A 542,785-nucleotide genomic window follows, 5' to 3' on the forward strand; every position below is an offset into this window, starting at 1 on the left:
ATTTCCAAATTTCAACCATACTCAATTATCGAAACCAATATTACAGTACATCTGATAGATCATGTCAATGATAAATTTGATTCGTATTGAAAGACTATCACTCAACAAACATGCAACGAATCAAATGTATTCAAAGCACGAGAACCAAGAATACTGTAGAATGTAGAGTATCCTTTATTTCCACTTCGAAGGTCTCTAAATAATGTATTTGTGCTTAACCTTTTGCATTATAATTGTTTTCTTAATTTGTTCTCAGCCAACTTTAATGTAATTTTTATTGACCATATGAAGTGTCACGTCTAAAGTGACTTAAAAGTTCTAGGGAAAAATAATTTTGTCACGCTAGAGGTGACCTCATAGCGCAAAGGGTTAAATATTTCTTGAATCCATTTATTTACAACGACACAAAGTTCGTTTGTAGTACGAAAGTGATACAAGCAAACGCTTCAGTATACATGAATCAGCAACTCGCCTTTAAAGATTTTGATAAAGATCAAAAATTACGTGTTAAATCGTGTAAAATTCAAACGAAGCATTGTGATTGTTATCTAGTAGAAATCTAAGGGTAGTTATCGTGAAGAACATACATGAATTCGTTCATGGTTCGTGCAAAGGGAACGTTCATTATCTACGATCTCCTTAGTAACAACTTGGCTCGTTATCGGGACGATGCATCGCGCTAATCGTTTAATTATAACAGCTAAGAGAGACGATCAATTAAATTCAAGATTTCTATTTTAGCTTACTTTAGCTTCCTCCGTGGTCTCCGTCATCTTGACTAATTTTCTTCAATTATCCTTTCCGGTACACCCTCGAACAACCCTCGTCGTTGTGCAGTACACACCGTAATGCGACATTAACTCTGTTACTCAGTCTCTTAGCTAACAATCCTTCCTTGTCTCTCTTATTCTACCCCCCTCTTACGTCATTTAACTTAACATTAAGAGGTAAATATTAAGAGAGAAAGAATAAATTTAGAATGTTGATCGATGACACGATAGAAGAGAAATTTTCTCCAGGAACAATCAAAAGATTCTAAATGAGGGGTAAATTTATGATGAATAGTCTTATCGAGCGAGGAGCCATTATCGTGATAAGGAAAGGAGGACTGGAAACAAATGTACCGTGGCTGTGATTGGTCTGGCAACGAGTCAAAAAGTTACCCTTGTGCATCGACCGATGGCTAATCAGGAACGAGTTAAAGGTACTAATTGATTTGTACAGAGGTAGTTAGTTGTACATGGTTATAACAATAGATCTTATTTGGTCAAGAATTTCTTACTCTTGAATAGATAATTTAGAGTTCGGGATTCTAAGCGTTTCATTGCGAGTCTGCTAGAGCAGGACTTCTCAAACTTTTTCACTTAGCAACCCCCTTTGTCCGAGCAAATATCTTTGCGACCCTAGGTAACGAGGTATATAAACTAGGAATACGAATTGAAACATTTGCTGATAAATTCACAGACATTCTATACTTTTAGTGTTAGCAGACTGGTTTTGAATTAATTTTCAGTCGTTGCAGGTCCAGGAATTTTTTAGTTTTGCTAAAATTTCTGAGACCCTTAAATTTAATTACGCGACACTATACGAGATCGCAAAGTACATTTTGGAAAGACCTGTGCTAGAGGACTTCTGAAAATCGGAGTTTATCCCAAGAAAAATTCATCCCAACCGAACCTGAAATTCTTAAGTCCTCTCACACCCCAAGCGTTCAGTTAACTGCCTCGCGCTCCCCAATCATTCCACCGCATCTCCTGACCCATAAGGCTAAAAATAGTAACAGTGGTAATAAGAATATTTTTATGATACAACCGAAAAAGGAAGTGTACGACAAGCAGAGATTTGCACACGCCGGCAATAAAATGGTATCGATTAGCCGGCCATGAGAACAATGAAGGAGGCTGGCAAGAATTCAAAAGTTTGCTAGCAAGTATCGTTCTACGTTTCCAGGAAGCTGTTAGAGATGGAGAAGGGGTTTTCGACCCTATTCCATCGGTGGCTGCAAGGCGGACCAGCCGCGTGTATTGACTAATGTCGGCCGTATTGACTAATGGCTGGGCTGGTGCGCCGTGCAAGTAGTACCAGTCCGTGTCAGGTCGGACACACTCGAGACTACGACCGTATTTACGGCGCGCCTTCCTCCGAAGACGAAGGGTTAAGGCGCATTTATGTAACAACACGTAAGCGAACGCTCGTTCGTCGTGCGACCTACATTTCCTGGCCAATGTCTGGGGAAAAGGGGGTCATGAACGTGCGCGCGATCACTGACCAGGTCAGCGAGAAATGATTTTTATTTAACGCTACCAGAATCACACGGTATTGCTCGAGCATCTCGTTCTGAGATCTAGAACATTTGTGGCGATAAGTAGTCTGAGAATTCATATGCATTTATGGTACATCAAGATATATAAAAAATTATTACACGAAATGCATTATGGATGGAAAGTTTATTTTTATTTTCTTTTAACGATATTTATTTATTTATTTATTTTTAATTATATACGCTTGATGAGAAGATTCTTTATAAAACGGTTGACAAAATTGTGTGAATATTTATGTGCCACCCAGTCGACGTGTTAAACTTCAATTCATGAGGAAACGTTCGACAGGGATGAATGAGTTTCTATAGAAGAGAAGGTTTTTGTTCTTGGTCAGGGAGTTGACTTTGAATAAGGTTTTTCAGTTGAGTGCACAAGGACTAAGGAAAAGCAGAGAATTTTTGGGGGTTGGGGGAGTAAAACCCTACTGTCATTCATTTTGGTAGTTGGGTGGTGCGATACAATGGGCTACATTAAAAGCTTAATACCAAAAACGTGTAGCTTGAAACGTGATTCTTAATTGGAACACAATTTTTTCAATCAATGGAATACAGACTATTTATTAAAATTGTGTATCTATTTTCTTCTAAATTGAATACAAACGTTCTATTAATTAATAAAATAAAGTATGAGAATATAGTCTAAAATATTTTTAAAGTTAAAAAAATTGAAATAAAGGAGGAATGGGTTAATAAAAATTTACCAAATTGTATATCGAGTGAAATTTGTAGCATCTACGGTCTTGCCGTTTATTATTGGAATATCATCTTACTATTCTATGCTCTAGGACAATAATCGTTAATATTGTACCGTTATCGTCAAAGTCATATCACGACGTATCTAGTACACCCGTCATTGCTCTTGAACAGCCAGAATTGCTTCATAGTCTATCGTGATTCGAGTTTCTCTTCACTTGATTGTAAACTCGTCACGATTTCAGGATGAAAGCACACGGTTACGGTATATGCGTCTTCGCGTAACATGCAAAACGCTATTTTGTAAAGAAAGCGTGGAACATTTATTCCAGTGTAAGCAACACGAACAAGATGACAAGATTGTAATTCATTGCTGCAACGCATGCTTGCATCCCTACAATGATCGTTCTTATGATTTAATTCGTCTTTTTGATTGCTTGCGCGTTTCAGTGATCAAATGAAACATCTTACTCGTAAATTTGTATACTGAAAAATTAAACGGTTACGTTTTTTTCAACCTATGTACATCGATTATTACAATATTCGATATTAGAGGTGTGTTAGTACCTGGAAATATCGGGTCGGATCGGGTAGGGTCGGAATTATTAATCCCGGATCGGGTCGTATCGGGTCGTATCGGGTAAGATCGGATATGGTCGAGTTCTCAAAAGTATCGATGCGCGAGGATTCGAAAATTTCGGGTACCCGATAGCCGAAGTGCTAATTCTCTGGAACGCTACCAATTCACGGTCATGTTCAATAAAATTCGTCCGGAAACAATTCCCAACCTGATCCGAATATCGGATACCCGAAATTTTATTCAATATACATATATTCACGAGTAAAGATCAATTTTTTTTAGATGCTTCATTTGAGTAGCTGAAATGATTGCTTAATGCACTTTTGCTCCTTCACTGCATTTCGTACAGTGCTCACTGTGTGTGTGGTAACCATGACCGAAAACGCGGACGAAAATATTTAATTTCATTTATTTATAATAATTTTTCTAATTTTAATAATTCTCAAAATAGGGACACTATTATTTACCTTGTATTGACCGTGCCTACCTTTACCTGAAAAGTATTTAACTTTTTGTCAAAAGTTTCTTATAAGAATGAAATATTCCCGAGGTTTCGTTCGCTTTTACCACACAAGTCGCGGTTTAACGTCGCGACGATCATCGATTGTACAACCACATCATGACACTGGGCATCCTTGAGTGATCGATCAATCTTCCATTTTAATAACCACTTAAAATATGCAATAACAGCACGTCCGGTGGTGAGGTACGTTACAAAACTAGTACAAAACTAGCGGCTAGGTACAAAAATGTAATTAATCATTAATAATGGAGGCCACCCGGAAATCTGCCATGGACCAGCTTCGTGCTTCCATTTCCTCTTACCTCTGATACAATCCTTTATTATTACTTTTATACAAGGAAAAGAGAAAATAGTAAAAAGAGGAAACAATCTTTCTTTTTTAACCCTTGGACGACGAGAGGCTAATAGAATGATAATTAAGATTCTAATTTTAGTCGAAATACTATTGGATATTTTTCATAGGTCTGGGTCAAGATTGACCCGGCTCCGCCGTTCAAGGGTTAATACAGTTACCAGTTACCCTTTTTTCTTCCCCTCAGTGTGCTTCACACGCTTTTCATCCCCTCCCTCACCTCCTTCGCTCTGTTCCCCTTTCTTCTTTCCCCTTGAGCGATTTTAAAGTATTTAGAATCTCGTTATCGTTGAGGAATTTAATATTGCTCGTTTTGGTGGGTTCACGCTGACGTGGGCGGCACGCTTAGCTTGATAGATCACCGGAAAACTGGTATTTCGATGGGTGTTTCATTGATAAATAGTTTCCCTTTCGAGAGTTGTTAAATGTGTAACACGTTCACTGCCACGTCACCCATATGTGGGTGACACTTGAATTTTCATAAGAATTCATACGCTTATACGATTAAAAATACGTTCACGTGGTACTTCAAATTATGGGTAATAAATATGACAAAATAATAAATAAAATCTGTTAAGAATAAATTGTCAGTAGTTTCAGTGCGGTCAGAGCTGGATTAAGATTTCTGAGGTCCGGTGCTATCGAACCACATTTAAGAGTCACATTTAATCGTAAAGAAAAAGGTGAACGGTAAAAAAATTTCATTCAATGTTTTTTGAGGCTTTTTGAAAATTGAGAATCGGGGCTATAGCCCCCCTTGGACCTCCCCTTAATCCGGCACTGAGTGTGACAGTCAACTTGTTAATACGTTGATTACCGTGGAGTCATCTATGACCCATACGACCAGGGGCGAACTGTGACTGAAATTTTTTAGGAGATTAGTGACACCACGGGTCCTAATTGTAATTAATTAGACTCCAAATCTCTATCGGCCTACCAGGAATTTTCCCGAATTTTCGATAGCCAGTCCACTCTTGCATATAACCACTTTTTGATGATCGGGGTCAGCGTGCACCCGAAACGTATCGTAATAGAAGCTTAGAGCTTTTAACAACGGACCTGGACGAAAGAACCACATCACACGCGATCTAACGTATACACACATACACGTGAAAAAGACGTTCAGGATAAAATCATAGCGGCTTTTTTTTTCTTTAAGCGTCATGATCGATCCCGGCTAAAAATATTTGCCCGTCGCTTTACGAGGAAGACGAACAGAAAATTCCGCGAAATAAAATGAGGAAAAAAAAAATGAAAATTCCGGGAAAGAAGAAGATACCAGAGCTCTGTTGTTTGTTTGTTCTTTTTTTTTTAATCAATTTTATTGGAATTATTAACAATGCGACGGGTGACGGTACCCTGTCTGTCTTTCATAAATGAAATTCTTGAATCGTTTACTTTTAAAGGGTTGATTTTGTCGCAGCTGTTTGTCTTCGGTTGTGTAACACAGACAAAAATGTGGTTAGATTAGAATTGGAGAAAAAATGGATTTCAAATGATCACAAATATTTTTGCTTTCATAATTATTGTGCTATTTTAGATAGGTAGTGATATAATTTTCTGAGGGTTTTGTTATTTCTAAATATGAGTAAAAAATGGGTATTAAAGTGTTTCTTATTTAAATCATTGAATTTAATATGTATCCAGTACCGGTTGTTTTAGTGTTAATAAATACCTGAACAGCCACAGTTTAAATTAAACATTCTGTAAAATCCAACATAGCACATAAAATAATAATAATCCTTAACAAAATCAAGTAACAATGTCCCAAATAAAAAATTATCCATAAATAACCACGTATCCATTCTTCCTCCAGATTCAATATACCTGCATATTACATTCACACGTGGATACATTTCTTATTGATTAAATCAGTGAGTGAGGGATCGTTTCGAGTATAAATTCGTCGAGACATCGAAGCCGGTTCGATTAGAAAAATGTTCGTTGTCGCGGGCTGTTGACGATTCGTTACGTTGATTTCTCGGTGGAATAAACAATTCATCGATGTTTTTCGGAACAGCAAAATAACGATACCGTGACTCGTCGAACTGATAAATAACTCACATGACAATGCTGCTCCACCGTGGTAAACAATTAACGCGGTACACGTGGCAACAATCATTAAACTTTGTCGAACAATCGTCGAACACGAAGTGGTCGGTTCAACGTAGAAATCCGTATAGCTTCTTTGCGTCTCATTTTTTTTTAGCCGGGGTGCTTTATTTTTAATTTTTTTTTGTTTTTTTGTTTTTTTTTTTTGGTTTTTCTTCTTTTACATAGCTAACGATTTTAAACTATAACATAGTCAAAAGTTCTCTTTGATTCAGTTCTATATAATTAAGACATCGTAACATCAGAGAACATCGTCGAACCGTTCCCACGTTATTTCAAACGCGTTCAGCTTTCAAAAGATAATCGTTCCTCGAGTTATTGTTTGATTGATTCCTCATTGATTGTTTGATTCTCGTCTGATTGCGTTTGAGAGAATATCGAGAGAACGTTCGACGCGTCAGCAGAGCACCTCCGGGCACCTTGACACCTTTAACTTATACACCATGGTATATCAAAATGGCACGATTAATTAGCGTCGCGCATCTAATTGGTAATCCCCCCCCCCCACCCGCACACGCGGGATTCGACCACTTACGAATTGTATTTATCAGAAGAGCCTTACAGTTTAGTAAAACACGAAGTCTAGAGTAAAAAATAGAGTAGAAGCTGAGAGTTTCTAGACACCGATTTTGCGTATGGATTTCTCTTTAAAGGGTTTAACGTTCACCATCCAAGAAAGAAATCTCAGGATATGCCCACGCGTTCGCGTGAGCGTCGCTTTCCAGCGTAGCGGGAACAATTTTTCCCATGCTTTTCTTTCTCCCTCTTTCTCTTTCCTTCCTTTCCATCGCCCTTATAAATATGAGTAATAAACTAAGAAGGCATAAAATTTTTATCAAGGTATCGCTTGAAAACTAAAAGCGTTATTCATTATACAACAACAATTGTACATATATTGTAAATATCGCTTTTCAGTGCAGCGATTATGAAACATTATGTACAGTGTACAGCATCGAGCATGGTACGCTTTTTCAGGGAAAATGGCAATGTCCCCTTCCTCATAGGCTCCCACGGGTTACCGGATTCCCAGTTCTCTTCGTAGACTTCTCCTTTCAGGCCTCCCATTCGTCCCCGCCACTGGTCCCGAGGAAAATGGCGTAAAGGAGGAGGTCCCATATACAGGGTGTCTCTTTTAATATTAATATCGTCAAAATTAGGGTTTTGGGAATTTTTGCTTCCCCTATATCGCTATTTTCTCTCGGGAAGCCGCTTTTCCTCGATGTTGTACAACAATTGTACAAATATTCACGCCACAAAAACGTTACCATTAAAATATCACCATTTTCCCTCAGGAAGCCTGTTTTGCTCGATGCTGTACAACAACTGTACAAATATTCACGCCATAGAAACGTGACCATTAAAATAAGCCGACTCCGAGCGAGTTACATAAAAGCTGCAGATCTGTACGCAGTACTCGTAACTGCGCTACGCGAACAGTTCGTTTCTCTATACTCTATAGAATGGCTGGTTATAAACGTACCAAGCGTTTTATTTATAGCTCTGCTTTCTCTCCTCCCACGGGAAACGGTTTTCGCCAACTTTTTTCCCCGCTGTGTTTCTTGTCGACTGAACTTCGTTTGAATAAGAAGTTGGAGCGAATTTTAAATAAAATTTTTTTTCACCGCGAGTTTCATCGAAATTTATGAAATAACAGCGGCATCGATTAAACGTTCACGAAGTTACTTTTATTATGATTTCGTTTCTTTGTTGGACAAGTCACCGCTTTTGTTGGCTCTTTTTTAAGATACAATATCGTTGCTCGATATTGTTGAAAGTTTAAGGAATCGTTCTGAAAAAAAGTTGGGATAAAATCTGGTATCATTGTTTTTTCTTTTTATATATTATCATTTATGACATTTAAAATGCTACTTTTTAACTTTCAAGCATAAGAAAAACACGTTTCTGAATTCAAATTTCTTTCGAATGAAAAGTTTGTTTATTTGAAGAGAAGCGAAAGAGAAAGAGAGAGGAGAAGTGATCGATCGCGTCGGCATAGAGAAGGAAGCGCGTTAAAAAAAGCGTAGAACGATCGCGATCGGATCCTCTTATCCGCGATCGTTCGCATGGGCGATCTACGGGCGCGCAGATCGACACGGCGTCGCATCTCGTAGAGGCATCTCCGTTAATTGACCTAGTGTTCTCTTGTGTTTTTTTGTGTTTCAAGCTCAGGTGTCAGCTTTCCTTCTCGTTCGATTGCTAGAACGAAACCCTCTGTTCGTATCCGAATCGAGCTATTGTACAATGAACCGCTCGTTTCCGTACGCGACTCGCTACGATACTTATTTGAGCGTGATCTTACCACGTAGATATTATATAGGCAACGATTAGTTTCGTGTACGCTCTCGTAAAATTGAGGAGACAGAGAGGAACCACCTAGGAACCATCCCTATGGTTTCAGTGAGATCCTCGAGAGCGTCCAGTATTATTTGACGAAGAGGAAAAAGCAAAAAAAAGGAGAAGAATAAGAACAAGAAATGAAAAATACAGAGCTTTGTCATGATTCCGATTTTTCGATTCACCTTATTTTCATCGCGAGAATCGTTTACTTTCTTCGATCGCCTTCAAGACTGAGCTTCGATTCTCTCTTATTTCGTCCGTTCACATTTCGTACGCGTTTGATAATAATAGACTGCGGTAGACACGTGTAAGATAATAATCGACTATAGTTAAATTGAAATCGTATAGAAAAAGGAATGCTCTTACACTTACGCGTTTAGGTGATTCGAATACGTTTAAAGAAGCGGACGACGTGCCTCGATCAGGTACGTCATTATCTATGTGTATGTCTTTTTTAAGCTTCGTTTTTCCTCTCCCGGCTTTGTCCAAGCTTTGTTGATTACGCGCGACAGGTTGCGAAATAATACGCAGGCTCGAACTCGCCTAGAAGTAGAATCGAGGATGATCTTCGCAAAAATCTTAGTCTTCGAAGTTTCGGTTTATTATCGTGGCGTTCGATTGCTCGTTGATTTAGGAGAATACTTTTATTGTACTCGGCCGATCGGTCTCGCTCGGCTAGGAATTCGTCTCCCGTCGCTCTTTGAAAAAAAAAAAAAAAAAAAAAAAAAATCAGAAAAAGAAACACCTTTATTCATCGCGTAAAACGGCGACTAATCGTAAGATATTCGAAGCGGCTAAGAAAGTCGCTTGTTTCGGAAAAGGATAATCTTCTGAGCCAACTCGTACGGTGGCGCTACGTTTTCTTTCATATATTCGTTTCCCTTCAAAAATTCTCACCGTTCCTCGCCGGTGTTCGTCGTAGCGCCTTTCGGAACGAAGAATCTCAGTCTCGGTCCCGGTCCTCGAAGAAGACTCCGAGAGGAAGGGTGGCGGCGGATGCGAGAACGACCTCGTACCGAGGATACGAAAAGCGATGCTCTAGGAATGAGGCGCGTATAGAAGGGGTCGCGCGCAAAGAAAATCGTCTCCGTCTTCTTCTCGTAGGCGTTTTGGCTTTTTAATCGTCATCGTCGAGGCCGAGCAGCTCCGGCGGAAGTCGTCTGTGCCGGCAGCACAGCGTCAGACATAGGACGCGGGCTGCCAGACGAAATTGAGGGCTCAGGGTTCCCAGGACCACCGCTTTCCAAAAACTGTTCGTTATCCCTAACCACACCACCGCAAAGTGCAGAAACGGTACCTGTACTTTTCAATAATAATTACGTTAATAACCGGTTGAAAGAGCTTTTGGAAATATCGGAATTACCTGAGGTGGTCCGTTAACGACAGCGTATATCCGTAGACCGGCATACGGCGCCCAGGACATCCAGAAAGTCATCACTAGGACAAAGGACATGATGTGACTCGGATTGCTCAAGTTCTCCGATAACGCGGTCGCGTACTCCTTGTCGTGAATCAGTACGCCGGATCGCAGCCGTCTCATCATCGTGAAGATGTAGCTGTAGGTGTAGATGATTGTGATGACCGATGGGCCTAGCACGAGGATCGACAGCGTGATGGTGTACGCGGCCATGTTGCCCCAATCGAGCATGCAGATGAACGCCTCGCGATCGAAGATCGGCTTTTGGAAACCTAGCAATGGTGGGCAGCACATCATCGCCACGCTGATCCACGTAAACACCATCCAACATTGGCATCGGGTTTTCGTTTGCACGGTCTCGTATCGCAATGGTTTTCTGTTGAATAAAAAAGCAATGCAAATTGCATTTTTTAAATTAATTTTCAAATTAATCGTACGAAGAAATAAGAAAACGTGATTGTTAAGTAAATAAATCTAATCGTAATTTTAAATATACCTGATGGCCAAATAGCGATCCACAGAGATCCACATGAAGGTGTAAACAGATACCGCCCAAAGGGTAACCTCCAAGTAGCCAACGAGACGACACACGATGTCCCCATAGACCCATCTTCGTACTAAAGCCGGATACACCGACAGTGGAACCACCAGCAGACCACAAAGAAGGTCCGCCGACGCGAGAGACAGCAAATAGTAGTTTATCACCTCGGAGGGACCTACGCGGTGCAGACAGTAATTTGTATTTACATCGAGGCTACTTAACCGCTGTATTTCATTGAATATTACTCTTCTAGTCCTCTTGCAAAGTTACTGGGACAGGAAATTAAAATGGATTTATGACATCGAAATGAACAGGAACTGGTTACAAATCTATCCTCTTTAATTAACACTAGAACTACCAAACCAGTCAAAATAACTGGCTTCAAGTTTCTTACTTTTAATTAGAAATTTTTATGAGATCTATTTGCGAGTATCTATTTAATTTTTTACATTATTTTCAATTTAATTTCTAGCGTTAAAATATCCTATTTGTTATTTTTCACTTTTTATGATATTTAAAAATATTTGCAAACTTTGTTCATATATCAGTACATAACAAAGCTCAGTTCAATACATTCGTCTTAAATTGAAATAATTGTGAAATTGATACATCGCGTTGATATGGTCGTTAATATACTCACCACGGAAATTGAGATAGGTGGCGATGATGAGGAGATTCGAGAGGATGATGGCGACACCGACCACGAAGATGAGGCCCGCCTGCATGAGAGCCTCCAGCGAGGGCTCCTCCATGCCGCCACCCTTTCGAGCTGCATCCCCCCCACCCGCCCTTAGGTGCAGTTACCCGTCACCCCTCGTGAAACACCTTCTGACAGCCAGCTGCTAGGCCCTGCTGGTAGCTCGCACCCGGTCCACCCCTTCCTTCTTCTTCTCCTCGATTACCTGTCCTGCCGGAGGCTGTCAATCCTCCACTAGCAACGTCAAACTTTCTTCCGGAGATGTTTACGCGAACGTACCTTCGATAACGAGATCGTAACTTCGAGGATCTCGATGATGGATCGATACAGCTATGTTGCTGCAAGCAGAGAAGCAAAGCCGCTGACATCTCGTTTAATTTATAGGTGGTGGAACGAGGGTGCATTACGAGGCGTTCAAGTGGCAAAGAGAATGGGGCGATGCGAATGGTGAAATGACCGATGCGAAGAGAATGAGAGTGCCTCGTGGAACGGATGAATGGCGAGCAGAAGAAGCGCGTCGAAGAGGTGACTATTCGATTCGTGACGAGAACAAAAGGAACACGGCGCCATGGCTTTGTGTTGCTTTCCACGATGAAAAGTAAGTACCTACCCCGAGTATCGTATTACGTTTAACACTGATGGGGTAATAAATACAGGGTTTTTCAAATTATTCGATTGAGAAACAGAACAGAAGATTTTTATATTTTTGGTACAACTTCGCAAATATATTTTTTGTTTACGTTTACTTTCTTTCGGGAGTTCTAATTTTCTTTATCAGAGTACAGAGCACATTTGCATATTTTCTTTTGCTATATTTGCAGAAATTTTGTTATTTCTCTGTAGTAGAAAGCAGAATACACGAAAATCTTATTTTGTAAAATTTCTTATCAGTAAAATATCACTGCGACTGTTATCGAATCTGATAATTTAAATGAAAGATTTTGCTAGAGGAGAAGTTATGATATTGGATATCAAGTTTTTCCAACTTAAAGTCCGCAAAAAGTGTAACGTTGATTGGAAGCGATTATAAATATTCCACTCGTTTGAAACGCGATTCCATCGAGAATCTCGAGTGTGGAACACTCAATAAAAAACAAAAAGAAGAACCACCGATGAGTTTAATCAACGACCAGAAAAACTCTATTCAACCCCCGACGTTTCATCCATATTTTAACGATCCATCCATAATTTCTCGATCAAAGAAGTCACTATTCAATAAGAAAGAAAAGAAACACTATAAATTTAGCAATACAAGTAACTTGAACGGTTAAAAAAGCACCCTTTAATATTACATCAGTATCGACACAAGTGTAATATCAACATCGACCTTCCTATCTTTCTTAACATCATATTTAAATGATGTTCAAGGATGCGGACTAGTCCATCCATACTTCTGTCCATAAACATGGAAACAAGCGTATAAAAATTGTTTACAAACATTTGTTTAAAAACAATTAATGACTCTTATAATTTTCGAATTTTTTTATATCCAAAAATTAAACTGTTATCAAGCAGTATAGGTGGTTATGTTTCGAATTCGCATATTGTAATTAGTACTAATATAAATTTATCTAAATTTGACCAAAAGGGACATAACACAGAGAAAGGACACCTATTTCATTACGTTTGAGAATAAAAATATGAAAGTTTTGAATAAATTAGACAATAGCAGAAATTTATTCATAAATAACAAGGCTATCATAATTTACTTGAAAAATTCATGCTGTGTTCGATTATCATTTCTTCTTAGCTGTGACAGTTTAACCTCTGTACATATTTCATAGGTGTACATAAGCTGAAAGAAATTTGAGGTTGAAGCTAAGAGACGGTCTTTATTTTCTGCACCGTCAATACTATTTCCTTTTTCATGCAGATTCTTTGCATGTAGGCCTTACCCCAGGCCAAGTAAAACTCGCATGGCCAGCACACGCGTCCTCCCTCTAGCTATCGACCGCCATTCATAATTCAGCCGAGTCGATCCTGAATGGAGGGTTACATTATGTAGCATCGCGTAGGCCGTCCACCATCGCCGAATTAAAGTGGAACTTGTGTATTTTATTCGGGACCAGGCGAGACTGGTTGTTTGGTGGCTGGATTTTTCACCGGAAAAAACCTCGACCGCAAAACAAACGGACGGAACTGAGCGGGCGGATGCATTGTTGATCGACGAGAGAGAAACGTGTCAACCTGTTGTTGTTGTTGTTCGTTTTAACGTTCCCTGATTTTTTTCTTTTCAATTTTATGAATATGAGAGGTTCTTAGGTTGAATAAATTTTCTACTAAATGTGAAATAATAATAAATACATAATCGTCGAGAATTGGTTGCACTTTATCAGTTTTAGTAGATTAGTAATTTGGAGTATCATTAAAAATATGTTTCTATGCGTTTGTTAACTGAGTGTCTCTCTTCATGGTCCGTTGTTCAAGGATTGACTAATGTATAACATCCTTAATTTAATATTGTCGAATAATGAAGGAAAAAGATAAAATTATATTATTTATACAAATTAGTAAGTGGAAAGCTTAATTTGAAGTAATTGCAATTATAACATGTCTATTACACAGATCCATTCCCATCGTGGTAGTAAATGTGTTAAATAAATCTCAATTACCAGCCGCGTCGCGACGCTCTCCATGTGTACAAAGCGTAACAAACGCTCTTCGTTTCGATGAAAAGCACGCGTGCTTACGTGTCATATAAAACCGTTCTAACATATTCACGATTCCCAATGTAGAGATAAACATCGTTAAATTCATTACGACGCGATGACAACGCGGCTATCATTAACCCTTAAGTACCATGGTAGAGAAAAAATAATGCGCAAACAAGTGATGTAGTATTTGATTACTAATTCACATACAAACAAGATAATTGCTCTACATTCTATGGTAATAATTTTCTCTTGCTACATTATATATCAAAACCATGGTAACTAAAGATTAACTTCGTCTCATAAATTACAAATACATGTATAAAGCACATTTGATTCGCAAAGATGGTCTCTAAAAGATTTCAAGCAAGTTTCCATAGAACGTGAAACATTTCATGATGGAGTCAATCAAATCGCTATAAACCTAACTTATCGTAATGTTCACAGTTGTCGTAAACAGAGTATAAAGGGAGTATATCTTCAACGGAAGTTGATGTTCAGATAGATCTGTTTAGAGAACGTTTCTTCTATTGGGTTATCGCGCTTTCTATCAGATTAGCTTCCACCAGGGAACGTAGTGTAATCTACAACTAAGCTAGAACTCGTTAATCGTACCTAGTCTCGTGATCTATGGAACGGTAAGTTCGAAGACACCGTCGGAACGCGTGGAATCAAAGGAATAACTTTTGACAGAGTGAAATAAATGTTAGTCTGCATCGACATGCGACATCAAGCGATGGTCAAGTCGGTTACATAAAAAGAATAGGGCTTAATGAAGCCCTGACCTCGTAGCGTTCGGATTTAGAAATTACGTTAAAGTCTGATCTATTCTGCCGTTTCTACTGTTGCCTTGAAGCAGTCTTACCGTTCCCGGTCTTCGATGGCACGTGATTTCATTGTGAAATTATCCTTGCTTCCCTCTGCAGCATTGTATAATAGAGTGGTCTACGCCACATTTTTGGAGGACCGAACCCATTCTATCCCTTGCCTAATTACATCAATTTTGAGGATAACTCTCATAGGAAGGAAAATGTGACATAATAGAAATAAAATTCGTTTTTCTCTATTTTTAAATCATTTAACTCCAGAAATTAATAGAATATGAATACAGTAACTACTACAGCATCTTTTTTATTTGCAAATGATAAAGTACACACATCCAATTAAGGAAAAAGGCTGTTGAAACATTTCAAGAGTCATAAACTTAGGACACGTAAACAGACGTTAGTAGTGTTTCTTCAATCAAGCAAATATAGTTTTGTGTGCAAAAATAGAAATAGCGTTTCCACTTCAGCGTTCATCGGACGGAAAAAGAACGAGATTTTTTTAGGTCTATTACTAAGAGTCTTTAAATTGTATCTCAGCCAAGAAAATGTTTCATAACTAACTGGTCAGAAAACGAATTTTCAAATGAAGACAAAATTTGTCATGATTTTTACAAAGTTAATTATTTTTGAGAGTATTATTTAACGTACTCAACAATATTAGAAATTTCCAGGTAATTAAAATATTTTTTTTTCATTTAAAAAAGTCACCAATTAACGAACTCCTTTAGGCAACTGCTTTTGTGATTTACTGTACTTTTTGCTGTTGCAAAAGTTTTGCACCAGTTGTTAACGATATTTGACAGAGATACTACCTTTTCTTATTTGCTGTTAGAATACAGTGCACGCAATTAAAACAAAGGGTTGAAACAAAGAATTTTGTAGTTCCACAGTTTTAGATTTCCCGGGCTAATGAGAGTCTCAATGTAAATGGCGCGGAAGAAAGGACAAGTAACAGTCATCGAGGAACTTGTTAAGCTAAAAGTTACCATTCTTCCAAAAAGTACCATAAACTTTGACGTAGAAAATTTCGCATTAAATAGATCGTCTAATTAAATAATTATGTAATAATTTATCAAAATAAAATTTTTGAAATTAGGACATTTGCAATGATTGACAAGCAATCAAAGACAGAAAAGAAATTTCATTCAATTTTTAATTGTTTACTCCGAAACGATTTTCAATAAAATTTTTTTAACTCGTTGATTATATTTATAGCTTTTTCATGTCATCATGCTTTTATTCAGCTGGTGTTATCTAACGTAAACTTCAATAAAAAAACCTATACTTAAAATAGTTGCACTGGACATTCGTATTGATTTCACGTAACAAAGTAACGAGTGTACTGTACTCTATGCACTTTTGTTAACCGTATTTCACGAATACCACACAATTTTCCTCGATCATTTGTGCTTGCGTGGGATCTAAGAATGGTTGTAATAAAACGACCGGTCGAATAACGAGAACTTGGGAAAATTACACATGCCATTAGGACTAGTTTTTCATTTAGAAGAATATCGACCAAACGTCGACTGGTATCTTTTACAAAGAAATACTTTTACTACGTGTTCGACATACTTGTAAATTCTATACTATCAAGTCATTCGAAAATTTCGTATTACCTGCATTATAAAACAAGTTCGAGTTCCGAGTTGATATTTGAGTCCCAAAATCACGGGTACCCGTACAAAGTGTGCTGGACAAAATACCGGGGTCTGGCCGTCTCGACCCATTCATTACCCGATTTGACTCGATTCAATCATTAGCCGCCTCGATCCGATCCGATCCGACCTGATCCAATCTAATTCTCGGATACTCGTATACCGCTACCTATGAATTGTTACTAAAATTGAAAATATTAAAATTGGTATAGTTTATCTTACTAATACTTTGAACTAATAAAATTTTGACCTAATAAAATTGAATAATACGACTAAATAGAAGGCAAACAATATTCTATCACAATTTTCTATTTCACACAAACAGATTTTATCTAACAACTTGATCGTTTAACCTTTGATAACATTGAAACGAAATGCCTTCAATTCCTTCGGTGATTTCGACGAAACCGCAAATAATTCTGGTGGAAATTGTCTGAGAATGAATTAATCCGCGTGGGTTACTTTATTGAACCTTTAAATCATGTTACGGCTCGGCTAGCGACCCGCTTTCTGAATTTTGCTCTATATAGCAAAAGTTATTACACGCCCTTCGTCTCGCGCGGCTTTAACACAGTGTGCTTCAATTAATGAGAAAAGTTCCGGACCAAGGGGTCCGCTTATCGATATTCTTTACACTGGCGAACGCATTTCAAGTGCAAATAATCAAGAGTCGAGTTGCCGTTCGACAAAAAAAAAAAACCGGACGAATCGTTCCCCAAGTGCAGAAGAAGTGAAAAATAACGAGGGTAAAAACTGGTAGATGGCGGAGACAAAAGGGAGAACGAAGAAATGCACACCGAATTAAAACTCCGCGCTCGTTATTCGACAATTGGATCGTTCTTTTGTTGCCTGGCGGCAATTTGATCGTTTTCGTTTCAATCCCAGTCACAGTGACAATGAATTAAAAAATAAGCAGAAAAAAGGATAGAGAACTGAGAATACAGGAAGATAAACTGTGCTCTCAATGAAATTTCCATTCAAACTATTCAGCTTCATTTAAAAATGAATGTACAACCTCGTTCAACTTAGGCTTCATTTATTAACACATTAACTACCATATTTATCTCTTGAATTTCCATAGCAATTAGTTACTTGTGTTATTAGAAATTCTGTAATTTTCCTAATTACAGTTATTCGTATTAGATAATTGAAATTATAAATAATACAAATAACGAAATATTGTGGAAATAATAGATTAGGTTTATTAAAAGTAGAATTACTATTTAATCAAATTTTTTAATTTGATTTAATCAGATCTTTTAGTTTTGCTAGAAGGGTATCAAGCCTTTGATATTGAATTTCACGCAATACAAATATTATTATATATATTACATTTTGCCTTAAATATTTATTTTTTATATCTCTAATTATGTCAATACTTTTTAAACAAACCGAGAATCCTACATTGCACCCAGGTGTACATTAATAAAAATCGTTTACGATTTTCCATCAGATTCGAAAGGTAATCACAGTCACGCGAATGTTTCATCCATTAACGAGAACGACAGAATGTCACCTTTATTGCATTTCCTGGTTATTTAACTCTTTCACTGCGAAGGAGATTAAATATTAAAATTGTAATATGTATAAATAGATCCTATGTAAAGGTGTGCTTGTATCTTTTTTTCTTCTTAATTTTATGTAACAGCGATCATTATTTTGGCGTTTTAACCATCTCCAAAGTAAAAATTATAAATAGAACTTATAAAAATGGTTAAAAGCTATTCGAATATTATCGGTCTCATCATTGCAATATCGTAACCTTAGCAATCGCTTCACGATTTTTTATCAAAGCCGTCCACAGTGAAAGGATTCGTTCTCTATAGAATATCTGTTTGCATCCATTCGAGTTTAAATAACATGGTACCATGGTTACCATGATGGTTTCGTTTGTTCGCTGATTCGACGATGATCAGTGAACGAATCCGCGTTGTACACGGCTTAGCTAGCGAACGAACAACAAAAAGAGTCTAACAGAAAAGAAGAAAAATAAGAGAAAGAAAGGAGGCTGGATGTCGAATCCAACGCGAATAGGTGACTTTTTTTCTGCTGGAGCTGTTCAATTATCGTCGAAGCAAGAGAGAAGCAAGCACGAACGAGCGAACCTCCGGTTGCATCGCGATGCTGTAACCAGCGTCGTGTCACACCGCGATATAACCACTGCACACGGTACATGCACACGTATCGGTTGGCCTGCCTTGTTTAGTTAACCGAATATTTGCCCAATGATGCGCATGTCGTGATAAGCTGACGGCAGCATACAGATAGGCCCGAGTCAATGTACATCCGGCGTTGATGTACGTGTATCTATGTATTTTCCGCTCTCTCCTCGCCTCGTGACATCAATTTTCGAACAGTCGTGTGTGTGTGTGCGCTTGTGTCCGTGTTCTAACTCGCTCGTCCGCTGTGTGCGTGTGCATCGGTGTGTGTACGTGTGTGCGCATATGTCAAAGGAAGCCGAACGCGGGCCACACTATGAAAGAGGAATGAAAGGGTTCAGTCGAAGGAAGCGGGGGCTAAGAGAGAGATAGAAAAGAATAAAACAGACGAAGAAAGAGATGGCGAGAAAAGCGGTGAAAAAAAACGAAAATGAAGAGAAAAAAAAATAAAGCAACAGCGAGATAGAACGTCAAAAGAGAGCACGCATTGTCCCTGAACCTCCCTTACGGATATATATCCATTGACGTTTGATTACAGATGAAAGAATGATTCTATTATCCGAGGATTCTTTTTCACAAGGAATATAATGGAAACGAAGACCGAGAAAGCTTGCGGGTGAAGTGGTGTTAAATGCAAACGAGACTTAACCTTCTCCGAGTTCCCGCGGTTCGATGCTGGCAACCTAACCCGTTGCCACGTCGCGAAACGAAAACGGAGCCGACACTCTAGATCGCGTCGCGTCGATGCAAGGCACGCGAGATAGTGTCAGGGTGAACAGTCGGAACGGACAAGCGGTCACATGAATGAAACGAATGCGTATCCGGACCACGCAGCATCCCTACACCGTGACACATCGTTCGAAAGTGACGCACGATCTATACACTGCCATCTTTGCCGTGAAATCAACGAAAAACACTCGGATGGACCACGTACCTCCTCGATTTCATGCTGATCTCGTGCACCAGCTCCGCCAGTGCCTCGGACACCGCCAGTCTCCGGCTGGGTCTGTCTCTGCTCGCGCCACTTTTACCCCCTCGATCTCGATGGACCGAGTGAGAGAAAGAGAGAGAGAGAGAGAAGGCGAAAGACAGACGGATAGCGAAGTAGAGACAAGGAGATAGAAAGCAACGGTCACACACTGTAAACGAAGGACTGAGTTGACAACGTTCACTGAGTTCCCCGCTACGTTCCCGGGGGACGGCCGTACGCTAAACGTTTTAGGGACACGTTGGTTATGCGAACGAAATTATCGGCCAGCTCGAACGAGACGCGACTGTCAGCAGTAGGAGCGCACATTTGCGCTCGGCCGACCCGAGCTGGGCTTTACTACTACCGCCTGAATCCGCTTCTCTCCCTCGGCCCGGGAGCCGAGGCGTCGATACCGCGACGACGCTTGCGCGCCACCCCCGATCCACCCTTTCCCACCCGGGCATTTTCACAGCGCATTGGCTCGAAGCCTGCCGGCGCGACGCGGCGCGACGCTACGGCGCCCTCCACGAATCTCCCTCGCATCCTTTTCTCACCGAAATCCAGTCGATTTCCGGCAAATTCGCCCACTCGCCGTCTAACCCCTGCGCCAATTCTCTTTTCTTTCCTCTTCTTTGCTTACCCTCTGCTTCCTACTCGACACGTGCTTTCCTATATCACGCTTTCAATCGTCAGCCAACGTTGCGTCGCAGCTGCGCCCGCATTCTTGTTCTTACATTCTTGGAAACGATGTTGAGGGTGGTTTCGGCTCCCGATAAACGTTGAATATTTTCGGGGTGACTCGAGATATTTTGGATGGGGCAAGATTGATTACGACAACGACTCGAATGGCATTGGAAATTGATCGATCGTTTGGATGCTTTCTGTATCATTCATTTGGGAATTTGCTATCGGGTCATTAATTTTTGGAGGGATGAGATATGAAATCCCGTTGTGTCTCGTTGTAGAGATTTATACTTTCAATTGGCTGGCTGTTCGTTTAGATCCCAGGTGATTCATTATTTTTCGCGCTTTTTATGCGTCTATAAAGTGTCATCTATCGCGGTCGCAACGTCCGCAGATTAAAATCCCATTATGCTAATTTCACGGGACGCTTCGTTTGCATTCGATTATCTGTCTGAGAATTTTTTCCATGTATTACCAGCAAATAGCGATACTAATTACGTAACATGTATCATCGATCTTGATACCGATTTATTAAGAACAAAATTTTAATTGTGGAATCTTAATTAATATTATTGGAAGATATAAGGGCTCGAAGGACATCTAGAAATCATCCGTCTTTGCTAGCTGCATCTAATTGTTCCGCTGTCGCTGAAAGGCGATATGCATGGAAACGGTGACCTTTCCATTCGAAGCTGGCCCGGAATTATGCAACACTCCATGACCCGTAAATAACTCTCCATTGACCGGTGTAGCATAATGATGATCGTATGGAGAATGCCCCTCTATCCGGAACTCTGAAGGATTTACTGCTGCTGCAACTGCAGAACGCAGTAATCCCATTTGCACCAGCCCAGTGATTCGCGCATACCTCTCCGTAAGTCACATAAATAGTGTCGCTAGAGAAATAAAGTAATATTAATTAGATTTATATAAAAATTGTATTTTCGAGTTCGTGTCAGAACCATAAGAAATTCAACCATAAGAAAATTTTAAGATTCAAAATTTCTAAATCCCACAACTTCTGAAATTAAATTTCATAATTATCGGAATTTCAGAATTACAAAATTTCATAAGGAACCTGGCCCATCCACCAAAAAATTCTAATTACGTCAATGAAGAAATTCGCAAACTTAAAATTGGAATCACTAAATAGTATTATATTAATGTAAAATCTATAGAGAAAAGAAACTTTAATTATTCTAATCTATCTAATAGTAAGTGATCATTTTTTCTAATAAGAAAGAATCTGTAAAAGTGCACCAAAATGTAACCTTCAATTGTCACTTAGCCAATTGTCTAAAAAGTCTTTTGAACACGTATTATGTAAATCGAATTGAAAATTCGAGCTGTTGAATCAACCTTGACGGAGGTTCTCAGTTCATCGTAGGACATACATAACTGATTCGAAACACGCGAGTGAGAGCCGATGATAAAGTGGAACTACTTTGTAAAATGCACTTGGTCGAGATAAGAGAAACGTGAGGTACATATATCCGAGTTGATTACGTTGATTCAATTATTTCTATCGTGTCATGAACCATCGAGGTAAACTGGTATATTTTGATCGATTTTTTTCTTCGCTTATTGACACTTGTTTCGTATGCGGAATCCTATTATGTATCGTTCTTTCCCTCGCAACGAGTCAGCTTGTTCCAGTGAATTCACTGAAATATTGAATTCTACCAATAAAATACGCTCCAGAGACAAATTGGACAAATCTAGTCCATTGTTTCGATAAGGCCTTTAGAATATTTTCTTTTTTAATAATATTCCCTTTAATTTATACAATCACGGGTTTCTATATTTAAACATTAATTATAATCGATTACAATTAATTGAGGAATTGAAATGATAAATGATACGAGTGATATAAAAATAAGAAATAAAATTTTTGTAATTATAGGAAAGAATTGAATGATGCGTCTATTATACTAAATAAAATGATCATTTTTGCAGCTGGGTCAAATTAACCCTGCATACATGATACAAGGATATTTTCTGCATATTTGCTGCATATTTTCCTTAATAGTATTAAACGTGTCAGTCGAAAGTGGACTAGGTGGTTATATAAAAGAAAGTGTTAAGAGGGAATTACTTTTTCGATGAGTCAATATTATTTAGCCGATATAGAGTATCTATGACGTGAAATTGGTGATCGCGTAATTCAGTATAGGCAAGGTCTTGCCGGTGACCTTACCGAAGCCCCATCCCAGAGGCGTTCTATTCAAATCAGATAGAACCTCCTTTCATCCACTCACGTTAGACAGGCTGATTAAGTCTTCCCGCGCGCTATTTTCGTACGCTCTTGATTAAAAAACAGGAAATTCGCGTACACGATCCGTGTGGAGCGTTCGACGATGCTGTTACAAGGATGGAAAGACTTGTCCGAACAAAGATTACAATCAGTACCCCTGGAATTTAATTACTTAATTCGATTCCGAGGTGAAGCGACGCCGAAACTCGTTTGCAAACGAACGAGCTTTTCGTCGCCACGACGTCGAATGATCGATTAACAGAGACCCCAACTGTGTTCTCTATTTGCCCTTGAAACTCGCAGTCTGCCTAACCCTCGGACGGTGGACCATGGAGAAAGTTTCAGTTTTAATTTAATTTTCAATTTCACCTAATTCTTATTTTCTAAATTTTGCACTGTTCCGTTTAGAAATGATGCATTTAACTTTAGTTTAATATCTTTGTATAATTATTTGGTAAGTTTAGATCATGATTAATATAATTATATTAAAATAAACGTAAAGCAATGATTTCGCAAATTGGACTGATCACTGCTTACGTTACTTTATAACTCATAAAATTCAAATTAAATTTGTCAAATTAAAAAGAACAAAATCTTTTAGCCACCTTCACTGAAATTTAAAAGCTGCAAAAATGAATCTACATTCACAAATACCATTACGCCCTGTCTAAAATACTTAAGTTCCATTAAGTATCGTTCCATTTTTGTAACAATCTCTATATACATCTACTCCGGGGAACGGGCTATTGTTTAAGCCTCAGACGGGTTCTATTTATAATTTCATCCCCGACGATCGGGAATGTGGTTAAGGGTTCCTAGGGAATCCCCTGAAAGTCAACATCTGCTGGGATACGTCAAGTTCGCCGGCGCAACAGGGCACTGAATCATTAAATTTGGCACAGTTACGTTTTCATTCTGAACGACGACGTGCAGCACGCCGATACGCTCGGCTCATTCTAAAACCACGGCCATTGTGTTACAAATTGGCACATCTCTGATTAGAAACTTGCCCGCCGGTTCATTGTTGCGTAGACTGTGGCAATGCGCGTGCTACGATAGGGACAACCGTTCAGACGATTTAGAAGAAACTTTTCAGAATGAATCTGATTACTCGAAAGAGGCCATTGCCCATTTTTTTAAAAACAAGTCCTCCCTATGAATGAACCCTTTTCTTCAGAATGGCACACATTTCTGGATACCACCAGTATACAAAATTATTTGAAAGCCATTGGGTCATTCGATTAGAATTAGTGGAATTTTCAATAACATTTATTAGAAAACTTTTATTTTATAATGTCATTATAAAATTTAAATTAAGTATCTCATCAATCTTCTTTGGTTTTAGGTTCGTTTTTATTTAGGTTCTTCCTAGTTCTCCCTAGATTCTCCTAGAGCAGAGTTTCTCAGTCTTCGCGACTCTATATGGTGTCGCAGAAATTTTAGCAAAAACTAAAATATTCCTGGGTCCGCAATGACCGAAAACTATAAATTTATAAATTTTCATTATGATTTATTATCAGCAAATGTTTTAATTCGTATTTTTAGTTTATGTACCTCTATACCCAGGGTCGCGAAAATATTTGCTCGGGTGAAAAGAGTCGCTAAGTGGAAAAGCTTAAGAAGCCCTGTCCTACAGTTTTTGCAAAACTGAAATGATAGATGGCTTCTTCTATCATACTTACTTTTAACCTTCTATATCCCGAATTTTCCGTGTTTGCGCAAATACATAATACAGTGCTTTCGGTGGTACGTGCACTGTTAAATAATAATGAAGTTTCAAAGCACAGTATACATAAGTAACAATGGTACACAGTAAAAAGGATGAGGAAGAAAGTTTCGAATTTACCACGACAATTTGATATGTTACCTAAAAGTTGAACGGGTCTACAGAATGTTCACCAATAATAGCCTATTATGCACCCAACTGTACACATTGTGCAATGGAATATCAGCAGAAAAGATCAACAACAACTTATCAGCATCTTATTCAGTTTCATATTCAAAGGCGTTGCTATAAGACATAGATTTCTACAGATTTGAAACTGAACCAAAAGCGGAAAACAGCGAATAATGGTGCAAGATAGGAAATCATATATAAGGATGCCCTGAGCTATCGAAACGCACCGAATGCTTATTGATCTACTCTCCTACATGGGAGGAGAGAAGAGGGACCATGAGTCGAAAACGACGCTCGTGGTTGTCGTGGATTGTGGATACAATAGTGACCCCGACGAAGGTCTCTGTCAAACGACCTCGACACCCGAAACTGTGTCGAGGACATCAGGAAGAAACAAGAAGACTAATAATCGCACCCCTTGCTAAACCGCTTCACTCCTTTGATACGAAAACGCACTGTTACTTTGATCAAATTCAACCTTCTATTTCGACATTTCTACTGATTCATTCGAAAACAAGAGAAACACTGCGATATACCTTATTAAATTTTCATTACAAACACCCCCATAATCTTCGTCGATCACTTTTTGACCTACTTCTTCCACGTGAACGAGATGCATCTTTCCGTTTCCATTGAACCGCACAATATTTTCGACCGATTGGTTCGAGAATCGTTTGCGGATGAAATTGTTGCTCCATTCTAATCGAGGGAACATAAAATTTTGAAATTATACACCAACGCTAATAAAAAATAAAGCAACAACAATATTCTCAAAATGCCCCAAAAGAATTTAAGAATCACTAAATCAAAAAAATTTTTTTTCAAATATATCTTTCAAAATGACTTCAAACTTACTGTGTATAATAAACAGTCTCTAAAAGTAAACAAATTTCTAAAATCTCTTTTGAAAACAAAAAAAAAAGAAAGAAAGGACGAATGTCAGTATTTCGTGGTATGTTGTATTCGCACGTAGTGGAGCAAGAACAACGTGTCCATTTAATGAAGTAACTTTTCATGGAGACAGAAGCAAGGATACGTATCGTGGTACATGGAGACACGGTATTTTCATGGACGCGACGGACGGAACGATCACTAGGCAACGCGACTTTGGCCATGGTCACATAAATGGCTAATCGGTAACGTGCAGTCGGAGGAAATGGGAATGGTAGCGTTTCAGAGGCTTCCTTGGTTGCAGTTCGCCGGCATCGCGACCTTGTTCGGATATTTCCCGTATATCTTGCCGCTTCTGGTCATTCTATAGTGAATTTGCTGCATCGCAGAGGTCGAGTTGGTCACGTGTGGCCCGTCACCGGTGCACAATCGTTTCGCCTTCGTCTTGATACTTGTGTGTTTGTGCTTTCGTTGTAATATCGAATTTCCTAGCTTCAATCGTGGATGCTGTTTCACGGTGACCGTCGACGAGGCCCTCGACGTGGCGAAACGTAGACCGTGGCGTTTCTTTAACAACCTAAACGGCGACACGGCTAAGATCGCTTTCGCCACGCTTCGTCTGCAACGCCAGATAACCAACGCTGTGGCGAACCATGCGAACCACGGGCCTGCTTTCGGACCTGGAGCTGGCTCTCTCGACCAGAGAAATAACATCTGAAAAATTAAGGTTAGGTTAGAGGCGGCCAAGTGATGCGCTAGAGGGCGCCACAGTTTGTCATGAAGAGCTAGGTTATTTCAGATTCGAACTTCTAAAACTTTGAAACTTAAAAATTTTGGAATTTTACAGCTTTGCAGGCTTTGCAACCTTGCAGGTTTAAAACATTGAAATTCTGAAACTTCGAAGTTTTAAAATTCTGAAGCGTTTCTGAAGCGAACTTTTGAATTTTTAAGCTTTGGAGCTTTTAAATAGAACAAGTGTCGTTATCTAGAGAAGTTGCTTATAACGTTGCATTAAATATTTCATGTACAGCATATCTGATTTAATCGCACACGCTCAATTATACCTCAATTAGCTAAAAGTAGAAAAAAAATTTTATATAACTTCATTTCTCTTTAGATCACTGCTTGCCAGGATTTTATTACCAGTTTGTTTCTCTTTAATGGAACTTCTCCAAGTATCGACCAGAGTATCGTGGATAGTGTTACAAGATCGCTTTCATAGATTATGTGTTTATTATCTTGGATAATTTTGCGTGATAAATTGCAATGTTCATCATATAAAGCAAACAAAATGAAGAAAAACACAAAGTTTCAAAATTGTTCAATTTTCTAAGAGAAACTTAATTTCTCTTTGCTAAGTACTTATTAATACGAAATTCTCAGTGAATATCAATTTCACTCTTTCCTTTCATTATATAGTAATAAAATAAGTAAAAAATTTACGCTGAAGAAATCTAGTCGCGTTTTCTCAGGCTGTCGTTTTTCGGAATGAAAAATCATTTGCCAATTAAGGAGAGGGATTCGGGTCGAGCGAGATGGTCGCGTGGGCGTTAATTGAAGTTGCGAGCTTATTCGAGCGATTACGAAGCGAGCAGCGGGGACCACTCGCCTCAAAAGCTATGGGTAACATTTGTCGTTGACAAGTCACAATTTTTCGTTAGTGAACCTGCTTGTGCGAGGGAAGGTTGCATAGCAATTAGTGAATAAATTGCGGAGCAGCCAAGAGGCTTTCTGCTTCTTTGAGCTACGTTTTCCCATCGACTCAGACGGAACAGCCTAGAAAAAGTTCAGTCAGCTGCAACCAATAAGATCCCCTTTGTGGAGGAAGAAAATAAATTAGAAAAAAAAAAAATCATAAAGGAAAAAGATGAATGGTTCGAAGAGGACTACATCTTTACGATTATTACTTTTCTTACAAATGCAATGATGCATCTGCATTTCGCAGTTGCATCACTTTTTGCAAAAAATATTAGAATAAAATAGTAAGAAAATAAATGTAATTTAAATAATTATAATTAAATCGTGATATATTGTACACAATCATCTTTACCGTGGCATATTTAACGTCTTAGCACTTACCCATTTTATAAATATAAAAATAAAATGATATGAAAGGGGTTAAAGTTAACCATTTCTTGTCCTCGGTATCGTGGAGAGAGGAGTCACAAGGAGAGATGGTAAAAGGTAAAGAAGAAGAGGGTTAAGAGAAAGGTATAGAATAGTAGGAAAGCGAGTGGGGAAGATCGATTCCGTGACCGTCGTGCTTTTTCAAGGCTGTTCAACGTTAAATCTACGATAATTCGTTTAGAGAGACCGGTATAGATTACGGGATGGCAACGAGTCGCGTTCCGATTTTTATGACTCCCGAAATGGCGCGAACATCGTGCGCTCGTCCTCTCGTAGACTTTCGCTACGTTACTTCGTTCCCAGTTTCTCCACTGTTGACCCATTTGGCAGAGACCACCGCCACGGAGAATTCCGCATTAGCCGCGCGTTTTTGCCGTTAAGACTGACCTTATAGATCCACTCGCTGGCGCGCTGCCTGAAACTCAGGGGTCGATCGACTGGCCGAAACATAGAATGGCCGTGAACGATCACTTATTCCGAACGGTGGATGAACCTGATTCATGGGCAAAGAAACATGTGTCTTGTAAGAGATACATATTGGAAACTTACAGGAATTTGTATATCAATTTTTACCTATCGCTTATACAATTTTTTTAACGATCTAATACATTAAAATTAATCCTACGCTATTCGCATTGGAGTAATTATAATTTTTGTCTGGGGTGGATCAGAAATTAAAATATCTGGGACTTCGGGATTATCGAACCCTCGAGGTTTCCTTTGATTAATAAACTTAGTTCGAATATTGAAATTTATTCTAAATAAAATTAAATAATATTTAATCGTAAAGAGAAAAGGAATTTTAAAAAAATTTTAATTAAATATTTTTTGATATAATAAAAGTGAAACTTAGAATGGAGCCACCTGAAAAGTGAGGCCCGGGGCTGCAGCCCCCCTTAGACCAACCTTTAATCAGAAACTGGTGTGAATTATTAAAACTATTAAATGCCTAGCGTTGCTTAACCCTAGGATGACGAAATTTCATTTTGATTTTCCAAGGCAAAAATATTTTGTTATATAAAAGATTTTCATTTTTCTCTTTCAAATTCCAATAATAATAATCGGATCAGCCATTGTAAAGTTCACGGCTGTTATAGCCAAGTAGATACGAACAAAGGAACGGTGTTGCGAAAGGAAACGGAGGAACGTTAATGGTCTTTCTAGCGAGGAGAGCTTGACAAATAGTGGTCGACGGCGATGAAAGAGCGACTGCGTTTCGTTACGTATCCACCATGTAACGAGTTCTTTCGGTCTTTCACAGTGAGAAAATGGTCGACGGTAAAGAAGCGAGACTACGCGAAGGACAGCTCAGTTCGAGAGCTTTTGTGGCAACCAATGCTCTCAAGATATATCGTGTGTCTCGAGCAGTCGGGAACGAGGGTGATTTCAATGAAAATGGCGGGAAGAAAAAATTGGATCGAATACGTAAATCCAAGGGTCAGATACGGATCAGTGTGCACGAATTTGCGAAATAGGATCTTGACATTGAGAAATTGACTATATAGCATTCGTTAAAATAGAAATGTTATACAAATAGAGTCGTATATTTGTCGGCTCATCTTATACCATGATTAAATGGAAATGAAATGGTAAAAAAGCAAAGTTTCTTAGATTAATGTGCGGCTATGTAGCTGAATATGGAGCGTGAATTAATTCAAGGAATGCAGCGGACAGTTCAGTTGGAGAGCTTTTGTGGCTATCAACGCGCAAGATATATCGTGTGTTCTGAACAGTTGGGACGGGGGTGAAAATTTAAGAGAACGTGTACATTCCAGGGTCAGATATAAATTACTCGTGAACAAAGAATTCAAACAAATTTTGCAAAATGAAAATTAATATAAATAGATAAATGACTATGCGAATCTATCGCGTTTACTTGAAAATAATATTTCTTTTTTCAAAATAAAGATATCAGAACCTAATTGCGACTTGAGCCCATCGCTAGTGACTATGTGATCGAATGTCAAGCGTGAAATTAATGAAAAGGACTTTCATAGACAAAGGACCGAGGGGATGGAGCCGACAGTTGGTCCAAGCTTCTACGAGCTCCAATGTGTAAGATTTATCGCGTGTCTCGAACAGTTGTCGACGAGGGTGGATAGAACAGGATCGAATCGAAAGAAGTGAAAAAATGTCCAAGTGTGTCCGAGACTCTAGGGTAAATTAATATGCGCCAGATTGCGAGATAAAGAATCTGGAAAAATGTTCGCGACAGGTCAGATCAGAGTTTTGCAAGCAGCCAGGTGTAAAGTCGTGATTGAATGAAAATAAACGGGAAACCGTAGGAAATATTCGTGTCCATTAACGTACGAATGCGTAATTGAATACCAAGTGCGAAATTAATGGACTCCAGTTGGCGGGGCAAAGAATGGGAACGGTACAGGGAACAAGTCAGAGTTTCGTGACCAACCAAGTGTAAACATGTCGTGATTAACTGGAAACGAACATGGATGTAACGAGAGCAACCAGAGGAAAAATCTGCATTGATTAAATCTGCGCATGTTTAATTGAGCGTTAAGGATTTTAACGCGAGATCTATCATGGTAACTGAAATCTCTGAAGTCCTTTAACCCTCTATAATTCGAATTTTCTACGCTTGCGAAAATACATCACTTGGGTCGGAAAAATAATATAATAATAAAATGTTAGTAAAATTTTCTAGTAAATTTTAAATAGAATAAAAAAAATATACGTTCTTCTTTCTTTATCCAACCGAATAAATCCAGCTCGTAACATTTGAAGAGCCCGTAAGCCACAGAGTTCCAGTTTTAAAACTACCCTCGAAATTCAATTCGCCCAAAGAACATAAAGATCCGAGCATCTACAAGTGACGTTTGTAGAATGGCGAGAGAGAAAAAAAAGGGGGTCACTCGAACAAGAGTCGAACCTGGACACCTTCCATCCCCGAGGGGGGTGGAAAGATTTCGTATCGGATCGTAGAGGAAAGCTGAAAATACGGGGGAGGTCAAGTTGCTACTAGCTTGAGAGATACGTTTCAGATAAGAGAGGCAGGCCGATGTCAAGGCGACCGTGACACGGTGAGACTGTGAGACGCGTCTCGATAAGGACGAAGTGCAGAAAAATACGGTGGTCGGTAAATTGCGAAGGGAAACGTCTCGAGGCTCGTTTGATCGGCTGATATATCGCGGCGCGGCGTCGCGTCGCGCGGAAGGACGCGCACTTCGACGCGAAACTCTCTTTTCGAGCCGCGATCGAACACCTTAAATGGTAACCCCCACGTTTTACCTCGTTCCCTAGCTGAACGCCGATTAATCGGCAATAAATAACCCTGCATATACACGCGGTATCTTATTAAGATACATCAACGTCCGGTGTTTCCATTATCGTTGCCGCTTTTAATGTTCCGCCGCGAGGACGCGGAAGCGGCCGTTCGGCGCTTAAAGAATATACCGTTTGCGTTTTATTAGGCGCACGCCACTTACGGTATCGTGACACACGATTTTGCTCCGCGTTTACGACATTGGATTATTTAGGGTTAAGAGAAATAAACCTTAATATTCAATTTCGGCATTTCAATTAATTTTAGTGGTAGATTTTTTGCTGATGTCATTATGCTTGCGTTAATTCATTAATCCTTTAGGTGTTCCGAGGGTGTATACACCCCCCAATAATTGGTACACTTGTCATAAGTATGCTTTAAACTTTTACAATTTGAGGAAATTTCAAATATAATTTAATTTTCATTATGATTTACAATACACTTTGTATATCAATGTATGCGGTGTTAAAATTAAATTACACGCTTGTCTCGTATGTTGTCTCATATGTTAGCCTAGGCACGTCACCAGACTTCTCCACTAAGTGGAGAAGGGATGTGTATACGAGCAACCCTTCACTTAAAACTTATCCACGTAAGTGACATTATAGCAAAGTTACTTTACCACGTATTCGCTTAAACATTTCGAACCAAGGCTAGTGCTCGATCAAAGCTGTAAAACTGTGTCACGGATATACCTTGGCAACTCGAGCGTTTTCGTTGCTTTTTTCATCTCCATTTCGAAACTTTTTACCCACGGGTGTATGCCTTTAACATTTCCCCAGAAAACAGTGACGCACGAATTGTCTTCCACGGTTTCTTTCGACTTGTTCGCATTTCGTTCTGTCAAACGTTAAATTCTTTGCCATTAAGAACAAAGCCATTCACTGAGATACTAGAATGAACAATGGTACCTGTAATTTTGACTAACACCAGAGAAATTACACACAAAGGACTAAGAAGAAGGTAACAAAAAGATGTACTTTTTAGAAGATGGGAAGCCTATTTTTAGACTTAAAATTTTGTATTTTTAGTAAATGTATGAGACCTACTCTGTATCAGGCATTAATATCCGTTGCACGAAACTAAATGGATAGCCTTAAATTTCTAATGAAGCTTAATATTTGATAACAATTATTCAGTCATCACGAATTCTCTCTATCCACAAATATTCTCGTATAGGGGAAGTCGTGATCACGTTGTCGTCGTGCAAGAAATTTCCTAAATTCTCTGTCGCAGAGATAGTGAAACGGTATGCGGGCAAGAAGCGTATACCTCGATGTGTCTCGAACCTCTCCAAACTTTCCACCTGCTCTCCCGTCTGGATCTCCACCGCGGAATTTCCGGTCCACTGCGAACGCAGTGGATGCCGTGCAGGGCCGTGGTTCTCGTATCGGTGGAATCTCGACGGTAAGGATCCTCCGTGGACGACGATTTCCCGTGCTTGTCACTACTGTTTTCCTAACCAAACAGTTCGCTCGAGATGTGACCGCTGCAAAGGGGCACGCGTCCGACCGGTTGGCGACGATTTTTCATATCCTTCGACCGTGAATTTCCCTCGACGAGGATCGCCGCGAACGTGCTTTCGCACGCGATTAAATCTTGTAGGGAAACTATAGAGGGAAAGTGGAGAGAAAGAGAAAAAAAAATAAACGTTGGGCAAAATGACAGACGAAGAGTGCCGGGGGGGTACAAGAAATTTAGACAAAGGATGGAGCGAACTGCGAGTCTGACGTTCGCCGATCCCTCCAGCGAAAAACGATCGATCGATCTTCGAAACTGCGGTCAGAAAAGGCAGCGAGAATGCTTTGAACGGCGGCGGTGGAACGATATATCGAATAGAGGATCGATCGACGAGAAAAATTGTCGTTCGACCAGACGGAAAATCTAAAGCGCTATCGGACTTTGTTTCTCGCGGGCTCGTGCCATGAAACGCGAAACTTTTTGTACCTACGATCGAACGTTACATTCTTTTTGCTTTTTCATTCAGCCTCAGCTTTTGGTCAATGAGTTTTTTTACTTGATGGTGTTGGCTTTTCTTTTTAAAAGCCACCGCGTGAATGGGTTGAAAATATCGGGTGTATTTTTCAGATTTTAAAGATTATAGATTTTTAAATATTATTGTTATTTGTACGTATAAGAAAAAGGTTTATTTACAAAATTGAGCGCTATAGCAGAATAATAATGATTTATTTAGTTTGAGGATTATTGGAAATTTTAAATTCTTAATTTTACTTTTATAAAAAATAATATTATACTCATGTTTATGTTAGTATTAGAATTGAATTGAAGTTTTCCATATTCCAATGATCTGTGCAATAATCCCAAGGGAATTATATGTACATTTATTTCTCATTTGGGAACGAAGTAGTAACCGAATATTTATGTTACAAGCAGGATTTTTAATCGTCGGTCTGTGAACGCACGTTATACCGCAGAACATGATACGCTACACTAAAATTGACACCGGTAAAAAGAGCAAAAAGAAAAACGATATAGAATATAGATATAGATCGACGTAATCCTATGCTCACAAATTATTAGCCAGGAACATATTACTTTACAGTTTCAACACAATGTAAACTTCATCGACTTTTCGTTAGGGTGGTATCATCTTGCTTGTCAAAGGGGCTCTGATATACTTGTCGACACGAAATAAATTAACCCCGGATGTTTGCTCATGTAATTTACGATCTATGGTTAAAATTTAATTTTACAAATCATTTTATGCATTTTATATTGCTTCTTTAGACATTATTTTTTCACTATATAAAAGTTTTATGTCTAAAAATTGGAATATTTCATTTTCGTAAATGTGGGTTACAATTGACCCAAGCATTGCTGTTCGAGGTTTTATAATAAAATAATAAATAGCAACTTGTTAGTGTCTAATATTTTAAATATTATTCTAACTGTGGCAACTACTATAGTTTGACTTCTGAAAGATTTTACTACTTCACCACATCGTAGTGATAACTATATCTTGATTCTGACTCTTGATTTCCTTAGCTGACAATGGGAATGGGTCAACTTCTAGTCATCTGTAGTCTTTCCTTTCGCTCCTTCCTAAACTCTCCTGCCCTCCCGTGACGTCAGTGGATCGTGTCAGTAGGTCAGAAGCTGGATACGTGGTCTGTGTACGCCACTGTTTGTTCAATCTGCTGAGTGTTCGCAAATTGCATTTCCTTGCTAAAACTTTAGTCAACTGCACGTACATCTGTTCAGCGTGTTGCTTTGTCGTTTAGAACGCTCGGCTGGAAATACAGAGCCAGGAACGTTTAATGAAACACCGGAACAATGCGCAATCTGGTGTGGTAATTATTGGTAACATTTAATCCGACGGCGGTCAAGTGATAACTGGTACGCTGGTCATTTTGTCACGTAGAGAATATATGTTTGCAGAAATTTTCAAAAATTTATAGATGATATAAAAAATTAGAAAAGAATAGTATTGTGAGTTATCGTTATTAGTCCATTTAACATATATTTACGCACAGGTCAAAGGTAACCACTATAATATTTTAGCAGCATTTTTTTCAAATATAATAAGTAAAAAATCACTTTTCAATTTAGACCTTTTATCATTTTAATTTAGATCTTTTAACATTTTAAGAAGGAGTCCCATCCTACCCCCGGAAGGAAGGGACTCCTTTCCACTCTAAGACGCTCTAAACACGAAGGTCGTCAAAATTATTAAACTAAATTAAAAATTATCTAAGAGATTATGTAACATACCTTGTAGAAAAGGTTTGACTTTTTTAAAATTCGTACTTGAGTACCGATGATAGTAATATACACTAATTCGCAAGAACCACCGAAGGAAACAATTATAGAGACTTATATTTAACGACGAACAAAATCTCGGTGAAGAATAGGTAGAGCAATAAAGCAGCTGTTTGAATGATAGACGTCGCAACTCTCAATTCAGTGGAATTTTACCTGGAGCATCGCGGAGACATCGTTTCGCTTTCATTTGACCAACCAAGAGAACGAAGCAAAGTGAATACAAATAAAAGAAACATATGAAAATGAAAAACAATATACATTGGAAGATAATAAAAAATGTAGCAATTTTCAGAAGATATTTCGTTTCCTCTCAATCAGAACAAATTGTAGATATTTAACTGTTCTAATGTTAATTTTCTTTTATCTAAAATATTATAAACGATGTAAATATTAAATAATAACATCGAGTGACCACGTGCCATTGATGTAACGAGCACGAAAAAAATTATACTCGTCTGATTAAACCCTTTACGCGTTGTCCCCTGAACGCAACATTTTCTCCAAGATAAAGGTTAAAGTTACAACCTCGACGATTTACCGCGGTCATTAATTTCTTCCGCAACATTGCTCCCTTGTGCGAGACAAATTTTTCCATAGTCTGTGTCTGTCAGCGTGTATTCTGTCGTTGCGCCTTTGATCATCACGTTTTCCCTTGCATTTTTCTGCGGTAAAGACTCGTCAAGATCCCAAGGAACAAGTTTCCCTGCTGACGACACAGATTTCCATGATAATAAAAGGTTCGTTGCATTTTTGAAAGCAACCGAACGACAGAGTAGCTCAGTAATTTCATTTAATTTAATTTGATGTTTTATGTTTAGAAAAAAATGTGAGATCTAATGAAACATTTTACTAAAAAAAAAGGGTTAAAGTGTTCTAAGGACAGTACAGTTGAAAATTTATTTTAAGAAAGTTTTTGTAACTTTAATTACAATTACTAAATTGTAATACATATTCGTATCGATCGAAGATAACAACTTGAATTCGCAATCACTTTATATACACTTGAAAACACAGTTGAAATATAATAAATGTTGATTGCCCTTCGCGTTCGTTGTATCAACGCTTTAATACATCCTTCGAAGATGTTCATCGTTTCGTGATTGAAATTGTCTGCACTACCGAGCAAAACAAATAAAAACGATGCGAATGCCAAAACTAAATAGGTGCAAACGATGATTAATGAGGGAACATTCGATGACGCGGTAACGAAGCTTATCATTTCATGTTCGAACAGTAGAAAGAGTGGATGCAAATTGACAAGTCGATCTTATGGCCTTGCCACGTGTTTCTTTAATATCAACGTTCGTCGCGAATTTCATTCGTCTTGAAAGTCGATTCCACGGTTAATGACGTTGTTATTCCAGGGAAGTAATGTAAGAGAACTAATGTGGCATATTTTAACGATGCACGGGTTTAGTAACGATGCTCATTTCTTAAATGACACATTCTTTTTAAAAAGCGGTTTCGCTATTCAAATCCGAGTGATTACTATAATGATTATGTTCTTTCTGGGATATGTACCATATGAGAATGATTAAATAGCGCATTTCAAGTACCGCAGAAATTAATATTATTTACAGAATTTAAAATTCAAATGGAATAATTAAGTCTGTTATTTGTTATTCAAATTTTTTCTTATTATTCCTTGAATATTGCATTTCGTTTATTAATGTTTAGTTCATTATTATTTTAAAATGTCATGAAATTACAAATATGTTTCTTGTTTTACGTAAATTTTACTCATTACTTATAAACATCTAAAGGGTTAAATGCAAGTACTCAAAACTAATATGGACCTAAAAATAGTTCAAAACGTTGCTAAACCAAGAATCATGATAATCAGTCAAGTTCAAAGGATTACATAATAATAAATTTTATTAACGAATCATAATTACAGATCTTACAATTATTATTGAAATAAACGCTTTTTTCGAAGGAAGAATGGCTTAAACAGGTAGTCAAAATATCTCCAAGTCTGAGCGTCGAAAATTCTTCTTGGTAATACCACGTCGAAAGCCGGCCTCACGAGGAGGTAACCGGGATCAATGATTACATCTTCCCAGGAAGTTGATTTGCATTGCAAATTCGTGGAAAAGGGTTCGAGGGTAGCGACTGTGGATCTTCTTCGAAATGCCCGCTCGCGACGAATGAAAACATTAAACGTAAGCACGGAATAGGAATGTCGCGAGGTGGAATATCGTTTCTCGACGGTGATTTATGTATCGTTGGACCTGCTGTCCGGGTTTTCTGTCTCGTGCTCGTAATGGGCAATAACGCATCAATGATGCGCACAATTATCTCGCCGTTCCTCGTGCACCGCTTCCGAAGACAAGCCCGCGGATACGAGCAAAAAGGCAGACAGACCTCGCTGCGGTCGCAGCACCACTGACCTTGGTCTCGAACACGTCCTAGTCGATTCGATGCTGCAGAAATTGCACCAACATCTCCTCCGTGTGCACCTTCGAATCCGAAATGCTCGGTTAAATTATCGTCGATGATTCTTCGACTCTCCGTTCGAATAGCTTCGTTCTAAAGTGAATAGGTTTCAGCATATTCCATTTGCTGGTACATGAATTTTTCATGAAAAGCTATTGCAATTTTTCTTTCAACATAAATACATAACTTAAAAGCTTAATCGAAAAGAATAGCTGTAGATCATTTAAAGAAAAATTACAAAGTTGATGAATTTGAACGACCTTCTATCAAGTTCCTTCTATTTTTCTATTTTCCCTGGGTTAGCGTAATCGATCGCGTAAGAAAGCATTTGAAACTTTTTAACGACTTCATCTGACCTCCAGTCTTACCATTGCGGATCAAACTTGTAGCAAGTTAAAACAAGATTGACTTAATAGGTTTACAATTAGGAAACTTCCAGCTACCTTGAAAACTAATACACTTAATACTTGTAGAAACGTGTTATCCGCGAAATACGATTGGAAAAGATTCAGCAGTTTCGTAAATTTCCGTATTCGTTTCCAATATTGTCCGTCGACACTTAACGACGGATATAATTTCTGGTTTAATTAAACCATTTTTTTTATCATTTTGGCAGATGATGAAATCGAATGTCTAGGTCGAGGAAAAATATTTTTCAAACGCTTCGAAGCACGGTCTGTTCGAGTGCAATTTTCAACGAGCAACATTCCGATCGTTATACGCGGTCAATGTTGCACCGACATTGAACCAATGCAATGCTGCAATGCAGGTGGACCAGCCGGTGCAGCTGGAAGATACATACGTAGGCAGTTCGAGGCTCGAGTCCACCGCAAATCTCTCTCTGCTCCCGCAGATGTTATCTTCACCGCAAGATATCTGCGATTCCGTCTGCCCTTTCGAGAGCACCACCTTCGAGTCATCCGGCAAGAAATCATCTCGCTCATATGGAATAGGAGGAGACGACAAACAAAGCATGGGCAGACCGAATGACACAAAGACAACGTAGATACCAGGAGACAAAACGTTGCACAACCCTTTTATTCCTGGCTCGCCGGGCGTTGGAATATTTTACCGATGCTGAAATAATTCATCGTGATAAATGGAACACCTATGCTATACGTCGAAAACTGTTGTCCACACGTTTCGCTTGGGTTTTTGAATTTTCTTTTCTAACGTATCAATTCGATAGGGCGAATAGTGTTCCAGTGTTGGATTATTGGATTCCATGAAAGTTTAATTGATTTTTTCAATTTTATTTAGTTTATTTTGCGATGCTACGTCGCTTTTGTATTTAGATCAAGTGTACATGCAAGAGTGGTCCTAGGAATTTTGTTTTCTAATTGAATAGTTATTTTAAACCTCACGGTAACTCCAACAGTTAAAGTACTTTTTCAAAATTAAAATAATAATTAAGAAGGCGAAATAATAAAAATATCGAATTAATTTATACACCTAATGTACATAGGTATCTAGGTGTATATGGGCTATTACTCCAGCAGAAAATTTCGTAACAGGGTGGAAGCGAAATTGAATTCCGGAGTTCAAGGGTGGAACCGATTCTTCAAGGACGGTAATGAATCACGCCAGTTTCGGGATATCCTGTCTCTAATTGTCCCATTTCAATTTCGTCGGAAGACAGACCAATGTACAGCACCGGGGCTCTAATTTAAGTCTAGTTCGATGGAAAAGTTTGATCGATGAAATAAAACTTTGATCGTAATTCAGGGAATCCCTCGTTCAACGAACAAACGATTCGGTTATCTGTATTCAGGGAACGATTCTTTTTCCCTGTAATCCTATTACATTTTTCTTATAGAACTCCTCAATAACAGGAATCATAATTTGTCAGACTTTCTCAGAGAGGGATGTTAAAAGTTATTTTTAAGATGGACTTCTTTCATTGGTTGCGATGATTTCATGCCCGGTGACTGTTTATAAAAATTCCAATGTCATATTCAAATTCCTCCATAATTTATTATCCACTGTCGATAAACATGTTCGAAAATATCATACAGAGTATTCCAAAATTATGAACACGATTCAGCTATTAACTTATTATACGATTATGTCAAATTTGAAAGATTGATACATGATTAAACGTTTCATACAGACGAATAAGTTCCATAAATAAATGGTGATTTCATGGGATGCGTTCTCTTCTATACAAGAAAAAGCTTTTACATCATTAAGTTGCAAAAAAATAAACATCTAAATCACATTTGTCTTTTTTGCGAACTGCATCAGTCTTTGATGTCAATTTAGAGATGTTTATTATAAAAATAGAATTATTTATGGAGGGTGGGTGAACAAGTATGTTACAACGCTTTTATTTTAATTTTATATAGTTTAGAACATTGATGATACAGATCTATATATTAGGGGTGTACGGGTACCCGAATTTTGGACTCGGGTCGGATAAAACTACGAGATTTGGGTCGGGCCGGATCGGGTAAAATTGGACGAGTTCGGGCGGGTATGCAAGCCATACGAACACTCGGGTAAGCCGACTATTTCGACACATACGGGTACCCGCTCATCCCTAATGTGTACCATTCGGAACAAAGGGGTTAAACAACATCGCATTACAGAAACATCGAAGCTACGCTATTGAAACGTGGATGTAGGTTCCCAGAAACAGGTGAGGGAGTCTAACAGGTAAAAGATCGACGGACAGACAATACTTCACGAGGCTCGACATTAAATCACTGGTAATTACGAGCATCGCCACAGGCATTGTCCCAATGTGCTGGCACACTATCAGCCATCTATTCATTACCGCGGCGTAATTGCGCGTGTAAACGTGACTGCGAGTGCGAGCACGGACCACACGCTTACTTTCAGTTCCTTTATTATCCGGATGCAAAATCGATCGGCTTTATGCGCCAGTTGCACCGAGCTGCATCTGCGGATCGCTTTTCTTCGCCCCATGATTTCCAACCAGCCAGAATGTTTTCTACGGGAATGCATGACTCACGACCTACATTCGTCTCGAAACCATGACACCTCTGGGCCGCTGTTGCACTCTGCAGGCACGTCCGTTGCTCGTAAATAGAGAAACTTCTAGCTGAGTTGCAACTTGCAAGTTCGAGGCCGATTCTAAGCAACGTAGACGAAGCTATTTGAAAATTTAAATTATTTCAGAATTTTTAGGGAATTTTAATCTCTCCATAGGAACGAATTAAAAATGGTACCACGATAATACCGTTCGAGTTTCGATACGTCCCATCTATCCCAGGAACGATCATCGCGTCCCTACATCTGCTGAACCTTCTCGTCGAACGCGTGCAAGGATATGTAGGTGGTTAGCCGAGCGGTTGGCGTTGTATCAGGAGAGCAGACAGGTAGAAGCGGAATGGACGAAGGGGAACGGAGAAAAGGAACAACTCTCCCGAGAGTGGACAAGAGAGGAACGAGATCGTTGAGAGAGAGAGGATGAGGGGCTAAAAGGAGGAAACGAGGAGAGTAGAAAGGGATAAAGAAAGAAAGAAAGAGAATGGTGGGGTTGGTGCGAGCTGTTCAAGCACGTGGAGCCTACTCGGTGTGTCTCGTTCAGTAGTGCTCTCGGTTGCTTTCGAACGATTTCGCACCGGATGTCCATCGAGCCCGCTCGGCGTATTCAGTGGAGGGCCGCGGTTGAAAAATCGTTCCGGTCAAAATCATTGAGAATGTAATCGTTCGTCGCGGCTGGTCACAGATGTCGTCAGAGAAAATCGTTCCAACGATGGCTTTCGTACAGAAAATCTTCTTCACGTGCTCGTTGCTTGTTTTGCCGATCGAGATCGTCTCGATCGAACATTCGTCCGGTTCGGATCGCTACGACTCTTCGAGTCACAGACTAATCTGGCCGATCTGGTTCCACGAGAAATTGTCTCGTATTCGGCACGATCGTGATTCGAGAAGTTCTCAGCAGCATCTCTTTCCGGAAAGATTTACATCGACGATCGCGCCGCAAAGTGTCGGGTCCAGACATCACGTGGAGCAACGGGTCCATCAGCAACGATCCGGAACCACGAAACCGGAGAAACTCAGCACGGTTGCAGTGGCCGAATACGGTGGCACCAGAGCGATCGCTTATGCCGGTTATCATAACAGTCATCGTCATCAGCCGAGGGAAACTATTACGCAGAGCTACCCGCATCTCACTACGACTCCGTCTACCTACACCAGGCATCATCCTGGGTAAGTGATACACTACGTAGCAGTGTTTACATTTCAGAACATTTATTCTTATTTTAAATGTCTTAAGTTTGGTACGTATTTTGTCGGATTGTGAGTTCAGTGCATTTACGTTTCATTCATACGCGCAAAATGCTCAACAAAAATCCATCAGCAATGGTTAAGGCGTATCGTTATATTCATTGTTAGAAACGCCCTCGTCGTTCGTACGTGCAAAGTATTATTTATAAACGATATATTATGTTCAACGTTATATTGGTTTAGTTTAGGAAACTGTGCTAAGTTAATTATAAAAGTTCCTGATGAAAAACTAATTATCTATTTTACTTTTAAAATGAAATTTGAAGTAAAACTAGATTTATAATTTACTGTATGAAGTAAATTACATTTAAAATGAACTTTTAAAATGAAATTTAAAAATAAACAAATATACAAAAATAGTATCCTGATATGGTTAAGGTGGTTAAGAGCATAAATATGATTACAAAAGGATAATAATGGTATCAACCCTCAGATGGTGGACCATGGAGAGAACCATTCTCATTTTTTTAAATTTTACACTTTTCTTTTAAAAACTATTTTTCTGATACATGAAACTCTTCTCATATATGAATATCCTTGAATAAGTTTCGTACATTTGGGTCACGACTGACCCAGGCTCCGCTGTTCAAGGGTTAAAACGGTTTACTGGATAATAATGTCAAAAGAAACAGCAGTATGATACTAAAACCTCAAAATATATTGATACTAAATCTTTAGTCAAATTGTGCTTCCACCAAGTACCAAAGAGTTCAGAAAGCATATTTCGCTAAATTGCGCAATAAAATGTTGAGACATTGTGTTACAAAGAACAAAGGCCACGTATAACTTCACAGTAAATTTCTCAGCAACGTTCAACAATCGAAGGAGATCAATTTCTCGAGCCATCCACCTACTTCCTGCTCGAGATACCAACTTCACCCACCTTTCTGCATAAAATGGAACGCTTCTGCCCAGCCACTATCGTGGGTGTCCCTATCGTGCAGAGAACGCACAAGGAGAATTGAAACTAAATTCGAGCGAAAAACTTTACGATCTGTCAGGTAAAGCGCAACTCACTCGTTTAAACGAGACGACGAGTCGTTAGAGAATTATTCTACGGTACGATGATTAATGGTTTCTGTAATCATTTTTTGATCTGTCAATTTTCTCCAACTCTTGAACCAAAGATTTGCAATTTTATTTTCAAGTTACTTCTTGATAATTTTATTTGTTATATCTACTCGTGACAGCGATAATATTTAATCCTCCATGGATAACTTGGGATTTTTATATCCGCGATTAATTTTTTTTACTGCTCTTGAGTTTCAAAAAATATGAAAAAATTTTGAGATGCTTATCGATAACTTATTAGAGGCTCTATTTTAATATATAATCGTTCTTTGAGTCAAATGTTCAAAAGATTTAAAAAGAAAAATAAATACTCGGGTTTAAATGATTTAGCTTGTCTATAAAAATTTAATGGCTATAATTTTAGTTTTGTTTGATTTCTTTTTTATATTGACAATCTTGGGTTAAAGAACTGACTGATACCATTATGGAAAATATGATAAGAAAAAGTACTCGTTGTTGGGAAATGTGTTCACAATCGTATAATCTGTATTTAAAAAAGTGTTTTACACAGAAAGTAACGAAAAAGATAGTGAAGCTGGTATCTCGTGCATACAATGATAAACTGGAATCATACATTACGATACAGCAAAAGGAAACCGAGATAAATATTTTCCAGCTGCTCAACTTCCAGCCAAGGGTACGAGATTGCTTGAATTTATTGCTACCTTTTTAAAAAATAACTCGCGCTGAAGTTAAAAACACACGGATAATCCTTGTTTTAAAAGAAAAGAGTGATTCATACCTCCAGAGATCCTTCTTATTATTTCTGGCGATCTAAACTTGAATTTTGTACAAAGTTGCAGAAGAATTTAGGAAATATTTTCCCGGTTTTTATAGAAATTTGAATAATCCCTTGTCTTCTACCTAAGCGTATAAATTCCCTGTTTTATCAATCCCAGGATAACTTCCTAAACAAGATTATGTACTTTCATCGGACTCCCGTAGTTTCCTTTATCAAACTTATCTCGTCACCGCCCTTACGTACTTCAGGCACGTACTTCAATTATTTTCAAAACTGGAGTTTACACAGAATTTCAGGATTCAGAAAACACTTGTTCCTTTGAATAATCGTCTATTTCAGTCCTATAAAATAAAACGTTATATTTTTACCAAAATTAAGAATTTTGCAGCTAAAGGGGTGCAGCTCCATTTTTGCTAACTGCCAGCTTTTAAAAATGGAGCTGCATCCCTCTTGCTGTAAGGTCGTCAATTCAACGTTCATATGAAACATTATTTCCCATTTTCAATAGTTAAAAAAATTAACAATACATGTATATTTAAACCATATATACTGTATACAAACATTATTTCATTATTTGTCATTCACCTGCAAGAAATCGCGAGGCGTGTTCCCCAGACGTTGCACACTTGAAATGAACGCGGCCACTACAGATTAAACCTTCCGTCAGTAGGATCGGCGCGGCTTTTGCCGCTTAATTAATCGATCGATTAATTATCTCGCGCGTAACGCGTTCCTCTGTCACGTGCAATTATTGGGATTGTTGGTGCGCGACGGTTGCGGTTCCACTTCGGCTCGCCTTAAAGCTTTCGCCGTGGTTGAGTAATAATCGCAAACCTGTAACTAAAACTCGTTAATTAATTTGATTATTTTGCATTTTGATGTTCTCGAGGAAAATTTCGATTCTAAAGCTTTCACTGCGCTGTCTGTTGAGTAATAATCGTAAACCTGTAATTAAAACTTGATAGATATTAGATTGTTGCTGATTCGAAAAGTAGGAAGTTTGACTTGATTTGATGAGATAAAAGTGTCGCGAAGTAACACTTATGGTATACCAATTTAAAGCTTAAAGTTTATTAAATATTACAATATTGCGTTGATATTCAAAATAAAAAATGGCTGGAGTTTCATTGGAACAAATAACGAAGGGATTAATTTACAATTTGGTATTGACTAGTCTTCAATCATTTACATCTAAAATGACATAGGAATTTTTTACTTCTTTTCACATGAATTTTTTATTCCCTTTTTGAAATGCCCATTGTAGTGAAAAGTAGATATTCACTAGTGTAAAATTCTAAATTGTAAATTGATTGAATCGCTATTTACTTGAATAAAGAATGAAGTAATATTATTGTTATCATTATAAAAAGTAATTGATTCCACAAGAAAAGTTCATCGTCTGTTATTCAATGTTACGCTAGAGGCAATCGTGTCGATAATCATTGGCGATCGAAAATCTGCTAGCGATCGATTGATTTCGTATTTCCTCGTAGCCGTGAGAAACGCGAGAGTGAAAGGTTGATTCGAATGTCGGTAACGCGGTCATTAACGTCGTAAACGTTGCGCCAATGATGGCACTTTATGGTGCTATGGAGCTTGACTTTTCGGTGAATTAACGGGCGGTTAATCGAGCGTAGAGAACGCGCTTCGTGGCCGGTGATTTAGCGGGGCTGGTCCCTAGCGTTGCTTTTCAGGTCAGCGAGAAAGTGATTTAGTGTTGGCTGTGCACCAGAGCTGCCGGTGCAACTTTGTCAGCCTAAGCAGTGAACGAAATTTAGTTTTGTGTGTGTTTCTATTTTTTCCAAATATTTTTTTCCGGTTTTTGTTATATCAACGTGACTTCAAAAATAAAATATTCAATAGAAGAAAGGGGTGGGGTTTAAAATCGTTTTTTCTTTTTTTTAAAATCTTTTATTGGTAATAAGTTTTTCATTCTACATTAGCAACTGAGCAATTTCTGACCGCAAAGGACATTTCCAATTAACACCTTTTTGCTCTTCACCAAACCTGTATTATTCATTTAATTTGAAGGCTATTTGGTTTAATTAATTTGACTTAATTATAATTTCCCTTATTTAACTGCTGAGAAAATTATTTATGACCAGACTTCCCTACTATGGTTCATCTTCAAGAAAGTACTTACATATTCCCACCCATCGGAAGTTCTTTTTCTTCAAAAGGATGCTGACTTCTATATGTACAACATGCTTCGATGAGATCAATCATTTTCTATGTTAACACGCACAGCAATATTAAATTGGAAGAAAATTGATTCCTCAATGATTTCTTCCTCCATTTGCGAATACAAATTATTTCGTAACAACGTTTACATCGTTCTAATGAGCGCCGGTCAAGGCGAAGGGCCGTAGGCGTTCACGCAGCGCGATGCATCGTTCGTACGAGAACGCGGCCACCTTTGTCCGCGAGAAACAAAGGTCTTCTAGCATGGACATTTAAAAAGAGCGCACCAGCGAGATCCCTCGTTACTATTTAGCTTGAACGCGATAATTTACCTCGCATCTACTGTTCCCCATTTCTCCATTCTATTCTTTTGTATTCGTTCCCTCGTTCTCCGATCGAGTTACCCAGATTACGAGGTTGCGAAGAAAAATTCTCATAAATCCCTTGCTCATCCTCTTTTGCTCCTCCGTAGATCGAAATACGTGCCATTAAGTCGTCATCTTGAAATTTCAATTTTGACCTCTAGCACCTCTTGCTTCGAACTAGAATTTAAATTTCCATTCGGGATATAGCTCTCGTCGACGAACGACCGATTCGAAATGATTGGGAAGAGGAACTTTTATTGATGCAATGGTAATGACACTTAAAGTGCGATTCAACGGGCCGGACGAAATACGAAAGCTCGTTTCGAAATGCAGAAGCGGAATTCGAGGTCGAACGGATTGATCTGCCGAGTGTCGTAAAGGAGTCGACAAACCCAACCTAAGTCAATGGTTTAAGCGAGGTTTATTCAATTACCTTGCAATCTATTTGTTGCAGAAAAATATGAAAAACAAAGCTGTAAATTTCAATTAGAAATTTGCTATCTCACTGATACAGAAGCATTGTAGATTATTATTAAAATATTAATGGTACTCAGAATGTCTCCCTTATTTTACTTATGACCATTTTTCAATAAACAATCATCTGATTGATTATTCAGAACCGAAATTTCTTTTTCAATGATACATTACTTTATTTAATAATTAATGTCCTTTGAACGTTGAATGACAGTACATCTTCTGCAAAATGGTACCAATTTATAAAATTATTACATATAGCTGTTGTTATGTGTTTTACTTGACTGATCAATGGACGACGATAAGAAGTAACATGAATAATGAATGTATGAACGGTCCCATGTACTCTAGATAATAATCCTGCAATGTCACATCTCAGAATGGTTCGCGCGTGGTCGTTTACATTGTCTAGTATACGTCTCCCTTTGCGTCGCTATTGGGTGCACCGATTGATCGATTGACGAATGGTTCGAGGAAATAGACGCAGCTGTTACGTCCACGTTGTTGTTGGACAACACGGCACCATTTGTTTCAGCGCTCGAATCGAGACCGTTCTTCTGCATCAATGCAGTTACCATTTTCCAGCGTGACGGAAAAACAGTGACACGTTTCGAAAACCTTCTTTCCCAGCGTTTTGTGACAACGAGCTGTTATTATTGCTGTGAATATGGAGATGTATACATTTATTCAGTGTTTTATTGCAAATTGATGAAGTTAACGCTTTATTTAGCGGAAAGCTATTAATAGGCTTTTTAACACCCACTAGCATGACTAGGACCATATTTTTCCGAGAAGCCTATTTCCTGCTCACCCTAATATGTCGAAGAATTTTGCATGATAAATCTTAAAATTATGAGATATGAATTGGATCTTGTAAAGGAATTTCACTCTTTATCAAAAAAATTGACCAACTTTTACCATTGTCCTTTAATGGCAAAAGATAATTCAAACGAACCCAATACCATTAACGTCCGGCAATTCGCATTTGTCATGCATATCCGTATCTTTTGAAGTTTCATAATCGTTATACCGCTATCAGCGTGGTCACTCTCGCCGCAGATACTTTCTTGACAAAGAGATTAATAGTTGAAATGGTTATTGAACCATGACTATACAAACAAATATGTGAACCGTACCAAATGGTCAGCCTCTGTACCTTGACACACGTATCCAGTCAGCTGTTCAGAATTTCGTATATCCCCTCTAAATCTCATAAATGTCACACGTATTACTAATAATTTATAGCAAGCTCAAAAAACGTTCCTCCGCATCATTTTTATTTTATGCATCACGAGAAAGCTAAAGGTACTAAATTTTTGGTTTTACGAGAAGAAGCAAGATATTGGATCCTTTCATAAATCATTTCGATTTTCCAGAGAATATGAAATCATAAAATTGATTACCATATGCATCTGTATGTTTAGAAAAATATTCAAAAATTTTTGAAATTATACTACGATGTCAAAATATTTTTGCACAATAGTAAAAATGAAAATTAATAGATTTTAATTAATATTGCATAGGATAAATGATTGAACGTTGCTTATAAAAATTGAATTGCAATCAAGATTATAAAGCCTCCAGTACGAAATCGCCCAGTTTAACTGCCAAAACTTTCGTGTCACACGCAGGACTTAAATTGGAACACTTGCACTCCGTCACACTTCGCACATAATTCATGTTCAATTACAGGCCAACGTGACTGCCGAGTTCTCGTGAGAATATTGATCCCAGCAGTGAAAAACAACTCGTTAACATATATAAAATAAAATGACTCCAAAAATGGCAGAAGGGTTTTGATCTCTTTTTCTTCTATTGCTTCTTTTTGTAGATTGAATCTAGAATCGTGCGAAGAGGAGCAAGGGATATTCGATTTTCTTTTTTATTTGACGGGAAACTTCAAGGGGTAACGCCTCGTTTGGCTTTGGGCGAAATGTCAAATACCGCTCCTTCAGCGATCCGGCTTCCAATCTCGAGGAAGTTGCTGCGTGGCATTCTCTCCGACAGCAACAACGTCTTCTTTTAGCACGGACCATTTGAGAACAAATTTAAATCAAGGTCGTAGCATGCACAATATACGTTGTTCTTATCGATTTCGCGCTTCGTATCTCGTCAGAGTTTGAATGAAAGATTTGACGTTAATTGCTGAAAGTAGGTGTTAGATCTTCGTAGTTCAATTTTGACAATATTAAAATATCGAAATATGAGAATTTTTAAATATTAGACCCACTCACGTAACTAAATAGGAAACAAGGTGTCCTCTACCCTTACTCTTCGCCTCAAAATGTGAATTGGCCCCCTCACCATTCTTAAATTCCAGAATCTCAGAACCCTACAATTGGAAAATTTTAGAATTCCACAATTGCAAAATCTTAGAATTTCCAAATTTCCAAATTTTTGAAAATTTATGGCCCATTCCTTCCAAAATCCTAGTGACGTCAATGATTAGATCACTATACTTTAATTTTCAATAATTATATTCGAAAGATTCTTTAGTATATCTCGATCTTCAGAAAATCCTCCGGCGATTCAGTCATTCCTGTTAATGGAACACTGCAAGATCCTTCAATGCCTGGAGGGAAGGTTTCGTGTTGCGACTGGACGCAAAACAAGCAGAAAGAAGGAACAACGAACGTAAAATGACATTCCATGGACGCAAATAGAGCACGTCTTTTGCACGTACGTTCTGTCGGGCCCTCCTTTTACTTTCTTTACGTTTCTGTTAGCGTGTACTGTACAGGGATAAACATAACAGCGTCGGCCATTCAACTCGCTGAACCTACGGATAGGCTCTGACCAAAGATAGGTGTCGTTCGAATAGTTTAAATTAGTTCAAAGATCGTGGTATTAGGATGCTGCATAAGATTGCTTCTGCTCTCTAAACTTTACCTTATCTTACTGAAAGGGTTACATTTAATTTTACATTTATTTCCATTTTTCTTTTTTAAATTTTCAACTGTTCCTTTGTATATCTTTCAATATACCAAATCATTTCAAATTTTTACTGCTTAATCTTCGAACAGCGGGTTCTGAATCAATCGATAGGATATTAGGATATTAACCTAAAGTTAAATGTATAATTTTTAGACTTTTATACAATATTGGAAGAATAACTGTTAAAGGAATAATGTAAGAAAATAGGGATAATGTGAGATGCAAAATCAAATTAAAATTAGGGCTCTCTCTCCGGTCCTCTGTCCGAGGGTTAAATACACCAAACATGTTGAAGTACATCATTTAAAAATTTGGAGTATCTAATCTTAATCGAAGTATCGCGATATACGGTTCCGTGGATCTGGGTCAGAATAGACTCGATGCCCCTTCATTTGTAACGCAACAATGCAACTGGTCAAAATAAGAGTCACCGTTAAAACAACTGGCCTATCAATTTCCGCGAAGCAAGGATGATCGAAAATTGTCAGGCACGGCACGGAATTATCATTTAATGTCTCCGCGTTATTGCGCTGGCTGGTGGAAGTAAAAGAAAACGGAATTGCCATGAATTATTCAAGCAATCGCAGGAACGCGAAGCAATAGCGGTGTATCGCGGGATCGATACCGCATGGTTCGAACACTTGGCAACGATAAGTCCATTTACGCCCGACCATAAAGCCGGATCGACGGAATTTTCAAGAAGATCATCGGGCAGGCGACCTTACGGGGCTACGAATTCTTGCCGCGCCACCGAAGCTTTGCTCAAGGTGCTTTTTTATTCGCAACACCATTTACGGTGGAACACTATCCGGTTCGACCACCTGAGGGCCAACGAACACACAATACTTCCAGCAACTCTTGCGTCTACCTGCTGCTCGCGCCTTCTCCGCCCACTATTCCTGCCCGCGGTTTTGACCTCCTCACCTCTCGCTAGCCCGAGCTACCGCGAAAGAATCATCGCTAATGGATTTAAACGGGGCAACAGGCTAACTTTACTGTTGCCGTCCTTCTTCCCGGCCGGTGCACAAACTGTATTCCTTGCTATCCAACACGTGCTGCTGATTTTCGTTTAGAATCTTCAAAATGGCTATTTTCTTTAATACAATCTTAAGTATCTTTTCTTATTTTAATTAAAAATTTATCCAAAAATTTTCCAATTCACAGAAGCGCGGGATAATGTTTAAAAACTCTTGGATGGCGGACCATGGAGAGAGTCATACACTTTTAATTTAATTTTCTATTTCATATTATCTTCATTTTTTAAATTTTACATTGTTTCTTTAAAAGTTATTCTAATATATAAAAGCTCTTCGTTTAAAAATTATATGTTTAACTTTAGGTTTTAATTTACTAAATTAATTTTTGTCCCTAATATTATTTTTAGATTATTTTATAATATTATTCGATGGAAAGCAGTTAATGTATAGTTTGGTTTATATGAAATATCACTTGATGAAATGACAAATTGAAATTAAGAACGGATGAAATATATCCTGGGATACATTTCCAGCGAACGATAGAGATATCTGGATTCAACATTGTAACAATGATACAAAAGTAGTAGCATTGTACGGTCCAAGGAAATACATCATAGGGCAAGGTTACCATATTCCACGTGTAGAGAACGATATATCACTGCACCAGCTTGAAAGGATAAGATGATAACTCATGCCATAAGAAAACGTGACGTCATTCGACGTGTTCGTGCAGCTTTCATTGTTACAAACACGATATATTAATTACACAATTACCCATAAATGAAAACCGTAATAATAAAGTTAATTATATCAATTTGAAGCTGAAAGTTTGACGAAAATGACTATGAATTTTTCATTAACATTCTTAACGCAAACAAGGTTTATTGTTAATGCAAACAACGAATCACCACGTTAAATAATATTTCTCAAGATAAATACTTTAATGCCAAATATTTTTAAAGCGTCGAAGGATATTGACTCTCAGAAATTGAAGAGCAGTTTAATTAAATTTGACAGCATCGTCGCGCTTAAAGCGTTTTCGACAAGAGTAAAAGAAGCGAAAGGTGCAAAGAGACGAGGTTATCTTCGTGACAATATCAGCTGTAAGGCGGTAAAATCACGTAAAACGATGGAGATGCATCGTGGAAAATAATAAGCAGCGGCGAGGCAGTTATTGGCACTGTGTAGGCGCGTAATTACTTCTCTGGGAACCGGTAACCCGTCATCAAGCAATTTTGTAATTTGGAAGCTTCGCAGGTTCGCGCTATTTGCCCGCGGCTTCTGTTGCAGTATCCCTTATTCACCATCGATGCGAAAAATCAGCTGCAACGATCGTTAAAAAACAGCAGGAGATTCCCTGATCAGAATAATTCTATATGGTAAGGATATTTTAAATCCTTCTTCTTAGAAACAAGATCATTTATATACTTCCGATGATAGATCCTAATTTATTACATATAGAACATCTTAGAAAATAATATAACAAATTCTTATACTATTCCTGTATAAAATGGATCGAAAACTTGAATGGTCGTTATCCTAATGAACTATCATCCAATTGCTGAATATTTAAAACACCCTTCAATGTCGATGATTTTTTAATACATGTTGTTAAGGTCATTAACCTAATTATTTTTTAATTTCTTAATAAACAACGACCGCTATATAACATTTTCAACCTTGATAACATATTGAAAATTCATTGAGATCAAATAGTGGGATTTTTGTCTAAATATTTACCAAAAATATATTCAAACGTCTCCAATGTCTCAATTTATATTTTTCCTTAAAAACCATGTTCAATTTTTATTGCAACCATAATCGTTTAACGTGTCCAATCAAAGTTGCTACATTGCCATCTTCAACGTCAATTACCAGCTGTTATTCTAAGGAGGATCGAAACATGCGATCGGGACATATTTATAAACAATTCCAAGAAAAGCTGACGAATCTCGCAAGATGTGTTTGGAAGAGAGGCGAACGTTGACGTTTCGCAAATTCTCTTTAGTATATACAACGGGAGTCAGCGCGTCGGATTGTTTAGCTGACGGATCGAGGGTGAAGGAAAAGGAAGTGGCTGGCGAAACTACGTCGCTAACGAGCCGCGCGTTCAATATCCTTAAAACTCTTCAGCCTTGATAAAAAGATTTCTTCTTTTCTTTGGGAGCTTGCGAAGAGCGGACCGGCAAGGAGCGAATGACGGAGGCTCGGTGAAAAATACTCAACAGAGGGTTACTGAACCCATTTGTCATCCTCAAAAATAACTCCTTCACTTTTATGATAAACCATCGCTATGCAACGTGGCAGCGCGTAGTTAACGCGAAAAAATATCGTCAGCCAGCCGAGTGACGGGAGTGCAGCAAAGAGGATGAGAGGCTGTTAAGAATATTTCGGCCACATGTGTACATCAGAGGGAAATTATTTTCTGATTACGTTCCTCGAGGCTTTTACGTTCCGCCAATATGTAAACAGTTCCTCTTTTCTTTTAATTTTCTATATTTATTTGCACCTATTGTCTATATAATATTAACAAATAGTTATGTAATAAATTGATATCATGCGGCTTTCATTACTTTTAGAAACAAGCTTACAGTAGTCGCATATGTGTTTGTATAATATGAGTATTTTAAATTATTTGTTATAGATTACGTTGTAAGAGTTAAATTAAGTCTAAAAAGTGTTTTATCTTAAGTCTTCTTTTTATGCCATTGTGGTTTTTGGAGAGTTGCTCGATTTCTTCTTGTACTGAAAAAATATTTAGTCTTGCGAATGTCGTCATTTCTGACGTACTAAAATTCTTCCAAAATCCTGTGGAGGATTACAGCCTGTTCGCTTTGCATTTTTGTGTATGTGTGATTTGGCTGCTATTTATTATAATAGCATTTATGCATTAGAGTCTTGTTATTTGTGCTAAGTTTAGATTTTCATGAGATCAGCCAGTGTAACTGTTTTTTAACTAGTTTTATATGTTTAATTTTTCGTTTAACGTGCTCTTTCCAAGTAAGCTTATCGTCGAGATGTAAACACGTCCGTAGTGTGTCTGAAACGGAATTTTAATTTCCTCGTCGAAATCAACAGCGTCATCTCATATTTGAAATATACCGATGTTACTAATGGAAATAACATTTAATTCGATTTGATTTACTTTGAGATTACATGGAACATGTTACGCTTCGCTGACGTTGCGACATTTTCTTCTATCGAAATTTATAAGCCGGTAGAATATTTTTTCTCTCTCGGGCGTTATAATTTTCTATCGATCGTGTTTATTTTTCACGGAGAAGGAAGAAGTTCACGGAAGTGGGGAGATGTATTTGCTTGATACACTTGGGTGGTTAATCGGGTGTGCAGTGTCATAATTCTGGGCGTTCCGTTCGCGTCATCCCTTCTCGTGTTTGAACACGCGTGCAACTCGAGGCGTGCGCGAGACGAGAAAATAAAGCAATAGACGCGGAACGAAAGCCTCGTGTCCTGCATGCAAATGCGATGTAATTCAACGGCGTCAATTAAAATCGCGCGAGAAATGAATCGGGACGCACGGATGCCGTGAAGCAACTCCGTTCTTCACGGGGTGCTTTCTTAGCTAGCTACGAAGTAATGTTATGACTCTCTCGTTACGACTTTGCGTTTTCAACGATCATTCATGATGTAGTACGTGGCTTCTTCGCTTCGTGATGTCTACCCCTTCATCGAATCACTTTAAAAACAGGTTACTTTTAGTAGTACGCTAAAAAAGCTCCCCTTTCCGTACGCATAACTTTTGAACGGATAAATTCCTAAAATTAAAACCTGTGTTCAAAACTTTATGCACCCTTTAGCATTAGAAAAAATTCTGATTTAACTGTTTACATTTTTTCTCAAAGACCAAGCTCGTCCATCTGAGGGTTAAATCCTGATAATTTCGTTCTCAAATATATTTATTTCAATTTCTATCGAAATTTAAAGGTTTATCGAGGTGTGCAGTTATAAATGAAATTCTGGTAATGAGAACCCTTCTATTCACGAGAGACTTTCCAAGGACGAAATTTCTGTTTGATTAATTGATTTGTCGACGGGACTTCATTAGACAGAGTAAACGAGACGCGTTTCGAGGTGTCGCAAATTTCTCTGCTGTACTTGATCAATCATCGCACTTCGAAACAGTAGCCAATGACCGGCCGGATGGTTGGAAAAGTTTCAAACCCGCGAATTGCACCGGTCGAGTACGAGTACCACTTCACTTTAACCAACCGTTTCTTTGTTCCTTCGTGCGAACGTCTCGAGGACGTCTCGTCGCATTCTGTGTGTTTTGTGGACAAGTTTTTGATCGGTCGCGAGACCGGCCTCTCGTTCCTTTCGATCATCCACGTAATCGCAGCTCAGTCCGATTTAATTTTAGATCCATCATCAAGTGGTGTTCTACAGACTTTGTGATTTCATCTTTTTAACACGTGAACCAATGATGCGGCACATTTTATCTAGTTATTGTACCTGGTTTTTGCTCAGAGTTAAATCAATTTTGCAAATTTTTTCTTCGAATAAAGAAATTATTTTAATATTCTAACTATTCGAATAAATGTTAGAGGCGTGCGAGAATTCGAAAATATCAGATCGGGTCGACTCGGAATTGTTCGGGCCGGGTCGGATCAGCCCGGAATTATTCGGCTCGGGTTGGGTCGACTCGGAATTGTTCGGGCCGGGTCGGATTAGCCCGGAATTATTCGGCTCGGGTTGGGTCGACTCGGAATTGTTTGAGTCGGGTTGAGTCTGGCCGGCTCGGAATTGATCGAGTCGGCTCGGTTCTCCAGAATATAGATATGCAAGACTTCGAAAATTTTAGGTACTTGATACTCGACTTGTTGGTCGACCCAAGGTGAATTAGATAATTTTTTTATTATAATTTTCAATTCGCAAACATGTTGAATTAAGTTCGTCCCGAAACACAGTTCTCCAAATTTCAGGAATCCTGAGATATGTACTGGGAATCGAAATTTTTGATTTTAATTTAATACATTTCAAATGTCCAAATTGTTCAGATATTAATAATCCAAATACGTTACTGAAAGTTAACAAATTCAGATCCTATACCCCGTTGAAGTAGACTCATTAAAGATCTATTTTACGAGTGATCGGTTCGTTGAGAGGTGGAAACCACGAAGAAAGTCTTTTTATCGTTAGCTACCGTCACGAACCGAGACAAGAACCAGCGGAGCAAGGGTTCACGAGATCGGACAATAAAGAGTCGGTGTTTATTACTCCTGGCGACATTGCAACGAGCGTGCAAACCGTGTTGTAACGATCGAAACAACGCTCGACGACGGTTTACCGGTATACGACGATAACGTACAACGTTCAGCTTCTTTGGATGAAGAATTCACGTGTGTGGATGTTGGACGCGAGTATCCTCAAGTTAAACGAAGCTGAATATTTATGGTTCAATTAGAAATCGATCGAGGATGCAAGATTAATTGATACCAATGCGGTGAACATATTGACTTCGGTCCTGATAATGTACACCAAGTGTTATTCACGTTTTTGTGTGCTTCAACCAACGCATTAACCGGTTAATCTCGTTTGCTTTACACTCGAATCTACGTGTCCCGTCTACACTGGTTTTGCGACTATTTTTATGAATTATTATTGCAGCAGATGATCATTTTTATAGTCAAATATTATTTATTTATCCGTGGACTTGCATCCTTTGTATTGTGCAATAAAACGTGTTATCATTAATTAGTTTTAATGAGTTTGAGAAATTGTTAATTGTGAGGTAAGTCTGTACGCTGCAGAGTCGTATCAAGATTTTATGAGAGGCAAAGAAATATTTTGTCTCAAAATGTAGATTGATAAATTTGTGCTATTTTACAATTGAACATATTGAAAATATTAATACTCATAAGTAGCATTATATTCTTCTAATATATTTTTTCTACTCTTATGATAATTTTAAATTTTCCAAAGAAAATAATAACTTTCTCTTATGAAAATTTAAACAATATCTTATTTTGGATGAAAACAAATACAATGGCAAAATAATTTTACTTTTACTTACACATTATTCATCAATTGCAGAAATATAATGCAATTAACTTTGCTCTAAATAATTAATTTTTGGGGTAACACGTTTATCCACTCGTGTCTTTAATTCATTGCAATAATAAACATGTCGTAGTTTCGCATTTGTACGATAACGTCTCTCCCCAAACAGACACGAATTTTTCATCATCCGCGACGCTTTTAATTCCGTTTTCATCGATGACCCAGAGAAACGTGGAATGTCTTTCAACTATCGGCGAGAAAATCTCACCGCCAAGCAACAGATAGTCAGTGAGGCAAGGGTATAACGAATGGTCACGATAACTCGATGCTGCATTCACTTCGACCGCTGCTGGAAGAGGAAAACATGCGAGATCACCGTTAAGGTTTCGGAAGTACCTTTAAGAGAGTCGCAAACACGCGAGCAGTCAATGCGGTAATTCATTGAAAATTTATCACCTTCGAGAAACTTGCGAGCGGTATCACGCGAGCCTACCTTCGCCCGCTCCACATCGCTAATCGACGGTAATTTTATTACCAGCGACATCTTCGTATATTTTCCCCATCTTTTCCCTTTACCGGTTAGTCAATGGAGAAAGTACTTAGAACGTATTAGGCACCGTGTACTCGTTGCTCTGGCTGAATTGAAACCTTTGTAGTATCGCTAGGTGAACGGGTTTTGATTGCGTACGCTATCTCCTGATACCTTTCCTGCATAAATAACACGGAATGATTTATCATCTTGATTGTCTAGCTGCTGAGTAACTCGCGTTTCGTTACGCGCGGTAATTGGTTGCTTTTATCAACTTTCTTTTTAACCCTCGCACGGCGGACCCTGGAGAGAGCCCCCGATTTTAATTTAATTTCGTATTATATCATTTTCATTTTCTAAATTTGACACCATTTCTTTAAAAATGACACATTCAACTTTAGATTCACACTTTATCTACTGGAAGCCTGTTAATAGACTTGTCGACACTATCGGCTGTTGAAGAAAAATCAATTAATACCCTTTTGATTATTACAAAGTTAAGTCAGTTGAAATAATAAAAGTTAGATGTACTTCAATTAAGAAGAAATTGAAAAGAAAGGTTACACCTTTTAATTTTTAATTATTGTTAATTATAAAGTAATAGTGCATGGTTAGTAGATAATGTGTTAATATCTTTGTAAGGTTGGGTCACGATTGACCCAAGTTTCGCTGTTCAACGGTTAGGTTTTATCCATTTTATTTTTGCTGCTTTGTATAAAAAAGGAATTATTTGAATATTGTTTATGTTATGATAAAATTGAAATTGCCATTAATAAATGCCAAAATTGGCACAATTTATTCTAATAGCTTCCAGAGAGAACAGCAGCTAGTTTATTAAGGGTAAATGGAAACAACCTTTATATCGTCCATTTGCTGCCAGTTATTTTCTGAAATCGTTCGCGAAAGTACGTCCAACTTCTTCGATTTCCTCGTTCAATGTCGTGGACCGACCATGTTGGACGTTATCAACATGGAGTGTTCAGTATGGGCACCAAAGCACCCGAACCAGTATTCCCACGCGAATATCCCCCGAACCGTATCTGAACCTCGGTCCCGACGTGTTTCAAGAGATTTTTCTGCGAGTGGAATACGCTCTGAGAACGATTTGATGCGTGTGCTCCGTGACAGCGGAAACATTCATTTTTTGTAAACTGAAATTGCCCTGCGAACGTGGCTCGTGATAAAGGTAAACGAAACCTTGTTCACGTACTTTGTATATTGCTATAATTTATCGAGTGAAAAATTCAAATGAAAAGAATAAAAATTTTATTACTATTTTTCTTTATTAAGGATAAGAAAATATTGTAAATAAAAACACTTTTTAAATAATGGAATATCTCCTAAATAAGAGATTTCTAAATTGCAAAATTACTGAATAATAGAATTTCTAAATAGAAAAATAGAATTTTCTAAATATTATAATATTTTAAACGGTATAGATTATTAACGTAAATAGGTAAGGACCACGGAGAGCCTGCCCCATTTCCCAAAATGTGGATTGGTCCCCTCATTATTCTAAAATTCAGAAATTCTATATGGAATTCCAAAATTCCATATTGCAAAATTTCTAAGGGGCTCAGCCCCCTCCCCCTCCAAATAGAAGACTAATTACATCAATGGTAAAGATGTTAAACGATAGACAAACCTAAATAAAATTTCTGAATAAATGAAACTTATATTTATTTAAAATTTTCTATATTTGACATATGTTTTCATATCAAAAATGTTGATCTCTATGGAAACAGTGTCTACGACAGTAGCAAAGTTTGAAGTTAATTTCGATCCGTGAAATGGGCTCAACAGGATGAGATAATGTCAGACGGTCTACCTGTCTCACAGAATCTACATGATTCGCTAACCTGGATCACCTGCCGTGCTAATCCCTTTGATCCTTCCTGGCACAGATAATCCATAGGCAAATATGTGGCTCGTCCTTAACAGGCAGATTTTGCAAGCAACCTTGACGTCGTTAAAGACCCTCGTTTTATTTTGTACACCTGCCGGATCCAAGGACCGTGGGAATCTCTGAAAAAAATGAACAAACTCTTCTTTTTTTAGTCTGATCATAAAAGAAGTATTTTGTTAAAATTCTCTATTATGCGCCTAAAAATTCGAAAGCTCCTCTTGAACATCAATGAACTGACAAGTGCAGATAATCATCTCAAGTATATCTCATTCTATAAATGAAAATCACTTTCTCCGGGCAGCCACGACTTCTATGAATACATCTTCCTACAACATCATAGCGAAAGATCGCTTCCTCCTCGAAGGATTAATGCACCTGGAACCGAAGTGCGTGCATCATCATTCTTCGTGCAGAAATTACGTCCAGGGAGAAGGAAAGTTGAGGATGAACGATGACATACGCTCGAAGCCAGGCCGAGGGTGGCGTTTTAATTGGGCAACTGTTCGTCGTGGACCAACCATTAGCGTAACTAGGATTTTTGTCTTTTGTCCTTTTTAATATCGCATTTTAAATTTTTCTATCCAGATTATTTAAAAAAAAGTCAAGTACTATGAAAAAAAAAATTTTAATCGCTATAAAATTATCGAAGATAATTTCCATCTTCCTATGCTAATTTTTCTCCCAACATATAATGATTTTCTTCCAAAGCACTATTAATAAAATAATTAAGAGTGGTTAAATTAAGAATTGACAAATATTTGCTTTTTTTACTCATTTTAATACTGCAGGCGCTCGCTAATTCCCTGTTAGTAATGATTGAAAGGTTGTGTCACATCAACAGTAGAACTGTGAAGCACGCATGGCACTGACGCTCGATAATTCTCCGTTCGATAATATTCTACCTATCCCTAGAGACCCAAAGGAGGGGAATTATTAAACACGTACTGTAATTTGTAATAGGGTGTAGATGAAAGTAACTTATTCATGCCAATGGGGTCATCTGTAATCGTTTAAATCGTATCTCTTTGTTCGACGATCATCGCTGGCGTTCCTGGCACCTCTTCGCGCGATCAAAATGGCGCGGCAGTTTGAAAATCCGACGTCTCGCGATGCAAACCACGTGGACAGGACCCGGTGTTGCGACAGTAAACGTCGTGTCGCGTTTCAACGAACATGACAGCGACACAACGAGATGCAATTTTCTCGCGGGCCCGACGATGACGAGGTTGTTTCAAGAGATTGCCTCTCGTCGCCCAATTATGCGAGATCCTTTGCGCGTACAAGCGCGCTGAATCCTTGTCCGCTAACTCGTTTGCGTAATTTCTGCGTGAAATACTTGATCTTTCGCAGGGAAGAGCGATCTCTGTAATGGACATCGTAATCATAAGAAAAGTGTTAGCTCAATAGAAATCATTATCTTGGTCCATGATGATAGGGTTTGCTTAGATCTGAGTTTAGAATGTTAACCCTTTCTCTTATGTTTTTTTCTTTTCGATAGTTGCGTCAGTCAGTGCTAACCATTCATTGCTTGAATGTTAAAACAAATCGTAATTCTAATCTGAAAGTACTAGTCAGGATGATCTTTTTATTAATAATTTGAATTTCTTTTGTTCATAATTTTTCAATAAACAATGCCAGCCGACTACAACATTTTGAAAATTATTTATGTATGACGACTTTAACAACGAATTAAAAAATCATTAGGATCGAAAGATGATACCTTTTTCTAAATATTTACCTTGAAAGGACATGAATTCTATTGGAATCCTCTGAATAATTAATCGAAAATGCGTGAGGTAGAGAATTTATTCAAAGTCGATTACGAAACGAATTTCAAACGACGCGCTGATCGATCAGCTCAGCTGATACGATTACGATCGAATCAATCAAATAACAATACTGTTAATAAAACTTGTCGAAGGAGATCAGCTGCAACGAAAGCTGTCGTATAATCCTTAAAGAACTTGACAGTAAGCGTCCCTTTTTAAGATCGAGCAATGCGAGTTACACGCACCGTATTGAATCCCGAAGCTTAAACGCCCTCTTCGGAATTCGCCTCTTTGTATTTAACCATTTCCATTTCCATATCGATTGAACGATGCAAATGAAGGCGTGTACCGTGTCGGATTGGTCCCGATCGCTATCAAAACAATCGATTCATTAATTTAATTTCATCCTGTCACCGCTTGACAATGGCTAGAAGCGGCATAAATCTTAATAATGGATGTAAAGCCAATAGCGTTTCCATGGCTCGAAATGTGCTTCGAAGAGGATGCGATATCATGATAAATATTGATATTATTTATCGTTCCATTGAAGATATGTCGTTTTGTATCATCGATACACAAATTTATTCTTTTTCTGTTGCAGAAGACGCGTTTGCAATAGATCGGTTCCAAGCTCTACAGTTCATCATCATCAAAACGGACAAATTAGGTAAAGAACCCTGTATAAAATATAGTGTTTATTTGTAAATTTCCTTAAGTTTCTGTATTCGACATAGTAGGCTACGAAATTAAATTTTTGCATTTTCATTTAATCTTTAGGTATCTTAATATTTTTAATATTAAGGCTGACACTTCCGTTTTCTTGTGCTGCCCAGGATGGACCCAGGCGACCCATTTGAGCTTCGGATGTAACAAACGTAAGTAAAAAATTTTTACGTCAATCAGTGCCGAATTAAGGGTAAGTTTAAAGGTGCCACGTTGTAACCCTTTCATTTACTATGTTAAAAACTATTAAAATAAATCTCCTTTTACTGTTACCCTTTTCTTTACAATTAAATATAATTTTATTTTATTTAGAATAAATTTCAATTTTTGAGCAAACTTTAATAACCAACGAGGCCCTTAAAGGTTTGATAGCCCCAGGAACCGGATTATCCTATTCATTTATAAACCGTTTAAACAATCAGGCACCGAGTTAAAAATATGTGAATCTTATCCTCTTTCGATTTTAGTTCAATTATCTATGGTATGTACAGTTTAATAAATTTTCAATTACACATCAAGTCGAATTCTTTAACGCACCATGTAAAATATTTACTGGTTAGTAATACGTGATATGTAATCTGCAGCTTAACTTAATTGCCTTTCAGCTACCTGCCCAGCACCATGCTTAAACGGAGGAATATGCACCTCCCCCGGCAGGTGCACGTGTCCCAAAGGATTTACAGGCAACCAGTGCCAGACAGGTAATATCAAACACGAATGCAAATCAATTCTAAATTATCATTTCAAATGCTAATCAACGGTATACGAACAACATCGTTGCAGGTGCACCCTTTTCATTTCACTTTACATTATATTGAATTTCTGATCACTTCTTATTAAATTTCGTATAACATGTTAATGAAATTTCTGATGCTAAGTTAAAAATTTTAAACATTGAGTCAATTATTCTTTTTTTTCAATTATTCAATTCTATAGAGGTCACCAGTGATTCGTATTATAAATTTAATACGTTAAACTATTCTATAGAGATAACGATACAAACCAGGGAACGATTGAATCGTAAAATCTTCTTGGATCATAGATTAAACCAAAGGCAGGTCTTCGTAGCGAAGATCGTTAGTCGTAATTAAATTGACGCAGATCGATACGGTGTTCGATAGAGTTACGCGAATACCACGAGTCGTTTGAACGTATTGTGGTGTCCAGCAGCTGGTTGCTTTCGATAGATTTACGAGCGATTTCGTTAAGCTATGCGGACGTTCTAATTACTGGGGCGATGTAAGCTGTGTCAGTGGCGGTTCGATCCAATAAAAAAAGCTCCTTTGCTAGAGGGAAGGTTTCGACACTCCCTACAGAGAAATCCTTGAAGCTTTCATGGGCCACATTCCTGCATTTTATCATGACTTTAGTGTGCTACTGACATGCTTCTGAATTAGTATTCTGCTTTATTGGCGTTGTGATTGTGCTGCTAGATGCAAGAACGACCTCAGGACATTCCTGCCTTTTTTGCATCAAGTGCATAACTAGATTTTCTATCTTTCCTACGTAAATGGTAATTTTCATCGATTCATATTGGTTTGTATTTAAGTCAAATTTAAATTAATAAAAACTTGAGAAAGTTATAATTAGAATTAATTTTTATAATTATGACAAAAATATAAAACAGAAATATTAAATTTATAACAGTTCTATTATTATTTATATTTTTATAAGAAATGCTTTTATTAGAGCTCTCAAAATGTTACAACTTAATTTTAATAAATATTCTCAGTTTTCCTTAACACTGCAGAGAGCTTTTATTAAAAATGTAGATTTCACAATTACAGGTTCACATTCTAAAAATATACAGGAAACATACTGCGCGTTCGAATCTTTTAAATGGCATAAATTTCAAAGGAGAGTTAATTTTCTGAGTACACCAGTTTAATACGTCTACGTTTATGATTAATAATATGATTTGAATGGCTTCTTGATTGCAGAAAGCATGTTCATTGCTGTTCAGAATTTTGAAATCACCCATTAATATTAATCTTCTCACTGTTTCGTATTATGGTCGCAATAAAGGAAGCTTGGGTTATTGCAGTGAAAGTACGAGTATTAATAAATTACACATGGCACATCGTGCACCAACTGTCATTATCTGTAATGCTATAATTCTACCTACTTTTGTTTAACTTTTATAACACATCATCAAAATTATCGTCGCATAAAATAATTTCCCGATCCCTGCAATTAAATTATGAATCACCTACTCAAATACATGTAATAAAAAGCTTATCATCTCAGTAAACAAAGCTTACTCCCTTAACATACACATTTGAAAAAACTCTTTATAATTGAAAGAATAAAACATCAATGAAAACGTGTTTTTCAATTGTCTTTATATCCCAATCATTTACTTTAATCACCAAACAAGTTACTTCGAATGGTACCACTTACTCTCCCACTCTTTCCTGCTTATCCTCAATCGAACACCTCAACTCTTGATAACTAATTTAAATTTCCAAGTAATTTATTCATTAAAATCCTTGTGGCCATTCGAATAAATTCAATGGACCAACGGAAATCAGCATTACTTTATGATGTACATATAATATTCGCGAATGGTTCTGTCCGGAACTTGAAGGGTATTTCGCGATGGATCTGTCGCAGCTGGTAAGCTGATGCTATTAATTTTTCATGAATTAGCATAACTTGTCCACCAACGTTACAGACGTCGACGAGTGCGTGACAGAGAAGCCCTGCGATCAGCTCTGCAGAAACCTACCCGGAACCTACGAGTGTCACTGCAGACCCGGTTTTCAATTGCAGAAAGACGGCCAGTCCTGTCGAAAAAATGGTGAGCTACCGTTGTAAAAATCTTCTTAACAAGGGCACTACACGATATTCAGGACATTAATTCGTTATAAACCTTGTATAATTATGGAGATTAATAATAGCAATTTTGAACACGCACTCCTTTTGTCAGTTGATCGATGATGCTAACAATAAGCTGTTTTTCGCATTTCTCAGTACTAAAAATAGCCAAATTTAGAGTATCATTTTTGATGTGATTCAAGCTTTGAATGCCGCTCACGAAACCCCACACAGAGCATCATCGGTGAACAACAACTTTTTGAACGGCTTCCAGTATCCGTGATTCGTGTCACAATCTCTGTTTTTCGATTTTCCAACGAGGAACAACACCCACGCTATGTTTGCCGAATAAACAGATAGCTCGTTTCGTCGCGTCCATTCGCATTGAACTTGAACTTCGATACCATTTGCATGAACTTCGTCCGTGACAGAGAATTTCAACAGCGTTGGTATAAGGTCAAGACCATTTAGAGTCAGTTGGATTTAACCATTAGAGGGTGAGACCAGATATATCAGTGCGGATAATTATAACCCAACAATAAGCTTCTAAGCTTCAATATTCCTGTCTTACTATTCTAAGTTTAATTGTTCTAAGCTTTAGAATTTTTAAGTTTAAGAATTCTTAGCTCTAGTGTTTCTAAATTTAAATATTCTGAGTTTTAGTATTTTAAGCTTCAGTATTCTTAAACTTAAGTAGTCTGGGCTTTAGTATTGTTGCATTTAAGTATTCTGGACTTTACTACTGTTAAATTTAAATATTCCAGGGTTTAGTATTTTTAAGTTTAAGTATTCTGAGTTTATGTACTCCTAGGATTTATTAATCTAAGCTATAATTCTCACAATCTCATCAGATATAGATCTCGCATCACAATCTCGATATAAATCTTTCGAACGCGATGACCATGTAGAAACCGGAAGCGGTTTTTCCCTTCAAGCATTACTCAGTTTCCATTACTTTCACCTCTAATACATATATTTTATTTCAGATACTGAAGACACTGCTTTTGAGGCTCGAGATTTAGAGGTTGATTTCCATGAAGCAACAACGACCAAGCGTCCATCTATTTCCTCCCACGGTTCGTACTATTATAAATTAAATCAATCTTTATCTTACAAGAGGAATGTCGTGTAAATGGCGAAAACTATCTAGCGCACAGGTGGCAATAACAAATTCTGTCTGCAGATACGGAAAACGAGGTGGCCGACGATGACCTCGATCAGGACTACGAGATTATCCTGAAAAGGCTGACCAAGCTCGAAAAGGTATGTTGGACAATGCTCTGCCGTATGTTATTTGACTTGTAAAGGAGAGATACATTTGTTGGTCGCTTGAAATGCGAATACAGCACGCCAAGGGATTTTCTTCTTCTATCTTCAACTTCTAAACTATCACTCAGCTTCAAAATTACATTGCTTCATATAACATTTGTTCATTGTTATTTATAACAAATTGCAAAAAAAAAACACAAAGGAATTAGTAAACAAATTTTATTGTTAAAGTTATTTAGCTTCTTATGAAGAAAACCTAAGTTCCTTTGGGTCGTAATTTTATAAAATTTACTATTTCTTTTTTAGCAATTTGCAAAAGGAAGAAAAAGAGACACAGATACGACAGAAATGAGCGTCAAAGTTGCTTCCGTCGTTGACAGTATAAACGAAATGAAAAGAGCTGTGGAAAATATGGTGGGTATTCGATGTAAATTTAATAAAAGGTATAATAAATATTATTTATCTTAAAAATAATATTCCTTGCAGCACCACATGCAACAGGAAATATACGAGATGCGAAATAAGCTGAGGGAGTACGAATTGGAGACAAGGAAAATGCAACATTTGACGAATCGAGTGATGGAATTGGAAAATCGTTTGAGACTACGTTGTAGAGCAACGATGCCGATAAACGGTGGCGCATTAAACTTTTAATGTCACTACAATAAAAGGAAATATCAAAATCCATAGGGCATTGCCCATAAATGTAATATTTATGTACGAATACTTTTTATAAAGGATATACTACCACTGCCATCTTCATAGCTTTTATGTGTTAGACTTTTAGTAGAATTGTAACTTAAATAACCTTTGTGATCATTTATATTCAGCTTTGTATTAAAAAACAAAAAGAATAAACTTATGCGATTCTTACTTAAGAAAGGTTCTTGTGATATTTTATTACAATCATAACATTTTCTACAAGGTCAACAGGGAGGCGTCAATTAATGCTATCGATTATGAAAGGGTTACTTCTTCTTTGTTGTTTTCTTCTGTTTCCTAGTTAACCTTTTATTCGATCCTGTGGTTGATTTTTGTGATTTTGCTCTACCCTTTTTATGTTTAGCAATTTTTCTTCTGTTCATCCATACTGGATAATTTCCAAACTGGTCCTTCATTGTTCTTTTGTTGTATATTCTACCATTACTGTCTACTTCCATTGTGTCTAAATCATCTTCCTCAGTGCCTTCTTTAGACTTTGTGTTTTCTTTTATTGTCTTTGCATCAATCACTAAACACAGACATCAGTTAAAACTCAATGTATAAAAGTAAAAAAATTACAAATAAAAGTATATTTTGAATAACATTAAAAATTACCTGTAGCAATTTCTGATATTTCTGACATCTCCACATCTTGAGATCCGTTCTCACTAATACCTAATGTTTTTTTTAACCTATCTAATTCTTTTGCTCCATAACGTTCTCTTTTAACTGCTCTACATTTTCTCCTCCATTTACTGCGTAACGATTTTGCCATTTTATTGATTTAAATCTGCAAATATTGAAAATATAAATTAATAATACCATCGACAATATTATATTTTGTCAAATTAAACAATAAACAATATTTGAAGAACTATTTGGACAGAACCACAACATAAACAATAAAATTAAAATTCTATAATAATACATTTATCTAAACATTTAAAATCAAATTAAGCTGCAAATGAAATAAAACTTACTTGAAGATAGTGCTCCGTTGTACGTTTTAAAAACTACTTTACACTTTTATTAAAACTTGAAATAAACACGTGTTGGAAAACAGCATTATATCAACGTAAATCCTAACCTCATATAGTGTCACTGACTACAGATGTAGAAGACTGGACATTCCTCTGGTTTCAAAGGGTCATGAGTTAGGGGGTTTCAGACACCCCAAGATTTTGTCTGGCAGTCATCGGGCTCCTTGATTCCTCAAGATAATATAGGTCGCTGCGCAGAGGTAGCCGCAGGGGTCCATGACACCCCGGATTTCATAATGTGAGTATACAGGGAGAATCAAAGGTGCTTCGGGGTCCCAGACACCCCAGGATCGAATTAGATCGTACCCATCACTACCTCGACCAAGGGAGTTTCACGATTTGTTCGTTTTTAAGTCGTATATTTCGCTATTTGCTTCGGGGTCCCTGACACCCCAGTGGCATGATATCGGTATGCAGCGTCACCCGTACCGCGGGGTCTCAGATACCCCGAATGCTGTAGTGTCGGTAAGCAAAGAGTGTCATCGATGCTTCGGGGTGCCTGACACCCCATATGCCGATATGCGAAGAGTGTCAGCAGTGCTGAGGGGTTCCTGAGACCCCAAGATGATATGTCGATACGCAGTCACTGGTGCTTTGGGGTCCTCGGCACCCCGGATGATATATTATTGGTACACAAAGATACTCATCGGCATTTTGGGGTCCTTAATACCACAATATAATAACAGGTCGGCACGCAGAGATAGTTACTGGTGCTATGGGGTCCTTGGCACCCCGGATCCTAAATTATTGGTATGCAAAGATACTCATCGGCATTTTGGGGTCCTTAATACCCCAATACGATAACAGGTCGGTACGCAGAGATAGCTACTGGTACTTTGGGGTCCTTGGCACCCCAGATCCTATATTATTGGTATGCAAAGATACTCATCGGCATTTTTGGGGTCCTTAATACCCCAATATGATAACAGGTCGGTACGCAATAGGCGTCTATTGGCGCAGCGGGGTTCCTAACACCCCTGGAAAATATCAGGTCCGTATGAAGAGGGCACAACCGGTATAATCTTTTTCCAGAATTTCTTTAATTTACTTCATTTATTTTTTTTTTGCTTATTAAATAAGCTCATCGAAGGGGAATAATATTAAATGATTATATCCCTCTTCCGGGTCTCAGTCGAGGACCCCATTTATTTTACTTTTTCCAGTTATTTATATAATTTTATCCCTCATTATAGGCCAAGGCCATCTCAGTATCCCTTACATCCCAGCATTTCTTACACTCTTGCAACCCTTAAATATTCTTTTTTTTTTTTTTTTTTTTTTTAACGTGGTGGAAATCTTCAGAAAGACACCTTCAGCCCCCCTGGGGAGGGGCCGGAGGTAGTGTGGGATTTTTACCCACTAAAACCACCACGGTGGCCAGCACTACGGCGGTAGGGAGGGTCTTTGCACCCGCCGCCATATAACAAACTCCGCCGACATCGGGGGCCACACCCGATGCGGGCACTCCTCGGGCCGCGCGCAGTTGAGACCGGGGCCCCAGCCCCGGACCCCTACGGGATTCCGTTACATCTCTGCATCCCTTACATCCCTGCATTCTTTTCATCCCTACATTCTTTTCATCCCTACATTCCTTACATCTCTTCATCCCTTAAATCCCTACATTATTATCATCCCTACATTCTTTAAATCCCTACATTCCTTTTATCCCTACACTCTTTTCATCCCTACATTCTTTTCATCCCTACACTCTTTTCATCCCTACATTCCTTACATTTCTTCATCCCTTAAATCCCTACATTATTATCATCCCTACATTCCTTTCATCCCTACACTCTTTTCATCCGTACATTCCTTACATTTCTTCATCCCTTAAATCTCTACATTATTATCATCCCTACATTCTTTTCATCCCTACATTCCTTACATCTCTGCATCCCTTATAACAAATATATTATAAAGACTGGTTCGAGTAAAGGTAAGTAAAGGTAATTTAGTTCCTAAGTTAAATTCTTGAAGAAACAGCGCCCCCTAGCGGCAAAAATGCGAACTAAAATTTCGATGTCGAATCAGCGCCATCTGGTTTCGGAAAAAAGAACTAAACCTTGCACCATTTCTGGCCCCCTGGCGGTAAAAATGTGAACTAAAATATCGATGTCGAATCAGCGCCATCTGGTTTCGGAAAAAAGAACTAAACCTTGCACCATTTCTGGCCCCCTGGCGGTAAAAATGTGAACTAAAATATCGATGTCGAATCAGCGCCATCTGGTTTCGGAAAAAAGAACTAAACCTTGCACCATTTCTGGCCCCCTGGCGGTAAAAATGTGAACTAAAATATCGATGTCGAATCAGCGCCATCTGGTTTCGGAAAAAGGAACTAACCCTTGCATCATTTCTGGCCCCCTGGCGGCAAAAATGTGAACTAAAATTTCGATGTCGAATCAGCGCCATCTGGTTTCAGAAAAAGGAACTAAACCTTGCACCATTTCTGGCCCCCTGGCGGCAAAAATGTGTACTAAAATTTCGATGTCGAATCAGCGCCACCTGGTTTCGGAAAAAGGAACTAAACCTTGCACCATTTCTAGTCCTCTGGCGGCAAAAATGTGAACTAAAATTTCGATGTCGAATCAGCGCCCTCTGGTGGCGAAAATTTCAACTCACTTTCAGGGAGGTACTGGGTGTATGGAATGCAGGAATATAAGTGATACAAGGGATGTAAAGGATACAGGCATATAAGGGATGCAGGGATGTAAGGGATGTTGGGATATAAAGAAGGCAGGAATGTGAGGAATGCAGAGGTGTAAAGAATGTAGAGATGTTAGGAATGCAGGGATGTAGGGGAAGCAGAGATGTAATGGATGCAAAGATGTAAGGGATGAAAAGATGTAAGGAATGTTGGGATGAAAAGAATGTAGTGATGAGAAGAATGTAGGGATGGAAAGAATGCAGAGATGTAAGGGATGCAGAGATGTTGGGAATACTGAGATGTAAGGGTTGCTGGGATGTAAGGAATGCAGTGATATAATGGTGCAGAGATATAAAGGGTGCAGACGGAAGTAATAAAATCAACGCGTTCGTCCTCCTAAGGAGTTTATTCAATAAGCTAAGAAGATAATTACTGCAAATTAAATGAACGCAGAAAATGAAATAAGAATGCCTTTAGCTACCTACGTGAAGCTAGCCGGAAGGAATAATAAAATATGATTATTTGTAATTTTTCTTAGTGTATTTCGTTTGTAAATCGTTTGTGATGGATTGTGAGTCTATTTTTAACGTTTGTGACAAATTACTTCTTTTGTAATTAGCAATTGTATTTCAGTAATGATGTGAGTCGAAACTTTTTAGTATTTTTTTATAATAAACAGATTTTGCGATAATTGCTAATTGTAATTGATTGGAAATCGTTTGTGATACTGTGGTATCATCGGTATACTCGATCGATACTGTGGTACTATCATTGTAACAGTACACATATAACATTTATCTGCCTTGTTTTCGAGCATGCGTACAACGTCTCAGCGTCACTCAGAGACATGTTTCCGCGTTATTAAAAGGAAGGATATTTATTACTATCTTGCAATTACTATTTCGCGATTTGTTTGGCTTTTAGGTCTTATATTTTGCTATTCGTTCTTATATTTCACTTGTCGGTATTACCTACCGTCGGTATAATTGTCACGTACTTTATTGGCGTCAACAATTGCTGATACAATAGCCACACTTTCGGAGTGATGGCAGTGGCTACAGATGCAACAAGACTGAACATGCTTTGAATTTGTGCCTTGGAAACGAGCGCCATTTACTCTATCCTAGTATAAGAATGTGAAACACTTCGCACTGCAACAGCCTATGTATGTTGACGGTAATAGCAGATTGCTTCGATATCAATACCTATCATTGCTCAGTTTTGTTGGATTAGCAGTCGTCGCGGTCCGTGAAGATGTTACATTTCAGGGCCGCTACCCTCAACACGGACAGAGCGAAGAAGAACAGAAAGGGAAGGCTGAGCCCTCCCCTAAAGTGTACATGGTGTCCCAGAATGAGTGCTAGCTGCTTGAAGGGGTGGTAGCTGGGATGATTCTGACCAGCATTTGCCTTTCTGAAAATGTAGTTTGAAGCTTCGTTATTGAATTATTAATGAAAAATACCATCTAATTAATCGCCAAAATGTGGCTATTGATTATGTTCGAACGATGATCATGAACAATCGTGACGACACTACGACGGCACAATTTGGGGCTTCGTTTTTGAGATATAAGCAACTGAAAATTGGAATATCTTTTATCATTTTAGCTTAGCCCAGTGGCTTGTCTCACCTTGTATACAAAATAAGTATCTACCCTTTACTTCATTGACCCTGAAGTGATTTTGAGAATGCGATTCATAAATAGAGTATAATTAGGTAGAAATTAATTTATCCAAATCAGAAATCGAACTTTTTTAATGTTATCTATCTTTAAATTGAGAAAGTAAATAAATCTGTATTTTGGAGAGACCAGGCTCACCCCGTTTCCTACCTAATTACACGAATACTAGCTGATCAGTGAAACTCTTAAAATACGTAAGTTTCATAAACACCTATATCCGTATCCGTGTCGAGTTCCAATTTCACTCCATCTTTCCGGTGCAAAAAAAGCGTGGGCGTCTTTGCATTATCGTTATCGCGGTTTCGGTAGCCAGACCTGTTCGTTAGCGATAAATAGATATAGGCGTGTCTATTAATTCACTATCAATCGTAAACGTGCCTGACCACGTCACGACAAACCTGTTTTCTCAGGAGCTTCGCGATAAACGGAAACGTCGGTCAATTTTACGATTAACACTTTCTAAGTCGCGAAGAAGTCTACTGCCGGTATTTAAACGTTCTGATCCACTTTTCACTCGGCCCGTAACATTTATGCGGGTCTACTTTTCACGTGGTGATGCTTTAAACACCGGCTACTCTTCCATCCTGATTATCCTTTTACACATTCGCTGTCCACGAATAGTAAAGCTTGATTTGTTGCGGCAATTAACCGTGCAAATTGATGTCACGCAACTAAATGTCCATCAGGAAAATTTCTCTACCAGATAGGATCTCAAGTGGATAAGATACTTTCTTAAGTCAGGAATTTTGTTATTGATGATAAGCGGTTTATCTATAAATTATATTTATAATAGGTTGTTTGAAAAGTTCATTAATATTAAGATGACACATAAAGTTATTTGAAAATTTAACTGTTGAACACTATTTTAACTAAATTTCCCTGTTATAAATATAAAGCTTCGAGTTAGGATAGGTTACGTTAGGTTGGGTTTGCCTTTCCTCCATCATAATAAAATCGGGGTTAGGTTAGATTAGGTAAATTAAATAGAGTGGTCCCTGGTGTCGGCAGATAAAGAGGTAGTGGTCCTGGCTCCCCCCTGCGGCGCCGGATAGAGGACCACCGAGGAGTTTTAGTCGGTAAGAACCCGACACTACCCTCGTGTCTTATGCAAGATTTCTCCTCGTTAAAAAAAAAAAAAGTAAATGAAATAGCCAAATTTAAAATACGACTTTACTCAATCCTTAAGTAGTATAAAATTTAGAAAATGAAAATAATATGAAATACGGTATTAAATTAGAATTAGGGTTCTCTCCATGGTCCGCCATTCTATGGTTAACACCTTTTCTCTATAATTAAAAAGAAAATGTATAGAATCACAGTACGTCTTTGTGTCATCAATGATTAAAAGCATATCTCTTTTATCAAGATAAAAAGCGCAAAATAACTGCGAATCACTTGCAATAGTTCGCGGGAACGTCGACGAAGCATCAAAGTCTATTATCACCGGCAGACCTCTTATCAAGGAGTGGCGGTGCAGTATAAACGTATGAAGTAGTGACTCGTTAATGTAGTAATAGCCCAAAGCAACGGTGTAGTGCGTCGTGGTATACGTGGGCAGAGAGAGCATTCTGTTTTTTCGCATTGTCGGGCCAAGTAGTTTGTTAACGGCGGACGTCAGCGATGTCATCTTCAGAGTTTAACGAGGAGTAAGTAATACTTACGATCTCTCTAAACGACTCACCCCGAACAACTTCCGCGCTACAAATTGTCGGATGTTTCGCGAGTCTTGCCCATTAGATTCCTCTTTCGCGACGTTTCCTTCATTAAAGGGATATTGGCTTAGATAAATTAGTCACGTCGCTTAACTTTGATACTATAAATAGAGTATAAAATTAAATTTAAATTATCGTTACTCAAGAGTCCATCGTTAAGGGGATAATTCATAAAGTGGCACATTTGTAACATTGAAATTTCAATACATTGATTTTTATAATGCAAAAGTACTAATTTTTATATTTTAATGAGTGAAACTGTAGAATGGCTTAAAAACATTTGAAATGATGAGTAAGTCATCGAAGTGTTAATTTAAAAGCCCAGACGAGGATTAGAAATTATCAATCATACTCGAGAGTGATCAACAAGAAACTTGATATGTAAAAAAGCAGTTAGAGCTGTAAAAAGCTGATTTAAACTGATGAGTAATGATATTAAAGCGAAAACATGATAGAGTGAAGAATTCCTGTTATTGACACAGATAACGATGTCTCATTTGAAACGTCGTACTGTAATTAGGTCACCCGAAAGGATTAACCATCTATTTATCTATTATCGTTCTATATGCAAATATTACCTTTTTAAAGTATGATTAAATGTTCAAGATTGAGCGTTTAAAAATCAAGGCAGCCCATGATTACAAGGTTCAGTTGCTTCATTTATCACCTTACAAACGAAGGTAGTTATTTATAAAATTGCATGGAACTGATTGGAACTATAAATCAATCAATTAGTGACCAGTAACAAATATTGATTCTAAATAGATCATATCTAGAACAAATATCGAGGAAATATAAAATGATAGTTATTGATGTTGAAGTTAACAAGAAGACACCTTTTGTTTCTGATGATACACTTTTCTCTATTTAATTAATGTTAAAATGAAGATATTATTTGTTAACAAGAAACAGGAATTTACTTTAAATATACCACTTGAAAATGTCTAGAGTTGGACACTGTTTATTTGAAATGCCATAATTGTTAATTTTTACCATTTCTTTATCGAATTTTCACTTTTCTGCTACAGTATTTACCGCGCCTTTTATACTTTCTATGAATTATACTCGTTCGTTCTCTGAACTCTATTTCTCCCACCTACCTGTTCTTACTTTCAATCTTCTCTAAAACACTTCAGAGAACATTAATTTTTGTTCCACGAAAAATCGCATGCACTGGGTCGTCGAACCAAGAACAACGATAGGCTCAATGCACTTGAGTGCAACGGCCTTTGTCGTAACCGTGAATGCGCTCTCTCTTCGTACCTTTGAGACGATTCTCGCGTAATCGCGAATCGAACTTGCCTATCGGTAATCGAAATTCCGTTTGAACGCGAGGACCTGGTTTCGTTTCAGCCAGTATACATACTGCTTTCATTTCAATTGACTCTAGACATAAGCGCGATATAGCACAAGGACATTATATTACACTGACCTCGTCTCCGTGTGACCCGAGCCGAGTGGCTCATAGAACACCGCTCTAAAGTATTCATGCTTCGAATGGAAAGAAAACTTGTGCAATTTACAGTATGATTATATAGAGTTATGCAAATTGAGTGTTATATTCAAAATAAAATAAAAACGAATTTTCTTCTACATATATTTTTGCAGTAGGCGTCCGATAATTCCCTGCATTTCGAGCTCTGGAAAACGGAGAATTATCGATCATCGTTGGCATGCATGCCTTCTTCACGTATTTGTTTACGTGATACAGCAATACATTTATTGGCTATCTGGATGAAAAGGTCGAGTGTACGTGTGTTTATGAATAATGAGTGTGAATATGAGGCGTTCCTAATGAGGAAATTATATGGTGGGGAGTTAGCGAGCACCCATTGTAGAGTAGGCTTTCCCAGAGAAAATGTCAATATCTCTGGTTCCCCGGGGTTCTAGCCCCCCTCGGCAGTCTCGAGAAAAATGACGATGTAAGGGAGGAGACCCCTTATATAGTATAAGTCTGTAGCTCCCCACCATTTATTATTCATATTTCTCAATTATATACTAAATACTTATATTAGTTTCAATTCTGAATCACTTTTAAATTAAGATTTTCATTGAATCGAAAATTATTATTAATTAACCGTAGAAAGACCAAGGAGGTTCAAAAAATTATTTATTTTCACTTATACCTTTATTAATATTGAAGAATTAATTCTTTTTAGAAAAGACATTATTAAAAAATAAAAGCATTAGAAATGAATTACTACGTACCAGACTCCATTTTTCTAGAGTTAACGAATCCAATCCTCCTTCTTTCACGAAAAAAATTAAACTCGCATGATAGCAATTGTAACTACGTTCCATGATCATTTTTGACACGAGGAGAATGCAGCTTTCACGCGAACCCTTTCATTAGCTCATCCGCTCGAAGAACAATGCCACAGCCAATTAAACTCGTTTAAGCTCTAGACGCGTATTATGTAAGAGCAGACGAAGGGTGGCTATTGTCATTGTACTCCATGAATAGTGCGCCAGCCATTTTTGCAGCGTGTATCATTGTCTGGAACAAATGTGATCTCAAACGTTAAAAGAATGTGAAGAATGTCCCTTTAAACTTGCTTAAAATGAAAGAAAACAAGTGCCACATTGTAAAGTTTCAATGGATCCTGTGTTTTTTATTTTCAGAATAAAGCAGAAGGTTCCATCTGAAGAAGTATCAAACGATGAAGATTCAGATGATAGTTTGGAATATTTTTGGGAAGAAGTGGAAAATCTTAGCTTGGAGTAAGTTTTATTGATGATTATTGATAATGTATTTATTAACACACTGACTGCCACGTAAATGCGATTAACAAATACTATTGAAAATTTCATTAGATAACATTTTGATTTTTAACAAATCTTATTTACTATCTTCAAAATATTTCGTTATGTATTAAAATTCACTATTATCAAATTTTATTTATTTGAAAAATATATTAACACTACAGTAGCTCAACCAGAGGTATCAGCAGGTGTCAGCTACTTCTTATTAAGAAATTAGAAAGAAATTATAATATATACAAGAATATTTACGAAAATTTAAAAAGTAATAAAAATAATTTGTTAATTTCTCATTGGACAATAATGATTGCACCACTGCCACAAATTCTTCTCATAAAAACGTCAATTTAGTCATGAAAGAGCTAACGTATCATCGATACCACATTGACATGGTACGTGTCGATGGAATAAAGATCAAATTAGCTCCTAAATACGTTCTCTGCCTACGAAATTAGCAACCTGTCGATCACCTAACATTCTTCGAGCAGCGCAGGTGACGTGTAACCGCTACGCGATTCGCATACCCGTATAAGTTGTAAAACTTTCACTGATAACGAGAGCAACATTCCAGCGGAACGGTGTCTTCTGAATATTTAGAGGTTCCAGGCTGTCGTGTCGGGAACAGTTTCGTATTCGGCCGGTTTCGCGAGCGGATCATCCTGCGAGCTTTGCGAAACGCTGCGTTCTCGTTTTTCTCGTCAGCTTTAACTAGTGACATGCACAATTTTAACGACTCCTTTTGACACGTGCTCTGTCACACGCTGTGAATAATTAAGTGCAACGCAGCCACCATATTCCGCCCTAAAATGCACTTTTCGCGCTTGTGTCTGTCAGACGAACAAAGAAGTTGAATTATAACAGGATATTGTCCCGTTGAGCTTCTGTAAGTCTTTTCCTTTTTTTGTTTAACTTGCTGTGCATTACTGTGGAATGCTAATGAGACGTAGAGTCAAAAGATTCATTCTTTGTTGAATTAGGTATTCTTGCTTTAAAATGGTATGAATGAGATGGATTAGCACGTTTTGTAAAGATTATTTTAGGAGGAATTAAGAAGACTTATGTGACAAAATTGTGTGTTTAATTTTGGAAATTTCTGGTTTAGGGGAAGAGTGAAAGCTACTTACTTAAATTTTTCTAAAGTTTACATTTCTTTTCTGAAGTTTCTAAAATTAAAATTTATATAGATGTTAAATGCCTGCGATGAAGTAGGAGGATATTGTACACTGACAAGTGACAGCACGTCACGACTCTATTAGAGCAAAGTGCAATGTTCCACATACACGTTAACCTGGTTTTAGTGTCATCGATGTCATCGATGTTACAACTAGGCTTATCATCAGAGGCGGACTGGGACTTAAATTTTTACCGGAAGTTTAGTGACACGAAGGGCCCTCTTGTAATATATGGGCCTTAATTGTAATTAATTGGGCTCCAAAAATATTGGCCTACTGGCCGACCAGAAATTTTCCCGAATTCCCGATGTCCAACCCGCCTCTGATCGTCATGCTCCCTAAATATCCGCTATTATAAATGGCATAACTGTCTCACGTATTCGTAATTCCTATTTTCTCGATGTCATCCCCATTATTCGGAGGCTATTAATTGGACGAAACGAGCGATTCGTTTGAACCTTGTTGAACTAGTTGGCCGCTCGATTACCCCGATGAAACGAAAACGGTGGAACGAAGCAGCCTACACTCTGTGCTCGATCGATTGTCACGCTACTTTCGCGGATATTTCCCAGGAATGAAATTCGTTCGCATCGTTGGATACGTTGGGTCTTTGAACCAAGAATGACTGTTCCCGTGAACGATGAAACTCGCTTCATTCTTTGTGAATCACTGTGTTACGCGAGCAGAACCTCCGTTGAGAACAGTGGAATCAGCTTATTATCATCACTTTAGAGCTTGCAATATTTTATAACAATAAACAGAGGATAAAAAATGTTTATTATCAAATTCAATTTATTACAAACTACAATAATTTATTTTAGAAAGATAAAGGTTACGCTTCAGAGGAAGATCTATTTATGTATTTTCTAAGAATTTTTGTCATAAGCTCATGTAACAAATGAAAGATATGCTTCGATTTAAAGTAAGTTTCAAAGAGAAGGTTTATTTATATAATAGGAATTTGCTGAGAATTCTTATCATTTCTGCTCAAGTGGAATTATCACAATTCATAATAATAGTCGAAGTTTGATTACAATAGATAGATTATAAATTTCAAAATTCTTCATAGATTCCCAAAATTATAAAATTACTAAGAAACCAGCCTCTACTCAAGAGAAGATTTAAGTTACGTCAACGAGCAGCAAAGCATAAAAACAGAGGTACCATTTTGATAAATTTCCATTAGAAAGCTACCAATTTAATCGTATGACGTTCAATAAGAATGTACACTCAAAGTATACATTAGCAGTATCAATAATACAGATAGAAACGAGGAAGCACAGAGACGAACAGCGGATTATTAGTCGTTGAAAGCACGGAAGTGTTTTCATGGATCCAATTTAGACGTGGGAATAGGGTTACACTAATAGAAACACGAAATTGTCTGGTGTTTCCATGGAAAATTGCAGTGAACTCCGGGTAGATACGTACGTAAGAAGAATTTACAGTTCGAAACCAGTTCCTGGTTCTCATTCGAGATGCCAGAGGAAAGTAAAAGCGTGCAAGGGCTCGTGATCGATTTCCCGAAGACGAACGTGTTTCCCTGACATTTCTTCGCGAAAGTGAAACCCATCTGCGACAGGTTCTATAAAAAGGATCGCGATTTCACGCTTGTAAAAACATGTTTTCGAGATACTGTATAAGGGATAAGGATCATTTTCTCGAGTGGAAAATTGACATTAGTAATGGTGATATTAAAACGTTGCTTTGCCCTGTTTTTCGCAGACGATGAAAACGGTGGATCTGTTTTTCTCGCGTTCAAGTTACTTGCTCGTTGTGTAATGGATATCGGATGTTGTTGATCTCCTGTTTTATTTCAGATTTTACTTCTTCGAATCGAGTTCTTATCCTTGAAAACATTTTGCTGCGTGGCAATAATAGTAAGAGGCTTTTTAAAATTTATACATTTGAAAATACTAAACGAAGGCTGTGTTAATTACTGCTATGATAAAAAGAAACTGATGGAATTACAAATATGTATTAAAAACAAATCCGTATCTTTTTGATTTGTGCCATTATTGTTTATTTGATTGATAGACATTAAAATATATAGAGAATTGAATATTATTTAATAAAAAAAATTGTTTAAATTCGATGAAAACTTTCCATACCTTTTTGGTTTTAAAATGCATTCAATAGAGAAATGACTGGAACAACAAATATATTAACATAAATTAGAAACTATGTTAAAATTAAGTAGTTTATGACCTGGAGAAGATATTGTTAATCGTCACACGATTGTAGAGTAATTTTGACCTGGCTACAGAAATAAAATATACAAAATATAGAAAGTTCATTAACAGAGCTCAGGCAAAAGAGATAAGATTTACATATGAAAGTGTATTTTAAATTTTCTACACAATTTAGCTTTCAAACCTTCGTATATTAATATTTTAATTACAAATTATTAATTTCTTTATTTCTTTAAAAAGATCATTCTCGAATCAGATTGTTGATATTTGAATATTATGAAAAATCTAGAGCTTCTATCTTTTGATGTCTGTATTAAATACAATCGTGAAATGAAACCATAACAGTGCATCCGTCGTAATGCGATTTGCAAACGTTACTTGTCAGAAATGAAACTGTTTCTAACTTGTCGGTTAAGTACTTACTTATCTTTATTTCTTTGAAACCATAGCGGAACTTTGAAATAATTGAATTTGTATAATAAAAATCAAATTCGAATCGTTTATGATTATTTCTTATTCCATTCTCTTCTTTCTATTTTTCATTAATAATATTTTTTTGTAAATTATTGTTTTGTGTATCTTTTAAAAATACAAAGAAGGAAAGTAACATTTTAACGTCGTCATCAATCTTCTGAAGAATATAATCGCAGATCATATCAATTTTCCTCTTTCTAATTCAACTACTGGTGAAGTGTATATACCAACTAAGAGTTAAATTATCAGTATTAATATTCATAACTAAATATTAATAATTATCAATTGAAAATCTTTCCTTACAATTAATCTATAAATATTTCAATTGATACATCTCATCGTCAGATGCAACGTACCACGCGTTATTCATTCGTTGATCGTCGCCCACGTGCTTCTCGATTGTAGCCTCGACTTCCGGTCTTCGTTGAATGCAGCTCGTGGCGCCGATATTGACACCGATTTTGCTATCGACGGTTAACCAGGTCATTGTCTTTACCAGCCTGGAATATCAATACGTCTGCTCGTTGCGCGCGATTTATCTTGTCGCGATGAAATGAAATTCTACGTCGATGCTGTATCGCAAATTGCGACCAGGACCAGGTGGAAATGAAACTGAACGCTCTCACCTGTGTCACGTAAGGTCGATCGGTTCCTTGCCGTTTCACTCTACGGGTCAGGTTTCCAGGGTCACGTGAAAGCGCGGCTACACTAACTCGTCTATATAATCATTAAAACAGTTCGATAAAACAATCGATGAAATCTTATTTCCATTTTAAAATTTCACTTTTTACGTCCACAGTATCTTATATACAGAAGGCCGCTAATTAGAATTTAAAATTGAACTCGGGATGAGAATTTACAAACGTTTAGAAAAGCTACATCTTTTATCAGATAGCAGAGAGTAAGAAGAAAGCAAAGAAAGAAACGGTGCACTGTTTCTCAGCACGCATCGTGGTATTTTGCCGCGTGGTTGCGGACGAATTCAAAACGCTCGTTAATTCAGCTCCCCGTCGCGATTTCCGTCCGTTCGATCATATCGCCGGTAACACGCCCACGCGCTACGTGCACCACTGTTCCCTTATAATTAAAGCTTATCGGGAATCGTGGGGTGATAATTAATAGGATTCCTCTAGAACCCGTTTATTACATCTTTTTTTTCGACCGATCGGTGTCACTTTTCCACGGTGTTCTCTGTTAACCATGAAATTAGTTCAGTAAAAGGAGAATTTATGGAATTATATTGAAGGGAGTTGAAAAAGTTTTCTTTCATTTTATATTTTACTACATTTTCCAGGCTTTGTTTTATCATCGTTATTTTAATGAAATCACGCACAAACTCGCTAATTGCAATTTACCCAGCCGTAGAATCGCTCGCAATTATTAAGCTACCGTGCGTGGAACGGTCGTAGGGTTGGAAAGCGGAAGTTCTCAAGCGGAATACGCTTCAACGAACCTTGAAGAGGCACTCAAAATATTTTGCTGAAGTTGATTGAAAATCGAAAATTATTGGCAATACTTCTATTTATAATGGACAACGAAATACTTATGAAAATAATTTCATATACAATGAATGTAGAAAATATTTGTACACCAATTTGTTTTATATAAGACTGTTTTATGTAAATGACAGCCTTGCAATTTGATCATTTTGTAAATATTAATTTGATATAATTCATTCATAGTTGAAGTCTTTACTAATTATCCATATTTTCTAAAGTAAACTACAGATGTCACGTTCATAAATCAACGACGTTGTATCAAAGAGAACTTAATTAAAGAAACTTTGTTTCATCATTTTCAAGAACTTTCAACGATACATATAGTTACTGTTAATCATTTCTGCCAGATGGAGATACTTTCTCTGGCACTTGAAAGATTTCTCATGGAAAATAAAAAAGCTTCTTTCACTTTCTTTTTCTGTATTCCTTCTTTGTGCAAACCACGAACAGAATGAATATCGAGCTCAGCCCTGTTAAACGTTCCTCGAATATAATAAGAAAATGGATAAAAATTTTCTAAGATCTATTTGCAAAGGAAGAATATCAGTTAAGAAAATGTTGCAATTAGTAAACTATCCTCAGTATTATCACAAAAGCTTTGTAACCTGATATAAAACTCCTTTCAGCCCAGGACCGAATTAAGGTTTTCGAAGCCTAAAGTTATCAAATTTCCAAAGTCCTCTTTGGTTGATAAACTTGGTCCAAAAATTGACATTTATTTGAAATAAAATTAAATAACATTTAATCGCAAAGAAAAAGAGTAACAGTAACAATAATTTCCAACCTTGGGTTGGAGCTCCCTTTACACCTCCCCTTGGTGTGACGCTCCATTCCACCAAGAAATTAAAAGATAAGAAAATACTTAATATTTCCATTTTACGAATTTGTAAAATTTGCATTCAAATAAATTAATGTAAAGTTTCCCTATGTATGCACGCACCAGGTTAAGATCAATTCTGGCACAGTTGTTTCCGCTTGTCCGCTCATTAAGTTCACAAGATCTCGTTGGGAATGGGGCCTTAACGAGTGGATTCTCATTCAGGAAATAAAATCTCAGTGACTTCGAATGCAGATTATATATTACAGCAACGATTAGACGTAGACTACGAGATTTCTTAATTTCAAAAAAGGTATTCGATACAGTAAAATTCTTGATTGATATATCTAACCGAGATTGTACATACATCTACCGTACCGTAGATTGTACATTTAACCGAGATAATTTATCTATCGTTTACGGTTAAAAACTTTCTAATTTTAATACCATTCTTTGCTGGATGTTACAAACCTTGATGAAAAACATCATAGTAAGAAAAGCATGTTCGATTTTCCCATGCGTATCGAATGTATTCTGAATGCAACAAACAAATGTAACAGACAAGCATCAAATATATTGGATGCATTACGAAGTTGATGGTAAATATCTTCTTAATTAGATTGAAAAATTAGTTATAAATAAAACAGAATTTCATCTGTAATTTTATGATTGATTATTTCGAGAAAGAAGCAGTCTGAAAAACTTAATAATTAATAAGAAACACATGCTAATAGAAATATACATATAATTGTATATTGTTATATTTGTAAATGTTAACTAAGAAAAGATTGCAGATATTCTATTACATTTTTTTTAAATTTCTAGTATGAATAATTAAGAAATAATAGGTCTTAGGTCTACCTATGTAAGTTTTGTAACTGTTATTATCAGTTAGTTAATTAATGAATTAATTAATTAATTATCCAGGCCTATGCACAGGAATTTACATGTTATTAATAACACTGTCATTTTTCTGGAAATAAATAAATAAATAAGCATGTATTTATAATTATCTGGAACAGTGCAGCATAGGGTAAAAACATAAATTATGGCTAGTGGTCCAAATTGTGTCGCATAAATGTCTCAGTAAACGTCGAAAAAGAAACCCACATACGTAAATCGAAGAACTCGCGTTCCAAGGCGGTCGTATAAGTCCATTGAGATAGCGAGTCAGGTTCCTCAGGGTTCGATTCGCTCTTGAAAGCCGGTCACGTAGCAGTGCATTCTCCTCTTTTGTTCCGGCAACTTTTCTCGTACACATCAGCTCTTTTCTCTCACGATCTTATCCAATGTTGACCCACCCCCTCCTTGCCCCTGGCAACCTTTCTCGTAACCCTTTTCGCCGACCTATGCCGCACGTGCCGCACCTGAAGTGCCTCCAGGCGGATCTTACATAACCTGATGCCTTGCGTAATACCGTCATTACACTTTTATAGTAATTCGTTGTATTTTTCAGTCGAACAACCGCAGGTCATCTTATTTCAAATTACAGTTTATGACCAGGACCGGTATAAGATTTCTGAGGCCCGGGGGTTATCAAACCTTCGAGGGCTCTATTGGTTGACAAATAAAATTAAATATCATTTAATCATAAAGAATAAGAGCAACAGTAAAAACAAAAGAGAAGCCTTATAATGGGGCCCGCTGGGAAGTGGGTCCTGGGACTATGGCCCCCTCAGACCTTTTCTTAATCCGGCGCTATTTATGACATAAGTCGTGTAAGGAATAAAGAAACGACAGATTTAACTTCAACAGGGTGAAATCTGACCCTACCATAATACTTAAGGATCAAGCGCACCTAACTGCTTACATAGTTTAATCCAACCAATAAAACAAAGTCTATAATAAAAAAACCGAATACACACCTACAATTTGCTCTCTCCATTTCCATTTTACTTACATATTTACAGTCTGTTTGTCGCTCCTCTTTTTTGGTACGTATATCCAGAACAGCAGGGGATCGTGAATGATGGTTATTGGAAGTCGTGTCTTCGGCAAAAGATTACAACGTCTTTGCCAATTTCACAGCGAGAGCTGCGAGTCAGTCATTGGTCCGGGTACAAAGTTGTAACTCTTGCCGTGCTTTTTTTTTTTTTTTTAACGATATCCCGTTATTTTTTGCAACGACGACAAGGTGTCTGGAGAACGAAGTTGCGAGGTCAATCGGGGAAAGTCACAGCTGCAAGCCGGTCGGGGATCCCAGAAAAATCCGCCAAGCTTTGCGAGCACCGCTGACCTACATTTCGGTTTGCTGATAACTTTCAAAGTGGTATTAGATGTAACCTGCCGGTTTGCCTCGAGAGTGAAGCGAACATTCCATCCGGCCGCGACGGTGTCGGATTTTAACGAGCTGCATCGTTGAATTCGAATTACAACAAAGATGCTTACCACGAATGTCACCCTCGTTGATACGTATCTAGAGTTTATAAAAATTTTAATTATGATCATATATTATGTTTGCTTGAACTATGCATAAACAGACGTCTGATAATAACTGTAAGAGAAAACGTCGATTAATCTTGATGCAAGTTCTAATCTTTGCGTGGATCGCGCGACCTTTTCGAAGACATCCCGAAGATGTAACGCTGTCTCGAGGAAGACCTTTTCTCGTTCACGTTTTCTCAGCGATCTAACAAGCATCCATTTACAGAAATATTGCGTCATCTGGCATTAAGACAGGCGTTAATGTCGTAACGACGTTACAGATAGAATTAGAATCCGTGCTATGGTAATCCGAGCTGTTTTATCGCGACCGTGTTGCCGAAGGTATTTGCAGCGTTAGAGGACAATAACTCGTACCGTAGACGGTACATCTGTCGCAATCGAGGTTCGAAAAGCAATGAAACACAATCGTGTCCCTATGTAGGTACATATCTACGTACTTATGTACCTTTTAAATACTTTGGCGCCTAGAGCGAATTGGGTGTCACGGTATTGTGGTCACTCCCGATGAAATCGGACGCTTTAATTCGATCGTACGAAGAATTGGTTCTTTTGATAGATTCGTATCTTTCTGGTGGTAAATAAAAAGGAAATCGACGGTTAACGCGTTGAATGTTGTAAAAACTATTAAGTGTAAGAAAAAATTTTTAATTAAAATATTTTACCTTAACACTTTGATGGTTGCACATTTGTGGAATTTATCACTTTTACAGTTTTAAGTATTTTTTCCGATATTAATTGCATTAAATTTCAAATTTGTTATTTAACTAATTATTATAAATGAGCGCCGGATTAAGGGGGTCTAAAGGGAGCTAGGGCATCAGCATTCGAAATGTAATGACTAATCGCGTACATCGTCAATAACAAAACCTGAAACAGACAAATGAACGTACCCATTGTAGGCTTCGTCCTTTGAATAGTTAATCTTCATTTTACGCTTTCAAGAAAATACTGTGATTCACAGACAATGATTTATTGTGGAGGGGAATAAGTATTACGAAGCCTAGGGGGATTTTCCCCGTGGAAGACTGCATTTATTGCGGCAGATGGTCATTCTAACTGTTATAAGGTAACATACGGACGATTATTCTAATCCCAAAGGCCAAATAGAAATCTAGTCATTACTGAAATCCATTGTTCGTTCTCAGAACCTAGCAAGGTCTTAGAATAATTTCTTTTCATATTGTAAATCCATTGGACCGTAATTAACACAGCCTACACGCGAATCGAACCTCGGTCACTTCCAATTAACCTTCGGTTCCATAGAGTCTCATTTAATTAGTGTTTACGGACTGGAATTAACCGTAACTGTGACAGACAGTTAATCGATCGTGTGGGACTCGAGGCTGGCGAACGATCAGGTTGGAAAAGGATATCAAACGTGTGACTATTTTTAAATATTCATATCAACTCTTGAATCTATACCAAATGTAGTTTAATTAAAAGATTTGTTGTTCAACATTTTTATTTTCAAATTTCCTAATGTTGTTGTTATGGATTAACTCTAAATGCATGGTACCACGAAACTCCCCCTTAACGAGATACTAATTAGCATTCGCGAAAATACGTGCAAGCGTGTTTATACACCATAACAAGCTACGATAACGGGTACAATTGCAACTGCAAAACACAGTTGGAGTTTCCAAGCTGACACGGGTATAGCCAGTGTCACGCGAGTACATACCGCGAAAGTAGCATCGTTACGAGAGTTATACTGATATCTCAGCAAAAAGTTTCTCGTTACTGCAGCGTAATATTGAGCGACTAAAAATAGGGAATCGATGGTAACGTGCACGACTATGTTTCGACTGCTTGAAATTAGAATTTCGAGCCATCACTTTTGGCAAAAATGAAATAGATGAAAGCAAAATGATTCTTTGGATAAACATGTTTATAGACGTAATTAGAATTTTTCTCTGGCGTGAACCAGATCTTTTGAAAATGTTGAAATTCTGGAATTAAACAGTTTTGAAGTTTTGGAATTACAAAATCTAAAAGTTTCAAAATTTAGGAAATCTGAAATTTTGGGAATCTGAAACTAAAAGATTTCTGAAATTTAAAAATTTGGGAAATCTGAAATTTTTTGATTTTGGATTTCTGGAATTTTGAAAGTTTGCACCTTGGGAGTTCTGAAATTTTAGAATAATTAGAAGACCGATCCACATTTTCAGGATAGCCAGGACCACCCTGATCCCTATCTAATTACTGAATGCACTAGGCTTTAAAACACTGATTCGGTTCAAACTTAATATAGTTATAAAGAATCTGAAAAGTAATAATTTTGCGGTAACGCGTATAAAGAAACACGGAAAGAAGACAGAAAAAAAGAAATAAATCGCGACTATATTACAAACGCGATTAATACCCGGTGAGCATAAAACAGAATTGCGGTTGTTCATGGTCTAACAAGATTTCCATTACGTTCACATCACTGATCAAGAGGATGCCGTACGATTTATAGATCGAAATTGATGGATCCCAAGATCGAATAAATTCAAAGTCCGTGTGCCGTTATCTCTAACCTGTCTCCACGATCAACCAAGTGAATCCAATTTACTCATCGAAGGAACGGTTCGAGCATCAACGATCCATGAGATCGATGGATCTTCTCTCGACTTCCGCCACAGCGCGCCGAGAAAGGTCTGCGACGACCAATTTCACGGTGAAACATTCTCGAGGTGATCGACGAAATTCGATCAGTGCGACGTAATAGAATTTGCCGGGTGGTTCTGAACTTTCAGCGAACTTGCGAACTGTTGCTTCTGCTAACCAAAGAGGACACGTCCTCGGTGTTAGTTTCCCTCTTGTTTGCGGTTTGTCGCGTGAATGACCCGGCGATGAATATACAGCTCGGATAAATATTGATACACGGTTGAATCGTTTTCAAATTAGTTCGTTTAATTCTAGAAATAATATTACAATAAAATTTTGTTTATTTGAACATTTTAAAGAGGCCTGTTATTCTACAAACTCTAAGCTTTGAACTAATATAATATTTATATTATTAAATTGCGTTAAATTTTATACAATAATTTTATATCTAAAATCAGAACCAGTATAAGGGAAGATCTAAGGGGATAAGAGGCCCGGGGTCCATTTTTCAGGGGTTCTTTCATTTACTTAGTCAAGAAATATTGAATAACATTGTTTTACTGTTGCTTTTTTTCTTCACGATTAAATGCTATGTAATTTTATTTTTAAAAAATTTCAATTTTCGAACCAACTTTATCAATCAAGGGGGCTCTCCAAGGTTTGATAGCCCCAGGCCCCAGAAACCTTAAGCCGATCCTGCCTGAAATTAGTCATTATTTGCAACAACTATCAATCAACCATTTTACTATTAAAACATTAATAAAGATAATGACAAAATAACACTCGTTTGTTCTTACATATTGAAAACATATTCCTAATCACCATTTTACATCAAGAGGGGTATTATAACAAGCAGAGCACGTGGCTGAAGAATGTCGGAGGTCTTCGAACAAAGTATGTATAACAAGGAAGCTGATCTAAATCTGTTGAAAGAATCAGTCACGCCCTATGTCATTGGCCTCCAGAACACGTTCACCCTTAAATTACTCAGCCAGCTACTTCTGTTTACAAACGAACCTCCATAAAACCGTGTTTCTCAAACTCTTTTTTACTACTCCGATCACGTAGAAAAGTTTGTCTATCCAAGAACTTCTTCTCATTTAACATTTAAAAGAACACTTTGAAACTACCCCTCTAACGAACACGTGTCCATTATAAAAACCACGATCGTTTAAAAATATTTGTAAATTGAATCTAACATAAGTTATAATAAAACTATAAAAGTTAAAATAAACAGTAATAAAAAGTTGATCTATGGACAAGTTACTCTAGAAACATACCCGCAGAAGAAGGGAATCCATCATCTCAGCCCCTGGTGCAGGCTAAAAATCAAAGTCTCTCTCTATATGGGTGGTCAGGTTCTCTTTTACCCGAAGAAGAACGGCTCTAGAGAAGCACTGAGAGGACAAGCAAGCGTGAACAGGCGGCATAAAAAGGCGGAGGGCGAGGCGGCGAAAATGGCCCTAAAGGTAACGAAGTCCCCGCGACAGCGACGGCGGAAGCGAGGATTTTAAGTGCGGCCCGAAAGACATATTTCTGGACGGGGTCTATATTTGGCCGACGGTGGTCCACACCTATGCGCAGGAGAGGCGCTGAACGATTTACGCGTCTGGAACTCCCAGCATTCCGCCGCGACTTTCTTTGTGTCCGCGACCCGTGAATTCCCGATAGACGCGCACGCCACGCGCCGTCCTGGAATCCTGTTTATGTCGCGCATCGAAACACCGCGATCGGCTTTTGATCTTTTGCTAGAATATAGCGTCGCCGGGCATGAATTTATGCCCGCCATTTAAATTGCCCGCGCGATCGGATATCTCGTAATTCAACGCGAAGCGCGGACCTTTGAACGGTCGAATTCGACTTGGCCCCCTCGAGAACGAACGTGACGGATCAATTCTGACCAATTTCGCGTTTCTAAAGATGCTCTTGGTTTATGATGTCATAATAATTGACCCTTGGGATTTAGTTTCGCTTCGAAAACAGAATTTGAAAGTATCAGTCTAAAATTTTGGTATACCTATTATTGAAAATTCTGCACTTCAATGCAAATTCTAGGGTCTATTATTTTATTGCATCCTAATCCTTGCATACCTCTTCAAGGTTCTACTATTATACAAATGCATAGATTTACTTTAGTTACTGGTAATACATTTTTACGACACCTGAGGTCATTTATGATCCTTAGTAATATTACAATCTCACAACTTCAAAATTCTGTATTGTTCATTTTAAATTAGTTTGAATATAACGCAAAGAGCACAATACGTTAACGTTGCAATAAAAATAAAAATTTAATGGTAAGAATATTTTTCCTACTGGTAAAACTTATTATGTGTCAGACTTGCTCAGGCTTAAGATTCAAATAAAGACGAAGATTCTTGTCGTATTTCAAACGGGTGACCACGAGCAATTTGAGACATTCCATTCTTACAGTTTTAGTTTAGCCAGGTATGCTGAAATTTACGGTAGGTACACCAAGCGATCTAAAACGGTTATTAAGAAGCTTCTGCTTAACAATTTCATTTCCGTTGATCCGACGCGTATTACCGAGTCGTTAAAATAGTTGAAATTAAACTACGGATCATTTCACCGCGACTGATGAATTCGGTGCACATATTTCTACAACTGTACTCCATGCTATTTTTGATAAATATCAGGATTAAAATCAAATAAGAAACGATAAATTAATTGAATAACTTGAAAAAAAATGAAATGAAAATAAAATGAAGAAAGAAAAAAGTTGCAGATACTCTGATACTGATTTCTGGTACTAATGGACTTTATAAATTTTGCCATGATTGAACCACCTCGAATTATTTCTCAACACAAAGAAACACGATTAACATCGATCTAACGATTTCAATCCGTAACCTTCGTTCGATTTCAAACGCAACAATATTTCACGAAATCATTTCACCCCCTGCGGTTCATTTCCAGGTTACTTGGCAGTAGAGGTGGAGAAATATCGATAGCGTATCGAGTATTATCGATGGTTTCTCCTATCGCAAACTCGATGATAAACGCCATATAATTTTCCCCTTATCTCATAACATGTTTGAAATTGCTTTGCAGTTATTAATTGCCAACCTTCACCTATAGCTCAGTACTATGATGAAACTAGTATTGATTCAATGGTTCACAATACAAAGACAACGTATTGAAATAATTCTCAATATCAATAAGAAAATATTGATATTCCATTGAAACCTAATATTTTCAGTAAAGCTGATGATCCTAATCCACTCTCCTTCTCCTCCCTCTATGCCCTCAAATTTTAATTACACTAATAATACTAATCATAAGAAAACGAAAGCAAATATTAAGAATTATTTATCAATTTTAATATCTTTTCAATTCGAGAAATTATTAAAATTGATTTCTGATTACTATCAGTCCATTTTGTCCCATTACGAGCCAAGATGGAACCGAACAACCAATCCACGTCGGTTTCGCTGAAAACCATAACCGCTTCCGAAGCGAAATGTATCCAAGAGCGAAACTGATCGCGGTTATAATTCACGCGAACGTCAGCCCTGATTTTTTACCCCTTCCACGGATTCTGCATAGTTCAGATTCATACGTAGGCCACAGCTCGGATTGATTCTTCTTCTTGTTCCTTCATTTGCTCGCGTTTCCAGCGAAAGCCGAGTTATGTGGCCGTTGGCCAGATTTTCGTGCACTCGTGCCCGCGAGACGTTATAAATGCGGTATTCGTTTACCGTCTCCGTTCTCATCACCTAATAGCAATAAGCTCGCGTGCATCATAAGCACCCGGCTTCGTATCTCGTTCATCGTTCGCGTCAAATCGCTCGTTAACGTTCACCGTTCGACGAGATCGAACTGCAAGACACCACCGGGGTTCTGAATGCTGTTAATTAATCGCCGATCTGTAGCCTCCTTACAGATCGCTTCGATAATTACCCCTTTCACTATTGCAGGTAACTATGGTTACCCATCGCGAAACGATCATCGTACGCAATGGATTATGGATGATTATATTAACGTTTGATGAAACATTTTTTTCACCTAATATTCGTAAGGTTAAACAAAACGATGAGATCACAATGGATAGTGAACGAGGGACAACTGGCAGGAAAATCAATCGGTTACCAGCTGATTTAATTGGCCGTTCGTTAATGGGGACGACGGTTCATTAGGAAGGTAATTAAGCGGTACTGGGCGGTGGCTGACCCCCGAGAATTCGACTTCACCTATGAACGATTAATCTTGGCTACTAGGCTCTCTTCTACTTCCTTTTATCCGACGTTCCACTGATGTTACGCTAGCTTTGATTAAACGGGAATTAATCGTTTCTGGATGAACCGCTGAGATATTCTATTTATATTAGCTATTTTCGCGTTTAATCGAGAAGATAATTTTCTATAACAGTATGCGGATGAAATTGGGGATGCTGAGATTGTTGAAATATATTTAAGTAAATGGACGAGTACATATTGGTGATAAATTAGAAATGAATCAAACGTCGAAAGGAGGTTTATTCTTCTTTATGCATTTCACACCCGGATTTAGCAGACCCCATTTAGCCCAACTCAGTTATGCGACACACCCAACTTTTTCTAAATAAGAACTCTGCTACGTTCCTTAGAAATGTGCTTGCATGTCTGTTGTTCTGAAACTAATAAACACGAACGTTTGATTTATGTTACTTAAAAGAATGAACATTTTTCCTATTACATTAGTAACTTTCTGTTTTTAGTCTTCTATGAATACTGTAAATTTTAATCGTTTCTGAAATGAAACTATAGGTATACAAATTAATTAATTAATTAATTAAAGCAGTTTCAAACATAAAAAGATTCTAAATGCTGCTCCAAAGTTACAGATAGTTAAAAGTCTTGAAAAATGAAAAAGAACACCGTAGTCTGCTTCACACAATGTTCCACTGAATTATTAATAAGTATCGTATTTCTGTAATTAATTTTCAAGCATAATCATACCGCGAACTTAAGTGCAGTTTTGCAAGTTGCATTCCAACAAATCGCTTATTATGTATAGCCACAGACCTTGGAGTTATCTGCAAGTTTATTGTGCAGATAACATGGCCGGCTGCCAGCTCGCGAATATTTTGCAAGCTTGCTAATTGCTCCCATAACGATCGCGCAGATGCACGCTGCATAGTTTCCATCGCGCGAGTCCTGTTCCGATAGGAAAAATCAAAATTTATATCGCGCTCTAATCACGTCGCATCTTCGGGCATCTTTATTTTTGAACGCCCTTAAACCTTGATTAAACTTGATATACAATGCTTGCCGGGAATATTAATTACGGGTTCATTAATCAGAACGGAAGCGGGCAAATAACGATTACGGAGAATAATGAGATGTAGGTCCGTACCAAGAGAATATAAATTAAGGATACAGAGTTAAAAGTTAAAAATTGTTCGATAACAAAAGAAAAAAATAGTTTTACATCTGAAAAATTGCTGATACGCAGAAATTCCTTAATTTATTAGATATATAATTTCTATTATAAAAGATAACAATTGTATTATTATCTTCTTTTTAATTAAAGATTCATTTTAAAAATTTCATAATTAAACTGTCTATACTGGAAAGGGTCAGATAGAATAAAATTCCAATTTAGAAATATTTATATATAAAATAAAATATTTCGTAACAAACTTAGCAGTCAGTATGAATATCTAATAAAATCATGAGTTACATTTTTATATTCTATAAGTAGTTTCATTAGAATAATTTAAAATCATGTGAACCGTTGGAACTTTCTCAACAAGTTGAACACTTTTCCCACCCCTATTTAATTGTGTCCTTTACTTTCTTCAGGTAACCCCAGTCACGCATTATTCGTGCGTCTACTTCAATTATTAGTCGGTGAATGGACTAAAGTGCTCATAGGTACAACATTTATTATTACTTCACGAGAAAAAAGAAATAGAATAAAAACTTTTCTCACCCCTGTTTCAAACATCAAATGGTAAAGAATTTCGTGATCCGCATTTGAATCGCATCACATTCCGTTTTACGACCGCCACCTGTGTGTACGCCTGCACACAAAGGGTGCGCTCGCGGTCGCGCGGGCGCCCATATGAAACCTGCGCGCCACGAGGTAAAGCCGCCAGTGCTATTCGTCGCCGCAGTGCGATACGGTCGATAGAAGAAAACGTGGGCGACAGTCTCCGGTGGTTGCAGCTGCTATACAAAACTGCCGCGACGCTTATTCCCACCACGACGTCATTATTCTACCCTATTCGAACATTTCCCGGAATCGACGCGCCTTCTTTCCTCTTTCCGAGGACGAGCCAACATAGGGTGGCCGATCGATCACGATTTATTCCGCTCGAGGATGTTGCGCGGGCGGCATCATGCTGCAAAAACTGTCAGATAAAATTCCTGTGAACGTGATCGGTGTACCAAGGGGTAGTTTTATACCATCTAAAGGGGTTGTTTTCGTCGTGGAATGATCAGTGTTTTGGTTCGTTGTGATTTCGAGGATTTATTTCAGAGATTCCAGCTGTTTCTGTTTACTATTCATTCGGATATCGTAATATAAAATTCAGGAAATTAAAAATTCTTAAATTATCATCGAAATCAAGAGTATTTAATTAAAACAATTTGCGACAAAAGATAAGGAGTTAATCATCCCTTAGCGAATGTTCAAGGGCAAGACCATAAAAAAATTTGCTTTTAAATGCGAACCAATGACGATCGCGATCTGCGAATCGGAAGAACGGTCACGATGCTCGATCGTTCCAGAAGCAATTTGCGGCCACGTCGCGATCACGAGGATACCGGAAGGAGAGGGAAGTGAGAAATACCGGCGTGGAAGTGCAACGATTCCGTGCGGCGTGTTGGCCCTGGCACGGCCAAACTCTAACTGATCGTGCAAAGAGAAACGATCGAGGCACGGCCGCGTGGCGAGCCGTGACATTGGACTACGTGGAATCTGTTTACTCGCGAACGCGGTTCGACAAGCCGATTCGTGCCACCAGGGATCCCCGTCCTTGACGTAACATCGACCTATCGATCACTATCGACATCTGGATTAAGCAACCGACCAGCGAGCTCGTAATTAATCGCTTTCTGCGACGTTAGATTAACGCTACATCGTTAGTGTAACCCTTCTCCATCGCGAATCCTTGATCTTGATAAATAATTACAAACCGGAGAATAATCGTGACTCGATCGTTACGGTGGTTGGTGAATAGTTTGACTCGTTTTATATGGTGATATTTTTCTGGGGAATATTTTATCCTAGTTATGGAATAATCGTAGCGGTCTCGAGTCTCGAAGGATCGACGGCGACAGGAGGTGGGCGGACTGGCGCCAGAGAAGAGAAGGGTTGCCGATCGATTTCAGCTTCGAAAGAGGATGCTCCGTTTCGCGACGTAGCAATACGTGTTTTTACATCGTAGTCACGTGCCAAGAAGCGTAGTTGTGCCGCGGTGGGAGATCGGTTCGAGTTAGAGGAGGTGGAGGAGTGTAACGACGAGGGGATTTTTCCCGGCGCGGCGACCGAACGTCGTTGTGGAAAATCGATCCGCCACCCTGGTTGGCCACCCCGTTGCAACCACCCAGCAGCGCGGTGCAATGACCTCGAAACCGGGAAGGTCCTACAGCGTGAGGTAAGAGGAATCGTGAAGGGAGAGAAAAAAAGGGGAATAAAGATGAGGCGGGGGAGACAGACGGAGAAAATAACCGCCTCCCTTTTGCCATACGTTCCAACGTCTACGACTTTTGCTCGACGTTTTTCTCTATTTCACTTCCGGCCACGTCTTTCCGCGGCTGCATTTTAAACCGGCCCCCTGACTGTCCTCGTCTAAAGTTGAACGGCGGGCTTAAACTTCTACGATCGGGCTCCGCTGCGCGTACGGAATTTACGATGGGTCGTTTATGGGGAAACGATCGTTTCGTTTCGACCCCTTGGCTTTCGTTTCAAACGGCTGCCTTAGCGAACATTATCGTCGCTCGTCTTCCCGTCGTTTAAGCTAAGGGACGAGCTGCCTGCGTTGAAACGACGTCGATGATACGCGGCGTTACCCTCGAAATGTCTAACTTTGTTTCCGCATTGAAGTAGCGAATTTGTGAATGACAGTTTTGATAGAATCTTTTCGGGTATCGTTAAAAAGTTATCATGGGTGTTGAATCTCTGAATTTTATACATTTTTTTGGTGGTTTTATGAACCTGTTTCCGAACTTCCTTCCCAATACTTATTTTTCCCAATTAATCCTTTAAACATTTGATTCGATGAACAATTCGATAACTCGATAACTATCCCAGAGTTTTTTCAGATTTTTCAGATAAATAACCTAGGTTGTCTACAGAAATTGTAAAACATATATTTCTCCACGATGGATTAAATAGAAATCGATTCATCCATAAATATAGACACTGCATTTATGTTTATGAATCTCCAAATTTTGTTGTAGAAAATAAAAATTAGAGCACAGATTGCTATTCAAATGATATTAAATCAACAAGCAATGAAATATTTGTAAAATTTCTAAAAAGATTATTTTCTACATTCTTACTTAAAGTGTTTCGATTCCATGGATCGAGTTCTTCCATTTGTACCGTGGAGTTATTTCACAATTTCTGTTTCTTTTTCCCAACGTATCCGGTACTTTCACCAGCCACCATTGACGAATAGTAACAGGTAGCAGTCTCCGTTCCCTTCTTTTTTTTTTTCGGATTCCCACTTAATTCTTTGGGATATTTCCGGGATCCAATGACTCGGTAAAACCCAGCCTAAGAAGGAAAAAAAGATTGTTTCTTATTAGTAGAGCGTTACACGACGAAATCGAGAGATTTACAACATCGAGCTGAAACGGGGAACTTCGTTACAAGCCGCTATCTTCTTGGCTCACTGGTCTCGTATTCGTTCCTTTGTATCCAGCACGAGTTCTTACGTGGAATCACCTACTTTCCGAGACCTTCACTGTAAGCCTTACATCGACTACACACTGACTGTAAACAACTTGTTTCCGTTCTCTATTTCACCCTCGTTCAGGTAGCACTTTGGTACAATACCGAAAGATGAAAAATTTGAAGAATTTTTGAATTTATAAAATTGTTTATTGAATAGTGTGCGTGGTCATCGATGTTTGGTATCATACAGTGCAAATTAAGGGGAGGTCTAAAGGGGGTTACAGCCCCGGATCCTACTTCTCAGAGACTCTCTTATTCTAAGCCTTTATTTTTTTACTATTACTCTTTTCCTTTGCGACTAAATGCCATTTTATTTTATTTAGAATAAATTTCAATTTTTGAACCAAAATTAACCAATAGGGCCCTCGAAGGTTCAATAATACGGTCCCAGAAATCTTAATTCTGGTATTACAAATTCGAAATATTTAACAAATTTTAAATAACTATTAAAAGTATAGGCGGTAAAAGAAAATATTCACTTAATACGTAACTCTAGGCATTAATGGGTTAATCTTGCTCTAAAGTATACGCGAAGACTTTATATTAATTCTAAAGTTTCCTGTCAAAGTGAGAAATTATTACTATATGTAAAACTCTGGTAATGCTTTGCTATTTCAGGTGAAATTCAATTATGAATGATCAATAATCACGATACGAATTTTTCATTCAGAAGATATATTATTTTCCCACGTGGCAAGCTGTTACGTGTACGTACATAGGCTGATGGAAACGGTATTTTCGAAACGTTCCACGGTGTATTCTAAGAAAACGTTTCTGCGCTCTTGACGCGCGAACAATAAGCTTATTGATGGGCTTGTTCTTGCTTTTACTGCAATTGCTTTTATTGCAATCTCGTATTCAGAGAAAGGCACGGCATGGGAATGGTACCTCGGTCATCACTCGTTCACAATTCCCTCGTTATTATTTATTCAGAACTGTGGCATCGATCGACTTAAATGGTTCATTTGCAATTTTTCACTTTTTCAATTTATTTCTTTTCAGTAAATAATAACTTTTGTATATTTCTTCAATTTTATTTCTAAATACTGCTTCAGGTCATTGACCTGAATTTTGTATTTTTAATTACTAATAACTTTTTTTTAATACACAACATTGAAATGAAAGAAGTTGATCTATGCTTGGGATCTATTAAGGACACTATGACTAGGAAATTAATTACGAAAGGGTTAAGCGACGTTTCTGGGAACACGTTATGTATAAAGCTTCGTACCTTTTTCGCATTTCTCACCGTCACTATATTCTTCCATTTATTCTTTTGATAAATGGTTGGCCATGTACACTGATAATTCACTCAGTATTTAAATTGGAGATTACATCTTGGAATGACACATTTATCTGCCGCAGTTTATGAGTATCAATCATTTTTCTTACGATTTGATAAACTTTTAACGAGATTACATATGTTTGGAATTTTAAAAGCACTCCTGTAAACTTCTATTAGATTCTGAGTTGGGCTGTCACGACTTTTATTGCTCCAATTCATATTTTTCTCTGTTCGTTTGTGGTTAGATAAGACTGAGAAACATTATCAGCTAAGCGATTGCAGACATGCACGAACCACACCCCTTTTGATTAAATATTATCGAACCTTCCGTCGCTATAATCCTTTCAAATACAAGGATACGGTCATAGATATTGTTATCTACTCCTCTTCTAGGGCCAGAGGAAAAAAATGTCTATTAATAAAGATATCGTGGCAGTTGGTCATTTCATCGATCAAGCCTATTTTCGTGGAGGGTGTGCAGCTCCGTTTAAGCAGAAAAAAAATATCCGGGTCAACAGCATGTCGAAGACCCGTGCTCCATTTATATTGGGATTCTGGTCAGTTTCGGAAGAGAGTTTATCGATCCGATACGGTGCACGTGCCAAAAGTGGAGACAGCCAAATGGTATGTCTGGAAATCGGAGCTTGTTTGAGACATTGGCAGCCGTGATAAAAAGGACCAGTTGTAGTAAAAAAAATCACATATTTTATATTTTCGACGAGGGTGAATTCTGACTGGGGCAAGGGAGCAATTATTACTAGAGAGGGATACAAAGCTGAAAAAGATAGGAAATTTTATCTATTTTCAGATTTTTAAGGGTGGTGTATTCTATCTGTGTTATCTTGTGCAGTAGTGTAACTAGGAATGGGGCAAAAGGATCAATTGCCCCTTTTGAAAAATTGAGAACCTTTTTTATTTAATACTTTCAAAAATTAAAAAAAATTAGATTTAATATTATTATTGTGCTAATAAGGTTTGTTTAACCTCCTTATCAATTGTGGTTGCGCCATTGATGTTGAGCATTTTATTCGAACCGGAAGTTAAAAAAAAAATTCAAGAAAACTTATCTAGTTCATAATTATGTTTTGTTTAGGTTTAGAAACATTGTCGATTCGTATTCTCGTCGATATAATAGCCGTGGCGAATAGATTCTTATCAAAGCGGCATTATTGTAATGGTTGTTTCACGATAATTAAGAGTACACTTTAGATAGCTTAGCGGATATATCGTCGATCAAATCGTAAATCAAGCGCGGTTGTTACAAAGCCATCGCCTCGGTTTCGTGCCATGATGCGACTTGCGTAAGAATAATCATTCTTCAACGATGACAAGGTTAATTATCGTTAGAACAAACTACTATTAACGTACCGCTTCTAATATCCTTCAGAAACATCTATTGAAAGAAGTTGTTGAAACATCATAAAGATACCTTGTCTTTACCTTTTTAACCCTGATATTATATTCATAAAAACACTAATTGTATGACAATTGTGATTGTCTATCTTCTGACAAATATATTAAATAAAAAAGTCTTTCGCAGATTTAGAAATGTAATGAAATGATGGGATTTCAAGGGTTAATTGAAATAATTTTATGAAAAGAAAATTATATTTTTAAACACTAATTTGTAGGCGTGGCCCCTCAAAAATGTGAACTGGATCTCTTATTGTTTAAAAATTTTAAGATTCTAAAATTTTACAATTTTAGAATTTCGAAATGATATTTCAGATTTCCGAAATTCCGGAATTTTTGAATTACAAAGTTTCAAAATTTCTATGGGACTTGACCCACTCCCCAAAAAAGTTCTTCTTAAACAAAATTATTAAATTTTGCTTAATATTATTCGTCATATTCGTTCTAAGAATTCAAAAAACGCAAGTGTAAGTACATTTTGCTTCGTTATCTCTGACAAATATTACTCAAGCGATAAGAACAGGTATAAGAAATTCAGTATAATCAATCGAATAGGCCGCATTTTTATTTTCCACGCTTGTTTTTGTACCTATTATAACGAATACAAGGCCACCACATGTTATTACCATTCACCTATTATACGTTATGAAAAAGTCATAAAAATGTTCCATCGTTTTGTGGGAAGCTTTATGAATTATGATGACGTTGATTCTGGAATCTACGTTCCGTTCGAGCTCTAATCTTATCTGCCATTCGACCAGTTACTGTGGCGATGGCTGTCAGTTTCCATTTTGCTGATAAAATGTACGATTCGGCTGTCACAGTGTTCTTTAATTTTTTACGATCTACTAACGTTTTTTAGAGGGGCTCAGTCAATTAGTGCTATACAGTGTGTATTGAAAAATTTAATTTTAACGACTTTACAAAATACCGATTTTAATTATTTCATAAAGTATTGGCTGTGATACTAATTCTGTTAGTTTAAATTAAGAGATTGTATCTGATCTAAAAACTAAATAATTAGAAAAGGAATTTTTTCAATTTGAAATCATGCAGTTCAACGTTCTAAATGGAAGGACAATAACAGTAGTTAATTGTAAGTGATTTAGCATTTTGTCATCTTTAGAAATTTGCATAAATGAATATGTCACGTTTTCTATGCAGTACAAATGATTTCTACGAAATCTCATTTATTTTATTACGAATGAAATATTGAAATGAAGTTCACCTCTTCGAAATGAAACGATGGAAATTTATAAGAAAATGTCTCTTGAGATTATTAACCTTTAGTTGGTATAATGACATTGCAATGAAACAAAATGAATGGAATGAAAATGGATTTTTTACATCTTTTATTATATTTTTTATTGTGCAAAATGAATCAGCAACTTTTTAGTTGTAGGTCATTAGAGTCCCAATGATACTAATTAAGGGTTAAACGAACAATTTCTAGCATAATGATTACACGTACGGAAATGAAAATCTTGAATCTTGAAATTGACTAAAAATAGGCTTAGTACTTGGATAAGTGTTTTATCGAAAAATAAATCATCATTTTGTACGTACTTGAAATATCATCAAACATACGATACGTAGTAGCTGTCACAGTATGACGGATGATGCATTAGGATGAATACTCTAATGATCACTGGTCAAATTAAAAACTTGAAACTTTCTTCCATTACTTGACTAGTTACATACTTTTTGTTTAACACCGTTTTCTATATTTCTCTTATCCATTTCACTTTAATCCAAGTAGAATTTCTATATTTCATTTTACAGTATAATGATAATTAATGTCATTAACACTCGTTTCTGGTTTTATACTGATACTTACTAGACACTGCATTATCAGTAAAATACTATTTTTTTAAAATAGTAATTAGAAAAATGTAATGCTAAAGACACTGAATTAATTTGTACATCTAATAGATAAATATTTTTTAGTTTGAAATTGTGCTTTTTTTTTCAAAATTGAAGGGTTAAATAAAATAAAAGCAGCCTTCTATTACAAAAATTCTGCATTATGTTTTGACCAATGAAGTTTATTTGAAAAAGAGCTTATATTCTTTTTACGACCAGCACTGGTTTCTAATCTATAAATCAAAATATTAATTCCAAGTCTCATAAATTCGTAGAACGTATCTTCGCTTAATGGTTCATTCGGACGTGTTATCTGACAATAGAGATAGTTATGCAATCGACTAATTATCGGTCATTACGCGATGCCGATGGCGCATTCTCAGTTACGTCACTAACCTGTTTGCACGGTGACTTGTGGCGTCAAATAACAGAGAAATTTTGACCAGGAAAGACGCAGTTTCGAGGCCATACAAGAAACGATAATTTATGAACAGGAAAAAGTGGAATCTTGGAAGATAATCAAACCAAATGGTGACGTGACATGATGAAAATTTCATGGCAACGAAATCGTGACCGTGAAGGAGACTAGTGTTATACGAGGTGATTCTAATAGCTGGGCCCTACTACAGCTTTGTTTTGCCACTTTTCCATTTTGTAAGACATTTCTAAATATTTGAAATTCGATGTGTTTTTTTATCTTTAAAGTAAAATTAAAATACTTTATTTGTTTCATAGAGATCTAGATATCAATTTACCCTAATAACTAAAAATGTTAGAACAAAAAATTAATAATTCATATAGTATTTCAAACTTCTGTATGAAACATTGTATTCTAATATTTTCTTATCCAAAATGTTCAGTTGCATTTTGCAGATGCAGCGATGCACTTTTAAAAAGAATCATATGACCCGATTACAGAGTTTATTAAAGATCGTGAAATGTTTCTCTATAATTTTTGTTTAATTTTACTCGAAACAATACTACAGGGTATTAGAATCACCCTGTATATTTTATATTCACGATCTTATGAAAGTTTCCGCTCTTTCAGCAAGATGGTAAAAAATGCATAAAGTAATATGCATTATTATATAAACGAATGCATCAGAGGCAAAGATTTACGTAGTGAATATATATGTATAATAGTTTGACTTTTAAATTTAGTTCTTGTATGATTATTTAATTTATTATTGCACAGTTTGTTAGTATAATTTAATAATATTCAAATTGAAAATTGGTCTAGCTAATAGTGTTAGCAATCAAGTCATTGCACTTAATTAGTATGCATTATGAATTCTACCAATTTTATTTAAAGCATAATCAAATGCACTCCTGCTGATCCTGATTTACTAGTTTAAAAGCAATTTAGCACGGTTTCGAATATTCATGAATATTTTCATTAAGGTATTGACTATTCTTAGAACGATCGCTTAAATATTAATACGAGTAATCAAGGCGTAAGAATGCCATAAATTAATCACTCCGGCGGCTATGTAATTAAAAAGAAAATTCTCGTTGAATGGCTAGCTTCGGGCATTGATGCACATTGCACTTTTTGTACGTAGTAAATTCATCCGATCGTTGAAACTCTTTGAATTCCTTGCTGTTAATACGTAAGGCCAACATCGTTTTATGGTTTCTTCGTACTTTAGCTAATAATATAATTTTTTCTAGTTTCTTCCTTGAAAATATGTTTCCTCAACTCATTAATACCCTTTAGAATTACCCTTCCATGTGTTTTTAGCAAGTAATGCAGAATCATTCTAAGAAACTGAAATAAAATTTCCAATGGGAAATTTTTTATTTTCAATTTAAAAAATTGAAATAAAATTATTTATTCTTTTTCTGGGTCTTCATTTAGAAAAAAAATTGTTAACATAGATGAATTTTTAGATTATTAGTTCTCAGACTTCCATAATGGCGATATGGAGAAAGCAGGAAATAATATTAATATTAAAAGCAATTTAGAAACAAAATAATATGATTTTTAATTGTTAAATATCATAAAATTTGATAAATTTTCTCTTCTCTACATTGTCATTTTCCCTAAGGATGTCCGAAGGGGAAAGGCGGGAACCGGGGATACCGTCATTTTTTCTGAGGAAACCTGATTTGATCACGAGTATACAACATATTAATTATACCTATTATGAAAAATGGTATTCTTATGGCGTGCGGTTCGAAGCTGTCAAATATAAATCATTTTAAATACGAAAGAGAACATGAAATTACAGAGGTTGTAGATATTATGAAATGTACAGCCGTCAAGGTGTTAATGCATACATGCAATTTATTCGTGACATTTGCATCGTTCCAGTACTAATAGAATTCCTACATAAGAAAAAGCAAACAGGCCAAGAGTTTCGCTCGATCGGATTACTTCCATCCTCATTTTACCGGGACCCGTAAATCAATCTTCCTTTTAATTTATGCTGTTTGATTCTGATCTAAAATGCCACGTAACACGACTATGCTTGCATAACGACGTCTGCCACCGTTGTGTGACTTTTACTCCGATGTCTCGTCGATCTTCCTTACGTCAATGTTATCCCACCTTTTACTATTGGCGACGACCTCGTGGATCGAATTGCGGTGGGCTCGTAACGATTCGCGCACCGGAAATCCAGTCAGAGATCTTGATAACACTATCCTCGAGCTTCGCTTATGCACTGTAATTGTACTGACTTCTGACGAGTAACGAAGTCTCGTTATAACAGTTGTAATTTTGTTTGAACAGATGAACGAATTTTCAAATATCCTAGTAAGTGGTAGGAGTTTCTTTCCTTCACCGAAAATTTGAACCTTCATCACTCTAAAATTCTAAGATTCCAAAATTCCACAATTCTAAAATTCCAGAGTTCCAAAATTACAATATTTCAGACCTCCAAACTTCTAGAATTCCAAAATTTCAGATCTTAAAAGTGTAAAAATTTCAAAATTTCAGTCTTCCAATATTCTAGAATTCCAGATCCTAAAAGTATTAAAATTACAAAATTTTCAAGAATTCTGAAATTTCAAAATTTCAGGAACAATCTAGCCTACCTCAGAAGAAGGTTCAAATTACGTAATTGATATAATCGACACTGCATTCATTAAATGAAATCTTACACGAGTCTTTAGATTAGACACTGATGAGTCATATTGATAAAATTTGAAAATGACTTTCTTTGTTTCTTAATTTTTACGGGAATAGATCTATGGTACTTGATAACAGCAACAAACGGTTAGTTCACGTTTCCGTTCGTGCTCCGACTAGCAATGAGTGACATTATGATGCAGACTGCAGTTCTGTATACATAGTAAATTCACTCGGCCTTGAACTACCGGTGATATACCGTGTCGCGTTCTTCAGAATGCTATTATGCAACGTTTGCATTATCAACACTTGGCTGTTTTCAAGCTGCGCTTATCATAATCGTACGTGCCACGATTTGTCGTGTGAATGACTATCAGTCAATGAGTTTATTTTATCTAATTCATTTTGTCTATAATATCAGATAAAAAAGTAATATTTAAAAAATTCAAGATGACCCATTAGATTTATTGAACAAAAACTGTTTTGGCAATTTTTAATATTAGAATTTGTGGTCGATTGTACTATTTATTAATATTTCAATACTGTTAATGATAGATCCTGTTGGATCAAGGTCTTTGATATTTCACTCTGATAAAACACGCTTAGGTAGCTTTTACTAAGCCAATGTTCAAACAAGATTTTCTTTATTCGTCGCTCGCATTGTTCGTTATTCGTTATCGTTCTTTATTCATGTTACATGCCATTTGCATTAATTCCTGTTAGCGAGATACTCATTATTCATGTCATTCATGTTACATATTCATCATTTACACGAAAATGGTCACCAATTATTTAGAACTCTCAAATTCTCAAATTCCAGAGAAGAAACGTTTTTCGTTTGAGTATCGCCGTAAGGTAAGGGTTAATTATTCTTTCATTTACTATCCAAGTTTCTTCTTGTTTGAAAACAAAGACAGAATATGTAAAATTCCATGAAAATTCGCTTCAGGTCAAGCTACATTTCCATACCTTCAGGTGTGTCCACATAATATGCTACAAAAGGGTGTGCTCACCAAACACCTGAATCGCAACAGAGCAACTATTGACCTCGTATAGTAATGAGAAATTTCAAAGGAAACATGCTAAATGCGGTCAAAATATCTTCTTCGAAGCCCTTCCTTTCTAGTATCTCGTAAGGTTTCCGTTGTCCTCTTCGTAACTGGTCATTCTGCGCTTCAGTGTCTTTTCCACCGGTCGTTACACGACTGCGTTTTATAGTGAACGATGACCACGTGCTGTTAGTGAATTGAATTCGTCGATAAATTATGCAGATAAGAAAAACTGCACGCAGGGAAACATTTGTTGAATTGTTACATTCCGTGAGAATGTTTTCGTTTTACGTGACTTGAATGATAAAAAGTATATGCAAGGCGAAGTAATAACTGTGAACGTTTTAATTACCTCTGGTATTTTTAGAGGTAACAAGCATTTTATATTCATAAAGTTTCCAGGATAAACTAATAATGACTTCTTTGTGGGTGAATGGTTTCCAGAATTTTTAACCCTTAAACAGCGGTGCTTGGGCCAATCGTGATCCGAACTCACAAAACATATGCAAGGATATTAACTTAAAGTTAAATGGATAATTTTTAAACGAAAGAATTTCATATATTGGAAGGATAATTTAAGAAAAACAGTGTAAAATTTAAAGAATGGAAATAATGTGAATACAAAAATAAATTAAAGTTGTAGCTCTCTCCATGGTCCGCCGTTCAAGGGTTAAACGTCTCCTTAATTTTTTTTTAACTAATTAACAATATATGACATACCCCATAAAATAAGATTACTACTTTTTTAATTAATAACACTTTGACGTACTCGTAGGTTGGATGATTCAAAAGGTGTACCCTTTTTATTTGCCAATAATTTGGGAATTTCCTAAATTACAGATTCTATTATGGCAATATGTAAAGTGTACACTTCTAAGAAAGGAGCACCGTAAATCCTTCGAACGAAACTTTAAGAATTTACGAAGTATCCCAATACTTTAAACAAAAAATAGAATCTTAGAAAACAATATCATCTCCATTTGTTTAAATCACAATTCCTACGGTATATATCATATTGCTCTGAAAGAGTAGCCTAATGTCGCTCCCCGGGTCAAAGGAAGTATTCGTCCATAGTGAACAGGTGTTAGCGAGTCGCACGTGTTCTCCTCGAGTACGCTTCGGGTACTGGAGAGAGAGGAGTACCGTGATGTTCCAGAGCAGTGATTCCGGTCAGCTAGAATAGCGGTACTCGCTCGGCCGTACATCTTCGTTCTCCAATTATTACGCTGCTTTCCGCGGCGCGCACAGTACTTACACGTTGTCGCGAAAGCGGAAGAAAACGCGCGCAACACGCGTCTCGATAAAATCGTTTCAGGTTTTATTTTTCCCGTCGTCTCCTTTCTCCGCTCTGCCATTTAATGGAACTCATTGCCGCAGGTTTCTTTCCTCCTTGAGATATGGAACTGAGAAAAAGGAGGCGTATCAGAATTCTTCTCTTTTCTTTCTTTATTTTTCATTTCGATCGACAATTTTCAAAAATATAGATTTTTAACCGCTTCTGTATCAAAACTATCTATTGATTTAAATGTCACATACAGAACCCATAAAAGAAACGAAAGGAGAAACGGAGCTTCCAGACAAATCCGCGAATGGAAAAAAGGGGAGTAAGAAGAAAAATAGAAGAAAAACGGTGAAGCTTCTGGAAGCGCGGCGACGCGACGCTGCCGTCGCGTCGGTGCATTGAGTGCGTTTATGAATGCAATTCCCGAGAAGCGTGCAGCGGCGCTGCAGCTGCGCCGGATAGTTGGTTAAGGCATGTGCGCCGAGTAACGGCTAATTGGCCACCTTTCCTCTCCGAGAGTGGAGGCCCGTCTCTCTTTCTCGTGGCCCGACTCGTGCCAGTTTTGTTCGTTCTGCCGTGCGGTTTGTATCGAGCCGAGTTAGAGCAGCGAGGAGCATCCAGAGCTCTGTCACGAGCGAGCAAACCATGGAGCCTTGTACGCGCACCGCTTCGAAACGAGGACGCTTCCTTTGACCGCGACACTATCGTTTTTTTTTTTTTTCTCGTCGTTGCACTGTTCGCCTCGATTTTCTACCGTTTTCCATTGTTGCAAAATCCTGTCGACGCGTTCACGGCGAACCCCGAGGTTTATTTCATTCAGCCGCGAGTGTCTTTCAAAGATTTGTGATCGTTCGCTTGAGGATTTCGAGGATTGAAGTTTGAGGTTTGTAGCGAGTTTCAGATTTTCTTAGACGTTTTCAGATTTTGAGATTAATTGTTTGATGGAAGAAAGTGTTCAACACGTTCATTGAAGACCCACGGATTCACTAATCATTAGCGTGAGTGGGATTAACCGTAGAATTTTAGAATTTTCAAACGATAAGGAGGTATCAGTCTATAGTTTTTGTGGGAGAGGGGGCAGGTCCACCCTGGTTCCTTTTTCATTACTCAATATAATTAATATTATTTTTCATTCAGCCAACAAATAATGAATTTTGTTTTATTTTCTTGGATTGAAAAATGAAGTACAAAAGTGTAATGGAAGTTAAATTCCTTGGAGTGAAATGTAATTAGTGTGATTACTTCTTTACATGCCAACCCTTTATGCACTTGCGTAGGGCCGTCGCAGGTTGTTCACCGCACAAGAGCGGCATTTTTACTTTATTGTTGACTTTCAGAAGGAAGAAAGGTTTCAAAGTTTTATACAAAGGAGTCTTGTACATCGATAACCCTGCACTTGCATAACTTTGACATAACAAGTAGAATTTCTGTTGACCGTTCAAAAAATTCTTCGTCTTGTTTACAGTACTCTATCATAATAAATGAATTATCGAGTAATGAAAGAAATCTTGTATCTTAGTCTTAAAGAAACGCTGACTGATCGCAAATTGTTTTTCCACGACAAAATACGCGTGTCCAATTGCAACAATTCCGTTTTACGTAACTCGACCAGTAAATTCACTTCCTGTTGGTGTTTCAATATTTTATTGCATCTGCTAAGATTTGGAATATTTTACTGTATTTATTAGAAAACATCCCAACCAAGAAAAGCTTTCCAAGTTCAATTTTTCTAAGAAAATATTGAAAAAGGAAAGCAATTCTAATTCGATCAAGAGATGTACTTTAGAGCACTGTGGATTTTGTAGTATATACATATAAGGAGGCGATAAGCTCTGCTTTTTTCCGCTCATAAGCTCATCGGAGCCGAATATACAAATTCTCTCCTTTCCAATCGATGATTCGCAATTTCACCGATTCGCGATCGTAAAATCGTCCTCAAACATTTCCACGATCCTCCGCATCCGATACTTTCGCTTTACGAGCGGATTTTGCATAAACGTCATCCGTTGCTTCGGCCAGAGATAATCAGGCTTCATTAACCGCGGGGCAAGAACCCGGCCGCGTGTTAACGATCAGGTTAACGAGGAACTAGCGAGGAGGCAGCTTAAAAAAGTAACGAGGTCTGTGTACGCGAGCAACTTAATCGAGTGTATAATTTCGGGGTAAGAAACGGTTTCGCGCGCAAACAACCGTTTTGTCGAGAGAAAATTCCGAGCGAGCTGCGGCCGCATTGTGGCGCGATTCAAATAGCATGAAAACGCGAGTCGTCCTTCGGTCACGAAAGGTACGCGTTGGTGCTTCGTTGGATAATAAATTGTTTAGTTGGTAGAAATCCCTCTCGGGTAATTGGATCCAACCACGAAGGAAATAGAAAGAATTAGCTTCAGTTGCGTGGTTGGTATATTTTCAGGTGACATTAAAAGTCACGCATTTTGCTGCCGTGACATTGTAACAGTTTCAAATATTTTTATGCAATTTTATGCTAGAACAATTGGTGCTGAATGTATATAAATTGCATTTTCCCCATCTACTTAATTCCCCAGGAGTGGATTAAGATTTCTGGAGGCTAAACTTTACAGGGCCCTCTTTGTTGATTTTGGTACAGAAATTGAAAGTTATTCTAAATCAAATTAAACGACATTTAATCATAAAGAAAAAGGGATAAATGGAAGGTTCAGAAAGGAGCCTCTTGAAAAGTAAGGCCCGAGATTGTAGCCCTCCTTACACCTTCTCTTAATCCAGGGTTGTATTTCCCGACTGACTTTTTACAGAAATAGCAGTTGTCTTGTTTCTAAATCGTGTTAATGATCAATTATAAATTTAGACCAATTGTACTCATCGCATTGTGCATACATAATACACAGAGCTAGGTTGTTCACTCATCTCAATGAATACTGAGCTCATAGTCCAAGAAATGTTATTACCACATACGTCTTAATTAGACGTGTCCACCTAACTATCATTGCAGACATGCAGCTACAGAAACGTGTTTCCCGTTACAGTGGAAGGCTGTTGCAAGAGTTGCTCGTAGCTATAAGAATATTCGAAGAGATAAGAATTCCAGGAACTTCCGTAAAAGGGGAATTTAATTGAACTTTATTGCTCAACGCTGGTTCGTTGAACGAACTGTCTGTAAATATCGAAGAGATTGAAGTTTTGACCAGCGAAAACTTGACTCGTTGCAGTATTTGTTTGAGAAACAAATAATTTTCAGATTTAAGCATTCAATTTGCTATTGATAGTAATTTTATTCAAATTTTATCTTGCAATTTTATCTTTTGGCATAAATGATTCGTGATTCCACGGCAGTGCCGGATTAAGGGAAAGTTTAAGAAACTTTAATCCACTCCTGTCCTACAGTATTGAGAAATAAAAGTAGAATTTTCAATGTTTAGCTTCATCTTAATTTCAACCCATAATTTTTATGACAAATTTACCAACCGTGAAAGTGTTAACTACAATTGAAGAAAAAATTTAAATAAGCGACATCCATCATTTGTGTAATGCGAATTTTGTTTCAGGTCTCCGCGAGTCGGAGGGCCTCTTTCGCAATCGTTAGCAATGATTCCGCCAACGATGCACGGCCATGAATTTAATCAACCCCTGTCGAGGGTGGTTATGGTCCGTAAAACGGATCAAAGGACATTCAGCAAGGGTAGAAGGGGAGGAGAGCCTCTCCTGGAAACGGTTACCAGGGAAACAGTCGAGCTTTTCAATGGTGGCCGAGCCGAGAGGAAATATACGTCTGAGACCAGAGACATCGTTACGCCAAAATCAAACAGGTATTCATTTTCTCTTAATTACGTTACTGAAAGGGAAAAGCAAGAGAAACCAGATTTCCTGGAATGTAAATGATGCGGTATGTTCGACGCGTGTATTATCCGCGAAAAGTATGGGACCATTTAATGATAAAGATGTAAATTAAATTTTTTAAATGTCTAATTAAAAATAATAATTTGATGCTCTTATTTTCTAATGCTTTTATTTGATATCCTATAAGAGTTAATACCTTGTTCCATTTGTGTAGTAATAAAAATAGTATTAACCCTGGAAAAAATATTTCGATTTAAAACATATCCAAATTTTAGCAATAATTTTGAAATTTTCTAATGCAAAAATAAGCAAATTAGAAGGATCAATTATTTATAAAGGAAGACGTATGTAATAAGATACCATCACATTGAAATTATTTTGTTTCATTTATGTTATAAAATATAATTTGAGTAAGATGGTCCCATACTTATTTTTATAAAAAATTATCAAGTTCCAGTCAGAAAATGCACGAGATGTAATCGAATTTGTTTTTACGGTTATTAAAAGTTTCATAAATGTTGAATTTGGTGTAGTTCAGAGTTTACTTGTAATTAGTACTTCAGAGTTTATCTAGTATATAGTTATTATACATACAGACTCCTTACACGTACAAATATACATAGATGTGTACATAAATGTTAGTGCAAGATATCCCGAGAGAAAATTTTCAAACATGTATACTGTTGGTCCCATAAGGATGAGGGGGTTATACTCGTTTATTTAGGTTTCATGTTGATTTTAAACCATGATTCGGAAGGAACACGAATAAATATTTTCATAGTATTTTTTCCCACATTTGGTGCGGGAATTTTATTGTACAGTATCGAGCATGGTAGGCTTCTCCCTCCCCGTGGGTGGCCGAAAGGGAAATGACAATGTAGGGGAAAGGGCCCCATATATGTATACATGTCCGCCCCATACGTATACATATATTGACCAATCACAAATTGACAATCCATACATTGCATAATCAAAATATAAAATATACGTATCTTTTTTTTAATACATTGCCAAGTTAATTTTAGCAATGTATACATTGCCATATTATACACTTTACCAGTAACATATATAGACAATAGAGCCTTAAGCGTTGAAAACAAGTTTTTTAGTCGAGAGTGAATGACGACCGAGTCCAATCTGTCTAAGTCTGACCTGTTACTTTAATACTCGATTTACACTGTCCTTGTTTACTACGTAACTGAATAATTTTACAAGCCATATGTTTTACTGTTTGTCTAATCTACATTCACGGTTAATCTTTAGCTGTCCTGGTTTTTTAAATAAAATGTTCCTTCAGTTGTCGCACAATTTTAGGCCCCAGGGTAGGTCCTACCTGTCCCTAAAAAAGTAGATTTTCACCATCCTAAACCACAAGGTTATAAAATTTCAAATTTCCTGCATTTCAGAATTCCATAATTCCAAAATATCTAAATTTCAAAGTTTCAATATTCCAAGTTACAAAAATTCCAAAGTTCCAAAATTCGAAAATTTAAGAATTTCAAAGTTTTCGATTTTCTAAATTCCAGAATTTTAGAAGTTCTAAAGTTTAAAAACTCCAAAATTCGAAAATTTCAAAGGAACCTGGCTCACCCAAAATTATGCCAATGCAGGGGTCATAGATTCTTTTTAGGCTCTGTGTAAGTGCTAATCGATTCGCGGTTCCTTTGCTCGTTAATTTCTCTCGGGACATCTCGAGCACGATTTAAATCTAAGTAAAAATCGCCTTGTGTACATCGTAAATCGTTACCCCCTTGTAGTATGCCCTCGCTCAGCGTTAATGGAACGAAAAAGAAGGTGGTCGGCTTTGTCGACCAACTGTCGCCAGAAAGGTATTCACCTATGGTGCAGACTTGTTAGCCAAGCCAAGTGACGATTCTAACGAAGCCTAACGACGACAGAACTCTTCGCGATTCGAGGAAGAATAAACCATGATTTTCAGGGTTTCGTTAGGATCGGTGAATGGTCGTTAGTTTTGGTAGTAATGATGTAGGAGGCGAGCACGAAGCCGAGAGAAAGTTCACTTATCGATGAGAATGTTAAAAAAAAAAATAACGCATGGCGATTGTTCTTACTTACATTGTGAGAAACGAAGAATGGAGCATTGAGTACTTAGGTGGGGCTGTTATGAGAGAAGACTGAAATTGTATGGATTGATAGAATGAATCTTAGGTGAATGTGGAAGTTTTATACCAGTTGAAATAACTAAATTAGCGATACTTGTATAATTGAGATGAAATGAAAGATAGACGCTGAAGAATAGATTTCATCAAGAAATCGAAGAGTTGCCTGAACAATGGGAAGAATCGTATTTAGCATTGAGTTCAGAATAGAAAGGTAATTCTAGTATACAATCTAATAATCATACAGAACTTCCACGTTCGTCTAATAATTACTTCTGTTTCTCTTTGCATGTTCAAAATTTCACCAAACTTCCTTTCGAAACTTTTCTATACAAATGGTGATCATTATACACTCGCGATCGAATCAAACTTATCTAGGGAAAATGGTGATGCCTCGGATTTTCATATATGCATAGGTCCGTGATTCCCACCATTTGCGTATAAATATTCACACGGAAAAATTTGAACTACTTTTCAGTTATATAATAAAATAAAATACAAGAAAATAGGTGGTCAAACTCATATCAGCAAAATATTCAAATTTTGATACACATCAAAAGTGGAAAGTATTTCCATACCTGAGTATGACTTGTGTCTATCTTCAACCCTTTTCAGTCCAAATTGTTTTTAATTCCTAAATTTGCTAATTTTCTAAATATCTAGATATATAATACAATATAGAAAACTGTTATTACATTCATAAACCAAATTTTATGAATTCCTAATTTGCTGATACATTCAAAAGGAATGTTGTTATATGATAACCTTGGTTTAAAAAGGATTAAAGAGAGTAGAAACATGTTACCAAAGGTTGGCTAACTATATTCCTGTCGTCCTCTATAATAAGTATAAATAAAACTTACAGGTTATGTTGTCGTCTAACTCGATGAACTCTGTTGACCAATGGTCCCCATAAAAATTGAGACGGTTCAACGTTTCAAATTTACGTTCGCGAGGAACAATGCGTTCATCCCGTCCCCGTTTGTTCACCATTGAATCTCGCGTTTTCGCGAGGGTTAATAAATTACTACCGTAGCAAAGGCAAAGGCGCGAGAGAGGAACGGAGCGACCTTTCTTCTGGTCGACCGTGGCCGTGGTCGAGGCGACACGTAGGAAGAAGGAAGTAAAAGCGTGTACACATGGGGACGGTGGAAACGTGTGCGCGACGACTCGCTTCGGAGCGGACGAACGCGTAATTCCACGGAGCGTCGCATGCTTCTCGAGCTCTTGTATACATACATATACCGCTTTCTCTCGGCTTCTTCGTCGTTACTTCACCGCCTGAATGCTGATACTGTAAATATGCTGAGCTGTTGCGTGACAAACGAACCGGCAGCCACGTTGAAACTGTTGAGCTTCGCTTTGGCCACGTTGTTTTGGCCCGACCTCGGGTCAGGGCGGGAAAAATCGAAGGAGATCGGGCGACAACCCGAAAGTATAGTGTCTAAGGAGTCCTGCTCGATCTCGTCCGATCTCGTCCGATATCTCTCGATCTCGTCCGATCTCCCCCGATCTTACTCGATTTCGCAAATTTTACCCAATCACATCCGATCTCACCCGATCTCGCTCGACCCGAACCGACCCGATCCGAACTTCGAATACCCGTGACGTTTAATACTTTGAATAGTGTTCAAAGTATAATTATTAAATATTGATTAAATACAAACTTGTAAAAAAGTACATTCTTGGTTGTATCAAATGAGATATTCAGTTACACTTTAACGAGAATACGCACTTCTGTAGCATATGATAGTCATTAAGAAAGCAAAAACGCTTTTAATAAACATGTGCCTTAAAATTCGTTTCAGTTAAGAGATGAATGGTTCTCTTTGTTGCATTTTATAACAGATCCTCTGTGTAACCTCCAGATGAAATTTCGTAGCATCTACCATGAAACAGGAAAAACTACTTATTTGCATTAAAAAGAAGCAGCTGAATATAAATAACAAATCTTAATTTTTTTTCTTTTCTTAACATATTCGTTCTTACATAAATTCATTTAACGTAGCGTAAATCTACGAAGTTTCATCAAAGTCAGAGCGAACATTTCAGTATCCTTATAAGAAAAGCAATATTCATGAAGACAGAGAAGTCGATCGCGATAAATTCACGGGAATCTCAGCGGATAGATCGCGTACGAGTTCCCACAGGGACGAGTCGTATAAATCCGTCACGCCGGTGAATCGCGTTTGCAACGAAGCCGGCCCGTGTCAGATACAATTACCCGCCTCGATCCTCGTTTTTGCCTTATGCGCGGTCGTTTATCTCGCGCGAGACGAAGCCAGCTACGCCCGAGGAAGATTGCTGTTCATTAGGTAAACCTTTGCGTCTCGATCCTGAATTTTGCGCGTTGCAAATCTTTCTGGACCGCAAAATTGTAAATTTACATTAAAAAAAAAAAAAAAAATAAGAGACGTTATGGCCTCCTTGGGCAATTTGAACTTTTTGTTCGAAAGAGCGCTTCGTCTTGGTTCTTAAAAGTTTGTTACAATTGCAAATTCGGTATATTCGGTATTCAGCTTGAGGTGGAAAACACGTTAGAAATAGATTAGAGGCACTCGTGCGATCTCACGGAGCACTCTTCGATCGCATCTTCGAATCATTCTGCATGCATCGTTGACTAACGATCGTTCTGATCCCGAGAAGCGATTATGATTGGTCGGTGGTGCACGCTTTCCTCGACCTTTCAGCTTTTGATCGTTCACTCGAATCGCAAAAGACTAAGCCGGTTCGCGCCGACTTTAATGCTGCTCACGCCATTTAATTTGCTTTGATTCAGCATCCCGATGAGCGAGAAACGAGGCTGAAGAGAAACGTACGCTAATTTAACACGTTCCCCGACGACCAACCGTTGTTTTACTTTGATTTCCTAAAGAGTCGTCGAAGTCGGGCATTCCAACACTCTTTCGGACGCGTTTGGAAGACGTTAGGGAACACTCGAAGGCTATGAATCTGTTCAGTCCCTTATACATCGTGTTGCTGAATAAAAGCATTGTTTTAATAATCTTTCTGCTGTGCTTCTCGCACCTAATTGGCAGTGAATTATAATTTTTATTTTATTAGTAGAGATTGATTAGAATAACAGAATTAAAATGATATATTAATTATAGTAATGGTGAACATTTCAGTACCTTGGGTACTTGAGTATTTGAGTACTCGAATGCTTGGATACTTTGACGCGTACTTTAATTTATAAGATTAATCAAGACCTTGAGAAACATCTGGTGAAATCGCGATGAATACTACGAATTCGACCAACATCTGTTGAATCTTTAAACCGTTTAGTGCTAGTATTCTAAAGAAACATAAAAAAAATCCTTGCATATGTTTCATGGAGTTTAAACATATTTACATTCGAAAGATGGTAGCGAATTAAGGAGAGAAACTTTTTAGAACTTCAATTCTGCGATACTTGGAAGACTTCTCAGCGCTATAAGTACACGCGGTTGTATCTCACAAAAATAGAAGAAGCAATTCTTATAGTTTCCATGCTTGGAAATTCGGTTTTTCAAATAAATCTTATTTAAAGCTTAATTCCAGCATTCAATCACCCTGTACTTTACCATCAATTTATAATTCAATTATACTGCTTTTTTACTCATTTTCACAGTTCGATTCGAGTTAAATTAACCCTTTCATTTCCAAATTTCTGGTATATTATATATACAGTGGCGCAACCATAATTGTTGGATAGGGGATAAACAAATTATTTATACTCGGCAAAGTTATCGAAAATATTTAGGTATTTCTTGAAAGGGAAAAAGGATTTTAATTGTTCACCTGACTTTGTCTCTTCTCCTAGTTGCGCTACTGTATCTACATATGCAAGATTACAGAAGACACTAATAATTTATTTTGTAATTTAAAATATGTATCTAACCATATAGGTACAGTAGGAACGAAAGGGTTAAAACTCGCAGCAGCTTTGAATGCAACAAAACTACCATAGTCTCCTTGTTTCCAAGAAAACAGTTCTCATAGAAGTAGCTTGTTTGAACACGCACCATATGCTTACCAAGTCTCACTGTCTCGTAACTGAATGGTACCTTCTGTGTTTTTGCATCCAGCATGTAACTGATCTAATGACTTACAGGTCGAGGACGGATTCGGTGAGATCGAAATCCCCTTTGACGGCGTCTCCAGCCTCTCCAGGGCCATTGTCGAATTCCTTGCACGGCAGTTTTCATGGTAGCTTAGGAAGCGATGGCATGTCTTGCAGTAGTGCCAGGTCCTCTTCAGCGTCTCCGGATTCTGCAAGATACTCGTCGACACCGGTAAATACATGTTTATTAATAATTAGAGGTATGCGACAACTCGAAAATTTCGGATACCAAATACTCGATCGGACCTATTTTTTGGGTCGGGTCGGGTCGGATTTTTGCACATTTATACTTTCGAAAATTTCAATCTTTATCCGGATAATTGCAATTTGATCCGATCCAATCTGAAGAATTCCAACTCGAACCGACCCGAACAATTCCAACTCGACCCGACCCGAACACTTTCAGCTCGACTCGATCCGACCGACCCGACCCAATCCGAACAATTCCAATTCAACTTAATCCGATATTTCGGGCTCTCGCACACCTCTATTAATTATAACTGGTTATCGCTAACGTTATAGAAACAGAGTGGTGATTTAATTTTTTTTAATTAATGGCAATGAATACACTTATACCTCGAAAAACTACATATTCGTATGTAATTTATCTACGTTGAACCATCCCTAAATCATCGGTTTGTTAGTGCAAAGGGATCGTATATTCACCGTCATCATCATCAAACGTTTTCATCCTCATTATTCATCGTCATAGAGGAGACTAACGTCTCGAAACCGAAGAGAAAAGGAGCAGACAGACGAGTTTCGTAACCGGTTACCGTTTAAAGGATTTAAACGGCAAAGTAAATCATCGTCGCGCGTACAGATTCGCACGTGACACCTCGGAGACGTTTACCTGGCAGCCGATGTGCTTCATCAAGATACTTTGGCATCCATCGATGACTCAGGATCGTTCCCTTTTCAAGAGACACGACCGAACGTTCGTGTACCGCCTCGGGAAATCGTTACTCTCGCAACGATGACTAATCGGCTTCGAGAGTCAGCTTCGCGTGCTGCCGATTTTTCTCAGCCCGCTTTACGCTTCGTCCAGTGGCGCAGCTCTGCCGCCTTCTCGTCTGTCGTTTATTCTTTCTGTCTTGTGAACGATGAACTCGAGTTTACGACAGTGGACACACGCTGAAGAGAAAAGATTATAAATAGACCCGTGAATTAGTGGCAACGAGCGCTTCTTAGCACTTTGCCGTTTAACGGGGGATGAAGTCTGATATGGGTCAGAATTTTTTACTAATAATTATTGCAGATAAAAATTAGATAAGGTTTTTGAATCCTTTGAATTTTTATATCAGTTGGGATTATGATACTTGACGAGGACCTTAATTATCTTTTACTATATTTATGGCAGCTAGTATAAAATTTATTTCTTAATTTCCAAAAATTTCATTTTACACAATTGATTGCAATTTCGAATGATAAATGATTCTAAGCATATTGATTGAAAATGAAAATAAAATTTTACTTTCGACACTAAAAGTTACTGATTCTTTTTTTAATCTTTCCATAGTATTTAAAATCTACCAAATTTCATAAAAATCGGTATAATGGACGATGGAATAATCTCGTCAAAGTGAAATAAAATCTCTATTCTCTCGATCCTTTCTTGCATCAAGTGCATCAAGTATCGAACGAATCGTCGCTTGACATTTGCAAGGAAATTAAAAATACTCGTGGATCGGTCGATGCCACTTCGTCGACAGAAATATCTGAAGTTGGTAGCGTCTTGATCGCAACTGTCAATCAGATTGATGAAATCGTTCGAACGAGTTCAGACTGGAGAAACCGTAAATTACCCGTATCCGAGGCGTTAATTGACTTCGTGGGAGTCGAAAATCGAAGGAGAGAAACGCGTGACCGGAACGGCCAGCGACGAAGAAGAAAAAGAAGAAGGTGGTGATTTCACGATAGCTCGTTTCCCCTTGGCTGCCGTGCTCGAAATGATCGCGTTACGATAGGATGATGGGAAATCGTTTCTGCCAGTCAGTCTACTACCCATTGAGTATTTCGCATCTAGGTTATTAAGGACGTCACCGGCTTTATTGCCGGCTTGGCTCGCGCGATCGCGTGATTCCGCTTTGACCGTGACGCGAGCGCGTGCACAACATTCATGCACGTGCTTTCATACTCCTACGTGCGAGTGAAACGATCCTGGCAAAGCGTGACTTCTTGTTGGCTTTCCCTGATTTCCGCTTCAGGAAATTATACCTACGGTTAAGCCTTTTGATTAAGCTTGAATCAAATACGCTTTAAGCGCTCTCAGACGAAAGCTTCTTATTCACCCTCAAAGGCTATCATAGGTGAAATTTCACCCCAAGCGCATTTCATTTTATATTATTAACCCTTCAACAGCGAAGTTTGGATCAATGTAGACGAAACTTTAAACAAAACATATACAAGGATATTAACTTAAAGTTAAATGTAGGCGTTTCATATATTGGAAGAATAATTTTTAAAATAGCAGTGTAAAATTTAGAAAATGAAAATGATATAAAATACAAAATTAAATTAAAATTGGGGTTCTTTCCATGACTCGCCGTCTGAGGGTTAAAACACAAAAATTTTTCTTGGGAGTATATTTAACCCTTTGTCTTATCACATTTGTTTTTATATTTTTTCATCATAAACTAATTAATCATTTTACATAAATATATTGATTTTAAAGCAATACAATTATTGTAGTATTTCTTGGTCTGACACCTCGGAATTAAATTGTAAGGCAAACGGTTAATGATAGCCTTCAAGGGTTAAGAGAGTATCATGCTGTTTTCAATGTGATTTTTGGGAATTAAATTAAAGAGATCTGAGTGACGATTGATCTAGCCTCTGCCATTCGAGGGCAGTGAAACGAATTTAATTTACATGTAAATTTCATCTATCACATGACATTCTCTCTGTGTGTTATAGATCACAAAGACTGACACACGTAAACCGTCTGTGCGCAGATTGGGACCTCCTAGAGAATTTATCAGCGTTTGCCTCGAAACGCACAACTGCTACCGCGCGAGGCATGGAGTTCCACCTCTCCGTCTCAGTAAACAGGTAATTACTATTTTATAATAATAATCCCCTACTATAAGATATACCGAAAATAAAAATTTCCTTCGCCTTAATACATTTTGTTCACTGCTTTTAGTTATGTAAAACGAGTCAAGATTGGGCGAATATATTGGCTGCTAGAGGCAGGTTAGAGCACAGAGCGAATAGTGACTATGGTGAAAACCTTTACTGTATGTGGAGTTCCAATCCGAAGACTGTTGTGAGTGGCGACGAGCCGGTAAATGAATGGTGAGTAATTAACGTAAAGTAAAGGGTGCAGTAATTTGCATATTTGCTTGTTGAAAATAGTAAAATAAGAAAATGAAGGACTTTTTAACTAGAATCCTCAAGATATCAACATAATGGATATAAAGTACCACTTAAGGATTAATACATATGTATTTATACTGATGTATTTTTGGTATAATGTAGGTATGCCGAAGAAGCCCAGCATCAATACGGCAAGGAGCCGACTACTCTAAAAACCGGCCATTTCACCCAGGTGGTGTGGAGAGACAGCACAGAATTGGGTGTCGGAATGGCGAGGAATCGAAACGGCGAAGTTTACGTAGTTTGTAATTATAATCCAGCTGGAAACTTTCTGGGCAGTTTCACGGAAAACGTGCTTCCGCCTGGATGTTCGAGTCCTACTAAAAAGATCACCTTTTTGGATCCAAAACAACAGTACCCATTGGATGAACAAGCGTGGCAACAGGAAGCTTTGTTGGTTCATAATGAGTACAGAAGGAGACATCGTGTTCCTGATCTAACGTTGAGTGCCGATTTAACGGCTGCTGCTAAGGTAAATTTACCATTTATCGTTTTATGGTAAATAATATAATATATGTGCGATGTATGCAGTGGTGTAACTACTTAGGCAGAGGACAGGAGGACCTGGTCCTCTAAAATAGTGACCGGTCCCCTTACTATTTTCAGATTCTAAGATTCTACGATTTAAAAATTCTGAAATTTCAAGATTCTAAAATTCCAAAAATCCAAAATTTCTAAACTTCTCTCGCAAAATGTTCCGAAATGCAAAATATTAAACAGTGGGTACTATTAATAAAGCTAAGGAACTTGATTCACACTAGAAAAAATCCTAGTTACATCAATGGATATACGAGTTTCCCTATCACCTATTTTATTGGGGATAATTTTATGCGGCGTGAACGTGGTAGTCAATATGTCAAAGACCTTTAGGTTCAACGATGATTTTCCGAAGAGAGACATTTTTTAAATCCTTAACCAGCTGATAAACACCGTCTGTAATTTACATAATTACAATTTATCGCCGATCCCACGCGAACGTAGACTTAGCTAGTATTCTAGTGCAAGAGTAATGCTAGGTTACAAATTTTTAACTGTCAACAGGCGTGGGCGAACACGTTGCTGAATACGAACAAGCTGATCCCACAGTCATCGTCTCCGTACGGGGAGAACATCTACTCGATGCAGTGTTCCGATCCGAAACTGATTGTACCAGCGCGAGAGGTTGTCTCAAAGTGGTATTCCGAAAAGAAGGATCACAAGTTTGGAACGGAGCCAAAGGTCTTGAACACGTGTAAGTAGAACAGGGTTGTAAAACAAAATCTGTTGATTAACCCTTCGTTGTACAAGTCTTTTTGCTAAACAATAAGAAACGATAAAAATACCAGGAAGGAAAGTCTTCCAACTTGAGATTTTTTATTTAAATGAAACTTTGTAGAATTGTAGAAGATAATTAAACCTTTCAATTTGAAATTTCAATACTCATATTAGTTGGAACTTTTGTCAATTTTGATAATTAATATAAATATAATTGAAAGTCTGACTAGCTTTTTTTTATATAAAAATGAGTTAGGGATGAAAAAAGGGTTGTGGTACGTATTTATATCCTTGAGATATGGTATGCAAATGAATCAACATTATTTTCTGACAGAATAATTTAAAAAACTACGTGATATACATTAATACTGTTCTGTAAGTGAAATTTCCAATTTTTCAGAAATTAGTTTCGGTAGATACAGTAGATTGTCGTTATATTACCTTCGACGGTGCTGTAGGAGCGGAAAATTTGTCAAACTTCCATGCTCTCGTTTCAAGAGGGAGGGGAGATAGAAATCTAATATTTTTTTAAACTATGATGGTAGAAGGGTGATACTAGATGCTTTAAAATCTATGTGAAGATGAAATCGCTCACATGGCAATATAACAAGAGTCTACTTTGTGTGTACCAGAACGTTAGCTTCAAACGGTTAAATTCTTTGGACAAGTGAAATAGATGATAATGATTTTTGTCTTCCTTTCTTTTAGGTCATTTCACCCAAATCGTTTGGAAAAATACTACCGAGATGGGTATAGCGATGGCTAAAAAGGATGGAACCTGTGTGATAGTCGCGTGTTATCACCCAAGGGGTAACATCGTCGGTCAGTTCACCGAGAACGTGTTAAAACCGGTGAAAACAGCCTGTTAGTTTACTAACATCTACCCACACCTGTCGATAATGTATTTAAACGCTGTATTTATATATCGTGCATAGACGACGATACGCATAATATATATGTATATAACACAAGATGTGCATACACGTAGAATAAAAACATTCCACGTATTACACCGTAATAGAAAAGACCTCGTTTCTCTAATTAGTCATTGATAACGTGACACAAGATCGTGTTGAAAATTCATCAATAATAATGACGTGTGTATGCACATTCAATTTCTTGAAAAGCGGCTTCCCTTTTTTTTTTAATTATTAGTTTAATTTTGTAGAAAGAACACATTTCTTACCATACCATCAGGGGCTAACGAAGGCACAATTTTAATTAAAAGCAAAATGAATACGACAGCAATTTTTTTTATAATTATTGCCTCTATTTTCAAACTTTTGTAATTATTAAAATTTCTATGGTACGGAACCTGTTGAACGATAGTTTTTAAAAATTATTTTAGAACGAAAGATTAAGCTTTTTTATTTTAGTTTTATATACTCGATTGGCGTAAAATAATTATTCTTATATTGTTATGAAAAATTTGTCATATGTGAATATTTAAAATAGTGAGCGATTTCTTTTGGAATGCCGACTATCAAAGAATAGTGACGCGATAGTATAAGATTAGATAGTATTAATTAAGAAAAATGAAAAAAAAAAGTTAAATAAAATTGGTCAGTGACTGATCGTTCCTTTACCCTGTACCTCAAAATATCGCGTATTAAGACACACTTGTAATTTTTCTGATGACAATACAAGTACGCGTAGCATTTAGAATAGAACGAGAATATTCTTATAATTTATAAACACATGTAACATTTTGTTTTTACGTCGGACGAATGAAATAAATTATGAAAGATATATTTCAATCTACTTCTTGTCTAATAATTAATTAAACACCCTGCAATTATAAGTTACGGAGAAAATTCAGTCAGTGCACATTTGTGATAATTAAAAGAACAGAAAAACGTATTTATTAAAAAAATTTGTTACTAATTTATATTAAATCAAAAATGAAAATGAAAAATAAATAAATCTGAATACACGTCCATAGAATTAATAGTAATGTTGCTGCTTTATAATAATTTATTTTTATAATAAATTTACATGCACGTGTCGCGTGACAACGTGTCACGTGTATAATAGATAATAGGTACATTCTCTCTCTGTTTTTCTGCTCTTATTATTTTACATTACGTACAGCCGTTTGTAGTTCCTTTCGTGGTCAAGATTATCTTTTAATTTATATTTTAAACTCTTGTTAACACTTTGACGTCCACATATTTCGTGGACACAATGGGTTTTGTAATTTTACATTTTCTTTTATATTAAAAGAGGAAGTGTTTAAGAGTGTCTATAATGTGCAGCATCGAGGAAAGAAAATCCTGCGGAAAAACGGTGATATAGGGAAAGGAGGAATTTTCAAAATCCTAATTTTGACGATATTAATATTAGAAGTGATTTAGAATCAAAATATAATTATCAATTATTAAATATTATTAACTTTAGTATAGAAATAATAACATAAATATCAGTTCAAATTTTCCCGTTTAAACGTTCATACACAAGTGGTGGGAGACCATAGACATATACTGTATGGGACCCCGGGGTGAAAGTGGGGAGCCCGAAATATCGCCATTTACCCTGGAGACGCCCACCATGCTCGATGCTGTACATTATAAAATTGTCAATTTCAACCCTTTCAGTGCATAGTTCTATGCGCGTTACGTGGACAGGAATTGAGGGATTAAAAAATTTAAAAAATACATATATTTATAATAAATACTAATAATATAAATCATAAGAAAGTTGGTAATATGAATAAAACAGTTTTCTCATTTGTTTATATTAATGAACACTGAAAGGGTTAAAATTACAAAGAGTATATACATACATCAAATTTTAATAGTACATAACAGTAAATATAAACGAAGTGAAGAATGGTATGTATTACAGTCAAGAAAATGTGATACCAGTTGTCAAAGTGTTAAATCGAGCTCGACAACATTGTCATTTAATAATTCCCTGTAATAAAGAAATTTTCAAGTGCAAAGGGTTAATGCAATTTTCCAGTATACATATACATGTGAATAAGTTTGCAAACTGGATTGAGTCGAAAATTAGGTATATTTTAAAAATATAAATTTTCAATTAAAGTCCAAAATATGAAACAGAATTTTTAATAAATATTTAACAAAATTATTCAGCACATCACTGGAATGTCAATAATTCTAAATAATATTTTATCGGTTTTTGTATCATTAAAATTGAATTTGCAGCATGATATTGGTTGATTTGTCAAATAATTATATGTTTTACAAAGTTTAAGGACGCAGAGTTTTTTTTGTAAAAGACTGATATGTGGAAAGCATCGGATTCAGTTTGAAAATATATCTGCAAAGTATTAAATTATTTGTAGTTTGATATAATGAATTTTTACATCGATTCTTGTGAAAAAGTATGCACACTTATTGGAAAGATTCTGTTACATATTTTTGCAGTGATGTCAGTCAACGAACGAGCAGACAAAACTGTAGATACCTCATCAAGATTAGAGAATAGAATCTTAATGAGATAGCCACTGAAAATCAAGATAGATCTCAAATTTTCAGATCGTTTTTTGCTTATTTTTATGGTACGCAAACTTACTCCTCAACAAAGAACATTTCTGTATTTAAAACGAGAAAATGTATCATCTCGACGTCGCAAGCTCGGCAGTTTGCGACACAATTGAATTCTTGATTAAAGGTACGTATTCATCAAAGGAACAAAGAAAAAGATTTTTGTTGTTATTGTTAATATTTTCAAAAGCTTCTGCATTTTTCAATAAAATTTTTGAGTACTAAGTTTATCAAGTAGTTTATCAAGGAATTCAAGAAAACATAATTTACCACACTTCTTTCTCGAAGATTTGGTTTTATTTAAAATTTATGCTTTTTTCCTTTTCTTTTACTTAACAAAAAAATAAGCTATTATGAGAAGTTTATCTTTCCCATTTTCACAACTAAGTTTGTTGATAATTTAAGTAGAGATTTAGGGGCAGCACCGAATTAAGGGGAGTTCTAAGGGGAGCTACAGCCTTCTAAGGAAACCCCTTCTAAACCTTCCATTTACTATGTCAGAAATATTGAATTGAATTTCTTTACTTTTTTTTCTTTACGATTGAATGTTATTTAATTTTATTTAAGATTAATTCCAATTTTTGAATCAAGGATGGCCCCGGGCCTCAGAAACCTTGATCTAATTCTGGCGAAGAATTGTAAATCGCATGTTTTCAACAACAATGAAAATGTTTCTCAACGTTCCTTTGATGGACACGTGTCGTTACAATCAATATACGAATCGATAGAAGGAACTTGCAAGAGGATTATCATTTTGAGATTCACACGATTCGACAAACCAACATCCTCTTTTTTTTTCTATGAAGACACAATGATACTTTTTGTTCTGACATTATATTCATCTGAGGTTTCTTAATATTACCGTATATTAATCTCTTTTATTAACATAGTGATATATCGCGTTTTTCTTTATCTTACTTTTACGTTTACCCTATCATTCGTTTCACTCGATCTTTCTTCGTTTCTTTCGTATGTTTTTTCTCCGCATTTTTATATCATAGAAAATTTCATTGTACATCGTGGACATCGATTCCGCGATTTTTCATATGGTCACTAAACGATATACAAATGTAAACAGACAATTTGCTCCTTTTCTTAATTTAGGGTCTTGATTAGAATTCACATACACTCGAAAACAGTTTTACTTTCACAGTGGTAAACGACAACGCGCAGGTAATAACACGCTACTCGCTTTTTTAAATTTCAGGTCACATTGGTTTCCGATCGATCCCTATGGCGATTATACTATATACACCGTTTAAACAATGTTTTCATTATATCTTCTTTATAATCTCAATTTTAGTTGTTTACTCTTACTTTAAATACAGTTTCCGCGTTGCTTTTATTGTTCTCTTTTTTTTTTCTTCGTTTCATTTTCAATCGTTGAATCGGTGGACAGGTCGTACAACTTTTGTTAACTATCGAAAAGTGCTTGATTCGTATTGAATCTGCTGAGTTTCATGAGTTTTGTATGTCGATGTTTTTTACAATCTTCTCTTATTTGTACATTGCGTTTCATAATTCTATTTTGCTATCGTGGAGTCTGTCAGTGGTATCATTTAATTCTCTATATAAAATAATATTATAAAGAATTAAAAGAAAACTGATACAGTCTCCTAACACACGGCAACCATTGTGGTTGCTCTATATTTATAGCATCCATAATCCCAAACTCCATTCATAAGCTTATTATTTTCCTATTCATTTAATTTTCATGTTTTGATCATATTTTCCTGTCGTTCCACTAAAATATCCAAAAATTTTGTCACATTTCTTGTATTGTTTCGAAAGTTACACATACGTTCCAACTTGGATCAAACGGTAAAAAATACCATGGGTCACGTGTCAAATATGTACAAGGTCTCTGTGAATCACCTGCGTTGAAGATGATTGGCATTCGTAGTTGGGACGGGTCTCATTTACAGTCTGTTTAAAATAACTTCGTATCGAATCTGCCTGGAATCTTTACATAAACAAAAATATGACACCTTTAAATTAAAATTCATTATAACTAAGTTCATTAGTGCTTTACATTCACATTTAACAATAAGCGATGAACTAAATTATACTAAATATTTTTGATTATTTTACAGCTATGATTATTTTAAACAGACAGTACGTTAATTAAGGTAAGAAAGACAGAGAGTTAATGAGAGGAGAGAAAGTTAAAGAGGCAGAAAACGGGCCAGAGGAATACGTATGTCGAAGAAAGTGTAAAATACACGTGGTCAGATCAACGAATCGTAGCTACGGAAAATTCATTTGCATCTGGACCAGGGACGCTCAAACAAGTTGCCCGCACAGGCATCGTTATTGTGTCTTTACTACTGCGATTTATCGATCAACGATCGATAGTGGGAAGGTATGTAACACCGAAGCTGCCTCCCAACTTCTAAAAGATTCGCGTTCAAAAAGAAAACGTATTTCGAGCGCCTTATTAAGGGATTTCTTCCATTTTCTTGTCATCTACTTACAATGTAAGTCTTACATGATCCCACCATTAGCATTAGAAGGGCACCATTAGCCCTTCTTATGTCACTTGGGTGATTCTCTCGCTACGCGACACAAAGAAAGTGACTACCTTTCTCTGAAATCCATTTTATTTCTCAATCTCAGCCCGTTATAGTGCAGGCGCGCAAGTAAGGGTGCAGATGGGCGCCCGTGCCCGGCTTACTACTTGCTGAGCGTTCCCGATCTGGGCTAATTAAGTAGAATAATATATATGAAACTTGAAGAAGACCGATTGATTCGCTTTTTTCTATTTTATAAACCAGAATTCTTATTCAGAAGTGGATCCAAAAATATGTACAAATATATTTTTGAAATTTTTATCCAATAGTAGAATAAATAATGAATGGAAAATCATAAAAATATTGATTAAATAATTTAGTTATAATTCATAATTCTGAATTAACTGACAAAGAAAAATGAAATTCAAGATAAACTTTTATATTTCACTACAGTTTTGTTTCAATTTCAAATCAAATCAGATCAGTACGTCCAAAATAAACTGAATTTAATTTCCAATCAAATTTCACGTGAAATCTATTATCATAACAATCGAGAAAATAATAATTGAAAATTTTGAAAAGATTGTGCAAACGAACATACACGCTTGAATATATATGCAAATTCAATCGATCAATGTTTAATTGTAAATTCACCTATCATTTCGTAAGAATTATACCAATTTTTTGGGATCTATAACCAGGAAGTCAAGCCAATTTGATCGCTGATAATTGAAATCGGCGTAGTGGAAGCAGCATTCAAAGCAGGTACTTAATAAGACGACGTTTGGTCGGTAAAACGTGTAAATTGGTCGACAAACGATTGCAATTGGCTCGAAATGCCGAGTCAAGAAATATAGAGATACATTTAAATCGTTCCTAACCACGTCTATACAGTGGCGTAATTAGATGAGGCTCAGTGTGGGCTTTGACCCCCTCATAAATATTTTTCTTTTGCAATACAATATACAATAAAGTGAAAACCTAAACATACGATAATATTCTTTTACTTGAAATTACAAATAAAAAGAATTAAGTAGTATTAGATAATCGACATTTTTAATAGAAAAAAAATAGGGAAACCTGGCCCATCCTCAGAAAGAAATCTAATTACACCACTGTGTCTATGCTTGACTAACTGATTGAACGGATTGTCGAAAATGCTCTGTTTCTTTTTTTCTCTGCTAAGAATAAATGATTTTTTAGACATATTCGAAAGTTCTGATAAAAGATTGCCCTTTGAACTAATAGAAGAGAAGAAAAAGTATTCACGAATGTGAATATCAACCGATTCTTGATTAAACGATCACCTCTCACACTTTACAAACGGCGAATCGAGTATTCAGATTTTAATATGATCGCAATATTTTGAACGATCCTGATTAATTCTGAAATCTCGATTCAATAATCCTAACGCACAATTAAAATCCTTTTCTACACATGTACGATAGGTCACACACCTCTGATCGGTGTATCTCTCGCGTGATATGATTAAAATGGTCGCGTATTTATAATTATAATCATATTTATATGACATATCTGTCGTCGTAAATTGGTTCTAGTATAAAATTAGTTCGCGTTCACTCGTGGAACGTGTTGCCTACGTAGGAATCGGGGCTTGCACTAGGGAGACGTTTTTCTTTTCTTACTTATTCTTTTTACCCTACTCTTCAGAAAATATGAAATTTGACGAGGGCAAGAGCTTATTTCGTTTAAAATTTAATTAATATCATGTCGAATCTGGTAAACAGTATCTGCTTCAATTTTTATTCATCCTCGTTAGGAATAAGAACAGCATTTTTAATAATGCAAGACATAAATAAGAGGATTTTCATTTTTATAGATTTTCAAATTAAATATACCATATATTATTTACTGAAAATTTAGTAGTAATTTTCCAGGTAATTCACTATTTTGATGATTTTCAGAAAAATTGCAGTTTCTATAAATATAATTTTTATTATGCACTAACAAGATAATTTCATATCAATAGTTTTTAATTGTGATATAAATTTTATAGAATCCTAAGCTCTTGTCCATCGTCATAGGTTTCCTTTCTTTTATCCTAATAATTTAATCATCTCGAGGTGATTAACCTCGTCGAACAACCTCTGGCACACCATCACGCGTTTCACGATTTAACCCAATTACCTGCGGTGAGCTAGATCGCTGAAAATTTCAATCGAATTTACAAAGATCGAGACGCCAGAGGCGACTAGAGAGCAAAACGTTTTAAGAACGTAGCCCGCTATTCACACCGCGAGAGATTAACCAGTTATTTTGAAATAAAGTTCGCAATATCACGTAACTTTTTTGAAACCAAGTTGTTCGTAAACGCGTGTTAGCATTACCTACAAAGAGAGAATTTATTCCTAAAACAGTATTGTAACTTCGATGAAACAATTGTACATCCACAGAGTTGGGCATCGCTTAAACGAAACCTCTTATTTAATAATCGTTTAATTGTGATTTTTAATTGTGATCAATTAATGTGGTACCTAATTTGTCAAATTGGAAGTTTAGAAAAATTAATTGACAGACGAAAAGATTCTTCGTGATTTCATGAAATCAATATGTCAAAAGTTACTAATGTATATGAAAAAAACCTTCTAGATAATACAATAAACAGAGATAACGTAAAAGCCACATTTACTTGAATAAATATTTATCAATATAATTTTGAAACGAATCTCAACCCTTTGACGCACATATGCGTCAGGTGAAAGCTAATGGTGCCGTCTATGGACGCATATCTACGTCCATAGATTGTTTCTTGCATATCCTAATCGTAATCAAATAAAAGTTATCAACTCATATTACTAATTACACACCGTATGTTATCGGATTATAATGATATGAAAATGAAAAAAGAAATGAAATAAATTAAAAAGAAAAGTAATAAGTGTTATTAATTTGATTCTTATTTTGTACGTACACAACGTTCAAGTCCAGAGTACTCAGTAGTCAAAGGGTTAAAAATGATCCCAAAGTAGCCCAGCTCTGTTAAAACGTACAAACAAAAGATCAGCATTTTGGCGTATCGTACTCATGAACGTTACGACGCCGCTTAGGTCCCCGATGGTTCGCGCAAAGCATACAGACGTCGCCAAGCTAAACCGAAACAGTGAAAGGAATGAAGTAGAAAAAATGATTTGAACTGTTTACCGTGTTCATGTCCAGTCACACAAAGTATCCCAATCGATGTGTCACTGAAACACCTTGCTCTCCGGCCGTCTCTCTATCCTCATGATCGTAACCATACAGTCCAGTCCCACCAATTCGCCGACAGTCAGGATCTGGCGATGATCTGACGATCGCAAGCAACATCCCACCTAGTAATCATGACCTGTCATGTGGGAACGCTACAGCCATTTGTTTCGCACCACGCCGGAGAGCCTGCGTCCCCACATAAGGTTATATCATACGATTGTCCCTTGTATGTGCTGAGGATCCTGTGTGCTGCCTTGGATCTGGGGCGACTGCAACGGGCCTTGAAGGCTAGGCGGGTCGTAGAGTCCACCTAACGACCCACCCAAACCTGGACCAATGTTGGACCCCAGGGCTGCTCTCAGTTCTGGCATCGAGGGCAGGCCAACGTCCAGGATGCCCGTGTTGCTGGCGCCACCAGTCTGGGAGCCTTCCTCAGGCGGAGTAACTTCCAGACCGATGGATCCGTTCAGTGCTATTTTGATAGGATTGTGATTCGAAGGATGAGAGAGTGCACCTAGACCTATATCTTCTAGACTGCTCTTTCTTCTACTCATAGTCAATCCTTGCCTCAAGGAGTTGCTGCGTCTCAGCAGGATGTCGTCGACCACTCTCAAGGAGTTCGAGCGACCTCGCAATGTACCAGCCACCGTGGGACTGTCTGGTAAGGAGAGAGAGTTCGACTTGGTAGTGCCCAACGGAGGTGCTCTGGGCAGACCTATCCCTGACCCTCGACGACTCCCTGCCCCACCAGCAGGCAGCCCAGCCGAAGCCACCGCTGCACTCATCTGTGACACCAACTGAGCCGAACAGAAACTGATGTTGCTCTTCCGTCTGGAATTGTGTCTCTCGAACGTCTTCTGGGCTGAGAACGGACTCGGTCGGACCAGGTACACGATGTCACCTTCCTCGAGCTTCAGATCGCAACTGGGGTTGATGATCACGTAGGAGAGGCTGTTGCGCTTCTCCGACACTACGTCGTAATCGGCTACCGGTAGGTTCAGAGACTCCATCCGTGATCGGACCAGACTCGCTATTTCCGCCCTCTCGATCTTCTGAGCGTGGTTGTCGCGCGCTTCGTCCCCGAGGCTCACCGAGTACTGTTTCAAAAACAAGATGGATCAATTTTAATTTAGACCAGTACAAGGATGTCGCTCTTGGAACGCACAAGTAACGCTGTTGATGCCATTTTAGACAGACCAGTGATCGATAAATTATTGTTACGTTTAAAATTATAAAACATCCAAGAGGAACGATAGTTTTCTTATCAGGTATAGTCTGTCTAACATCAACACAGCACCATCCTGTGTGAAATCACTGGAGCGTGGAGCGTCCCGATCGCCAAGAGAATAATTCTGGCGTCGAGTACGAGCGTTTAAGAGTCCTGAGGTTAGCGAGCATCAGGTCATTGTGTGGTACATTGAACATGCGAGTTGCAATGTGGTAGTTAGGTGTGGGCGAGCTTAAATAGAGACAATAGATGGAGGAAAGAACGTGAAACGATAGAGACGACCCACGAGACACACAGAGAATATAGTGAACCGTATACAGAGGAGATCGAGCAAAAAAACGGCGACCAGACAACGTCGACTCTGTACTCACGGCTGAGGCACCCTTGTCACGGGTGGCACAATTCGCAAGGCATGAGGCTGCCGCCGAATGACGCACCTTGTACGTCACGCCGACGCCGGCGTCGCTCTCCGCGTCTGAGTCGCCCTGTCAAAACGACAAGCAATTCTATCCTTACTAAAGACAGCCTGCCGTTATTAGCAATTTTGCACGCCATCGTTATACTTGGTGGATTATCTTTTTCCTTTTTCCTAACATGATCGATGCCTATCGGTTTAGTCGTTTGATATCACATTTCTTAAGATTATTTCATTGTTTCTTGATTTTCATATGTCTTAAGAAATATTCTGTACATATATATTATTAATACAAGTATGTAAGTATTAGTTACCTTGAATAAAATTTCGGTTTTTTTTTTCAATTGTTATAAACATTGCAAATTGCGCTTTAATAACTACATCGTCTATGAGCTATACTGTCTACAGACTATAATCTAATAGTAACATCATCATTGTATTTAATATTTACAGTGATTTATACACATTTGTTCATGTGATGCGACGCTAAAATTAACATAACATTATATGCAATATATGAATATATGAACAATTATATAAATCACTGTATATCACTCATCTATGACCTCTAACAGCAGCAAATTGCAATCTTCCAGTTAACGTTATCGACAGTAATCACTTGGAAACCAATGATGATTAACGAAACAATGCCTGTGTAATTTCTTATATTTAATAGAACATCAAGATTAATCATCGATTGGTAGAAATCATTTGCAACGCGTTCTTATCGGAAGAAGCGTTTTTTATTGACACTAACACGTGGTTTGTTCCAAAAATAATAATGTTTAAATTAAGTTTCTCAAAAATTCAAGGTGTAAAAAAAAGCTGGTTACAGATTCGTAACCAATTTATAAATTTTAAATGTTGAATTAAATGTTCAATTTCTAAAATAAGATCGTAGTAGTGCCCTACCCTCCAAGATTAAAAATTGTTAAAAAAAATTATCATTTATACAAAATTCAATGTTACTTTACCAAGTGAATCGCTTCTTGAGGGATCTATTTTGAAGGCAATCAGAATGTAAGATAGAAAAATAATTATAAACATTACTTCTGAAAAAGACCACGTATAATGTTAAACAGGATGCAGGTTGAAAAACATATTCGGGATCGAAGGACGTGCTACGAGCATCGTTTCAACAAGATGCAAGAGCCCTACACTTTTCTTTCTCATCGTAAGGATCAGAATTTGATAAGTTGCACACCGGGGATAAATACAGAGCAAAAGATAGAGCGGGAGTACAACCATGCGCTACTCACAGCCGCCATTCAAAGTTGTTTCCTGCCCTTATGAAATAGTACACGAACCATTCGCTTGGTTCAACTTTTCGATAAAAAAAAAAAAAGGATGAAAATATAAAATGATGGTACTTACGTGAGAAGTGTCCGATACGGTGGTGTCCTGCGTTCTATAAATACCGATCGGAATCTCACACGTCGTGGAACAGAGTTTCTGATACAATCTCCCATAGGTTCTTATCCACATATCCTCTTTTGTTATTCTCATCTATAAATACAGAATTGAAATTATAATTATCGAATTGTATGTACAATGTCATTTGATAAATGAGACACGTAGTTTCTATGGTAATTGTGATATCGTTATCTAATTAGAAAATTACGTGAAATTGGAAAATGTGATTAATTGCAGGTGTAATTAGTGCTTGTTGGAGTATCATTAACTATATGAAATTGTTGAACAATTAGATATGATTGTGTAATGAGAGGATCGATTTGATCGATGAGAAATATATAGGACAGGGGCGATAGGCAAGTAGTAAGCCGGGCACGGGTGCTTCTCTGTAAGTACCTGTATTTGCACGCGTGTACTGTTCGTTCGCGAGAAGATGACTAAAACTTGTAGGAATCTATATCCCACTACCCGATATCCCTACTTTGCATCACAAGTATTTTCGCAATTGATCGAATTGCTTGATGAAGAAAACAAATGAATCGGTCAAGTGTGACTAGAAGAGAGCATAGCCTCCAGAACCTATGGGTAACGATTCCCCGTTGCCCCTCTGCCATTTCAGATGCCAACTTCTCGTGAACGAATAGTACTGTTGTGATTAAAATATATAAAATACTGGTATTTTTACCGATGTTAAGAAACCAGATCCTGGCGCTTGGTCCACACCCAGCAACAATCTCACGAATGTTATCATGTAATCCTTAACGAATGCTTGATAAAGAAGAGTGTCCAACATGGAGGCGCTGAAGACACTACCAGCCGCGAATGGTAGTCGAAACATGTACGATATGTGGGAACCTCTTTCCTTCTCTCTCTATTAAAATGTTCACAAATATAATCTCGATTAATCCTCCCTCATTTTACATTGCTTTTTTTAAATTTAATTCGAACGCTATTCTTATTTATTATTACTTTTAATCCGAGTACGATATTTTGCTCTAACAAGCTGTTGTAATATTATTATTATAAAACTAAATTTGCATATCTGTGAGTTTACATGACTATGGTATAAACAGTAACATAACACCAAAGAAAAGAAAAAGGAAATAAGGCTTCTATGTAAGTTTGAGAAAAGTGTTGAAAAGCAGTACGGTGTTATATATTTGGAAAAAAGTGCTGTGGAAGGAAAGCTTCAAAGATGATTAGCTTTCTTACAAGAAAGTACGCTTCGAGTTGCCTCCCATACTGCAATAAAATTTTCTTTATACGTACAAGATAATAAGGTAAAGGTCAAGTATGCGCGCTTATAATCTCGATAAGCAGTATTGCAATAGTATATGACAGTATTTTATAAGCAACTAATTTTTAAAGTATTACATTGAATAGAGAATTTAATTAATAAACTTCTTTAAATAAAATGAAAGAATTCTGAGCAATGGAATTGCCAATCGATAAATAATTAGTCGAAGCGAAATTAAAATTTGAAAGCACATAAAAGCGCATATTTTAGAATGAAAATAGTATTAACAAGTACCTTTTCCATCTTGCTCAGGTGAAGAGCATACTTATCGTGCGCTCTAAATTGCATAAAGCGCATGTTGCTCGATTGCGACAGCTCCGTTATACTTTTTATGCTCGGAAAGAATCTATAAACATATGAGAGGTATTTTTGACACTTCGTAACTTAATTTTATAATGACAGGCAGGAGCGGATTGGCCTTTGGAAGTTTGGGAAAATTCTCGGTGGGCCGATACGGATTTGGGGCCTAATTAATTAAAATCAGAGCTGATAGAGTTTTGGAGTCTAATTAATTAAAATTAAGATCGGTAAGGATTTGGGGACTAATTAATTAAAATTAGAGCATGTAGTCTATAGGAGGGCCGTCATGTCACTAATCGCCTGAGAAAAATTTAAGTCCTAGTCCGCTATTGGTGGCGAGTGGTGGGACCTTCTTTCAATGTAAAGCTAACAATAATTTTAATTCTAATTTGAATAAATAATTTCGTGAGGTACCTTGCAAGTATTCTCTCAGTAATCTCCTTTTAATTAAAAAAAAAGTATCCAAAATAACAAGATCACAAGAATTTAAGTTATTTACATAAAATTTGCGATAAAATCCTTCTTGTTTCATTTTTATTGTTGCTTGACTAGTAATCTGTAAACGCTTACTTGAACATCGTTTGCACAGCGACGATTGTGTTACAGTCAGCCAAAGTGTCTTCTTCCGCGGAATTGCTGAGTTCTTTGTTCACGACGACGACATTTTCCGCGAGAGTGATGCCAGCACGAAGTAGATCATCCAAACAGTCGATGGTTCCTCGCATCCAGTATACCAGCGGAAAGTAGGACACCGCATCAAGGAACGCAATTTCCGGGGTCCGTTCCAGCAAAAGAATGATCGGATTCAGCGAAGTTTTTGATCTAGCAATCATTATTCAACGTTAAAATACCTTTATCCCTTGATATGAACGTCTCATTAGCGTAACTAAGATTTTTTCTCAAGTGGGCTAAGTATCTTGGAAATTTTGAAATTTTTCAACTTTGGAAGTTAAAAATTTTGAAGATCTGGAATTCTGGGATATTTTGAAATTTTTGGGGAAAAGACCAATTCATATTTTGGGGAAGGGGACAGACCCACTCAGGCCCCTACCTAATTACCCTAATGGAACATTTTCATGACATTTGAAATTTATCTTCAGCAATAATTGATCAAATTTAAAATTTAAAAAAATTGTTAGAAATGTACCTAAAGTGTGCTCTTAATGGAATTATAAAATTGTAGATCCCATTGCTAGCATAATCAGCTGCCAGAATGATGGTTTTGTTTTGCCAATTGTAATCCTTTGCGTTTCTGTAGCTACAGTGTTGGCAGACCTAGTAATCCAAGAATATTCGTAATTGCAATTGGAATTTTGTAATTGCAAATTTAAATTATAATAATAATGAGGTACCTGTGCCAGCTGAAGGCAACAGAGGGGTTTCTTTTCCTTTAGTAGATAACAAAATGTTGGTGACACGCCTATGTATGGTGAAACAGGTGGAAATCCTTTAACGATCCTGTAAAAATTTTAATTAACAAATTGTAGTTTATATTATTTATAATAATCTGTATCAGAACGTATTACTTAACAATGTTCTCTAGCAATATAAATCCCACTTCTTAAAAAATTATTATTTTTTCTGTTACAAATTCACCAAAAAACCAATCTTTTTATTCATTATTTATTATTGTAGGATAAAATAAAAAATTAAAGGAGCAGTGCACGCTAGAATAGTATAAAAAATTTACAAATGTGTGATATAATGAAAGAGTGAAAAATGTGATATACATGACATATGAATCCTTCAAACACTAAAAAGTATTAAAAGTATTGTAAATTATAATCTAGTTATCAAAATATATTCTGGAAAGATTTTGTTGCAAAATATCGAGTTTTGAATTCAATAAACCAGTTAGTGGATTGTTCCAGTAAAATTAAAGAGCGAACTTCGATATTCAGTGCACTTGATTAAATTCAGTTTCAATCAGTTCACCAATTTGCGAAGTTACGAATTCATGCGATCTCTTTATCAATTTCATCCCCTTCCTTTTCTCCACACCTTGTTCAATTGAAAGTTTGGCTAACATATGCATGCTACAGGAAGCGTTTCATTGATCAGTTGAGGATACACGTTACTCCATATCTCTTTCATATTTTCAGATAAATTTTAACTACCCAACTAATAAAGAGAACAATTGGAATCTAAAGATCAAGTCACTTTGGTTTTTTCAATCCAATTTTTTCATCTTATGAAATTTATAAATTTTGACAAACTGCAATGGCTGCACAAATTATTAGAGCACCAACTTAAAGAATGTATTTTTTTCATTTGTCCTAATAAAGTAAGCACCCACTATAATAGTATTATTTTCACCGGAATTAATTTGTACACCTAATAAATAAAAATAATATTAATATTATTAACACTATACGTATCCAAAGTAATTAATAAAAGTAATTCGCAATGAATCACTCTAATCACGTATCAACCCTTTATCTTTAAAATAATATCTTAATTTATAAAAATTTTCAAATGATTCAAGTTTCAGATTCCAAATGTTCAATGAAGGCGGGCGAGACGATAGGAATAATAAAATATGAAAGCGTAGAAACGTAAACTCACCCTTTGAAACTGCTGGGCAAAGGTCGTGCGTCAAGACGGCAGTGCATAAAGATGATGCAGGAAAGAAGACATCGAAAACATCCACGAGGACATATAGGGTGTCAGGCAGGACAGCATCGAGCAGCGGATTCAATACCATCGACGCCGATTAGTGGCACAGGCATCGAGAGACATTCAGACAGGACAGATCGACCATCAACGTAAACTTGCGTTTAATTGTATTTTTGGGTGGTGAATGACGGACGAGACCTGGCATCGATCTTCTCTGCCCGAAATTTTCTACCGTTTTCGCCCTGTCTGTTTCTTGTCACCGTGATATTCGAACTGTTCCAACCACTCGACGTTACTTGCATTCAAATTCGCTTTCGAATCAAAATCTCGCGTATTTTACAGAGCAACGAACAAAGTTTCTTAGATTTTTCTTCATTTTGTCAATGTTAAGTAACTTTACTGGGGGAAACGATAAATCTCTTTCCCAAAAGTTTATGAAATTATTAAAGAAGAAAATAAAGAGAAAGAAGAAAAGGGAACAGTGGGACGCAATTACGTCGAGTAGACAATCACAGGGGAAGTAACATCTAACAAAAGAGAGAAGAGTGCAGAAACAGAACGAGCATGGTGCACATCGTTCCTCCAGCATAGCCGTGGAACTTTGTTGCTGTTGATACTGGCTGATAAGATCGTACGGAGCTAGGTTAATTAAATTTGAATCTTATTTAAAGGAAACTTTCGAAAAAGAGTACGTTCAGCTGTACGACCTTATAGCGATTTTCTGATACGATTACAAGAAAATACTGGCAAAACTTCGAGTACAGAAATCTACGTGCAATACGTGTATCTAACATCTACCTTCGAAACTATCCGGAAATCTAAGGAATCAATTCTGGGAATTGAAGCCAACATTTAATCGCCAGTATCTTCTTCCTAAAAACTAATATCGAAATATATAATGTACAGCATCGAGCAAAGTAGGCTTTTCTAGAAAAATATGGTATTACAAGGGAAGCAGGAATTTTCAAAATTTTAATTTCGACGACGAATGCCGTGGATGTCAACGGCATTGGAAATTACTCGTATTCCAATAATTAAAAGAAAACGATAGGAAAATATTATTTTGCTGTTATTCAGAAACCCAGAATCTCGATGAAGTTCAAATACCGGAGAGAGGGAAGGGCCATCGCTAGTTTCTCTGGTGAAGTGTATTATGCTCGATACTGTACAATATTCAGAATGAAAATTAAGAGTGTCAAAAGGAGATACATTCATCGGATATATAGATAGATATGTATGCGAATAAAATGATTTACATCAAATACGTCCGATGCACAAGAGACCGTGCCATGCAAGTGCACGAGACAGTGCAAGATCGTTTCATTGTCGAAAGACTTGAAGGGCTCCTCAAATAATCACTAAATACGATTCAACGAGACGAGACAGTAAATGCGTACAAATTCACGTGCTCGAAGCAGGCTCGCATCACAATACACAAACCTCGACCGAAACGTTTGAAGAAGTGGAAACAACTGAGCTCCGAACCTGCGTTGAGCGCGTGAATTTGTAAACATATCCTAACTCGTCTCGTTGGACGGATTAATTATACAATCAATACAATATTATCAATATACGTTCAATATTTATTGACGATACATGGACTTTCTAATTGGCATTCAACGACGTTTATCAATAATAAAAATAGTTTGGTTTTTATCAAACTAGCTTATTAATATTTTAAATAATGTTAATATATTCATTTATTCCCTCACACATTTATAATATTGATAATACTGAAATATTGAGAATATATATTGATTTTTAAAGGCTCCCTTAACGATCGTGCTTCAGTATCAAAAAAGACCGATTTAAAAAAGAGGGGATGAGGTTTTTCATCTAAATATAAGGGTAGGCAGAAAAGTCATTTCTTCCTGGTCAAATATACGGAGCTTTGATCCTTAATTCCTCTTTCACTCTCATTTATTCGATAGCAACATTCACTGCCACTTGGGGAAGCATAGTTTGTCAAAAACTTCAGTGTAAAAGGTTTTTTTTTTAATAAACATTTTGAAATTATATATTAATACTATTATTTTTTGGTGTTTCAAGAATTTTTCTTGACTTTTCTAGGAAGACTTTAAAATTGCAAGCACTATTCAAATTAATTATCTATTATCATATTTGTGATCATTTTTACGGAAAATAATTACAAATAAAATAATCGAAAAGGAGTAGAACATTTATACCTACCCCCGTATCTAATAAATATATCTATGAATATTTATAGTAATCTAAATTCGATCATCCGTTTCTTCACGAGGATATTACATGTACTAAAAGACGTTGTACCTTCAATCCTTGCGATCTTAAACGTAATACCATGACAGAGATGATAAAAATGAATAAATTATACTCACGCTATTTTTTCACTGGGCGATCTCCATGGAACATCGTCGTCCATTTCATCCTCAGACTCGTCAGCTTCGTGATCCAAGGACTCTTGACCAGGAAGATTCAAGGCTGAGCTCGTCAACATGTCTGGCACAGGTAGGATACTTGGTCTTCTACTTCCTGTAAAAATTCAATTTCGAAACTTTGCGTGAAATGTTTATAGAGAAATATTTTTCGATCACTCTGTATAGAGTATTTTAATTTACCCCTTCTTTGAGTAAGAATTTCAGGGCTGAGCAAATTTGGATTTGGATCCATGGATCTAGGAACGTCCAAATGATTTCCCGTGATCGGTGTCTGTGGCGTAGATCCTCCATCTTTCAAACACTGCCTCGACTCGTCGAATCCTCCAGGATCTAAATACGTGGCTATAAAAGTAGATATTTGCTATGAAAAATTTTATGTATGATTTATTGAAACGAAAGAATATCAAATTAATAATAGGAAAATTAGGAAACGTCTTTCCATTGAATCTTGAAGACATTAATTTGCATACAAAATAGTAGAGTATTAACACGTTCAATGTCACAGTGAAAATGTAAAAAATTATTTAGATTACAATAATTCTCTTTTGTTATTTACTTTCTACATCCTACGTTACGAAATTAATATAATATTACTTATACATAGAAGTTTCTTGTGGTCTGGGTCATATATGATCGCTACGACATTCAACGTATTAAAATTGATGAAACAGTAATGAGTTTGTTAATGGGTTCTATAATAAGTTTGTAAGTTTCATAAGCAAATTTGTTCAATGTTTTGATGTGGTGATATGGTGCTGCAGGATTAACTAACATATTCTAATTTTATGAATATAATTATGGAAAGTTCTAAATTCTAATAATAATGAGTGCAAAGTAAAAGTAATTTTACTTGTATTCGTGTCAGATCATTGTAAGTGGAGATCTCTCCCGCTTAGAATTTCGGAAGCTGTATGGTGTATGTACTATCTTACCCCGTCTATTAATACAAGTGGTACTTAAAAAAAAAATAAATAAATAAAATTTTTGTACATATATTTCAATAAGATTTTAATTCTCCTTTTTTTTGGAAGGTGGGAACTTTCATAGCTCGATTGCTTTGACAAAAGCAAACATTAAAAGCACGAATATTTTGTACCAATAATAAACAATTATAGTAATGAAAAAAGAAACTGAATTTTTATGTTAGATTAAGAAGCCACATTGAAGCATATTCTTTAATCTTTTCCCTGTTATTTATGTAAGTAATAAGATAATTAATATTAAAAAGACTAGATCAAATATCAATTATTATTTTTTAAAAAGTTGGGTGCATAAAGCAATTGCTGTACATTTGTGCATTATAATCTACTGCATGCGAAATAGCAAATCAAACATAAAAATATTAATACACTTATCAACAATTAGTATCAGTTACAGTTAGTCATAAAACCGAAGTTTATTAGTAAATTTTAGAACATATTAATTATAGGCAATAAATTGGAGTCCCGTTCTCAAAATGTTAATTAAACTCAATAAAATTTGTATTAAAAAGTAATTTAATGAAAAGTCTCTGCATTAATTCAAAAACAGAAATTTTTTTAGTAAATGGATTCTCTAATGAACCTTAAAGAAAATAAGTATAATAACATATAGAATGAGGAAAAAAGATAGGAGCAAGCGCATGCGACACTCACGGTGGACATCGGATGCGAGTATGTTGTGGTGTTCGAGTGGTGTGGGCGTGCTAGGGAGGACCTGCAAAATAACCTGTGGGGCCCTGTGTGCCGGTGTACCATGTACGCTCTGTCCACGGGGCCCCGTGCAGGTCGTCTCCTGCCTGCAGCAAGCTGTTTCGTTCAGAGCATTGTTACAACTGTTGAAATAACGATGGTGCTATTTGGCACCGGATTTGTGTGCAGTACCGTTTCCATCACCACCGGCGATCGTGCAGCTGGTCGAAATTGTGGTGGTCGTCGTTGTCGTCCCAGCCCCTGATCCAGAGTTCATAGTGGTGGTGGTGTTGTTGGTGGTGGTGTTGCTCGCGGAACTACTATTCGCGTTCCCTACACCATCAGTTTTCGTCTCGACGACCACCTGGGTCCCTTCTACGGCTACATTTTGATTGTTCGCCACTACGAACGCCGAGTTTTCCTCCTTCGTGATGCTCATGTAGTAACAGATGTCCGTTTTCTTCATTATGTGGCGCGGACCTTAGAGAGGGACCACGCGGATTAAATACATAGTTTAATTCATGAATTCTCAGAGATCAAAAATATATTTACGAGTCAATATTTATTTATAACACAGTCATTATAACAAAGACTGTAAGTATTTTTTTAAAGTAAATATCTAATGAAAAGAAGAACTCATGATCACGAGAAGCTGTAAGTATTTTAAAGTTTAAAAAATGAAATTTTCAATAAAATTTATATTGTCCCTATATTGTCATCCAATGGTCAATTTTCCATATGGCACCTTAAAAAATTAATATGAAAGTGACATCGTAGAATTACCAGGATTTAGAAGAATGCTATCTTCGTAAAATTCCGGAAGTTCCGCAGGTTTCACAGCGACCAGCGCAACCCCGTATTTACGATGACTGTGAAATGATGCGTAAGTGAAGGATTTGCCCTCGTATTCGCCAAAAAATCGAGAATCACCGAGTATGATGTGATAAATCTCGTTGCCTGAGCATTTACCATAAAGCCTATGCCATTCTTCTTGAGACTGTTGGCCCTCTCTGAGAAAAGTGCAAGCAGATAAAGCGCAACATTATTTCTGTTCCAAAATTTTCAAACTTTCTGCTGACTTACTGTCCCCTGGAAGTGTGCAACAAAAGAGTAACTAATGTCGAGGCACCAGGACACGTGCAATTGTTCGCCAACAGGGCGTATTTGAACTCATCTTCGCAAACCACGTGTTCCGCGAACTTTACGTGAAGTTTGTTCTCCGGACGGAAAATTTGAACGTACTGAGGAACATTTGGTGCAAAATCCTTCACTGCCCACGACCTGAAAGCAATTATAACTATATTGTTACCTTGTTAACTCTTTAAGTGCTGCAAACGTGCTTTCACACCTAAAATTTGGAATACCTTAAAAATTGTTGATGCAATTAATAAAATAAATTATCCAAGTTCGATTCATACGCGTACGTAATAGTTTCGTGTCATAAAATTGTAAATAAATTGCTATGAAACTTAATCCATTTATCTAAATTAATTACACACTGTACAATCAATTTTCCCAATGCCAAATTACTTAGGGGTGTGCGGGTACCAGAAATTTCGGACTCGGGTTGGGTTTGGTCAGGTAAAATAAAACAGGTTTGGGCGGGTACCCGAGACATACGAACACTCGGGTAACCCGACACAATCAGGCCTGTTCGAAAAAAGTTGGACGAGTTCGAACGAGTTGATAATCGAGACAATCAAATAGAAAAAAAATTAATCTATCAATACACCTAATGAAAATAATTTCGTCAAAATAATCCATTCCATTTATCAAACAATTTAACACCGAAAAGGTTCATAAATTCAGGGTATTATTTTCGATAACATTTATAATCCTGTGAGTAATCTTTAAAAGCTGACCTGAGTATCGTGTGTTCATCAGCAGCTGTTTTATCAGCATAATTCCTCGCAGCAAGGATGAAGCAGGCTTCAGCCTCGTTCATTCTCGCCCTGGTTAGATCGCTGTCTTTCAAACATGATCCTTGAATATAAATTACCCTTTGCGCCCAAATGGGTACCTGTAGAATCATTCTCATGGTGGTATCCAACTCCATGGGCGATAACAGCACCACGTAGTAGTCCTAGATACAATAATAAAATACGCGAACATCCCTATGATGTTCAGACATCGACGAAATTTTAAAGGGATTTTAAAGTGATGGATGACGAGATACCGATAAAGGATATTAAGGTGATAATTGAACAATCGAATTTCTCACCTGCAGTAATGGATGGGCATAAAATTCGTTTAGAAAATCCATGATGGTGTCGGCTTGTAGCGTTGTGCTACAGACCACCACGTGTTTCTCACTCTGTGCTCTATGGGACGAATACGAGCCACCTAACTTTTGTCTTTCCATCCATGTGAAAGCTAGTTGTTCGAACTATTGAAATATAATAAATCATACGACTGTTTAGGTATTTGGTTTTATTAATAGACTGTAGACGTTTATGCAAAAAATTGAAATTAATAATTAACAGTAATAGAGGGTTTCGTATTATCTTTATTTTTAACATGTATGTATTTCGCATCATTTGAATATATTTTGCATATTCTAACACATTATACTTGCATAAACATCACGGTAAAAAAGTTTAATTTAATATTTTTTAACATAATAAATAGAAAATTTTATAACCCTTTCCTCCGCACGAAAAACGGGGTCTGGGTCTATAACCCCCCTTGAATCTCCCCTTAATGCGGCATTGTATAGACTATGATGTTGATCAAGAATTTTTTGTAACCTATTGGTACATGTAAATAATTACACTTCATGCAATTAATCGATATAGTTATATTTTCTATTTTGATTTTAATGAATAATTCTTCAGAGTCAGATTCCGGATCCTCATAGAATATGTTCTAAGGATTTACTGTTTATCGGAATATCTCCTGTATCACGTGCCATTGATAGATTTGACAGATCAATGGAACGATAATTACAGTTACCACAATCCCTGTCGACAGACGTCTTCCCTTTGACACTATCTCCTGTCATTAGGCAATGATCGTGGTCAACAATCACAATAGCGTATTTGGGTTAAATTCTGCTACTGAGAGACTTAATGTGTTTGTTACCAGGGCATGCTAATTAGATATGTATTTAGATACATGTACAATCAAAGAACAGAGTTTCATACGCAGTATACTAATTAAGTTTTGTTCATTGTTTATAATATTTATCAAATTTTTGGAAGTGTCTTTAAGTTCGTGGTGATTATTATGACAAACACCTTGTACAATAAAGTATTTTTTTAAATATAAATTTGCTTTAGACAATAAGAAATACGAATGTCCTTACTCCCTTAGGGTGGGCTTGGCCCCCCAAAAAATGTAGATTAGCCCCCTCAGCATCCTAAGATTTTTAAATTCTACAATTTTTAGATTTCAAAATTCCAGAATTCTAGAATTTCCAAATTAAACTTTGGATCTACAAAATGTCAGAATTTCAGAGTTAGAAAATTTCCAAATTTCTATGGGACCTGATCCACCCCAGAAAAAAATCCTAGTTATGCCAATGTTTATTCCTTTCTAATTTAATAAGAAATTTTGTCTGGTCACCTACCTGAGTTGGTAGAACAATAAGAGCAACGCAGATCATGATAACCATGTAGAGTTGCGAGGGCCAAATGTCAGGTACAAAGTCCCCATAGCCAACCGTAGAAAACGTGACCACAACGTAGTATGTGCTTTGGAACAGATTCAGATGCCTGTGCCCTGCTCTCTGGAAGTGCTGGATCCCGCATACGCTGGAACATAAGTTAAAAAAAAAATGCATTTTTATATTTACATCGAATTTATATTTGCCTAGCTTGTTGCACTCTGTTTCCTGAAACGTTTACCACTTATCTTACACAATTCTATTATCTTATTTTTATAAAACGAAAATAATGATATGTCAAATGAATCTTTTGAGTAATAAAAATTCACCTAAACGAAAGGTACGAAATTCTATTCTTGTTATTAACAAGAATTTTCAGAGCTGCTAGCTTGTAAATTTGGCGGAGCGTTTTTATTCGATGCCCGCGTATCGGCAACAAGTCGAACGAATTGACGAAAAAAGAACCGAATAGCGTGAGATGGAGAGCGATATTGCTTTTTTAATTGGATACTTTTTGTTTCACGATCGACTGCTTCGACACGTATTAAAAAAGCATACATCTCTCGTGTTTTTTTTTTTCAAAATCGTATTTACCTTCGCTATCATTGTTGGGATTTCAGTGATAGCTATATTATAAGTTAGATAGCGCTAATTTATATTATACGACGATGCTGCAGTGACGCATACATACAGTACGACATGCTATAATTATAATTATAATTATTCAGAACACGATTATTTCATTTTCAAATTTAAACTTTTCACTAAGTAGCTTATAAAATTTATTAAAATATTAATACTACCCGCATATTGGTAGAATTTATTAAGTTTTCTATTTTTCAATTATTACCTAAATTATATTAAATGTGTTTAATTTGAATTTAATTTTTTAATTTTTACGAGCTAATTAAAATACTTTGATGGCCGTATATTTTATTAAATATGTTTGGGAGCTTTTATAACATAAATTACAAAAGTTTTAGTTTTCAAATAACAATTTTTATCTATAATTGTTATAGATATTCTTGTTCATTAGCTATTATAAAATAAAGAATTAAAAACTGCTGGTATGAAAAATTAATTCTATTTGCATCAAGGTACGCGACATTACGAGATGAAATTGAAAATGTTATTTCAACGAGATCAACGATTTATTTAGAAAGGAAGCTTTCAAGGGATTAAGCGAGCGCGTATTTCTTTTCTTCCTAATTAGTCGTAAAACGATTCCTTTGATTTATACCCGGCGACATTTTGCTAGAAAATCTGTGAAATTTTATGAGAAATACGCACTTCAGCTTACGATTTAATTTCAGATTCTGATTAATATCTTCATCCAGTTTACCATGATAAAATGAATGATAAAATAATTCACTTACTTAATTTTTATTTAAGCGTCAACGAATGTGAGTTGATATTATTAATTATAAAATTAATTTTTTCAATTGCTGTTATTTTAACTAAAGAGATGTGTGCAATATATATTTAATGTTTTCAATATCTTTCATTTTTTAAATAAAATTAAAAGGCGTAAATGAACCTTGATACCAAAGTTAATTAATCATTAGGCAGTAAATAGAGCTAAAATTACTCTTTGAATTCTTAAATAAATTAGTATTTTACATCATGTTAATATACATATAATAATCAGAAAATATTTGATTTAATTAAATTGACATTAAATTATGTTGCTTATTCTACTTTTATATTCTCATAAATACGAATAAAGTACATAGTTCCGCTATAAAGCGTTATCAATATTGATTGTACAAGAACGTTGCTTGTACTGTGTTTCACGTCTAGAATACGTAGATTACAACAACTCCCGTTTGCTGTAAACCCTGCAAGTAATCGTTGTAAATAAGCGTGTCTGTTAACTATACATCTTGAAGCCTGACAAGCCATTCGTAAACTGGACGTTTAGTGACTTTCTCGGTGACAATGCAATAGATAACGTTTAGTCTACGACTGTAACTGGTCCAGGAGATAATAAATATCGTTCATTATGTGTTACATGTTGCATTTTCAATTTTGCATCATTTTATCATTTTTTAAAGGGAGGGGAAGAATTTTGAATTTTGTGAAAAGATATAAGTTCGATGACTACTTTATGCTGTACAGAACCAAGCATAGTAGACTTCCTGAGGAAAAATGGTGCCCCTCTCCCTCGTAGGGTTCCTGGGGTTCCGGGGGCTCTGACCCTAACTGTAAGCTTCCTCTTCCTCTGTCGCCGCCTTTCCCCTTAGGGATTCACGAATAAAATGACAATAGGGGGGAGGAGATCCCATATAATATAGATCCCTGGCCTAGTAAAATTAATAATTAAAAATTATATTATTCTTTCTAAATTACTTTTAATACTAATATTGTTAAGATTTTACAAATTCCTACTTCCCCTATAACGCCAACTTCGCACGATTGGGTCAGCAGCTCATTTTTTATTCAAAGTGCAATAAAATGGCGATAAAAACTTTTATAGTATTATTATAGTAATACATGTAAAGTATTATTTTAATCTGTCCATTTTGCATATTTAACCGATTGTGAATAATTTTTAACAGTTTATATAATTTTTATATGATTTGATATGCTACAATTGCATAAACTTCTGCTGTCTAATTATAACTAAATATTAGTTGAATGGATCAGTTAACTGTTATAATTAATACTACTTATTTCCTCGTTGACATTTGCAATTTTTACGCTTAACCCTTTACACCATTATTTTGTACCTTATTTTTACTCTATCAAATATTAGTACTTCTTTTCTCAACCAATATCCTAATTTCTGATTTCAGCTTTCATGGCAAGAAAGGCTAGTTTGAACGAATTAATAGGAGGGTAACATCGACAGCGAGTAAGTGCACTTTCTACCCCGTTTGGTTGGCCCGTTTGAGAAACGACTTCCGAATAATTTGAAGATCGACCAGGAGATAGGCGACATCCGGTCACCCTTGTCGCCACTCTGTTCACGGCGACAAGGGCAAGCTTACAAGTACGCCGTTCTAGAATTACACGGTAAATAATGAATCACGTGCGATCGATGGTGATACCAATCCATCTGCACGAACTGCCACGATTACTTATTAACATCTGTCCCACATTGCATCTGGGTCAATCAGCCGAGTTTCACGCTTTTGTCGAGTGATCGTGATCTCTGTCCCAGACACGGAACAATATCGTCGTTCGAATAAGAACAATTCGCGTGGGCGTTGAATTGTGATGAGAAAAGTGCGGGTAACGACCAATGTTTCTTTGTTAACGAAACTTTCCCTCCGTCTTTATCGAAAGGCCACGGGAACTTTTTAAAACGAGTTGTTAGCCGAGTTGGAGAGATACGTGGTTCACGTGAACCTATGAAAATGTCACGTTCGAGCGGCATTTCCGCGCGGAAAATTGGATTAATATAGCGACCGTCCTACACCCTTTTGGTGACTGTACCAACGTTCGCTCCAGAATTCAAAGCTTCAACCCTCGGACGACCTGGCGGGGTCAATCGTGACCCATACATACGAAATTTATACAAAAGTGCATTCAGTATAAATTATACACTTGAATTTTCAGAAGAAAAATTTTCATATGTTGAGAAAATAATACAAAATTTAGAAAATGAAAATGAAGATGAATTTAACCCTTGATTACAAATTTTTCACTTTTAGAATGTTTCGTTATTATATCAGACCAAAAAAGCATCAACTTTTAAAATTTCATTTCAATTAAAACTCTTATGAAAACTTGGGGTTCAAAACTACTCCGCAGGTAACTGGAGTGCAAAACTACCCTCAAAGTTCGCCAGTGTAGTTGAGGGTTAAAATTTCATTTAAAGTCCAAATATTTTTCAAAGGAAAAAGGTATGGTTACAGCGGCGTTTAAAATTTTCCTTGTTTCTTCACATTTTTAATTACAACCCTCCAATGGTAACCCTTGCGTGTTTCACCCCCATGACACAATCAACATGTTAATAAGCTACGCCATGGTACGGATATATCTTGGTTTCGATGAATAATTTTGTAATTTCAGGGAACACCATGTTCGATCGAATGCAACATGTAACCTGTCGAACGAATAATAGATCGCGTAATGAGGTTCGGTAGAAATTGCCTTTCGTTTGCAGAAGAGTAATTACGTGCGCGTAATATTTTGCGTCTTGATCAAGGTAAACGAAGTTTCTTTTGTGCGTTGTGTGAACAAATATTTGTTTCGAGTGCAAATAAATGGAAATTGGTTCCGTGTTGCATAAAATATTAATTATGATTAAACGAGTAATATTCCCTAAACGAAAACAAAAATTTTGAATACCATCATTTATTATTTTTCTTTGATTAATCTTGAAGAGTGGAGCCTGGATCAATGGTGATCCAATCTTACAAAACCTGTACAAAGATATAGGATGTATAATTTTTAAGAAAACAGTGTCAAATTCAGAAAATAAAAATAATATGAAATAGAAAATTAAATTAAAATTGGGGCTCTCTCCATGGTCCGCCGTCCGATAGTTAAGTTGTAAATATACCCACTGTATCAAAAATTATTCATATACTAGAAACACCAGCTTGACACGCTTTTATTTCATACACATATTGATTGTTTGCGATTTTTCATTTAACTGTATCATTATTACAAACTTCGTTCTATGAATAGAAAAAAAAAACGATCGAGTAATAAAGAGGTTGGACGTGAACTACTTACAGTTGCAGTTGAAATTGTATTTTTAGCGTTTATGTTCGGTCGATCGCGTTTGCAGCACAGTTATTCTCTTTCCAAGAAAATCTTGCTTTATTAAATAAGAAGAGAATTCCGAAAACAGGATTTCTGTTTAAGGGAATTCGTAACAGGAGATGGGTATTCCGATCAGATAACTTTTCTTGTTACTTGAATAATCTAACGCGACTTGTATGCTAATTCTGCAACCACCTCTCGGTTGTAAACTTGAATAACGGTCGGAGAACAAAGCTGGTAAGATCGTACATAAAAGTTTACTTGTAGGTGAACAGAATTTTAATTTGTTTGGTGGAAAATAGAAATTATTTGTATTGAAAATATTAGATGTTAAATAGTGTTATATTTTAATATTAAGTAGTAGATAGTAAATAGTATTTTCTTGAAAATTGTAGATTAGGATTAAAAATAGTTTCAGTGTAAAAAAATGTATTTAAAGAAATGAAAATTTTGTTAAACGCTAAGACATCATTAAGATCTTCCAATCTAAATAAGTAAATGAGCAAGTCGGCTAAATAGATTAATAAATTCTCGTGTTTGAATTAATCTTTCCTTCGAGACGAAAATCTATTAATTAAATAGGAGAAGAGAAAGAAAAGCATAACTGTTTAAATTCAAGGAAATATATGTGCAGTTTCTAGATGTAATTATTTTAATTAAGCTTTCTTGACACTTCTGTCTTTTGCTAGAAAATGTTTTAATTCAGCACGTTGTAAATTTCTATGACTTCACGTAATGAAATATAATTTCGGAATTGAAACGAGAATTTTAGAAAGTTAATTAGTGAAATGACTCACCTAGTAAAGACAAGGCACAGTAACGTAGCACTGAGGATCATCAATTGTTGACTTAAAGCTGATTGAGATTTCTGCATAGCTCTGTGTAGGTCATTCTGAAACAAATGTTAATAACAATTTAAATTATAACAAAACTAAAAATTTAAAAATAAGAAAGTGAAATTAATTACTTACGAACATATTCTCCAAGGAATGCTTTGCCAACCAGCAATTTAGGAACACCGGAATGAACAGATTTCGCATTGGTGGATAAAGTAACTGGAAACATAATATATCATCGATTAACAAAAGTATATTATTTTTATTACCGAAGGATAAAACAGATGATTTCTCATTATAACTCTCTGACGTATATTTTTCTTCGAAGATGATCTGTATATTTATGTCTCGTAGAATAAATGGTATATAAATTTAGGGGACTCCCTAGGACGTTGGCGAAGTGACACAAAACTAATGACACTAAGCCAATTAAATTTCGAAGCGTAACCCTCTGATAGTGTTAAATCCCATTTTCGTTCGGATTAAGGGTAATGTAGGGTAGACAAGGATCGATACACTGTTAGATCTTGTGTAATTTTTCGTAAATGTGGAACACACCATTTTCTTTTAAAGCACATCGAACCTGAAATTACTTACACTTAATTTAACCACAAGTGAAATAAATTTTCATCGATTCAGTAGCTATAAATTTAATGTTCAATTATTAATCACGAATTTCATCGAATATTGTATTTTACAATTATTATAATTGTATAAAAATATCTCGTAGTTTCTAAAAAAAGAAATTTTAAAGAAAAGAAACTGAAGAATAAGTACACGTTTGCTAAAGCATTGACTGTTACTACTTGCTCGCGCGGCAGGCAAACCATTGACTTATATCACTTACACTGAATCTTCAGTCTATATCAGCGCTCGTTTAACTCGTCGATTGCAATGATGGAAATATAATATTTAGCAAGGTGTAATTCGACAAAAATTATTAAACATTTTTTATATTTATTTTATAATTATTTGATTACTTTAATAATACTGATCATTGTTATCGTGTGCTAAAAAATGGTTAATCAATCTGACAATGTGTTTATGACACCGATGTAGTTTGTTATTTCCAAAGTATTAAAGACTTTTCGCAGTTAATTAGAATATATTGTGTATCGTAGTATTCAGTATGACATAGTCTGGAAAATTGGAATTCTATGCTTATATATCAATGGTCAACCAAATCGATGCAAAGCAACAAGTTCTTAATGCTTTCACCATGGTGCTTGTTAACAGAATGGGTTATACATTGTAGTTAATGGTTGGACAAAATAGAGTCCCATTGGAAGTATCTGATGTTGCGTGCCGGAGAAACGTAAAACTTGAAGATTTCTATCGTTAGCCGGTGAAATGGAATTCAGAAGGAATCAGAGGGTTGATACAATTCGTTTTATTGCCGGCAGCGAGCTACAAACGATCAGCAAATCTTTTCCTCCGTGTCCTTTATCAAACATCCCCTTAATGAACCGTTTTATGACTTCCGGCTCGACTCTTCGAACATGTAATAAACAAGTTATTTCCATTTTCTTCTCAGTTTATAACATAACATTATTACAATCGTATATGTGGCTTATATAAATAATATTAAGGGAGTGTTTCAATTAGAAAATATGAATAATAGATTATTATACAAAATTTATGTAGAGGAAAATAACAATTTCACAAACTACAAATTTTTTTTCATGACATGTAGATAGAAATTTTTAATAAACCATTATAATTCTGGATCGAAAAATAATATCAGGTTGAACACTAGAACTACCAAACTGCTCAAAATATCAGGTTTCAAGTTTCTTATTTTAAATTATAAAATTTATTAAAGTGTTTTCGTTGGCATACACGTTATTTTTCTATTTCATTTTCAATTTAAAATTCAGTAGTTCTACTGTTAATATTCATTTCATTATTAATATTTTTTGGTGGTATATACTTAAACATTAAACTTTTATAAGTTAATAGAAAATTCAATGATGACTCACCGTGATCGTGAATGGTATGGTGTTGACCAGCTCGAGGATGAAGTGGAAAGAGAGAAGCTGCTGCCAGACGTTTCCCTGCGAACATGACGAAGACAGCTCAACAAACCCAGCGACAATTTTAAGAAAGTGCAAAATGCAGGGAGAAAACGTTCCACATACAACAGTAAACAGTCGTTCTGCACTTTCCAAACAACGTACACGTGTACCTTAATGTTAATATCAAAATGTTTCAAAACCTAAATCAACAGGTGCTTCGTTAATTACCGAAAATTAATTTAATACTCCCTCTCGGTGGATTTACAAACCGGTAAGCTGGCTCGTATAAGTAAATATTAATTAAACCATTATATAAACACTATGATAACGTGGTTTCATCCGCTGAAATTATTTTGGACATTTTGTGCTTCTAAATACTCGGTTCTCCAAATAATTGGACATTTTTTCGCGTTTCTATGTATTTTAACAATGGCACAAGGATATAATAATAATAACAATTACTTCATTAATTGGAATTATCATGATTTTTCCAAAATGAATCTTTAATTTATAAAAAAACAAAAGCACAGAATTAATTTTCACACCTAATAAAAATCGAATATAAAGTAAACTATACTTTGTTTTTTTTATTATTGAGAGAAACAATAAAATGTCTGTAGCAATATAAAATTTACTACTACTTCTATTGTTGTAAAACTTTGAGTTGAAATAATTTAATATAAAGTATCTTATAAGATTTTATTCCTTGCTGTAACATGTTTCTTTAAATTCCACGATGAAACGAAAGTAAATCTTTAAATGTTTCTACTACTTTGCTAACAGAATCATTAACCCAATATGGTGAAACATTACTCGAAATTAATAACTGAAAAGCAAAATTTTATGTTAACACAGACTGTAATTTTTAATCAAAAAGAATTAAAAATTTTCAGTAGATTATGTTACATCTACTAATAAAGAACATTCGATACTTTGTTGTAAATAATGAGAAAAAAGGAACGATGTTATTAGCCTTCAAATACTTCTTAAATATTTTTCTTTATCGAAAGAATCGTTCTCAAAATCTGTGACACGCTTCAACGTCGACTAATATCCCTTGGCATACATTTTCTATTTCTGTTCGTTTCTGTTGAGCTGTCAACTGTTTAAATTTTCGTCACCTGCTACGGAAAAGTTTAAAATCGACGAACTTTCAGAGCGAAAGATCGCGAGAAAACTGAAGAGACAAACGGAAAAGGGTGAACTTCAAACCTCCTACGTTCTCTTTTAACTCATTTTATTAAAACAGAAATTACAAGAAACTGCAAAATTAATGAAACTGCTTTTATTCCTTCTGTATTTTATGAATATTTCATAAATAATGTATATATATTCAATAGAAAAATAAACTGCAGTCAAAGTTATTTGAAATATTGCAAAATTTTAGTATAAATCGCGTTAAGGAAAACGAAAGCTGGAAATAAAACTTCCTACGATAACAATTTCCATTTGCCTTTTCCCATGTTACGAGATCGTATACCCTTTGACAAAGATAAAACGAAAGAATTAAGTCTGAAGAGATTACCAAATCGTTTATCTTTCTCGAAAGCTCGTCAAAGTACGAGGCTAGCTTAAAAATATACGAAAACCGCTACCGCACGGTAACTGGATAAACCTTTTCGAGGATTCTGCTATTATTAATATCCCGGGAGATTTACGAATAGCACACGAATGCAATTTGTGTAGGGAAAAAGGAAGAGCCTTTTTAAAAAGCTGCCTTCTCGACCCACGAATTTCTTTTCATTAAACGCTGTCACGGTAAGGGAACGCTTTTTCAAAAAATGTACTGACAAGGAACTCGTGAATTTTAGAAGAAATATGCCGTTGGCTTTCTTAGAATTGTTTACTCACAGCTACCTGATCTTTGACAGGACGAAAATGAATTGAAAACAATGCTAAAATTTCTGAATACGTGTCCTGGCGATTTAACTGTTCCGCTGCTATTAATTGTTCTTAATAAAAGTAAGAAAATTAAGATGAATGCAAAAATGAGCTAATTAGCGTTAATTAATGATACTTATTATTTTTCAAATTTTACTGGAGAAAAAAGAAGCTTATTTTATTGACGTAACTTTGGCCTTCTATTGAGGTAAAATCTAAATCTTTCATCGCTCTTCTTGTTATTTATACTTCACAGTAAGCACCAAAACATTTCTACTTTCTTTCGCATTAAAATTCATCCCCAATCTACTAACAATCAAATTAAAATCAGCCTTCTTCATAAAAACAAAAGAGCAACTCATTTCTCAAGTTTAGCCTCCTACGAAATCTTAAATCACTGGAGTCAAGCGGATCTTCCGAAGCGTTCCATTTATTTTTCCACTCAATCACCGTATCCACCGTACCGGCAACTTTCCCCTTCGTGAGAGAAATCTCCTCAAATCCTACCAAACGACAAATCTTCCATCAGTGAACCTGGTAAATCGAGAATGACGAATGACGACCAAATATCAGACGCAAAGGAATCACGAGTACACGTTGCTTCTAATGACTGTAATTCATTCAACGGTAATTAGTCGTCGGTCAAGATTGGATTTTGCTCCAGCTAGTAGACCGAATACACACAATTACCAGCAACAAAAACGTTTTGTTCACCTGCAAATTACCACTTCTTCCTTGTACAATATTATAAGCCAGCAACAGGAAATTTTACATCAGATATAATTCACGTACATCAGATAATTTAAGAAGCGACATCAGATATTTATAAAGCAAAAGGAAAAACCTCCGTGTCTGCTGAACGCTTTCAGGGAAATAAACCCTGACGATAATGAGAACGATAACAATAACTATGGTAACAGTGACGGCGATAACAGCAACATCCGCGATACCATTGACGACACTGCTAAACTATGAAACGAAGAGGATATCAACGATAAGATAAATGGGGAGAAAAATTACGAGGAAAATAAGGAAGGCCATCAAAAAGTGACTATTTCCTTAATCTCGTAAAATACTTTTATACATCGACAGATACGATGAATTTTATATGTCACAGGTTCACAGGGATTGGTCGACAGTGGATTAACGATAGCTTCGAAATTTCGCTGTTCCAGCATGGATATCGGTAGCTTGCGATTATCGTGCTCGTGTTTTATCAACGCAACGTTATCGAGTTTGTCGGTTGTTACAATGTGAGCAATCCTGTTGCTGGAATGTTCGATTACCGAATGGCGTGCCACTATGGTTACATGTCGTTCAAGATCGTATCATGGCAACCGGTTCGTTCAATTCTGACACCGCTTGGAATAATAATATTGCAACGTGTTGCAAGAGCAGACACGTTCCTGATGCGACTTTCATTTGGCTCGTACAACTTTAAAAGCTTGATGGCTTCACCTTCTACCCCAGTTAAATGAAAATTCATAATTTAGCGCGTTTAAGATATTGAAAATTGTATAGATAGTAAGACTCGCTGCTAGAAATGAAATTGGAATTTAGGGGAACCATACAAGACAAACTTTTACGTACCCCTTCGTCATAAGACTTCCATAGATTTTCCGGTTTACTTTTCAAGCAAAATGAGGGAAACTTTCGAACGAAACCCGACGTGTTTTATGACTACCCACCGATCGATCGAAAGTTGACGAAATTTTTCTTTCTTTCTTTCTTTTTTTATTATAGGCACTGTCGAAATTGCATCGGTTTTATATTTTGTCGGAACCTTTGCGAAGTTTTTATACTCGATTGCTGTAACTGGCTTCTTAGTCGACGCATTGTACCCGGAAGAACCGTTTTCATCGAAAAATTTATTTCCTTATACGAGTTGTGCTCGGTGAAATCGCGAGTAATCACGAGAAAAAACTGCAGAACGACCAAGAAGCTAAGCGAAAAGCACACGAAGTAAATGTAACACAAATATACACACAGAAGAAAGAGTGTATATATAGATTTAAAAAATTCTGGAAGTAGTTGAATACAAATTTTTATAATAATATTAAAGGTAGTACAAATTTTAGCTGACATGCTGACATCAAAATATTGGAATCAACATTTCGAGCCAAATCAAGCACTTTTTGATATCAATTGACGTCAACGTTAAGGATTTTGTTCCAAATAAAGTTAATTAATCAATTTCAAAAAGGGTTTATTTATCTTAGAAATGTTAACATTTATAAGCTTAGAAATGCTGCAACCTCAACGGGTTAAAATAAAAAAAGAATAAATTAAATTTGATAAATAATTGGATGAATCTCCATTATTATGAAGATAGGCAAAAATTGCGAAATTTAGAGGTGTATATTTTTTAAAGAAATTCGAAATCAGCAAAATGATGACATAAACTTTCTCTAATTGTACTTATATTAATCATAATTCATTTGGAACAAAATCAGATACAAGACAATTTTCAGGTCTCAAAGGGAAGTATTACTGTTTCCAAAAAAGTGCAGTAAAGAGAACATTAAAAAAGGGAATGTCTAAAGTATGTTAAGTAGCTTATTCAAATGAAATACCATGTGTGAGACTAGCAACGAGATTTTCAAAAGCATTTCACGCGGACTAGAATACCTAAAGAGCATAAGGTGGCTTTTCGCACATTTTACAAAAATTCAGTCAGAAAGCTCTTTGCCTTCAGGCATGCTCTTTAAAAACTCCCTCTGCACTAAAAAAAATTATAATCCTCTGAGTCAAAGCAAAAAGTTGCTCTCTGTAGTCTGAAGATTGGTTACAGCGAAAGAAAATAGCCTTTGTAAGTTTTCGACTATGATACATGCACAAAAAACCTGGTAAAAATAGCCAACGAGAATTCTTAACTTTCTTTGATTTTATTTTATTTATCAACGAATAATAGGTTTGACGATTAGACGAGCAGAGAAATAATCATGCAGAATTACATCGAAAAATGAAAATACGAAAAGTTATAGGAAACAGTTCGATTCTTTATTGCTGCATAAAAAAGAGAAGATTAAAATTTCGTTCATTAATATTTCAGGGATTACATTACATATTCACTTGAAAAATTCAAAAATTTATGCTTAACGTTGTCTTAAATATTCGAGTAAAAAATTTGACATAATTACTCATGATTTTATTATTTATAGTTCAATATAACAGAATAAAAAAAATTTAAAAGCCTCCATTACTTTGCGTAATGGTGACTTTTTCCTCAATATATGTGAACAGCTTTACTCTTGCGATATTGATCCACCAACCATGAGAATCTAATTAAGTTAAAAGATGTTCTCATACGTTATCTGGTTCGAAAATCGCTCTAATCTATCTGTAATTAAATATTTAACACGCTTATTGCTTCAATGAAAATAATGTACAGTATGGCACCCTATAACAGCAATTATTCAGAATGCAATCGCTTCCGTCTTTAATTCGAGCTTGTCATTTTTTATTTGAATTATTCATTACACTTAACATTTTTTTAAATTAATAAGCAGGAATTTCCTATTCCTATTGAAAATTTTCATTTCTGATACTTATATCATTTCTCATCTCTATTTCTTAAGAAAACGTTTTAAATAACTATTTTAATAAATATCAAATAAGTTTATACCATTACATATTATTTATTCGGAAAAAACTTTTTAAAGTTTAAATTGTTCAAATTGTTTAAAGCTCAATTTTGTCTGCCGTCAAAGTAAAATGACCTCTTAATTACTAAACAAATTTGAACACCATTAAAAATGATAAATTATCTAAATAAATTAAATTGGTAATCTAGATCATCAATAGTCAACGCGTCATTCTTATCTATGCAGCAATAGAAGTAACGAAACAATTCTAGATACTTAAATAGCCATATACTATATACATTATGGAGAGTTCTGCATAAAATCAAATTTCCTGGACTAAAGGATGCGTACCTTGTAACCTAAATAGGCGAGTAGCAGAGCTTCCGTCAGCGATACTATTGCAAGGATCACCTGGACCACCCATAATTCCAAGGGTCTCCTCACCCATAAAATCGCATCCCAGTTGATGGTCGGGTGCTCCTGAAATTCTTCCTCGGTCAGGTTCTGGGATGCCAGGAACTCGGTTTTGTTCCCGGGCGTGCAGCCGTAACTAAAAAGGGAAAAGGAACCTTTTTAATGCGACTGATGAAGTTCCGGAAACCGGAGACAAAGCAAATTTTTTAAAAGCCCACGATCGGCTTTCAGAGGGGAAATTTTTAAAAGGGTCGAGGATAAAGTTTTGAAAATCAGATAGCTGGCTAATGGAAGTTGTGATTACGATCAATTAAAGCGATGTAGAATCACAGAAATTAGGGACACCACTAATTGCCTGATTTGATCTGCAATGCCTGAAATGATTGCAATCATTTGACTGTCAAAATATACATTTTTCCTTTTACAATAATATTGTTTCATTTGAGAAAATGAAGGAAAAGGGAAATAAAGGAAATATAGAAAAATATTACGCACGGAGAGGCAGTAATTTAGAGAATATAAAAGATAGGAGATAACATAGAAGGCAAAGTGCAGTCCTCCAGGAATTCTTAAGAAGTATCAAGGCTGTTAAAGACTGGCGGCAAGGAGACGCGATACTGTTTCAGCTTCAAACTCTTATCTCGGTTTTATTTTCAGCCGCGATGCTCGTTCTACAAAATATCGTAATCTTGCATGAATGGTTAAATCCCGAGTCAAGATGAGTTTTTCAACCCCAAGCAAAAACATTTTTATTCTTCTAGGCGCCAATAATAACGAAAAGGTTAAAGCAATTTTAACTCGATGAAGAAATTTAAGAACAAATTATTTTTAACGATTAACAAACAAAATTGCAGAATTATTTTTTGATTTCTCTGATAAGTGTAATACCGCTTACCATGCTGCGTAAGTTGGATCGGTATCGGTGATGACTCTGAATATGTATAAGAAGCATGTTAGCAGCTTGAAAAATAGATTGGCCAATCGTATCCTCAGACCTGAAACATAAATAATAATTTTGTTAAAAAAAAAATCACTTTTATACAAATTTCAATCAATATTAGGTATATAACAATAAATTATCTTACGACTTATGTAGTTGATTTGGTAATGAATTTTAAGCAAAACGAATTGTTTTACTATAGTGTAACGACAAACGCTATAGATTTGATAATCAAAATATTTATTAATAATCATTAATAATCAATATTTATTAAATTAAAATTGGGGTTCTCTCCATGGTCTGCCGTCCGAGGATTAAAAAAACCACGAGGTGTGCATCGATGGAACGAAGCTTCAAGGAAATCGGCAGAAACAAATTTGTCACAGGCAAATACGCCCACTGAAGGGTTATCAATAATCTACGATCTGGTATAGATAGGCTGCATTTTAACTGTTACAAAGCATTGATCTTTTCTACCGATCGACATACAGATATAAAAGTTCGATACGCTACGATCGAGGCTGGTATCGGCACGATATCCGTTATCGGCTGCTGCCAACAACTTCAAAAGCTTATGTTTTGCTAGTAGAGATCGCATGGTTGTTCGTGTCACGTTAACACGTCGTTCCCGAAATTACATTTCTGGTATGCGTGTCTTCGAAAGGAATTTCCGGCGCCGTGAACTCTTTTGCGATCAAAAGCCCGACGACGTTTTCCAGGGAAAACGATCTCTCGTGACGGTCATTCAACGTTTATTGTGTCGTGCTGAAAATTTCCGTGTTGGAATTTGCGGAAGAAAAGGACTAATTTAAGAAATCGATGGCATTACCGGTCACGCCGGTATACAATGGAATTTTTAATAAGAAACATGATACAATAAATTTTATTTTGAAGGGTCAAATGCATTTACTAAGTTTGTATTTTATAAGAAGAAAAGGCGAACATTGATTTATACATACAAAGGAACAAAATGAAAGAATTATTAAAACATTGACTGACACTGTAGAAAAGGCCATAATACTGTAAATATTAAGAATATGATTGATTAGTTTTGAAATATATACTTTTAAATTGCTACCTTGCATTCTTAGTATGAAATTATTTAAAGTTTACATTCTTTTTTACTTTACTAATTATTTTATTATACAAAATTTGACATGATATTCTAAAGGAATTAATTTCAAAAAAGTACTTACTTGAACGTTGATTCTTGATGAAATACAGCTGAAGTCGTTCCTTGAACGTGTTTTCATTCACGTAATACTCAACACGAACTCTGCAATCAGAAAAACACTACAGTTATTACGTGATGCTTCACCCATCAACAAATTACAATCATCAAAAACAAATTCGATGTTGTGTAATTAGCAAAATTAAAAAATTTTCAATTTCACCATGTTTGACATTAAAAGCTCCAAATTATCAACATAATCTCTATTTCATTTTGGAGTAATTAATATTATTATCATATCATATCGTATTGACAAAAACTCAAATAATAATTTTTAAATATTACAGACTGATCTATAACTATCAAATAAGTAAGTTGAAATGATAAAAATTAGTTATACTTTAATTAAAGAAAAACTGAAAGAAGGAGTTACACCTCCTAATATTTAATCACTGTTAAGTTATAAAGTGATAATGCTTATCTATTTTTATTCGAGGGTGGTAGATAATATGTTAAGAAAATTAAAAATGAAATTTTTCATAATAAAGCACGTCTGTAATACTACTACCTACAAGGTTTTCATAACACAGATTTGAATAAATCGACTCTATAATAGAAGTCTATTTCTGAGCAGAAGCAAATCGGATTAATCGCTATTTTTATCGACAGAAAAGACATCGACTTGGTCAAAAATAGCCTCGTATAACGTCATCGGGTCAAAGCTGACAGACAGTCTGTCGTACGTGATCCTTTTCAGTTGTTGAACTAGTTCTTTGACCCAGATAACGTCACGAGACAATTCCAGCTATGCTAGACATGCCCATTGAATGAAATGGATTCACAATGATCGTACATCTGGAAATGTTCTTACAAGGATCTTCGAATTGGAAAAGGTTGTCTAGAGAAGTTTCCACGGCTGTACCTTGCAGTGCAATTGGATGAAAGGTGGCATGGCGTGAGGAAACTTTGTATCGCAGTTGGTGTACCGTCGTGCCTGTTTCCGCAATGTCTCGACGTAGACACGAAAATGATTATTGATCAGAGTGTACGTGTTTGAGGATTTGCGGTCTTTTGACACGATTTAATTGAGCTTTCAGTTTGCTCGATCAGAGACATTATCCTATGAACTCCATTTATGCTGATAAAATTATTTGCTTCATTAGCGATTATATTTAACTAAACTTAATAATGCTATAATTAACCCTGTTTCAACAATTGTTCCTTTAACAACTTTTTACCAGTGATATCAGGAATTACTATTTAGATGACGAGTAAGGACGATTCGCATGAAGGATATAAATAATTTTTCTAGTCACCTTTCAGGATTGTAATATTTTGTAGAGATAAGAGAGGTATCGTTTAGTTGGCTGACAAATATAATAAATTTTTGGAAGGGAAACGTGAAACAATGGTTTGATATAATTTATCATTTAATATTGCTCTAGTTTTTGTAAAAAGGAATTCAGCAAGCAAGTCAAGAGTTACGTTACGGAAACCTGAAGAGTAAATAATTCACCGTCGCGTACGAGTATTCAATACGTAGTGCAAGCAAACGCTCCTCATTATTCATACTTCAGGTGAACGAAAAGAAACGACCGATACAAGGAACGAGCGATTTATTCGTAGTTTCACGCCGTCACCGTTGAAACGTTATCTCCATCGCTCCTTATTCGTCGAGGGGGCCTGAAAAATCACGACGGTACGAGAGGCTCGATAAATCAAGCCCATACGAGGTGAAAAATCCCGCAAAAACAGGCTATCCATCGATTGCACGTCCAAAGGAACGAATATATGAATCGATCACGGATCCGTTGACACGCATTAAACCGACTTCTCTGGCGATATTACTCATGACTGACTAATCGAGTTTCGTTTGCATGCTCGATGCACAATGCAAACTAACGAAAAGTTTCAAATGAAAACGTGTTCACATCGCTGCATAGTGCGTACTTTCGTTTCACAAAAATCTCTTGTCCTTATTTACGTGTATTTTGTTTCAAGATATTATATCTTTAGTTACTTGTTCGTTATCAGTCATTGTAAATTGCCATTATCGCGTTGAATGCGGTGAGAGTTATGATTTACTGACATCGTTAATTAGATATACTCGAATAATTAAGAAAAAAAAAGCAGTAGAGGAATATTATTTTGAATAGCATTACTATTACGGTGGAACCTCTGAGTAATGTATGATTATTCGGTTAAAGAAATTTTTGCATAGCAGAACACTTGCTTTTTATAATTGTTATCTAATTCATATTTTTCAAAAAATATGAGATTGAAGAAGGAGAATTGAAATTGAAATATTACCTTAAATCATACATTTTGTATATTTGGTTCTTTTTATAAAGTACCATTTCTATATCCTACACGATGTAGTATCCTATAAATACATAAATATCAGCAGTTTAGTAATGAGATTCGTAAGTTCGGAATATTTTAACTTTAGGTCGAAATCAGAGTCGATGATTGAATCAAGGATTTGAATTCACCGGTACGTACAGATTGGTCCTATCGGATGCGCCCCGAATCAGTTCGGAACTCTCCAATTAAACCAGAAATGTCAACGCTCTAAATTCTGTAGCCGCATTTTAATTAAATATCAACGGACAGATGCCGGTTTAGGACTACTCGGTACTTAATTATCGTGAAATAGTGAAATAAGCCTGACGTAGTTGACACCTATACAGTGTGCTATTTCTGGCGGTATGAAGGTTATTTTCATTTGCATTCATAATTTATTTAAAAGGGACGTTCGATAAGAGTTACACACCAACTTTCATGTAACTTTGTGCGACTGTTTATTAGATTACCTAAGAATTTTGCTGTATTTGGATATCAGTAATTTATTCCAGCTGAGAGGTAAGATACTTAAAGTACACTGGCGTAATTAGGATTTTATTTTAGAGTGAGGCAGACTCCTTAGAAATTTAGAAATTTAGCATTTGGAATTTTGCAATTGGAGTTTTGTGATTTGGAACTTTCAAATTCTGAGATTCTTGAATTTTGGAATTCTGACATTTTTTAATTTTTAAAATTTGGAATGCTTGAAAATTAAAATTTAAAAATGATGGAAAGACCAGTTTACAGGTTCACTCTGGCTCCTACCTAGTTGTGCCAACGTTAAAATTTCTGAAAATCTTACCAAATTAGTATCTAGAAGAATCATACAATGCTCTAAATATTGAAGTAGCAAAATTGTGCATGAAATAAAGTAATAGTCATTTATATCTATCTTGATCAACATCAAAATAATATCTAGTCAGATAATACGTAGATGTTCCTGTCATCCAGTTTCCCTTCACCCGGCCTTATGGCTGGCCACATAATGGATTTTCTACTTCAGGAAGGAAATACTCGTTCGACCACAGAATTGCAGCTCGTTACTTGAACTCGAAATGCCACTCGGAGCAATCTATATAAATTGAGGGGAACACTCTCCTTCCTCATCTACTTCTCTTCGTCTTCCTGTTTTCCACCTCCGTTTCAACCTTTGTCGCCACTTGTTTGTCTTTGTCATCCTCACATAGAAACATCCTTCGACCCTTGAAATTTCAAGATGAGCGTTCGAATTTTAATAGAAAGGTTACCAATTCGACTCTTCGTGTTCTCATTACTGATGTTCAAGGTACAGTAATTTATTTAAAGCATATCAAAGAGACACGAACGGTAAGACGTACTAAAATTATAATTAATGAGAATAATAATTTAAGCTTTCAATTTCTAATAATATTTGAACGCTTGTAAATCTTCAAATTTAAAACTTGAATTAAATTTATTTTTCATTGAAAGCGATAGAATTTATCATTATGCTCATCGCATCGTTTCCAATCGAAAACTGGAATTTTCGTGCATCGAATCAAGATCGCGTTCTGCATCAAAAGCTGTCACAAGCAGACACTTTACCTATCCTGTTGCTGTAACGAACTTTGATATTAAAGCAAAGAAATTACTGAAATCTATCTGGAATCTAGCGTACACTGTTCTATCTCAATCATTACGAATTACTTTTAACACATTGAATGCCATGTCACCCAGATATGAAAGACTGAATTGTCAAAGGAAGCCATTATCTATATTATTAGGAATTTGGTTACTTATCTAATTAGAAATATTTTTATTAGGTATTTGAAATAACAAAATATTCGGAAAATAATAAATAACATTTTGAAAAAATAAAAATATTATCTAATAAAATTTTCAATAGCGTTTGCCTGCCAGTCAACGTGTTAATATTAATATTATCAAAATTATTCAGAATTTCTACTTCTACTTTAACGTTACTTTTCGCAAAAAAGCTTACTATGCTCGATACTGTACATATGATCGTACGTGGTGGTCCATTTTTATAAGATGTACATATGCACTTTCTGTACCTAAGTGTACTTCTCTTCGAGGATGTATATATGTACATATACACCCTTAGGAGCGAAAGGGTTAAAGATTCTGAACTCGACAGCGAGATCCTCGGTACTGGAAGGGTGGCTTGCTGTTCCGCAGTGCTTTCAGGTATGTCAGCCCCACGGAAGGAAAAGATGGTGGAAGTTCCGTGCAAGGTGGATCGGCGTGGCGGTAATAACGCGGCTTTCCCTCGTGCACGTAAGATTCGCCGTGTATTAACGAGCCGTAAAGCCGTCGCACTAACGGTTGCTAATGCCCTCGAGGTAAAGGAACGGCGGTGACTGCTCGTCACGCGAACTGCTGCATAAGCTACCCCGTCAGATGGATGGGATATCACGGCTCGAAAACTACCGCTCGACGTTCGTCTTGGCTCGAAAGGTCGGTCAGCGGCTGCTTCCTGTTTTACTGCAACGTACCATGGATTATGTTCGCCACAGAGGACACTGGAATCCGGATGGTACCGATACTCGCTGCCCTCGAACGTAAAGCATCGCGCTACGTTGAATTGCGAACGGATAGTTGGCTGGAGGATACGTTTCTGGGCCAATGGGAATTAAGCTCGTCGTTCGGGGAACAGTTGAAACGTTTGCTCTGAACTAGTACGGGAATTATGAGCACTCAAGTATCGGCGTTGTTTCGCTGTTCCACCGTTGCTTGGATTAATGTTGAATGCGTTGCTCTTTGATGAGTTCAGTTCGGTGAATCCCTTTTGTGGGCTTGCGAATGTCGCTTGTTTAGAGCGATTAGGTCTTGTCGCGTTCAGGTTCGTTTGGTTCAGTATGGTTTTAGAGCTTGGATTTTTGATGATTCGATAAAAATTAAGACGGTTAAGAAGACTTTTAAAAATACGAATAAAAGATTTTTATTGGCATTTTCAGACAACTTTAAGCTTCAAATTGATTTATAGTAAAAATGACTACTTTGAAGGTGTTTGATTTTGTAGGAGCTAGAAAAAATATTATCAACTAATAGAAAGATTTAGGTATTTCAAAATTATATTTTCTAACTCCTAAAGATAGAAAGATATTCAAGGTGGTTATTTTTATTAGTCCATCCCGTATAGTAGTATACATAATTTTATCAAAATATGTTTGGAAATCAATACCTACGTCATAGGTAGCTTGTAGGGATATTTACGAGCCACCTGACGATCGTAAACGCTTTCATACCGGCGGGAAATTCGAGCGATCATCGTTTTGCGGCCACGTTGTCGAAGCTACATGAATTATACAAACTGCAACCACAAGCCACCATTTCGACTCCGGTAGCTTGTTGTTTAGCCGATGATCGCCCTTACCTGCAGTAACATCGATCGACCGAGAATGACTCAGTATGCGACAACTCCGTTCATAGTGTACCGTTTCGATTGAGTAACGATGTTAGTCCCTGTTATCGCTTGCACGCTTATGGCGATGCTTGAGAGTTTCTCCTATAATGAAGAATTCGACCATTCTTCAAGGATCCATGCTTCAGTAATTTTTGGCTCCCGTTTAAACGTCATACGTCTATTTCAATACTACGTTCGTAATTATGAATGGTAGTTGTATTAGAATAGTAAAGTGAAATGTTGAATAGTTCGATACAAAAATTATAAGAGCAAAATTAACTTCTTATTAATTAGAGATTTATTTTAAAAAAAATCATAGTAACTCTATTAAAATAATCGTTATTATTATAATATTCTCGCACCAATTTTTAAGTCCACAGAAACACGGGGAAATATTGAAATTTAAAATAATGATTTATATCAATTTACCTCTTAATCTCAGAGAAATATTTTATTCATTTATCTTGTGGATGTAACTGGTTTCTAACTCATGCTGTTTCAATCTTGGTATTTTCTCTAATATTACAGTAAATAAAGCAACAAGTGGATTGCCATATGAATTTTAATACATACCAACTAAAAGGAGACTTTATACCTCTGCTTTGGTCGGATTTAAATATTCCATAAATTGATTTCATATGTTCTCGTAAATGTATAAAATTTAAACCTTCAAATTAATTGAAGTAAAATTCACCTTGTATAAAATTCATGTATGTCGTTCCAGAGAATTATTAATAAAACGTCAATTTACTTGTCAATTAGTCGACGTTTTATATTTTAGAACTTACCAAATATTTGAAACGCGATTCTGGCTATTTGACTGACATTCCCTCGCCGATATATCGATTACTCTCTATCTTATCATTTTCTTCACCTCGTTATTTAAAAAAAAATGAGAAGGCTAAAAATGGAGAATCGAACATTTTAAGTAAGGCATGTGAATAATTTATTCATTAGGCAGTTCTTGGTACCAAGGACATTATTAGATGACCTAATATTCTTCCTATGATTAATACTTTAACTCACGGTTTCCCTTAACGGTTTTCCACTTAATTACCCCAGTGATGACACTACAACGTTACAATCCGAATAACAGTTTTGTTACATTCGAAACAGACGATGTATATTTCAACGGGATGATTGGTGTGAAAACAAGCCAGTAGGGAAAGGATAGATTTTGAAAACACACCCCTGGTGAAACGGTTTTTCGTCGCACGATACTGAATAAATAGAGATAAACGAACACAACTGTTAATCGGCAGAAATCAAAGCTCGCTGAATATACACGACGCAAGATCCAGTTACGCAATTAAACGCTGGATACACAAAGGGACGTCGCATCCGGTGCAAAATATCGCGTTCCGATATCCACGTGTTTCCGATGATTAAATTAAACCATGGACCGAATTTGCCCCACTCGCGTCGTTCACGGATAAACGATTGTTCGATTCCGTGGCGGAAACAATTCGCAGCCGACCGTCAAATTACATCCGTCAAATTTTTATTCACACAAAGGATTTGTAAACGAGTAAATTGTTGCAAGTGACGTATGGTTCCAAAAGAAGGTGGAAATCAAGGAACAACGAACTGTGAACAATGGAGAGTTTTTTAAAAGAAATGTTGTCAGAGGAATATTAATAAAATTATTGAAATGTTAAAGAAAAAGAATATTTACCGAAAATCGAGGACCACCATCAGCGACTCGCAAACATTAGTATAATGAGGTAGAAGCCAAGATGGCTTGGCCCCCCCGTAAATTTGGATAGGCTTCTTCTCAAAAATGTGGACCTTCACCATTCTAAAATTTTAGGATTCGAAAATTCTAGAATTTCCAAATTTCAGATTTCCTACATTTCAGAATTTCAAAACGATTATTTTCTTTTAATGCTGTGCAATTATGGACGGTTGATTATGCACTTTGTGTCTTTTTGTGCTATGAATAGAAGTTCATGAGGAATCGATGCAAATACATAAAACCTCGCAACCTTGCACCGCATTGACCGGTTTATAACTTCTTGGTTATTCTATTTTTCCAACTCTTATTCTATTTTTTGTACACCTTGTATCTATTTTTATCACTGTGTCTTAGAAAGTGGATATACTCCAACGCACTTATTATGGAAATCGATCGAAACTCAGTTAAATTATTAACACTTATTCAATCAATGTTGGGTCACTTTATCTATGTCTTAAGATTTAAGTGGTCAGAAAAAAGTAATCATAGACTGACAATGAGTTCTGGAAACAATACTATACAGGTTTATCGCACAATAGTATGTATCCATGATTTTTGAATCACTACAAATAATTTATCAGTAGTTAAAACATTGATTAATTAACTTTAATCACCTATAAATTATAGTAATTAAAAATTTTAAAATAAAGTGGTGCGCTTTAATATTTTTAAGTGGAATCATGCATTTTTGAATGCATTATTTTTTAATAGAATTCGTTATTTTTTAATAACAAAATATTAAATAACTTATGTTACAAAAAGTCTCCAGTTTAGAAGACATTTTAATTTCAATACTGCAAAATAATATTAGTAATATAATCATGTTATTTCCTTTATACAACAGATAAACAAACAAGCTTTGGACTATTTAATATTGAATACAAAGCATTTATCTGATCCAACTAAACAGTGGTTAACAAATGAAGAGAAGAGACTCGAAGAAGAAAGTTTCGTTGTAACTGTTAATTGAAATGGGCAGAGTTAAATAACGCAATAAGATAAAGAGATAAAAGCTCGACGGACCGATTTCATTCGAGAGATCATCTCTCTAGAAACTTGGGATTCAGTATTCAAATGTCAAGGGTTTTCGATGTTGTTGCACGCGTAACAAAAGTTTCCTATCCTTTTTTCTCAATTCCACCCTCGGAAGAAATTATTCGATGACTTCGATATTTCAGAACGGGACTGAACCGAATACTTTTCACGAAATGTAAAATAACGTATTCTACATTTTATTGCAAGTATAATGGGAGTTCACAGTGAGGTCGACAAATCAATATTTAAGAACTCATAAAATTTAAATTCTTCACAAAATCGATTAACCCTTCAACGATGATAGCCAGGTTAATCGTGACCCAGACTTATCAAAGGTATCATATAAAAAAATAACTAATGAATAACTAAAAAAAAATGAAAATTGCTTTTATCAGTTTGTATACATGGATGCATAAGCGAGAAAACAATAAGTATTTCATGAAGGCAAATCTGCACTGTAAAATGTCAATCTTATTAAGATAACCAAGATCTATAATGTCTTTTTTCCCTTCGATTATTCTATCAGCGGGGTAGTACTAAACACCGTTGCCATTAGTTGAACAGCTGTACTTTAACATCAACTACAAACTAGCAAATATAAATGTGGCATACTAAATGGTCTGACAAGATTTCATGACATAAAAGTACCGTAAAATAACACTCGTTCCATATCAAATGGAAGCTTAGAGTTTGCTGAAAATAACCACATAAATGCTCCATTAATAATCTGAATAGGAAATGAATGGTTGATAATTATAATAAACAATAATCAGTTTCAAAAACTGCTAAGTCTAACACAATTTCATGACATAAAATTATTGCAAAATACCACTTATGTTACATGAATTTAAAGTTCGAAATTTATTGAAAATGTCTACATACACGCACATTAGTGTTTCTAGTACAAAATGGCTGGCTGTCAAAGTATCGCCTTACTGATTATTATATAGTAATCGATAGGATTAAACTCTGACATCAGCCATTTTGTATTAAAAAAATTAATGACAGGTGCATGTATGTAGTAATTTTCATCAAACATTAAGCTTCAAACTGAAACATCAGAGGTGCTATTTTATTGTACTTTTATGTCATCAAATTACACCAGACTCTGGGTGTTTCAAAATGCACCATTTTATATGCAAAACCTATTAGACACAATTTCATTAACCATATATTTCATTTTGAAATAAATTTGCTTGAGTAGAAAATAAATACCACCATTTTTTCATTAAATATTCCAGTAATCAAATTAGCTTATTTAATTATAATTTATTTCAAATTTAAAGCAAATACTGTCGAATAATTTTAATTTTAAATATTTCGCTGACGAAAGGATTAATATTCCCGGAACGAATGCTTCGAAGCTAAAAGAGATTCCTCTTTCAATAATTCCTCCGTTTTTGTATTTTTCCCCTTTTTTAAGCGTTGTTTCTTCCACCGCGTCGCATCGCGAACTTACAACCGGGTCGCGTCGCATTCCCGTGCAGACCCAATTACGGAAATAGTAGCGTGTTATCTCCATCGTGCCATCTACGCGACGATTACACAAAGAAAAGGAAGCAAAAAAAAAAAAAATATATGAAACATCGTCGGTTGATATCATGCGTGATCGCAGGTTGCGTGCACTAGCGTGTTCGAGCCTCGTTTCACTATGGGGTGCATAAATAAATTAAAGGGAGGGGGTGACTCAGGCTGGATGTCATAAGTGTTACACAATGATGCTAATGCTTTGTTGTAATTATCGTAATACGTTTCTGAGCCATGGAAAGAAGCTTTGCAAAATCTCTATTATATTCTTTGGTTAGGCTTTACAATGCGCGTCTGACTTTTGCTACTTTTTGAGAATTAAAGAATTTTTCATTTCCACGGATACCAAATTATTTCAGGTTGATTTTTATTTTTGGATACACAAAATTATTCATTTCTTTAATACGACATAACTTTCGAACGAATGGATTCCTAGAATCGAAATTTGTGTTTTTGAACTTTTCTCATCGAATACTATTAGTATTTATTAAAAAGGAAAATTTAGCCTAATCCTACTGTAATTCGAAATGATCTGGAAATTAAAAGAGTAGTAATTTTTTTACAATTTGCACGAAAGGTGCATAATAAAGTAAGGAACTAAAATTGATTGATATATTGGTTGCAACTTACAAACTAACTTAAAGTTCGTATGGTCCTCGCAAGTGCATAACAAGGGAAACAACCTGCACTTTGTCACCCATTTAGGGGACCTATCGCCAGCTGATGCAATAAACTGGCCTCTGGCTCGAAACAGATTTCCCACACTCCTGCCCTTCGATATTAAACTCATCAAACATATTTACCGACCTCCATAGCAATTTCACCTAAAAATTGTTACAGTGAAATATCACGATTTCAAGATGGTTTAGACTGGCAATATTAAAAATTACTGTAATACTCATCAGTTAATTTAAACTGAAAGAAATAAAATATGAAATTAAATGCTGTGAGATTGGTCCAGATTTATACAGATCCTCTTACGGTTTAATTTTACATTTCATATCAAATAACATGATGGAATAACAGAACCAGGTTAATGAAGAAAGGTATTTTAACAAATTACTGAAATGTTTTTGCAATCATAAATGAAGGCGAATAGAGTGCTAATGAATGCTTACTTGTACAAATATCAATGACGACATTTTCATAAAACAATGTGTAATCAAAATTTTTCATGTTATTAAATTTCCATCGATGCTAACAGAAAGCTTTGAACAGTGGATTATCGAGATGAAAGCTCAAGAGAAAATAACAGAATGGAGGAAAATGAAGTGAAACTGGAATAATAACAGTTCTTTCACATATTCTATCTTAAATGGAGCTTTCGTGTAAGCAGAAACAACGTGTTTCGAAGTAATGCAATTGATTTGGTAATACTTTGTCCAGTGAATACGAAGTATCCAGGTGAAACGTGACAATTATATCGATGTACGGACAGTTTTATGAAAATCAAATTGAAGACTGCTGACTCGTAAGAACAATACGACCCAGTAAACCAAAACACGAAACTATCACGATATATCTTATTTGGAAAATAACGCAACCCGCTTCCATGCGATTAATTTTAAAATAATTGTCTATGGGTTACGTGAACCCACCGGAGAGATTCCAGGGATGTATCGATGGCCACGTAACACGGCATGAAACCTATTAACTTCGTTAAAAAATTGAAATAACCAGAGATCAAGGTTCTGTATTAAAAAAGTGTATTAACCCATTAAAGATTACGTAGCGACTAATGTTATATTTTATTTTATGTAAAATTATTGGCTGAACTTTACTTTGGCTTAAAATTATTGGCTAAACGTAATAAAGAACAACATTAAAGTTTTATGAAATCATCGGACGATAACACGTCTACGTTTATTATCGCCCAGACCGATATGTAGACCGGATGTGGATCGTAGAATTTCGATTTACGAGACTGTGTTTGCTCGTAAAGCGGATAGCATCGTTTAAACATCGTGGTTTTAAACAGACGCAGACGCTATCAGATGTTTTAATACCTTTTTAATAAGGTGTGTCCATGAATGATGTCACATTCATGGGAATTAATACTGAAGTTTTAGGAAATAATCTTTTTGAAACGTGGGTAAGTTTTCGTACTACAAATTGTACTAGAGTAGATGATAAAACTATGGGATTTGAAGTACTCCGATTTGCTACATAATCTAAAATGAAGATCACGTTTCAAGGATAGAGAATACAAAGGATACAAGTAATATTTTTCGTTTCTTCTTATTTTTTTAATATTTAAAAATTTAGTTTGACAATTTGAACAATTAACTTTCAAAGGATTTCACATATTAGAAGAATAATATTTAAAGGAACAGTACAAAATTTAGAAAATGTAAATAATATAAACTGCAGAATGAAATTAAAATTGGGGCTCTCTCCACGAAAGCTAAGGATACGAATAATTGATTTTCAAATTGATAATCTACATGTGAACCAATAATTTATTAAAAAGCAATCTTTTTGCTAATCAAGAGTGTATCAAACATAACGAGACAAGTCTGAAAGATAGCAGGCTAAAATGTTAATTTGAGATCGCATCTGTTTAGTGCACTTTCGTTCTGGACATACAAATTTCAGAGAAGCGACTGAGGTTCATTCTAAAATTAGACGGCCGCCTTATCTTTTGTAATGACTCTCATCACCTGGAGAGCTCTTAGCCGAACAATATATGAAAACCAGGAATTTCTTTATGCCACCACGCGTGTGTGTATCAGTGTTGCACTTGTAAACCGAGATTTTCTGGCGAAAATACTCGTTACCATTAGGCAACCAGTTAGCACGAGTAACAACCCACTTTTTTGGAGACCGTTGAAAAAAGATCTTCTCCAGAAATGAATCTAGAACGAAACGTATCGAATATAACACTTTAATCTTAACAAAAGCCTGCTTTCACAGGCGTTAATGAACACCTTTTCCGTGAATTTTCATTAATTTATATTTTCTATTAAACGGAGGTAAGTTGTTTTAATTTAAATACAAAACGCTTTTTTACCATCATTTGTTACAATTTGTGATTTTCGCTGGCTGGTCGGAAACAATATCTGATAGCTGTCAGTTAGTATGATGATTACAATGGAATTCCATTTATTCGAATACGTTATAGGCGAAAGATTTGTGAATTTTTTCAAATAGATGACTTAAAAATGTGATGAATAAAAAATTTCCGTTCTGATAGTTGAAGCACACGCACAACTAATACAATTCTAGTAATAGATTAAATATATTCATATTCCATAGTTAAAACAGGGGTTTGGAGGTTTTAAAACCACGTCCATTAAAATATCAGTGTTCCAAATAGTTTCCAACCTTGCAACAACACGAAACCCAATCTCGAAATAATCAATCCTAGTACTAAAAAAACTTCTTAGCTCTAAACAATGAAACAGGAAGAAGAAGAAAAAGGGAAGCCATGAATCGTGTGGCAGTGATTTCCGGGGGGCAGATTTAGTAATCCACACTGGACCATCGAAGGAAAAGAATGAGTTCACAAGCCGATGCACCACACGCTCCTGAGAATTGCTTTTCCAACAGATTAACCGCGTTTCAGTTACGTAGCACGGGTCCAGTAAAGTCGACGTGACGGATCGACTTCCTCAAAGTGGCTGTTCCCGTTCCCATGGCGAGTATTCCTCTGGCAAAGGGATGAAGAAGAAGAGAAAAAGAAGAGGGGTAGAGAAACTCGACAGTGGTGGCTTCGGTAATTTAGTGAAGAAATTTAGACGTCACACGTCACTAGCACACCCCACATCAGACGGGAAAGTTTCTCTTTCGCAGCTCATGGGCACGTCGAAAGGACGTTTGATCGTTCGAGTGCCTGTCGAGACCCTATTTCCCTTGTATCGACGTCGGTCCATTGAACGGATAACTTCCCTGAAAGACAGCGAGAACGAGAAATCTTCCTTCCGCTGATTATTCATGCTATTTTCCTATAACTTTTCGCGCTTCCACGCGTTCGACATTCCGATAAATCTTTTAGAGATTTAATATTGCATTTTTCGTTCATTAGGTATCTGTATATTAACCTTTCAACACGTTCAACGCTATATTGATCATTGTTGACCAATGGTACGAATTTAATTAGGTTAAATAATTAAGAAATAAAAGCACTAGGACAGCGGTTCCTAATTAGTGATACACAACCTACTAATAGTACACGTATGTGTGCAATATCGATAATCGTTCAAAAATTAGAATCTTTTAATCAATATAAATTGTTTAATTTAAAAAATTTTCATGTAGCAAATTTTCGAAATGTAATTTAAATATTTTTGACTCCCCACAGCTTTACTCTCCATTAATAAAAATAAATTTGATACGTTATTGAATTTCATTTCAACTTATTGTTTGGTATTACTATGAATACGAAAAGTAGAATCCGATACGGTGGCGTATTTCGTTTAAATATCCTGTAAGAAGAGCCACGTGAAAACCAGCCCTTATTTACAAAAGCCCGCTTTTATGTTTCCTATTTCCCTATCGATATCCTTAATGCATTCGTATGTACTTATACATACACGTATCCCACGATAGGATCGTTTATAATCCCGTGCAACTTCCACAACGTGCTTCTTTTCGTTCTTCTTGCGCTTTTATGCGTTCATGGATTTCATCTTTGTGCAATGACGACGAAGCGACATAAAGGGTTCTCGTATTTGCACTCGATAAAACGCGAAAGTTGGTCCAACGGTGAAAAATATTTTCTTTTCAAAGTTAAACCTTTTCCACGCAAGTAATTCAATTGAAACGGAGAAACTAGAAATTCACACTAAATATAATTTTTTTATCTTTGATTTGTAATTCTCAATATTCTATTTTAAATGTATTCTCGAGTAATAAGTTTTAGTTAACACCAACCATAATTGCTAGATAGTTCTAATTTTTTAATAATTCTTAACCCCCTAGTTGCCCTACTGATTTGTTTAGAGAAGAAGAAATTTATTGAAAATAGTATGTCGAATATTTTTATTTCATCTTCTCGTTATTTTAATAATTCTATTTCCTGTCCTATCACTCGGTACAAAAATTATCTTTTCAAAGTTTGTTCAAATTTTACGAAAGAAAAGTTCGTTCATACGAAGCGAACAATTCGAGTTAACGTCGCGTCCTGGCTTTTTTCTGTCGGGTAAGAAAATAAACTTACAAGTTAAAATACCGGAAACAAAATCAACAAGACCCTTCCGGAGATTTAACTGTTCCACCGTACTGTTGCTCCTGACGTTTATGCGTTCCCTGTCATCGTATAAACTTTAGTGAAAATTTGTTTCTTTCGTTTTCGTGTAACACAGCTACACTTGTCTTTTATGGAGAATAAATTCTTAAGTCGACGATTAATGATTCGTGTTATTTTCACAGGAGATCAAAATAAACAAAATATTGATTATTAACCCTTGAAATACGAAGTCTCGATTAATCGTGATCCAAGCTTACAAAACATATACAAGGATATTAACTAAAAGCCAAGGAATTTCACATTTTGGAAGAATAATTTTTAAAGGAACGGTGTGAAATTTAGAAAATTAAAATAATATGAAATACAACGTTAAATTAAAATTGTGCCTTTCTCCATGGCCCGCCGTAATCAATGGTAGAAATTGGCCAATTTACGACTTTAGGACCAGAATATACTACAGAATATATGTTTAAAATATGTCATTATTTTCAAAGTGGCAGGCATTCAAAGGAAATTTTCTTAAAAATATCTAAACTATAATTATAATTTCTGGAAGAGGTGAAAGGGTTGAAGTTCAAATGCAATTTTGATCAACTTTCTAATACAAACACCTCCCTGTGGCAGGATTTGATCTAGTATCAATGTTCCGAAGGAAACAGGAAGTGAACTCAAACTCGTTAAGAGGAAAGTCTGAGCAGAAAATTGACCGGGAGTGTCAATTGTCTGCTTGGCTGTCGCAGTAGTTTGAACACTGTTCGATCAAACAGCCGCAAGTCTGTGTATGATCGTCCAAAACTTATTTCCCACGGGTGCAGTGATTCGATTCGACTGGAAAAGTACTAGCAAGCTACACGCTTCCGCCCGCCTTCCCTCGATGCTGCCCTTTTCTTTTTTCTTCTACGTTCTTTCACCCTCTTGGCGTTTTCTCGTATCTCGAAGCATCGATCTGGAAAAGTCCGTGTAAGTCTCGCGAGAGATCCATCCTCCGGAAGGATGCGAAAGGATGAACGCATGACAGAGTTTTAGACCATTGTCTGTCGATCGGTTCCTGGATCACATTGCTCGTGTACGAAGAAATCTTGTCGATGTTGAAATATTTTTCGTCAGTTTGTTACTTTTTAACGTAACTTGAGTGTAACATCTGTGGAATTTTATTTCTTTACGTGTGATACAACAGTTAGATCAAAGATAGTTGTTTATAAACAAGTGGAGAATTTTGTTTATTTATTTAGGCACGGGAATAGAAAATGAAAAGGAAGTATTATTATTAGCAAAGGTGTAACTAGGTTGAAATCTGTCGTTAATTGATCTTTTTGCAATTCTAAGGTTTCATGATTCAAAAATTAGAAAATTTTAAGATTCTCCCATAAATTCTTACGAAATACGAAATATTAAACAGTGGACATTGTTAATAAACCCAAGGTACCTGGCCCACCCTAAAAAGATTCTAATTACACCAATGATTACTAATTAATATATTGTTAGCTATGATTGCATAAAATATTATATTATTAGTTAATTTCAAAGTGAAACTTGAATAGCTCAGTAATATTTTAATCATTTAGGGGAACTAGAAGAATTTTATTTATAAATAAAATATTTCCTGTTTCCCAGCGAGTATTTGATAAACATTCATAAAATGAAACTAATGTTACGTAAATTGTTGCAAGATCCATATGCTACTTTCAGGAATATAGCAAATATACCCAGTCCACTGAACCGAAACAGACTATAGCTCGCTATAAAGCAAATGATCTACCTTTCCATTTACACCCTCTTTTACGACCGCAATAACGACGAAGCGCTTTTCGCTTCTTGTCTCTATTCGATCTTACCTCAAGCTCTACCCTCATTAATAGCATTGCTTATCCGTTATTTTGTACACGAATTGTAAGACGAAAAGTTAAAATATCCTATAAAATAAAAAACTTATTTATATTTAAAAAAATACACATCCGAGGGTTGATACAAAAGCAAGACATTTGACGTTAGTCTCTTTGCTACTGTTTTATATTATATTTTCTTTTTATAATTTGGAACTATTCATTTAATATTTTCATTAATCTAATCATTTCTTCACCAAGCTTGCGATATACTATATGATCGCAAAAGCAATATACAACCTTTACCTATACGCATACTCGTGCACCTCGTTTCACCTGAGTATCTAAAATAATTTAAAGTCGAATGAAAGCGTATCTTGAACATGTTAGAGCCAACAAGATTATTAATATTCGCAGGCAAAGCGTTCGTTAAGTCAGAATTTCTGCTGGCTTTACGACACGCTCGTTGGAAACGTTATTTTCGAAAGATTCTTTTAACACACTATACCCTGGTGAAACTTTGAGATAACATATCAAATTTCTGTCGTAAATTCAAAACGCCTTTCCTCACCTTCTATCCAATTTGTATTACATTAAATACAAAAATATAAATAAATATAAATATAAATATAAAGGTATTTATACATTTTAAACAATTTTTCAAACTATATCCATTTATACACCTTACCAAATTGTTCGAAAAAAAATTCTGAAAATCAGTTTTTATAAATATTATCATCGCATCTGAATTCAAGCGGAGGGATAACAAAAATGAATCTTGACAACAGGAGAATGTAGGAGAAATCAGGATACACGATAAAGCAGTCCTTGATTTAACCAGGATTCCCTTCTGTGCAGTTCGCCAGCTACCAACATAGGAGTTTATCTCAACAAGATTTTTAAGCTTCAGATATTTTCATAGCGCGCGATATTGCCGGCTCGACGGTCGGACAACGCGAAGCTTTTCTCCGATTTACGCCGCCTTAAAGCAAGCGACCTCGCGAGCAAATGTAGTTTCCCTCGGAAACCTGTTAAAACACCTTCAGGCAAAAGTGATTTCAGGGGGAAAAGGAACGCAATGAAATTCGATGTTACCGCCTCGTCGTTCACTACGCCATCGCTGATTTACTTTTCAACCCTTCCGCCTTGTTCCCTCCTTTGAAAGCTTCAGTCATCGATGGTAGGCTGTCTTGAAATTGCGAAGCATTTTTCGAATGCAATTTTAAGGAAATTTTGATAAAATTCTTAAAAATTTGTTAGCTTCTTTTCGGTAGGAAGTAAATGAAACAGTAGCGAAAACCATATTTGTTTAAAATTAAAAATTTTTTTGTCATATCATATTAATATCGTGCCAGTATTAAATTTATTTTAAATACATTTATTTATGTCATATAAATTGTTATCTTAATATATTAAAATACTGATAGCTATTGTTCCATATTGATACAGATTATATAGGGTAATCTATATTTATTGAAATAGATTATATCGATAGCTATTGTTCCATATCGTTTGATACACTTCTTCACTACAAGTAACAAGTTTGAAACTCGTTTATTTATTGAATTGAACGGCTCCTAGTTTGACACAACGAGTTTTGCATTTGATAACTCGAGAACGACTCCGCATAAATTACCCTCATTCTTAAATAACCGATTCGTTATGATTCTCTTAAATGAAGTCTTTTACATTCGAGGGATAACGCTTGAAATTTCCCGTTTAAGAAGCCCGATTCAAAAGTGATGATATCGACTTCTCGAGTAAAATGGTTAAGTCGATTCACGTCAATTTCAAAGCGTTTTCATCGAATCGACCCGGACGTTTAAATGCAAAATTAAACTCTGGCTTAGCAGATCCTCTCATTTCGTCGAACAATAAAATCGTCGCGTTCCTTTCCTCTATAAAGTTTAATCGAATTTATATCACCCCGAAAGGTCTTCCGTCTGTGAAAATCTCTGTGCAAAATACATTTTATATTGATAGTTCCAATAGCTAAGGATACAATTCACAGAAATATTAAATTTTATAGTATTTAGTAATTAAAAATTGTGTTATTTCTTTATCTGAATAATTAAAAGAAAACAATTATTTTAAATAATATTGCTAGTGTATAGCAGAAAATAAATTTTTATTAAAAAGGTTTTTGACATCAATCAGTATATGCAGACGTCGACACACAAAGGGTGTGCCGAATTCTTTTTGTTTGTATAAAAAGGACATACAAATGAATGTGTTTATTTCCAAGCTTTCGATTGCGACGACAAAAAATCGCGAACAATTATATGTCCCTCGCTACTGTTCCCCCGGCTTTTGAACTTTTAATTAACAATCTGCAACGAGAGACCGTTTCCCGGATGCATTATACTTGATAAAATGGTTGAATTATTTTGCTCTTAAAACGTATAAAGGTTGACGTGTCAACTCGGTAATACGTGTATCGTACGAAGCATTGGAAAATTACTTATCAGTTGATTTCCAGGGTGCTAATTTCAATCAAGGTGTCAATAAAAGAGAATGGAAATTCGCATTTAAAGAAGCTTTGACCCATTCCTGTTTTCAAAAGTTCCTTTATTAAATTCTAATTAGACATCTTTTAAATGAATATGCATCGGCGTAACTTCGATTTTTTTTTCGGGGTGGAGCAAGTCCCTTGGAAATTTTCAAATTATGGGAATCTGGAATTTTCAAATTTTTCTAAAGGATCTTGAAATTTGGGGATTGTAAGAAATCTGAAATTTTTGAATTGTAGATCTCAATACTTTGGAATTTTTAAGTTCTGAGATGTAGGAAATCCGAAATTTTGAAATTTTGGAATTTCCGACTTTGAAATATAAAATGAAGGTTCACATTATTTGGAAGGGGCCAGAGCAAATTTTTAAAGATGTCAGCCCCATCCAGGCCCCTATCTACTCATGCCAATGTAAATATGTCTTCCATAAAATTAGATTTTTGTTTGATTTCTTTAGTTATTCGATTATATTGCATTTAAGATAAATATCGCCGATTGTAGAAGTTAATTTCCAGCAATGGGAAATTGTTTGGCAATTTTAAGTTCCACCCCCTAATTAATGAGTTCTATTACATCCACGTAACAAAAGTATTTCTGGGACACGGTACGAGCTCGCAAGGGACAGAGGTAACACTTGAGTGGATCTCTGAAAAGGAAATGGCTTGACAAACAAGAAATGCAATGGCTTTGTTCGCCTAACGAAGTCCATGAATCAAGCTGCAATCCCAGTTACGAGAGTCGCACACTTATACACGTGCTTAAATAATACATGCCAGCCAATTCGCGCACAGGGGACAACTGTGGAATTTACCTGTTATAATGAAATAGATGGAATAATTTGATCTCGACGAATTTCCATCAACAAACACCATCAACCCTGTTATAGCACGTAAAAAATTTTCTCTAACTTTTTATGATAAGCAATAATTTTTCATAGTAGGATATATTTTTTTTATGGTGACGTTGTAGGCATGAAAAAGTTTGAAAATGACTGAAATGTTTAGATTACAAAATTAATGTAACATCAATGCCACTTGGAATTTTTTTAAATTTCTTTCATTTATTGGATTACTATATATTAAATTTGTAATGTCATTAGAAAATATGGTATCATCAAAATCCAGGAGCGGATTAAGATTTTTGGGTGCGGGGCTTTCAAATCTTCAGAGATTCCCTTGGCTGATAAAGTTTGAAATTTATTTTAGATTTAATCGTGAAGAAAAATAATTCCTCCCCTGGAAGGTGGGATCCGGACCTATAATCCATTTAGACTCCTTTTTGATCTGGCATTACCAAAACGGCAAACTACATAATTTCATCACCCATCATTAAAAGTATAAACAAAAAAAGTCAAAAAGTGATCCAAAATATTTTTAAAACTACAGAAAGGCACAATACCAATTTATCTTTCGACAAATTGGAAGTTTCATTTATAGTAATCCTTAATCAGAATTGTTGGCCCTTCGTTTTAACCTCCACAATTAATCTGATCGATAACCGTCGGTTCGCAGGTGCGAACAAAAAGTCGAGCTTCCGTTTTCTTCGGGTTTCTTCGCGATTAAATCGAAGAGGGTGGACGAGTAAAGAGAGCTTCCAGAAAATAGGGCTTTTCGTAGCTCGAAGCAAGAGCAACAATGGAACGCGATTATCTTCGATCGATCATAATTTCGAGTGCTCGTTATCGGTGATAACAAGTAGCGAGGGGATAAATCGTTTTGGATAAAATTAACGGGACCAATGACATTTCAAGGAAAGCTGTTTATAGATGAAAATTGCATCGTACAAGTGTTCACTGCGTAAAACGCATTCGTGTGATTCTGGGAAAAGTCGATTGAGTGTGTTTCGCGGCAACAAGGTTGTTTCATTGGTTTCCAAAGGCGACTCGAGGATCTCGAACAATGTTTTTCGAGGTTTACGAACATATTTACTGTGGACTGATCAAAGCTTTCGAACACGTTTCGATCACCTTCTCTGTTTTTTCATGTATTTTTCCTTCTTTGATAACGAAGGAAAGTATAATTTATAGGTATTACCGTCTGCATTTATTTTTTTTTGTTTCTTTTAGCGATACTAACCCGTTAGCTCTTCAGGTTTTTCATGTTGATAGAGTATTGCTTTATTCTTTTATATAAAGAATTAACTGATGCTAGAACCTAAGTTTCACGCAAAAAATATATGTTGAAAGTAAATATTTAATGCATTTTATATGTAGCTATTAGGTGTATAGTATCGAGCATGATTGGATTCTCCAGAAATATTGGTGATGCCCCTTCCCGTCTTCCGACCACCCCTGTAGATTTTCCTGTCGTATGGAAATACGTATATAAATCGTCTATAAATAATATTGCATTTCACATTTCAGAAAATGGGGGCCACCAAAAATAGAGAAACGTTGATGGTGCATCAACTTTTAGTGAAATGGCGGGCTGTTACACCAACTATTCCTGAGAACAAGGCATTTCGATCAGTGCCAGTCCTTCAACGTCACTTCGAGTACCTTCTGCCACGAACAGATCCTATCGAATCAAATTCGGCCATGGCTAGCCCTGTCCACATCAATTTGATTACTTCACACGATCACGTGGCCCCTCTTGCACACTGGCCCGATTTTACGAGCTATAAAAGTGACGAGGATTTTGATTTCCAAAAAGATTTCCATACAGTGAGCCAGCAATCTCCTTGGTAATTCAGGAGTTCAAATAGTGAACGATTTGAATATAAAATGAAAATAATATAAAATACTTAGTGAAATTAGAATTGTGATTCTCTCCATGGTCCGTCGTCCGAGAATTAATAGAGTACATTCATATTTGGTGTAAAAATGATATCTGGGCCTTTTTTAATTAAAGATTTATTTTTTAAAAATCATAGTAGGTAATTCCAGTTATTGAAATAATTGTTATTATTATTATCATATTCTTGCACCACTTTGTAATTAAGAAGGCCTACTATTACTAAAGGCACCAAATTAAATTGTACATCTAATATTTCAGTGAGCTAATCATTGCTTAAAACAATAAAACAAATTTCCACTCCATTTGATTACAAAACGCTTGAAACTTTATACAAATGTCGCAGCAGTTATCTCAGAAAATTATGTACCAACCAGTCTTTCTTTTAAACGATTCAAAGAAAAGATACTGTTCAATGTAGTTCACAGCATAAAGGTGCATTGTTGCGTTCTATTCACGAACGCGTTATAATTATATCACCGGTATTATATTAAAAGAAAATACTATTGTAACTCAGCAATGGAGTACAATGAGAAAACACACAATGCGCTGCTTCCAATTTATTCAAAATGCACTTTCTTAAATTTACATAATCTATTCGATTCAACCTCTTTATTTTAATCATGATTATTACACGAAGATTAAAGGGATTTCAGTGGAAAATTCTTGTGATTTGATTCGGGAAATCTCGTAGCAAAAAAAGAACGGCTTGAGACGTTTCGTGGGAAAGAAGAATAAGTCGTTGGAAAATCTATTGAAACAGTTACCGAACAACGCAATCTCTCCGGAGATGATCAAATCCAGAATAAAAAGTTTCCGATCGATGATCTTGACATCGTAAGAGAGAAATTTATAAAGTTTCTTTTGAACGGTTCGTTACACACCAGACAAATGTCAATAACGAGTACTTTTTCTTGGTATAATTAAGTCTTTCCTTCACTTCCGTTCTCTGGAAGAAGCGACTAAAAAGTCTTTTCGAGTTATTCTGTGCGTGTTTGAAAGTTCTTGAAAAGGTCAGAACAACTGATAATAATCTGAATCGAAAGACAAGTATTCATTGATTCGAAAGAAACGTCGGCCTTGCAAAAATTATCAAAGATTCTTCGTGTTTTGATTAAATGACCCGTGTATGAGAACAGAGATTTTAATTAATCAAGATTTTAATTAATTAACGCAGGTTAAGTGTAACTTAATGTGCAAGTTTATCGACATTGCATCTTGGCTAATTAAACTGCAATTTAAATATCGCGGATGAAAAATGCTATTGACGTTCCACTTGAAAGAAGACTAATCTACTTGCACTGATTATCACTGGGATAATAATTCTTTGTCTTTTGCATCCGGCACAAAAGTTCTCAACAGACCTCGATTATAGTGGTTTCTTTACAAAGGCCTCATTAAAATTATAATTAATTTAAAAATAGAAAGCTTCTCAATATTTTGCTATTTATCTTCAAAACTGTAAATACCAATTTATAAATTTGTCGCTTATAGTGCCCAAATTTCAAATTCGTATTCTATAATACTAGTATTCGAGATCTTAGAATTTTTGAGTTTTAAAATCTCAAAATCCTAAAATTAAAAAAATTGTAGAACTTTGAATCCTACAATTTTTGAATTTTAAAATTCCAGGAGCTTAGAATCGTGAAATCTCAAAATCCTAGGATTTTAGAATAGTGAGAGAATTATCCATATTTTTGAAGGAGTCGGGCTCACCCTGGGCGCTGTCCAATTACGTCAATGTCTAGGCGTGGCCCTATTCATGTAATACAAGTGAACAAATAAATAAATAAATTACAAAATTCTTGACATCGGGCTTCTTGCAACCAGCTTACATTACCGATTGTTCACTGGTTCGAAGTGTCTCTGATTTCATCGTTCCAAATTCTCGTCAATGGCCAAATTCCAACTTTGTAACTGCATTACACTTTGCCCGTAGTTCGTAACAGGTTCGAACATCAACCTGCACTTGAACCAGCTCGAACCCATGAAAATTTCATTATCGAGAAGACTTGGTGTCTTACCGATCGTCAAAGAACTGTGCCATACAGCCGTGTTCTTAAAACATGATTCGATCAACGCTAGATACATCCGGCCACTTAATAATTCGTCACGAGACGAGAAACTATTGCTTCGTTAAGGCACCGTACGAAATTACCTTGATCACCTTATGTTCCCAGATAGGGTAATCGAATAATTGAGCACGGAAAGTTTGATTGGAGCTTTAATAATAATTGACCTCTTGCTTGCTGTTACCGGCAATTACGATATTATTCATTACTTTCATTATGCGAAACACCCTGAGTATTCAATTATTCGAAATTAATTTTAAATTGTAATTATAAAATCAGTATTTATCAAGCTACGGTACAATCGCGATGAAATCAGGCTTTCCTGCGGAAAATGGCGATACAGGGAAAACGGGAATTCTTAGAATCCTAATTTTGATGATATCAATATTAAACATTTGGGGGCAGAGCGTTGATAAGCTTGCAAACCCTTAAATATCTCAATGTATGAATAAATGGACTTATACCACTTTCAAAAACAACTATAATGTATGACATTTTTATCGAATCATTAAATTGATTTTGCTTACACGTCAACCGTAGCATATATTGATCCGAAGCTCTTTAGAAAGCAAACACGTGTCATATTTATTCATCACCATTAGATATGAAAGAAAATATTTGTACATAGTAGTTCAACAATGACCGAGTTAATTTTCTTTATCATTTGGCACTGATTATATTGTCGTTTCTCACGGTTGTTACCGGTGATTGTAGCTTATAAAATCTACAGGATAAGCTTGAAGAATTGAATAAGATGGAAACTGGGATAATAGGGTTCGGGCAAGTAATATGTGAACGTAACAAGGCAATTTTTACCGAGAAAATTGAGATACTATACGAGAATAATTACCTTAGAACAGGTTACTACGTTTCCAAACAGGATCCTCATTATTTTCTTTTGTTTATCTTTATTAGAAAGCTGTCCGCGTATAATTTGTGGTTTGCACTCAGCTTTAATCTCTTCCTAATCGCGCTTAAAAGCCATAAGTTAATGAAAAGCAATTTTGATTACTTCTCGATCGGTTGAATCGTGCAAAAACCACCTAACGTTTATAACACCCTATTGGGAAATGCTTGAACACTGAATAATTTATAAAACTATCATTAAATTGATACCGGGTATTTTTCACAAACATTAACCATAAATTTGAAATGTCACAGAGTTAGTTTATGGGCACGTGTAAATGTCACAGTCGTGGCACTGCAAAAATCTCGTAAAACGTTTCTACATAGTAATCGATTAATGAATTTGGGTCATCGGGCACATACACGAGCGATTTCTGACGAATTGAACAAAAATCTGCTGGTAAAAATAGAAGAATTTTTAAAGGAGTTACATATAAATTTGTAACAATCGAAAGGTTATTAATTGGTTTTCCTTCAAAAATGGCGCGAAAGTTTAAAAATGATTACGATTATTTCTATAATTGGTTTTATTATGACTCTTCGAATTAATTTATACACCGAACAATTCATGTTAATAGGATAAGCAAGAATGTATCTTTCAGATGATAATAAGAAAGTCGCATACTTTTGACTAATAATGTATAATACCGACAAATAGTGTACGGTTCGTGTACACAACTCTTAGCTATTCGGGTCCGCAAATTCAGAATTAGGATTGCGTATCAAATATTTACTGATTGCTTGCATAGGGGTTGTCAGTAGTAGCGTGAGAATTGCTGGTCCAAGCTTTGCGTCTGATCTTCGGGAAACGGGGACAAGGCTGCCAGGAGTCTTAATTAATAAATTTGCGGGATTATTGTGAATTATGGCTGAAGAAGGGACTAACAGCTGAATAAACAACCATCATTCTATAGTGTTTAATTTTGTGAAAAGTATTCCGTTTGTTGCTGTTTTCGGAAGAAAGTGCTGCCTGTCGTACGCTTTTACGACTAACAGGAATAAAAGCGTATCGTAAAAGTTTTTAATTCCTGTCGTAAAATCACTGAAGATATGGTCTTTGATAGCAGGTTAACCAGTTTTAAACCGTGACTTTATGGCAATTTGTTGCTTAATTCCTAGAGTGGGTGTAATTGATCAGGAAGGGGTGAAATTTAAACAGAAAAATTTGCTTCTCCATTTAAGATCTCACAATTTTAATGAAAATAAATTAGTAAATATAATATGAGGACAATGACTTTCATAAATGTAACGTAATTGAATAATGAAACGAACAAAAAATGAAGAAAATTTATATATTTATATTTAATACTTGAGCTACAACCTTAAACAACTGCATATTTACATTACTAATTTATTTTACACACATGGCCAGTTTCATTCTGGCAGTAGACTGAATAATTCTCCTTAAATTGTGCCATACTCCCATGGCCATTTTCACTGTAGCAGTCAGGATGATAAATAATTAAATCTTACAATTAGCAGTGGACTAGCTACTTGTACATTCAGGACTGGATTAAGATTTCTGAGCTGCGAGGCTACCAACCCTTAGGGGGTTGATTCAAAAATTGAAATTTATTCTGAATAAAAATAAATAACATTTAATCGTAAAGAAAAAGGGCAATGGTAAAGAACAATTTATTCAATATTTTTTGAAATAATAAATGGAAGGGTTAGAAGGGGGCCTTGAGCTGTAGCCCCCTTCCCTTAATCCAGCATTGTGTACATCACCTGCTACGATGGTTAATTTCATGAAATCCCCAATTCGTCATAAATTTCAAGAAAGAGAAATGAAGATATTGGAGAATTTGAGTGTTTGATTTGATGTGAGCTTGTTACAGAACAGCGAGGATAGATCAACCAATTTGGTACTTTGATTCGACAGCACGCGACGTTTATTAATTCATCTTAACCCCATAACATTTCTGCCACAATCCCGCCAACAACCCAGATATTCAGTACAATCAAATCGAAAGCTGTTCGATATCTCAGCTCGCTTTACCGACTTTCTATAAATTGAGTTTAACAAATCCGCCAATACAAACGAATCCCTAGAATTTTTCGATTCAGACTATTTCTCGGAAGTTGTTCACGGAACTCGAAGGGTTTACCCAGCAAAGTTGTACCAGCTATGGAAATTGAACACGTAAACTGGGAATGAAAGAGAACTGTCAGTAAAAAGCGGATCATTGATAATTGAATTGGTCGTCGATCTAGTGATCGTATATTGAAATCTGTAATGGAAGCACGCAGAGATGGTTGCCATTTGGACGACACAGGATTTACAGTACATACATGGGGTAAAATTTGGTACCTTCACGATAGTTTCACAAACAAAATTTGTCTCGAAACACAGTTCTCTAAATATCGAAAATCTTGAATCGACCGAAATAATTTCCGACCTTATCAGGTACCCGAAATAAACATTTGGTATTTTTATATTTAATAAATATTATCCATTTCCCACGCTAAATGAAGATACGACGTTATCTTCTCGTTCGAAAGGATAGTCGGAAAAAAATTTTTCCATTCCTCAGCTAGAAAGTAAAGCAACGTTCGAGGGTGGCATGGTGATTAATTGTTTCGCGGTGCAAGGATTGTTTTAAATTCAACTTGCATCGAACGCGATGGAACAGGGAAAAGTAATCAACCGGTTCTAGATGAATGCATTCTAGCAGATCCTTTTAATTATTCTAATTCTATACGAAGTCGTTGTAAAAGTTTACCAATTAAATATAAACAGTTTATATTTTTTAATAAGTCCTTCTAGATGGGAAATAGATTTTCCAGTTAACTTCGTTTAAGACTTGATATAATCAGCTTATCGATACTGATTGATAGCTAATTGAAAATAGATAAATTTATGAATTGAGAAATTTAAAAACTCGAACCGTACAGATTATTAATCGTAACGATCACCATAATTTGTAGGACATGTAATACTTTTGATAAATTCATTGATTATTTTTTTCTATTTCAATGGCAGGTGAATAGAAGCACACAAGTTTAAAAAAGGTTATAATCTTGAGTTATAAAAAAAAAATGTAGAATTAAAATATAAACAAAATAATAATGTTTGTTTTAACTGATATCAAAAAATTCTTTAATAGAGGTATAATTCATCCTATTTAACAGTATCGTATTGAAATCTTATGTACAGTAGGTTTGAAGTATCCATAAAGGAACAGAGCTAATTTGCAAGCGACATTTACATACGCGACATTTCATTTGAGGCGGTATTCTTCAACGATTGCTTCGCAAATGTTACCTTAACGTATGCAAGTCGGAACATAATTTTCCGCGTATCGCATTATTAACTAGCCAACGAGCAAGAACAATGTCCTTTTCTTCCAATGGAAAGAAACCTGGACACTTCAGGTGTTCTTCCGTCTACAAAGAACCAGATTGTTTTATAATTGAATTACCACTGCTTCCTGGCAAAAAGTAATCCTATTTAAATATTGCACCGGATACAGGAGTGTAACCGATAAAAACTGAACGATGCCAGAATATGTAGAAACGAATTTACATTCTTGATCCCCCCCCAAAAAATTAAAGAGATACGTTTGGATCAGGTGTGCCTCGACGATAAGAAATTATGATACGACAGGAGAAAAAACTGATGAACTTGCTAGTAAAAGTATACACCTCTCCATAAAAATAAATTGGAAATGGCTTTTTCTCCCACCGACTTCTCCATTTCAGGTGATTGCTTCATTTAGACATTTCTATACGAAATTCAACTGTCATGTTTTCTTCTAAACCTCGATTTAAAACATTGAGAAGTATTTAACAGAAAAAAGTATGGGAGCCTAGAGGAGACTTCAAGGTGTAAGCCAAATTCAAAAGGGAAAGTTAGTTTCGTTACGGGTGGAAAAAATATTTATTTATTTTTATGCTAAAATTGTATACTCTTTACTTTTAACCACGAAGTCTATCAAGAATCCTTAATCAGTGTTAAATATAACAGTTTCAAATTAAGTGTAAAAAAAAAAACTATGAATTCATCGATCGGAAAATCCTAATTTCTCGGTAGAAACAGCTTCTCGCCGATTTTGACTTAATAATTGATCGATACCGGGGACAAGTATCGGAGAATAATAGCGAGCGTAAATCATGAATCACGTTTAAAAGCAAGGCCAGCTTAAAACCATCTAATCCCATAATGGAAAATTCGGTCTCGTATAATTTATTTCTCTACCTTGGTATTCTGTCGTAGCTGTCCCAGCTGGTAAGACAGTTATAACTGCTGTATCTGCTCGAAGTCGTCATAGCTAGTGTCTTGTTCTATGACACATCCTGAAAATCTTCCCCAATGGCTGATCAACAACACTCTCTTTCACTAGTGTCACAACGTTGCAAGGTTCATTTCTTCGTTGAAACTAAAATAATATTGATATACTTTCTCTATCGATCGTTCGAAAATACAGCGAACACGATTGTTTCACGGCGAGGTACGAATTACACTCGTTCACGGAACTTAGAGTCAACACTGAACGGTTAATGATCAAAGGATATCCACTACGAGCACGGAACTTTCGAATGAATTCGTAAAAAAAGTAACGTGGGCACCGATTACGCTCTCAAATCTCCACGAATGGTAGGATTAATTTAAAAAGTCACTATTTAGTTGGACCACGACGTTAAATCGTTTATTAATTGGACCACGTTTCAACTTTCACCCTTCGGCACGTTAAACGGTTAAACGTCGATTATTAACCCTACACTTAATTACCAGCCACCTGGACACGGTACGTAGATACATGTGTGCCCGTGTATGTGTGTGTGTCTGTACACGTATTAAAAATACTCTACGTTTTTGGACCCGCCAACCAGCGTGCTCGATAATATCGTTAAATAGAATGGAAAACGATGGCGATTTTATTTCATCGTTGATCCACCGTCTCCGGTAGTTTTCCTCGTTTTCTTCCAAGACCTTCCCGTACCCCTTTTCCTCGCAACCCTCACACTTGTTCGACCTTGTTAAGTTAGTTACATCCCTTCGTCAACAACTATTCTTTTCTTCTTTCTCCCTCTCTCTCTCTCTCCCTTCTAATCGAATTTTTCGTATTTCGTTAGTATGCCTGAGGAGATGATCGTAACGAGGTTAAAGGGAACCACGAAGACTGCCGGAAGAAAGACGTCGTACAAGGGCACCAGAAAAATAAGAAAACAAGCAATCTGTCGCATGCTCCCGTTGCAAGGCCACGGATTACTGGGAGAGAACCGATTCATCGAGGGATTTAACACTCCTCTCGCTTCACATTCGATTCTTACTACTTGATATGTTGATTTTTACGAATCTTCTTATACGATTACTCGTTCACCAGCTTGACATTCGAGGACGGGTCGTTCGGTTCTCTTGGTCCCGCCGCAAGCTCGTCGATCGTAATCGAAAACTTTGGTTCCTTAGAATTTCACTCTGCTCGTCGCACTGTCCGCGTTCGATTTTTTGATCAATTAAAAACTACGAATTTAACGGAGAAGGGAAACGTATTCTCTTCGTTGAATAGGAACCGTTCGAACGCCGAGTATAAGGTTCAGCGACTAATGTTGGCCAACACGTTTGCGGTCAGTCGCTCGATCACGGCCCTTCCGGTTCACGATGTTTCCCTCTTCGGATCGAGACAACGAGATTTTCTCTTTAGGTAGCGCATCTTTTGGAACGTCTTGCGTGTCGCGAGTCAGCGGGCAGTTTCAAGCGGAATCGCGGTGCTCTCGAGGTTTCATTAGCCCGCCGTAGAGGCATCGAGAGGTTGCCGCGCTGGCAGCTCCTCTCAGCAAGCTCCGCAAACACAAGGCGCTTCGCGTGGCCTGGCCTAGCGCCGACTAGCGGGTTCACCCTCAAGCTTCCGGCGAGCGAGCCGAGCTGATAAGCTACGCGCATACTCGTACAATCTCCCACCTTCGTCTCCCTCCTTCGTCGACTGGTCCTATACACTACCTCCTCGAGGAAGGAGGCAAGCTTCTCGTGCGTGGATCAGCTACCGACTACCCCCGTCCACGCGCCTAATAAACAAGGTACGAACGAAAGAAAAGCGGATGAAAAATAATAAATCGCCGGACTGGCGACTGGCACGCGTTCCTCTTGTGTCATATCATACTCTGCCGAATGTCTTTCATCATCTACGATCGCGGTTTTGATCATTTGGGGGTGTGGATGGACGGTTCTTTTTCTAAGTCATCGGACACCTTACCATTTGAACCCTAAGTAGATTTATTTTACTTCCTTAACCCTTTCGTTTCGACAGACTTATTTGCGGACTTGCGGAGTTACGGACGTACTTAACCCCTTCTGTTATGATTTTTTTTAAACTTGAGTCAGTCGGAGATAATTATTCGTTGCTTGAATTTTAAAACAAATTAAGAAAATTGAAATATCGTGCATATATGGTATTCAACGATCCTTGACTGAGCAAATTATAATTTAATCCTACTGAAAGCACTAGCCATATTTAACACGTTTGAAGTGTAAGTTGCTTCAGGAATATGATTCGGTATTATAGGGCAAAGGTTAAATTACAACCGCGAGAAGAACGTAATTTTTAATGCCTTATCGCGATGTGCCTTGCTTAATGTGAATTATTAATTTTTGAGTTTCGAGTTTCAAGTCGAATTGGGGTCCCGAAATTACAAGTACTCGAATAAATTTAGGTGATGGATGAGCTTTCGGGGTCCTGCCTGACCTGACTCGAGGCTCGCGTACCCGAATTTTATATAGTTTAAACGTTCGATGTGACTATGGTAACTTATCGTGATTATAGAAACTCATCACAGTTTAGTAATTCAAATATTTGTTCTCTAAGAGAATTTCAAACAATTGCACATCGCAGCAAGTCTTTGCTTAACTATTCACTGTTATACTTATGCATGCATATATACATGTATTATACCTCTCAGGGATACTAAACGAACGAGAAGAGATGATCTTTGAAATATGGAAATGAGGAAAGCGCTACGTGTATTCCTGTTAAGGTATTCTGCATCGAACTAGGGTATTGTGAAAGACGCTCGTGGTTAAAGGATGGAAAGAAAAATGGTTCTACGGACAGCTTCGAGCATGGACTTTGTTTCTGAATTATCGTATTATACGTGTCATTTATTTTACGTTCTCTTATTTTTATGTTTCATTTTGAAGAATATCTGGAAAAGTGTGAAAGTAGTAGAATAACCTTTCTTTTCATTCTTTCCTCGTAATTTAGTCCATTTTTCCGGGATTTTGGTATAGAAATACATTGTTCATTAAATATTTTATTCAAAATTACGTCAACCCTTAACCTGTGGGGTGGTTTCAGAGGAACGATACAATTCTTAAACAAATAACAATCAAATGTTTGTTTTATTTTTTTTTTATAGGATATTTTTTGAATAAGTTGGATAAATAAAATAATTCGGGTATGTCAGACTTCAGCTCACCAGTTAAGTGTTAAAACTTTGGATAACATTAATGTTATATTTTACAAATAATATAAGATACCGAACTAAAATCTTGAATTTGACAAATCACTAACCGTATGCTCAATAATTAGTGTTTCAATAGTCTTATTACAATTGAACTACCGACTGCCATTTTCACTAGAGCAGTGAAAGTCTTACCATAATGGAACCCGTAAACCCAAAGATTTTCAGAACAATTTTCCTAGCCTTTCTATTTCGGTAAACCGATCTCTGTATAATGTTACCTTTTTGATACCTTTCTACTCCATCAAGATTGCCTGGATTCTCTGTTTCTTTTTCTTTCCTCGAGTTTAGATTAAAGTGAATACGATAAAAATATACGAAATGTTCTGGCATGCTTTCCACGCTGACATTTGTTTTTTTTTTTACTGATCTACTAATCGTAAAATAAACTTCAGGTTAAACGGACAGTTAGTTTAACTAACATTTCCTTCTTCCTGTACTGCTTCTTTTTTTACACGAAAGAAGAGGAAATTACATCTCAAGAATAATTGGACGTTTAAGTTCTATTCTAAGAGATGTTATTGTTGTCAGTTGTTACCTCGTTGAATATACATTTAAAAAATACTTTTTATGAATTTTTTAATTGAAATTACAAATGCCAAACTTAACGTAGCTCATTCCATCTAAAGGTTACGTTTTTAAACAAATGAAATTCAGTTTCCCAATTAAACCATAAAAATCTTTTTACAACTGCACAGTACAGCGTATGAATAATAAAATATGCAAAATACGGTATTTCTCTGCAATGTTAGCCACAATGCTTTTCTCGCAACAGTTTCTCCTTTTATCACGCAATATCTGCGTTCCTACACGAACTACCCCCGGAGAGTTCGAAGCTCTGCTTACACTTGTTTCAAAGAACGCAATTTCATCATTGTTTCCAGCATTTTTCCACGTAAATCAGATTATAGTAACAAGAAGAAATGTCAAAACATACCGGGACAGGAACGAATCACGGAGAAGAAAGATCGTAAGTTCCACTGCCACTTTAACGCGAACAATTTACGTCTTCTGTTATTCCCGGTAACAAATGAAGATCCTCCTGTTTCACGATGCTCACAGTAACAGCCCCGACTGCTTCTAGCTTGTAAATCGCTTTATCCAAGGGAATAGTCAATCCGTTTCAAGATAATTTCGTTCGAGAGGATGACCTTTACCGCGAACCTCGTTCTCCTGCTCGAAGAATACAATAACGCTAGACGAATGCGCATGGAAGGCGGAATAAAATCCAACGTGAAGAACGAACCGACGCGAACTGAAACGAATGACTCTATTTCTCATTCGTTGCTTTATATTAATTTCATTGAAGCGTCCTGATTTAATTTTCACTATCTATCCTAGCGATTGAATCGAATAGTACGTAAAATACTATCACTAAATATGTGCCTTATTCAATTAATTAATTGTTAATTTTTTAAACGCGTTTCCCATAATATAATGACATTTACCTTAAAAAGATGAGGATCGGGGCTCGTGAAACCCACCAGTTAAGAAATATTGAAGATATGGATTAAAGAAAATCGAGTATGTCACATACCACCTCACATTTCTCGGTAGAAAATTTCACCTAATCGTCCAGTTACTGATGTTAAGGACGGTAACATTTAAAAGGATTATCTCAAAGAACATGTGTTTCTAACAAGTCGTCGTGGTCCGTTTGTTGGCATCGAGCCAGGACGGAAATTTCAATGGAACGAAGTTCTCTGAGTGACTTCGAAAGGGCAAGAAGGTCGACGGTAAGATCTGAGTTGCAACGAAGTAAAGGTAGCCTGTAAATCGAGAATCCAGTCCGAAATTACGCGCAGCGACGTGCAAAGCGGAACGTCGCGTCGATGCGATTAGGGGGTAATATAGTTGAAAGTCTACTTCCGCTGCATTAGCTTTTGAAGCGACGGCGGCTGCAGTATCTAAAAGAGAACGAGAGGAGGAGACTTTCGTTAGCGTAGAAGAGAGCATTAGAGGAAGGTGTTCTCATCTGTTCTCTTCCTTTACCATTTTTCTCTTTTATTTCCTTTTTCATTGCGTCGCTTCTTCCCTTCCTGCCTTATTTCTTTTTCTACCCCCGTTCCTTTCCCTTTCGACGACAAAAACTACCCTGCCAATCCTTGGAGAGGCAGCGCTCTAGCGGTTCAACTTGTCTCGCGTTAAAAAGTAGCCTTTAGTTCGGTGAACAACCACTGTTTTACTCGATAAAGGCAGCACCGTACGTTTCGCAACTCCGAAATGTAAGCAGCTGCCCCCTATACGGCAAAATCCACACGCACTTGTGTGCTTCGCTCTGATCAAACGCTATTTTTACTGTACGTTGAGTTTAAAATTATACTACTTACGCGAGGTGATAAATGGAGAATTTAATTTGAAAAATATAATGATCGTATACTAAGTGTAATTGTAATTGTAATGTGCCTAGCTACACATGGCTTTTTCTACTGTAGCAATAAACACAATCAAAAATACATTCCATTTGTGAATTTATTGTGACGTATATGTTATACTTAAAACACTTTTCCTTTTTCCATATAAATGTTTATAAATTAAACTTACAAAAAATATTTTTCTTCATCGTTTAAGAGCTAAGGATACAAAAGTATATTACTTTGAATGATAACCCTGTTTAATAAAAATCATCCCATTGCAGTTTTGCACTGAATTGTTACACGTATCGTCTGAAAGTGCTAATTAAAAATAAATAACTCTGTTTTATATTTAAAAAACTGGCAAAATTTATATACTTTAAAATAAACCCAAAATTATAACTTTTAAATGGTACAAGTAACTAACAATCATATTTTCAATAAACGATATAATGGTTATATGAAATTTTCAGGATTTTTTTTTAAATTTAAGCTTAATTTGTTAAGAACGATAAATACTGTATTATATTATTACAATTTACGTTATCGTAAATCTTTTCGGTATTGAGAGAACCCAATCTCCATTTTCCATTCATTTCATCGCATTCTTATCAAAATCTCAGTAAGAATTTATCAAACTATCTTTCACCGTTAATTAGACAGTTAAATAATCCAATCCTATCCGCATCATTAATTTGAAGAGGCTATTAATAATATTCCCTTCTCACTCCCCGAAGTACTTTTCTATAAATAACGGATAACACGTAAATTCCAGCCTAATTGGAATCGATAAATAACAAAGAGCTTTTTCATCAGATATAAATCTTCGAGACAATTTTATCTACCGATCTTATCTTCGATGCCTACTTCATTACTGCCGTATCTAGGGTGAGGTAGCGAACTGTCGCGAGGGTGTGACAAGTGGTTCAGGATCTCCGAATCTTCGGCTTCGTGGGAACGGATACCCTTCGTTTATAGGCTACATGTATGTACACGAGACAGTTATTTCGAATTGCCGAGGGCGTCATACGTGAACGAGAAACGTCATCGTGATACGAACGAAGGATCATTCTCGTTTCCTGTCGTCCGACCACTAGAAAACTCATTATTTTTCACTGTCAGGACACCCATCTGTCCTGCTCGATCGATTTGCACAAACGGCTGAAGCGGATAATTGATCGTTGCCTTTGACGATTTATTGACATTTTTATATGGTTTAGGGGTAAAAAACGAAAATATATTTTAGTGATAAGATAATGGAAGATAATGAGAGTATTATCACCTTTTGTCCTACATGTTAGGACTGGACATTTATTAGCACCAAAATAAAGTTTAATATTTAATCAATTTTTCAAATTTTTCAAATGGTAGTTCCATCAAATGGAATATTAATAGAAATCCTTGCAAAGATTTTCCAAGTTCGTAGGTATTAAGTCTTTATAATGACAAAGATTGATGGGAGCCATTGATCGAAGCATCCTCGTCGAAGGATATCAATTTGACGTGCAATATGGATCCGCTTTGCTAAAGGGGTGTGTGAATGATCGGTTTACACGAGGGCCTTCTTACTTTTACGATCCTCATTAGAGCGCATTTCTACTATTACGTCGACTATCCAGAAACGTTTTCTAAACATAGAATATGACGTGAGTGTACAAATGTTTGATAACTTCATTGAACTAATATACTTCTACAAATAGTCTTTATTCTGAGGCAAACGAGTATTTAAATTTCGCATTCAACTTAGCATTCAATCTATCAATATCAAGTATTTTATTTCATAGAATTTAGATCATAATTTTTCAATATTTCTATAGAAACGAGATGAACGTAAACATTTTACCCAGAACACTCAGAAACGTCTCATTTTAACAAACAGTTTCAGTGGAAAGATTAAGAGCTCTCTAAAGCTACGGATCACAAAAAAGCGGGTAATCTGAAATTAAAATATTATTCGTTGGTTTGTTTGATCTTCGAAATTCACAGGCCAGATATCCATTTCACGGGAGCAACATGAAAGGGCTGTCATCTGCGAACAAGATCCAATATCTTCTTTTACCGTCGTCCAACCTTTTCGATGCTAAATCATGACAAGCCACGATGCCCCGCCCTTTCTTTACCTATAAGATGCTCTTTAATTAGAACACTTCTTTCACTCGTCGAAGTCACGGAAATACGATTAATCCAGCGAGAATACCGACAACTTTCACGAAGTTCGAGCACATTTAACTCTATACGAGCAAAGTCAGATGTCATCGCTCAACAACCCATGGGATTAGAAGTTGCAAAACAAACTGTTACAATATTCCTTATTTCTCGAATAAAATAATATATTTTCAATATTTTCTAATTAGTAGATCCAACGAGCCCTCCTCCATAATTTTTTTACAATTAATTTTAATATGTCAAAAAGAATTTCATTCTTGTTAAAATATTAAATTGGCAATTAAATTCAAAATTTGTTAGGACATTTTTCTTCAAAATGTGCAAAATTCCATTACAAAATAACAAGAAAATTATGCAGAAAAATTTTAATTTGTAATAGCACTTATTTAAATTGCAATTTATAGAATTTTAATAAATAATTCCGTAGAAAATAATAAGTTATCAGTCTAATATTTTCTCCCATCTTCAACCATTTCCAAATTAGAACATTGGAAGGTGATTTCACCCCCTTAAACTCGAGTTACACCCGCTCTTTCCTATAAGAATCGGTTCATTTAAAGTTTTGACGAATTTTTTTGCCTAAACTTGATACTCCAACATTCTATTATGAAATTGAACGAACTCGAAGATACGCGTGGGTGTTCCACCTACTTTATTTCCTTTTTCTAGTACAACATTTTTCGAACGAGTTCCACGTACGCTAGATCGATCCTTAAACGAAATCCTCATTTTCGAGGTAAAGAGCAACGTATACCCACTCTCGACAATTAACGAAACTTTCACCCATTCTAGGAAGCCGTTTCGCGATACGGGAAAGCTCCAACGAAATCAAGTTTGCTTTTTCAAATTGTTTCATCCAGACCTTTGACCCTTTTACAGCGAACGGCGTAACTGTGCATTCCCATATCGCCTTAAACTTCTCAGCCAACGTGAACGTCGGGACAGAGATATAAAATCTAGACGGTAAGTGTCCTGGATTCGTCCATAAAAATGCAAGCTTCAAGATTGCATCCCCCCTTCCCCGATGCCCTCCAGTATGTTCCATAGGAGCTCGCTATCGAGCACAAGAGAGTAACATTCATAATTTATGAAGGAAGGACGATGAATCCATTAGGCGACTGTAGGTATTTGATGAGTAAAGAGGAACAACAATTTGCCTTGAGAACATGCTTGATAAATGGCTTTAAGATACTCTTGGGTAAATAATGAAAACGTTTATTGTACGCTGAGCGCGGCTCGATCTTATAGCAATTTCCTCATGGTAAAGTTCATTAAGATGTTTATGATAGTTTTTTGAAGATGATGTAAAACTTTGCACAGGATGTCCTGTGCAATGGAGAAAAGTTATAGCTTTAAAACTGTAAAAGATAAAAAATATGTTATAAAAAAAGAAATCGTGACCGAAAGGGTTAAAACGTGTTCACTTCTGGTGCCGAGCTACGTATCACATGATTAATTTTTTCTCATGACATCTTTTCTCTCTTTTTTTGTTTTGGAGCTATACCTTGTCCTAATTGTGTCGAACACCCTCAATACTGAAGTCACAAATACGTGACATTAGTTGAAGTATGTTTCTTTCGCTTGAAGAAATAAGGGGAAAGTGACCAATTTCGGTTGAAGAAATCACGACGAATATTTCACAGAATAATATCTCTCTTAAAATGCCTTTACTTTTCCCCGTGTCTCCGTCTCTTTGACTGAAAGGCTATTAAAAAGCGCCGTTTCATTTTGCGCCTCGTTGTTTTGTGAGAAAACATCCTTTCGGATCTCGAGCAACACTTTACTTCAACCTTTCCATCCTCCAAAAGAAAAGCATTATTATATACTTCTCCTTGAACAAAAAAATGTCGAACACTCTGTTACTAACAGTTCATCGTACGTGCAAAAATAATCATCGTATACTTATGCACATTACGTGCGATTTTCCCTTTTATACAAAATGTAGATGTGTCAACAACAAATGAATGAGTGGCAGGAAAAGCATTGTATGGTGGATTTTCACAAATTTTTGTTTCAGTGGAAAAATTTCAGTGGGAATGGTGTTGGTGTTGAACTTCTAACACCCTGTTAACAAGTTGTGGAAAAACGTCGAATGTTGCCTGTTTGGTTGGCGCGATTCTCATAGGGATGTAACGAAATGGAAAAACGTTGTAGTCCGGTCACTCTTTTACAATACGCGAAATAAGTCTTTTGTTCTACTGAAAAGTTGATGATCCCAGCATACGTTTTTCTCGCCACCCATTCAAATGTAAATTTTTTCTTATGCCATTTTGGTTGAACTTTACTTTAGGACAGATAAAATTATTGACTTTTTTTTATATATTCTAATAGTATTCGAAGACAGGAATTCAATAACACAGTTTCAACTTCAAGAATCCCTCCGTTCAAAAGTTATATGTATATGAAACTGAAGGTTTTTAATGTACCTTCGAGATTAATTTAACGCCATATTGACTTCTATCTATAATCAGATTGGTCCGCCGAAACAAGCATTAAAATGCTGTAAAAAGAAAAGTACAAAACACATTTATAGATAAAAACATTTGAGTCATTCCGTGAAAATAAATGCCACCTACTACGCATGTACATCTTTTTACAAGCATCGACTTTGCTCATTGGATAAATTATGGACAGACGCCGCTATGACGTCAAAGTAACCTTAAAAGTACGCTAAAAACGTTCAGTTTTATATGTACATAACTTCTGAACAGACGGATTCTTAAAGTTAAAACTGATACTTTTGAATTTTTCTCGTCGAATACTATAAAAAGAATCTTGTACCTCAAGAAAAATGCAGTCGTTATTTTTCAAGTTGATTATTATTAACATAAAACAATGAGCCTTAGAAATTTTACTAAAATACCTTATATTTCTTTTTATAGTAACCCTAACATAATTAGAAATACTTTGGTAAACAGTGATTATTAGCCAACCCGTATCTAAGATTAAAAATCTTGAGAAGGGGGCTAAAGCATTTAGACTCTTTCACTTTTATACAGGCCAAACGGTAAAAGTTATCGAAAAAATTCATTGTGGGTCAAAATCTCAATGAATGGCCGAAAACTTTTCTTTTTTGCCACTTCAAAATAAGTTGATGAAAAGTTTTAGTTTAGTTCCAAGGGTTGGCTTTAGAGCGAATCTCGCTCTAATTTTATACTCACATATAAGTTATTAGAAATTTCTTAACGGCGGGAAGGAATTGTATCGCTTGATTTAAAATGAACGAATAAAGAAGATAGCATGCATTGCGGAAAGTGATTACCTGGGTATCTGAAAGGCAATCTCGTCGAGGGAATCACTGGGTTGCAAAGGGGCCCGTTCGAAGAGCCTGCTCGGACCCCGATGGACCCTGTTGCAGCAGTGCATGGATCCGGCGGTTGGCTGCGATTGGTCGGTACAATTGGTCCCACGTTGGCCACTTTGGTTCGATCTTCCTTTCTGACGTTTTTTCCGTACCTCCTCCGCCTGACGGCGCAGGTTGTGCAACCGGAAGAAGTACATTGACATCTCTGTTCCGGGGATGAGTACATTCGATCAAGGTGCTGATCAATGGAATATCGAATCGCGGGAACACATCGAATCATTTCGAACGCGCGAACGAGTCTTCCATAAACAATTTTCAAATTTAACCTATTAGATCAATAATTAAATTCGCGACTTATTGTGGATTTTCCCTTAAAATCATTCGAATTCTAACAAAGAATTTAAAAAATTTCTATAAAATAAATACAGCGACAAGTTATTAACAGAAATGATATAAATAATTTTATTAAAAAAAAAAGAAGAATGGAAAAATCGCAAAAACACGTTTCTATGTAATATCGAAACAGCAGTGGAGCTTTAGAGAATTCGGAATTATTTGTCTCTGTGTAAAATTGATTATTAAATACACATCGAGTCAAACAATAACATTGTATTTACCATTCTTGATATGATGCTTCGGCAAATATATCAACGTTAATTAATCGAATCCCCGCGCAGAGCGTAGAATACACGATGAAGGGGAAAGAGACAGAACAATTCGTTTCGATAAATCGTTAATTGTGGGGCCGTTTCGTGATTACTTCAATAGCGTCGCGCTTCCACATCTCGAATGCAAGAATTCCTGATTACGCGTCCCGATAATCGAGAATGGTTAGCAACGAATCATCAGAGGCTCCGGTAATCGTTGTTCCGATAAGCAACATTCCACCGCATCAAAATATCGAGGTACACGTAGAAACGGTTCCCCTCGAATCCACGTCCCATGTTCGCTCGAAATACGAGAGTCAATTGAATATGCTTCGAAGATTCGTTCGCATCGATCACCCACGTAAACATGTTCCAATCATGCAACCATGCGATGCATCAGGCTGCGGTTCCGATGAAAACGTTTTCTGACGAATTATTATTCTGACCAGTAGGTCCACAATGTCTATTTGTTTATTCAACTTCGTTTTAGGGCATCATTTTCTCCATAAATATAACGAAATATAACCAATATAAAATTTAGCCATTTATTATATTTATTTGAGTGTTCTGATGAATCCGTCAGAATTTAGTTCGTCAAAAAAGAAAACAAAGCCAGAGTGGCTTTGGTGTAGAGCGCACCAGGCTTTATCTTGTAACTATTGAACGCATAAGGAGAATAAAAAATGCGACAAACAACAGAATGGCTAAAGCAAATGATGTTACTGTGTGATTCACCCTACATCGTGAAATATGTATTGATATGCTAATTAAGCGCACGCGTATGTAGAAACAACGCGTACAGACGTTCGTTAATGTAACGAATCAGGGGAGCCGACGTTTCTGTCCCGGCTCGAAGATACACAGCAAACACTACGTGACATTCGCCCCAGCGGAAACATGCAAGGACATGCAAGCGTAGAACGGTAACCACGGCTCACCAAAATCCGAAGTTCGGAATTCGAAGTTTGACAGTGGCAACCGAGAGTCGGCGTTTCCTGTTGCCACGACGTCCAAATCAGAATCGAACCGGGACGACTAACTTGTTCGTCCGCCAGGACCGATTCCCTTGGAACCTCTTATGCCCAGGCAAACTCTAACATTAACAGTTTAACACGATCTTGTATAACGGAGAACATTTTGCGCGATAATTATCCGGGATGGGTGTTCTGCAAAATTATTTTATATCAAATTGAACAAAGTCTATATATAACACGTTGACTGTTACGGTAGAAAGGAAATAGTAAAGTATATTGAAACTCTAATTATTAAGAATAGGAATAATTAATTTTTTAATTTTAGATATTTCAAGCTTATCAGGGACTTAGGATCAGAAACATGTACAATGGGGGATAAAAGTAAGTGGACCAAATGACTTGAGGTCTTTTGCGAAGCTATAAAAATTGATGCTTCTTTGTTTCATTTACAAACTTCTGATCCTGTATAATTGATTCTACTAATTTATGTCATTTATGTCCACGATTAATTTTTTTACCGTACTTAACTTTCAAAAATTTTTAAAAATTCTGGGATACTTATTAAGGACTCTATTTTCATATATATTCGATTCTTAAGTCAAATGTTTAAAGGATTAATTGAGAAAAATAAATAAACGACCCAACTTGCCCACGAAGAGTTAAGTGTTTATTCAAAGTAACAATGTAATTATATTTAGAAAAAATTGTTAAGAAATTCTAAACTAGCAATTCTAATAATAAATAATACTTTTCAAGTTATTGTAATAGTATAATCACTTACTGTATACTTGTTTAAATATATTTGAGACACCTTGTATATTGAACAATTGTCTTTCAATGACGTAGATAATTCCAATGGCACGCAATACTAACAGCAAAAGCGAAGTTAATTTGACGATGAAATTTCAGGCGAATAAGGTATCCCTTACCTCGCCACCCTAACGCTTTCTTCTTCGTTTCCCTTCCCATCTTTCCCGTCTTATAGTACACGCTGTGCAACCGCTATAAATTGAGGGCTCTCGATACTATCCTGTCTTTCTGTCTACGGTGTCGATGATAAAAGTCGAGTATATCGGGGTGGAACCCCAAAATACGTCCTAAAAATACTGCATCTGCGCATCCCCCGTATAGATTCGTTCGTTATGGATCGTACAGAAGCGAACATTTATCGAAGAACGAAGAATATATGGAGGTATAAACCTTAACCTATTATTTTGGATAAATTGACATTTCCACCGAAATCACCTCTTATAGTAGTAAAACTTTCATTCTGTAGTGAGCTTAGAATATTAATAATGATACAGTAGATTCTCAATAATTCTCTGCATTTTGGAATCGAGAGGCGGGCATTTCTAGGAAAAAGGAAAATTAAAAATGCGAGTTAGTACAAGGTTTCCCTAGCGGGGAATTATATGGCGGGCAATTAGCAAACGTCTACTCTAGGAATAATTATTATATGAACGATTTACAGATGATTCGATGTTGGTATAAAGGATGTACAATGAATATACGATTACGTTTTCTACTCTATCAATTTTTGAATTAATATATAATTTTAATGTACATTTGCGATTAAATCAGGCTTCCAGGAAAAATGGTCATGATCGAGTTCCCGCCATCCCCGTAGGCAATTCCGAGAAAAATGACGATGTAGGGGAGAAGACCTCATAAATATATATATTATAGTTCTGTGACCCCCCACCACTTGTGTATAAACGTTTATGCGGAAAAATTTGAATAAATATTTATTTAGTTATTTATGTTTTTTTTTTTCATAGATGCAATGTATAAAAAAATTTGGTTATTATTACTCTTATTATTGCCCCTCGTAAGAATTGAAAAATATAATTTTTTAGTTAAAATTAAGAAAATTATGCATCGAAGGGATAATAAAGTGTTACCTAAATAAAGTACACATTTGCTTGTAAAAGAATGGAATACGATGAAATTGAAATTAAATGTTCATTTTTAATTTATCTCCAACAGAAGGGACCTAACATCAATTCTAAGTTAAATTCAATAATAACACGTTAAAAGTTTTGTAAGTGAAAAAGAAACTGAGTTACTGCATCCATTTACAAATTGATGTAAGAAACGTTCTGACTCCGTTGAATTATGAATTCATGTTGCATATTTTGTCGTCGACGACAAGAGGACCAAACACTGCATGACCTCGTTTCTTTGTCTCCGAGATGTAAGCACATACCACACGTTGCAGCACTTAATCTTTTGTTTCTTTTTCATTGCGCATTCGATTTTCTTCTTTTTCCATTTGCCACGTAATTATTAACACCTCAAGTGTCCCATTAGATTCAAGATTTACGAGGAATTTTTAAAAATAGAAATTAAATTCTAAATTATATTTATCACACTTTGGGATCTGCTTTACGTGAAAGCCTCTATTTTTATCCAACACGACGAGGGTGTCCAGTTTGTCAGGCAATTTTTCTATGAGGAAATTTTAACGAAATTCGTTTTCTTCTGGGTAAACTCGAAGGAAGGCGTTTCCAGGACACGTCAGGATCCGTTAACTCGTAGCAAACAAAAGAAGCTACATCGGGTTTGACCAACGAAAACCTTTTTAATTCCAGGTGTAAATATTTAACTGGCATCTAGCCAGATAAACGACAAAAATAAATTCTATCTGCCAATATTTATAAGCTTTTGAAGGTAAATACAATTCCCTTGGCAGAATGATGTTTCACTCCAGTCGTTTGACATATAAACGTGGCCAGTTTCCTTTCGAATGTTGTTTATCACACAAATGTCAGCATTAAAATTAACGATTGAATTTTCGCGACTCGCGAAATATTCGCAAGCTCAGTTATCTGTTATTGTTTCCAAGAAGCTTGCGATTTGTCGGAGCAGTTAATACCCGTAAAAATTGCAGTAAAATGTGTTCTTGTCTGTGTGATGAAAATTTAAGGATAACTTAAAGGAAGCGTAAAATTGTTTCAGATATTTCTTCACATCTATTCTTTCGAGATCCCTATACGATCCCGAAATTTTCAGGTTTTTGCACTAGTAAAATGGTAAACTATTTTTAAAATATTTTTTTCCTTAAACCTTCGATTTTTTAAATCTATTTAATTTTTTAAAGAAGCTGTACGAATATGACCTCAGTCTTTTCTAACACCCCATACAAGTGATTGAATTCGATCGACGATTCTCCCCCATTGTGAACCGCGACAGGAAGGCACCGAACGGTAAAGCTCTCGTAAGAGTAAGCAGAGATGGCTGACAGCAATCAGCGCAACCTCCATTATACAACCCTTAATTAAATTACCTTAGTGACAAACTCGTTGCCGAGGTCATCCTGAACTACACGTTCCAGGAGGATTCCATTATATATTGTCGACATCATCATGGATTCAAAGCGATGCTGTGACGAAAGTTACTCGTATTCAATACTTCAACCATACGAATAGCCACTCGAAGAGGATGGAGAAAGGAAACTTCACGATACTTCGAGTACCTCGAGTATTCGTATAAATTCACATTCGAGTGTCTAATATTGAAATCATAAGTATAGGCGAGGGGGGAAATGTCCATAGGGATATGGTTGCATCGAATAAGGTTCAATTCCTTTCTTTTTTTTCAATTTGATGCATGGATCATGATATCGAATGTTCGAACAATATAAACAGGGGTAAATTGTAATTTTGTAAGCTATAACATCGAGTGCTCTCGTATCATAAATTTCGCAAAATTTCAACAAATTTTTAAACATACGCAATCAGATAAATGTAAAAGGGAAACAGCCTAATAAATTCAAGAAAAGAAAAAAATGATGGCAGTTCATAAAAAGACGGAAATATGATCCAGAGTGGATGATAAAATATTCCTCAAAAGTGTTTTATCGTCGCTGTAGGGGATGGATGTTGTCATAGAAGATTGAAGACTAACACGACACGCATGGAATTCGTTTTTCGTGGTAAGGTTTACTGTTACAGTACGATCCACGTGAATCGAATACAATCGGATAATAAACAGTCATAAACTACGGAAGGTCAATTCAGCAAAAGCTACTATAAGCGGTTTATTCAGCATCTTCTAACAGCTACCGTTTCGTGGTTACTTTGTCTTTGCGAAGAACGCTCGACAATTAACTCCCACTGAGAAGTCATGGCAAAGACTCAAAAGCTATTATTCGACTTAACATTTCTCGGGTTTATTGCTGAAATGGGCCAACAAACGGCAGATAACTCTCTCTGTTCCGTTCTCTCTTCTTGTGAACCGACTTCCTGCACAACTACGAAACTTCCTTTATCCGTAACTCGGTTTCAAGATCTGCCTTTTGACAGCCTTCGCCGTGGTAATTATGAGACGATGAATAGCTTGTATCACAATAGAACTGTGTACGACTGAAACGTATAAAGTTAAGAAACAGTGAATGTTAAAGACGTCAATAGTGAACCTATGAAATCATTTAAGGAAGTTCGATACTGCGTTGAATAAAGTTACAGAAACTTGACATATTTTTTTTTTAAATTTAATAATTTCGATGCAACACGTGTGTTGGAAAAATTTCAGATAGAGAAGAAAAGACCAAATCTTTGCCTTTTACACATGAAATTTTGTGGGAAAAGGTAGTGAAGAACAATAATAAAAAATAGTGATATATTTTTAACATTTTATCTGTGAATTACGAATGAATTTAAATTTTCCGAACGATAACATTTATTTTCTACTGGTTTGTATTATAAGAAACTTCTTACGAATAAGCATAAGCTCCTCTCACTGCTCCTGGCTCCTTAATAGTTTTGGATTGAAGAGAAATATCTTAGAATATTGCCAGGAAGTACAAATAAGAAGCACGAGGTAAAATTACTTCCTGCAGGAATTTGAGAGGAAAAAGCCTTAAAAGTAGTCGAACATCCTTCAAAGTCAAAGCATTATGGCTAAGAAAATCTTGACCTATTTCGTGAAAGAAAATTCTTCACATTGTTTGCTAAACAAAATTTTTGTATAACCTTCCTACAAATAATTTCGTATGTACATATTTCGTATGAAGAAAAATGTAATGTTTGTTGTCTGAAAATTACAAGAGTAAACAGTTTCTTTTTGATAAAAATACCGGGAAGGAAGTAAAATGAAAGTAAATTGTTAATCTTCCAAAAGTTTCTCACTAATAAGTTCAATTTCTAACTTTCATCAGAAACTTGTATCACGTTCGTCGAAGTTTGTCGAATGAATTTAATTTTGCTACGGGTGATTCGATCCAGCTAGAAAGGATACGTGACAATATTGAAAATAAGGGCACGAAAATAAATACACGACAGGGTGTAAAGAATATACTATTAAAATTTTAACAATACTGATATTCGGCGCAGGCAATTAATTCTAAATATAACGCTACAATTGCCAAAAGAAAAAGAGATACATTTTTCCTGAGTCAATCTTCTCCCACAATAAAGATCATATAAAACGCCACAAAAGTGTCTGTATAAATAAAAACCAAGAGGATGTCCTCTGGAGAGTAAGAAGGAGCAAGGGTCAATATCTTATTCCTCCCTTAATCATGTATTTAAATAGCTATCGTTACTGGTACCATGAAAAAGGTATTAAAACAACCATTGACAGGTTTCATTTCCCAAGATATCATTATAATAATTGGCTCATCCAATGACATTTACATTCCTGTCAGAGGCAATCTTCTCTACGCGCCATCTAAATTAGGGTTGCTGTTTCGAGCCATTTAATCCTCTCCCCATTCCTCTCTGACTAACAGACACCGAGAATTCGACCTATTTAATGACCTTCTTGCCGTTCCTGGATGCTACTCAACCGTTCCACCTATGGCTCGCGAACTTTACCCTTTCGTTCCACGCATGCATCGGTTCCCAGATATTCCCTTGGAACTGCATCAACGTATTCGGTTCTGTATCCCAGTTCGTTGCACACTGCGGGATCAGCTTATGTTCGCACAATATTGCGCCGGGAATCGTTAATGCAATAGCCGGTGTATTGGTTGTAATAGCATTGACTCCGATAGCGACACACCAAGGCTGGAGAAAATTAAGCTGGTTATCGCTGTTAAACCGTTCCATGGTCTCCGAACACCAAGAAACGTCTATTTTGTCGAATATCCTTCGATGGATTAATGAACATTTTTAGTCATACTCTTTACTTTGATCTATTCTGTTACAAGTATATTCTTATATAAATTTGTTTATTATAAAATTTGGTAACCTTAGAGATAACCCTACACAATCACGTACCCTGAAATGGGCCCAGATTTTCTACCTTTAGGTACGCTTAAAAGGAGTAGTTAGAATCCAGGTGTCTTAGAAAATAGCCCTTCAAAATACCTTCGGTACAAAATCAATACAAAGTGTACAATCCGACAAGAATGAAATCTTATAATACAAAATATATGAACAATATTACTACTACTCTACAAACCCCTTAGCATATAGTTACCCTCTGATGGTCGACTTCAAGATAATTCATCAAACTTCTCATCTCGATTGAAAATTTGAAATTCCAATTGAAATTGAATACATCTGATCGGCCCGACGAAAGGTGAAAGGTGTTGACGAAATGACACCACAGGGATTCCAACTCCCATTCAGAAACAGCAACCCTTATAAGCATATGTACCTATAAATATTTCCACGCTAGCTTCTTCTCATCATGGTTATTTTTACTTCAAAAAGTATTGACCAAAATTCAATGTTCCTTTTCAGAACTTTTTACCATTATGAAAGTTAGCAAAGCTAAGAACGAAATAGTACTATTTGGTCGTTGTGAAATCAGCTTATGCACGCGAAGTGCATTGCCTCCGAGTGCATAATAATAATACACCGCCCACTCAGTGTTGTCTCGCTCTCGAGTATTGACTCCTATTTCAGAGGACGCTCCAATGATTGTTTAATGTAAAACGTTGACCTAATTAAGTATCTCTAGGATCAACACTGTTTATTAGTAAACGAATTCTTTAACAGAGATATCTTTAGTTCCGATTGTAATTTAACTTTAGTTAATACACTTCTCTACGTTTTGTAAGTTCGGGTCACGATTGACCCAGGCTCGGCTGTTCAAGGGTTAATATCGAGTGACACTAATTCCATAGCTACGAACTGCACAATCATCAAACCCTACTATGGTAGAAACTAAAAGCCTATCTTTAGAGCTCAACAATATTCAATAATAGGGCGACTGTTCTCTGCTTTTATTGTACGAAATTGGAACGAAGAATGCATACAATTGGCCTTGACGTGAATTGAATGACATCACGGATGCATTCAACTGGTTTAACGCGTTTAAATCTCTGGAGAACGATGGCAGAAACAAAGTACGAAGTGGTAATGTAGAAACGATCATAATCGCATAAAGATTGAGATCAATTCGAAGAAACAATCTGGAATTTCATGCTTTATACGATAAGTTTAACAGATTCCATGTAACGTGAAATAATAAATTTATAACAAATAGAAAATTATCATGTTTTCATTTCGTTTCAAAATTAAACTGAAGAGTATTTTTTACTATAAAAAAAAATGCACACACTAAGGGTGTAAAACAATCTTTTCAACCAAAAGGAACTAAAAAGTTACTACAGCTTCAAAACTTGTGACAGTTTAATTGCGCGAGAATAAAAAGTTGATTACTAAAAGAAAGAACATAGGATTGTCTTTGTCACGATTAGGATTACTTTGATGCAACTAAAGTTGGAATTTCTATAGCGCTTAATTGCTGAAATAACTGAAAGTCCCTTTTAAGAATAATTAAGATCTGCCGTGTAGAAAATTACTGTTTCTCTTGCAATTACAACCTTTCAACGGGCTGAAGTTTTATCGTGTAAAAAATCAGAAACGTTGTTTAACGGAGCTTCAAAAGGTATCGGAGAATGTCGCCAGTTCTATTAAAAAGTTGTCCATGCAAAAGTTGAAAAATGTCGCTAAATTTTCAATGAACTTTTCTTAACTAAGTTTACTCTGATTTCTAACTAAGAATTCAGCAACGAAAATTTATGATTTTTTATCAGGTTTTTAATGCTGAAAAGTTAAGATAATTTTTTTAAATTCAGAAAATGGCCAATTTTTAATTTCAAATTGCAACAATGTCTATCTCTAGTAGTAATCAAGATTCAAATAAATTTATACTATTTAAAAACAGAAAATAATTTGTAGTTGTATTAGCGGAGAGAAATAAAAGTGGACCAGAAGTTATTATTGGACAGCCGTGTAGATATAGCGTTGTCGGTTATTGCTCCCACTTAACAACAATTTTATGGTTTCTCAAATATACTTGACATCAATTTAGCACGAATTTATTTGTTGATTTTCCGAATGATTATTTCACTGAAGGATCATTATCTAAAGAATATATAATCCACTGATAGACACAAAGCTATTCTCAACCTTGTTATAAATGTCTACTACCGAAAGTAAAATTGAAGAATTCCTAAAGAATAACTGCTGTCATATATTTTATTTTTTTTAATATAATAATTATACAAAAATAATGAAACTAACATGTACGATTACTAAACCATATTACACAAAGTACCACCCACCTGCTTTTTGCGTTGGTATACTTTAATAATAAAGTATATTTTAATAACAAGAAACTTAGCAAAAAAATTGCATTATAATTCTAGTCCTTTTTCTTTAACCTCCTTAAAACATCTAGAAACAAAACCACTCAAATCTGAACGAAATAAATCTACATTCAGAAACAGGAATAAAATTCTCGTCGATTTTTCAAAGAAGTATTCGAAGTCTCGATACTACCTAGAATGTCAAGTGGGAGCTAATAAAATTTCCAAACTTTCGAATCTCCAAATTGAGACTTGTTTTCAAACTACTTTTTAAGCTCGACAAAATTTCTAACGCTTTTGTAAATCACACGAGACACGGTCGAGTGCAAACAGAAAAGAGAGAAGTAACGTCGTTGACTTTACAGCAACAAGAAGCTACCCTCTACAGCGTCCCATTTTCCACGAGAATAACACGAATAAGGAGTTTCGTTGAGCCTTTGCGAATCACGCTGGTCCGTCAGGGAATCGTGTCGAGATTTACGAGTCACAGGGATTCCCTGCAGCGATTTAGAGGTTCGGATAAGTCGAAACGCAGGTAAAGTTTGTCGGGGAAAAGTTGTGCAGATATTTTCTCGTGTCGCAATGCAGAGGCCTATTCGTTCACTCGGCTTCCCGGAGGTTCGATTCAACGCTACACGCGACAGCTATGTATGTTCTCGCGTGTACAAGAATTTGCATGACGATTACAATTTACGTTTCGCAGCGCACCGACTGCTGCCAGCTGGAATGATTTTCCTGGGTCAAAGAACTTTTACCAAGTTCGTTCAAATATTAACCGAGAATTTTCCTGTGCCAGTGAGAACATTTATATACAAGTTGATGCAGTTGAGGACAATAGTTAGAAGTTAGATGGTCTACCTGGTAATTGGACATCAATGATCTTCTTGTGTATTGAAAAACCGTGGTAAATTTGTATCAAACAATAAACTTCAATTCATTTCAAATTATTTCTAAAACGTTCAATTTTCCATACATGAAACGATAAACACAACGTGCAGACATATAAGCATGCGAAGTGAAAAGAAAGGGTTACATAGCTTAAATCACGTAAAAAATCACGTAAAGTCATTGAACAACAAAAAGAAAACAGTTCTCCTAGCGAGATGATTATTACACAATCGAGTTTCTACGCGAAAGGGTTAACAGAAAGTTCAATTGCAAAGCGCATGCATCGCCTTGAATCGTGTCCCACATGCACCAATGCGACTGTCCGAATGTTAATTTCATGAATACACCAACTTACACTCAAGACATTTCGTGCAACAAGTATATAACACACTTTTCTTTCTGAACGTGGCTGTGCACAATACCTGACGATCGTATCGCACTTAACACTTTTTAACGCTTTTTCTTTTCACACGTTCGGGAGAGTCAGCTCGGTGCGTCGTGTGGCAGCTCCAATATTCACCAAACTGTTCGATATTTTCCACAAACGGTAAGCTCGAAAATATTATATTCGTAGATCGGGACTGATGTTTATAAAATATACTTTTTTTTTTCTCTTTTTTTTTTATAACGTTTACAAAATATTGGAAATCTCTGATTCTCTCTCACTGGTCTCTTCTTTCGTCTCTTTGTATCTATATTAATTGACTGTTTGTTCCTCTACAGAATGGCCCCATAGATAACTCTGTTGTATATAAATCAAGGTATGCTCTTGATAAAAACTATGAATCTCTTGTTTCCCCGCTTCGAATGAAGCGTTTCTGCTTCTCGTTGGTCCGCGTATTGTACCTTCGGTGGGTCGATTGTGGATAGGGTGGAACGATATACGTCGAAAAATCTTCTTAGCTTAGACGATTCGGGTTAATTTTAAGTTTTCGTCGATTCATCTGCTGTAAACACATTGCATTTTCTTCAAATCGAACCCGACAAGTTAAATCGAATCAACCTTAAAAATATTGCGGAACTTTTATTGCCAGATGGAACGAAGTACTTTCTTCTTTTCATTTTTGTTTTTCTTTATAGATGTTAACACGATTGTTGATAACACTTTGACTATAAAATTCATCAATTTTTTATTTTCGCAAGCTTTTCATAATTGATTATTCAATTTGCAATTTTAATTTATTAATTTTACTTTGATTAATTATTTTTTCTTTTATTTCTATTAAAAAGTCACAAATATGTGATATTTGCTGTCAAAGTGTTATAGTGTTAAGTAAATGTTATTATTTTAGTAATTGCAATCAAGGTTAATTGGTAGCATACTATTCGTTAATAATTAACAATTAGATGTGTTAAAGTCGATTGAACACAGACATTTTAAATGTATAGATCCCATAAGAAAGTAGTCTATAGGGGAATACAAGCGTAGGTCAAAGTAAGTGTACATACCGCGATCGCAAAGGGATGTCGGTAAACATCCCTTTGTTGAACGAATGACGTGTACACTTTCAGGATATACGGCTTCGAGTGGAAACAAGCACGAAGAGAATGCGGATTCTCTTTTTTTCTGAAGTTTGTTTTTTCTAAATCACTTTTAATAATGATATCGTCAAAATTAAGATTTTGAGAATTCCCTTTTCTCCCTATATTGTCATTTCCCATATGGAAGTCCGAATTGATCTCACAATCAGTGTACGCATTATGATTTTGTAGAATTATTATTTCGACCCCCCCTATAATTGTAAAAAGCTTGAACCGAATCATAGTATTCCAAAGACGGGGCTCTTCTTTTATTAATAAAAACCGAACGGTCGTCATTGAAACCAATCAAAATTTCTATTTTAAAATCCCAGATGGTGGGCCACGGATCAAAGAATCCAATAGGCTCAGTTGTGTAACGACTGGAATGGTTTACTAAAAAAAGGCGTAACGTCATCGCGTTCCCTCTGATAACTCTTTTCCTTTTTCTTCGATGTGTACCAAAGCAGTAAAATTCTAGATAAAATAGGAGCCGTACGATATTTGAATTTCGCATAGCAAATTTATATTTCGCTTTGCATCACTGGAAATACCTGATTTCTCTCTGAAATAGTTTTCAGCTATTTTCAATCAGATTGAAATTCCTTATTCGGTAAAATACTTTTTTTATTCAATTTATTCACTAATTAATTGAAAACACGATTGGATAAAGGTGTCGTGTAACATTTTTTCTAAATATATTCGTGAATACTAGTAAACATTTTCCAAAATTTTTAGATTTTCTTCCATGGAATTTTACTACGTTTGAATAATTCATTAATCTGCAGACACGCAAAGAAAGACTTCATAAATATTCCACGCTAATTAGTAGATATTAGTATTATTTATTGATGCATTGAAAATGTCAGTAGTACGGTGAAACATGCAAACCCTTCATATTTTAAGGGATAATTGTTGAATGATAGATTTCTTAGGGTAGAGAGCACCCCATTTATCGAATCACATGAAATATATAATGGACATTATGAGTAAGTACTTATTGTTGGAAGCATAATTACAAAATTTTGCTAACAATTGTAAAATACGAAATAAATTGTACCAATTCATAGTTATTTAAATTTTTTTTTAAGACTTAAAATACTAAAATTTTTTAAATTATTATTTAGAATTATCATGAAGTTTGCTTATTTAAATTTTACACAATTTACGTAATATCCTTAAAAAACATAGAAGTTGAATATGAAAACTGAAACACAAATATTTTATCATTATCAAATGCAAGAATTAACAATAAAATATACAACCCAATTAAAAGGAAAAAGAAAACGAATTTATACCGAAATTTCATTTTAACTTTCGGTCACATAAAGTCATCTCTAAGAAAGCATGTTTTTTTTGTTTTTTAAAAGATTTGACCGAAGCAAATCAGAGGCTGAAATTATTTTTATCAAGTTCCTTTCATATTCCCATGACAGAAAATTGCCAGATATAATTCAAGCTGCCCTTTCTACCTCCTTACAAAAATTCGTATAAGTTTCCTTGACATTTTCTATAGGTTTATTCTTAAGAAAATACTATTTTGAAAACTTTTTACTTCTTATTGTACCATTTAACTATTATTCGTAATATTTTCCTCTATCTCTTATATTATCTTATTCGTAACAATCAAATGACTGTGTACATGGATTCAGACATCTCGAAAGGAATCGGGTCAAACAGCACTGTAATTACGACATTCGATCTGTTTCGCACTTTCAATACAGACTGATCGTTTCCTGTAATCACTGCTCGTCGTGGTGTACCACAAACGACGTCTGTCTACTAATTTCCCGTCGGACACATCCCGGATAGAGAATATTTGACACTCTCATCAATCGTACTTGCTGCCAATATCAAAGACATTCACCAAAGACGTGCTCGAGGAAAATGAAAAAGTGTTAAATTAAATTAATTAACACGAGCTGCCGAACACTATAATCTGATTTATAACGAGGCTACTATGTGTAATTTCCTCAGTTGTCATTTTAATTTGATAAAGCTTTTAATTAAGACATTTCTTCAAAGAGAGAGATTGAATTTAACGAAGGAAACTATTGATTTCTTTTCAATAACAGATAGATTGGTTATATTGAAATAACTTTTCTTAAAGTTTCATTATAATTGAACAAAGTGTACCATTTTAAATCTACGTAAATAAAGATTTAATTATTAAATATTATTACCATAAATATTGATTAAATTAAATCTTTGTTTTTATTTTTTAAATTAAAATTAGAGCTCTCTCCATGACCAGTCATCCGAGGGTTAATAATTCTACCGTTTTCCTATTTTATTATATTGTAAATATCGTTTTCATAAATGAATGATTTAATATAAACTTCGAAACTCGAGTCTGAAAGTTTGGACCAGAATTTAGAACATTCGTAGTTGACTTCGACAAGTGGTTTGAAAATCTTAAGCACGTTCCATCGAGAGCTTACTTTAACGTGGTTCCAAACTCGATTTCGTATGATAGCTAAAGTAACTGGCCGATGTTAATTAACGAATCGATATGAAGCATTCATGCGAGGCGAGTAAAAGGACCCTCTACGTCCATAGCGGAAAATCTAATTACACAAGGAATTCAATTTTTTCGAAAACTTCCACTGAAAACGATCTAAACGAACAAGAACGAAGTTGAAGCGGTTGAACATTTTTTTTACTCCTCTTGAGAGAATTAATGGAGATTTAAAAGTGTTAGCCAAGTAACTGTTGGAAAGAGAAATGAAAATTTAAAATTCATAACTTTATTTTAACGAGAGGAAACTTTGTTTCTTTTGATTTTTGAATTTATAAACTCATGTACCTTTATTAAGTGTAGATCTTATATAGATAAATAAGATTTATTAAAAATAAAATCGTACCTAATGAAGTTTCTTAAATTTCCTGTTCGTTACCTTACTATATTAGTATAATAGCAAAGCTATCCAAATTAATGTTATTTTATTATTTTCTTTTAATTATTCAACTACCTACATCTAGTTTACAGTGTCGATCACCATGACATTCAATGTATTAAAATTCGAGTATTCTTCAAGGTCTCCATAGCTTTGTTCTAATAATGCTCCGCAACAACAAATAAGTGATAATAATAGAGAAGAAACTAAATTTCCGCGACTTCACGAGATGGAAAATTAAATGTAAACATCATTCCTGCGATATCAGTACAAATAAACATTCAGAACACACATCAAGAAATGGTTAACATTGTTTCGCTAATAATTTCACCGTTTCGTTTACCTTCTCCTCTCTGTAAATATTCATAAAGAAATCTTTAAAAAATAAACTATACTCAAATAACATTTCTAGAACATTGCAAAAATTATTACCGCCTTTTCTCTTGTTTGCTAAAACGGAACATCATAAATATTAACGATCCGATATTTATTTATGAAGATACAAAAGCTAACACTGTGCAAGCCAAGGTTGTCAATGTATCGAGACAATAATAAAAAAAAAATGAAAGAATCCAATCTCCATCGACAGCAGATGAAATTTACACAACGTATCCAATTAGTTCGATTCATTATTTGTTACGGGTTAATCACTGTAAATCCGCAGCAGTGGATATTAACGTTATAATTAAACTCGACAACGATTATGTAGCTCTTAACAACGTTTTCTATGTCATTGCATTGTTCGATGAAAAGTTGTGCACGTGTCATAAGCATAAAGCCATTTAATGCACAAAGCTACTGAATATTCAGAGAATTATTAGCAATTTCTAGTGTGCGTTAATCTTTTATGAGGTTTATCTACCAAAATTATAACAAGCTAAATTATTCGTGAATTCATGAACAGTTCATACAACTTTCTGTTTTTTATGGATCTATTTGTATATTTTTAGACAAATCTCTTTATTTACCTTAAAATTGTTTTATATTACTTCTACTGAGCTCAAGGAATTTTAGAAAAATTTCAAATCTTTAAAAATGCAATTTACAAATGTTTATTATACTTTGCTTATGATTTTAATGCAAGAGCACTAAATGGTGCAAGAGCATTAATTATTATCATCAAAGGACTAAACTTTAATATAAAGATACTTGTATAATTATATTTAAGAGAATCTAAGTTTTGTGCAATTTTCTACGATACCATCTTAATTATATTATTTTACATTGTAATTCGTTACAACTTTCCAATTTAAAGTACACCTTTTATTTTTAATAATTTCTGAAATACCTTTGCCTATGAAATACTTTTACTTAAAAAATTACCACGGGTTGTTTAATTGCAATTAGTTTAATCACTACTTGATTTCATAAATTTTTTATTTTCCTCTTTTAATCTTATAAACAGGTATTTTGAATTTTCCCAATTAAATTTATGAAACGAAGTAATTATTCCTGTATATTAAACTGCCGCTTAAATTTTCGATGTAGTAGCGGCTTGTATTTAAAACAAGCTCGCCTTTTTACGTGAAAATCCGTCAATTAATGCGATCCTCAGCTCGTAATCCATGGGTTACACTGACATTAAGGACTCTCGACCTTGCTAAGACGATAAGCAACGGTTTCCGTTGTTTCTTCTCGTCACCGAGAGAAAATTGAATTTCCTCAAAAAAAAATGCAATATTTAATCCTATCAGAGAAAGGATGGAAAAAATATAGATTTTAAGAAGAATCGATCGCAAACTGGAAAAGTCACAAGCTCGAGATAAATATCCGAGTCGTGTCAAGTGTAAAAATTAAAATACTAACAAAGAAATATTTCATCTTCTAACGCGATAAACGGTGTTTGGATCTACTTGCGTTTCGAAGAAGAGTTTATTTAATATACCCCATCCTAACATCATTACGCAGGCAACCAAAGTGAAAGAGGATTAAACACGGTTAACCAGCAATGAGTCAACGAAAGTATATCATTTTTTATTCAGAAAAAGGAAACGCTTTCGAAATTTATACTGTTGTTAATTTAACGTTGAGTTATATTTTGTAGAAAAAAGTGGTAATGTTGAGGAGAATCTTAGAAGAATGAAATTTGAAGTATCAAAAGAAATTTGAAATGTATTTTAATGTACAACTTTCTTTGCCAATTCAATTATGTTACGTGTGCAAATTATAATAGAAAAATATTTTTTATTATCTAAGACATCGTTTCTTTTCAAAATTAAAAAACGTTACGCAACAAAAGAATAAGAGTCTCCTGAAATATATTGCTTACAAAAATCAATCTTGAAGTATCAGATGCTTGTACCACAAACATTCAAAGGATAATTTCAAAATACTTTGAAATTCAAAGTAACTTTCCATACGCGTTGATATAAAGCACCGTCGATTCTGGGAAGCTTACAAGAACGCACGGTTGAACGGATAGTAATTTATTCAATGGAGATTCAAAGCACAATTTCTAAGTGACTTTTAACGACTGCGAATTCTCAAACGTTGACAAGGAAGAGGAAGGAGCCTTATGCTAAGTTAAGTTAGCTATGCTTGTAAATTATAATAATTGTGCTTGTACGGCTGGCCGGACGCGTAACGGAGGAAGTTGAAATTGACGAAGTCAACGAAACGGAAGATCTTCTTTCTAGGAGAGTTCACAAATTCAAGGGCGAAGAAATGCGAACTTGCAATATCGAGCATCGACCATTCGCTTCGTTGTACCTCCACGAGGCGCAATAATGTTCTTCAACATTACATTCAGTCCTCTAACATTCAATAAATATACATTTTTGTGCATTGAATATTTTTCCATTATGCTCGATTTCTAAAGAATTTAATTTTGAACAAGAAAAATGTAAATTTTTAGCTTTCAAGATATTTTGTAAATTAACCTTTATACTAGCCGGCCACCTGCTTTTCTGAAACAGTTCTATGGACTTTTAAAAAAATAATGTACTTTTGTTCGAACGCTTGACAATAAATCAGTTAAGTGAATTTTGCTATCCTATTCTGATATTGAATTTCAAAGCGTTTTTTGTGAAACATGCTGCCTGCGTCGATTTTTATCATTTCCAATCGGTTGCACACATGGAAAGATTCGAAAAATCGCCAGGATTTTATTCCATACTGCCATTCATGGAAATCCTCTATAGGGGTAGATATAAACGAAAAGAAACGAAGCGTTAATCAGACTCTGAAAACATGTATCCCTTATCAATTTCCCTGTGAAGAGGGAAGGTATGAAGGTTTACGAGTACGAAGGTATAGGGTAGCAAAAGAATCAGTGAAACGAGATTCGAGACTTGAATTTCTCTCTCCAATTTCACCAATTTATTCACTGAAATCGTCGAATAATACTTCCCCTTTTTGCAGGAAAATAATCGTTGTTTAAACAAAATAAAAATGCTTGTTAATGATGAATCGTTATAATCTTTCGAAGGAGTTTGAACGCCGCCGTGGAAGCATCAATTAGCGAAAGTGTATCGTCTCGTCGAAGAATTTTCTTCGACCTCGTTTCAATCTAATCGTTCCCTCCTCGAATTACTGTCTAGTCAGTAATTTATATACCGTACATTTACAAAATTAAATGTTGTTAAATGAAATTAAATCATGAATTCAATTAGAAAATAAACCATGATGCTTGCTTGAAAATTCATTATTGATCAGTTATAATTAATAATTTATAGACAATTGATTTAATATAATAATTTTGTATTTTAGAAAATTATATTTTTCAGTACTAGAAAAATATGAATAATTTAATTTTATTTCCCAAATTCAATACAACATTCAAAGGATGGCATATAAAAGAAAAGATAATTAGTATCTATAAATTATCAATTAAAAAATAAAGCCACTGAAATAGTTCAGTAATGAAAATGAACGAAAGTAAGTAAAACCTTTTTTTCTGTAATTCATCGATTTGAATGAATGATAACAGAGCATAAACGACACATAGAGCTTCAATCTCCTGTTAAATGCTTCTGTTTATCTCATTGCGCAATCTAATTAAAGGTTCTTTAGACAGTTTGAGTTGTTAATTAGATACTACATCGATCATCCATCTAATTAGTAGTCCATATATGCGTTGAGTAAGAAAACGTAACATTTGAGTGGCCTACTTCGGATTCGATTCGGTTTCCGGTTTATACACTCGCGTCGAATGCAAATTCATTTGTAACGTCCTTTCGCGATATTCTTACGAATTAACAATGAAAAATTCACGAAAACTCTCAGCTTTCTTCCTTAACTTGCAATTAGAATATTGTACAGTACCGATCCAGAAAGGCTTCCCTAGGGAAAATGGCAATATAGGGAACAAAATTAATACAACTTGTAAGTTTCAAATTTTAGAATTCTAAAATTAGAACAGGAAATTAAAAAAAATATCACGTTTTTCCCCTAGAAAAACGGTGCCTTTTTCCCTAGAACATCATTTTCGGACCCCTCTTTTCACCAGACCCTATTTTACTTAGGAGTATATGTGGTCCTCACGATAAATATATCAACTATTGTACCTTCCTTTGCGTGCAAAAGAAATTATCATGGACAATATTCTCTAAAACAATGACTAAATTTCATCCGTGTATCATCATTATTGCTGAAACATTAAACATCAAGTATGTGTTGGCGCGTGCCAAGCTGGTTGCCCGATTGTGCAAACGAAAAACGAATCTTCTCGTTGATATTTCGGTCACGAATCGCTTAACAGCGCGTAATTATTTCAGTGGCCTACTTAATGCCTCATTAGGATTGCCCTTCCTCTTTCTACGCGAACGAAATTAATTTCTTACTTGCTATCAGGCGACGTGGGTGATTCGAAAGCGTACAGTCTTACGAATTTATTATATTCATCGAATCAACCGTATCTCAAGCGTACACCAAGAGATACCTTTAATGAGCAAACTTTGATTTCCACTGATGAAGAATTTAACTAACTAAATATTGTATTACGACACATTGATTAACACGATGGCGACTGTCCATGACGCACAATTTCAGCGTCTTTTATTGTGTAACACGCGAATGCTTCGCTGTCTAACGCAGGTTACTAAATACGGAAAATTGAAGGGGAATAGTGAATCTACGCAAGCTTCGTAAAAAAAGTGATTCAGAAAAGAATCGCGCTTTTTATTTCGTATTTAAAGCAGCTTTCAACATTATTCGTTGAAATTGATATTTCAATTTAAAAGTTTGTTTCGACGACTTCATTGTACTTTACCGGGGTTTTAATATTTACTTTGGTGATACGAAAGTTGATGAATTTTCATCTTCAAATTTAATCTAACAAAATGGACACTGTATTTAAGTCACGTTCTATAAAATAACAGCAAAGTAACATTACATCGACCATCAGAAAAATCGATAAAATAATCAAAACTATTTTCAATATCATAATTGAAACATTTTATACATCGTGCAAAATTTTCCCTCTGTATTATGGAATAAAAGTTGCCAGGAACAAAACCATAGTACTCGCTTTTTTGCAATATTCCATTCCTTCATTACATGCTCCTCAAAGTTGGATTTATTACGAATATTCCATGTACGAGAAAAAATATCAATTAATTCCAACTCGCCTTTAATTAAAGAATTATATGGCATCGCATTGAAGTTGAGATTACAATGAGATTTAAAGAACTCCGCTTTTCTCCTGGTTATCGTTCAATCAATTCTTCATTATCTCGTCTATCAATTTCTTCAATAAATTAACTAATTATGACGCAGATGGCGGTGTGATCTTTGATCTTTAAGCGTCCTGATAAAACCATAGAAAAAGGGCTGAATAAAATGCATTTTGTCAAAGCGTATAATTGTGTCCGCATTAACAAACTTGACCGATTTTTAATTATGCTAATTATTTTTCGAAACCGGCTTACAGAACATACTCTGTAAGTTGTTATTTGTCCCTCAACGGTATGTTTCAATTTGTCAGCTGTAAGGCTGTCCGTTTAATCGACTCTGGAGCTATGCGAGACTCGTTTTTAACCGGAAAGAAGAAACCAAAAGGTCGCGTGTTCTCAATTTTCATCGGTCCCATGGTTCCGGGGAATTTGACACTGATAAATCACGTGATTGATTGGTCTTTCAGAGAAAATTGAATCTCCGCGAACGGAGTGTAACCGGTTTGCTCCGAAAAAAATTGTTCCTGGAATATTTACCTTTATGATGAAATATTGAGTGGGTGTAAAAGATATCGTGCATCATTAATTTTCGTAAATTATTTCACACTGATTGGTGTTGCTTTCGATACTTTAATTAATAAGAGTTCTGATAAATTTTGTAGCAAACGCTAGATTTACACAATCCATTCGAAATGATGGGACGTAGATTTCTTATTTTACATTACAAAAATTATTAACGTGTTTTAACATTTCTTATTTAATTATTTTTGTGTTGTAAATAAGTGCAGAATTCTTAGAATTAAAAAATTTTTAGAGTCTGGAATTTTTGAATCTAGAGAGTCTAAAAATTTGGAAATTTGGAATTCTGATATTTTAGGATTTTAGAATTGTAAAATCTCAGAATCTTTGAATCTTGAAATTTTAATATGTTGAAAATTTGAAATTTTGGAATTCTGCAAAGTCATTTACTAAAAAATATATTTTTGACGCATCAGGTCAAAGTTTAATACGCTCAAGAAAGTTGAAACTGCTGTGAAACGAATTTGTTGCACAGATCAGAAATTAAAAGTTTGATAATACAAACGAAACACGAACGAGCTCCGCTACGAGTACTTAAACCTAAGTCCTTCTTGTTATTTAAAGTGGAATATTTATAACCATGCTGCGTTTCAATCATATTTTCAATTCAACTCCAGTCAGTTTCAAATTTCGCGTTTCAATATCGCATTTCAATGATTGAAATTTTAATTCGTAATTATCAACCTCAAATATTTAATTTAATTATTACGTGAAGTAACCTAAATAGCTAATGTAATATTCGATCTTTTAATGTCCAACGAATGGACGAATGACGTTGCCTGATCGAAATTAAATTCGTTAACGTTAATGGTGTTTAAATAATTTTAGACTGTAATCAATTTCATCGATACGTCATCATTTTCTATCATAGAAAAGGAACAAAATTACAGACATAAAATTCAAATTATTTTCATCATTTTTTGACAATTTTTCCTAATACAATGAAGAGCACAATTCAAATTGTTTTTAAACAGAAATAATTGTAAAATTATGTACCTATAGATTAACTTTCAATTTTTGAAAAAAAGTGTATTATTGAATCATTTGTTTTTCTCTTCACTGTGTCTTTAAAGTGACTCGATGTTTGACAGATTTATCGAAAGAAACGCGACAATTTCCTAAAAGATTCCTTTTTACTTTCATTTAATTCTGTCTCACACCGTTGAAGAGCTATCACAGAAAGGAATTGCCGATTTCAATACGCTTTGTCGCCGCAAAAACCGTCCATTTTTAGTGACAAAGTACTTTACGCTCTAGAGAACTGGAACAAGAAGTTCGTGGGAGTGCCTGAGAGGTGATACAAGAATTTTGCAAGCGAGATTCGTATTACGATTCTACCACCTTCGTTACTTTATAAAGACCTTTTGTTTATTTTTTACATTCCTCAGTGAATGTTCGAATGTAAATATATGCATCAGTCTCGCAAACAAAAATCCCTTTGTAATCCCACAGCTATTTTTATAAACATTTCATTCATCTTTCGCGTCTATTTCTATTTTTAAACAACTTGGATTGAAATCACGTCTTTCATACGTTATTGCTATTTTGGATCAAATATGAATTACGGGTCAAAAATAGTTTGTGAACAATCTTTAACTTTTTACAAAATTTTGGATATATCAGTTTTAAGAAGGTATCTTAACTTGGACGTAAAATAATTTTCCGATCGTTTACCATAACTTTGATACTTCGTTCCACCTGTTGAATCATTGTCAGCCATACAAATACGAGTAAAAACAAGAAGGCACGTACATTCGCGATCAAAGCAGTCCTCCCTGAGGAAAATGATGATATAGGGAAAGCTGGAATTCTCTAAACTTAAATTTTGGCAATGTTAATATTAAAAATAATTTACAAACGAAATAGTATAATTTTTAATTATTAAATATAAAATTTAGTGTATAACTGATAAATATGAATAATGAATAAATATTAATTTAAATTTTCCCTCGTAAATCACTCAAGCCCCATTCGTACCATGAATTTTGAACCATCCTGTATACGGGGCCCCTTTCGCTGCATTGTCACTCTCCTCAGGGGTGCCTATGAGGAAGGGCGAAAACGCGAAACATTACCATTTTTCCTGGGGAAGTCTGTTTTGATCGCTACTGTGCAGTAGGAAACGGTAAATCAAAGGTAACTTGTTTTTCGAGAAAGTTTCAAAGTACTTGTAAATTTGAAGTACAAAACTCAAAAATATACAGTAACAATTTTTCATATACAATTGGTGATATGAAACAAAGTAAAAAACAGAATTCGCAAATAACTGCGATAAATTGGGAAAAAATCAAAATTTCCGGGGAAGAAATCACTTCGATAAATTGAATTCTATACAATAATCTCTGGGTTTATAGTTCATCGCTTCGAAAACGTATCTATGAGTTATTAAATTGACCAAAACGAATTGAAGTAACGAATCCTGAAATATTTCAACGTTCGAGCGTGAAACACGAGCAAAAGCCTCTGATCCTCCCGATTTTCCTCGGAAAACATTCCACACGATTAACCCTGTACAACTCAAATCTTTTGCTTGCCAAGAAACGAACAATAAGTTCACACGAATGATTATGACACAATATTTGTTTCAATACTCTGTTACAGTAGGTACATATAATTCACATAATTAATGGCAAAATAGAGAAAGGGTTTCCAATTAACAACAAAAGATAAATATCTCTGAAAACTACATCAGTGGTTATGGATGAAGGGTTGAAAGGGTTAAAATATTTTAATTTATGATAATAGAAACATCCTGATTGAAATTAAATCATACTTTTGTAGAAATAACTGCTCAATGACCTCTGACAAATTAACTCATTATCGAATTAACGTTAATTATCAAATAATTCAAGACTTACGTTACCTTCACCTCAATTGTAAACTATATGTAAACCTGATGCGTTAGTACGTGCTTCGTTTTGCGAGTGCATGCGAATCGCGAACCAGTGAATTGCTTATGGGACCGTGGTCGATTTCCCCGAGCAATCCGAAGGAAATGATATTGGTAATTCAGTTTACAAGGCTGATTGCTTCGAAAAATCTATTTCTTCGTCTATCTTCTTTTGTAGCGATTACAGAGTGAGCAATGATAGAATGATTTTTATCTACAAGAGCTCCATTTTCAAGAAATTTAATTTTGAAGATTCGTATTTGAATTCAATCATAAGATAAACATAATAATAACAATTATGACTACTTTCAAAGTTAAATGGCCACGCAACGGAAACTTGTTTATTGTTTCATGGATCTAATTTATTGTAGTATTTATGCGCCTTCCGGGTGAAGAATGTCGAAACGAGATTCATTTGCGCATGCGAACGTCGTCGAATGGAATGTTTACCGAGGAACGAACCGAGTTTCCGTGAAAATTTGTCACGCCATTTTCATTATTTCCGGCTGGTAAGCGCGAAAACAACGTTATGAAGAATACTTCTGAGGACATTTTTTATAAACTACTTGCGTATTTATATACTGTGATTCAAAAGCTCGGTAAGAATGTTAACACGTTGACTGCCACATGTATCATCAATGACTGACATCAGAAATTAAAAAAAAAAAGAAATATTTAACAAAATATTTAATGACATTAATATTATCCATAATATCTATCCATAATAGATGCCCTCAAATTAAAAGGTTAAAAATTGCATTCTTATAATTAGAGGCGAACTGAGACTTAAACGGTTTAACGGGAGATTAATGACACGACGGGCGTATTAAAATTTGAAAATTAATAATTTTTAGCGTGCGCCATTCTAAACACGACTATTCTGTGCCATTTTTATTGTTACAGCCAACGCGTTAACAAATTCATGTTAATTAATTTTAAATAGTAATATTATCGAAGCAATAAATCAAAATAGAAAATAAACTTCAGAAGATTCATTGTGAATTTCAAAAAAAACGTCTTGTTTAACAAAATTAAACAATATGACTTAATTACCTAATGAAATCTTCTGTGAACGAGTTCCGTCTTGGACAGATGCATTCATAATCAACGTCAGCACCAACCAATGACGTTCCTTCATTACCAGACAGATCGAATTGTCGTCTTCGAACAAAACTGGCGTTGTGTTCGGTTTATTGGCACGAAATCGATCGCTATATACGTGCCAGGCTAGTTGATTTCAATCAATCGTCCTCTAAGACCCTGCCGTAGGGCTGCTACTTTCAATTAAAGCTTTGCTACCATAAGCATCTTTAAGGGGTGACGAAGTCACCCTCCCTGTTTTAATTGATTATAATTAACGACTATCATACGACTTAAACGTAGACAAATAGAAAACTATACACACGGTTGAACATGTATACATATACATATATACATGTATAATAAATACACATATATGCGCGCGTCTTCAAGTAATTCACTGATACGTAGATGTATTATTTGTCAATATTAATTAGCATGAATTTCATTTCTCAGGAGACCATCCGAGGGTTCGATACCATCTCGACACGTCTCAACGTGATGAATTAAAGGACGATAATTACGATGAATGAATTACGATCATATTAATTATGCTCTCTGTTTCAACTCTGACAATCTATCGCTGCATTATTTCGATTTTCCGAGGTTCACTCCTTCTGGTACGATTGAAACGTCATTCTGAGAAGAGTTCTTCAGGGTAGTCTCGAGAAAAATACGTTTAATATACAGGACGCTGTACATATAAGAAGGTATATAGCGCGGGATAGGTGGCGCTAACTTCGCGGTTACAGAAAACTCGAAACACTGATTACGAGTTTCGCTCTTTTATCTCGGCTGAGACTGTCAAAACTTTCTTGTTCCTTGCGAATCAACGGCACATGATATGAATAGAAATCTTTGGTATCCGTGTCACGTTCAGAGACAGCGTTCGGGTCCGAAATTTCATACGATCCTTTTTCCAAGGTCCTAAGTCAATAACGCTAACGAGCGTCCGCGTTACCCGAGTAACTTCGGCAAACAAATCTGTCGCGGTTACTTTTTACTTTCTCGTGATACCTTGTAGCCAATGCCAACCGATTCTAAGGAATCCACCCCTGAGCATCGAGTACACCTGACCAGCCGAGTTGAGAGCCATCAGTCTGTTCCTCTTTCGATATGATTCTTCTTCGTTAACCGATACGGCTGTCACAGAACACCGAGGAGACTCTCCAGAAGCTCCTCGAGATTCACCGAGATCGACGATTGGCACCGATTTAAAGAATAGCATCGATACCCGCGCGACGTGATCGACGCTTTATCAGACGAGACGGTTCCGTTGGGGGATCGTAGGTGGATAAGGACGATGGAGAGGAGAGAGGAAGTACACGAGGTTTCGGTGATAAGGTGGTGTCAGGAGCACGATGGCTCGCATCTCAACCGCGCGGCGGCTCGGAGTCGACTGGCAATACTGGTATCCCGAGGGCTTCGACGCCTCCTGTTGGTCGCACGGTGGTCCTCTCGCACCACCAGGCGCAGACGCCCCAAAACAATCACCGTCCACGATCTGTTATTCTTACTTTACATCGAACACGTTTCTCTCCTTTCTTATTTTCATCGTCTATTCGCGTACCTTATAATCCGTGTTTACGCGAAACGTCTGGTTACTATTACCCACCATTCGTATTTCTGCCCCGTTGCTTTCAAACCGACCTTATGACGATTCTTTGACCAACAGCTTTTATTATTTATTAATTGAGCTACGAAGTCTTCCAGCTAATGATGATTGCTTGAATAATTATAATGAAATTAAAACAAAGTTGATTTTTGTTTAATCCCTGAAGCCTAGGTTAATCGTTAGTCAACTTACCAAATATATTCAGGGATATTAATTTAAATTTAAATGTACAATTTTTAACTAATTAATTGCGTTCGACGTGTATACTCGTTATTGCTTGATTTTAATTACTAGCAAAGGATTTTTAAAACTTAATTTCGCAGTTAACTGGTTAAAGGAACAACGCAGAATTTAGAGAATGAAAATAATATGAAATATGAAATGAAATTAAAATTCTGGCTCTCTCCATGGTCCACCATTCGAAAGTTAAAGATGCAATGAACAGTATATCAGTTGTAAATTAAATAACAATTCAACCATGAAAAGGTTGGAAAAGAATTCGTTTCAATAGCACATTGCTTTAATGTTATCGTATCTCATTATCCTGAAGGATGCTTCGGTGTAGTCTCGAGAATACAACAATAAAGGCACCTCGTTTTCTTTCAAATTTTCTTCTTCCTTATAAATTTATCACCCCTCCACTCGTCCCCTTTTCTCAGTATCAGATGTTGATATACACTCGTGCCACGTGAGACACAGTGTCCTCATTATTCGACACTGGTGTCAATCAGTTCGCATCTTTTACCTCGAATCCACCAGATACACATACATATCTCATTTGACCTTTGCAAAATCATTCTCAACTCACTAGCTCCCAGTTCAAATTTATTTCGCTACTGTTCGCCTTCACGTGTTCGTGTAACTTTTATTATTGCATTATCTATGCATGAGTTTTTGTCGATTTCCATGATTCCATGGTTAGACTTTTTTAAATTTGCTCGCGAGAAGTCACGAATGTCGTCGTTATTCACTCACGGCATATATTAAAGTTGATACCGCATCGGATATCCGATCACTCATGATTTTACGAAGATGTTATTTGATACGATCGTTACATGTCAAGAGCTTCCAATTAACAGAATTTAGACCACTATTGACGAATGTTTCAACGATGACATAAAGGTACTTCTTTTTGCAGAAATTTTATAAGAATCGAGCTTAAAAACTTACTTTATAATACGTTGACAAAGAATTGTTGAAATAGTATACGAATCATACATGAATAAAGCTAATTAAATTTCTTTTAATTTGCGAGAAAGAATTTTAGATGTCAATATTATAAAAAGGTGAAGTAAATTTAATTTTTATTAACATTTTGTATCGTGACGCAAATTACGGTGTGTTGTTTGTTTCATTACAATAATGAACGTACTTTTTATAATGGGTATAACTCACATGGATGCACAGTAAAAAAGATTATAAAAAATGCAATGAATTTAAAAGAGAAAATATTACCAGAAAGTTACACGTATGCGTGGCATTAAAAATGCCATCTAGTTAGCTGTATTCATGTATACCAAATTGTATTTTCCTTTATTTACATGATTTCAAGTTTCTTAAATCTTTTAAAATAAAATTTTTTTACTCTTTGAAATATAGAATGCTACTTATATTTTCAAAACTGTGTTTGCAAAATTTCATTTAAATTTCATTCAAATTTCATTCCCTAGAAAGAATCGCATGAGTGATAGGAAGCAGGTTGTAAGCGTTCCGGTTCATGCTTCTGACAAGCGATTCCATAACAAAGCAAATACTCCAAAATCCATAGCAAGTTCACTGCCTGTGCATTTTCGTCACGCTTATGCATTCTCTTTATTTTCAGCATGATATAAAATAAAGGTCAAGAAATTTCATCAGCTGAAGTTATTAGCTGAAAAAGTTATAATCTTCATAAATATAAACTTTTTCCAAGAGTATGTTCCTAAAAGGTAGTCCATTGTTCTTTTTATTTTTACCTTAAACCCTTTCTTATATTCTTTTTTTAGATTTATTTTAAGCAGAAAAAAGTTTATGTTATTTTTTATCTTCGTTCTTTAGGCTATCCTCCTGTCTATTGATGTAATTTGAATTTTATTGTTGGACGACTATCATCTGTCATGGTTTTCAAAGACCAGCCTTAATGATAAAATAATATAAGAAAGATAATACCTAAAAAGCAACCTAACTCAGTTGTAATCAGACGTGGAGAAGAAATTCTGGTCCAGACACGTTACTGATAAAAAACACGCATAATTACATTTACATCTTAAATGTTATAGCGAGTGGTGAGATCTCTTTCCCATACGTCAGTATTTTCCCTAAGGAAGCTTATGTGAATCTGGGTTACGATTGACCAGCGTTCAAGAGTGAAAACCAATATTGACCAACTGTTACCTAGAATCGCATCGCTTCTGCTTGCATTATAGAATTTCTTCGATTTTTATCATTCTAATCGTACAATTTTACTAAATTTTACTACACATTTCTTGTGAAAGTTTTTCCTGCTACAATCCAGCTTTTTCTGACGATCTTTAATTATTATTCCCTTTGCTACTGACATAGAAACCCTCCACATTCCATGTAGAAAATCTACATAGTATTACATGAGTGAAATTAGAATTGTAAATGTAGACTAGGTTCGCTCGACTCTTATCGTTTCTTCTTTTCACTGGTACTCTTTTTCTTTTTCGAATAAGGAGGAAGTGTAACGTATATTTATGGAGCATGGTATTACTATTCGAAGCTGCCACTTCCTTTATACTCCTCGTTTGCAGGTTTGCAGTCACAGATTCTCGGATTCGCACCGGAAATGCGCGCAATAACTTTTGCTATTAGCGCAGCAGATCCAAGCCACGGAAAGCAATAAATTCTGACATTTATGCGTAACCTCTGTCTTCTATTCAAGCTTTATCATGCAAAAGTAATATTTACAACCCTCATTAATCATTACATAATAAATCTTGAAAATTCATAGTGAAATGGTAGATTTTGAAAATCTATACCTATAATGTTCGGAAAATATCACATGATTTTACAATTTACAAATTTAAAAAAAGCTGTTATGATTGAAAAAACTATCAGAATCTTCTTTATATTCGTTCAAATTTAAAGGAACAAATTTTACAACGAAACAAAGCCTCGTACAATATAAGATTCGAAGAGCAAGAAAAATGATCCCATAAACGTTCTTTCCGAACTATTTCCCCCAATTAACTGTTGTACGCGTGGAAACATCCATTCAGATAGTAGTACAATTTGTCAAAACTGTGTGTTATAAACGGGATCGTAGTAGTCATAAAACAGAACAATTTGCCTGTTGAGGGCATATATTTTCGAAGATAAAATGTGTCCTAGTCCAAGGCTGGTCTACGACCCAGTTTCCCATTTCCTTTCTTTCGGGATCATCCGCGATACACGTAGATATGTACGTGTCGGTCTTTGTCAACCTTCAGAACTTTCATCTCGTTGAACGTTTTTACCTACATACTTATATTGTCCGATAAAGTCCACTGTACCGTTCGGATAACTCGATTTGGGAATTCGGTCTTTGAATATATCAACTGAATAAGGAAAAACCGCGTGCAAGAAGAATCTCCTGATAAAACGTCCTTTGTCAATTTTTTAAACTTCTTCTCATTGTGATTGACGATTTATTTTGAATTCCTATGTAACATTTCTTTTTTCATATTTACCTCTGTCACAGGTAAGCTTTGTAATATTCTGTGTTTTGACAATGAAAATTGGATATACCTACTTTATCTTTTCCAAGTATACATTTGCAATGTAGGGTATCGAACACAGTGGGCTTCCCCAGGGAAATTGGCGTTAAGACTGATTCAAACACATCGAGTAATTTAGTCGAGTGACGAGCAACTATTTACTACTCAATGGTTTAGTGTATAAAAAAGTGTCCGGACTAATACAGCCTAGCTTTGGAAATCGAGAAGGATGAACAGATGAACTCAACTAAAGAAATTGGTTCGGATAGGTTCAGGGAGGCATCATTATTCTCACTGGGAAATCCTACTGTGCTCGGCACTGTACATAAAGTATCTACGTTAATACCTGACAGATTCCTCGCTTTTTAAATTAAATATTGTATTTACAAATTTTATAATTAAATATCTTTTAGTTGAAAATTTGAGTACTTAATTTTCCCAGATACACCACTGCACATTGACCCGACCGCATTCCTTCAAAACCGCATGGTTTTAGTTTCGTATGTGGAATCACGAAGCAACAAGCATAACATACAATAGGTTGCCTACATTTACCGCAACCCACGAATTTCCAATGTGTGGAATGATTATTAAAGTTGTGCATACAAAGGTACATGGTAACAACGTTTTCTGCTTTATAAGTGGAATTATTTCGCAAACGAAGTAAAAAGTTTTACTACCGTGCGGATGTGTTGTTAAGCAAGTGGGCATTGTTTAGTGAGATTATAATTTATAAATAAACTTGATTTTGCGTTTATGCTTTTGCGAATAGAAAGCATGAATTCTATAGGCAAGGAATAATTTTCGAATAAAGTGGGGACAGATGCTGAAAGCAATATTGAATTTCGAAGTTTCTATTCGCTGAATGCGAAAAAGGTATTTCGAGAAAAAAGATTTCTTTTTGAAATAATATTGCATTTCGATATTCTCCATTATTACATATCTCGTCGAAACTTTGAAATTGCCTTGAAAAGTTTTCCTCGGCTCTTCGACTCCTAAATCTAGTTGATCCTTTAACCGCGGTGACTTATAAAAGTAATCAATTTTTATTAAATCCACGGAGACGGCTACTTAAAATTATATTGCCAACATTTTAAATATCAAACACTTTGATTTATGACTCACATACTGATAAAGTAATGAATGTCTTTAACATAAGATAAATATTAATAATACTACTTTGAAATTTTACATTTTGTAATAGTTTATAATTGTTCTTCAAATCTTCAAATTTTTTAATTATATATCTTGTAAGCTCACTTAAAATGGACACGGACGTAGTACTATATTATGACTCATAAAAGTACGCTTTTATGCTTCTACAGAGACTTCCAGTCTAGCTTTTTATCTTCATTAACAAAATGCAATTAAAACTCCCGAATGCCATTTTAGAATCTAACATTTTGTACTAATTTACAACTATCCTTTCAGCCTTTATGTTATTATGTATCACTTATAAATCTTGTGGAATCATCAAAAGCTGAAAGTAAAATCATCACGAAAGAGTTTACAATACAGTTGAACGAAAGTAAAATTTAGAAAATGAAAATAATATGAAATAAAAAATTAAATTAAAATTGTATAAATTATTTTTGTACTAAAATTGTACATTTTGACTCTTCCAAAACGCTAATTATTATCAATATGACCGATTAATTTTTAAATTTTAACTTTTAGTTCTCCACCTTAGTATTTAAAGTGTGCCTACTCTTTTCTTTCATTATTTACTGAAGCACGCTTTTGAAACACTAAAAATCTGCCCACAGATTTGATCGAGAAATTGACAAGCAAAGTTCACAAAATTTACTCAACGAATTAAGTCTTAAGGGAAGCACGACGAAGTTCGCGCTCGTTCTGGGTAATGAAACTAAACTTTCACATATGATGTTATCGATTTTGAAACTGAAGATTATCAGGGGATTCCATAAGGCTAACTGTAATCATCAGACATGCTCATTCCGTTATAGGTTTGCCATCGAAAATTTAAATTGAAGATCAACCATCCGTACGATGGAATTATGAGATAACTTCTAATACGTGGAAAAAGTTATAATACATTCGTTAAATCGAAATGTATTTTGTTGTAGAAGTTATTAAATAGTCTGCCTTGATCATTCCAAATGTAACTCATAACTTTAATTAATATCAAATACCAATACAATACAGCAGCTCGCTCGAAAGGCCACAATCAATGCTGAAACATGTTTTGATCTTTGCTATTAATTGATTACACCGGCGAGAAACTCCATTTAAGTTTCTTAATTAAACTATGATATTAAAATGATGCAATGAAATTTATTAATCAGAATTATTACATCTTGCTTTGAAATAATTGGTTACTTTACCCCATTACTAAATTGTACAATTTTATAGATCAAATTTTGTATATTTACAATAAATTTTATAAATTGTCTATTTTAAATGAACAGATGCTTTTTAAATGAGAATGAATTATTTTTTCTTCTATGAAAAAGAAATTTTCTTCTGTTTATTTATTCTATTTCACCGCAATGTAATTGAAAGCAGTGCCCTTTAAAGACACAGTTACATTTGCAGTATAATATTTCAGTAAAATAATGTAATACACAGAATTTCCAACAGTTATAAAGGAAGCCACATACCAGCTAATAAACGAGAGCACCAGCCTTTATCATATGAGATGTTATGAAAGATGCAACAAAAGCATTCCAAGAAGAGTGGAACACAATATGGAAATATTAGAGTACGAAATGATAATTTCTGCAAGAAGAAACAGACAATCCTATCACGACCTAAAATAGGATACACAAGAATAACAAATAGATATTTCACCAATATATGAAATTTGTCTCGACTCATTTACTGTATCAATTGAACATATCGTTAGGAAATATGGAAAATTACCTAACGCCCACAAATAAAATAAATAATATATAAAAATATACAGAAATTAATGAAAAAGTAATAAGAATATACAGATTGTGGAAAAATGTCTATTAGCTAATTTTAAGTAAAGAAACTATAGTTTTAATTCTGATAGGATCAAATCTGACTCTACAATGGTTAATTTGTAAATATAAATATACTATTATTCACGCAAAGCAGTCATAAGGCTAAATCAGATACAGAGTTTAAATAATTCAGAAAACGAGGGAAGAAAATCATTTTCTTGGTAAAGATCTGTGTACACCTTTCGTACGTCTTTGAGAACCTGAAGGTGTACGCAAAGGGTAACAAAGAACAGTGATCTTGGTTCTCATTTCCTATGTTATATCCGGCGGGTATAGCGTGGCAACTTAGAAAAGATCCAAGAATAGTTGTCCGGTATCTTCTTCCAGCAGACATTTTAAAAGATTATTTTCGTTTCTATTCCTTACCAGAATCGTAGGCTAGATAAATTGTTCTCTAAAGAAAAACTATAATATTCTATTATAATTGTATTGAAAATACAACTGTAACTTGGTACAACAATTGCCAATATCATATTTTTGCAAAAATGAGTTAAACCCGATATTGAGTTTATAAAAAATTGTAGATTTTATATAAAAAATGACAATTTCAAATTTTATCTAAAAATGGTTATAATAACATTTGTGTATACCAATGTAAAAATATTTCATAAAATAAATTTATGTCTGTTTGTAAAAAACACAAATACCATAAGCTTTTGTATTAAAAAAGAAATCTAAAAACAATTATGTCCCCATCGTATGTTACAGGTACTACAATTCTAAGAAAAATTCTGTATTTAATTCTCATTTATTTTTATAACGTAATAATTCAATTTGATTTGAGAACTTTAGTGAAAATCTGAAAATCAAAACAAATGATCGAAATAGATGAGAAAGAATGAAGAATTAGAGGAAAGATATCGTTGAAACGAGCAAGGATGAATTACTCTATCCTTCCATTGTTTATAGGGTGTGTTCTAAATTGCCACTTTCACCTGTTTAACGCTGCTCTATTCTGTTTGGAAACGATCGTTTCACTGCGAGGATAACCATTTATTTTAGCACACTTGCACCTGCGTCATTAATTCGCCTCTTCGTGTATTCAACAGCCGACGCAATAACTACGTTTCTGTTAGTAGGTAAATTATCACAACAGTCTGTAACTTGACTTCAAGTAAATTGTTTTTCGCCTGTTAAAGTTAGTATACCAAAACAAATAATTATTCTTTTCAAGTAATATATGTATTACTTTTATAAGAAAAGTAAGAATATTGCTGGTGAGCCACCAGAAATAGTATCAAATTTAAAAAATAAGAATGAAAATTATATTTAAGCTCTAAATAATTACATTGAGTGTGCAAAAATTTCGCTTTGCCATCCGTGGGTCAATTACATTTACTTTGCTGGAATTACAAATAAGTAAACGTTAGAGAATGATAACGATTCTCAAAGCAATTCGTACACACCCTTTAGCTTTCAACATAATGAAATCGGTGGATAATCAATGTCCCTATACTCCATCTTTATTACTTGGGATCTTAGCAAAGTGAACGTTCAAGATTTTCATAATCCCTCTCCAAGATAAGTAGAGTTAGCTAGAGCTGTTAGCTCCAGAGCCCCTCTTTCGCTGAAATGGAAGGATAAGAAACTTGGAGCTAGATAAGGGATGAAGATCTATCATCACGAGACCCACGAGGGGTGTCAAGTATCGTTAACAACCTTTGCGTGGTATATCAGATCCAAAAATGGCCTTATTGATTTTATTATTCATTATTTATTTCTTCTTTATTTTTATAAATTGGAAAAAGAAACGAGCTCTAAAGCTGAAAATTTAAGAAATACAAATAAACCCAAAATCAAACGCATCGTCAGAATCGATTTTTCTTATATTTGAGAAATATTTATTTTTGATAAATTGATCAAAATATGCGAAACATTTCATTTATTAACAGTCAGCAAAGCGACTCAATAAATTTGAGAATTAATTTAAATTAAAAGTTTCTGCTTTGTCTTTTATTGTTAGAATTTTTTAAGCTCACCGTCAGTTTGCGCCAAATAGCCGGAAGTTCCTACTCGATGTGCCCGAAAATCATCGGTAAAGCAGAATCTCAAATACGAGACGAAGAAAGCTCACAATCAGTTTCAAAAGAACTTATAAGGAATCTACCTTACCAACCGAGATAAAAACGAAATCGATTCATGAAAAGAGAATACAGAAAATGGAATGAAGCGTTTTCCTACCAACGCAGCGGTTGATAAATGGTTTCCGCTCTCGAAAGGAACGGAAGGAAACTATATTGCATTCTCTACCTCGCTAAAAGAAAATGAAACAGCAACGAAAACTATAAAAAACAATATTTATTGTTTTGAGAGAAATCATAGCCAGAGGAAGCAACAGAATCAATGCAATCTTTCGGTTTTCTGCTGCTGAAAAATGGAACCCACTAATTAGGCTGTTCCGTCGTTACGATCAATACCTTTCGTTTTTTCTTTCTTTCTGACCACCAGACCTATTTTTTAGGTCAAATTACTTATAAGGGAGTCAATTGTGTTTAACATTACTTGCTGCTCATAAATCAAATGGAACTACTATCTTTGTTCCATACTACACTATTACTGTATAATTAATTAGTAATTAAAGATTAAAAAATAGCAATTAAAAGAGATATGCGAGAAGTTCTAGTTCTCGCACACTTCTAGTGATTAAAGAAAGATTCGCGCTTTCAATTAAATTTTATTATTCTAATCGAATCATAGATGAATTACTAATTATCAAAAGTATATTGGCTTCCGGTCAACAATCACTGATTCAATCAAGATTAGACGACAAAATGTAAATATTCATCGCAAGAGAATCACCTCTAATGAAATATTGTAAAGGTATGATAACCTTAGGTAAATGGAGGATAGAAAATTTACATGATCAATGGAGTGTTAACATTTAATCTGACGAATGTTTGAATTCTGAAATTTCTGACTGTGAATTTAATGGCATTAGTACATCACAGGTGTGCTTTAGGATAAGTCAATATTAACTTTAGCTATGAAAGCTGATAGTCTTCCTTACACACTTCATTGTTTACTGTGATAAAATTTTTATTTAAAATAAGCATATAGCGACATATCAAGGAGAAACAGATTAATTTGTTATCGGAATGTAATTCAGCGAATAGAATTCAATAATTTTCCGATAACACGTTCGACAAATGGAGATTCGTTGTAGCACTAGTAATTGCAATTTAATCATTTACACATCGAAATTCAAAACTGTACATGCATAAAATATTCTCCAAACATATATGATACATTTATTGCATTTCACATGTGATAAACAAAAGTATGACTCAAAAATAGATTTCTATTTCTTTGGTAATATTTTCTTCCTGAAGATCACATGTCGTACAAACCGTAAAAATAGGGAGTGCAATCTTTCTGACTGAAGTAGATAAAAAACGCAACGATAAAAACTTATGAACTGAAAGGAATAACGGATGGTGTAACTTCCACGTAACTGAACAAATCATGCTTTCTAGGAAACTCGCCTGCTTTTTTCAAAGCTAGCAAATAAAGAAACTTGTATACTAAATGTACCGAAAAGGGGGTTGAAAAGCTGTTTTCAAAAACTCTACTTTGAAATACTGTTAGGCTCAACAAACTTCTAGTTTCAAATTCAATAAATTAATATAAACAGAATAATTCATAAAAGAAAAAGTTGAATAAAATTAATTCTGATAAAATAATAAATTAAAGAAATGATGTTTTTGTTATGTATTCAGTTGCCAAACTGATATGAATGATTTATTGTGACAGTCTTTATTAGATATTAACCTTGAACCTCGTAAGCATGACCATTCACATTTTGCTACAACCACGGTTCATCGATCTCTGCCTGAAGGGCAATTACTGCACCCCTGTATTACACTTGTCTATCAAGATTACATTTTCAACACTTCATGTCATTTATTCAGTACTATATTATGACATAGTTCCAAGGTATAAACTAAAGTTTAATCACTTACCCCATAACAAAGTTATAGCTGTAGTTTGAATTGCCACTTACCTGAAACAAACAAATTTACAAAACTTAATTAATAACTAAAATTTGAATAATATGTTAAATGAATCGTTAGTGAATTAGAATTCTAAAGGCATAAATACAGAATTTTATTATATTCTTAATTTGAATTATGAAAATTACATTTTTTGTTTCTTAATTATATTTATGACTAATTTTTATGCAGAGCATGGACGCTTGTTGCCGTTTCCTGTCCGCATTCAAAATAAACTGATAACTAGAGGCAACGAGAGCTAAATTAACAAAAAGCTTCATGAAATAAGAGTATCGTAAGAGACAATTGTAACTAGGTTAAAAGAGAAAAAAAAATGAAAGAAATATCGACTTCAAGCACAATACTGGCTGCACGCAGTAGACCACAAAGACACTAGGTCATCTTTACAATGAAACTACTGGATCAATGTTTCACAGTATCACACACACATACAAGTTTTTAAAACATTTTATCCTACTTAAATTGCAAATTAGGTTTGCAAGAATATTCTCTTATTCTCCAGATACAGAACCAATAGAGTGCATAACAAATTGACTAAGACATTCCTTATTGTACACCTTAATTAATATATTACAGTAGAACCTTTTATCCGATCATCCCATTATCCTAATAGATTGTTCTTAATAATTCATTTTCTTGTTTCAAAATATTGACTTCCTTTTCTTACGGAGTAAAACTATTATAATTATAACCATTTAGCATTAATGTAACTAATTAGCCCCCTCCATATTTGGCTTGGACTTCCCTAAAAATTTTAAAAATTTTAAATAGCGTTGCCAAGAATAAAAAGATACAGAAAATTACATTTAATATTATCATGATACTAATAAAATAATAACTATAATTATGGCACTGATTTAGTATGAAGCTACTGGTCTACATGCCTAAAAAAAAGTGTAATAATTAACACGCTAGACAATGACAGATAACTCATAATTATTGGTGTTGGAAACCAAAAATATGCAATATGAATATTCTTCAGAATTTTGCAAGTACCAGTCGAAAGAGCAGTACCAACGTTCGTAATAATGAGTGCAGTCATTAATCTTAATAACGTCGTACCTAGATATGCTGAATAAGCCAAAAAAAGAAGATTACAGATTTTAGTGGAGGATTCAAAATCGAGGATTAACGTGAAAGAACCCGCTGAGTGGAATGCGGTCCCCATTCGTTCCGTCTTAATATCATGGATCAGCCTTTGAGCTGTACATGACCTAGCACTTAAAGGGGTAGAACGGATCGTGAAAGAATAATAGGGATAACTTTGAATAACTTTACATGATTGCATGACTTTCTTATAATTAAAATGAGTTCAGTTATTACGTACTTCATTTGGTAGAATTTGATATGGATACAGTTATATACGTAAGAATAATGCACTTCAAATGTAATTGAATTAAATAATTAAACGAAATTAATGTGTTAATTGTAAAAAATTGTAAAAAGGATTGCAAAAAAAGTGTAAAATTATCAATGCAGCTAGTTTTACTGGCATAACTAGATAGGGGTCAGGGTGGACTTGGCCCCCGAGAAAAGTCAATTAGCGCCCTTACCATTTTATAATTCAGAGATTCTAAAATTTCACGATTTAAAAATTTAAGACTTCCAGAATTTCACAATTTCATCATTTCAGATTCCCAGAATTTCACAATTTCATCATTTCAGATTCCCAAAATTTCAAATTTCTTAATTTTAAAATTTCTAAGAAACCTGACCCTCCCCTGAAAAATTCCAATTACGTCAATAGGTAATGTTAGTAGTATAGTAAACTTAGCACGTATATACTAGGTTCAAGAGTAGACTATAATACTGCTACCTTTTAAAAGATTTAAAACCGTGAGAAGCAATAGGTGAGTTATTGCAACTATAGATACATGGGATGCGATATACAGGTCGATAAATAAGCAGGATATATACATAATAAACAACACTTGTTCTAGATACACCATAAAATATGGTTATATACTCTCACACAGAGATGGTGTACAATATACACTGCTGCATAAAGGTTAGAGATCACCATGCTCATTTTTCACAGCAAAAACAGAAGGAAAATAGAAAAATAAGTTAATATGTATTCGTAGATGAGATAATATGTACTCATAGTTTAGGAGAAACAGGAATTCACAAAATCCAAATTGTGACGGTATTAATATTAAAAGTAATTTAGAAACAAAATAATATGATCTTTAATTATTAAATATTATCAAATTTAGTATATAACTGAGAAATATGAATTCATAGGCAGAACATAAACCAGAAAATGGAACTATAAACTGTTACGAGCGAATAAATCTGTAGCTATCTCGTAATAGGTTGGACCCATTTTACATAATTGATTCAGCACTTAAAATCAATGACAGAAGTTTTCAAATTCTGAATCAATATCTGAAGTGGATCTCACATATCATGAAACATCCTGTACAGCAACAATTCTCGGTTTCACACCAGATGTGGACGCTGCACAACTACAATTAAAGGCGACAGGAACATATTGGCGGAATTCGGTGGCAAACTGGGACACCTAAGTCTTTATATTCGTCCCGACAGCAAATTGAACCCTCCTGTTGAATTCGGACGCTATAGCGCCTAAGCCAAGTGAAATAGGCTAACGTCAAAGTAAACATGACCTTTACACGCGAATACTTTTTGGTTTTAGAGAAGTAGGCTATCGCAAACATTCCGGTTTCAGTAACATTAATCTTCCTGATTTCAGTCAATTCTGATTACACGTGTGACGTGGGACCATGCATCATACAACGATATAGATAAATAACAAATATTACATTTCATTTTGACGTGTGGATCTTTTGAAAGATGTTAAACTTACAATTTGGTTTAAAAATTCAATTAAAAATTTATCCATTCTTCCCATATTCAGTGCTGCATTAAGAGGAAGTTGAAAGGAGCATACAGCTCCGAGCTCCATTTTATAGAGAGCCCATTATAAGCTTTGCATTTATAATGTTAAAAAATATTGAATAAAATTTCTTACTGTTGCTCATTTTCTTTAGAGTAAATTTTAATTTCTGAATCAACCCTCAAAGATTGATAGCCCAGTGCCCAAAAATTCTAATGCTGTCCTGCTCATAGTGTTTAAATTTTCAATCACAGTTCATTTTTAGTATAATTCCTGGATTTTCTCTCTCATTTTCTGGTGGAAACATCAAAAATATCATTTTCGTCCTTTGGTAGTGAATACTTTCCTAATTACACGATATTTTTGCACCCATACTATGAATGCTACCTCTTCCTCATCCTTTTTAATTGCTGCCCACACCATAACTTCACCTCCTCCCTTTTGACGTCGAGATGAAATCCTCCTTTCATTTCTTATGTCACGTGAATAATAATGAAGGTCACAAGGGCCATTCAGATTAATAAAAAAAGGATCTTCTTTCATAAATGACCTTCTTTTACTCATAGTCACTCTATTGTCAGCAAAAATTGCTTTGAATCCACAATTATTTATACCACTGATAAATTAACGATAAACTAAAAAATTTAATCTTAGCTTGGATATAATCATGCACCAAATAGTTTTATAATTATTGATTCATCATCATTATCTTTCATTTATTTACATTGCATTTTAGAATTTATTCGGATAAATGCATCCTGGTATCGATTTTGCTTAATTAAGCATAAGCCGTATTAATAAATCAGGGTGAACGTACCCGAGACATTGGTACGGAAAATCGAGGTAATTTCTCTTGAATTTCCACCATGAAGCAATTTTAAAACTGGATTCGTTAATGCGAATTCATGAATAACTTATGGAAATTTCATTGTATCTACTTGGAAATAGGAACTTTTAAGGTATAAAGCGAATTGCACGAGGTAACGATATTCGCCTAAAATTACACTGTGTAGGCGTTTTTTATTTTCATACATTAAACTGAAAATTTTCCAACTCCATTCTATTGTCCCTCGCCAGTGAAAACACGTGATGAAGTATATTTTTAGTAATAACGCTGTTTATAATTACAAGTTTCCAGCGAGTTGCTCGCACAGTGTAATTACCTATAAATCATCTATTTTTGGCTCGGTGCCGCATCAACGATGTTCTTCAGGGAGGTTGGACAAAGAAAATGGGGTCTCTTGTGCGACAATGAAAACTGCCGTTGGATATCAATAGGAATTTCAAGAAAAAATCAGCACATCTTTCTTCCGGAGAGCGTTATCGATGTTATATCAAAAGAAACAAAGTGGGCAACCAGGCCATTCGTGAAAAAGCATTGCTAACGTTGCATCGTGAAAACTATGACAAAGAACACTCTTGATTCAACCGCTTTGCGTGAAATGTGGTGCTTCGGTGCAAATGTACTAAAAGCTTCGTGTTCTATACCGAGTGTTCCACTAAGAGTGGTTGCGATCAAAAAGAGAATGATTCCTCTTGAGGGAAAAGGAATTTTTTCATATGCAGTTTCGTTTTCAGGGAAATTGTGTTTGCAAATTTTATAAGATTCGTATAAAAAAAATTTGTTTACAATGAAAATGATAATTTTAATAAATGATGAATTCTATAAATTAAGAAATAAATCATTGAAATAAACGCACCTTGTGTTTGTACATGAAACGAGCGGAAAGGCAAAAAGGGCTATCCTTTCATTTGTAACCGACAATTCGTAAAGTTTTCTCTGGACAGAAAATTTATATACGACTAACAAGAGCACGTGCTAAATCCAACGATATATTTCATCCATGCCCAATTACACCTGAAAGAGGGTAGCATCAACCCTTAATATGTGGTGGTCAAATTTATGTTTCAGAAGAATAAGCGAAAAATAAGCTGAATAAGAATCGAACAGCACTAAAAAAAATAGGCCAAATGGTATATAACAAAGCTTAAAATAAAGATTAATTTGGAAATTTCTGGAACTTGCATAAAAAAGTAAAATGAGAATCATCAGTTGTCAGAATCTGTACATGTATGATCAGATAAAAAAATTTAACGTACCTTTTATTACGGTATGTTGCAACTATAATACATACGTACCTACTAAAAAGAAATCTTTTTTTCTGTTTAGAAACCATGCTTTTTATAACTGCTTTTTCACAATTATTTTTTAGATTTTTTTTTAACTAAAATGTAATCAATTTTAATGAAACTATATATCAGAAGATTCTTTGTTGTTTTGAAAGGTAAGTTACATTAAATTATCAATTTTTCAATTTTTGTAGGATAACACCGTATTCCAAAATAGCTTCCAATTATAGTTACCGAAAGTTTTACGAGTAAATAGCTTATTTCATCTATAACAACCTAATATATCAAGTAGCTTCAAGCTAACACCATAAGTATCTCACTGCTACATACATGTATTCCATAAGGTACTTCCTGAAATGAAAATTTATGTATGTTTGTTCTTATAGCATAAAGCTAAAAGATACGCTTCGAAGGAAAACAAATGAAGTTTATGTGTAGCTATCGAGTAAAACATCTTAAGTAAAAAATCATGTCAAAAACTTCAACGCCATGCCTTTAAATTGTTTTGTTCTATTACAGATGAAAAGGCAGAGAAAATGCATGCAGAAAGAACTGAATACCTCTGGGAAAAAGTTATCTATTTCCATATATGAAATACCATACAACTTTGCAATTTCAAATATATTTTTAAAAGTAACCTCGACGAATAAGGTTTTATACGTTGATTTCATTCTTTAAACTTGTCTTTGTCGAGAAAATGAACGTATTTTATCTATGGCTTTACTTTAAGCGAGGAAAGTTTCATCAAAACTGAGAGAAGAGAGTTGATGGATGTTCGTTGTGGGAGCATGTAAATCCACCATAATGAGAATTTTTATCGTATACTTCTATGAGATCAATTTTCCTTAAAAATTCTAGTGGTTTGTTAATTTCCCATTAAATCAAGTTTTTCCGGCCAACCCTAGAGAATACGTTCTATGAAGTATAAAAAGTAAAAAATTGTATATAAGAGCAGTTCACTTAAAACTTGGTTAAATAATTGTAAAAAAATATGAAAATTTATAGCTTGCAGTTACTATGAAGTATAGAAACAGATGAGTGATATTTACATCTAGTATGTTCATACTAGTCGTGTTTACTTTTTAAAGTTGTTAAAAGTTGTTAAATAAAACTTCCACCTGTGTTATTGGCTAATTGCTGAGCTTCATTCAGAAATTATGTACCGTAGTTGTTGTAATCTTTTAAAAGAGCTACAAATAACCTATATTTATTTTTTATTTATTTTAACGTTTGGTAGGAAAAATCTGGAATATCCTGTATAATCAGAGATGGACTGAGACTTAAATTTTCCCGAAAGATCAGCGACATAACGAGCACTAATTTGAATTAATTTAGCCTCAAATCTCTACTGGTCACATCATTAAGTAGACTAATTTTTATAGCTTCTGAAAAAGTCTCAGGTCATTTGGTCTAATTTTGAAAGGATATTCTGTTTAAAAGTATTTCATGTCCAGGTAGGAAACAGGAGGAAGGAGAAGCGGGAAAGAGTGGCAAAGAGGAAAACGGTGATCCTGCGAAATCCTGATATTATAATTTTTATAATATTCGTAGAAAGTTTATAGCGACATTTTTCCAATAATATTTTGACACACTTAATAATAGAAACGTAACTTCTTAATTAGAGGGAGTTCCTCTAATGCCGGACATTAGCATTTTGTTAAACAATTAAAAATAAGTCAACAAATTCCATCTGCAGAAAGAGTAGGGACGATATTCTGGCTTCAATACGTCTCAGTATTGTATAAAATTAGAAGGAAGAATATTTTAAGAAAAGTTTAAATGTGCGCTGCTGTTCCCCCTACTGTTCCTCAATATTGCACAGCCCTAGCCATTATCGGTTTTCGATGCGTTTTCAATTGTACGTTCCGATCACTCTTAAAGAGTTCACAAGTAATTAAAGGCCGTATCATTCTGTGATTAAACAACATGGTATTAGAAACAAGTAGCTATTTTCATCGAGGGTAGGGAAAGGTTCAAAAATATACAAAATAGGATATTGATTTCAGAAGAAGAAGAAATTGAAACTGGGCAGCATAGTCCGAAAAGTAGAATAGGTCAGCAGTGTCGTGACAATAAATTCAGCGAATAACACCCATAAATTAAATCTACCGTTTGAATACATCGCTAGAAAATTATTTTATTATTCCTGCGCGAAAAGTCAATAAATAACTTATTATAGGAATAAATAAAAAAGAACAAGTTCTTGTGGTAAACCTATAATAACGCGAATATATATTTTATGGTCAATTATTTCAATCAATACTGTTATTATTAAATTTCCTTCTGCATAAAGGGTTTAAACGGTATTTTATTACATAATAAAATTGAGTAGAAGGTCGTAACGTTAAAATTTTATTATCCTGCCCGCACTTAATTTTTAATGTATTTTTCTGTTTCCTCTGATATGATAAAACATATATCACGTAGAATAATACACACCGAAGCAGCATCGTGTAAGGTATAATAATGTTGAGAGTTTTTATGTAGGACATGCAGGGTGGTCATAAATTTTCACCATCTAAAATTACTAAACCGATGGTTCTCAACTAGTAGTACATGTATCCCTAATGATATGCAAGAGGTTTGTGCAATATACAGTACAACAATTTTAATATTTTATTATTCAATAACCGTATAGTATCGAGAATGGTACTCTTACCCAGAGAAAATTACGATGTTAGGCCCTAGAATTCCCCGAACACTCACCTGTCCTAATAAATGTCCACGAAAAGGATGAAAATATAGGGAAAAGGATCCCATATCTATAGATATGGGAAAAAATGTACCTTTCGTATATTTTTTCTTGTCATCTTCCGTTTAGCAATTATTTGTAATGACAGAAATCTTTCGCGTTCTTCTCCCGAAGAATTTATTCAAATTTCGACGATAAATACTCATTGACACATAGAAAAGCTATTCGTCTTCTCTGATTGCTTTTTCTCATCACGTTACACTACCAACATCTTGATGCTATGTCGTTCACCGTAACGGTGCTGATATACCTATATGTATTCTATAAAATCGAAATTTTACGTACACTTGCTGCGACACGATTTATATGGGTTTGTTGAAACTGGGTTAAATACAGACGACACGTTCCATGGGCAAATAACTGCATACATATAAGAACAATCTCTTTGATTTATGAACATTGATACCATATCGGTTTATTATTAAATGATTTGGAATGATTTATTAGATTAATGGTTCGACCCTACGATTCTCCTAGCTTATAATTTCACTTCATGACAATGAAACATGTTATATTTCTTTAAATCTTGAAATAATTTATTTGTAAAAAATATGAAATACTAAATGCTTTTATCAAATATTTAAGTTAAAATATATTGATTTTTGGAAAATCCATGGAAAAACAAAATTGAATCGACAAAACTACAGAAATAATACTAAAATTCAATTTATTAAATCCTTAAGATGACTAGGAAAACACAATCCTCCTGAAGACGTAATGCGATTAGGAAGCTAGGGATTGAACTTGAGGAAGATAAATTATTCGTCCTACGTGAAAAGAACTTTTCATGATATAAATTGATTCGTAAAAACAATCCTGAATCTCGTAGATTTTAAATAAACCCTCAGATTATTAGATTCTTCCAGAAGTTTATATTATTGTAACAATCTTGAAGGTATATTTTTTCTTTTTTAAATAATAAGCGATAAAACGTAGGAAGGTTATTTAACAACATTTTAAAAAACGATTTAGAATATTGCTACCAGGGGTATGCTTCACGCCTCTGCACTTCCCTGTTCTCTTAAACAAATTAAATAATTCTCCTTTCCTTTCGCAAAATGAACGCCGAAAGAATATTCTTAAGAACCATCCGCTAATGGAGACTCCATAACTCGATAACCTTTCGTTCAAACTAAAGTTGAAAGCAGTGTCATCCGGGACACAACATCCTCTAAAAGCTTTTGCAAACTACAAAAACACGATGCTTCAGAAGGGGGAGCAACGACCTACCTTTCGTCGAGCTTGAACGAGGACCTCGACAGGTCGCTCCAGGCGCTCATGCTTCGGCTGCGTCTCCTGCAGGAGGTTTGTGGCGCGAGTAGCCTGGAGCTGCTTCGTCTCCTAGTCGATGCCAGATTCTCCGGCTGGAAGTAGACCCTCGGCGAGTGGATCTTCTGTTGAGCGTTCGGTGGCGTGGACGACGGTGTGACGGCCACCGAGGTGTGAAGTTCCGGCAGTGCCTCGTAGTCCCATGCTCTGGCTCCCATCTCGAGCAGGGGCACCGACGAGGCAGCGTTTTGCCCTCGCAGAGGATCCCGAGGCTTACGCTGGTGAAACAGGGCGAGCAGCTGACGAACGGGCGACTCGTTCGCCCTTTGCTCCTTTTTCCTCGACAGAAACTTCACTTTGTTGCGTGGAATAATTTAAATAATTGTCCGCGAACGAATCGATCTACGATGTCCCTCCGATGACATCATTATCACCTCGATTGATCGCCTCATGATCCTTACGTAGTGGGAACGCGAAGCGTCCGAACATTGTACTTCAACAACTTGCTGGTCATTCTGGAACGGTGAAACCAATCGAACCACGTGCGATCTTTTTCCATTGTGATTGAATATCAGGTTTCTGTTTTCTTTTTTTTTAGGATAAATTCGATAATTCGGATTTCACGCACTCGTGATTATTTAGTAACAATCCTTCTATGGAGAGTGGAGATACCGTGATCGATTCTGCACCACTTTATACTTGTTCCAGAGTATTAGCGTAATCTCCAATCGATAAGACTGGTGCATTAAATTTGATGGTTATCCCTTTTGATGGTCGAGTGTTATGTCCTTAGAACCGAGTCTCACTTCGCTCCACAGAGTGTCGTCATTAGTGAGAATCGTTATTTCCGATGAAAAATCAAATGAATCGTATTCGAATCTTCAAAACTCTCGAACTGAAGTAATTATTATTTTGGAAATGTTTCAATAGTAAAGTTTCTACGTATCCACAATATTAACAGTTAGTTAATTAAAAGGTAAAATAATTGCAACGAAGCGTGCGAAATGAATAATTATTTGTCTCGAAGTGCTATTCGATGAGGCGTGAAAATCTCTTTAAACAGACTTCCGTTTAAAACTAGTTAACCCTCAGTCGGCGGACTATAAAGAGAGCGACAATTTTAATATAATTTTGCATACTATTCTTTCAAAAATTATGGTTCCAATATATGAAACTCTTTTGTTTAAAAATTATCCCCTTAACTTTAAGTAAATATCCTTGTGTATATTTTGTGAGTTTGGGTCACGATTGACCCAAGCTCCGCTGCTCAAAGGTTAATAAAATCGTGTTTTTCAAAATCTTCTTGCAAGTGACTTCGGTTAACAAGTGCAACGTTCGAATAATAACGAAAACAACAATTCTAGCGGTTTTTCTTCTTTTATTACAATATCAAAGTAAGGAAAATTGTTCAAAAACGATGCTCGACACCTCGAGTGTATCAGAATTATCAACAAACAAATCTAGCGTAACTATCATGTGCAGTTCTTCAACAACGATCACAAAATTACCATCTACTCCCTGAATTCTATTATCTATGTATTTAACAATAATCTTTGAAAACTTAACTTTTATGAAAAGTCTGTTGAATATCTGTCGATCGATGTCAAATAACGTTGGTCCTTCTGATAATAGCCATATCGATAAACATTATACCTCAATGACACTCGATACCAAAACGCTTCGCATCCTTCCATTGTTTCCTCTTTTCTCTCCGCGTTAATTTCAAGCAAACAAAATGATCATTATCCCATTTGCAGCAAAACGCCGTGATTCCGTGTTGTCGAAGGACTATCGTGCACGTATCGACGAGTCGGCAGGAAGCATTCGTAAACACGTCGTAAATAAACAAACAAATGGATCGCTTTGACGTTTTCAGGGGCGATTTAATGGATCGCTGCGGTTTTAACGAGCGGCTTCCCAGACGGCGACAATTTGTAGTTTCTCGTTACGACAGAATTTCGATTACCCTACATACAGTCACGTGATGACGAGTGTCGAAGGTCAGGGTTGCGATGTTATTTGTTGATCTGGTTAAAACGTCTTAATATTGCGACAAGTTGCGAAGCATTTTCGATGCATTCAATTTTCAACGAATCCCTCATTTTCATTATCATCATAAATATTCTTTTCCTTCTTATTCAGAACTTATCGTGTACCGTGCGTGTTCTCGGGATGTTCTCCAAATATTAATTTATTTCTATCGCAATAGCCCCCTCGTACACGTTGATAAACATCACACAGAATCATAACAAGTGTACACTTTAACCAACACACGAGACAAGCTAATCTAGCTATTAACTCGATGAACATCCAATGACGATACGTCGTTATTCTCTATCTCGTCCTCATCCGATTCGGTATTCATCGTTCCGATGCAGAAACTCTCATTGTCCGGGTTAATCGATGCAACGTAACGAACGCAAGAATTCAGGCATTCAATCTTTCGTTTCAATTGAACGAGCGAACAAAATGACACGATGTACGGTTAAAGTATTCGTGATCGTACACGACCACCTTTCACGTTCTTATCCTCAGATAGAAATCAGCTGATCTGCTGTTCGAGGCAATTTCACGGTTCGTTGAGCGTCTGACAAATTTTCGTGAATGCGTTCCGTGTCTCCCGAAACTTTGACGATTTTCCAAGTTACCAACGGTTGAACGTTTAACCGGTGAAACGTATCGACGTTGTTACCGCATCGGCCTTGACATAACCGAGTGTTATGACAACCCCATAGCATTAGTGAATCGTAAACCGAGCACGTCACAATGGTGTTTGCCCAACGAAATTGGCCATCCTCTCGACTGCGGGAAAAGTCGGCTGTCCTTGAATCGAGACCGCGTTGCAAGAGGAAACTGGTGAAAAATTCAGGCGGGATTTTCTTCCAGTGGAAATGGCGGATGGTAATAAGGCCGAACGATCGGCTCGTAGATAACGTGTCACTGAAAGTTCTGTCAGATTGTTCTCTTGTCCACTGGTTTTCCACTCAGCGAACAGCCAGCTCGCAGCTCACCACCCCGTACTGCGGTACATCGTAGCAGTTTCCTCTCGTGCTTTACCACCCCTTGCTCTCCGAATCGCCAACATTCCACCCCTCTCTTTCGCTCCCTCCTTATCCACGCTACACCGTTCCTCTCTCTTCCTTCCTCCCTCTCGTCCTGTCAACCGGCCATCCCTGGCTCTCTCTTCAACCCCCGATTCCTCTCTGTCCAACGTACAACGGATACGTGACGATACGGCGCACACATGCACGTGGCGCCGTCGTTGTCAAGGCGACTGCGCCACCGGATGCTTCGCACCGCTTTTCCCGTACCTCGTCATCCACATCGGATCCCACATATCGGTCTCAAGATCATGCGATCGTGATAAATGATCCCGATATTCGCTAAGATAAACGAGGATCGAACAGTGTTTTTCGATCGTTTTACCCTCCTCGTGACACTTGAATCCTGCCCGAGGGATCGAGGATCTTCTCGCGGGACACAAAGTTTTTACGAGCACCTGGATGGGGAACGTTTTTTGGGATTTGCATAATGTTTTTTTATAGTACCTTTTTGGGGTAAGAACTTAACGTTGGAATTAACTGTATTTTGTTTCAGGAATATATAGAGGATGATTACTTAGAAATCCAGGGTAACGAAAGGGAGGGATTGAGAATGAGAATGAATCTTTATCAAGCAACTGGGTTTTTGTTATTTTAATTAAACGAGTGTTCATTGATTGGATGATCGGATTAAGTTTGATATATCGGTGAAGAGAAATGATAAGAAACCGAGGGTCTCCGTTATAGTAATTCGGTATTTCAGAAGAGTGAAACGCAATGAATGGATGGAATACAGCATCGATTCACGCTGGGCCAAACCTAAACTTGCGTAGCGAACTTGCGCTCTCCAGGCGAGTAAAGCGCGGAAAGCTCGAACTTTCATTACGCCACGTGGTCCACCTCTTACGATACGCGACTATCGTTAGACTACCGAGTTATGTACTACAGCGTATAATTTAGGTTTCCTTTATAATTAGTTAAAAGGAAGTGCAGGAAACAAAGGGTCCTAAACTCAACTTTGTTCTTTGGGTGCGAAAATAAAAGACTCGCCCTAGATGCCTTTCTTGATTCTCTCAATTGAAAGTAAGTAACGTGAGAATACCTACACTTAAAAAATTACAGATTCTACTGAAAATGACAAATATCGTAAAAACACACCGACAAATTTATCACCTAGAAATTAAATTTACACAACACTTATTCTAAGTCTTAACTGAGTGAAATATCAGATATTGAATATTTATTTAATGTTCCCTACATGTCACTAATTGTCCGATTAAATTATGCCAAAAGATTGTGGTCATTAAATTGAATTTAGCAAAGTCAAGCAGCGCACTCTGGAGTGAAGCAGATGCATTGTAACAAAATATTGACTAGAAACACCGACGAAAGACGATCTCTCGTCGGTGTTAGAAGGGTGAGAGGTTGAAAGCTGAAATGCTTACAAATTCCAGGAAACCGGTCGATAAAGCAGGAAGATGAAGAAGAGTTCTCAGCATATACATGTTATCTATTTCAACGTGTACCTTGTTGACCCACAAACAACTCCTTCGAGAAATAACATATGCCAAAATAGGTGCAATTAAACCCTTTGACAGAGAATAATAAAGCATTTCTGTTGAAAGAGAATAAATAAGGGGTATCAAATTTACTTTTCCCGCACATCAAGGGTCAAGTACTTTCTACTTTACCTACATAAGAGTACCTTCTTGAGAGCTACCGACAACAACGATGTAAGAAGAAGCATAAAGCTCGATTTACACGGGTACAAGTGAACCAAAGCACTGAACCATCCACCATGTATGTATATTAGTCAAACCATCTACCCGCCGGGGGTTAATTTTACCCTCGGTGGGATCTAGAATATACTACTTAATCCAGTTAATTAAAGTTTAATGTAAAATGCAATTTACTTTATAAACATTTAAAAATTATGTTGAAAATATTAAAAAATTATCATTTTATTATACAAAAATTTCTAACAGAATTCTTTAAAAAATTTGTTCTATAATTTGCTTCTCCCTTGGTCTTTCTACGATTAAGTAATAATGTAATTCAATAATTAAAAACAGCTTGAAGAGTACTAATATAAATGATTGGAACACTATAAAAAAATAACCAATTGATAATAAACAGTGAATTTTACTTTAAAAATTAGTAATTAAAAAAGGTCCGAATTCAATCACAATTAGCCAAATATACGTATAACTTGATTTCTGCTAAATGCCACTTTTTAATTACGTTTTCTAATTTTGAACATATTTTATGACGTCCTCATTATATTTGCATTACTCTTTGATCCAGTTTCTAGTTTCCCTTGTGCTACATACACGCATAACTTTGCTAGTTCACACCTAAGGCCGCGAACTAATAGCGTGAAGCTCACTTAACTTATCCAACAAGAAAATGAAGATAAAAACACAGTGACGGTAAAAGAAGCTTACAAATATATATCATCCGTGAACATGAGCCGTGTAATGGCAACTTTCACGGTACAATCACGTAAATTGTTTGACGACCTACATTTCTAAAGATCTTTAGTATCCCCATATTCTATCTTATAAAATTAACCTTCTTTGAAACTACAAAATTCTCTCCGAGACTACATATTACTCGAAACTTAAATATTGAGGTGTAATAAATTATTATTCCAAATATAAACAGAAGGATCTGTATATAAAACAGGGTTAGCGAGATTAATTAGCTAATTAATTAACCAGAAGCGGCTTGTGCATAGGCGTTGCGCAACTGCAGCATCCTCAATTATTCTCGTTATATTATACCAAGGTGTATGATTTCATCAGTAATAAACAATATTTTTCATATTCAATTTTTTTTTAATTTTTACCATAGTTTTGATATCTTTTCCAAACATGTAAACATTGTGTTTTCAATGTGTATGTATGCATAAAAAATTGTAACACCCCCATGACTTCAAGCCACGAGCCACTTCTGTAAATAACCCTCGCAATCCCAAGAGAAGAGCGGATAATATTTGTCCCTCATGTTATATTTTATGCATCTAATTTTGTATTGGACTTACAACATTAAACACTAGACATTTATTTAATGTTACGAAGATTGCAAACTCAATGTAACATTTTTCCAATATTTGTTCCAGCTATGCTGACAACTTCGTCATCATTTATCATTTCCGTTTGGGGATATTCAAGCAAATATAAAGGACTCATCTCCATTGCCTGCTAGCTGGAGCGGATATATGAAAGAAATTGCAACTATGAAGATGTGACGGTTCGCAGGTAAGAGAGGTTTCGTTTCCGACTATTCCCTTTAATCTTGAATTTCCGTGGAAAAGAATGGGGCCTCGAGAAGAAGGGAAATTAAAAAGTCGCCGATGAATAACTAGTTCAGTAACCATATGTGAGATTTGAAAAACACATTGTAGATTGGCGAAAAGGGGAGGAAATTCTGTGGAGAGTTTTAAAGGGAAAGTTTCACGTGATGACTGATTAAACTTTTGAAATGGAGTTTCATATTCTTCTACGGCGCGTCTCTCTTGGAGATCACTATTTTAGAATCAATAATTTTACATTAATAAAATAAGAATATTGCAAAAAAACACGAAAAAATAATATCGACTACTGCACCGATTTTCTCCTTTAAAATTGCCAAATTTTGTGGTATACTACGTAGAATTGAAAGTTATATTATGAAATAATAATTATTTCCTAACTTTTTATAAATGTATAATAATTAGAGTAGTTTGTAAGTATAATCTCATTTCAAAATTACACATTTAACTTTAAGTTAATATATTCGTATATTTTTTGTAAGTCTAAATTTTAATTTATCCAGATTCCGCTGTTCAGGGGTTAAGCATCACGGTATAATATAAATCATTTGCATTTTATGTTTTATAACACAAGGCAAGGTATATGTTAAATTTCCAAACAAAAGTTGAATTCTCAGATTCTACAAGAGAAGAAAAGAATAGAATCTTCAAACTCCCCAGTTAGAAATCAAATTTCCTGACAATACATGAAAATTCCGTTGTAAAAAGATTGTCCTAAAGTTTACCGGTATATGGAACGTCACTTCAAAGCGGCGCGGCGGTAAGTCTTTTGTAAAACTTTCACGGAAACTTGTTCAGATAGAGGAGAAAAACAGAAATACGAGAAAGGTCCGCCGGTAGGTTTTTGAAGGTACACAAAACGGTTGACAAAAGAGAAGGGCAGGGAAAACTAGTAAAAATAGAAACACAGGTCGATATTAATTGTGTCAAGTGCAGCCCTCAGCTTCTGCGCGAAATAAGACAATCCTTTTCTGAATTCGGCTGGTGTCGATTCGATGAAGCAGAAGGCGAATATGAGCACGTATCCGTGACACGAAACTTGGGAGAAAAAGCGACAATGACCGTCTTATGAGAAAAGAGAATTCCGTTGTCATCCCGAGTCTTGCATACATTTGCATTAATGAATTCTGAATCGTGCTAACTGCTCCTTGATAGTTAACACGCAATTATGGGTATGCGCTATCACGAAGTTAGTGAATTCACTATCTTGAATATTCTACGGTATAAAATGAATGAACAATTTTTTTTTAAAGATAACCACCACGCCAGACACAACGAACTGGTGACTCATGAACGTTCTCATTCCACTGAACCATAGGGAATTGTGGATTGACTAATTAATGTGGATTGATTAATTAATTAATTGTTGATTGTCAGATTGACTACCAGAGGAATATTGAGAAACTTTTGATTGCTAATTATTACCAGAAACAATTTGTCTCCATCAAAATTATTATTCTCCTGACAGATGTATATTTTTAATCCTTTTATAACTAGAAAGACGTCTATATCCCACTTGATCTATTTATTTTTTCGCATAACAGGACAACAGAGACTTAATTTTTGTGTATTTTCTAATATTGCATCCAACGAACACTTTCGTAATATTATTTATAATTCATTGAAATAGTGCCTATCCATTTTAATCTACCTGGCTGCCTTTTTTGTTACAAAATGTAACACGGGTAAGTGACCAAAGTCGTAAATTCATTTCTAAGCAAATGGTTACCTTTGTACATTTTTTTTCTATTATGGAACACCACTACGTGTGACGTACTTGCTTTATGATGCCGTCTTTGAAAATTTTTGAGAAGCTCATTTATTTTACATTTCTATAAGGCTATAAGGCATAAATCGGTTGGGTAAGAAAAACCCTAGGAGCAAAGGTCACAAAAAGTAGAGGAGTGGATTAACATGACGTGCGGAGTACCTTTCTGTAACCCTCTCTATTCGACAAATTTTATTAAAACAATTTATCATATTCATTATTAGAATTAATAAGCGTCAGCACCTTTGACATTTCATTTTTTATCTGTTTTATCAAATGTTATTTTTGCAGCATACATAGAATGAAACGCTTAAATACAATTCTGTTAATTGTCTCTTGTTAACTGTAAAAAGGAATTTGAAATGACAAAAATCAAAAACTCGACGGAATGTGGGCCGTCAAAGTGCAAAACATAAAGAAAGAAATGAAATGAACGTTAGAGGGGTATAAAAATTGTATTGACAATGTTTCATTTCGAGAACGCTAGAGAATTTTAAACAAAAAGAAAAAACGAGGCAACAATAAATATGTATCTAATGAAAGAAAGAATGACGAGAAGAAGGTGTAATAAAACTCAACGGCGTAAAAGAGTTCTTTCCATATATGTATGATTTCAGAAAGGGTTGAATCCAGCTCACATATCAAAATTCCGCCAATACCTTTTTTTTCATTTCGTACGCGGTTCTGACCGACTTTCGTCCGAAAGATATCGAGATACTGGAGCGTGAAAAACTAGACACCTCGTTAAAAGAAGCAATTCAACATGATTTTGATTCAGACGCCTTTAACTATTAAAAATGTTACTCCTTTATTTTTCCAGCATCAATAGCATTTGCGTCTAATTAGATCAATTCTATGGCGTGTACCGACCTGTTTATAAAGTTGAGATATTAGCATCTGAAGAAAAAAATTCCTATTTAAGTGATTTCTGAAACAGAAGTTTCTATTGTCTAACATTTCTTTTCTAATACAAAAAGAGATAAGTAAGCTATTATGCTATTTGTGATTTTTACAAAAAAGCTAAGTTTATTAAATAAGTTTATTTTAGAAACAAATTTACATTAACATGTACAAGTGCCATTATAGCCATTTCTAGATAGAATCTGAATTTGGGTTTAGCTCATGTCTGCGAAAATATGATATTGACACTTCTTGCACCAAGCTACAGAATTAAATTGATTGTTGCAAAGTGATAATGAACCTAACACCTAGCCAGGATATTGTGTTTAATTAATAAGCTCTAGTTTAGTGCGGGAAATACAGCCACTAAATGGTCCAATATGACGGGAAGTTTACTTTAGCATAATTGAAACGTCTATCGGTAACCTAATTAAAGGTGTTAACGAGTGGCACTTATCAAACAGATAAACTGCAGGAGATTGTCGGATCGAAAAGAGAATATAGTCACGTAATATTGAAATAATTGACCCTAATGATTTTTTTAATAATCTGTTAATAACAGTAACAAGAAAGAAAATTGTGTTTCTTATGTGGTGTTTTTTTTTTATTAATAATATAACTATGAATATTTTCATAGTTTGTTATTGGAAGCTCCTTTAACAAAATAATAGAAAATGTGAAAATAAGAATGTCATTGGATCAATTGTTGTGTAATGATCACCATGGGAGACGAGGGTTCGATTCCTGGTGTGAGTAATCCCCTATTTTCCACGAATGCCTACAGTAGTATACAATTTTCATTTCAATTTACAAGATACAACCGAGTTATTCAATAAAATAGATCGTTATTTTCAAGAAAGCAAGCGGAGATAATTATCAAATAAAAAATTCAACACCACAGTTGGCCTGATTTCAGAACTATTTCTAGTTCCCCTTCGAGGCTACCTCATCCATTGAAATTCCAAGACGATTGTACAATGGATATCATGTCATGCAATTCGTGGTCTTATAAAAATTCACGAGCTTAAAAAAAGAAAATTGAAAAAATACACGGTTTAACACTCGGAAGGCGAACATTTTGGATTACGGTCAATATGAACCATAATTAGAACGTTACTATTTGAAAGTTCAATTGAATATAAAGTATAAAATATACTTTCGCCTATAAATAGTATATTTTCTTACATGTCCGAGCACGCGATATCGCGTGCTCCATTGTCAATTCCTGAATAGCAAAAATATAGCGTGACCTAAGTAGAAAGTTCAGAGTGTCCCAAGAAAATAACAAAATGCCCTTACAATCGTTGCATGAGAGTTAATGTAAATGTAAAAATATTAAAAAAATCTGAATATTAAATTTCTAATATTTTGTGAATATATGTATAATATCAAGTTTAAATTTGCAAGTAAATTTACGTCCACCTGAACCGGCAATTTTTCTTTTTAACCGATTTCGAAAAAGGAAGAATTTACTCAATTCAATCAGTATATTTTTTTTTTCGAACCCCTCTCTTGGTAATCTCTTCTTCATTTGCGAAGGAAATTCGCGGCTTAATTTGTTTCCTTCAAACCTCTTTCCCTTTCGTAAATTGAATTAGAGTTTCCACCAGTTTTATACTTGTGTACAAGTCCGACTATACAGAGCCGCACCTACACGACTATTGTGCATAAAAGATAACCACAACAATACTTTTATTTGCCACGCAAAGTTGCAAACCCATTTAGCTTGAATTAGTTGATGAGTTTCAGAAACTTTTGTAAACGTCAATTTTTTATAAACTTACTCGACGAACTAACATCGTTACTCGACAGGAAAATTATTTCTAAGAATTTTCTAACAATTGAAATCTGTTTAATAAAACACGAACACAGGCTTGATGAATGGAAACAATTATTTAAAGTTTCACAAACAATACTTCTAAAAATGGAATATTTAAATCTATTTTGGTAAAAAATAGTACGATTAAGACACCTCTTTATGTAGTGTGTTGAATTAATGAGGTAATTTTACGGGTAGAGCACAAAAAGTTAAATGCGTAAAACATTATGTTTCAGGCAATTAATTATTACTGAAACCCTAGATATTATGGGATCAAAGAAACAAACTGGCACTTGCATTTTTACTAGGAGATTAGTGACATGACGGGGTCCGTTGAAGAATATGGGCCCTAATTTTAATTAATTGTTTCAAATCACTACCTGAATGAATTTTAATTAATGAAGTTCAAATCCCTACCAATCCAATGGAAATTTTTCTAAATTCTCGATCATAAAGTACTATTATAAAAACTTAGCTAATTTTCATTACATTTTTTTAGGTAATTCTGTTCCAACAACAGCAAAATTCTTATATGTGTCTAAATAAAATCACTTTTGTTTAAACAGAAAAAGTAACTACTAAAATATGAATGGTTCTATTAGCACAATGGCACTTAAGGCTACTTCCTGTTTCAAACATTTTTAAAAGATTGGAGGTCGTTAAACATTTACTCACCTTTCGCCGTCGTCGGTAAAAGCGTAATCCCCCAAGATGAGATCGCGGAGCCGATATCTAGGCGGTAGAATTAACGGTAGACAAGGATCCGGTTCGTTCATTGTGTAAAATCCGCTTCCGGAGGTTGACAGTTTCTTGGCAACTGCTTTCGTGTACCCCCTGACACTTTCGTGGGTACCACGAAGAAAATTATCCGCAACTGCCACTGCTACGCTTCATAAATCATATTTCCATGATCATCGTGTTACCACCTGAAAAAAATGAAAAAGACCTTTGACATTCAAATTTACAAAAACCACAAGAAAACCATATTTTTAACTGCCACCTCGCAGAAAAATGTCTAAATTTTAATCATGACAGGGGTGATAGCGACACACATAAAGATTATAAAATGCTCGGTTCAGTGTTTCTTCGTTGACGGTAAAATTGTCAGCTTTAACACGAGTCACCAAAAATATTCTGAAAAAGTCTCATGCTATGACTTTCAACCCTGAAGATTTTTAACATTTCAAGATGATATCAAAATGGAAGGAACATTACAGTGGTAAGTAGTACCAACTACATATACATACATCCTATCGACAGTGTTCAATTAGATTACGTCAGGAAGAATGAACGTGTATCATGTTACGCGTTATCCGTCTTGACTTATAGCAGCAGCTGCACGAAAATAAAACCTGCTAATTATTCGATTAGACGCAGACACTCGATCCGTGGCATAACCATTCGCGTGAGTAGTAAAGCTCAAGCATTAACGGGACGGTTGCTCGTCTGCCTTCGAAACGAGGCTGTTTAGCTTCGATTAATGAACTGAGGTAATCAATTAATGGGCGCGTATTTTTGTACAAATAGTAGCTACTTCACTGTCTCATACAGTGGGTGATCAAATTATTATAATCAATTGAAAAAATTAGATATTTTTTATGCTGTGGGTGGTATTACTTTATTTTTTGCTCTTAACATGTAAATAGACACTTTGATGATATTTTTATGTCTGCAACGCAGTTTTAATAAGGTACATTCGTTTACAATAGTGCCAATTGAATTGATGATTTACTAATTTGTTTCTGTTCATTTATATTCCCCTTCATCATTACTATTTGTACTCTTTCTTAAATTAAAGCTACAATTTAACTATAATCGTGATAATATCATAAGACGGATTTCATTAACCCTATTTCCCTACCCTTTATAGAAGGTTCCTACTTTTTTATACATGCTGGGTTAAACTCCCTAGGGTAAGGAAATTGGGTTAATTTAATAATTAGTGACTAATTCATGAGTAATTATCAACTTATTCGAGGCAAACCTAAATTTGAAGTAAGGAAATGTATTTTCAGCGATGAGCTTGGATATTTGTATGGGATATTAATTCGCCATCGATTAATTAAACGTATCAAGCAATCGATGAATGTGACCCACTACAAGAATGTAATGATGAAGCTGAACAAGCTTTAAAACGCTGTGGTTGACGGAATCAACGTCAGCTTCTATCAAAATAAATCTATTAACTAGAAATCAGTTTAACAATTAAATACCATAAAATACGATATTAGTTTCCTTAAATGTAAGTAAGTTTTCATTAAACGAACAACGTCTTTTTATTTAAATTTCTTAATTAGAACCCTAATTAAAATTGTACTTTATATTATATAATTTAAATGAAAAACATATCAATGAAATACATTGAAACATAAATTACAATGCACCATGATCAGATTTGTAACAATAAGCCAGAATGTCGAATAAAATTGACGAAAACAAAGCTATGAGAGGATGTTCGAATAACAGATGCCATTGGTACGTTTCAATCAAGATACCACTAAATTAGATTTATTTGCTGGATCACAAAGCAATTGTCACGTTAAAAGCTTTTACTAGGATGGATATTTGTAAATTGAAAATCCATGGGGCAGAATTAAGACTAACGTCTTAGTATGGGGACGAGATCTCGAAATGATTTTAAGATACCGTTAAGAAAATAAGAAAAGCTATGTGTTTGCATTTTCACGTGAGAATAGATGAGTCATAATCAAGGTTTTCAGAATTCTTGCTTCCCCTATATCGTCATTTTCCCTATGGAAGCCTAATTTGATCACGAGTGTACATAATTAGCGGTGAAAGCTTCTCAGCCTGTAATTTCGGGTACCCGCGCACCCCTACTAACTGCCATGATTCGATATACATTTTTCATTTGCAAATTTCATTATATGCATTCTTCGTAATTTGTGTTGACGTAAAAGAAATGAATTTTATGCTTCAATCACTTCGCATCAATACATATGATATGTATCGACAATGAGTTTAATTTAAGTTTGGTTGAATATGTATAATTTAGTCAGAATATAGAGCACACCTCTGAACTCTAAGCTCGCGGGTTGCTTTCGTATTCTCATCGGATATACGTCGGTTTCATGAACATACATTGTGCATCTTCTACCGACAAGAATAGCTAGAATGCATGTCTCTCAGAGCAAATGAAAAACGAAAGGGGTAGTTCGATCGGGACTGGTACTGATTGGACATGAGACGTCAATAATAGAGACATACTATTGCCTTGCAATTACGCGTTGTTCCACCCCTATGTATTAGTGTACTTTGCATTGAAAGCCCACTTGCCTACGAGTACAATGACGTTACATACGCGTGCATCTAATTAACCTACTGGTTAATCCTAAGAATGCTTACGAACACAATGTATTTCATTTGTATTGGTGCTAATTAACCCCTCCACGTATGAAATTAAAAGTACCACTGCGCTATTGGGAATATTTTCTACCCGATAACATGCATTACGTAAAAACGTATAAATGAAACAGGAATTATAACGCCATACTAATAATATTATCATCACTAGTGTATTTATTGCAAGTACCATTCCACTATCTAAGGATTAACCCTTAACGGACTGAAAGTATTTCAAGTTTACTTACCTCCAGGTCCAAGCTATTTTTATAAAAATAATAAAATGATTTTTACCGCCATATACGCGATATTGGACGCAGGAAGTAAAAGTGTCATGCCGCTTATACGGCGGCATTGGTCCGTTAAGGGTTAATATTTTTGTTATTATTATTCTTATTATATAATATTGCTTTTAGCATTGCTTATTACTACTGTTATTACTGATAATGCTAGGATTGTGCAAGAACCCAAACATATCGGGTCGAGTCGGATCGGGTTCACAAAAGTATAGATGGGTGAGAACCGTAAAATTTCGAATACCCGATACTTTGATCGTCCCGAGCCGACCAAAATAGTTCTTGACCCGATCCGATTATCGGGTACCCGAGATTTTCGAGTTCTCGCGTATAAAACTTTTGAGAATTCGACTCGATCCGAGTATTGAGAAATTCTACATTTTTAAATTGCCTCACACCTCTAAATAATACCCAGAGAAACCCTCCAAAATATGGAATCTTACAAAAATTAATTTATAACCTCAAATAAAATTACTTTTTGCAGTTCCTTCATTTTATTAAATTTGAATACTTCTCAAAATTAAAAAAAAAAGACTCAAAAGCATACTTTGATATATGTATATCATTTTATCCTCATGCAAGGCTTTTAAATTCCCCTTTGTCAGTAACAGATATCCAGATGCAAATGATGAAATGATCTTTCAATATTCACTTACGTAATCCATTTCTTCCGTGCGTGGTTCCATCGATAGCTTTTCCATTCTTCTCTGTCGGATGGTTGCACCGGCGTCGATAATCATTTCCCGCAAAAAATCACACCGACTTTAAAATCTTCACTCGGATTCTCTTTGAACTGTGACCGAACATTCGACACTTTCCTTTTATCAATTGACAAGGTACATGCTGTTTGCAACGGTTATCATGCCGTGCACGAAACTGTTAAACAATTCAACAAAAAACCCCATCATTCGAATCGATTCGTCATGGGATATGCATTTAACAAGAATCATTGTTCACAGAAGTGTCGATTTAAGTTACATTTAAACGTCTTTCCAATTACGACAACAATATCTGACTTTTAAATTCGTCGCAGATGCACGACATAGACCTTGTCTCTCATTGTCAGAAGAATATAAATACAACGAACCATCCCCAAACGGTTTCTTAACCTTCAAACGTACAAATCACTTCTCATAGCACAAATTCATTACTAATACGCATACTTTATCACGTTACTCGTAGAAAATCACACTTTATTTTGTGTTTAAACACCACAAATTGCGACGAAGTAGATAAACACTGTCAGCGTCCAACTTTTGGAGTTAACGACTATCAATACCACGCGACTCAAGATCATATTTAAATCAGTTACATGCACGTACATAATTCATTGTAGATAGCTTGAGACAGCTGTTAGTATTAATATTTACATACGTTGAATATAATGAACAGTTCGATTCGACTTTCGTGTTTGTTTCGAAACGAACTTGACTCGCGTTGTATCGTCAAGATCGGGTATCGTGCGACCGTAGTTCCGAACGCGCAGCACGCGCCTCACGAACTTAACCGAATGGCAGCCGAACCATTCGAAGCGCGCGGGCTCGACGCTCACTCAACGGCGTCTCGCGTTCCAATGATGACGCACCGACGTCGCGACGACTTCCACGCTCCTGACGACGCCCACCGTCGACCTACCCGACCAACTCATCCGAATAACTGTCGAGAGAAAAGGGGCGACGATCTGTACCCAAAAAATGCGCCTCACGAATGTTGATGTATGCCGCTTTCTAGCAAAATTTCAACAAACGATGTATAATCAATGAGGTTGCAGGTGGATATTAGTTTTATATGCTGTAAATTTTATATAATAAATTGTATATATTGTTAATGTTTGTTTTCTGGTTACGTGTATCATTTGTACATCATCTGTTGCTTCATATTTATTGCAACAAATACAAAAAAATCTGATTTAATGAAAATGGGCATATTGCTATTAAAATATGAAAAAGTAATATGTTGTTAGGAAATTATTCGCCAGTTGGTAAAATTAAAATTATTGTCTTTTTAAATTTGAAGTTGAAGTTTGGTTTCGGAGTTATTATACTAACGCTCTCTGGTGAGAAGAATTCTTACCACGTCTTACTCTTTTCTTTATTATTATCGGCAACAGGATATTCAATTTAAAAGCATATATTTTAAGAATTTGTTATTAAATTTTAATTGAAGGGAAGTTAAATTACCTTCAAATCTAAACTAAATTGAATTGTACCATATTTATAATTCAATTATTACCTTTAAACATATGATTACTTATTCAGCGAACTGGAAGTCGAATCTAAATAAAAGTCGACGTCGACTGGAATAAAAGGTCAATGTTATTTAAAGATCGAATATAATAGAACATAAGAAAGAGTTGAAAAATGATTCTGTTACTTGGAAATTAATCAGATCAGTTCACTAGACACTAATATTATCTTCAGAAGAAAAATTAATTCTAGGTATTGCGAGAAAAGTGATCAATACTTACTGACACCTCAAATATTGGCAATTTGTACCCTTCTTAAAATTTTTAAGTTCAGTTCCATAGATGGTTATTTAGGACCGTTATGTCGTTTAAGTATTATTTTTTCTAACTGCCAGTATTCAATTTAATACTAAGTTAGCATCAGAACCAGATATAGATTTCTAAAGCCCTAGGGCTATTAAACCTTCAAAGATCCCCTTGTTTGATAAACTTGGTTCCAAAATTGAAATTTATTCTAAATAAAATTAAATAACATTTAGTGGTAAATAAGAAGGCAATAGTAAAAAAAATTGCATTTAGCATTTTTTGACATAGTAAATGAAATTATAACGAGGCGCCCTGTAAAGTACGGATCGGGACTGTACCCCCTTTAGACCTTCCCTTAATCTAGCGCTGCTTAGCATTACTATGATAACTAATTTAGCTGAGTAAATCTACGATCGTTAGTATTTTGATTCCATGAAGTTGGAACCTATTATATCGGGTTCCATTAATTTGTGTCAGTCTATAACATCTCGTGTATTGGGGAGCTATATGTCACTACTGAATCACCCAAATCCTAAATTATAAAGAGACGGTACTATCTGGCATATAGTCTCTAATCAACTACAAAGTGGCACACATAAAACCGATCCCAATCGCAAAACACAGTTTAATAGCTTTAGTTGGTAACAATGTACTATACATTCGAATTACATTTGCTATGGTAAATAAACAGTAGTTTTAACTATAAAAAGTTCTAACGTCCATCATTCACGTCAACATTTTTATGTTGTTACAATAATAAAAAGTAGAAAAGATGAAAGTTGAAAGGATTGGTTTTAGCTGCGTCATTCCATATAACGACTTCCTCAATTATTCATTCTATTTTGTTTCATAAATTTCACAATCTTCCATTTTATTTTCAAATGCCGTGGCATGTAAGTAACCACGTTCGAACAATTTGTTCGTGAGTACTGTCGGTAACGTGACACGACGTTACATGAACCATTGACTATTGCTGCTGTACCATATCTAAGTAAGTAAGTAAGTATTGTAATCTTATTCTAAGCTCTGTCAGTAATGCAGAGAATGACATTATACTGTATACATATAATGTTTTTCGCAAAATTTCTGGTCTTCTCTTGCCAATCACCAAAAATCTTTCTCGCAAACATTGTTTTTGTGTAAAATAAATTTGTAAAATTTCATTAAATCGGATTTGATAGGTTTTTGGAAATATAGCCATATCTCTTATAATAATTTCATAAGTAATATTATATTATAATAAATGCATCGCTAATTTCAAATAAGGTAATTACAAGAAAGGAAGAGGTATGCCAATATTATTTAGTCCACTAGATATCGTATACCTACTGATCTCCAAAAAAAAGAATATTGGTTTTCTGTCGTTAATACATCCATGGTTTATTTAAATTTTCTAATTTAATTTTTACTGCATTATTTGTAATGTAATTAAATGTAATTATAAGTATGTAACATTCTTAGACTATTACATCAGGTTACCGTTTAAAGCCCGGAAACTAGGTGTACCATCTTCCTCTATAATCTTAGTTGTTGACGAACTATTTTTTTCTTATTTACAAAACAAGAACGAGGTGATTATTATCTTCTTATACATATAAATTACCTAAATTATTAAATGATCTGTTTATTTATGTTTTTCTGAATAAGAGTTATTTCATCATAATATTTAATTCACTTTTATAATATTACTACTGCAGTAGAAGATTCTGGATAGTTCTCGAGCCACGGGAGGCATGGAAGGCCATGCAGTACGTTGATTGGTATATTTGCAAAGAACCGAGCTATGATTGGTCGGATAAGATTACGTGCCCTGATGGCAGAGAAGAGGGATTTCTACTGCGCGCGTGGTGTGCGCATTACGAGTCTCTCTGAAGGTTGCATCACTACACGTGAAGTTGGGCTGTTCGCGTTTCTCCGAAAGTTTTTCATTAATTCCAATCGATAAAACGTGTAAAAATCAAAATGTTGGCTGCTGCTAGATTGTTAACCCGTAGCTATACCGGTATAACCTGCGATGTCACTCGAAGACAGCAATTCAGTACTATTCTTAAAAATGTAAGTTACGATGGCGATCCACGGCACGCTGTTCATCATTCTTTTTGCCGAACATTTTCATGTCTTATTCGGATTGTACGATATTGATACTAATCCGTCGCATACTCGATGCTAAATTTATCACATACGTGTCTGGTTTTTAGTTTTGAATATTTAACAGAATTAGAAGTACTTTTACAGGAACATTTAAAGCGTGCCGACTTTGTAGCCGGCACGTGATTTCGTCGCAATTTATCTCCTGTACCTTTTAAAATAGTTTCGACAGAAAATAATGGATATATCTATCTTTATAGCTGCAATGTTACATATATTATTTATAACACGTATTCTTAAACTATTTTTGTCGTATAGTTATCTAAAATTCAGTATTATGTTACCATTGATTAGTTTAACGTTTTAAAATGTATATAATCATTAATTTTTAGGCTGCAGCACCAGCATTTATTGCACCCCAAAGGCCTACAGATGTACACCAATATCGATTCAAGTAAATTCAACAAAACATTTTATGCAGTTCATTAAATACTTCTCTATTGTAATAACAATGTAACATTTGATTTCTCACATTATCAATGAAATTATATCTTTATATAGATCGGAAGGTGTAAAGGGTGCAGTTGTTGGTATTGATCTTGGAACAACATTTTCATGTGTAGCTGTTATGGAAGGAAAACAAGCCAAAGTTATAGAAAATGCAGAAGGATCTAGAACAACCCCATCTTATGTGGCATTTACTAAAGGTATAAAATTCTATTTCCAAAGAACAACTTGCCCATCGCTTTTAAATGTTCACCAACTTGATAATTTTAACAAGAACAGAATAAAGAGAGATATTTACTCACTTTTCAGATGGAGAACGTTTAGTTGGTATGCCTGCTAAGCGTCAAGCAGTTACGAATCCCTCGAACACATTTTACGCAACGAAACGATTAATCGGACGAAAATTTGAAGACCCTGAAGTTAAAAAGGATATGTATGTATTACATATATTTTATTACTAACGCGTTCGCTTATCACGATTTTCATATAATCGCAGGAAAACAGTTTCGTATAAAATTGTACGAGCTTCTAATGGGGATGCGTGGGTACAAGGTGGGGATGGTAAAATGTATTCTCCTAGTCAAATTGGTGCATTCATACTGATGAAAATGAAGGAAACAGCTGAGGCATATTTAAGTACATCGGTAAAGAATGCTGTAATCACCGTACCCGCTTATTTTAATGATTCCCAAAGACAAGCTACCAAGGATGCTGGTCAAATTGCTGGACTTAATGTACTTAGGGTAATCAATGAACCAACAGCAGCTGCTCTTGCATATGGCATGGATAAAACGGAAGACAAAATGTAAGAATTATCGCGTTTTTAACTGTATCATAAACGTAGTTATATCTTTAAAAGAAAAATGATGCTATTATTTTTCGTCGCATAGAATTGTTTTTTCAAAAGATGCTGAAGTTATTTACTGATTAATTTTAAGATATTTGTCATTATTTCCTTATATATGAGAAATATTATATATTGGATAATGTGTGTTTCAGTATTGCAGTATATGATTTAGGTGGTGGTACTTTCGATATTTCAATTTTGGAAATACAGAAAGGAGTGTTTGAAGTTAAATCCACAAACGGAGATACCTTCTTGGGAGGAGAAGACTTTGACAATGCGGTAGTTAATTATCTTGCGAAGGAATTTAAAAAAGATGTGCGTATAATAAATTCAAATAATTTGGGCTATTTTTGCTATAATAAATATCTTTGTATATAATGTAATCTTCTTACAGCAAGGTCTTGATGTTGCGAAAGATGCAATGGCTATGCAACGATTAAAAGAAGCAGCTGAAAAGGCAAAAATTGAATTGTCCAGTTCTTTGCAAACTGATATAAATTTGCCTTATCTTACCATGGACTCTAGTGGACCAAAGCACTTGAACCTTAAGCTTTCAAGAAGTAAATTTGAAAGCCTCGTTGGTGATTTAATTAAACGTACCGTTCAGCCATGCCAAAAGGCACTTTCTGATGCCGAAGTAACCAAGTCTGATATCGGTGAAGTGTTGTTGGTCGGTGGTATGACGAGAGTACCTAAGGTTCAACAAACGGTACAAGAAATCTTTGGTCGGCAACCATCGAAAGCTGTAAATCCTGATGAGGCTGTGGCTGTCGGTGCTGCAGTTCAAGGTGGTGTACTTGCTGGAGATGTGACGGATGTGCTTCTTTTGGACGTCACTCCTCTGTCACTTGGTAAATAATTATTTCCTCACATTTGCTTCAAGTTACTCATATACTATGATGATCTGATGGCTAATCTTCTCTCTGATAGAATTTGATGAGCATAGTCTTACTGAGTTACTATATCATTATAATAAACTGTTAGTTTCATAATCACGTTTACGCTGATGCTGCAATACCATTGTTTATATTTTTTAGGCATTGAAACGTTGGGTGGTGTGTTCACGAAATTAATTTCTCGAAACACAACTATTCCTACCAAGAAAAGTCAAGTATTCTCTACAGCGGCTGACGGTCAGACCCAAGTCGAAATTAAAGTTCACCAAGGTGAACGAGAAATGGCTACCGACAATAAGCTTTTAGGACAATTTACTCTAGTTGGAATTCCGCCTGCACCCAGAGGAGTGCCACAGATAGAAGTCACATTTGATATTGATGCCAATGGTATCGTTCACGTATCAGCTAGAGACAAAGGAACTGGCAAGGAACAACAGAGTATGTATCAAACACATGATTTGATTGTATTAATTTAAATAAATTTAAATGCATTAATCTTAATTGCACTAATTTTATTTTATTTACAGTTGTTATTCAATCAAGCGGTGGTCTTAGCAAAGACGAAATTGAAAATATGGTAAAGAACGCCGAACAATATGCTATGCAAGATAAAATTAAGAAAGATAGAGTTGAAGCTGTAAATCAAGCTGAAGGAATTATTCACGATACGGAATCTAAATTAGAAGAATTCAAAGCACAATTGCCACAAGATGAAGTAAGGCCAACGTAATATGTTAATGTTGCATTTACATGCATTATTAGGTTAGGTTGGGTTAGGTAGGTTATTTACATATTCGTAATTTCCTTGAATGTTTTTAGTGTGACAAATTGAGAGAATTGGTTGCAAAGATGCGTGAAACATTGGGCAAGAAAGATGATCTGGAACCAGAAGAAATTAAGAGACAAACGAACGAACTACAACAAGCCAGCCTTAAATTGTTCGAAATGGCATATAAGAAGGTGAGTAATAAATTTGATTGTTCAATTGAAGGTGGTATGAAATGTATTTTTCTATAGATGGCCGCGGAACGGGAGGGACAAAACCAAAGTCAAAGCCAGAACCAAGAAGATGGACCTACAAAGAAAGAGGAGAAAAATTAATTATATTTAGACAATATATGTTTAAACAAAAACAAAATTAATTGCACACAGCTGTAGGAGTACGAGTCAGTATCATCCTGCACGCTAAAGTAAAACGCATCGTCATGTAACGTATACAACAAAATTGTAACGATGCATTTGTAGAATCTTTATTTTTGAACATGCGTTATTGGAAGTAGTAAATATTAATTTAAATTTCAATTTGAAAAGAATATAACTAGTGCTTTATAATTGCGTAAAGACTATTTAAAAAAGGCGTAAAAAGCAATTAAAGTAAAAACTTTTATTTCAATCCGTACTAATGAACAATTTAAAAATATTGAACATGTAAATGTGAATCTTCGTAAAGAAGTATTTTACATGGTATACCATTTAATTAGACTTTTGTAAAAGCAGTTCAAATTGTAAATTCTGTATATAACTGACTTACATTATGGCATTTTCTGCTAAGAGCTTTTGTGTCGTTATATGCAAAAAATGTTAAGGACATGACAATTTTAAACATTTGGCTTAATGGAAAAACAATGGAAATCGGTAGCTCAATAACTTAACGATACACTGTCATTATGAAATTTGTAACTACAGGAATTTTGTGTTATTTCATTTGGTATGAGTGTGGAAGCGTGGAAGTACGAGAGAGTGTAAATGAATGTTCGATGTAAAACAAATTATTCCTCAAAAAGTATGCGACATGTAGATTATTTTAGGATATATTGTATTATGATATAACCATGTTATTAAAATTTTTTATTCGAATCCATAAGCTCTAGAGTATAATTTCAATGTTTTTATTGTGTTATCTAATAAATTCATTCAAATATATATGTAAATACACGTAAGATGTATATAAATAATCCATTTTTTCAGTCTAGAAATGTTTACTGAAACAATTTATGTTTGTCATTTCTATTTGAATGAAATGATATTGACGTCTATATTCTTAACTTTTTAAGGACATGTGTTCTTAAAAGTATCCCTACCAAAATTGAGCAATAAATTTTGTTGTCAATGTTTGACCATCACATATTCAATATAAGTTGTTTATAATATTAGCCCAGAAGGCAACTTGGAACATTGTGCAAACTTCTATAGTTTAAATGTATATTTATATAACAAGAGATAAACAATGCATACATGTATGTACAAATTAATTTTGAAAATAAAGCATAATTTAGAAAATAATTTTGAAGTATGAATTTCTTTTACTTGACGGAGACATCTATGGTATGATTTGAAAAACTTGACATGAAACGAACCTGATAGAGGCTTTAACAGGTTTGAAAAGATAAAGTTAGACTAGGACTTAAGTTGTTAAAACATTTCTGTAAACATTGCTGTATAATATTTTGTGAAAATAAAGAATGACAGAAAGTTCTGACGAGGGATTGAATGGTGGAGATGGTCCCGAAGAGTCATCATGGGTTTTATATAAGGATCGTAAAGAATGGAGTGACGTGATTCCTGTACCTCAGGATGACGGTCCCCATCCTATTGTTGCAATTGCTTATTCTGAAAAATGTAAGTATTTTATGCTATTCATATATTTTATATTGTGAACAAATAATTATAGGTTTAATGGCCTGATCTAATCAACCTGAACTACTCTTGATGCATAACCTTAAGCATCTAACCTTGTATGCAGTAGAACTTAATAAAAGTGTCTTTATAAAAATTGAAATAATAAAATAAAGTACTAAACTAATACACCTTTATTCTTCTTCAACATTACTTTAATAAAACATGTTAGCAATAATGAAAAATTTCTATTTATGATCACTATTATTTTAAGTTAGAGACTCCTATGATTACTTCAGAGCCATTTTAAAGTCTGGTGAAAAGTCTGAGCGAGCATTAGCTTTAACAGAAGATTGCATCTGGCTTAATCCAGCAAATTATACTGCATGGCAATATAGAAGAGAAATACTTAAAGTTCTTGGGAAAGACTTGCACGAAGAATTAAAGTATGGTAATAAAATGATAGAATGCAATTCTAAGAATTATCAAGTTTGGCATCATAGAAAAGTAATCGTTGAATGGCTGCAAGATGCCAGCAAAGAATTAGAATTTACTGAAAATATTTTAAAAAAAGATGCCAAGAATTATCATGCTTGGCAGCATCGTCAATGGTGTATAAAGACATTTAAGTTAGTATATTGTGTTAATGTTTTCTTAAGATTAAGTTAGTTGTATCTAATCTAATGAATGTTTCATTTATGTATAGTTTGTTTGACAAAGAATTGGAGTATGTAGAACAATTACTAGAAGAAGATATTCGTAATAATTCTGCATGGAATCAACGGTATTTTGTAATAAGTAATACAACAAAATTTGAACAAAGTATAATTGAAAAAGAAATTGATTTTGCCTTGAATAAAATAGACATAGTAAAAGGAAATGAAAGTGCTTGGAACTATCTTCAAGGGTACTGTTGGTGATTAATTTTTACATGATTAGTAGTAATAAATAATTTGATTTTGCTAATATGTAAATTACATGATACATTTTAGTATTTTAACACACGACAGCGGTGGTTTGGGCTATAATGAAAAAGTAAGACGGAAATGCGAGGAACTTTATTCAGCCGGCTGTCGTACCAATCATTTACTAGCATGTATCATAGACATATGTCAAGAGAGACCAATGAAAGAAGAGTCGGCAGATTCGATATTTCATATTAATAATGCTATGAAGGTATTTTATCCGTTTATATACATATGTTTTCATATACTGTTAGTGTTACTTATATTTTCATTAAACTGCAGCTATGTAAAGAATTGTCTGAGAAACACGATAAAATACGAAGAAGGTATTGGGATTTTGTTGGGCAACAATTATTGGAAAAATTGAAACTAGAATCACGATAAGTTCTATAAAAATGTTTAGATTACTTTACATTTTTATAGTATACCCTTGATGATCAATACGTTGTAATCTTTTTACTCGAAAAGAACTGTGTATCATATATTTATATGTTGAAATAACAATGAATGTATCAATATAAGTATATTGTTCATAAAATTTGATAATGCATTTTAATCAATATTACACATTAATTAAAGAAATTACCTTGAAATAACTGTTAGTAACTGAAGAAGTTTTATAAATGGAAGAAAAAGTTATTCATAAAGAATTCATGATACTGTACGCAATATTTTTAAGTACAATAAGAAATAGAATAAGTTGTATAAATGTGGACGAGGAAAAATAAAATCTTAATAACTTTTACAAAGCTATATCTTTTCTCCTATTTCTGGCACACCTGTTCCTCGAATGAAGACAAAGTAACGAACATTGATTATCTATTTATTTATAAAATAGTTACATACTTTCAATTATAGTACAATAACTAGTGATAATAATTATATCAATGTTTAGGCTTTTTCGTAACTAAGGTATTGCGAACGCAGCGTTTCAAACGATGATTTTTACCATTAAAAATATTCCCATGCATCTTTGAAGCTTCAACTGAAACGTACTCGTTGATACCCAAGACTTGTATACCGATGGCTACCCCTTTGAGGCAGTGTCAAAATTTCTACCGAGACAAGTGAATTTCGTTGCAAATAAGCTATGGCAGTGACTGCATTTCTTTAAATCAAAGAATTCAGTTTCTTTCTTTTCCCTTTCAGAAGTGATAAGCTCTTAACAGAAAGTTCTAAATTCTTCAACGAAAGAAATAGAAATTGTACATTTATACCTTTACAAGATGAAGTAACACGAAGCTTATTTAGAGCAGTCTTTCTGTGCAACATAAAGAAAGTGAATTATAAGTACAAAAAATAGTAACAATTATAATTGTTTATATCTAGATCCGAACAAGTAATATGAGACATTTAAAATCAAAACTCGCCAAGTCCTTTTTTTAGAAAAATTAATGAAACAAAATGATCGATTGATTAATCAATTATCGAAATTATTAACGGAAAATGTTCTATGAATTTTGGTAAACGAATGGATCCGGTGGGTATTGATTCCAAACGCCTCGTGTAATATTAGAAGATTTTTAATAGAATAATCGACATTACACATGACACAAATCTTCCAACGATATGTGTAAACAACAAAGTAACATTAAATGCTTAAGTGTCGATATATATATTATATATTAGACGACACATGATTCTCCGAAAAAGATTACACATTTAATATCAGAGTTCACGAGAAGAACATGAATGTATGTTAATAAAAAAAAAAAAAAAAAAATGAAAGAATTAAATAACGATCGATGTTTCGTTTCGATGAAAATGTTTGTTACTAATCTAACAAAATCCCGTATGCAACGTAACCGATGTCCCAGATGCACGATACTTGTAGACAAGGACACGTTTTTCAGAAGATTTCATTTTTCTATTCCTAACATTTAACAATCAACATTCAAACGAATAGTCCGATTACATGCTGGTACCAATCGGAAACGGAATCCTCTTTCACGGGTAAAAGAAAATAATGAAAAATAAGAATTCATTTTCTTTAACTTGGAAATTTTGATAAATTGCTCGTTCATAGGACGCTATTTCCGGTTGGTACATTAAAGCTACGAGATACACGTAGTTTTACCACGGATATATTACATATACATTTGCTTTACACCGAAAATATACCATCATATGAATATTTCTTTCACCATTTTAATCCTTCTATTTTTTTCTCCGTTAAATTCCTTCACCTTTAACATGACGTATATTTATTTATTTCATTTTGTCTAACTTACTGTGATATAAGCGCACGATGCTTGAAAACTCGCGTGTCTCATGATGAATTTTCGAAGAATAATTTTATTGATAATGAAAAAGAAAAATACGATGGTTTAAAATTATTTCAACTATATAAAGTTGAATAACATTCACGGAACGCGTTTTTTCTTAAATGTTCAATTTGTAATTATTAGGTTGTTCTGCATCAAACGATTCATTTTAAAACGAAAGGTTTTACATAATTTGATGACAGTATGACAAAATAGCTTTTATGTTATACAATAAGTTTGAAGCTTAAAGTTTGATGAAAACGTTTACATAAAGCTTTCATTAATATTTTTTATACAAAATGGCTAGTTTGTCGTTGAAATAAATAACGAACCAATGATCAATGGATTGTTTGTTACAATAAAAAATCAGCCAGTTTGTATTAAAAGTGTTGATGGAGCTTTGAGTAGTCATTTTCATATAAAAAATTTCAAGCTTTATATTGATATGCCATAAGTACTATTTTGTAGTACTTTTTACACTTCGAAATTGTTCATTTAATATGCAACAACCTAATGGGATGAAATTAAAATTTCATTACGTTTATCCAAGTGATCATTGCATTTTTGTGTGAAATATTAAGTATAATCCTTTGATGAGAATGAGTCTGTTTTTTTTTTTAGTTTCGATTTTATACTAAAATCTAAAGACAGCAAAATTAATAATGTTCGTACGGTACAATGTTCATTGGTTTGAGCAAACAGAGATATCAACGTTCGATTTCGTTTCACACTCGAATTTGTACGTTTAAATCTAGGAACAGTGAAACTTAAATAATTCAGTACAGGTAACTCCCACATAAAACTCAGAAAAATTTCGAACAATATTCTTTTTCAACATTTTCATTATTTCCTTGCAGCAGTCATAATAAAACCAATTAATTATCAAAAAATTTTATTCTTTGTATTCTAAATCATTTAGTGAAAACATCATTGGCGTAACTAAGTAGGTAGGAGATTTTTCCTATTACTATTTTTCTTTGCCCCCAATTAATTCATTAATCTCAATTATTTCTTAAATTTCTATTTTTATATCACAGAAATTATACAAAAGAAAAATTAGCAGCTTTTGTTTCAAAGCTGCTGTTCCTATTAAGTCATGGAAGTCTGGAAGTTAGAATTATGTTTCCAAGTGACCAAAAAAAGGAATGCATGAGGATAATTAAAAGAATCCAAGAATTTTTGTTTAAGAATTAAAATATTGCACTTTTGTCAGTTTTTGTAATACAGTTCTCTTAGTTCCAAAATCATAATTAGTCCTTCGGTCCAAAACCACTGTGTTCTGTGGGGGTTACTTGTACTACTTCCTTCACGAAGCATAATTCGTTACACTGATCGTTCGAATGTGTTGCTAAAGTTCCTGCGCGCTCCACTTTCACAAGTTTTCATAATTCATATTCCAGAGAGAAAAATCAACCCCCCAAAAATGTCGAAATTTTACTCGTGCGCCGTGTAACACAGTCAGCCTACATTGTTGTGTTCTCAATTAATATTCTTCTTATGAATACGTAATCTATACGATTGGACCATCTGTTAGCCAGTACAAGCACAGCCTGACCATAATCTTCTAATTCTGCTTAAATATCGATGCTGACCGTGAATGGCTCATAGACCCTTTGAAACAATCCTCGCCAGGGTTGGTTTGTTTTTCCAGGGTATCGAGCCTCGTCACACGGATCAATTCCTTTTCGATCGTTTTTGTCCAACAATTACGATACTACGCCTAGTTACATACCACTGAAAATATATACTCCATAAAGATGCGATTAGCTATCGAGAAGAAGATAGATTTCGTACAGAAAAGATACAGATGGTGGACAGAATAATAGAAATAGCAACAAATTTGTTGTATTTCCTGCGAGATTTTCATTTAAATTTATAATATTTCCAAATGTTCTCTAATTTTGCTAGCCACATATTCAATGGAATCTTCGACATTTGTAATTTTACCTTTCTTTTTAAGCATAATCCAAAATTATTGATATTGTTAATAGTATTAGAATAGATAAAAATAAGGTGAAGAATAAAGGCGTGGAAAATTAAAACCAGAAATATGTGACAGCAGTCACCAGTGTTAACACGTTAAATTTCATACGGGTTGAAAAGGGATGAAATTTTATGTAATCCAATTATCAAAAGAAGAAATGATGAAAATCAATTTTGAATGATATTGGTATTATACTAAGTATGTAAAGTTTCAAATTGCGAGCTTAATAATTAATTAAAATTTAATACAATTAAATAACCGAAAAAAGTAACATTAATATTACATTTATTTTGTAAAGTAGCAAGTGGAAAGTGTTACTTGAAAAACTCTATTAATAAAGAAAAAAATATTTAATAATTTCATGCAATAATAAATATACTAATAACCCTCGCTGGTATTCAACGCGTTAACAAAATAAATTTATATTTATAACAAACATATCCATTATTTTGTCCAATATCTGCATATAATTGAATTCTATCCAAATACAGTGTGCCTACTTTCATTCTTTTTATCCTTCCAAGTGGAGCCAATCGAGATTCACTTCATTACCTTTGTACTTGTTCGTTAGTAACATTTCTTCTTTATTACAGAATGAAGAATTTGAGAAATTTGTTAGGCGATATGTTGCATTGTTTTTGATCGTTGAAGAAGGGTGCAGGATTTTAGGACTCCACTTTCGCGTAAAGTATCTTGAAGCGATGCAAATTTAGTTTTTTCTTTCAATAGCAGAATGAAACTAGTGTTGTGCAAGTGATAGGTATACGAACGATTCAAATGAGAGAATCATTTCGAACCGGTTCTTATTGTCTCCATCGATGAACTAAAGAGAAACGCTTTTTCTTTTCTCTCCCTTCGAGGAATTCTTTCCTCGATTGCGCCCTTAGAAAATACGAAATCTGGTCCTTAGGAATAACGCCAGAAAAATACTCTCTGTTCGCTAATTTGTTTCGAAAAAGTAAGATTTTTATATCGTTTTGATAAATGATTTATGTGTCCGCGTTCCTTGGGTGTCTAACTCAGACCTGTCCAAGAATTTGTCCTCCTGACAATTTATGGCAATCTTTTATAACAAAAGATAAATCAATATCGAAAAATAGGAGTTCGAAAAAATTCTTGGTAGAGATTTAGGGCTAATTAATTAAAATTAGACCCCGTATTTTAAGAGAGTTCTTGTGTCACTAATCTCGTTAAAATTCAAGTCATACTCCAGCCCTGTCATTAACCCAAATAAAAAAGCGCCTCGTTTAACGAGAAATATTAAAATGACGAAAAGGAAATAAAAAGTAAGAGGATGGCCTCCTCTATTTGCTTCTCTAAGGCTTATTTTCAGAGCATTTCGTAGACAGGTCTGATCTAATCTCTCGTACAATGCGAATTTGAAATAACACTTTGAAGTGTATGCTCGTCGGTGAGATCGCCAATTTAATTTGAAATCCAGCTGAAGTTTCATTCGATTCATAGTTAACGATCTTTGGATAGTTTTGAACTCTCACCTTTTCTCCAAGGCGTTCTAGAAGACACGTTAAATACGTATATGTAATAACAGTTTTGACTAACGATCGACAATGATGTAATTAATTAGATCGATCGGTTACGTTTTTTTTTTTCTAATCATAGATACAAGGTCTTACAGATGCAAGCCTCTAGACACGCTATAAGATAAGACAATTCTCTGTTAGTGATAATGTGTGTGTACGTGTATTTTAGTGTTCTCTGTGTGTGCATTACGTGTTTAGAACGTGAGTTGATTAAGTATAAGATAGAATTAATTATTAAAAAAAAGAGATGTACAATTTTGTTAAAGAAAAAGAAATGCAAGTATTCCTTTTTTTTTACGAATCTGTATAGTTTCTTTTTAATCTTTGAAATACTTCCACTTTCGGAATTGTAATATGTAACACATAATGTTTTATTCAACACCATTTAATTTTGCCTGTCTTCTACGGTTTTGAGGCTATAGTTTATCCCAGTTGTATGAAACACCTTCTATACGAATACAGTAAATTTTAATTAATTGGGACACATTGGCACCGAATTAATTTACCTCGCGAATATGTCCTTATTTTGGTAACTGGACTATGTATTAATATTATGAACTGGGTCATAAATTTAATAATAATAAATATTTCCTATGATTTTGATCGTGATTAAATAAATAGCGTTTACTGTAATTAGTTCTATCTTATTCTTGATTAACGATGTGGACAAGAAAATACCTTACGCGTTTTTCTTTTCTGACAATCTAGATCTAACATTCGGTTGAGGTTGAAAATATCTAGACAATATAGTTACTCCGTTCTCTTGCCTTTCTTTATACTTACATCAGTAACTTCAAAGACATGCGGTAGTGATCGAGTTTGATACGAGGCAACCATCGACGTTTGCCTCACCTTTACACGTAAATTCTTATGTTCTAAAGTGTAGGCGCTGCTAAAAATCGGAGAAATCTCTGTTCCTGTATTTCTGTACTGCCTATATCTATGTCCGTGTCCCGTCGTTTCCTCAACTACTCAGCTTTCGTTTCGACTTTTCATTGTCTTCGTTTCTGGCCATCTCGATGCATCGACAAATGTTCCACATTGTCATTGATACTCTTAAAGTAATTGTATCACAAAAGTTACATTCCAAATTTAGGATACAAGTACTATAATACTGATGTAAAATAAATAAGTCACCTTAACAATATAAAATAATAAGTCAATCATTGGATACAAGCTATTGACAGAAGGCTTCATTTCTGAAACTATATTATTCTTTTTGAATAATTCATATTATATCTTCATTATAAATTAACAATAGCATTCTCGTGTTATTATTAAAAATGTATAGTATCGAGCAAAGTATTCCTCTAGGAAAAATAGCGTTACAAGGATACAATAACTGAAAAGTTAAAACTTCAAAAACAATGTAATGGAAACTTTTACCAACGAAATTTTATTACTTTTTTTAGCGGAAAAATTAACGGATGGAGAAGAAAATTTTCAGACCTGAACATTTTCAAGATTTTATTTCAATTATCTAAAAAATTACTTCTTTATAAAATAAAAAAAAGCACAATGAAATTGTTATTATTTCAAATAAATTTCTATTTCTTGTGTATTCAATCAACAGACTGAAATGTTATTTCAAACAATTATTTCTTATTTGAGTAATTTCAACTGAAATTAGCTCAGGTCTGTTCTCCTTTCGTTCGAACATTTCCAACCCCATCCGGCTGAATTTCAAAGGATTCGAACTATGCTTTCGATGCATCGTTAGCCTCGTTTCGTTCGTTCGAGCACACACCGACCATTTTTATTTATACTTTATCAGAAATGGGCAGTGATGAAAAACGGTTAAATATATATTTCGCACGGGGTATCGTCGTTACCCGACGCGGACGCTTTGGTCCAGTCATTGCAAAAATGTTACTAATCACAATAAAAATTCGGTATCTTGGATTCCTTCAAATGGAAAATCAACAAACCCTTCCACGCAATTTGTTTCTATCTGAGACTCTTTTTTTCTCCACCCACAACGTTACAGACTATTTGCATTAATTCTCTCTCTTTAGCAGCACGCAGTCTTTACGAGCTAAATTCTTATACCACGATTAATAATAATAATAATAGTAATAATAATAATAATAATAATTCACTTACCTGTCACAAAAATAAATACTTTTACTGTATCGCTTAATCTACTCTCTTATCAACTAGAAACGACCCCCGCTTAACATGGCCAGCTGCTCCAGCGGGTTTTTACGATATCTCTTTTTATATATACTTTCTACATTTCGAGTTAAGTTTATTTTCTCTTTCGTCTTTATTTTCTTTTTGTTGCCTAACGTTCAACGTTGCGATCTAAGCATGCTGAAAATTTAACACTTTGACTGCCACTGTGTCAATATCTGGGTCAGTACCGGGCTGAAGTTACTTCGAATTATGAATAAATAACGAATAAACTAATAATTTATTATCGGATAGCGGATGTTTAAACATTTATAATATACCAAAGTGAACAGAAATGATATAAGAAAAGAAAAAATGAATTATTCAGAATTTGTAATATTTGCACCCTTAAAGAAGGGTTAACAAGAATAATTTAGGAAATTTTAGTTTTTACTGTGATTCGACAAATGTTACGTGACAGCCAACGTGTTAATCCGAGATCCATTTCTTAATATCTCGTTGTGCAGCTGAAAGTTTAACGATGATCCGCGATCGTCTGGTACAGAATGGACAAAGTTTATATTCATTTGATGCTTTACGATCGCGGACAGAATTTGAAATTCGAAGCCCAACCACATGCTTTTACGGCAAACAATGGTGGTATCAAAATAAAATTAAAAAAACTACAATATTAAGAAATGAAAAATAATAACATTGGGAGCAGATCAGAGAATCTGCTTCATTTATATTTTATGTAATTTTAATTATTAGGTCATTTCATAAGTCGCTTTTACAAACAATTTTAATAACAAATATAATATAAATATCGACAAAAAATATTAGATCAATCCGATAGAAATTGCAAAAAAAAGTTATTTAGTTAAAAAATTAATTTCATCACAAAGAATGAATCTCCGAAGAAAATTTTTCTATATACATTTGTTATGTTTCTGTTTCTGCACAGAAAATTGATAAATAATTAAATTTATAAAAAATAATAATACATATGAAATCACCTAATGAATATAAATTTTAAACTTGACGTTCTGCGTAATAAATAATAGGCTGGTAAAAAAATATCCTTTTAGTTAAAAACTAAACTACCTTACTATTCATCTTACAATACCGTGCAAATGAGTTTGTCAAAGTGAAAAATAAACGTTTCACTTTGTTTCCTTTCGATCAAAGAAAAGAAAGATAAAAAACAACTAAAGAGTAACTGTATAAAGCTAAGCTCAATTATTGTTTCTCATATAAATACTCTGTTTTGAATATCTGTGCTTCTCTATACAACTATTCTCTGGAACGAACAATGCCGCGTACAATTTACTTTTAAACGGCATATTTCTTTCAACAATTTCCTTTTTCCTCTTCTCTTTCGAGAATCGCACGAGTGCTACAGGAATAACGATCCGTCTTATCATTAAACATCAACTTCCACGCAATTATAGTAAATTTCTTCGTTAATCCTCGTCAACCATTACGAATAACATTTTTCTTTATATATATAATTAGCTGCATGTTTGTTCATCGTTTGTAGCGCGCGTCCCGTAAAAACGAACTACAAGTTCGTAACAATAATTATCCACTCGTAACTACTAACAACCATGTTAATATCGTTCTTCTGCGTTACTTTATTTTTTTTTTTTGGTAATTTTTTGGTTTTTAATAAATTCTCGTTCAACTAACCCTTTCTCGTCTAGCGGTACGCATACGTAGAACTAGAACTACGGATTCTCGAAAGAACAATCTCTATTCTTTTCTCTGGGTCGACTTTTAGACACAGTTTCCGGGTGTCTTGTGACGCGACCTTTTTACTCCTCGATCATTCTTTTCTTTCCTACCGAGTTGTAAGAGACAAATGTGTGTGCTGTTTCCTCTGAAGAACGAGTCGACCAAATCCCCCTTTTGAAATTCACGATGACTCTCGTTGTCGCTCGAGATCTTCGTGATACACCTTGAGGAGAAATGCATCTGGTCCAGAAGGTAAGGTACAACGTTGAGCGATTTATTCCGAAAAAGAAAACGTCGAGTAATCTCTTCAGGTCCATGGAGTGTATCGTGGTCGCGCCGAGTGTCAGAAGGCCGTGTCTAATGCTGCCATACTCGTGGAGATATCCGGATCCGCTTGGCAAGCTTCTAAAAATTCTGACAACGTCACCACGCCGTCCTTGTTACCGTCCATCTTCTGCAACAGTCGCAAAACGTTTATCGTTACATTGGATTCTCTCGGGAATATCCTATTTCGTGTTGTAGCAATTGGATTTATTTCCTGCAAGATTTACTTTTTTTGTTTTGCTGCATGTATCCAGTCGTATTGATTAAATTTTCAACTTTAAATTAACGTAGCGTAAGTGCCATTTTATATCACGTTTATGTCATGAAATCAAGTCATAATTTTTACATATAAAAATCGTTCATTTGATGTGTAATGATCTAATAGATACATAATGATTCTTTCCATTAACGAATTGTAATTAGGGGGTATCCATTTGCGTGAACCCGTCTGTTCGACTCTCCCTTTAGAGAGCTAATGCGAACAAGGATCGATTATATCTCCGATCATACTACGTGTAAATACACGAAAATTGAGTTCTGTTCAACACAATCGGAAATCTGTTGTTGAGTTGAGAGAATTGCAAAATCATCGTCGATCTCTGTTGGTTCTGAATTAAGCTTCTAGCGCTTCTATAAAGGGAACGAGAATTCATCAGCATGGTCTGCTGTTTCCGGATTAATTGAACTCGTGCTTAACAACAAGCTACGGTCCATCATCGCGATTCAACAATATCATTTACACTAGAGATGGTTATTGAGATTAAATCTGAAATTTCTATTGATTGTTATGGATTCGTTTTAACTGTAATAAATTTTGATATATTAATAACAAATTTTGCAACAAAATATATATTTATAGTTCCTACAGTTCGAGCAATTACATTTATTTATTGTTTCTTTCTTGAATCAATTTTAATCATTTATGTTGGATTTATTTATTTTATTTTTGGTTTTAAAATTATTAATTTATCGAACGTTCAGAAGTGCAAATCAGTGATAGAAAAAGAAGTAAAGGCAATTTTGATGATGAAATGGCAAACGCAAATTCGCGTTGAAAGTTCTTCAACACCTCTGTACAGTTCCTCTATCCATCTCTATCTCTGCTGGCAGAATTTTCCAACCGTGGGATCGTGAAATGAATCAGCGGAGGGGATCAATCGATGGTAATTAATCAGGGAGAAAGCAGATGTAACTGATGTGAACTATACCACACACATACAGTTCGTTATCCTGGTATAGACTTTTAATTAAAAACGAGCATCGAGGGTTCGGTGAAGAGACCACCGTTGAAATCAGCTCTATTGTTACTGAAAACCACCTGCCGAACTTTCGAGAGCACTTTATGCCCAGTTAAACGTACGGTTCATGTGGAAATTTAAAAAAATAAGATAAAATTAAGTAGTTGCTTTCTATGATGCCTAAACAAGTTTAGGTATAATTTGTTTATTTTAAATTAAAAATATTTCTGTCAAATTACATGCAAAATTAAAATCTGTATCATGTAGACTGTACTATAAGATGAAAATATATACTTTCAGCAGTCAATTCAACACGCATAAATTTAACGGTTCATGTAAATGTTTGTTCTATCTGACTATATTACAACTTGTCCCCGAGTTACAATTGTTTTTGTGTCGTACCAGTTGTTCAGCTGTTTCTATTGAAATTACTCTAAATGTCCACTTTCGGTTTAAATACAACCCTTTAGACGTCTTATCATTGACCTTCTGACCTATTCAAAATTGCTAGGGGTTGTTCGAATTCGGGTACGCGTGCACTTGCCTAACTTCCGACATAATGGATTTTATCATGGGAATAATTCTAACTTCTAATACGTTTCAGAATTATTTTTTTTACGAAGAATCGATTCATAAAAGAATGATCTAAAAAAAATGATGACAATGAAATTTTTGAAATGCCTCCACTTCTGGTGCCGATGCATGTATCGTGTGATGCTTTATTCAATATCATTTAATTTTGTTTAATGAACTTTGTTCTATTTTTTATTATTTTACAGATTATATCCGGACAAGTTGATTGGGTCATATTGTACAGTTAAACCTTTTTCAATTATACAGCGATTAACTGTAAAATTTCTATTCTGTTTATCGAATTATTAAATCGCAGAGCATAAAATACTCGTCTCTGGTGGTTCTTTTATGCCCACGATCCACTTAGGGCAGTGCAAAACTAAACTTCTAACTAATTGCGATTCAAGAGTCATTCCATTGAGGACACGTACACAAATGCCATGTTTTGCAATGGGGGTTGGCGTTAGAATTGGAATTACTGAGTTTCCTTCCTCCCTATTCTCCTTGTATTCCTCCCTTTGCCTGTTAGTTCTCTTAGCTCTTTATGCACACACGTGCATACATACATGTACACACACGGGCAAGGAAACTGGCGACTGTAAACAAGCAGTTTATCCTTGGCTTTCGAAGCTGTTTCACCAAGCAGTCTTCGTTACGATTTTCCTTTTTGCGAAACTTTAGTATACACATCGTTTGCAAAGGCCAAGTACAAGAGAGACCCTCAAACAAAGATTCAGAATTAAACTGAATCGATTTGCTACAAGGTGTATAGTTCTAGTAATTTTATATTTGCTTTTATACCTAAATGATTTGGGAATGTTTATAAAGTGCGTTAGAAAATTAGAAAATCATTAATGCATGACGCACCCAGTGTGTCATCGAATGTTTACAATACAGTGTAAGATGCACCTAGTGTGTCCTCAAAAAAATTGTATAATATCAGTCAATGCTCAACAAAACTAACAATAAATAATTGAAAATATTAGAGGGGAAAATTTAACAATAAATTAATTAATTAAATTTCATCTTGTACAAAAAACAGAATAAGTGTGAAATATTAACAATATTTGCAATTATTTAAACGGTGTAGAAATGAAAAATGTATAGATATTGTAATACATTTGATGTTGGTTATTCTGGTGTTAACAATTACATTGTATTTCAGATCTTCAAGCTTCTATATTATTTTCTTCCGCTGTTTAAGGCATATTTCTGGTTCGATTCTTGTTAAGACAGAGGATAACAAGAAACTCGTTTCCAGAAGCTATGAGATGTTCGTATAAATTGTCTCCCTGAAGCGAATCGCGGCGTCTTTTATTCGACATAGAAAGAAGGCACATAATAGGGAAAGGTGGTGTGGGCAGATCATTGTAGATACTGTCATTCGCGGCTAACAATGTGACAGTCGCTAAGAAGAAAGGCTTTCTCTTGCATCATTGAAGTCGACTGGGCCCTTTACGAGCAACCTCTCGTTTTCCTTCGTCAAAGTGAACGAGCAGGATTGTCAATGCCTGTGGAAACGTTTCGTTCATTGTTGTACCGTGGCGAAAGATCATCAAGAAGATCTTTTGTACCTCTGGCTGCTGTCGTTCAGTGACGTTTCGATTAGATAAATTAAAAGGCAAGTAAATACAGTATCGTGAGGAAAATGGCATTACAGAAAAAACAGAACTTCTCAAAACCTTAGTTTTGATATATAGAGCTGATTGAAACAATTTTATTCGATAGCTTCGAAATTATCAATTTTCAAATTATTTATGTTTTTTGTTTATCAAAACTTGACATACGATATCAAAATATATATATTTTTGGCAGATTCTTGAAATAATTTGGATCTTAATTTAGGAGGACTTGATTTTGGGTTTTCGTTACTTCCTGAAACCATTGTTTGCGAATCTCGTGGCTTTAGTAATTTCGATTGTCTATTATGAAGTATAGATTTTATGCGGATTTCATCTTAAAATATTTCTACGTTTTGTGCAGCTGGTACTTTGCCAGCTGGTGTTCGAGATGAATATGCTTTCGTTGTTCAGAACATGCAATGGGACGGTAATATCGGATGGAGCAAATTATAAGAACACGAAAAACTGACAAAATGTCTGTTGCAGCCTATCACATTTTCCACTACCTACTATCTATAATATTCTCAAGAACATTCTTATATCGTAATATTTTCATATTTACCTAATGAACTGAAAGTAATGTTAAAAAATGAAATTAAATGTAATACTGTGCTTTCTATTAAATTTTATATGGAATTTGTATCATGAAAGAAAGAAATAATATTTCATAATCAACTTTTAATATAAAATTCGTAATTTTGATTGTTACAGTTCAAGAACCAAAAGCTTTCCTGGAAGCATTATGAAATTCAGTGGAATCCATTTTGTAAATTTGAACAAAAAGGAGAAATTACATTTTATGAAACTTTACAAAACAGAATTTTTAATTTAGTTTATTATAACGTGTATCAGAAATTTCTTTGCAGAGAATTAATTTATAAGTAATTGATCTTTAGGATCTCATCCTAATTGTAAATTGTTTTATTTGGAGGCTCTTGACGACTGTCCAGAGTGTCCATGCCTTAAAACGGCACTGTTAAGCAAAGTTAAATTGCATTAATAAAAATATCCTCCATTCGAATCGAGGCATTTCTGCCAGCGATTAATGAGATTTTCTATCCCATTAAAATAAAAGTCTGGGGTTCTAGATCTAAGAAATTCTTCGAATGCATTCATTATAGCCTCTCGAGTCAGAGCTTTTTTATTCTTTAGAAATTTGTCTAAAATCGGGAAGAAATGGTAGTCTGTGGGAGAGAGATCCGGCGAATAAGGGGGATGAGGCAGAACTTCGTATTTTAATTGATTCAATTTTTCCATTGTTAAACGTGCCACGTGTGGACGTGCATTGTCATGTAATAAAATAGGACCTTTCTTATCCATTAATGTCCATTTTTTTTCTGTTAATTTTTTATTCACCATATCCAATTGATCACAGTAAGTTTCTGACGTGATGGACACACCTCGTTGTAAAAAATTATAATGAATGATACCAGCCATGGACCACCAGACTGTCATCATAACTTTTCCTGGATGTAAATTTGCTTTCGAAAATTCTTTATTGTCACGTAATATCCATTTTTCGTCGCATGTTATTATTCTATTCAAAAAAGGCTCTTTAGCATGTCGACGAAGCAATAAATTGCAAATTTCGAATCTTCGATTTTTTTGACTTTCATTTAAATTATGAGGCACCCTCTTTTCGAGTCTTTTAATTTTTCCCACATTTTTTATGTATCTGAACACTGTCATTCCATCCACTCTTTTGTGAACTTTTGAGCACTTTTAAATCTTCATTTTGAAGACTGGTATCGTCGAAAGTAAACAGCAAACTAACGCAGATTTGTTGACAAATCTACCCCCCAAAGTTAAATTAAGATTAATTTATACTATCCTCTAAGAGTGTTAGTAATGCTTGAACTTGATTTCCGCATCTATTTTTTGAAAATTTCTATAGCATTACTTTATGACATACACATTTGAAAGACTTCCTGGTAATAATAGGTATTAGCTAATCGTACGTGTTTATAAACCTTCAGCCAAGTTCAAATAAATGTTGGTTAGTTATTGCCTAATTCGTAATGTATACCAAATAGATTTACTATGTACAATGATTTATATTTAACATCTAGTGATGAGCGCTTTCTATGCCAAGTTCTCAAACAATTCAATTGAATTTCAAAGTTTAACATTTATTTCATGATTATTCGAAATGAAAGATTATTGAAAATTTGAAAAAATTTAATATAATAATTTTTCAAGTCTCGAAAATGAATCCTAATTTTTTCCCCGTTCTTTTTCTTGGTCATGCATTTCTGTAGAAATATAAAAAAATTCATACCTGGAACATTCGATCTACTTTCTCACGTACGCCCTGGTGATCCAGATTTGGATCAGCGAATTTCCCCATCAGCTCGTATACGGCTGTCACGATGTCCGTCATTTCTTCTCTCGTGATACAGCCGTCGCCGTTGATATCGTAAAGGGAAAACGTCCAGCGTAGTTTCTCGTCGATAGAACCACGCGACAGTATACTGAGGCCAATCACAAAGTCCTGGAAAATCAAAAAATTCATTTTCTTAAATAGAATAAATTGTATTGATTTTAGTATCGCACTGATTATTATCAGTCTCCAGTTTGTTAAGAAAAAATTAGCTCTTTTAACATGATTTAAAAAATTAATTTTAGAAGTTTGAAATTTTGAAAGTTTCGAATTTTACGGGGTTCCAAGAGCCGCCACTGTATGTAATTTATTTAATAAATATGAAAATTTATGTGAAAATTTAGTAAAAGCAATTAATACAAATAACTCATTTCCATATTGAATGCTGTAATATTAATGTAAGAGTGATCAGAAGAAAATAAATACCGAAAAAAGGAAAACGATGGAATAGGATAGACTGAAATATGCAAAATGGAATGAATCTAATAAAATAGAATTTCTATAGGAAGAACTCTATGTTATATGAAAATATTGGATCAGTTTCGATTCGTACACGTTGAAGAAACGATCGGACCTTGCGAACTATTTCCAATACAGCAATTATTATGGAAATTCTGGTAGAACTTTGAATAGTCCTAAAAGGAAGAGACCTGTTCGCAACTTTCGTTCCATTGTACCATTCATTCGTATTTCAATTTACGCCGGAAGGAAACGATTGCAGTAACACTATTGCATGCAATAGTACCATTTGAGAGAGTCCAACGTATGAAAATCGAGTACAGGTGCTAGATAACTGTATTTTGAGGCAGATGAAGCGCTTTATTCGCCTTCAGCGAAATTTCCAATTTCAAATTTCAAGTTTAGGAGTTTTTGAGTGTAATAAACCACTGCTGTCATTCAAATTTATCTATTGCAAAACACAACAGAATGTCAATTTTGTTCGACAGATTTATTTATTTTTTTGAAATAATATATTTATTGATATCTGCAATTATACTGCAAAAAAACTATGTCGATGAAGTTATTAAGTTTTCTAAGGAAAAATATGATATTTTTAAATTAACTTCACGTACTAGGTACACAAATTAATTCTGTGCTTTTTCCTTTTTTTAATTGAAGATTTATTTTGAAAAAGTCATAGTAATTATAATTATTCAAGGGATCGTTATTGTTATCATATTCTCGCACCACTTTTCAAATATACATAAGCACGAGAAAATATGCAAATTTGAAATAGTAATTAAGAAGGTGTGATACTAAAGGCACCACATTAATTTATACACATAATAGAAAATGTATCGTCCTTTATATTGAACATTTCTTTTTGAAAAAATTTACAATTATATTAAATTTTCTGCATACACTGTATTGTATATTTTTGCTCACAAAATAACATAATGTATATTTAAAATTCTATCAGGTACCTTCAAAAATGAATTAAGTAGAATATTTTATCATTCAATGAATATAACATTCTCCTAAAATAGGAAAGTGTAAACAAGAGTGCTCTTATTATATCTAAATTACAATTACAATATTTTACGAATCACCTTGCAAATTGGTATTTATCTTTCTTATAAATGTATAAAAAGAATTTTATGATCCTTTATTGCAGCATGTTAAAATCTTTTAATAGAGAAAATTTTTTCCTGTTTTTAATGAAGTACATACCAATAGAGGATGTGAAGTGGAACTCTTTTAAAAACGTTTTAAAGAGACTAGCTTGCCATCGTTAGTGGGATCCAGAACGAGTTCTTCTCGGTTTTAAAGAATACCAGATCAGGGTATGCGTTGTTAATAACATTTTTTTCTTTTTTTGGATTAAAAAGCTACGTCCGTTAGCACGGTAAATTGCATTTTGTGACGTTAAAGGCTAAAGGGGCATCAACGAGCTTGAAAGATAAAACGACCAAGGTAGAGAAAAGGAAAAGTACATTCTTTTTTTGTTAAAACTGAAAAGCGAAGTACTCGACAGAGAAAGACAGGGAAACTAGTCGAAAATTTTATAATGTCGAGAAATTCGTGCTCGGGTATAAGAGATGAAATTTAACTTTTGCGCGAATAATATCAAAAATTGGAATTTGCAGGCTGAATATTAAAATAAATATAGGATTTAAAAATATTGTAAACGCTTGTTAGGAACTTTTAAAAAATTTCTTTAATAATTAATTGCTTAATTAGAATGTAAATGATAAGGCACTATACAAACTATGAATTACAAAATTGAATTAAAATCGGGGCTCTCTTCACGATCTGTCATCCGAGGGTTAAATACTGATTGCTTGAAATTTAATTTTAATCATTTTAATTAATTACTAATTATGCAATTTTTATCGCGTTTTGAATTTTTGTATCTTTTGAACTTCCTGATTTAAATCGCCTCAATTTTTATCGTGTAATTTAAATGGTGATCTCTTACGAAGCTGCTATCTAAAGCACTTATCTCATTCTTATCACTGAAATATTATATCCCTTATCTAAATTACCCGTATCACTTGAAATTGTATCACCATGAAATTATTAGCGCTGTGCAGAAGTTTTCATTATCCGTATATAAATCGCGACGTGATTTTAACATAATGTGTTTTGTTTTATTATATCCATTGCTATATTAATGCGTTGAAGAAAATTTCTTAATAAATTATGGAAACCTTTGTATATCCTTGATTATAAATGAAAGAAAGAAAAATTTGTTAGAATTTCAAAGAAAAGAATTACAATATTTTTTTAAATGAATATTTGATGAAATTACGAATCAGCATATCGGTGTTATATACAGTACACGATATGTAATTTGGTTGACGTAAATGAAGATTTATTAGAAGCACGTAAAAGCATCGTATACAATGAGCAAGGTGTGGCAGAAAGTGTAAAATCAAGCGCAACAAGCAAAATGAAAGGACCACGAAACTTCAGGCTACGAAAGTGAGATTAAGTATCGTCGTTCCTGATTTATTTCAGGCTTTGTTAACTTACTGAAATGTACACAGTTTTCCACGTCCTCCGCTATTCATCTACCTTGTTATATTTCCTTTGCATAATCACGACGGAATGGTACTTACTCTGTCACTATTTAGCTACGTCGTAAATGTATTTATTCTCAACGATTCGTAACCAAAGTAAATTGAAGCTAACATAAATGAGTAAACTTATTATATTTATTTATTAATACTTAAATTTTAGAAAAAACGGGTTGTTAATATTTTTACGTATTCGTGGTTTCATTAATTATTTCTTAACTTTGCAACAATATTAGTACCAAAGAAAAATAAACTTCCAGAGTACAGAGTAACAAGGAGTAATGAGATTGCAAAACAAGAAAAAAAATTAAAGGGCTTCTTTGATAATTTTTTCAGCATTGCTGTAACTCCATTTTCCTTATTCATTTTTCAATAGTGTATTTCAACCGTACAGAAGCTTTAATTGAAGTTCTGATTATTAATAAAAAATGTGATATACTGAGCTTTTATGAGTCGCCAACAATATCCCGGAATGAACGAACACGTAAAAAGGAAACTTTATTCGTTTACGAATAAATTGCTTGTTCTGTACTCTATACTCATACTTTATTCATTGTTGCTCGCACGGTATCCTCAAGATAACAATAATGGTTTCGACATCTTCGATCGAACGTACGGTGTAATTGAAAATTGCAAAAAGAATTAATAATAACAGGGGCAGCGCCTATACTGCAAGGCTGATAGCACTTCCGAGTTCACGTTCACGGTACAAATTGGATTAGTGCACGCTTCAATTATGGCAAATCGAATTATCGCATCGTTTTTCATTCGAACACAACCGATAGAGAGGCATGCTTTATGGTTCAAGGAGCTAAAACTATTCAAAGATCAAATATGGGATATTTCATTGACGAAAATGGGAAAATTGGGTGTCGTTGTTTCCAAATTATGATTGGAAATCCTTGTGCTGTGTTGATATTTAGTTATCATTCATATTTCTTTGTTATATCATTCTTTCCTAAATTACTTTTAATATTAATATCGTGTTTTGAGAATTCTTATTTCTCCTATATCACTTTTTTCCCTAGGAATGTCTGATTTAAAAAAAAAAAAACCAGTAATTTTAAAAATCAAAAAGCCAGATGTATGAGAATTTTAATCAGGAACATAATTCAATTTTGTCTTTAACCTTTTAACAGCATATCTACTAACATGCCATCGTGGGATGAAACATTCATGAAGCATCGAAACATTTCATTCGTACCCTCATATTAATCATGCAAATGATTGTCGCATCGGTACAATTAACTGGTTTCACGCGATTCAATAGGCAAGTGTGCCTCAAACAAATATTCGACGGAGATTAAAGCTAATTGCCAGGTAGGACGGCAATAATGAGCAGCATAGATCCAACTAAGTTTTCCAATCAGAGGGAGGGGAGGGTGCCAATCAGTCGCGTTAATTCGCGGTTAATTTTGCCCGATCGATACCGGTATTCTGGCTCGTCCGTGTTATTTACTATTTCCAATAGCAAGCAGATAAGAAAAAGTAGAGAAGTCGTCAGGGGATAATTACGAACTAACTCAATTATCTCTCTCGTGGCTTCAGGCTGAAAATGTACTTTGTGTAATTAGCCCTCGAGTTGCCCGAAGCTCGCACATTACCATGGCTCTCTGCACAACGAACGTTTCTCCTCGTCTTTTCTTTTTTCCCTCTTCTTTTGTGAGCTACAAAGTTCCTCTGCCTTCGCCTTTGACGTCCAATCTCGTATTAATTAAGTCCCTTGTATCGAATTCTCTCTAACCGACCATATGTTTGTAATAAAACAATATTTACATCAAGTTCTCTCATAAGATGATGCGGGGTGATTAAAAAGTTTTCTCATATACTAAATCTAATGATATTTGATGACATAAAAGTTTTATAAAATAATATCTATAATACGCCATTTCAAAGCTTAAAGTTTCATGAAAATAACTACTTATATACGCGCATCTTTTATTTGTGTTTTGAATACGAAATGGCTAGTGATATATGATGAACGTTAAAGCAATGACTTTTAGTGGACTAGTTTTGTTGCATTTCATGACATAAAAGTATCGCAAAATGGCATTTATGATACATCGATTTAAAGTTAAAGGTTTGATAAAAGTTATTGCATATACGCACCATTCGTTCGTGTTCTCAAGACAAAATGGTCGATGATAAATTATAGGGAATAATGAATACCAATGCGATGGTTTCTAATGTAATACAATTTTATGAGATAAAAGTACCATAAAAAGGCAGTTATGGGTCATCAATTTGAAGCTTAATGTTTAATAAAGATGACTACGTACACGCGCCGTTCACTAACACTCTGAATGCAAAATAGTTGGTAATTAACGGTGGACAACGAGGCCACAGTTTTTAATATAATACAATTTCATGACATAAAATTATCGTAAAATATCATTTATTACTCCTCAATTTAAAGCTTAAAGTTTGATAAAAATTCATAGAGTAAATTCATAGAGAAAGTAAGCGAATGATTTCTTATTTGACTTTTAATTTGACTAATCTGAACAAAGCTTCATGTTCGCAAACGTCGAAAGATTACCGTTTCTCTTTCATGGTACGATAGTTTTTGTCAAGTGATTTTCGTGACACAGCTTTTCCATCTTCAACTTCTCGCACGAACTTGTCCTCTTTGAACAACAAGACGGAGTCCATCGACTTTGTGTTTAATCGCATTATCGTAGTAAGTTGAAAAGCTGCAATTCTACTGCAATTCACGTACACATGTACGCTTTCAGTGTTGATTTTCGAAACCGTACTTCATTGATACAATCATTTTCTATTGTCTATTCTCACTTTAAAGCTATTATTGAATTATTTTATCTTCTCTACGGTTTTATAATAATTAATTTAGATGTTAGTTCTTGTCTTAAGGAAGGAATTATTTTGTATTAGAAAAATTTAAAGGTAACTACCTATATAATTGTTTGTCAATACAGTAATTATTATTGATTGATCAATAGCAATAATTTTTGTAAAGAGAGAATTATTATTTGCTGATAAATTTTAAGGTAATTTAATTTTTAATATTAGTTTAAGCAAATAGTACTTAATAAATAGTCATGTTTTATTTAATCTTCATTTAATGCTAGTAATTGCAGTAATACCATTTCTAAAAAATAATTTATAATATTTAATTGTCACATTTATTTTGTTTTTCTGTTTCACATATTAATATTCTCTTTGACACTTGTTGAAGGAACAAATTTACCAGAAGAAAACAATTTTTTATTTGAACGGAGCTGTGGATAGAAACGTGGAAGCAAATAAGCCTGTAGCGTAAGTAAGCATTATAACGACGAACTAGGAATTCCTCGTTTACAAATACACGAATGCATTTACATCGGACCTAATCGCAAACAGCGATGCTTGCCGGAATAAATAGCGATTGTTGATTTAGGCTTTCGCGATTATACTGGAAGCTATGCAACGTCGAGCACAATTCCGATTGAGCGTAGAGGATCGAAAGCACTCAAAGCAGGAAATATAGACACCAAACGTTAAGCTCTTTACGGAGAAGAACATCAAATGAACACATAAAAAAAAATAAAATAAAATAAAAACAAGTATTTTGAAGAGTTATTTTACTACGACTACCTTGACAATTTTTGTTTATCATTAAAATAAGGAAAAATAAAATAACGTATCCTTTGATATTTCATAACTTACTGATGGCGAAAGTTATTACAGGTTATTTAAATTATTTATAAAATAAATTTTTCAATTCACAGCAGGGGACCAAATGAACAGATGACACAAAATAGTATGATAATCTCGAAATGATCACTAATTTCAATTTTGAACATAGATTAATTCTGAATGGAATTAAAAATATGCTTAAAATCATACCTTTCGTATTACAAAAAATACTGGTATGTTTCTAATGTAACTAATTCATAATAACTTTCAAGAAATAAGCTTTCAAGAGATACCTATGTACGCGCAATATTTGAATAGAAAGAAGTAAAATTTGTTATCCTTGTGTTTTGATTTCTTTGTATTTTCATTTATTAAAAAATTGACATGACGCCTTTGTTTTAAAACAAACTTATATTGTATTTAAGAGCATCACATAGCAGTACCTAATTACTTTCTTACTCTTGATCAAATATATCCAGTTACGAGTAAAATAACAGGAAAGGTAAAAAACATTTCAGCTCACGTTCCGAATAGTTTCAAACTTGTTGTATATAAAACCCGAACAGAAAATCCTCTAAAATCGTGTACAGTATTGATTTCTGTTGACTGTTTCAAGGCTATATCAAAAACAAAGTTTGATTTTGTTGGAGCACCGATAGGAAATTCGGGTAGGAGAGTTTCGTTAAATTTGAACAGCCGTTGCTGAGTAACTAATGAAAACGAAAAACTGTTGTTCGTTGGGGAAGCCTTTTATCTAAATCGATGCGAACGGGAAAATCGTTATTGTCACCGATGAACAATTTCTAGGAACTAACCACACTCTCTGGAAGTGTCTCCTACAGCTTCCGGTTTACGATTCTATTTTCCGGCATTCGCCGAAGAGTTAACGATTTGTTGAAATTACTGAACGAAACTAAAACCTCCCTTCTCTACGGGATGTTCCAAAATCAATCAATTTATTTCGTTCATTTTTAAGGGGAATTTGGTAAAAAATTAAGTAAACCACTATGCTAATTATGTCATGATAATTATCTACGAGTTAAAAATTATTGAAAGTTTTCTTATAAGCGAGGTGTTCCATAATAATGAATAGTACAACTCGGAAGTATTAATTATGAAATAAATTTGTATAACTCATTTTGAAGAAAGCTTACCTCAAAACTGAGAATACCACTATGATCCTGGTCCAAGGTGTTGAAAACGTAATGGGCGTACTGACTAGTATTGGCTGGAAAAATAACAAAAGATACTGCGTTAATTAATAAAATTCATTTCCTTAATACTACATATATACCCTTAAAATATTGAACTCCTTTAACTTAACACCCTCTATATGTATCTTAATTATATTAATTACAAGTTATAATTATATGGATTATAAGTATCCATCAAAGTGTTGAAATAAAATAAACAAAAGAAACGGGAATTTATTTGGTAAACAAATATTTTTATCTCGTCAAAATCAATTTGCGTCTCTCTCTCTGTAGAAACAAAGGGAGAAAGACACTTGTCCGGAATAACTTGGCGTATTTGGTAGGAAATGGAGGGATGGCCTTAATAAGCACTCCAATTTCCCAGATGGCAAACATTCAATGGCCTTCCTGAGAAACCTCTTTTGAGACCGTCGAATACCATAAACTGAAATTCCACTGTTGTATTGCTCTCTACGTGTGTGTATGTGTGTTAACTTCTGCTTGCCCAACGGAAATGCTTTCGATTTAAAGGCTGAGATTTATACTTGAAATTATTTCATGGAAATGTTGCTTTATTCCCCTTTCCGGCAAGTGTTCCGCAATGAGCTCGAGGAAACAGTTGTTATCTTCTCAAGCGAGGTCAATCAATATTATAAATAAGTTGTAGTTAAGACGAAAGGCACGTACATCTAAAGAATACAATTTCAATTTCTTTTTCTCCATTTTTTTTTTTGAACGAACCAAAGAAATATATATTTCAACTGAAAAATAAGTGTGCATCAAACGTCGGTAGTTCAAGTGTTAAAAGATAATTCTGTCTTCCCTGATTAAAATGTTTTAACATTTTTTTTAGTATAAAATATAAAAGGTAGTTTTAGAACCGTTTGGTGATAAAACAAATACCTCTTTAGGCCTCTTATGTATAAAATACACATTTGCATAAACATTCGCGCTTAAGTTGCAGCACGCATTAAAATTTAACGAGAATTATCAAGTAGTTAAACCAAGAATTTAGTAATCTCCTAGACTAAGACGTTTAATTACGGAACTATGAGAATAACGTTTTAGCGAGGATTGAGAAATGTCTATCCTCGTTGTCTCAGCTCGAGCAGAAATCTCCGAGGTATTGCTTCAATTGAAAGGATTCGTCTAGAAATTAGTACCCGTTCCTTCCGAATTATCACAGCGGGACTTCCGTAACAGCACAGAGGGGGCAAAGTAGATTAACTCGTCAAAGTTGTCAGGCTTGTATGGATCGAGCTTCCGCCGAAAGGCGACGCTTCCGTTGTTACTTGATTGTAGGGCAAAAGTCAGAAATTAGTTTTCGAAACGTAACCTCGTTCTCTGATCAAGTTAATCAAAGGATAATACTCTTAACTTGGGCCCTCCCCGAAAATGTGACCTTCGTCATACTAAAAATTTAAAGGATCAAAAATTACAGAGTTTGGAAACTAATTATAAAAATTAAATATCTTTAAAATTTGAAGCTAATTACTTGAAGATATAACTAAATATAATGAAAATTTAGAATAAAACAGGGCTTAATAATTCTTACATTTCTGCTGCTTAATAATAACGTCATAAAATAGAGGCTAAGAATAATTAAATATTATGAGAAGTTATATTTTGTTTATGGACATAATTATGGAAATCATCTTCACAGATATGGAAATTTGAAACTTAATGACTCTTATCGTTATTAACAGTGTTTTTACTGTCTTGATCTTGCTTTTAATAAAGTAAATGTTTCTCTGAATTCTTTTAGACGAAAATGTATTTACCCTGTAACGATCTTTTCATTTGCACGGATTCGTTCAACCTGGATACTACGAAATTGTTAGAAAAGCTCGTTCTTTACTCCTTTATTTATGAGGGCCTTACAGTTTAGATTTGTAGATTTACGGTACCATTTATTTCCGTTGATTGTTTATAAGATTTATACCTATGTCGCGGCATGAATTTCATAGACTACCTGTATTTTTATAAAAAAATATTTATTCTTATTTTACAATATGATATTTTATATATTTTTAATTATTTTAAAAACAGAGAATATTTCAAAGACACCAAATTTTTTGCTAATTTTTTAGATTGAAAGTTCTTGAAGATAAATTCATATTTTCCTTCAATATAAACTGATCCGCTTATATTCCTTTCCCAAAAGCAACCTCAGTTTGTTATTAAGCGTTCGAAACGTAAACGATCAAAATTGGATGTACACAAGAATTTCGAGCACATCAAACGTACGATGCTGAGCGAGAGAGACTGAACCAACAAACGATATTAAACTGGAAGCAATTATTGAAAGTGGATTTCGCAAGATATTCTAGTTATTAACCCGTACAACTCGGCACTTCTATTTTACCAATCTACTTCTATTTTGTTATTAAAAAACAAAAAGAAATAACAAGAAACAACTTATATTGGATTAATATGTCAGCGCCCAAAATGAAAACATGATTTACTATCATAAGCTATCAGCGTAATTTCAGTGGAATTCAAAATTTTCTTATGTACATTTTATTTATTTCTATTAATTAATTATTTTATTTTATATGTTTTAATAAAATTCAATTTTGAAAAATGGAATGAAATGAAAATATGTTCAAGGAACATTGTACGCGTACGTGGAGTATAAACATTGTTTGGTTTCATTTTCCCAGAAGATTGTTGAAACATTTCTCTATGGTACAAGAATTCGAGTGCAACCAAGTGTACAGGAGATATCTTCGCGGTGAAAGAGTGTTTTGAGATTGAATTTTTCGAGTCCAAAAGTATACATACTATATCTCAACTTCTTTTGAAAATTTTCGTTTACTTTGTGAAGTTTGAAAGGAGTCGGGTCTAAAGCATTGGAGAATTTCAAACTTGAAAGCTTTTATTTATGCAAGGTGTTTCAAAATTAAAACAAACGAAGAGTTCAAGAGGAAACGATCATAGTTGCAAAAAGTAAAATATCCGGTATTTGAAGAACAAAGTTTGCGAACTCTCTCCATTGTACACGATCCGAGATTCAATATTCTTCTCTTTTATAATGGGTTTCTGAATCCATTCACAATTTTATGAAATAAAATTAAGCTATTTTACACAATTTTTTTCTGACAAGTAAATACAGGAGCAGATCAAGATTTCTAGGGTACGGGGCTCTCTGGGTTATTAAACCCGGCTTAAAAATTCGAATTTATTCCAAATAAAATTAAATAATATTTAATTGCAAAGAAAAATAATAATCTACATATTAATAATATCGAAGGAGGAACTTCGAAAGGTACATAGTTTAATCTAATAATTTACTTAAAATGACTTACTCATGTAATAGTAATTAGGTCCAAAGTTTACAAAATTATATTGCATTCCGAACTTTAGAATTTTTGACATAATAAATGAAAGGCTTAGAAGCTCCCTTTAGTAGTTTTTCTTAGCAATATAATCTAACAGGGTACTTGGTTTTATAAAATAAAATGATTTCAAGAAAGCAAGGTTCGTCAATACATTTCTAAGGTACTCACGACCCATTCGACGTGAAAGAATGACATCACCGAGACGTTAAATATTTTCTCAAAACAGCTAAAGTTTAGAGAACAAACTCAGTATTTTTCGTTCTTCAAGGACTAGGATCCGCTCAATGTACTCTTCTCCTGAAGAATGAAAATGTACGTCTATTGAATACTAACAATGATTTTCTTTCACTTATATCCTTTTCTGATCTCGTATTTTCTTACAACTTTGAGTAAGTTTCCTGTTTACCATGGAAAAGATTCGAGGAACCATATTATAACTCTTCGCAAACACTATTACGTTTCACTGCATAGAAATAGAGTTGTAAATTATGTTCTACCATTCAGGACTCCATATTCCATCTCATCGTAAAAAAATGTAGAAATGTCAAGAGTTTCATGTTACCCACATCAAGGTTTTTTTATTTATCCTAACTTTTCACTTTTTATATAATAAATAACGTTTGCAAAGTGTGTTAAAGATGATTAAAAGTTAAAAAGAATATGGGATTTATTACAGAAATTTGTTTTCTTTAAATGCTAATAAAAATTTTCTAAAAAAGTTACTGTACTTTAAAGGGTTCCTAACTGCAACTATCAAACTAAACATATGGGTACCCTATTCAATATTTTCTAACACATTGTTATTTTACGTCAAACAATGTAACAGCGTTCTTCGCAAAGAATGGATGTTCTCGCATTGTCGTAATTCACTTCTGCGACCTTCGATTATAACGATTCAAATTTCGGAAGGTTCGTTCCCTATAGATACGCTCCCCTAGTCGGTTTCAAAGATATAAATTTCATTTCGTTCTATGGGGGTTGAACTGAATTGTATGTAGAAGTTTCGTTTACTTTCTCCAGCCGCTCCAGGGGTTTTAGATAAGTAGAAACATGTTTCTCTTTGATAAGAAAGGTAGTTATTTGCCGTTGATGCTTTTGACGCTATGAATATACGACCATTTATGAATATCACGATATTTCCACGAAAATTAATTGACGGACAAATTTCTGCTTTTTAAAATAATTAAAAGGTTTATTTTAAATATTCCACCTATTGGAATAACTTCTCATTAATATTGAAATGTTGAAAAGGCAAATGTAAATCACTATTTGACAGAGATAACACGATGTCTCCTTGGTAGAAAATATTAAATACATTTCTGATTTTGAAAATATATTTTTAGAAATGGTATATTACTTTGCCACGTTTCTGCAAATTTAATATTCATACTCTGTTGAAGATTGAGCAGATTCAAATATATTCATTCATCAAGAAATACTTGGCATACATTTTACCTTTATAACGATTTTGATTAAAAATACAATTATTCCTACTCTTTAATGAGAATCATTTAACTGTACCATTATTGTTTAATTTGATCAGATAAATAACAATCGGTTTTCTGTGTAAAACAATTCTACTTGCTTTCATGAATTTTCTTTTCGAAAATTTACAAATCTATCTCGATAAATTCAATAATAAAGCCGAGGCATTATTTTTATTCAAAAGGGTTCTATTGATAAGCAAATTGCTACAGAGGCGTTATAATGATTATGACAGGGCTTATATGTAAATAACTGGTTAAATCACAAAGAGAACAATCCCATTTAATGAAATGAAATTTAATGACGATATTTATGCTAATACATGGTACTTTGGATGTTGCAATAATTCATGAAACAAGTTGAAACATGGATAAATTTGTAAAAATCTCAGTAACAGGATGTTCTATGAAATTCAATTAAAATAAAATAGATATGATATCTATCTATAATTTGATTTTTAAATTTTTGTGATATTTATATAGTGTAAGTGCTGTTTTTTAGTATTTTTATGTCATGAAATTATGCCCAATGCAACATGTCAATAATTATATTGTTTAAAAAAAATAAAATCTTTTATTTGGGTCTTTTATCTGTACATGGATCGAGATAACACTCTGAACATGTTATAGCCATTTTGATCTCTGTTTGATTGTGGTACCGTGAATGTAAATGAAACTAATAGCTTAGAGTCAATAAATTGTAGGAAATGTTAGGGGTTAAGCTGTTACCCGTGAAACAGTACAGCTGCTATACACGCAACTGTAAAACGGGTACGTATGGAATAGTAAATTTTATTCGTTAAACGATAACTGTCGGAATCAGCGGAAATTGTGGACGATACGGTCGATGCTTGTCACATGCCTAATTAGAATTTGCTTTAGGGTGAAGGTATGTTAGACAGAAATTTACAAAATTATTTTATAGATTGCTTTCCCTATTGATACATTCCTTAGCAATAAATTATAAATTATTAGCAAAATTATGTGTTTTACGTTTAATATGAAACAATAGTGTATTACTTCAATAATTAGAATTACCATGACTTCTTAATAATACATCTTCGATTAAAAAAGAAATTAATTTGAACATCTATTGCATTAATTAATTTATTATATAAAATAATTCAATCTTCTTCAATTTTATATATAATATTGATGTGGCTAAATTTGTAATATAATTGAAGTAGAAATTTTAGAATAATAAAATAAAATATTTTTATTGCTACACAGTGTCAAGGAGTTAAATCTTAATAAGAAGAAATATTTCTGGGATTTTTTCCTATTTTTCCAATTCTCTTTTTAAAGATTTTGGGATAACAGATCGTAAATTCTCGCCCCTTTTCTTATGCAGAATAGTAAACAGATCACGATATCGGTACGATTTGTGGCAGCCGTAAAACCTATCGTAACTGTCAGACAATCGAAAGACGTCTTGTATACAAATTAGTTCAATTTTTTAGCTCGTTGGTTGAAGATGTAAAAAGATTAGATACTAAATACAATTTACAAAATAATAACTTTGCAACATATCTGAATTGCAATTCTTCAATATAATTCCATTAAAAATTTACTATTACAACCTAGCAGTGTAAAGTGTTAGAATTTTAGAATATTAGAAAATTAGAATCTCAAAATTATGGGATTTCGAAATTTTGAAATTTTTGAAGTTTATAAGTCTTAGAACTTTAAAATTTTGGAATATTCAAATTTAAGATTCTCGATATTATGGAGCCTTGGAACTTTAGAATTTTTAAACTTTAGAATTTTGAAATGTTATAACCTTAAGACCTTAGGATCTTAAAATGAAGTGGAAGCAGGCCACTTTAGCTCCTACCCAGTTACGCCAATGTCTTTTAATCTCTCATAGTTGCGCTACTGCGTTGTAGATGAACGAAAGACGAATGGTAATATTTAGAATATTCAAAGTCTAAGTTTTCATAGAATAGTCAAGTGCAGTTAAAATTCCCGAATTAATTCCATTGCGGGAGGTAAAAAGTTGGAGATAATGCGCGAAGTTTAGCGTTTCAGCAAGTGCACAACAATTGACTTTGAAGCGACTATTTTGCAAGTCACACGAGAACTTCGAAAAAGTACATAAACAGATACAAAACCGTACAGTGGCGGATATCTATGTATATCGTTTATACGAATGGATGAATACTGAAAGAGAGAAGGACTTTGATGCGAGAATTTGTTCTGTGGTAACTACATATCTGTATTCATCGAAATACCATGGGGCTATTTGCTCTATTCGATCGTACTCCCTCTTCCCTTTGTATTTTTCTTCCATTGCTACCTCTATATCACTTCTATTGTTTATGCTTTTCGGGTAAACTCAGGGTTACTGTGAAACTGAGGGAATTTAAATTGTGAACAAACAGAAAGAAATAGCATTCCTGTGGTTTTCAGACTAGAAACTTCGAACTAAACCACAGATCTTTTACTAAACACCGGTTACCATTGAAGACTGTTATTAACCCCTTGCCGTACTATTCTTTCAGAAATTGCATATGTCAGAACTAACACATTTGGAATATTCAAAAGATTTCAGAATTCTTGAATTCCAAAATTCCAGAATTAAAAAATTACAAAATTCTGACATTCTAAAATTTTAAAACATACAAATTCCAGAATTCCAAAATTTCAGATCCTAAAAATTACAAAATTACAAATCTTCAAAATTTGTAAATTTCTATGGGACTTGGACCACCTTACAAGAAGGGCTAATTTATGCCAACGAGTAAGTGGTGTTTGAAACGAAAATAATGTAAGGAGTATCTGGGTGATTGAATCTTAATAAATAGTTATTTTGACAAAATAAAGACGAATTGATTAATCATTGATTAATCGATGTTACAATATTGTATCGCCAACGTCATGATGCATATATAAAATTTCATAAACGAGAACACGGAAAAGTGTAAAAGGTATTTTGGTATACAAACTGTTGCTTAACAGGCTTATAACAGGCAATTATTCGCAGAATTGCAGCATTTGAAATTTAAATTCGTATCTACCCTCGTTTCTCTAGCAAACACAGTGAAAATACGCAATGAAAATAGTTACAAAAGTGCTTAACTCGCGATCTTGCACATCTATATTATTTATTGCAGCAGAACAATACATTTTACTGAAAAAGATGAATTCACACTGATTTCTAGTTCATGGTATGCTATGATAGAAATATATTCTACCAAACTGATAACAGATAGTTAAGTTTCGATATAAAAAAAAAAGATTTAAAAATATAGCATTGTTTAATTATTAACTTTTAATTGGTCAATGTATTAATTAATATTATCAGTGACATTTATCAGTGAAAGTAAATATCCTACAATGTTGTGAACAATAAATAATCCTATTTGTAGTACTTTTTAAACATATGATTTTGTAAAACGTGTGGATGTAAGTGTTAAAAAAAAAAATTCTCGAAAGCTTGAGAGAGTTTAAAGAGACAGATTGAATAGGGTGAGTTTAATTAAACGGATCAAGATGCTGTTCGCTTTCCCACGGGTTTCAGGCGCGTTCATCGTTAATTTAAAACGGTAGTAACACTTTTCAGATATTATAGCATAACGTGCTTACCTCCTTGCGGAAAGAACTGTGAGTAGATGCACTTGAAAGTTTCCTCCCTGACGACTCCCGTGGGACATTCTGCCTTGAAGCCACGATATATTCTCTTCAGCTCTGCCTCGGTGAATCTTGTTGCCCGACAAAGACTCGCCAAAGAGTCAGGTCTGTATCGTGGCGTCTGTTCCTCTTCGTATTCAGAGTCTGAAAATTCAACGCGAAAACATCTTTTCGTTAGTCATGAATAAGAAATTATTAAGAACATCTTGAACATTAACTACGGTAGACTTTCGTTATATTGCTGTAGACGCGTTTGTAGAAGCAGAAAATTTGTCAAGCTTCCAAGTTCTCATTTGATAGAAGAAGGGGAGATTTTTATCATTTCTCTTTATCTCGTAATTCATCATTCATAAAATTCCTTTATATTCTTAGTATTTTGACATTTATGTTGCTTGCATGCGAATGATGCTTAAATTTCCGTAAAAATATAAGGAACTCTTTTATCTACTTAGAAATACTAGGAATTATACATAAGAAAAATAATAGATAAGATTAGAAAAAACGGCAATGATGGTCGGTCCGTGAGGCATCGAAAAAAGGTCGATCGAAGGTAACTCGAGCACAATAAAGCTAAGGATACGTGAAGGAGTGGCTAACGTGCACGTATCCTGGAGAAAGCATGCTGGAATCATGCAACATAGATGGCTTGGGTAAAGCACGTGAGGAACTTCGAAGACCCCGTTGCAACAGAGCTCAGGAGACTCACACGTTTCAAGAAAATGTGTTTCAGCCTTTTCATGGGATGCAATTCAAGCGTATGGTGAAGTGCACGATAAATTGACACGAACATATTTGCGTTCTCGAATATAGTTCCCTCGATTTCTGAGTTCGATGTTGTCTACCGTGTTTTCAACGCAATTTAGATATGCATTGGCGCAATATTCCACTTGCGATATAGTTTCCTACTACTATTTCGAACTCATTCATGTCTAAATAATTTCATAGGAAACTGAACTCGATCATAGTTCTAATGGAATTTCTACAACTTTCGGTTATTATATTTTAAACGTAATGATACAAACTACCGTTTAACTGTTTTCAGTTAATTCCTGTACTACTTGTATTTATCATCAGCTTGTTGGATATTAATTTGATAAAACGTGCCAAACATTAGAATATTTCATCTTCAAAGTAACAAGTTTTAAAAGAGACTGAAATGTTCAGTTTAATTTTTTATATAATATACCAATGGAAGTATATTGAATACAAGATAATTAGAACGTATATTGATGAGCGTATCAAGATTCTTGATTAAGTTAACCATAATCCTATCGAAACATTAGAAACTTTCCCTAAGTGAACCTACCTAATATCTGGAAACTTTGGCTAACATTAACCACAAAAATCCAAACTTTGAAAATCCCTAGGATCTAAACCTCAAAGATATTCTGTACTTCAAGTATTCGCATCTTCATACTACATATAAATTCATACAATATATATGTATATTTATTTTTCATTACACCGAGATCTATATCAACACAATATTAGTTTAATATTTTTAGACAGTCACGCAATAATCACTATCTCACTCGATAAAATATACTGTAATAACAATTTGCACAACTTTGTTCTTTAACTCTTTGGTTACCACATGTAATTGATTATAAAAATATAGAAATTAAAAAATCCTAATTCAGACTCAACATTCTGGAATCCTCATACGTCCTTAATTAAAATATTAAGTGTACAAATTAATTTGGTGCCTTTTTTTAAATCAAAGATTTATTTTTAAAAAGTTATAGTAACTCATCATATTTTCGCCAATTTTTAAATTCACAGAAGCACCGGAAAATACTCAAATTTAAAAAAACAACTATGTAAATTTAATGCTTAAAGTATCGAGTTGTTATAGAAAATAAGCACAGTACCTAGAGCGAATTTGACGCCGGTCCAAGCCTGTCGGATGTAATTGATCAGCCTCCTGTAGAGTGGTCTGGGCGGCCTTTTGATGGTGGTACCTTCTTCCTCGTCACCCTGGCTGTCGTTGTCCAAAGCTTCCGGTGGTGGTCCCACGCCCGTTAGTGTGCCAACTTGATTCCTTTCACCAAGGATATTCACAACTTCCCGTAGTTCAGGCGCTACGCCTTGCAATGCTGAAGAGTAATTCGCGGGGGCGACGCCTGAACCGATGAGATTCGCGCCGCCCCCGCGATCCCTGCCACGTCCACGGCTACCTCGACCCCAGGTGGTACCGCTACCTTCGAGATTTTTTTATGCCGAATTAAGTCCAGATTATATTGGTAGAGTATATTAACGCTAATAGTGGTAAACTTACTGCACCATCGTACTACCCTTCTCTATTCTATTAAAAGGAATAACTTTAGTGTTTTACTAACCATTTATTTAGTCATTTCTTATTAGCTCTAATATACTCTACCACTTACTCTATTAATTTAACATAAGCTTGATTTACATTAGTATAATTACTTGCATCAGCTATTGGTTAGTCTGCTTTTCTAAATATACCTAAATTAATATTGCAAGTTATGGTAGAAATAATTAATTCATTTACTATACTAAGGTAACTCTAGCTTTGGGCTTTATGTTTAAATGCTACGAGAGTTCAACGAATTGAAGGTTCTGCATGGATCTGATGCATGGTGTATGGAAATGGTGAAGGTTCAGTTTTCGTGATTTACTCAAAAGCTTGATGATTCGAATATTTTAATTAATGTTAATATTTAGTATTGATATTGCTCTAATGATGACTGAATCGTGTGTATCTAAGGAAATAATTTAAAGCTTAGAAAGAAGAATCGAATGAAAATTGTTGCTATCTCAGCAGTACATCCTCTGAGGGTTAATGATTAAACAAAGGATAAACCCTTCTTCTACCTTTACACCTGACAAAATACAAGTCGTTCATTTTGATTGTTAAACAAATAGTATAATTTGTGTTCCTGTTACAAAGTTAAGGATTAGCATATTATTAACCTGGTTACCAAGTAGTATTCTTAACCTTCGTCAGTTGGCTTATTTTCCTCAATTTATCACGTCTAACTCGTGTTGGAGTAGCAGCATTTACGCTTGCCGGTTTACACGCAACAACGGCCGGCAAAGATAGTTTGAGGGAAGGAAGTCTGGAAAGCATATTATAGTTCCGAGATACTGATGTAACTTCCATCAAAACCTCTGTTCCAGATACACACGTACACAGTTAGGTAGGTCAGGACAACCCGAAAGATTAGACCGCATCGAGTTAAAACCGAGCATCCTTGGGCCAAGATGTTGGTGTTTTTGGGTAAATCACGAATGAAAATCTCGTTCGATTGGTGTCGCACAAAAATAAATGAATTTTTAACGAGAACATGGGAAACCTGTTAAGCGTCGTCGGCTTAGTTTCAATTTCAGAATATCGTGAATTTAACCGGTCAATTATTCATCGCCAGGAAAAAGGGTTCAATTAAACGGAATTTCGTTATCGAATCATGCCAGCGATCCATGGTTTCATATCAATCAGAGTGGTATTATGAAATATTGAACTTTATATATATATTTTTTTCATTTTATTGTATTGTTTTAAGTATTAATCCTTGAATAGCGATAGGCCTGGGTTAATCGTATCCCAAACTTACAAAACGTATACAAGGACATGAACATAAAAATTAAATGTTTAATTTTTAAAGGAACAGTGTCAAATTTAGAAAATGAAAATAATATAAAATACAAAATTAAATTAAAATCCTCGCTCTCTCCATGGTCCGCCGTCCGAAGGTTAATCGGAATGCATTGCAGTGGATAGATAAAAAGAAAATTCGTTCAATTTTAAATATAATGGTTAATGCACTTGGTTGTTAGTGATATGCGAGAAAACTCAACCCGAATCGAACAATTCCTACCCCCTTGATCCCTATCAAGGACTGTAACATTGATTTTTTTAAAAAGAACCGTCTAAACTTTGCTCGAAAAAAAATCAAAGGGAGACTAAATACTATTTTACTAAAAATAAGCCTTTAAAGATCCTTAGGTACTTCTCTAGAAAAAGCTGTAACATCTTTTATTTGAAATGAACAAATTACTTCCAGTAGTGAAGCTTTGTTATTTCCCTTACGAGATTTATTGCGATTTATATATATTTGAACGATACATTGCAAAATTCTAATTAATCTATAATGGTGTTCGTATTCCCTTGCGCTATTCACGGAAACATGTAATAAACATAATAAACGCTTCTGCCTATACTCGCGACTGGTTTGTAATAAACTTTGAATAATTAGGGACGGTAGTTAGGGGAACGAATTATGCGGCTAAATGATAGTAACGGGTCAGACTAATTCCTACATTAAATAAAGGTGTAATTATGTTCCAGAAATTAAACGATCCAACAATGGCTGACTTCGAAACGAGATGATAACAGATCAGCGTTGGGTATTAAGCAATTAATATTTTAATTAACTGAAGTATTCAAGTGAAAGGAAAATTTTGTCTAGGAAATTTAATTAATAAAACTATCCATCCTAACTATCCATTTTAAATCTAAGCGTAATTAAATTTCTATCTGCTTGGTGTATCCATTAAAATTTGTTTACATTTTTATTAATAACAAGAATTATATTCAAAAGAACTTGTCTGAATATTGCATTGGACCGCTCAATCGAATCAAGCCTTGTTTCATTTTGACCCAAGTAATGTTATTCAATGTACAGTTTCCGTCTTTGATCCAGTATATATCCTAATTGCAATCAGCTGTGTGCACTATTAATGTTAGATATGGGCGAGCAGAATGATCGCAGCAACCTAGATAGGCACTGACACGGAATAAGATGCTTAGGCTTTAGCTATCTGACCCGACAGCCCCATGAATCACTGAATATGGTGATTATTATTATAATAAAGCGTCGAAACTCGAGCTTTCGCGCCCGAATTCCGATATTCAATAAATGTGGGCATGAGAAAAAGGAAAGTATTTGAATAAATAAAATACAATGTTCGGGGGTAAACCCCGAGGTAAAAAAGACCTTGCGGCCAAAAAAACTCGAAAAAAAAGTATATTCAAAATAAGATATGTACGAGTGTGAGGTGTGGATGCGCGTACTCTTTTCGAGAATGTCGGTCGTCTCATGTCTGAACCGATCTGAACTGATCCGGCGGAGAGCCTGAGCTTCTGTGTGCACTTTCACAACACTTGATATAATGCATAGGGAGATAATTCGCTTTCGCGTCAACTACGATTTATACAGAGAAATTTTAGTGATAGTGTCTTCCAGAGAACAGTGAGAGGCCCAGGCGAGTCCCGGACCGGGACCAACAAAAGCCATTACGTGATATAATTTACTGTAATTACACTTTGCACTTTGCCATTGCAATGAATCTCCTTACCATCTTGTCAAAGTTGGATATAACCAGGAATCTATTCATTTCTAAATTGAAAGCATATATTATTTCAAAACTAAATTAAACTGTTTAATGAATAATAATTTAAGTAAAAAGTGAGTTATATATTTCATAAATAATAATTTAAGCAATAAGTGAGTTATGATACAGGATTTTGCAGCAAAACTGACCATAATATGTCAAATTTACTGAAAGATTGAATAAGGTTCTAAGCCTCTACCAGGGGGGACATGTCCGATATGTTCACCGTGACATGGTAGATAAGATTCAGAACAGTTAACTAGGCATGGCTTGCCGTTCCTTATCTACTACCTGCTTCACTTAACACGATTACGCTTTAATAATGATGTTGAGCATCACGCTTAAAGCCTAGTCTACACTTACATTACCTTTCCTCGAAATATTAAAAGAAAAATATAGAAAAATTATTTATCCAAACAAAGAAAAATCACAATCGGTTCTTTGATAAAAATGTATTTTTTTATTCTAAAATATTTTGGCAGTTCGATATACTAGAGACGAATCCAATGTTCTCGTTGTAATTATAAAATTATAACTAAACATCAGGGATCTATGCGACTACCTTTAATTAAAGTACGTAAAAGGTATATTCTTACATGATTTTTAAAAAGTATTATTCGTCACGATTATCCTTTTTCGCATGAGAAATGTTATTGCTGATTCGAATAATATTGAAAATGAGCTTGAATGAATTGCTGTATGAGAATGAAATTTTATGTTTATAAACATGGAGTAATATTTTTATTAGAATAATAATCTACGTCTAGGTAGGATAGTCAATTTATTTCTTATAATTTACTATTCACTGAAAAAAAATGGATTGAGCAAATGCCACTAAATGAAAAATATTTTAATTGAATAGAATAATATTTGTCATACTTTTCTGTTATCAATTTATCAGAATTTCTGTATTTTTAAAATGGTTATTCTTTGATATAAATGACAACCAGCCATTTTGTATTAAAACTGTTGCTGAAACATGTACACTGTCATTTTTATTGAACCTTAAGATTTTATTCGATATACGATAAGCATTATTTTAAAATATTTGATCATCAAATTTACTATATTTTCAAATCAAACATTTAACATATAATTATTTATTAAATCTTATCATTCGGATAACTTTTTAAATGTTAAATGAGTTTTGTAGATTATTATTCGAATAAAAATTCATGAGAACAACATTTAATTTCTTTTCTGGGAATGAAGAAGATACCTTGACGTTTTTTATAGGAGGGGAGCCCCACCACAGGGCCACAACCCCCAGCGCTCCCCGCAACAGAGGAGCTGATGGTGGCAAGGCAGGGAGCCCCTCGACCTCCTGCCCCGCGTCGTTCCAAATCACGTCGTCTGCACCCACCTCCACCCCCGCCGCCACCGCCACCCCCGGCGGACAACACCACGACGGGTCCAGGGGTACGTTTACGTGCCCCTTCTCGTGCGGAGCCCCTTCTTTCTGAGGAGGGCCCCGCGAACTCCTCACGCCGTAGTCGCAGGCTTCTTCGAGCCCTGGAATCAATTTTATTTCTTCTTCGTCTTATTGTTAATACAATCAAATTTCAAGAGAAGGATTCAATATTTGAAAAAAGAAGTTTATTTTGAAATTATCCACACTAAAAATTTCAAATTTTCATAAGTGATTAAATGAATGAACATTCAATTACCTAACAAATTATGAACGCGTTTTCAATTATTTTTTTTTTAATGTGCTTTATTGCAGTCTATTTTCATTGTGATCGTTAATATGTTAATAACGTAAATTATCCGTTATGTTCTCCTTTGGTACACCTTACCAGAATTTATGACGAACTGATGAGAATTTATGGGAATTGTGATTTAAAATGGGATTTTCACACGTATCTGTTTTACGCCTGAAGAATTCGCTAAGCAAATGGAGTTTCTACTGGTCTGATTAAAAACAGTCTTTTCTACTGAACTTTTGTTTCCACTGAATACATTTCATTCCAATTAATTTATCGTTGTATGGTATGATCTTAATATAAAGAATAATAAATAATATCTATACCATTCTACTCAACAGTATAATATTTACTTCTGGAAAAGCTAAAACTATTTACAATAATTAAAAAATTTAAAAAATGTGTCCATTCAATAAAAAGTGATTGAAAATTGAATATGGAGTAAATGTAGAAAAAATAAATTATTATAACAGAAAAACAGAAAAGAATAATTTTTTTAACAGGTTGTGCAACTTTTAATTTTCATTATCTGTGAGAAAAAACGTGTCCCCCAAAAATAGGATGCACTGGAAAATGAAATTTTTTTAATTTGGTCAGATGCTTACCTTTTTTCACGTACAACCACGTTGTTTCCCTCTTCAAAGATAAAATATTTAAATTAATCTTCAGGATATTATTTTCGCCGGCCAGGTATCCAAAAATTAAGTATTAGTGGATTAAACGCACTTGTATTAATTTGAATGGAAATATTCGATGCTTCCTTTGTGCACTGTACACTGTTTCCCTCGAATTTGTTACGATTTGAGACGATGCGGTGGGATTCTCAAAGTTATCATAATGAGTATGTGTAATGATTTTAGTTAACGTGTCTTCGAATTGATTTTCAGTGTTGAAGGTATCTGAAACAAACAAACAATGAATTTGGTTGAGAATCGCTCGTATAAATAATTCTAAATACAATTTAAAAAATGGGAATTATAAAAATATTGATATCAGCTATATAATATAAAATAGGTCATCGAAATGGTTGTTTTCGTAAAATCTAAATTATATCACAGCTATTTACGATGCAATTTTCCAAAAGTTATTCTTTCCCTCTACTGAAATTTCAATTTTCCGGTAGGCGTGATACGAGCTCGTAACATCACAAATTTTATTGCTACTCCCCACAGAACTATATGATCTAAGATCAGCTTTCACGTTATGATTATTACTAATTAAATTAATATTAAATAACAAATATAAATCAGCATCGCAAGTATTAAGGATGTACTATTTCATAAATTAATTAATTAATACTAGCATCAAAATTAGAATTTTTTAAAAATTTCACATAAATTACTCAATTATGAAAATTACTTTCCATATGTTAATCATTATAAATTTTTTCTCAAATTTAATCAACTACATTTTCTTATTTCCGAAATGAAGAGTATAACAGAAAGTGAACATACTTTCTTAAAAAGTGATACATCGTTTTAAAGAAAAAATGAACAATTCATAATAGAAACTAGAAGTACAGGGACATATAGATTTCACAGATTAGTTTGCCCGAACAAAATAGAGCTTTCAGTAGGATGATCGTAAATTTACCACACTTTGCGGCTGCAAGTAGGAAGACGCGTGGTAACACAGGTGTCCACTTGTGGGGTGTAAATGTACCTTGCGGTGTGCTGTGTTTCTGAGCTCGAGAAATGGAATTTTAGGTTCATCCAAAATAAACTCTGCATTCATATTGTATTACCAAATTACTCTAAACTCTGGTACAAACTTTAAATTGAAAAAAAAGGCTTTATACTTATTATCTTAATAAATACCAAATTATCTTAAACCCTAACATAAACTTCATTTTAACTAAAAAACTTTAAATTTATAATATTAAATTACTTTAATATTACAAAATAAAGAATTCATAGTATTAAATAATATTTGGAAAAAAGATTTCTTCAAAAGAATAATTTATTTTAAAAGAAAAATTTGAAAAATATTAAGTGTATAAATTAATTAGGTGTCTGTAGCATTTCGAATTGGAATTATGATGACTTTTCAAAAACAAATCTCGAAGTAAAATAAAAAGAAGAGGCAGAAAATTTGTATACCTAATATTTGTTCGGGATGACTCCCATAAATTCTGCTAAAGATAACACTGATAGCTCATTATAATATTCATTTATGTTTGAAATTAGGTTGAAAGGAAAACCGTGTAGCAATTAATTGGATGTAGCAAGTGTTAACAAGATTTTGGCTGACAGCATACTGAATACGTGTTCTTTGTTCGCACTGATGGAACAAGGTTTACGTTCAAACGATAAAGTCCGGGTCAGAGCGCTCGTAAAAGTACTACTAGGTCGAAGATCTTCGAGATCACTTGAAATAGAAGACCTTATGCACCGTGCACTTTGTACGTATATCCACTTACTCCCGATTCCGGCAGAGGAGGCCAGAGGAAGTTGAACAAGAGACGGATACTCTAACTTTCGCCTGACTAACATAGAAATCATGCAAGTACATCAAATATGAAGAACTATTACCAGCAAATAGCTGATCAATTATAATTTTTGCTTTCAGAATTGATTTCTGATCCATTGATCCAAAAGTAGGTCCAAAAGGGATACTTTTCCCCAAAATATGAAATCTTTAAAAAATTAATTTATATTATAGAAGGAAGTTGCTTTTGATAATATTAAAAAATGTATGAAATTTTAGGAACGTGCAGAAAATATCCTTCTAATTAAAACAACTTCTTCAAGATGGAGGTCTTAATAAAGTTAACTGCAATGAAACATGATTTACGCCCAGCAATCTCGACAAGTATCATAGTAAATATAAGATGAAGCTGAAAAACTCTGATTTTAACACATGGCCCTCGACCATCGCGTCGCAACGTGTGTTAAATAGAAATTGCAAGGGAGTCGTTGGCTGTGGCATCACTTATTCAGAACACAATTGGTATCGCTTCGTGTATCGTGTGGGTTGTGTAAATCTGGCTTTAAAGTTCCACGATTTATGAACGGGGACTCGACCCTGGACGAGGTGCCGGGGACCGAACTTGTCTCTGTCGAAGGTCGACCAACGAGGACATGCCATCACCCTCAACAAATCTTCCAGGCTTTGGTGGCGGCGGCCTGGTAGCGGTCTCTGCAGAAACGTCAAGACCGTTCGAATCTACGTAACAGCCTATAATTTTCAACGACACGATGAAGAAGACAGAGATATCGCACGCGTGGACCTTAGACATTTGCTAGTATAATTTACATAACAGATACTTTACATGCACGTAACTTATATCGTGCACGGTTTCGTCGTACCGAAGCCTGACCGATTTACCGCGCATAAATTAGTACGCCTCTAACGACGAAATGGAATCGCCTCGAATACATGTATGTATATTGCGGTTGCCCGATATGTCTGCTGTTCCATCGTTCCTACCAATTGGCTTTGCTTGCGAAGAATCCTCAGGGAACGAACTATGTTTGTACTTGGACGATTTCAAATGTACACCTGGGGGCAATGGAAGCTTCTTTTGATTAACTCTTGAATTCCTAAGAGAAGGGAGGGTGGGGTTCGTCGAACTCAAAGTTTAATGACGAATTAAACCGATTTCTTTTCTGAAAAAAATCATTACCGATTCCGACTTGAAACTTGAACATATTAAAAAAGGATATTTAAAAAGATAGGATATCATTGCAAATAGTCTCTTACTATTTTTAATTAAAACTTACGTTGATTCAGTGCGAAATAATGACAAAATTGGAACTGAAATTGAAAGAGTAAAAAGAAGGATTCGCGGAGCCCTTCTCCCCAAATTTATATGATAGTTTGAGGCTTAGAAGTTCTAGGGTTAAGAGCTGCTCATTGTAAATAAAATTTTATGAACAAGTGTCGACGCTTCGCTCATTTCCCTTTTTTTTCTTTAATGTAGAGCTTCACGATCATCTCGTGACACAGCTCGTTCCTCTTTACACTCCACTTCCATTTCTTAATTCATCGTCCCTGGTCTTCTTTATCGTCTTTACCCCTTTTTTTTCTTACGTTTCCTACCTCCATCTCTCAGTTTGATCGTTTTCCCGATCGTCGACAACACCATCGGAAGAGCCACATTGAAAGACATTCGGGAATCCAGCAAGAAGATTGGGAGAAGAAGAAAAGTGGCCCATCGCGATGATCGTGCGGTGAAATTCAGAGTGGAAGGTAGTAATATAAAGAGATAGCCGTTCGAGAGAATGAGAATGGGTTTTCGGTAGGAAGGAATAAACCTTACACGCTGTCACGATCGATCACATATTTCGTTTTCCTAGGTTTGGACATCGTTGAAAATGCATCGGCAAAATAGAGTGTGTATGGAATGTCGATTTCTTTCCCCGGGGAAACTATAAAAATCGATACTCATCACTTGGCAGAGCGTTTCAGAATGAAATATATGGATGCTTTCGATGAATTTTATTAATGGAATCTGTCCTTTTAATATTTTATTAGATAGAAATTATTTATTCATCATTTAATAATATGTTACGAAATAACACTTATGTCATATTAATTTAGAGCTGATATTTTACATAAAAAATGAATGATACTCTGTACATAGTGCATGGCACGTTATTAACATAATATTAATTTTATTTAAAATGTTCTTTACTTTCTTTCTCTCAGCTATTCAACTACATTAAATTGATGGTTTCCTGCTTTATTCATCCTGTTAATTATATTTTCGGTATTTCATAAATGATCGTTATGATTCTATGAAGGAAGATAGGAACTCGATGACGATCGCTAAAAATGACAGTTATCCGTTTTTTTAATAAAGGGACTGCAGTAATTACGTGCCGAACCTTCACTATTAACGAGCGTCGAGATAGCTAGGAATCAGATCGGATAATGAAATTTAGTCACGTAGTCTGGCAGGAATCCATGAAAAACAGCCGATTTTATGGCTAACCTCCGTCAGATGTCTATTACATCCTTCTACCTGCTTAATTACTCGAATAATTTTTTAAATTAGACAGATCAACTCTCACACTTCAGAATATCAATTCGCTCCAAAATAAAAATGTAACAAGAGATTTTATTAATAAAAAAAATCCATTATGTTTTGAATAATTCATTAAGTTTTGAATGAATATTAGTTTGGTTCTTGTAATATAATAAAAATTTGAGTGCCACATGAGAGTTAATACAATAAAATACTTTAAACGATCAGATCTACGCAATGCAATTTCTAATTAAGGTTTGTAATGTAGAAAAAATGGAAATGAAGTGCTGCAGAATTAATGTTTTGTATAAATTATGACGTTTTATTTCCTGTCTGGCAGAAACAAAATGTAAATGGGAGATACTTATGTACGTACATGTTACGTCGCATACAAGTTGTGCTTTTTAATATTACAACTGGAAATGTTTGTCTTATTTCGTGTAAAATGTACGTTCCTTAAAATGCGGGTATTTATACAAATATGTAGTTTTATGAAATATTTCCACTTTCCAGGTAAATTGAGGTATCCCAAGGTTACAGTGGTTCTCAATCCTTTTATAAATTTGTACCACGGAAATTAAAATTCAAGGATTCCAATAGCATTAAGGAATTCAAAGTAAAATCAATTTAATCGATTAAAGTACAGTACGTAACAGCAAGTAATCTTTGACATTACTGGGCTTAGCACACGGTACAGAGGCTTCCCTTCAAGGAATCAAGGATGCACAAAGCTGTACAAAGCTGTTTAAAGCTTAGCTAAGCTTTCACGTTGTCCCATTGTCCGTTAATGGTCCCTCCATCCGAACGTCTGTTGCTTTATGGGAAACTTGCTTCCGCTAACTCACCAACGAACATATGTATAAAACGATGAATCTCTCGAAACGCTAATTATGTACTTTAAGACTTCATAATTCAGGAGTTTTTATGAAGGTATCATTTTTACGTTTGCAACGTATTTTCTGAAGCTCAAAAACACTTTAATCCTTTCGATCCTAGCAGGACACATATGTTGCAGTAGATGTTTCTGACCTTCTTTGGGACAATATGTCACAACTGTACGTTATTTTATATTTTGTTAATGTGCAAGATAATCTTCAATTAGGTAATCAAAAAAATCTAATAAGATTTCATAACAGAAATAAGATTTCTAAATATAAATTGACTGCTTACCAGTTACAGCAAACAATGATTGATTTCGAAACATCAAAAGTTTGATATGATTTGATGACATAAAGGTTTCATTAAATAGTATCTATGGAATATTGAATTGAAATTGGAAATTCATGAAAATATCTACACTAAGCTTCCATTAATATTTTTAATACAAGATGGTTGGTTATCAGTTGTATCAAACCATAAATCAAAGTAATGCTTCTTAATGACACTTCAGTGTTTGCAATATTTTGTTTCACTATGTGGCAATTTAAGTTGATGTATTTTTAATGATGCTGTTAAGTTTGTAGAAAGAAAAATAGCAGATTGTATTGTAAAGCTAATCATTCTACGTGATCAAATGGTATCGAACACAGCAAGGCCAATACTCTATTGTAGATAGTAATTGGAGTTTGTATCGGTATTGGAAAGCCAATATTGCAGTGCCACTGTTGTATAGGAAACGAAATTGCTATGTGAACCTCTTTCGTAACCACATTAACCCTTTTAAATAGTGAGAAATGCTCGATGGATTGTTATTTTTTAAGTGAAGATTTATTTTACTCTGCAGGTTCATTGCATTACTAATACTACTCATATTATTTTTGTATTGTTATCGTACTGCTGTCTATTATATTTTTATTATACTAGTATTATATTGCAATTATATTACTGCTGTATTGTTACATATTTATAATAGACTTTAATATGCAAAATGATGGACATAATTAAACAGAGCAAATCATGGCATGAATGTACACACAGAAAAAATGAAAATTATACTACAGCAAACAAACTGCAGTACCGTTATTTTACACTCAAAATATTCTGAATAAAATACATTTTTTTGGAGAAAAAGGTTGGTAGGCAGTTTCCAGATTTAGTTTATCATTGAAATATTTAAAATACAATTTTTTCCTTGGAAAGCCAAAAGGATAGAGGCAGGCTATTGGAGGACCATTAAAGCTATCAAAACTTCCCCCTGCTTATTTAAGAAAATGAAAGAAAAACAGAAAAGACCTGCCCGAGTACAGACACTTCATTAACTTCGGATTTGTTTCGTTTTTTTTAAATCGGTTCTTATCATTCATTTGCATTGAAACGTTCCTGAATTATTTAAATTCTGTCTCTTATTTTTAAAGTGCTTGCAAGAAATATAATGTACTCATACTTTTTTCATAATAAATGAAATTTTAAACAGATGCTTTTTACTCTATCATTTTCCTTGAGTCTACGCGACACCAAATTTTAATAAAGATTACATTTCCATAAGTACTAAAATTTTAAATATTTAGTATATTTAAATTTTGCGTTTATCTTTCTAATACGTCATACTTTTTAGAAACAGATTGCACCAAAATTTAAAAACATTAACATACCCTTAATATATTGGAGGCGTGTAACCACTTGCGTCCCCTATAAACAGCGATAAGAGATATTGTAAAAGTATTTTAAAAATTACACAAAAACTATGGAAACTTTTATATGTCCCTAGAGTTCCAAAATGAAAGCAAAAGTAGGAAGAACAGCAGGGTTGAACGAGATACCTGTAAGGTCGCACAATTTTCATACCTTTTCAAATTCTAATGCATTTATTCATGAATTTACAGCGAGGCAAACACGTCTGGGACACGAGCAGGCTACACCTACCGTACAAAGACCCTTAGATATAATCTGAATCGCGTAACACGTAAGAGTGCTTCATGGTATTCAATTAAACGATCAAGTGACGCCTAATCTTCATTAGAAGGTAGCTGTAGGCGTGACATGGTTTGGTGCACTATTTGATATCCTATTCCCAACACGGTATAACTTGATATTGGCCGGTTCACCGCCATTACGCGGTTCGGCTATTAGGTCCTTCCTCCTCGATTATTCTCTAGGCCGTTACAATTTCGATTCCTCGTCTCTATCGATCTTCTCTCGAGCAGGAAATACGGTCACCCGATTACCTGCTCGTCACGGCTCACGCTTTTCGGACATCCACCACATACTGTACTGACCCTTATCTAGACGACGCGACGTCGCGTCGGGTCGCTTTTGACCCTTGTCTTTTCATTGATTAACAACCAGCTACTATATAGAGGACATCCGCGCCAAAGCGTTAAAGTCCTGTTATTTCATAACTGCTGATAATATGTTTTTATAAAATCATAAAATAGGAAGAATATTTTTGTAGAAACGAATTTTTAAAAGTATGTTTGTTTTAAGAGACATGGAAGTCAAATGTCTTTTTTAAAATTGAACTGTATATATTAGGGTGAATGTATTGAATAGGGACACTCCCCCCATCACTTGGACCTTGATTCATAAGCTGCCCATTTGCCAACTCCCCCCCCCTGTTTTATATTATGACAAATTTAGTTAAAATATAAGCACAAGTAAGATGATGAAATTGAAGATTCAATAAACAAAATTTCTTCCATTTTTCTTGTCATTTCCAAGCCGTTGATAAATGTCTTTTGTAATATATAGTCTGTAGAATTTTGAAAAAGGTGATAATCTGTTCGGAAAACGTTCCACCGGTGAATTTACGGTCAAACTTTCCAGAATAAATGTGCGGTTGTGGTTTGTGCGGTGTGAGATCTGACGTTACCTTATAGTAAGTAGAAGGATTCCTTTAATTTGCAAAGATTGATCTTTCTTTCACTTTAGTCAAAGGTTGAAATCAATATTATGATCATTTTGAATTTATCCTTGATAATGTTAAAAAGAACTAAATATTAATCCTTTGATTACTTTGAAAGCCCATATATTCAATTCAATTATTCCTTTTATTTCCAAATTTAGTTTCAGAATTACATTTAAATTGTGTGTTTAGTACAGAGTAATGGATATTACGATTCCCAGTAAATCTCACCCATATGGTTAATATATGTTAAATGAACTTTGTAAATATACTAATTAAAGCAAATCTGTTTTACACTTGTAAATTTGTAGAGTATAAAATACAGGCACTTAAATGTGTCACTTAATACGTGAATAATATAACCATAAGGAATATGTAAACGTAACGAAGTGTATGCACTTTACTTTGAACCTTACAAGTACGAATTAAACGCGTGAATAGCTTTAATGCGAAACTCCGGTGGATGAGTGTAAAAGTGCCTCTAAATGTGCTTTCAAGTTAATTGCAGTAAAATCATATATTTTTTTTTTTGCTACGATTTAGTAGAAAGAAGAATTAAAGTGCAAATATGATTCAGTATCCATTACCAGTTTTCAGGTTATCAATAACGGAAACCAAGAATTCACCAAAAAATTATACACATAAAAAGAAATATAGGAAAAATCAGTGAAATATTACTGAAGTGTCAGTGGAAATAGATGCAGTCACAGTAGTACAAGTCTGGCTGGCAAACATTATATATTGACGGACAAAATACACGGTTTTTCATACACTTGCAATGAAATCAAACTTTCATTGGGAAAATGGGAATATAGGGGAAGCAAGGATTCTCAAAATCTTAATTTTGGCAATATTAATATTAAAAGTGATTTAGAAACCAAATGTTTTAATAAATAAAGATACAGGGTTAAAACTTAATGTACAACGTTTTATTTTTTAATCAGCTATTAAATGGTGCATTGCCAGCTGAAATCGACTCAAAGGCACTTTTGAATTAATTTTTCCCCTTTTCAATTAATTTTAACTGAAATTAAATTACCAATCTCTACACCAATTGTCTGATAAAAGGAATATTGAAAAAATATATGCAAAATATTTAGCAGATCCAAATGTAGGTAAAAAAAGAAAATTATTTTCCACGCGAAAAGTTCTTTTATCGTCGATTGTGTTAACGAAAATATGAGAAATAAATGGGTTAAATTTATAATTTCCCTATATCAAACGCAATAGAACAGGAATTTATTCGTTTACTTTTATTTATTATTTGAAATGACTTTTATCGAGTGCTAACGCACGAAAGTCGATATTTAAAAGAAATGTGATTTACAAGCACTATTGCTTTGATCCTCTCGAATAATGGAATTGCCTATTCTATTGCTTTTATATGTTTTAACGAGATCGTAACCTTTTCTCTTTGCTACACGGTGCGTAAGTACTGGGTAACAGGTAGAATAATATTAGCAGGCCGTGCCAAAATCACTAACAGCACGATAGGGTCGGATTATATCCACAGTTAAACTCGTGGACCAAAGTGGAAACAATGCCAACAAAGTGATAAAAGATAGTTAGTGAAACGATAATAGTGATCAGTGGAGTATCACTGTGATAATCGTCTAATCGATTGAGTGTTTGTGATCAACTTTGATTGGAATGAAGCAATTAGCTCCATTCCATTAAGTAATTTCGACGATACAAATCCAACTACTCTTTTAATTATCAAACAGAACATTTTCCTTTTCTTTATTGAACAAATATTGAAAAATATGAAATTTGTTATTTTCAGAAAATACGTGGATATATGGCAAGCATAAAAATGGTGTTTATATAATAACTGCAAAGTAAATATGACACCATGGTAACATTAACGTGTGAAAAAAAAATGGATTAAATGTCACCCATGAGGGTTTTTGCATAATTATCATAATTACAGTATCAAAATGAACACTCTTTTCTTTCAGTAGTATTTTTAATTAGTGAGAAGAATACGAATAACACACAATTTGTATTTAAAAGTTGATAAGGAAATTACTCGTTAAAAGTATTTTTAATTAAAAGAAAATTATTAACAGAAATGAATGGTCGTGTAAAAAAAAAATTAGTTCAAAGTCAGTGACATGATTTGTAAGATTCAATTTGTTCGAAATGCTGAACGAAGCTTTTCTCTTTTTTTTTTTTTGTTTCACTGAACTCGGAACAATTTGATGAGAATCACACATAACGTTGCACACACTGTGCAAATTCCTCGTGATTCGTTTCTTTTGTAAATATATTCATTTATATTCTGGCTTTAACGAGTTCACGGTTGTACGAGCATTAAAATCATCGATCAAATGTGAATGTGATTTCCTATTTGCCTGAATAAACTGTCAAACTTTTAAAATGAACTTCAGCTACGCAACTCGGATTGGATGTCAATTTTGTTTAGTTGAGCAATGAAATGTTATCTATTTAATATAATACTAATAATGCTATTAATATTAATGAAGGCAGTAATGGATATGCTAATAATAATTATATTGAAATAAGAAATTTTTCACATAATTATAGAAATATAACATTACTATTACTATTACCATTACTACTATTAATATATCACATTACATTGCTATTATTATTACAATGTTACTACGTAACGTAATAATAAAATATTTAAAAAATTCCTGAAGTTTCTTTTCACCACCACAATATTGAAAAACAGAACTGAATAATGTAAATTAATTAGAAAACATAATAATAATCGGAAATAATAAGTATGTAAAGAAAAACCTATTAACTATTGAACTAAAAAATTAATCAACGATAAAAAATGTAAAAATTGTCAATATCTACATAGAATTTTATAGGGAATTATCTGTAGATTTTTGAAAATATTAATAAATAATAATGAATCTATTAGAAGAAGTTAAATGCTTGGTTCCGTAACTGTTTCAATGAAGCAAAATCAATATCATAACTGCGTCTTGAAATTAAACCAGAAGGAAGCAGCAAGCGTTATAAGCGTGCCCTATTTCGACAATTTTCTTCTTCTTGATATTAGCCTTGTAACCGTGTCGTATCGAAATTGAAGCTAGGAAACAAAGGGATAAAAGTTGTATGCCATCCTTCGCTGATATGTATATACTACATATCAGAGTGATAAAGGAAGTACGGATCACAAGAATGCTCCTACAAAACTTTTAGCATTCTCGAGGAAAATCAGAGTTCCTAACGAGAGTCGCTCAGTCCACTGTCATTTCCAACGAATCTAGGTCAAACCGATTGGCACTTTTCCAGATAGCAAGCTGGACTTGTGGACCCACCTTGTTGAAGCGCTGACGATCGTGATTTCCCTTTCGCCAAAGACGTGATCGTAATATTTCAGATTGTCGTTTCCCTGTTTTATTAGCCTATATAGAGAGTGTCATTTAACTGATGGCACAAGTCTATGATTCCTCATGCAAAGCTAAGCTGAAGATACAGAATGAAAGCTTTTTATATAAAGCCTTACTTTCAAAGGATACCCTTACAATTCTTCCCGCATATTTGCTAAATTATAGTCCTGATTCTTTTGTTATTATTACTAATTATTCGAATATGAAACTCTGTAGGTTTGTAATTGCTATGAAATGACTTCATTTTATATTTTCCACGTACTGCTGGATTTTATTTCGAGTAATAATGCAGTTGTAATTATTCCTTTACAATGAAAAACAGGTTTTACTTTGATTTCGTGTATAATTTATGAAAATTTATTAAATTAGAAGTTGGTAATATAATTTTTACGTCATTATTTTTTATCTCATTCAATATAATCTAATCAAATATTTTAATACATTGAAAGATGTTTTTTTTTCTGATTTCAAACATTTCTAATTGGGTTTGAATCTACCCAAGCCTTCGTCCATTGCATTGATAAAATGCAGTTCCGTTTTCGGATTAATTGTACAATCGTAAAACCTTCTCTGTCTCGTTGTCCAATACACTGTTCATTTCGATTTCGACTAGCTTTGTGAAGCGATGCTTGCAAAACGGGTCACGGCGTTCTCACATGAGATTCCTTCCCTCGCCACAGGGAGGAGAACGAAGAAAGTGAAAAAAAAAAAAAAAGGTCGATGCACCATTATGTACTCCTCTTTACATGAGATCTTTTGTACATAGGCGTTAGCTACGAGATTGAATTGATTTTTAGGAATCGAAAAAGTGGCGCACCTCGCCAATGCAACAGCGGAATAAAATGGAAGCGGATAACCCATGAGAATCCCAAAGAAAAAAAACAACAGGTATTTCGTTGGAGTACTGGCTAGGAGAGGCCAGTGTCTTTTCCTTTTTTTCTCCTCTGTCGAGAAATTCTCCAGAGTTTCGATTGTCGAAACTGCGGAAGATATTTTCAAGTTTGCGGGTCACGACTTCGAAGAATTTGAATTTTAAATTTTATCTTTCTTGTGAATATCCATTCCTTGGCAATTGTTACTGTTCACTGGATTTTATTTTTAACAACGTTCTTTGAATTAAGGAATTTCTGAATTTTTAATATTTATTGTGTAACCTGTTAATCTCTTATTATACAGAGATAATTAATTAGTGGTAATTAAATGAAATATTTGATTGGCAATTAAATTCATGACCTTGTCGTGTATGCAGCTTCAAAATGGCACGAATTCTATTACAAAGGGATGGAAATTAATTTGTATACCTAATAGAAAAGAAGTACAAAAATGTTAGTTTTCTGCAAAATATGAAAAAGTTAATAAATTTATTAAAATTACACTTGATGTATTTCTAAGAAATACAATGAGAAATATAAAAATTGGAGAAAAGAGAAACGTCCACCCCATTAACCGATCTGTGTAGCTTTTGTGAAACTATTTTCACGCAAAATTCAATCACATACTCCAATAACGGACCCCGATGAATTTATGAATTTTCATTAAAATGCAACTCACTCATTTGAAAGTTGATTCTTCGTTGCAACGATAAATATTCATACGTCGTGTTTCAGGTTCCCTTCCAAAAAAAAGGATCTCAAAAACCTGGAATAGGAAACTGTGAAGAACACGATTTCTTCCATCCGATTTATCGTAACGATGGCTGTTCGAGGAAGGTTAAAGGCCCAATCAAACACGACCGTGCTGAATGTATATCGCGTTTATAGTATCAGTAAAAAAAAGAAGAAAAAATGAAAACGAGTAGGTGAATTTATCACTTTATAGGGTAACCACCGGGGAAATGACGATAGTAAGTGAAATAGCGAATTGTTCCACTTTGCAAATAAATCGATAAGGATTATTAAGGTGGTTTAAACTTCTCGTAGATGATTGTTAAATGTTTTAAAATTTCAATATAAAGCATCAGAAGCTAAGTATACCTCAAAGTGTATTAAAATATGGTATCGGCTACTGGTAATGGTGTTCATCATCTTTTCTCATAAAATGGGATAGACGATAAAAATCCTTTTAATGAGTTTTTAATTGTCTTTCTTTAAAAGTCAATATGCCGGCACTTTATTAAAAAAAATTATCTATTACGTGAACAATGGTTAAGAAATAGGTTGAACAAAATATAAGCATCAGTCAAGTTTTTGGAATTTATGATACTCTAATTATATTTAAAAAAAATTACTCGAGTTCTCTTTAATATCGAAATGAAAAATGAAGAATCTTACTGGATGGTATATGTATACTGGGTGGTGAACGATAATGAACACCCTTATGCTGTTCATTAACTCATAGAAGTACGAGTCAGGTGAAAATTAAAAAAAATGTTAAGTGGGATAAGTTTGCAAACGGGGCAAGGACATATACCGGTTATTTTTGTTATAATATGAGCGAAATTTCCGTAGCTAATATGCAGTAATCTATTAAAAGTTACTATGAGTGTATATATAGGCTCTTCGTTTTATCATTCACAATATTTATAGCGTGTTAATTTTACTTAATTTATTTATGCTTCGTACTTGATAATATGCCGTGATCTTTTCTAATAAAATTTTTTTTTAAATTTATACAGGTTCTTAAATTTTAAGAAATTCTTAAAAATTTAGAAACAAAGAAGCGAACATGTTAAAATCATGATGTCGCATATGAGAACTTCTTGTGAATCGGCCTTAATCGTTTGAGGGTCGTTTTACTCTTTGCTAGAACATTGCACCTACACCGGTGACAAATGAATTCACATCCGTGAAACGCCACGGTTCCATCAACAAAGACGCTTATCTCGCCTAGAAACTTAAATTGCCTATCTGTCACGGATTATTTACCGTAACTGGCTCGTTTTGTTCGCACTCTAGAAGGATTTTCATCCTTCATTCCTGTGACCAACACGCCCCGCCAGCTATTCGATCAAAGCTCACCCATTTTTCTGTCACACGACAGGGCACACAGACCTACAGCCTTTTCCATCACGGATCAAATTGTCGAGGTTTCTTTTCATACCGAACATTGCGAGCCATTTTATTAGTCGTTCGAAGAAGACAGTAGCTGACATTTTCAAATTGATAATCTAGATGAAGCTTTTTGTTTTTATCAATATAGACGTGTTAAATCCTATACGTTTGTCGTTAAACAATGAAAGTGCACTCGTGATCAAATTAGACCTTCTAGGAAAAATGGCAATATAGGAGAAGCAGGAATTCTGAAAACCTTAATTTATATTCATATGAACAGGTTTTTAACTTTAAATACAATTCTATAATTTGAATAATTACGACATATTTGTTTTTTATTAATTATAACTAATGTATTAGGTTTTGATTATATTCTATAACTAAACGAAAGTAATTCAAACAATTGGGCCAAACGAGCTTTCATTCTTTGTTATGTCAAGGGTATTGAAAGCAATTGGAAATATTCCTCTTTCGTATTTGGTTAAATTTGCATTCATACATATTTCTTACGTCAGAGAATGCTCGTTTGCCTAGAATCCTAGGCCCTAGAAGATGCATTTCGAATTCATCGTATGTTTACATGCATTCGATGCGAAGGGTTTATTCAAACACTCGTGCGAATGTTTATTTCTCCTCGTAGGATCGTTTGAAAAGCATCTGAACCGAGGAAGACGTACTTTTATATTAGCCTTATCGGAAATCCGTGCCACCCCTTTCCTATCAGTTTCTACGTGACATGGCTGCGATTCTACGTCAATTTACAGCCTTATCTCGAGCGACAGAATTTCTCGTTTCAAACAGCAAGAAACTATAATGATTATGACGTATATTCTGAAGTAACAAACTAGTTCTGAAACTGCGTTATGTTGGAAAGATTGGAAGAAGAACGAAATTTCAAACAAAAGTTTCTTAGTATGCTTCACTTCTGATCGTACTCAAGATGTTCTTTTCGTTATTAATTAATAATTTGAACAGAGAATTGAAATTTGAAAACACAAGGAAAGAAAAGCAGTTTAAATCTTAAATTTCGTTGAAGCCTTTATTTATCTAGAAATAAAATAAGTATTCCTGAAATTGTTTTAAACAATTTAAGCTCAATTTTATGTACGAGTGTGTTTCTAATGTATTTTGTATTATTTTTCATTAATCATTTGCTTAGTATTTTATTATACATAGATATCCCTTTCTGTCGTATGCTGCAATTTAGATTTGTATAGTATCATAGAATTTAAAATTTCTTTTTCCAAATATTTCTTAGATGTATATTATAAGAAAATTATGTTTCTTTAATGAAGCTTTGATGTGCTAGCTCAGACGTATGTAAGTGGTATTGAATCACAATTAGTCACACATGCGCGCTTTAATATTGACTCGTACTACTTGCGACTTCTAATGACAGTTGTATGAGATTCAGTGGAAATTATTTATATATTCCAATGGAATATTTAACTAAGTCATATTAAATATTATATTGTATGAAATTATGTATTTGAAAGACATACTTTAAACTAAATATACAATTTTGTTAAAACATAATATTAGAATTACTGAACAATTTAATTTTCATATAAACACGTGGTGTCCTTTTAAAAAAAAAAATTACAATTTCAAATTCTATCTAGAGATTACTATAATGCCATTTGTATATACCAATGTCAAAATCTTTTAAAATAAACATATACGTTTTGTACAAAAAGCACAAATAGCATGAACTTCAATTCTTTTTTTGTATTGGAAAAAAAACTGAAACAGCAGAAATTTCGAGGTCAGATATTATTTGAATATGAATTTGTTAACATATCTTTAAATGCTAATACCTCGGCTTTATAAATATTGACACTGCTCTCGTACTATTTTTGCCACAGATGTGTTCTCGTACTATTTTATAAAACTGAATAGATTTTCTGAAAGATATAATCTTTGACGTGTCCGCGTAAACTATACGTAAGTACTGCCGCTGCGGACGAAGTGAGAGCAATTTCAGTCGACGTACTAGGAAAATGAAATAAATTTCTTTACATCTAATCCAATTCGTTTCTGTCGCTCTTCTACCATTTCGATAGGTTTCACGGATACGTGACACCTATAAAACCTTCGTTTTATGGTTCAATCGTCTGATCAACTTGATGTTCTCACAGCGAACGCGATATTTTTAAAACTTTACCTTCGACGTGTCTAATTTATTGAACGTTAAAACGATTTGTTATGTGGATTCAAAGTAAACAACACGGTTTTAGTAAAACCTTAATTCTCTCAGTTTATGGAGCAGAGAGAACTGTGAAATTGGAAATCTGTTTCGCAATTCTGAATAGTTTAAATCGAATGACATTGTTTTGGTTCGAAAATGAACGCTTCTAATCATTCTTCTATGATTTTTTCATCAGTGTTAAAATGTAATTTTCATACTTTCTTTGCAATTATTTAACCCTTAATTGGTGAGGTGGGCATACCCTAATTATTCTATCCTAATTTTCCAGTATATGAAAGTGTTTCCTTAACAAAGTTTCAGAAAATTAAAAAGCCCTATCGTTCGAAAATTAGTAGCTTGTAATTAAATAGAAATTGCTTTGATCTTGTATAGGAAACAGTAATAAAATCGTAGTTAATCGAAGTTCGTCTACGAGACTGTCGGACCGATTTAAAAACGATGGCACCTCAGTTTGTCAATCGAGTACTGATTGCGAAACTGCGTTGCAACAAGCTCACGGATTGCACCTATTCACACGTTGATCGAGTATTACTTCGGAAACCGTCCCGAAATCCGAAGAAACGTGTTTCAATACGATTAACAGGCCAAACCAGTGTTCCTGAATTTCAGCAGTTTCGACAACCTGATCTGATCGGCCTATTGGGAAATCGAGTCGTGCTATGAAAAGAACAGATTTCAACATGAAAAATGGATAAACCTGTCGGTTAAAGCGTTACAGGTACCATTCAAACATTTTCTACGTAAACTCTGGTTCGTAGAAAATACTTTTCTTTTCTTCCTGTAGTTTAAATTACTTTATTTTCTATTTAGTAGATTTCGAGACTTAAAAAGTTTGATTTAATTTCGTGACATAAAAGTATCACAAAATAGTGCTTATGGCACATTATGAGAATTTCTGTTTCTTCTATAATAAATCAGCCTTTGCTAATGAATTTAATTATGATTTATGATATCATAAATAATTATGATTTAATTATTTTTCTTTTCTTTCTTCATTTTTGTTTTGTCTTGGGTAAGACAAGATCGTACCAGGCTGTAGTTTAAAACCGTCTTTGAAATTCATTGAAGGGTGGTAACCAATTTTAGCAAGCTACGAAAGAATAGGAAATCTATTCTCCTGTCTGTTCGACGTCCAGCAGATATTGGTCTCGGTTTACCCGGCGACCACTTGAAATCGCTAAACGCACTTGGACGGAATGGAATTGCAAGTGACGGCAAACAATTTCCAGCGGATCGGCGACGGGAAAGAGCCGGATCGCTTTCACGTGCATGGCAAATATATGGACAGTTGCATTGTCTGTGACGATGGTGGTCGCAGCATTACTTCGATCGATAGAACAAGTAGAGAGGAGTATAATTGAGTACCGAGCAAGTACTGGCCGGTATCAATCAGCACGGAAACGCTCCATTTGTGCGTCACCTATGAGACAGGATATATCGACGTAACTCGAGTAAATTGATGTGGTACATTGGTTTAGGATCTACAGATTGCCACCTACATTCCAGCAATACGTCGTCAACGTGCAGCAAGGATCATCAACGTTGCTATTCAGATATTTCAATGGGCCTGTCGCGGTCAAACCGACCTTCTGCTTTCGACTCGTCGCAGACTACCTCGCTCATACGATTCGGTGCACTTTTCAATGAAATATGAGACAAGTAGAGATATATTCGGTGGGTGCAAAAGTTCCGTCAGTTTCATTGTTACCTGCTGATAGAGGTGGCAATATATCCCCGCCCTCACCCACACCTCCACCCCAATTTAATATTCCTTCCCAACATCTGTTACGTAATTTAAACTGCTTTAAATTTTGCTTAAAATATAGGTAAACTGATGAGGTCATTTGTGATAAAAGCTTAAGGTAAAATAAATAAAAGAAAAACAATTAGAAAAAAAAAGATGGAAATTACCGAGGAGGCCGAATTACCATCAAGAGATCATAATTTCACCCTTTTTTTTACTAATAGATTTTAGGATATTGCTCCTCCTGTATCTCTCCCAAAATATAATATCTAATGCATTGTTTTAATTAGAGAATAAAATTTTAATGCTTCTTCACACCTATGTATCTAGAAATTATTGTGCAGTCGACGTTGTTAAACAATGTTATCTACTGTTCCATTCTTCAAGGAGTAAGATAACTCCTTGTTCGAAGCAGATAACAAAGTGTCTGTTTATTGGTACTTGTCCCAAGCTGTTTAGGAAAATGGCAATAGAAGCATCTGTTGCGAGATAACTGCACAGTTTTCGAGTTCAAATCCTGTGGGAGTTGCAAGATACAAGATTTACTCTTCACGTTTGCCAGCAATTGAGACTTTGATCACTTGCCAGCTTACAATATGTGCAAAACGAATTGTACCTACTTATTTGCAATATAAATAAATATCGTTTATTATTATTTATTAACCACCTAGTATACAGAATATCATAGCTATCCAAGTACCTTCTTCATTTTTCATGGCATGAAAAATGTTCATGGTACAATTTGAATAACTGCAGTGTAAAAGTAGCTACAAAAATAAATTTTTTTGTCAGATTAATATCTTTTTAGAGAAACAGAATTTCATTCACCCTCGTGTTATAAATGCATTATAACATAAATTATGAAAAGATTTCTTAAGAGTAAGGAAGTACTTTCGTACTTAATATGATTTAAATTTCCGTGAAAGTTTAGTTAGATAAAAGCATAAGGTGGAAGCAATATCGAGTCCCCTTTATTTCGCTTTTCATATTGCACGGACTTCGATTAAAGTAAACTACGTTTACGCTTTTATTGCTTGTCCTGTGTCTTCCAGGATATTTCTAACGTCGGACGCAGATTTCCTTTTGTATGTTGTCCGCTTTCAAAAGAATTTATATTTGCAGATATTTAAGTGTATAGTAAGAACTTAATTAAATTGCTAACGCAGAAACTGTTAGCATTGTATGGCACGATATTCGCTAGTTGAGAATTAGAATAAAAATGATACGTTTCCTCCTTTGTATGGTGATGCTTTTTTAGAATAGTGTAAATAATAATTCTTTATTGATATTTAAATAGTAGAAAATTGAAATATTAATCAGAAGATAATAATAATTCTAGATGGATATTTGAGATTGGGATATAGAAATATTAATTATTAAACGCTGTAAATTATAATTCTACGCTGATACGTAAATAATAGAGAATTTAAACATCAATCATTGCATGGAATAATTAATTATTCCAAATGCATATTTAAATATCATTTAACTTTCAGAAAAATATGAAAAATTATACGAAAGAGAAGGAACTTTTACAAACTGCAGAATACAATTCTGCCGAGAATATGTTACAAATTATGATGATATATGATGCGTCTTCCACGAGAGAATAAAATTAATATAGGTTTAACGAGCTTAAACTTCACAAAGAATGGGGTTAAACACAAAGTGAAAGAGGTTGTTAGAGTACCGATAAAGAAAGGTTTCATAATTAAAAGTTTATCCTTTGAGGCTGTAACGTCCATATAAAAATTATAACCTAAATCTTATCCTTACAGATTCTTAATTAAGAAGTTCAAAGCATCTTCTTTTTTGTTTTATTACTGCAGACCTACTAAATTCTTAATACTCTATCGAGCTTTATACAAGGTGTATCGTAATATAGACATAACTTCATTAGTGGATTCAAGATATTAAGTGTAGGTATACATTTTTAATTACTATTTTAAATTTAAATGTTCTCCGGCGCTTTGGAGGTACTATAATTTTTTAAGAATGAATATTTAATTTAAAAAAAAGAAGACAAGGCACTGAATTAATTTTCACCCCTAGAAAGAAGAATTACAAAACTTTGTAGTGTTTCCATTATTTCCATCCCCTATAATTATTACTCGTATTTTTTCTTCAATTAAGTTTCTGTGAATGGTACTTTTTTTGATTATTTGATTATTTTATTTCGATTATTTGTACTTTTTACTACGCAATTTTTATAATTATTTGTTCGTCCGAAGTGATGACCACATGTTATGATACGCCCTGTTGTTATGAAGTATGCGAACTTCCGAGTTACGTGCCAAAGTGCTTCACACATAACGCCGACATGACAGGAATGTTTACACGGGGTGGCTAACCACGATGCTGTGATGGGTTTAATGCTTGAAGCCTGTCGCTTACAAAACTACTAGCTTTTTAGCTTACAGTCGGCGGAAATCAAATTTTCACGAAAGAATATTCCGAAATGGAGGCGGGAAAGCTTCCTCCCTGGAATTTAAAATTGACAGCCCATTTCAGTAATATTGAAAGTACAGAACCTGTCAGAATGACGAATTTCAAATTACCCTTCTACAAATTATTAAGGTGCTTTCGTCGAAATTTATATTGATTTTTGTCAATATAAAAAATCATTGTGTTTGATAATTTATTTTCCATCTTTTATTTATTTATTTTTATTCTAAATCAAAGCTTGTAACGCTATAACAAAACTTCGTATCGAATACATATTGATTGCATATTTCCGATAAATTCCCTTTTTTCATGCAGTATCGCCTCTTTTCCAACTGCTCCATAAAATTACAACTCATCCTGTATTGCCTTTTAAAGAGCAGAGAATACCGTGTAATTTCAGTGCGAGTTTGTTGTTCCACTATTTCCGCTTGCGTTCTCACGCGAATATATTACACGGGTGAATAAACGGAAAGCACTCGTCCGTGAGCCACGCAATTTTGAATCCCCGAGTGATATCGTGCGATGAATATAGCATCGAATCGCGTCGATTGACCGTGTGCTTTTTTTTTAAGTCACTCAACGTTGTTTCGCCAAGTCATCGATTCGTGGTATCTTCCTAATAACAGATGTCCAAAAAATACAAGCGTATAGAGTACTATCTATCAACAGTTCACGTTCTAGTGAAAAAAATATTTCATTTTTGTTATGATGTCAATTGGAACAATTTATGATTTTCTTATGATCCTAATAGGAACTCAAAATTATTATACAAAGTGATTGTATTTCAAGATTTCCTTAAAGCACAATTCAGACCACAGTGTATTAAATAAAAATAAAAAACTTTATTCCACATTTCTAAATAAGTTTTTTATGAGAAATCATCTTCGTGTTGTTTTCCACCTAATATCCCTGTCATTTTGTATTCGAATATAATTTCATCAATATAGATGACGAAAGAACAGTAGAATTTTAGCGGTGAGAAATTTCAATCAATTCTGCGAGTAATGAAAAGCATCCATCGCGATGAATTAGCACAGACCGGAAAGTGCTTTCGTCACGATTGTAACGTCAAACCTCTTAATCCCGAGCTTCGCCACCGTGAACTGAATTGGATCGTGCCGTATTCCGTTTGCACTCGGCTTATTCGAAAACGAAGTCGTTTCAGTAATTAGAGCGTTATGTTCTCAGGAATTCTCGCACACGTTCACCAATATGCCCGCGAGATTCGCGATGATCAATAACAATTCATGTGTATCGCCTTCGTATAATACAAAACATTGTGTCCCAGTGTCTTAAACAAGCTTTTGGAAATTTCATCATGACTTGGGTTTATATTTAGGACATATCTTCTGTTCGATTAATCAACGGTATCAAGAATAAAACGATCACTACTTGATCATTACAGTAGCAAATAATTTATTTTCTGTAAGTCAAATCTGAGACTTTTATATCAATGGAATGTGCAACCTTGAAAAATATTGGAAAAGAAATATAAAAATAAATGATAATGAAGTTATTATAAGATTATATTTTAAGAAAGATTAAATTTCGTGTTATAAATCCGCAAAACTTTTTTCCAGTACCTAATACTTGCATGTCACAATTGTTCCATATCAGTGATAATCCCATTATTCTTTCAACGTAATAAACAAAAGATTTTAATGGAAAAACGTGTCTAAAAAAAAGGAATGACAGTTACATGCAGCGGCGCATTCTGCTCCCCATCACTGTTTTCATATCTTTACCCCTTTTTTTGTTGGTCTGTTTTGGTCGAGATAGACCCAGGAAAAATAACTGGAGTTCACCTGTCACATTCAAAGAACTCATTTCGACCGGTTGTGTACTCGTTATAACGGCGTGTCCGTTTGTAAGGCGACCAAATCAAAGGGATTTCTGTTTTCATACAAAACAACGAAATAAAATCCATACCGTCGCGGCTGGAAAACTCTTTTCTCCGTTTGCGGCGCACGCGGTTTACTCGCGATTTGTTCCCAATATGTAGCGTGCTGTGATGGAAATGATCTCGATAAATCTTGCGAAATGAAACCAAAACTTCAACGGGTTTCAGATTCGTTCCGGGATTTTCAGCTTGGAAAGCGAGCTTCCTTCGGAAAATACAGAGGAAACTTCACGCTGCGAACACTTTTACGAAATATCTTTGCCTTTGAAAGGAAATGTCAAATATTCGGATAGCACTACAGTTTCCAAATAAAAAATAATAAATAAATTCTGATTTTTGAAGGATATTGAGTTTTATATATCTTACGTGTATAAATGAGTATAAATAAACTTTGATGATTTTTTTTCAATTGTAAAATATTTGAAAATTTAAATGCAGTGTAAAATAAAATGCACCCTACCGAGGGAAACTAGAATTTATCGCTTCGTCTTCTAAATATTCATTTCTTCCTGGTCTGATTAGTAAACAGACAACCGTCGTAAAAAGCGAAACTTTCCAAAGAAAAATAGAAGTCACTTTTTTAATGATTCCTGAAACGACACGGCTGGAGTAATTCTGCATCGTCGACAAAACTGTATCCATGGTCGACTGACTTAACAGTTAACGGCGCCAATATTTAGTGATCAATCAAGATTAAAGTCAACAGCAATCGGGTTTCCAATTACCTTAAATTGAAAGCAATTAGATTACTTAATCAGTGTTGCGAGTAATCAGACTTTCATTTACCATTAATCCCTTTAATTCGTTTGTAAAAAGCAGCTAATACCAGCTAACTGAAGAAGAAAGCAACGCCTTTAAAATCTAGCTCCAGAACATTAGAAAGACGGAAACACGAGTAATAATTAATTAATTTCTGACATAAACGAAATAATATCTTTGCTATATTTTACAAAAATTTGGTGGACCTATCACTGGTCCAGATATTGGCACGTATCAGCAACGATTATGTATTTATCGTTTAAGTACGTAGGCATGTAATTTATGTGTTTTTTAAACGGTGGTAGTAAATCATAACGCAGGTCAGTATATGCGAAAAAAAGGATAATCGGTAAAATATCCACCGAGACACGTTGGCGTCAAGGGATTAATATTCGACGCATAGCCAGGGTAAAATATGTGAACGCATTCGCTTTTCGTAGCCAGTGTGTACGTTCACCATCAAAGAAAATATGCTATTTGCAATCTTTGAAAACAATATGAAACAAAATGAAAAATTTGTTAGTTAGAACAACTGAATAATAAAATATTTTATTATAAATATCTATTTTTATTGTGTCTTTCAGGTATTTTATTAAAATTGATCTAATTTGAAATTTAAGAATATATTTGAAGAAATAATTTTCAGGTATTGCTAATAAAAATTGAAAAGCTTTATCTCCGGCGTTTCTCCTAAGTTGACCATAATTCACAGCAACAAGCTGAGGCCACCAAAATTGAAATTGGAAACGAACGTTTTGCCCGCCGGAATTTCAAGCAAGCAGCAAGAAACACCGCCCCTCTAATAACGTTAAATCAAGATAATCCGAGACTTTAAAAGGATTCATAAATATTTCTTTTATAATAGAACGAAGAATTCCTTGCTGCTCTTTGTCTTTATTTCTTTCTACGAAGGATAGAGGTAAATATAAAAGAAAAACAGCAGTTGAAAGAGGAGAAGAGGCACGTTGGAAAAGTTCAGATCGGATGGAAAAACCGAATAAGGTCCGTTTGTTGAAGAAATGGAAGACCGAAAATAGAATCTGGGAAGGTCAACAAACCTTCAAGTGGAAAGGGGGAAACAAGCGAGGAACAGCAAGAGCTCTTGTGTTATTGGCTTTAATTCGCGGAGAAAGAGTGGTGAAGACAGGATATGAACGCAATATTGATCAGATGCCCTCGGTAACTTCAATTTTTCGATTCCCGGTAAAATTGAACTGATTTTTCTCATTTTATGACGTTAAAACGGCGGGATTTTTAAGCAAACAAATGCTGTTTATCAACTTTCTGCTACGATTATAAAAATTAAAATTTCGAAACAAAATATATAAAAGTTTTTGAGAAAATTTGAGGTACTTGAGACTCGGATCAGGTAGAGAATTATTTCGGTCGGTTTGGGATCCTCGAAATTTGGAGAATTGTGTTCGGGATAATTGAACATGATAGCCAACGGGAAGTATTCGCCGAAAGCTGTATCTAATTTACTCTGAGTTGATCAAAGCAATTCCTGACTCGATCCGAGTATCAGATACCCGAAATACTCGAATTCTTGCCTATTTACGCTTTCGAAAACCAATTCGACCCGACCCGACCCAACCCGAGCCGAAGTAAATTGACCTGACCCGATTCGAATGATACAGACCCCACTCGATATTTTTGGATCCTCACACACCTTTATTGCTATGATATTTTTGAAATAAAAAGCAATAAATGTTGATTTTTAATTAGTAATAAATTTTCAAAAAATTAATACTGAAGGAGCAAATTAATATACTGCAGATGTGAATTCATAATTATGCTTATTTGAGAAATGAAATTATTTAAAAAAAAATACAGAAGTTAATTATGTTGCAAAGGTATTCGTGAGTTAGAATAGTTAGTAAAGACAAAGGCTACGTCTGATTCGTCCACCTTTGCTTTTGTCGCTCCCAGTTTTACCGTAACAGCTTATTACCTGGCAGTATATGCATGAACTACGTGGGTACATACTGTGCGTATAGGGCGATACAGCGTCTGTTGCAGATCTAGTTTTGCCAGGAGCAACGTGCAACACGTCCCTTGTTTACGTCCAGGATATGTCTACACATGGACACCTTTGTTAGCATTCTGCTTTACATTGCCTCTTAATTTTAGCAGACAGCAGAGTCTGACTCGTTAACGTTAGAGCAACTATGATAAAAAGGAAGAATCATTTATGTATATTACCAGATCTTTAGATAAAAATGTAAATAGTCCCTATTTTATGAAGGGTGATTGGGTGTTTCTGATGATACATCATTTTCGAATTAATTTGATGGAAAATGGAGAGAATATTTCAAAGAGTAATATTCATGGGTCTACGATAGGGTTGAAATTGTTTGAAGGATCGTTTAAGCGCGAAAGAGCTAGTACTATTAAAGCCTCGTCACGGAAGTGACGCTTTATCTATACAGGATATCGATTAACTTTAATGCAAGTGTCTTCGCGAAGAAGAATCCCAGAAAAATACGATTGACTGTTAATGAAGTTAATTTAAACGAGCAGAACAAGTTCGATACAGAAGAGCGCGTTTAAACTGATGAAGAATAATCAATATAATCAGAATATTATTATTTCAACGATAAAAGTGGAAAAGAATTTATGAAAAAGTTGATATATCTCATGAATAATTCAATTTAAAATCACATAATTAAAATACTATGAAAGTTAGTCTATACTATGATAGATAGTCTAAAATAATTTGATAATATAAAAGTATTTGAATAAATTTGAAGTTTAAACCTTGATCAAATGTTTCATTAATATCTTTAATACAAAATGGCTGGTTGATAATTGTAGCAAACACTATAGCTCAGTGCCTTATTAAAGAGAGACCTATGCGGGGTTATAGCCTTAGGCACTTTCCATTCAAAGCCGTTCATTTACTATGTCAAAAATACTGAATGAAATTTTTTTTTACTCATTTCAATTTTTTAACTAAGTTCGTTTAAAAATTATACATTTAACTTTAGGTTAATATCTTTGTATACATCTTGTAAGTTTCGGTCACGATTAACTCAGGTTCTGCTATTCAAGAATTATTACATATAGTTTAATAAACAATGAACAACGAAGAAAAAGATTCTTTATCGGAACATTTATTGTGACAGTGGTGCTGGTATCGGATAAACCGTAAGGTTCGTCTAGAAATTTTCAAAAAATATCCACCGTGTTATTTCAGTATTCGTGAATAGATTGTATTGTTGTTGCAATGTTTTTTTTTGACGATTGATGGTTCAATCTAGCGCGTCGGTGCAACAAAGAAACGCATATACAAGAAAAAAGTTGAGAGATAAATAGTAGTTTAGCCGGCAATATCCGATTGTGGGCCGAAACTGGATTTCACCAGGACAGTTCAGTGAAAAAATAACGAATACCTCGGCCGGCTGGTTCGCTAGGGAAATTTATTTAAACGAAACCATTCAATAACGACATCCCCGAGCCAAACCATCGACTCTCCTCTCCTTCTTTTTCTCTCCCTCTTTCTCGCTAACCTACCGCGACACTCGACCCATTAATTTTTCAACTAGTCAGCAATCCAGCTTCGCTTCCTCTTCCTTCTTTACCATTTTTCTTTAGCTTCTTGTCCCTTTAAAGAGCGTTCATCCACCGGTTCGTGTCTTCAAATACCACTTAACCGGTCAACCGACTGTTGGGCATGAATAAAATCATCATCGGTAAAGCGATAGGTCGATCGATCCGTTATCAAGTGTCTTTTCTCTCTTTACCTCCATTCAGAAAGTTCAGGAACCTTTCTACCCTGATACTTTGCATTCTGCATGTATTTAGGTCTTTCTCATAATCTCGGCTAAAAGCTGCTTTGTTTTATATAGGAACAGTGCTACTTTTATAATAATAGAACCAGTCGTTGCTCTCCTTAACACAGCGTCAACTACAGGATTATTTATTGAAATTTAACAAATTACAATTTGTAATCAAGGAAAATTTCACTTTGATCCATAATTTTTCGCGAGAAAGCCGAAATTTAATAGCCAATCTCTTTTTTTTTCAAGTTACCGAGTTGTCAGAGTCATCTGTACATCAAATAGAAAATCGAAAATTTCATTCTCAGGCGTTTCAGATGGATTCCACGAGTGCCACGTGAAAAGGGAAAATTATAAGGGCGCAGTGATGCATGAAACATGTAGCGTCGAAACCTCTCCAACATGGAGAAGTCCCGTATTTCAGATTATGATAAGGAGTGAGGTAGGTTCATAAATAAATTTAATAATAATTGAGCCAAAAACGTTTGATTTTATTGGCTCTCAAAAAACGAAGGGGAAAAGCCATACGGCATAAAAACCCCTGATTCTTAAAATATATTAAGAGAAAAAGCGAATCGAAGCAAGGTGCGAGCGATCGCACGTAACGTTATCTTATATCGTATTTAAATTAGAATAATCACATATGAAGCGTGTATTTATACTGTGTAATGAGGGTGGTTATGTGTAATAACCAACCCTATCGTGTCGTTTTGTATTGAACAATAGTATCGAATCAGAGTGATTACAGGAAGTAACCACTCTACCGGGTCGTCGTCACGACCACGGATGTCTTGTATGTAATTGTAATATGCGTATTCAGGGTGGTTACGTGATGTAACCAACCCTACGGGTCGTCGGTGTGACTGCAATAGTCACATCCGAACGACATCCGAGTAACCAGGGTGGTTACGTGATGTAACCAACCCTACGGGTCGTCGGTGTGACTGCAATAGTCACATCCGAACGACATCCGATTAATCGAAAGAGATTCGGCTCTTGCACTCGCGAACTAACCATATTACGATCGCGACCCGAACTCCCGAAATCTTCAAGCCGACTGACTTAAAAAAAAACAAGCAAGAATACCCGGAAATTGCCTGAAAATTCTAGTATAAGAGGGGTGGCATTTGAAAATGTCCTTCCTTTCTTTCTTCCGATTGATGACGCACGAGGGGCAACGAAACCGTTAGGTCGTTTATTACTTGCACATGGGACCGAACCGAGCGAAAACCGATAGACAAAGGCCCTGCCTTGACTCGTCCTTCGAATCAAAGGGCTATTCCCGGCGACGAACGCGCTGGGCCTCTTAAGATCGTAAACCTCCCTCGATCGACAAAGGTTCTCAACCGCGTTCGAACATGCTCCCCCCGTTGCGAGTATACCGAGCAAAATTATTCTAGCTTCAAATTAACGCGAATACATAATAAACTAACATGCACTATTTTTAAATATACATAGGTTGCGTCACTATCACTAGCTTGATTAGTTCGCGTTTTATTAAACGTCTTCAAGCAATGGACACAACACGGAAATGTTTCTTTTGAAAACGCCGTTAGCGCCTTTGATGGTAGCCACCCGCACCTCTCCATCACCACCAGGATGAATCTCCAGAACCCTGCCCAGCCGCCACTGCATACATGGTAGATTCTTATCCATGAGAAGCACAATGGTGTCCACCTTAATTTCGCCACGGGCCTCCAGCCACTTTTGGCGCTTCTGCAGTTCGTTGAGGTACTCTGTGTACCACCGTTTCCAGAAGTCCTGGCGAGCCTTTATAATTAATCTCCATGATGACAGTCGATTCTCTGGAACCGAAAGCAAATTATCCTCCGGCAGTATCGTGAGAGGTCGACCCACCAAAACATGCGCAGGTGTCAGCGCAAGCGGATCATTCGGATCCGAAGAAATAGGGCACAGCGGTCTTGAATTCAAAATAGCTTCGATCTCAATAGCAAAAGTGTTAATCTCTTCAAAGGTAAAGAGACGTTCACCTACAACCCGCTTGAAGTGGTGTTTGAAAGACTTGACCGCCGCTTCCCATATTCCCCCGAAGTGCGGTGACAAGGGCGGATTAAAATGCCACGTGATATTTTTACTTACCGCGAACTCATTTACTTGACCCTTAAATTGGTCCGACCCGAACAAGGCATATAATTCGCGTAATTGATTATTGGCACCTACGAAATTCGTGCCATTATCTGAATAAACGTGCGTAGGTATCGCGCGACGGCCTATAAAGCGTCTAAAGGCTCCGAGAAACCCTTCTGTCGTTAGATCGCTGACGATCTCGATATGTACTGCTTTAACCGACATACATACGAAGACGCAGCCGTACGCCTTCACTCGATTTCGGTTTCGATGTTTCTTCTCCTTAACGAATAGCGGCCCGAAAAAATCTACACCCGTATGAGTAAACGCCGCGGCTTCTTCAACGCGCGATTTTGGCAAATTACCCATTACCCGTTGCACAGGTGTCGCCCTAAAACGGATGCACCGAACGCATCGTCGCACTATTTTCCGTACCTGATTTTTCCCGTCGAGTAGCCAAAAACGGTGTCGAATCGTATATAACGTACTTTGGATGCCCGCGTGGTACGTGCGTTCATGAGTATCGCGAATGATCAAATCAGTCACATGGTGATATGACGGTAAGAGAATTGGGTGTTTTTGCGAATATGAGATCTCAGCGTTCTGTAATCGCCCACCAACGCGGAGTAAACCATCTCTATCAATAAAAGGGTTCAAAGATGCTAATCGATTACCCTTAGCTCCTCCCGACGACGATATATGCTGGATCTCGCTAGAAAACTGTTCCCTCTGAATCGCTCGTATAATCGAGCGTTCCGCCGCAATTTTCTCCTCCGCGCATAACTCTCCTCTATGACTGTTTGATCGAAGCATTCGTAAACAATAAGCTACTACACGGACGAGTTTCGGATACGAGGAAAAATTGATAAAAAAGTCGCATTTATTAATTGTGAGTGCTAGACACGTCATCTTTTTTAACCCGGGAAGATCTGTAACGGTAAGAACTGAATTTATCGGCCAAGAATCCTCGCGACCGCGCAACCAATTAGGACCTTCGAACCACGAGTTATTTTGACAAAACGCTGCGGGATATTGACCGCGGGACAATGCGTCAGCTGGGTTGTCCTTTGTCCTGACATGCCGCCATTCGGCCTCTACGGTCTTTTGAATCTCTGCGACGCGATTAGATTCGAAAAGTCTCAACACCGACGGGGACTTCCTCAGCCATTGTAGAACTATCGTGGAATCGGTCCAAAATGTAACACGATTAATTGGAATATCGATAGCCGAACGTGTTTCGCGATATAGCCGAGCCAGCGTCAACGCACCGCATAATTCGAGACGCGGCATGGTCATTTCCTTGAGCGGCGCGACCCGAGATTTCGCACAAGAAAGACGCACGAGGGTATGACCATCTTGATCGCAAGAACGTAGGTATATGCATGCTCCGTACCCTACCTTACTCGCGTCGCAAAACCCGTGAATTTGAATATTACTAGCATTTTTTAGGATAAGCCTTCGGTCTACGGTTAAGTTGTTCACGAAATGAAGTTGACTTGAGAATGCGGTCCAACTGGAGCACAAAGCTTGTGGAACCGATTCGTCCCATTCAAGCTTCGCTTTCCAGCATTCCTGCATAAAAACTTTCGCGGCTAAAATTACTGGTCCTAATAATCCGAGTGGATCAAAAATTTTCGCTATTTCCGACAAAATGACGCGTTTGGTAAATTTCGCGGGAAGTTCGAATGATTTTACCGAGTATACGAGTTTGTCTTCGCGCGCGTTCCATCCGAGGCCTAACGTTTTTTTCACGGTACTATCATCAGTTACGCAATCTGTCCCGAGGATTTTTTCATTAATGTTGTCGAGAGCGTGGTTATGGTTAGATGCCCACTGACGTATATTAAACCCGCCCCGTTTTAAAAGTTCAATTATCTCATCGCGGATTCTCAAAATTTCTTCTAGTGAATTCGCGCCCGTTAAAAGATCGTCTACATATAAATCCCGTTTCAAAATTTCAGACGCGTACGGAAAGTCTGTACGCTCGTCATCCGCGAGCTGCTGGATCGTGCGAATCGCGAGGTACGGAGCCGACGAAACACCGAATGTAACCGTGTTCATCTCATAGGTTTTAACGCGATCCTCGTGATACCAAAATATCCGTTGGTACTTCCTATCCTGAGGGTGAACAAGGATTTGCCGGTACATCTTCTCGATGTCGGCAGTAAGCACGTACGCGTGTGTCCGGAATCTAACTAAATGCTCAAAGAGCTTATCTTGAATAGTGGGACCGATCATAAGCCTGTCATTTAAAGAAATATTCGTCTCCGATTTAGCTGACGCGTCGAAAACTACGCGAACCTTGGTAGTTGCACTGGTGGTTTTTATCACGGCGTGATGAGGCATGTAATAGCCTGCCACAGTCTCGTCGTCAGCCCGAGACATATGACCAAGAGTAATATACTCCTGCATCACCTTCGTGTATTCTGCCTTAAGTACTGCGTTCGCGTTTAATTTTCTTTGTAGCGCGTTAAACCGACGGAAAGCGGATCGTCGCGAGTCGCCAAAATCTCTATCGCCGGTGCGAAAAGGCAAACGCACAATATACCGTCCCGACGCGTCGCGCGTTGTATTTTCGCGGTAATGCGTCTCGCATAACGCTTCTTCTGATAATCCCGTAGTTTCGGTGTCTATGTTTTCTATTAACCAAAATTTGGCGATTTGTTCCTTTAATTCTAATAAAGCACACGAGACTGCTTGTTTTTCCGCGTTATCTCCCGCGCCGCCAACTATTACCCATCCGAGTCGGGTTTTTTGTAGAAACAAATCGCTATCGTCGCGAGATAATTTAATTTGCCCTATTGATAGTAACGATAACGTGGCACCGGATCCTATTAAAATATCAACCGGCCGTGGTATATGGAATTCGGGGTCCGCGAGACGTAAATTAGCGGGGATTTTAATTAGTTCACGCGGGAACACTTCCTCCGGAACGGAATCTGCAATTCGCGGAACAGCTAAACAGGTCAAATCTTTTTTAAAATCACTATGAATCGAACTAAAAGTTATATTAATCGAACTGCTCGCTATCGTATTCATTCCGTTAATCGCACCGATCGGAATGGAGCAGGATTGCATCGGGAGCCCTAATTGCCGCGCGAGTTTGTCCGTAATAAAATGTGCCGTCGCACAAGTGTCTAATAACGCGCGAGCTCTTATAAATATTCCCTCGGCGCTTCGAACGCGAACTACTGCACTCATCATTAATTGCGAGCGGGGAACGCAACCAATGAGGGTTAATACGGAGCCTAATCGTCATGAAGACTTTGTCTGATTGGTCGTCTCGATTCCCGGTTTCGCTTGAGACGTTGATGGTCCGGCGGATGACTGTTGATTCGCGAAGCTGTGCAATAATGTGTTATGAAAACGCCCGCAAAATCTACAACGCGACCCCTTGCACTCTCCGGCGTGCGGACGAAGGCAATTTCGACATAATTGTTTCCGTTTCACTGTATCCCACCGTTGGGACGTGGTCATTTTTTGAAACGTCGGGCATTTATAAATGTTATGATTTTGCTTGCAGCAAAAACAAGAAATCGAAGTCGCGGTGACGAATGAGCGCGCACTCGCCTCGGTCTTGCGAGTTTTCGCCGCGCGTGGTTCCCGGTCGGATCGACGTTTGTTTCCGGATTGATTCGCGCTTTTTTCACAACTGTCGACCTCTTCGAGATGGTGCAATCGGTTCGCAGTCGCGCTCACGAATTTATAGAACTTCTCCAGGCTGGGAAAAACGTCCTCGTCCAGCAACTCTTCCCATTTCTGACGAAGGTCGCTGGGAAGCGCCTTCTCCAGCACACAGATAACCATGGTGTGATCGGGCTCTATATCTAATGTTTTTAACATGCTTAGATGCTGGCGAACATCGTCGATTAACTTCGTAAGCCCGGACGGAGTGGCCGTAGTTAAACGTTTCATATCAAGAATGGCATTCAGATGTCTTGAAATGAGTATCCGTCGCTTTTCATACGAATCAGCGAGTAGCTGCCACGCGCTCTTATAATTCTCCACGCTCGCGCTGAAAATTATGACCTTTTTTAATGCTTCGCCTCTCAAAGAATTCTTTAAATATATAAATCTTTCCAAATCTGTGATATCCGTACGCGCGTCGATCATAGTCAGGAACGTATTTTTGTACGATAACCACTCGTCAAAATTCCCGTCGAATGTCGGTAATTCCGCGACCGGTAATTTCATGGTACGACGCGTTTCTATCAAGGTATTATTTAAACCTGTATTCCCTAGCGTTTCGTTCGTTCGCGCCCCCGACGTACCGGCGTCTTCCATCCCTTCGATCGCACCCGCGCATTCATAATATTGGTCTTGAATTTCTAGAATGTCGTCTAACCGATCGTTTGTTGGATCAATAATCGCGAGCTCATCATTTAATTCTTCGTACGCGGTTAGCATATCGGTCACTCGCGCCAATCGTGATTTTAGTACTAATTTATTAAATCTACCAGACGCGACGTTGTTCACGAGCTGCGTCACTTGCGTCTTGAGGGTGGTTCGTCTTCGATTAATTACTCGAATTCTATCCATGGTTAAGGTTGTCTAAATCTGACGTTCGCAATAAACTACACGAAAAACCGACTGAATTTAATTGAACACGGTGTCAAGCACCTCAAAACGACCCGTATGATACACTTATGATTATGTTATAAAGTACTTAACTTATGGTGATGGACAACTGTCAGCAGTAAGCAGCAGCCGGGCAAGATGTTCTCCAGGAGATGATGGTGGTGGCTACCTTTGAACTCCTCGATATCGTTCACAACCGCACTAGATGCGCAGAATATAGCACTGTTGTGTCTTTATACTATTGCACATGTACGAATTGATCACTTGTAAAATAAGTCCGATAAAAGTCGACAAATACCAATCCAGCTCTGTAACGTGTTTCCACGTCAAAAGTCAAGACAAGAATTGGCCTGTTGGCCGTTCGCAGCCCTTTATATTTCAAAAGGGTTTACCCCCACAAAGGGGGTAGCATCTTGCCTTCGAAGACTTTCGCACGGCAACGAGAATGACCTGACGGCCTGCACACGATCCGTTTTGAACGTTGCATTTACGTTGAATTTTCTAATTTCTGATTATACTTTCACTGATTTATCGCTCACACCTCACAGGAGGCACCAAAAAATGTAGCGTCGAAACCTCTCCAACATGGAGAAGTCCCGTATTTCAGATTATGATAAGGAGTGAGGTAGGTTCATAAATAAATTTAATAATAATTGAGCCAAAAACGTTTGATTTTATTGGCTCTCAAAAAACGAAGGGGAAAAGCCATACGGCATAAAAACCCCTGATTCTTAAAATATATTAAGAGAAAAAGCGAATCGAAGCAAGGTGCGAGCGATCGCACGTAACGTTATCTTATATCGTATTTAAATTAGAATAATCACATATGAAGCGTGTATTTATACTGTGTAATGAGGGTGGTTATGTGTAATAACCAACCCTATCGTGTCGTTTTGTATTGAACAATAGTATCGAATCAGAGTGATTACAGGAAGTAACCACTCTACCGGGTCGTCGTCACGACCACGGATGTCTTGTATGTAATTGTAATATGCGTATTCAGGGTGGTTACGTGATGTAACCAACCCTACGGGTCGTCGGTGTGACTGCAATAGTCACATCCGAACGACATCCGAGTAACCAGGGTGGTTACGTGATGTAACCAACCCTACGGGTCGTCGGTGTGACTGCAATAGTCACATCCGAACGACATCCGATTAATCGAAAGAGATTCGGCTCTTGCACTCGCGAACTAACCATATTACGATCGCGACCCGAACTCCCGAAATCTTCAAGCCGACTGACTTAAAAAAAAACAAGCAAGAATACCCGGAAATTGCCTGAAAATTCTAGTATAAGAGGGGTGGCATTTGAAAATGTCCTTCCTTTCTTTCTTCCGATTGATGACGCACGAGGGGCAACGAAACCGTTAGGTCGTTTATTACTTGCACATGGGACCGAACCGAGCGAAAACCGATAGACAAAGGCCCTGCCTTGACTCGTCCTTCGAATCAAAGGGCTATTCCCGGCGACGAACGCGCTGGGCCTCTTAAGATCGTAAACCTCCCTCGATCGACAAAGGTTCTCAACCGCGTTCGAACAAAACATGTCAGACCTTACCAAGCAGGTCTTCAGAGATGCATAGAATTCTTTAATGAAACCGTGGAAACGTTTCTCTGCATATAAGAGTGCTCGTGACAAAGACTGGTTACGTGTCTGTCGCAGAAACTCTCGTATTCTATCATTGCGATCCTCTTTTGCGAAGCTTTTGTTAAACGATCGAATCAACGCGAAAGAGAAAAAGGCTCACGACTGTTGTTTCTGGCAACGAATTACTCACTAGACGGCACGTTTGATAATTTTTTTATTTACAAGAAGTCACTCTTCGTTGGCGAGCAGCATAAAATGTAACGTTCTCGCTCAGAGCACAATTTGAATGTACAATTGCAAAATTTAGGTTATCGAATTACTGGTATTTTCTGCTGGCGAAAATTTTACTCTTCAAACTTGGCAGAATAAAATGATACGAAGGAAAATTTATTCTCACTAGTGTCCATTTCATTTATTTATTATTTTTTTTTTTCGTATAAACGGGGATAACAATAATTACCAAAATTAGAAATATTTTAAAACACTAATAAAAATGTGCTTATTGAGAATAATTATATATTGAGAAATTGAAAAATTGAAGAATCGAAGAACCGCAAAATTAAAATATTAAATAATCGAAGAATTGAAAAATGAAAGAAACGAAAAGTGGGAAGATGAAGAAGTAAAAAGTGAAAAAATTGAAGAACTGAAAAGTGGAAAATGAAAATTAACGATTTCAAGGAAAAAAGAATTGCGAGTCGCGTCGCACACCTGAGAAGCGATACTTCGAATCAAAACATTTCCTGATCGTACGAAATGGGATAGATCGATCATTCTAGATCGATGGTTTCACGTAGCACATGATACCCACGTTTCCATTGTTGTCCATCGAAGCCGAAAGCCAGCTTGATTGATGATATTGCGCAACCTGGATCAACTACACGGTCTGCTGTTTTGCAAGACAATGATCAGCTATCTTCTCTTTTTCGTCTTTATCGCGACGAACAAGGAATAAAGTCGTAAAGATGACCATTTTCAATCCTCCTTGGCCACTTTTGTATTATACAATTGTATGAATAAAATATGGATTGCAAATCGCTGTACACTATACAGTACATCTCCATCCCTTATCTGTTACCATTGCGCAAACAGTTTCCATTGAAACCATTGTTGCTGATTACTGACCCAACAAGCAGGTGTATTTGAGCGATAATTCAACGAAGGTGGACGTTTCAATAAACAGAAATTATTGATACATCCTTGATTAAATATTGAAATCAGCTGCATGAAATTTAAAGGAATTGAAAAACTAAACAATATTCTAAATAGTATTAATATTATACTGATTCTATAAGGTTGCAAATGAAAAAGTTTAATTACCAAATGAAATAATAAAAAATTAATATTTAAGGGGAATATTCAAAGTCGTTTTTCTAAAGCACTAGGTAAGCAATGCATGAAAAACATGAACTTTCAATTATTCTGATTGCAAGCTCAGTTTCAGGATACTCATAGTATAATTAATTATGAATTAACCATAGGTTAATTAAAGTATTTTAAATCGTTGTATATAACGTAACCAAAAAATGAACAAACGTAGTGGAAAAGTTTCAACGGTCCGTTTCCGAAGAAAATTTGACACGATGACTGGCAGCAGGTTTAATCTAGCTGAATTTACAGCAGTCTTTTAGAAGCTCAATCTTTTTGGATACATCTGCGAGGCTTTAGAAAGCAGCCCCTAACGCATCCGTTTCCTTCGACCCCAACGCTTTGCACCCACTTCGCTGCACCCTAAGTACGTGTATCTCCGGTCTTCCACAACACAGACTCGTTATCACATTGACATTCCTCCCAACATTCCGCCCCGAATCCTCTATTTTCCCACCCTCGAGAGGATTTATTTCCGTTAGAAGAAACGACCAGAGAAAATGAAGCTCGGTACAGGAAGTGAAACCGTATAGCCGTCTTCCGTTGGTTTACGGTAAGATTATTCGAGCGTATTAAAATGAATATTCTTCTGCCTTAAGATTGGATAGAAACTGAAACTTGTTTACGAGTGAAATTGCTCCGACAAAAATTTATTGAAATAATTTAAGCACCCCATTTCATATTTATAAAAAATTTGTTAGAAATATTTCATTACCTCATGACATGTTTAATAAAACAATATATCTTAATTTGGAAAGGAAATATTTAAAGAAACTTTAAAAATGTATTACGTTAATTGAAGTACCCCTAGTGTTTTTATTTTCCCGAGAATTTTTTTGAAATGTTTGGTTTAGTCGTGACATGTTTAATAAAACTTTACGGACCTTCTTTTGAAGATAACATCATGTCGCTTCTACCAGCATACACTTTGAAAAGCACATGTCAAAAGTTCTCAGATATACCAATATCAAGAGGAGCTCACGTTGCTACTTGACATGATACGTTCTTCTCGTCAAACGATCATATCTCTTTGTATTTCTCGGAATATATTGATATCAAGTGATTCGTGGATTGCTTCCTGTGTAGGTCGAATTAAAGCAAATGTTTCCTTTATCCCTTAACGCTGCTCAATGTTCGCCAATGTTCAAAATAATATTTAGTTAACTAATATCAATATGTATGTAACAGTCGTCGTTTCACTTCCAATGTTTGTCTCTTTAACGAGTAATCAAATGAAAATATTTATAGAATATACAATGATATTGCAAAACGGATGATAGATTATAACATTATAACATTTCATGCAGTGGCGATTTGGAAGCAAAATATGTAGAAGAAAATAAAATTTCTTATAAATATCAACCTAAAGTAATGAAAAAAGAAGAAAATCATTTTTATCATTATAATTCATTGGAAAAGAGAAAAGAAATTTCATGGGATATCAAGTTAATACCAATCCATTAAAATTCATTCCAATTTAATTAGCCATCAACTTAAGCATTAAGATAGCAATTTCCTTCTGCAAATTCGCTTTTGACCTCTTGAATCGGTTTTAGTTCTTCTTCCTTTTTCTTTTCCACTTTTTTAGTCCCTTCACGTTTGAAGAATGCGAAGCATCCCGATCGATTGTCGCTCTTGGCACTCTTCGGAAAAGAGTACATGCCTGAACGACTTTTGTGAAGCATTTATGAAAGTAAAAGAATGGTGGTATGTAATAAAGATGTTCAGCCAAAATTCTAATGAACATTGAAATTACGATGAAACTTTTTTCTTTCAAACCACTCTTTAATTAACTTAATACAAAAATTAAAATGTGCATGTGAAAGTTCTAGATAGTACAAAAGGAAAATTGCTTAGTGCTCAAATAAGATACCTAAAGACCAAAACATATAAACTATATTTCAGTAATAATCTTTTATTCTTAAAGCACAAAAAACATTAGTAATTGAATTAAAGCGACGAATAAGATTACATGAATTTTTAATTTTAGAAAAGAAATACAAAATATTAAAATTTCTTATACTTCATAATTACCAATATTTTTTATAATGAAATATAAAATAAAATAAAAAAAGACGTTATTTTTTAATTTGATTAGATTTCTGTTGTATTTATTTTAAAATGCATTAGAATTTTCATGAACATATTTGACAAAAATTTCACTAAATTCATTTAGGTGAGTTGGAATTCACCTAGTCTGAACGTATTTGCCAAATATCTGTCACTTCCAGCAATAACTAGAAACTTAAGGCCCATACAAGAAGACAATTGCAATGATGCTCAAGCCCATATGAATAGTTCTGGATAACATATTTTCACTCCTACAAGAAAACTCCTCTGTGATTTTCTGGCATTCGTGCTCCTTGGAAGGAAAACGACCATCGCGTGTGTCACACTATAAAACTTTTTTATACACCTAGTATAACCACAGTAACAGAGTGCTGTGATAAAAGTCGCAAGAATCAGATTCCTTTTTCTCAATATTTTAATATCACAAGAAATTTTCTCCCATTTTTACAGCTGCTCCTTTAAGATCAACGATCTAAATATGCAGTTCTTTCAACTTTCAAAAATTCAATTTTCCTTCTCCGAATAACTTTGAATAAAATTTTTAGCAATGTCCTTTCCAGAGACTGGTCCCAAACTATATCTGAGAATATGTTCAGTGAAATTTTAACAATGTTCCACTTGAAACATATAGAAAAAACAATCTTGAAAATTCTTGCTATCCCTATATTTCCATTTTCCGAGGGAAATCTGATTTGACCGCGAATGTACCCTGTTATAAATCTTGGTTCCTTTACTTGAGTTTTGTTCCATTCTTCTTCTTTTCTTCTAAAACGTTTTGTATTCTATAAAGAATTGTTATTTGCACAAGCTTAAAGTGGATGCGTGTTCAGTACGCTTGGGAAGAATCTTGATTAACGTGAAAGTAAGCTAACAAATAGAATTACTTAAACGAAATACGAGCGTCTGACAAAGTCCGAGTAGCGCTTCTACAGTTCGCTAATTAACCTCAAATTAGAAGCAAAAGCACATTTGCCAAAGAGAATTAAAGAGCATGTGTTACGCCTTGATGGTTTTCTTTTTTGGTTAATTCAACGTTTTCCTAGTGTGCCTCTCTGAAAGATGGAAAAATGAAATGAAAGGTGGAAAATAATGTCCATTAACAAACGTTTTACCAACCCTTTGAGATTAATTACTACAATTTTTTTCTAACAGTTCTAAAATAAATAATACATGAATTTTTCATTATTTGTAATTCTATGAAGAGAAATAATAATTATTACTATTACTATAAGTTATTTCCCAACTTCAAGTATGGATTATTTACCAAAGAATTAATTTTCAAATATAAATTTTTCATAGAGGAGATATAATATTAGAGCTACTTAAATTTTATTATTCAAGCTGTCGATCACAAATGACCCGTATAAAAGTCAAGGCGTGAAGGATATTAAGAAAGAAGTTTTCTGCCTAACGTGTCAATTTATTATAGCAGATCACCGACATAATTTTATCGCTATTCAGAATTTTCCTTTTTTCTCCATTTTTCAATAAATTTAACAACCCCCCTGACAGTCAACGCCTCAAAGAAAACGTCGATTTAATTTTTTAACCCTCGAACGGTGGAGCCGGGTCTTTATTGACCCAGCGTCTGATTTATAGTTGGATATTAATTTTAGATTTTTTTTACACCCTCCTTTGGTAAATTTTATACCATTTCTTAAAATATTATTAATCTGACGAGGAAAATTTTAGGGTCTAAAAGTGAGAGCATTTTTTGGGTCACAAATGACCCGACTCGATCATTTCGAAGAATTTTGATTTATGAAATATGAAATAAAAATTACTAAAACTAATCTGTTAAAAGTAGGGAATATCGTTTAAATATCATTCATATATTAAATTCTCTTTAATTTTTCTGCTGGTGTAAGTGAAGGAAATCATGCAAAAAACTAACGTTCGCCTTCTGCAGTTCCTTGCACCTGGCTTTTAAGTGAAACAGAAACGAGAAATCGATACCCATCACGATGTACTTTCATCCCACAAAAATCGAAAGAAAATCTATTTGGGGACGAAAATAAGGTCAGCTGTATGAACCTTTTTCTCCGTACTTTCACACACGTTTCTAGCACCATCACTCGTGGACACTTTCTTTTTATGAACAAAAGCACTTAAACCTAAGAGAGCATCATTATCGTTATCCAATAGTTCACCAGCGTAATATCTATGCAAAAGAACTTTTCTTTTTATAAAGCTTTAGATACTACTTTCAGTTTCTTATTCGTGAATATAAACCTCAGCAATAATTATTTGCACGAATGATATTCTTTGCTGAAATTGTTACAAGATAAATAGAGTAGAAGGTAATTATAATTATTTTCAGTCATATCAATTAGAGAACAACAAAATCAGATACTATAAAGTTATTAATACCTTGACGTATAAAATATATACGATTATTTTGCAGTAAAAAATATCAATTGGATTCTCTTAATTAAAACAAAACAATATGGCATCCAATTTTTGAATATAAACACGTTTCATTGTTCCGGGAAAGTGAATTTATACTGGATATCGATTCGAAACCACTTCTCTTTTTGCACGATTCAGCTTACTAACAATCTACAGTTCGTTTCATCTGGATAATTATCGCGTTAATAAAGCACTCGCTCTCTTGTTACATGCATCCATAAATCCTCATCAACGATAACAACGAGAAAAAATTCAAAAGAATATTAAAAGTACCACGATAATTTTGCAAGATCAAAATTAAATTTGGATTCTTCCGTGAAAGAACACGGCTTGGTTTGAAATAATTCATCAGGCGAAAAATTCACAAGATTTGTGATCTTTTTATTCCTTCAGTTAAAAGCATAATTATAATGCGATATTTGATGTTTTATTAAAAAAGTAATAAAGAACAGAATAAAGCTATTACCGACATTATATGTTTGTTAATTAAAAAAAAAGAAAAAGTATCGGAAGGAAAGTTTATTCTGTAAATTCTAGACGAACGTAACAATGAAACTAACATTCCAGAATTCCAATACCATCCAGCAAAATATGTCCTGGATGAAGATATGACTCGCCATCAAATCAGGCTTCCCCAGGAAAGATTGTGATACTGCGGTTTCACATCCTTTCTCATAGGCGTCCCCGGGGAAAATGACAATGTAGGGAAAGGGGATACATATATATAGGAGTCTATCCCTATCACTTGCACATAAACGTTCACGCAGGAAAATTTGAATTAATATTTACTTTGTTATTCGTACTTTTCTGTTATATACTAAAATTCACAATATTTAATAATTAAAAATTATATTATTTTGATTTCTAAATTGCTTTTAATATTAACATTGTCAAAATTAAGACTTTGAGAATTCCTGTTTTCTCTATATCGCCATTTCCTCTTGAGAAGTCTGATTTTATCACGTGTGTACTTAAACTTTGACCTACACAATTTTCTCGAAACTTAAGTATTGAAGTATGATAATTATTCAGATTAAAAACAGAAAAATCATAATCTAATATTATAAATATTTTTGAAGTTATAACAATTCACCTGTAATAAAATTATTTCTATTGTCTATGAGGAACGTCGGGTTGGAAAGATTGAATATATCATTTATTCACTTTGTAGTAAAAAATCTAACGAAAAGTGTAGATATTCCATATAAAATATACGTTTTTCACGGATTTCTATTCGAACGTAGCTGAATCACTGGCGGCGATACATTTTTGGTTCACATTTTTCTCTTACAAATGGCCCACTTTAAAGTCGTTAACAGTTTCACGTACAATTCCTAGAATACTCGAAAATCGATCATCGATATATACTCGACAAAACCAATGGAATTCGTGCTTAAAGTATAATCCGTATTCTGCACTGATATCAGTACATACGTGAACGATTATTTATCTTTGTCCTGAATCTGTAAAGTAGGACAATCAAACGATTGCGTACGGGAATCTTAAACATGCGCCAACTTTTAAAGAATATTAAACTAAAATGAACAATACCAATTTGAAACGGATACCGTTCCTAAAGCCTAAATTTACGTGCTTTTATAATTTGTACAAACTGAAACAATTTTGCCTTATATATAAACTATTCAAATAAGGGTTAAATGGATTAATATCTCGAAGAGTTGCACAAGGAATCTGAAATTTATATATCGTAAATCATTTTTCAAAGAGCCTGTATAGAAGCACGGACTAAAGTGGCTGATGCTGCACGCAAATTAATCTGCCCCCCAGCTGATGGATCTGGCGCAACAAATGACTGTGTCAATTAAAGAAAATTTATCGAAGACGCTGTGAACGGTGTCGGGTCGACACCCATGCAAGCTTGGATTCCCCTTAAGCCCGATAAATTGGCTGAGTGGTTTGAAAGTCCTACGAGACCAGTGTTCGCTACACGTTCTCGTAAATAATTCTCAGCATCCATGGCACGTCGTGCAAGTTTGCTTTTGCGGTTGCGCGAACAAGATTGCACGGATGTGTAGAGAGAATAGAGCTTTAAAGGAACGACGCCTGAGAAAAATTGGCTGAAACCAAGTTATTCGATACTGATGTCCTGATCATTCACACAATGTTCCATATTTTTGTTCAAAAGTCACAGAACATTTATCTCTCATCATGGTTTTTAACCAAACATTGTCTGATGATCCAGTTATCACTGGGGTTCCAGTGATCCACCTTCTAAATCTTCTATTTATCATGTCGAAGAATATTGAATATTAACCTTTTTCTTTACGATTGAATGTCATTTAATTTTATAAAGAATAAATTTTAATTTGTGATTCAAGTTTATCGATCCAGGGAACCTTTGTTAGATTGATAGCCTCGGATCCCGGAAACCTTAATCTTTCCAACAGGCCCTAGGCCTATTTTGCGTATTGGAAAACGTAGCCCTGTTTGTATTTCAAATAGTGAAAATCATGTTTTTCTTTTCTTTTTACCACGGAGATTTTATAAATTGAAATGGGAAATAACATAGATTTATTTGATATCCTTATAATTTGAGGTTACTGCACTTTCAAGCTTTATTATGGCTTTTATGAAATCCCTCCTATCCCCTGAAACGTTATTGTGACGTGAAATACTAATTTATCAGGTTAAATCCTGTTTACGTCATCCTATCGATTGTAATCATGTACAACGTAAATGTAGACCCTCCTTATACTGCGTTGTTAAATTCGATAAAATTTAATCAAAATTTGTAATGGCGAATATTTACACGAGAGAGATTAAAGCTGTATTATACATAAAGTTTATCAATTTTAGGTGCATACGCTATTTCATGCATATTTTTAAACTTCATTGTACATGTTCTAACAGATTATTTTTATTCAAAAAAAAATTGGTCTAAGTAAATCATAATATCATAATAGTATTGCAAAATAGTACTTACGCCATATCAAAATATATCACTTCCCCTTAGGGAAAATATCAGTCTGTAGACTTTAAAGTTCGAAATTTCGAACATCAGCGTATATAATCAATAAAACACGGTTAATCAACGTTATCATTAAAAGACTCTTAGTCAAACTGCTCTTAGTAAACTCAATCAAAGTCAGTCAAAACCAACTCCTCCAAGTTCGACAACGGTTCAACTGGTACATCGATCTTTGTCACCGGCATTCGAAACTTCAACATTACAGTTACCCAACAATTTAACGTTAAAAATGAAACCCAGCTGGATCTCGTTAATATGAAATTCAACGTATCGATCAAAGTATCGTTCGTAGCTTGTTTACGAAGACGTATTCGTGGAGCTGGCTGATTCGTTCGAAATCACGGCGTTACGATACAGTAACAAATCGTTTTGCATTTGCGTACCCGCATTTATTCACGCTCTCACGTGGCAGCGACATATCACTCGAGGGATAGAGGAAGCACGCTCGGTTGCTGATTTCCATAGTTCGGGATTTCTACTGATGTTAAACCGAAACATACTTCTCAAGCTTATGAGAAGTTCTGCGCCCAATCCCGTTTGCTCGTTTATCTATCCACTCCTACGAGGCAACAGCGATTCCTTATCGCGGTTACACCGGCCAGAAGGATTTAGGAAATTTGTATCTAGCTCGTTTACAATGCGCAACTTCTTTACAGGGATAAACTTCCGTCTGTCGGGCTAACTATTCGGATGGATATATGAAGAACTTAGCACATTAACTGCCACGAGAAATTTTCTTTTCCATATCTTTTAAGAGTCTATCCTGCTATGTAAGTTTAAAAACGGTTCGTAAGTTTAAAGTTCTTATTTTTGAGTAGTTATCAGGCAGAGTAGCGAAATTTTTTAAGGGGATACTAGGCAGTATTTTAGTTTGACTTTCATTCACTTTCATCACTATCAAGGAAAGTATATTTTGTACGTAAGAATTTCCTTTTTGTCCCTAATAGAATAATTGTGCAAGAAAAATAATTAACACGTACAGTATCGAGTAAAATAGGCTTCCCTAAGAAAAATGGATAAGGTTCCGAATATCCCCAATGGCCAATCGACACGATATTTGGAGGGATGGGGGAGAGGAGATGGAAGACCCCAAATATAAGGAGTTATCTTCATCAGTCTATTAGTTTTCGAGATATCAATTAAAAAGTTTCCTCTATATTACTTAATAATTATTCGATAATAAGAATTTATAATTTACCATCTTTTTTGAAGCTTACATTGTAGGGTACCCTATTAATGCAGAAATAAAAAACAAAGATTGCTAAGATTCTAAGAAACTTTTATAATTAATAATGATTTTGGAAAATCACAGGTTCATTGTTTCTATTAAATATATTTTAAAGATTCTAATTATATCTTTTACAAGGTCTTTATGAAATTCTAATGAGTGTTTTGGTGCTTTAACACGAGCAGAAATATTTAATGTGTGTGATAGATTTGGTGAAAATGTGCAAATTGGTACTTAGGAAAGCTATAAAAGGCCACCTGTTACGAAATGGCTGTACTTTACTTCCAACCATTTTCCGTTTTAGGTATTACAATGCCAAATTCAATACTTAACAGTCTGTTCACACAATCGTAATTGTATAGAAGGAAAACAAAGCTTTTTCATCAGAAGCTTAAAAACCTGTTTAAAAAAATTGAATTTAACAGTTTTTCTAGTTAATTAATTTACTAAATTTAATTTTTTCTTCTAGTATAGTCAGTAATAGAGTATAGATGTTTTTAAATATTTATTGAATTGTGTTACTAAAATACGAGAAAGAGTAAAAGAGTAGGTTTATGTATGTATATATGCACATTGGCAAGTATTGATGATTATTTGGTTGTACGTCTGTACCTTCCGTAGGAACCTAATGATTTCAAATTTCATGCTTCATCGATATCCTGTTGCATGCATTGTGCAAGTATGTCCAAATTCCAAACAATGCAAAGATGAACGACCTAGATATCTATCGATTTCAAGATTCCATAATGCCATTATCGCCTAATTAGCTCCTTGACATTTCAATAGTCTGCCGTTTTTATTCCCATTTCTAAGCATTTTCCGTATTTCGAGAAAACGAGTTGATTAATTTAAAATTATAAGAAATATATTATAACAAAGTATATTTCATTAACAATTATCTATAAAAGAAAAACTGGATTTTATTGCAGTCATCGGGACCATTTTCGAAATTATGTTTACATTTCACGATACAACCCTTTCCAATTAATTCCGTGGTACTAGGTAATAGAATAATTAACTACTACGTTCCGAGTAAGTGGTTCGTTCAAAGTAAACGCACGTCCACGAGGTAAAAACCGAGAAAATCTAGTTAGAAGAAAATAACTGCGAAAAGAGCATTCAAGAGGGTAGAAATAAAATCCTTCCTCGCTAACTAATACTTCCGTTTTTCTCTACTTCAGCCTATTTTCTATTCCATTGCTACTATCCTATGCATTCTCTGCATCTATTACTGTTTTTTTCTTCTAATTCTTGCCTGGCCAAACCTGCTCACTTCTGACCCCTACCTTGACCCTTCTGATCTTAGTGGGATAAATTGTGTAACATGCAGGATAATCTTCATTTATAAATCTAAACTTACATAGGAAAATTCAAGTGAAAAGGGTTATGAGATAAAAAAAAGCAGTCATCATCGACTTTATTGTAGAAAAGTTTCAGACACCATATGCGGTATAATTGTATTTTTGAAACGCTGTAATTAATTTTCCATAAGTAATAAATTGTAGTAATTAAAATTTCCAAAATTTAGTTTTTTATTAAGGCTTGCTATTAATTATTTTAAATGATACTATATTTATTAAACCCTTAGTATTAGAAAGTATTAATACTTCAATCTGAATATCGCAAAAAGTTGCCTTTGTGCAAAATAAACAGCCCCATATTGAAGGAAATTTCTATTAAATTTTAGATTAATTCCTTAATTACGTTGCCTGACTAATTAATCACCGCCTGGTTCAAACTCGACAAGGGTCTTAAACTACAGGATTCGTAGGATTACATGAATATTAACCTAAAATTGGTTAATTTATTTCAAGTAATATGTGAGGAGAGGCAATAAAACAATGGAACGGTAATAAACATGAAACATGACAAATTGGAAACGAACTGTTTCATCTTTTAGCAAGCAAAAATGATTTATTATTAGTGAAAGTAAAAAAAAAATTGATGAAATTCAAAATTCAAAAATCCGTTTCGCTGAAATTCAGTGTGAAACGAGGAGTAATAACTATAAAAATTCTGACATTTGTCAAGTTTCATACCTAATGATTCAATATATAAAAAATTCCAAATTGTATTACTTTAAGTTTGAAACCATTAATTATTAAGCAGTATATTCAAACTGAAAACGAAATTTATAAAATGTAATAAAAACCATTAAAATCGACCTGTATTGTCAGTAAAAAATAATTAATATTTTTCAATAAAAAAGAATTACTTTTCAAATCAAAATATTGTTGAAACCAGGAGTTTTTACTGCTTTATAGTCCATTTAAAACTCACAAATCTCTAAAATTTTCTTCCTTCCATCTTTAATTCAATTGCTTAAAATAAACAAGAATAAACAGTGAAAACAAACCATTTCGTACAAATTAATTGAGCGAATTTCGCGCTTTAGTGTAATTGAAGGTTTATTATATTTCAAAATAAACATCAGGGTTTAAAATAACAAACGCCGCAATTATTTTTGCACCAATTTAATAGAAATGGAAAACCGAAATATTAAATCTCGTTAATTCTTAAGAGCACTGTGTGTTCTTTGCGTCAAAGGCTATAAAATGTTAAAACAAAGGAGGTAATTTTTATAAAAGTTTGCAATCCCATGGTACAGAGACGTGAAAAGTAGAAATGGAAAGAAGATGTATAAAGAACCTTCTCTAAAGTTTGGAGTGTACAGGAATCTTCTTTTTAAAAAGCAGTAAGATAATCCGCTGCTTTTATGCCATGCAAAAGCATCCGAAACCAGCCAGTCACTTTCCTCAACGAAGATAAAGAATTGTTTATAACTTTAATATGTTTATTACAATTTTTCTTCTTCATTTCGTAACTATATGTTATCTACTCTTCAAGTTCTGAATTTTCTTTTCTGTTTTTAAACCTTTGAATGTTGAAAAATGCTTCCAGACTCCTCGTTCATAATAATTTATCAATATTGATAAATTGTTAATAAATTTTTAAAATTAAAGTATTTTGGTTTAACAAGGTTTTGTAAAAATAATTGAGATTAATTATTTTAAGTTTGACAAGTTTAAAGTTACAGACTAGGATTAGACATTCTACTATATTAAATTAAACATTAAAAATTTGTTATTACACGTAAATTATTAAAATGACGAGATGTACAAATTGATATGTGTAATCACCCTCACCTTATAGATGACCATCGTTATAATTGCACCATCTGTGTTCATTTTTGATCCTGACTATATATCACCAACAGATATCGTACCGTGATATCTCCGATTAACGATACATATATCGTCGCGCAGGGTTCGTGAATTTTCATGCAAATTGCTATACGCCATGATGTGTAGGTAACTGGGAACCTCCGAGGCGAATCAATGGACATTAATTGAAATAGAAGCAAAGCAGGCGAACCAAGATCAACGACGACTACTGCTGCATTATGCAACACGATAAAGACTTTGAGAATATTCAGAAGGGGTCGCGATAGACATTACACACCCTAGCGTTTAGCTCAAAGGCGAGCCAGGAAGTCGGCGACGCCGGTCTTCGAGAATTCAGATTCCGTCCTGTCTCCAAGGCGACCCATCTAGATCAAGCTTGGCCAACTTGATGCCCTTTGGGCATTTATCTCTACCGAGCAACTAAACCACCTAACAAGAATATTTCATGATTAAATTGATGTTGAATATTTTTACATTAATTTTACTAATACCAGGAACGGGGGTGTTTAATCCTTACCGTGTTATAATTTAAACAATCGTTAACTTATAATAAATTTTTTCCATCTTAATGAGTTTCATATATTGAAAGAATAATTTTTAAAGGAACAGTGTCAAGTTTATAAAATGAAAATAATATGAGGCACAAAGTTAAATTAAAATTGTGGTTCTCTTCATGGTCCGCCGTCCGAGGATTAATAGAGAATAGCAGACAAAGTAAACAATTTTATTTTGCTTCATTTTTTTACTGTCATACACCATTGGCCCAAGAGCTTCATGTGTCTACGGGCAACAAAGAGCCAAATTACCCATGCCTGATATAAATGACATTTGTAGTCGGCTCGTTTCAAGAAAACAAGCTCGTAAATACGTCCTGGGAACTGACTTCTATGGCAATAAGCAATCGACGATCCCGACATCCCTCTGGAAATAACGGCCACGATAATGATATTCTGTTTTCTCTCAAGGGTACCTTCGCAACATAATTTTCCACTGGTAATTCAGTGGATTTTGACTTAACAAGTATGAAGACTTTAGACCTACTAATATTAGGTCATGCCACAAGTAATATTGTTATATCAGTCAATCGATGTTAACCCATTAATTCCCAGAGGTTGAAATTATATCATTTTCAACTCTCAAGTTATCAAGATGATGATACCTTCTATTATAAGCATAAGTTAATGGAAATTGGTATTCACTTAACTCGTTAACCTTTTAATTGGAGAGGTATAATAATTTACCAAAAGTGCATTCTGTCAAATATACTATGACAAGTTAACTCGTCATCTCTAATTAAAGGGTTAATATCCACAGTTGTGTCCACCCATAATTAGGGCACCATTCGCAGTTATAATTCTGTTTTTATAATTAATAATTTTACATTCCATTAACTATTATAATTAACTACGAATTATCGAAGTATAGTGTTTTAATTGGAGCGATATTAATGGAAGCAGTAATTGTCGGTAAATATGCAAATATGTAATATAGCATTTACGTTGGCACATTGGCTAGTAGTAACTGAAAGGTCCAAAGTTAATCTAGTTGGTACTTTGAGACTTTTAGAAACTCTTCAGGAAATTAAACTGTAACTACACTGTGTGTTTACCATGCAAATGATTCTAAATTAACGAAACGAACTCATGAAAGATTCAGAATTTTCTGTTTCACGCTTACAAAACTGTCCTCTTTAACGTTTAATCGATGGATCATGTGAATATTTGACAATTAAATAATACGTGTCGTATCAAATATTAATTGCACGCATATGAGAATAAATGCTGGACATTTTCAAAAACTTTATTCATGTTGTGGTGCCTTCGTTTATGGTTCAATTTAATTAATTAAAAGTCTTGAAAATATTATGGATTCAAATACTTGCAACATTAATACTTTTATATTTAGTTTTTATTTAAAAGTTGAAATTGGGAATCTTTCAAACTGGCTTGATATATTTTAAATTGAAGCATAATATTCCACAGTTCTTCCAATTCTCCACTTTAATTTCCAGCAAATAAGTCAAAATCAGGTTGAACGAATAAAAAGTTTTTAAGAAGCTACATAAGTTCTCGAAACGCAGGAGAACAGTCATTACTAAGGAAAAATTCTTCCCTCCACTTTTAAAAGAAAGTATCTCTTACAGGGGTACGGGTAATTCCAACAAATATGTAGACTGCGGCGAGAGATTTAACTAACTTTGAACAGTTTCCAGTTTTAGGGTGAAGCTGCTTCTTACAGCTGGCATAAATACTTAAGTTAACGATTTCAGTTTAACGCTTACGAAAGAATGTGACCAAATTTCATTTTGAAATGATTTTAATCCTAGGACTGTGGGGCTGGGTTAATTGTGACTAAGGCCTACAATACGTGCACTGAGATTGAACTAAAATTAACTGTTTAAAATTTTTAACTAAAAAATTGTATATAAATTGTATAAAAATTTAGAACAGTGATTAATTTACGATACTTTTATATCATCGAATCATATCGAATTATCGAAAAATATCTTCGATATTAGAATGAAGCGTGCATCCTTTCTTATCCGAGTACTTCATTTCATAAACTAATAATGCTATTAAAATGAATATAAGGAGCCCTTTGTAATCTTTTCAAGATTCAAGGATCTTGTTTCATTCCTTCATAGCCGCATGATTCTTGTTCTGTACACGAAAGCTGTCGCAGGATAACCTACATTCCACGGAAAAAGACTTAGGTAACCCACACGGAAATTTCATTAACAGAAAAGATGCAGCTGCACGAACATCCTCTATCTCGGGGCATTCAGATCGAGAGAAACTCCCTATTGCGAAAAAGAGAATTCGTAAACTACGATCTAAACCGGCACATTTCCTGGACAACAATTCCGTCTTGTTTTTTAAATTAGAACCGTTGTTCGCCGATTCTTGCCTCCCCTTTGTTCGTGTGCATTCAAACTGGTTATGTATAAACGAAAGAAAACGACCGATGCATGCCGTTGCTTTATAAATCGGAACAATACTCGTCTTCGAGGAGCTAATATGAAGAAAAAAAAAAGAAGAAAAATAGTAATATCTCGGTTGCATGGAACTGTTCACACGAAATGCTTCGATATCGTAGGAAATTACGATTTATCACGACAGACGGCTAACGGATAATGATTTTACGTTGAAAGCGGGATGCACGCGTGAGTCGCGTTTCAATTTTTCGGCGGAAAATATACGAGCCCGGGTATTTAACTTTCGCAATCGCTAAATGAACACACAGAATTTAATCGAAACTACGGGGCATGGCTGGTTAATGAAAAGCACTTTCGGACACAGAAATCGATTTGATCTGCAAACGATGTAGGCAGGAGCCGGTTTCATTAACGTAAGATTAATGAGCTGAGCGGCTTACAAAAGGTAATTAGATTGGATTTGGCGATGAAAAAAAAAGAGGATATGAGCACCGGGATGAAAGAGTGTTTTCGCACGTTTTTTAATAAATCGAGGGTTAGCGTATCATTTTATCGTTGCTTTAGCCATAAAAGATAGAAAAGAAGAAATGAAAATAATGTGTTATTAACATGGTTCCATTTTTCCTTAATCCTTGTCAAATTTTTATAAAAGACTTCTATTACACAAAATTGCCACTATGAATCAATGATAAAAGTGTTGCAATGACAAAAATTCCACTTAGGTCAACAAGTTTTACAACATACTTTTGTTGTTAAAAAACTACTGTTCGAATACTTTCACATCACCCACACTGTTATTCTTCTTACTTCTTGGTATTATTTTAAGACAGCGATTCTCAATTTTTTCATTAATGCATATCACCGAAACCAAAATATAAGAATTCCAATACCATTAAAGAAAGTCCTATACATAAGAATTTTAAAAAAATTATACACTTAATTACACTATGGTCATACATTACCATTTTCTCTGGGGAAGTCTACCATGCTCGAAACTGTACATTTATTAAAGAATATTAAAATTATTATCTATATATTGCAGTAATCATGCGCGTACCATTAGTACATACACCACTAGTTTGAGAATTACTATCGGAAGTGTGATAGTGGAAAATTTTAGTACGAGATCTTCAAACATTACCAACAGTATCAATCATCATGTCAGGACACGATGCAGAGCAACTTTCTCAATTTAAAAAGCAATAACGCTGTCATGAAACGTAATGGAAGCGGACGAAACTTTTTCAATAATATAATATAAGTTCCAGGACAATTTCCTTTTAACATTCCCAAGGATTTCGACGCAAAGACCACCCCTTTTCAAAACCGTTCTCGCGCGTTTCAGTGCTGACATCCCGTTAATAGAACTTATCGAATGCTATCCAACAGCTGGTACGAAAGCTCAATTTCTTCGAGTTACTTCCGCCATGTTGAAAGAATAGATCCTTAAGAAATTTTCACCGCGATGAACACTTACTTTGTGCGCCAATGTCTACACGACCAAGTTAGATGAATCAAGTTTCGTTGATGGATCCGGAGAGCAAGAAAAGAGTAGAAAACGTTCTCAGGAAAGTTGCGAACTTTCACCCAGAAATCCAATATCAGGGGACGAACGTTTACAGGATTGGAAAGTAATGTTTGTGCATCGTTCTGTCGGTTAACTTTCAAAGAAAGAATCATCGTGTTTACCGGTTTTCGTAATCGGTGACTTAAGTGGACGTTCGTTTCTTTTCCTGTGGTAGATTGATGTATCACTGACATCGAAAGTTTGGTACGATTTGATGACATCCTGTCAATTTAAAGCTTAGAACTGAACGGAAATGATTACTTAAACCACATATTAATCCCAGGATGGCTGATCACAGAGACGATGATAATTTAATTTTGTAGTGTACATTATTTTTTGACTGAACTTTATTTTAAGGCATACAAAATTACACCCTTTTGCAAATTTTTCAAGCTTCAAATTAATATAACATTAGTTCTATTATTTTAAAAATTGTGTCAGACGTTGAATGGTTAAAAATCGACGATTTAATATGAAACGACCTTCGATATTATACAAAGTGTACGTGTGTTGCGTTACGAAGATAATTCCTACATAGATCAATCAAATATAAACCATAATTGTTTTGCAACAACCAAACATGCAAATGCACGTTATTGCAACAGTTTGGGAAAATTAATGAGCGTGTTTAGAATCGCTTTGCGCAATTCGTTTTCCTGTGCGATCGTCCTGCTAATAGCTAACAAGATAAGTGGCTAATCAATTCATGGCGTTATTGCGCAACGTTATATTATTATTTCATTAGCGAACGGAAAAATTAAACTAACAATAAACGAAATTCTGCAAAAATGATAATGCTTAGTGTTGAAATGAGAGACTACTGTAATCGTAAGTGTTCGTATGGAATAAGCCATATTTTGATGAACATAAAGCTGAAAATTTCACTCATTTGGGTCAATTGAAAATCAATATGACAGATAAAAATTATTGGAAATAATCATCAAAATAATTTTGCTATATGCAATAATATTCAAAGATTTATTTTACATGATACTTATTTGAATTACAGTGATATGAATTATTAATCGAAATAATAATTTTTTTATGAGGTTCAATAATAAAAATAATTATAATTTTTAAAACATGAAATAGTCACTTTGAATATTACTTTCTTACTAAATTTGCATTTAAAATATCACTATCTTTAGTGGTCCTAATATAAAAAATTTGTCACGGTTTAAATAGAAAATCGTTTAAACGTATATTTTGTATACCTTCTGTCGGCGCAAATTAATTAATTAATAATTTGTTAATTACGCTTCTCGACCGGTGATGCATCCGTAATCGTGACATCTATTTTAATAACGTGTTTAACGAGCTCGAAAATTTATGTATTAAATCTCAAGCCTGCAAACCATCTACCTTTTTCGAAAAAAAAGGATTAAGAGAATCAATTAACTGACCCAATGTATAATTTACAGATTCAATTTAATTTAAAATCCACTTCATTTCCATTTTTTAAATTTCATATATACGTTTTTTAGATATCGTTTGTTAAATATGTAGAAATGGTGTGTAATCGGACATAATTGAGTTTCACGTCTCGAATTACATTCGTGTCCCATATTGATCCCACCCACCCCTATATACAACTAATTGAAAAAAAAATGAAGAAAATAAGAAAATTCTGAGTATCACTAAACCTATACTAGTAATCTAAAATTTTGAGCAAAGAAACTGATTTTAAATAATAAAAATCTTTACTAGATAACTTAAAAGAAAAGAAAAATCAAAATTCATGTTCGTACGATTTTACATTATTTTTATCATAGTTAAATTTACTTATTATTAAAATATTCTATATTTTGGTGCTATACATCTTATTTTTTCATTAAAAAAATGTAACAGTTTTTATAATTAATGTTAACTATACATATTCTGTCCTTGTTTTTCCATTCTCTCATATGGATTTTTTACTTTAGCTTTAAGGCATTATTAAAGAGCATAAAATGTTGCAGCTAATTATTCGTGCTATTTGAATACGTCAACACAGCGTTATGTTATTCTATGCTAATTAATAAGAGACAAGCAGGTGATTGCCAAAGGCGAGATGAAACACAATGCTAATACTCCATTGCACGTGACATACTCTTTTCGGCATCGATAGCTTCAATTTTATTCAAATTTATATTCTTATAAATATGCGAATCAGGCTGATTTAAAAATCACTAAAATATGTTGTCAATGATGTTCATGCAAACTTTATTTTATTAGTAACTAAATTAAAGAAAAATGTTTAATACTAAATTAAATAGACATTAATAAAAAGAATATTTGTACCTTTTTATAATAAAACCGTTTCGATTTTTGATACAGTCATAATTAGAGTTACTGATCAAAAATGATTTTATACATACGAAAAATTAAGTTAAAAGAGAAAAATAAAATTATTACGAAGCTTTTTCCCAAAAAGCTGTTTGTTTAGTAATAATCGATACACAATGTGAAGAAATGTTCATCCAATAACAATTTCATTTTATTAGCTTAAAAATATCATCCGTTTTACTGCACACTCAGCTATGCTTTCAGCAGTCATTTGTTAATTAAAAAAAGCATACTCGTACCAGACGAGTTTTCAAACTCTCAAAAGAAAAAATTTTATTTCACACTTTCAGCTAATTCTTTTTATGAAGGTTCATCTATATTCCATGTATACTATCTCTATAACATATATTGTCTAAAATATTAGATTAACTTTAATACTCTTTCCTACAGAATTATTTATTACAATTTGACAAATAACAACTCTTAATCCACAATGGCTTATAGTAAAAAGTGGTCACACTTGAACAAAACATTTCTAACTTTCATCAGTGATGATAATAACAAAAAAAAAAACTAAATTTTTGCTCACCTTTAAAACTAATATAAAGTAAAATTTTTAATATAAAAAAATTTACACTTGATTTTTTTGTAATTTTATTAATGATACAGTTAAAATGTACGCTTCATTTATTATTCTATGTATCATATTTGCAACGAAGTGTTAATTAAATATAACATCTACCCTTTTGTTAGATTGTTTCTTTCCATGGAATTGATCAATTGTCAGGTTTAAAATGTCACATCACGGACGAAAATGCATTAAACGTCAAATTAAATCGCTTCAGCTGTATCGACAACAGAGAGAGAGAGAGAGACAGAGAGAGAGTAATAAATACGCCTGGAGAGAAGCCGTGGGGTTAATCTAAGGACGCAACTTTCGACAGAGCTGGTGGAACGCTTGCTAAACATGAGATTACCAACAAACTTTATGCAGACGCGTCTCCAGTAATAAAATTAAGATGAACCTGTAACGCAACGCCGAAGAGTTTAATTACAACCCCTTAAGCACACATCAAGACACCTATTTCTCCATCAAAAAGACAGGCTGCAACATTTCTGTTGCAGATATTGATTTTGCTATGAACATACCAATATGGTTCTCAATATTCCTTATTAATTAAAAAAAAAAAAAAAAAAAAAAAAAAGAAAAGTACACAAAACCTTGATATACACCATCAGGCAAAAGTATAGAACAACCGTATTATAGAATTATAGTATGTGCTCGATAATTTCTCGCATTTGGATCTCTGAAGGCGGACACTTCCATCAAACGGGAAATTATCGAGCTTCAATGATATGCGTGCCTTCTTCACAATTCATTTGTTAATTTAACGAGAAATTACATGGCAGCAAGTAAGCGAGCACGTGCTGCATTAGCTGTACAAATGAATTGAATGCTGTTTTCTTTTTTCATTAAATATTTATTTTTAAAAATAATTGTTTTTGTTACTGGTGTTCTTGTTAACAATTTCTATAAATACGGTTTGTTCGAATATTAATACCCCACTTACTGGAGTGACAATAGATATATTCGAGCTCTAATTAGTAAAGATTAGGATAGTTAATTTTCAAATTTAAGCTTCCAATTTATCACCTCACTAATAGAATTACCCACCATCTTGCCCAGGTATCATTGTCAGATTTAGGACATTTGTGGAACTAATTGATAATGATAAGTGTAATTTAGATATAATTCAGAATTAAATTTAATTGCTCACTAGATACCCACGTTCCTTTTATCGCAGCAATATTCTCAAATTTATATTTATGAGAACTTGAATTAACAGAGCCGTATATTCGCGATCAAATTAAGCACTCCTAAGGAAAATGGCGAAATTTTGACGATATTATTGATAAAAGTGATTTAGCAAAAAAGGAGTACAGTTTTTAATTAATCAATATTATAAAATTTAGTATACACTTAAATGAAGAGTACACGTAACAGAAAGAGGAGATGATTAATTCGTGTAGATAATGTTTGTAAACTTTTGACCGATAGTGTACTTTAAATGACACTGGTGACGAAATAAAAAGCAGCAGTAATTGAGATTCACCGCGCGCAAAGCTTTCCCCATGATATTTTCTTTCAGTCCGGCGTCCACGTTTCTTCGCAGTTTCCCTTGCACCGGTATCGGAAACCGTTTTTCCACCTAATGGCGTTCGTCCTTATCTCCACATACGATCCTATAGAAAAAACTTGCGACTATCTTGAACACGATCAACCACAATGACGAAGTGCAATTTCGACGGTCACCGTGTACGTTACGCCAGAACGATATTTTATCATTCAAAGTAAATTTCGAAATTGAAACACACTGCAACGGAAAGTATCTCGGTATCGCATAGAAAATGATACCTTTGGTAGAATTGTTCACTTTGAACTTTTATCGAATACAACAATAACAATGAGCACAATCGAAACAAATACACCATTCACCGACAGAAAAGCAATTTTGATAGATGAATCATAAAAGCGGTTTGTTTTTCATTTTTCACTACGATACGAAAATACATACAAAAAGAGAAACGTTTAAATAAATTTTTCCACCTCTATTAATTAAATTATTATTTCTTTTGATCATTATATATTCATTGTTGTGTCGTCACTTTGAAACAATTACTTTTATTCATTTTCACGGACCAAGTTTATATATAAACGAAACATCAAATTACACTGAAAATTCCCCAAGAGTTCACAGATTGACTGACGGAAACAAGAAACTCGTTTAGAAGTTCATCACTACCGTAATTTTCCGTGTTCTCGGTAAAAATCAAGATAACTTTCAAGTACAACTTATGTAGTTTCAAAGATTTTTATAAACATTTATTTCGCATATTCATTAGAATAAGATTAATCCTAAACAATTCTCCTTCCAGTCTGTTAAAACCGTGCTTCTATCAGAATGAGAAAAGAACATATTATTTAAAATAAAAATTTGGATTTTGGAAAATTTGAAAGTGGGTTAAGACGTTGGCTGTCATTCTAATTGTCATTCTATATCTTTAGTTTAATACTAAAAATGATGAAGGATTTTTTTCTTGTAGATTCAATTGGTTTTTATTTTTCAATTATTTACCGGTGATGGTTAATGTGCTGAACAATAAAGAAAAGGATACAACTTAAAAAAATAAAAGCACGTTGTAATACTTGTATCACTCGAAGCAAACTTAGACATTACATTGAAACAAAAAATCACATTTGAAAACGTACGCAGAAATATTCGCAACCCTACAAGTAAAGTTAGTCCTCACATAACAAAAAGTACGTAGAGGTATACATGCAAATATTTGCAGTTCTCCAAGGAAAGTTAGGTATTATATTAAAAAAAAAGAACAATGGGCACAAATATTTGCAGCAGTCAAAGGAAAGTTAGACATCACCTTTAAAACAAAAAAAAGAACAATAAGCACGAATATTTAGAACGATCGAAGTAAAGCTATGCGGTACATAAATATAAAAAACGAAAAAAAAAAAAAATATGTGCACATAATGTGACATTGTGCTCTAGATGGAACATAATTCCGCTATATTGAAGCTTTGATGCGCGTCTCTAAACAGTGAAGAGTATTCGATACGCGCGGGTAATTCAACGTTTAATGAAATTCAAAGCGGCCGCTTTCATTGTCACTTATGATTTCACCCATTTCCTATAAAGCTGTCGAGCGAGGTTTGCTTTAATGAAACGCGACACAGCTTGTCACACACCCTTCTCCGTTTGAAAAGTACCAAAGCCATATTCGAACAACGTAAAAATCCTCTTGACGAAGTAACTTCGTTTCGCTATTCTCATCAAGCCTATTAGAACGGCGCTGCAATTATAAAAACAACTCTCACGAACATTTGTAACTTCCGCGAGTACAAAGAGCACCTTTTCATTAACCAAATGCTCCAAATGGAGCCGGGCGACACGATATCGAGATTGCAATCGTATCGGCGACGATTCAAAGAAAAATGTCAAAATAGAATTTCGCGTTGAAAATTTTAAGAAAATTCCAAATTTTAGGATACGACGCCCGGTGAAACGATGGGATTGATAAATTTTTGCACGAAGAAAGAAACTTGATGCGATGTACGATGGATGGAAATAAAGAAACATTTAAACAAGATACTCACCAAGGGGGGTACCGCGGGTAGTGGCGTCACGTTGCAAATGGAAACACGGGATGAACAACAGGAAATTACCTGGAGCGTGTGGCCTGCCACTGGAAGAACTCGAATGTCACGATCGAGTGAATAAAAGAAAAACGAAAGAGGAAACGGAAAGTTCGGATTCTCAGCGGCGAGAAACGTGCGCGTGATTGCGTGTCGGGGCGCGGACTGAACGACTGGGAGAGCACGGTACGTCTCCGGTTGTCCCACCCCACGTTCTCCTCAAACTATCCCCACTTTATACCCCGGCATGAAGCTCCAAAGCTTCCCCCACGATCCCACACCCTCGACACTTCCAGTACCGTTCGTCGTCAGCGCCAACGCCCTTGCGCACTGGGGACGTCTACGAAGCGTGGCCTAGCCGCCTAGCCGGTCCTTCGTCACTCGACACCTTCAATTCTATCCTACACCTTCCTATCTCGCTTCCTCCCTTTAATTATTATCACCTCGACAAAAAGAAACCGTGAAATTCTGATAATTCACTGTGAAACTATTTGTAATTAACGCTGGAAGCTGCTCAGCCTTTATTTGGCCAAAAAGAATCTAAAAGAACTCAAGTTACCTTCTTTAACTTAATAAATAGGTTTTTATTTTTAAAATCATTTATTTTTAAGATGAATTATACTTCTTATTAACCCTTTCTACCCTCAAGTACCACATCAAAATGTTATTGCTGAACGTTTATTACTCTGACGATGAATTGTTAAAATGTTGAAGTGTTTTATTAATTTATTACAATTTGAATGCTTCCGTTTCGGTATCTGATCAAACGCTTAAATTACCTGGAAATTCTTGTTGGAACAATGCGTCTTAGGGGATAAGGTGTGATTCTGGTTCTCTCAGGGCAGAATTGGCCGCAGTTAAAGTGCTATCAGTGATTCAAACTTACTGAAGTGTTGAAGATCGACAAGGAAAATAATGGTCCTCTATATAGACGGGATAGGCTGTGATCCTTCTAGGGTTGAACGACTACACGAAAAGCAGAAAAGCTTATAAGATATCTTATCGTGATCGCAGACTCTGATGGGATCAGAAAATCACCTTAATACCTAACATCCAAGGAACCATCATATATAAGTGGCCATTAATGCAGTAATTTCAGTGATTCAATTAGGATCAATTAGAATCAACTAACTAAGTTTTCTCAATAAATCATCCAATTACAACTTCAAAGTGTGAATAAATTTTTAGTTTTTAACTACTCTATTAGTTGTATGATTTTGACACTCACATTATTTCACACGATTTCACATGATTTTTGAAATCCAATTATATTAGTTTATTTGAAGAAGTATTTATTCTTTTCTTTGACATCAAAGCTAATCTACAGAAAAGACATTAGTTGCTGGATGATCTAATATTTCATTACCGGGGATGTGTAACAAAAGTAAAACAAGATTATCCCAAACAAAGACACGTTCGAGTACAATACTGATAAAAGTACACCATAAGAAAAACAATGAACAATAGGTCGTCTAGCTCTTTGAAGCAGGTGAAAGATAAAAGCTGATGACTGGCTAGACGTATTGATTTGTTTCTTTCAGAGGTAACAACGTTGGTATTTATCTTTAGCAAGAGAATGTTGCCTTTTCGAGAAACTTTTATCTTCATCTTCCACTTTGTCTGACGTATACGGCGAATGGAGTGTTGATGATTAGAGATCACCTGGCGCATATACTGGGTGTCCAATATAACCATTTTGAAGTCAGTCATGTTTAGGAAGCATTTGTTGAAAAAACCAAAGAATTCTGATAGAACTAAAAGTAGCATGAAATCATTAGATTCTTACATATCACCCTGTTGCATTTTGAAATACCCAAAAGTCCGACACTGTTTGATAACATCAGTAAATTTCTAAAGACGATCTAAATTTAAGATTCAAAAGTAAAATGTCAATTTATATGATATTTTTACTCGAAGAAACTATCTTCATTTTCCTATTGAATTTAAAATTAACCTCTCAGCAAACTAATCATAAATCATGTACTTTATTAAAAATTAACAAATCTTGATTCTGTATGTCAAGCAACAAGAAGAAGAATTATTCTGATAATAACATTTTAACATTTCATTCGACCGATCAAATTTTTGTTAACATGAAAAATCTTCTCAATATTCAAACAGACATTTTACTTTAAGCCTCGATTAAATGTTTCAGAATGACATTTAAGATTGTCAGGTGCTGAGAAATCTTTGTTATGGTAACCTACCGAGACAGAAACACGACGATATTACCACAAACGTAGATTCTGAATACGACTATAAAGGAAAGCTTTATAAGGGTATTCAAGTTTTATGTTAAAAGTACAGAAGTGTGTGCATTTGCCTCCTATTATACTCTCGTAGAATCATAACGTGGGTATACGCAGCTATATGCACCTTTAAAGTGCAGAAATGTTTGCACAGAGCAGAGAGCGGCTCGTTTATACGAACCAGATAAATCTACTTGAAAAAATAGGATATACCTGATCATTATTGACTTAAGATTTCTATTCTGCTTATTGTTTCATTAGATTTTTATTTCTAATGATTTTATTTCTAATTATTTTATCAAAAATAGCAATTTCCCAACAAGATGATTTATCAATTGCAAAAAGATAGAAGAAAGAGAGAGAGTTATTTTTTTAATACATTGAACATGACAACGTTTGAATAATGGTCTAGTTAAACTACTTGAATTTCGTATAAAATAGACCTGCAACACGCCAGTGAAAAATTCGATAAATATTCCTTCCCTTCGATATTTGACCCAGGTGCGGTAAAGGATTTGCTGTTGAAATGTCTCTACTTGACTTTCGATGAAACTTTCATCAGTATCGAACCCTTTCTCGATTCGAAACGAAATTTTTCTTAATCGAACGCTTTTGTATTGTTAAAGACATTTCACTCAAACGAAATTTATGATTAAATTTTGCCGGGTTAAAGTGGTACTAAATTTTTGTTTAAAAAATTGTACGAGTTTAATTGAAAATGTAAAATAATACAATACAATTTCAATTTAATTTATTTTATATTCCTGATCAATAAATTGTGAATAAATTTTAAAATAGTTTGTCAATTACAAATTGGTCAGATTGAAAATTGTATCTAATGTTAATATTTATTTATTGAAATTTAACTACTTAATTAAGTAAGTGTAATCCAAATAAAAATTACTACAATCATGAGCAGTACATAAATAAGTATTCACAAGTACTTTTTCATCTAAATATATCAGAATTAAATATAATAAACATAATTCTAAAGATGAAAAGAAAGAAGTTTGCTAGAGTTTGTAGCATTTTATTCCTTTTTATAGAATCTAATTACAAATTTCATTTTAACCGGATGCCTTCTACACTATAGAAGTATTCAACTGTAAAAGAATTCCCTTTTGAAGAGTTCGATACTCTTCGACAACCAGTTAAATGTTCTGATGAAAGTTTTATCAGAAGTCAGGTAGGTACATCCCAACAGCAAATCCTTTTAATCGAATCTAGGTCGAATATCGAAGAATTTTCGGTAAAAAGCTACCGATCAGAAGAATGTTCATCGAGTTCTTCATGAACGTTTATCATGCATACTTCAAAGTTAATTCTGACTATCACGTCTACGTACAGTTATATTAGTACGTATTTATAATTTTGCTGGTTCCTCTATCTAGTTACACTAATACTTAATAATTAGATTATTAATACATATAGTTTGCTACCAACATCCATTTTTGCTATGGCTATCAGTGTGTTAAATAATTTAATACATAGAAGTCAAAGTAAGAGGGCAGCCAATTTAAGTGTTAACTTAGTATTTGAAGTGAACCGATTATTCAGACATTCACATGAAGAGTTTAGCGAGTAATTTGTAGAAAACTGGCAAAGTTTCCGATGAGAAATTTGAAGGATAAACAAGAAATGTAATTTAAAACGGAATGAAGTAATTTATCAAGTTGAGCGGAACATAAACTCAAGGGAGTAAAGTAAGCCATTTATGTTTTATATCGTTATGGCCTGGGTACGAACTTAATTAATGAACATTTTTAATTAGCCCTTCAAGCAATGAGCAGAAAACATTGTGTGAGGTTTGAATCTCCTGCGTTAATCAATTGCTGTCAGCTGAAAAATATTAATTAAAAGTTTAGTTTTCAATATAGAATCAAGTATTGAAGGTATGTACGAGATGTACAGGATCTGTTTGCAATTTTAATAAACGGGAATTCATAAATTTTTCAATTAAATATGAATTACATTTTCAGTTCTAAAGATGAGGTAAGCTGTACTAATTTTGCCACTCCACTAATCGTTAATATTTTTAACTTTAGTAAGACTTCATCGGAATTATATATTGAATATTATTTATGTTTTAATGTGATATGCTTATAGATTCCCAGTGAGAATTTCAACAAAAAATTTCAGCATTATATACTTTTTGACATTTGTTAAATATTTCATATTTTGTAAAAATAAATTATTGGTACATATAGTATCAATTATCATAAGTATGGTAATGATTGATTTTTGTTGACATTCTTAGTCTGTTTTATAAATTATTTTATGCTTAAAATAATTATTTACTGGTCTTTGTAAACACGATGGATGCTTATTTACAGTGTTATGGCATTTTATTTTTTTATGGCAATCATGCTTTTGTGCGATTCTCTCAGGAAAAATTTCGCTGATTTAAAATAAGGAAACAGAAGGGGATGAAATCCCTACAGTAACATGTAGTGTACTTTGCAGAATCCACTCTCAACACATTTGTTCTTTTTTACGTATTCGTTGAAATAGAAAAAAAAAAATGGAATCGTAACCTTTATTCCACAGAAGAAGAAAAGTTACACGTCGTTTCAAGAAAATTGAAAAAAGAAAACTGCAACCTCTATAAAGTTTAAGTTATCAAAAAAGTTACATGTACAAAAATTGATAAGACCTTTTTAACATTTGATTATCTTTTAATAATGATATCTCACTAAATGAATAAAAATAGAGTATAAATACTTGATTACTACCTCTTGCTAAAGAGCATTATATCTGATACTCTTAGAGGTTGCTTTATCCTCAAATTAAATGTAAAGAAATTTTTAAATGAAAATTCCGACTAAAAATTGCTTTCGGTTACGTGATCGTCTTAAAGATTAAATGTGATGGAAAGAGTGCTTTAAAGCAGATATTCTCAAATATTCTCTCTCTGCTGAGACAGAAATCATTTCACATATTCCATTTTTAGGTTGAACTGTCTTTGAGCGGTGTATAAGTTCTTTAATAACGAGTGCTTTTCCATTTTTTATTTGAACAACCATTTAATTACCATGTATTGTACCATGAAATCTATAATTTAATAGGCAATAGAAGCAAGTGGAGCTTAAACTCGATACATTCTAGAGTGGATAATGTTTAATTCATCGTGCATAATGTTTCCTTACTACCCATATAATCTTACATTATGTACAAAGTACCTATCCTAATTAAAAATCAAATAAACAAATAAAATTCTATAAGGTAATCTCTATTATAGGTAGTTGAATAAGACAAAAAATTCTCTTATAAAATTATTAATTTCTTAATTAATAATTAAGGACATTAATTTTTGTATTTTTTTAAGTACTATAAAAAAAGTAATATTGAAAATATATTAATTAAGAAGTAGATATAATTTCAAAAAGTATTATCAAAGAATCCAGTTTTATGTTGAAATGTCACATGTTATACAATTTTCATTTGTCTTATGATTATAAAGGCTTTTTCTTTAAGTTTTTTTTCTTTAATTTGTAATTTGGTTCGCTCATTAGATCTTCCTTACCTGCAGGTCATACAAGGCAAAAAAAGAGAATCCTGTTTTTCCATCGACAAAGAAAGACGTTGAGAAATACCGAGAAGATGAGCTAACTAGTTACGGAGCTTTAATGAAACGAGGAGAAAACTGAGTGAATGGCATTCAAAAGTCTTGGAATTAAATTTCGACCTCTTATTGAAGTTATTGAAGGAAATACATGGCTTCACAAGTTCCTAACGTTTCGGTATAATACGTAATACAGTCATACAAAAGATTATTTATTATAGGAACGATTCTTGAGTGTTGCGCTGTTCAATAACAATTTCTTCATTTTTATATTTTATTGAAACAGCAGTTATGAGAATAAATCTGACACGTTCATAAATAGGTTGAAATTATTTGAAACCTTGTTAATTTTGCAATAGATTGATTAAAAATGTTGGTTAACTCTTCCTTTGTAATTCTAAATTTATTATTTCGTTGTTTGTTACCATTTGCGTAACTTTTTTTACATTTGCAATCTGTTTTTGAGGTAGGTCAAGTCTATAAAAAATTTCGAAAGGCGGAATCTCTTTCTATTTTCTAAAATTCTTTGTGGTTCTAACGTGGTTTGCTATAAAACTCTCAGCCGGTGTACCACCGATTAACACGCTCGGTGAAGTATGCTTCAGACCGCGCACCTTTGACGCAAAAGACGTTGAAAGCTGGTTTCCGGCTGACGAGTTTCAAGCTCTTTTATTTTTTATTTCTTACCATTCACCGAAATAAGTACACACCTGACTGATAAAATGAATCCTTGGAGATACTTGCCATATCCTTATTACGCTCGACCGAATCTAACATTGGTTCAATCTTGAACCTAGTCCAATTCTTGTAGTCCACTACGTTTTGTATGCTACACGAATCTTTCCCGAGATACCGACACCGAGCTGTTCACGAAAAATAGGGGGACAGTTTTCCAAAGAGGGTTGTTATGACCCTCCGCATTAAAGCACGAAGTTCTACAAGTGGTACGTGCATCGAATAGAAACTGAAAAACTGAAAGGCTGGCATATACTTTCCTTTTGAATTCTTCCAAAAATTATAAGAGTTGGCTCATTCGTTAACTTGATATATTCAAAAGTTACATACAAGGTAACGTTTATAACTAGATTTGCAAATATTTCTATACAATGTTTTCTTTTTTCAATTAACCAGATGTGTCATTTTATTTTTTATATATTTCCCATATCTTGTATGTGTTAAATTTTCAACATTTTTGGCATTTTTCATTTCATGGAGTTGATAAGTTTGATTTCTAACAGGCTCGATTGAAAGAAAATATCAATCACTATCAAAATTTAAACGTTTTCACTGTAACGCCAACATTTTTCGTAATTTTTCTCAAAAATTGCTCTCTATTTTATTTTTATTACGTTCAGCATGTACGAGCTTATATCAGGAAATCGGAAGATGATCGATGCAACCACTTTGGTTCGCAATTGCTGCAAGCTTGCAAATTTCCTTATGGTTTTAGTACATGCGTATACTTCTCGCACTGCTTGCCAAAGATTATACTTTGACCCTGTTCCAGTATGTACTACATTACGTAATGTATGATTAAACGACTGTCTTTCTGGCAATTCCGAAGGTTCTAAAGGTGAGCAATATCGTGTCAGATTGAATATGAAGAGGAACAGCAACAGAAACACTTAATATACGCCGGGTTCGTTAGTCTAAGAGAATCTTTGATTACGTCTCATTATACCAGCTATCTCTTGCAGAGGTAACAGAATAAATAATGTAAACAATTCCGATGAACAAAATATTTGAACGAAAATTTCATTTCTTGAAAATATTAAAATTATTGATACTTTATTTTTTATCTCTTAAATTTCAAACATAAATTCACAATGATGGATCATTGTGACAGCACTGTGTTTTTATGACAGCTGTAAAATCTGTAAACTTTATATCGAGAACCTTATTCCAAATAAAACATTTAAAAGATCCTCTTTTTTTTATTTATAATATAAGTAGTCGAACTTGTACAAATTATTTACACATTTGTTCCTATTGATACAAGAGACATTTCTTTTCGGTGCATCAAACAACATGAAAAAAGTTGCTTGAGTGGACGTTTTCTCGTTATACTTTTCTGTTAAATATTTTGACACTCCATCAACGACGAGGCAAAAATCTATAAACAGTGTTATTAAGCAACTAATGGATGACCTACTTTCTAGTGACGTGAAAGCATAGAGGTAATTGAAAACGGTTAAAAAACCTTTTATCGGTTCTATAAACGGTGAAAGAAACGAAAACTGCACCGATAGAAATATCTTTACTAGGTAAAACACGTTTTCTGGCTGCATGTAGCTTTTTACCAAACATGTGCTGTTTTTAGGTAGCTGTTTAATATTTCACGAAATACCAACGTTTAAAATGAAAATTATATAAAAATAGGTTTCTGACGAAATTACAAACAATAATTGCTAACATGTAAGGTACGATAAGTTTTTAATAAACCTCGAACGGCGGACCATGAAGAGAGTCCCAATTTTAACTTAATTTTGTGTTCATTTTACATAGTCCCTTTAAAAATTATTCTTGAAATATATGAAACTAATTTGTTTAAAAATGATACAATTAACTTTGAGTTAATATCTTTGTATACGTTTTGTAAGTTTCCGTCGCGATCGATCCAAACTCCGCTGCTTAATGGTTAATATTGAATTAGAAAGAATTGAAGAGTTCAGACGTCGTGTAAACAAGAAGTTTTAATGAACTTTTCTGAATATAACTCGAATTTCTTCGGAATGCTTTGATGCTTTACATTATAATAGGTTCCTGGAGAAATTCAAAGCAAGGTGCGATCAATGAAGATTCTAGATGGCACAAACGGTTCCAGGAAATCGTGCTACCCGGCACTCAGAACGTGTCAGATATCTGTTTTGGACAGATACCAGAATCCGTCTCTTAAGCTACCGTTTGTACTAATTGGCTTCTTGTTTTCTCGATTCCCTGCCCTTCCTTTGAACGTTTAAGATCGTACACGTAACCACAAAACCATTTCAACTTTAGCGACAGAATCATTGTCAAACGTTCTCTGGTTTCATGAGAAATTCTGCCAAAAATGGACTGCCACGTTAAATACTGTGGTAGACAACAGTGCCTGATATCTAAAATTTAATGTAATTGAACAAATGATAATGAAAAATGACTAATTTTCTAATTATAATTTATACTTTTCTTATGCATTGCACAAAGAATAAATAAAAATCAATAATAGCAGTTGTTGAGAAAGTTGTTGTAACATTTAAGCAATTTCTATGAAGCATGCAAGTGTCGTCAAAATTGAAATTACTCCTTCACCCATCAAGTATGCAACCCTCCAAACAGCATGTATGTCTAAATTGAATTCTCAATTGTGCCTGCAGAATGTTTAATACTCCTACAAGGTTAATTATGCATTGCACACGTTTCACGTAATTAAATCTACAGAGATGTTACAAAAATGCAAAAAAAAATTTTAACGTACGACTGCTAAATAAATCATACAAGCACTAGCGTAACTTGAACCTTTTTCTGGGGTGGATTAGGTTTTCTAAAAATTTTGAAATGTTGGAAAACTGGGATTTAGAAAGTTTGAAATTCTGAAACACTGAAACTTTGGAATTTTAGATCTTTAGAATTGTGGAGTTCTGATATTTTAACATCTTTAAGATTTTTTATTTGAGAATCCTAAAGTTTTTGAATTTTAAAATTTTAGGATGGTGAAGGTCCATATTTTTAGAGAAGAGTTCGTTTCATAAAACTTTCAAAACATCCAAATTAGGCGATCTTTTTCAGTATATAATCATAATTATCTGTACTTAATGTGGTTAATTAATTAATTGATTTACGATTTTTTTCGAAATAATCTGTGAACGTCAAGGTCTAGGAACATCCTGCACTTTTCAAGGCACATGTACACGTTTGCGCATATATATTGAACACCTGTCCTCGTTTTTTTCAGTGACAGCCAGGAAGATTAATACCTCGCCGGTGCTATTAATATCGTTAAGTTGAGAAGAAAAGGCTCGCAAGACGGCTTTAACTCCGTAATTTATCGAGTGGACTGTCGCGATCCCTCTTTCTTTCTCTGGTTTTCATATTATCAAACGAGGCAGAGGGTAAGGAGGAAGGAAGTCATTCGAACTTCCAGAGAATTGTCTGTGCTTCGAGCACTTGTGCAAGAGTAGAAACGGAACAGAAGGAGAAAAGCTTTTCTTTCGTGTAACTACCTGTGTGCACTTCTACGATGCATATATACTTGAATATATACTTTTCTTTCTGAAGTTATTGAAAATGATAGGATCTTTTCTTAAACCTAAGAAAATTTAGAAATCTTGAAATCTTGATATCTTTAGAAATCTAAATATCTTCTCTTTTTAACCCTTTAGCTGCTGAAAAGTTCAATGTACCACACACTGTAGGTAGAAAATTTGTGATAATGATATACACGTCAAGTTATGTTAAAGATATCAATAAAGGTGTACGTATTTGGTTGAAAATAGAGTTTTGTTGTTTGAGGGAAAATTTCATTCTTTATATTTTAATTCTGAATTAAGGTTAATTAATAAAGTATTGGCCACAGTTTCCTATAACATTCTTCCATTCACCATCAGAAAGAACTTCGAAAGCGATAGAACTCTGTCGACCCCAAAAGTTCGTTCAACACGTACATAAATTTGTTCGGGTACCCGTAATTTCGTGACCTGCATATCAACTCGGGACCCAAACTCGACTCGAAACCAGAAGCTCAATTATATCCGATTATGTATGATAACATACGAAAACATTTACAAACTTAAAAATTTTCCCTCGTCACAGTGTTGGCTCCCAAATTGACTTTCGAGTTTCGAGTCGATTTTGGGTCCGGAGTTGATATTCGTTTCCTGAAATTACGAATATCCGAATAAATTTATTTGTCCTGAACGAATTTTTGAATTTTGTAGTCAATTAATAATTGTTAAGCTTTACATAAGTGCTATTTTGTAATACATTTTGCAGGCTTTCTATTTTTCGAAATCTGCCACTGATGTACAAAATTGAATACTTTAAGCGTCTTTCAATGTTTAAAATAAAATGGAGCAATTAGTATCTAATGGATGAAGGAATGGAATCATCTTTAATCAGAGAAAAATAAAAGAAATCATCACTCTATAAGTAATACTCATTTAAAAGTGATTGAAAAGAGTAGTGAAAACCGAAGATTAGTTCCTTATAAACTGACGATACTGAACTACAATACATCCAACAGTGAAACATTTCAGCTTCGTTACGAACCCTGGTCGAGAAGTTGCTCATTACTTCGAAATGGATTGTTACTGATCACGAGAAAAGGATTCTATACAACAATCCTAATCGTAAACGACGGAGAATGGTGCGAGATGAAAAATCTATACTGTGTATAAGACCAAAGCTGTACCCAATAAAAACAGTTTACTCTATCCTTTAAAGGATACGAAATACGTAAAACTATATTTAGCACTTTGTTAAATATAATTTCAATAGCTTTGTAAATTTTGCAATGTTTAATTTTAATTTTTTTTTAAATTTTCAATTATCAGAAATATCAAATTGATTTGGAATTTTTTTTTTATATAGCTAAAAGAACATAAGAACCTAATCCAATTTTACCCGAAGTATTCTAATTTTGTTCACCAAGACATTTCCAAGACTTCCATCAGGTGGCGAACGAAGAAAAATGTTAATGCGAATCTTTTGGTTGATGTGAATTTTGCATACACGTTGCGAGGAAGTTTCCTGCACAGGATATGCATCTACGCGGTGCAGGAACGTTGCATGCACTATTAAATTGGAGAAACCAGTTTACAAACCTCTCGTTTACGTTCTTTCGAAATCCGACGTTCTCATGAATTTTCGATATGTTAGTCGTTGTCGAAGGGCAGGAAGATGCTTCAAGTTTCTTCTCAAAATAAAAAAAAGAATCTATTATTATACTTTATATCAGCATTTCTCAAACTTTTCATATTGTGACCCAGGAATTTTTGCAATACCTTTCTTTCACAACAATCTTATTCTGTCATCGCGATAATAATAAACAAAAATTCTGCTGTATAATAAAATATAGTTTATAAGTTACAATAATAACAATTCGATAAGAAAAATTTTTCAACTTTATTTTATTTTTTTTCTCTTTATTGCTACTTTCCATTTCGTTTTACTATGCCCATGAATTTTTTGGTCGGAAAATTATATTACAACCATAAACATTTCAAAAAAGGCCCCTTTTGCTACAATATCCATTTCCTCTAGAATGCCTATGGGAAAGGATGGGACCTAGGGACATCACCATCTTTCCTGAGAAAACCTGATTTGATCGAAAATGTACTATAAAAGTTCTATTTAAATTTTCAAGTAAGGCAAGTATTTCTTCTTTATGTATGTGACGTATGGTGTCTCCTTTTTTTTCCATTTTTTTCATAGACTTATAAAAACGCCCATGTCAACTCAGTTATCGTACTTTTATTGGATACGACTTAAATGTACCTTCAGTTTTATTGCATTTTTTATTTCATGCAATACATTTGATATTTTATGGAGATTTCACATCTACTGCATTTTATGATAGAAAATTACGCAAGTAAACTCAGTCCTATAAATTGTATATAACACATCGTGAAAGTTAGAAAATTTAATTTCTTCAATTTTTTAATTACATTTACTTGAATTTCCATTGTAATATATAAAACGTTAATTACCATATTACAATAGTAATTATTAAAAATAAGATTGAGTTTTTAATATATTATCTTACGTTATTAGTGTATCTAACTATAGGCAATGCTATTTTCAATTTGTCAGAGTGATTGAAAAAAAAAATAACCCTGTTTATATGCAACATAATAAATGGTTATCGATAACGGTTCACAACAAACCACGTGTAGTACATTGACAAATTGCTGAAATGCGTTTAACTTTGTCACTCTAAACTACAAGGTAAGTACTTATACTCCGTTAAAAATAGGATGTCGAACTGAATTTATCGGTACATTTGTTTTCATAGTATACCATTTATCTTCTTTGAAGACTTTTAAAAGACTTTTACGGTCTTTAGAAATTTGCAAACTGCCACGTGGGAGTAGGTATACTAACTTTTCCAGGACACTGTGGCGTAACTTTATACACTAGCAGTCAAAAATTTCAGATCATTTCCAATACCATAATTAATCATAAGGGGTTGCTAACTTCATCTTTTCTTTTTTTTTTAACATCTTAAACGTTATGAAATATATGATAAAAGTTTCATCATTCAAGATTTTTATTTTTAGTAAATTTAGCGCAATATTTTTTTATCATTTATTTTCAATTTGAAGCAAAGTATACATTCAACGCGATTTGTTCTAGTGTTAATTCATTTACCCTTGAAAGGCGGAGTTTGAACCTAAAATTAGGTGTATAATTTTTTAACCAAAGAGTTTCATATAGTTGAAGATTAATTCTTGAAGAAACTGTAAAATTTAGAAAATATGAATAATATGTGATGCAAACTTAAATTAAAATTGTGGATCTCTTGATGGGCCGCCGTTGAAGGGTGAAATATCATTTAGTAAATATCGGTTATTTTTTTATGCTGATATAAGCTTTGATTCTAACATTTTTATAGCATTGCTGCAATAAATACATATATTATCTCCAAAGTGACTCTGACAGAAGGTAAGTTATGAGACACGAAGGATTACCTCCGAAAATGTGATGAGTTGATGAAATACTAAGAGCCGGAGCAATCACATGTGACATTCGTCGTCTTATTTTCGCCTCGTATAACAAGAGATAAACGATCCTCGTAACAAAACGTCCAATGTTCTTAGTAAAGATTTCGACTGTCATGAAGATTTATAGTTCACTGCCGTTTTTTCCTCGACGTACGGACTAATCCATTTTCAATGAGTTCTTTACATGAATTTTACCTTCCTCTAAGTAGCAGAAGGAAGAAACTGACGTAAAAGTAATTGCACTTCTTTCCTTCCACTTTAAATTAATCTAATATGGTAAAAGTACAAATGTAATTAGAAATCAATCAAAATGATTGATGTTGAAAATATGAAAATGTTGATCTTACAATAGCATCGTGTAAAAATTTAACGTCACTTAATATTTTAAATTATGACACTTTGTTATAATGATAATTATAATTGTAGCTAATGGTTCCTAATTATCGTTCATTGTTGTAGTAAAAAAAGTATAAATTATAAAAATAAATTATTTCAATAGATATAATTATAATTTAATTAATAAATGGTTGAAGAATTGAAAATTCTAAAGAAACAAATTTTTCTAAAAGGAATTGTCGGTTTAGCAGAATTAGAGCAAAATACATCGTAGAAACGAACGTTTACACGTAGAAACGTGATGTTTCATAGACAAAGCTAGGTACGTGTCGATCAGCAGGTGTCGATATCAACATAAATAATGAAGGATGTTACAGCATATCCGTGTGTAATAGTTCTGATTTTGACGTTCGACATATTCTCTGCACTTGCCCTCAAAATCAGAACGAAAAATATTACGTCGAACACATTTAAATAAAATAATTGCGCGCATTAAAATGCAAGGTAATCGCGTTGTTAATGTAGAGTGCGCAGCAAAACAGCTAGAAAAATGGAATTACGGGGAACGTCGATATGTCAGAACTCTCATAAAGTGATTAATTTATACATGATAGCTCGTCTAGGAATATTTTATATAGTACGCATCAAGGAACTCAAGATAATCGAAATGTCATTTTCTTGATTGCTTCAGATAATAAATGTCTATCAGTGTTTTCGATCTTTAATTCCCACCACTAAAAGCGCTGTGGTATAAGACTAGTCTCAACTGATATGGTAGAGATTCTACAGGTAAGATTCTAAAGATTTCTGATAGGTGTATTTTAAATATTTAAATTGAAATGTTTAAATGTTTAAATAATTAAATGTTTAAGTGTTTAAAATGTTAAAATAAAATAAGAGACTGTATAATTAAGATAACTGTATTTCAAGTATTAAGATTCAAGAGAAATTAATAATATCTGAAAGAATAATCTTTTTAGGAAATGAAAACGAAATACCGTCTGAAAGTTGAATGATTTGCATAAAATGGTTGTAAATTTGTTCATTCGTTGAATGACATTTAAATTAATATTCTGTTCTGTTCGTTTATTTAGACGCATCTATACACAAAATAATGATACAATCTACGTCTGACTTTCTATAGTGTCATACTACTGAAATATCGACTTTACTACTGAATACAACCTGCAGCATTTCCAGCGAGTAACAAATCTAAACTAATGAAGCTTCTTCTTAAAATAAAGAAATTGTTTATTATACGTACAATATTACCTCAATAATTTGTTGTTTGATTTATAAATGCTCTTTATTAAATAATGAAATTTTTTTATCGTTTACCTGCACACTGCAATTATGAGAAAAAAAGTGACGATTATTTACGAGCTCTGTTGATTTTTGATAGCCTACGTCATTAAGGGTATTTATGGGTCTATATAAGTCACTGAGCAGTCAATATTAAGGGTACCATAAAGTCGAAGGTAAAGGGAGAACAGCAATTATTGTGGTAAACAGTATCATCAATTATTTCTAACCCACTACTTTGCAATATTTTTGCTCCTCTCTTATTATTACACTCTATTAATATATAAATAAATAAAAATTTCCTGAACAAATGGTTTCATTGATTTAGTTTGACTGCATTCACTAGTAAAGTGAATATTTCAGTAGTATAGCACTGTAGAAAGTCAGACGTGGCCTACAGAACATAATTGTATCGTAATCTTATATGTATGTACGTGCGTTTAAATAAGTAAACAACAGAATAATAGCTTCACCGGTATTGATCAACAAATAAACAAATTTTTAAGCAATTTACATAAATGATTATTTTTTTCGCTACTAAAGAACACCTTATATCAGTATTTTTTGCAGCCTATGAGTAAAATTCTGTGTATGTACTGTTTCGATTGATCGTAGCCTCATCTCTTATCCTCCCTTCATTACACTTGTTCTATACGATAGATCGTGGCCCACTGAGTTCCGCGATGGGTGCCCGTGGCAACAGGTTGCCTAGCAACAGTAAACCTCTTACATCCCTCGTTGGCCACGGCACAGTTGCTCAGGCCACCGTTGCTGCGTTATCATCCTCCTCGTTCTTTTCTTTACACATGCTTCTGGTTATCGCTGTTCTTTGGAAAGCCATTTACTGTGACAGATTCTCCAACACATATGTGACACGCGTTATAGGCAGCGAATTCACAGTCAGAATGACACATATTCCTTGGTAAACACAGTACCAATATACCTTTGCCTAAAATTGCCTAGAAACTTTTTTTAATTTCGTTGAGGCAAATTTAAGCTCCCCAATTAGCTTACAAATGGTAGATTGCGTGTTTTATTCAAAAAGTTTGAGGGTTGGTTTCCTCCGGACCTACCAATGGCGTCGGCCCTTAACCCCTCCTGGAACTAATTAGCATAAAACTTGCTAAGACTACCGTATTTTGTTTCATCCTAACTAATCAGTAAAGCGTGAACAGGCAGATTTTTTTTTTTCAAAGTAGAGCCAGCGAATTGCCAAGCCAGATTGTTAATGGATAGTTCTGCTGTGACGTAATGAATTGCCTTTTGAAGAGTATTCACCGAGTCAGACCGGATTTGTAGCAATCCGGAAATTGGTTTCTACGGTACAGTAACGCTCTGACGCATTCTTCGTTGATTGTCAATAAATTTTTTATTTGAAAATCGCTTACTTTGATCAAACACTCGCCAGTTCGTCTTGATTTAACTCTGACCGACTCTCCTAGAAACTTTATTATTCTATCAACTACCTTTTCTCTACGACCACTTACTTATTTTGTTAATGTAAATTAAATTTTATTATGGGCACAGTAGAGATAAGATTAGGATTGTAAATGGAAGCCAATTTCAAGGGACGAAATGTACTGCAGTAATAAAGAAAAATAGTACTTCGTTCAACACAGCAATAATTTAGGTTACTTTGGAGTTCAGGGGTGCGTATCCCTAAAAAAAAAAAAAGAAAATAAAGGACAGTTTAACTTAGGAAGTAAAATATCTCAGGACCACCATACGAAGACATTGGGAAAAAGTAGATAATAAGGGTAATCTTTCTCCCTGATAACGAGCCCCCAGAGGATTTTCGAGGGTGATAGCAAGCCGGTGGGATATTTCCAATTGTTCATCATTGTGTCCCACGTGTAGAGATGCGGGAGATATTTTATTTTAACATTTTTCTTTTAGAGTATCAACTGAATCGTCTTTCTTCTAATAAGTTTCTGATAAAACTGTTTTTTATATAAACACATATTATTTTGTATTTACTCATTCTTGTTATTGCATACAAATTATTAGGTGTATGTCGATGTTAAGGCGGTCCGCAATCTCAGTTCTTCGAAGGCTTCTACGATTTTCAGTATCTTCGGCAAACACAATTTCCTTAATACGATTCCGCAAATAAAAGTTCATTGGTGATCTTACGGGCTCAGATATCGCTGAGATTCAGTCAGATATGTACATACCTACATACAAACGTACTTGCTTGAGAAAACGTAGTTTTCTCGAAAACTGATTCTCTAGAAAAAGAATTTTATTCCAGATTTTCAATTCTCTTTTCGTTTAAAATCATTCCATGTTTAATTCAACTATTTATCCTGAAACACTTGTAACTTGCAATTTCATTTCTTAACCATCATTTAAGAAGAAGTATTACTTTTTTACTACAAAAATAACTAATAATTAAGAACCAATAGCTATGATCATAATTATAAAAATTATGTAGCATTTTTAATTCTGCGATAATTTATAAATTGAATTATTATATCTATTGAAATTTATTTGTGGATTTAGCAAAATGGATATAGCAGAATATAACAAAATGTTAAAACCATGAATATAGATTCATAGAAATTATGGACACGATGAGGTTTCGAATGACATTGGACTGCATTTCCTAAAAGCAGTCAAAATCCAATTTGGCTGAAATTTTGCAAATAGTTTCAGTTTACATAAAAACAATATTTGCAAGAAGGATTTTTGGTGACTCGAAAGCTAAGATACAAAATTCTGCGAAAAACATTTCACATTTTAGTGTTAGTCAAAAGTTTTATATTCTGATGTAACTGAAATTTTAAAAATAGGTTCCTTATAAATAAAATCAATATTTGCGAGAAAGATTTTTGGCCACTTGGAAGTTGACTTAAAATTTTACGTAAAACATTTTACTACGGTAATGTTACTCTCTGCGTTACTGATATAGGGTAAAATAATTACAATACAGAGCCGCTGTGAGGATAATAAATATATACATTGAAAATATCCCCAATGTTAAATATCATATGTTGGTTAGGTTTAAAGCAACTGACTGGGTCTTAACTTCCAAGTCGCCAAAAATTCTTGATGCAAATACTGTTTTTATGTAAAATAAAGCTAATTCTAAAATTTTAGCAAAATTCGATTTGATAAATTTTTGGAAATTTAGTCAGACATTGTTTTTCTCGATCGAGGATGACAATCTCCCATAAGGTAATTGGTCTATCTTATTGTTTGAGTGAATCTCTTATTGGTAAATTATCAGCTACTGATACTTTATCAACTGTATGTATAACACTTGCAAGTGGAAATTTGAGTATGCTATAGAATAGACCTATCTCTCAATGCTTTTTTATCCGACTTCGAAAAGGAAGAGGATACTCAATTCGATGTGTATATTTTGTTTTTTTTTGTGTGTTTTATATCTAGGGAGTTCTAGAATAATTTAGAACCTCGTCGTAGTAAAACGGCGATTAAAATAAGGTTTCAAGCTATGTCGGTATTTTAGAAGATGAGACACGAAATCGTGAAAGATGATAGGATCTATTTTATATATGGTCGGTGGTACTACACCTTTCGCTGTTTTTAACCAGATGGCGGTCAAGTGGGCTACCACTTACCCCAATGAAGATAAATGACGTTGTTTATTAATAGTGTTTACTAAATGTTTTTTGTATCTCAATACCAATTCTAATGTTAATCTAGTATTTTACATTTTACCATCAATTTTCTCAAGAGAAGTGTCATTAATTAATAGATATCAAGTAATTTTACTTAATATCTCATCTGACTTTGGAAATCACACCATCTTCTCAGGAAAATAAAATAAAAAAAGGTGGAAGGTGAATAATTTTATCTCATAACTTTTTAGTCTATTGTCGGAGTTTTCCAACTGATCTTTTCATTTAGAAAAGGCATCAAGTGTAACATGATAATAAGTAATCAAGAACCAAATTTCGGAGCACAATTGCTCGTATTTAAAATTATAATCACCAAGGAAATCGAAAGAAATCCGTAGCAATAAATGTGGAAATTTCTTTCATCAGATAAACTGCGAATGAATTGAGTGATAGGATTTTCATATTCCATAACGGAATTCAGAACGAGGGAATTAACCCAGAAAACGTCCACTCTCGAGTAATGGAATTTTTTAATCAATGCAATAGATTTTAATAAGCGAAATTGAATTAATGATAAATAAAATTAGGCTTTGATTAGTAACCAACACCTGATGCTTTCAAAGAGGTACAGGTAAGTTTAGATGGTTGACGAGGATGGAGGGTTTATGCGATACACGATATCGTATTTTACCATAATTTCACACCCGGGATGTTGTATTTCGGTTGAAGAATGATCTCGATATGCCGCTGAAGCTGAATTATTGAACGTCGAATTCGTAACAGCATTGCATTGACACAATGCTGAAAAGATGGATGTGCCGAGCATATGCTGATTTTGGAATATAGCTACAAGAATTTTAAGCATTTCACTTATACTTCGTTTAAACTTCGTTATCCATTCAATAGAAGAAAAATGACGAGTGAACTTATAAATAATTTTTTTTTTTTAATTTCGAGTGATATTGATATTATATTCTTGTGGAATATAATCTTGTGGAAAGTTTGAATTAAAAAATAATGGCAATTATGGTGTGCCATATTACACTCGGTTTTATATATTATAGTTCCTATCCTTCGTATTACATTTTGCTTAAAAAAGAGCACTCGATCGATCAATTAAATTAAAAGAAAAAAAACACTCGGTATATATCCTTCCAGTTGGATGGTATCGTACAAGAACGAGATACCCAGTAAGCAATTCAATTTGCAAAAAGATTCATTTATCAGCTACGGTCAGACTGTTGAAGGAGAAAAGAGGGACAACCGCAAGAAGAATGAATTAAGGGTCTACGGATCGTTTTTAGTTTGCTTCCAGCCACGTTGCTTCGTCTCCATTGATTTCAGGAGTTGGCGTGACGTTGCTCTACTTGTGGAACAGATAAACTCCAAGTGATTTTCTTTTATCAACAGCCGAAGAATCATCGTCAGCGGAATAGCTGAACCTTTATCATCGCTCGGAGGTTTGATACATCGTGTATCTTGTCGCGTTAGCATGACTCAGGAAACGAACGTGAGAGAAAAACGGAGGTAGATTTATTTTAGGTATGTATCTTACGCTCAGGGTGTTGGAAAAAGCGACCAGAATGGGTTTGCGGTTTTAGAGTTTTAAAAAACTGACGTGCTAAAAAATTCCATTACACGAAATTCCTATTGTGGTCGTTGGAGAAAATGACCACAATGCATTCGGGCATTGTAAAATGCTACAACACATTGTGGTTATTCAATTGTGTGGTTTTAAATATTTTTTCAAAAACGTAGCGGTACATACCAAGATCAAACTATGTATTAAAATATAGGCTGAACTTTACTTTGAACTTTTCTATCTATATCTGTATCATCTGGTTCAAACTTTCCTTTTTTAAGAAAGCTATGGGTTATATAATTAATTTCAAAAATTTGTGTATTTTAAAAAATTTCTTTCAAATAATAAAATTATAATAGAATATTAACGATAAGACTTTAGTAATAATAACTGTCCAAATTGAAACCACTTTCCTTTTGACTTGGATCAGTTACAGCGATTAATCGAAAACTGACCCAAACCAACCCACCCTCTCTCTAATATTTCCAGTAATTATTAGAATGAAAGTCATTCGGTTTCAATATCTGTTCGAATTGATTGAGCAACGATCGAATGAGTTTCTCATCAGAGGTGTTCCAACATCAAAGAGCCCTCGAGAATGAAAAATGATTGATCGTCAAACCGTGAACGAGAAAGGAACGCGTTTTCACGTGAACGTTCTCGCGACGCGACGAAGAAACGTCGTGGCTCGTCATATCGGACGGGAGCTGTTTTCAATCGAACACCTTTGTCTACGTTTCGAATCGGTTTTCAACGGATTCGAAGCGGAAACGAATAATAATAAAAGGATCAGCCATTGGGAAACGTCGTTGTTCCCGTTACGTCACACCTGTCTCTGTGTGGTCAAATGTGTGAACGTGTTCAATCGATCGACAAGTCGGGTGTATATATGTACCGATGAAAAGGTCGAGGATGAAAGTGTACCCGAAGAAAGCGGAGAGTATAGGGACCAATTGAGTCTGTTATTCCAGGAAGTCCTCCAGCTAGCCACTTCAATTATCGTCACTCGGTACATTCCAGTTTCTAGCTGCTTCTTTATATGTATGTATTCTCGCAACTTTATATCGTTTGTTTTTATCGCCTTCATCATGCAAATTCCACTTGCTACGTTTTACACTCGGGACTTTTAATTTCCATTTACGCTACAAACTTTCCAAATGTGTCCGAACTAACATTTTCGTTTTTTAAATATACAAAATTCGAAATTTCCAAAGAACATAATTTTTTTTTGCAAATTTGAGATTTTTGTGTTTTTTAATTTTTCAAATTTTAAAAATTGGTAAAAAGGCAAAGAAGTTTTAAATTGCTAGAGCAGAATATTCGGCTCTTCGCGTAGAACGGTGTTATAATCGTGTTCGAATTAAAATTGGAGGTAATCTCATAGAATTTCAATTTGTTATGCAATTAAGTAGAAGTGAAATCTACAAAGTGCTTGAGACTTTGATTTTCATTAAATCAGAAACAACTATAAACTGCTTTAAATGTAATCCACTTGATAAATTCTGTTTTCGTTAACATATTTATTATTTTCTACTTAAAGAAAAGATTTTCCAGGGGAACACCTTTATTATTCAGACTAATCGAGTAACATTAATTGCAGCATGCTTCCTTGTTACGAGAGGGAAAACATTTCGCATTCAGGAAGATGCATTCCCTCGCGCGAAAAGCTATTTGCATTCATATTTTGTACCGGTATGCAAATACGCTCACTTTCTGTCTATATGTATTCCTGTTTCCAATAACGGAAATCTTGTAATTATACTTTCGACGAAGATATGTATTTTTATCGATAAAATATAATTTGTTCGGCCGCGAAAGGAATATTACATTTAATTCTCTGGAGTTACGTTTAAGTTCTTTTCAATATTCAGATAAAAGATAATTGTTAGAATAAACAAGCAATTGTTACAGATAAAATGGAGCAGTTTACTTAGAATGATTTATCACTAAAATTTAATTAAAGTCAACCAGAATTAAATTACATTTTCTTACTTTAAATTTAATTTTTGGTTTATTGCTTTTTTATTAATTCCTCAATTTTTCTATTATAACATTTTTTTTACTACAATTTTACATTAATATCGTCAAAATAAAGATTTTGGGAATTCCTAATTTGATCGCGAACGTACTTGTAGTTCATAAATTGTAGATATATTTTACTGCATCGTAAATAGTGAAATATTGAAACATTCTCCATTTACCTAAATTTTTTGCATTGTTCTTTTTTTTTGTACCGATTTATAGACCAAACAAATCTTTCAGCACATTATTTACACAAATTGTTTTTGCATAGGGCAAGGTAATAGATTTATCTGCTCACTTAATTCCTATTACTTCGAGTAATATGAAAACTGCTCTCTTCAAAAGTCGTTTAGTATCGAGGAAAGTGTTATGCGATGGGAACAGCTCGCATATGGGGACATAAAAGAAACTCCAAGGTCGTGTTCATATTTTTTTTTTTTTAACGAGCTACCATATTTTTACGCCAACTGCATGTTTTAAATGCCTGAAAGTTAACAAATAGTAAACAATATCGTATCGTTGTATTATTATTTTAATTTTAGTGAAAAAGAAAAGTTTCCTTTCATTTCAGAAAATGCGATATGGTTTTAAAACCGTTGTACTCAGGATCGGATTAAGATTTCCGGCCCGGGGTTATCAAACTTTTAACGGCTCCCTCGGTTAATAAGCCTGCTTCGAAAATTGAAATTTATTCTAAATAAAATTAAATAACATTTAATCGTAAAGAAAAAGCCAACAGTAATAAAATTTCATTCGATATTTTTTGACACAATAAACGAAAGGTTTGTACGGGGGTTCTGTGCAAAATGGGTACCGGATCTGTAGCCCTCCCTTGACTCCCCCTTAATCCGGCACTGATTGTTCCCGTAGTCCATTTTTAGCATTAATGGTGCCATTGGAGGTCAACCAGAATTCACGTAAAAGAGTACTTTCATATGCGAGTGCCGAATGAATGCAGCTTCGAAGAAGGTTTTGTGTGTCTCCCATCTATTTCGCGCCTCGCTTTTTGTTCCTCCTTTCTATCATATTTTATCATTCTACTCTGAACTGTGACAATGGAATTGACCAACTGTACACTCACGATCAAATCAGATTTTCCTAGGGAAAGTAGCGATATAAAGAAAGCAGGAATTCTCAAAATCTTGATTTTGACGATATTAATATTACAAATAATTTAAAAACAAAATAATGTAATTTCTAATAATTATATATTATGAAATTTATAATCCTGAAAGCCGGGAACCCGAGAAAGCCTCCGGTGGAGGTCGGAAAACCGAGATATCACAACTTTTCCTGTGAAAGCCTGATTTGATCGCAAGTGTACTTGTATTCGTCTTACTACGTTACTTTCATATATAAAAGAATTTGGCAAATATTACGAAAGACATAATAAAAATTTTTTTCCCTTTTTTTTAATTCTGCACGGGGATCGTTATACTGTGCGCCACTTTCAACGATGCTCGATCATTTTAGCCATTGGTTTTTCGATAGATTTAGAAAATACGGGGTGCCTAATCGCAGCAGTCCTTTTGGAAACTCACTGAGCCGGATTATATGCAACTGGCCGCCAACGATCGTTTCAAGGTGAACTGCGTGGAATAAATCTCGAAAATCATGACCGAGACAAATTTATCGATTATCATAATATTTTTTGTTTCCAAACAAATTGTACTTTCTGATCATTAAAAATAAGTCAGCTATTTAAAGTGTTCAAGTTAGATGTTACGGGCTGTAAAATCAATATTTATAGTCGATAAAAAAGGCTGTCACTTTCAACTCGATCTTACAGCGTTTTTCACACCGTCAAAGTATCATAAATCGTCGAATGCAATATTTGTTTCTTTCTTCTGAGAATACGAAAGAGAGACATTCCCTCGACATCAACCGGGTGCTGCTAGGAATAACCATCATGATCGCGGCATATTATTATCTTTGCCATTAAAACATCCCCTTTAGTTAGCATTTCACCTTGCAGCTGGGACAAAGTGTCGTCGGTGTGTGCTGGAGGGTGTAGCCGAGGCAGAGAACCGATCTTACACGCCACTGCTCGACAAAGTGAATCGTCGTCGTGTACGTATTAATATCTAGGGCCCACAGCCGGCACTCTCACCGTGTTCCTTTACCATGGGGTTGCTTCTGACGCTCAACAATCTTCGATGCTTATACATATGTACAAGGTGTCCAGTAATATGTCGGACCCACTTCAGAAACTCATTCTGTCCTTGAAGACGACGAAGAAAGTTTATACGAACATGTATCCTATTTTAACTGGTTTACAAAATTTAAGCTAACAGAATCGCTTATCTTTTAAAATTTGATTAAGGTTATTGCAAATCCTAATCTTCCTTATAAGCGATCATGATCCATGACACGCAACAGAGCATTCAAGGAACAAAATAATTAGACAATTTATTCGAATTTGTTTCGATTGCATTTAAGAGGACCTCATTGATTATGTTCCTTTGTAATTTAGATTTACAGAATTATTGAACAAGATTGACATATATTTCGAAAAGATTATTTTATGCGGCTTTCAATGTAAATTAAATTACACTCTAGTTTATACGCGAGAAACAGTCATCGCTCAAAATATGCAAACCCTTCAATAAATATTTCATAGATATTGATTTCTAATTCATCTTCGAATGTTTGTGTTTGTTGAAGCTTCTATATTTCCTTCGTTGTTGAAAATATTTGGAATTTTAATTTGCTTTTTCGAAACAAAAAAATTTAATGGAGTGTTTGGTAATAATAGTACAGTGTTTAATAGCATTATACTGTTCATTGGTTAATCATGGAAAAAGAAGAAAGTATTTTGCGCTAAACATATTTGGCAAAAAGAAAACGAAATATTAGGTATACAAAATATTTCTGTACCTTTAGTATTACACCTTCTTAATTACCATTTTAAATTTGTATATTTTTCCGCGCTTCTGTGGATTTGGAAAGTGGCGTGAGAATTCGAAAACGATAACGATTATTTCAATAATTGGAATTACCATGATTGTTTAAAAATAAACCTTCTAAATATAAAATGTCACTAATTAATCAATTGAATTTAGGTTATTGTTATTTCGTAATATGATTTATGTAACGTGTCAATGGTTTCAGTTATCGGGTGATTATTTCTGATAAAATAATTAAAAGTTAGATTGAAAATTTCCAACATTCCGTGTCATAATTCATGACGCATTGAGTTGTATACGTTTCGAAGCATTGTTCGAATAATAGTGGCGTTCGCGTGAAATCTTTTTACACTGGATTCAAACATATGCTACAACTTTCTAACGAGTACGTAATAACTTTCCCTCACGGACATGTATCGACGTAATTTATTTTTATCGTCGCAATAAAGTAAAGATACCGCTGGTCACGACAATGGAACTGATCAAAATGACACCGTTGCTTTACTGGCGATTAACAATACGTCGTGGCGATTTGAAAATTATTTCCCAGTTCTTGTTTCTAGGAGATTTATGAAAAGAATATTAGCACCTTTCAATAATGCTGGCTTATCTCAGTGAGAAACCCTTATTACGGATCGGTATATCGATTATAAGGGAATCCCCTTTTATTACAAGAAGTTCAAGGGGGTAATGAAGGGATTAGTAAAAGCCCACTCAACATTTTGGGAGAATAACAGCAACTGAAGAGCCCAAGGGAAAAATGATCATGGTCCATATATTCGTATCATCGAATCAATAAAAGACAGAGAAAATTGATAGGAAATAATAGTAATGGTTTTCGTAATTTTGCTTGTGAAGTTCGAAATCCGTCAGATTGACGAGTTCCGTCAATCTAGTGCTAAAATGACGTTAGATGAAAAATCGGACTATAAAATCAAATGTTACTTCCATCAAATTTATAAACGCTCTCAGAAACCCATTACAAAGATAAAGATTATTAATTTGTTGATCATGTATAGAGAGGGCATTTTACTTTATGTAATTATAATAGCTTTTCCCTTAACAATAGAATGAAACTTTAGAAAGGATTTTTGACGTTGAAAACATTATTGATCTCTATGATTACTTCTCATTATATTCCAACCAAATAATTAGAGAAAGTTTTTAATTATTCATTAAAATAATTGATATTTAATCCTTTAAATATGAGCCTCGTATAATTTAACAGACTCTGAAACATACAATTCAAAAAAAATTCTTAAACTATTAAAAGACTCGAGATTGGGTACCCGAAATTTTCGAGTTCTCGCACACCTTTACTAATAATTGTACAAGAATGTCTGCAGACAGTTGACACAATAACATTGACTTCCATTTCTATCTTAAGTCATTTACACGAAACACGACACGCAATTTAACATTCTACTGGTTGTTCGAAACTTCTATAGGACGTTAGAAGTTTCAATAGCTCGAAATTTCTATACGCGAATGAGGAACGATTCGTGAACCTTGCCAGCTCTGTGTTGTATCTCGGATTCGAAACTAGATTAGAGCATTGTTCCGAGTTTCATTCATCGGACTAGGCTAGAATGGTTTTAGGGCACACCAGATGGTCGGTTTACCATCCAACTGGAAAACAAGTTCACAAAGTGTTACATAAACGAGGGGGTGATGATTTAGATGATTTCTATTGGATTTTATAAGAATCTCCCGATAAATTTGAATAATATGTAAACTGCATCAATGTATGAATTATATGCAAATCGAATCGTGTATGCGAATTGAACGCAATTAGGCATGGAAATTGCAAATAAATTCTGTTAGGAATTGTTCGCGCAAAATTTGCATGCAAACGAATTGCAAATTATACGTAAATACGACACTATTTCCATGATTCATCTTATTTTAAGATTTGCATAAAATTACATGAAAACGGTACATAAGTTCGTTTAGAATTGCACCTGATTTTAATAAAAATTATGAATTCATCGCATGCTCCATGTAGTTGCCACATGGACCATGAGATAATTAATTATGAACTGCGTAAAATAGTAATAGAAATCGTGCATAAACTCGTTGCAAATTGCACGTAATTGAGATGAAAATTGTATGCGAATTCATCACGAATCCTGTATAATTATGATGTGAATTATGAACCGCGAAGCGCGTGCAATCGTAATGGGAATGGCGCACAAACTCAACGTGAATTGCACGTGCCATAAAATGGGTTGAGTAGAAGAAAAATTTTAGATAAAATTAAACATTAATTTTCATCCAAACGAGGACAAATTTGTGACTGGTAAGCAGAAACAACTGTAAATAGATTTCGACTGTGTTTTCTAATTTACATAAAGAACTGTTTCTATTCACTCCATGTTACAGTAATTGTTAGGGGTTCTCGAATACCCGAGCCTCGGATTAATTTGAAACAATGAAAAACATAATTATGAAACGCACATAATCCTAACGGTAATCGAATTGCTCATCACGAATTCTGATGAAAATTGTATGAAAATTAATCACGAATCCTGTACAATTGCAACGTGGACCAGGAGTAATCAGTGGACCCAGTGTGAACGAAGCTTTACAGGCAGTGGCCTCATAAAGGGTGCCGACGCGCGTTGCGCACGCATATCCGATTTTCGCGGGGTTCCCCGCTTCAGCTGTGTTCCGCTCCGCGCGTCGCGTTCTGTCGCATCGGCCCCTCAGTAGGCCACTGTCATTCCGTCGAGCTGCATCTTGCCCGCGGAGTACACTTTCTCCCGCCCACGCGAGATCAAACGCGCGAAACCACACGCGGCAAACGGCCCAATCGAATTTTCTCGCGCGGTTTCCATCCCCGCCTCTGTTTTACTGTCCACCCTATTCAACGTAGTCGCACACGTGTGGATCTGACAACGGTACACCCTTGAATCATTTCCACCCTTCTAAACCGGAGGGATGTGTACATTATCAGCACCTAATTGGATACTCATCATACATCATTCTTTTTTCTCTATATAAAATAATATTAATTGATTTTCAGACCATGCACGTCATAATCAAAATTAGGATCACAAATAATTTTCAATGTTTCATTCTCATTTTAGAAATTTTATACCATTTTTTTGAATATATGAAAGATCGTTCGGAAATTAGAGAAATCAATATAAAATTGTTCGGAAATTTCAGTGCTTAATTAAATCTGGGTCATTGTTCATCCAGATCCTCTTTCTTTACTCTTTGATCATGTGCTATAAGCTTTCAATGGCGTTGATTTTCGAAATTCACGTCGCAGCCGGAACATTTGTGCACGTATTTCATGTTTCTTTCTCTTTGTCATCGTGGATGTATCGAAAGGTCGAACACTGTTCTGTTTTAATCACGGTTGCTTCAACCGATCTCGCGTGCCTTTTCAAGGGTTGTTGTGTCGAGGTGATCCTCCATTGTCTTTTACGTAGACCCTGTTTCTTCTCTTCCACGTGCTCAAATTTCATCGTGACGGTAACTCTAACCACCACCCCCGATCGCTGACGACGACTTTACTCCCTCGTGTACCCTACTATAACTTCTGTATCCGGACAAAACATCCGTCATGACGACGACAGTTTTCTTCTAGTTAACACTTTTTTAATGAGGACGAATTTAACAATTCAGAAACTCGAGAGACTTTCTTCCGAACTTCAAACGAGTCCGTGGAATCTTCAGAGAAACAGTTGTAATTATCTTTTTTCTCCGGGGTGACACTTCGTATTCCCGCGGTGGCAATTTAAAGGGAAACTTAACCAGACACGATGGTGGCATATTTCTCTTTTATTCTTTATTTTCTTTCTTAATTAGACAGCGGTGTTTGTTCCGCGTCGAAACCGCTTAACAATGCGGAAGCTTTTAATCTGTTTATATTTATCTTCGAGCGTATCAAGTTCACCACCTTTTGTTCCCGCGATCAGAAAAGTTTTCGGTAGAGCAAAGTTGAACAATAGGAACGAAAAGTAAAAAGGTTGGCTAAACGTACTTTTCCATTAATATCGCGCCCACGTTCCTTTTTCTTTCTCGGGTTACCAAAGCGTCCCGGATTTTAACGCGCCGGAAGAATTGCAATTTTCGAACGCGACGCTTTCGCGGTAAATTCACCAGGAGATACGATTTTCCTCGTGGAAAATTCGTGCGAGTAGATCTATTCGGCATCTTTCTCACCCTTCTTCGGCTTTCTTGCTATTCACCGGCTGGGTAAAAGCATTTGAACATTCCTCTTCGTATTTCGTTCCCTCTTTTCTTTCCGCCTCTTCATGGTTCACTAGGAAATGGACCGTTGTTTAATGGAGCCTTTCGATTTCAACTTTGGTTATTTTTCACGGACCTGCTCCGATTTTTCTTTATCTTCGTGCTTCCCGATATTAATCGAGAGAAATAATTCATCTGATCAGAGAGTAAAGTTAAGGACGTAACAAACTGGGAGTAGAAGAAACACTTTCGCTGTTGCTGACTCAACTGTTGCGTAATTAATTTCGTTAAACATTTGTTTATTGTCACCTTATCCTTTCCTGATACGTTAATATGTATTAAGACACGCTAAAAGATTAATTATAGATACCTGATATTGTTACTTATCGATATTATTAAAATAATTGATACGACTAAGATCTTAAAAAAAATACAAAATCGCAGATTAATAGACATTCGAATGATTTTTACGTTCACGTTGCAATTGTGAGGAAAATTAAAGGGAGAAGGAAAGTTTGAAGGCCTGTCAAGGGTGGAAGACGATTCAAGGGTGTCCATTGTTAACGATGCGAACAGCTTCCTCGCAAAAAATTGCAGATTTTTTTCCCTGTGGAACAAAAGCGTGCATCCTTTCGATTATTCGAATTTTTCCAATTTAATCAGCCTTACAAAACGCACGGCTTGGACTTAATTCCCTTTTTCAGAGCAGCGATGGCGTTCAATTATCTCCATTCTTCGATACTAATTTCTTTCTAATTCGTTCATTAAACAGATGTAGCTGCAGATAACCAGCGATTAAGTGTAACAAATTAATCGTAACGAATGCAAATCTTTGCAGATCCATGGATAAATAGTTCGTCGACTGCTTCTTCCACTAATTAACACATGATAATTAGCTCGTCATACGGAACTTTGTAACATCTCTATCAACAGATTCGAATAAAAAAATCCTGGCATTGGACGTGGTAGCAGCAACCTCGGTCGATTAATTTGATTAGATATAAATACCGCAGGATGTGAACCGGCTGATCTACATGATTTTCTGCGCTGCTTGTCAAAGGTGTCGGCTGCCTCCTTTTTTTCATCTACAGCTTACCTCTTCTCGTCTCTTCTCTACCTCTGGTAAACACGTAAAATTCACTCCTCTTCCCGAGTCCGTTCGTACGACAGATGCGCACAACGTTTTGGAATAATTCGTGCGAGAACGAGCGAGAGATATCCGTGATCGATCGAAGTTGGAAAGTTTCGTGATGCAGTGATCCGAGGAAGATCCCGACACCGTTCACTCTCAGCCGAATCAGAGAGAAATGGACAAGGACAGGGGTACGCAAGGTAAGAGATACCTGCTTATGTCATCGATTACCCAAATTTTCTTATATGTATTTAGATATTTTATTATTCAGATACCTTCGAATTTGTGCTCCTTTTTATAATTATATTTATTAATGAAAGAAATTTTGCCAAATTTTATATAGAGTGCTTTGCCAGTTTATTAATAAAGATGTGCGAGAATCCGAAAATTTCGGACACCTGATACTTGGGTCGGGTTCATATTGTTCAGTTCGGTTCGGTTCGAATCAAATCGGATCAAATCGAATTGGTTCGGATCGAATCGGCTAGGATCGGATTGGATTAGATTGGGTTCTCCATAGTATTCAACCTGACCCGACCCGAACAATGGAGACTCGACTCGACCTGATATTTTCGAATTCTTGTACACCTTTAATTACTAGCATTCTATGTGTACTTTTTATAATTTCAAATTTTGTCAAATAAATACAATAGTTTTGAACATTTCACAATGTGTCAACACCGTAATTTATTTAAATTACTTTTCAATTTCTGGTAGCTATAATAAAATTTTCTCTAAATTTTTTTATAGTAGTATCATAGAAAAAGCGTATTAATACGATAACAGGATAAATTTAAAACTTCAAGCAATGTATAATTTTTAACGTAATAAGCGTAATTTAGGAAAAATTATGTTCTGCTGAAAGGTTACGAATTTCCGGAAGCTCAATGTTTAATTTCTCTTTGCGTAATAACGTAGCAGCTCGTCCTAGTTAAATTCTACGTTTCATGTTCCTCGATAAAAATTCTTGTACCGAGGGCAAGCTTTCTTCCATTTCTTTCCCAGACACCATGGAAACCTCTGCCAGTTACTTGGTGGCTCTAATTCAGTTAAACGACAGCTCCAGGTTAACCACTGACCCCGAACCCTTGCAGCAAGATCCCTTTAAATAAGTGCCACCTTACTTTAATAAGACGATTTACATTCTCTTTTCTAACATCGGATTTTTCGATTATTATCACGCGTTAAATGATTGACTTTGAAACATGATTTCATCACACAAAAGTAATATAAAAATATACTTATATTATATTTAGTTTAGTTAGTATTATCCATTTCTAATATCTAATTTTTAATCGCATGATAAAACTACTGATAAAGCGTTTATGTAATTACTTTTATTAAATCTTAAGCTTTAAATTAATATACCGTAAGTATTATTTGGACATACTTTTATGTCATCAAATGGTCTGAGAATTTCTATGGCTTAGAATTGAACTTATTTATTGTAATTGACAACCAGCCATTTTATGTTAAGAATATTAATGAACATAGTAATTTTCATTAAAATTTCAGCTTTAAATTAATATAATATAATATAAGTATTATTTTACAGTACTTTTATGTCATGAAATGTAACTTACATTCTCTTCTCATAATTTTACAACAGTTAACCTACTTTGTAATTATGTTTCATTTTTTTCAATTCAAATACTGCCATGGCAATGTGTAAAAAATGCTGTACAGTAAATATTCGGCGTTCAATATTATCCTCTGTAATATTTGAATAAATGCAATATCATTCGCGAAAGTAAATACAGAACGCAGAACAACGTCAGCTCACAAATTCATTTTTAAAAGGAATTTCGATTTATCCAACGCAGTGTATACTAAACTAATTGTATGTTTCTACCTTACGTATTTTTAAACGTATATTTTCACAGACAAATACCTTTATTTCTATTTTATTCGACAAAATACAATCCTTCTGCTCCAGTTGAGAATCGATAAAAATGTTCTTCAACATATTTATGTAGCCGGAAATTTTTGCATTTGTTTAGTTTTCGTGTTTGAATTATTGCAAACAACGTAGCTTATACAGATAAGTAGCTTACAAAACTGAGGTACTTGAAACAAGTACGTGTATTTGTGAAAAATTATTGGGACATCCCGGATGTTTGTATTCGAAACTTAAACAAGAACGCAGACTGTAAATTGCATCAAAAACAAATACTGAGGAACTTAAGAGAAACTTAACAAGAAGATGTGTTAGACCGCAAGGAAATCAATGGGAGAAACTGAGTGGTAACTAAATAGTCTTAAATTTGTTAAGTTATTTGCTCTCGACCTTCCTTTTGTGTTAATGACTCGTGGATTAGAGCAATAACAAGCTTACTTCATCAACCAAAGATTTAATAGCCTAAGCTCGATTCATTAGTCGAACAGTTTAACTTACTGCATCCAGACGTTGCAGCTCATACAACGTCGGAAATCAGTTTCCCAATTGAATTACAGCTGCTAGTAACTCAGCTGCTCAAATCGTTAACTCCTCAATAGGAACGTAATCGCATTTCATTGCGTTAAGATGTTTCAATTTCACCAACAAGAATCTATATTTTCATTTTTCTGATTCTATTGATTTATTTTAAACAATTTTGGTAAACTGAAACTCAAACGTTTCTTTCATACGTTTGGATGGAAAATAGTTTTGTTTATTTATTTTTAGTGGTTTGAAAAAGTGTCGAAACAATGGTCCTCTGTTTCTCGATTTGTACTCAAAACTTTTTATAAACTCAAGTTCAAACATTTCTTTCATACAATGGAAATGGAAAATTTAAATAAATCGACGAAATACTCGCGATAAAATTACACAGATAAGCTAAGTACCCCCGTAAGAGAACCTCGAATCACGAAAACCATTAACCTGTTGGAAAAATCCTGAAGCAGTTGTCGACCAGCATTTCATGCCATTTATTTCCGGCCAATGCTTGAACGGGGAATTGTACAATCGAGAATGATGATCGTTTTGAAAATTCACAGTACTTTCATTTTAGTTCGAACCGAAGTTGGGCCGCTTTTATCCAACTCGAGTTTCATCTCGACCCCTGTTCTCCGGAAGTTCTAACTACTCTACACAAAGGTAGAAGTACCAAAACTTCAGGGACCATGAAGTTTTTGTTTGGAAAGTAATTTACTGTAATTTTAGTTGAAAACGAGCAACATGATCGCGTATCGTGTTCTAAGAATTGGAATGTTTATTTTTAAAAATAAAAGTCAAAAAACTTTGTTAACTATAATTTTACTTATACGTAGATTATTAAGTAGATTAAATTTTATTGTGTAGATTACATTTTATTAAATACATTATTAAAAAACTTTTTTATTAAATCATTTTAAAAACAGGTCATTTTTAGAATTTTATTTTACAATAAAAAACTAAAGGTCATAGAGTAAAATACTCTTGGTACTACATTCAGATCTCACTAAAGGTAAAAAATTTTGTTGCTTATTTTATCTTACCCTGCTTGTGTTAGGTGACATCAACTATTCTGAAGGAAGTCTGAAATTTTCAAATAATGTCAGACTTCCATTAGAAGACTCGACGTCATCTACAAAAAACAGCTGATGTCTATTTATAGTACAAAAAATATTTTATTTTTTGACGTTTAATTTTTTCAGATAAAATCCTAAAACTATTCTATTTTTTAAATAAGTTAATAAGGCACTTAGAATCAATGGAATATAAGTGCCAATTCACTTTAAATACCTAATGGTTTTTTTGTACGTAGATAGTATTAAGTTAGATATTTTTTTCACACAGAAACCAATATCCAATTTGATAAGAAGATTACAGAACTTCAATTTGGAAGTGAAATCATTTTAAATTTACACAGAATGAAAATTTATGAAGCATTAAATGACAGTCCTAGAAATTTTGGCTAAACTGCAGAGCTTCTGGGTTAGAACCTTCTCGTCTATTTCAATTATTTTCTTTGACGTTTTACACTACCGTTACTGTGGTTTTCTTTGCCGCAGCGAAGTCAAGCTTTTTTATCAAGCATTTTTATCCAACCATTGCTCTTGCCAAAACGATAAATTTGTCCAGCAGCTAAAAGGGTTGGCTTCTGTTCTTTTTCCGCTCAAAGTACTTTAATGATCAGTTTTTCCCTCGGTTCTATTACAGGCTTCCTTCTTCGTCAGTGGGTGCTTATTGCCTTTCATCTTTTACTTTTTTTCGCAGAAATGTACAGTGTCGGTCACCATGGGCTTCCCAAGGGGAACTGGGGATACAAGGGAGGTGGCCCCCAATATATAGAGGGACTTACTTCTAATATTTCTTAGTTCTACACTAAATTTTATATTTAATAGCTAAGAATTATATTACTTTTTTCAAAATTACTCTGAATATTAATATCTTCAAAAGTAAGATTTTAAAAATTTCTGCTTTCCCTATATCGTTATTTTCCTTAGGGAAGTCTACTTTACTCGATACTGTACAATGAAATGCTTGATCCTCGATATTGATTTATATTTATAGAGGAAATTCTGCATGCTACAGTTGCTTGATAAACAGAATGCTTATTATTGGGTTTTGATCGAGTCATATAATTAGAACGAGTCGTACGTCCGCTTGATTGAAAACGAGAAAATGACAACAGAGGAAATTAGATATTTTATAATTGACTGCAACTGCAATCGCAATTTGCAGCTATATTTTTCTGTGTATATGGAACTTTATCATATTATTGCTTGAAAATGATAGTGACACATCCCAAAAGATTCCAAATTTAATTTTATTGGATACTACGTCTACATTATACTTTTGTTATTATGTAAAACACCATATTTATAAATCCATAAGTTTTTTTATATTTATATTACCCCTAAAATTTATATTTTCTAAGTTGTGCCATTATTGTGAATAGAATTCGATATTATTTAAAAATTAATTTCGAATAAAATAAAAACAAATGCTACTGTAATATATAAACTAAATTATTAAATTCCTACTAAATTGGTAAGTTTGAATAATACATAGTTATACGAGTGTCAAAGTTATTTACTAAATCCACCATAAATAAATAAAGAAATAAATGTCAAATTGGATACCTAAAACCACTGTCAATGCGCAATAAATAAAGTTCCTGAAGGGTAGTGAAAAAAGAATAAGGAAAAGCCTACAACTATCCATTTTCATGTGACAGTCTTCTAAGAAGCAGTGGGGTAATTTTCACCCCAATACGTGTGTTCCGGGATAGAGGGCTTGACATTTTTGTGTAAAGATCGATGAAGCGTCAGGACATTGGCTACTCGAACCTGTCTAGAAATTTGAAACCAAGTTTTTGCGAGGAGATATCTGGAGGAAAGTGGATGTAGCGGATGTGGAGATTCGAAGATAGGGATTCTTTGAGGAAAAGATCGAGGAGCTAGTCATTTTAACGGTACGTGAAATTGCGTTTTAGTAGAGTTCCACGGTTTGTCGAGACGAGACAGGGCGAACGTGGTGGATCGACCCGAATAACGTTGGGAGAACCGGGGGGCAGAAGAGATTGCGAGAAGAGGAGCACTAGACAATAAAAATAGAGCGTCGCAACATAGAATCGGGGCTAGTGGATTGCGATACGGAAAGTAAGGTCGACAACTGTGACATTGAATCGGAGTGATAAGTCATGATATCAAGCAAAACTTTGATATACGATAAAACAATCGAAACCTCCCGTTTTATTTTTGAAATCTCGTTTAGTTTTCTACTACAAAAATACTTTATTGTGAAATTGCTGAGAAAGTTAATTGAATTGATAATTTAATTATCTATGTATAAATGAATTATAACAAATATATATAACAAAACTAAAAATGTGATTGTGCATTACAAATATTAATCATAATTATACCAATTTTCAAGTGAATAAAACAAATATATTTCATATGTGAAATTATCTCATGTTCGATTGTACCACCCATCATGGTCTACCCTGTATGACGCGAGGGAAAACCATACAATTTTTACACTGAACAGTGAACTATCAGGCCAATTGGAGCATGTAGAGGCACTACATCCTTCCGGCCGGCGAATCGGACCAGCCGGAACGTGTGTAGCCGCCTTAAAGTTCAACCAAGTTGAACGAATGCTCTGAAAAGTTGTCCTATAATTCAACATTGAATCGCCACCCTTTTGTGTACACAATGAAAAAGTAACATCGCCAATAAACACGAAAAATAAATATTATTACAACTTTCTTTTAATAAGATTCATCTATTAATAGTAAAAATGGGGTGCTTGTTAAATAAAAACTTGTATTGCCCAAGTGTTTTAATCAAATATTCCAAGCGATAAAACAGCCCTTTATCACGTTGGTATTCCGTAATTAATTTTCATCAACTTTTTCCCTACCTCCCAAGGATCGTTCCACGGTGTCAATTTACTAAAATTAATTATTCATTCGAACAGTTCAAAGGTCTATACATATACATTTTCACGGTCTGCCGATAAATTTTAGCCGCTTTCAATTGGTACGATTATTCAGTTCGCATGGTTTCGTTCAGGAATATCATTTTCTATCGAATACATAATTACAGAAGAATGTTTCAGACAATGGGTGACAAAAAATTGTTCTGTATTCAATGATTGAACTTCCCAATTTTTTAGCCAAATTCATCACCCAAGGAGATCCTCGAAGGTTTGATAGTCCCGGGCTCCGGGACGTAGAAGATAAAAATAAAAAAATGAAACATGGATGATTCTTTTCTTGAACAAAAATGAAGTTAATGTTTATGCACTGGTACATGAATGGAATAATGAATTTTTAGCAAACTAAGGATATGTTTTGCAGGTATTTTTTTTATACCGTAAATTAAATTATCGTTGATTATCCGGGGCACGTCCTTCAATGGAAAGATCGCAAGCGAGTGGAAGCTGCAAAATTAAATTCCGCTTTGGAAGTCACCGCGGTCGCTGTAGTGTATTAAATCGATAATCATTGAATTCGAACTCCAAGCATTTCAGTGAATGGAAATAGAAGAACTGGTATTATGCCTTTTACTCGCAAAACATTTAACTTCTTGTTTTAAATTATAGAAATTACTAACGCTTTGATGGCCTGTTTCACGTACTTGGACTACTTAACCCCTGAACAGCAGAGCTTGGATCAATCTCGACCCTAAATTACAAACCGTATACCTAATAGGATATTAACCTAAAGTTAAATGTACAATTTTTAAACAAAATAGTTTCATATATTGGAAGAATAATTTTTAAGGGAACAGTATAAAATTTAGAAAATGAAAATAATATGAAATACAAACTGTTTTATACTATATTTCAAATTGTAAATAATTGTACTAATTTGCAAAAGGAAGTTACTATTCTATCTTCAGAAATGATCAAATATCTATTAAGTATATGGCATACATAGAGCCAGAAATAGCTTTCTTGATTCAGACCGCTCTTACGCTTGCAAGATTAATTAATTTTAATTGCTTGATATAATTTGATTGAATCTTCTTGTCTTGCAATTACAGATCTTGGCCTACATTAACTATACGTAAATAAATACAGAACAGTGGTGACAAATTGACATATTTATTTAAAGGTTTTTTTCAATTATCAATGTAATTGTTAATACTATAATACCAACAGGACAAGATTAAGATTTCTGGAGCCCCGGAGCTATTAAACCTTCGAGGGCCCTCTTAATTGACAAACTAACCGTGTCACTGTTCAATCGAGACGTAATTATTTTCCTCTTTATGAAGAAGCTCAAACTACTTTTCTTCCAATCAAAGTGACATAATAAATGTCAAGAATCGTTCGGTATATATATATATATACACATATTGTTAGGGTTTTTATATCTTTCTCTGGAGCGACAGGTTAATGGATTACGCTTTAAATTGATGAAGATTAAGTGTCATTTTTTTTATGATACTTTTGTGTCATCAAATCGTCTTATCAAAATTAGATATTAATTATGGATCTACATAACAGTCTACAATAAGTAACAGATGATTCTCTAAGACACTTGGAATTAATTTATTTCAATGATACCCACGTGGACTGCGCCGCGACTTTTCTTTTTCATTCCCTCTTTTCTTTTTTTCAAGAACTTCGCATTTCAATCGCAAAGATCCGAGTGCTTCGTTCCGCACGAATGAAAAATATGACAGACATGCGCCCGATGGGAAAGAGAAGGACGCGAAACATCGGCATCGTATGCAAGCATAAAAATCGATTTTAATAAGTCGACCATAAAAGAGGTACGACCGTAAAAGTAGGTAGTCGTATTTTCAGGAAAGATTGAAAGGCAGCTGCGAAACTTAAGACCGATAATCTTCCCAACAAATGCGGTGAACGCGAATAGGAGTAATTTCCTGTTTCATAGAAATTATTTTCTTTACGACGTTTCATCTTTTGTTACACACGAATGGTGTAGCATTTCAGACGTCTGTATGTTCTTCTATGAACATATTACTTCATTAATTAGAAGATAAAAGCCTTTGTAATTTTACTGTAATACTTTTTAATGATTACTAGAGGTATGCGAGAACCCGAAAATTTCAGGTTTTCATTTTGTACAATTAGAGTTCATTTACAGTTTTATTTTATTTTGTGATTTTTGTTTTTTATAAACGCAAGAGTTAACCGATTTTTTACCCTCTTAAAATTCAATATAAAAGTAATAACAAATGCAGAATTTTTCAGGTCAGTTAGGATGGGACTAGACTCCTGCAAGTTCATGAATTTGATTTAATATGTTCTCTCTCATGTCATACTACGAATTTCATATTATTAATTAATTAAAATCAATAGTTATATTAATTTACACAAATTAGTAAGCGGAGAGCTTAAGTGCTTCTTTGACTCAATTTCATCACTGATGGTCCACGAAATTGATAATCTCTGCTTTCATTAATCATGCCGTAGCATTGAATAATTTTTCGTAAAACGCGCTTAATCACTTCAGATTCCCACAGGTTCCGGATACAGAAGCTTTCACGTTCAGATATCCGCCAAAATTTTTCATCATGGAAGCATATATAAAAGTATTTGATGAGTTTGCAAGTACCAAACTAATTTGTACTATTCATTCACGAATTTACTGGCAAAATTATTAAACAAACTACATCAGTAAGAAAAATATATTATTTTTTCATCTATAAAATTTCCAGAAAACTGTTTATTCTCATTTATGTTTCCAAGATTCCTCTACTAATATTAATAGAATAAGCGGTCTTAATTTAATATAAATACCATTTGGGAATGAAGGGTTAAGTGTAAAATTCTACCTTTCTGAGATTAATAACCTTATGAGCAAAAAAATTATTAAGATGGAAGCACCCTATGTACAACCTAAGCTTCTTAGAAGGTGGCTTCATTCTACGATTATTGGATTACCTGACCCGCGTACTATAGCTAGCACTACTCAAATTCATACACGGCTGATTATATGTTGAGTTATTCTCCTCGTTGTCACTTTCTATTCGCTCCCTCCTTCGCAAAAAGGGATTACGCGCAATGGAACGACAATCATTTCACAGATTTTATATCTTTCGTTGCACCAAAATTCCATTTCCGTGACAGTGATAAAAAATTACAAGATAATTATTTTAAATATAGTCCCAAAATACCTTTCAGTCGTCATTCAGGTTGTTACAAAAAAAATGTAAATAAAAACAAAATTAATTTTGAATAAGTAAAATTAAAAAGATTAAAGGTAATAAAATGGTAGAAATTATTATTTTCTTAAATAATTAAATTTTGTAATAATAAATTTTGTATTAATTTATTTATTTTTATTATTTTTAATTTTGTATATTAAACCAAATGGCGAATGGCAATCATCTCCAAATGCAAAGAGTTAACTTCGACAATAGCAAACCTGTCCTTGTCATGATTCTTAACATATGCATTGATAGATTAAGTATTTATTCAACACGAGATAGGTAGAAAGAGATCAAACTTATCTAAACAATTTTATCAAAGCACTATATTTATTCGTTAGAGCAGCCATCGTCTTTCTGTAGTTGCATATACTCGATGCCACGTGTACAACATAATAGAGACCATCATGGAAGTGATAGATACTGATGTAGACAGTAACGAACCCGAGGGATCCGATAAAGGCTATCTGGTGTGATCCGTGGGGCACGGTACAGGCCATTTTGGCCACCTAACACTCAGTTATGTAGGATATATTGCATTTCTAATCTTAACTTCAATCTTATAGTAATGAGTTTCTGAATTATCTAAGATAAACGATGTTTAAGAGAAAAACAATTTAAAAAGTATTAGAAGACGTGAAAGAATAGAAATATTATTAATTATTATTAACCCTTTGGTGATATTTTATTGGCAAAAGTTATTTACACAGACGGTAATTAGTTTAAAGGAACTGTTCGAATTTCGTAATAATTTATTTATAATTTCCTAACACCAGAACTTCTTACCTTAAAATGAAAATTAATCATATATTCCTTGCATTGTTATATGGTTGTTATGTTTCCTGTTGAACATATGCTTTTTGAGAGCAATGAAATATTCAGAGGCTTGTATTTGTGGAATGGGAAATTTGATCGAGCATGCACCTCTAACTTGATTAATCCCATTGACTCGATATCTGTCCAACCGCCAATGGTACTAATAGTTCGTCAATTATTCTATTATTTATGGAGTACTTGCGATGGACACTGAGTGTTCCTCGTTCGAACGATTGAACAAAGCATGGGGATTTGTTACGATAATGCTAGTTATTTGCAATATGTATTTTAAACGAGAAATTATTTCATTAAATACAATTTTAGTGTTTTATTTTTCTGTGTAATTAATATAATATTTTTATGCATTTCAATCAATTGATTTCCATTTTAATTCCTCATATTTTATTAAATTTTCTTGGGGAAAAATCGCGAAAAACAAATTTGTTAAGATTTACTTACTAACAAGTTAATAAAATCAAATTTAACAAAAAATTAGAACGTTTGAGTTATTATTTATAAATTGTTGCACATAGTACATTTTCTTTCTTAATAATACTACACAGTTATTTTATTAAAAATCGAAGTTCAACAAGGACTTGATTGTTTTTTGCATTAAATTAAATTCCATTTTCCCGACATTCCATGTCGTTGAACACGACGATTGCGATTCGCAATAAAATCTGAATTTGAGGAAACGATGGTTTTGATTTTTCATCGAACTCGACCCGATGTTAATATAATTTTCCGTAATTTTCAATGTTTATTCACTCTGATAAAAAGTATGGAACGTTTGAAAAATTTCACTTGTCCCGGTGAAAGGGCTCTTCTTTCGTATCGATCTGTTTTAAACGCTTTTTTCGTTTTTACAAAAGTGTTTCTTTCTTTTAGAGCGCTTTGTGTCGAACGTATTATTTGTTCGTCAAACGTTACTCTCGAGTTCGTTAAATAACAATAAATTGGCGACGTAGCTTCCGATGTATACTAGGTGAAATTAAATAAACAGAGTTTGCAGTCGCTAACGAAGATATTATTAACCTACTTTTTCATTTGTTCGATTAATGAAGAAAAGAACATAAAAAAAAAGAAATATATACACATCGAATTAAGTATCCTCCTCCTTTTCGAAGTCGCAAAAAAAATCTAACATCGTCATAAAGTTCACTCTTATTAGAAATTACTGTCAATATAGATCTTTTTCCAAAGTGAATGTGCAATTAAAGTATAAGGGTAGGAATTCGTTCGAGAGTAAAACTCTCGTGAGGAACTGTCGACAGTATTTCTTAGAAATGTATTTTGGGAGTGATCATTAGTCATCTGTGAATATTTACTTAAAAGATACACTTATCGGCGATGTAATCAAAATTGTTAACGAGTCACAAAGTTCTGTTTTATATCTAGTTAATTAAATTTCATTTTCTATGAAATAGTATTAATCCATTAATATAAATTATCATAGCAATGTAATGTGTGGTCAAAAGCAATATCCCATCATAATTTGATGGACATAAAGTAGTTTGTTGTGTTGCAGCCTACACGCCCTATAATAACTATGTATATCCTGCTCTCTGTCGTTGACCACAGAATCACATAGCTTCACGCTATTAAGTTTGGCAAATTATATAATGAGAGTGGTAATGTACTATCTGTCGCAACCGACAAGTTAACGAAGCAATTATTCAACAGAAGAGTAGAAGCTCAGCTTGAAACGACATATAATTAGTGATATTACAGTGAACCGTTCAATAATCGGTTCTCCTGGAAACAAATTGGGTCATTCGTGAAGGGGATTGTTTATTCCAATTATTGGAAATTAACTAATATTTACAGTCCTTATTTGGGGCCAAATTAGGTTTGCATATGATTCAAGTATCATCGCTTCAGGATCTCTATAGACATTGGCGTAACCAGGTACGGCTGTGCAAGGGCCTGACCCCCATAAAAATCTGGACTGACCCCACCCTAAAAATCTGAATCTTCATCATTCTAATATTTGCAGATTCCAAAGTTCCAGAAAGTTTAAAATTTTAGATCCTAAAATTCCAGATTTTCGTTATAAATATTTTATTCATAATTTTATTCTATAGAATGATGAAAAAATAAATAATATTTTGGGTGTTAGGTATATAAGTTAACCCGATGTCCTTTTTTAATTAAAAGTAATTTATGAATTCCAAAGGGTCTCAAGCAAGAAATTTAAAGGATTTACTAAAACGATTACTGTACCGGATAAAAGAGGCGAGTGATTTTAGCGATAACGAGACTTCCGATACTATTCAGCTGCGGTCGCTGCTATGAATTTCAAATGAGCTTCGCTACAGCACGTGTAACTGTTACCTACGAATCTGGGTTACAGCTCCTCTTCTTACACTATTCTGTCCTCCAGTTCTTCGCATACCTTTGTACCAAAATTATCTACATTGTTCATAGTACAGTATTTTTAGGACTGTATGCATCTACGTTGCACTCTGACATGGTATAACATTTCACGAAACAAAGCTGGATTATTGTATATATATAAACACGGATATTTTTTTAACAAAGGACCTAGATTTATACAAGTACAGACGTTTGCATTCAACTTTCTATTCCCTTTGTAGCTCTTTGAAAACAACTTCACCTGAAGATGACTTTTCAATATATCGATTTTCGCGCAAAAGAAATTGTTTTCTTTATCACGATACTCCAATTTTATAAAGTTCCGTCGACTTTCAAAGCGTATACGTTTACTGCCACAGCAGAAACAGTTATCTCTAAAACGACACACGATGATAAGAATCATTAAGAATATTAGAGATTCATTTTTTAAATACAGTATTTCAGGTTACTATTTTGAATTACTACAAGCGCTGGATAATTCCCTACGTTTCGGTCTCTGGATTCAAACGCTTCTAAAAGACAGAGTACTATCGAGAAAGTCGAGTATACGCGTGTGAACCCTGAGCGGTTCTAACAGGGAATTAGCAAGTGCTTAGTGTACCTAGATACCGATAGGATTTCAGTGTTGTATTTAGTCATTGTAGAAAAGAATTCACAAGAATCAAAGTCATCCTCAAACATGACCTTTGTGGCTACGAACAGGTTGAGCATGGTTGACCTTTACATATCGTTTGGAAAAGGAAATCTTCTGAGGTACAATTAAGAACTGATTCAATATTGAGATTTGGTTAAAGACGCTTTGAGAAAATATTAATTGCTTCAAGATTCAATAGAAGATACTCTGAAAAGTGTATGATTTGAACTTTGACTAAATGTCTCTTCAGAGTCTGTTAATTGCTCCGAGATCTTTACTAAAGGAATATTCAAGTAATCGCTGCTTTAAAGTAAGGTAAAGAAGCGTTTAAAAATTTTATATTCTGGTCCCGGCGTTTAGCTCACTGTTATTCACGCAAATCTTTGTACTTTCTCCATAAATTTTTCTTTTAAAATTGATAAATTTAAGTAAAGAAATCTTAATAAAAGAAAATAAATATTGCGTAGGTGGCTGTATATCAATATTCATTAGGATTTCAAAATAATGATTGAAATCATTCAATATTTATTACAAACCTAAAATTAAATATTCATGAGTTCACTTGTTCGTTTTCAAAATAATTTTCAGATCTTCCAATTGCAAATTGTATGATTGAATTTGATGTTCTACACATCCACAATTGCTCGTTCTACTTGACTAATCGAATATCGATCCGTTCTACCTATCCGGGTAGACCATGCATTGTCTTACCCAGTGTGTCCGCCCATCCGTCGATCTGTTCTACTTGATTGATCACTCGGGATGCCTTCCTTATTATAGGTTTAACTACGTACCATCGTGACCAAATTTTGTAATTTCAAAGTTACATAGGATGTTGTATATTTACTTATTCTACACTTTACACGTTACATGCTATAGTAAAAATGGATGTATGTGGTAAAGTATAATATAATTGTCATTATTCAAATTTCCATTCTTTCATTTTCTAATTTATAGGTTCCACTTTTAACCTTACGAAATTAATATAGTATTAATGATACTCCAAATTTTCTCCAAATTTTTTTTCATTGTCATAACTAGGTAGAGAATGGGTAGACCAGGCCTCCACAAAAATGTGGACTGGTCTCACAATCTAAGATTCTAAGATCCTGAGGTATGAAAAGTCGAAAATTTTTAAATTTCAAAATTCTAAGGTACCAAGGTTCAAAAATTCTGAAATTTACAAACTTGCCATTGTTAATGAAATGAAGAGAAAGGTGAACATAATTCAAAAATAAATTACGTCGTTATTCGTGTCTAAGTAGTTATTCAGTCCCATAATGCTTCATGTGAATCAATAAGTTCAGGTTAGCCGGGATCTCTCGTTAGAAAAGCAATTTAATTACATTCAAATTTAATACAAGGATCGTACGTGTAACGGTCCGTGTATTGTTTAGCATTCTGCAACAAAAGGTAACTCCTTGCAAGTTCAACAGAACCTGTTTGTTACACGAGCGAGTACACAGATAATGGAATATTAGTCGCACACTCAATGTTCCATTATTTCTCCATAATAGGTTCTCTGTGCTACCTAACGTAAACCGTCGGTTAACGTGAACCAAATTCCCAATCAAAGCTAGTTCAATACCTCTTCAGCATTCGTGGTTACAAGCAACTTACTTTTACGTAACGAAATAACAGGAGGACAGTCTAATTACGGTTAATATTGCTTTCAACGATGGAAGCTTCGAAAAGTGCGTATAGCGCCCTATGAAATATTAGTTCCACTTTCGTGTGCTAGAATCCACTAGCAAACTTCCGAACGGGGTATAAATTTATCCGGAACAGAAGCGAGCCAAATTTTCCGAAAAGAGACAAAACGAATTCCAGGAAACTCTGTCGTCAACGATCGCACTAATTTGTTAAAATTTAATATTCGATGCAATCATCGGTACATATGGTGTTTCAGATATTAATACATTTCTGTTTTTGTGGTCCCCAGTTTCTGAGTTATGTGAGTGGTTTTTTTTTATTGTGCAAATGTTCCCGGGATCGTTAAATCTGTACATTTTCATTTTCCTCGAGACTGCCCCCACGGAGGGACAAGAGCCCGAAAAGGGGGAGATCTCCGGGAAGCACCGAGAATCTGGGTACCTGAAAACCCGCAGGAGCCGCCCGGGAGGGCTGGAAAGGAAACCCCGAAACCCAAGAATCCAGGGAAGACAAGGGAGGGGGTCGCTATTTTCCTTGGGGAAAATTGCCTTCGATTAGCACATAAGTTAATATTTTTTATAGATGATATAATTTTGTAAATGTCATTTTCTACAATCTTTTCATTTTGTAATATCTATTACTTTTCTTTTATACGACTATCATGAATTACTATTATGTTTTATATTCTTTTTTAAACGGAAGAAAATAAACCAGCAAGGAAATATATCGGCTCCTATACACATAGCGTAAAATATCGTTTTCCATAATGTTTTTAAAAAAGAAGAGGTTGTCAAGTCCTTATCGTAAACCGATAAGACCTTGTACCTCTGTTATCTTTGGTCAGAAAATTGTTCCTTCGTCAGGAAAAATCAATAATTTTCTTCAAGTTTCCTTCGTTGGTTACCTAGCTGGCGCCAGTATTCCTTCCATAGTTCCTCTGGTTCGAAACTGTCGTCAGTAGTTTAGGTCGGTAAATTATCAGCTGTTGGATGCCTGACTATCTCCATACCGTTTCTACTTACTCTCTTATTTAATACGTTAATTACCACAGTGAAAAAACATATGCGCGGTAAGATCTACAGAAACTCTAATTACTAGGAAACACTTATGTGTGCTGATGAGGTATATTAAAAATTGATTAATTACTGAACATCACACTATGTATTGAATTGAATAATTTTGTAAAGGTATTTAAATAAACGTGCAAGTGAAAATACTCTTTTTAATTTTTAATACGATAATCTTAAAGTATTGTAAACAAAAAGAAAACGTATTAAAAGGGAAATTCAAAGGTGCTAATGGTCGGTCAGAAAATTTAATAAAAGCCACATCGACGATCAACGATGGATCTCATTTACGGGCTAAAGTTTTCAAGTATTCGCCTCGAGTTCTCGATTAAACCTTGGCGAACATCAAGGCTGCAATAATCAGATTCTTGAGAGCGTTCCTGTCACTACTCGAGAAATATCTAGCCATGTACGTACACAAAGGAGGAACAAGTCAGTCTACACCCTCTGGAACCTTCAATAATTCTATCTCAAGGAAGGTTTTCGTTTGTGTTTTTTTTACGCTCTAATAAATATTGGATAAAAATAGTGATCTTGATAGTGTAAACGAAATCACAAATTCTTAAAGAAAGCTAATTCGGTTATAAAAAGTTTAAACTGTTCAAAATATAATATAAAATTAATTAAGAATTTTAGGGGTATATGTATAAATTTGTATCTCTCGATTACAAATCTTAATTTATAATCCGTTTTTCCAAAACAGTAGAGGTGTGCGACAGGTTTCTGCGTATCTATAATTTCGAAAACCCTTTTTTTTTAAATGTGCAAAAATCTTTATAGACACCCACTACCCCGAAGGGGAAAGGCGGCAGGCAGTCTAAGATTCTTACTCACTAGAACTCCTCAGCGACCACCCTTTCGGGGAGGCTCTGAGACCTTTGTATTACACTAGGGCCTCCTCAGTCATGTGCCGAAACGCCTGTCATAAAATGGGTCAAAAGAACCCAATACTTAGAATTTATAGTCGACACCTAGGACCGCGCCAAGTGCCAACTTCACCCCTGGGACCGCGTGCAATAGTGTTCTAAGATACTTTCAGGAACTCGACCAGACCCGAACCGATCCGACCCGAACTGTGCAGGTTTGACCCGAGTATCGGCTACCCGAAATCTTCATATAGAACGTCAAATTTCTATCCTACTCCAAATTTTACGAATTTTCCAAAGATCGACATTCCCTTATGTAGATGTGGAACAAATTTTACCGTGTACCTACATATCACGTTGAACGTAAACCGTTCCTCGATGCACGTGTCTACGGTAGTTACATCTCACTAATTGCCTATACACACATAATATCAAACTATGCTAACTTGCAGCAGGTATTATCGTTCATGGGTGTGTCTCACGTATTTGCCAAGAGGTGAGAAGGACATCCATATTGGTTTGTTTGCGAATCTCGGGTCAAATGTACCGGCAGCCATTTCCAGAATGCATCACGTTGCAGTGTTACAAATAGCGAACATTTTACGTGAACGGAAACATTTCTCGAGCTAGTAAATATTAGGAACGCAACCTCGAAGATTTACAGAACTCTACGACGCGTGACCTCCTTTTAATGCATAAGTACTTTAGTTTGTAAGTTTTATTTTATGACTGATAACCAACAATGTGATTGCGATGTGGATGATCGATTCTCCTTCTAACAGTCAGTAGAACATTATGAATTCGATGATACAAATACACAATGTATTATGAATTATAAGAAGTTTCACGAAACAGTAGTTTTATTTTGAATAAATTTTACCTTTCACAATATTTTTATATTTCCATTATTTATAATTTATAAAGTAAGAGTATTTTGAAATTTCTTATAATATGAGTGATAAATTCTCATGGAGGTTCAAGTAACTTCCATATATAATCGACGACGTAGCCAACATGTTACGATTTACTAAAAATACAACACTTCAACGCTAAGCAAGGTATTTACATAGAAATTTCAGTGTGTATTAATATAGATTGACACATTTGTCCCTGTTGGGTTGTAGCTGATAAGAGATAAAAGCAGAAGAAGAAAGGCAGCAGGGTCAATGGGTAAATGGAGCGTAAAACGAGCTTGTTAAAGAAAATGGTGATAAGAGGATCCACTGTAACGACTGCTAAGAACAAAGAAGCAGTGCACAGGGAGAGATTAAAGATGAAATATCGAATGTTCGGTTCGCTTTTTGCAGCTACTAAAGCTACTTAGTTTCAACAGCATTGGATTATGGTTCAACGGTCTTCTTCAAGGAATAACAAATTTGATAATAATTTTGATCATAAAAATTTTGATGACAAAAACAATTATGTTTTTTAGACTGAAAGCTTTTGCAATTATTATAATTAGTCCAGGATTATAACAGCAAGATCAGATTAAGATTTCTTGGGCCCAGAACTATTAATACTTCGGGGACTCTGGCTGATAAGCCTGGTCCTAAAATTGAAATTTATTCTAAATAAAATTGAAGTTAAAAAAAATTCCATTCAATATTTTTTAACACGGTAAATTTTTAACGTAGCGAAATCGAGCGAATTTGCGGCTCCACTCTATCCCGCCTAGCTTTCCCGACCCGACTTCCAGGAATCCGCACATCCCTAGTAAATCCTTTTGCTACTGCAAGTTGGACCGCCTGACCGCTTTTGCAAAACCGGCTGCCGTGCCACAAGACTACAATTCACGGATAAGCGAGGAAGATTTCGTGGCGGACGACTTTAGTCGCTCGTGGTATGTAAGAAAGATTTTGTGGCTAGCGACTTTAGTCGCTGGTGGTATGTAAGGAAGATTTCGCAACGAGCGACTATAGTCACCTGTGGTAGGAAAAGGGTTAATACTGGATTTATAAAAATACTTCAAGTAATTGTGTTACTGACGATTGTCAGAATCTCAAGATTTCTAAAAATAGCTTCCATAGCAGTGCAAAATTGTAACTTATTTTGAACAAATAACTAGCTGGAAACAATTGCTATAATTCCATACGTGTATTCATTTTTACACGCGAAGATATTACTTAACGGGTACCTACATGTGTACAGCAAAAGTGCAGATTTACGCACTGTAGTTATGTTCTGTGCATTGTTCCATTAAAATCGACCTTTTTCAGTAGGTTTTAAGCGCACCTTGCCAGGAAGCGTTAAACAGAGCCTAAAGCGTTTTTCCAGCGAACGCGAGGCGAAATAAGGTCGAGCTTTGAACGACGACGTTTAGAATTTAATCAACGAGACTTGTTCCAATCCTATTAAAAAAGTTAATTACTACGATTAATTGGGTTGATACCGGTTTACACTCTCAGAGCGTCCTACTTAATTTTCAGTAAACTTTGCCTCGTTTATGTCTGTTTCGTTTTCATAACTAATTAATTAGCTTTTCTCCAATAAAATTGGTGTGAATTTAAGGAAATTAGTTTTGTATATTTTCATCTTATTTTAGTACAACCCTTTTTTAATTTAAATTTATACAAATGTAGTTAATATTATAAGGCGAAAAACTTGCAACTCTCAGTCTAATTTTTCAATCATGGTTTAATAATTTAATAAAACGTTCTTTAATTCAAAAAGACCTAATTTATTTTTAAAAATTACATTTATAACTTTGCAAAATTATTAATTTTGAGATTCTTTATGATAAATCATTTTTTACAATTTCTTACTAAATTGGTTACTTCACAATCGCAAAATTAACATGAAAAAGAATGAAAAAATATGCGATGTTGAAAGTTCAAATCAAGCGAAGGTAAGAGAAAATAGGTAATTGTCTCTGCTTGCCCAACAATTTTTCATCTTCTGCCAGTTTCGATAATAAAAGCATGAAACATGGGATGGGTTCGAAGGCCACACGGGAAATACAGCAAGATCCAAAGTCCGACAGTAAATAACAAAAGCAACGCAAGATTATTCGAGCATAATAAATGCAGTGCCATGTTCTTTGCCGTAGTTACTACTTTTGGCAAGTGGCCGAATCGAAAGAGAAATATACGTTCATGCACAATATGCACCAATTGGATGACCCAAGAGATATATTTTCATCTTAATTAATTAATTTAAGGAAGTAAGCATTTTTGTCCTGTTAACTAGGTCGTTTGTTAAGCATAACAGAATTATTTATATTAAAGATACACGCGAACTGCTTGGATGACCCGAAAGAATTAATTTATTTAGGATGGAAAGCATTTTTGTTCTTCTAACTGAGTCATTTATCAACCAGAATGGAATTGTTTATTTTAAAGACGGGCTCATTCATTTTATATGTGAAAAAAACTAATAATAGATATGTTCTTTCCAATGTAAGTATAATTAAATTAAAAGCTCTATATATTTCCTCCTTAAAAGGAGTTTCAAATACTTCATTTTTTATCCCTAGGATTAAGTTTTTTCTTTCATTTCAAAATATCAATTATGTATAATAAAATCTGAATAAAGAAAAATAAAATTTACAAATTGTGATCAATATGTGAATTTAACTGAGTTAATTGATTAACTTGGAAGTTCTTTTATATCCGGATATCTCGAGTACCCGATCCGAATTAGTAGCCCTAGTATCAAGTAATTAACTCATGTTTGTTGCTTAATAAATTACCTAAATAGTATCCTTTTTTTCAAGCTGTTATTTTCTAATTAAAAGAACTGTGAATAGTACTAACAATAAGAAACAATAAAAAACAATAAGTTACTTGAAATATTCATACATTTATGTAAAATATGAAATGTAAAACAGAAAGAAAAGAAATTTAAAAAACATTGCTTTATTTTTCAGTATAATGCTGAACCACATCATTCTTTCACTTTTAAAGCACTAACCATCTAGATGCTGTTTTCATATTTCATAGTTCTAGATTTTCAGGGTTTTCAGAGTGCATCTTTATATTCTTTGTATAAATGACATGAAAGGAAGGATCAGTCGAATATCAAAAGATTCATGACAAATAATGCGATGAATTAAGAGTGTTTCCTGTCCTCTTTGGGAACTGCCGTTCTTTCGAAATCTTGAACATAAATCTCTTCTGGTCGAGTGAACGAGCAGAAGGGACTTATAGGCTGAAAGATGTGATCGCGATCCTACTTCGACAGTATCCACTATTCTTTTTATGAATATTGACAATAAAGAATCCTCTACCCCGTTTGATAAATAAGTTAAATTCAACTGATGTTTCTTCCTTTCTTCACTGGTCATTTTTATTATCCATTGAATTTATTTTTCTTGTATTTTCAATACGGAAAATGCTGTATTCAGTATTCAATATCTATTTCTTCATTTCCAAATTTTAAAATCTACTTTGTAATTTTTTGTTTAATTAAAAAAGAAAATGAAAAAATAAATTGGCTATCTTTTGCTACTTTTTCAAACATACATGTATCCTCATTCGTTTCTCCACAATAAAGCTCACACATAGCTTACTATAAAACGAAACGGATACCTTAATGTAATTTCAATGGTCATTCAGGATCGAACGATTCTATAAAACCCACCATTCAAAATTCCGTTCCTTTAAACATAAGCTTGAGACCGACGAACGAGAAATTTTACCGCATTGCAACGTCGACCGGCAATATACCTCACAGAAAGGTTAAGAGTACAATGCACTCCATTGTGTTTGACCCAAATTCAGTAGTTCGAACGAAAGCACAAATACTGTGCTGAAAAACAATTGGTCCACGATAATGTATACTTAAAAATATTTAGCCTTTAGTTACTTGTTCATATTTTAATGTATTTAACACACTGAACTAAAGGTTAACATTACAGGCCCTTTTTTGTAAAAATCTTTCTTCTTTTTCATTAAAATATTTTTGTATGCCATTTTTAACCTCTTCGTAATTGAAATACTTTTTACTATCTAAGAAATGTTTTAGGGATCTAAATACATGATCAGTCAATCAGGGTCGGTCAAACCGACCATGCGGCAATATAACGATAGTCTACTGTTGTATTTTAGTATAAACATTTGCGCTTAAAAATTTTTTTTTAACTCTAATATGTGATCACATTTCAACCACCTCGAGTAGCATAACGCAAAACCCGAAAGGCAAATCGTAAAAGTATCTAGCTACGAAGCGTTTTCGCAGTCGACATCAAATTATCGTGTCCGTAGATAGAAAGAAAGCAAAAAAAAAAAAGAGAAAAAAAGGAATAAAGAACGAAACGACAGCGTCAGTGAACGAAACGAAACCACGTCCTCGTTGTGGTCGGTCTTTATCCTGCTTGCGGCTTCAAGTCCCTCAACCTCGGGGGTGTAATTTAATTCGAGGGTCGGATGAGCAGAGATAGATATAGGTACACGAAAATGAGTATACCGGGTGAACTGAGAAAGATATTGGAAGATTGAGACGTAGTTGGGTTCGAAAAATGAGCGAAGAAAAAGGGGTGAATTCTGGGGTGTGAAATGAAAAGATTTAATTTAGAAAGTTGTCAATAATATGAGGTATCGAGTGAACTGTTACCAAAACAACTACTTAAACGATTGTTTCAAACTTCCAAGCTTTCGAGGTTTAGGTTTCCACGTTGAACCGAGCCACTTCAAGTTTTACCGAACATAATAAGTTCCGCTCGAAAAGTTTTGACAAATTTGCCTTTCTTCGCTGTATCAAGCGATGTTTTATTCATGTTGAATTCTCAATCAGAGCAACGTTCTACAAAAATCGTGCGCTTTCGGGGTAAGTTTTTTCATGCAACCAAACAAAAAGCTGACAACAAAGACCTTCATCATCTCAAATAAAGTCAAGAAGCAAGAGTACTTGTTAAGAAAATAAAATTTCTTGTTGCATGTAGAAATTATGAAATACAATATAAACGTAGAAGTATTGTGCCATTTTAAGTACAATTTATGGTTTGGTTGTGGTTTCTTTTTTCACTTGGTCATTTCAAAAAATTAGAAAGAGAATTCAATTTTCTGAAATGAGCAAGATCTCTTTGAAATTTTGAAATTTTTATGATCTGGAAATTTGGAATTTACAAAATCTGAATTTTAGAAGTTTACAATCTCAAAATTTTTGGATTTTGAATTCTGAAACAAAGAAAATCAGCAATTTAAAAAGTTTTGAAATTTTTTAGTTTTGAAACTGCAACTTTGGAATCCTAAAATTTTAAAATAAGAATTAATAATTTTAATAATTACAATTTTTGCATCATGTTTCACATGGAATTCACAATTTTTTTTCTTTAAAAGAATCATTTTCTTTCATTTCTTTGGGCACTTACATCGTTTACCCAACGCGTTCCTCCTTCGCATGTTCCTCGCCAATCGACTCTCCGACGTGAATAAGTGTTAGTGTCACACACCGCGACAGAATCAACGCAACTCATTGTACATGCTAATATTCACTTCATAATATCAGAATCAAATGAATACTTGAGTGGGTTTCAACTCTTTTTGTTTCCGTCCTTCATCTATTAAATTGCTAACGAGGCAATTACAGATAATTGCTCGTTCCTCCGTTTGCCATCAGCAAAATAGACTTACTACACCGTATAATAAATTCATAATTAGTACTCCGTACATATCACATTAATTATCTTTATGAAGATAAAAAGGTATATATACTAATTGATCAAATTAAAATTACATTTTAATTAAGCTTTTGTTTTCGTTCTTTTCGCTCTCTAAGGACTTTGTATGTTTTTGATTCCCGAAGAAAAAAGGTGATGTCTCAGATGCTCAGCTTTCCCTCTAGGCATTCCTACGGAAAATGCCAATGTAAAGAACAGGCCGCAATCTATCTTTCTCGAAAACGAAGCCTTCCAGGCAATTTCGTTATTCTTGATTTTCGTCTTATTTTGAGCCATAGAATCAGACTAACCCCATTTGTACCACGAATTTCGGACCACTCTGTAAAGGTTTGTGGCCTCCCACCATTTTTAATATTAATATCATCAAAATTAAGATTTTAAGTATTCCTGCTTTCCCTGTACGCCATTATTCTTAGTTAGGGAGAGCTTACTTTGTTTGCGAGTGTACTCGTATAATAATTGTAAAATATTTTTCATCCGAGATAAATATTTTTAAATAATATGATTAGCATAACATTTATCCTTTAATACCGACCACAAACGTAACATTTTCGTTTGAATGATATAATTCTCTATTAGGCCGGCGCACGTTTCGAATAAAATGAGGAAAAATGAAGGCATTCATATTCGTTAGAAAGAAATGACGGAGCATCTAGCCTTTGGAAAATTAAGTCTCCAGAAAGAGCGTTTTATTCCCTCTCCAGATAACTTGGAAAAGAGCAACTGTATCAAACTTTCCAGCAAGTGCAGTTAAAAGATAGGGAAAGCAATCACTGTGAAATCTTCTTTTGTACGGTATTTTATGGCCAACAGGAGTTGTTTCAAAACTTTTGTTTCGAGCACAGAACCACAAAGTTTGTATATTATTGTTGCGTAAATATTTCAACTTTCCAGATCGTTTCAAAGCTACATATTTATGTTTCATTTTTCATTTATTTTTCATTGATCTGCGCATTTGCTTACAGTTTAATTTCAATCAAATATTATATCAATTTTGCTTTACTGTTTTTAGATCAGCAATCAGTAAATATGGAAAATTAAACTCGAGTATTGATTCACAATAATCAATTCATATTTAGCTGAATTATGCATGAACATGTGGTTTAATTTTCTATATATGTATCTCTCCACAGTATTTATTATAAATTCAAAAGGAATTATAGTATTATTAGATACTTAACGTTATAATAGAATCTGAATCACTGAATTCAATGCGTTATAGTTAAACATTAAATATTTCATTATTCGAATGAATTTATGAAACAAATCATCATCGTAAAATAAAAATAAATCTTCGTTTAAAAGCAATTTAGAGTTGGCGAATCCTGTAACGAATCTCTTGGCTCGGTTTCTAGATATATCTCAATGTATGTACTATCGTGGAGAAATTTCAGATCGTGGAAGCAGACAACAAGGACTCTCGACATGTTGAAGTCGAACCTTGAGATGTCTAAAACAACAGCAATGGCTCGCAAAAGGTAGATAAGGAGGATCATCGTGTTGTCAGGCCTGATATCAATCAGCAATGAGACAGGAAAAAAATCAATACAGGAGACGATGACACAGATGCTTTCATTAACCATTTCGATATCAAATCAATTTTTTTTACAAATTTAGAGACAATTCATTAATCATTATCTTAATCGGTTCAACCTTTGTATTTATGATACAACAAAATTATGAGAGCCGTATTTGTTGTAAATAAAAATATAAGCTTTGGAATTTCCGAAATTTGGAAAACTATGTTTCGACACAAATTTTAAGCTAACCAAAATAATTCGTTACCCGATCCGGGTAATCTACAGATTTCGAGAACCTAACCCGACCTGATCCTGAACAATGCAGACCGGACTTGAGTTTCGGGTACTTGAAATTTCCAAGTCCTAGTAAATACACACCTCTAATAAATACCTGGGACAACAAGATAGGTACCAGTCAAAAAACTTTTACGCGCCAGAATTTGAATATCACGAAAACGGAGTCATAAATTCAAATATTAGGAACTTTTTTTTTTTTAAATTGCAAGCACTGCAAGCTTTGAACTCGTAAAACTTTATCGAGTCATAAAAGAAAATTCAGTAGCAGATCAACAGAGGTGGTTTGTTCTTTGCTACGTATGTCAACACCATAAGCTTGGTGCGTATAGTACAATCTGCAATTTTCCACGAGCGAAGAACGCAAAAGCTCGTATTCTTCCGTCAGTGGTTTCAGTTTGAACGACCCTTTGCATATCTTCCATCTTCTCCTCTATCGATCCGTCAGCGCACGAAACGCGGTACTTAAGCATGCAGGCTAGTAAATTTCAGTATCGCCGGAATACGGCGAACAGCGAGCAAGTAGCTCGTGAACGGGATAAACACCGCCAGTCAGTCAGTCTTGCACTGTTTCAAGTGCAATAATCAGAGATCCAAGCGAACAACGTTTCTCGCGAGAACACGGAAGAATGGAAAGCTGATTGGATGTTTGAAATGAGCTTCAAAGGAATCGCGTGATTTCTTCACTTCTGGATACAATCTCGTTCAACTTTTAATACCGCGAAACAAGTTTCCAGAAAAAGTATTAACGTTTCGTAATTGTACTCATTTTCCCCGTTCACTGAAATGATAAAATGTTGCCGTGTATGTGTTATAGTTAGACACATCTAAACTTTACTTATGGATATGGATTATTAATCTATAATTTATTATCTTACATTCTCGTTACGATACTAAGACTATTGAAAATTTATCTGTCTTTTCTTCTATTAATGTGGCTAAAATTACTAATTCTATTTTACCCTGTAACTATCCTTAAACCTTGTTTAAACCTACCCTTGTTCCTGCTACACCTTTTGATAACCCCTGTAGCAGTCAACGTATTAAAATTTACTCCTAATATTTTTTTTTAATATTAGAATATCGACAGTTATATAATTGCCATACTCGGTAGCAATGACCGTTAGATTGTGAATACGATATCGACGAACTATAGACATTGAACGTAGATAAAAAGTTGATATCCACAGTGACAAGCCATAGAGTGGGTGAACTGATATCGACACCTTATATCCAAGCGATGGGGATAAATACTAGCTACGCGATTGTAGGGGTGAATACCACCGACTTTAAGATTGTAGGAACAGATGCTAACTTCTTCGATACTTTGTTACCGGATATTAATGACTTCATGATGATGATACGGGGTATCTTGAAAGCTTTCGAGAGAAGCAATAAATAACGATCCTTAGGTGGGATAAAGGGATATTGAATTGTACTCGAAAGTTTATGAATCAAATTCTGAATCTGTCTTACGATCAGAGGGACAAATGTATCAACTTTATAAAACAATCAAAGTTTTAAGGAATCAGATATTAATAATTATATATAATTTTTAAATTTTGCTAAAACGTATGAGAAACTGAAAATATTAGATCAGGTCAAGTTCTCGAAATCATAGATGTGGGAAAACTCGAAAATACCGGTTCGGGTCGAGTAGGAATTGTGGTACGAAAAGGTCATTGACATTCGCCCCTTTATCGATGCTTAAAAGTTTGAAAAAGGACTACTTCCTTCAGAAGAAATCTCCACCTTTTTGAGTGGACATTTCCACCCTTACGAAATGGCAAGTGGAAGAATACTACTTTTCTCTTTTTTTACAAAACTGAACTTTAAGCATCACAAAAAGCTCGCCTTTAATAGAACCTTTTCTGTATTTGATTATACATTAACAGTGACCTGTGCAGTAGTCAATATGTTAAATCAGTATCATCTTATCTTTTTACACTCTAAAAATGTCTCACTTTTAAACATTTTCGAGAAAGCAAATTGCTTCTTTGCCAACTGTATTACCCGCAGTTTAAATAAATTCACTCGCACGATTTTCAAGGTAAGCTTTCAAGCTTCTCGAGTTTTCAGTCCAAATTCGCAGTGCGCTCATTTTCCTTGGCTCTGAAATAATGGATGTGCAACGAAATGAATAAAATTCTTGGCGTTTGTTCTGCGCGTTATTTCATTCACCGCTTCGACCAAGTGCATCTTTTCCTTCTATACTTTCCGCATCCGTTAAGCACTGTATCGCAGTATTTTCCGACAGTTGATGTACTAAAAAGAGTTTTGCGTATCCGGACACCAAACGACAAAGCGATACAGCGCCAAGAATTGTCTCGAGTTTTGCTTATTTCTCGACAAATTCCATAAATATTATTATTCTGTAATTGTTAGTACACGAGAAATCCTTGAAAATAATGAGGAGATAATTTTACTAACGAGGGAAGATTTCCAAGATTTCTATTTCATAAAGTCATTAATTTCATTTGTGTTCTAGTTGCGACACGATTCTTTAAAGTTTTCGGTTCGACAGTTTTCGTTCTAAATATTTCTAAGAATAGGTAGTAATAAATGTTCCTTCGATAATGAATCGAAGAAAAATTAATAAGGTTTCTATCTTCATAGAACGGTAATTATTGTGCCGGTTTAAATTGCAAATTGTAATGAGGTTCTCTCTTCATCGGGCTGTGATCGATTTCAAATTATCTCGTCCCGTCGATGCTTCACGGAACAATTACTAAGTAAGAGAAAGAAACGCTCGAATGATACTGAAATTTTATTGAATACGTTATCGAGCTTCGTTTCTACATTTTTATAATGAAGATTAGTTACAGAAAGATGCACAATTTAACTCTCGAACCGCTGAGCAGAATCAATTGTGATCCATAGAAAACGACTCTAACGATATTTCAAATAAAATTAGATGTATCAATATTGTAGCAATATTCAAGATGTAGCAATAACGTAAAGTTAAAATTTTTTATACGTTTTTCTAAACGTTTTTTTCAAATGCGAAAAATCAAACAGAAAAGACGGGAGAGACGGGAACCCGGGACATCGCCACTTTTTCCAGGGAAGCCTGATTTGATCAAAAGTGTACTTGATAGATATATCAACAACGTAAAATATTATTTAGCTGTGTTTTCTGTACATACGTGAGCCAAGTGCTACGAGTGTAAAATACATTTGGATAATGTACAAAATTTAACAAAGGTTAACATAGATTTACAAGTATAATTCCAGAAAATGTACAAAGAATCCCAACCTTACCCTACATAACCGTTAAATAGATCTCAAGAAGATTGAAAAGAAAATATGGAAATTGAATCGCGATTCGATTCACGAATATCGTATCGGAATGATCTACCAGTTTCCTATGCAGAAGGTTGCACCCTCCATCTGGTGATATTTATTACCACACCAATCTAAAGGATATAGCTGATCAACGCTACCATCAAATCGAACGAGATTGGAAGGAGCCGATTCTTATTTTAACGTTCGGTTCAGGTGTAAAATTTCACCACCGTGTCGCGTAAGATTTCAATGTTCCACTCTTATCCTTATATTGGTAATACCAAAAGAATTAGGTCAAATAGCACTTCAGAAATCACTTTCAATACAATCTGTCCCATACGACTACTGAAAATAAATCTTCTGAAGCACGTAAAAGATGTTCTTGATCGTTAAATAAGTAAGAATGAAAGTACATGGAACTGTACATTTTGGTGATTGAATGTTTTAGTGCAATTTCTTGGATTAACTTTGAAGGTTTAATAGGAATTTCAAGGTTTCCGTGACGCCGAAGGTATTATAATAATCCCTTCGTCAAACCCTTGATTATCCTAAAATACACAGGAATTTGCATTTCAATCATTGATCGATCATAAGACAGCTTTTGCAAAGAATAAAGACCATAGTTTACTTTCCATAAACTCTTCTTTGTACTGAAAAATCCTTTCCCATCTCTATGAAGTATCTTTTGAAAAATTTTAAATTAAATTATTTATGATCTCCAAAATCTCATAAGCAATTAAAATTAACCATTTAATGCGGTACTTACACGTGACAAACTTGATGGCATAAGCGGTAATTAATTGACATTAAATACATTCTTTAAGTAAATCATTTTTAATATTGAGATTTTGATATTGCCATTTTTCCTACGGAAGTTTACTGTGCTCGATACTGAACTTGCGTGTGTACATTAAACCAGTAGAGGTTAAATGGACCCCTGAGGAATTGTTTCATGTTCACGATCATGCTTTGAACGTATAATTGTTTACATGTTTGTCATGACGGCTCGGGTTGAATTTTAGTCATCGACAAACAAAGCGGTCGTCGCATTTCAGAGACTGTTTGTATTCGTTCCAACAAATGTGGACTAAAATAATATTGTATACTTATTATTTCCGCTGATTGCATCTCCCAAGTGTATCTAAATTTGCATGATATTTATAGTGAGATATTGGAAAGCGGCCTACCATTTAATCTGTCTCTACCACACTTCATTCATAATTTATCGAGTTACTAAGTAATTACAATATATATATAAAATACAAAATTCATACTGCATTGTGGTATTACGATTAACTTCTAAATCAAAGAGAAAATCTGTTCAGGGATTTTTCCATTTACTTTTTGCGACTGTCAGCAAAAGCTTTTTATTTCAATCGAGAAGCAATGATTTGACCGATTTTAATCCGAATTTAGAATTTTCAAACGTTGCTGTGAATGTTTCTCTACAGCTTAAAGTCTCTCATGTTTGAGATGTTCAATATTACAGCCTGATTTCTCGGATTTTCCTCTGGGTTTTTTATTTACTATCGTTTTAGTAGTCCAGATTTCATGCATTACATTTTTACATTTCGGTATGTTTAAGATTTTGCTGTATTCCAACTGGAATTCTGGAAATAACCCACGGTTCCTAGTGCAGACCATTTTATTATCATTTTCAATTTCTTACTATTATGTATAGAACCTATGAAAATTGATCAGTATATTAATATAACAAACGTTAATAGATCTTTAAACATTAAAGTGGTTTTCAATTCTTTTGTTACATTATCAATTTAAATTTAGAATCCATATACAATACTATCTACAATTCTCCATAATAAATAAAAAGGAAAAGCTACATTTCTACAACCTACTTTTTTTATTAAAAAAATAAATAAATAGAAACTCTACCAAAATTTGACCATCTGTTTTCCTGTCGTTCAGTAAATTTTGTTTTATTAAACTAATATAGCGTTGGACATATTCATAAATAAATGAATGACGAGCGCGCTTCTAATGAATATAATGATACGTCTCAAGCAGCCCTGATGAATTTTTGTTAGACCGTACGACAAGTCAAAGGGTTAAAGCGTACACATCGCCCAGCGTAATTATTATTCCTGATACGAGTCGTTCTGAAAGCGTTTCCCTTTCGATTCCCAGCCGGAACGGCATAGAAGCTTTCACGGATTGGCTTTTGCCAACTCGCTCAGCGGCACGCTTGCGCGGCTTTCAAGGCGAGCTTTTGAGCTTTCGAGTCGCACCGCGAGCCGAGACACGTGGAGTCGTCTATTCCTTCGCCGAGCAACTTTCGCGTTTTCCGTATCCGCGCCAAACACCGCCGAATCGAATGAAACATCACCCGAGTGATTCGTTTCAAATTCAACGATCATGTGATCGTGTACATAATTGAAACGTGCTTAAGGTATCTCGATTAATTAGCGATCGTTGTGAGTGTCTAATTGGTGAAAGGATTACTGAAAAAGGTGAAAGGACACTAGGAATTGTGCAACATAATTGTGCTCTCTTTCCGTTTGCTTATCTCTTTTCACGCATCGTCGAATGCTTTGCCTGATTTAATCCTCTGCATTCTTGTGCATTCGTCTAACGGTGATTCAACAGCTACTTCGGTTATCAAAACTAAAACGACCGTCGTGTAAATATTACCGAGGGAGAATGAAATAGAAATAGCTCTTAGAAAATAAATTTTGTGGGAACCGGATTTTCTTAGGGTTTATTCGATTGCAATCGCCAAAGGATAAATGTAGGTCGGAAATATTGGCTCCTTCCCTTTAGCAGATGCGTGTGCACCGAAGTTCAAGCATATGTGTCGAAGCAATTTGAAACTTATTATAATGTGTCGCAAACTTATTTCAGATTTCTTATTTTCAATTATAAAATTTATTAAAGTATTTTTTATTTAAATATACGTTAACTTTTATGGTCATTCCTTGTTTATTTACTTTATTTTCAATTTAAACGTCAGTATATATCAAACGAACTTATTTTACTTGTACACTAGAATATTTGTATTCTTTATAAAAAATTAAATTTCAAATGAAAATATTTTGCTTTCAAATATATTTTCCTATTACGGATGATTTTTCTTTTTGAAAAGCGAATACAAATCGGTTAATCCTTTATTTGACAACTAGAAAAAAAAAATGTTACCTCAAAATTCATTTTCGTCCACGTTCAAATGTCACAGTTTACCAACGAGAATTTATACTTTATAGCCGTGAATTTCGAGGGTGGTCGGTAAATCAGTCCGCGAAAACAACGAGCTCGTTTCACGCGCGAATTTCCATGGAAATCGTGATCTGTCGATTGAAAATTTAGTATTTCGAGATTGCGTTCACTCGTGCCCACATAACCGTCGGCGTACCGTTATTCGAGGTACATGCTATTCGAGGTATATGCCGTATTTCGTTTCCGCCAAATCGTGATTGCCTTCTTGCTTGTCGCTGGAAATTTCATTTAGCCCGCCACTAGATCTCTCGGTAAGGCACGAACGAAATTAAATGGCCAGCAGTCGCGTTAATTTGATGATCGTAAACGAGCGAGGCAAATGAAACCTTCCGATAAGTAATTTTCGTCTTGATTCCGATCACATTCTTTCGAGGAAATTCAAATACAGCTTTCGATACCGTGCTTTGAAGTCACGTAGCTCGAAGAATTTCATTGAAGTTCCCTTCTTTCTTACTAATTAAATTAACGTGGAAACTCGTGGACTCTGATTTAACATAAAATGATAAAAATTGTAAGAATTGTTATATCAATGTTTTTTGGCCGATCTTCAATTAAAAATACATCTCCAATTATTAAAAAAGATTCCAAAAAATGTCGTGTCATAAAAACGCAGCTTATTACATTTCGTTGATTTCCAATGAATAATTTTCACATGTTTGAAAATGACAATCAATATTATATTGGAGCCGATAGTTTGCTCTACGTACGAGCAGGTACGTTTACTGGAAAAACACTTTTCTTCCTTTCTCATTGGGTGAAACGATATTTCTGGTCCGCTTTCCTGGAACACGAATCACCGATAGAGAAATGTTTGAATCGCTCCCCGGCTTATTAGATCCCGTTTGTCAAGAGAGATCTCGGTTCCTAATGCAATGAGAGATCCACTGATATTGGTTTAATTTAATTAACTTTGTCCGACTATGGTACACGAGCGTGTCTCTTTTATTTTTCATCCTCAGCGTACCAACTCGATTTACAAACGACTATTTGAAATTAAATTTATTTCCGCCCATGGCTATCTAATTACGAGGGAAAGTGTTTTTTTTTTATTCGTGAGTGTTCATTAGAAATGTATGAGTACTTTCGACAACCCGATCTGATCTACACAATTTTTGTCCAACCCGAACAATTCCTATCCGACTTGATGGAAAAATTAGTCAACAATCAATTAGTAATTGACTGCAATAAGATTAGCATAAAGAGCTATGTAAAAGATTCTCAAAATGTGCTTTAATCCTCAAATGGCGGACTATGGAAAAAATCCCAATATTTATTTAATATTATTATTTTCAGTTTCTAAATCTTACGCTCTTTCTTGAAAAATTATTCTCCCAATATATAAAACCCTTCCATTTGAAAAGCATACATTTAGCTCAACGTTAATACCCTTGTATATGGTTTGCAAATTTAGGTCGCGATTGACTCAGGTTCCGCTGTTTAAGGGTTAAGACAAAAAATACTGACCCTAATTATTTCGTCAAACATTTAAAACTATCGTGTAATAAGAATTTTTTGGCGCACCGCAGTTTCCTGCGTAATAATCACTCGGACGTGTTTAAAATGACACGTCTCGGTATTATAATTCATTATTCTTTCCAAACAGAGGAAGAGTGCCACTTATCTTCTCGAGACGGAAAAATAGAAGAACTTCTCTCCGTTATTTCCACGAGGAGACGCCGATTAACAATGTCGCAGCTGCGTGGAATGCAATTAAAATCGTCGTAATAGCTTCGCTAAAGTGGATTTACATAATTCACGCTGAAATTTACCACAGTTAATTTAATAATCCCATCGTATAAAGCATTCCCATCGAACCCCCATGATCACGATGTATCGATGGTACATTGAATATTCCTGTTTATTAGCGTGTACGGCCTCGACGTCCGACCGATTCCCGAGCGAGAGTTCCTGCACTCCTCTGAAGCATGTTGAGCAGCTAGATCGTGAAATTCTGTCCTTAATTTTGGATTGTTCGGAAATCCTCCACGTCATCAGAGAACGAGGAATTTCTAATCAAGTCGCAATTAGTCCTCCTTATCATTAAACGTTGATTGGAATCGCTAAAAAATTCAAAAAAAAAAAAAAATTCAAGAAGGAAACCCAGAAATCCAGAGCTGATTTGCAAAAGCAATCCTCTTCGAAATCAATTCGCTCGATTGCAACGGCCTTTCAAAGGCACCCTGGTTCCAATCAAAACGAAGGAAAACGTCGAAAAGATTCGGTAGACGACCTAGAATCGTTTATTTCTGGTGCAATTTCGCGAGGGCTGAGAATCGTCGAGGAAAGGTGAGAAAGCACAGCCCTCGTTCGATGCACCGCTGCCCTTCGACGATGGGGATACGTCACGATCGAGGAAGTGCACTCGACGCGGCCACTCGGTTCCGGAGTCACGTATACCACGCCAACTATTAATTCACCGAGGCCTCTTGAGCTGGAGGGCGAGAGGAAGGCGAGACGAGGGCTAGGGGCAAAGAACGGGGACAGGAAGTGACGAAATCACGGGGACAAAAACGTGAACAGGAGATATAATAAATAACGGAATGAAAGTAAAAGAAAAGTGAGAAATAATATAGGGGTTGCTATAATTGCTTTAATGACAGCAAAACCTAAGTGCTGGATTTAACTCCTTATTGTACTTATAGAGGATCTCCCATCTAATTTGAACCTCTACAAATTCGATTTTATCGAAAACTAAGCCTAGCAAATATTATTATTTTATGAAGAATAACCCGCTATTCGGTTATATCGCGCCTTACATAAAATTATATTAAAATTGAAGAAAACGTGAGAAAAATAATCTGCTTGATTCTTTGATAGAATTCACAAAAGAGAATACGAATTATCTGGGAAAGAAGATCTGGGATAAGAGGAAAATAGGGAAAAAGAAGGAATCGAGCTGTGGAAACGATGACGAAAGGTGCAAAACGACAGGCAAGAACTGAAACTAGGGTAAACGGTGGAGGGTCGAAAAAACGAAACGATCGAGGATAAAGGGAAAAGTAGAAAGAGAAGTGGCCGTGATATAGCAACTTTTAGTGCTGGTGAAAAACAAAGACGAAAGAACAGGATCACTCGGATTGTTGGCAATTTATCGGTGGTTTGTATAGCTGGAGGAATTAGGGTGACCACTCGATCGCATCGGCGTGCAATTTGCAAGAACCGCGTGAACCCACGTTTGCTTCCCGATACTCGATTGGACACTTGCGCACTCAGAACCGCAATGATTTCCATTATATGTGATATCGCAGACACTGCGCGTGCTATCCATGGTTTCACACATGCGGAATTAGGGATGGGATAAAACTCAATACAATCACGTATCGATATATGTTTCTGATCATTTAAGAATAACTAATTTTGTATTTAGAAATGCACAATAATTATAATTAAATTGTCATTTAATTTTCAAAGGGGAAATTAAAAGGGATCATTTTTAATCACTTAAGTCATTAAAAAATGAGTCATTAAATACTGAGTTGAATAAAAAATACCAATGTCTTTGAGAAAACAAAAAGAGTTTGTTTTGCAGGGTATTTCTTCATTGAAACTTTTGAGATTATGCTATGAACATTTTTTATATCATGAGAAACGAAGGAAATATTTCAGTTTCTACTGAAGCACCCAGTATATGGGGGAGTACACGACGCGTACACGACACAGCTGTTGAGAATGCCGCGACACGATTTTCCTCGGTCACGTTGTTTGATGGACTTTCATCGAGATTCGCGGTCTACCAAGTGAGACTGAACTTTGCCCTTTGCCACTTTTGCCAAACCATAGCACCACCTCCAACGATACAAGCTTCTCGCTCCTCTCCCTTCTCGAGGGCGGTCGTGATAAAGTACTACGACATTGGTGCTTTGCGAAGATTTTTACTGCGGCTGCACCGTGGCCCGGTTCTCGGAGAAATGTTACGGAAACGCGAGACGATCGTTGGGAATTTTGTGCTTCGAAAGTTTTACCAGAGTAATGGGAACGTTTCGTTCGTCCCGCGCGTGCGAAAGTGATAAACGAGAACGGTCACGAGGATCCCGCGAATTTGCATATCAGTCACGTTACCGCGTCGTTCGACTTCCCTTCGATAACTTCGTTTACCTCTGTCCAACCATAGACACACCACTGATTCCTCTTTTTTTCGTTGACAGATATTGAAATCTTGATAACAGTACTCGAATATTTTTGATGGGAACTGAATTTGTTATAGGAAAATAAAGTAAAAAATAGATTTTTTCGAATACTAATAAAATAATAAATACTAATTAGATCTGTTTAGGACCCGTACGTGTATTTTTCATCAAAATTGCTTAAATTTTAAGATAGCAAAAATGATTGATTCGAATAGTATCTATTTTGATTAAAAATTGATATTCCTTAAATTTTCAGTAAGTAGTTTCATAGTTTCTTGTTTCACGAAGATTTTCTGTCAGAAAATATTACATCACTTACGAACGAAGAGCTTATATTGACACATTTTTTATAAATTTTATATTTGCTGGCAAGAAGGTTCAATGGGGAAGCTTGTATTAAAGTTCATAGTAAATTAGCAATTTTCTTGGCCACCTTTCAACTGGTTTCGTTGTAAATAAATTTAAAGTTTTATAAATACTTGAAGTCTCTTATAAAGAAATCTGCGAGAGACACTTTGTACTAGGGTGTAAATACAATTTACCAGCTCATAAAAAAATAATTTAATTTCTTTCTAGCATCATTTATGAGATTAATTATGCACACGATAATCAAAACGATGTGATTGTCGTTCAAATTTTCGTCCGCGAGTGATAAGGATTTAGAAACAGTGATTACGACTGATGCATGATTAAGAAGTGATTAAAAGTGTACGGAACACCATGAGTAAGCAGGAGCCAAGAGGGCCCCCACCTCCGCCACTTCCACCACCATACCCGCATCAAAAGCTCTTCAAGAAGTGCAAGAGTGCAACTTTCCAGTTGGATGGTGCGACGTATACTATAGGTAATTAACACCATTTTTTTTTTTTGAAAAATTAAGATTTTAACATTCATTATTAATTGCTAAATTTCATAACAGCAGAAGCCTAATTTCCTCTTTCAATTTCAACACAGAATAATAAGTACTCTGTTATCTCTAGTGGAATCGCCTTTCATTTTAATTTCATTATTGCAACATAAGTATTATAAGATTTGAATTAACAAGAATTTAAATCAGTTTCAACTAATTGCATTTCAATTATCCTCTACTTCGGTAGAAAAATATATAGCAAACATAATTCTCTGTTGAAGTTTGTGAAAGCATCGTCACAAGTTGGCAAGTATATTTACCGAAATAAAATGATGATAATAGCCCAACAAATATATACCGTCGGAACGCTAATGGATTGTTATTGGTCGATTGCGTGGGGTGTCCTGGTACGATGGAAACCAACACGATCGGATTGCCGATGTCGTAAAGGGATTCTTAAGGACCACTTGTTTCATCGATACCGTTACACGCAAATATCACTTTCCTATACCGGTGTTTCGTTTCCTTTCTACGATTGAAACTTCTGACGTTTCTCACCAGAATAATGCCTCCTTTTTATGAACGAACGATTTCGTTTAAAGAGACTCGACAGACAAGTCACTTAGATACCAAGTAAAGTAAAAATATGTTTTTCTAATTTATTATAAAGTTCTAAAATCCTAAATTTGTAAAATTCTATTTCGGGGTTTGCATCAGTATTAACCTACTCGTGTTCACTAATTAAAAAAAGCACATAAATAGGACTTTTCATTAGCCCTATCCGGAACCTTCTTTCTAAAGCTGACATTTATCTACGAACGAAAACGTCTTCGCTTACCCTTTGACCTTCCTTATTGCCAAATCCGTAATTTTGCGACTTTCGACATAAACCGGCTAGCATTTTATTCACGAAGAACAACACGTTCTAAAAATAAAAAGGAAATGGACCTTTTGACTGCACAGTTCCCTTAAAATGTTCTCTAAAGAATTTTAAAAGCCTTACGTTGCGAAGCTCTTTGTTCTTCTACTTCCTAATCTTTGATTAAAACCTGAAAAATCAAAAGTCTGCTTTCTTGACAGTGATTAACTATGCCGCATAGCGAATAGAACGCTACATTTACCGTGAAACGTGCACGAAAATGTTGCAAGTCACCTTTGCCAATTTAATGAACTTCACGACTTTGTATTATACATTTTCATCCAACGAACTGGCTGCGAAATGTATGCTAATTTCAAGAGAACATTAAATAGATTGTTACTGGCATTTGCACTGAGCTACTTCCGGGGTTTGGATTTGTTTCGTTCAGAGAAAAGAAAGTGAAATATTTTATTCAACTTAAATTAATTTTAAAAGCATAAATTTTGAATGTGTGCGGGTACCCGAAAATTTTAGACGGGGTGAGGTCGAGTACTGATTTGGTTCGGTTCTGATAGGATCCCGAACGTTTATCTAGTATATAAATTTGTTCGAGTACCCGTAATTTCAGGACTCCAATATTAATTCGAGGTCTGAACTCGATTTGAAGCCAAAAAAAATTTCCGACCTGATCCCGAATCAAATTTTTGGAAACCCGCACACCCCTATTAAATATCATTTTACAATTGCATATTTAGGTTTTTTTAATAAAAAAATACCTAAAATTCTTGATTCAATGATTTAAAAAAAATACTTAGTAGTAAACGCGTTAAATTCTATTTAGACCAACATAGACTTGTGCAACAATGCTTTTCTCAGTTACTATTATACACATCAGCGGAGGAGGATATGGACAACAGGTTTACCTAGTTTTAATGAAAGCCGCGTTTCAGGCATCGAATATCTATAAGACCTCTTTCAAACATCTCGTTCCGATTTAATGCACGTGCATCAGTACGCCACTGCATAGTACATCAGATTTGCTGCGTTCATTGATCCATGAACAAAGCTCGAGAAGTTGTCCAACTTGTCTTTGTTGAATAATCGAATTTTCAGTCAGTCAAGCAGGGAGAAATAACTCCGAACAAAGTAGAGTTTGTTGGGTTTACAAGAAAGTTTTGTCTATTTAATAATGCATACAAAATAAACTTACACAGCTTCAGAGACCCTGAAACTCTTTTAATTTTCATTTAAGTCATATGAAATAACAAATTTTGATTTTAAATTACGACCTACTCTTATTAAATTTTCACCATTAGACACTATCGAGTATCAACTTTGTCCCTTCCTATATTGCCATTTGTATGAACCCCGCTTTTACCTACGCGACGATATAAAAAGTGTCGACTGTATTATATGAAACGTTTAATCTATTTATTCTAGTATTAAATTTTCTAGTATTAAATCTAGTTCGTTTAATTTTCCACAATTACTTCGTGCAATTTTTAGGACCGAATAATTAAACATTACCTTTGCGAAAGGATTAACGCGATTTCTCTAATGTCTAACGCAGTCGTTAAATCGATGCCAAAGTAAACGAGTCTCAACCCTTTGTTCGTTTAAGGAGGATACAAGAAAAGTGGAACAGTTGCAATTACGCGAGGCAATAAGCGTGAGACAAAAGATGGAACAGAAACGGTCCTTTGCAGAAAAAGCACTCACTTGGACAAGTTTTTGAAGGAAAACGTTGCTACGATAACGGGAACTTCTACGAAAACGAGGGGAAGCAACCATTAAAATGGCAACCCATGAGGTTTCGGTGGCTGGAAAAATAATTATGGACGAGTGAAAAACAAAGTTGTTACCTTCTCTTTGAAACACGTTAAAAACGTGCTTATATATTCTGCTGCTAATGAGTTCGCGTTCACTCGAAAACAAACTACACAGCCAAATTACGTCTATTATAAAGTACGTTTTCTTAATGGTAAATATAAAACAAAATATACTTTTCTTTTCGTACAAGGATATAAATTATAATACAATACAAATTGATATCCTTATATTAAAGGGTTAAATATTATTGCAAATCGTGACCGAATATCACCTTATCACTTCACTGAAAATTTTTCTTAATTAATTGCTAAAAAATTAAATAGACGCTCATAGCTCACGTAGTCGATTAAATTCCAACCCCAGTGGTTAAGAGGCTCAGTGATACGTAACAAAATCTAATTAACTGGAGTATTATATTATATTCAACATATATATATATCAATAACCGTTATATGTAGTAGATGCGATATTAGAATTCTATAAAAATTCATTTAATAAAATAAAATTTAATTTCAAACTTTCAAAGTTCACCCAACTGAAATATTCGGTTAAGCAATTAAAATATTCCTATCACGTTGAATTCCACCTTCAAGAGATTAAGGAGCTGAGTGAAAAAAGCTTTTTTCTTGTATATTGTTAATATAGGACGGTGTTATTTAGAACGTGAAATTTGTTGCACAACGTCAAAGGAAATACAGTATTACTCGTGTGTAGTTCGACCCTTAAAGAAACTGGGTAAGAGCATTTAGGTAAGGGAGCTCTGGGCTGTGAAAGAAATCTACAAAATTCACTGTTCCAAGACGACTTGGGTTAACCGTACAACCACCGTAGAAATTGAATTTACCCCGAAAGCTTTACTTCTTTCATCCTTCAGATTCGTTTATTATTTTAACGGAATTCCACGCAGTAATGTATTCCTTTGCGAAAGAATCAGTTTCCAAGACGAAACAGTGAATCATCATCGTAATAAGAAACAATTTAAAAGTAATTTCCTTCTTTCATTTAAACTTCTTCAGTTTTCACAATATGTACAAAATGTCAGGATTTTCACAAAAAATAGAATTGCCTCTGAAATTTACAGATATTCTCTATTATGAAGAGTTCTTATGGCTTCTTCGATATCATGTAACTTTTGTAAATAACTTATTTTAAACCTTTGGAAATATCAACGATAATTAAGTAATCAAAGTTAGTGATCCATCCTGAATATTTCAATCAATCTGTGTGTAGCTCCTTACTCTTCAATCGTGATTGACACAGATTGATGGCATGCTAGTGTTTGATTGATGCGGTGCTTTAGTATATCCTTACTATCGTAGCTTTTTATTTGATTACAAATCAGCGTTGTAAGATTTAACTTGTCATTTAACTTGCTATTCTACAATAAATCTTACGTTCCAGATTACACTGTGAATTTAATTATTTATTTTTAAAATTCTGAAAATCTAAAACTCTAAAACTCAAAAATTCTGAAACTCAGAAACTTAGAAATTTCAAAATTCTAAAACGTTAGAATAATTAATTCCTGTTTGTTTATACCTATTCTTATTCATTGATAAATGATTACATTTTAAATTCTTTGCAATTAAATCTATTTATCATAAATTACTGACCGTACACTTTCCAAAGAACAAAAGTAAGAAAAATCACTATCAGGAATCGGATCATGGAAGTTTCTCAAACTGCATCGGAAATTCATATTTCATATCCCATACAGAACGAATTTAGGACGATCTTCCTTAATCACTCGTTGCACCTGTGAGCTCCATGGAATAAATTTTCTGCACACATGCACGGTGCACATTAAGCTGAATAATTTCTTTCTATTTGTCGTTTATTCATCCTATCGATTCGTTCGATTCACAAATGCCTCGAGAAAAATCGTACAAATTTATCAGATGCAATCTTCGTTGCTCGTATTTCACGGTAATTCGCTAACAAGCTGACAGGATACGACGAAACCGTAAAATCGAAGGTACTTCTGAATATTAATTCATTATGCATACAAGGATGGATGCTCGTTAAGTCTCCTCGATGAAACCAGAGAGATATCGTCAATTAATTACACAAACCGGAACGGTTATTATGGCGATAAACAAGGAGCTGGCGAAACGATATCTTTTTCTATATTTTACTTTCAGCTACCGAAAGAATTATGGAAATTATCAGTGTTCACAGCTAGCACGTTTCTACGTTCCTCGAACGAGCATCTCGTGAATTAAACAATTCACCGCTGGAAATAATGTTCTGAATGAAACGAATGAAAGTAAAAGGTGAAAACTTTTACTCTGTTCGTGGGAAAACGTGCTTGTGAATTTTGTAGAAAGAAATACTGAATGTTTCTCTATATTACAAATGCGGAAATAAAACTAAACGGAATAAATGTTGAAACCTAAATATTTCTTTCTTTCTCTTATTTATTACAGTATATAGAATTGCATAATTGAGCTACCATGAATCATAGTTACATGGAAATTTTGAAATTATTGAATTTGGACAAAAATGTTGTTAGTAATTTTAATTATAATATTTTTTTTGATAGAATCATCTGATTATAAATAAATTGAATAAAATTTAAATTGTAATTTTCCTTATCAAGGCATTCTATTATTAAAAATATAAAAATGTTTTATTGGCAACATATTACCCAGTTAAGATTTATGAAGTTTTAATTACAATTTTTTTTAATCCCTTATTGACAGAAACTGAAATGTTAATTACATTTCTTTTTTTGTTTAAGACGCGCTATTGACAGTAGTACGCGTCGAGCTCTCGAGATTAAGCTGGTTTTCATCTTGTTCACGAGTTAGAATGCACGATGCATGAAACGAGACTACTTTCAGCAGATCGTGGTAATTAACACTCACGTTACCTGGCTCACATTTTCTGATGTACGAACATTCGAAGCAGCATTGCGGTTTCGTTTTCAAATAATCATGCAAGAACGAAATTCGCTAAGGCTTCAGGATTTTAGCTTCCCCATATCTCTGTAATTAGATCTATACCGCAGGGTACTTTCAAGGGGCTTATTGTCCTAATAAATGAAATTTTCCAATGGAATGTGGACGAAATTGCCAAGATCGATAAATTACTCACAATTTGACAAAACTTAATTAAATGTCTTCGCTTTTGAATCGAACAAAAATTGAACAATAAATCAAATTAAAGAATTTTACCACTAAAGAAATATTGCAAATTATATTATCATTAAAAGGATTTTTATTATAAATTTAATTAGAGAGAAATTTAAATAACCAAAATAATAAATAATTATTGCAGTTTTAATGTGAAATATCAAATTGAAAAATTAAGCAATCATGTCTTTTGTAAATGATAATGTACTGTACTATGTACATTCATTTTCACTAGAGCTTTAAACGTGTTAATGGGTTAATGATTCTCTTTGACAAATGGTAATTGGCAAGAACGAGTCGGACATAGAAGTGGTAAGAACCGATACTACGCGCAGTAGTCATTCACAGGATTGGTCAGACAGAAACTAGTATTCGTCCAACTTGGTGTCAATCCGACATATTTTCGGGAATTAGCCCGATAACTGCAATCATTCTTAATTGCATTTACCTATGACTTCCTTCTCGTGTATTCTATTCTTTTATGGTTCAATGGGTTTTGTTCATTTTCTCCATTGATACTTGGAAAAGTAAATAGTATTTCGTGCATTCAGTTATGTAATAAAGGTTATATTTAGATTTGCATTCTTCCAGCAATAGTTAAACCACATTTGTGGAAAGCTCGTAGAATATTGAACCGTATTAGCCGCACTTCTTAAATGGAAGTTTATATATACAGTGTTCCTAAATATGTCCAACATACACAAAGCATTATTCTAGAATACAACTCTTGTTATCTATTCCTTTCTGCACGCAAATCCAGCCTAGTCACGTCACCTTCAGAATGGGTTTAAATATTGATTTCCAATTCCTCTTGCTAGTAGCGCGCTATTCTTAACGTTTATAAATATATCCTGCTACACTTTCCCGCTGCACCACTGCACAAATTTTTAGCAACGAACGTGAAAATATCCATTCTAAAAATGTTATCAAGTAACTACGAGATTTAAGCATTTCAGTAAATTGTATTTCAATACTATTTGCAAAATTAATAGGACCTTTGTTATTAATATCGAACTGGCAATTAAATTCGCAAGCTTTACATTTTCTTTTAGAAAGTAGCACTCGAATCAATAATTTGTCGCAATAATTTTGATAATTTTTGGTTGAACTTTAGTTTGGGATACACAGAATTATTGACTCCTTTTTATATATCTTGTTAATGTTTGATGAAAAGTATTTAAAAAATTCATGTTTTAATTTTAGGAATCTATCCGTTCAAAAATTATGTGTATGTAATTAAAAGTTCAACCTAATTTTTGAAATTATCTAGAGTAAAATTTGTTTAATAATTTTTTACAATATTCATGCCAATTTCCCGTGCTTGTTCCGTGGTAAAATTCAAGCAATTTCAAAGTAAAATATGCAAAAAGTCGTGAATATACTTGCCAATTTGATAATATCGTAATGAAAAGAACAACTTTTAATTTATCGTTCTAAATTCGTGAATAAGTCATACTTCCCACACAAGCACAATACATCGCGCCACTTTCGTGGACCAATTCTGACTACAAATCAATTCGCAAATGCGGGCGAAGTTATTCCAAACTCGCGAATTAGTTCACGAACTCCCTTCTAATCGAAAACAGAGCAGAGACAAGATATGGTACGAGTTACTAACAGTCAACAAATAGAGATAATTTTGTTACAGTTAGCCATTGTTGCTGAATAATAGATTATTAAACTAATCTTAGTTCGGAAGTGTAACTTGCTAGTAAGTTTTGCGGAATGTTCATTTGTAACCCGTCTTTGCATAATTTTCACTTTGAGGGTAATATTGTTTGTTTGTTCTCTCATTAGTTAATAAATATTTCCAATCTGAACATGCAGATTCATTAGTTAAACATAATTAGAATTTTGTTCTCAACCAAAATAATAAATATATTAATATCCGTGTGACGTGTCGACTTTTTTATAGCCCTTTTCAGATGTAAAGTTTATTAACTTTGAATTAAAAAAAAAAATTATTTCTACGAAACAACAGAATGAAATGAATTTTACTCTTACCTAGCCTTTATTTTTCCGGGTAAAAATGCATTACAAATGAATGCACACTGGAAACCATACAAGCTAATTAATTTTGAAAGAATTAATTACTTCCCCTTGTTGGATTCCATTTCACGCTGAATTTAATATTACCGTTCATCAAACTCCGCGTTGAGTGATCCAGAGTAATTTTATTTCGCAGTTTTGTTCCTTAAAATAATTTAGAGTTAATTTCTATCCAGACGTAAACTGACGCTGCAAAAATATGGAAATTGCAACGGCTGATATTTATTAAACTACGTGGCCACCCACATTATTTCAGTTAATTAAATTCTATAATGTTTTTGAAGAAGCATCTTTATATAATAATTATTTCTCGCATAAAAAACTGCATCTCTGTTTAATCTCTATTTATAATAATCCGAATGCACTGTTATTAATAAGAATTAAATTTCAATAAGCTCACCTCACAAAATTCTGTACGTCTGCGTTGCGTGATTATTCTACAATTTAACGTGAAAGAGAACAAAAGGAAAATAACATTCGTACAAATATGAAATACAAATTTTAATGGGCTTCAATCATAATGACTGATACAATTCGAATTTCTCATAAATTCTTATAATAGCGAATAAAAATGGTGATATTGTGAAAATTAAGATTTCGAGAATTCCTGCTTCCCCTATATCGCTAATATAACTTTCAGTTTGCATAATTCATGTGTTTTACATATATTTTTTTAAAACATGAAGAGTATACTGCATGAAAACCTATGTCGGGGGATACGTAACTTTAAAATTGAGTTTATGCATTTTTGTGCATAGGTGCTTTAGAAAAGTGCAATTCTACATTTTTAGCCGCATTAATGGATGCAGTATTCCATTGTTCACAAAGAAAGGTAGGTATATTAAAGTGCATTTTTGCCATAAAATGATTGTAGTTTGAAATTTTCTATATTATGTCAGTATATCGACAGCTTTGTGAAGTTCTCTTGATATTCAATCGAAATGTTACTTTACTCTTGGCATACATTTGCTGCGAAATATCGTCAAAGTGGTTTGGCCGGGAATCAAGAGGAAATAGAGGTCTACTGACAAGACGAATGGTACTACGTACGACAACTGACGTCATTTCATCTGCACGCCCATGATGGATTTTACATAAACGAATTTCAATTAATCCCACACGTTTTCTCGTTCACCTGCTGCGCTCGATCAATGGACAACCGATCAACACCGAACGAATATTCATTTACCATCCATATTTCATTTCATATTTTTCCATCTTTTTTGTTAAATAACTGTTTTACAAAAACATTTTTCTTGCAAAGAGATTTAGTAATCGTGTGCTATAGTTGACTCTAATAAGTTTTAAAATGAAACTATTTTCAAATTGTTAACTGTGGCATTTTTCTGAGATACGTGAAACATTTACTTCTATACTCGATATCTTAAATAATTAAATGGCAAATTTTGTAATTTATCTAATAGATAGATTAATAATGTCTATCGCGTTGAATTTTTACGGAAGGTCTCGTCTATAAAATAATGATTATTTTTTTCATTTGAGAAATTCTCACGTAATCAACGGCGTATTATATAAAAATGTCTGAGCTCTTCAGATTAATTATTCACGGTGAAACGATTGCAGGTTTCAGCGTGTTGCTTACACGCGAGAATAAGAAAAGTCGCTTCGTTTATTGCGGATTATTGTGCGTATCGTTAAATGCAAATGCACGACGAAGCACAGATTTATAGGCATGAACGCGACTCACCTAGAATAACAATTTCGACAATGATGTGTGCACATCCGGTATTATTCCATGCTGATGATATAAGTTTTTATTACAGATACAGGAACTTCTACAAAAATAGCGCAATCCAAACTTGAAATCTTCAAGATGGTTTCATTAAAAAAAAAAAAAAAAATAATAATTTTGCAAGCAACATTATATTCAGACAAAGTAATGCGAAAAGAGAAATTGATTTAATTTACAAAATAAATTTTACATGACATTATTAAACGTAATGTTTGAATGTTAATGAAAATCACTAGTTTTTTCATCAACAATGGAAAAATTCTCTCTAATTCTGGTTGGAAATATTCAACAAATCAACGTCCTATTTCAGCGTCGTTTAACACGACAGCGTATCTCAACAACATCTAAGTATTCGTAGGAACTTAACTAGCTCCTTAATTGACTTACGAGCGACTGCTGGCTCGGGAGCAGAAACAATTTCGAGGACCGTAACTTGCTCGTTACGACAATTTGGCAATCGCAAGAAACTCGAGATAGTCGTGTTGAGTTCAGCGTACCTCGAAAAGATATACCATGCGGAAACACGTGTCCGTGGGAACGCTTTAATAACATTAAAGTTCGACGAGTTAACTTGCCTCAAACAAAGACATCGGCTCAAGTGGTTCAATTATTTTCCAAACTCGCTAAATATCATCAATGAACCTACTTCACAATAGATAGGCGATTAATTGTTACTTAATTTTGGGAAAAATGTCTCCAAGCATTTAAATGTTAAATATTTCTTATATATAATAAAATTATCGTAGAACTGTCTATAATGTTAAAAAATTTGATATTTCTTCTTCATACTTTCAGCAACACAATCTGAATTATACAGGTACATATATATTAAGCTTTATTTTGCAATAATTTGCAATATTTGTATTTCGGAGTACTGTTAATTAAAATATGACTATACACTCAAACTAATTTACTGTTTCATTTTTCGACGATCAAAATCCAATAAAATGATATTAATCTCGAGCAGTTTAAAACCGCCAACCTGTTGTACACATTGGGGGGGAAATATCGGAAATTGATGTTTTAACTTATATTTGAATTAACCACGTTTACACATAAAACTCGTTATCACCTGTGATCACAACTGAGATTTCACGTACAATTTTATTGAATTCTCTCTGTGATTTCAAAGAAACATTAAAGACGAAAAATATCTATTCTTTGACATGATAAATAAATAAAAACTAATTTTAATAATAGAAAACTTACACGTTGAAAATCTAGGATATTTCATGAGCATGCAAACTGTGTAACTTAGGAAGGCGCTATAAAGGATTAAAATTTTACTTTAGTATTATAGATCCATTATGGAAATCTGATGCTAGGTATACTCGAGCCGTGCATCTTAGAAAGTCTTGTCGTCTACTTATTGTTAGTAGCGATTTCATGGGAGCTTTGTCCGCTAAACTTCGATGAAAGCCTAGCCACCGCAAATTAACGCTGTTACGTACGGGTAACATCTATTGATCGAAACTGCAGAGTCGCATCTAATTATCAGAGTATTCGAAACAAGCTATATTCACCGAACCTCTTAGACTAATTAGTATAATGTACGCGGTGAACTTAAAGCCGTATTGGGAGTATTTTGTAGAGTGGATTCAATTTATTCCGTGTGATCAATTTGACACGTGTGCTGGTGATTATGAAAATAGCCGAAATGGTAAGCCATATTACAGCAGAACCTCCCTTATATGTACTAAAAGAGAGCCATGAGTGTTCGAAGATAAAGAATTTTCAAATAACAGAACATTTACTGATATTAACCATCTCGAATTAATTATTTCAAAATTATTTCTACCTTCATTGATATATTACATATATTATCTTTTCCAATTTACCAATTACAACATGAAAAGTAAGTGTTGAAATGTACATTATAAAAAGTTTCCAACTATAATTCTCCTACTAATGAGCGTTTTCATTTTAAAAGAGTCTAAAGTTTCAAGAGCAATTAATTCCACAAAATATGCGGCTATCAGACTGTTAATATATAACATCTTATTTATTTTATATTTACAAAAATTCATCTTTTTTCAACAAACATCTACAAGATTCAAATCTATAAGATTTCAGCTTACATCAGCATGCTTTCATTGTCAGTCAGAAAGCAACACGCCAAAAAGTGTGTCAGTAAAGACAAACACCATTTCGTTCCATTCTAATGTTTTCTCTGGAGTGAGTGAAACGTACAAAAGGTACAAAGAAACAAAAAATTCGTTGATGCGACAAAGAGGCAAGGGAAACGTTGCTTGAAAGAAAGAAACGGGAGGAAATTTTCGTGTACACTTCGAAGGACACGTGTCAACGGAGAAAGAGCGACAATAATACTTGCCTTTAGACTTATGTTGTCAAAGTTCAGACATCACAGACAAGGGTGTACGCTTTTGCCATCCGAAACCAACCTACCCCTAACCTCACCGCAATTCAATCGATATCAAACTATGTAGATACCCTTTCTATTGTCAAACAATGCTTGCATATTGGCAAAGTTAAACAATTAATAATTAGAAGCATTGAAAATTGATTATTGATATTAAAATAGCCTTCTTCGAGGCTGTGTTTGATCTTTGCAGTTGCTATTTTAAAACTGACAAACACGTGTAAAAAAAATTTGGTTTTGAAATACCAATTTGCACGAGTTACATTCCAACCATTGAATCAGAAGTGAAAATGAGAGAAAATATTGCCAAATATTTCTTCAGCTAAAAGAGGGACGGACCGAGAGTTTGGTAAAATTCCTGGAGAGCCAGTAGGGATTTAGAGCCTAATTTACCCTTTGCACTATTTCCTCTAGCGTGAAAAACTACTTTTCCCTAGAATTCTTAAATCATCTCAGTTAATAAAAATTAGAGTTAGCCGAGAATAAATTAAGAATACAAGTATAGCGTAAAGGATTAGCTATAACTAGTGTCCGCATTCCAGAAGAGAACCAGTCATGTCCCTAATTTCTCGGTAAAAATTTAAATCCTAGTTCGCCCTTCGACTAAATCAGAATAAATAAAAGGGAAATAAAATATTTGCGTTTATAAATGAAATAAGTTTTTTTAAAGGTATACAGTTCGTGGATAAGGTGCAGTATGTTTGACAGTATCTACGGAAAATTTTACGAAAATACGATTAATCCTTTGCCTCGTACTATTTTCTAACGAGCCGTATTTACGACCAGCTTATTACGGCCAGGTGAAATAGCGAAGCGATGTCAAAGGTCACAGTTACAACAGCCAGATTTACGAGCCATCACGTAGTGAAACTTAACGAGTTCGTTATGGTGCCTACTCGTGTCCAGTAGATTGATTTACATTGAACACCGGCTAATTGGAATCACGAAATTAGTTCCTGGTTTGAGAACCAATTCGGAACAGGATTATTCACACGAGCTCCAATGCTCGGAACGTGAGATTTCTAATAACAATTTATGCATGCTTTTTATTGCCAGAAATACAAATAATTTAGTATTTCAAAATATCATTTCAACTTTACATGCAAATCACATTTAACAGATTGAGGTAGAAATTTTGGATAGGATGGGCCAGATCCCTAAGCTTTATCAACAGTGTTTAATATTTTGCATATCGCATAAATCTTGGAAGCTTAGAATATTATAATATTAAAATTGGAATATTTGAAAATATGAAAATTTTATAATGTTTCAGAATATTTGAATTTTGGAATTTTAAAATGATGAAACTTGAATTTTGGAATTCTAAAATCATAGAAGAGTTTCTTTCTTCTCTTTTCGAAGAAAGAAATAATTTATAACAATACTGAAGAGTTATACCAGTTTGAAAATTCCTAAGTGAGAAGAAATACTTCTTGAAAGAGATGAATGAAACCAAGTGTATGTATGTCCATTATTTCATTCTCGGTTTAAATATAAATTGAAAAAATATCATTTCTCATTTCAAATGAAAAAAACCATTAGAGAAGTTCAACTGGACAACGCAAAGATGACCAAAAATGTCTAGAATAAAGATTAATTTTCCTTTTCAATTTTGGAACATTATTATGCCAGATAAATTTTAACTCCTGTCTTATCTACATTAATTATTTTTTTACTGTATAAAAAAGAAAGTATGTGCAGAACAAATAGAAACTATATTGCTCATTCATAAGAAAATTACTCGAAGTCATTCAGAGTCATTACGATGAACAATTTGCAACGCTAATAAAAACTGTTAATCCGAGGAAATATCATCTTTTAATTCTGCCAAGCTTTCATATCCTCTCGACTAATGGCGCAAGATTAATCGGAAATGTTGGAGTCTGCGGTAATTTCCGGTACAGGTCGGTAAAGCAGAGAATACAAGAAATCGATCATACCTTCCTTTCCAATCGCGGTTCCAGTTTGAACCCCGTAGAAATATACGCAACGATATTACAGGAAACTGCACTGAAATTGTTGATAATTGTTCACGAATGTTCCTTCTGCATACCAATTAAACTGTTCGATCGATCGCAAAAGTGAACGACCAAATTGCAATTCAATTTCGATTTCTATTTGCATATTTTATTTTCATTTTTCACCAAACGAGAATTGGGCGGCAGAATCGTTTTTTTAAATGCACCCTTTAATTAATTCTTATAGTTGTCGCGAATAACTTGCGCAGTTGATACGACATTAAACTCTTACAAGGAAAACAAATTGCTAAAAGCCTAATAAAGTAAAATAATCTAACTATAGAAATGATTTTGAGTGATAGCTCGTTTTTAATTGTTTCGAATTAACTGATCATACTTATCTATCAACAAATTTCTAGCGCGAGTAGTTAAATTCTAGGAAACGATGACAAATATAATTTCTCGCGTGACTTCTAAAGTTCTTCGTTTCATTTCAATTCACAGATGAACGTTTCTTATGAGGCTTCGTACACGCAACGTTACTTTGCGTGTACCTCTGGATACTTATCTATTGATTAATGAACCTGTGTAAACGATAACGTTGGAAAGAAAGACGGAAGTGTTTGAACATACCACACGATGGACTTCAACTACAATAACCTAATTCTTATTAGAGGGGGCCTCCTTATTACTGTAACTCCTTTTTTTACAATTGATTAGTATTATAAGGGGGCCTTGGAAATTTTAGAAATCTGAATCCGATCCTATTATTGGCATAAGTTTTCAACCAACCCAAAATTAGTATAACTTTTCAAAAAATACCCTAAATTTTATTTTCTAAAATACAAATAATAAATGAACAAAATACTGCACTGACATATATAGAAACATATAATACTATATTCTAGTTGGAATAAAAACTTTTATTACTATATCAAGATTGAACGACGCTGCAGACGAACGATTCATTTCAAACACAGCCCGAAAGTGCAGCATAAATTCAACGACACGTATGCAACGATTTCTGTCGCGCAGCCAAAACAGTTTCGTATTATGTTCAACTTAACATCCCTACAATGTTACGAACGTATTTCGTACTGGTAGAAGGAAAACGGCAAGCTTGTTTTCTATGATTTGTGTTACTGAAGTAATCATAGCACGCTATACGGATGAAACGCAATTTAACGTTTCACATCCACGGATGTCGTAAAGGTTCGCTCGTAGTTATGATCGCTTTTGTCCGGAACAGGTTACCGTTTATAACGTTATAATCTTGACGATAGAAACGGGCTTGCCGACGCCGCGCGGATGTCGTAACTTTCTCGTCAAATCGATGCACCGCGATGCATGGCTGTGATATGCACCTCTGTTGCAATCGCTCTCGCGCGTCATCGTGTCCGTCTAGGTAACGTATGCAATCAAACTTCTATCGAGTATAACGTCTACCTGATACGAGAGCCCCGCACTCGTCAATAACACTGATGAACAATTTTTGTACGTTACCGAGACGAATAGCTACGATAAAAGCGATTTTGAAGAAAAAAGAAGGGCTGCTGCAATGCCTTGGCAGCAGTTCCAGAGCTACCCCACTTTCCAAAGGGCGCCATTAATAAGCATTCATTTACTATGACAAGAAATATCGAATGAAATCCTTTTTCACTATTGTCCTTCTTCCTTACGATTAAATGTTAGGTATTTCATTTTTTGAGCAAGGGAGCCCTTGAAGATTTCATAATCCCGGGCCTAAAAAATCTTAATCTGCTCTTGTTTGGCAGTCATTCTATGTAAAATTCATGATTTTTTAAAGTCGCTATGAAGGATTTAATTGCAAATAATATATGATGTAGTACACGTGAAATTAGAGGAAGTTTAAGTCATCATTTTGATGATTCCAAGTTTGTGTAAGAAATGCACGGTTTTGAATTTTGCAATTATTAATTTTTATCTGAGAAATTATTGTCGAATCTAGTTCATTTTAAAATTCTACAAGGTAAGCATTTTATTAAAATATTATTTTTGAAATTAACAACACACCAATATCTTGCAAAAATATAATTTCATTTTTCCACGTGTTATACATTTCCGGCCGAATAATTAATTTGAACTTCGATTTCCAGCTTACGAATCTTAACGGGTGGTATGTGTTAACAGCGCGGTATCCGGTATCATTTAACTACAAGAGAAATTAATCGAAATTAAGCTCGTTTTACCGAAAAGGCTAATGCGCGTGTAGCGTGTAATAATTGCATCGCATCAACTAATTTACATAAATCCATTTAGTTACAGGATTCAATGGAATCAATAAAACGAACGGGATCCTATTTAACGACCGTAGCTGTATTTCAAATACCTGGAAATGTTTATGGAACGCTGAAATATCGAAGGGAAACAAATTGGTATCATTAATTGAAGCAGTTGGTAAAAATTCATCAGAATAAAGGAGAAACACTGAAAGTAGAGGTGTGCAAAAACCCAAACATATCGGGTTAGATACGAATTGTTCGGGTCGAATTTTTGAAAGTATAAATATACGAAAACTCGAAAATTTCTGATATTCGATACAGAGATCAGGTCAGGGATTGTTTTGCTCGACTTAGGAGTAAATTAGATATAGTGTTTTGTGAAGACTAACAATTCGTTCTGAAACACAGTTCTTCGAATTTCGAAAATCTCGAACGAACCAAAATAATTCTCAACCTAATTATTCATCGCAAAAGTGAAGCACTTTTGTTTAATTGCGCTATTCAAGAATACATTATACGGAAGGCCTGTTTCATATTCGATACGTAAATAAATACACTCCTTGTCCTCTGGTAGTGGATATATTTCCGCGATAGCATAAATATCCTTCCAACAGATTGTTTTGAAAATGGCCGAGCCTGAAGGCAGTTCACATGAACGTGGGCACCCGTGTTTAACATGCAAGATATGAGCTGACATAAACGCGTATACATATATGCTTATTCTACTTTGAAATAGTGCACTCGCAACTCCTCAGATTTGCATGTTGACTCACGTAAAATCTCGACCGCTTAGCAGAGATTAGCGAGCTATCTTGGACCTCCGTTTCAAAATACAAACAAAAAGTACTTACTCGCGCATAAAAATAAATGTAATTGTTTCTTATCACCTGCAACAACTAAATGTACCGTTCGCGCATGACTGTTTTATTTTAGGTATTTTAACCCTTTAATTGTGATACGATATTTGCATAACGGATACTATCAAGGGCGGACTGGAACTTGAATTTTTACGGGGAGATTAGTAACATGATGGGGTCTCTTGTAGGATACCTATGGACTTTAATTTTAATTAATTAAGCCCCAAATCCCTACCAAACTCACGAATACCAAAATGCCTCTGGGTATATTAAGTTGTATATATTTCGAATGGTAAATTACGAAACATACCAAGTTCAAAATTAATTGAGCTTTTTGATTTTCGTACACAGTTTACACCTTCTTTGAAGCCTTTGTTCACTTATGAATCGCTCAATGGTGTTCATAATTGGAACGATCTCGTTTGTTTACTTACAACAGAACATAAACACGAGGATCTCTAAATTAAAGCTTGCTTTTTAATGAATTTTAAAAGAAATATTTTCTGTTAACTAAAGCATTTGAAGTGTAGTTTATATTAAAATTAAAGTTACGAAGAATTAACATCTAGTCTACTAAAATAAACTGAAAATTACAACGATAATATTCCCTTATGCAATTTCCTTGATTAAATGCAGCTTGCAATTAATTGTTCATAAACAGTAGACGTTAAATTAATGTTACACAAGCTACGTACGATTAAATAGAAACAACAAAGAGAAGATTAATAGACGTTGCTCGAAACTGGGCCAGAATTCAGCATATTATTCAAAATTTCTTCGGTCTTCAGCAACGCGCTTCTTTTAATGGACAAAAAGAATTCGTGAAAATATTTATAACCTCTATGAATAAATCTCTAAAGGAGGCGGTACGTTTTAGCATATTTTGCAAGGAATAAAACGATATTGCATAAGATATGAATATTAATGGACCCGTTCTGCGTTTACTCGAAAAAATCGACTTGTAAAATTAATTACATGGAAAATATTCCTCATAATTCTACACGTTCTAAAATTATTAAAAACATACGTTGATTTTAATTTGTATAATTATGTATCAAGTAGAGCTGATGAAAAACGTTATGAGTGTTTCGCACGCAATAAACGCGAATAACTTTTTCATTTACATTTCTATGAACTTTCTCACTTTGAAATACCATCACGGACTTTATATTAAATTCCTGAGATGTCATTCGCATTTGAAGCTTTTTTTTCCTATGGCTATTATTCGATATTACCCACTGTTGGCCACTCGTATCCTTTCTAAGACGTATTAAATTTGCTTTCCCAAGGCTCAGTAAGTTGTAAACAAGCGTTATTACGTTTTACACCTGGTATAGTAAAGACAAAACCCTCACGGACAAACAGAAATTCAGTAGAAGATCTAATAGAGGGACAAGGGTGTTCGAATAATAGTATGTGATATGAATATGTATATGTATGACTGTTTCTACTACAATAGTTAACGGTTAACAAATATTTGAGGACATTTTGTCGACAAAAAATATAAAAAACAAAAGAGTAAAACTTATAGACAGTTTGGTAATGGAGGTTTTGGAACGAGACGGCTAAGCCGGATCGTTACTTTTCTCTGCAACTGTTTAATCAGTATACGGGTATTAATTGATGGATACATAGTGGTCGCAATGCCTTCCATTAAGTGCATTTCCTGATAAACGAGGTAACGATGCATTATCCAAGCATCCCATATCTTTTACTGTTAGCGTAAAAAAATATAGGTTGTCTTTATGTGAATAAGATCATAGATTATGATCGTTAAAAACCTTTATATGGAATGATAGACACGATTACAAGAAAAGTTAAAATACGGTGAAGTTAAGAAAATTTTACTCCACGAGGAAAATCTCAGGAATTATACTTAGTTTTTGTCGACACACTCGGAAATTTCTTTTTTACATTAAATATTTGGACGGAATAATTTATGCAGAAAATGATATATGAAACTCAACAGTGAAAACTGTTCCTCCATAATTGGTTTTTTTCTAATTTCACTTCATACAGAATAAAGATAATTGGAAAAAAAATGAGGAACATGTCACATTACGAGGTTATTCATACTACATTTTTATGTAATGAGAAACACCATAAATGTAATTAGTAAATTACAAGAGGAAGATAAAAGTACCGTAGCATGTACGTCCATTGAAAACATTAATAAAGAAATACATGTATGTACATTAGCTGACTCTGAACACGCTAGTATTACGAATCCTTAAATAAATAAATGATTCATTAAACGCAAACTTGTTTTTCACAATAATTTTTGAAAAAACATTTCAACAAAATCAATATCTTCTGAAAACCTTGTAGCTATAGTTCCGTGCAAAATATTAACTAGAAATTACGAATGAAGACGAAGTGAAGTAAACAGAATATTTTAATATTAATTACAGCTTTCAGCAGGTGTGAAAAGTAATATTCTGAGTATTTCACGACTTAGCAAAGTTTTCAGTTCGTATTTCAGGTTTATTTAGCGATTTGTTCATCAGAAAGAAATTGTCATGTAAACATTTTTCCTCCAAACAATCCAATGAAAAGGAGGGTTCCACGTAGAGATATTTATCACTACTGCGTGAAATAAATAGATTCGCTCGGTTTTGCTTCTAAATTTAATTCAAAATGCGTACAAGAGCCCCGATTTCATTTATATGCTCAGGGCCCTAAAAGCTCTAAACGCGGCCCTGGATTTATTATTATATTCATTCCTAACAAGTGAGGTGGATTTTGAGAAACAACGAAATTTTTAAACAAAAGACAATTCTTTTATAGTATATATTTAACTTATAAAGTTTATTTACTGTTTATGTATTAGCATTGGTTAGATAAGTAGAATAATTGAAGTATGTCAGATTCCACCTCACCAGTTAAAGGTTGATCACGACCTTGGACAACATCGTCTAACTTCGTTGTAGGTAATCAACAAATAAGATTCGATAATATCTACGAAATTAATTATGACCCTCAAGGGATCGGCGATCTTCCGCATGCACGAGCTTTGCAAATATTAGGCTCTGAGCACGAATTGATTATTAATAATTATGGTACTTACCTAACCACTTCATATCGAAGCCGGCGTTCTTTATGGACTCCATATTTCTAATTACGTTTCCACAGTCACTTGACATCATTAAATATTATATGTTACGCACGGGAGAAATATATTTTTAGTGTTTATTTATTTAAAGATTCACAAGTATATACTATAAAATTGCAAACTTGACACGAACGCGAAACGTGACTTACCCGTCCGACATTTTGTCACGAAGTGAGGTTACAGACAAGCTTCCCTTGCATCGGGGCCCCTCGGCTCTCCTCGGCCGCGGTCTTTTCAAATTCGGCTTTCTTCGGAATTCAAACGACGCGAAATCCGCAAGTGACAGTTCTTCTTATTTTACATGTATATTTAATCACTTTCTATATTTTTTAATTTCAATTTTAAATAATACATAGTTTTATAATTTAAACATGTTAACCATAATACCAGAATGGAAATTATAAACGCGGTCGTTCAAAATATTATCTTTCCATTTTTCAACTTAAGCTTCTCACTTAATATCACTTAATAATACAATGGCATGGCAATGAAAAGTTTATTATTTTGATAAGAAATCTGATTAACAGAAAAAATAGTCTCTACTCTAATGCAAAATTCAGGATAGCATTTTATTTATAAAAGAAACGAGACGTTAACGTCTTTTCGATCGAGAAATAACTTCTTGCGTTTTAAGGCTTTCACGGGGCTTCGGAAAACTCATTTTTCAAGGTGTACGTGGTATTTTTAAGATTGCGAATTTTCAAGCTAGCTAACTTTTTATTCATCGCCTATAAATTTGTTATCGACACCGAGATAAATGATTCAAGGTTGTTTACGAAACCCTATCCTTTAAAATTCTTTTTATTTGTTTAGCTGAAAATTGCTATAAGAATCTAAGGAGAAGAAAACTTTCCAATTTTTTTTTATAGTGATAACATAGAATAAAATCACTCGTCTTGAATAGTGGAGGTATTAACCTAAAGTTAAATGTATAATTTTTAAATGAAAGGCCTTCATATAGAGGAAGAAGAATTTTTAAAGGATTAGTGTAAAATTTAAGAAGTATAAATAATATGGATTCTCTCCATGGTCCGCCATCCAAGATTTAATTAATATTTAAAAACAACATGATTTAAGTAGCCATCCAAAAAGTAAAAACGAAAAATAAAATTGTTCAGTATTCATACACACGATCAAACAAGAGGATAAAGATTAAGAACCTTAGTATCTCTTTACTTAATTCTCAGTTCACGTTGCAATAATATATCAATGTCACTGCGCACTTCTTCACCGTATGTCTCTCGAGGAAAACTCTTTTCCTTTCTGAAATCAAAGTGTTTCAAAGTGTGTACAACATATTGTGGGACACCCTGTATCTAGAAGAAGGTTTGGGAGAAAAGCCGAGCGATATCCACGATAACATCGGTGGTGCTATGTGATGAAGCAAGGATCTGTGGCGTGTTAGGAGTTTGCGTTGAAGGGGGTTAGAACACTTTGGTGGATGTGGTGAGATTCTACATCAACTCTCCCTTGAAGCCGAGGTTTCCGCACGCATAACGTTGTCATGTAGAACGTACATATGTATTCGCGTACAACATTTGAATTTGAAACGCTTCTTGCTCGGGATTCTTACATGAAAGAGATTTGTTCGAAGAGGGTGAGAAATGACTAAATGCTAATTGTAACGCGTGAACGCAATTTAATTTGTTGAATTTTGTTTGGGAAAAGATATTTTGTTTGACAACACAACTTAAGAGTGTTGTTGTAAGTTATGAAATGTGGTAATGTCTTTCTGGGACCGCTAGGCTACCGGCGAAACCGGCAGAGTTGGCATTGCGCTTGAGGCAGGGATAATCCCTTAGCCCAAACATTCGGATTAATAGCCAGAGGCGGCAGCCGTGTCGAAACGCGACGATACATTCATTCGTACTTGAGCGTTCCTCGAGACAGTATCGAAAATAAAGAGATTCACTAAACTAAATTATTTAATCCACCGACGCTATCCCAGACCGTAATACTAATTTTTAGTGTTTAGAAAAACTATTTATTATTTGAAGACTATGGACTTTTAACGTTTATCATCTTTATAGATTTAGTAGGTACTTGAAAATTCGGATAGCCAAGCCTCGGATCGGGTTTAGTAATGACCGAGTCCGGTCGGGCGAGACTCCGAAAGGTCTTTCAACACATAAAATTCGGGCACCCGTAATTTTAAAATCCGGACTCTACTCGGGACCCGAAACTCAATTCATGGGATGATTTTTCAGATTTATCTAAAATTTATAAGTTTAAAAGTTTTTCTCACGTATCATGTATAATCGAATGTAAAACAAACTTCTGAAGTCCCGTCCGAATCTGAAAAAATTCCCGATTTGAACCCTACTCAAATTTTCGGGTGCTCACACACCCCTAAAATTTAGTATATTATAGATACTGATTTATTTTTTCTTTATTATCTGAGAAAATCAGAAAATGGAATTGCAGTGGCAAAAGATTATTGGCAGAGTGAAGTTGAACTTATGAAATAAATTATTCTAGCAATTATAACTTTTCCACCGTATTCCGCATGGAACTCGCTACCTTCTCCACTAAAAAAATCATGTCTCTTTTTCCTGGCACTTACAACGTTCACCACTTTAACTTCTCAGATGACATTTGACTTGAATTGAAATGTGAAATGTATTAACTTATTTACAGCATATCGAAGTGTGAAATTCTCCAAAATATCATATTGTCACAGTTTAGCATGTAATAGCTCGTGGCGATAAAATAATTAGTTGGAGTGCATCCAGTTAGCCAGGCCTGGTGTGCGGTGTCTAATATTTAAACTCCCATAATTTTGATAGTTTTGAGGTTTGAAGCAGACGCGAAAATATAAGAGAAATAAGGAAGAAGAGGATTTTTGAACAAATTTCCTTGTTCGAATCGTGAGCTGGAACGCTTGCAATCCGCTTCCTGTCCACTTGCTTACCGCTCAAGAAAAGCTCCCAATCCGTTCGATGGTCCGTTTCACAGTTCGCCTGATTACACGCTGCCCAGTCCGCTCCAATTGCCCCATAAGCTCTCGATTCGCTCCCTCAATGTCGCTGCTCCGCTTCAGATCGCTCCCCATACGCTTTCCTGTCCGCCTTCTATCTGTTTTTTATCCGTTCGCATTTTAGCAATTTCCAGCTGAAAATGTTTCCCTGCATTACGTCAGTATTCTAGCTAATTTCAGCGTCTATAATCACCTGTAATAACGAAAGGATTGAATTTTATTATTCACCGGTAATTAAGTCCTTTGTATACCTCATCAAAGGTTACCGATCCGCATTGGTATTTAATTAGATTTTCTCTTCCTTAAATCTTTTCAGTTTCATTCGATTAACTCTATTCTGCTAATTCCGTTCTGTATCTTAAGCGAATGCAAACGGGTCACTGAATAACGTGTAGGTATCTGAATATATCCTGAGGGAGTGGACCTAGTGTGAATCGAAATTGAATATTCCATCTTGATAACAATTCCTTCGAGGAATCCCTTCCTTGTTTGATAAAAATGACAAAATATTAATAAATAGGAATACATATTTTATTCAAACTTAGGTATTTGAAATTTTTATGTAGAGGGCTTGTCAAAATGTTACGAGTACACTTAATGATATCATCGCCAGCAAAATAAAAGGAAATTTTTTTCGAATCAAATGGAAAATGGTTTTAACACTGATAACACTATCAGGAATAATAGAAGTGGTACGTCGAGGCTGATAAAAGATTCCTGTGAGTATCAGCATTTTAAACTGATAATGTCCTTAATTCACTTCCTATGTCGTAGATACAGAATAATATGGTAATCTGCTTTGGTAGACATAGGGTTGAATGGATTCTAGTAAATACGATAACAAATACTTTTAACACTGGCCATCGATGTGTTAATAGCCTCTGACATCATTGCTCCTGGGCAGTGCCCAATATTTTGCCCACGGTCCAGAGAGTACGAGCTGCCCGGGCATTTTACGCGATTTGATTCTCACGACAAAATCCCATCATCGAAATTTAATTTTCACTCCGGAAGTTTGTTCGGTTTAACGCTATTGCGCCAGACTGCCAAGGCAATTAAACGATTACTGTTTCCAATTAAACCCAACGTGACCAACGGAAACGGGAAAAATCGTCGAAAAAAGTTTATGAAACCTGAACAAGTCCTCCGTATTGTAGAAGAAGAAAAAAAATAATGAACAAATATTTTCCTCGATACGATCGATGGTACCTCGTCAAGGTAGAGTCAATCCATGAAAGGAAACAAAGTAATTCATGGTATAAAAAGGGCATCAAATGCGAGGGCGTTTTCGAAGGTGAATGGACGCCACAGGCGTCTCAGAGCAAAGAGGAAATATGACAGCACAAATAGCATTTCGAAGGGCGAAAAAGAAAGGTAGGATGATGAGAGAAAAAGGAGAACAATGCGAGCAGAGAGACAAAGAAGTATTATACGTTCGCGCAATGCAAACAAATAGTTGAATCTCTGAAACGGAATAAATTTTTGTCAATTATTCATGCGATTTTCTTCTCGTTACTTCACAATTGAATTTCTTTCATTTTCGTTCGTTCATGCGACTAATCACTTCTCTTCTCTTATTAAATATTGATCAAAATCCGACTATAAGCGTTTCTATTTTGTTACTGTAAATATTTAAGTCTTTCAGACGATAAATATTTAATATTTCAGACGATACTATTAAAAGTAATTAAAAAAAAATAATATAATTTTTAATTATTATATATTATAAAATTTCGTATATAACTGAAAAGTACGAATAACAAAGTAAATATCAATTCAAATTTTTTCACGTAAACGTTTATATGCAAGTGGGCCATTCACGAGCAGGAATAAAGACACCGGACATCGCCACTTTCCCTAAGGATGCCTGATTTGATCGTGAGTATACGAAGAGACATAGAAAATATAGATAAGACAGTTTTATTTCCTTTAAAAGTTAGAAGATTTTTAAAATGTTATTAATAACAAAGATAAATGAATGGTTTTTGAGAAGCTTGTTCTTTTACGGTTCCGCGTAAAGTGCAATTGCTCTTCTTACCAAACGTATAATACTGCTTTCCTCACTCCACGACCATCTCTCAGAGGTAGAATGCTTTTATTTTTCAAAGCCATGCAACCTGTTAAGTTGCCTGTTATCCTTTATAAGCAATCAGTTCCACGATGCCCCGCATGCTGGCCGTTTACAGCCGCAGTCTTTCTCAAGTAGATCCAACTATAAATCTATTGGTCAAACAATCTTCCACGCGTTCACTGCCGCAGTTGAAATAGCGCGAATTCGTAATACGGCATGCAAGAACATTGATTTTTAACAGTGGAATAGTTAGGCATTGAAAAAATCCGTAAAATTTCCGCTAAATTTCCCTTATGGAATCCACTAACGAGGATTCGGTAACTTCTTATCAATCTTTCCGCGTGATTTCTCCTCGCTAATCCGACAAACGTTCGCATTAGCGTTCGCAAATTCACTTATGTGGTCTGCTTGATCTTAATTACAATTCCCAAAACAATCTGTCCCGGCTTCGTGAAAACAACCCCCGGAGCGCGTTCAGCCGTGAGGCGTACGATCCCGGGTAGAGGAACAAAGAAATCGTCCCCTGTGTTCACCTGAGGGCGAATGTACTACTCGCGAGGGTAAGAGAGGACGGTAAGGTCAGAGTACGAGGAGAGATATGGATGGATGGTAGCGAGAAGAGAACCGATGACACAGAACGAACGAGAGAAAGCAAGAATGAGAGCAGAGAGGCGAGAGAAAGATGGAGATTGGAGAATGGCGAAAGGGAGAGAGAAAGAATGATGGTCTGGCGATAAGATAGAAGGAAAGAGAAGGAGAGCTAGCGAGTAGAGCGTCGGCTTTCCTGCGGCGAGGAGAGCGAGAGGAGGGAGCTTGGCGAGAGGTGGAGGTTTCGAATGGTTCAGTTGTAGCGGTACCGTGCTTCTGGTCGCACGTGTGTCTCCGTATTCGCGTTGTTTCGCGTGTTGTCATTCGCGCGTGTACACAATTGCCCGTCTTTCTTACTCCCTCGTCGAATTCGCCTCGGTCCCCCCCTCTACCGCCCACCTCCTCGAATACACCAACCACTCGCACGAGACCGCCGCGTGACGTCTGACCGAGCACGCGGTTCTTCTACTTCCACGTCGCGCCTCTTCCTCCGAAAGTTTCCTTCGGTCCGATCGCTCTGTAAAATTTCATCGACGGGTCAAAGTTTGCCTCGAACCGGTCGCTGTTCGAACCTCTTATAACATCGATCTGAAACGACGTCGTTCCGGAATTGCAAGTGGCTTCACGAGTATCGATCGTACGATAATTAGCTTGCGGAGAAAATTGTGAATAAATTAGCCGACGTTCAGTCGACGCCTAGAGAATCGTCAGTGGGCTTTTGCTGAATAAAGTGAATAATCCTGGATTGATTGTGAACAAAGAGTGATAAGAAGGATAGTCTGGGTTAGAGTATAAATAAACATCGAGCTATTTTATTAAACGACAGTTGTGCAAACGAGAGTCGAGTGATCGACGAGTGATCGATCAAGAATATCAATGATCAAGGAACTCGTGGAGATTGATTGTCAGATGAAAAACGTGCGCGCCGTACGCGTGCCGGCTTGGCGATTGTGCCGGCGCGGCGCGCCGGTGCACGAGCGGGGAAACTGAATTTAAGCTTATGGTAATTACGAATCGATTGTAGGATTCGGATCGTCTCCGTTACGATTTCCCGTGTTCGTGTTCGTGTTCGGGTTCGTGCATGCACCTAACGACCGGTGTAAAAGGTCTTCGAAGAGGAGAAAAGGTAATTGAACTATCCTGCAAACTTGCCGCCGGAATTTTCAGCTAAATTATCCCGAACAGAAACTCTCGCCACTTTTCATTCGCGATAAAGCCGAAGTAGTTCTGGTACTAGACACGAATGAAATTTCTTGTGTGAGGTTTTCGGTGGTCGGCCGTAGTGATCCATAAAGGATCGATTGGTCGAGACTTCAAAGGCGACCGTGCAAAAGAGCGTCGCAAAGAAAAAGGGGATGAAAACCGCATACACGACCGCACTGTTTTCGTTGAACTGAACCGATTCTCGCGAGGAACACGTGTTAATACATCGAACGATCGTTTGGAAGTGATCAATCAGCGTGAAAAGTCTCCACGAAGAAGAGTACATCCATCAAAAATAAATCAAGTAATAGAACGATGTCTTTCGTTTTTTCTTTTTCAACCGGCGAACTTTAACGTGTCGTATTAACGTAACGGGCTTAAAAGATGAATTATATTGACCGACGGGATAATCCTTTGGACAGAGCAATTATAATCCATCGTTTGAAACGTCCGCCACACAACCGACACACGGAGTACTTCTTTAGGTTCATTAGATTGTAGCGTAAAGCGTACATCCCTTTAATCGTGCCACTTTGCCACGGAGTACAAGAAGTGGATTTAGCTAGCGTAACGCGTAACGTATTCCCCGTAGATGTATGGCACGTATTTGCTAGAAATTTCGGTCGCGTACGTGATGAGAAAGATTCTGAATTCGACCGACGAGCTTACCGAACGACCATCTCGTTCAGACGTAATCGACGCCGAGGTCACTGTTCGCGGCATTAATTTTTGCGCTGCTGGAAACCTTAACGGTGCAGAAACGAGGAACCTCAGCGAAGGTGTGAAAGGAAAGAAAGAAACTTGCTCTGTTTACCTGGTTCTTGTGAAACACTTGAAGATTTCTTCGGTAGTTGGTTGCTCGAATCCGCTTTGGAGTTTACAGTTCCGTAAATCAGGGATCAACGACTCTGGAAAGCAATAGAAACTTCGTCGACTTGAAAGAATATAAAAATGTAGCTACACTTATGGTGCAGACGTTGAAGAATCGTTGATTAAATAGTCAGGTGATAATAATAGATGATGGACCTGTTTTACATTGGTTGAATACCGAATTAATCAAATTACAAATTGACGTCGAGGAAAGAACGGGGTAGGATGATTGCTCGCCAAGTGATCGGACTACTTAGACCCGTGTAGTTTAAAGAATCCCGTGTTAAACGAACCTGACGAAGATCGACGCTCGTGGCGAAAGTTTCTGCGGCAGAGGAACAAGGATGCTGGTAATCCGAGACCCTTCGCTGGAAATCAGCACCGACGAAAGCAATTCCAGAAGATAAACAAGTTCACTGGGAAGCACCGGATGTACTGATTGTCATTGAAGTTCGTCAAACCTCGGAACAGTTTAATGGATGTGATATCCGTTTAACAGGCGAAACTGTTCAGCGGAAAACACTGGCCGGACAGAAATACTGGTACGAGTGTAACTTTCTTCCGAAGAACGAAAGAACCTAAAATAATAAACAACGATATTCGAACGGTTATTATTACCGAAAGATTTTCAAGACACGCAAAATTAATCTAAACTAAAAGCTTTTTAAGAGGAAGAGTTCTTCTGGAACGGTTGAGAGGAGAGCTGAAATACAGGCGCAAATCTGTCGTCAAACAACTGTTGTATTTCGCATCAAGAGGACGAATACTCTCTGTGAAGTTTCAAGCTGATCAACGCGATCGTGTTGTGGCTAAAATCCGTGGGATCTTGCATCGCCCACGGCCAACTAATCCTTCGGCAGCCGATCTTGCGGCGGTAAACATAATTTAAATTAAAGGACAAAGGTAGAAGACGGGAGTGAATCGTAACCGAGCATTTGGAATCCCGTCGAATAATAAACGGAACGTCGCGTCATTGACGATGGACAAATAGAAATCAGCGTGAAATGTGTATTTCAATCGGCGCGGTCTGTTTGGTGGGTTGGAACTAATTCGAGAAACATTTCCAAAGCGTATTAATCCGTTAAGGAAAGGGAAGAAGTTAAGGGGAAAGGTAAACAAACAGAGGAGGTGGAGGTGGTGACGGCGGGAAGACAGAGGGGGGGGGGTTATTCGAACGAGGGAGAATCGTACGAATCGCGAAGGAAACAGTTTGTATTTGTGGTGCAAGCGGACCGTAGGTGGGTGTGATCCAACGGCAATAATGAGTGTGAAATGCATGCTGTCACGAGGTCGCGATAAAAAGTTGTCGGCGACAGTGTCTCGATGGTGGTCGCGTGGCTAAGTGGACTTAGTGTGGGAATGGTGCGGAAGTAGATCTCCTTTCTTCCGGCATACGCTGGAAAAGTGACGTACAAGTGGCTTTAGAAGAGAACGATGATGTCTAGACAAAGCAAAGACCCCGTGCAGAAGTGCCACTCGGACCCAGGTGCTGCGAGTACCGACGGTACTCCTTGCAGCCCTGGTAAGCGAATTTCTCGCAGAATCGTGCCAGGCATTCAGACATCCTCCAATACGCGCAAGTGTGTCCTCACCTTGGACGGGTACAGCTACGTGATCGGTGAGTACGGAACCATGATAAGGCTCGAACTTCTAACGTTCAATGCTGGCAAAAAGGAACAGAGAGGGTTGCTTATCTTCCGTTCTCGATGGCGTATCACGTGCAATGTATTATCCTCGTTATATTGTACAACCCTGTGGAGTTAACCCTCCTTGCTTTCTCTTCCTTCTTTTTTTATTGGTTGTATGATAACAAGAAAGCTTTTGTGTTCAGCAGTTTGATCAGGACGATGGTAGTCTGATTTTATACCTGGGGGTGAAACCTTAATTTTGACGCTATTAATGTTACAAATGATTTAGAAACAAAGTAATATAGTTTCTAACCATTAAATATTATAGTATATGTATAATTAAGAAATATGTTCGGGGCCATCAGCTTGGATAGTACAACCGGGCAGGGAGTAATTCCACAAACACAATAAAGTCAAGAAAAAGAAGTTATTTTTCTTGATACAAGTTAGAAGATATTCATCCCTTAAGATTTCTCCCGATAATTTTTTTCAATCCTTAAATGAATTAATTATTTTTGCTCATTGAATTACCCCTTGCCCAGTTGTACTACACAATCTGAAACACCTTGTATATGGGAGCCTCTCCTCTATATTGTCATTTTCCCTGACCATTTCCGGGGAGGAATAGGAGCCCTGGAAAGGGAAAACCTACAATGCTTAGTACTGTACACTGGAAACTGAATATTATTCGTTAAATGTTTTATTTTACCCTCATGTGTGTTATTGTTGTTATGTTTTTTCCTATTAAGAGTAATATTTTAATTGCCACCATGAAATTCTGTATACTAATAATTGTTTGCTCCACCCTGCTATACTTAAATAACAATATGTCTCGTATGGGTGAACGTTACGGGTCAACGAAACGATTATACCTCTTTATTACCGCGTTTCGTGTTATCGAACTCGTTCGTTCGTCGTCGCTGAAGGATGCTTGTAATAATCAGGATCTCACTGTTCAAAGTGCACGCGAGAACGACTCGTTATGGCGCACTTGACTCACACGAGTAATTATTCTTTCCTGGTAGCAACACGCTTGTAACTTTGACCGTGTCGTAAATTCTACTCGTGTAATTGTAATTGTATGTACGTAACCATGGTATTACCCGGCCGTGTCTCGTCTTTTATCCTAATTAAGCAGAACCTCGGCAGAGATGTCGCAGGGAAAAAAGCTGCACCAGCTTAATTAATCGGGAGACACGCGAACGACTACCGTACAGAAGCCTGCAAACACTTCTGAATACAGTCGAGCGCGTTCACATATGGATTTCCATTGAATCGTATAAGGAACACAGTCTGTTCGTTATCGTCGCACCGAGGGATTGTTGGATGAGTCTTGTCGTCATTATAGAGACTTGTTTCAGTTATAGAGGCTAGAGAGTAGGAATATGGAATATGCATTTTGTTCTTTGTGAAAATGTACATTTCTTCCAATACATATTAAAACTTTAACTGTTAATTTTTAGAGGTGTACCGATATACCTCTATTCAATTTCCTGTTTTACATTAATAATATTTTGCTATTCCTTTTTTCAAATATCAAATCATATAGTATCAAATATCATAGACTTATCAAGCAGATGACAAACAGTAATAAATTCTCTTTTGCGAAAGATCTCCTCCTCGAAGGTAAATTTTTCAAAGACTCGCTGCTTCTCCGTCGAGCTGTTAATCTGTTTAGAGTACATTTACATTGAACTTTGTTCGAAGCAAATCTATTTACGACCCACCGTCGTGGCTACGGTAATTGCAATGCTTGACGACGACCAACTTGCACGTGAAAAAATCGACGAGAAAACAGAAAGAAGGGTTGAAAGGAGGGGAATAAAAGAAAAGGGAGTTTTTTTATCGCGTGCAACGTACTATACGAGAGATTACCAGGGAATACTTTATTTTTCAACGCAAGAACATGCACGCTGTTCATGGAATTACCAGAGCAACTGATTTTATCAGTTTCCTCGGTGGTTCGTTGAAAAGCGACCTTTTACACGGGGATTATGGAAATATCTGCAATGTTAACCCGTACTGTTTCATCCCAGTAAGGAATTAACTCGTGTACAACGCATCAATTCCAAAAGAATCCCAGGTGCATTCAATTCTCCATTTGCCGTCGAACGTAATGTAATTCGTATTCCAACCTGGTAAGGCTACATCTATGCGACATTTTTGCTTTATCATTGTTACGTGGCTCGTTGCTAACCCCTGCAACGTTCATTTGTCCTCTCGTTTATCAACGACTTCGTACTTTTTCAAATCCGAATCAGTCGATAATGCGTGACAGTTTTGCCGCTATCAATCACGCATCTATCCCTGTCTATCCATTGTTTTCGTTTTCTTTCCGCAGCATGGTTTTCCAAGGATTCGTTCGAACTTGATGATTGACGTTTCTATTACTACAGGAAGAACAATCGGGATAAGGTGAATTAAAAAGGAACACTCGGACGTTGATGATATTTACTACACGTTGTTCATTACCACCGTCTAAGAAATTTATGAGATTTTTTAATAAAAATATCTAGAATTTTTTAGATAAGGTACGTGCTAAGGAAGTTTCTTTAAGAATTCATCGCGTTTTTTTTTCTTGCAATAAATAATCAGAATTTATATTTTCTCAGCCCGGTAATTCATGAAAAGCAATAGCATCATTTGTTTAAATTTACGTCCTCGCCTACGTTACGTCTTGTGCCAGGATTAATCCGAAGCTAACACAGTTAACTTCAACTTGAATTGTTATCCTTTAGCTAAAGTGCAAGACAGGGATTAAAGTTGCGTAATAGTTTAAGAAAATAGACATTATTTTCTGTTAAACCGTGTAAATTCTCTACGTACAGAAGTTTTGGAATAATATATATTCCCAAATCTCCACGTGGGAACGTGGGGCATCATCATTTTCCCTGGAGATGCTTGATTTGACCGCGAGTGTACTGTAAATGAATTATTATTTTAAACTCAAATATAATTTAAAAATCATTTTTAGAAACAGATAAATACGACCACGCATTTTTTTACTAAATTAACACCCTTATTAACATTTCCATTAAATTGTGTAATTTTCCCTGGAATTATATTATAATTGTACGTTACAATTATAATTTTGAATACTTTCTACGATCCTCTTTTGTTAACTGCCCATTGAGTTGCGTTAATAAGCGGAAACAGTAGCAGTTCTTGTCTGTTCCACGCTTTGATCAAATAATACGTTTATACAAAAGCGAATTTCACTGTCGTCACGAAGTTAATCATCCGTGAACCTGTATTAATAAACACATTGAACGGAGCAGAATATAAAATGACCAAAGTTCAGTTAATTTCTTCTACGTCTTCTTAGGTCGGAATTATCGTGTTTCACGAACTTTGTTAAGGTATTGCTAAGGTATTGTAGCCATTTCGGTAGGTTCGAACAATAGACGAGTTTCATCATTAGTCGAATTGTATCGATATTTCACGAACTACCCGTGATTTCCAAGGTTACCGTTTCCAAGCTAGAGTTGCATCTCAGGGAGCTTTCTATAAACCACAAGATGTCTGTCGAACGTTTTCACAAATATCTCGGTATCTATTCCTTTGCGTCGATATCCTGCAAAGATATTACACACGAGAAATACGGTTAGAATATTCTTACGGATGGAACGCGTTGGAAACACCTTTGCGATACGGATTTGTGATTCCATTGAATTTAAACTTCCCTCGTGGCAAATAGTGGGTGGTCAGATCGTTACGATCACTTTGAAGTTATCATTTATTCGAAGTTGGAACAAGAACAATAAATGGAACTTCCATGAATTATTTCAAATGTACACTGTTGCCCCAAAGTTTGGAACATTATAATTTCAGAAGTCAAAGTGTCTTAAATAAATAAACGTTTTATTCAAAGTATTATTCCTCTATAGTAATGAAACTGTAGAGGAAGGGGTTGAAATCTGATTTTTATAATAATTTAAACTGTCTTAAATTTTTGAGGAAAGTATATATGAATTAATAAAGTTATCTGTGATGGAAGATGAAAGTAAAAGAAGAACGACTTTATTGAAAGGGTGAAGGTAACATGGTTCCCTAATTCTTTAAAATTTTCAAAATTTAGAAATTTCAACATTTCTAAGGGATCTAGCACATCCCAAACGATGACTCAATTTACGCCAATGATCAAATCCTCTTCACCTTCATGGTACACGGATAATACCATAATTTTTTTGTCCATCTGTCGGTCATTTTATAACGTCTACAAAATTTACCACCTCGAACCAATGACGTCGTATCTTTTCATCCCCCTTCTGCTCTCTTCGCGATATGTATGATGTATAAGAAAACTGACGGTTTACCAAATACTTATAGCGGACCCTTTTTTTCTGCTCCTATAAAAACAGAGATGCTCTAAGTGATCTCAGAGATCCATAATTTCATGAAAATTCCTCACCGTGCACCGAGTTAACGGATCGTTCCTTTTTTGCTGAAAAATCCAAAGCTTAAAGATCCTTTCAAGCGTTTTTATCTTGAAGCAAATGCATTTTGTTCTACACATCGATAATAATTTTATCTTAATTTGGTTATTTTGTATAAATATTTATAGTTGAATTTTTTCAACGAAAAAGGAAGGATAGTCATTACCAAGCCTCTATTTTTCCATTTTTTGAAATTATTGAAAAAGGGTACGGTACATTGAAGATAATATGTTTCTGTTTAAACTAACACAAACAGCTTTTATTTTCTATGTACCAGTGACTTTGATTTGGTGGGTGCAAGCTAACAACATTCTACTGAACATGGAGTTGGATAATGTTGTAACTATCATTTTATAATTTTAATGAGCGAGGAAAATATGAAAATAAAATTAAAATTTTCTATAAAAATTCGTTTGTCTTTGCGAAATATCAATGGGCGAAAAAGAAATATTAGAATCAGCCAAGTTCTTTTCGACTTCCTTCGATACGTATCCCTTTAAGTTTGATACAGAACTCAAGAGATAGTTTCAACTATCGTAGCATTATCTTCAATCTAAACCTGATTATCATCAACATATGTATCCCCGAGTTTTCACATTGGCGTTTCAAGGGCAGCTATCAATTTACAGAGTAACGAGGGTCGAATTAAATTGAAGACTACTGCTGTTCGTGGACCGTCGTCTTGACCCCGGACGTTATCGTCCAACTCAATTTAGGGAGTTGATGCAGTCAAGTGAAACTATTCCAGCACAAATGTTAAGACGATTAGTTCCTCCGATGTGCATTAAGGTATGAATACCGAGAAACAAACAGTAACAGTCTAGCTGTTGCTGCTTGATTCTCCTGAAATCCCAGTGGGTTTCTTGATGTCTCTTACTCTCACCAGAAATGGCTAAACTTGGTTTTAGGGCACCATTTCCATTTTTTAAACTTGTTTTGCATTATCTGATAGTACATTAAAAATATCCTGTATAAAGGATCCTTTTACCTCCTGTACATTAAAAATATCCTCTATAAAGGATCATTTTATCATGGACACCCTGTATGTTATGAGAAACACGATCGGTATACAAGTTATTAGAGTTTCGTTGTACGATTCTAGTGAAAATGAAAATAGTTGATATCGCGACGGGCACGGGAACATCGAAGAAGAAAATTGCAATTTGCCACTGTTTGGTCCGCGAGTTTCTGAAACGATGCACGTGTAAATTACAGTTACACTTTCTCTTCGTGAGAGTGGGCAAAATAAAAGCAGCTGGTGGTAAAACACATTGCAAACAGAATATATCTACGCTGAAAAATGATATCATTTGATATTACTCAGCATTAAGACAAAAAAACACATTGACACAATTTCTAAACTCACATGTATAAATAATATTTTTCAATTTAAAAAAAAATGGATCATCCAAGTTTAATTGAAACATTGTTGGATACTTTTAAGTATGACAAATCGCGAAATAAGGTGTTTGAAAGTGGAAAATGTTTACGATGTCGTTAACAATCTTCTTTCGTTTCGGGAAATTAATTTTGTTGAGAAAGCTTGGTCAATAAATTTCACGGTTAAAGACACGATATCGAGAACCTATAATCTGCGAAACGAAAGTAATCAATTTGCACGGTTCGTGCGAACGATTCGCTGAAACGAAATTTTTTATCGTTACACTTTTACATCATCTGCTTTTGATGAAGGTAATTACAATTACCTGGCTGTTAGGGAGGCGTTAATGAAACCTGAGCCAGAACTTAAATCGGTTATTCGATCTCGCCGTTTAACTCGAACGATCAATTCAGAATTACATTTTGATTTTTTTCTAAATAAAGTTTAATAATTCTAAATTTCATTGGTATTAAATTGCAATAAGAACTGTATTTTGTTGTTCCATGATTTTACATTTCATTTTAGTAATCACAAATACTTTAATAAATAATATAAGCACATCACTAAATAATAGATATATTAAGTATATTAATTAATTCGATGCCCCGCAGTACTTTTGCTCGTTAGTTCGTTAAATTATTCTATTATACCGTAATTGTACTGATTACTTCATCCTGTAATTTTCTACCATTTACGTTATTCTGTTTCAAGTCCTACACATGCTAATTTCGTGATTAAAATCTTCTATAATCAGCATAATGTTTCCGTAATGTCGTCTACTTTTTTTCAGAATTTCAAGGAAAAATCATCCAATCTGGAAATCCAAGAGTACATAAAGAGTACACTTTGCTTGTTTCTAAACTTTATTTAGAAAAAAATCAAAATGTCATTCTGAATTCGATTTAGTAAATCCGACAATCTAAACCTATTTTCAGGCAACTTTCGTTAAGTGACCGGTACTTCCCCATTCTCCCCTGCTATCATCTTTTAACTTTTCTTAGGAATACTCTAACGAATACAGCTCACTACTTCCCCAAAAAATAGACAAAAACTGAAAGAAAAGGAACAAATTGGAAGTCAGAAAACTCCATTCTTAGGTATAGGTTATCCCATTCTAAACTTTTCTCGTTACCATTGTGTCCTGTATTCACTTGTACCGTTCGCGTAGTTAAGGAACACGCCCTATATAAAGTAACGTTCTATTTCTCTTCTGACTCGAGGTGTGGATTGAGGTGTCGGCCGAAGAAGCCGGTAAAAAAGTCACGACGAGGGAGAAAAACGGAAACCAAGAGGAAGGAATTCTATAGAATAGAGGAAGTTGGTGAAAAGGGCAGTCGTGTAATCTTCTTGGGTAGAACGTTGCTTCTGCAAGTGTACGTGTTCTTTAGGACACTCACGGTTGCCACTCACCGCAGCTTCAATGTAAAAAGGCTGGCTTTACAATGTATATAGAATGTCGTTTGCGCCCTCGCGGAAGCTTACTAAATTCCTTCTTTCTTCGACGTATTTAGTTGAACGCGCCTCAACGTCAAGCCCAGGCCAGCGCAGCGAGCCGATGCGATGTAAGAAAAATCGTTGAGAGAGAAGCGTTCGAACCGATTGAATTTCTGATCCCGACAGAAACAACATTTGGAATTTTGTTATACGCTTTTCCGCGTGTTAGCATATCGAGTAAATTTCGGCACCGATTTGTTCAGCGTCCCCTAGAGATGGATCGAAATTGCTTTTCACGCGAACGCTTCCAAACTATACAAGGTTCTCGGGTTTGTTCACACAAACTTAACGTTTATTTAGGCTAAACTGCGGTTCTGATAGTATTCGATAAACAGAAGGAAATACAATTACTCAGAACATTGTGTACCCTTACGTTGGTAGTAAAAATTGGAGGGAACAAACAGAAACGTGGATATTTCAGTGTAATAATGGAATATTATATTTGCTTATATTGTTTAGATAATAATTATTAAAACAATTTTGAAATAATATTAACTTACACCAAAGAGAATTTTTGGATATATCGTGTAATAGCCAAAGGGTTAATGGTCTATTCTCGAAGGTCTGTATAAGAATCACTTGTGAATCGTCTTTAGGCTGACGATTTGTTTCGTCTAAACTCTAGAGTCTAGACCGAAAACGGCTTACGCGCGGTCCTCTTCGATGGTATTTGATCACTTGACCCCGATTCGAATCGTACTGGATTCGTTGGCTGGCTCAGCAAAAGGAACGTTTACGTACGGCAGGTGTTCTCGGTTCGATGGCTCTTCGCTGTTGCAAGAATAACACGAGCATCAATTTAGTGATGACCATTGTGTGACGAGATAGTACCGATGTATTCGTCCATTTTGGTGCTTCGACAGTTAATTGGATAATATCGAATGATGGGAGACTCGCTGTCAGGAATCTCGCACCATTTCGCCACTCGCCATGTCGAACAATGCGAACAATGTCGGTTTGTCACTGACCTTCGAACCATTTCGAAGCTCGTGCGCGATTCTGTTAATGCCCGTCGTTATGCAATTTGGTATTTCGGTATTGGCTACACACAGTCTGTTTAAAACAAACGCGAACACCAAAACTTCCTTATGAAACCTGACTACCTGAAACTTTTTCCAAGAAGTGGAAAGGAGGACCTTTGCGAAGCATTACAATTGAATTTATTATATCCTTTCGGTTTTCGTTGTTTATAGCACAACGTCACGTTTTTTTTTTTTTTCAAAGGTCATTTTTGAGGATGAAATTTTTGTTTGGATAAAAATTTCTGGAGGTGCGCGAGAGGCCGAAGATATCGGATTGGGTCGGATCGTAACTGTTCGCGCCTAGTCGGGTCGAGTTCTATTCGAGTATCGGGTACCCGAAATTCTTGACCTCTCGCACATTTTTTTGAGAAGCCGACCCGAGAATAGGGTCAGTAAACGAACAGTAAAATCTGAAAACTCGTAAAGTTTGCACTCGTGCCAACGAAGGAGATGAACGTAACGATTTAAGGTTTTCAACTTTAAAATAACGTTTAACGATTTTCACTGTACACAAAAATGAAATAATATGCGTTCAATCGTAGAGCGAAAATTTTACTTTTAATGACACTTTACTCTCGTCGAGCGATCCAATCTCGTTGCATTTTTCCTATAACGCGATTACCATGATAAATTTAGTCCGCAGACCGGCCTGAATTTTCACAAATACTTCGACAACAAATTTTCGATCGATCGTGATGCTTTCACATGCGGTTACATCCACTTCCTTTATAAGCATATATTGTCGAAGACGAACGGCGCGGTTTCCCGAGCGTGAAAGGAAAATACGCGCAGTTCGGCGACGTTGGTCTCCTGGCGCCACTCAGGAATACATAGGAACATTTCACGTTGCGAAATGTTCTATGCTGTGGGTCTCTATGCATTTCAACCGTGAATGAAACTTTAGTCTGAACATTTGAATGCCCTTAGGGTAGTTATTTTATCGCGTTGGGCGATCACTTGCCCTGGGCGATTATATCTTAATCTTCGAACGGCAACCGATTGACCTAGGTTCGGCTATTCAAAAGTTAAAGGAACGTGTTACCTTGTCAGCTTCAAAAAATTGAAATTTTTTTTTGCTTCTATACGTGTAGAATAGTGTAGTGAAAGGGTTTTTTGAAATTAAGCATAGATGGTGAAGTCAGTAGATCTCCGAAATTCTTGAAATTCACTTGAAATTGTTGTACATTATTCTTCATAAAAATGAAAAGAAGGTTCAGATGTTGACTTAACGTTTTCTGTAAAGATCTATTTATGTTTATAAAACATTTATAGGCGAAAAAAAATATTAGTTTTTTCGATTTCCATACCTACTCCTAACCCTTTCGCTACTAGCGCTTACGCGTGAAGAATTTAAGCATCGAATTAATTTCATTAATCACAAAATATCATCGCTTTTCAGTATTCAATAGTAATCCTTTAAATGATTTTGGAATAATTATGTCGTTTGAAACTTTCGAACATTAACCACTGTTTTCTTTTCTGATGACATCGAGGAAAGTTGCTATGCCAACGTGAAAAGCTTGAAAAATTGGTTCAAGCTGGTTTAACTGGCGACGAGAGACCGGAGGTCCGATTGACCAGTAAAACGAACATCTCGACGAGCAACGACTAAACTTGGAAACGAATTCTACGTGCGCCGCATTGTTCGTGTCGCATTGGGATTTGTTCCTTTACGATTCTCTCAAAGCGGTTACCTCTGTTTCATCTTTTTTCGAGTGTGCTCGAAAGCGTATCCTGAAGTAGATCCGTGAACCGTGGATCGTTTTAGCATCGAGCAAAATTCTCGTCGTCTGGTGTGCTTGAAACGCTTCAAACAGAATATTTATTTGGGATACCTTCGTTTTTGAAAAAAAAAAAAAACCAAAAAAAAGTCGATAAAATTGAGATTTCGAGTAAAAGCGAGTTCGGCACTATACTTTTGATTCTCTCAGTAGTTGCATAGCAAGTATCATCAAATTTTTCAAATTTTTCATTCCGGTGCGTCAAACTGGCTCAAGGGCACTTTTCACCATCTTATTCTGCTGTACCCTTTCGAGAATTCCGAGATGACCAAAATAATTCCCGACCCGATCCGAGCATCGAGTAGCCGAAATTTTCGAATTCCCGAATATCTATACTTTCGAGAACCCCAGTCGACCACATCCGACTCGAACAATCTAAGCCTGACCGGGTACCCGAAATTCCGGAATTCTCGCAGGATTCTAATATTTACATTCCGTACAGTAAATAATATTATAAGGTTCGTAAAATCATATTTCGTAGAATGTTTCAATTTCAAGGTATTTTATAATTGATTACGTGTATTAACCATCATACTGACCGAGATACTTTTAGTGATCGTTTTCATGTAACGATCTAATCGACCTAGTTTCATCTAATTTGAAAGAGAACTGGTTCTCCAGGCAATCCATAAGATTCGACTTTTCATAGCTCTACGTGGTTATTGAATTGATTCGAACGGTCACTGTGAAACGCTTCGTATAGAGTCCTTGTGTAAAGGACAATTATCTTCTGGGTTATTTCACACTTGGAAACGATGATCCTTTGTTAATCAGAAAATTAGTTTCCACCGAGATGCTTCTATTTAATCGAATATGAAAGCCTGAAAGAATACACTTAGTATGTTGAAATTGAATGGAAGCATGAAAATTCCTTTTATCGGTCCTTCAGTGAAGCACTTTCAGTTATTCCTTTCTTGCGCTCATCTCATAGAGATGTACTCGGAAAAAATGCATTTCCAAACGTAAGACAGAGCCTTGAATAACCTTTATGAAACCCCTTATTCACCTTTCTGTTTAAATCATATTGAATTTTGTAAAAGTTGAAAAGTTGTGTTTTCCTTACCTTGTTAAATTTCGTTATCCTTACATAAGTGGAGGGAGACTGCAAGTTGTTTAAATATCATAAGAGGGGGTCGCGACTCCAAAAATGTTGGGAAACACTGGTCTAAAGAGTAGCTATTTATTAGAAGTCGCGTGAATCAGGAATATAATATTCGTGCAGATTCTTTAGAGAAAAGGAAAAAAAATAAACAAATTAATTAAAGGGGACCCTAAAAAAGTCGCACGAAGAACGACTAATTATATTATAAAATTTGTCGCGTTTCACTTGCATTAAGAATGAATCAGATGATCCAACAATGGTCATATCCTACAATTCATCAGTTCTGAACGATTTGAATAAAAGCCAACCGTGGAAAATTATGCTGCCAGGATCGTCGGTGATAAATCATTGATTTATCGCAATAATCCGTTCCAAACATCTTCCATTCAGACCATGTCAATGCATCAAAAGAGAATGCATAATTCATGCTCCAAGAGCAGTCTAGTGATCGTATGATTCAAGGAAAATCAACACGCCTCGGCTTTATCGCTTGTTTTCTCACTTCTTTCTTTTTCATTTATTCTTGTTTACGATAGCCTTTCATTCATTTTTAGGTGAAGATCTTCTATCAAAGAAATTCCTAAATCACTTCCGGCAGTTTTGTGATTAGATTCTATTTCCAAATGACACCGATGACTAATTGATTGGAAACTAATTGGTTTGTACGCATGACGCAACGATGGTTTCATCTTTTATCAAAGGACGCCTGTCATTCCTACAAATTCCCTTTGAGAACTTCCACGGCAGACGTTAATTAAAAAGAATTGAATTTGCTAAAGGTAGTATTTAAACCCTCAAAGTCAAAAGATACTGTGACTTTGCTCGAATTCAATACTGCAAACAAAATAGCACAATAAGAAAACACAGAATATCTTGGAATAATTATTGGTCTATATATAGTAGTCAAAAGTTTCAAATGTATTTGGTGAAGATTCGATTGTACTTGAAAAAATTCTTATATTTCTCAAAGTACTTATAAATCGTTTGAACTTATCTCCTATAGATTCGAGGCTGTTTTTTAATTTTCACAATTTCAAAGTTACAAAATTTCGAACTTTCTAAATTCCAGAATTTCAGAACTCCAAAATTCGAGATCCTAAAAACTTCAATTTTCAAAATTCTATAATTTCAAAATCTCTAAGGAACCTAACATCCTAAAAAAAGATCCAAATAAATCCAATATGCTTTTTATAGGTAATGATTACATTAGAAAGGCTTAGACATGTTTAGACTGTTTGATGATCAAAGTGGAAAAAAATGTATTTAAAAAAAAAGTATCTCAGAAGAACTTTAATGACACCACGTGATAGAGTAAGTTTCTTTTCTACAAGGGGCATCAAGAAAGGCTATAAATCATGTTTTGTATTCAGTAGAGAAGCGAAATAATTTAGCAAAACCCGCAACGCGGACTAACGACCAGCAAGTATAATGTTTTAGGTAATTACATTGTGCTAGATATTATTAATTATCTTCATATTAATAAGAATTACTATAACAGGAAAAACTTAAATGTGTATATAAGAGGATACACAGCATCGTTTTCTCAGTTGCTTATTAATTTAATAAATTAAAACATTTCTTTTTTCAAATTCCAAGATGGATTTTTTTGTGAGATTACTTAAGAGTATTTCAACATTAAACGAAACTATCCACTTTAATGATAATTATCTGAGCGGTAATTCCTTAGAATAAATCCATTCGCTCACCGCATCAACATCTTTAAAAAATAAATTTCACGCTGATTACGAGATAATTATAAATTAATGACGTTATATGAAGAAATATTATCAAAAGTCAACGAATTTCTCGTTGATACTCTTTACGTAAGACTTTCACGAGCACGTATTTCAAGAAATTTACAAGACCACTGTATGTAGCTTGTAATTACGATACAATATTACGTAACTTGAATACATTTCTGATCAAATCAGGTTTCCATAAGGTAAATGGCGAGAGAGGGAAACCAAGAATTTTCAAAATTTTATTTTTGACAATATTAACATAAAAAGTAATTTAGAAACAAAATAATATAATTTCGAATTATTGAATATTACAAAATTTAGTATATAACTAAAAAGTACGAATAACAAAGTAAATATTCTCAACGTAAAAGTAAGAAGTCATTCTCTTCGGGGATGCCTAAGGGGAAGGGTGGAAACTCGGGACATTATCATTTCTTCTGAGGAAGATAAATTTGTCTGCGAGTGTACTATACGTCATTTCAGATGACATCAGCGTAACGACGAACGTGTTAAATAGATCAATGAATACGATTGTTGGAATGCTCGCGTTCATACAATTTTCCGGCTAATTTCAGTTTAAACGTCGACCATTCGTTACGTAGCTGGTGCTTTGTTATTGTTTTCACGCTCGAATTCACGATTCAAGTGGCGATGTTTTCCGACCAGAAACATGGGACGCGGAGAAATTTTACGTGATATTAATTACGCGCCAACGTAATTAAGTTATTGATTAATCTCACCGTGCACCTTCTCAAAGAGTAAATCAAGTTGCGGATGAATTTCGCGTGAAAACACGAGGGGTTGTTAATCACGTGTCCGCAGCAAGATTTTCGAGCAACTCTTCCTGCAAACATTTTAAGTTCCAATTTTTTTTATATCAAGAAGAAGCAGACTTTTTTTTGAATGCTACAAAGCAAACTCCTTTGCACTTACCAATTCATTAAAATAATACATAAATGAAATAATGTCGTTAAGGTTAATTATGTTAGAAAGAAGAGATTTTATAGGAGAAATAATAAATCACACCATATGCATCGTTTAACTCTGTTTATTTATATCTTTTCAAATAATTTTCCCTTCTATTCTACACGCGTATTAATAAATAATAATCGATAAACACGATCGTGTCAAATTTTGTTTAAAAATGAATCGTTAGGAAATTGATGTAATTAAGTACCGTAAGAACTCGACGATTTTTGATACACATATTAATCAGTGTTTTTGTACGACAAATTATGCATTTGCATAACGCGTTAAACATCACGTCGTAACAATAATATTAGCCTCTTTCCTCGATACCTAGATTATAAGGGCACTTACAAACGTAACCCGAATAAATATCTGTTACGACCGGAAGTACGAACCAAGTGCCAACACCAGAATCATCAGAGCAGAACAGCTGACTATGCTGGAGCCCGAGTGCAACACTATCGACCCTTTTGGAGGAATAGTGACCTTTGATGATGCAAAATTGGTGCTGAAACACAACAGTAGAAAGGAACGTTTTTTAGACTTCCAACATATCAAAATGAATTCCATTTTAAATCTACCCATGATTTTTGTTTTACTATCATAAGTTAGTCGCAATAAATTCCAGAGAATACAGTAGTAAAATTCTTAGAATCCTACGCTAGTACAATTTTCTAAAAGTTCTCAGATTGAACATAACTTAAATTCGAAACATTCGGACAGATTTATCAAATAATTCATCCAATTTAATTCACTCAACACTAATATTAATTGGGATCCATTTCATTTACTTACTTTGACTGCACACTGGAACCCACGTTAGTCAGGGTTACCTTAGCACTGGCGTATGGTAGTATACTTGTCAGATTAACTGTAACGCTTTTTTCTGAAGAAAAGTTTATCAGAAGCGTCACTGCTTCTTTTGGGATATTCCGTACTACAGCCAACACGTCGTCGTTCAAAATTGCTATGGACAGATTGCCATTTTGGAGTACATTGCTCTTTCGCATAGTTGTTAATGCTTTGTAAAGCTTGTAATGAGACGTGGCATCCGCTTTCTGTTTCTTCAGATTCAGAGTTTTGTAGTTGTAGTGAACGGGTAACCACGTCTTGCTAGCATTACTGAAACCTGCGAGCAAATTTTAATTGGAGACGATACATTGAATCTCAAATTTTCAAGATCGATCAAATTATATATGAAAGGGGTGATATTTAAATATATAAGTATGAAATTAAAATATCGTAGTATCAAATTAGTAGAATTGCACGAGAACCCACAAATTTCGGGTACCCGAGTATCGGGTGGAACTCAACCCGATCCTACACGATCCAACTCAACCAATTTTTACACAACCCCACCTGATATTTTCAGATCCTCACACACTTCTAGAAATCAGACACTATTAAAATTATATTTTTTCTTTTTACCTGCATTCGTAGTGTCGTCCCATTGGAATGGTGTACGACAGCCATCACGAAAATCGTATACACGGAGTTCGGTGTCGTCCAGCATGCCGATTTCCTCTCCGTAATAAGTAACCGCTACACCAGGCAATAACATCTCTAACATTACCATCTGATCCTCTCTGCCAGGGTAACGCGTGCCTAGACGTACTCGATCATGATTTCCCATCTGTTAAAACGTAAATCTTTTTAGCGAATGTAAAATAATTTTATTACAATTGAAGCTTTCGACTTATGAACAATAACCGCGTTAGCTATGAACTATTGCAATGGTCATTGATGAATACACCGCGAATTTAATACAGTCGATTAATTGAAAGAAAAAAAATTCGTTTAAATATTAATATATGTATATTATTTTTACTTATTTCATTTACTCAACGAATGCTGACAACTCTTAGTTCGCAGTGAACGGAGCGGACTGAGCATCGGGTGTTTGGAAAAATTAGGACCCGTATACGACAGAAGAGCCCGTCAATAATATTCCGGTAAAAATTCAAGTCTCAGTGCGATCGTGACAGTGAATGTGTTAAATAATTTACATACCACCCAATTAGCCACTTGCCCTTTCGGCATCATTTGCATCCATTTATTTATAATATTTCGAAAGTCAGACGGTTTTGAGTTAGCGTCTGCTTCCACTATAAATTTGAAGTTGAACGGGACGTGCGCGCCACTGTTGTAATACTCGATTGTATGTTCCCAACTGGTATACGCTTCCGTTAATATCACCTGTCGGGTGAAACAGATATTTCAATATTGAATCATTCGGAAAATAACAAGTTTCCTGATAAAATTTCACTGGAATCGAAGAAGTAGAACATTTTCTTTTGTTCACCTTCTCTGCTTCATTTCTTTGGCTAGCGTATTCGTCCACATAATCTCGCCAACTCTGCACTAATTTGTACGTTTCAGGCTGGTCTTTCGTTAAAGTATGATTGTAAGATGCGTGAAGTGTTGTATTATATGTGCTATTAAATAAAGGTTCGTCTTGTGTTATATTATTTTCGATCAAGTGTGGTACAGCATCGATTCGGAATCCGTCTACTCCTTGATCCAACCAATACCTTAAAACATTCTGAAAAACAAAGGAATGATGTTAACTATCAATATCAATACATATGTAGTTCAATGGAACATCAGGAGTCTTTGATGTATACATATTATTCTAGTGTAGAAGGATTTCTATCGGCAATCCTGTATAGAGGTAAGGATTATAGAAAAATTAACAAAGGACATTCAACACTTAACAAAGTATCAAAATTGCCTTTGGATCACTGAATAATTCAAACATTTAGTATTTCAGAATAAGTTTTTACTCCTGCGTATCTAATTATATGCGAGTGTAATTAAAAATTTTAAATTTACATACAAATATACATGTACCTTCATTTCTTGTTGTACATCAGGATTGTTGTAGTTTAAGTCTGGTTGTTGATAATAGAACTGATGATAATAAAACTGCTTTCTCTGATCATTCCAAGTCCAAGCCGACCCATTGAACACGCTGACCCAGTTATTAGGTGGAAGGCGTTCTTCAGTTCCATTTACGATAATCCCATCATTCCATATGTAATAATCTGCATATTTTCCAGTGCGATTTATGCTCAACTGGAACCACTTATGTTTGTCTGAAGTGTGGTTGGGAACGAGGTCCAAAACAAGCTAAAAATTAAGAAACCAATATTTGAAATAGAAAATTTTTGAAGTCGTAAAAGAATTTTCTAATGAACGTTGCAAATGACTGTTGAACAGTGTTATCATGGTACCTGATTGGAAATATGAATTGCTCGAAAACTTACAACAAAGGGTATCGAATACCCATCGCTGTTTCTTATCATATTTTGTCTACTTATTTCAATTTTACGGGACATTTCACGCCGATACATATGATACTACGTACCTTTAGATTCTTCTTTCTCGCTTCCGTCGCGAGCTCCTTAAGATCAGCGGAAGTTCCAAAAACTGGATCGACTTCTAGGAAATCTTCTATGTCGTATCCAAAATCAACCATGGGACTTTTGTAAATCGGTGACAGCCAGATCGCGTCTACTCCGATATCGTTGAAGTGACTAAGTTTGTTCGTTATGCCTGTCGAAAATGAAAATAATTAAAAACAAATACGGATCAGTATCCGTATGTGAAATCAATAATCTTATTATTGGGGGTATATCAAAATTTTTGTCAAAATAAAAGCCGTATACAGTAGACTCTTTATGAGTTTACGCACTCAATACTGTAGAGGAGTAAATTATTGGGAAACGAGAAGCTAACAAATGCGCTAGCGAAACAACTCGAAAGTAAGAGGTGAATATTGCGAACAGTTAGCGAGTGGTTAATTATCGAAAGTTTACTACAGCTACAATTGAAAAAGTCCAATATTCAATATTATTTTCTAAATGAATCAGTTTTCAAATGTAATGCTAACAAGAAAATTACTTTTAGAAAGATTTTTTTTTTATTTATTATTCGAATTGAAACTTGAACAAACGGTGGAGATTATGAAGGCTGTGTTCACTGCTCTTCGAAATCCATAAGTTTTTTGAGATTGTATCCTAGTTACTGATAGTTGCCATGTGTAGTTTGATTCGCTGACAAGTGTCAAGTTCTGATAAAATTAAATGCGTTTATGTATATAAGCATATGAACGAAGAAAAATCGAATACTTAAACGTATATTTCACATTTTAAGTTATCCTTTCTTCTATACAGTATTTCCTGTTTTATTATACGACTAACTGATTTAGCTATTATAGACCGTTATGAAATAGTATTATCATAAGTATTATCGATACATTTTTGCAATTATTATTATTTTTGTTTCAGGTAAGTGGCAAGTGCAGATAACTATATCTCCTCGTATATATCCTCGTAAGTAGATAGTGAACATTTCTTTAATTCGTTAATGATAAGTATTTATATCTTGTTCACAAAAGAAACTTTTTATATTGAAGAAATGTTACTGTTTTTGTAAGACTATACATACATTCTTCTAATTACTATTAAACGTGTATCGTACGTTACATCACCTGCATTAAAAAGAGGAAGTAGACTGTCAGAAGTGCAATTACTACTGAATCACTCTTATCTTTTGTTATTGCACATTATGTCATTCTTGAGAAACGGAATTGTATAAAACACAAGATGAAATTCCGGAATGTTGTTTTAAAAAATATTGTACTATCATCTTGAATGTCGGGTGTTCGCGGAAAATCAGGGGCGCGCCTATAATTTTTCGAACCCTAGACATAGAATGAAAATTGGAGCCCTTCTTACATACACACTTTTAATTTAAATTTAAAAGTCGAAGTCAGCGGATTTATTTATTTTATCCAGTAATTACAAACATCTCTGTGCAGGCCCCCCTTTTCATCGGACCCCAGTCACATGCTTATTATGCCTAGCAAAATAGAATAGAATAGCAAGCAAAAGAAAGAATAGCAAGTGAAAAGTTTAAATTAGAAATTGAAACCATTGTATTTTTAACAATATAAAATTAATTGAGTAATAATCGAAATTTGAAAATGATATATTTTGCAAAATCGATGCAAAATATTTGGAAATTGTGTCAACGGTAACAATGAGAATGACGCGATCGATGGACCAACTGTTTCACTCTTTTACGATATTTCGAACGCTACTGGAGAACGGACAGAATGGCCTCAAACACAGGTCTCAGATTTCGTGACGCAAGAATTATCGATGCTCATCGCGTTACGAAACCGAGACACCTTCTCTCCCATGAACAATTTAATCACGATCGTAAATTTTATTTCACAGCTTGAATAGCGATCATAACCAAACATGAAAAAGAACGAACGTACAACCATATTTCATATCAGATTCGCTCTGAATGTTTTGAAAATTCTAATAAAGTTATTTAAAGTAGTGCATACTTCTGCTATGCCTCATGATCTATCTGCATTTCACTTTGATTGTAATAGGAAGGACTATCTTAAAAATTATATCCTTTCAATCTATGGAAATTAATACATTAATGATCATAGCTAAAATGAAAACGTAATTCCACTGTAGACATTCTCTTGTTTCTTAATGATCCATGGTTTTCAATAACGAAAGGATTAATCACCGAAGTGCAATTTAACAATAACGATATTAATTCCTTTCTTTTTTACAAAATTCTGAACTCGTTTAGTAAAACTTATTAAAGACAATAAAAATTTTCTATACAATAACGTAATCATGTTATTAAATATTGAATTGATATGAATTACGTATATTTTACTTAAAACGTCGTTCGAGAGTAAAGAATTCGATCTTACCTTTCAAATCACCTACACCATCGTCGTTAGAATCCTGGAAGCTTCGTGGATAAATTTGGTAGAAAACGGTATGGTTCCACCAGCCCTTATCCTTGATCTCAGCGGACGCGAAGGCGACCGTTAGCAACAAGACAATGCCAACGAGATTGTTAGTGGTCTTCATGGTTTGAATTGTGCGGCACGCGATCGCGGTGCTCCCTTATATGTGAGCTTCGACGGTAAAAAAGAACGCTGACTCGTTGCGACGCGATAAGGAGTTGAGAGCGATAACGGAATATCGTAGAATTGAACGAGGATGCGACTCGTCGACGACCACGTTCATCGAATGATCCTTGTATGATCGTTGAAATCCTCAAAGAAACGGGCGATACTTGGCATAACTAATTAAAAGCCGGGATGTACTTGGCTCCGCCAAAAATCGGGGCCGGCATATCTTTATCATCTTGAAATTCTACAATTTCAAGATTCGAAAATTCGAAAATTTTTAAATGAACCTGGCCTACTCCAGAAGAAGCCTCTAGTTACGTCAAATAATGTGCACTAATTTCTATTGAAATTATGTGAATTAATATTAAACTGATTCATAAATAATTTCCACTACATTGTTGCACGAATTAAGGTAAACATACGTGATTTTAGTGTAAACATTTTTTATTGCTCATAAGCAGCTTTAAATAGAAATACAATATGTCATATTTATGTCGAAAAAATCATACATATGTCATATTAAAAAAAAAGATTTCTTGTATACTGCTGAACTGACAAAATACATAGTCATTAATAGAACTAGTTTCATCGAAACTGTATAAAAAACCTAATGCACCTTTCTCGAAACTATATCTTTTGAAATGGTGCCAATGATCTCCGAAAAATTAGTCTGATTAACAAAATTGAAATAATTTTTTTTTTTTTAAATTCTTGGACTGTTGGTGGTAGTCTTATCGGTAACATTATTTAACGTAAATTAATAGAGGAACAGAGTATTTGAAATTTCTAAACGTTATTGATCATTGTTGATTTACTCTCAAGATAATAAGTTTCTGATTAATGATAATGTTATCATTGATAGCAGTTAACGTGAAGGAAGAAACAATAATCATCGAAAGTTTTCATTTGTTTTCATGTGCAATGCTATCAGTTTGACCGTGATTGTGTAAAACAATGGATTCTGAGACACTATACTATAGTATTGATAGTTCATACCTTATATAAAATTTTAACATGTAATTAATTAAACAATCAACGAAATTGAATGTTTCTTTTTAATACATCGGGGTGCAAACAATTTATTAATAACAAAATTCTATACTTCTTTACGATGTTTTTACGAAGTCCCATTTATTTGTTACGTACCTTAAATACCATTTTGGTCAGATACTTCGCAGAAGATTATTACCTAACTTCTGCTTGAGGCGTGTCTTATATTCAGGGGCCATTCATGGAACTTTCGCGGCATTAATAAACTGCATGATATCCATTACGGTTATACGCTCGTTATGCCTTTCGTATGGCTGTAAATTTAATAACTATGGAAATAAATAATTCTGTGATAAGTGTAATTTGCCCGATTCTCTGTAAATTGCACACGAATCGAGATATAAACATTTTATGATAAGTAATTTGGGCTTCTGCTCCTTTTTCGCGAAACAGAATTATTTCCAATCAAAATACACTTTATTATGAAGCCGTAAATATTTGATGTGTATGATTATAATTACAGTGTTATGACTAAATTATGAGCCCAATAAGTAACACGTGTTTTTTAATACATTAACGCTCAAAAGGAACCCAAAACGTTTGGTAGAATTTTTTTTATTTCTATTTAGTGAATATGCACTAAAGTTACCTAAGTAAACAGTTCACCGTGCACCTTCTCAGAGAGTAAGTTAAACTGCGGACGAATTTCGCGTGAAAACACGATGGGTTGTTAATCACGTGTCCGCAGCAAGAGTTTCGAACAACTCTTCCTGCGAACATTTTAAGTTCCAATTTTTTTTTTTTTATATCAAGAAGAAGCAGGCTTTAAACGTCTATAAAAAATCTGTAAACTCGTTAATATCATTACTTATTTAGTGCCGAAATTTTGAATGCTACAAAGCAAACTAGTTTGTACTTACCGATTCATTAAAATAATACATGAACGAAATAATGTCATTAGGGTTAATTATGTTAGAAAGAAGAGATTTTATAGGAGAAATACTAAATCACACCATACGCATCATTCAACACCGTTTATTTGTATCGTTTTAAATAATTTTCCCTCTTATTCTACACAATAAATAATAATCGATAAACACGATCGTGTCTTGTTTAAGAATTAATCGTTAGGAAATTGACGTGATTAAGTACCGTAGGAACACGACGATTTTTGATGCGCACATTAATCAGTGTTTTCCATCGCGTCGTAACAATAATATTAGCCTCTTTACTCGATACCTAGATAAGGGCATTTACAAACGTAACCCGAATGAGTTTCTGTTACGACCGGAAGTACGAACCAAGTGCCAACACCAAAATCATCGGAACAGATTAGTTGGCTTTTCTGGAGCCCGAATGCAGCACCATTGACACTTTTGGAGGAAGAGTGACCTTTGATGATGCAAACTTGGTGCTGAAACACAACAGTAGAAAGGAACGTTTTTTAGACTTTCAATATATCAAAATTAATTCCATTTTGAACCCACCCGACGTGATTTTTGTTTTGCTATCATAAGTTAATTGCAACAAATTCCAGAGAAACATTGGTAAAATTCTTAGAATCCTACGCTAGTACAATTTTCTAAAAGTTCTCAAATTGAACATAACTTAAATTCGAAGCATTCGGACAGATTTATCAAATAATTAATCTAATTTAATTAACTCAACACGAATATTAATTAGGATCCATATAATTTGCTTACTTTGACTGCACTTTGGAACCCACGTTACTCAGGATTACAGTAGCACTGGTATATGGCAGCATACTCCTCAGATCAACTGAAACGCTTTTTTTTGAAGAGAAGTTTATCAAAAGCGTCACTGCTTCTTTTTTGATACTCCGTACTACAGCCAATACGTCGTTGTTCAAAACTGCCGTGGTCAGCTTGCCATGTTGGAGTACATTGCTCTTTCGCAGAGTAATCAATGCTTTGTAAAGCTTGTAATGAGACACGGCATCCGTTTTCTGCTTCTTCAAATTCAGAGTTTTGTAGTTTTTGTTAACGGGTAGCCACGTCTTGCTGGCATTACTGAAACCTGCAGGTAGATTTTAATTGCAGACGATACATTGAATCTCAAATTTTCAAGATTGATCAAATTATATATGAAAGGGATAATATAATTCCACGATATCCTTTTCGTTCAAAATTAGAATATCGTAGTATGAAATTAGTAGAGTTGCGCGAGAACCCGCAAATTTTGGGTACCCGAGTATCAGGTAGAACTCAACCCGATCCAACACGATTTACCTAATTCAACCAATTTTTACACAACCCGGCCTGATACTTTCAGCTCCTCGCATACTTCTGGAAATCAGATACTAGCTAAATCTTCGTACCTGCATTCATAGAGTCGTCCCATTGGAATGGTGTACGAGAGCTATCACGAGAATCGAATATTTCGAGTCCGGTGTAGTCCACCATGCCGATTTCTTCTCCGTTATAAGTAACCGCTACACCAGGCAAGATCATCTCCAACATTATCATCTGATCCCCTCTGCCAGGATAACGTGTGCTTAGACGTTTTTGATCATGATTTCCCATCTGCAGAAACGTGAATATTTTATCGAATGTAAAATAATTTTATTAAAATTGAAATGTTCGACTTATGAACAACAACCGCGTTAGCTATGATCTATTAACGTAGATGCGTGCCATATGTGACGATAATGTTAATGCATTGAACTGTTGCAATGGTCATTGATGATTACACAGCGAATTTAATACAGTCGAATGATTGAAAGAAAAAAAATTCGTTTAAATATATATTTTTACTTATTTCGTTTACTCAACGAATGTTGACGACTCTCAGTTCGCAGGGATATGACCGGACTAATCATCGGGTGTTAGCCCGTCAATAGTATTCCGGTAATAATTCAAGTCTCACAATTAGTGCGCCCGTGATAGTGAATGTGTTAAATAATTTACATACCACCCAATTAGCCACTTGCCTTTTCGGCATCATTTGCATCCATTTATTTATAATATTTCGAAAGTCAGACGCCGTTGAGTTAGCGTTTGTTTGTGTTATGAAAAAGAAGTTGAACGGAATATCCGAGCCATATCTGTAATACTTCATGGTATTTTCCCAACTGGAATACGCTTCCGTTAATATCACCTGTCGGGTGAAACAGATATTTCAATATTGAATCATTCGGAAAATAACAAGTTTCCTGATAAAATTTCACTGGAATCGAAGAAGTAGAAAATTTTCTTTTTGTCACCTTCTCTGTTTCATTTCTTTGCCTAGAGTATTCGTCCACATAATCTCGCCAACTCTGCAGTAATTTGTACGTTTCAGGCTGGTCTTTCGTTAAAATATGATTGTAAGAGTAGTAAAGTGTTGGGTCGTATGTTTCATTAATTAAAGGTTCGTTTTGCGTTATGTTGCTCTCGAACATGAAATATACAGAATCAATTCGGAAACCGTCTACTCCTTGATCCAACCAATACTTCAAAACCTCCTGAAAAGCAAAGGAATGATGTTAACTATCAATCTTTGATGTATACATATTATTCTAGAGATAAACATTTAATTTCATCATTTTTTATGGAATATAATCGCATGTCTTTCTATGTATATATAGGTACATGTACATACATACATATATGTGTTTGAAATATATTTTAAATACAGCAGACTTTCGATAACATTCCGCGCCAGGGACTGTGAAAATAGCTAGCAGGACAGCAAGAGGTAATTTAAAATTTACATACAAATGTACATATACCTTCATTTCTTGTTGTACATGAGGATTGCTGTAGTTTAAGTCTGGTTGTTGTTTAAAGTTCTGATGAAAATAAAACTGCTTTCTCTGATCATTCCAAGTCCAAGCCACCCCACCAGTAATGCTCTTCCAGTTATCAGGTGGTTGGCGTTCTCCAGTTTCATTTACGATACCGTCATGCCATACGTAATAATCTGCATATTTTCCAGTGCGATTTATGCTCAACTGGAACCACTTATGTTCGTCTGAAGTGTGGTTGGGAACGAGGTCCAAAACAAGCTAAAAATTAAGAAACCAATATTTCAAATAGAAAATTTTTGAAGTCGTAAAAGAATTTTCTAATGAACGTTGCAAATGACTGTTGAACAGTGTTATCATGGTACCTGATTAGAAATATGAATTGCTCGAAAACTTACAACAAAGGGTATCGAATACCCATCGCTGTTTCTTATCATATTTTGTCTACTTATTTCAATTTTACGGGACATTTCACGCCGATACATATGATACTACGTACCTTTAGATTCTTCTTTCTCGCTTTCATCGCGAGCTCCTTAAGATCAGCGGAAGTTCCAAAAATTGGATCGACTGCTTTGAAATCCGATATGTCGTATCCAAAGTCAACATTGGGACTTTTGTAAATCGGTGACAGCCAAACCGCGTTTATTCCGATATCTTCGAGGTAGTCAAGTTTGCTCGTTATGCCTGTCGAAAATGAAAATAATCCGTATGTCACATCAGTATCCGTATGTGAGATCAATAATCTCATTATTGGATATGTCAAAATTTTTGACAAAATAAAAGCTGTGTACAGTAGACTCCATATGAGTTTACGCGCTCACGACTGTAGAGGGGAAAATTATTGGGAAACGCGAACTTAACAAATTCGCCTCTTCCCCTCTCGCCGAAGCAGCTAACGAAACAATTCGAATGCAATAGGTGAACACAAGCATATCGAAATATTTCACAATATTGGTGATAGTACGTCTGGCAGATAATAATAGGCCTCTACTATAGCTACAATTGGAAAAGTCCGATATTCAATATTATTTTCTAAAGGAATCAGTTTTCAAATACAATGCTAACAAGGAAATTACTTTTAGAAAGATTTTTTTTTTTTAATTTATAATCCGAATTGAAACTTGAACAAAGGATGGAGATTATGAAAGCTGTGTTCACAGTTCTTCGGAACCCATCAGTTTTTTGAGATTGCATCCTAGTTACTGATAGTTGCCATGTGTAGTTTAATTCGTTGACAAGTGCCAAGTGCTGATAAAATTAAATGCGTTTGGGAATGTAATCCAGAGAAGCATATGAACGAGGATTCTAGTAAAGTTATTTAAAGTAGTGCATACTTCTGCTATGCCTTGTGACCTATCTAAATTTCACTTTGATTGTAATAGGAAGGACTATCTTAAAAATTATATCCTTTCAACCTACGGAAATTAATACATTAATGATCATAGCTAAAATAAAAAGGTAATTCCATTGTAGACATTCTCTTGTTTCTTAATGATTCATGGTTTTCAATAACGAAAGGATTAATCACCGAAGTGCAATTTAACAATAACGATATTAATTCCTTTCTTTTTTACAAAATTCTGAACTCGTTTAGTAAAACTTATTAAAGACAATAAAAATTTTCTATACAATAACGTAATCATGTTATTAAATATTGAATTGATATGAATTACGTATATTTTACTTAAAACGTCGTTCGAGAGTAAAGAATTCGATCTTACCTTTCAAATCACCTACACCATCGCCATTAGAATCCATGAAGCTTCGAGGATAAACTTGGTAGAAAACAGTATTTTTCCACCAGCCTTTATTCTTGATCTCAGCGGACGCGAAAGCGACCGTCAGAAACACGACGATGCCAACGAGATTGGTGGTGGTCTTCATGATTTGAATTGTGCGGTGTGCGATCACGGTGCTCCCTTATATATGAGCTTCGACGGTAAAAACGAACGCTATACTTATTTACAATACTTTTTCAAAGTCCCATTTACTTGTCACGTACTGTAATTACTACTTTGGTCAGATATTTTGCAGAAGATTATTATTATCATTATTACCTAACTTCTGCTTGAAGCGTGTCATAAGGCATATATCATAAGACATAAGACAATATAAATTCTGGTGCCACTAATGGAACTTCCACAGCATTAATATATCATAACTGCATGATATCCATTACGGTTGTACGCTCGTTATGCCTTTCGTATGCCTGTAAATTTGACTATGGTAATAAATAGTTCTGTGATAAGTATAACCTGCCCGATTCTCTGTAAATTGCAGACGAATCGAGATATAAACATTTTATGATAAGTAATTTCGGCTTCTACTCGTTTTACGCGAAAGAGAATTATTTCCAATCAAAATACACTTTATTATGAAGCAGTAAATGTTTGATGCGTATGATTATAGTTACAGTGTTATGACTAAATTATTAGCCCAATCAGTTATACGTGTTTTTTAATCCGTTAACGCTCAAAAGGAACCCAAAACTTTTGGTAGAATTTTTTCTGTGTCACGCGACTGTATCCATTTTCCAAGTACCTACACGTGCATGTACTTTTGCTTCTACCTTTGTACGTAAAGTGGTAAAAAGAATTGAATGATAAATAAAGGGCACATGTAGTTCCTTTAAAAGCAGATGCATCATTGCATTTACAAAAGAGAGAGATGAATCCGCCTACATCTTTTACTACTTTGAAGTAGCGTATAGTACAGTATGTGTGTACGTTCGCAATTAATGTATTCATCGCGTGTCCTTCAACTTGACACATTCAATCTTGCTCCACATTGCACATGCTTCGCCAGGAAAAAGAAAGCGCAGCAAGTTGACAAGAAATAATCGACAAACTCTTCTGAAAGTTTGTTCAGTGATACGTCGAAACAATTCGACGAGAGACGGTTCAACACGAACAACACGTTCGCTGATTTTAGTAACTTGAAGTTCTACATATAATCTGAATTCCTTTCGTGTCCGGAAAAATAAATGATAAAGTCACTTTTAGAAGTGATGCTTGTACTTTTAACACGTTGACTGCTAGGTATGTTATTTTTATTTAGGTGACAGTAGAATTTCCATATAGAAATTCATTAAGCATTCAGATTATGAGGAATTTCTCTATTTACCTAGTTAAAAGTATTCGTATTAGATACAAAGTATACGAGTATTTGAAATATACAAATAACTGTGTTACGAACAATTATTGAACATGAACAAATTTCTTTTAATCATTAACGAATAAGATTCAAAGAAACACACGATAATCTTAATTATTTCAAAATTAATTTAAAATCAATACATTATTTTAAAATATTTTTAAATTATTTTTAAACTAATACATGATAGGCTTAAGCCTCCATGATTCAGACACGTAACTTAGATAAGATTTCGTAAAAATCAAGATATTATCTAATGAAATTTTTAGCATTTTGCTTACAACGAATTTGAATGTAAATACTGAATACTTTTGCCGTGATATAGACAATGAATGAAATAATATTTCTGAATAATATACTCGTGTACATATTTTAATTTTTACTGCTTTTTGAGTGTATTTAAACAATTGTCCCCAACTCTGCTTGAGAGTTATTCAGATTAAAATTACAATCACTACTTTATTTTACTGTTTAACTTTCATCTTCTTTTACTATTCCCGTTCAGTTTCTAAGTTCTCGTTTTTCACTCTTGAGCCCAACTACGTATTTTAATGATTAAAAACGACATCCGTTATCTGTATTTCGATACACGTGTATACCATGCATACACATGTTTAGGTTAATGGTATAAATACCATTGATATTATGTATAATTAGCACTTAGAAAGTTATTAGGAAGATTAGATTTTATAATTATAGGTTTTACTAGCTTATCAAGGTACTTAAACTAATTACTAACTACACTAAACTAAAACTATTAACAAAATTATTATTCGCGAATTCGTCATGGGTCGCAAGGGCACGTCTGCACCCGAACGTCGTCGTCTCGTCTACTGTCGTCAACCGAATGTCGATTTTTACGCGTCGAACACGTCGCGAACCCTTGCGATCTCCCTGCCCTTATCAGTGGAATCCAAAATATCCTGGAAACGTCGGCCGATACATCTCTTATTTCCTACATAACAATGAAACGATAGGCGAAAGATATTTAAAAATTAAAATTGATGAACCTGTCGTAATAACTAAGAATATGATACAATTAGAAAAAGAATTTCTACTCTAAGAATTGCATTGTAATTGAATTTCTTCAGCACCCATGTGTGGCTGATGCTTTAATTTCCTTTAGTGTTCATTAGCAATATTACAAGAAATTCCTTAGATAATTAAAAATACTCTATTTTCTCTGGAGATAAAATTGTAGACAAAATTTTGTTTTATAGATATTATATAAAATCATCTTTTCTATCGTTTATAATTTGAATAGAAACATCCACTAGTTTACTTATCATTTCGAAGGGCTAAAAAAGTCAACTTCAAAACGTTCGTCGCATCTTCGAATACCTAATTCTGTCACTTGTTGTCTGATTTACATTTCAAATGAAGTATGAAGGTTAAAAAAAAATTCCAGGGAGCAGCGCAGCTGTCTCTCAGTCACTGGAAAAGTTTGAGAAAGTCGACGAACAGAATTTTTACAAGCGCGTTACCGTCTAGGTGAATATCCGAAATTCAGCGACGATTATAAATTGGCAAGCGAAGTGACGTGGCCAGGTTGACACGGGAACCGATACATACGGCTTCCCTTCTCGTTGTTAGGCCAGTTTTACCTTCGGCAGAAGAAAAAAGTGAAAGGCTCGTTAATCGAATCTGGTCCGGATTCGTATCGTAAGCATGGAGCCGTTTGACGTACTCACTGTCTTCTGAATGTGGATCCAAGGTGAACGGAGGACTTTCGATTCGCATAATCAGAGTTTTCATTCTGTCTATGGTTACGTTAATTGACAGAGTTGTTATAAAGGAATTAACACTGACGACCTCTGACAAGCATTTGTGACTTCAGAACGTGGATTTTTATATTATTATTCTTTAGTAGGTATATATAATATACCAATTATATTTTAAGGAATGGTAATTTCACAGAGTACAGAATTAAAAGCTATGGAATATAGATTAATTGATAATTTCATTTTAAATAGAAAAGAACGTAAAATTATGTATCATAGATCTTATGAAATTTCAGGCTACAAAGTGTTAATTTTCATATGTTGGAAAAGTAATATCTAAAAAAAAAGATTTAGTTTAGAATTAATTTTATAAATTATAATTGATCTGTTCCCTTTCTACATACAAAAGTTTTGGATATGACAATGCATGCAATAAGGCGTCACTTCCATAGAAAAACAATAAGACTTTGATTTATCACAGCAGGGATTAGGTTGCAGTAAATAAAACGATAAAAGATTGTGCTCTTATTCTGAAACTAAAGCAGAGTCATTGGTAGCATGACACAAACTTAATGAATTCGATAAGTTATCGAACGCTGATAAGTTTATTATTTCTTCCGGTATTGCGAACTTTATTGCTGCGTAAATGCAACTATCACTTTGATTTTCCCTGAAGAAATTATGGTGCACCGAGATGTACAGGTATCGATCAACTATTGATCGAAAGACAATTGACTTATAAAACTTACGAAACGAAGAATTCCTGGTAAATATAGAACCACAAACTAATCATTTATAAAATTCTTAAATTTTTTAAAAAAACTTTTCGGGATTAGACCTCCATTACGCTAATAGTCTCAATTTATTTTATGCCTAGATTTAAATATTAGTTCAAAGTATTTCAAAATTGGTATATCGCGTGATAGGAAATCAAACCCGAGTTCTTGTCTTCCTCTAAAGTCTGCAGCATTTAGTTTCATACCTTTGATTAATCAAACGACAAGTTTTCAAAGTGCTGGAATTGTAAAACTTTTATATAATATTTATCTAGCATATTATCAGTAGCATATTAGAAATAGTTTAAATGAATACTTTCAATAAGAGAATGCTGTACCGAGGTGTTGCAGATATGTGATATCGCAGGACGCTCTCGATAAGATTTTGCTATCGTATCAAGGTAATATTAAATTATAGTAAAAACTCTGATAAGAACAGAAACATGGTTTTTTCTATAGGTTTTTTTTGGGGGGGGGGTCTTTAGAAATGTAGAAAATTTCGAATTTCCAAATTTTGATGTTTTGAAATTTCAAAAATCTAAAAGTTTTGGAATTTAGAAATTCTAGGAATCTGAAATTTTAATGTTTTGGAATTTTGGAAGTTTGTAATTTTGAAATCGCGTTATTTTAGAATCTTATAATTTATAGTATGATGAGGAGGTCACTTTACATTTTCGAGGAGTTTAGGTCTACTCTGGTCCCTAGCTAGACCCGTCTTTGATCCAACGTTATATTCAGCACATTTTATTTGCATTTTTAATTCGTACGAAGCTAATGTCGAAGAGGGGAAAATTACTTTGATGGTACACTCGGTAACAATATAAGCATGTAAAAATGGACCTTTCTAAGGGCGAAGGTACGAACTCGTTCAACGCCGAATCGCGTCATCAGCTTCGGTTTGTCGCGCTTACGAGTCTGTGCACTGAATTTTTACAACTGCTCATCGAAACGCGACAATTGAATCGGGAATTTCACGTTTTCCCTTCAGTTCTCTCTTTTTCACCGAATTCGCACTTTTATTCGTCGTTTTTACCCGTTCGAAAACGTCGGATTTCTAGCTGGAAATTTTACGATCGAACGAGCCTCGGGGATGATGCACACGGGGATTCGACGAACCTTGCCGCTTTCCAGGAATTTCAGGAATACGAACGGCGAATGCTTCGCTATTGTTACGAGCTCTCTTTAACTCTTTCCGCTACCGATGCAAGAAAATAATTAAATCAGATATTTTTTAAGCCTTGCATTGCGTGACAATTGCATTGTATCGTGTTAACAAGTAAAGAACGTTGCTAACACTCATAGCTAATACTGTTTTTGTGGAAATGTTTGGTGAAGCTTTCGAACGAGAAAATCACTAGTTGATACTTGCGCAATCGAACGGTGAGGAAGTTGGAAGAACTTGAACGACTCGCAGGAACTCTGATTGCGTTCGAATCGCTTTGGAAGAAACTTCGAGGTGCTCGAAGAATTTGTACGACGTTCGCAGGAACTATACGCGTAAAGAAAATGAGGACGCGTTAAATTCAACGTGAATCCAATTTCAAATCTTACATTTTTGTACTTTATACGACGAGATATGAGATAGACCAATCATGTCACGAAAAAACAATTAGAAAAATTTGTCATTTTGATATAATAACAGCAAGTACGCTTACTAACTGCTTTATACTCGCTTTATACTCGCCCCCGTTTAAAAATAATTAAGCACACAAGTGCACACTTTTTCAATTAAATTAAACATTTAAAGGGTTAAAACTTTGGTTTCTCTCAGACTCTCCCTCTTTAAGAATTCTCCATTTTCTCAAACAATTTCCGCACAACACCAACAATTTACGTACAATTTCGCAAAGATAGAATTTTTTGTACTCAGATAAACAGTCAGCCTTCGACTGATCATTAAATAAATTGACTCGTACACTTTCGAGAATTGTATAATTCGTCGAAATGTTCTGATGAAACAATTTCGTTTAGTCACAGAGGAAATGGATATTAAATGAGTTGAAGCAAAAAATTCACGAACCAGAAGTATTCTCGATGGTACAAAATGACGATTATTTCGTGTTTCGATTGCAACATGTCCAGTTCAGAGAAATCAACTATCTTTTCATCTCGAGCGGTGTACAATGGAGAGAACCACTATTTTTATTCCATGTTATTTTTATTTCTTAAATTTTACACTGTTCCTTTAAAAAATTATTCTACCAGTATACGTACCTCCTTCATTTAAAAATTATACAATTAACTTTATGTTAATACCATTGTATATATTGTGAAAGTTTGAGTTACAATTGCTTCGAAGGGTTAATCCTGTGAAGGAATTTCTGTTCTTCTTTGTTTTACCAACATTGCCCATTTTCTATTATCTTCTATCGACCATTGTTCTTTTCTAATGTTTTCATTACTTTGTCCACTTCTTGCATTTTTAGGATCTCAATGATAGTGTTCTTTGATTTATTATTATGTAAATTCTGTATAGCTACCTAATATTGTTACTGTTTTCGTATCTCCTAAATACACAGAACACACCGTAGAATATGAAATTAGTCGCTTAATTAATCGCGTCACTTCGGCCTTAGGTCAGTTGATGTACAAAGCCATGGCTAGGTACGTAATTAGATATTCGTTTATCTTGTTTGCGTGATCAACTTGAAAACTTTCGGCTTTCGACTAGCAACTGTGAAGTTTTAGTTTTTTTTTTATTTTTTATAAATTTACACTGTGTATGTATTGTGTCGAAGCATCAACAAGATCGTGGCCTATCTATTGAATAAAACCATTTTTTGGATAAAGGACAACATTTATTTACAATTTGAAGTTATACGTCACGATCGTTGCTATAGCTCGGCTATTTTTAACGGGCTCATCGATGCGAAAGGGTTCTGCGCGAACTTATTGAATAGATGTTGAATAGTTTCAGGCTCACAAGCTTGCGGATAAATTTAGACAAAACCTAAGGCCTTACTAGGTCCTATAAAAGTCAACTTTACAAGTGATCGATAATTTCCAGTGGATGGATTAATACATATCGATGGCAACTTCAAAGTTTGAATTCTAAGTTTAATAAATAGGTATATAAATCGAATTTAAATGAAGATTCGAAGTTAAAATTTTTTGTCTTACTCCAAAATATAACAAATTAAAATATTATTACTTTATTTATAGAATAAAAATTAAAAGACAAAGAAACAGATTGTAAATAATCGAAGGTAGAATTATACAACATCAAAATGGAATATAAATTTTCAATTGTATGGATTGTATTTTTAATTTACAAAGAGTATCGATTTGCGCGTTATCAAAAAGAAAATATCTGTTTAGGAGAGGAAAAAAGGGTATATCATGCAGCAAACGAACAAACTCGTCGTTATTTCATTTGCTTATTTGCTTTCATGAAAATATTACGCTCAGTTTTCAATAAACGAAGCAACAGTTCATATTTTCACGATTGGAGAATCAATTTACATTTGCACCGGAGAGATCGAACGAGTTCGAACTTTTAAATCCAGATTAAAGTCCGTAGCTTATCTAATCGGTTTAAAGTTTTACAGTCGGAAGCTTAATGTAACACCCTTCCAGATATAAATCCTTATATGTATACAGATTATGGCAGAAAAATAAATAATAAGAAAGACAGTAATAGAAATTACATAATTAATTAACAAAAAAAATGTATCCACTGATAAGGAAACTAAAAATGTGTATAACATGCAATTGTTATGAAATATAAAAAGAATAAGACTCATATAATTTGTGATACATGTCGGATAATCCAAGCTTAGATATCTATAAGGAGGGTAGATTTTTTTCTTAATAAAGCGTTAAACAAATATAGAAATATTGCAATGCCATCCGTTGAATTCGAGGAACATTCTAGTGATGCATCAACGCAAATACCAACGAAACGTATTCAATCTTGAATGCCGCTCTCTAAGATTCCGAGTTTATACCCTCTGATACGATCTTCATGGACAGATTTATAGCGATACTTCGTTCCGGAAGATAGCTAGTAGCTGGAACGGATACGGGAAGGGAATTTGAGAGGGTGGATTACAAGTAGCTATCATAAGCGTGGCACGCCTAATCTTTCTGGTCGAGAGGCATTTTGCACGGATTCCTTGAAGTCTTGCGATCTCTGTTACTCGAACTCAATCAAATAAATCACGAGAATAATTAGAATTCTCGATATCAGCTTATGAATATGTCTTCATAGAAACAGATTCCGTGTACACGTGAATCTTCAGTACACATTCAAAATCATCGATTCAGTATATTCTCATTACAGATTTTGATATCTTTTCTACGAAAGTAATAAAATTACTGGTAAATTACTTAAATATTTTGCTTTTATTTATCGACGAAACTACCAGATACTAAAAATGGATTAGGTTAGATTATATTGTTAGGAAATATATTATTTTATGCGTAACAAATAATATCGATAATAGTAGAGTAATCTAATCTACTATCTTCAATAAATTTTTAGATTAAACCAATGATTAACCCTTTCGATAATAAGCTGAATGGAAATAATTTTACTTTGCGTTGAAATTTTAGTCTATTTTGAATAGTTTTTCTTATAATTCTATAATTTTTATTTCAATTTTTAATAACATTACATCATACTTTCAAAAAAATAGTATTTCAACAATTTTTATTTTTGAGTATTGCATAATTTTTGTTTAATACTTTTCTGTCTAATTATTCGAAGTATACGATGAATGCCTTCTAAACCCTATATAGATGATGATAATGACGGTACAATGATGATGTGAACCTAACATATCCTAATTAACGGACTGTCAGAAACATTATCCTATATCATTCTGCAAAGTGATTGCTATTCAGCTTTAGAGTGTGGCACATTGTGATTACGATTATTATTGCAGAAGATTAGGTGTAATCCTAGCAATGAAGCTTTCATAGTTGCACAATTCTATGCACACATAGCGCAAGAAAGCGGATCAACTGTGGAAACGTTACATTGATTAATAATCAAATTTGCATCTCGATTGGAAATTGTACACGTTCATCCCTCGAAAGTGGATTACTTTGTAAATTAAATGCTGAATAAGCAATTGGATTTCCTGTAAAACAAGCGAATTCTACACGAAGGCTACCATTTATTTATAAACAGTTCTCTTCAGAATTGTTGGAAAAATGAAATCGAATATTGAACAAGTTAATCCACTAGAATTTTTAAATACAAACATTTTTAATTAAAATATCGTATTGTTTTGTGATTCATTTAACAGTTTCTTTTGTTAAAATTTATTGTACGTAATTTTGAAATCAATTACTGTTGTTCAATTTCATTTCGAGATTGAAATATTGTTAAAAATATCCGAAAATTATAATAGAAATGCCATTAGCTGTGTCTACACGAAATATAATACTTGATTTATGACTGACTATGGTCGTTAGACAATAAAATCCAGCGCATCATAAATTACCTTTAACTGCGTTCGAATGGCCAAGTTGAAGTACGCCTTTACTATGTTATTTAACCGATATGTATGATTATAATACTGCTACCATTTATCTAATAATTTGCAGTCATTATTCACTCGTTGTCAACTTTAATTGCTTCCACTCGTGTTTCCAGTAACAGTGAATCGATGAAATGCCAATCGTCTTGACGATATTCCGACACCCGTTTGAATTTTCGTGGCTGCATTTATTCCGATCGTGTACCGTATTGGAAACGATTCCTAATATTTGATATTCGCGATTGAACGTTCCCTTCGAGGGTAAGAATGGTCCCACGGGGAAAATTGTTGCATTAAGTGTGCTACAGTTACGCTGTTTTCTCGTTTACTTAGAATTCCGTAACGTTCTCACGCCATTCGATCCACTTGATTGAATATTTTTTTATTATCTCCGTTTCTGTTGCCCAGAAAATTGATTCGAAGAAAATACAGCCACGTTCTGCGTTCTTCGAACGCGTGACATGAAAATGTATTAACTTTTTTTGAAAACAAAAAACATGTTTACTGTTTACTATTGCTTCGTATCAGAAAATCTGCAGATACTACTATATAATTTAATACAATTTCCCATATGGAAGCATAAATTTTATTTTACGTGCTTTAAAATGGATGAAAATCAAACACTGTTAGGTAATGTAAAAAATAGTAAAATATAAAATCGAGGTGAATATACGACTGGATTTCAAGGTCCCCTTGATTGATAAATTTCATTAAAAAATTTGAAATTAAATGTTAATAACAAACATTTTACACTTTAAATAAACGTTGCTAGTATAATTAATACACTTATACAGAGAACATTTATACAACTTATAGTCATCTCTCGTCCGAATAAAATTGCCAGTAGCATTGTAAATAAGTTTGTAAATTACATCAATGGTATACATTTTAGTTGACCAAAACGAACGAAACAATTTTAACCTGTTTGTAATCGAGTAATTCTCAAAGCGACTGTACGTTACCTCGCTACCGTGTTTTTAATTAATTTCAGTCTAGCTGTACGTGCAACTTTCAGTAAACGAAAACGTTTAAACTGTGCATGAAAACAAGATAAAACGTTCGGAAAACGCAGAACGTTACAACTTTCTGCCGTAGTGGTCTCAAGAGACTTCTTAACCGTTCACTGCGGGCTCATATATTTTCGCCCACGCAACATTGTTGGCATGCGTAGTTATGTGAAAAAGAAATAAAAAGTAATTGAAAGCTCTTCGATATTTTAATTCAAAAAAGATATTTTTATAACCACATATAGACCTACGCTGTATGGTCTTATAAGGGTTGAAAATTACACTACCACGATTATCGTTCAAAACATATTCAATGTGGCTTATTCTATGCAATAGATATTAAAAAAGAATTGAAGGCTTCTGATAATTATGTAATGTATTTGTCATAAAATTAAAAATCATAAATTCTAGAATTCTAACACTTAAAAATTTCAAAATTTCTGAGATTCTGAAATTCTAACGTTCTAAAATTCTCAAATTCTAATGTTCTGAAATTTTTTTTTATGCTAAAATTTTCTTGTAAAATACTCGACACTATTAACAATGCACCTGACTCACCCCATCCAAATTCCTGGTTGCACCAATGGTGACTTGAAAGTAATTTTTCACGTTTCAACTTTGTCTTTTGCCGCTTACTAAGTTTCTCATTAGAATTTTTATTAGCTGATTTCCTGAGTTTATCCGCAAAGGGAGATCCTGAGGATCGAACCGTTCGCTGAAATAGCACCAGCAAGGTCGCGATCAATGTTCTGACCATTGTCGACTGCTTGGCATTCATGGGTCGCGTTTAAGTGTAAATGATATACGATATCGCTGTTTGATCATGAAAATCGTAAACTGGATTATAATTGCACGCTCGAAATCGAATACCTAGCTTCTGCTCGTATTGACAATAAATATGTAAAGCGGATACGGTCCCAGCAACTGTCTAGATTTATCGGACGATAAAAGCTTCGTTAATGACTGACTGTTCCATTAAACTGAGATTCAACGTGATTTGACCAGTTTTTCATTTAATACCGATCTCTCCGTTGATCAGCTTTCACCTGTACCTTTCATTACGAAATATTTCATCAAGAACACGTCGTTTCAAACTTTCCATACTTGCTCAAGACTTTTTTCTTCGTCACTTTTGATGAATTAAATGATTTAAGACCTGCTTTTAGTTCTCTCCCCTTTAAGCTATAAGAAACATACATAAATGGTACTTTCGTTTCTCTTCCAACTTTGTGAATTTCGGCCTTCCTATTAATCACTTTCTCTGATTATGAAGTCTGTTATAATTTTATCATTGAAATTAATTACACGTCACTGTATTATAGTTTAATTTTTAAAATAATCACATCCTTCAGATGTGCTTTTAAAAATGGGTGTAACATGACGGTGAAAAAAAATTAATTGAAAAAATTTCTTCAGAAAATGGCACACTGTTGATATCGAATTTTATAATAATCCTAGTGATTAATTTTCAGTCAGTTTGTTTCGATGCTAATAAAATTGTTTAAGACGGTATCGAAAATTTATAGTGCTCCGCGTGAATTCTTTACGTAGCAAACGGTAAAGATGCAATATGTCGAGGGTAAGAGTAGGCGTGTGTTAAAAATTTCACTGCCTCAAAGAACGTAAATCCAGTTAATGGTGAACCATTAAACCACAGACGAAGAGATGACAGTATAAGTTTGCACGTTCTCCCTTTTAAGCTCGTCTGTGACGTTCGATTAAAATTGTATTTCGCACGACACGTCGTGCCAAACCACTTTCTTTCACAGGATGCTCGCTAAACGAATAATAGATAACGTTTATTGATCGAACCGGCGAGCAAATTCACAAATATCCGATGGATGTTTATTAAACTCTATAAAAAAGGAAGCAAAGCACGATTGGCACAACACGTTGAATTTAAGTCCTATTTATATCCTTTATACGTATAAAAATGTAAATATAAATCATTTTTTCTTTTATTTTAAAACATCAAAAATATGTCGAAAAATAAAAATTTTCAAAAGAAAATTCCTAGGTAACACGATCACTATTTTAAAAGCCTTTATAATTTTATCCAAAGTTAATTAACCGTATAATAATGAAACGTGGAGATATTTCAGTACTCAGCGGAAATTTTCAACATTCACCATTTAAATAATATTCTATTGTCATTACATCGTTGGTTATAAGACCTCATTTTCATTTAGATTGTTCGCCAGAGTAATAATACGAATGCAATCAGCGTTGTACGTTGAAAATGATTTCGCACGTTATTACGCGTACCGCGTTCGGCGTTCCAATATTCTTCTACGCGATTAGTCGATATTTGAGAGTTGATTGCGATTTACCGCGGATCATGGCACTTTTAAATCGCAGTTTTTAACGAGATTCCTTCCAGTCCACATCTTCGGGAACTCAACTTTTCCGGCTGCGAAGAAATTTAATAATGAATGCATTTTCATATAACGTTCGTCTACCCATGTCCTGCAAAGGCATGTCTTTCACAGCGTTCTTTACCATCGGCACTGACATTCACCAACGAGTGACAGCTGTTTAATGAGAACACCCTGTAACAGCTTTGAAGGTACACAAACGTATTTATAAAGAAAAATTTTGCTGTAATGCAAGGACAATATATTTATAGAAAGGTGGATTCAAATGATCTTTTCTATTCACGGATTATTATAATTGATAAACATTATTGTTGTTATTTACATCAATATCAAGATTCTTTAAATTTTGTAATTAATTTAGAATTTAGAAATTGTTTGATTATATGTTTGCTAAAATTGATATAATTCAAGTGCTTATTTTGTAGAGGATAGTCAGGTTTTCTGTTTAAATCTCGTAAAAATTAAGATTTAAAAAATTCCTGCTTTTTCTGTAGTGCCATTTTCCTTAGGGAAGCTTAATTTGCTCGATACTGTACATATTTATAAATTAAGAAAATATTTTTTAAAAATAATGAACAATTTAGAAAAAATTGTTTAATGTAGTAACAGTCTAAGATTAACAATGAAACATTAATTTAAATCATTGATTAACTGTATTAACATGAGCGATGGATTAAAAATATAATTTTCTATTCAGTAGATTCGCTGTTGCTAGTAGTAAAAGATGATTATATCCCCGCCGTGTGGCTAGTGTTCCAAGTAGAATAGACAGCGGATCGTGACAAATCAGACAAAAAGAGCTGCCTGCTGGAAGAACGTGGTGTGCATGTCTGATTCTATAATAGAGTCTACTCTACTTGCGGTCTATTCTACTTACTCCAAGTTGCAATCAAATTGGAGGAGATGCCGCGTACTACGTCAGGTGCTCTTAAAGGCATTAGTTTACTACTAACACATCGAATGCTTTAGGGGTCATTGATGACCGGCATTATAATTGAAGTGCATATAATCGAATAATTAGAAAATTAGTCGAAATAATAGGAAAGTATTTATTTCATATAGTTCTATTATTAGTAGCGTTACTACATATTTTTAAAAAGAAATTAAAAAGCTTAACATTGAAAATTAAGTATTCATATTTTTAATAATTAAAATTTCAATATGTTTTAAGAATACAAATAATTAACATTCAAATTTAAGTTTTCAAATCGCTACTCTACATAAATGACAGAGCAGTAATACTATTTATCCTCTTTTACCTTTAATTAATTAATTAGTTAATTACACAAGTAACCATCATGGCAGTTGATTCTCTTTCTCTGGTAGTCAAACAGTGTATTAGCGTGTATTATACAATAATCGATAAGACGATTCTCTAACAATCAGTCAGTTTGAATTAAAAACGGATAGACTGACCTGATTGTTCCCTTCAGCATAAATGCTTGACCACGGCGGATAATTGCAGTGCATCGAAATTGAAGACGCGCATCGATTCGATTAACAGTCGCATAATCAGTAACTCTGTGTAATTGTATTTTCATTACAAGCGCTGCATAGGGTGGAAATTTGCTGGGGATTCGTTGATGCGACTTAATTGAACCATTTCGTATTTCCATTCATAACCACGGACCACGTAATTTGAATATACGTTGCGAGCATAATTTTGTTGTTTTCTAGTTAATGAGATTCATTAAATATCTATGAGGTTCAAAGAATTGATTACATTTATGTATAGTGTCTATTAATTATACTTAAGATCTCAATTAAAAAGCAAAAAATTGACAAAATAAATCATGTTTTTGTAATTTATAAGAAGTTCTATTGAAAACAATGAAATTACGTGAAAATTTATTTTTGAAAATGTACTCTAAAAAGTCACTATTGCAAACATCGATTTTTCTGTACTATGATTTATAAAACGTAATATTACGTGCTTGGACACTAAATGATTAAAAGAAATTTTGCGATTGGAGTTTCGGTAATCTGAAATTTTGGAATTCTGAAATTTTTAAATTTTGGAAAGCTAAAATTCTGAAATAGGGCCAGTTCACATTGATGGGAGCAGGGGATCAGGCCCACCCTGGCCTTATTTAATTATGTCAATGTAAATAACAATATTCAAAGTGAACATTGGAGAATCTGAATGAACTTCGTTTGAGAAAATTCAAGGAACGTTTTTTCTTGCTCCTCGTAGGACATAGGATCCTTTTGGTGAACATCGATTTCCATTTAATCACGATTTAGTTACATTTTTAAATCCGGCCTTGTTTAAGAAGAATGCTTTCCTACTCCATTTGAATGCAAATTTATTTTTAACGATCTTATAGAAACGTACGCGATTTCCGTTGTTCGAGATCCTTTTGGCATTACAGAGACATCGTAGAATACATAAAATGCGAACTTTCTTAACAATTACTTTTCGTGAATCTCAAATTCAACTGTACTTGTCTCAGTTGATTAAAGATACAGATTCGAGGAGACTCTTTTAATGAATAAGTAAGGTTTCAAAAGACGTCAATCCGGAGTTGGTAAAGTTTGCATGAAAATATACTCGTGTATTCCCATTGGGAAATGTTTCGATTCATGTCGATTTATAGACTTCCATGAAATACAAATTGGAATGGGCGTGCCGTATTCAGTTCACTACGTAAAAATTAAATCGATGAAGATCGTATTAAACGTCGTGTTTATGTAGCTGCTGAACCAACAGCTGTTCTAAATTAAGCGTACCGATTATACTGCTTTTTCGCATTAAAACGATCAACATGGTAGTTTTAGCAATTCTTTAAACCTAAACGAATTAAAGGTTTTAAAAAATTATTGTATATCATTTATCATTTTTTAAGCAAAACCCCTTTCAATGTAAACTTTCAATATTATTTTTGAATTATTTTATATTTTTCATTTATTTATTTTTTTTTTAGAAATCATTTTTAAAACATCAAGTACTATCTGATAAATTAATTTAAATTGAAATGAATTTTAAAAGATAATTTTCGATAATTTTAAACGAAGTGGAAGCACTTAACATAATTAGAATTATTTGCTCCAAAATAGTAACACTTAGACTGATTGGGTATTTAACGCTGTAAATGTGACCACATAAAGAAGCGAAAGAATGTCTAATTCACCACAAGTTGACTATAAAGGGCCCTAAGGACTCATTTCTTTGATGGCGTAAAGTAGCAAATTACAGCGTAAAATGATCCCACTGTGTGATACTAATTTTTGAACATTTAAAGAATTTCACTTTACGTGGTTATTGATAAGTTATTTTCAATTGAAACACATCATTGTTAATTAAAAGTGCTCATTTAATTTCTAATTATTATGTCATAAAACGATCGAAGATTGTGTATATTCCAAAGATAACGTCTTTTTCTTCCATTTATCATCGGTGAAAAATTTGTCTGTCAGCTAGTGACATTAATTCAATATGATAGCTCTGTAATCCGAGCACAATTGATTGGATTGCGGGCCTAATTTGTAATCCGCAGACATATGGCATGAATCGATATCTCTTTCGCCATCCTTCCACCACACCGACCTGTTGTTTTCGCGTCTGTCGTTTGATCAATCAATTAGAGTTATTATCATGACGCGTTGCCCCTCGGAATTGTACTTACTCCTAATTAGTCATCATTCATTTGCCTTGAAAATATTCTCATCAATTTTCAAAATAATCCTAACTATTCTGAAAGAACCTTCCGTTAAACTTATGGTTATTTATTTATTGTATTTATTATTACAGTCATTGTATTTATTGCTATCATCATACATTGAAACATTACTTATATAGGAAAAACAAACATTGTTAATCAATATTTTATTAAATATTTCATTAAATAATATCAATTTTTTAATTTTGTAAATATGCACTCGCGATCAAATTAGGCTTCCCAAGGGAAAATGGCAATGTCCAGGATTCTCGTCCTTCTCCATCTACAGTTATTAAAATTACTTTTAATATTGACACAATCAATAATAAGAGTTTAAGAGAAATAACTTTTAGAAACATTTGTAGTGATTTAATATGATACTCTTTAGAATCTTCTCTAAGTTATTCGATTATATTAAATTTATAACATTGAACTGTGTTCAATCCATAATGGGTGAAATTTGTGTATAGTTTCATAAGTGGATGGCATACCTTCAATTACCAATTTGGTACAGATAGTAATTGACTGTGTTAAATTACAGTTGCATCTCCGCCCGACCGCAGAGTGACGAGAGATGATATCGCAGTGTCCTCGCCCGATGCATCTCCAAACGCTAATGAAGCTACTAGCTGCACTGGTACAGCATCCTCCCGATTGTACAATCCTTCCTCGCCGGGTCGAAATGGTCAGCTATCCAGTAAGTAATACAGTTGTTACGTGATACCGGTATCATTATACAGTTTACCTTGTGGTGATCGATCGAATCGTCCGATTGAACATTACTGTTGCAATAAGTTGCGAAATGAAGCTATCTAAAGCAAAATTATCAATCGTACAACAAATGCTGTAAAACATTTTAATTTTTATAAATGAATAAGGTAGCATATATTTGTTAAATAAATATTTGTACTATAATTTTTAAGTGTACAATGAAAATTTTTTAAATATTTAACTGATTATTTTGCGATACTGACTCATAAATAAAACTGAATAGTTTTCTCATTAAACGAAGCAGTATTTAATGAAACTCTTTGTCGATGTTCCAGAACAAGGCACGTTAACGATAGTACGTCGAAGTTCCGGCAAGAATAAAAGTATCGGCGAAAGTTTCGAAAGTTCTCCACCACCGCACAGTCCTGACACTCTTTCGTCAAGCCAATCTGTGGATCTTGACGAGATTCTAGATAATGTCGATCTTACGACGGACTCGCTTCCTGCCGTTGACACCCCCGATGCTTGTGACAAGGCTGCCCTCAGGTACTTTACTTCGAAACTTTGCATTTTAATCTTCAATCAGTTTTCTTTCCTCGTGAAACCTAAGGACGATCATTGTTATCAAGTCCTTGAGAAAGTTTAGATATCTTGTTAAACTTTAAAGGATAATGTTATATAAATCTGATCGATCGATAAATGGCAGATAGAAATATTTATTAAAAACATTGGCGTAACTGGGATTTTATCGTAGAGTGGACCAGGTTCCTTAAAAATTTTGAAAATCTCGAATTTCTGGATTCTAAAATTTTGAAATATTGAAGCGTTAAAATTTTAGTATGGTGAAGCACCGTCAACATTTTTATGGGAGGCCGAGTTTACCCTATCTAAATACGCCAATAACTATAAATTAAAATAGATGTATATTATAATACATGATAATTGTGACTGCATATTGCATTATCTAGTGTTTCATTTTGGGTGAATAATTAAAGACACTATAAAATATATTTCCTAACAGTAACAAACAATTCATTAGTCTCATTAAAATGGTAAAATTTGCAAATTGTTCACGTTCAAACAAAATAAAATGTTAATTCTTGTTGCAGATTAAGATGCTTGTTGAGGCAGCTTCAGCATGGCGAAATATCTGCAGAATTGCTGCAACGAAATTTGAATTACGCTGCACGCGTTCTTGAAGCAGTCTTCCTCGATGAAACCAAGTAAGTTCCGCTCAAAATGATAATTAATAATCCTTTGTGTAAACATCACCTTAAATAACGTTGGACCAGTTGTGTCTATTATAGCTTCCTTGCTAACAGCGACTATGAGAAGATTTTTTCAAGTATTACACATTTTTCGTAGTATATTATTGTAATACTATATCATATCTAATATATATTGTATCTATTGTTAAGTATAATCATGTCGTGGCATTTCAATTTCTAGGTAACTCATTTATTGCTGGTTAAAACAATTTTTATTATTGATATTACCTGCTACATCACTATTAATTAAATAATTAATTAAACAGATTTTTACAACTATTTTACATACGTATACCACTCACGACTCCTGGTAACCTATGAATCGTATTTTTTTCAAATATTTTTGCATTGTATTTTTGTAATTCTCTACAAAAAATTTGGATTATTCTTTAGTACTATGGATTACATTCTTTTTAATATTTTTTTTGCATCTTTTAAAGCTGTATATGCTGTGTATACTATGTATACTGTGTAAGGTATTAAAAGTTATATTTAATTGAAATATTGATAGGAATTTGAAATTTTATCAACAGCCTCGGTTCGAGGAATAAGGACATCAAGAGCGCCTCTTTAGCTCAGTGGTAGAGCACTGGTCTCGTAAACCAGGGGTCGTGAGTTCAATCCTCACAGGAGGCAATTAATTTTTTTCAGTTTTTTACTTTTATGTATCTTCAAATCATTTAAATAATATTACTTTTTCTAAAATCTACGAATTTTAACAATTATTTTAATGATTAAATTGCATACAACTTTCACCATCTTTATATATTTATACTTATTATCCTTTATTAAACTCTGAATTTTACTACAAAAATGAATGGTTATTATATCATCAGTCGTTACGTTATGTTAAAAAATTTTAATTTTCAATGTTATTCTTCGACATTTTTTTAAATTCTCTTCTTTATTTCTTTCACATATCAAAATCGATGAAATGCACGTGGCAACGTTGATGAAAGCAGAAAGGTCTATCCAAACTCAGATTTATTTTTAACCGAGCTGAAATTTGCAAAGCCGCACCCAATAAGGAATATCCGTATGTTTTTTAACATCATCGTCGTCACGTCGGATATATTATTATATTTACACCTGCTGTTATATAACAAAATACATCTAAATCCTTTCTAACCGCAGTCGCAATCATCTTCAGCCTGTGTCTACTTCAACATCGTTTATTTATCGAAAAATTTGAATGAACTATATTCTTGAGATTAATACCTTTCAGCATGGTGCGTTCAGAAGGGAAGAATATCTACTGGTGCGATTTTCAGATAAACGACATCGTTAAATATTAATTTGTTAATTGACAAAAACAGGACTCCCGGCAGATTGCAGCTCGAACGACCGGTCATCCCTGTTATGCTGACGTGAATAATGCTAATAATTTGTGATAAAGAAAACTGTAATATTCTACTGTTCTGTTCCCTACCTGACACGTGCACTAACAAGCAGTACCGCAGGGTGAATTCAGGAGGGGTTGAGTGCTCTCGGTCATCGCGTAGGGGTGCGGGCCTGTCATCTGCATCCATTGGGAGCGGCTTGGACTCGGACGGACAACAGGGCCACGCGGTGGTAACCCAGAAACGGAAGCTTCGCACCCCCGTATGGGCAAGGTTGCGAAATATTCACATTTCCGACCTCACACCACTTGTTCGTTCCCTGGCTCGAACCCGAACCGACTCCCGCCACGCCACGTTTTCCCCATCGGCATCTTTTTCTCGATCTCATCATCCGTTAGGGTTCCAATCATGCTTCGTTTGCTCGATCATTAGCAGGAAATCGAACCTTACCCGTCAACCAGACCAAACTCCGGGCTTTTCGAAGGCGATTCGAAGGGGATTTTTCATAGTGAATAATGAACACGTCCATGGGGGAGAGCGAAACGCTGTCGCGGAAATGGATGCGAGCTTCTTTTCTGAAACACTTTTGGTTGGAAGATATCTTCCTTCTTTATTCTTTTTTTTTATATTAAGAAATCTTTAAGATGAAGAAATGTAGAAAATGTTTAACGCGTTGAGAACGAATTGATTAGTATTAAATAGAGATAGGTATATAGATGAATAGGAAGATTGCTGGAACAATTTTTCTTAATTATATCGCCTACACCTTTTTTGAAGTAACGCTACACAATTTTTTATTACAATTTTGTAAATGATAGATGGAGACAAATTTAATAATAAATAAACTTTTGTAGGAAATGTAATTTTTAAACGTATTTATGATAAATGATTAAAATAATTATTAATCATTTTAAACTGATATATGATGGGTATCGATTGATGTATTGTTGACTGAATTATTTTACAATGAATACTCTATATAGACCATCATTATTTTTGCAAATTAAATGCATACGAATGTTCATCAAAATGCACATTCTTAATATGCAAATTAAAATATCGAGCATTTGCATTAGCATCCTTCAGCTAATAATAGAGGATTTTAATTAATACAAGTGTAGAGCTCAAGATATAAATTAAAATTGAAATTTGAAATGCAAATTTGTATAGCAAAATAATTCGTTCGATCAAAATCTGATCGCACGTTCTCGACGTGTTAACATTCAATGTTATTGGATAGGATGTTCGCACCCCAATTCCTAGGATATTTTTAACAACGTTATCTTACTGTTCTAATATATGCCGCAGAGTTACACTATGTTTTCTTCTAATCAATACATACATATGTAGTTTTGGCTTCGTATCAAACTGATAGTGTAGATCTTGTGCAGCAAGTAGAATTTGTTAGCAAATTCTCTAGAAAAATGGTACTCTTCCTTACTAATTTGCACATTATCTACGATGCACGATTTAAACATGTAGTGAACAATACATGAATAACGTAGAAAATTTACGAAAAAAAGTTAAAAGCTAGAAATTACAGTGTAACCTGTCATAGTAAGTAGTAAGACCAAGAATATTAATTTTATTAGATTAATAAGTACTCGCGTTAGGTAAGAAGCCGAAAGTCTCGGGTACTCGATCTGCATTTGAATTGGCTTCTCAAAAGTATAAATGTGTGAGAACCCGAAAATTTTTGGCACTGGATATCCCGATCGGGCCTGGAATTGTTTTGGTCAGCTCAGAATTAATGAGGTACAGTTTTTTGCGAATACTTTCAATCCTCGGTTATATTCAACAAAATTCGTCTTGAATTATAGTTCTCCAAATTTCCCGAAATTTTTGAGTTCTCACGTATCTATACTTTCAAGAGCCAGAACCAACGCGACATGACCCGAACAATTTCGACCCGACCCGATATTTTCGGGTTCTCGTACAATTATAATAAATACTTAATACAAATAAAAAACAGAGCTAAATTTCACTACACAATACCACATTTTTCACTATTGAATTTAACGAATCCCAGTCACTCGATTAAAATTTGTATTGTGAAAGGATTTAACGCATTTGACGTCTTATTGTAAAAAACACAATGCCATTAGAATTACGCATAAAACAAACAGGAATTAGATGACAAATTGGTACAAAATGATCACGATTGATTGTACCTAATAGACACGTTTAAACTGGGGCTATTATTTTAAACTGAATGTCTGAAATACTTGGGTACTCAGATATCTGTAAGATACGTAGATAGACCTAAATTGTTTAATTGGTTAGATAGTCAAGCACCTCGATTAGGAAGGTGTTATCTTTTCATAATTTTGGACAAAAACATCAGTAATGAATGAAACATTTTTCAAATCGTTGGTGTTTTAATAATTACTGTTATAGTATAATGTTCTTTTATTAGAATGAGAGAAATTTTTTGGTATCTCACAAATAGCCAGGTAACCAGGTATCTCATAAATTAACAGTTCCAATTAAAACACAGCATGACGACTATCTTCTACCTGCCTGGCCTGTCTCTCCCCTATTCTAGCCTGTTTTTAGATCTTTCTAGGTGTAACCTGCTCAATTTTTGGGTGACTGCCTGTTTACCAACTGTATGCATCGCTCTGTTAAACATCGTCTTCCTATTTCTCTGTTTCATGTTCCCTACGCCCCACTATTACACATCTGCATCAAACATGCGACTAAAATTATTTTATAAAAATCCCTTAAGTACTTATCTCTTATTATTTCCATTTATTTCACCAAAGTCAGTAGTATCAATATGTAACTCGACAAAATATTTTAAACACAATATTGTAAAAATTAAAATTTATTATTTATTATTAGCGATTAATAATACTTAGCGATTATTGAACAAAAATAAATTACAGTCTAATTGTTCAATTGGTTACAGATGTAATCTTACAAAAGGACTTTAAGTTGCACTTTTGATGCAAATGCACCAATGTACACTGCCGATCAAATCAGGCTTCCAAGCGAAAGTGGTAGATCCTGTTCTCCCCTGTAGGCTTTCCCTCTCCGTAGGCATCCCCAGGGAAATTTATAATAATATTTCTTTTGTTATTCGTACTTTTCACTGATATATTAAATTTTAATAATTATTTAATAATAAAAAATCATATTATTTTGCTTCTGAATCATTTTTAACATTAATGTCGTTGAAATTATGATTTTGAGCATTTCTGCTTCTCCTATATCGCCATTTTTCTTAAGGAAGCCTAATCTGATCGCGAGTGTACACCCCTTTACGAGGAATTGCATGCATATAGGATGATGTGTGACAACTGTCACTAATTAACGGAATGGAGGTGTTTAATGGAATGCTCGAAAGTTTCCTGTCCATCAACGAATTATCACCAACATTACAATCGATTTTTAGTCAACAATAATTAATTCAAACAATGAGCGAAACATGTTTTCTCTTTGATTTCTTTCTGTTTCACTTTCTTTCTTCTTTTCTATTCTTTCTTTGAGTCGCTCGTTTTATACGCACGCAGGCGGACATTTCTTGCTTTAGATACGGCTCTATGAACTGTAATCTGTCGTTAATGTGACACGCAACCTTTCTTGATGTTTGAAATTATAGAGATGCCGAGCGTGTGGAGTCAGCCGCTACTTGCCGTCAGGGTGTACGACGTAGGTTCGTTCTAAACGTTTGAATAACAAATCGCATTCTCTAGTTCACGTTCACGATGTATATCGCTCCGACATGCTTTCCATTTATTTTTATTATTTTTATCCTTTTCTTTTTTTAGTTGTTACTTTTCTCGTTTCCTCCAAAGCTCTCGTGGTTTTTGAGTTTATTGCGCGGAACTCGTACAAAGGGCAACGGGGAATTGTTATTTTTCAAGTGCTACGTTCCAATTCATTCGAGATAATTGCTATTTTTGAGGACCGTAGCCTTTCAGAAATTCTAACTCGTCCGTTATTCTTATAACTTTATTATTTGCCCCATTAGCGTAACTTGGGCCTTCTTCTGGAGTGGGCCAAATTTAGAAATTTCAATATTTAAAAACTTTTAGGGTTTTAGAATTTTTAGATATAGATATAGAAAAGCTGGAATTCTGAAATTTTGGCAACCTAAATTTTTCTAACTGATATTTTAAAATTTTTTAATTCTAAAATTTTGAAGATCTATAATCTTGCAATTTTGATATTTTAAAGATTTTTGATTACGGAAATCTAAAACTTTGAAAATTTGTAATTTTGGAATTCTGAATTGGCCTGTACGTAATTACGCCAATGGTTCATTTTGATACATTTAACAAACATTAGTTCCCAGATTGTATTTTTACCGTATGTATTCAACCATTCAATGTGTAATAAAGTATAGTAATTATAGAAATGAATTTATTCTCCATAAATGATAGAACATTGTAAAATATAACCATCGATCTCACGTTGTCCTTTAAGTGTTAATTCAAACAATAATCACCCATGTTATGCATGATAAGCTGTTCATCATTAAATGTATCCGTTTCAAATGACAACCCTTCACCGTAATTTGAATTGTTCTTGTAAATACACTTCTATCACCAATATTCACCACGTTTTTTATGTATCAAACATGATCGAGTACATTTCCGATCTCACGTTCAATGTAAAAATGGATTGCTCAGACTGTTACCACTTTTTGTAAGATTATCTCGTATGATAAATGTTATCAACACCGATGACAATACACTTGATTACGTCAATGATATTACAAGATATAACGTTGGAAACATACTTAAGCAACGTTGATTCTTGTAATAAACGTAGAGAGAGAATCGATCGTTGTTTTATTGTCGCGATAACAGTACCTGTACTTGTTCGACATAAATATTTCTTTATATAGTTCAGATGTAAAAAAAAATCGGCTTTAAAATCAGCACTCTAAAAAATGAAACGTTGTATTCAGAGAGAGATTACTTTTCTCTTTCGGGTCAGCTGCGTGTCGTTTGTCGTGACTGCGTTTTATCATTCGATGCTTCGAAGCTTTCTTCGTGATTCGACCAAGTTTCGAGACCGAAAGTACTTTCCTTATACCAGATAAATTGAGACTTTTTGCGATAATCGATTCTTTCGTTATAAGAAAACATAAGGGGCGGAAGTACGTACTCTTATCTACTTTGCTACGTTCTCTCAAGTGCTGATTACAACACATTCTATGTTTAAATGGAAAATATTTGATTGGAGCGACTTTTCTGTTAAATTGTGTTAGGTGCTTTCAAGGATTTTTTATTTAATTATATTCATAATCTTATATTACTCTAATAATTTATAATGGTGTAAAAAGTCCTTGTATCGAAATTTCAAAGAATTTCTTATAATTAGTACATGTTACAAATGATCAATCACTGTACAAGATCATTTTTCATTTAACGTTACATTGTTAGCTAATCTCACTGATTATATTCAACAGCGGTTCTCAACTAGTGTGCGGATGATTTGTGCAATATACATTATAACAATTTTAATATTGTTTGAGTTTACTCTACTTTTCTTGGTACAATTAGAGATATAAAAATTAGAGATAAAGATTGTTTTAAAAAATGTCAAAAGATATTTCGAGATTAAATTCTTAATACAATTGATAACAATATCAATTTTTAATAATGATTTTTTAATTAACATATTTGAACACAATTTGTTTGCTTCCACAGAAATTGTTGCAACAACAATTTGTTCGCTTTGTTCAAAACACAGTTAGAGTCGCTTTCGCACTTAAGGATCCTATGCTTCCACCTATCAGCATATTTACCGTTGTTTCAAACATAATAGGATCCTTAATTCACACTTGTCGGCAAGTGCTTTCATCCTCACTAATCAACACAGAAAATACTCAAAAGCATCACCTGGGAGTCAAGATATTTAACTCTCGCAATAACAAAAGAAATTAAATGGACAAACATAAAATACCGTGAAAATCCATCGTCTTCAAAGTTATCACAAAACATTATAAAACTATCTTTTAAAAATAATTCTCAACGCATAAAACAACTAAAAATCAAGGAAAAGAAAAGTGAAGAAAGAAAATCACTTCGAAATTCACACTCATTCCACAATAAAAGGTTCTCCATAATCCGAGCTCTCTCGGTGAGTGGAGGAAAATGAAAATCGGTGAAGTTATCTAAACCATCTACCATCCGTTTCTTTTTTTAAGTTCCGTCAGATTCGTTTGCGGGACGATCGTCGAGCCTAAGCCCACTCTTTCTCTTTCTGTTCTATATTTTTTCTATTCTTCATTTGTCTATTCTGTCGTAAAGCGTAACGAAGGTAGGGGTTGTCCATCGTGATCCGACGTCCGCGTTCGCCGATGGTCGGATCCGCGTATAAGTAACCGGTGAATTTTCCTTAGGCGGCTGGCGGACGAGGACGACGAATTGTCGGAGGTTCAACCGGACGCGGTGCCGCCGGAAGTACGCGAATGGCTCGCTTCGACGTTCACGAGGCAGCTGGCAACCACCAGACGAAAGGCGGACGAGAAACCCAAGTTCCGCTCGGTCGCGCACGCCATCAGGGCAGGGATCTTCGTAGATCGGATTTACAGACGGGTCACCAATACCGCGTTGATGCAGTTCCCCCAAGAAGTGGTTAAAGTGCTTAAGGTACCACGGTGATGGCACTTCTCCGACGCGCTTCAAGTTTGCATGATCGATCGGAAAATAAAGAAAATTATGATAGACATTCTTGATAACACTTCTGTTCGATAAAAGTATATTTATTTAATATTTTGTGAAGGGATACACGATTATAGCTCGGTTATTCCCAACGTGGGGAAAACACAAAGTTGCAACACTGATTTTTCATAAGTGAATAGAAGGAAATATAGAGGGTGTGGTAATCCCTTGAGGGGGTAATTCATAGTCAAATATTTCAAGTATACACTATTATCTACAAATAAGGGTGGGAAAGTCCTCTTTCTTCATGTTAAATTTATCAGAGCATTTTTGTGCATTACCACCCTTCCCGAAAGGGTACCTCAGAGCCGTAATTTTATTCTTTCAATGAATTTCATTTGAATTCTTGAATAACGATGGCTACATAAAATAGAGAGATATCAATCGTAGGTCATTGAAAAGTTATTAATTTGTCATGAAAAATTATAACCAAAGGCTGATTATTGGTAGACTCATACTACTAGATTTGCCGTTGATGTACTATTTTCAAGAAAAATGTCGAATTTTCATAAAGTAAATAATATTTCAAACGGTAAATTACCGTCGTTATAAGCTCGTGTCATTGATCTTAAACTTACGTTCTCATTCAAGACCCTGGATGACTGGTCGTTCGACGTGTTTTCATTAAGCGAAGCCGCAATGGGAGCACCGGTTAAATACCTCGGTTACGATCTGCTAAATCGATACGGCATGATCCACAAATTCAAAGTTCCCCCTGCGGTTTTGGAATGCTTTCTGGGAAGAGTCGAGGAGGGTTACTGCAGACATCGAAATCCGTATCACAACAATCTGCATGCTGCAGACGTTGCCCAAACTATGCACTATATTTTGTGTCAAACAGGATTAATGGTAAGTTTCAGATGAAATGTGACAATTTTAAAGAATACTGGTAATACAATTTAATTGTTTAAATGATCACAATAGATATTAATACCTCTTTCATAGAAAAGATTAATCCTTCGTTGCATTGTCTTTTCCAATTTTCCACTCTTGTAAGTAATAATGATAAGAAAATGAAAATTCAAAACAATCTTTTTTTAGAAGTAGAAATTTGATGTAAATTTCGATTTTCATAATGCTTATGTTAGGATTTATCTCTTGAGGAAATTGCTCATTCGCTATAGATTATAAGCACATGCTTTCAACCCTCGAACGGCGGACCATGAAGAGAGTTCCAATTTTAATTAAATTTTGTTTTTCATATTTTCATTTTCTAAATTTTACATCATTCTTTTAAAAATTATTCTTCCAATATACGAAACCTTTTCGTTTAAAAATCAATAGATTTAACTTTAGGTTAATATCCTCGATTAGGTACATGTTGTAAGTTTTGATCACGATTGACCCAAACTCCACTGTTCAAGGGTTAAGCGACGCAATGTTTGCTCGTTACAGAATTGGTTGACCGATCTGGAGATTTTCGCCACCCTGGTGGCGGCGATTATTCACGATTACGAGCACACTGGGACCACAAACAATTTCCATGTAATGTCCGGTAGCGAAACAGCACTCCTCTACAATGACCGAGCTGTTCTGGAAAATCACCACATCTCCGCGAGCTTCCGGTATGTACGGTTCAAAAGGTCACTACCTATCGAACTCCCACGAATTGATCGAAACGAGCTCGAAATAAAGAATTCCTACCTACCTTCAATTAAAAACAACTTTTTTTTTTAGTTTGCAAAGCTTCTTGTTTGACGAGAGAGCAATAAAAATCAATAGAAAACGTGGAGCTCAAAATACTCGTTTTTTTTTTAGGTTTTTTTTTTTTTTTAATCCTTGGTTGTATTGGATGTAAACGGTATTTTATTTTTACTGAATTGTACGGTTTATCTGAATTGTACGTTTCGTGGCGTATTCGTATTTTTGTATTATTTCAAACAAAAATCGAATGATTGGAAAAATGAAAAGGTAAGAAAATTAAAAGCTTCAGAGAAATTGAATTGATAATTTGAAATAGCAAGCTGATGTACTTAATTAATAAACAAATGAATACCCCTTATAAGTATATTAACCATGACTGGCGAATTTACAAAGTTCGAGATTTTTTCAGGATATTAAAGGAGGACGAATGTAACATACTGCAAAACTTATCGAAAGAGGAATTCCGTGAATTTCGTTCGTTGGTGATCGATATGGTCCTCGCGACGGACATGAGCTTCCATTTTCAACAACTAAAGAACATGAAGAACATCCTAAGCTTGGCGGAGCCAAGCGTCGACAAGAGCAAAGCTGTCAGTCTGGTTCTTCACTGCTGTGATATTTCTCATCCGGCCAAGAGATGGGATCTCCACCACAGGTATTTCCCGAAAATATTACTAAACCGGATACATTCATATTTAATTCAACCCCTTCACTATAGCTGCTAACGTAAACTAAATTAGTTATTTGATATAAAAAAGAAGGTACGAATATAAGGTAGGATAAAAATACGAGGTGCGATTTTTCCAGAATAATCCAGAAAAAATTAGCATCAACATTATTCCGCCTTGACTTATAGTCATTCTTAGTAGCGAAAGGGTTAACCTTTTGACTAATAATTTTCTCAGCAATCACGTCTGTTGTAATTATGGTCTTCGTTTTAGAGATATAAACAGATCAACGAAGTACATAAAACCTTTATCTGATATACAGATGGACCATGCAGCTACTGGAAGAGTTCTTCCGACAGGGTGACAAGGAGAAGACTCTGGGATTACCGTTCTCTCCGTTATGCGATCGCAACAATACTCTTGTGGCTGAATCGCAAATAGGATTCATAGAATTTATCGTCGAACCCAGCATGCAGGTGTGCAGCGATATGCTGGAAACGGTCCTCGTTCCATTGTCACAAAACGTTAAAGAGAGCGTGGATGAGTCCAACAACGGTAAGTAAACCTCTAAGTCTAACGTTAAGTTATACTATCGCAGTAGAATAAATGGTATTTCACAAAGTTTCTATATAAATGAATTTGCATTCCAATTTCATGTTGCAAAATAGAAAACTTCGAAAGGAATTTGATTTTGTTCATCTCCTCTTGGTAATTCAAGCGTTAAATAACTAATTCTAGAGTAGTTAATCGTAAAAAAAGAAAAATCATGAGGCAAGAAGTTAAAGCGCTTCAAGTAGAGAGGATATTTAAACGATGAATAATCTACAGGATCAGCGGCTGAAAGCAGGAGGATTAAGATCGGTAAGCCATGGATTCCTTGTCTCGCGGAGAACAAGAGCATTTGGAAGGAACAAGCTGTTCGAGGTACGTACGTGTTTAAAATAGATGTAGAAGATCATTGAAAGTTTGAACATCGATTATTAACCCATTAGAGAATTTAGTATTACCAAATTCTTATGATATTCCAATTATCGTAATGTGTACAGTATCGCCCACAGTAGGCTTCTAAAAACCTTAAGTTTTACCGTATTAATATTGAAAGTAATTTAGAAAAAGTAACATCATTTTTTATTCTTAGATACCATAAAATTTACTATATAAATTAAAAGTACGATTAACAAAGTAAATATTAATTCATATTATGTGCAAGTGATGGGGAATCACAGGGCTATATAAGTATATGGGGCCTCTTCCATACATTGTTATTTTCCTTGAGACCATCCCCGGGGTGGATTATTATCAATTCAATTCTATTTAAATTCTTGCTTAATTTATTCTTCTTCTAACTTCACTAATTGACGAACACCGTTGAGTACTGTTCCTAACTTTTATGTAGATGAATTTTATGATCATTATAATGTAAGAATGTTCATCCGTTTGATTTATAGATGCTGAAGCAAGAGCACAGAAAGAGCAAGAGCAGAAGGCGAGCGATAACCGTGAGGATGGCGACACGTCACAAGCGGCACCTGAGGAATGAAAAATGCGGCGAGCCGTGTTGTTTTTCAGGAATATATGTAATTTTAGGCTACGAAGCCCGTCAAAACATTGAAGATCACTATTGAACCGGCTGGTTGATTTCTTTGGACACTAGCGTATCTAAAATTATAGATACACTTCTAGGAATATTTATACCGTTTCTTTATCACTTCACACGGACCGTATCGACAAAGAAAGTCCGTATCTCTACAACCCGTGATGTCTCGTTGCAACAGATATAACAAAATATTAATTAACAACAAAATTAAGATCAACCTTCTTCAAGGTATTCATTTTAAAGCTTGCTTTACCTCGTCAGCAACAAACTCTCGATTCGCTCAAAATAATCAGCAAAATGTAAAAATGATAAAACTATTTTTATTCGATAATAAAAATAATTTACTATTTAGTAAAAAATAACCGGGCTCCCAGCATTCGCGTAGCCTAAAATTACCAGTGTCTGCGACAGACAGTGAAAATCGAGCGCACTTAACAAACACACACATACACGGAACAAAGAAATCATTAAACGTACTTAGAGAGCACAATTATTCGTTCGCAATCAAGTGCTGACAAGTGTGAGAGGACACTACGTTAATGTTAACGGAATTTCCACGGCGTTCCGCTATTTGAACGCTGTTCTTATCCGTACCTGTTTTTTCTTACAATTAGTGTATAACTACGAGCATACATTATTTCATAGGAACGAAGACTTTCATCTTTGACGAAGCATCCAGGAGATATGACGCGATCAATTTATTCTATTGCTTTCATTCATCGCGGAACAATAATCAAAATTTCCATTTTCTTAGCTTTCCAAATCTGAAGCAGTAAAAAAAAGACAGAGTTTAAGAATTATTATCATAGAATAATAAGATATACTTTATATTGCAACTTTGGAAAAGTAGAAATGTTACAAAATAGCAGAGTTATTCTGTTAGAATGTAAAATTCAATTTTCGATGGTATACTTCCTGAAATGTTATTAACAAGCAACTATGCTTATACATTTATACTATTTGCTTTTACAGTCTTTTTTCTAACGTCATACGATAAGAATTAATTAAATGTTGTAGCCTGAAAATTGATAGACGCAGCTGACTGTCGCACAAGTATCGAGCTCGAAGTTTCTTTCGAATCGAGAAATTCGACTTTTCCTTTCGAAAAAGTACTGTGAAGTTGAAGTTGAAAGTCTTCCTGTTGCGCCAAGCCCTAATCTCAACGCGGTCGCGCGATAGAAACGGATTTCCGCAAGAAGAAGGAAGCTTACACGTGCTTTCTTGATACCGTGACCGATTGCTGGTTGATAAAAGAGAAAGGGCAAAAGTCGCTTCTTCGACAGTCCGATTTCTTCGATTTGATTCATTCAAAAAAGTTTCATCCTCGAAAGTTTTCGGCGGACGCACGTGATTCGATTGGTCGCTGTTTCAATTCAATTTGCAAAACGGTATCCTCCGTAATATCGTTCATCGAGACTTTTCTCAGATCGCTAAGAAAGGTCGAGTTAACGTCGTTAAAGGACGAGAACCTTTGAGACATGATTCTGAAACGGTTATTGGATTAGTGGAAAATAAGTGGATATATTCTTTGAAAACATCTTTAAGAATATTTTTACCTATTTTCAGATAAAAATTCATCGGAATGGAGATATATTTTTTAATAAGTTTGCCGAGCTACTTTTTTAAATGATTATAAAGTTTGTATTTAATTAAGAAATTTGTTGAAATATCTAATAATTTCTTAATCAAACATTCCGTTTATGTGAGATATACTCATTTTTATTGAAAGTGCTTACAGAAAATATCATTTTCTGTGAAATTTTAAAATATACTTATTCAAATAAAATTTGAAAAGTGTGTATAAGTATATTCTAACGTTAAAATTTCTCAATTTCCAACGATAACTTAAATGTAAATAAACTATTTAAACACTTCAAAGGAGAAAAGATGTTCTCCAAGAATTTTCGAAAGTATATATACATTCAACCTCGATAGCCAGGAAACGAAAAAGGAAAGGGTGCTGATTTAGAAGTTTCCAATCGAATCAGCGATCAAAAGAACGAACAAGTGACACTGAATCAGGAAAAATCGGGCCCAAATAAGCAGTGAGGGTTAGTTCCCCAGAGGTGTAACGTCACTGTACATACTTACGTTAGAAGTGTATTCGTATACACGTAAAGGTGCAGCTTTAATGTATGTAAATGTAAAATGTAAAATGGGATATCATTAGAGTTTACTTCGACGTGCGCTACATTTCGTCCACATGTACATACATAAGTGGAAGAAAGTCGGGTCCTTGTGTATCGATGTATCATCCTGAACGAAAGACGTCGATAAAAAAAAAAAAAAAAAATTAACGCAAACGCAAATGGATATCACAAACGTGTCAAGTTTGACCAATTGACATAACATATCGGAGAATTGCTTTATAAATGGGTATTGATCGATTGAAAGAAAGAATTGAATTTATACGACGTCTTTTCGTGCTCAACTTCTACCGATGACATGTAAATCCTTCAATCAGGGCTCGTAGTCTTCTTCAGAAAACGATGTATTCGTGTAAAATTGCAAGGGATAGGACGTGGAAGCGTTATCTTGAAAATGATATATTATATCGTCATAGAGAATGTATAGAATAATGTCTCTAGCTCGAGGGTTAAACATATCCGTCCTGTATTTATTTTTCTTTCTCTCCTTGTCCTGTTTTATTGGCCCGCGATTGGATGTTCTTTGTTACTGTGAAATTTTAAGTAAATACGTTAACCCTTGAACTGACCAGGTCAATTGTGACCCAAACGTAGAACCTTCCTATATCGGAAATTCTATAATATTTAAAGAAACAGTATAAAATTTAGAAAATGAATTGTAAATTAAATTGATGTCATAAATTATACGTTGAGTTAGCAAAGACTTCGCTTCGTAATTGATTAAGAAAATGTTAGGAACTTCGCGATACACAGAACACCCATTCAGCGTTCCAAGAACCAGCGTACCTTGCTTAAGTGCGAGTATATTAATTGTATATAAAAATTGTAAACGGGATCTGTTGCCTGTTCGCAACGCGGAGAAACGTTCGCATATTTTCTCTCAAGCCAAGACTGTATGTACACGAGATTTGAATTCAAGAGGCAAGGAAACTCGCACTTACCTATTCATTTCCTTCAATTATGTATCCACCAAAAAAACATTGAGAATCATTAAAAGGTAGTAATTTATTGAATATAAGTCTAATTTGGATGATAAAAATAATGTAACATTATAATAGACGTAGATATTTCAAAAAAGAAATAATCAAAATTTACAATGCATAATAAATAAGGGTGTGAAGCTATCCGATCAGTGTTGGATCGGGAATTCGGTTCGAATTCATATGAATTTGTTCGAGTACCCGTCATTTCGGCACTCGAAATTCAACTACATTCGATTATGCAGAATAACATATATGAAAACACTTCCAACTTAAAAATCCAAGGTAAGTCTGAAAAATCATGCCCCAAACGCGGTGTCTAAATTTCGAACTGAATTTCTGATCCGAAGCGATTTCGAGTCCCAAGTTAATATTTGGGTCCCAAAATTACGGGTACCCGTACAAATTCATGAACAGGATAAACTTTCGAGGTTTGGCCCGACTCGACCCGGTAATTACCCGCTCCAATTCGGTGCTCGCATTTCAGAGTAGCCGTACACTCATAATAACGAAGCGTCTTCATACAGAAATCAACATTTTTTGAAATAGAATGTTTTCTCAGTCGACTTATATCAATATTCTTCTTTCTGCACCTGGGAAACATTTGAACAAGTAATCTCTTTGTTCCTTTGGTGGATCCGTATATTTACGCTTCGCGCTGATGTTCGTCATCAACGAACACGCTTGCCATTATTACGTTACGTGCTCGACACGAGTTCGTTTTCCTTCCTGCAGCGGACGAGGGGCCAAAACGCGTGATAGAATACTAAAAACAGTACACTTGAATCGTGCTCGTACTAAGAGAGTAATATTTCGATAAAAAAAGCGCGAGCGAACACGTAGACGATTAATCGTTGGTTTCGATTACGTTGAGATCGTTGAACAATAACCCCATGATCATGCTGCAATTATTGGGTATAATCGTGAAATACGAGGCTCAGATTTGAAAGTATTAAATGCAGATGCAAGAAATCGATTTGCACTTCCTTTGCTACAAATTTGTTAATAGGCTTTTAAGAATCAATTAACAAACCTATGATTGCTATTAATTTACGTATGACTCATAAAGAAAGTCTTCCAGCTTGAAGATTTTAATTTTTAGAAAATTTTGTGGAATTGTAGAAAACATCAAGTATACAAGTTAGGATTTTGTTTTTTCGTCGAAATTCAGGCTAAAAAGGTGAATCTCTTCCTTGAAGCATGCCAAATTAATTAACAAACTTATTTTGTTTGCGCAAGTGCATAAATGAATGTTTAATGTCTCAAGTGGTAATCAACGTGATAATCATGCAAATCTTTTCACGCTTAATATTTAAAATTTCCAGAGAAGCAAATTTTCTTCAGCAAAGTCTGCGTTTTCGCTCGCGTCCTTAATTTTTACCCTTAAATTCTCTTCAATGAAATACTGGCCTTTCCTTGTAGAACAGAAAATTATACATATGAATCGAGATAATGCGACTAAAGAAAAGACGGGTGCAAGATTCTCGATCCATATCGACCATTGTAACGCTTCGCTCTAGGTGTACCTAGGAAAATAAAAAAGAAAAATGAAAAGCACGATAAATGATCAATATAATCGATACGCGATTACATCGTGGCTCGATCGATATTACGTGACACAGAGGCTTCGGACGAAACAATACTCGACCAATAATCGTAAGATAGGTTCACACCGAGAAGCACCCATCTCACTGACGTGCAAACACTTACTTACACGTACAAACACCCCTTTAATCCTCTAAGAATTGTACGACTTTTCACTTTTTATTCGTCGTCGAGACTGGTTGAACAACTATGTACCGCGTGACTAGGAATCGAACGTGTGTACACCTAGGATTTTTCCTTCATTTTTATTTCTCTCGAATTCCTTTATTCGACCAGAAACGTTCGTTTATCGGCACAATTTATTGCAACAGGTGTGTACATAATCAAGTAAACTTCAGCACCATGTCCGTTTGATGTGATGTAATTAAGTAACGACGTAATGATGACAAAGAACGGGAGAATATATATTAATATAAATACAGATATGAAGTATAAATACATCTCGTCTATAATTAGTATTGTATTCTGCATAAATTTACCGAGAAATAAAAAATACTCGATTAGTTATTGTCGTTTCGATTGCACCGTACCTTTAATTCATTCTGAAACGGCGAACCATGGAGAGAGCCACAATTTTAATTTAATTTTATATTTCATAATATTTTCACTTTCTAAATTTTACTTCACACTAAAAAAAGAAGTAGAATCAATGACTACCCCTGTTTTCAAGGGGTTTTGAATTTGTGCCTTGAAAACAAACGCCATCTGCTCTATCCTAATATAAAAATGTGAAACACTTCGCACTGCAACAGCCTAATGCACGTTGATGGTAATAGCAGATTGCTTCGATACCAAAGACTACATCCATTACTCACTGTCAGTCACTGTCTCTTGCTCAGCCTTGCCATATTATAGCAACAAGAGGAGCAGCAAGGAGAGGTTGATATGACAGCTTCACCACCTAAAACCTGTGGGACCGTCAGGGCCCCTGGCGTCAAGAATAGGGGCTCTAAAGGTATATAGAAGCCAGCACCGAGTGCAAGCCCTCGAGCCACATTTGTAATGTCGCTCTTTTACCATTAACCGGTACATTACTAACTGTCAGTAACATGCTCACCTTTCCTTCATTTCTATCATATCGACGTAACCTTGTACAGCAAGAAAGGTAAAAGAGAAATTGTATTGATCGCAGGAAACGCATGCGTATGTGATAATCGGATCACATGTGGAAGGGTAACGCGACTGAACGAACAATCAGTGGAAGCAACTGTGTTACGGTTCGGAGGTTTAAGTAGTCGCGGTCGTCGTAGCAGACGTTCGTGGTCAGACACGTGTTTCCCAGTGATCGTGACAAAAATCGTATCAGAACAAGCCTCATCATTCGCTTCACCGAACGGTGAACACATTTCTTTAATTAATTAATTAATGAAACGCTAGATAAACATATCGTTGATGTAATGACAACATTCTGGATAGAATGAATGATTGAAATTCAAAGGTAAACTTCAAATTTGTTTGTTAATTAAACGTGGAAAATTAATTGTACATGTGATTTGCTGAACGTATTTATTTTTATTTTTATTTTATGTGGATTGAATAATTCATTATTGAAATTGAAGGAAAAGTTGAATTAAATTATTCTTCTTTGATGTAGTTGGGAAATATTGATGTTTATATGATTGTTCGAATGTATATGAAGGATTTGGTAAATTGTTCATCGGTGTTCACAAATGTGGAATCATAAATTAAGCAACGACCCGTATGGTGCAGAATAGCGCGGTATAGATAAAGCTGCATTGCGGTGATGTTCTACTGGAGTATATTCTTCGACGTGTTTTCATGCAGCTATGAAATCCTACGATCGTTTATTTCTCAATACAATCGCGTTTAACGTATCGCGTTGATGTTAAATCGATTTACGATTTTTTCGTACCGTTCAATCGATACTCATCAGTCCACGCAGTCCTATCGAAATCGAAACAATTTACTGTAACGACTATTGAAGTGCTTTCGATTCTGTCATGAATTTTCAAATTATAAGAAATTAAAATATTGTACAATCTTTTTTTATTATTAATCGCTGGTGGTAGAAATCCTTCAAGGTTACCTGTTGTCAATACATCACACGAGTATTATCCCTTGTTATATTTCATTATTTGGCACGAGGGAATTTTTAACAATTTCAAATTTTAATATATAGTGATCTTTATTCCAGTGACTTTTAATTCACATTGAAATGAAAAAAAGTTTTTAATTTGTACTTTTACAAATTAATTACAAAATTAATTTTTTTGTAATTAAGTTTGTAATTTTTGTACAGTGGAGTCTGGGTTAATTAAGACCTAAACTTGCAAAACATATACAAAGATATTAACCTAAAGTTAAATACATAATTTTTAAACGAAAGAGTTGCATATCCTAGAAAAATTATTTTCAGAGCGACAGGAAAATATGAAAATTAAATTAAAATTGGAGCTCTCTTCATGGTCTCCATGGTCTCTCTATATCCGAGCGATAACTCCAACATTGTTATGCAAATAATTAACATTTTTTACTTTATTTCTACTTAATTTTTAAAATCGTGTTATTATAATAATGATCGGAGTTTGTAAGTTATGAAAAAAAAGGGGGACATCGATTGAAACATTCGTCAAATTGCATCGTTTAGACTTGCAGTGACCTTGGCATGGTTGTTGCACTATATTGCATTCGTTTCTAGCCCAGCAATTTCTACTGCCAGTTTAATTTCAAATTCTTACGGCATCGAACCTCCGATGGAGATGTTGGCGCAATCGATGATCCATTTCTGGCGATTCTGGCGGTTCCCTTTGATGTTTTTGACACATCCTGCCTAAAAAAAACCTTTCTCGAATGGGCTGTCGCTGTCAAAGATGTAGCCGTAAATAAAAAGGATATTGTTAAAAGAATAATTTTTGTGAACAGTAACTTACATAGGATTTTTGGAATGAGTGTTAACCTTATGGAATTATTATCATAGTCGGTGTCAGTAATTAATTACAAATTTATCCATCACACAGGCCCAAAGGCTATCAGCCATTCGAGGGCCTTTTTTGTTCATAAACTTGCTTGAAAAATTGAAATTCATTCTAAGTAGATTAAATAACACAATCGTAAAGAAGAAGGGCAACGGTACAAAAAAATTCTTTTAATAGAGCTCCCTGGAAAGTAAGGCCTAGGGTCTCTTCTTAATCTGGCACTGCCATTGTGTTATACTCTTTTTTTTAAATAATTTCAATAAATTGTACAGTATCTCATCAGAGTTATAATCAAATTTAGTAGATTTGATAAATCATTACGGTAACACAAATTAATGTGCGAGTTCGAATAACTAGAAATCATGAAACATTCATTCATGTATTTATAGAGAGCTGAATTACCCAACTTAGTTTCCGCGTGTAATTTACAACAGAATCAGCTATCTTAAAGGACGTCCGCAATTATTCCGTATCACAACCGGTAACCATAAGTCTCGTTCACTATGTGCACATAGTGTTCCACATAACCGTATGATTTCGAGCTGAATGGAGATCGTAGGAAATAGCCACAAATGATGCTGAATTACTTCATACAAATTTAAACAAAAAATTGAAGCATTTACGTATAAGTATTTTAATACTTTACTTTTACACGAACTGCAAATGTAAATATATGCAGTTATCCATAAATGTCAAATATTGATATTTTGCTTTGCGACATTTCCTCTTGCCTCCTTCTAAAGCTACAAAGTGATTTATTTGCGTGGGACACTCAATATACACACAATGGACGATAACAGTAACGAGGCGGTAGATTATTAGCAAGGTAGGCATCAGCATAAATATTAAAGGTTACATTATGTCACGCACCTGATGTTAAAGAGGAGAGATACAAGTTTACTTAGAAACAAAATTACCATTTACTGTGTTTACGTGTAACTTCTGACCCCTTGTGTATTTCCGGCGTTCAAAATTAGATAAAAATTTCTAATCATCGATGGCCCTATTGGTTGATAAACCTGATTTCAAAATTGAAATTTAGTTTGAATAAAATTTAATATTTAGTCGTGAAGAAAAAGGGCAATATTAAAAATAATTTCATTCATATTTCTTCGTTGGAAAGTGGGACCCGGGGCTATAGCTTTCCTTAATCCGTCGTTGTCCCTATTACTTTTTTTCATACGTACAATAAATTACAGAAGCATTTGTAACACCTCAATCGTTGACTTTTTCAGTTTGTATTTTTTTTTTTTTAAAGAAATATAGAAACACTTAACTATGGGGGTATATTTTACATATGAAGATATAAAGACACATTTATCATCCTTGTACCGATATGACTGATAAGATAATTTGCTATTCAAATACGCTAATGCTTTTCTTATGTTGCTGGTACTTACAGGTGTGCACTCATTCAGAATTCTTTAAACAGAAAAGTCGATAATATTATATAAAGTATATATTTCAAATCTGGTATTTTCTTGGATAAATAAGTTTTATCGTGAAACATTGTTAAAACATGTAAGACATTGTGTTCGATAACAATAAAACTATTGATGCATATTATAATTTAAGGTATGAATTCCTTGTGCGGAGGGTATTACGTAGTTTTGACATAATAAGGCGAACAGTTGTAACAAGAGAACTAGTTATTATATAATCGTATTGAAAAAAATGCTTGTAGAAAATTGTCGAAGAATTTTTGCTTTATTATATTGTTTATTTCCTTTTTTCTTAATTACAATTTAATTTTCTATAGAAGATTCAGTTCTTAAACACATAATATGCTAAAAATTCTAAAAAGCTATTATTAAATTTGTTAAATCTGTATAAAAATTATTAAATATTTTTTTCACAAAGTTTAGAATCAGTACCGATGTCATACCAACCGTCTCTCATTCCTGAGATATTAAAAAATTCCACACCTACGCAAAAATTTACTTTTCAGCTGTCCTTTATTGCGCTGCGTACGATGCTTCAATATTACACCACCTACACCTAAATGTCTTCACTGACCTACATACATTCGGAATACATTTTACGGAGCTTATCTGGAATGACTTTCTGACGAGTGATAAAGCGTACCTAATCCATTCATCATCCTATTTTTTAATAACATCTAACATTCTTTCTTTTCTAACGTTTTTTGTACATTTTTTTTTCAGGAGATGGTGGACGTAACAACAGCTCCGCCATCCACCGGTGGAGCAACTTTAATTGGACGCACCAGAGGTGCACTTAGATCCGTCAGATCTGCATTGGGGGGTAGTGGAGAGTATCTTCAGGGTCTGGGTAGTAGGATAGGATCCGCTTTAAGTAGTAGTTTAGAAGAGAGCGAATTGACCACGACCCCGTCGACACCGCCTTCTTCGCCACAAGCACTACCTCAGACAGATAAACCGGAAGAGCAGTTGGCTAGAAGAAAATTGAGGCTTCCAAGGTAATCGTCGTATACACCACAAATTTCTTATATTTGATAAAAGTTGCTTTTTGATAAAATTGCTAATTAAGTTGATGCAGTTTTGTATTTCGATGCATCAGCAAAACCAAACAACAACACTTCACCTTTTTTTTAAATATAACTCAACGTCTATGATTAATTCGCACAGATTTGGAGCTGGGATGTGTTACGAGGATTACGAAGCGATCGCTAGGCACAAATTAGAACGGCAGGGTAGCGCAAGTATGTCCAGGTGTATGAGGAAGTATCCTCCTGGCATGACTTACGAAGAAATAACTTCATCCAGAACAGTCGGAAAGAAAACGCAAGAGGATAAAATCGAGGATGATAACAGTCCCGATAGAGATAGTCAAGAGAGCATAGAACCTCTTCAGGAAAAGGATATCAAAGCTACAGGACCTGATCCTTTCGACAAATTGAATTACAGAGCAGGTGAGTTGTGACATAAATTGCTGATTTCATGAATTTTTATATAAATGTACTTTTTATACGATGTATGTACTTTTCTCAGTATGAATTCGTTGACTCAACAACTGATTTTTGCATCGCAACAGGTTTATTTTCGTGGGAACGTTTTTTACATAACGCATTTTGTTTCTTTTTACAACAAAGCAAGAGCCCCGACCCGCTATCAGACGGTCGTTTTTCGTTTAGGTAAATGAACGTTGATGTGAATGTACTGTGAACCATCACAGGTTCCCCCATCAATCCTGTATTCCAGTGATGGGCAACTGAGCCCGCCATGGTACATGGAAGGGCAAATGGTGTGTTTCGCTGATGGAGAGTCAATTTCTCTGTTTGAAAATTTGAAAATTGGAGTTTTTAAAGATTTGATATGTCTAAATTAAAAAATTTCCAATCTACTAAATTTGAAAGTTTTGTATTTCTAAATTTGGAACATTTCCAAGCAACTATCTATAAATGAAAAATTGAAAATAGGACAATTTGTAAATTTGTACCCTCCGCGCATTCCAGCTAGCATTTGATCTGCCCATCACTATTATATTCTTCCATTTATAGCGGCTGCTAAGTGCCACATTGTATATTAATTAACCACTTTTGCTCGAGTCTATGTTCCTATATTAAAAGCACCCTGTTCACTATATGTACTTACTTTAAATGTAAAACCTGAAACACCAAGCTCCTTTCTTAATATGTGTGTATAGAACCTAAGAATTCCTCATAGTACGATAGAATCGTTGTTCCCATTGGTATATATTGTATTTAAATAATAAGATTAGACATGTGTGTATGGTGTTTAAGCAACATACTTAACGTGTCATACACACCAGTTTGAAGTATTGTTTAGGTGAATAGTAGATACAGACAGAATATTGGGGGAGTGTTTCCTGTAGAATATTATTTCAGACATGCAACCATGCAGCAGCGATTCGATGAGCGATCAGGATGGTTACGGGCCTAGCACCAGTCTGGATTCGAACATGGATGGTCGTAGATTATGGCAAAGATCAGGTAAAAATATTTTTACTTTCCAAAATGTATTCATAGTTTTTGCGAAATTTATTCATTATTCAGGCTCGTCAGGATCTGGTCAATCTTGGGCTTCCAGTTTATCCGCAGACAGCATGTCTGAAGAATCCGCTGCGGATTTTATGAAAACCTTCGTGCCTCTTCTATTCGACGCTCCTAATAGCATTGATCAGGAGCAGAAAGCAAGTTTCGGTCAAATGGTTCTTGTACGTATTTATATTTACAGACTATTCGTGGGTCATGGTCGCGTTTACCACTAGACAAAGTAATCAATTCATTATTTAACTACTAATTAATTAATTAATTACGGCTGAATGAAATAAATAAATCCGCTGACTTTGACTTTTAAATTTAATTAAAAGTTCTGTAGCAATTACGATACTCTTATTATATTTTATCGCTCATTTTTGGTAAATGGTAATAAATTGTTTACCATTTTTATTTCTATACCTAATGGAAAATAAAATTACTTCTTTTATTTGGAATTTTCTAATGCATTCTTACTTCTCCCATTTTTATGTACCTATTAATAGGAAACTTATTAATTGATTTCACTATTTTGCAGACAGAATCTGGTAGAATATGGTTCTCCCGAGTGGTGAACGCGAGAAGAGCACGACCCTGTGTAACCGAAGAATCATTTTACTCTTTGGCGCAACATTTTGCGGTGGCCCTTTTCGAATGTCACGAAGCGGATGATTTTGCACCTGCTAAAAGTCTCATGAACATGTGTTTTACGTTTTATCACGAAGGTAAACATGTGCTTTATATCTTATCAATAGTATAACTTTTGAAAAGTAGAAAAATCGAAGGATGAAAGTTGTAGAAAATTTAACTTAATTTTATTATTTTTATTTATTTTATTTAATTAATTACATTTAATTCGCTGAAGGACTTGCAAACTTAAGTTTTATGTTAAAATAAAGGGATCCTGCTTTTGTTTCACCATGAAATTAAACGAGAAATTTTAACGCGATTTTTATATAAAAATTAGTCGAAGTACCGGGATTGGAACCATACCGCGAGTATTTGTACACACATTTACGAGTTCAACCAATATGGACATCGATGAGGTTTTGGACCGCAGCTTTCTTCGATGCAGTTCAATGTGAACGAGCCTCGAGACCAGTTCCTCCGAGACCAAAATCCTTGGATCAGGAAGCTATTGCCATAGAAGATCGTAAATTCCAAGCTAACATTGTATTTGGACAATTAGGGTGAGTACCATAGGAATGCGAGAACCCGAAAGTATTAGATCGGATCGGTATAGACATGGGAGAACTAGAATATTTCGGATACCCGAACATGTTTTATAATAACCTTAGGATAATTTTGGTAATACTAAACTGTTTCTTATTTTCAGGACATTCACATGTAATATGCATGCATTTGGCCTCTCTCGTACTCTGTGCCTAGAATTTCTTAGGAAGCAGTGCGTAATTGCAAATTTGACGAAAGGTAAATTCAGTAAATAACAAATTTTTGAATAATAATACCTTTTTCTGCCTTCAAAATAAAATTTATTTTTATACCAGACTGATACCATTCTCAATAATATCATAGATATAACTCGCAATACTTCTTCTATTTTTTTTTTGGTTTTAATTAGTTGTAAATTTGTAAATTTGATTAAGTAATATTCATTTTTTAATAGTACTTTTATTTTCTAATTAATTTTAGAAAATGTTTCGAGATAAATTTAAAATGATACATTTTTCTTATTAGAAATGCAAATTGAAATAATTTTGTATAAAATTTTCTAATGTTTCAGAGCAGGAAAAAATGCTTCGCGACAATATTGAAAGGATGTTCGACGAAACAGAACCATGGCGGTAGGTTCGTTTAACTATGACCCAGCGATCTATGAAAAAAATGATTTTTGAAATATTTTCAACAGTCGCGAAGAAAGAGTATCGTGATGTTGTCAATTAAAGGAACATAACTCGATATGTGAAAGGAATTCCAGGGAAAAGAAGTCAATTTCAATGAAATAAGAGCACGGTTGTAATTCTATCGGATGCGACCGAATCAAAGAGAACTTCAGGCGCAAACCGTTCCTAAGCTTAATTAGACAAAATTGTGTAAATTTGAATCAATGAAATCGAATGTTTCTTACAACCAGTGATCCGAACAATTAACTACAATAAAACTCTATTTATTCATTGGCATCACTAGATACAAGCCAGGATGAGTCTGGTCCTTTTCAAAATGTGGACTGTCCTTCTCATCATTCTAAACTTTTAGAATTCTAAAATTCCAGAACATCAAAATTTAAAAATACCACGTTCTGAATTTCGAAATTCCATAATTTTAATATTTCAGAATTTTAAGATCCTACAGTTAAAAAATTTTGTAATTGTAGAATTAAGTGAATAAATGGAGTTCAAATAAATTAACTTGTTACATTGTTAATATTACAATCATGAAATTTCATGGTTTTAATTCTATTCGATCAATTTAGAAAATGTTCGATTAACCTTTCGAATTTCTTTGTTGTTTCTGATTACCCAACAAGATACTATGAATTTGCTTACCTTAATCAATGAGATTCTTGTGTCTCGATCCAATTGAAATGCTTTAAGCGTAAATGGACAATAAGTTATATGAAACGAGTATGCGAAATTAATACAGTAGAACTCTGTAAAATAAAATAAACAAATAAGACTTTTTGAGTTCAGAATAAATTATGCAGAGTGTATTCATACACCATTTTCCAGGATTTTCTCTCATTATTTTTCTGGTCCTGATTTATTCAAGTAAACAGAATTCTACTATAATAATTTTGCTGTGATAATCGACGTGGATAAATGTATGTAAATTGTGTATTTGTGTACCAGTGAACCGATTTTCATGATGTCAGTGGTTCAAAATAATTTTCCAGGGTAATATCTTGCCGACTGGCAGCGAAAGCATGAAAACGAGAGCTTATTTAAAAAGAAAATTTGCCAATTTTCGTACGAACACACTCGTCTTATAAATTCAAATAGATTCTTGATCAATTATTATTCAGAATATTAGATGATAGTTTGCACAGTGCTCGTAACTGATATCTTTCTAACGTTTGTCAGAATATGTTTACGAACAAAGATGTAGAGAATTTGCAAATTAAAGTAGCTTAATTTTATTATCCTTCGTTAATCTTTACCGCAGCGATAAAGTATTAATGTAATTTTCGAATTAATCACGCAGCTCGTTTATGAATCTTTATCCTGATAATATTAGCTACACAAATTTCCTTTCTCGATGTGTCTATGTACATATGTTTGTATCTGAAAGACATATCATAAAACGCAAGCACCATATTTTATTTTGTATATCTACTCGCATTTTCAGCGAATGTTGTTAGAGTGAAAAGAGATTTGTTAATAAACTTCCTCACCACATTGGTATATTTTTATCAACGCAATATATATCTCTACATTCCTCACATCTCCACATCCCTTACATCTCTGCATTCCTCACATTCCTGCTTTCTTTATATACCAGCATCCCTTACATCCCTGCATCCCTTACATGCCTGTATCCTTTACATCCTTGTATCACTTATATTCCTGTATTCCATACATCCCAGTACCTCGCTGAAATTGAGTTGACATTTTTGCGGCTATAAGGCCTGCAATTTTATACAAATTTAGTTCCTTTTTTCGCCACCAGAGGGCGCTGATTCGACATCGAAATTTTAGTTCACATTTTTGCCGCCAGAGGGCCAGAAATGGTGCAAGGTTTAGTTCCTTTTTCCGAAACCAGATGGCGCTGATTCGACATCGAAATTTTAGTTCACATTTTTGCCGCCAGGGGGCCAGAAATGATGCAAGGTTTAGTTCCTTTTTCCGAAACCAGATGGCGCTGATTCGACATCGCCATTTTAGTTCGCATTTTTGCCGCCAGGGGGCGCTGTTTTCTCGAAATTTTAGCGAAATTCGTTTACTTACCTTCACTTACCTTTACTTACCTTTACTCGAAGCAATCGTTACAATATATTTATTATGAGGGATGCAGAGATATAAGGAATGTAGGGATGAACGGAATGTAGGGATGAAAGGAATGTAGGGATGAAAAGAATGTAGGGATGAAAGGAATGTAGAGATGAAAGGAATGTAGGGATGAAAAGAATGTAAGGATGATAAGAATGGAGGGATTTAAGGGATGAAGAGATGTAAGGAATGTAGGGATGTAAGCGATGAAGAGATGGGAATGTAGGGATGAAAGGGATGCAGGGATGTAACGGATACTGAGATGGCCTTGGCCTATAATGAGGGATACAATTATATAAATAACCGGAAAATGTAAAATAAATGGGGTCCTTGGCTGAGACCCAGAAGTGGGGTATAATCATAAATGTTATTCCCCTTCGATGAGCTTATTTAATAAGCAAAAGAAACTAAATGAAGTATATTAAATAAACTCTGGAAAAAAATTATACTGGTTGGGCCCTCTTCATACGGACCTGATATTATCCTGGGGCGTTAGGGACCCCGCTGCGCCAATGACGCCCTCTGCGTACCGACCTGATATCATATTGGGGTGTTAAGGACCCCGAAACTCCGGTGACTATCTTTATATACCAATAATATAGCATCCGGGGTTCCAGGGACCCCAAAGTACCAGTGATTCTCTTTGCGGCATCCGGGGTGTCAGGGACCCCGAAGTACCAGTGATTCTCTTTGCGGCATTCGGGGTGTCAGGGACCCCGAAGTACCAGTGATTCTCTTTGCGGCATCCGGGGTGTCAGGGACCCCGAAGTACCACTGATTCTCTTTGCGGCATCTGGGGTGTCAGGGACCCCGAAGTACCACTGATTCTCTTTGCGGCAGCCGGGGTGTCAGGGACCCCGTTGCATCGCTGGCGCTCTCTACCTACCGACCTGAAATCATTTTGGGATGTTAGGAACCCCGGAGCACCAGTGATGCTCTTTGCATACCGACATTATGGCATCCGGGGTGTCAGGGACCCCGATGCATCGCTGGCGCTCTCTGCATACCGACTTGATATCATTGAAATTTTTTTAAGAAAAAAGAAATGTTCACCTAATTTTTCCATAGAGTGCACTAAATTTTATAACATTTCATAATTAAAAGTTATATTAATTTATTTACAAATCACTTTTAATATTAATATCGTCAAAATTAAGATTTCAAGAATTCCTGCTCCCTCTGTATCCCCATTTCTCCTAAGGAAATTTACTTTTCTCGATACTGTACAAATTAATTCGGTACTTTTTATCGATTTTATTATAAATTTAA

At 34.8% G+C, this 542,785-nt stretch overlaps 15 protein-coding genes, 2 long non-coding RNA genes and 1 other non-coding gene across 45 annotated transcripts; 8 read left to right on the forward strand and 10 right to left on the reverse strand.

Annotated features, from left to right (window-relative positions):
• Positions 1 to 9,623: 9,623 nt before the first annotated feature.
• Positions 9,624 to 20,212, reverse strand: DopEcR (G-protein coupled receptor DopEcR). Its single transcript, XM_034335764.2, has 5 exons — positions 19,802 to 20,212; positions 11,516 to 11,910; positions 10,831 to 11,050; positions 10,281 to 10,710; positions 9,624 to 10,214 (listed from the first exon to the last, which is right to left on the reverse strand). The coding sequence occupies exons 2-5, from the start codon at positions 11,625 to 11,627 to the stop codon at positions 10,035 to 10,037; spliced, it is 942 nt and encodes a 313-aa protein (XP_034191655.1). The 5' UTR covers positions 11,628 to 11,910; positions 19,802 to 20,212; the 3' UTR covers positions 9,624 to 10,034.
• Positions 20,213 to 24,950: 4,738 nt separating this feature from the next.
• Positions 24,951 to 32,638, reverse strand: LOC117609437 (uncharacterized). The gene is made up of 3 exons (XM_034335780.2): positions 32,243 to 32,638; positions 28,078 to 28,183; positions 24,951 to 26,277 (listed from the first exon to the last, which is right to left on the reverse strand). Exons 2-3 carry the CDS (start codon positions 28,138 to 28,140, stop codon positions 25,846 to 25,848), a joined length of 495 nt encoding a protein of 164 aa, XP_034191671.1. The 5' UTR covers positions 28,141 to 28,183; positions 32,243 to 32,638; the 3' UTR covers positions 24,951 to 25,845.
• Positions 32,639 to 40,726: 8,088 nt separating this feature from the next.
• Positions 40,727 to 66,014, forward strand: slow (epidermal growth factor-like protein slowdown). Its single transcript, XM_034335749.2, has 9 exons — positions 40,727 to 41,368; positions 61,014 to 61,079; positions 61,190 to 61,287; positions 61,741 to 61,836; positions 63,810 to 63,935; positions 64,939 to 65,028; positions 65,136 to 65,215; positions 65,528 to 65,635; positions 65,708 to 66,014. Exons 1-9 carry the CDS (start codon positions 40,884 to 40,886, stop codon positions 65,873 to 65,875), a joined length of 1,317 nt encoding a protein of 438 aa, XP_034191640.1. The 5' UTR covers positions 40,727 to 40,883; the 3' UTR covers positions 65,876 to 66,014.
• Positions 66,015 to 66,039: 25 nt separating this feature from the next.
• Positions 66,040 to 67,059, reverse strand: LOC117609443 (protein LLP homolog). Its single transcript, XM_034335798.2, has 3 exons — positions 66,904 to 67,059; positions 66,539 to 66,713; positions 66,040 to 66,452 (listed from the first exon to the last, which is right to left on the reverse strand). The coding sequence occupies exons 2-3, from the start codon at positions 66,696 to 66,698 to the stop codon at positions 66,190 to 66,192; spliced, it is 423 nt and encodes a 140-aa protein (XP_034191689.1). The 5' UTR covers positions 66,699 to 66,713; positions 66,904 to 67,059; the 3' UTR covers positions 66,040 to 66,189.
• Positions 67,060 to 69,754: 2,695 nt separating this feature from the next.
• On the reverse strand, positions 69,755 to 74,450 carry LOC117611973 (uncharacterized). The gene is made up of 3 exons (XR_004583283.2): positions 74,101 to 74,450; positions 71,500 to 73,046; positions 69,755 to 71,020 (listed from the first exon to the last, which is right to left on the reverse strand). It is a non-coding gene; the product is annotated as an uncharacterized LOC117611973 (long non-coding RNA).
• Positions 72,794 to 122,222, forward strand: LOC117611970 (uncharacterized). Of its 9 annotated transcripts, none has more exons than XM_034340524.2 (10): positions 72,794 to 72,934; positions 75,623 to 75,721; positions 109,342 to 109,602; positions 111,391 to 111,462; positions 115,847 to 116,027; positions 118,772 to 118,906; positions 119,001 to 119,152; positions 119,336 to 119,705; positions 120,275 to 120,464; positions 121,196 to 122,222. In XM_034340524.2, exons 1-10 carry the CDS (start codon positions 72,909 to 72,911, stop codon positions 121,354 to 121,356), a joined length of 1,647 nt encoding a protein of 548 aa, XP_034196415.1. In that variant the 5' UTR covers positions 72,794 to 72,908; the 3' UTR covers positions 121,357 to 122,222. The 9 variants fall into 9 exon arrangements, with proteins under 9 accessions (XP_034196415.1, XP_034196416.1, XP_034196418.1 ...); XM_034340527.2 differs by lacking the exons at positions 72,794 to 72,934; positions 75,623 to 75,721 and adding exons at positions 93,040 to 93,994; positions 94,342 to 94,551 and having other exon boundaries at positions 121,196 to 122,221; XM_034340530.2 differs by lacking the exons at positions 72,794 to 72,934; positions 75,623 to 75,721 and adding exons at positions 99,494 to 99,649; positions 100,863 to 101,016 and having other exon boundaries at positions 121,196 to 122,220.
• Positions 122,223 to 122,325: 103 nt separating this feature from the next.
• SLO2 (slowpoke 2) lies at positions 122,326 to 263,505 on the reverse strand. Of its 6 annotated transcripts, none has more exons than XM_076690735.1 (26): positions 262,875 to 263,505; positions 259,238 to 259,488; positions 160,256 to 160,335; positions 159,015 to 159,114; positions 158,057 to 158,255; positions 152,205 to 152,279; positions 150,361 to 150,444; positions 150,187 to 150,281; positions 144,638 to 144,821; positions 143,291 to 143,455; positions 142,932 to 143,152; positions 142,153 to 142,350; positions 141,853 to 142,079; positions 141,262 to 141,549; positions 141,034 to 141,186; positions 139,580 to 139,741; positions 139,340 to 139,493; positions 135,719 to 135,824; positions 135,514 to 135,641; positions 134,937 to 135,188; positions 134,301 to 134,412; positions 133,982 to 134,011; positions 133,455 to 133,640; positions 132,731 to 132,862; positions 131,313 to 131,426; positions 122,326 to 130,810 (listed from the first exon to the last, which is right to left on the reverse strand). In XM_076690735.1, the coding sequence occupies exons 2-26, from the start codon at positions 259,336 to 259,338 to the stop codon at positions 129,923 to 129,925; spliced, it is 4,434 nt and encodes a 1,477-aa protein (XP_076546850.1). In that variant the 5' UTR covers positions 259,339 to 259,488; positions 262,875 to 263,505; the 3' UTR covers positions 122,326 to 129,922. The 6 variants fall into 6 exon arrangements, with proteins under 6 accessions (XP_076546850.1, XP_076546848.1, XP_076546847.1 ...); XM_076690733.1 differs by lacking the exons at positions 259,238 to 259,488; positions 262,875 to 263,505 and adding exons at positions 200,726 to 200,972; positions 227,415 to 227,804 and having other exon boundaries at positions 152,205 to 152,261; XM_076690732.1 differs by lacking the exons at positions 259,238 to 259,488; positions 262,875 to 263,505 and adding exons at positions 200,726 to 200,972; positions 227,415 to 227,804 and having other exon boundaries at positions 152,205 to 152,264.
• Positions 263,506 to 266,552: 3,047 nt separating this feature from the next.
• On the forward strand, positions 266,553 to 270,162 carry Hsc70-5 (Heat shock protein 70 cognate 5). Its single transcript, XM_034338124.2, has 11 exons — positions 266,553 to 266,764; positions 267,190 to 267,251; positions 267,359 to 267,504; positions 267,614 to 267,737; positions 267,801 to 268,109; positions 268,304 to 268,466; positions 268,546 to 269,002; positions 269,189 to 269,485; positions 269,575 to 269,762; positions 269,867 to 270,007; positions 270,065 to 270,162. The coding sequence occupies exons 1-11, from the start codon at positions 266,672 to 266,674 to the stop codon at positions 270,146 to 270,148; spliced, it is 2,064 nt and encodes a 687-aa protein (XP_034194015.1). The 5' UTR covers positions 266,553 to 266,671; the 3' UTR covers positions 270,149 to 270,162.
• Positions 270,163 to 271,357: 1,195 nt separating this feature from the next.
• Positions 271,358 to 273,369, forward strand: Fnta (farnesyl transferase alpha). 2 transcript variants are annotated; one of them, XM_034338131.2, is made up of 5 exons: positions 271,358 to 271,666; positions 271,938 to 272,292; positions 272,370 to 272,579; positions 272,656 to 272,839; positions 272,911 to 273,369. In XM_034338131.2, the coding sequence occupies exons 1-5, from the start codon at positions 271,510 to 271,512 to the stop codon at positions 273,010 to 273,012; spliced, it is 1,008 nt and encodes a 335-aa protein (XP_034194022.1). In that variant the 5' UTR covers positions 271,358 to 271,509; the 3' UTR covers positions 273,013 to 273,369. The 2 variants fall into 2 exon arrangements, with proteins under 2 accessions (XP_034194022.1, XP_034194029.1); XM_034338138.2 differs by having other exon boundaries at positions 272,370 to 272,570.
• Positions 273,370 to 278,466: 5,097 nt separating this feature from the next.
• Positions 278,467 to 315,003, reverse strand: LOC117611638 (uncharacterized). The gene is made up of 9 exons (XM_076690584.1): positions 314,856 to 315,003; positions 312,492 to 312,587; positions 312,371 to 312,401; positions 311,426 to 311,574; positions 306,576 to 306,905; positions 304,660 to 304,848; positions 296,211 to 296,284; positions 288,299 to 288,511; positions 278,467 to 282,717 (listed from the first exon to the last, which is right to left on the reverse strand). Exons 1-9 carry the CDS (start codon positions 315,001 to 315,003, stop codon positions 282,607 to 282,609), a joined length of 1,341 nt encoding a protein of 446 aa, XP_076546699.1. The 3' UTR covers positions 278,467 to 282,606.
• On the forward strand, positions 290,821 to 294,961 carry LOC117611931 (uncharacterized). The gene is made up of 3 exons (XR_004583271.2): positions 290,821 to 291,325; positions 294,617 to 294,696; positions 294,818 to 294,961. It is a non-coding gene; the product is annotated as an uncharacterized LOC117611931 (long non-coding RNA).
• Positions 315,004 to 341,209: 26,206 nt separating the features above from the next.
• On the reverse strand, positions 341,210 to 344,839 carry LOC143305767 (uncharacterized). The gene has a single exon (XM_076690585.1). The coding sequence runs from the start codon at positions 344,837 to 344,839 to the stop codon at positions 341,210 to 341,212; it is 3,630 nt and encodes a 1,209-aa protein (XP_076546700.1).
• Positions 344,840 to 345,055: 216 nt separating this feature from the next.
• LOC143305768 (uncharacterized) lies at positions 345,056 to 346,339 on the reverse strand. The gene has a single exon (XM_076690586.1). It carries the CDS (start codon positions 346,337 to 346,339, stop codon positions 345,056 to 345,058), a length of 1,284 nt encoding a protein of 427 aa, XP_076546701.1.
• A 53,818-nt stretch (positions 346,340 to 400,157) lies between these two features.
• On the forward strand, positions 400,158 to 528,219 carry LOC117611927 (dual specificity calcium/calmodulin-dependent 3',5'-cyclic nucleotide phosphodiesterase 1). 10 transcript variants are annotated; one of them, XM_076690702.1, is made up of 15 exons: positions 433,398 to 433,967; positions 436,334 to 437,827; positions 439,434 to 439,701; positions 512,556 to 512,711; positions 513,061 to 513,271; positions 513,835 to 513,948; positions 515,454 to 515,606; positions 518,938 to 518,991; positions 521,692 to 521,941; positions 522,605 to 522,862; positions 523,409 to 523,578; positions 524,067 to 524,312; positions 524,648 to 524,880; positions 525,154 to 525,249; positions 525,774 to 528,219. In XM_076690702.1, exons 3-15 carry the CDS (start codon positions 439,578 to 439,580, stop codon positions 525,863 to 525,865), a joined length of 2,157 nt encoding a protein of 718 aa, XP_076546817.1. In that variant the 5' UTR covers positions 433,398 to 433,967; positions 436,334 to 437,827; positions 439,434 to 439,577; the 3' UTR covers positions 525,866 to 528,219. The 10 variants fall into 10 exon arrangements, with proteins under 10 accessions (XP_034196327.1, XP_034196326.1, XP_076546817.1 ...); XM_034340436.2 differs by lacking the exons at positions 433,398 to 433,967; positions 436,334 to 437,827; positions 439,434 to 439,701 and adding exons at positions 400,158 to 400,337; positions 402,413 to 402,972; XM_034340435.2 differs by lacking the exons at positions 433,398 to 433,967; positions 436,334 to 437,827; positions 439,434 to 439,701 and adding exons at positions 400,158 to 400,337; positions 402,479 to 402,972.
• Positions 483,210 to 489,079, reverse strand: AGLU2 (alpha glucosidase 2). The gene is made up of 8 exons (XM_034340438.2): positions 488,893 to 489,079; positions 486,514 to 486,701; positions 485,997 to 486,275; positions 485,449 to 485,688; positions 485,157 to 485,342; positions 484,575 to 484,779; positions 483,942 to 484,275; positions 483,210 to 483,654 (listed from the first exon to the last, which is right to left on the reverse strand). Exons 1-8 carry the CDS (start codon positions 489,053 to 489,055, stop codon positions 483,522 to 483,524), a joined length of 1,728 nt encoding a protein of 575 aa, XP_034196329.2. The 5' UTR covers positions 489,056 to 489,079; the 3' UTR covers positions 483,210 to 483,521.
• On the reverse strand, positions 491,115 to 506,723 carry LOC117611930 (maltase 1-like). The gene is made up of 10 exons (XM_034340439.2): positions 506,539 to 506,723; positions 495,895 to 496,046; positions 495,559 to 495,838; positions 494,334 to 494,521; positions 493,820 to 494,095; positions 493,313 to 493,552; positions 493,021 to 493,206; positions 492,428 to 492,632; positions 491,793 to 492,126; positions 491,115 to 491,503 (listed from the first exon to the last, which is right to left on the reverse strand). The coding sequence occupies exons 3-10, from the start codon at positions 495,719 to 495,721 to the stop codon at positions 491,422 to 491,424; spliced, it is 1,674 nt and encodes a 557-aa protein (XP_034196330.2). The 5' UTR covers positions 495,722 to 495,838; positions 495,895 to 496,046; positions 506,539 to 506,723; the 3' UTR covers positions 491,115 to 491,421.
• Positions 514,558 to 514,629, forward strand: TRNAT-CGU (transfer RNA threonine (anticodon CGU)). The gene has a single exon. It is a non-coding gene; the product is annotated as a tRNA-Thr (tRNA).
• Positions 528,220 to 531,858: 3,639 nt separating the features above from the next.
• On the forward strand, positions 531,859 to 539,814 carry LOC117611607 (uncharacterized protein KIAA0513). 5 transcript variants are annotated; one of them, XM_034339614.2, is made up of 11 exons: positions 531,859 to 531,990; positions 535,756 to 536,030; positions 536,200 to 536,483; positions 536,664 to 536,705; positions 537,420 to 537,524; positions 537,588 to 537,748; positions 538,108 to 538,294; positions 538,537 to 538,759; positions 538,906 to 539,000; positions 539,314 to 539,374; positions 539,440 to 539,814. In XM_034339614.2, exons 2-11 carry the CDS (start codon positions 535,759 to 535,761, stop codon positions 539,459 to 539,461), a joined length of 1,452 nt encoding a protein of 483 aa, XP_034195505.1. In that variant the 5' UTR covers positions 531,859 to 531,990; positions 535,756 to 535,758; the 3' UTR covers positions 539,462 to 539,814. The 5 variants fall into 5 exon arrangements, with proteins under 5 accessions (XP_034195505.1, XP_034195504.1, XP_034195507.1 ...); XM_034339613.2 differs by having other exon boundaries at positions 531,862 to 532,092; XM_034339615.2 differs by having other exon boundaries at positions 531,865 to 531,990; positions 535,759 to 536,030.
• The last annotated feature ends 2,971 nt before the right edge of the window (positions 539,815 to 542,785 follow it).

Source organism: Osmia lignaria, chromosome 10 (genome assembly GCF_051020975.1).
Source record: "Osmia lignaria lignaria isolate PbOS001 chromosome 10, iyOsmLign1, whole genome shotgun sequence".
Lineage (NCBI taxonomy): Eukaryota > Metazoa > Arthropoda > Insecta > Hymenoptera > Megachilidae > Osmia > Osmia lignaria.

Bases quoted from the DNA above. Each gene is read 5' to 3' on its own strand.
- LOC143305767 (XM_076690585.1), bottom strand. From the start codon at position 344,839: ATGAATACGATAGCGAGCAGTTCGATTAATATAACTTTTAGTTCGATT.
- slow (XM_034335749.2), top strand. From the start codon at position 40,884: ATGTCGTCAGAGAAAATCGTTCCAACGATGGCTTTCGTACAGAAAATC. The intron at 61,080-61,189 runs GTAAAGAACCCT...TTTAATCTTTAG, and splicing joins CATCAAAACGGACAAATTAG to GTATCTTAATATTTTTAATA. The intron at 65,216-65,527 runs GTATGTTGGACA...TTTCTTTTTTAG, and splicing joins GGCTGACCAAGCTCGAAAAG to CAATTTGCAAAAGGAAGAAA.
- DopEcR (XM_034335764.2), bottom strand. From the start codon at position 11,627: ATGGAGGAGCCCTCGCTGGAGGCTCTCATGCAGGCGGGCCTCATCTTC. The intron at 10,711-10,830 runs GTATATTTAAAA...TTTATTCAACAG, and splicing joins GATCGCTATTTGGCCATCAG to AAAACCATTGCGATACGAGA. The intron at 10,215-10,280 runs GTAATTCCGATA...TGAAAAGTACAG, and splicing joins TCGTTAACGGACCACCTCAG to GTACCGTTTCTGCACTTTGC.
- LOC143305768 (XM_076690586.1), bottom strand. From the start codon at position 346,339: ATGGATAGAATTCGAGTAATTAATCGAAGACGAACCACCCTCAAGACG.
- Hsc70-5 (XM_034338124.2), top strand. From the start codon at position 266,672: ATGTTGGCTGCTGCTAGATTGTTAACCCGTAGCTATACCGGTATAACC. The intron at 266,765-267,189 runs GTAAGTTACGAT...ATTAATTTTTAG, and splicing joins TCAGTACTATTCTTAAAAAT to GCTGCAGCACCAGCATTTAT. The intron at 267,505-267,613 runs GTATAAAATTCT...CTCACTTTTCAG, and splicing joins TTATGTGGCATTTACTAAAG to ATGGAGAACGTTTAGTTGGT.
- LOC117609443 (XM_034335798.2), bottom strand. From the start codon at position 66,698: ATGGCAAAATCGTTACGCAGTAAATGGAGGAGAAAATGTAGAGCAGTT. The intron at 66,453-66,538 runs GTAATTTTTAAT...GTCTGTGTTTAG, and splicing joins AATATCAGAAATTGCTACAG to TGATTGATGCAAAGACAATA.
- LOC117609437 (XM_034335780.2), bottom strand. From the start codon at position 28,140: ATGTTTCGGCCAGTCGATCGACCCCTGAGTTTCAGGCAGCGCGCCAGC. The intron at 26,278-28,077 runs GTCAGTCTTAAC...TTAATTTTTCAG, and splicing joins CCAGCGAGTGGATCTATAAG to ATGTTATTTCTCTGGTCGAG.
- LOC117611927 (XM_034340428.2), top strand. From the start codon at position 469,026: ATGATGTCTAGACAAAGCAAAGACCCCGTGCAGAAGTGCCACTCGGAC. The intron at 518,992-521,691 runs GTTCGTTCTAAA...AATTTTCCTTAG, and splicing joins CGTCAGGGTGTACGACGTAG to GCGGCTGGCGGACGAGGACG. The intron at 523,579-524,066 runs GTATGTACGGTT...AGATTTTTTCAG, and splicing joins CACATCTCCGCGAGCTTCCG to GATATTAAAGGAGGACGAAT.
- LOC117611638 (XM_076690584.1), bottom strand. From the start codon at position 315,003: ATGTCTAAGGTCCACGCGTGCGATATCTCTGTCTTCTTCATCGTGTCG. The intron at 312,402-312,491 runs GTGCGTTTAATC...TTATCTTTGAAG, and splicing joins TTCCATTCAAATTAATACAA to AGGGAAACAACGTGGTTGTA. The intron at 306,906-311,425 runs GTGGGTGCAGAC...AAAATCTCGAAG, and splicing joins CGGTGGCGGCGGGGGTGGAG to GTAGCGGTACCACCTGGGGT.
- LOC117611970 (XM_034340524.2), top strand. From the start codon at position 72,909: ATGTCATCTTCAGAGTTTAACGAGGA. The intron at 75,722-109,341 runs GTAAGTTTTATT...ATTTTGTTTCAG, and splicing joins GTGGAAAATCTTAGCTTGGA to GTCTCCGCGAGTCGGAGGGC. The intron at 109,603-111,390 runs GTATTCATTTTC...ACCCCCTTGTAG, and splicing joins GTTACGCCAAAATCAAACAG to TATGCCCTCGCTCAGCGTTA.
- LOC117611930 (XM_034340439.2), bottom strand. From the start codon at position 495,721: ATGAAGACCACCACCAATCTCGTTGGCATCGTCGTGTTTCTGACGGTC. The intron at 494,096-494,333 runs GTACGTAGTATC...CTTAATTTTTAG, and splicing joins CGAGAAAGAAGAATCTAAAG to CTTGTTTTGGACCTCGTTCC. The intron at 492,633-493,020 runs GTATGTAAATTA...ACGTTTCTGCAG, and splicing joins GGCAAGTGGCTAATTGGGTG to ATGGGAAATCATGATCAAAA.
- Fnta (XM_034338131.2), top strand. From the start codon at position 271,510: ATGACAGAAAGTTCTGACGAGGGATTGAATGGTGGAGATGGTCCCGAA. The intron at 271,667-271,937 runs GTAAGTATTTTA...TATTATTTTAAG, and splicing joins AATTGCTTATTCTGAAAAAT to TTAGAGACTCCTATGATTAC. The intron at 272,293-272,369 runs GTTAGTATATTG...ATTTATGTATAG, and splicing joins TGGTGTATAAAGACATTTAA to TTTGTTTGACAAAGAATTGG.
- LOC117611607 (XM_034339614.2), top strand. From the start codon at position 535,759: ATGGTGGACGTAACAACAGCTCCGCCATCCACCGGTGGAGCAACTTTA. The intron at 536,484-536,663 runs GTGAGTTGTGAC...TTTACAACAAAG, and splicing joins CAAATTGAATTACAGAGCAG to CAAGAGCCCCGACCCGCTAT. The intron at 537,749-538,107 runs GTACGTATTTAT...ACTATTTTGCAG, and splicing joins GTTTCGGTCAAATGGTTCTT to ACAGAATCTGGTAGAATATG.
- AGLU2 (XM_034340438.2), bottom strand. From the start codon at position 489,055: ATGAAGACCACTAACAATCTCGTTGGCATTGTCTTGTTGCTAACGGTC. The intron at 485,343-485,448 runs GTGAACAAAAGA...TTCACCCGACAG, and splicing joins AAAGAAATGAAGCAGAGAAG to GTGATATTAACGGAAGCGTA. The intron at 484,276-484,574 runs GTAAAAAGAAAA...ATTTGCTCGCAG, and splicing joins GGACGACACTACGAATGCAG to GTTTCAGTAATGCTAGCAAG.
- SLO2 (XM_076690731.1), bottom strand. From the start codon at position 227,625: ATGCTATTCTTTAAATCGGTGCCAATCGTCGATCTCGGTGAATCTCGA. The intron at 152,280-158,056 runs GTACGCATCCTT...TCATGTTCGCAG, and splicing joins TCGCCTATTTAGGTTACAAG to GGAAACGTCTGGCAGCAGCT. The intron at 139,494-139,579 runs GTAAATTAAAAT...GAATTTTTACAG, and splicing joins AATTCTTACTCAAAGAAGGG to GAAGTAGAAGACCAAGTATC.